General features: G+C 46.3%; 7 protein-coding genes across 18 annotated transcripts; 1 reads left to right on the forward strand and 6 right to left on the reverse strand.

Moving 5' to 3' along the window:
- Positions 1-230: 230 nt before the first annotated feature.
- Positions 231-32,212, reverse strand: CSGALNACT2 (chondroitin sulfate N-acetylgalactosaminyltransferase 2). Its single transcript, XM_072130797.1, has 8 exons — positions 32,053-32,212; positions 15,134-16,096; positions 14,369-14,585; positions 10,558-10,659; positions 9,579-9,757; positions 8,366-8,460; positions 1,600-1,681; positions 231-666 (listed from the first exon to the last, which is right to left on the reverse strand). Exons 2-8 carry the CDS (start codon positions 15,786-15,788, stop codon positions 374-376), a joined length of 1,623 nt encoding a protein of 540 aa, XP_071986898.1. The 5' UTR covers positions 15,789-16,096; positions 32,053-32,212; the 3' UTR covers positions 231-373.
- Positions 32,213-60,721: 28,509 nt separating this feature from the next.
- Positions 60,722-133,250, reverse strand: RET (ret proto-oncogene). Its single transcript, XM_072129381.1, has 20 exons — positions 132,639-133,250; positions 101,205-101,444; positions 99,030-99,314; positions 97,291-97,532; positions 95,070-95,271; positions 93,730-93,932; positions 91,621-91,879; positions 90,313-90,438; positions 89,001-89,111; positions 86,306-86,422; positions 85,684-85,940; positions 84,623-84,770; positions 83,363-83,470; positions 82,697-82,911; positions 80,928-81,050; positions 79,970-80,040; positions 71,566-71,703; positions 71,262-71,361; positions 69,335-69,482; positions 60,722-62,395 (listed from the first exon to the last, which is right to left on the reverse strand). Exons 1-20 carry the CDS (start codon positions 132,682-132,684, stop codon positions 62,238-62,240), a joined length of 3,297 nt encoding a protein of 1,098 aa, XP_071985482.1. The 5' UTR covers positions 132,685-133,250; the 3' UTR covers positions 60,722-62,237.
- Positions 133,251-154,596: 21,346 nt separating this feature from the next.
- Positions 154,597-391,719, reverse strand: LOC140105815 (heparan-alpha-glucosaminide N-acetyltransferase-like). Of its 6 annotated transcripts, XM_072129914.1 has the most exons (19): positions 391,296-391,719; positions 390,093-390,187; positions 386,829-386,965; positions 363,088-363,200; positions 339,147-339,216; positions 333,536-333,599; positions 321,293-321,372; positions 283,033-283,109; positions 281,116-281,146; positions 269,013-269,173; positions 249,859-249,971; positions 245,542-245,666; positions 242,095-242,221; positions 229,495-229,581; positions 203,982-204,059; positions 162,839-162,909; positions 156,254-156,366; positions 155,401-155,464; positions 154,597-154,957 (listed from the first exon to the last, which is right to left on the reverse strand). In XM_072129914.1, exons 1-19 carry the CDS (start codon positions 391,351-391,353, stop codon positions 154,897-154,899), a joined length of 1,725 nt encoding a protein of 574 aa, XP_071986015.1. In that variant the 5' UTR covers positions 391,354-391,719; the 3' UTR covers positions 154,597-154,896. The 6 variants fall into 6 exon arrangements, 5 of the variants coding, with proteins under 5 accessions (XP_071986015.1, XP_071986017.1, XP_071986014.1 ...); XM_072129913.1 differs by lacking the exon at positions 155,401-155,464 and having other exon boundaries at positions 154,598-154,957; positions 391,296-391,718; XR_011850641.1 differs by lacking the exon at positions 162,839-162,909 and having other exon boundaries at positions 154,906-154,957.
- A 2,994-nt stretch (positions 391,720-394,713) lies between these two features.
- Positions 394,714-421,066, reverse strand: BMS1 (BMS1 ribosome biogenesis factor). 2 transcript variants are annotated; one of them, XM_072129276.1, is made up of 23 exons: positions 420,929-421,066; positions 417,208-417,406; positions 413,467-413,657; positions 411,888-411,967; positions 410,923-411,111; positions 408,976-409,118; positions 408,318-408,439; positions 408,038-408,234; positions 406,328-406,467; positions 405,126-405,781; positions 403,921-404,022; positions 402,671-402,831; positions 401,948-402,029; positions 401,774-401,850; positions 400,494-400,700; positions 400,218-400,406; positions 399,933-400,113; positions 398,902-398,960; positions 398,648-398,770; positions 397,008-397,155; positions 396,095-396,270; positions 395,726-395,887; positions 394,714-395,392 (listed from the first exon to the last, which is right to left on the reverse strand). In XM_072129276.1, exons 2-23 carry the CDS (start codon positions 417,375-417,377, stop codon positions 395,168-395,170), a joined length of 3,780 nt encoding a protein of 1,259 aa, XP_071985377.1. In that variant the 5' UTR covers positions 417,378-417,406; positions 420,929-421,066; the 3' UTR covers positions 394,714-395,167. The 2 variants fall into 2 exon arrangements, with proteins under 2 accessions (XP_071985377.1, XP_071985378.1); XM_072129277.1 differs by lacking the exon at positions 420,929-421,066 and adding an exon at positions 420,779-420,890.
- Positions 421,067-425,733: 4,667 nt separating this feature from the next.
- Positions 425,734-428,954, reverse strand: LOC140106256 (homeobox protein prophet of Pit-1-like). The gene is made up of 3 exons (XM_072130560.1): positions 428,892-428,954; positions 427,514-427,692; positions 425,734-426,400 (listed from the first exon to the last, which is right to left on the reverse strand). Exons 1-3 carry the CDS (start codon positions 428,905-428,907, stop codon positions 425,873-425,875), a joined length of 723 nt encoding a protein of 240 aa, XP_071986661.1. The 5' UTR covers positions 428,908-428,954; the 3' UTR covers positions 425,734-425,872.
- A 26,040-nt stretch (positions 428,955-454,994) lies between these two features.
- On the forward strand, positions 454,995-472,164 carry TMEM254 (transmembrane protein 254). Its single transcript, XM_072129904.1, has 4 exons — positions 454,995-455,229; positions 458,599-458,702; positions 463,334-463,393; positions 471,721-472,164. Exons 1-4 carry the CDS (start codon positions 455,143-455,145, stop codon positions 471,836-471,838), a joined length of 369 nt encoding a protein of 122 aa, XP_071986005.1. The 5' UTR covers positions 454,995-455,142; the 3' UTR covers positions 471,839-472,164.
- A 1,536-nt stretch (positions 472,165-473,700) lies between these two features.
- LOC140106502 (L-threonine ammonia-lyase-like) lies at positions 473,701-539,573 on the reverse strand. Of its 6 annotated transcripts, none has more exons than XM_072130973.1 (12): positions 539,128-539,573; positions 535,422-535,448; positions 502,616-502,961; positions 501,074-501,190; positions 498,512-498,753; positions 495,363-495,528; positions 494,169-494,265; positions 487,484-487,559; positions 484,948-485,073; positions 483,900-484,067; positions 479,334-479,391; positions 473,701-476,295 (listed from the first exon to the last, which is right to left on the reverse strand). In XM_072130973.1, exons 1-12 carry the CDS (start codon positions 539,244-539,246, stop codon positions 476,197-476,199), a joined length of 1,641 nt encoding a protein of 546 aa, XP_071987074.1. In that variant the 5' UTR covers positions 539,247-539,573; the 3' UTR covers positions 473,701-476,196. The 6 variants fall into 6 exon arrangements, with proteins under 6 accessions (XP_071987074.1, XP_071987075.1, XP_071987076.1 ...); XM_072130974.1 differs by having other exon boundaries at positions 539,286-539,572; XM_072130975.1 differs by lacking the exon at positions 535,422-535,448.
- Positions 539,574-558,698: the final 19,125 nt, after the last annotated feature.

The raw sequence follows: 558,698 nt of genomic DNA on the forward strand, positions 1-558,698 counted from the left end.
AGCATTCACTTCTCCACCGCCGCCGAGTGACCACCCTCCGGTAAGCCTCGGCGGGGGACCTGTGCAGCCACCTGGGGGTACCTGGGACTCCCATTCCCCCCTTTCACCGCGACTCCTGAGCCTCACCGAGACTCACTGGATCCCCCGTCAGGGACAGGAAACCACTGAAGGAGATGGGGCGTACCGCAGAATTTGAAGTCTGGGTTTCCTGTCCCTGGGGGCGGATCCCTCTCTCTGGTTGGGTGCTGTCGTGGTGAGAGGGGGAAAGTCTCAGAATCAGTGGGAACAGCTCTGCCTAATTTTAAGAGAAAGTTGAAGGTCCCACATCCATATAAACACTTAATAACCGGCCTGTGGTTTAGTAATGAACGTCTCAAGCCTCGGGTTCATGATTTGTCCGGAAGGCTTGCTTGCGCAGGTGGGCCTCAATTTCTTCCCGGAAAACCAGCATTCCAAGGTGCGGGTGCGATGCTTCATTCATAGCCTTGGACTGAATGCACATACGGTATTGCTCCGGAGTCAGTTCATCCACACAATGCTTCTCATGCCACAGATGGAACAGACTGGGCACCGGAGTGCGGATCACTATCAGGTCCCCATGCAGGTACTTTCTGTAGAGGTGAACATCCTCTCCGCCCCATCCTCTGACTTCCAAATCAAAACCGCCTGCAAGGGACAACATGCAGAGATCAGAAAGTGAGACACTGATGACATGCAGATCATGCACCGGCCACCAGACCAAACTACAAGCGTCAAAGAAAACCTACAATCAGGAATTTCCCTAATAAGATAAATCTGATGATAGGTTCTTCCTCTAAACGGTTTATTTAATCCTCGGTTGTTGCCAAAGCTTTATTTAGTAAATATGCGAATGTGCGCATAATCTAGCGTCATATGGTGGGGGCTTATCCTTAACTGGCCTGAAGCCAACAGAATAGAAGTATTAGAACTGTAGTAACATAATCAACGGCAGAGTAAAAGCAGAGGCAGATTGTTCAGTGCGTAGAAACACACACTGTAGATTCTCCATAGCAACTCTGTGTCAGCATGTATTCTTTGTAACACATTAAAGGGAACCTGTCACCATTGTATTATATGTTTTTAAAAAATATCTGTGTTATATGGAGTTGGTGTAGCTTTACCTGGCTCCCTGCCAGATGCTTCAGCAGAGTCCCGAGAGGAAAATTTTAAATCACAACTTCCATCTGCTGTATAACATATTCACTGCTCTCCTGGTCACTCCTGGCTCTCCCCTCCCTCGCCCTGCTGACTGGTCAGCTCACTGCACACCCTCCCCTCTGGCATCTCAGTGCATGGAGAGGATGAGGAAGGAGGGGCCAGAGTCAGGAGAGCAGTGAATATATTACAGAGCAGACCAAAAAGTTGTCATTTGAAATATTCCTCTCCGGGGCTCAGGCTGAAGCATCTGGCAGGGAGCCAGGTAAAGTTTCACATATGTTTTTTTTTTTAAAGTCTGTTATATGGTGGTTGAAATAAAATATTTGGCATATACAGTGCTTTACCTATAGCCTGTCCCCTGATACAGATAGCTCCCTGTTGACAGGTTCCCTACCGGACCGCACCATTTCTACCACTCACCAATTGTAAGAAAATCCGATTTGTACTGACACGTCATTCCAAAACCAAAATCTCTCCAGAATCCAGAGTCTTTCTTATGAACCTGATAGAAAATTACAAAAATAATATAGAAGTTTAACAAAATGATTATTATTTTTTAAAAAACACATAACTCAATCCATGTTCCTATGAAACTACATAATAATTATCTCGTATCTAACGGAAATGCTACAGTTTCTATGGCGCCTCCTAAGCCTGCTAGACCTCTTATCTGTGAGCAGCCCCATAGCTCGTCCGCTTGCTTTATGTACACTGTGGGTTGGTGAGATGAGGCAATTCACCATGACCTCAGCTTTATGCAAGCTCAGCAGTGTCACGGGAGAAGGTTGCGAGAGCTGGAACGTACAGGCAGAAACAGAGATACAAGCAGTTAAAAGGGTTTTCGCACAAACAAAAGTTAGGCCCTATCCACAGGTGCTGAGACCCCCGCAGATCGCTAGAACGAGGGTCCGACCGACCCCCTGCCGCTCCTCAGACTAATGGAGCCGACGTCCATGCATGACTGTTCTGCTCCATTCATTTCTATGGAGCTGATGGAGATCAGCGAGTGCCGTGCTCAGCAATTTCCGTCAGCTCCATAGAGATTAACGGAGCAGAACGATCATGCGTGGCCATCTGCTCCATTACTCTTGTGGACCCCTCGTTTTCGTGATCCCCCACTGATGAGAAAGTTATGCCCTATCCTGTGGAAAACCCCTTTAAAGACATAGCCGTGTATGCGAGTTACAGGTAAAAAACAGTAGTTACTTACCGGTAATGATGTTTCCTCGAACCACGACGGCACCAACCAGAGAGAGGGATCCGCCCCCAGGGACAGGAAACCTGAGCATAAAAAACACGCCCTTCCTATCCTGCCTCAGTGGTTACAGAGACTTGGAAGAACCTTATTAGTACATCAGAAAAAAACATTTCCATGTAAGCATAATTCTGATGCCCAAAAGTATTATTATTTATATTAATTATATTAACTCTACCCATGAACTACCACAAATAAAAAGGTAGGAAAAAACACCAGGGTGGGAATATACCAGGTGCCGTCGTGGTTCGAGGAAACATCATTACCGGTAAGTAACTACTGTTTTCCCCATCACCACGACGGCACCAACCAGAGAGATTTTCAGAGAGAAATATTTAGGGAGGGATAATAGAGGAGAGCGATTTTCTCTGGTAAAGAGTTCAAGAGTACCCACCACATTTAACCGATAGTGTTTAAAGAAAATGTGGGGGGGTAAAACCCGCATGCTGCCTGACAGATCCGGTCCCAGGATGCATGCCTAAATTATACCCAAGATGTGGCAAGTGCTCGGGTAGAAAGGGCACGGATAATTTTTTTTTTTTTTTTTTGAGACTACATAGGTCAAATTCTACTCTTTACAGAGGTCTAGACCACCGAGTAAACTGATTATTTGCCTTTACGCAATACACATACTCTTAGGATATATCATAACCCGAACCCCTGGTCTCTAGGTTATGAAAACCTTCTTCCCCTTCAGATTTTGAATTGGTGCCAAGGGACATAAGAAATATCCTGTATGACCAATAATAGATAGTGGAGGTCAGATCGAAAATACTACCGAAGCCACAAGATTAGGCCAAACCTTTGCGAGTAGGGACATCCTACTGTGGGACCTAATGTGGAGACTTTATGACCCAATTGCCTCTGGATTTCATGTCAACTTACTAACCAGAAAAAACTGAAGGGTTTTTTTTTTTTTTTTTCTTTTTAGAGAAAAAAATGATACTAGAGAATATTAGAATGTTCCAAACCAATCTGAGATTTGCATGACGGAAAAAAGCTCTGCCAGTCCTCTATTTATTTAGGATGTTCCTAAGGAATGCGTTACAGAGCATATTCCTTTACATTGTATAATCCTCTGACAATTTACTCCTTGTTTGTTCCCTGACTGTTATAATCTTCAGAACTTTGAGAATGACTTTTCGACCGACTCCAGATTCTCTGAAAACTGTACGTTCTACCTAGGTTCCTACACCTTAAGAAGACAGTACATATAATAACTATAAGAATCTCTTTTAGAATCCTGACAGCAGCTTGTTTAGATTCCGGAGGACTGACCCCTAGACTGTCTAGTGAAAGTTACAGCCTGTATCTTACTTGCAGAAAAACAAGTTGTAGAGGTCTTAAAAACTAAACTAAGACCTGGTAACAGTAGATAAAAACTGGTTTATACTATATCCATTTTAAACCTTGCTATAAGAAGGGACAGCTTTGCCCCAATGGAAGATAACCTCCCTATATGCAACACAGAGGAATGACTGGACATGAATGGAAACACCAGGGCCGTCGCTTCCATTGCTCCAGATAACTGCCCTATATGCAACACAGAGGAATGACTGGACATGAATGGAAACACCAGGGCCATCGCTTCCATTATTCCAGATGACTATTCAGGATCTGCGCATGTGCCAAAAATTGACACGGCTTGGGTTGAAGGAAAGAGGTGGTTTAGTATTATGTGGGTATATGATAGGTCAGTGATGGCGAACCCCCTATAGCCTCAGTGCCCAAACCTCAACCAAAAGCGACCCATCCATCGCAAAACTCCAGCGCAGCAACCCAAGCAGCAATGTATTTCTCTTTGTTAATTGACAAATTTCATTCCTTCAGCCTCCCAAGGACACCGACCCGGTTAAAAGGAAGAGGGCAAATTCATCTATCATTGTAAGAAGATTCTGCAGGCAGATTCTTTCAGTTTCTGTGGTGATGGCCTGAGTGCCCACAGAAAAGGCCCAGAGCGCCACCTCCAGCACCGATGCCATAGGTTCGCCACCCTTGTGACAGGTGAATGGTTCCCTGACATCATAAGGACTTGTGCACCTGCACACATAGTAATATCATAGTAACAATATTTTTTATCTCTCTTGGAGTTCTAAGTCAAAAGTAAATGATGGTTATTTCACCTGAATATATTTGAAACACAGATGAATGTTGTTCACTACAAGTTATTAATGGCTGATTTGTACAATTTGGTTTGTAAAATGCACCTGGTATGATCACATGCTTAATTGATGTTGTTCATATATGTGGAATTCAGTCCTAGTGCCTGGTGTGTCAAGACCAGTACTGAGGTTTTCACCAACAAAACTTTGTTATTGTTTTGGTGCTACTGGACTTTCAAATGTTTTTCCAGGTCTGAGAGGATGCGTCGACAGCCTGTCAATCTGCAGGACATGAAAAGAGACACTGACTTGCTCTATTTTTGTGACCTTGAAGGGAAGCAGACTGTTGGGCTTATACTAATAAGTAGACAACCATCAGGGGAATCATATCCCCTTGGGAAAACTCCCCAAGTCTGGGTACACATGGGTATTGGGAGTCTGCTGTACCAGCGAAACAATGCAAGCAGCATATCCTACCCCAATTCATCATCTCTTGCTCCCCTGTAGAGCAACCGCTCAGAGCAAGGATTCTGAAACCATTCACATTACCTACTTACCTGGGGACCAGCTGCTTCCAGCAAGGACTCTGGCATCGTTCACATTACTCGCTTACCTGTGAAACTACTGCTTCTATCAAGGTTTTTTTTTTTTTTTTTTTTTGCATACAGCCCATTATTTTGTGGGTACTTGTGGAGCCACCGCCCACAGACAGTTTTATGTTATCGTTCACATTACCTTGTGTATGTGTGGAAAACTGTTCACAGCCTGGATTATGTAATAGTTCACATTACCTTAGGTATTTGTGGAACCACTGCTCACAGCCGGGATCATTCACATTACTTTGTGTATCTGTGGAAACTATTCACAGCAAGGATTATGTAATTATTCACATTACCTTGTGTATCTGTGGAAACTATTCACAGCAAGGATTATGTAATTATTCACATTACCTTGTGTATCTGTGGAAACTATTCACAGCAAGGATTATGTAATTATTCACATTACCTTGGATATTTGTGGAACCACCGCTCACAGCAAGGAGTATAGCATCATTCACATTACTCTGTATCCGTGGAACTATTCACCGCAAGGATTATGTAATTATTCACATTACCTTGGGTATTTGTGGAACCACCGCTCACAGCCGGGATCATTCACATTACTTTGTGTATCTGTGTAAACTATTCACAGCAAGGATTATGTAATTATTCACATTTCCTTGGGTATTTGTGGAATCACTTAACTGCAAGGAATATAGCATCATTCACATTACTCTGTATCTGTGGAACGATTCACAGCAAGGGATATATCATAATTCACATTACCCTGCATCTGTGAAACTATTTCCAGCAAGGATTGAGGCATAATTAACAATATACTCTATACCTCAGGTGATACAATTGCTGAAAGAAAAGATTATGGTATTAATCATATTACCAGTTCCCTATCTTGGCCTCACAACTCCAGGTCTGAGGTTGGGGGGGGGGGGGGTGACTCCTAGTCAGGCTCCGTGAGCCTGATGGATTCCCATCTTTCAGTGTGTGGACACTCAAAGGCCACCTTCTCAGCGAATACATAGTCAAATGTAAATGTGTTAATGGTCCCGCAACCACAATGTGCTATATGAATAAACCTTTTATATCCTATTGTATGTAGGATGTACAAGGTTGGAGAGAGCAGTTTGAATTAGGTTAGGAAACTGCACATCTGTTACCAAACTGCAATATGCCAACACTCAGTTGTTAAAACCTAACAAGTTTGCAGGCATAGCCCATATAACAAATGTTTTACTACATCTTGTAATCTTGAGTTTCCAAATGATCAATGTTGATGGGAACTCACTTTTAGTCCAGGCCAAGCATAATAAAAGCAGCATGTGGTTCATCAGACCTTCCAAGATAACTGAAGAGTAACCATGTGCTCTGTGAGGGGTCTCAGTCCTGCACATCTCTCCACCTAGGAGGAGAGGCTAACCTGCAAGTCGTTAGATAATTAACTGAACCTGCAAGAGTAATTAATCAAAAGCTGTGACTTGAGCTACTAACCAGGATTACAGACCATCTTCCCATTCTGGGACTTGCAGATTTAAATGCTGCATAGATGCAGCCCCCTCACAAAAGCAAGCATGTTTGAGTTTAGAATGGCTGGTAGCTTTTCCATAAGTTAACCAAAATTCATATTACACACTACATATCCTGAGTGTAATAGAAGAAAAATAGACTTACCACCCAGAACTCTCATATAGGTACAGAGGTTCTGCCGGGTCTGCGGGGATACGGTGAGCTCCTTGTCAGGTTCCGTTAGCCCCTCAAATGGATAATCCAACAGACACAAACCAATCCAACTGGAGGCGTGTTCTGTACGGGACGCCAGAAGTCCCATCCTGTTAGCGCCATTCACCATGTGAGGTGTGTCTGGAGAGTTATCACACCATGTAACTCCGAAACCTGCTTCTAGAGATGTCGGACACGGCTGGGCTCCCACTCCGGGATCAGCAGCGTGCAGCAGGAACCCCGAACAGGCGCACTCTAGTCCCCACATCATGCTGTTTCTGGGGCTAGGCTTTGGATCACTCCAGATCTGGACGATCTCCAGCTCACTGGCTGGGTTCAAAACCCTAGTACCTGTTGTCTGACAGGTACCAGGAGTTCTCTACACACTCAGGTTCCCGCCAGGGACAGGAAACCACTGAGGCAGGATAGGAAGGGCGTGTTTTTTATGCTCAGGTTTCCTGTCCCTGGGGGCGGATCCCTCTCTCTGGTTGGTGCCGTCGTGGTGATGGGGAAATCCATTTCCCGCTTTTTATTCCTGCCTGTACATCTGGTTCTAGAACATGGAACCAATGTGATCTAAAAACACAAGCGGCGTGCACAACTAGCAGACCACAGGCGGTGTGCACAACTAGCAGACCACAGGCGGCGTGCACAACTAGCAGACCACAGGCGGCGTGCACAACTAGCAGGCCACAGGCGGCGTGCACAACTAGCAGGCCACAGGCGGCGTGCACAACTAGCAGGCCACAAGCGGCGTGCACAACTAGCAGACCACAAGCGGCGTGCACAACTAGCAGACCACAAGCGGCGTGCACAACTAGCAGACCACAAGCGGCGTGCACAACTAGCAGACCACAAGCGGCGTGCACAACTAGCAGACCACAAGCGGCGTGCACAACTAGCAGACCACAAGCGGCGTGCACAACTAGCAGACCACAAGCGGCGTGCACAACTAGCAGACCACAAGCGGCGTGCACAACTAGCAGACCACAAGCGGCGTGCACAACTAGCAGACCACAAGCGGCGTGCACAACTAGCAGACCACAAGCGGCGTGCACAACCAGCAGACCACAAGCGGCGTGCACAACCAGCAGACCGCAAGCGGCGTGCACAACCAGCAGACCGCAAGCGGCGTGCACAACTAGCAGACCACAGAACCAGAGCGGCTTCTGTGACCTAGACATAATAGGCTCATTTGCATAATTTGGAAAGTTGAAAATAAAGGTATATCCTGTTTCGGGGAGACCCGCCAGTGAGGAGGGGGAGGTGTGCTTGGTGTAAAATACTGCGGTAGGTTTCCTGTAATTTGATACCAAAAGAAGGGTTCTAGGTGCTAGAGAGCACAATAGAAGGACAGCAAGCGGAGATCTTGAAAACCAATCTAGAAGTACACAGTGTGTATTTGTTAAATTATGTAACTTATTTTTCAAGTTGTAATTTGTAACTACCTTTTTCTATCAAATATTTTTAAGCCAATTTATAGAGAACCTCGACCTCTCTGCAGAGTCTACGATTGGGTCACATTTCATAATTCTAGAACAAAATCTGTGACTCACCAGTTGCTGCTCTACGGGAGGTGGTGCCTCCAGATTGGCATAGACAATAGCAGGATTGTACAGGCTGAACACCACCGGGTAGAAGACCTTTTTACCTACAATATTAAGAAAATATAGAGAGAGAGACTTTTAGGTATTTTAGATTTTTTGGCCCGAATTGGATGATAGACACATAAATATAAGCTAGAAATTGGGGAACCGGGGGAGGTGGGAAGAGGAGCCTTAGCTTAGGATTCACCCATTTACTGGACCTCTCACCAATCACTGGTCCTAGACTCCTATAACGCACAGCGAGGAGACAGAATGAGGTCAGGAATATGCAAGAAACTATTTTTTTTTTGGCCGTGTTCACACGTGGCATTTACACTGCATTGTGAAACACAATACAACAGACGAAGAAAGGAGAATTGTCTAATGACGTTGCAGCTAACATTTGCTTTTACAACATGCAACGTTAAAGCAATGTTAATGGATTGGGCAGCGCGGTGGCTCAGTGGTTAGCACTACAGCCTTGCAGCGTTGGGGTCCTGGGTTCAAATCCCATCCAGGTCAATCTCTGCAGAGAGTTTGTATGTTCTCTCCGGGTTTGTGTGGTTTTCCTCCGGGTCCTCCGGTTTCCTCCCACACTCCAAAACATACTGGTTGGTTGATTAGATTGTGAGCCCCATAGGGACAGGGACTGATTTGGAAATCCCTGCGTAATCTGTGTGCGCTATATATAAAGGAATTATTATTATTAATTATTAACAGATGTACTAACATCACATTAAAATTTGTGTTTTTTTAGCACACATTCCACACACCATTAATGCGTTGCGTTATATTAACAGCAGTGTAATCCGGCAGATCTCCTCTCCTCACCTATTTTATTGCATTTCAAAACATGTGAACCCTTTAAGGTCATTAAAGTACAAGGCAAAGTCATTAGATGAGCAGCCGGGAGCTTGAGTCTTACTCTATTCCCACTCCTCTTCCCCATTGATGTGTAATGAGGCAGGACTGGGTGCTGGGACCCCTGCTCTAAGGATCTGTTGGGGGTCTTCATGGTCTCCGTGCCTCTTCTGACTCTGCAGATATAATTGATGTCCAGTACAAGGTGGAGATCCAAAGCCTGGACATTACTTTATGGACTCCGGGACGTTTGCCTTTTATAATTTTCCTCCTTTTAGTAAATAATTTCATGTAAAGAATCTGATTGGACATTTCTACTCACCAGCTTCTGCGTTCAGTCGACAAGTGTCCAGAAACCCGGGCGTGAAGTAGACGTCAACATCACAGAAGAAAAGCAGAACGTCATCTTTGTCCCAGGCTCGAGCTCCGACTTCTAATCCACGGCCCCGGCTAAACTCCTCCTTCAGTGGGATCAGGGTATAATTGTGGGAGTTTGTTTCACTGTAGCAGCAGAAGACAAGATATGATTTATTAATCATCCTTAAACCATTGGATGATCCAAATAAGAGCCCCCCCCCAAGAAGAGCGCCCCCTTCCCCCAAGAAGAGCGCCCCCCCCAAGAAGAGCCCAACAATAGGCAGCAATTTACAAAGAGCCAAGGAGCTGAAACCATCAGATTCCCCAAATATTATGGGGATAAAAACATGTAACATCATTGCTCAATCTTTAGACCCAGACCCGTGGTCCCTTGTTTGCAGCCAGTCTGTCAATGGAGCGCGGGCGCAGCCAATGTACCAATGATAAAGAATGCGCAGCCATTCAACCCATGCACAGGGGCTGTGGTATCACCGGACGTGGACATGAGCCCACAGAAGTGAGGATGTGTGGTAGCTTCAACACAACAAATAACAAGGGTCCCGTGTAGGAGGTCCTATCATTACAAGGGTCTCCTGATGGAGATCATCTCTATAGAGAAAGTTGTGTCTCAATCACTGGATCGTCTCGTTTAGAAGGAAGCGGAAGAGAAGATTCCACAAGATTCTAATAACAGCTACAACCCAATTACTCATCTATGCCCGTGGGGAACAGGCGCAAAATGTTGTCCTGCAACATATATCTTCACACACGGCTCTACAGGGACCTACCTATCAGACCTACCCGTCAGAACTACCCGTCAGGCCCACCCGTCAGGCCCACCCGTCAGGCCCACCCGTCAGGCCCACCCGTCAGGCCCACCCGTCAGGCCCACCCGTCAGGCCCACCCGTCAGGCCCACCCGTCAGGCCCACCCGTCAGACCTACCCTTCTATAGTCTTGAGGATATCTTGGACCTCCGATAGTCCTTTTTCACCAAAGTAGACCACGGTCAGGTGCGTTCTTCTATCTTGTTGAATACATACATCTCTAAAACAGAACAAGATGTAGAAAATAATATATTCAAAACACAATCCAATACAAAAAAACCACACAACATCTAAACCCAAAACACATGGACCTTCATTGTAATTACAGGAAATCTACCACCAGGATCAAGAATCGAAGACCAAGAACACTTACATGCCGGCGTGGGCCCCCTCTGGCAGACCCCTCTTCTTGTAGCATTTTTTATTTCTTAAAAACAAGGGCACAAGTTTTAAAAATTATGCAAATTTGCCTTAGGGGCTGCAGACTCCATTGACACCTATGGAGCCAAGAGCCCTTCATTTGCATAATTGCAAACTTTTTTTTTTTTTTTTTTTAAACAAGGGCATAAGAAGCTAAAAGAAGAGCAGATCCGGCCAGAAGGGGCACACACTAATACGTCAGTGTGCTTGGTTTACAACTCTTCATCCTGGTGGTAGATTTCCTTTAACAGATCCATCCATTGCACAGAAAATAGATTGTGTAAAAGAAAAAGTTACGTTCGAGCTCCTGACAAGTTCTGTGCATGAGCCGTCACCCTGCAGACCTGCCCCATTATCTATAGAAACGTTTTACACCCCAGAGCTTGTACGATTATTTTTTTTATATTTTTCTTTCTTTCTTATTTTTGATGATATGTTGTTACTTTTTCTTCTTGTCGAGGAGTTTTTATTTGTAAAACATTAATCACTTTGGGTTCTTTTTACGTTTTGGAAAAGAAATTCCTATCAATTCACAATATTTTAATACAAGAATTTATTTTCCAAATCCCAATAAGAGACACCCGGATCTTACATGTTATAAAGATGATTTATTTGTTCTCTCATTTTCACCACAGACTCTATGGAATCTACTGTCTGAATCATATTTACTAAAGCAGCTCCAGCACTAGACTCCTCGGGCCTCCCTATAGAACTGAGCTTCATACAGAAACACAGCACCAGGACCAATTCCCGGGCCCAATAAACGTATATACAGTATCCTAAATTATTTTACATATGTACAGAGATCTAATTTACATGTATACACTACCCCCATAATAAATGAAAACATGCAGTCCCCCATTTTAATTCATACTGGGCATCCTGTAATAAACACTTCCTCCCCTCTTTCCAGTATATAGGTAGCCCCAGCACATCCCAGCCCCCTTTCCAGTATATAGGTAGCCCCAGCACAACCCCCCCTTTCCAGTATACAGGTAGCCCCAGCACATCCCTCCCCCTTTCCAGTATATAGGTAGCCCCAGCATATCCCACCCCTCTTTCCAGTATATAGGTAGCCACAGCACATCCCGCCCCCCTATCCAGTATATAGGTAGCCAAAGCACATCCCTCCCCCTTTCCAGTATATAGGTAGCTACAGCACATCCCACCCCACTTTCCAGTATATAGGTAGCTACAGCACATCCGACCCCACTTTCCAGCAATCAGGAAGCCACAGCCCAACCTGCCCCCCTTTCCAGTAATCAGGAAGCCACAGCACATCCAACCCACTTTCCAGTATATAGGTAGCCACAGCACATCCCTCCCCCTTTCCAGTATATAGGTAGCCCCAGCACATCCAGCCCCCCTTTCCAGTATTCAGGAAGCCACAGCACACTGCCATGAAAATAAAATACAAACTCATTATTCAGGAGCACCCGGCATCACATCTCCTCCCCTCTTCTTTTGAGGCAGTGCAGGTAAAGCCAGCTCCGCGTGCTCGGCCCACGCGCACATTATGACGTCATGAGGCGGGGACCTGCTGTATCACACTGTGCACAGAGCCGGCTCCGCAGCTGCTCCAAAAGAAGATGCGAGAAGAGGAGCTGTGGGGCGCGCCTGGAATTTGTTTATTAATATGTTGAGGACAATGACCCCCCCCATTTCCCCCACCGGGTAGTGCTCAGGAAAATTGCCGATCCCGCACAGTGGAAGATACGGGCCTGATTATTACTATAATAGGGCACCCAAATTAGTCTTTTTACAGAATTCTACTAGTCTAGATTTCTGTTCTCCAACATGGGAGAGAGAGAGGCTTCCATCGCACAGGAGGCGTGAACTAATGCCTCTCATGTGACGTGATGTCACTTCCTTCTAGGAGAAGGAGGTGACATCACACAAGAGACGACGAATACTCAACAGCCCGGAGCGCCGGGTTTAATTTTACTACAATGCTCCAATAATTGAGTGTACGGTCAATGCAAAGGGGGACATTGTGATTTCTCTGCACGTGTCGGCACCTTCTTCTGCATCACCCTATATGGGCCTCTCCTCCAAGGAAAACACAAGAATTAATGTCTACCTAACCCTTCTCAGTCATCGCCATTATATATATTTTGGAGCATTGGATGAGCCTTGTTGGTAATGGAGATGTTGCTGGAGCTTCGTAGCCATTTTTGTCAGGAAATACGTCTTCATGGATATAAACAGTGACAAAGCAATAAAGGAAATCACATTCCACAAGAGTTCAGCTTTCAGAACCAACCAGTCTTATCAAACTTTGTGCAGCTGGAAATCAGCATTTATTAACCTTTGCACCACCAAGAGGAAAATAAATCTACCTAAACTACAAGCCCTCAATGAGCTAAACATTTTTTGTTGGACATTGGACTCCAGTAGCTTAGGTTATTGTTATTATGAAACTTCTACACAGACAGCTGTAACACAGAGGCGTCCTATAGTAAAGCTGTATCTACACATGTCTCCAGGGTCGGACTGGCCCACCGGTGGACCGGTGAATCCACTGGTGGGCCCTAACACCTGTCCTCATAGGAGCCCCTGCTATTGATAACACTAGTTTTCGTTGAGCCCAGACTCGTGTACTATCACTGTTTCTCTAACCAATAGCATTGGCCTCTTTAGAAATTGTGTGATGCAACTGGGAGATTGCGCCCGCACACGTCGCACTCTGACCCTGGAGATCACCAGGCGGCTACACATCCTGCATCCTTCTGTCCCAACAATTGCTGAAGAAGAAAGCAAGGAGGGAGGAAGAGAAAGCACCATCTTAGGCCACAGCTTAGTTTAAGAAAGTTGGGGGCTGGAGTGCTGCAGAATCTAGATGGGGCCCTGCATGAAAAATAGATGGAGGACACAATATGGAAAGGTGATAGGGAGGCGCAGGATTTTTTAATCGATAAGGGACAGTATATATAATTGATTGGGACAATATATAGAACAGGTGGGGGGCAGTATATAGAACAGATGGGGGGACAGTATGAAGAAGGCAGGATAAAATATATAACAATTGGGGGAGAGTATATAGAACAGATGGGGGGGGGCAGTATACAAATCAGATTAAATTAATAATTGGGAGGAGATTAAATAGAGAATAGTAACACTGTATTAAATAGGAAATAATCGATTTGGGATCATAAGTATAAAATAATTGATTTGAGGGCACTAAAATGCAAAGAAGACAATAAAGGAGGGCATTTTATAAAACATAATCCAATGTATAAAATAATTAGAGGGGTAAAATAATTGGGGGCCATTTTATAGGGAACAATTAAGCACATAATTAAATGGGAGGCACAACATATAGCTTACTCTGGGGTTATAGTATATTATATATATGGCATATAATATTTGTTACCAATTTCCAATGCAAAGTCTTCAAAACAAACTTCGAAAACTTTTTAAAAGTAACTCCATCTATTTGAAGGTTTGGGCAGAATTTTTTTTAACAACTTTTTTTTGTGTTTTGTTCAATGTTGTCATAGAATTCTTACTTGTAGTTCTCAATGAACTGCGCAAAGGCTTCGGTTCTCCCAGACAGCGGGACGATGATATTGACGATTGTCCTGGAGACGTCTTGTGTTTCCACTTTGACTTTCATGAGCGGCCCAAACGGTCTGAATAAAGTGATGTGGTGATAGCTGACAGATTCGGATTTTTTGTAGAACAGCTCATAATGGGATCCTTTGTCTCTTTCAGTTCGATAAAAACCTAAAAATGGTGAAATCAGAGGAAAAATATGAAAATAGAAAAAAAAAAAGTCAAGTCTACGCATAATCGGACCTGGAGGATTATAAAATATTCAGAATAAAAGGATATACATCCATTTGCCACTAGTATCCATCAAATTATCATCGAGGCACCAGCACTGGGGACTTACCCAGCACTGGGGACTTACCACATATACTCGAGTATAAGCCTAGTTTTTCAGCACAAAAAATGTGCTGAAAATCCAAACTCGGCTTATGCTCGAGTAAAAGAAATATAGGTTTTACCAGGTTTCCATGGTAAAATTAGGGGCCTCGGCTTATACTTGGGTTGGCTTATACTCGAGTATATACGGTATTTGTTGGTCGGACAACTGTCCAATAAACATTTACCAAAAAGTGTGCATTTTTTCTCAAACTGAATGAAGTAGGTGAACGAAGCGGGTCATGTAACTTCCTAGTATCTGCCCACGCACTCCATGATATTGTCAAACGAGCAATTGTAATCAAACACAAGGGTATGGAATAATAGATACACCACACAGGACCTACCTTCCACAAAGTCAGTGTCACTAAACAAAAGTTTTTCTGACCCTCTATTTTCTTGTTCTTCATCATCATCATCCGGGTTATTTATGACCTCCAGTCCGGCTTCAATAACTTCAACCAACTCATCTCTCCGGTCCTTCCGAATGGGTTTTTCCTCCGGATGCCGCGTTAGCCCCATCTCTAGTTGGTAAACCTTCATGGAATTAAAACTTTCGAAGGGCACAACTGCATATTCACTGGGGAGTTTAGCTCCCGCCACGACCTCGGCCTTGTCGATCTGTGAATGCAGGAACTCTAGCAGGTCGTTGGAGGGCTGCTCTTTGGTACCTTGGTGTCCGGCACCATTGCCGGCCGATTGCTTCTTCTCGTGTGCCAAACGTAGCTTCTCGCTCATCTCCTGAAGTTCCTGCTTCAGTTGGGCGATCTGCCTCTTTAGGCTTGTTGCCCGACTTTTGTAATGTTCTTCCTGCTCCTGAAGAAGGGCCTGGTAGTACTCCTTGCTGTACATCTCTCCTGCAATCCCGGGAAGGGAGCCATTCCCATCTGCCGCAGGGGCACATTCTAAAAGATACGTGAGCAGCATCAAGCTAAAAACTAGAGCAAGTCCTACGAACAACCATCGGGTCCTGCCTTGGAGAAAGAACCCTCTCCTGGGCATTCTCTCGGCAAGGAGTATTTTTCTTGTACATGAAGACAACGTAGATAATCAATCAATGGAGTCAGATCTTTCCATCCAAACTTTTCTGCCTTCCGTTCTTGAAACAAAAATATGTTTCCATCAAAACAGGACGATACATGTCCAATCAATATCCTCTCCCCATCCAAATGTGTTTCTCCTTCTCAAATATTCACTAAATATTGGTGCTTGAAGATTTTCGCCAAAAAAAAATGCACATTTCGCAATGTTGATCCAGAGCTCAATAACTCTCCAGACCTTCAAGATGAGAAGGATCGATTGGCTCGTGCCTGAAACAGAGTGGGGACAAAATGAGAGAATATACAAGATCCATAGCATCATATAAAAGAGCGAAGCACGAAATGGGATAAACTTGGCTCAATAAAATAATGGTACCGATAAACGTGCCACAAAAATAGGTGCCATATTTTTCAGGCTATAAGGCTCACCGGATAACAAGCGCACCATCAAATGCCTGCCAAAGCGTCTAGGTTCATATATAAGGCGCACCGGATTATAAGGATGAATGACCAGCAGGTGACAGACCTGTGCACAGTACAAGGCAGCTGTTGTCTGTAAGTGTGGATCATATATAAGGTGCATCGGACTATAAGGCGCACTTGATTATAAGGATGAATGACCAGCAGGTGGCAGACCTGTGCACAGTACAAGGCAGCTGTTGTCTGTAAGTACGGTTCATATATAAGGTGCGCCTGATTATAAGGATGAATGACCAGCAGGTGGCAGACCTGTGCACAGTACAAGGCAGCTGTTGTCTGTAAGTACGGTTCATATATAAGGCGCACCGAATTATAAGGCGCACTGGATTATAAGGATGAATGACCAGCAGGGGGCAGACCTGTGCACAGTACAAGGCAGCTGTTGTCTGTAAGTACGGTTCATATATAAGGCGCACCGGATTGTAAGGCGGACCTGATTATAAGGATGAATGACCAGCAGGTGGCAGACCTGAGCAGTGTACAAGGCAGCTGTTGTCTGTAAGTACGGATCATATATAAGGCGCACTGGACTATAAGGACACCTTTGATTTCTGAGAAAATCAAAGGATTTTTTGTGCGCCTTATAGTCCGAAAAATATGGTACATCTGTGGTTTGTCAATTTTCCTCTGCGAACATCTGCAATTATTGTTAACCAAGATACATTATATCAGGTTCACATTTATGAAAAAGTTTCTTTATTCGGAATATTCTACAGTTTTGTGTAGCGCCCTGTGCACATCTATAGGTAACCAGGTCTATAGTTGTACTATGTTTGTTCAAATGAAAGGCAACTAAATGAGAAAATGATTAACCACAAGACCTATAAAAAGCTGTAAGTACACGAAGTACACAATCATTTCCTCTGATACTTCCTGGAAATTTACATAATCTAAAGTCAAACGTTTTTATAGTTGGAGGTATAAAGCTTCTATACACTCTGATTAATGCCGCTTTAAACAAAAAGGGAACATGGATTATTATGGCACTGGGGGCATTACCAGAACCCCTCTATGCAGTGGCTTCACTGGCTGTTACACTGTGCAAGATGACTTCCCCACTCCCACTGTCTGCTGAAACTTCCTCCCCTGCAGTGAAAGGAGTAAGTGCTGAGAAAACAGAGGGGGAGGACAGTGAAAAAGGATGTGAATCTGCAGCACGGAGGGGCTCTGGTAACACCCACCTTGTGACTCATTAACATAATTATAAAAGATGATTTTAGAAGGAAGGAGGCCATGGATAACAAATATAAGAAGATTTACCACAATCAGTGCAGAGATCTACGAGTAGTGTCCCGGGTTTGTCAGGATGGATTTTTATGGGGTGTACAACAAATGCCTCCACGTAAGTGACGAATATATTTTTATATAAAAGAGTTTTACTCCGATTTACATGTACAGAGACGTTACGTAAACGCGAACTAGAAAGATTCACAACATTTTCCATCCCGACATCTCTCGTATTTTACATCTGGAAAAGTGACGACCAGGAAACGGCACGGACATGAAATGGTTAATAAGAGGTTCCCACCAGTCAGACAGTCTGTGACTCAGCATGGACAGACGTGTAATCCTCTTTGCTAGGAGCAGAGGATGGATGCACATACGTGGCCGGTGTCGTCTAGTGAGCAGCACCATCTGCTTCCAATTACTGGGCTGGAGAAGGGGCGGGAAAGAAGCCGGAACCCACGGAAGCGAGAGACAATTCCTGCTCCCGGAGGATGACATGGACTGTCTGGAGGGGCCATTATGCCAGGAGACATGCGGCTGGTACAGCGTCAGCGGGCGCTGGAAAATCAACCACTGTGTAACCCTTTCAGTTCTCAAATGGGTGCACCGGCCTCTACTGGTCCTATTTTCGGTGCTTTCTTTGTACAATGTTATACATAAAGATGGTCTCAGTGTTTTTCCTCTTCATCCACTGAGCTCCCTTCAATGGACACCTACAAGTTAAAGGAAATCTACCACCAGGATGAAGGATTGTAAAACAAGCACTTGCATATTAGTGTGTGTCACCTCTTGGCAGGATCTGCCCCTCTTATGCCCTTATTTTTACAAAACAAGCTTTAATATTATGCAAATCAGCCTGAGGGGCTCCCGGTTTAATTAACAGCTATGGAGCCTGGAGCCACTCAGACTCATTTGCATAATTTTTAAAGCCTTTTACGTAAAAAAACCCCCCAAAAAACAAAAAAAACAACGGCATTCAGAGCTAAAAGAAGAACAGATCCTGTCAGAGGCAGCACATATCGGTTTACAATACTTCATCCTGGTGGTAGAAATCTTTTAAAAATGGATCACATGGTTTCTTACCGGAAATATGGTAACAATACAGCAAAGTAATTCTGCAGGACTACTACAACATAATCCACAACATGTGCTGAGAGCCTAAGGCTGCACCCATAACGGGGTTTTCCCACGAACAAAAGGTAGGGATAGGGCCAAACTTGCGGATCGGTTGGGGTCCCAGTGAAGTGGCCCCCACAGATCACGAAAGAGAGGGGTCCAATGGGGTCCCACTTACCTCCTCCAGACCCCTTGTCGCTCCGTCAGACGGCCGCACATGACTGTTTTGCTCCATTAATCTCTATGGAGCAGACGGAGATCGCCGATCGCTGCCGTTTGGTAATAAAGCAGGAGCCCCTCACTCCATAGTGCGATACTATCTCAGGGTAAGGTCACACAGTGGCGGATGAAATGCACCATTTAACGTATTTGTCAGCGTGTAAAATACCGTCAGTTATGACAAAACAGGTTTTTCTCCATCTCAGATGCAATATACGAATAGACTTTTTCCTGAACACCCCAGGTCACGGAGGTTCGTCACTAGAATAATGTAATCGTAAACGACCTTTGAACCCACAAGCTACAAACCCGTTATTGAACTGTTTACCCGAGTGATAAGTAAGAGGATTGCAACAGCTGAAAGTTCATTGCGCAGGAACATAAACCAGAAGCTCCGAGTTACAGTCTAACAATAGGCGGAGATCTCACTGCCGCTTATCTGTACGCATTGTACCAGCAGAACTTCAATACAGGCCTTCAGATGACGGACCCCTGATAGCAGCAGCATCTACAATACAGGCCTTCAGATGACGGACCCCCGATAGCAGCAGCATCTACAATACAGGCCTTCAGATGATGGACCCCCGATAGCAGCAGCATCTACAATACAGGCCTTCAGATGACGGACCCCTGATAGCATCAGCATCTACAATACAGGCCTTCACATGACGGACCCCGATAGCATCAGCATCTACAATACAGGCCTTCACATGACGGACCCCCGATAGCAGCAGCATCTACAATACAGACCTTCACATGACGGACCCCCGATAGCATCAACATCTACAACACAGGCCTTCACATGACGGACCCCCGATAGCATCAGCATCTACAATACAGGCCTTCACATGACGGACCCCCAATAGCATCAGCATCTACAATACAGACCTTCACATGACGGACCCCCGATAGCATCAGCATCTACAATACAGACCTTCACATGACGGACCCCCAATAGCATCAGCATCTACAATACAGACCTTCACATGACGGACCCCCAATAGCATCAGCATCTACAATACAGGCCTTCACATGACGGACCCCCAATAGCATCAGCATCTACAATACAGACCTTCACATGACGGACCCCCGATAGCATCAGCATCTACAATACAGACCTTCACATGACGGACCCCCAATAGCATCAGCATCTACAATACAGACCTTCACATGACGGACCCCCGATAGCATCAGCATCTACAATACAGACCTTCACATGACGGACCCCCGATAGCATCAGCATCTACAATACAGGCCTTCACATGACGGACCCCCAATAGCATCAGCAGGCGCATCTACAATACAGACCTTCACATGACGGACCCCCAATAGCATCAGCATCTACAATACAGACCTTCACATGACGGACCCCCGATAGCATCAGCAGGCGCATCTACAATACAGACCTTCACATGACGGACCCCCAATAGCATCAACATCTACAATACAGACCTTCACATGACAGACCCCCGATAGCATCAGCATCTACAATACAGACCTTCACATGACGGACCCCCAATAGAATCAGCATCTACAATACAGACCTTCACATGACGGACCCCCGATAGCATCAGCATCTACAATACAGGCCTTCACATGACGGACCCCCGATAGCATCACCAGGCGGCATCTACAATACAGACCTTCACATGACGGACCTCCGATAGCATCAGCATCTACAATACAGACCTTCACATGACGGACCCCCGATAGCATCAGCATCTACAATACAGACCTTCACATGACGGACCCCCGATAGCATCAGCATCTACAATACAGACCTTCACATGACGGACCCCCGATAGCATCAGCATCTACAACACAGACCTTCAGTTCCCTCCCTGCTAGAATGTCTTCTCTCTCGGCTCCGTTCTGATCATTTGTTCCCTGCAGCACATGGGACGATGCGCTGAGCCTGGATCATGCAGGAGCCGCTTCTGTTTCTGAAATTCAACTCTAGTGTCAAGTAAGAAAAGTGCTGTGTGAAGCATTTCTCCAAGCACACAGACCATGACCACAAAGCCCCGCGCTGGGGAGAGAATTAACCCCCGACTCCTTTCAGTCCGCACCACATACACAGAGATATAGCAATATACTGTATATCCCCTGAATGTGCCTCCAATTATAGGAGGATACAACATTTCTTTTTTCTCTTATTGATAAATACACAAGGCACTAAACCAGAACTCGGACACAATTTTGCACAACAACATTTTGATTGTCATTTAAGCCTTGGTTTAATATACCATCCAAAAACCAGTGGCCCGATTACACCCAAGGGGGAAATTGGAGGAAACCAGCATTTAGAGGTTTCTAAACAAATAGCTAGTGCAGGGCCCTGGATCAGAGGAGCGGGAAACTTAGGCCATATGAACACTTCTCCTATAATTCAGGACTTCTTACTTCATTTTACATCAAGGGTTAACTGGGATTAAACTATAGTGTTTTGTTATATACATTCTGTTTATTAGTACTGTATCTGTATAGACCTGTAAAAGGGTTAATTTACACAGATATTTCTGACTTCAAAATAACTAGCTTCACACACGGCTACAGAAGAAATTCTTGTTGTTTAGCTGACAAGAAGACAGTATGACTGTTAGAATGACAGGTGCAGTCTGGAAAGTTGTTTACCACTTTAGGACTATTCTATATATAATGGGGACTCAGTTTAAGTCTATGAGAGATTACCTTGTCATTGTTTAGTCTGAAAATAGAAGACATATAAAAAGAATAGTCCCAGTCCCTAGGGTCTAGCAGTTCGGGAACAGAGCTTGGAGGAGAAGACTGACAGTCCACCTGCAAAAGAAGAAGCTAAGACGGGGATACTCTGCCATTGATCTTGGGCTTCTAGCCTTTGACCAGGCCTTTCCTCAGAGTAGAAGATTTCTACTGCCAGGGAGGAGATTGGAGACGTCAGCCCTATGTTTTGCACCTTCAGTAAAGAAAGTGTCTGTTGCAGGTCCTGACTCTCTGGACTTACTTCCCGGTGGGGTGCACCACGCCTTACTATCCCTTTTGGAGATCCGTGGTGACACCTCAATGGTGCTTGGTTTACCCAGCATTACGTCTGGGCCACCCCTATCACGGGAACTTGGTTATGGACATTGAATCAAAAATGTTCTCAAAAATGTTCTCTATTGTCTCCAGTTCCGGAATAGAATAATTGCCTGAACATAAGGCAACCCTGTACACACTGGGGCTTATTTACTAAGGGTCCCGCGGTCGCATTTCCGCCGGGTTTTCCAACGTTTTCGGGGATCACGCCGCTGGGACAGGTATTTAGAAGGGGATTGTGTTGCACGCAGCCGGATTTTGGCGCATCAGTGCCGTGGGACGATCCAACAGATTCGGACAAACTGCAGGATTTAACTTAAAAAATGTGTCGCAAGACAAGCACTTACATACACCGGGAGGAAGATGGTGAACTCCAGTGGACCTCAGTGGGGAAGCGACACATGCAGGAAATTGGGCGCACGATTTAAGTGAATGGCCGCAGATGTGCATTCCAGTTGGACACTCCGGATCGGGGAACGCGCATGGACGAGTAAGTAAATGTGCCCCACTGTGTACATTTCCCTGTATGAGCGCCACCTATCTGCCTTGGCCATAATACAGACACGGATAGGACTTTGTGGCCGAGGCAAAAACCCCTACTGTGGAATCCGTGGCCTAGTGAATAACTCCATAAAAGTGAGAAGGAACTTGTGCTGGCTGTAGAAAAAAGGCTAGCACATGTTCCCAATTATTTACCGTGCGAATGAGCCCCAACAGAGCAATAGAACTGAATCTAAATAATGGTCTATACAGGCCTGGTGTAGAATACTGTAAGACATCCAGTTTATGAACCAACATACAGGGTTGAGCAAGACAAGATTTTGCTAAACTTTTTTGCTAAGCAATTCTCTACTCTTCCAGGGTACGGAGCAGATCTCCAGCCTCTCTCCATGACATCCACGTGTCCCAATATAACATATGGAAGGGGTTGTCCTTCTGAGGTAACCCTATAACACACACACGTTACCTGAATATGTCACTAGACGTTTTAAACAGGATTCCCCTTCAGTTCTCTCAACAACCATGACCAAGTATTTACACCTGGATACCAGATGTTGCATTGGTTCCCACTGCAGGGCAAACATCTCATGACCAACAATCTTCTGCTGGAACACCAGAAGCTGAGCAGGACAGACCCTTTATTTTCTCTGCCTCTTTTATGGTTGAGGAGATGTCACAGGAGCCTGCACAATGATGTCGTTGACAATTGTAATGAGCAGTGTGATATATGTGGCGCACGGTCAGACTGAGCCCTGGATCGCCCCTTTCAGTATAGAATTATATGTCACATCGAGCATAGTGCAGCGTGCACCACAAAGTGCTGTGTGCGTCTGAAATGCATCTCAGACACTTCTTAGGATACATTTAGACGGCCATCGCAAGGAAGCCGCAAATATGCAATGGTGGTATGGTGCCATCCAAGCGTGACACTGATCCGCGCTGACACGGGGAAAAGATAGAGCGCTTTCCATCTATTCCAGTGTGTGCAGCCGTGTGCCGCTTTTCTCTATGGAGGGGTCATCTCCTCCTCCGCACTAGTGCACAGCGGTATGCTCGCCCGGATGCGGCCAGGTATACGGCTGTGGGTATGTACCCTTAAACACATGTGCAAGCAGTTTGCACTGAAAAGAAAATGCGAAGTCTGATAAAAAACTGGCACACAGCCCTTAGTAAATGTGGGCCACAGTCTGCTTTTCATGGACCATGTATGCATGCTACCAGACTCAATGCGCTGCCTGAATAATACTGCATTCCACCAGAAAAGAGGAGCAAGAAATCAGCTTACATTTAGAAAAGTTTAAAGGAAATCTACCATCAAAATCAAGCATGGGGCACTTACTGACTGTGGTAATCTTCTTATATTTGTTATCCCTGGCCTCCTTCCTAACAAAATCAACTTTTAAACTTATGCTAATGTGCCTGAAGGGCTCCTGGGGGTGTTACCAGAGCCCCTCCATGTAGCTTCACATGCTGTTACACTGTCTCAGCCACCTTTTATACTCCCTCTGCACGCCCTCAGTGCCTCTGCCTAATCTCACTGCAGCACAGGAGGTTTCAGTACGCAGTGCAGGAGTAACTAGGAGAGCTTGGGCCCCATAGTGGATTTCTGCATGAAGAAACCTTTCCCCTTAAAAAATATATACATATTTGTACACACGTTTATACAATAACACACATGTACGTACTCATATACACACACGCACACATTTATATTATACACACACACAATTTTCTAGACCTCTTATATACTTATTTGCACACATTTATGCACTCATATCTACACTATGAGCCCCAGTGTATACACACATACAGTATTTACATATTCATACATTTATACACACATACACAGCTGCATCATCGGGCTGGGGGGAGGGTGGATGTGCCAGTGGGCAGGAGATTGGGCATCTGTGTGGGCGGGTGAGCGGATGGCACAGGTGGGTCACTAAAGACGGACCCGTTGTTGCAGTTAGCAGGGAGAGAAGGGCCCAATACATTTTGGTTCCGCAGTCCATCCCGGGCCCCTGTAACAGCTGTAGCGGTTGTTACGCCCCTGATGCAGTGGGAGGGGGAAGCGTTCCTTGCACACGGTAACAGCCAAATAATAACAGGAGGACATCCTGCAATAACAGATAAAGGATAGAAAATTGGAGAGACAATTAGAATCAATTAGAACAGAGATTGTGTTCATTACCACAACATTCCTTCTATAATCCCGGGATACGGGCATTGGATTTATAGTCTCCTACGACCGCACATGGCGGCCCGAGATGTCGATTTTCACACTCACCCTCTATGTAAGCCATCTGTACGCCCCCTGTTGTGTACATAGGCTTCTGTGCTACAATGAGGTCTAGACAGACGGCACAAGGAGACTTCTGTTTAGTCACAGCCTTCACTAGAATCACCATTATGTACATTTATACACGTAACGACGGGCGACAGCAGTGGAAGAATAGCCAGGCCATCCGGGCCACCGTCCAGGACAGATAGGAAAATCATGGATCCAAATCCCAAGAGCAAATGTAGAAAATATTACATCATCATCATCATGTTTATATCGGCTCAATGAAGAGACAGTGGAAATCATTGCTGCAGAGGAAAGGTGCCGACATGTGTTTTCTCAATACAGAGACTTTTAGGGATATTCTGTATTTTTTTCCCTACACGGATTCCCCCGGCAGCTCTGCTGGATTTTCCGAGTCCTCATGTAAAACCTTGATAGCAGCATTTAGGAAGTAGTTCCAATCTGTGGCTTTGGGAGTTATTACAACTAGTCCAAGTGAAAAGACGAGCGGCATCACCACTCATACCATTACATGACCTATGGAGCTGTGACTTAAGGAAGGTCTCTTTAGACGACTCCACCAATCCTATATGCTTCAGCTAACAACATTAATAGACTTCTCTCCATATTTAATAATAACCTCAGAGACATCATTACAATCAGTTCAGTTTTAACATCCAATCAACTTTATAGATCTGTCCCAGATGCAAAAAGAGAACATTTCTGCAGATGACATTGTATGAGTAGTCATAGTAAAAAAAATCCCTGTCGCCTCCGGTGATTAAACCTTGTTTTCTCCGGGCGGAGACAGTGCCCCCTCATCTTTTAAATTGGTTTTATCTGGAACAACTTTCCACCATATTTTTTGTATGGACCATTCATATATTTATATACATTAATCATGTCCCCTCGTAGTCGTCTCTTTTCCAGACTAAATAAATCTAGTTGTTTTAATCTTTCCTCATATCCGAGCTCAGACGCTGGTCACAGCAGGGACAGCAGAGAGCTCAGGAGCAGAGCACAGCAGGGACAGCAGAGAGCTCAGGCGCTGGTCACAGCAGGGACAGCAGAGAGCTCAGGCGCTGGTCACAGCAGGGACAGCAGAGAGCTCAGGCGCTGGTCACAGCAGGGACAGCAGAGAGCTCAGGCGCTGGTCACAGCAGGGACAGCAGAGAGCTCAGGCGCTGGTCACAGCGGGGACAGCAGAGAGCTCAGGCGCTGGTCGCAGCAGGGACAGCAGAGAGCTCAGGAGCAGAGCACAGCAGGGACAGCAGAGAGCTCAGGCGCTGGTCACAGCAGGGACAGCAGGGAGCTCAGGCGCTGGTCACAGCAGGGACAGCAGAGAGCTCAGGCGCTGGTCACAGCAGGGACAGCAGAGAGCTCAGGCGCTGGTCACAGCAGGGACAGCAGAGAGCTCAGGCGCTGGTCACAGCAGGGACAGCAGAGAGCTCAGGCGCTGGTTACAGCAGGGACAGCAGAGAGCTCAGCCGCTGGTCACAGCAGGGACAGCAGAGAGCTCAGGAGCAGAGCACAGCAGGGACAGCAGAGAGCTCAGGCGCTAGTCACAGCAGGGACAGCAGAGAGCTCAGGCGCTGGTCACAGCAGGGACAGCAGAGAGCTCAGGCACCGGTCACAGCAGGGACAGCAGAGAGCTCAGGCGCTGGTCACAGCGGGGACAGCAGAGAGCTCAGGCGCTGGTCGCAGCAGGGACAGCAGAGAGCTCAGGAGCAGAGCACAGCAGGGACAGCAGAGAGCTCAGGCGCTGGTCACAGCAGGGACAGCAGGGAGCTCAGGCGCTGGTCACAGCAGGGACAGCAGAGAGCTTCAAGAAGGGTCTAGATGCCTTTTTACACCTAAATAACATTGATGGTTGTTATATAGAATTATTTCCCCTAAATCTCTTCCTCATCCAATCCCTTCCCTCTTCTTGGTTGAACATCATGGACAAATGTCTTTTTTCAACTGTATAAACTATGATACTAACAGAACAATAACACAGAAGTCAAATAATTTAAAAAAAAAGGTTCCTGATCCACAATACTAATATTATGGGTATACAAGTAATTACTAAAACAGAAATGTCAGGAAACAAAGTGTACCCGAGGCCGCAGTAACCGGCACCTCTGACCATACATAAAGATGAGTCATTTCTCCCTTCAGACTCAAACGTGAGTCACCTCATCTCTAGACAATGAGGAGATTGTCAGCTGAAATCATATTATAATAACAACATTTCTATAAAGCAAATTCAGTAAATAAATACTTTACAATCACACATTGCACTTGGCCTGCAGCGGAGCGTTTCCAATGCGCCTGAGAAAGTCTTAGGATTTACTCTGCGTAAAAACATTAGAGAGAAAAGCTCGGTAAACACTCAACACATTAAAAATGGATCGCAAAGTGTTTCAAAACATCGCAAATCTTAAGAAAACTTTGGCAGCGACTAGGCAGAATGTGTTACTTTTTTTAGGATTCAGATGGAACAAAACCATTTGATGGTAATTGGAGAACTTCGGTCCCTGTTCACACATGGAATAAGTAAAAGGATTGCTCCGTTTCAGCAAAGACATTTGATTATTATTATTAGCTATTGATTATTTTTTATGATAAAAAGTTATGCAATTTTCCTTTATACTTTCTTTTATCAATGCTTCACAGTTTTCTAGAGCTTTGCTCACTCCATCATTAACTTGCAATGGATAAGCATCGGTTCATTAGAATTACAACACAGGAGCCCTAAAACAAGCCGGGCAACTGTGCGACATCACTCGACCATAGACAGAAGTGAACAAGGAAGCGAGCAAAGCAAGCAGAGGTCTGGAAAACTGTGAGAAACTGATACCTACAGCTTATTGGAAAAGTGTATAACTTTTAATTGGACAAGCAGTAAAATGTTTTTTTGCTAAAAATGGACTACCCCTTTAAATAATGACATGTGGCATAATAGTTTACCAAAGTGTTGATGTACAGCGATCCCCTACTTAAGGACACCAGACTAACAGACGACCCCTAGTTACAGACGGACCCCTCTGCCCCCTGTGACCTCTGGTGACCTCTCTGGATGTTACTATAGTCCCAGACTGCACTGATCAACTGTAAGGTGTCTGTAATGAAGACTTATGGATAATCCTTGGTCCCATTACAGTAAAAAAATTTTGAAACTCCAATTGTCAGTGGGGCAAAAAAATTTTTTTTGTCTGGATCTACAATTATAAAATATACAGTTTCGACTTACATACAAACTCAACTTAAGAACAAACCTATGGAACCTATTTTGTATGTAACCCGACTGATTAGCGTTTGGGAGCAGTTAATGAAGCACAAGAGTGAGTGTATAAAAATGTATTCTGTATTAAACGCCGTCCATTTTTATAGTCAATGTGGGATATGTATATGGGAAAACAAAGCAAAACAAATGTATAAATACCAATTACAGCCCAAATATTATCATTACCATATAAAGTCTTTTAGTTATCATTCTCCTCCAGTCATCTCTCCATTTTACTCATCACATCTCCAGCCGCATCGCACTCTCCAGTCTCACTTTTCCATTCAAGCCTTCATCTCACCTTTCCCAATCTTCAGACTTTTATTCCTCCTTAAGTGTTTATTTTACCCCAATCCCCCACCCCCACCCCGCCCGATCTGCCCCCTCCAAGAAACAAACTGTCTGGAACCATGAAGATATAGACTCATTTATCTGGGATGTAAATGAAGTATATATGCGCCCCATCCCTATCAGACAATGTCTGTCCCTTGATTTACACATGTAACATTGGTGCTGGACCTATTGTGCAGGCTGCTAGGTAGCGTCTGTAAGAAACAATGAGCTCCCTGGATAGTGATTAGATTGTTTATCCAGAAATGCATCTATACCCATCCACAGCTCATATTAAGGCTGCGGGCACACGTGGCGTTCTCAACCTGGTTTTGGCCCGTTTTTAAGCAGTCCGTCAAAAAACGCATCGTTTCTGATCAGTGTTAATTAAGATAATTGGGAAAAACAGTCAAAAACTGATGCATTTTTAAAAAGAGTATGCTTTTTTTTATGGACTGCATAGAAAAAGACCAAAAACGGGTTCAAAACGCCACGTATGACCGCAGCATAAAAGGCTTTCACATACTCTGTATGGAGCACGTAAAGGAGACCGGTGCCCACATCTTGGATACAATTGTTGCCTCTTGTGAGGACATCACAGAAACACAGAAAATGGTAACATAACGAAAGCTGTAAAAATAAAATCACAAAAAAAAAGTTGTGCAAATGTGTTTTTCAACAAGTTACCGCGTTTGGAATTATTTTTTTTAACAGTAGGTTCCATTGAAATACAAATAGTTATGGAAAGAAAAGATGAGAGTAAAAAAACAATCACAAAACGGAACTGTGAAAAAGGAACTGATGGTAAGGGGTTAAACATAAAACAGATGAATAGCAATATTTGGCGGTGTACATAACATATAATCAGCATATTCCGCAATAATCTATGTAACCGCTTATCTTCAGTCTGATGTAAATCTCTATGATACAATATTATCTGGCAATACAGCTTATCGTGTAGCAGTGGCGGATGTAGACTGACTGATATCTTATCTCCATATACAGGGCACCGCAGTAGTAAAGGATCTTCACTACATACAGTGACCTGCTGAATGGGCAGCCGGTGATATTTAAGGATACCTCCAGCTCCCCCCATTAGCTCTTAGGTCTGTATGTGGACACTTTTGCAGAACACAGATGCCCAGGATTGTATTAATGCTCAACAGTCAATGAGAAGAATGAGATCCTAGAGCCAAAGCTGACACCTCCAAAACCAGAAAAAGAAGAAGGGAGTAACGAATGAAGCATCACAGAGGCTGACGCATCGTCTTCCGAGAATGAACCTAAACCTATTCCCGCAGAAATTTGTTTTTCAATATAAAATAACAAAAAAGAGAGGTCTGCTGAAATGGAGCGCTTCGACCATATAAGTCTTCATCAAACACTATACGGTGGAAACGTTGCACCATACCTCTGATGGATAAAGGAAGACTTTTGATTTAATATCTCATCCAGGAGTGCTGCTGAGATTTTCTACTGCAGCTTTACAGACTGCTACACTGTCTCCCCCTCCGCTCCCTCAGCACTTCCCCCCTCCCTAGTTGGTAGCAGCGGTCCTTTTGGATTGCACTTCAAAACGCATTTGAAATGCAACGTGTGCATTCAACCCTACACGTTCTGCTAAAGTTGCGTTCATAACATTAACGTTTGTTAACAGTGTGTTAACAAACGTAAACAGTAATGTAAATAGGCAAATCACCTCTCATCAGCCGTTGTAATGTCTTTCAAATGAAAACAAATGAAAGTGCAATGTGTGAACGCGCCCTCAGTGTGAAACTGCATCACAATCAGTGCTGAGGTGGTTTTAGGTGCAGTTTTGTCAATTTTACAGATGAATGGGTGAATTTAATTTTGAAGGGGAAACCTGCTCCACAAATGTCATTCACCTGTTAAATTGACCAAACTGCACCTAAAACCACCTCAAAACTGATTGCGATGCAGTTTTAACCGCAACATGACTGCACCCGCAGGGTCAGTAGGACCTAAAGGTCCATCCATGTCCCATGTGCCATATCACTTCAATTAAAGATGGAATTTGCAATGCAGATTCTGGTGTCAAAACAAATAGAGTTTCATTTGCCGCCTACAATCATCTCATTGTCCTTTGTTGGCTGTGGATACACATAAAACTCTAAGCTACCTGTGCATTCTTGGGCAGCAAACAACAGATATGTGGGACATTGTTTGCAGCCTGTGTCATCGGCACGTGGGGTCAGCTCACACCCCCATGACAGTAGAAAAGACTCTGCTCTAAAATTTGCATCTTGGGAAGTCGCTCAAACACAGGGCAATGGAAAACAATCTTTGTGTATGAGCCCATCAAAAACCTTAACAGGTAGAACACAGACAAATTCTACATTCGTGTGCATGCAGCCTAAAGTTGGGGATGTTCAGGGCTACCCATATTCAGTAGCAGCTTGGTGACAGAAACACACAAAAAGTGACCATCACTGTCACTTTTAACATTATAGGATAGTAGGTTTGCTAACTTGTCTGTTTTTGATATGCCTGGGATAGGTCATTAGTAGCCGGTCAGTGGGGGTCCGATACATGGACACCAGGGGACTACACAAGAGACAAAATCTTAAGTAGTAAACACCAACCACTGCATATCAGGGGGTGAAGCCTTTTACATGAGCAGGAGTAGGACTGCAGTTCCCCAGCATGGCCTCTATACAGTGGATGGCGATGTCTGCTCCAAATCCACCCTGTATTTGGTATCCAGCAGCAGAGGCCACCTGTAACAGGTGACCCATCAGGACATCACTGGTCTAACACAGATTTATTTTTAGGATTACTTCTTAGATTTAAAAAAAAGAGGTCCTGGTTGTTCCTGTGGGTTTGTATAAAAACTTTGCAATTCTGAGTCTGAAGGAGACCTGTAGTGATCCATCCAGCAAGAACTGCAGCAGCTTTTCTCATACTGGTTATTAGGGAAAGAATAAAATGCAGCAATATGGTTATTGGGAACGAAACTGCCTTCTAGACTTTGATCACCCAACTTTGTATCTTATAACCATGATACAATAGGAAGGAAATTATAAGCACTTAGTCAGCAGCAAAAGCTGAGAGGTACAATTCTCATTATCAAGGTAAGTAACGGCACCGTATGTACAAGTAGGACTTCATAGTGATACTTGTTTATAATGACACATAGTATAAATAATCACCCGCTACAGTATAGGGCGGATGCATCCACATGGCACATGCCCTGTTCATGAATATGACATAGGGTTCTAGGTAATATGAAGTGGCATTCACAAAGCTTTAGATATAATGAATCTTTAGCCATGTAAACTTTATCCAGCAATGTACAAGTCAGTGAAAAGATAAAAGTAGTAAATGTGTCAGACCCTCAAAACTGCAGCATTAAAGCCCCCAAATACTGTCCATAAACAGTAAATCTGCCAAAATATACATAAACTGTATCACTGAAACATAGGCACCTAGATACACTGCTATATGGAGATGAGTTGGTAAATGAAGAGATTCCCCACTAGACTCAAGGAAAACCTTATTATCTCCAGCACAGAATCTGATCTCCTCCCCCCCCCCCCTATTGTACAGGACAGATATTCCATCAGGATACATTGTATTAAGGAACAGACAGAAATGTCACAATATTTACTGAGCAGCAGAAATAACAAGATCACAACACAAATATTATCATGTGAACAGCAACAATGTAACAAAGCAAAGAGGAGAAATACAATGTGAACAGCACCATATACTCCATGCACATACCTGATCCATCATCGCCTCCAGCAGAGGACGGGTAGTGCCAGGGCTGGGGGCAGTGCCAGGAGCCGGCAGAGACCTCAGTGCACTGACTACATGCTGCATCCCCTGCACAAAGCACAACCTCCCCAACACACACTTCCTGTGAGCGAGGAAATGAGAGGCTGGGGGAGGAGACAGTCAGAGAGACAGCCCCTACACTGATAGACAGTCTCTATACTGTACAGCTAGAGAGACAGCCCCTACACTGATAGACAGTCTCTATACTGTACAGCTAGAGAGACAGCCCCTACACTGATAGACAGTCTATACTGTATACTGTACAGCTGGAGAGACAGCCCCTACACTGATAGACAGTCTATACTGTGTACTGTACAGCTAGAGAGACAGCCCCTACACTGATAGACAGTCTATACTGTGTACTGTACAGCTAGAGAGACAGCCCCTACACTGATAGACAGTCTCTATACTGTACAGCTAGAGAGACAGCCCCTACACTGATAGACAGTCTCTATACTGTACAGCTAGAGAGACAGCCCCTACACTGATAGACAGTCTATACTGTGTACTGTACAGCTGGAGAGACAGCCCCTACACTGATAGACAGTCTATACTGTGTACTGTACAGCTAGAGAGACAGCCCCTACACTGATAGACAGTCTATACTGTGTACTGTACAGCTAGAGAGACAGCCCTTACACTGATAGACAGTCTCTATACTATGTACTGTACAGCTAGAGAGACAGCCCCTACACTGATAGACAGTCTATACTGTGTACTGTACAGCTAGAGAGACAGCCCCTACACTGACAGACAGTCTATACTGTGTACAGTACAGCTAGAGAGACAGTCCCTACACTGATAGACAGTCTATACTGTGTACTGTACAGCTAGAGAGACAGCCCCTACACTGATAGACAGTCTATACTGTGTACTGTACAGCTAGAGAGACAGCCCCTACACTGACAGACAGTCTATACTGTGTACTGTACAGCTGGAGAGACAGCCCCAACCCTGATAGACAGTCTATACTGTGTACTGTACAGCTAGAGAGACAGCCCCTACACTGATAGACAGTCTCTATACTATGTACTGTACAGCTAGAGAGACAGCCCCTACACTGATAGACAGTCTATACTGTGTACTGTACAGCTGGAGAGACAGCCCCTACACTGATAGACAGTCTCTATACTGTACTGCTAGAGAGACAGCCCCTACACTGATAGACAGTCTATACTGTGTACTGTACAGCTAGAGAGACAGCCCCTACACTGATAGACAGTCTCTATACTGTGTACCGAACAGCTAGAGAGACAGTCCCTACACTGATAGACAGTCTATACTGTGTACTGTACAGCTAGAGAGACAGCCCCTACACTGATAGACAGTCTATACTGTGTACTGTACAGCTAGAGAGACAGCCCCTACACTGATAGACAGTCTCTATACTGTGTACTGTACAGCTAGAGAGACAGCCCCTACACTGATAGACAGTCTATACTGTGTACTGTACAGCTAGAGAGACAGCCCCTACACTGATAGACAGTCTCTATACTGTGTACTGTACAGCTAGAGAGACAGTCCCTACACTGATAGACAGTCTATACTGTGTACTGTACAGCTAGAGAGACAGCCCCTACACTGATAGACAGTCTATACTGTGTACTGTACAGCTAGAGAGACAGTCCCTACACTGATAGACAGTCTATACTGTGTACTGTACAGCTAGAGAGACAGCCCCTACACTGATAGACAGTCTATGCTGTGTACTGTACAGCTAGAGAGACAGCTCCTACACTGATAGACAGTCTCTATACTGTGTACTGTACAGCTAGAGAGACAGCCCCTACACTGATAGACAGTCTCTATACTGTGTACTGTACAGCTAGAGAGACAGCTCCTACACTGATAGACAGTCTATACTGTGTACTGTACAGCTAGAGAGACAGCCCCTACACTGATAGACAGTCTCTATACTGTACTGCTAGAGAGACAGCCCCTACACTGATAGACAGTCTATACTGTGTACTGTACAGCTAGAGAGACAGCCCCTACACTGATAGACAGTCTCTATACTGTGTACTGTACAGCTAGAGAGACAGCCCCTACACTGATAGACAGTCTATACTGTGTACTGTACAGCTAGAGAGACAGTCCCTACACTGATAGACAGTCTCTATACTGTGTACTGTACAGCTAGAGAGACAGTCCCTACACTGATAGACAGTCTATACTGTGTACTGTACAGCTAGAGAGACAGCCCCTACACTGATAGACAGTCTCTATACTGTGTACTGTGCAGCTAGAGAGACAGCCCCTACACTGATAGACAGTCTATACTGTGTACTGTACAGCTAGAGAGACAGCCCCTACACTGATAGACAGTCTATACTGTGTACTGTACAGCTAGAGAGACAGCCCCTACAATGATAGACAGTCTCTATACTGTGTACTGTACAGCTAGAGAGACAGCCCCTACACTGATATACAGTCTATACTGTGTACTGTACAGCTAGAGAGACAGCCCCTACACTGATAGACAGTCTATACTGTGTACTGTACAGCTAGAGAGACAGCCCTTACACTGATAGACAGTCTCTATACTGTGTACTGTACAGCTAGAGAGACAGCCCCTACACTGATAGACAGTCTATACTGTGTACTGTACAGCTAGAGAGACAGTCCCTACACTGATAGACAGTCTCTATACTGTGTACTGTACAGCTAGAGAGACAGTCCCTACACTGATAGACAGTCTATACTGTGTACTGTACAGCTAGAGAGACAGCCCCTACACTGATAGACAGTCTCTATACTGTGTACTGTGCAGCTAGAGAGACAGCCCCTACACTGATAGACAGTCTCTATACTGTACAGCTAGAGAGACAGCCCCTACACTGAGAGACAGTCTATACTGTGTACTGTACAGCTGGAGAGACAGCCCCTACACTGATAGACAGTCTATACTGTGTACTGTACAGCTAGAGAGACAGCCCCTACACTGATAGACAGTCTATACTGTGTACTGTACAGCTAGAGAGACAGCCCCTACACTGATAGACAGTCTATACTGTGTACTGTACAGCTAGAGAGACAGCCCCTACACTGATAGACAGTCTCTATACTGTGTACTGTACAGCTAGAGAGACAGTCCCTACACTGATAGACAGTCTATACTGTGTACTGTACAGATAGAGAGACATCCCCTACACTGATAGACAGTCTATACTGTGTACTGTACAGCTAGAGAGACAGCCCCTACACTGATAGACAGTCTCTATATTGTGTACTGTACAGCTAGAGAGACAGCCCCTACACTGATAGACAGTCTATACTGTGTACTGTACAGCTAGAGAGACAGCCCTTACAATGATAGACAGTCTCTATACTGTACTGCTAGAGAGACAGCCCCTACACTGATAGACAGTCTATACTGTGTACTGTACAGCTAGAGAGACAGCCCCTACACTGATAGACAGTCTCTATACTGTGTACTGTACAGCTAGAGAGACAGCCCCTACACTGATAGACAGTCTATACTGTGTACTGTACAGCTAGAGAGACAGCCCTTACACTGATAGACAGTCTATACTGTGTACTGTACAGCTAGAGAGACAGCCCCTACACTGATAGAAAGTCTCTATACTGTGTACTGTACAGCTAGAGAGACAGCCCCTACACTGATAGACAGTCTATACTGTGTACTGTACAGCTAGAGAGACAGTCTCTACACTGATAGACAGTCTCTATACTGTGTACTGTACAGCTAGAGAGACAGTCCCTACACTGATAGACAGTCTATACTGTGTACTGTACAGCTAGAGAGACAGCCCCTACACTGATAGACAGTCTCTATACTGTGTACTGTGCAGCTAGAGAGACAGACCCTACACTGATAGACAGTCTCTATACTGTACAGCTAGAGAGACAGCCCCTACACTGATAGACAGTCTATACTGTGTACTGTACAGCTGGAGAGACAGCCCCTACACTGATAGACAGTCTATACTGTGTACTGTATAGCTAGAGAGACAGCCCCTACACTGATAGACAGTCTATACTGTGTACTGTACAGCTAGAGAGACAGCCCCTACACTGATAGACAGTCTATACTGTGTACTGTACAGCTAGAGAGACAGCCCCCACACTGATAGACAGTCTCTATACTGTACTGCTAGAGAGACAGCCCCTACACTGATAGACAGTCTATACTGTGTACTGTACAGCTAGAGAGACAGCCCCTACACTGATAGACAGTCTCTATACTGTGTACTGTACAGCTAGAGAGACAGCCCCTACACTGATAGACAGTCTATACTGTGTACTGTACAGCTAGAGAGACAGCCCCTACACTGATAGACAGTCTCTATACTGTGTACTGTACAGCTAGAGAGACAGCCCCTACACTGATAGACAGTCTATACTGTGTACTGTACAGCTAGAGAGACAGCCCCTACACTGATAGACAGTCTATACTGTGTACTGTACAGCTAGAGAGACAGCCCCTACACTGATAGACAGTCTCTATACTGTGTACTGTACAGCTAGAGAGACAGTCCCTACACTGATAGACAGTCTCTATACTGTACAGCTAGAGAGACAGCCCCTACACTGATAGACAGTCTCTATACTGTGTACTGTACAGCTAGAGAGACAGCCCCTACACTGATAGACAGTCTATACTGTGTACTGTACAGCTAGAGAGACAGCCCCTACACTGATAGACAGTCTCTATACTGTGTACTGTACAGCTAGAGAGACAGCCCCTACACTGATAGACAGTCTCTATACTGTGTACTGTACAGCTAGAGAGACAGCCCCTACACTGATAGACAGTCTCTATGCTGTGTACTGTACAGCTAAAGAGACAGCCCCTACACTGATAGACAGTCTCTATACTGTGTACTGTACAGCTAGAGAGACAGCCCCTACACTGACAGACAGTCTATACTGTGTACTGTACAGCTAGAGAGACAGCCCTTACACTGATAGACAGTCTCTATACTGTGTACTGTACAGCTAGAGAGACAGCCCCTACACTGATAGACAGTCTATACTGTGTACTGTACAGCTAGAGAGACAGCCCCTACACTGATAGAAAGTCTCTATACTGTGTACTGTACAGCAAAAGAGACAGCCCCTACACTGATAGACAGTCTATACTGTGTACTGTACAGCTAGAGAGACAGTCCCTACACTGATAGACAGTCTCTATACTGTGTTCTGTACAGCTAGAGAGACAGCCCCTACACTGATAGACAGTCTCTATACTGTGTTCTGTACAGCTAGAGAGACAGCCCCTACACTGATAGACAGTCTATACTGTGTACTGTACAGCTAGAGAGACAGTCCCTACACTGATAGACAGTCTCTATACTGTGTTCTGTACAGCTAGAGAGACAGCCCCTACACTGATAGACAGGGGCAGATTTATCAAGCTGTCTGAAAGTCAGAATATTTCTAGTTGCCCGTGGCAACCAATCACAGCTGAGCCTTCATTTTACCAGTGCTCATGAATATTTTAAAGGGGAGCTGTGATTGGTTGCCATGGGCAACTAGAAATATTCTGACTTTCAGACAGCTTGATAAATCTGCCCCATAGTCTCTATACTGTGTACTGTACAGCTAGAGAGACAGCCCCTACACTGATAGACAGTCTATACTGTGTACTGTGCAGCTAGAGAGACAGCCCCTACACTGATAGACAGTCTATACTGTGTACTGTACAGCTAGAGAGACAGCCCCTACACTGACAGACAGTCTATACTGTGTACTGTACAGCTAGAGAGACAGCCCCTACACTGATAGACAGTCTCTATACTGTGTACTATGCAGCTAGAGAGACAGCCCCTACACTGATAGACAGTCTCTATACTGTGTACTGTACAGCTAGAGAGACAGCCCCTACACTGATAGACAGTCTATACTGTGTACTGTGCAGCTAGAGAGACAGCCCCTACACTGATAGACAGTCTCTATACTGTGTACTATGCAGCTAGAGAGACAGCCCCTACACTGATAGACAGTCTATACTGTGTACTGTACAGCTAGAGAGACAGTCCCTACACTGATAGACAGTCTCTATACTGTGTACTGTACAGCTAGAGAGACAGCCCCTACACTGATAGACAGTCTCTATACTGTGTACTGTACAGCTAGAGAGACAGCCCCTACACTGATAGACAGTCTATACTGTGTACTGTACAGCTAGAGAGACAGCCCCTACACTGATAGACAGTCTCTATACTATGTACTGTACTGCTAGAGAGACAGCCCCTACACTGACAGACAGTCTATACTGTGTACTGTACAGCTAGAGAGACAGCCCCTACACTGATAGACAGTCTATACTGTGTACTGTACAGCTAGAGAGACAGCCCCTACACTGAGAGACAGTCTCTATACTGTGTACTGTACAGCTAGAGAGACAGCCCCTACACTGATAGACAGTCTATACTGTGTACTGTACAGCTAGAGAGACAGCCCCTACACTGATAGACAGTCTATACTGTGTACTGTACAGCTAGAGAGACAGCCCTTACACTGATAGACAGTCTCTATACTGTGTACTGTACAGCTAGAGAGACAGTCCCTACACTGATAGACAGTCTCTATACTATGTAATGTGCAGCTAGAGAGACAGCCCCTACACTGATAGACAGTCTATACTGTGTACTGTACAGCTAGAGAGACAGTCCCTACACTGATAGACAGTCTATACTGTGTACTGTACAGCTAGAGAGACAGCTCCTACACTGATAGACAGTCTCTATACTGTGTACTGTGCAGCTAGAGAGACAGCCCCTACACTGATAGACAGTCTCTATACTGTACTGCTAGAGAGACAGCCCCTACACTGATAGACAGTCTATACTGTGTACTGTACAGCTAGAGAGACAGCCCCTACACTGATAGACAGTCTCTATATTGTGTACTGTACAGCTAGAGAGACAGCCCCTACACTGATAGACAGTCTATACTGTGTACTGTACAGCTAGAGAGACAGCCCCTACACTGATAGACAGTCTCTATACTGTGTACTGTGCAGCTAGAGAGACAGCCCCTACACTGATAGACAGTCTATACTGTGTACTGTACAGCTAGAGAGACAGCCCCTACACTGATAGACAGTCTATACTGTGTACTGTACAGATAGAGAGACAGCCCCTACACTGATAGACAGTCTCTATACTGTGTACTGTACAGCTAGAGAGACAGCCCCTACACTGATAGACAGTCTCTCTACTGTGTACTGTACAGCTAGAGAGACAGCCCCTACACTGATAGACAGTCTATACTGTGTACTGTACAGCTAGAGAGACAGTCCCTACACTGATAGACAGTCTCTATACTGTGTACTGTACAGCTAGAGAGACAGCCCCTACACTGATAGACAGTCTCTATACTATGTACTGTACTGCTAGAGAGACAGCCCCTACACTGACAGACAGTCTATACTGTGTACTGTACAGCTAGAGAGACAGCCCCTACACTGATAGACAGTCTATACTGTGTACTGTACAGCTAGAGAGACAGTCCCTACACTGATAGACAGTCTATACTGTGTACTGTACAGCTAGAGAGACAGCCCCTACACTGATAGACAGTCTCTATATTGTGTACTGTACAGCTAGAGAGACAGCCCCTACACTGATAGACAGTCTATACTGTGTACTGTACAGCTAGAGAGACAGCCCTTACAATGATAGACAGTCTCTATACTGTACTGCTAGAGAGACAGCCCCTACACTGATAGACAGTCTATACTGTGTACTGTACAGCTAGAGAGACAGCCCCTACACTGATAGACAGTCTCTATACTGTGTACTGTACAGCTAGAGAGACAGCCCCTACACTGATAGACAGTCTATACTGTGTACTGTACAGCTAGAGAGACAGCCCTTACACTGATAGACAGTCTATACTGTGTACTGTACAGCTAGAGAGACAGCCCCTACACTGATAGAAAGTCTCTATACTGTGTACTGTACAGCTAGAGAGACAGCCCCTACACTGATAGACAGTCTATACTGTGTACTGTACAGCTAGAGAGACAGTCTCTACACTGATAGACAGTCTCTATACTGTGTACTGTACAGCTAGAGAGACAGTCCCTACACTGATAGACAGTCTATACTGTGTACTGTACAGCTAGAGAGACAGCCCCTACACTGATAGACAGTCTCTATACTGTGTACTGTGCAGCTAGAGAGACAGCCCCTACACTGATAGACAGTCTCTATACTGTACAGCTAGAGAGACAGCCCCTACACTGATAGACAGTCTATACTGTGTACTGTACAGCTGGAGAGACAGCCCCTACACTGATAGACAGTCTATACTGTGTACTGTACAGCTAGAGAGACAGCCCCTACACTGATAGACAGTCTATACTGTGTACTGTACAGCTAGAGAGACAGCCCCTACACTGATAGACAGTCTATACTGTGTACTGTACAGCTAGAGAGACAGCCCCCACACTGATAGACAGTCTCTATACTGTACTGCTAGAGAGACAGCCCCTACACTGATAGACAGTCTATACTGTGTACTGTACAGCTAGAGAGACAGCCCCTACACTGATAGACAGTCTCTATACTGTGTACTGTACAGCTAGAGAGACAGCCCCTACACTGATAGACAGTCTATACTGTGTACTGTACAGCTAGAGAGACAGCCCCTACACTGATAGACAGTCTCTATACTGTGTACTGTACAGCTAGAGAGACAGCCCCTACACTGATAGACAGTCTATACTGTGTACTGTACAGCTAGAGAGACAGCCCCTACACTGATAGACAGTCTATACTGTGTACTGTACAGCTAGAGAGACAGCCCCTACACTGATAGACAGTCTCTATACTGTGTACTGTACAGCTAGAGAGACAGTCCCTACACTGATAGACAGTCTCTATACTGTACAGCTAGAGAGACAGCCCCTACACTGATAGACAGTCTCTATACTGTGTACTGTACAGCTAGAGAGACAGCCCCTACACTGATAGACAGTCTATACTGTGTACTGTACAGCTAGAGAGACAGCCCCTACACTGATAGACAGTCTCTATACTGTGTACTGTACAGCTAGAGAGACAGCCCCTACACTGATAGACAGTCTCTATACTGTGTACTGTACAGCTAGAGAGACAGCCCCTACACTGATAGACAGTCTCTATGCTGTGTACTGTACAGCTAAAGAGACAGCCCCTACACTGATAGACAGTCTCTATACTGTGTACTGTACAGCTAGAGAGACAGCCCCTACACTGACAGACAGTCTATACTGTGTACTGTACAGCTAGAGAGACAGCCCTTACACTGATAGACAGTCTCTATACTGTGTACTGTACAGCTAGAGAGACAGCCCCTACACTGATAGACAGTCTATACTGTGTACTGTACAGCTAGAGAGACAGCCCCTACACTGATAGAAAGTCTCTATACTGTGTACTGTACAGCAAAAGAGACAGCCCCTACACTTATAGACAGTCTATACTGTGTACTGTACAGCTAGAGAGACAGTCCCTACACTGATAGACAGTCTCTATACTGTGTTCTGTACAGCTAGAGAGACAGCCCCTACACTGATAGACAGTCTCTATACTGTGTTCTGTACAGCTAGAGAGACAGCCCCTACACTGATAGACAGTCTATACTGTGTACTGTACAGCTAGAGAGACAGTCCCTACACTGATAGACAGTCTATACTGTGTACTGTACAGCTAGAGAGACAGTCCCTACACTGATAGACAGTCTCTATACTGTGTTCTGTACAGCTAGAGAGACAGCCCCTACACTGATAGACAGGGGCAGATTTATCAAGCTGTCTGAAAGTCAGAATATTTCTAGTTGCCCATGGCAACCAATCACAGCTGAGCCTTCATTTTACCAGTGCTCATGAATATTTTAAAGGGGAGCTGTGATTGGTTGCCATGGGCAACTAGAAATATTCTGACTTTCAGACAGCTTGATAAATCTGCCCCATAGTCTCTATACTGTGTACTGTACAGCTAGAGAGACAGCCCCTACACTGATAGACAGTCTATACTGTGTACTGTGCAGCTAGAGAGACAGCCCCTACACTGATAGACAGTCTCTATACTGTGTACTATGCAGCTAGAGAGACAGCCCCTACACTGATAGACAGTCTCTATACTGTGTACTGTACAGCTAGAGAGACAGCCCCTACACTGATAGACAGTCTATACTGTGTACTGTGCAGCTAGAGAGACAGCCCCTACACTGATAGACAGTCTCTATACTGTGTACTATGCAGCTAGAGAGACAGCCCATACACTGATAGACAGTCTATACTGTGTACTGTACAGCTAGAGAGACAGCCCCTACACTGATAGACAGTCTATACTGTGTACTGTACAGCTAGAGAGACAGCCCCTACACTGATAGACAGTCTATACTGTGTACTGTACAGCTAGAGAGACAGCCCCTACACTGATAGACAGTCTATACTGTGTACTGTACAGCTAGAGAGACAGTCCCTACACTGATAGACAGTCTCTATACTGTGTACTGTACAGCTAGAGAGACAGCCCCTACACTGATAGACAGTCTCTATACTGTGTACTGTACAGCTAGAGAGACAGCCCCTACACTGATAGACAGTCTATACTGTGTACTGTACAGCTAGAGAGACAGCCCCTACACTGATAGACAGTCTCTATACTATGTACTGTACTGCTAGAGAGACAGCCCCTACACTGACAGACAGTCTATACTGTGTACTGTACAGCTAGAGAGACAGCCCCTACACTGATAGACAGTCTATACTGTGTACTGTACAGCTAGAGAGACAGCCCCTACACTGAGAGACAGTCTCTATACTGTGTACTGTACAGCTAGAGAGACAGCCCCTACACTGATAGACAGTCTATACTGTGTACTGTACAGCTAGAGAGACAGCCCCTACACTGATAGACAGTCTATACTGTGTACTGTACAGCTAGAGAGACAGCCCTTACACTGATAGACAGTCTCTATACTGTGTACTGTACAGCTAGAGAGACAGTCCCTACACTGATAGACAGTCTCTATACTATGTACTGTGCAGCTAGAGAGACAGCCCCTACACTGATAGACAGTCTATACTGTGTACTGTACAGCTAGAGAGACAGTCCCTACACTGATAGACAGTCTATACTGTGTACTGTACAGCTAGAGAGACAGCTCCTACACTGATAGACAGTCTCTATACTGTGTACTGTGCAGCTAGAGAGACAGCCCCTACACTGATAGACAGTCTCTATACTGTACTGCTAGAGAGACAGCCCCTACACTGATAGACAGTCTATACTGTGTACTGTACAGCTAGAGAGACAGCCCCTACACTGATAGACAGTCTCTATATTGTGTACTGTACAGCTAGAGAGACAGCCCCTACACTGATAGACAGTCTATACTGTGTACTGTACAGCTAGAGAGACAGCCCCTACACTGATAGACAGTCTCTATACTGTGTACTGTACAGCTAGAGAGACAGCCCCTACACTGATAGACAGTCTCTCTACTGTGTACTGTACAGCTAGAGAGACAGCCCCTACACTGATAGACAGTCTATACTGTGTACTGTACAGCTAGAGAGACAGTCCCTACACTGATAGACAGTCTCTATACTGTGTACTGTACAGCTAGAGAGACAGCCCCTACACTGATAGACAGTCTCTATACTATGTACTGTACTGCTAGAGAGACAGCCCCTACACTGACAGACAGTCTATACTGTGTACTGTACAGCTAGAGAGACAGCCCCTACACTGATAGACAGTCTATACTGTGTACTGTACAGCTAGAGAGACAGTCCCTACACTGATAGACAGTCTATACTGTGTACTGTACAGCTAGAGAGACAGCTCCTACACTGATAGACAGTCTCTATACTGTGTACTGTGCAGCTAGAGAGACAGCCCCTACACTGATAGACAGTCTATACTGTGTACTGTACAGCTAGAGAGACAGCCCCTACACTGATAGACAGTCTATACTGTGTACTGTACAGCTAGAGAGACAGCCCCTACACTGATAGACAGTCTATACTGTGTACTGTACAGCTAGAGAGACAGCCCCTACACTGATAGACAGTCTATACTGTGTACTGTACAGCTAGAGAGACAGCCCCTACACTGATAGACAGTCTCTATACTATGTACTGTACAGCTAGAGAGACAGCCCCTACACTGATAGACAGTCTATACTGTGTACTGTACAGCTAGAGAGACAGCCCCTACACTGATAGACAGTCTCTATACTGTGTACTGTACAGCTAGAGAGACAGCCCTTACACTGATAGACAGTCTATACTGTGTACTGTACAGCTAGAGAGACAGCCCCTACACTGATAGACAGTCTCTATACTGTGTACTGTACAGCTAGAGAGACAGCCCCTACACTGATAGACAGTCTATACTGTGTACTGTACAGCTAGAGAGACAGCCCCTACACTGATAGACAGTCTGTACTGTGTACTGTACAGCTAGAGAGACAGCCCCTACACTGATAGACAGTCTCTATACTGTGTACTGTGCAGCTAGAGAGACAGCCCCTACACTGATAGACAGTCTCTATACTGTGTACTGTACAGCTAGAGAGACAGCCCCTACACTGATAGACAGTCTATACTGTGTACTGTACAGCTAGAGAGACAGCCCCTACACTGATAGACAGTCTCTATACTGTGTACTGTACAGCTAGAGAGACAGCCCCTACACTGATAGACAGTCTCTATACTGTGTACTGTACAGCTAGAGAGACAGTCCCTACACTGATAGACAGTCTATACTGTGTACTGTACAGCTAGAGAGACAGCCCCTACACTGATAGACAGTCTATACTGTGTACTGTACAGCTAGAGAGACAGCCCCTACACTGATAGACAGTCTATACTGTGTACTGTACAGCTAGAGAGACAGCCCCTACACTGATAGACAGTCTATACTGTGTACTGTACAGCTAGAGAGACAGTCCCTACACTGATAGACAGTCTATACTGTGTACTGTACAGCTAGAGAGACAGCCCCTACACTGATAGACGGTCTCTATACTGTGTACTGTACAGCTAGAGAGACAGCCCCTACACTGATAGACAGTCTATACTGTGTACTGTACAGCTAGAGAGACAGCCCCTACACTGATAGACAGTCTGTACTGTGTACTGTACAGCTAGAGAGACAGCCCCTACACTGATAGACAGTCTATACTGTGTACTGTACAGCTAGAGAGACAGCCCCTACACTGATAGACAGTCTATACTGTGTACTGTACAGCTAGAGAGACAGTCCCTACACTGATAGACAGTCTATACTGTGTACTGTACAGCTAGAGAGACAGCCCCTACACTGATAGACAGTCTATACTGTGTACTGTACAGCTAGAGAGACAGCCCCTACACTGATAGACAGTCTATACTGTGTACTGTACAGCTAGAGAGACAGCCCCTACACTGATAGACAGTCTCTATACTGTGTACTGTACAGCTAGAGAGACAGCCCCTACACTGATAGACAGTCTATACTGTGTACTGTACAGCTAGAGAGACAGCCCCTACACTGATAGACAGTCTCTATACTGTGTACTGTACAGCTAGAGAGACAGTCCCTACACTGATAGACAGTCTCTATACTGTGTACTGTACAGCTAGAGAGACAGTCCCTACACTGATAGACAGTCTATACTGTGTACTGTACAGATAGAGAGACATCCCCTACACTGATAGACAGTCTATACTGTGTACTGTACAGCTAGAGAGACAGCCCCTACACTGATAGACAGTCTCTATACTGTACAGCTAGAGAGACAGCCCCTACACTGATAGACAGTCTATACTGTGTACTGTACAGCTAGAGAGACAGCCCCTACACTGATAGACAGTCTATACTGTGTACTGTACAGCTAGAGAGACAGCCCCTACACTGATAGACAGTCTATACTGTGTACTGTACAGCTAGAGAGACAGCCCCTACACTGATAGACAGTCTATACTGTGTACTGTACAGCTAGAGAGACAGCCCCTACACTGATAGACAGTCTATACTGTGTACTGTACAGCTAGAGAGACAGTCCCTACACTGATAGACAGTCTATACTGTGTACTGTACAGCTAGAGAGACAGCCCCTACACTGATAGACAGTCTATACTGTGTACTGTACAGCTAGAGAGACAGCCCCTACACTGATAGACAGTCTATACTGTGTACTGTACAGCTAGAGAGACAGCCCCTACACTGATAGACAGTCTATACTGTGTACTGTACAGCTAGAGAGACAGTCCCTACACTGATAGACAGTCTATACTGTGTACTGTACAGCTAGAGAGACAGCCCCTACACTGATAGACAGTCTCTATACTGTGTACTGTACAGCTAGAGAGACAGCCCCTACACTGATAGACAGTCTATACTGTGTACTGTACAGCTAGAGAGACAGCCCCTACACTGATAGACAGTCTATACTGTGTACTGTACAGCTAGAGAGACAGCCCCTACACTGATAGACAGTCTATACTGTGTACTGTACAGCTAGAGAGACAGCCCCTACACTGATAGACAGTCTATACTGTGTACTGTACAGCTAGAGAGACAGTCCCTACACTGATAGACAGTCTATACTGTGTACTGTACAGCTAGAGAGACAGCCCCTACACTGATAGACAGTCTCTATACTGTGTACTGTACAGCTAGATAGACAGCCCCTACACTGATAGACAGTCTATACTGTGTACTGTACAGCTAGAGAGACAGCCCCTACACTGATAGACAGTCTATACTGTGTACTGTACAGCTAGAGAGACAGCCCCTACACTGATAGACAGTCTCTATACTGTGTACTGTACAGCTAGAGAGACAGCCCCTACACTGATAGACAGTCTATACTGTGTACTGTACAGCTAGAGAGACAGTCCCTACACTGATAGACAGTCTCTATACTGTGTACTGTACAGCTAGAGAGACAGCCCCTACACTGATAGACAGTCTATACTGTGTACTGTACAGCTAGAGAGACAGCCCCTACACTGATAGACAGTCTCTATACTGTACAGCTAGAGAGACAGCCCCTACACTGATAGACAGTCTATACTGTGTACTGTACAGCTAGAGAGACAGCCCCTACACTGATAGACAGTCTATACTGTGTACTGTACAGCTAGAGAGACAGCCCCCACACTGATAGACAGTCTCTATACTGTACTGCTAGAGAGACAGCCCCTACACTGATAGACAGTCTATACTGTGTACTGTACAGCTAGAGAGACAGCCCCTACACTGATAGACAGTCTCTATACTGTACAGCTAGAGAGACAGCCCCTACACTGATAGACAGTCTATACTGTGTACTGTACAGCTAGAGAGACAGCCCCTACACTGATAGACAGTCTATACTGTGTACTGTACAGCTAGAGAGACAGCTCCTACACTGATAGACAGTCTATACTGTGTACTGTACAGCTAGAGAGACAGCCCCTACACTGATAGACAGTCTATACTGTGTACTGTACAGCTGGGGAGACAGCCCCTACACTGATAGACAGTCTATACTGTGTACTGTACAGCTAGAGAGACAGCCCCTACACTGATAGACAGTCTATACTGTGTACTGTACAGCTGGAGAGACAGCCCCTACACTGATAGACAGTCTATACTGTGTACTGTACAGCTAGAGAGACAGCCCCTACACTGACAGACAGTCTATACTGTGTACTGTACAGCTAGAGAGACAGCCCCTACACTGATAGACAGTCTATACTGTGTACTGTACAGCTGGGGAGACAGCCCCTACACTGATAGACAGTCTATACTGTGTACTGTACAGCTAGAGAGACAGCCCCTACACTGATAGACAGTCTCTATACTGTGTACTGTACAGCTAGAGAGACAGCCCCTACACTGATAGACAGTCTATACTGTGTACTGTACAGCTAGAGAGACAGCTCCTACACTGATAGACAGTCTATACTGTGTACTGTACAGCTAGAGAGACAGCCCCTACACTGATAGACAGTCTCTATACTGTGTACTGTACAGCTAGATAGACATGGGAATACCCCTTTAATAGAGACTGGAGCCCCTCAGGCTCATATGCATAATTTTGAAAGTGTTTGTTTCTTAAAACAAGGTCTTAACAAACTTAAAGAAGAGGGGTGTACACCAGTATGTCAGTGTGCTTGGTTTACAATCCTTCATCCTGGTAGTAGATGTCCTCTCACTGCAGTAAGACTAAGGGTATGTGATTTCCCATTGCTTCTATTATCCTCTATGTGAATCATTGATTTCAATGGGGTTTGTGTTCCGGTTCAGTCTCCTCTTCTGTGGATGATGAAATCTGGGAGAAAAATGGAGAAAACCCAAATTTTATCTGCCGTCATATGGAACATGTTCCATTAGTACAGGACGCAGATGCTGAAATGTCCAGCTCTGAGTAATCTGTGTGCTATCCCTCGTGTGGCCATGTGTGTGGCTATGTGTGTGGCTATGTGTGTGGCTGTGTGTGTGGCTATGTGTGTGGCTGTGTGTGTGGCTATGTGTGTTTCTATGTGTGTGGCCATGTGTGTGGCCATGTGTGTGGCCATGTGTGTGGCCATGTGTGTGGCCATGTGTGTGGCTATGTGTGTGGCTATGTGTGTGGCTATGTGTGTGGCTATGTGTGTGGCTATGTGTGTGGCTGTGTGTGTGGCCGTGTGTGTGGCTATGTGTGTGGCTATGTGTGTGGCCATGTGTGTGGCCATGTGTGTGGCCATGTGTGTGGCCATGTGTGTGGCCATGTGTGTGGCCATGTGTGTGGCTATGTGTGTGGCTATGTGTGTGGCTATGTGTGTGGCTATGTGTGTGGCCATGTGTGTGGCTATGTGTGTGGCTGTGTGTGTGGCCATGTGTGTGGCTATGTGTGTGGCTATGTGTGTGGCCATGTGTGTGGCCATGTGTGTGGCTATGTGTGTTTCTATGTGTGTGGCTATGTGTGTGGCCATGTGTGTGGCTATGTGTGTTTCTATGTGTGTGGCTATGTGTGTGGCCATGTGTGTGGCTATGTGTGTGGCTATGTGTGTGGCTATGTGTGTGGCCATGTGTGTGGCCATGTGTGTGGCTATGTGTGTGGCTATGTGTGTGGCAATGTGTGTGGCTATGTGTGTGGCCATGTGTGTGGCCATGTGTGTGGCCATGTGTGTGGCTATGTGTGTGGCTATGTGTGTGGCCATGTGTGTGGCTATGTGTGTGACTATGTGTGTGGCTATGTGTGTTTCTATGTGTGTGGCTATGTGTGTGGCTATGTGTGTTTCTATGTGTGTGGCTATGTGTGTGGCCATGTGTGTGGCTATGTGTGTGGCTATGTGTGTGGCTCAGTGCTTGGCAGATGAAGGTGTTGGGGGCTTGGAATACAAGAGGTCCGGCTACCAGGAGCTCAACTACAGCGGCAGCAGTGCCCGGGCCCCATCATTCCACCTGACACTACAGAACGGAGGATGTGCACATATACAGCCAGTCCCCGGGTTACAGACAAGATCGGTTCTGGAGGTTTGTTCTTAAGTTGAATTTGTATGTAAGTCGGAACTCTATACTTTATAATTGTAGCTCCAGACAAATTATTTTTGGTCTCTGTGACAATTGGATTTGAAAAATGTTGGATTCTCATAGGAACCAGGAGTAACACTAAATCTTCATTACAGACGCCTGTGATATCTGTTATAGATGATTATTGTAGCCTAAGGATAAAGTACAGGAAATTACCAACATCCAGTGGTCCGTCTGTAACTAGGGGTCGTCTGTGTGTTGGGTGTTTTTAAGTAAGGACCGCCTGTATATATTTACATATATATATATATATATAATGACACAAAATTGTTATTGTACTGTATAATATGTATGTAACTTATATATAACATATGTGCTGTATATATGTGTTGTGCATATGCTGAATGTGTATATACTGTGTGTATATATGATGTACGTTGTATATAGCACTGTATGTGAGTGTAATATATATATTTTTAGTGGGACGGGGGAACCCATTCAGAAGTCTGATAGGGGGCGCTGCCTCTTCTAGTTACGCCCCTGCTACCTACCTTTGAGCAGAAGGTTTAACCACCCATGAATCTATCCTCTTGCTGGGCGCCCATAGACAGAGCACCCATGGGGAGGGCGCCTATGTTGAGGGGGCAGGGCGCCCATGTTGAGGGGGCAGGGCGCCCATAGACAGGGCGCCAATGGGGAGGGGGCAGGGCGCCCATAGACAGGGCGCCCATGTTGAGGGGGCAGGGCGCCCAAAGACAGAGCGCCTGTTAGGATCAGTGGATCCTCTGGACCACCGCGGGAGATGTAACTAGCCAACACCCGGAACCGGAGCCTAGCGGCACCTGGTTTTCACCAGAGCCCGCCGCAAAGCGGGTTGGACTTGCTGCGGCAGGATACCACTAGGTCGTTCCCAGGTGTGACTAGCCCACGGTGGTAGCCGAGGTCGAGGTACCTTAACGGATGACAAACTCGTAGTCGGGTCCAGGCACAGGGTCAGGGCAGGCGGCAGAGATGCAACGTCAGGTTCAAGTCCGGGGTCAGCAACAGGAGGTCCAGGCAGGAGGAAACGGGAACACAGGAATACTCGGAGCGTAGTTCCTCAGCTCGCTCCTTAAACCGAACATCAATTCGAGTGGCCAAGGTGATGAGGTCACTCAGAGTAGATGGAAGATCCCGAGCTGCCAGTGCGTCCTTGACCTGCGCAGAGAGCCCTTTCTTAAATGTAGCGATGAGGGCTGCATCGTTCCACGCAAGTTCAGAAGCCAGGGTGCGGAATTGAACTGCGTACTCTCCCACCGATGAGTTGCCCTGACGCAAGTTCAACAATGCAGACTCCGCAGAGGAGGCTCGTGCTGGTTCCTCGAAGACAGACCGGAACTCAGACAGAAACGCAGTGAGGTTAGACACAACCGGGTCATCTCTGTCCCAAAGCGGAGTAGCCCAGGCCAGGGCTTTCCCGGAAAGAAGGCTGAGGACAAATGCCACCTTGGACCGCTCTGTGGCAACGGCATCAGTTCTATGTGCAAGGAGCACTGGGTTATGAAGCCCCTGCACATCTTTGGATCTCCATCATACTTGCCGGGCAAAGAGAGGCGTAGCCTGGGTTCAGCAGCAGGAAGATAAGCCGGGGCAGCAGGGGTCGCAGCGACCGCTTCAGGAGACTGTTGCTGATGTTGGGTAGCAAGTAGTTGTTGGAGCATGGCGGTGACTTGCTCTAGCTGATTCCGCTGTGCTGCAATCTGCCGGGACTGGTGGATCACGATGGTGGCGAGATCAGGCTGACTGGGAGAAGGAGCCTCGGCGGGATCCATGGCCGGATCTTACTGTTAGGATCAGTGGATCCTCTGGACCACCGCGGGAGATGTAACTAGCCAACACCCGGAACCGGAGCCTAGCGGCACCTGGTTTTCACCAGAGCCCGCCGCAAAGCGGGTTGGACTTGCTGCGACAGGATACCACTAGGTCGTTCCCAGGTGTGACTAGCCCACGGTGGTAGCCGAGGTCGAGGTACCTTAACGGATGACAAACTCGTAGTCGGGTCCAGGCACAGGGTCAGGGCAGGCGGCAGGAGGTCCAGGCAGGAGGAAACGGGAACACAGGCACACAGCAACAGGGAGGAACACAGGTAACACGGCAACACAGGACTCAGGAACGGGAACACACAGGAATACACTGGAACGCAGGAATACAGGGATACGCAGGAACACAGCAATACTCGCTAGGAAGCTTTCTCTAAGGCTAAGAGGCACAAAGATCCGGCAGGGAATGATGGGAAACAAAGGGTTATATACAAAACAGGAAATGACCAATACTAATCACCTGTGCGCTGGCCCTTTAAATCTTGAGGCAGTGCCGCGCGCGCGCCCTAGGGAGCGGGGCCGCGCGCGAGACCCAGTCCGGACGGGAGCGGGAGCCAGGAGAGGTGAGTGCACCGGAGCAGCAGTGGGGCAGCGGAGGGAGGCACGGGTGCACCCGCGATCCGCGATATGGATCGCGGGGGTGCCCGCAACGGAGGCACGGGTGCACCCGCGATCCGTGGTATGGATCGCGGGGGTGCCCGTGACAGTACCCCCCCCCCCCTTCGGCCTCCCCCTCTTCTTCTTGGTCCCAAGAAACCTCTGGAGGAGAGTCCGATCAAAAATATTCTCTTCAGGCTCCCAGGATCTCTCCTCAGGCCCGAACCCCTTCCAATCTACAAGGAAGAACCGCTTACCCCTTACGAACTTCATGTCCAGAACCTCCTTGACTTCATATACATCTGGAGAATCAGCCTCAGGAGCCGGAGGAGGGGATTGCTGGGAGAAGCGGTTCAAGACGACTGGCTTCAGGAGGGATACATGAAAGGAGTTCGGGATGCGCATAGATGGAGGAAGGCGGAGCTTGTATGCCACTTGATTAATGCGCTTGATTACCTCAAAGGGGCCAAGGAACCGGGGCCCAAGTTTATAGCTGGGTATCTTAAGCCGGACGTATCTGGAGGATAGCCATACTTTGTCACCAGGAGAGAAGACAGGAGGAGCTCGACGTCTTTTATCAGCCTGGGTCTTGGTACGGTCAGAAGCTCGTAGAAGGGACTGGCGGGTCTGGTCCCAAACAGCCTTGAGATCCTGCACCAGATCCTCCACCGCAGGGACAACAGAGGGAGTAGACAGCGGGAGAGGTGGGCGAGGAATACGTCCATAGACCACGAAGAACGGAGCCGAACCAGTAGATCCCGAGTCCAGAGAATTGTAAGAGAACTCAGCCCAAGGTAGAAGGTCAGTCCAATTGTCTTGACGGGCTGAGACGAAGTGGCGCAAGTAGCAGCCCAAAGTCTGGTTCACCCTCTCTACTTGACCATTCGACTGAGGGTGGTAAGCAGAAGAAAAGTCAAGGATGACCTGCAGTTGGTTACATAAAGAACGCCAGAATTTAGAGACAAACTGGACTCCTCGATCGGACACAATGTGAAGCGGAAGGCCATGCAGACGGAAGATATGTTTGAAGAACAAACTGGCAAGCTGTGGAGAAGACGGAAGACCTGGAAGGGGAACAAAATGGGACATTTTGGAAAACCGGTCCGTCACCACCCAGATGACAGTATTGCCCGAGGAGACAGGCAAATCAGTAACAAAGTCCATTGCCACGTGAGACCACGGGCGACTGGGTATCGGCAACGGGAGTAACAGTCCAGCCGGTTTGAGACGAGAGGCTTTATTGCGGGCACAGGAGGAGCAGGATCCCACAAACTCCCGAACATCTTTGACCAGGTCTGGCCACCAGTAATAGCGGGAGATGAGAGCCAAGGAGCGCTGCACCCCAGGGTGCCCAGCCAGACGAGAAGAATGTCCCCAAGACAGAATCCTCTTCCTGAGAGCAGGTCTAACATACGTCTTGCCAGGAGGCAGCTGCCGAAGGTCCACCGGAGCTGCAACAACAAGCTGGTCAGGAGAAATTATGTGCCGAGGAACTGGTTCATCTCCAACAACATCTGACGAACGGGACAGAGCATCAGCCTTGACATTCTTGTCTGCCGGACGAAAATGAATCAGCAAGTCAAAGCGGGAGAAGAACAAAGACCACCGGGCTTGCCTGGGATTCAGGCGCTGGGCTGTCTGGAGGTACAGAAGATTCTTGTGGTCAGTGTACACACAAACAGGATGGAGAGCTCCCTCCAGAAGATATCGCCATTCTTCAAGAGCAAGTTTGATGGCTAATAGTTCTCTGTCTCCAATGGAATAATTTCTCTCAGCTGGAGAAAAAGTCTTGGAAAAGAAACCGCAAGTCAAGGTTCGGCCCTTGGGCCCTTTCTGAGTGAGCACCGCTCCAGCTCCTATGGAGGATGCGTCCACCTCCAGAAGAAAGGGTTTGTCCGTATCTGGCCTAGAGAGTACGGGAGCCGAGGAGAAAGCAGACTTTAACTTGGAGAAGGCCATTTCAGCAGCTGGAGACCAGGCACGTGGATTGGCACCCTTCTTGGTGAGCGCCACGATGGGGGACACCAGAGTGGAGAAATGGGGAATAAACTGACGGTAATAGTTCGCAAACCCCAGGAACCTCTGTATGGCTCGGAGACCCTCTGGACGTGGCCACTGAAGAACTGCAGACAGCTTCGCGGGGTCCATCTGAAGGCCTCTGTTGGAAATTATGTAACCAAGGAAGGGAAGGCAGTGCTGGTGAAACAGGCATTTTTCTAACTTGGCATAGAGGTGATTGGCACGAAGTCGACCTAGAACTTGTCGTACGTGTGCCTGGTGGGACTCAAGGTCTGGAGAGTACACCAAGATGTCATCGAGGTAGACCACGACACAAGTATAAAGAAGGTCCCGAAAAATGTCGTTCACAAACTCCTGAAAAACAGCAGGGGCATTACACAGTCCAAAGGGCATCACTAGGTACTCAAAGTGCCCGTCACGGGTGTTAAACGCCGTCTTCCACTCATCACCTTTGCGGATCCGGATGAGATTGTAAGCACCACGGAGGTCCAGCTTGGAGAACACCTTGGAACCACGTAGGCGATCAAAGAGTTCTGTAATCAACGGCAGAGGGTAACGTTTTTTTACCGTGATCTTATTCAGCCCACGATAGTCTATACAGGGACGTAGGGAGCCGTCCTTCTTGGTAACGAAGAAAAACCCTGCGCCAGCTGGAGAGGAGGACTTGCGTATAAAACCCCTCTGCAGATTCTCCTTGATGTAGTCAGACATGGCTAGAGACTCAGGTACAGAAAGAGGGTAGACACGACCTCTGGGAGGAGTGGCGCCAGGAAGAAGATCCACAGGGCAATCATAGGGACGATGTGGTGGTAGAATCTCCGCCTGCTTCTTGGAGAAAACGTCCGAAAAGTCCCGATAACAAGCTGGCAGACCCTCCAGAGACTTGGGAGCCAGAGTCGAAGTCCTCACAGGTAGCGGACGGGGAATCTGCATACAACGTGAAGCACAGTTCGGACCCCAACGGAGGATATGCCCGGAGGACCAGTCCAGTACAGGGGCATGAAGCTGCAACCAGGGGAGACCCAGCAGTAGAGCAGATGTGCTTTGGGGCAGCACAAAAAACGAAAGTCTCTCTTGATGTAGGGCACCAACTTGCAGAAGCAGGGGCTCCGTGCGAAACCAGATGGGTACGGAGAGAATCTGACCATTGACCGAGGCAATAGACAATGGCTTCTCGAGACGAACCACCGGGAAGTGATGCCGAGAGACCAAGGCTGCATCCACGAAGTTCGCTGTAGAGCCCGAGTCCAGGAAGGCAGTAACCTGGATCTGGGTACCGGTGCCAACGCTGAGGAGCACGGGAAGAGTCAGACGTGGAGAAGCTGTATTTACACCTAGGGACACTTCTCCCAAGAAGCCTAGGTGCTGGCGTTTCCCGGACGTTGAGGACGGACAGGACAGGAACCGATGAAATGCTCAGGGCTGGCACAGTACAGACATAGGTTCTCCTGTCGGCGTCTTGAACGCTCTCGTAGAGTGAGCCGGGTTCGGTCAACCTGCATGGGTTCCTCAGCAGAAGATTCAGGCGGACCCTGGAGCGGCCTTTGGAAGACTGGCGCCAGGCGAGGAATGCGTCTAACACGGCCTTGAGGATACTCGGAGCGTAGTTCCTCAGCTCGCTCCTTAAACCGAACATCAATTCGAGTGGCCAAGGTGATGAGGTCACTCAGAGTAGATGGAAGATCCCGAGCTGCCAGTGCGTCCTTGACCTGCGCAGAGAGCCCTTTCTTAAATGTAGCGATGAGGGCTGCATCGTTCCACGCAAGTTCAGAAGCCAGGGTGCGGAATTGAACTGCGTACTCTCCCACCGATGAGTTGCCCTGACGCAAGTTCAACAATGCAGACTCCGCAGAGGAGGCTCGTGCTGGTTCCTCGAAGACAGACCGGAACTCAGACAGAAACGCAGTGAGGTTAGACACAACCGGGTCATCTCTGTCCCAAAGCGGAGTAGCCCAGGCCAGGGCTTTCCCGGAAAGAAGGCTGAGGACAAATGCCACCTTGGACCGCTCTGTGGCAACGGCATCAGTTCTATGTGCAAGGAGCACTGGGTTATGAAGCCCCTGCACATCTTTGGATCTCCATCATACTTGCCGGGCAAAGAGAGGCGTAGCCTGGGTTCAGCAGCAGGAAGATAAGCCGGGGCAGCAGGGGTCGCAGCGACCGCTTCAGGAGACTGTTGCTGATGTTGGGTAGCAAGTAGTTGTTGGAGCATGGCGGTGACTTGCTCTAGCTGATTCCGCTGTGCTGCAATCTGCCGGGACTGGTGGATCACGATGGTGGCGAGATCAGGCTGACTGGGAGAAGGAGCCTCGGCGGGATCCATGGCCGGATCTTACTGTTAGGATCAGTGGATCCTCTGGACCACCGCGGGAGATGTAACTAGCCAACACCCGGAACCGGAGCCTAGCGGCACCTGGTTTTCACCAGAGCCCGCCGCAAAGCGGGTTGGACTTGCTGCGGCAGGATACCACTAGGTCGTTCCCAGGTGTGACTAGCCCACGGTGGTAGCCGAGGTCGAGGTACCTTAACGGATGACAAACTCGTAGTCGGGTCCAGGCACAGGGTCAGGGCAGGCGGCAGGAGGTCCAGGCAGGAGGAAACGGGAACACAGGCACACAGCAACAGGGAGGAACACAGGTAACACGGCAACACAGGACTCAGGAACGGGAACACACAGGAATACACTGGAACGCAGGAATACAGGGATACGCAGGAACACAGCAATACTCGCTAGGAAGCTTTCTCTAAGGCTAAGAGGCACAAAGATCCGGCAGGGAATGATGGGAAACAAAGGGTTATATACAAAACAGGAAATGACCAATACTAATCACCTGTGCGCTGGCCCTTTAAATCTTGAGGCAGTGCCGCGCGCGCGCCCTAGGGAGCGGGGCCGCGCGCGAGACCCAGTCCGGACGGGAGCGGGAGCCAGGAGAGGTGAGTGCACCGGAGCAGCAGTGGGGCAGCGGAGGGAGGCACGGGTGCACCCGCGATCCGCGATATGGATCGCGGGGGTGCCCGCAACGGAGGCACGGGTGCACCCGCGATCCGTGGTATGGATCGCGGGGGTGCCCGTGACAGCGCCCATGGGGAGGGGGAAGGGCACCCATAGACAGGGCGCCAATGGGGAGGGAGCAGGGTGCCCATAGACAGGGCGCCAATGGGGAGGGGGAAGGACACCCATAGACAGGGCGCCAATGGGGAGGGGGCAGGGTGCCAATAGACAGAGCGCCCATGGGGAGGGGGAAGGGCACCCATAGACAGGGCGCCAATGGGGAGGGAGCAGGGTGCCCATAGACAGGGCGCCAATGGGGAGGGGGAAGGACACCCATAGACAGGGCGCCAATGGGGAGGGGGCAGGGTGCCAATAGACAGAGCGCCCATGGGGAGGGGGAAGGGCACCCATAGACAGGGCGCCAATGGGGAGGGGGCAGGGCATCCATAGACAGGGCGCCTATGGGGAGGGGGCAGGGTGCCCATAGACAGAGCGCCCATGGGGAAGGGGAAGGGCACCCATAGACAGGGCGCCCATGTTGAGGGGGCAGGGCGCCCATAGACAGGGCGCCCATGTTGAGGGGGCAGGGCGCCCAAAGACAGAGCGCCCATGGGGAGGGGGAAGGGCACCCATAGACAGGGCGCCTATGGGGAGGGGCAGGGTGCCCATAGACAGGGTGCCAATGGGGAGGGGGAAGGACACCCATAGACAGGGCGCCAATGGGGAGGGGGCAGGGTGCCAATAGACAGAGCGCCCATGGGGAGGGGGAAGGGCACCCATAGACAGGGCGCCAATGGGGAGGGGGCAGGGCATCCATAGACAGGGCGCCTATGGGGAGGGGGCAGGGTGCCCATAGACAGAGCGCACATGGGGAGGGGGAAGGGCACCCATAGACAGGGCGCCAATGGGGAGGGGGCAGGGCGCCCAAAGACAGAGCGCACATGGGGAGGGGGAAGGGCACCCATAGACAGGGCGCCAATGGGAAGGGGCAGGGCGCCCAAAGACAGAGCGCCCATGGGGAGGGGGAAAGGCACCCATAGAAAGGGCGCCAATGGGGAGGGGGCAGGGTGCCCATAGACAGGGCGCCCATGGGGAGGGGGCAGGGTGCCCATAGACAGGGCGCCAATGGGGAGGGGGCAGGGTGCCCATAGACAGGGCGCCAATGCGGAGGGGGCAGGGTGCCCATAGACAGGGCGCCAATGGGGAGGGGGCAGGCCATGTCCTAGACATAGACACAGGACACAACCCACAACCTTTACTTATTGAGGTGTTGAAATTTGTCATTTTCCCTTTCACTTCTGAAATACATGGAGGTCCTGGGACTCTTATTTACCACATTTTAACATAAAAGATCTCGTTTACCTGTAAAGAAAGTTTTAGGAGATGATTTCCTTAGTGGAAGTCAGTAATATTTTTACCTTATAATTGTAATTTAACCCTGACAATTCCCATTTATTTCTACCAAAACCTCGACCAACATCACGAGGGAGAATTTTTTCATTTGCATCTTTGCTCATTTTTAATTTACCGTATATAAGGGACAGGGGGCTGCTGGCTATATACTAGGGGGCAGGGGTTACTGGCTATATACTGGGGGGCAGGGCGCTGGCTGGCTGTATACCGGGAGGGGGGGGGGCAGGGGCTGAAGGCTAAATATGGGGGGGGGGCAGGGGGCTGCTGGCTGTTCACTAAGGGGCAGGGGCTGCTGGCTATATACTGGGGAACAGGGTCTTCAGGCTGTATACAGGGGGGCATGCGCTGGTGGCTGTATACTGTGGAGAAGGGGCTGCAGGCTGTATACTGGGGGGGCAGGGGCTGCAGGCTATATACTGGGGAACAGGGTCTTCAGGCTGTATACAGGGGGGCATGCGCTGGTGGCTGTATACTGGGGAGAAGGGGCTGCAGGCTGTATACTGGGGGGGCAGGGGCTGCAGGCTATATACTGGGGAACAGGGTCTTCAGGCTGTATACAGGGGGCATGCGCTGGTTGGCTGTATACTGGGGAGAAGGGGCTGCAGGCTGTATACTGGGGGGCAGGGGCTGCAGGCTATATACTGGGGAACAGGGTCTTCAGGCTGTATACAGGGGGGCATGCGCTGGTTGTCTGTATACTAGGGGGCAGGAGCTGTAGGCTGTATACTGGGGGGCAGGGGCTGCAGGCTATATACTGGGGAACAAGGTCTTCAGGCTGTATACAGGGGGGCATGCGCTGGTTGTCTGTATACTAGGGGGCAGGAGCTGTAGGCTGTATACTGGGGGGCAGGGGCTGCAGGCTATATACTGGGGAACAAGGTCTTCAGGCTGTATACAGGGGGGCATGCGCTGGTTGTCTGTATACTAGGGGGCAGGAGCTGTAGGCTGTATACTGGGAGACAGGGGCTACTGGCTTTATACTGGGGAACAGATTCTTCAGGCTGTATGCTGGGGGGCAGGTGCTGCAGGCTATATACTGGGGAACAGGGTCTTCAGGCTGTATACTAGGGGACAGGAGCCTTTGCAATTAATTTTACAAATATTCTGGTAACTGAACATAGATGGTAGATCTCATTGCAAGTTACAATGGGAATGCTGTAATATTGTAATTGTCTTTTGTATTGTTTGGAAAATAATTATAAAAAAAATATTCTGCTTACAACTTAAAATTTTCAATTTTGTATTTACACCTTTTTTTCTGCAGACCCATGGTTACAGACTACAAAAGAGCCCTTGTGTAGTCTGATCCTCCACCCATAGGTAGATCATCAAGAAATAGTGGACCAATAGATGGGGTTAGAGGACACCCATCATCAGTACTTACCTGAGCGTTTCTTTATGCACCAAGTCGAACTGTTCTTAAATAAAAACACTTAAAACGCAAAAAGAGTTTTAAAAAAATTAGCAAATTGGCCGGCGGCAATCAGGATGACGTTACCTGAGCGCCTCTCGTCACAGTCGGCTTCAAATGTATTCATGCCACGCACTGTAATAGCAGCGCCGGCTCCCATCCGAGGAGCTTGGAGAGAGCTCTCGCTACACTCTCTCACCAGCTCCCGGCTCCTCAGGCGTGACTATTACAGTGAGAGGCGTGCATAAATTAAAAGCTGACAATGCTGAAAGGCGCTCAGTATTCTCAGGGTATGTTTGCTTCATAATGCATCACATCACATGGGAGGTTTCCTTTAAGCATACAAAATGTCCCTGTTCTATAGTGTAGGTGTAGCCTTCAGTACATTGGGGCAGATTTACTTACCCGGTCCATTCGCAATCCCGCGGCGCGTTGTCCGACGTGGATTTGCGTCCTGCTGGGATTCACTAAGGTCGTGAGCCCGTCGTCCACCAGGTGTCGCTGCTGCGCCGAGGTCCGCCGGAGTTCACCATCCTCTTCCTGGTGCATGTAAGCGACACAATTTTTAAAAAAAAAACCCACAGTTTTTCCGAATCTGTCTGGTTTTCCGACGCCCACGCACCCCGATTTCCGTCGCGTGAAACCCGCCACCGATGTGACACAACCCAATCGCGTGCCTCAAAAACCCGGGGCAAAATGGCGCAAAACGGTAATTTTCGGGAAACCCGACGAAAATTAGCGATTCGGGCCCTTAGTAAATGAGCCCCATTGTGCTCTGCATTCCAGGCTGCTCATTCATTAGGATTTTTTTTTACAAATAGTTGATTTTTTCCCCCCAGGAATCATACAAAACACGACAATGATACGACAGTAAATTTAAGTTTTAGTAAAGGGAAAAAAAAATAATATAAATTCAAACCTAACATTGTTCTTTGGTACATTTTTCTATTGACAGAATGATTTATTTCCGTGATAATACAATTCATCGATGGTTGATGGTAGAGTAGATACATAGTAACATACTGTGCAGCATCTAAAACAAATCACAAGTCATTGTGACCCTTGGGTGACCAATGTTTATGTAATAAGACCGATGCACCTGAACCATTTCTGAAGGCCCCTCTCACATAGAAGACACAGAACCACAGATATGGAAGTTTCAGGTTTGGCAGAACATGTCGACTGCAGCGAAGCGAAACAAACAGTACAGCATGATGGGAGTCGGAGTCGTTAGAAAACGATGCGATGCTTCATCTTTCAACAGGCCGTCAGTCCTCAAACACATCAGGTCAGAAATTGAAATCATATCTAAAATAGAACATTTTCTTGTACTTAAAAAAATACATATAAAATGAATATAAAATCGGAAACTGAGAAGAAAACGGCTATTTGGCTTCTCCTAGCAAATTACGTTTGTTTTTGTGTGTCGATTTTCTTTCATTCCTTCGACTTGACATCATGGCCGTACGTGGAACCAACGCGGTCAGCAACGTGGTCTCCCACGGTGATAGGACTGTACCTAGAAGTGACTGGGCTTCTGAATCTGTGCTATCGTATGATGAGAAAATACTGGGTGCTCCAGAGAAATATTTAAAATAGAATCTAAGGGTTTTACCATTTTCTTAACAAGGTCCCGAAAATCTTCAGTACAAACCAGTCATTTCAATTGTAGGTGGCAGCTTATATACATCCAGTCCGCTCCACGTAGCACTGTCTGTCTGAATGTGTACGTCATACCTCCATATACAGAAGATACAATGTGGACACAATATACATCACATTTTTTTGCCTCAATATGTAACCACCAGTAGACGAGACTGAGACAGTTCTCCTGTACCAAGGTGTCCACACACATTAAATAAAAGGTCAAATTACACTTTAAAAATAAGTTTTTTGTTTTTTTTTTTAAATTAACATGATCAAAAATAAAAAGTAGACTTTTTTTTGTTTTCACAGCGACACATACAGGAGTGTACCGGATACAGAATATTTGTGCAACAGCAGCATATACAAAAAGGTTCTACTGAGCGGAGTTTACAGATCTGATATGTTGCAGGAAAGAGTAACACAGAGCCCACTCCTGCTGCTGCTGAGGAGTCATTTATACAGTGTATATATATATATATCTAGTCTATATATATATGGTTGAAGTGACTTGTGCAGCCCACTCCAGCAGCCTTAGAGGTAGGTCAAGCTAAACTTTTTCAGCAACTGACACACAAGAGCAAGGTTGGTTTGACCACTTTTCACTGGCACATAGAACCAGCCAATGGACTTTCCATATATTCTTTGTGTTGAGTGTTTATATATATATATATATTTTTACTTTTTTTCTTCCCTGTTCACAATTGTGTTACCTTAGGGAATTTTTTTTTTTCTATTGATATTTAGCTATCAAACTTGTCCATAAATTTTGCCGTTGCGGGTGGAATCATCCAATTAGAATAAACACAGTCATTGGCATATCTTGAAAAAACAGACTTATTGGCATCGAATCTCGGGATTGGTACGGGGCTCTCTTCAGGCCAGTTCGGATAAGACATGCCTAAAAATGAAAAGACATCATTTGTTCTGCACTGAAGAACCAAAAAATATATAGTAATAGCTTCACGTGCAGACAGTAAGGCCCTTGGCAAAACTCCCTTTGATGAGAAAAGGACATAAGCCATTGATATTGCTACAAAGACATAAAAGAGACAAAGAAGACTAAAAACACAACTAAAGATGGAACCTCAACGTTTCAACTCACATAAAATATAATGGAAGATTCACTTAAGCCAAATTGTAAAAATATCCCAATATTTGTAAATTAGAAGTTAATTAAAAGCCGTGGTAGACATTTATTTCACCAGGATCGGTCAATTCCTTGGAAGGGGAGGCTAATCCAACTGAAACCTGGCAGGAGCGATCTGGGATTATAAATGTCACCACGCCAGATACTTTATTATCATTGGACCTATCAAAAGTTTCTGGCAGAGGCCTCTTTCCGTCTCCTCATTGGAAGCATGAATCAAACATCCATATATATGGAAGGGAGAAGGGGGTCGTGGGGATAACTACTGGCCAAATGTGCATTAAGCCGACAGATTTCAACCTTGATCCAATATGAAAACCACAAAGGCTGAACTCTGACGAGCATGTTATGTGTATATGGCCATCCTTTCCTTTTGATTGACTATAGGCTGGAGGCATTCTTGCAGTTTTGGTGCACTTTATTCCTTCGATAAAGTTACGAGTCAATCTAAAAGTTCTTTCTGTTGTAACCAATGATTTGGTAAGAACAAAAAAAAAAGACACATCAAAAACTGCAAGTGTGAACTTCAAGTGAAAGAATGATACTTTTGTAACGTTCAGGTCTGGAGAGAATAGGTGACTAGGTAGACCTCTCTACACCGGCCTCTTCAGCTCATCTCTTGGCATTGGTTACTAGAGTATTGATGGTGTAAACGGTTCCGAGTCACACAACATTACAAGTTTTGGAGTGGAATTATATAGAAAAAAGTGGAATTGACTTTGACAACCAATAACATTTCAACCTCTTTTCTGAAGCCATTTAGAACATAAAAGGCAGAGGTGTGATTGGTTGACTTTTGTTCCCCAGTTTTGACACATTGGAGTCACACATACTGTACGACTCAAATGTTTTAGTTCAATTGGATACTTGATCTAGTAAGAGCCATACGAGAACTCGGAACCACAAGTTTTAATGGTAACAATTGGGAAATCACAAGGATATCAATTCCACTGTTTAGATTATAGGTTTTATACAAGCTACTCTTTTATACTAAAAATAATATGTGATATAATATTTTTATGTTTCCAAGGCAACAACAATGGCTTATGTCTGTGCAACAAGAAGCGGTTGTGATACAAAATGGTAACCAGAATATACTAAGAGGAAGTCCACCACGTAAGGTTGCAAGTATTTTGTGAGGCCAATAAATGTTGTATTAGAAATTCAAGGTCAATAAATATTATTAACATTCTTACACTCATTGGTAAGACTTTCCCCCTTATAGTGTATGGATATTGAACGCAGAATAATGGAAAATCCCAAGTCTGATTCTTTCAATATTGAAATCAGAAGTAGAAAAATGAAGGAGTTTTGGCAAGAACTATTCTTACTGTCTCAGGTCACCAACACAAGACACGTACACCAGAGACATCTCAATAGACAACAGAAAAGAAACAATTCTTCACAAAGCATAATGCAAAAAAAAAAAAATTCTACATGACAATTTTTTTTAAGGGGGTGGTTTAAAGGTGTTGTATGAACTTAGAAGATAGACTCACGTTTGTTTGGTCTCTTACAGGAAGCAGTCACATGTTTCTAATCTCGTACAACCCCTTTAATGATATTATTTCTCGACTCTCCATGAGAGGACACCATCAATTAGTCACCAAAATGAATATATTTCTATGTTATAACTGAAGGCGATTTATATTACTGGTATGGGCTGTTTTTGGGTAGAAAATGCTACGTTTAGGTTTTTATTGCCTGTGGGTATCTCCTGGAAGATTCTAGATTCTTTCTACCGATTAGGTAACTATGAGATGAGTGGATATCGGGCCACACTAGAAACAGTCACTCCGACAAAGGCTATGCAAGTAAGATGTGGTCATCTTGTCATGTTTGTAATGAGGTCTTCTGGCTATAAACTAGGACGTTTGTTGTCCTTTCTGCTGACAACCCCCTTAAGTTAGGTTGATTTAATTATGAAGGCAATGAAAACAACGGGACAGTAACGAGGTTGATATCCTAAATATACACAAAGTCGGGACACTCCTATATACTTTATGTGGTCAACCAGTCTTGAGAAAATTTGTAGGCTTGGCCAACCTCAGCCAAATGTTTCAATATGTTCAAGTTAAGAGTCAAACTTTACTTGGGAGCAATGGACTGGCCCTTTGTTATGTGATTTTCACGGTTTACGTTACGTTACGGCCAGTGCACTGTTGGATATGCGTTGTGTGAGGATACGATATCGTTAAGTAGATAATATGTCTCCTACCTCAAAAATGTTGAGCAAATTAACTACAATCCACGGTTTAATTAGCAAAAACCTTAAAGTTGGAAGTCGCCAGCCCCATGAAACGTTCTGATGTTGCGCTTTGACTTGACAAAGGATAACTCCTCATCAGGGATCAGTTACCTGGTTTGGGGTCTATCGAGCCTAAGCCTCCACAACATTTGGCTCAGGTTGGCCAATCCTACAAATTTTCTCAAGACTGGTTGACCGCCTAAAGTATATAGGAGTGTCCCGACTTTGTGTATATTCCAGATATCAATCTCGTTACTATGCCGGGGTAGTCATTGCCTTCATAATTAAATCAACTTAACTTAAGGGAGGTTTTCAGCAGAAAGCAAAAAAAAAAAAAAAAAGAAAGAAATTGTGCCTGAAATTATTGTAGTTATTGATATCAAAATTTACTTTATTGCTTAAATGTTTTCCAATCTACTACTGTCAGCTCAAAGGTCCCGTCATCCCCACTTCCTACTTGGATTTAGTGAAAGTAATATCACTTTCAACACACAACATGATGTGTGAATGATATTGGTTGATTGGCTCAGTTTAATAGCTGGGCCATCCCCCTTGTAGGTCATCACTGAGAACTGTCAATCTGTGGAATAGCCGAGCTCAGGCGCTGGTCACAGCAGGGACAGCAGAGAGCTCAGGCGCTGGTCACAGCAGGGACAGCAGAGAGCTCAGGCGCTGGTCACAGCGGGGAGAGCAGAGAGCTCAGACGCTGGTCACAGCAGGGACAGCAGAGAGCTCAGGCGCTGGTCACAGCAGGGACAGCAGAGAGCTCAGGCGCTGGTCACAGCAGGGACAGCAGAGAGCTCAGGAGCCGGTCACAGCAGGGACAGCAGAGAGCTCAGGCGCTACTCACAGCAGGGACAGCAGAGAGCTCAGGCGCTGGTCACAGCAGGGACAGCAGAGAGCTCAGGTGCTGGTCACAGCAGGGACAGCAGAGAGCTCAGGCGCAGGTCACAGCAGGGACAGCAGAGAGCTCAGGCGCCGGTCACAGCAGGGACAGCAGAGAGCTCAGGCGCTGGTCACAGCAGGGACAGCAGAGAGCTCAGGCGCTGGTCACAGGAGGGACAGCAGAGAGCTCAGGCGCAGGTCACAGCAGGGACAGAAGAGAGCTCAGGCGCTGGTCACAGGAGGGACAGCAGAGAGCTCAGGTGCTGGTCACAGCAGGGACAGCAGAGAGCTCAGGCGCTGGTCACAGCAGGGACAGCAGAGAGCTCAGGCACCGGTCACAGCAGGGACAGCAGAGAGCTCAGGCGCCGGTCACAGCAGGGACAGCAGAGAGCTCAGGCGCCGGTCACAGCAGGGACAGCAGAGAGCTCAGGCGCCGGTCACAGCAGGGACAGCAGAGAGCTCAGGCGCCGGTCACAGCAGGGACAGCAGAGAGCTCAGGCGCTGGTCACAGCAGGGACAGCAGAGAGTTCAGGCGCTGGTCACAGCAGGGGCAGCAGAGAGCTCAGGCGCTGGTCACAGCAGGGACAGCAGAGAGCTCAGGCACAGGTCACAGCAGGGACAGCAGAGAGCTCAGGCGCTGGTCACAGCAGGGACAGCAGAGAGCTCAGGCACAGGTCACAGCAGGGACAGCAGAGAGCTCAGGCGCTGGTCACAGCAGGGACAGCAGAGAGCTCAGGCGCTGGTCACAGCAAGGACAGCAAAGAGCTCAGGCGCTGGTCACAGCAGGGACAGCGGAGAGTTTCAAGTAGGCTCTAGATGCCTTCTTACACCTAAATAACATTGATGGTTGTTATATAGAATTGATTCCCATAAATCCCTTCCTCATCCAATCCCTTCCCTGGTTGAATTTGATGGACAAGTGTCTTTTTTCAACTGTATAACCTATGATACTATGATCACTTTTTAGAGACAGAGGGGTGGATTTAGCTATTAAAATGAGCCAGTCTGTCAGGCCACTCACACACAGAACGGATCGTGTGCAAATGTGACAACATGAAATTCTCTCCTTTCTAAAAAAAAACAAACTAAAACGGTAGAATCAGAACCCCGGACCTGGGCTGACAGCGGGATGTCAAAGGACCTTTAGCATTACAGAGCAATAATATTGTAGGGCAGGGGTCTTTAACAGTATAAAAACATGCATTTATGTCCACAAACAGAAGAAGCAAATGCATAGATAATGATCTTTCCATCAACAGGAAATGTAGCTGGTAGATGCCCGGGGGTAGGGTAGATATACATATACAAGTACTGGGGGTCCCCTCTATTCAACCTTCCCTTTTATACTATGATTGGCTTTGCCTGAGTGTCACCTTTTGATCTAGTCCGAATGCCCCCCATCCTCATTGAATGACCAATTGCATTTAACTAAAACAAAACCCGTATATACTCGAGTATAAGCCGAGTGCTGAAAAACCCTAACTTGGCTTATACTCGAGTCTATAAAAATAAAAGTGTACTCAACTTCCGACGCCTCCCCCCCAGGAGGTCCTCTTCTGTCCAACGATGTTTCGGCTCCCTCTCTCCGTGTGGTGCCGTCGCTCGAGCTGTGACGTCAGCGGCTCCAGCAACGGCACCACACGGAGAGAGGGAGCCGAAACATCATTGGACAGAAGAGGACCTCCTGGGCAGGGCCTGTATACAGGGGGCCGAATGCTTTATACTAGGGACAGGGGGCTGCAGGCTGTATACTGGGGGCTGGGGCTGCGGGCTGTATACTGGGGGGCAGGGTCTGTATACTGGGGGGCATGTACTGGCTGGCTGTATACTGGGGGCAGGCTGGGACCAATGCATTTCCTACCCTCGGCTTATACTCGAGTCAATAGTTTTTTTTCCAGTTTTTTGTATTAAAATTAGGGACCTCGGCTTATAATCGGGACGGCTTATACTCGAGTATATACAGTAATTATCTTTGCAGTATTTCATCAGTTTGTGGTCACAAAGGTAATTTTCAAGAACTTTTGAAATTTTGCCCTAGCAAGTTCCATCATTTCTTTCCTGCTGAAGAAACCTTCTTTTATAAGATGTAGCGACGCCTTATTCTACTAATAATATAGTAATAATAAATTCTCTCACCTAATCATTTACACATCAAAAACCTCCGGAGAATGAGAAGATTTTTTACATAAATATGTTTAAGTTTAGAGTCAAACTTTACTTGGGAGCAATGGACTGGCCCTTTGTTATGTGATTTCCACGGTTTACGTTACGGCCAGTGCACTGTTGGATATGCGTTGTGTGAGGATATGATATCATTAAGTAGATAATATGTCTCCTACCTCAAAAATGTTGAGCAAATTAACTACAATCCACGGTTCAATTAGCAAAAACTTTATAGTTGGAAGTCGCCAGCCCCATGAAACGTTCTGATGTTGCGTTTTGACTTGACAAAGGATAACTCCTCATCAGGGATCAGTTACCTGGTTTGGGGTCTATCGAGCCTAAGCCTCCACAACATTTGGCTGAGGTTGGCCAATCCTACAAATTTTCTCAAGACTGGTTGACCACCTAAAGTATATAGGAGTGTCCCGACTTTCCAAGGACTGGAGATTATGAGGAAATTAAGCATCAATTGGATGGATCTCCACCTGCCCGCTCCTTATGTCCTACAAGGGCCTGCGCCACTGCCAGCGGTTCGATTCTTTCTTGGCCGAGCTGAGAGTATATGGGGCTCAGAGTGGATTGCAGCCTGATGAAGGAACCTACTGTTTATGCCGGAATTTCTTATGATTATGTTTTAATTATTAGGCTCCTGCGTACAGTCAATATGTTAAACCATTCATTGTTCAAGCTTAGGAAAACTAGTTTGCTGCGTTAAATATTGCATTGTTATGTTATACCTACAATGTAGCCATTTTGGATGTCTTTGTTTATGGTTAGTCTAGTGGATCCAAATATTCACCACCCACTATGATATTCGCCATCTAGCCATGTCATACAGCCATCTAAAAGGTTCGCCATCACTGGTCTAGACCTTACTCTCCAGTGGATGCACTAGCGGCTAGCAATACTGACTGCTCCGAAGGTCCTAATGGTAGCTGAATGCTCGATGATGTTCCTATGGGACAGTCTTTGTCCAGCTAAGTTCCTATAGCATAAGATATGGACATATTGTATTGAGGTTATATATTAAGTGCTGTTGTTTCTCGCCATACAATGTCAGAAATGAGTTTGGGTTAAAGCCTTCTATTTATATACATGATTCCCTTGGCTATACTTTAGGCATATGGTTTATGGAATATTTGCTTAGGTTTTTGCAAAATGATTTATCTGCTGAAGTTAAAATTTTGCAAAAAAAACAAACAAACCAAAAAACCCCAAAACATTAAAGAAAATAAAATAAAACTGAACATCTGTAAAAGCAGAGTCTGATTATTTTTTTTAGAGACACAGCCCTGGGGTTGTGGAGGAGCGGAGTTCTATAAAAGCTCAGATTGATGGCATTAGTCCTACTGGAGAGCGGAGCTAGAATCTAGTAAACGCATGGGAAATTCTACCATAGAGTTTGTTTTCTATCCAGGTTGAGGGCAGAGTTCGGGGGAGTGGGGCATTATTACAGTCCACCAGAGGCGTCTCTTCTTCAGAAAGCCCATCATCATAGAGAATGGAATCTGCTGGGGTAGAGGCAGCAAGGTCCAAATAATCCTAAAATGTGGAGTAAAAAAATTTGCGTGTTACAAAATCTTACAATAAAACCTTTAGCATGATATAATGTACACACATTGGGGCTTATTTACTAAGGGCCGCGGATTGCACTTTCGTTGGACTGTTGACGGTTTTTGGGATTTGCGCAGCTGTCACAGGTATATAACAGGGGTTTGCTCTGGGATTGTGTTGCACCCAAAATAATGTGGCGCAGATGCGATGCTTTCATGCGACAGAAATGGGGGGGGCGGACGTCAGACGATTCGATTGATTCGGACTGAGCGCGGGATTTAACTTTCAAATTGTGTTGCAAGACATGCACCAGGAAGAAGAAGGGGAACTCCGGGCGCACAATCTTAGTGACTCCCCGCACAGCGCATTATGCACGGACAATGCACTTACATGCACCAGGAAGAAGAAGGTGAACTCCGGGGACCTGAGCGGGGAAGTGACACATGCAGGATATCAGGTGCATGATCTTAGTGACTCCCCGCACAGCGTATTATACACAGACAATGCACTTACATGCACCAGGAAGAAGAAGATGAACTCTGGGGACCTGAGCGGGGAAGTGACACATGCAGGATATCGGGCGCACGATCTTAGTGACTCCCCACAAAGCGCATTATACACGGACAATGCACTTACATGCACCAGGAAGAAGAAGGTGAACTCCAGGGACCTGAGCGTGGAAGCGACACATGCAGGATATCGGGCGCACGATCTTAGTGACTCCCCGCACAGCGCATTATACACGGACAATGCACTTACATGCACCAGGAAGAAGAAGGTGAACTCCGGGGACCTGAGCAGGGAAGCGACACATGCAGGATATCGGGTGCAGGATCTTAGTGACTCCCCGCACAGCACATTATACACGGACAATGCACTTACATGCACCAGGAAGAAGAAGGTGAACTCCGGGGACCTGAGCGGGGAAGCGACACATGCAGGATATCGGGCGCAGGATCTTAGTGACTCCCTGCACAGCGCATTATACACGGACAATGCACCTACATGTACCAGGAAGAAGAGGGTGAACTCCGGGGACCTGAGCAGGGAAGCGACACATGCAGGATATCGGGCGCAGGATCTTAGTGACTCCCCGCACAGCACATTATACACGGACAATGCACTTACATGCACCAGGAAGAAGAAGGTGAACTCCAGGGACCTGAGCAGGGAAGCGACACATGCAGGATATCGGGTGCAGGATCTTAGTGACTCCCCGCACAGCACATTATACACGGACAATGCACTTACATGCACCAGGAAGAAGAAGGTGAACTCCGGGGACCTGAGCGGGGAAGCGACACATGCAGGATATCGGGCGCAGGATCTTAGTGACTCCCCGCACAGCACATTATACACGGACAATGCACTTACATGCACCAGGAAGAAGAAGGTGAACTCCAGGGACCTGAGCAGGGAAGCGACACATGCAGGATATCGGGTGCAGGATCTTAGTGACTCCCCGCACAGCGCATTATACACGGACAATGCACTTACATGCACCAGGAAGAAGAAGGTGAACTCCGGGGACCTGAGCAGCGAAGCGACACATGCAGGATATCGGGCACATAGGATTTTAGTGAATCGCGGCAAAGTGCATTATCGTCAGACAATGCACTTTTGTGAACTCCGAGGGACCGGGTAAGTAAATGTGACCCCCACCAGATGAACACCCATCACATATCCTGTAGGTTGATTACTGGAAAATCCTTTAGAAATGGCACTCTTCTCCAAGTACCGTGGTTTCTTCATCCCTTCAGGACTCACCCTGCTTTTCACCATCATTTTCTCCAGTTCTTTACTGATCTCACCAAACGTCGGCCTCTTGTCTGGTTCCTGCTTCCAGCACTTCAGCATCAGGTTGTACCTGAAATTTCACAAGACAATAAATTACATCAACAAATTTCTATGAAAAATGCATAAAATGTGCCTTCAGAGGAGAATATTTTTGGGATATTGTAGTATAAATTGGGAGACAGGAATTTTTTTATTCTTCTGATATAAAGTATTTTATACATTTGGAGATCATGTTACAAATTATCGGAACATGAGTCTTTGTTTGCAGACTTACATTTCATCACTGCAGTTCTCTGGCTTCTCCATTCTATAACCAGTTTTAAGGAGATTGAAGAGACGCTCCGGCGCAATACCCGGGTATGGATTTCCTCCAAGGGTAACGATCTCCCACAGAAGAACTCCAAAAGACCACCTGGGACCATACACGAGAACAACCCATTATCAGTGCCCACAGTTATATGGAACTATATCACAGGTCAGCTGTAATAAAAAGGGTCCTCAAAGAGGAATTAGTGACATACAAAATCTACAATACTGCCTGCAAATAGGACACAATGTACCATCTGCTCAGCTCCTCCTGCTCTATAACATGCTGCCTGCAAATAGGACACAATGTACCATCTGCTCAGCTCCTCTTGCTCTATAACATGCTGCCTGCAAATAGGACACAATGTACCATCTGCTCAGCTCCTCCTGCTCTATAACATGCTGCCTGCAAATAGGACACTGTGCAATCTGCTCAGCTCCTCCTGCTCTATAACATGCTGCCTGCAGATAGTACACAATGTACAATATGTTTGGCTTCTCCTGCTCTATAACATGCTGCCTGCAGATAGGACTCTATGTACAATCCGCTCAGTTCCTCCTGCTCTATAACATGCTGCCTGCAGATAGTACACAATGTACAATATGTTTGGCTTCTCCTGCTCTATAACATGCTGCCTGCATAATAATGGGGTGATAGGTTATTTTGAAGACACCACTATTTGATAGGAAGGCTTTGCTATATCACAATTCCTTAGTTCTGCTCGCAAGACCTTTTGGACTTATCCACTATTAGGGGAACAGACAGGGCAATCTATCACAAAGGCCGTGCATACCGGACAGTCTGTTTGCCGGGTGCTCGGGTTCGGCATCAGGTTGACCAATTACTGGGAGGGGCTGGTGAGGATCCAGCAGTCATGGTCCACATTGCCACCAATGACAAAGTAAGAGGTAGGTGGCAGATCCATAAAATAGGTACAGTAGGGATGGGCTGCTCCTCAATGGGGAGGGGGGGGGGCAGCTGTGCCGGGGGGAAAATGGCTAGAAGGTTGGAGGACCTGGGGGGAGGGCAACTAGACTTGTGCAGGGCAAATAGACAGTGTAGATAGAGAGCTGGGAAGAGTCATAGTCCATGGGGGAGGGAGGGGGGCTGGAATAAGATTGGGGAATAAGAACAAAAGGAATACGGAAAACCATATAAAGTGCATGTACACTAATGGCAGAAGCCTCACAAACACAATGGAGGAACTGGACGTCTATGATATAGTGGGTATCAGCGAGACATGGCTGGACAGTAGCTATGACTGGGCGGTTACTATAGAGGGTTATAGTCATTTTGGAAATGGGGCTTGGTTACATGTGAATTCTTGCCTCAAGCCCGTCCTGCGAGATGACATCGTTGAAAAAAATGAAAATCTGGAGTCCCTATCGCTGGAGATAAGGGGAGGGAAAAAGAATATTAAATATTACTAGGGGGTTGTTATAAGTCAAATGGATGCGGCTTCAATGCATGGTGAAGGACTTCTCATGGGGGACTTCAATTACCCCCATATTGACTGGGGGGCAGAAACCTGCAGACAGTTGGAGCCAACTAAAGGGGGGGAACTGCTGGACCTTATCCTGTCCAACAGACCTGACAGGGCATCAAAATTACATGTTGGGGGGAACCTGGGTAATAGTGAAGCGTAATATAAAATCAATGATATTGTGATCAATAAGAGCGGAGGGGCAATAAATGTCCTAAACTTCAGCAGCTAAGGGAGGACCTTCTAGGCATAAACTGGAAAAATGTTCTCAAAGACAAAAGCACCCAAAAAATTTGACTTTTTCACAAATATTCTAAAAAAAGTCCTGAGAGAAACAAACCATATGGGAAAAAAACATAATAGAAACACGAAAAAGACAATGTAGCTAACTAGTAAGGCGAGCAATAAGAAAGAAAGATAAGGCATTTAAGGTGCTAAAACATGAAAGTAGCGATGAGGCATTACAGGATTATAGAAAGAAAAATAGATTCTGTAAAAAAAAAAAAAAAAACAGATAAAGGCGGCAAAAATAAAGATTGAAAGAAATGTTGCCCAGGAGAGTAAATATAATCCCAAATTATTTTTCAAGGTTATAAATGATAAGAAACTAAAAACAGAGAGTGTGGGTTCCCTGAGGAATAACATGGGGATTATAGTGGAAGGAGATGAGGAAAGGGCCAATATACTGAATGTCGCCTCGCAACCACTAAGATAGATAAATCACCTGGGCCAGATGGCATACACCCCCGGGTTCTGCATGAATTATATACCGTGATAGACAGACCGTTATTTTTAATATTTGAAGATTCACTGAGGACTGGTTATGTTCCACAGGAATGGCGCATAGCAAATGTGGTACCAATATACAAAAATCGATTACAAAGCGATCCTGGGAAGTACATACCTGCGAGTCTAACTTCTTTGGAGAAGAAAATATTTGAGGGGTTTGCTAGAGATGCTACCCTGGAGTATCTCACTGTGCATAACCATATAACCCAGCGTCATCATGAGACTAATCTGATTGGCTTCTATAAGGAGGTAAGTTCTAGCATGCACCTGGGGGAGGCTGTGGATGTTGTATATCTGGACTTTTCCAAGGCATTTGATACATAAAATGGGACTGCTGGGATTAGGGGAAAATCTGTGTATTTGCGCAAGTAATTGGCTTAGTGATAGAAAACAGAGGGTCATTATTAATGGCACATTCTCAGATTGGGTTGATGTTACCAGTAGAGGTCACAGGGGTCAGTATTGGGGCCACTTGCTTTGAATATTTTTATTAATGACCTTGTAGTGGGTTTACAGAGTCAAGTTTCAATATTTGCAGATGATACTAAGCTGTGTAAAGTAGTAAATACTGAGGTCTATAATTTAGCTTTACAGAGGGATTTGTGGAAGCTTGAGGAGTGGGCAGAAAATGTTCGTTGAGGTTTAATGTAGATAAATGTAAAGTTATGCACTTGGGCCATGGAAACAAAAAGTATAATTATGTTCTAAACAGTCAATTACTTGGTAAAACTGGAGCTGAAAAGGACTTGGGGGTATTGGTGGATGGTAAACTAAATTTTAGTGACCAGAGCCAGGCGGCTGCTGCTAAAGCAAATACAATTATGGGATTTATCAAGAGAGGAATAGATAAGTTTTGCCCTTATTCAAATCCGGTCCTACCATCACCATAGACAGGGGGAATCATCTACGCCTAGAGGAGAGGAGGTTCTACCATCACCATAGACAGGAGGCATCCTCTACACCTAGAGGAGAGGACGTTCTACCATCACCATAGACAGGGGACATCCTCTACACCTAGAGGAGAGAAGGTTCTACCATCATCATAGACAGGGGGCATCCCCTACACCTAGAGAGGAGATTCTACCATCACCATAGACAGGGGGCATCCTCTACATCTAGGAAGGAGAGGAGATTCTACCATCACCATAGACAGAGGGCATCCTCTACACCTAGAGGAGAGGCGGTTCTACCATCACCATAGACAGGGGACATCCTCTACACCTAGAAGAGAGGAGGTTCTACCATCACCATAGACAGGGGGCATCCTCTACACCTAGAAGAGAGGAGGTTCTACCATCACCATAGACAGGGGGCATCCTCTACACCTAGAGGAGAGAAGGTTCTACCATCACCAAAGACAGGGGCCATCCTCTACACCTAGAGGAGAGGAGGTTCTACCATCACCATAGACAGGGGGCATCCTCTACACCTAGAGGAGAGGAGGTTCTACCATCACCATAGACAGGGGGCATCCTCTACACCTAGAAGAGAGGAGGTTCTACCATCACCATAGACAGGGGGCATCCTCTACACCTAGAGGAGAGAAGGTTCTACCATCACCATAGACAGGGGCCATCCTCTACACCTAGAGGAGAGGAGGTTCTACCATCACCATAGACAGGGGGCATCCTCTACACCTAGAGGAGAGGAGGTTCTACCATCACCATAGACAGGAGGCATCCTCTACACCTAGAGGAGAGGAGGTTCTACCATCACCATAGACAGGGGGCATCCTCTACACCTAGAGGAGAGGAGGTTCTACCATCACCATAGACAGGAGGCATCCTCTACACCTAGAGGAGAGGAGGTTCTACCATCACCATAGACAGGAGGCATCCTCTACACCTAGAGGAGAGGAGGTTCTACCATCACCATAGACAGGGGACATCCTCTACACCTAGAGGAGAGGAGGTTCTACCATAACCATACACAGGGGGCATCCTCTACACCTAGAGGAGAGGAGGTTCTACCATCACCATAGACAGGGGGCATCCTCTTCACCTAGAGGAGGTTCTACCATCACCATAGATAGGAGACATCCTCTACACCTAGAGGAGAGGAGGTTCTACCATCACCATAGACAGGGGGCATCCTCTTCACCTAGAGGAGGTTCTACCATCATCATACACAGGGGACATCCTCTACACCTAGAGGAGAGGAGGTTCTACCATCACCATAGACAGGGAGCATCCTCTACACCTAGAGGAGAGGAGGTTCTACCATCTCCATAGACAGGGGGCATCCTCTACACCTAGAGGAGAGGAGGTTCTACCATCACCATAGACAGGGAGCATCCTCTACACCTAGAGGAGAGGAGGTTCTACCATCACCATAGACAGGGGGCATCCTCTACACCTAGAGGAGAGGAGGTTCTACCATCACCATAGACAGGGGACATCCTCTACACCTAGAGGATAGGAGGTTCTACCATCACCATAGACAGGGGCATCCTCTACACCTAGAGGAGAGGAGGTTCTACCATCACCATAGACAGGGGGCATCCTCTACACCTAGAGGAGAGGAGGTTCTACCATCACCATAGACAGGGGGTTTCCTCTACACCTAGAGGAGAGGAGGCTCTACCATCACCATAGCCAGGGGGCATCCTCTACACCTAGAGGAGAGGAGGTTCTACCATCACCATAGACAGGGGCATCCTCTACACCTAGAGGAGAGGAGGCTCTACCATCACCATAGCCAGGGGGCATCCTCTACACCTAGAGGAGAGGAGGTTCTACCATCACCATAGACAGGGGGCATCCTCTACACCTAGAGGAGAGGAGGTTCTACCATCACCATAGACAGGGAGCATCCTCTACACCTAGAGGAGAGGAAGTTCTACCATCACCATAGACAGGGGGCATCCTCTACACCTAGAGGAGAGGAGGTTCTACCATCACCATAGACAGGGAGCATCCTCTACACCTAGAGGAGAGGAGGTTCTACCATCACCATAGACAGGGGGCATCCTCTACAACTAGGGGAGAGGAGGTTCTACCATCACCATAGACCGGGGGCATCCTCTACACCTAGAGGAGAGGAGGTTCTACCATCACCATAGACAGGGGGCATCCCCTACACCTAGAGGAGAGGAGGTTCTACCATCACCATAGACAGGAGGCATCCTCTACACCTAGAGGAGAGGAGGTTCTACCATCACCATAGACAGGGAGCATCCTCTACACCTAGAGGAGAGGAGGTTCTACCATCACCATAGACAGGGGGCATCCTCTACACCTAGAGGAGAGGAGGTTCTACCATCACCATAGACAGGGGGCATCCTCTACACCTAGAGGAGAGGAGGTTCTACCATCACCATAGACAGGGGGCATCCTCTACACCTAGAAGAGAGGAGGTTCTACCATCACCATAGACAGGGGGCATCCTCTACACCTAGAAGAGAGGAGGTTCTACCATCACCATAGACAGGGGGCATCCTCTACACCTAGAGGAGAGAAGGTTCTACCATCACCAAAGACAGGGGCCATCCTCTACACCTAGAGGAGAGGAGGTTCTACCATCACCATAGACAGGGGGCATCCTCTACACCTAGAGGAGAGGAGGTTCTACCATCACCATAGACAGGGGGCATCCTCTACACCTAGAAGAGAGGAGGTTCTACCATCACCATAGACAGGGGGCATCCTCTACACCTAGAGGAGAGAAGGTTCTACCATCACCATAGACAGGGGCCATCCTCTACACCTAGAGGAGAGGAGGTTCTACCATCACCATAGACAGGGGGCATCCTCTACACCTAGAGGAGAGGAGGTTCTACCATCACCATAGACAGGAGGCATCCTCTACACCTAGAGGAGAGGAGGTTCTACCATCACCATAGACAGGGGGCATCCTCTACACCTAGAGGAGAGGAGGTTCTACCATCACCATAGACAGGAGGCATCCTCTACACCTAGAGGAGAGGAGGTTCTACCATCACCATAGACAGGAGGCATCCTCTACACCTAGAGGAGAGGAGGTTCTACCATCACCATAGACAGGGGACATCCTCTACACCTAGAGGAGAGGAGGTTCTACCATAACCATACACAGGGGGCATCCTCTACACCTAGAGGAGAGGAGGTTCTACCATCACCATAGACAGGGGGCATCCTCTTCACCTAGAGGAGGTTCTACCATCATCATACACAGGGGACATCCTCTACACCTAGAGGAGAGGAGGTTCTACCATCACCATAGACAGGGAGCATCCTCTACACCTAGAGGAGAGGAGGTTCTACCATCTCCATAGACAGGGGGCATCCTCTACACCTAGAGGAGAGGAGGTTCTACCATTACCATAGACAGGGAGCATCCTCTACACCTAGAGGAGAGGAGGTTCTACCATCACCATAGACAGGGGGCATCCTCTACACCTAGAGGAGAGGAGGTTCTACCATCACCATAGACAGGGGACATCCTCTACACCTAGAGGATAGGAGGTTCTACCATCACCATAGACAGGGGCATCCTCTACACCTAGAGGAGAGGAGGTTCTACCATCACCATAGACAGGGGGCATCCTCTACACCTAGAGGAGAGGAGGTTCTACCATCACCATAGACAGGGGGTTTCCTCTACACCTAGAGGAGAGGAGGCTCTACCATCACCATAGCCAGGGGGCATCCTCTACACCTAGAGGAGAGGAGGTTCTACCATCACCATAGACAGGGGCATCCTCTACACCTAGAGGAGAGGAGGCTCTACCATCACCATAGCCAGGGGGCATCCTCTACACCTAGAGGAGAGGAGGTTCTACCATCACCATAGACAGGGAGCATCCTCTACACCTAGAGGAGAGGAAGTTCTACCATCACCATAGACAGGGGGCATCCTCTACACCTAGAGGAGAGGAGGTTCTACCATCACCATAGACAGGGAGCATCCTCTACACCTAGAGGAGAGGAGGTTCTACCATCACCATAGACAGGGGGCATCCTCTACAACTAGGGGAGAGGAGGTTCTACCATCACCATAGACCGGGGGCATCCTCTACACCTAGAGGAGAGGAGGTTCTACCATCACCATAGACAGGAGGCATCCCCTACACCTAGAGGAGAGGAGGTTCTACCATCACCATAGACAGGAGGCATCCTCTACACCTAGAGGAGAGGAGGTTCTACCATCACCATAGACAGGGAGCATCCTCTACACCTAGAGGAGAGGAGGTTCTACCATCACCATAGACAGGGGGCATCCTCTACACCTAGAGGAGAGGAGGTTCTACCATCACCATAGACAGGGGGCATCCTCTACACCTAGAGGAGAGGAGGTTCTACCATCACCATAGACAGGGGGCATCCTCTACACCTAGAGGAGAGGAGGTTCTACCATCACCATAGACAGGGGGCATCCTCTACACCTAGAGGAGAGGAGGTTCTACTATCACCATAGACAGGGGGCATCCTCTACACCTAGAGGAGAGGAGGTTCTACCATCACCATAGACAGGGGGCATCCTCTACACATAGAGGAGAGGAGGTTCTACCATCACCATAGACAGGGGCATCCTCTACACCTAGAGGAGAGGAGGTTCTACCATCACCATAGACAGGGGCATCCTCTACACCTAGAGGAGAGGAGGTTCTACCATCACCATAGACAGGGGGCATCCTCTACACCTAGAGGAGAGGAGGTTCTACTATCACCATAGACAGGGGGCATCCTCTACACCTATTGAAGAGGAGATTCTACTATCACCATAGACAGGAGGCATCCTCTACACCTAGAGGAGAGGAGGTTCTGCCATCACCATAGACAAAGGTTCATTACTGTACAAGCAGTGAGACTGTGGATTTCTCTGCCGCAGGAGGTTGTTATGGCGGACTCTATGTACATGGTCAGGAGAGGCCTAGATGACTTTCTGGTTAGCAAAAAGATCACGGGTTAGGGGGAAAAAATATTTGTTTAATTCCTAAAAGTTGGACTTGATGGACCTGCGTCTCTTTCCAGCCATATATACTATGATGCAGCTGCTATAAAACCTGTTGTCTGAATGACTTGTTACTTGGAAGAGCTAGGGAGCAGCACATGGAGCTGTACCATAAGCAGCATCTTATTCTTTTCTTTGTGTACAGCTTATATAAGAGAAGAGACTTACACATCGCTCTGCGTGGTATATATGTGATCAAACAGGGATTCTATAGCCATCCACTTCACAGGTATTCTTCCCTGGAAAGAAGAGTGGGCGGGGTTAGTGAAGTATTTTAATTGGTGAATAATAAACTTGAGGAAATATACATTATTACTTGTAACAAATCACTTAGATGTAAAGAATTGATACAACAAGTTTCCATTTACCATTCTTCGAACATTCCCACTTTCAGATTCGTTACAGTTTATTTACTCTTTTCCCCTCAGATGACGCACAACATCCTCTGCATCACAGCGAGGAAGGATTCGGGTTTTCTGGTGATTCACTAAGGCAGTTCCCCCGATGTCCACCAGGTGTCGCTGCTGCGCTGAATTCCGTCGGAGTTCACTGAAGTTCACCAAGCCAGGCCGGGTGCAGGTAAGTGCGTGTCAAGCGACACTTTTTTTTTCTTTTAAATGTGGCGGTTTCTCCGAATCCGTCGGGTTTTCGTTCGGCCACGCCCCCCGATTTCCATTGCATGCATGCGCCACAATCCGATCGCGTGTGCCAAAATCCCAGGAATACCGGCGCAAAACAGAAAAATTCGAGTAACCCTCCGTAAAAACGTGATTCGGGCCCTTAGTAAATGACCCCCAATGTGTGGATACTGGACTCCCTCACCCCGGAATACTTGTTGCCCAGCACGGCCCACGTGCCGTGGAGGTGGTGTAAGGGGCGCCAGTAAATCTGTGATAATTTTACTTGAATCCCCTGACAGTCTTTTCACACGTATTTTGACCATTTTTCAGAATAGAAAATGCAAAAAAATAAAAATCTATCTGCATCTTCTTGTCTCTGCCTCCCATTACGGACAATGCACTTTATTAAACCCTCACAACTTCTATTCTTGCCGTATGGAAATGAAGCCGGTGGAAATAAAAATAAGAAAACCTCACGTTCTAATGATGCATGATGGTAATCTCACCTTGCTCCTCTTTACATATGAATCCTCTTCGTAAACATCGCGAGAGAGACCAAAATCAGATATTTTCATTTTACGTCCTTCTGCTACGAGGACATTTCGTGCTGCGAGGTCTCGATGAACGAGCTGGAGAGATAATAGATACTTAGCAATTATATAACTATATTATAACTCATCACTTAATAAGCTCTATGAAGATTTACTTGCAGTTGGACAATTTCAGTGGCTCCCAAGGTTTTTAATGACACCCGGTATGCCCCCACAGTGATGACAGCCGGTATGCCCCCACAGTAATGACACCCGGTATGCCCCCACAGTGATGACAGCCGGTATGCCCCCACAGTGATGACACCCGGTATGCCCCCACAGAAATGAAACCCGGTATGCCCCCACAGTGATGACAGCCGGTATGCCCCCACAGTAATGACAGCCGGTATGCCCCCACAGTAATGACACCTGGTATGCCCCCACAGTAATGACACCCGGTATGCCCCCACAGTGATGACAGCCGGTATGCCCCCACAGTGATGACAGCCGGTATGCCCCCACAGTAATGACACCCGGTATGCCCCCACAGTAATGACACCCGGTATGCCCCCACAGTGATGACACCCAGTATGCCCCCACAGTGATGACACCCGGCATGCCCCCACAGTGATGACACCCAGTATGCCCCCACAGTGATGACACCCGGTATGCCCCCACAGTGATGACACCCGGCATGCCCCCACAGTGATGACACCCGGCATGCCCCCACAGTGATGACACCCGGCATGCCCCCACAGTAATGACACCCAGTATGCCCCCACAGTGATGACACCCGGTATGCCCCCACAGTGATGACACCCAGTATGCCCCCACAGTGATGACACCCGGTATGCCCCCACAGTGATGACAGCCGGCATGCCCCCACAGTGATGACACCCGGTATGTTCCCACAGTGATGACACCCGGTATGCCCCCACAGTGATGACACCCGGTATGCCCCCACAGTGATGACACCCGGTATGCCCCCACAGTGACCGATAGGTGGTCCCAGGATCATCCAACAATTATAACTACCCCCACAGTGATGACACCCAGTATGCCCCCACAGTGATGACACCCAGTATGCCTCCACAGTGATGACACCCAGTATGCCCCCACAGTGATGACACCCAGTATGCCCCCACAGTGATGACACCCAGTATGCCTCCACAGTGATGACACCCAGTATGCCTCCACAGTGATGACACCCAGTATGCCTCCACAGTGATGACACCCAGTATGCCTCCACAGTGATGACACCCTAAATGCCTCCACAGTAATGACACCCGGTATGCCCCCACAGTAATGACACCCGGTATGTTCCCACAGTGATGACACCCGGTATGCCCCCACAGTGATGACACCCGGTATGCCCCCACAGTGACCGATAGGTGGTCCCAGGATCATCCAACAATTATAACTACCCCCACAGTGATGACACCCTAAATGCCTCCACAGTGATGACACCACCACTATAATTGACCCTTAGGTTCAGAGTAAATCTTAAGCATACCACAAATTATCGATCTGTAAGTTTATTGATAGAAATTCCCTTCGGATAAATGAGAAAATGATCATTTCTTATTTACCATTATTTAACTATAATAAGAACCATCTGATCCGGTTTTCATCTACGGTTAGAAATGTATTTGGTTGGTGTCACAATGAATGAAAATGTCTCCTTACAAGAAAAACACGGAATATTGGAACCATTAACCTATAAAAACCGGATCATGTTCCCGTACCTTCATCTCTGCCAAGTACTGCATTCCTCTGGATATTTGCCAGGCAAAGGAAATGAGGTCTCCCATCGTGAGGGCCCTTTCATCAGGGTTGTCCAAATAGCTGGAGTTACGATTGGAGTCACCATCTACGGAACTCGGCCCCACTTTGCGACTTTCCCTCAGGAAACTACGTAAAGAGCCGTACTTGGCATACTCAACGATGAGGTACAGGGGGCCTGGAGCAAGCACAGGAGAGAAAACAGTATAGACATTCAGGAAAAGTGAGATCACAAAGTATAATCTGGCTAGATGGAGTCCAGATAAAATTGCTAATTTTTAGCCAAATACCAGAGATCCAAGTCTGACGAGGATTTACTTTAAGCTTTATTCAAAAAGTCTACCGGAAAATCGTTTCATGGAATAATTCACTTCATTGAGTCTCTGTTTTTTGTGAATGAGCTCGTATATAACAAGTACTCGAGTATAAGCCTAGTTTCCACATATACTCGAGTATAAGCCTAGTATTTCAGCACAAACTAGGCTTATACTCAAGTAAAAAAAAAATATAGGTTTTACCAGGTTTTTGTGGTAAAATTCGGGGCCTCGGCTTATACTCGGTATATACGGTACTTTATGAAGATGAATAATAGATGGATGGGACGTGACAATGATGTGAGGTTTCCTCACCGTCCTGTGTACAAGCTCCATACAACTTGATGACGTGTGGATGATTGACTTGTTTTAAAAGGTTGAATTCAGAGAGAAGATCCCGCAGTTCACTCTGGGAGGCGCTTTCTATATAAAAACATAATATCCAGTTTTAGAATTTCACTTTACAGTCAGCACAATTATACGCATTGGCACAGCTCAGGAAATCAAGGACAAAGAATCATTTCATTGTATTGGGATTCGAGATTAGCAAATCTATTCCTATGGAGACTTGTCTGTCGAGTTTTCAGCTTTGTATCAAATCAGAATATTTTCTTGTCTATTGGATAATAACAGATCCGTCCTTATGAATGGACTTGATGGTTTCCATTGCACCAAGACCTTAAAGGGGTGTTCCAGGAATCAGCATAATTCATATACAAATGGGTCCTTAAAATAGAAGCTAATATGTAATTAGATGTTATTTAAAATTTTGCTTCCCTAATGCTGTTGACATAAAGTGTAATGAAGAATTAAGATGTTACCGGCCCTTTAATCAGTCCGTGATGTGGACATGCCGCTGGTCACATGTCCACATCACATGTCCTGCAGCTGCCTGGGCCGGTCACATGACCACGTCACATGTCCTGCAGCTGCCTGGGCCGGTCACATGACCACGTCACATGTCCTGCAGCTGCCTGGGCCGGTCACATGACCACGTCACATGTCCTGCAGCTGCCTGGGCCGGTCACATGACCACGTCACATGTCCTGCAGCTGCCTGGGCCGGTCACATGACCACGTCACATGTCCTGCAGCTGCCTGGGCAGGTCATGTGATCACCACTATGTTTGGCTGCAGTCGGTTGGTTGCAGTGCATCCAGTATGGCCGGTGTGTGGTGATGGCAGTTACACATCATTACTATGGTAACAGAGCAGGACAGTCTGTTACATCATCACTGGGGGCAGAGCATAAGAGGGAGGAGGAGTTACTGACAACTAAGGGATCATGGGACTTGTAGTTTCCAGTGGCGGCCATCTTGGTGATAACTCCGCCTACTTTAGAAAGCCCATAACATTTTGTGAATCATAAAATCAAATTATTTAAGCTCCATTCTGTAACTAATGACATTGAGTTTTGTTACATTCATTTATTTATATCATCATGGGTTTTTGTATCAAACGTTCATATTCCCGGAATACCCCTTTAAGGATTTCTTTAATTTTGTTTTAGTCAATTCTAACAATTTACAAGTAAGTGTTTTAGAGGACTAGAGGGGGGTGTACAGCTATTCATTACCTTTTAACATTTTCACAGCCACCGTAGTGTAACCGGCTTTCCCTTTCAACCTAAATGCAGTCGCTTTAACCACTTTACCAAACTCTCCTTCACCAAGAGTTTTACCCAGAACCAAGTTTTTCCTTGGAAATTCCCACTTTGGATCCTCCTTTAGAAAAATAAAGCAGAGGGAATATACATTCATTCGGCAATTCTTCATGGGAAATAGTATAAAAAATAGAAATTATCTTTCATTTCCTCTAGTTACAATAAAAAAAAAAAAATCAACATTTGTAGCTTTTGTCCGACTTCGTAAACTCTTTGTGTGCTGCTTTATACTCTATACCCAAACTTCTAGGCCCTTGTAAAAAATCATGTGTGTTAAAGACTAACCTGGCTCCAACCAAAAGGTCTGATTTTCAAGAAAAATAACTACACAAACTTAAAGTATCAATGATGGATCCTAAGTATAAGCTGTGGATATTAGCTATGGAGCCATCACCTCAAACCTTCTCAGTTCTCAGCTACTGATAAATGGAGAATCTGCTTCGTTCACAGTGTAAAGGCAGTCCCCGGGTTACATACAAGATAGGGTACATAGGTTTGTCCTTAAGTTGAATTTGTATGTAAGTCGAAATTGTATATTTTATCATTGTAGCTCCAGACAAAAAAATGTTTTTCCCCAGTGACAATTGGAGTTTGAAATTTTTTTGCTGTAATTGGACCAAGGATTATGAATAAAGCTTCATTACAGACACCTTACAGCTGATTATTGCAGCCTGGGACTATAGTAACATGCAGAGGGGTCCGTCTGTAACTAGGGGTCGTCTGTAAGTCGGGTGTCCTTAAGTAGGGGACCGCCAGTAGTAGCTGGATCAAGTAACTGCAACTAATCTACCATGCAAACGCATCAAACTGATCGTCAGTAACGGGGTCTCACTATACACACTCTTTTAGAATATCTCATCAGTTGAGTTTCTCCGTTTTCGGCCACGGTCACTCTGGACCATAAGTTGAAGATGTTTAGACTTTGTGGAAAAGCAAATATAAAGATCTATATAGATTTGGGTTTTGACACTTACTGGTATTTTAAATGTATCCACTGAAACTTGATTCTCCATGGAATCTAGCGATGGCCGCCGGGCATTCGTGGAGGAGTAGCTGATTGGATAAGACTGGGCGGGTCGGCGGAAAGTCATCTCAGCAGAAGCAATGGGGGGTTTTGGCGAGTTCTTGTGGTAGCGGTGAATGAAGTATGAAGATAACAGCACAGAGATGATAAAAGACAGGAATACGCCGCACGCGATCACCGTCTTACAGGCTTCGTCACATAATTGGACTGTGAAATTAAAAAAAATATATTATTGAAAAATTATTTTCTTTTATCAATTTTATTTTGACATGTTTATTGCTTTGTAGCATTAGTTTCATAGGTTTGTCTAGGCACACGGAGCCAGCAAGGAATCCTGGGAATTTTCAGTTAGGAAGTTTGCCGGGAACGGTCCATGATAAAAACCCCTTGTCTATGGAGTCTATAGTGAGCACAGCGTGACGGAGCACAGGAAAATATGTCCTATATTCTCCCGGATTACAGTGCCGGACGCTATGACAAGGGGTAAGCGCCCTCTCTCCTGGCAGCATGGGGGTACCTGAGCCCAAGGCAAATTACTAAATCCAAAAATATGACTTTTGTGCAGTTCTCACCTTCTTCCATATCCTCCTCACAGAAGCACTTGTTAGGGAGGAGGCAGTAACAAGTGCCATGACCTGCTTTTATCCCGGCAGGGATTCCCGGCTGATATCCACCAATGATCTCCAACTCTAAATTCAAAAAGAAGATGTCAAAATCCTTAAACTGGACCAATCCATAACCAATGCTGCACATCAGTGGCCTCCAGTCGTTAGATCCAGGGAATAGGAAATGTTTGCCGCCCTTGGCTCAGAGATACTAAATGGAGGAGTTGGGAAGTTCTATCATCTTGTCCTTTGTGAGAAGCTTGATTGGGAAAAACTGACACCATGGGGGTCATTTACTAAGGGCCCGATTCGCGTTTTCCCGACATCTTCCCCTCGAATATTTCTGATTTGCGCCGATTTTGCCTGAATTGCCCCGGGTTTTTGGCACATGCAATCGGGTTGTGGCGCATCGACGCCGGCGTGCACGTGACGGAAGTTGGGGGGCATGGCCGAAGAAAAACCCGACGGATTCGGAGAAACCGCGGCATTTAGAAAAAAAAAAAGGGTCGCTGGACACGCGCTTACCTTCACCAGGAATAGGATCGTGAACTTCGGCGGGCCTCGACGGACTTCAGCGCAGTAGCAACACCTGGTGGACGTCGGAGGAACTGCCGGACCCGGACCCGAAAACCGGGTAAGTAAATCTGCCCCAATGTGTGGTTGCTTTTTTTTATAAACACACATCTAAATATCTCATGGACACTTAAAGAGCCATTTCAGGACTTCCATACGGCCCAGGGCTTAGTCTTAATACCCCCCTGATGTCGGCTCACATGGACGCTGGGTCTGTGGATTCCATGCAGAAACTTGAGCAAGGACAAGTTCTAATCAAAGTGAAGTATGAAAGATGGCACAATACACAGCATGGTCTCTAGTTTACCTGTCATGTGCCACCATGTGCATTATATTTTAATGGAAGCTGCAAATACAAGTTTTTTTTTATACATTTTCCTGCGGACTCTGCAGTAATTTAAAGGCCACAGGTAAACAGTTAAAGGGGTTATTCTTGTCTGGGCAGTCACATTCAGTGTCATTGATCTGCCATATATAAACATTTCTTCCATTAGATGTTATTAAAAAAAAATCTACCAGTGTGAAGATAATTTCTCAGAAATGTAGTCATGTAGTCATAGAAACAAGACTGTGACTCAGAAACAAGACTGTGACTTTGGATACGACCACCTCTGCTGGAGGGATTGCACAAGGAAACAAAAGGTTTCTGAACACAAAAATAGCAAGAAGCTTGTAAATGGGGAGTGCACACGAGCTGCTGGATTTATGCAAAGGCGAGCCCAAAAATAGAAAAAACGTAGCACATCCAAGTAAAGTTTATATTCCTTTATTCTTCATTCGTGGTGTACATGTAGGTACAGGAACCTACGCGTTTCAGTTATTTTTTAAGCCTTACTCATGGCCGATACCTACGCGTTTTGGTTTTTTTTCTAAGCCTTACTCATGGACGAAACTTGCACGCTTTGGCTATTTTTAAGCCTCACTCGTGTAAGGCTTAGAAAATAGCTGAAACGCGTAGGTTCCTGTACCGACATGTACACCGCTGTACATTTTTAATGAATGAAGAATAGAGGAATATAAATTTTACTTGGACGTCTTACAGGTTTTCTATTTTTCGGCTCACCTTTACTTTTTAAAAGACGGTTTTCTCAAAAACTAAGCTATTAGAAACAAAAGGAAAAACAGCTCCAGTTTCAGGAGGCGCACGCCAGCGTGTGAGGCTGCTTGGTTTAGAATCACTGCATCCATGTGGCAGATTTTACTTTAAATTGACAGAATGGGGCTCATTTACTAAGGGTCCGAATCGTGCACTTTCGTCGGGTTTCCCTGCGATTTCCGATTTGCGGCGAATTGCTGCAGGATTTTGGCGCTCGCAATCTGATTTTGGTGCATAGGCACCGACTTTCACGCGTCAAAAAACGGGGGCGTGGCCTTCGGACAACCCGATGGTTTCGGACAAACCGCGGAATTTAAAAAAGAATTTGTGTCACAAGATCAAGCACTTACATGCACCGGGAAGAAGAAGGTGAACTCCGGCGGACCTCGGTGCAGCAGCGACACCTGCTGGATATCGGGTGCATGACCTTAGTGCCTCCCGGGAGACCCAAATCAGCGTCGGACAACGCGCCGCTGGATCGCGACGACTGGATAAGTAAATAAGCCCCAAAATGTATTCAAATTATAAGAAAATTTACCAAAAAGACCCAGGGGTCTCACTGATAACCAATTGTCAGATTTAAAAACTATACTTTTATTGTTGTTAATTTAAAAATGTTGATCAGATATCTCTGATCGTGACATCAGATGAGGATTTATACTGCTTATTCCACCCATGTGTAGGGATCTCTAGTGGATTTTTTACACATTAAAAAAATTCAGGTTGAAGTGTAAAATCTTCCTAAACTTAGTAGGTATCTAAGGCGGCCATGTTTAGTAAACATGATAAATGGTTATCAGAAGGGCCCGAGGGTCTTTTTTTTGGAAATCTTCTAATATATTGAATACATGTTCTGCCATTTTAAGTAAACAGTTGATGGGTAACGGCGGATAGTGATGTGATGGGCTGTAGCCGTGACTGTGCCGACACCCGTCGCTGGCTTTAGCACAACATTCCAATATAAATATTCGGCAAAGTATTGGAAAACATTACTTGTGCAGTCTTGGGGACATATTGCAGGATTTCTTCTCTCCACGGCGTCACAAATCTCATCGGGGCAGGTAAGGACACTCGGCGTACAAGTGGAATAGTTTTTAGTGATCCCTTTAAAGAAAGAAAATACAATTTTAAAAGGGAACACAAAGATTCTTTTATTGTCTTCATTATCTTATAGTACGGACAATGTGAATACAAGAACATGGGGAGATTGTTGCATCACATATAGGGCCACATTTATCACTTCTGTGCGCCTAAGTGTAGTAGTTGCGCCTAAATTCGGGCACAGTGTTTTGCCAGAATTATCACAAGCTACAACCATCTGTGATAAGTATATTTTCTGCCTCTCATTAATCACTTTACTTTAACATAGTTTAGGCGCAGTTTAGGCGCAGTTTAGGCGCAATGTTAGATTCGGGCACTTACATGTGATCCTGCTACAAGCTCCTCTCTGCTTCTTCCACAGCCCAGAATGAAGATAACACTCACAGCAGCACCCAGGTGTGTGACACCCTGCACCCAGTGACCTCCTCAGCAGGGGCTTCTCCTGGAGGGGATCCCCCAGTGCTGGTCTCCTGCTGCACCCCTGTAATTCTGCACAATATCCCCCTCAGACACTGTGCAGAATTACATGGGGGACACTTGTTTGCAGTATCTGCAAAATTCTGCAAGCTTCTGCAAACTTGTGCAAACTTCTCTTGCTCTTGCTGTGAGCTCAAGTTTTGCAGATTGTTTTGTAAATAGAAGGTGATGAACTGTAAATAGAGTCTGCAGCTCCTGTCTGTAATGTATCTAATTGTATCTATTATATGTTCCAGTGTCTGGCTGAGCTCTGCTGCTAGAAATGAGCTCTTCTGCAAAGGGGCTCAGTGCTTTCTTCTCAGATAACGCCACCTTCGGGCTGGAGTGTTTTTGCGCCCGTTTTTGCGCCTAAATGCAAAAGTCGCACGTGATGAATATCATTAGGCGCAGCAAAACATCTGGAATTGAACGATAGATGAGGGAAAGGTGGTTATTTTTGCTGCGCGGCTAATTTGACGTTTAATTGCAAAAATGGCGCAAAAACGGTGCGCCTAAACGAAAAGGCGCAAAAACAACAGAAAAAACAAGTGATAAATGTGGCCCATAATCCGATACTGGTTCCAATATAGACAAAAGAAAGCGGCTGGATCCTCAATATGTCAAAACTTGGTTTCCAGTCGCACTGTAGTAGCGATAGGCTACAAAAATCGCACAATTTTCATATTCACATTACAAAATGAAGCTTGAGCCATGCATAAACTATATGAGTTGGATATTTGGACATTACCGTCACCATATCCTTGTCTCCATTGGCACCTTCCAGTGAGTGACCCTAATCCGCCACACTCTTCACATTCCCTTCTGTTTCTGTTCCCCGAACATGAGGTTGGACAATTTTCTTCATCCTGTATAGCTGGAAGGATAGAAGGGATTGGTCAGGAATATTTATGGGTTGTGTTCCAAACACATGAGCTGTAGTCTGTTTTTCACAGCCTTCCAATGGAGGTCCCCATGACTTGATCCCATTTTAAATGTATGTCCATTTAAAAGTGAATGGAACCAGTGATGTTATGGTGGGTATTCAGGTCCCTTTACATTTGTTACTCTTTGTTTCATTGCAGCCAATTAATAACATAAAAAATGTTTCTTTTTCGCTCATCACTGGACACTCTGGACCCCATCTGAACAGAAATGTAGATTTTTTGCTAATTTATTAAACAAAGAAAACGGAAGTGTTCAGACCCTTTGCTCAGTATTGAGTAGAAGCAGTTTTGGAGCTGGTGCAGCCCTGAGTTCTTCAGAATGACGCAACAAGTTTCTGTCCCCTGGATTTGGGGATCCTCTGCCATTCTGTTTTGCAGATCCTCTCCAGTTCCCTCAGATTGGATGGTGAACATTGGGAGCATCTGCCACGAATTTGGCTGGACGCCCAGGTAGATGAAGAGTTGTGGTCTACCCAAACTTCTTCCATTTTAGCATTATGGAGGCCTCTGTGCTCTTAGGAACCTTGAGTGCTGCAGAAATTCTTTTTTAATCTTGGCCAGATCTGTGCCTTGACACAATTCTGTCTCGGAGCTCCTTGGGCAGTTCCTTGGACCACATGATTCTCATGTGCTCTGACTTGCACTGTGAGGTCTTATATAGACAGGTGTGAGCCTTTCCTAATCAAGTCCAATCTGTTTAATTAAACACTTCTGAACTCCAGATTAGAACCATCTCAAGGTGGATCAGAAAAAAAAGGGATAGCATGTGAGTTAAATATGAGTGTCACAGCAAATGGTCTGATGACATGACATGTGATATTTCAGTTTCTTGTTTAATAATTGTTTTAGTATTTTCAGTTTCATGTTTAATAAAGTAGCAAAATATCTATATTTCTGTACACCCTCAAGATGGGGAAGAGTGTAAATTAATGAGCAAAAAAATACTTTTTTTGATCTTACCAATTGGCTGCAATGAAACAAAGATTAAAAAATTTAAAGGGGTCTGAATACTTTCCGTACCCACTGTAATTATGAAAAGAGATTGGGAAATTAGTATCAAAAAGGCAATGGGAACCTGTCATTGGGTGAAAATATGTGACCCTGGTACTTACGAGATCCTTCGATGGTGATAATTACTTGCGCCCTAGAGGGCTCCTTAACTTGTGCATTGGAGGCCAAAACATTAATAGTGATTTCTCGGCTCTCAAGGTTTGCCAAAGCAATTCGATCATCATTAACAAAGAGGGTGGCAAACATCTCCCCTGCTGCTTTTTGGATGCCAATGGAATGTGTAGCGTTTGAAGCCTCAAGTGTGTAATTCACGCTGACGCCTTTGAACAGTGAGCAGTGTTCAATACATATTCTTCCTATCTGCAGCACAAAAGGGTCGTTAGGGTAAAGTAACTCCGGTCATTACAAGAAAACATAAATCATTCAGTAAACATTACATTACTTGAAATAGCTAAAGGAACAAGCAAAAGAAAAATTCTACACATTGTACATCACTGGGGTTCTTTGGGCTCAACCGTCTGGGTGCTCATCCTTCATTGTGCTCCAAAAAGTAGACCTTATTATCCAAATTAGCTGTATCTATCTGTACAAGTTTAGAATACAGGACCACCGGAGGATCTTCTGGTTCTCTAGTGGACCAGTCTGACGATGGTCACTGGAAACGTTCCAACCATCACAGAATATTGGTGAAGGCTAGTGTCACAGGTGTTCCTCCGCGTGCCCGCGTGGCAGCCGCAGCTCCGGACTCACCAGTCTCCTGCGTTCCCGGCTCCTGCTCCCCAGCGGACTCCCGTGCGCGCGCGTCCCCGCCTCCTAGGGTGCGTGCGCGACGGCTGTTGGGAATTTAATGGGCTGCGCTGGCTGGACACCTCCACCTTTATTAAGCAGCACCTTCCTTTCCCACCAGATCTTTGTGTCCACGCCTTAGAGAAAGCTTCCCAGCGATATTCCTGCGTTCCTGCTCCTGAGTTCCCGTGTTCCTGCGTTTCTGTGTCCCTTGTGTCTGTGTTCCCATTCCCATCTGCCTGGACCTCCCATTGCTGACCCCGGATTGGACTTGACTCTGCCGCCTGCCCTGACCCTGTGCCTGAACCTGACCACAAGACTGTCTCCTGCTAAGGTACTGGTGAAGACCAGGTGCCACTTAGATTCCAGTACCAGGTGTCGGCTAGTACCAGGTCCTGGTAGATTTCTTGAAGCGGCAGGTTCCAAGTAACTGATCTATATGTGATAACAGCGCTCAACCTCTTCCAGCTTATAAGAAACAGCATTATATAAGGGGCTTTCTAAGATTTCTAAACAGCGCCTGCTGTGTTCCCGTCATCCGTCCCTGCCTGCTTGTACCTTGTGCCAGCCGCTGTGGTCCTGCCTAGAGTTCCAGAGTTTCCCCCCAAGCAGTTCTCCTGCTTTAGCCCCAGGCTCGGACCTCCCCCAGGCGGGACCTCCCGCGGTGGTCCAGAGGGTCCACTGACTCTTCCCAAAGAGACTCTGACAGTTGGTCCCTATGAACTGTGACACACAGGTTGCTGTCATTTTGGGGAGGAACATCTCTCCCTGTGATGTGCATATACCACATCAATTCAAATGCGGCTTTCCTCTGAGCATCTAAAGAGGGGTTGTTGAGCCAAACCTGAACCGGTTGCAGATTCATTTCCCAAGCCCAGACACAAACTTCAAAGTTCGGTACGCACCCAAACTTTGGGGTTCAAGTCCATGCAACGCCAGTGGCTACCTCTCCATTGACTGCACAGACCCCTCTTCTACAGACATGTTTCTGGGTTAGAGAGGTAGGAACCGGCATGTATGGGACATTTATAGTAAATGCCACGGTTACAATCTTGATCTTTTGATGATCTTTAATCAAAATAACATTCTAATTTTGAAATGGAGCAACAATAGAAAGGTACAGTACTTAAAGGGGTTGTCCACATGCAGCAAATATTTGAATCTCATTCCTCTCTGTGGCTCGTGTACCTGGGAGTCTATCACATGACCAGGCACAGATTTAGATCCATGGGAAGTAAGCATAGAACCTTCCGATGGAACGACAGCAAGCAGAGGTCTAGAAAACCGTGAGAAATTAATACGGAAAATATATTGTAAAATTGTAGAACTTTTTATTACCATATCAATCGTTTGATGAAAGTGGACGACCCCTTTAATAATTATTCAGAATGATAGAACATAAGTATGAAGGATGTTTTGTTCACCTGGGCATATTGGTTGGCGTTACAGTTGACAGTGAATTGGTACGTTTTATTAGGGAACCCAATAGTAACCGGCTTGATGTTGACATTGAAGTACAGGATCAGTTCTCTGCCAGAAGGATGAGGATATTCTGTGTCATTGACCAGAACCACGACCTGATACGATGCATTTCTATTTATGGAAATACTTTGTTTAAGCAAGAGCTCTGCAACAGAGGAGACAGGGCCACGTTATATGGAGCCATCAACGACATATACTGGACAATACAAGGCATCACCTATAGGGCAAGGCAGCTATTGGAATATATATCATCACATCCATATATAGTTTATGTCCATATGTGTTATCAGCGGGACAACCCTCCTGAACGTCTAATCAGAGATTAACAATTACAATCAACTCATTTTCCACTCAAAATAACATGAACAATCTACTATAACATGCTGCCTGCAGAGAGGACACTATGTACAGTCTGCTCAGCTCCTCCTGCTCTATAACATGCTGCCTGCAGATAGGACACTATGTACAGTCTGCTCAGCTCCTCCTGCTCTATAACATGCTGCCTGCAGATAGGACACTATGTACAATCTTCTCAGGTCCTCCTGCTCTATAACATGCTGCCTGCAGACAGGACACTATGTACAATCTGCTCAGCTCCTCCTGCTCTATAACATGCTCCCTGCAGATAGGACACTATGTACAGTCTGCTCAGCTCCTCCTGCTCTATAACATGCTCCCTGCAGATAGGACACTATGTACAGTCTGCTCAGCTCCTCCTGCTCTATATCATTCTGCCTGCAGATAGGACACTATGTACAATCTGCTCAGCTCCTCCTGCTCTAAGACATGCTGCCTGCAGATAGGACAGTATGTACAATCTTCTCAGCTCCTCCTGCTCTATAACATGCTGCCTGCAGATAGGACACTATGTACAATCTGCTCAGCTCCTCCTGCTCTATAACATGCTGCCTGCAAATAGGACACTATGTACAATCTGCTCAGCTCCTCCTGCTCTATAACATGCTGCCTGCAAATAGGACACAATGTACAATCTGCTCAGCTCCTCTTGTTCTATAAAATGATGCCTGAAGATAAGACACTATGTACAATCTGCTCAGCTCTTTCTGCTCTATAACATGCTGCCTGCAGATAGGACACTATGTACAATCTTCTCAGCTCCTCCTGCTCTATAACATGCTGCCTGCAGATAGGACACTATGTACAGTCCGCTCAGATCCTCCTGCTCTATAACATGCTGCCTGCAGATAGAAAACTGGAATATAATTTCCTTGATGACAAGTTCCCTTTAGACTGGACATAGCAGAGATTTGTAACTACTTACTAAATTCATGGATTGTTCCTCGGATCATGCTGTCGTTTCGCCAGAATTGAAACTCTTTTAGACTGCGTTTGATTTGGAATTTCTCTAACACAAAGGTTTCGCGGTTCATGATGGTTTCTGTGTATCTGTTGTGACTATTGTCTACCGGGAAGGACGGAGTCAGGTCAAGGTCATTTACCACCAGTGATGCCAGAACAGTCCCCTGTGTGGGAGGTAAACACTACGTTAGTAATTCATTTACTGTGCCGGATACAGATACCGTAGGGTCGTTCATCCATTGGGTAGAAGCTCTGTTCTATAATGATGACTTCTGCGTCACAATCTGAACTACAGAACTTTATCTCACCCTATTTTACTGAAAAGTAACGCAGCTCAGATCCTTAGAAATAAAACACTTGTTTCTGTCACTTAAAGTGTAACCGTCATTTCAAAAACTTTTGATATGTTGTAGGGAAGGTAATTTTAAGCCTTTTTGCAATTGGAGTAGTTACCCGAATCTTGCTCCTTCCTCTTGTATTCTGCAGACTTCCCCCTGATATCAGTGATCTCTCAGATAGGTGTTGTTGGGCACATTCAGGGGCAGATTTACTTACCCAGTCCATTCGCGATCCAGCGGCGCGTTCTCTGCGGTGGATTTGGGTCATCCGGCGATTCACTAAGGTAGTTCCTCCGACGTCCACCAGGTGGCGCTGCTGCGCTGAAGTTCCCCCGAGGCCCGCCGGAATGCCCTAAAGTTCACTGGCCTGTTCCTGGTCTAGGTAAGCGTGAGTCCTGCAACACTTTTTTTTTAAATGTGGAGGTTTTTCCGAATCCATCGGGTTTTCATTTGGCCACGCCCCCGATTTCTGTCGCGTGCATGCCGGCGCCGATGCGCCACAATCCGATTGCATGCACCAAAATCCCAGGGCAATACAGGGAAAATCGGTGCAAAACGGAAATATTTGGGTAACACGTCGGGAAAACGCGAATCAGGCCCTTAGTAAATGACCCCCTCAGTCTTCACTGAGGAGCTGATTACAGAAGAAGACACACCCCTCTTCTCTCTCTACTGTCAGCTGATTCTCCTCACAGCTCAGTGCTCCAGCACTCAGTAATGTCCTGCCAGGAGCACTAACTAATGTAGTAACCACACAACTACACTTATCTCTCCATCAGCTTTCCCTACACCTGTATATACACAAATAATCTGCACAGACACAAGCTGCAGATCCATCCCATCTCCCCCATCACCTCACACTCCACAGCAGGAAATGGCAGGAGAGACTCCAAGTCTTCAAGCTGCCCCATCATGTGCTATGCTGAAGGTATAGTAGATAGATAGATAGATAAATAGATAATGGCTGCAAATGGAGGGTGATGTGATATCCAACTGTCCATGAACAATCACCCTGCCAAGACCATAATCTTATATTTATGGATACTTTCATAAGGTCCTGGCAGGGCGATTGTTCATGGACAGATAAGATCAAATGACCCTCTATCTGTGGCCATTTTATGGACAGGATTCTCTTGCTGATGAGGTGAATGACAGGAGGCTTCAACTTACACACGAACGGAGCAGAAGTATTAATAGATGTATATTGGTAAATTACCTAATATCCTGCCCCCCACACACTTACACACACTTGATTCCAATACCTGTTTTTAATTTCTGCAAGTAGAATCAGCACTCCCCAAAATATATGTTTAATTCAAATATATCAGAGCGCCCCTTTAAAGGAAACCTACCATGTGATGTGATGCAGTATGAAGCAAACATACCCTGAGACTGCTGTAGCTACACTGATGCAGGATCAGATCTTGGTTAATCCCTGAGCTGAGGGGTTTTGCTGATAAAACAGATATAACATGATGATAATGAAGCTCTGTCGCTTCTGTGCTGGGGCCCGGCTTCTCTTCTCACATTAAGTATGCACTGCTCTGGAGACAGATCCAGCTCAGGTTGATTAGTCTTGTCTGGACGGTTTAGAACACTCAGTGCAATACGTTTATCAATGTCAGGCTGAAGCAATCCAGCTTTCCCAAGGTCCTGAATGTTATGATTGTTTTTTCAGCAAAACCACTCAGCTCAGAGATTAAACAAGATATGTTTATGCATCAGTGTAGCTACAGCAGTCTCAGGGTATGTTTGCTTCATACTGCATCACATCACATGGTGGGTTTCCTTTAAGAGTTTCTTTTGTAATAACACCATAACTTATTATACTTTATAATAACTTACTTCCTTTCTTTCATATTCTACTAGAGCATTTGCAGTATCAATTCCCTCAGGGAGAAACGGAGGACTGTCATCTTCATCATCTACCATGATACGGAAGGACTGCTCAAACTTCACCTCTTTGGTGCTGGATTTTACTATGCATTTAGCTACCAGGTCGTAGTCTTCCCTCTCTTCTCGGTCCAGGGGACGGGATACGAATACTTCAGACGTATCAGGTTTGTACTGGAAAGGGAGATGCTGGTCTGTATGGGAAAAACAAAGTGTTGTTATATGTCTGTAATACCATAGAGTGAACACTAAACAAAGTATGCGGCTGTCTGCTTCCAAGTTATTTTATTGATGAGGGGAGTCTGCTGGACATTTTATTGATGAGGGGAAGCTGATGGAAATTTTATTGATGAGGGGAAGCTGATGGACATTTTATTGTTGGACATTTTATTGATGAGGGGAGTCTGCTGGACATTTTATTGATGAGAGGAGTCTGCTGGACATTTTATTGATGAGAGGAGTCTGCTGGACATTTTATTGATGAGGGGAGTCTGCTGGACATTTTATTGATGAGGGGAGTCTGATGGACATTTTATTGATGAGGGGAAGCTGATGGACATTTTATTGATGAGGGGAAGCTGATGGACATTTTATTGATGAGGGGAGTCTGCTGGACATTTTATTGATGAGAGGAGTCTGCTGGACATTTTATTAATGAGGGGAAGCCAATAGAAATTTTATTGATGAGAAGAAGCTGATGGACATTTTATTGATGAGGGGAGTCTGCTGGACATTTTATTGATGAGGGGAGTCTGATGAACATTTTATTGATGAGGGGAGTCTGATGGACATTTTATTGATGAAGGGAGTCTGCTGGACATTTTATTGATGAGAGAAGGCTGATGGACATTTTATTGATGAGGGGAAGCTGCTGGACATTTTATTGATGAGGGGAAGCTGATGAATATTTTATTGATGAGAGGAAGCTGCTGGATATTTTATTGATGAGGGGAAGCTGATGGACATTTTATTGATGAGGGGAGGCTGCTGGACATTTTTTTCAATGAGGTAAGTTTACTGTACATTTAATTAAAGAGTAGCAGCTGCATTTCCCACCATAGGCATAGGCTGGGACCCCCACAGATCACGAGAACGAGGTCGGACTCCTCGTCGCTCCGTGAGACAAATGGAGCAGACGGCTGCGCATGACCGTTCTGTTCCATTAATCCTAATGGAGCTGACGGAAATTGCAGAGCGCCGCACTCGCCGATCTCAGCGGCGAGGAGTCCAATGAATCCCTTCATTCTTGGGGTCTATGAGAGACCCCCACTAATCAGCAACTTAGGCCCTATCCCGTGGATAGGGTCTAACTTTAGTTTGTGGAAAAATCTCTTTAAGGAAAACCTCTTCTCTGTGCCCTTTTCCTCTTATTTCTCCTGCACTGAGCAGTATATCTGTACAGAGCAGAGAGATAAGGAAAGGAGGCTAATGATTAACTCTTTATATTGCTAAATAATATTTCACTTGATGAGTTACATCTATAAGGAGATTAGAATATCCATGGACTGTCTGAAAGTGTTAAGTTACTAGAAATCAGCTGTCAGTGGAGGACATAATAGAAAACTGATTGACACAAACGGCTTAAATCAGGAAGAAAGGTAGGGGAAAAAGAAGGACCTGACCCGGACTTTTTGGTAACATACAAGGTAAACATTGTTGAATAAATATGATTTTTTAATCTTAATTTTTACCTAACAGCAGCGTGTAGCCGACACTGATATTAGGGCACTGAGAAGCCGAGAAGTGGGGAATGAACTGGAAGAATCGGCCGGCTGGTCGGTTTTCTTTGATGTGGAACGAAAGTTCCGTGTTCCCGAAGCAAACGTCTTTTGGTTCTACAGAGGAGCAGTTAGGAATTCTGTAGTCTTTTAGTAAGAGGCCAATGTCGGCAGAATTCGATTTATCGCAGATGTGATCTTGTGATGAAGAGGTCGACACCTTTATTTTCAATCGTAATATGTATATTAATGAGCTTCCTGGCAAAAACAAAAGCATAAAATAAATAAACATAACTTATCACAATCTGTTCTGTGCTGTGAGATGTGTAAACTTCCAAGACCTTTCAACAAATATATTCAGCTAAAGACCTTCCACAGCTTTTACTCAGAGCAGGAAGGAGGGCTTGTGGAGCAGCTCAAAGCAGATATCTAAGAGCAAAGCAGTCAATAGTCATGTGCCGTTTGCAAACAACTTGCACAAAGAGCCGGCTCTGGTTAATGAACGACGGGAGCCTGATTCCCTCATTGAGCCGATGGCTACATTAACTCCACCCCTAACCGGCTCGCCACGCCCCCTTTAATCCCATAAAAAGTGGAGTGGTGTAGGATAACTGACTGGCCTGTGGCTCCCTATTATATATTCAATAGGGAGCCGTTCAGGACCCGGCTCTTCTAAGTGAACGGAGCCTAATGAGCCAGCTCACTAAGAAGAGCTGGAATTCCCATCACTACAAAGCGGTGTGAGGGCTTGCTCCTGTTGCACTAGGTTCAAAAGGTATGATCACACGGATCACCAGGACTCATACCCAATACTGCAGTATTTCGTAGTCAAAACAGATTCCCCTTTAGATAATTAAATTATCAAGATTACCAGTGCCCCACTGTGCTGCAGCTTCATTAGCTTTTACACTGCACAGGAGTACTTTCCCCTTCCTACTGTGTGTGATTATAGCAGGCAGTGAGAGGGGGCTGAGGGAGCAGGGGGAAGCACAATGTTATAGCCTGTGACGCTACAGCATAGAGGGCTCTGGTGAGAAGGACCTGGGAATACTAGTAGATCATAGATTAACTAACAGCATGCAAGGTCAATTTTCTGCCTCCTAAGCCAATAGGATCTTGACGAGAGGACACTGTCTCCGTCTGGAGAAAACAAGGTTTAATCACCAGAGACGACAGGACTTTTTTACTATGTAACCCCCCAACCCCCCCCCCCCGCCCCCCCAGGGCTCTTAGGATAATTTTTAAGGCTGATTTTTAGAAGGAAGGAGGCAGAGGAGTAATTAGGAGAAGCAGGGCCCCATAGCCCCTTTCCTGCTTAAAAATATACATAATACACATCACATATACACACACATACAGTGCCATATACAGACGTACAGCATACACATCACGGATACACACATATACAGCAAATATACATCACAAATATATGTTACATACATATTGTTGTACAATGTGCAGAACAATAATGGTGCCCCCTGACACTGCGGGCCCCATAACGGCCGCGTAACTGTAGTTACGTCCCTGGAAGCCATGGATAGCACATATACAGACCCCGATGCCTGGGTCTATGAGTAAGTGCTTTATCATGATGGATTCTGATGGTAGATTTCTCTAACAATGTAGCAGAGATAAATGTGGCTGCTCTTTGTGGAGCTTTACCATCAAAAATTTTTTCATTTCAAGCGCTTAAAGAAACCCATCACAAAAATCATAAAATGACCCCTTCCACAGCTCCATACATTGACATTACAGGAAAGTTATTAAAATATCCATAACTTTCCATGCATTTGGTATCCACAATCGTAAAAAGGAATTTTAATTTGAATCGACAGTGAAGTCCCTGAGAATAAGACCTGTAAGAAAATGGAAAAATTACCAAACATCAAACTTTCACTGCATGTGGGATTTGTATGTCCATTGTACGGGATGGTAAATTGTGCCGCTAGAAAGTAAGACCTGTCTCTAGAAAACAAGCCCTCATGTGGCTCTGAGACTTCTCTAAGAATAAAAAGCTGTAGCTTATGTAAACAGGGAAGTAAAAGATAAAAACACAAAAAATAAATAGAGTTTTGCTTCTTAGGAAACTAAAGAATTTGAGTGGAAACATCTAAAAATCATCCGACGTGTAGAATCTATTGCACTTACTCATTTCATTGAAGACTTCACTTGTCAGGGTCTCATTGAGATAGAGGATTCCCGTCCGCTCATCGACATGAAAATAGTGGATGTATTTCTGTTTTTGATAGGTCCTGCATAGGCTGTAGTAGGGCACCTCTCCGGGGTGGTCCCTCAGTGCATGGACTTGTAATAGGATGGATCCAGCAGGTTGCTCCGGGAGTAAATGTTCAAAGTATTCTTTTTTTGGAAGATATAGTCCTGAAGCAGCTGTAAGACGAAGGAGAATTATTATTAAAGGATATTTATCATTTTCCTAATCCATGTCCACCATATGCAGAACTTTACAATATAGTATTGAAGCGATGGTACTAACATTACTTGTCTTCTTACAATGACATTTGAAGTTTTAGTCATTTAATTTTTTTTTTAATTATTAATACTTTAATTTGAGAAAATCAGTTGTCTCAGTATAATTCTGAATGATGTACAAAAAGTAGTGCAATAATATTTTGTTTGGCTCAATTTTCTGCACAAACATGCAGTTATCAAAAATGGCCACTAGATGTCACTGTTCATATGTACATTGCATGAGGATTGCGGCTGCTGCACAGCTGATCCTGGGACAAATCGCCCCCCATTTAGTCCTCCCTATACATATTACAGGGTCTATGCACTGTACTAGGTGGCTCTTAAATTTGATCCCTGAAATAAATGTAATCACAGTATAAACCTAGAGGAAGGTTAACATTTGTAAATGATAGGGACTACCCCCCTGACCTTCACCACAGCTCATTGCAGTGATGACGACAGAACGTCTACACTCCACATCATATACATTCATGTTTTGATATAAATTTATGATGTGGACGTCTTTGCACACCACTCTAGTTCTTAAGTAACATAACTTTACATTTATCTACATTAAACCTCATCAGCCATTTCTCTGGCCACTCCTCAAGCTTCCATCAATCTCTCTGTAATGCTAAACTATCGGCCTCAGTATTAATTACTTTACACAGCTTAGTATCATCTGCAAATATTGAAACTCTGTGAGGTCATTTATAAAATTATTAAAAATAATTGGCCCCATTACTGACCCCTGTGGCCTCCACTGGTAATTTAAGCCCAATCTGAGGATTCAACCCTCTGTTTTCTATCACTTAGCCAATTGCTTACCCAAATACACAGCTTTTCCCCCTACGTATCCTGTGTGATGCCCCTTCCTGTATAATGTCTTCCAACCAGTGCCCTCCCACCCACACGCACTGTATATTCCTCATATGGACTCCACTTATAATGCCCCATAAAGTGACCCACCATCTAGTAACGCCCCATTTTCTTTACCTATTTTGTTAACCCACGTTTGATTGGCTCCCCCTTTCTGTTTGCCTGGAGCTGGAGGAGGTAAAGTCTGGGTCACATTACTCTCTACTCAAAAGTGGGGAACAGACTCAAAACCCCCATTGTAACCCCTGGGGTCGGCAATTTTATCTCCGTTCCCAAGAAAGAGGAAGCTGCTGAAAAAGAATTATAAAAGGTCTCCCAACACAACTAGATGTTAGTGCCAACAGGTGGCGCTAGAGGCATAAAAACCTAATATACAGAGATTTTTTGGGGACAGAGCCAATAACCTTAGTTAGTGAAGGGATTATGCAGACTATTGGTTAAACAGAAAACTTTCTTCACTTAGACTGTGGGTTATGGTTCATAGTTTCACACAAAGAAAACGAAATCTTATGTAGCGATGTTATGGTTAACTTCTAGTAACGTAGAATAATTGAAGAACTTTAAGAAACTAGAAACAAATAAAGTCTTTGGCTATATACGCAGTAATGATGTGTAATATCCAGGTATTCCCAAGGAATAGACTGAAGTGATGTATCTGTTCTGGACTTTTATAGAGGTGGTCTCAGGGTCGGGATTTAAATTAACTTTTGGTTAATTAAATTTTTTGATGCACCCCTTTGCAACACAATGGGGCTTATTTACTAAGGGTCCGCAGATCGCACTTTCGTTGGATTTTCAGGATTTGCGCCGCTGTGACAGGTATTTAATTGGGGCTTGTGTCGCACGTGATCAGATTGCGGTGCAAGTGCGCTCATTTCATGCGACAGAAGTCGGTGGGCGTGGCCGTCGGACAATCCGACTGATTCGGACTGAGTGCAGGATTTAATATTCAAATTGTGTTGCATCCAATACACTTACATGCACCAGGAAGAAGAAAGTGAACTCCAGGGACCTGAGCGGGAAGCGACACATGCAGGATATCGGGCACAGGATCTTAGTGACTCCCCGCACAGTGCATTATACACGGACAATGCACTTACATGCACCAGGAAGAAGAAGGTGAACTCCGGGGACCTGAGCGGGGAAGCGACACATGCAGGATATCGGGTGCAGGATCTTAGTGACTCCCCGCACAGCGCATTATACACAGACAACGCACTTACATGCACCAGGAAGAAGAAAGTGAACTCCGGGGACCTGAGCGGGGAAGCGACACATGCAGGATATCGGACGCAGGATCTTAGTGACTCCCCGCACAGCACATTATACACAGACAATGCACTTACATGCACCAGGAAGAAGAAGGTGAACTCTGGGGACCTGAGCGGGGAAGCGACACATGCAGGATATCGGGCGCAGGATCTTAGTGACTCCCCGCACAGCGCATTATACACGACGGACAATGCACTTACATGCACCAGGAAGAAGAAGGTGAACTCTGGGGACCTGAGCGGGGAGCGACACATGCAGGATATCGGGCGCAGGACCTTAGTGACTCCCCGCACAGCGCATTATACACGGACAATGCACTTACATGCACCAGAAAGAAGAAGGTGAACTCCTGCGACCTGAGCGGGGAAGTGACACATGCAGGATATCGGGTGCAGGATCTTAGTGAATCGCAGCACAGCGCATTATACACGGACAATGCACTTACATGCACCAGGAAGAGGAAGGTGAACTCCGGGGACCTGAGCGGGGAAGCGACACATGCAGGATATCGGGTGCAGGATCTTAGTGACTCCCCGCACAGCGCATTATACACGACGGACATTGCACTTACATGCACCAGAAAGAAGAAGGTGAACTCCTGCGACCTGAGCGGGGAAGTGACACATGCAGGATATCGGGTGCAGGATCTTAGTGAATCGCAGCACAGGGCATTGGAGTCGGACAATGCACTTTGAATGAACTCCGTTGGACAGGCAAGTAAATGTGCCCCATTAATATCCTACATTGGGGTTCATTTACTTACCTGGCCACAGGAGTTCCCGAAATACAGAGTGTCCGGCGATCATGCACTCCGGCGCAATTCAATTCACAAGATCATGCGCCTGGTATCCTGGATGTGTCTCTTCCCTGCTCAGGTCCGCCGGAGTTCACCTTCTTCTTGGTGCATGTAAGTGCATTGGTTGCGACACAATTTGAATATGAAATCACGTGCCCACCACCTAATTTGCGCATGAAAGCTGGCGTGCAACACAATCCCCTTCTAAATAGCCGTCACAGTGGCGCAAATCCCGAAAATTTCTAAAAACCGCGATCTGTGGACCCATAGTAAATAAGCCCCATTGTGTCAAATGACAAAATGTCTCTTCTAACAAAAGCAGTTGACCTACAAGCCAATAATGTATTTCGTGTTTGAGCTTTAATTACAGCCCAGATATTGTATCTCCGAAAAAAATCTTCTGACCACAATGCAACCCGAGTGCTCCCCGTCCATCTTGTATTAAGTATCAATCAATAGCTACACTTCCACTTATTAATTGTCAGCTGCTGGGGTTGTATTTATGACAGACCCTCCTATTAGTTTGAGAAGAAAGAGGGAGCGATGAAAACCGCCGCAGGGTCATGGCCGGCTCGGACTTCTCTGCAATTGTATCTCGTCAGCATATATGGATGAGATGTGGCATAATATCAATATGTAACATCCCCTGTGGGAGAAGATTGATTGAGAGGAGAATTATCCGGCCAGGGATGGAAACCTACACTGTGACACACAAGAGGCTGTGGAATTAATGACTCCACACTTATGGACAAAGCTTTGCACTTACAATTGTTTTTTAGATCCTCATTAACAAAGACAAAGTCACAAACTGGGGTTTATTATTGGGTACATTAAGGGTTTTTTGGGAATTAAAATTGATGACCTACTCACCAACACCCGGCCCGCATGCCCATAAGTTGTTTGTCAAGATCCAATAGGAGTTGGCGCTGTGCCTTCTGTAATGGATGGAGTCTTCTCATTGCGGCTTGTTCAGATCTCCGCTAGATCTTCAGTTATTTCCTTCAGTTATTTTGAGCCAAAAATCGGGCGAGGCAGAACACACACAAGAGGTGCAACTCCTTACAGAGATGCAAAAAAACAGCGTAGAAGCAGCACTCCGTATAGTGAAAAAATCTTGCTTTTATTCCACCATAATCTACAATGTGCAACGTTTCACCTTATCATTAAAGGCATTTTCAAGCATGCTTAATGATAAGGTGAAACGTTGCACATTGTAGATTATGGTGGAATAAAAGCAAGATTTTTTCACTATACGGAGTGCTGCTTCTACGCTGTTTTTTTGCTACCATGGTGGGTGATGTCTAAGCCCTTTTGGAAGATTTTTGCACCCGTTTTTTATCTTTCTACACAGTGCTGCTCCACACTCGAATTTTTGTCCTTACAGAGATGGTTACATCAAACGGTGGGGGAGCCAAGGATGCGGACACTTTACATCAAGTGCAACTGTATAATCCTATGCTCCAATAGAAACAAATCCAAAAGCTTTGACCCAAATACACGCTATATACCTTAGGTAATTATAAATATTTCATTTATTTAATGCACTTGTCAAGGGGAGTCTCCCCTTGATAAAGCCAGTTGGCGAAACACGTGTCGGGGGTTGCACATTATGTACCTTGTTCCCTGGTTTGGTAACTTTGTTTATGATTCTTTGTAACATTTTATGCTTGTATCCATCTATTTTACATTTAGATCCTCCTATTATGTGTCCCATCCCTAATTTGTCTTTTCCCTATTCACATTTCATTGCTCTATCTTTTGGTTATGCACGGTTTTTAATCTAGTGTTTCCATTGTTTCCAAATTAAATAAATTAAATATTTATAATGACCTAATGTATATATAGTGTTTATTTGGGTCAAAGCTTTTGGATTTGTCCTTACAGAGATGGAGAGACTTGCACCTTTTCTATTTCACCACTCCTGGTTTTGGCTCATAATAACTAAAGGAAATAACTAAAGACCGGAGATGTAAAACACTTACACTTCCATAATTTGTGTTACGATGGGCAAACTACTATCTGGGAGGTGATAGACAACTTTTTTAAAATTTGCCTTATACAGATTTTCTATTCTTTAAACTATCAGTAACACGGATGCAGCTTCTCCAGGACCTCTCTGCTGTCTCTGCTTTATTACATTACTCTTCACATTGTATCAGGCTTACTGATTTCAGCAGGACCTGCTCACCAACAATCGGAGGGGGGGGGGGCTTCATCACCCCAACCCAATACAGTTCACCATGCCCCATCCTTTTGTTCAGAGGGGAGATAAGGTAACAGCTACCAGAGTAGACCGGCTACAGTGAATCCTTCAATGCCCCCTTATCTTCCGTATCTTGTGAATTTTTGGGTTCCACGGATATAATTTGTTGGATGTCCCCTAAAATGACAAAACCACTGCTGGGGACGAGGTAAGAACAATCTTCTTGAGCGCCCTATTAATCCTGTGATATCTCTTACTTGTGAGGTTGCACCAGAGCAAAGCGGGAGCACCGAGCCCAATTTGAGGCAAGTCCATCCAAACTAGTCTGGGCATTTAGATTACCATTGGTTGTGTCCAGTTTAGGCAAAGACAAAATTTACGTGTAACAAAGCTAAAAGGAACCACAGAGAAAGTAAAGCAGGATTTATAAGATTTAAAAACTTTGCCACCTTTCCAGACATGATAAACATCCTTATATTTTCCATGAAATAAGCCGGAGTAACACCTATGGAGCTTGGAGCCCCTCCAACTAATTTGCATACAGCCCTTCATCCTGCTAGTAGATGCCCATTAATGGATCAGGATGAAGGATTGTGAACCAAGTGTCTGCCACCTCTGCCAGGCTCGGCTCTTCTTTATGCTTCCTCTGCCCTTGTTTTTAAGAAAAAGGGACTTTAAAAATCATGCAAATGAGCCAGTAGGGCTCGAGGCTCCAATAACAACTAAGAAACCTTGAGCTCCTCAGTCTCGTTTGCATAATTTTAAAAGCCTTTTTTTTGTAAAGACCAGGGCACAAAAAGCTCAAATAAGAGTTCTTGGTTTACAATCCTTCATCCTGGTGGTAGATTTCCTTTAAGAAACTTTAATCCTGTTTTGTGATCCCTCCAGTAAATCAGAAACAAATCATTTTCTATATAGAAACATGTACATAATGCTGTGAGTGGTTTCCAACCATGGGGAAAAAAAAACCAAAATAAATTCCTGGATTAAATAGTTAAATAATACCCCCCCCCCCCTTCCTCCTGTTATGTTGACAGGAAAACACAACCATCAATTTTCATTTCTAAGTGAGGTCATATCCAAAAATGAGGAGCAGATACCACATCCCTTGGAGACCTTGGAATCAACAGGCTGAACTGTAGGACAACAGATGTGTCTATATCCTAGAATGAGATACATTCTCAAAAATGTCCCGTGACCTAGGTCAAATATTTCAGACTCCAGTCCTCAAGTAGCCTCAACTGGAAATCCACTGAGCATCACTTTCCACAATGCAGGTGTTATACGGAAAGGCAAAGACGTAGGAGTAGGACCTTAGGCTCCCGGCAGAAGGAAGATCCAGCTGTGAGAAGCCACAGAGTTTATACAGGCTCAGGGAGATGAGGATTATGGGAACTGTAGTCTAATAGCAGCAATACATTTATACTACAAAATCTTAACCTTAAAGGGGTTTGCCCGTGGAAGAAAATTCTCAAATTTTAACCTAGTGATACTTACTCAATAAAGATCAAATTTAACAATTTACTCAGTTTTAGCTCCTATCACTGAGTAATGTTCAGTAAAATCCCAGAGCGCACACAGGGACCGTCTAAGCAGACACATAATGATCCCTATGTGCTGACAATGTGCTTAGATTATCAGGGTACAAGTTCACTTTCATTTACCATCGGAACATTGTACTAGTATCTGACACAGAAAGAGATGATGCAGATCAGAGATGATAAGATCGATGAGATGCATATTACACACAATGACATTCTTAGCCCTGCAACATCTCTGCTCTGCCACAACACACTGTTAGATCTCATGTGCCTCCCTCCCTCTCCCCCAGATAAAGAACTTATCTGCCTGTAGCTTGAAGCTTTACTCTCCTCACAATGTGATGTGTTTGCTGGCAGGAAGACAGTGTGAGCTCGTCCAGGAATACATGGTGGGGGCTGGAAGCAGAAAGAAGCTCAGTGCAGCATCCGACAGGACAACAAGATGGCAGCCCGACCCTGAAGTCAGAAGATCCAGTGTCAGAAACCAGGGGACTCTGAAATTGTGCCCAACAGGACTGATAGAGGCAGGTTGGACTTATATCTGTGAAATGCTGTATTTTTGTTAATAACAGTGAATTAGAGAATGTGATATTTTGTTATCCTGAGTACATATAAGAAACTTGTCCTCGTAATACCCCTTTAAGTAGACAAAGCACTTTATCACATAGATTTGGTAAGTGCTACTCAAACAAGCTCATAGAGGACCCTATCAGATCTATATGATATTAGAAGGCATATTAAAAGAGGCTTCCATAGGGAAACAACCCAAGTGTTGATGGAACCATCCAACTTTTGATTTATAAAATATCCCTAAATCTTATAAGAATGCATTGGTGGAGTTCTGTCACATGTTAAATAACTTGAGATAATTTAAAGGCGCACCCAAAATAAAATGCCAAAATGCACCTCAAGTCTACATTTAGACATCTTTTTTTATTATACACTTGGAAGATGCATCAGAAAATATGGAATAATCAACATGAAGAAATTCTGGAGTAAATGTCCGCATGAAATGCACCACTTATTGTAGGTTTTAGACCATTTTCGGGCAGTTTCCCGATTGTCTGAAAAAAGGGGGGCAGCCCCTGGAAAAGGGGCGTGGTCTAACCAGGGCACCAGAAAACTCTGACATAAGTTAGACCAACTAATAGCTAAAAGTACGACTCCAGAGTTCTAAACTACTCCTGATACATCCAGCATGAGTTATCTGGTGGAAAATAAGACTGTGGAGTCTGTGGTCTATTCACTCTTATGCGTGTACCGATACATATACCGGTAGACAGAGGTATAGTAGTATAGATCGCATCCTGCAGAAATCACAGGACTGAAAGACAGAACAAGCTGTGCTTTTCCATCCTACTCCCTCCTGCCGGGCAACGTACATGCTCAGCAGAGGCCGGTGAGGCTATGGGGGATGGATTCAAAGTATTGCATCCATTACCGGCCTCCACTGAGAATATGCCATGGGAAGTAAACACTGATCTAACAATCCATAGAAGGACAGTTACATCACTGGGGAAACACTAATCAATCAATGGCTGTTGCTGACTCCTCCTCCCACTTTCACGAGAGACGGGAGTAAGAGGAAGACATATTCTCACAACATAGAGCTAAAATGAAATCTGAATGAGGCCCAAGAAATAAGCTACAAGCTCACTTAATGGACATGTTGTGCCAAGTAAAGTTCTTTTAGACAGAGGTACCTGGAGAGTGGAGGCACATGGGTGCGAGCCGTGCGTCTATCCAAAGGGGGAATAAGCACAAGAGAGAAGGGCGCGGCCCTAGTGTGATGCTGAGAGAGTAAAATGAACCAGAGAAGTGATGGTAAAGCTCTCGCCTGGAGTTAGGTGAAAGGAAGCCTTGACAATAGGTCTTGGAGTAAATGATGGCAGCCGGTCTCAAAACATCCATGTTGCACCCGGGCCAGTTGTCCCAGGTAACGGTGGAAGGAATTGCAAAAGCCCGTAGAGGAGGAATGGGGGTACGGACCAATGAAGCCTGATGAGAGCTCCGGTACGGAGCAGAAACGCCTCGCAAGTCGTTAATAAAGAATCAAAGTCTCCACAAGGCTCCACCGCTTCATTGGATGTTTGAGCGCCGGTCCGTACCCCCATTCCTCCTCTATGGGCTGCAATGGAGAAATTCTAGATTTTCAGAACTAACATGGTACTTGACCAGGAGGGAGGATTTATTTGGTTACACATTCTGACAGCTGGTTGATCCAAGGTCACTTCCCAATGGAGACCAGATGTGGAAGATTTATGACACTTGAGTGTAACGATGCATTTGTTTTGCTCGTTTGTGAGATGACGTTTCTTGTCGGTGACATGATTGTTCAGCGACACAACAACAACTTAATTCTAGAATAACATGTGGCCGTATATTAGTCATAAAGGGGTTTTCCTGAACTCAGATATGGTTGACCACTCATTAGAAGAGATAAGATTCATGGGGATCCAACATCCAGCGCCCCAAGTGATCAACTCTTTGAGGAGACCACAGTCTACAAATGAGAACTGTGGCCTCTTTATTGTTGTGATGGAGTCAAAGTCTCATATAAAATGTTCTAGATTTGTGGTTACTAAGGAACATAATGGGGCACATTTACTTACCCGGTTCAGTCACAATCCAGCGGCGCTTTGTCCGACGAGGATTCGGGTCTGCCAGGATTCACTAAGGTCTGTGCGCCCGATGTCCACCATGTGTTGCTGTTGCGCCCGAGGTCCGCCGGAGTTCACCTGCTTCATCCTGGTGCATGTAAGTGCTGATCTTGCGACACAAATTATTTTTTAAATTCTGCGGTTTTTTTTAATCCGTCGGGTTGTCCGTCGGCCACGGCGCACAATTTTGCATGAAAGCCAATGCGGCAAAATTCAATCGCGTGCGCCAAAATCCCGCGGCAATGCAGGGCAAATCGGAAATTGTTGGGAAACCCGACAAAAGTGCGCGATTCGGACCCTTAGTAAATGAGCCCCAATGTACATCCTATGCTCAGGTTGGTGAAGGGCTACGCTACCAACTCTAGATCTTCAGAAATGTATCTAGATCTTCAGAAATGTATCCAGATCTTCAGCAATGTATCTAAATCTTCAGCAATGTATCTAGATCTTCAGCAATGTATCTAGATCTTCAGAAATGTATCTAGATCTTCAGAAATGTATCTAGATCTTCAGAAATGTATCTAGATCTTCAGAAATGTATCCAGATCTTCAGAAATGTATCCAGATCTTCAGAAATGTATCCAGATCTTCAGAAATGTATCCAGATCTTCAGAAATGTATCTAGATCTTCAGAAATGTATCTAGATCTTCAGAAATGTATCTAGATCTTCAGAAATGTCGCCTCTGTCTAACTGGGATTATATTATTTTCCAAACAAGAATGTCCTTCAGAAATCCCAGCAATTAGAGTCCAGGGATAGTGTTACCGGGACGTGGAATAAAAGCCATTGCACATAATTAGCCGTGTGCATTACTGGAAGAAGGAGGAAATGAAGCAAAAAACAAAAATATGACCTGCATGTTATTAATGTAATTATATACCTCTCACTTTCTGCTGGAGACCGGGGGCATTAATTAATGACGTGCGGCCAATATTACGGAAAGATATTACTATTACACCATCTGCACCGAGCCTCAGATTTCAGTAATCAATTGTGTCTTTTTCATAAATTGATTTTTAAAAAATGTGCATATTAATAGCAAGAAAATTAACCTCTTCAGAGCCAAAGTCAAGTGCTGAAAATAGAATAATTGTGGGCACTTATATAAAAGAGCAAGACACACAAGACCGGAACGCTATTACACATGTCGTATAATAACAAAATATATCTCTAAAATGCAGAAAGGATCATTTGCCCTTGAAGAATCGTTTGGTCGTCCTCCACAGCTGAGCTATAAAAAGATTCATTAGTTACATTGGAAGATGGGTGATAAGCAATATGGCTGACACAAGTAGGAATTAGGTCCAAGATGGTAAAGAGTAAACCACATTACAGATCTTATACAACATTCCTTCTTTCCGGAAAAAAACGACATTTTTCTCCATAGGATGCATCTGGTATTGCAGGTCCGTCATATTCTTTGACCAGAAAAAATTAATCTGGGGCCCACTCTTCATTATCTGACAGGTAACAGATTCTAGCTGCTTCCAAATTGGGTTGCTTTCTGTTGGACCTCTGGGGTTTCAGTATTAAGTAGGGTTGAACAGGGGGCCCACCAGAGGATCCTCTGGTACTCTGGTGGGCCAGTCCAACAATGTTCAGTAGCGTTGAACAGGGGGCCCACCAGAGGATCCTCTGGTACTCTGGTGGGCAAGTCCAACAATGTTCAGTAGCGTTGAACAGGGGGCCCACCAAAGGATCCTCTGGTACTCTGGTGGGCCAGTCCGACACTGGTTCCAGTGACAAGTAAGGTGCTCTTCTGTAAGTGGAGCATTATTTTAAAGACTGTACAACTCATACAACATAAAAAAGCAAGTATAGTTAAGATGTTTTACAAAATGTTTTGCTGTGAAAATTTAAAAAATAATACGCACTAGTGGATTATAGTAAAGGCAGTTTGGGCAGTAGCCCGGGGCCCTAGCCTTCTATGGGGCCCCGGGCTACACAAACCAACCATCAGATTTTATACTGAGAAGGACCTTCACCAATTAAATCCTCATTCATCTGTTCATGCTCTCAATACAGATGTATACAAAAGCCATTTTAGGACCTTTGAAGGTGCCGAAGATCCTGAAAGCACAGATTAAAAGAACCTACCATATGTAGGAAGTAAATTCCAGACTTGTAGGGCTATCGTATTCTTACAGCCGCGGGGCCCAAGCTTTGAGGAGCTTCCATGGGATAGGAAGCTCCTCAAAGCTTCTCTGCACTGCTAGAATGTGATGTTAGGATACAAGTGTCTTCAATATGAGTGTAGTATAGAATTATATGTGTAATGTCCCGCTGGACTGGCCTTTACTAAATTCTGCACCCAGTTAGCTTTGTGGAGAGGCTTTAGCCTGGTCTCCCATGCCATTTTCAAGCTTATAGTTCCTATAAGGCTCAGGTCAAGTCCTTTAAGAGTCATTGGGGGACATGTATCATAGTTTTGTCTCTCTGTGGTGAATTTTTGAGACATTTGGCGGCTCTTTTTTGCACCTTATGTATGATCCTGTCTTTTTACTTGTGATACATTGTTTTTCCTATCTTGGCAGGCACAAATTTTGAGATTTTTTGTTGCAAATGTCTCAAATCCACATGGACACAAGCCATGAGGGGGGAGGGGGGGTGTTCATGCAGGAGTGGAAACCATTGTAAATTTTGGATTTGAGGTTGTGTCCTGCATTTTTAACCCCAGGGAGATGATGACATATGAGGCTGCGGTCACATGGGCTGTGAAGGGTGTGGTCACACGTTGCGTCTTAATTGCGTTTTGAAACCTATTACAACAGCTGAGGAGGTGATTTGCCTAATTAGATCACTATTAACATTTGCATTTACAAAATGTATAGTAAACATGATGCTTACACATTAGTTAACATCATATTTATATTGCGTTATGTTAAAAGTAATGTAATTAGGCAAATCGCCTTCTCCTCAGCTGTTGTAAAAGGTTTCAAAACGCAATCAAAATGCAATTAAAACGCAACGTGTGACCTCACCCTTAGAAGTGACCAATAAATTAAAAAAAAAAATGTTAATGTAAAAATTTTCAATAAATTTAAAAAAATGCAAAAATTTCTGAATGTTCCAAAAACAGGTTACTGTGCAAAATTTTAAACATTTTCAGCATGTGGAATAATTCCAATTTACATGTTAAAACAGGATCCATGGAAAAAATTCTTCCTTTGCACCAGGTGCTGATATGCACCTAAAAAGTAGCAAGAATAAGCAAAAAAAAGTGAAACATGAGTGAAAAGTCGCACAGAACATCTGGAAAACAAAGATACATAATATACACACAAAAGATACATGCACAAGGTGCAGAACGAGGCGTACTGGAAAAAGTCACAAAAAAGTCGCAAAAACAACAAAAGAGACAATGTGACGAGCAGAGATAATACATGTCCCCCACTGACTCCATTTATGACCTTCTCAGCTGTTCTATCTATAGATTCATTGCTACCACCTATGGTCCAGAGACAATGTTTGTGCAAGTATTTCCTGCCGTGTCTGCCACTAAGGGTTAAATGGGTTTTGTTTATCTGAAGTTTACTTTTCTGAGATGTGATTGGTTGACAGGCCTAGTATATTCCAGAACTGTCTAGACGGAGGAGCTCTTTAAATTTAGGCTCCGTGTAGAGCTCTGGGCGTCTTTCATTCCTGGCATTTCTCAGTCCTTGCTGCACATGCAGTCGCCCCCCTTGGCTCCAGTGAAGCGGACCCCTCCGGTGGTGCCATCTACAGCCCTGCTACCCCCTATAGGATAGGAGTTATTTCTCGCCCGCTGTTTTGCTGCTGTTACGAGGCTGCCAAAAGGAACCTTGAGTTAAGGAGCTCGGCTCCTCTTGGTGTCCCTGGTCCTCCATTAATATCACAGGTCTCCCTCATAACACCGGCCATCGACAAGTCCCCTGCACCAGGTGTGCCCCCGGGGGATACTGCCTACACACACAACCTCGCCCTCTTCTTACTTCTGACCTGCTGGCCCAGACACGTGGGGATGAGGCCTACAGCAGAACCCAGGCTTCCCTGACACCTGCGGCCCAGCGGCCTCACAGCCAGACACCTTGGGGTCTCCTGCGGCTCCCGCCTATTGTTGGCCCCGGTAGACATTTTGCATGTGATCAAATGGAATCAAATGAAATATTCAGAAAGCATAATGAAAGTCTTTGGGCCGGTGATAGTGTCACCAGGAATAATCAGTGTCCTTTGTGTACTAAGATGTCTAGTGAGCTCCTAGGTAGAATATGGTGGAAACCCTTGATGATCATTTAAAGGGAACCTGTCACCAGGAGAGACATTTTTAGCGCTCCCCCAGTCCCCACAGAGCATAGTACATACACTGCCAAGGTGTTTTTGTATAAAAAAAATGGGCTTTACGGAAAAAGATGTTATATAGTAACTTTCAATACCATGTGCTGTGTGACTAGGCACTCGTCCCCTGGGAGGGGCTATAGAGGAGCAGTCCCCTCCCCCACCCTTGGGAAACCGCTCCTCCATGTGTCCTTTTCAGATATATGAAGACGCCCATCACTTGGCTTAGCGATCTTTTTTATGTAAAACCTATTTTTTATACAAAAACTCTTTGGCAGTGTATGAACTATGCTCTGGGGACTGGGGGAGCGCTAAAAATGGCTCTCCTGGTGACAGGTTCCCTCTAGACAGTTGTGTAAGTGAACTCTAGTCCATGTCCACCATGGCCGTCGGCTCCATCAGAGTGTGACAGCAGATTCTTGGGATTATTGGGTTTGGCCTCTTTGCTTTGTTGTAAACTCTGTTTAATGTGACGAAATTAAAGTCGGTTTCTAGGCAGTGACCGGGGCTTCACCCGGTGATTATACATTAAAGGGGAACGTGTCATTTTTATGTAATAATTAATACCAGATTGTGAAAGTTTTATCCTAATTTCTGTTTTTTTAGATTGTAGATTTTTTACTCCTATTTCTGTACAGAATTATTGGAGTTTACACCGATCACTCCTAGAGGTAGAGGAGAAGATTAGATCTGACCATCATTTAACGTGAATGGTATCCGCTATATTATCTGTAGTTAGATGATCTGTCGTTGTGATCCTGCCGGGTGTGAGACGATTGCTACAGATAAATCTCCTACAGAACACAAAGTCTGAGCCCATTGGACCAGCGGTTCTGTATTACATGCTGAATTATCCGCTGTGTAATACAGGAGCAATGCAGAGTATGAACATCTCATACACATATTCCAGACAAAATGTCTTTCAGATTTATGATCTATTATTGAATTGTTACAGATTGGAGCGCGAAATTCCACTTTAAGCTCCGCCCCTGCCACCACAAAATCAGAGGTAACGTCCCCAGCTATTCCGCTATGTGTGCAGCAAGCCTTAGGCCAGAGGGAAAACTGTCAAATTGTAACAAGATTTCATCGTGTTGCAGTTCGGTTTCTTAGGGCGCGCCCCGTGCCTGTTACTTCACCCGAATTTTTCTTTGCCCAGCACCTTCACTTTACATAATGAATGATATCATGATAGGAGGATGATTATGACGAAATGAGGCGTGAAAAGCATGTAGGGAACCTGGACCCAACCTGGGAGGGCTCCTCATGGGATTATCGGCATCTATTGGATTCCTCGAGTGTGAGATTTGTTATCCTGGGGGGCTAATAATTTCCTGGAGTGGGACGTTTCTTCTCCCATCCCTCAGTGACCTGGGATTATTGGCTACCAGAATGTTGGTCACATGTCCACGGTTTTCTCTAACTCTTGCCATCCCCTGAGGAGTGGAGCAATTTACATTCAGAAACCTCAGACATTTGGACCGTGTTTGTTTTGCTCGGTGAAATTCCCCCGTTAGGGAATAAATCAGTTTAGGCTTATGGCTTAAAGGACACCTGTCATCAGGTCTCTGTCACTTGTCCTGTCACCTTTACCTGTTGGAGCAGCTCACAAGGATCCATCCCAGCCTTTATCTAGTGATTTCATACATTATTCATTGTAAAATCATCTATTTTTTATCAAGTAAATGAGGCTGGTCACATGGTCAGAGGCAGTGATGTCACCCCTGTTCCCCCTCCCCTCTCCTCCCCCTGCTCATGTCTGTGTGTAATGTATAGTAAAGCATTGCTAGTGTGTGTGCTGCATCTGCTGACATGCTGCATCCTCCTCATACACAGACATCAGCTACACAAGTACCTGACATGTTCTGCTGTAACATGGCTGCCTGGAGCTGCTGTATCTCTCCTATACACACACACATGCACACACAGGCTGCAGAAGGCGTGGCCACCAGCACCATGAGGCACATCATTATACAGCCTCACACCATTATACAGCCTCACACCATTATACAGCCTCACACCATTATACAGGCTGTCAGTCATGCACTGGGGGTGTGGCTGTGCCTCCCACTCATGAATAAGCTGGACAGCTTGAATATGCTAATGCTTCATTGGACATTTCACAGGTCATTTGCATACAGCTTTAGGACCTCATTGCTTAGGGTTACAGGCATGTAGAGGGACAATGAAGGGATAGAGGCAATGCTCTCTAATGGCAGTTTATGAACATATATTTAGTTTAGGGGGGTTATTTTGCATGACGGGTTCTCTTTAAGGCCCCTTCCACACTTGTGATTGTGATGCGCTGAACTCGTATCACACTCGCCGCCTGGATCTCCTGGCCCAAACAGAACCCTGCAAACCGGAGCTGAACTCAGCATGTCAGGTCAGGTCAGGTCAGTTCTGGTTTGCAGCGTTGGGGCCAGGAGATCCCGGCAGCACGTGCTGCGCCTATGATACGAGTTCAGCGCATCACAATCACAAGTGTGGAAGGGGCCGAGGTCTAGTTATTTATTGGTAAGTCAGTAAATAAAAGCCATGGCCAATATATTTTCCACTCCATCTGCATCAGCTTTACTTATATTAAGGAAGTTTTATTTTGGTGCTGTTGTTAGGCCTTTACAATCCCATAAAAACCGGCGCGCTAGAAGCCACATCTCCAATGTCATTAAAAACTGTCCACCCTTAGGATGATACCTCATGGGTGTCCGCACTGCACCCATCACCGGGGCAGAATAACTCGATAACTAGAAACGCAATGGATGGGAATGACACTGAGAGGAGATGACAGAAATGATACATTCTGATATTAGTATAGGTATGTAGAACGCCCCCGGAGAGGCCAAGTGCACATCTGCGTTCAGCAGACTCTGTCATAATTCGTAGCAGAAAATATAGCACTGCAGCCCACGAAAATATTTCCCCTTTTAAACAGCAGAAGCAAAACTGCACCTTGTAAACACGGAGCCCTATGGGGAATGGAGAACTTGATGGAATATAATGGAAACCTCCATAAGATTGGGGCGAAGTAGTGACCGGATAGACAGTTTTCTCTGTGCATCTTCAGAAAACAAGATACAGGAACAATATCTAACATCTAGAATTCAGTTCCCCGTTCTCCGGCACAGGACGCGCAGCTACTGACACCAATTAAGGATTCTAGAGAGCAGTTACACTTCTAGAGATCAAAGGTCAACAGATTGAGTTATCCAATTTTCTGGCAATTGGCCATTGACTAATAGCATTGATCACATCCCCCGCGCTCCCCCAATAAAGGTTACACCACATATAGCTCTGCAGAAGGGGAGAACTGCAGGAGATGTTCAGGATTTCAGTACATTCATCACATATTTGCTCGTGTATAATGCTCGGTGCGCCAAATTCACAGGTTTTACTCTTTCACCTGCTTTATAAAAGTTCAAAGTTTGTTTAAGGATACATTTACATGATGTATGCCCAGCGTATCGCAGTACTGCAGTCATACATCGGCGCCAGGGAGAGGAGCAGGGGATGAGCGCCGCTCTCCATAGGAATATACAGCGCACGGCACCGTATCACATAGAAAGATAGGAAATGTCTACGGGCTATGGAGCAGTACAGTGCCGCATGTGTGCTGCACCGTACCGCCCCTGTACGGTGCCGTGAGGCCATAGAAGTGTATACTCACATTCGTGTGGATGTAAGCACAATAACCCTTACACCCCCCACTGTTCCTTTGTTGAAAAGTGCAGTGCAGATGTCCCAGCTTAAATCTGCCTCCTCCCACCAGGACAATCGCTCCCCAAACTTGTTGAGCCTTTGTCTCAGAACTAAATACACCATGCAGTTAGAGGGACATCATTCTGGTAAGGACAGGAAGTGGACATAGTTCACTGGCAGCCTGTAGAAACATTACTCTTCAACTTAGAATCTGACTCTTCTATATTCATTTGCATATCAGAAAAACATTAGCTAATATTACAGCTTTGATGCGCTAGTTCAAGTCCCAAAGTCAACATCTGCAAAGAGTTTGTATGTTCTCTCAGTGTTTGCGTGGGTTTCCTCCCAGTCCTCCAGTTTCCTCCCACACTCCAAAACAAACTGGTAGGTTGATTAGATTATGAGCCCCATTGGGGACAGGGACTGACCTGCGTAATCTGTGTGTGCTATATAAAGAATTATTATTATTATTATGCGGAGGGCTTTTAACCCTTTACCAGCAAGTATTGCTGGTGTGAAGGGCAAAATTCTGGTCTTCTTTGAAGTTAAAGTTTTCAGACTGCTTGACGCTTCCATTGCAGATTTCATAATAATCCACTAAACAGCCATATTCTGGGTGTCAAAGGAGAAACCGGAAGTGGAGATTGGCAAAAACACAGGCAGGAAGATTCGGGCGAACAATAAGGCAGGTATTGCATCACCCAATTATCACCTGTTATCAGTCTGAAGGAGGAACATTCATCTCCAACAACTTGAATAGAAGGATATAATAGTGAGGTGATAAAAGGTCATTTTTAATGACGAATTTGTGGGGCAGCATTTTTAATTTTGATGTTCTCCCTTTAGCCCTAGAGAACTACAGAACGCAGGAGAAGGGGGTGAAATTTTTCGGTTGTGTGTTAATTGTTTTCACTGGTAAACAGAGTTCTTGATTGACCATTAATACCAATTCTATAGAGAGGAGTCCATAGTAACGTAGCCTCATACATTACGGTAATTGACCACCAAACAAAGGTTGGACCTAATTCTACTTAATGGCTCAGTGTAAGTTCCACCAGCTGCTTTCCCTCTGTCATCAGTCCTTCATCTCCTCTGGGACCCTAAACAGGTTTACTGAAATTAGCCATTTACAAGAACTGAAATAGTTTTTTTGTTATCTCTGTCATCGACATCAAACGACATAAGCAGAAAGCAAATACTGGAGACGCCATAGATGGACACGCACCGATGTCTTGGGGAACACTTATCCTTTTACACATTAAAAATACAAGTTTTGGTACATTTGTTTCAGACTCTTTTACGATCCTGGATTTCGGGTCGTTTTTTCCGGCACCAGATCTACTACAAATCCTATTAACAAGTCAGAACTGTCCTCTTGTTACACTCCGCGGCTTGTATCTCTACACCACCACCTATCTATACGATCCTCGGCTCTATACTGTGCCTTACTGGTTGTGCACTGAAGTCTAGAATAAGAATCTGGAAAGAGAAAGTGACTCATACACTGGAAGGAAGGACAAGAAGCTTTTCCTTGCATGTGAATCACAGGTTTCCAGTAAAAAGAAAATAAATCAGGTTTCTTTACTTGTTATTACCAATATTATATTCATAAGCACTTACAGGGGCTGGATAGCAGGTCACCCCTGACTACGGTTTGTGCTGGGATTATAGCTCAGGAATATAAAAATGAAAGAATCTTAGTGTCAGGATTCGGGATGAGTGGATCCACTGCACCATCAGGAGATGGTACTAGCCGACACCTGGGCCTGGAATCTAAGTGGCAGAACACCAGAGCCGTCGCAAAGCGGGTTGGACTTGCTGCGGCAGGTGCCACCAGGTCGTTCCACAGGTGAGACTAGCCCGCGGAGGCAGCCGAGGTCGAGGTACCTTGGCAGGAGACAGTCTTGTGGTCAGTTTCAGGCACAGGGTCAGGGCAGGCGGCAGAGATGCAAGGTCAAATCCAATCCGGGGTCAGCAACGGGAGGTCCAGGCAGATGGGAACGGGAACGCAGGAACACGGAAACGCAGGAACATGGGAACACAGGAAGTAGAAAATGGCGGTGCGCTGGCCCTTCAGGGGTGGGATCAGAAGCACGGGTGAGCCCGCAATATGGGACGGAGCACCCATGACATTTAGTTGAAATAACATGCGCTACCGGTGGCCAGGAGTGGAACTTCAACCGCTGGACAAGCCCTTTAACTTAACATATCACCAGACATAGCTAGTTTAGTAGACAATTCTCCAGCATCATGTCTTAGCCCCTAAATTAACCCATTTATTGTTTTTATTCCCCTGAGAATTTTGTTAAATTAAAGACAATTAGATGTTACCATTTGGGTTGTGCCGTTACACTCACTGTCCAATCAGATCTGACATTATCAACCTTTTACATTGAATGGCAATGCCCAGGTGTTCCCTTTTCTTTCCTAAATAGTAGAATATACAGACAGGTCCTCTGTTACCTCCTCTGCCTCTAGGTATCAGTCAGATAAGATTATTGAGTATTGACATGTACAAACCGTCCATCGCTAGTGTCCTCTATATCCCACAGCGTCTCCCATTGTTTTGATCCAGGAAGGGTCTGTAGTAAGTACATAGTAACGTAAATCTCATTAATATCCCATGTAACATAACCAGTGACTGTCGGCCGTGTGGACGATATCTATCCCACCGTTACCTGCGCGTCTTGTTTGTCTAAGCTGCACCTGCTTCCCACCTGCCCGCTCTGTGGCCGGCTGTGCACACAATAAGACGCTTGTTTTTCCTGGAAGTTTGCCTATAATAAAGAGATTTTCTGAGTCCCAGACCTGCGCACGTCCGACTAGAAGAACGACAGAAGAAGAATCAAGGTCTCATCACTGTGGCCACTTACTGTGGACCCCCCCCCCCCCCACTTCCAGACATAGTTAGGTTTAGTAAAAGCCTAGCCCCATCATCCAGAGGAAAGTAAAACATCTTGGCAGTCCATACCCAGTTTGGGTCCAAGGGGAAAACAAATCTCCATTCAGACAATAGACAAATATCAAACACCATTAATTGACATATTAATTAACAATCTCAAGGTCACTGGTTATGAGATAAAGGTCCAATTCTATATGAAAGAATTACATTGTTTTTGTCATCGGTTCTACTGTAAAGAACCTTATTGGCATTAAGGGTATGGTCACAACCGTTATCCATCCTGGGTATAGGTATAGCTGTAGAAGGCTTCTGGTTGGACAAATCAGCTGATACTCACAAAGATCTCACAGATGCTATAGAGCAGTGGTGGCGAACCTATGGCACTCGGAGGCCTCTCTGTGGGCACTCGGGCTGTCTCCCAGGCACAGAGTTTGCCAGACATGGCATCTCCCTGCAGTCTCAGGCAGTCCAAGTAGTGCCCTATCCTGTGCTGCTTGGTCCTGTCCGAAGAGTGAAAAGGTGCGGACAGGGTCGGATTGGAGCTCAAAGATTCTGGTAGCAATAAGTTTGTTACTACCTAAATTGCCGTCTTGGCACTTTGGGAAAAGCTAGGAACTTTTGGGTTTCATTTTGGGCACTCGATCTCTAAAAGGTTCGCCATCACTGGTATAGAGCAAGGATCGTGGTTGCCATGTAGAAATCATCGAGATAAGTCACCTCTAGAGCTGCCTAGCTGGAGCTCACTCCGGTTTTCCCTTCCAGAACAGATTCAGGCTTGGCTTAAATGATGGGTGGGTCAACAAATTACCTTTCGCCACCTACATAATCAACCCCAACTCGGTGCATCCATTAACAAAGGAGCCAATCTACGGATTCTACCATGGTAGGAACTTGTCTCTCCAGACCCTATTAGGTTGTCTGTTAATTGCCAGGTCATCTGCTCCATCCTAATCTGACCACTAATCTGAGAGTAACCCCTAACCATGATATTAAGGCTCCCACTCTCTACCATCAGATGGGCGGTTCTGTGCCGAAACAGACAGCTTTGCTCCTCCTATCTGACAATAGAAATCAAAAATGAATAACACTGGTTACTCAGGGATAATGATGGCTAGAGAAATAATTCCAGACATGCCAAAATCCGATATTTTAAAGGAAATCTACCATCAAAATCAAACAGAGGCACTTACTCATATATCAAGGGACCATGGATGTAGCAATATTCTAATATTTGTTGTCCATGGCCTCCTTCCTTCTAAAAGCAAATAAAATTAAGGGCTTGGGGGGGGGTGTATAATCAGAGCCCCTCCGTGCTCTGGCTTCACAGACTGTTACACTGTCCATCACCACTGTCCTCTCCATCACACGGTTTTGTGAAACTTTCTGTGCTGCAGTGAGATTTCATAAGGCAGAGGGAGGGGGAAATGCTGAGGGAGCAGAGGGGGAGATAGTGTAACAGCCTGTGAAGCTACAGCACAAAGGGGCTATGGGAACACCTCCAGGAGCCTTTCAGGCTCATTAGCATGATTTTAAAAGTTGAGTTTAGCAGGAAGGAGGCCATGGATAACAAATAGAAGGAGATATCCACAGTCCCAGTGCCTGGATCTATGAGTAATGTCCCTGGTCTATTATGCTGGATTTTGATGGTAGATTTCCTTTAAGGCATGTTAACAGTTGGTCTTGTTTAAGGTGGGGAAAGTTATATCTTTTTATCTATGATTTATCCCCTTATCCCTAATATGACGCATGTCAGGAGCAGGAGGATGGTTAGGGCTCACAGGCCAACCGGAAAACCTGACGGAAGCATATACATTCAAGATCAGCCCTAGGTCATACAAAGACCCGAGGTTGTCTCGTTTTATTTTTTGCACAATTTGCCCATTGTAATATATGATGTGGAAAATCCCCATATACTGGCCCCCATACTTTTTTTTTTATTCAAATCACCCCCCCTTTCCCTAGAACGTTTATCCCCATATCGGAAAATAGCGCCCGAAGTAAAAAATGACACTTTTTTGCCATTTCACAAAAAAATTAAAAAATGCAATAAAAAGTGATAAAAAGGCCCTCGAGTCCTCAAAATGGTAGCATTGAAAATATCATCAAAAGTTGCAAAAAATGACACCACCCACAGCTCCGGGCACCGAAGTGTGTAAAAGTTATCAGCGCCAGAAGATGGCAAAATACATATTTTTTTTGTTCAGGAGGTTTTAATTTTTGTAAATGTGTGAAAACATTATAAAACCTGTACAAATGTGTTATCCCCGTGATTGTACCGACCCAGAGAATAAAGTAGACCTGTCATTTGGGGCGCACAGTGAAAGCCGTAAAATCCAAGCCCACAAGAAAATGGCGCAAATGCGTTTTTTCACCAATTTCACTGCATTTGGATTGTTTTTCCCATTTCCATGTACGCGGCATGGAATGATAAACACTGTCACTATGAAGTGTAATTTGTTACGCAGAAAACAAGTCCTCATACGGCTCCTTACATGAAAAAAATTAAAGAACTTATAGGAGGGGGAGTAAAAAAGGGAAACAAAAAAGGGCCAAGTCGTTAAGGGGTTAAACACCATGAATGAGATTTTCTTTCCTAAGAACACAAACAAGTCATGGAGTTTTTTGTATGTTCTCTAGGACACAGATAAATCTCGGACATTTCTGACCCAATCTAGAAAACAGAATTTATTACATCACTGAGAAATCGGTCATCAATCATTGCAGGTCTCTCCATCATGGGAAGACCTGTATCCCGGGATGATGGAGCGACAATTTACATAGGACTGCCTCCTGCTCGTCCAATCTAATGTGATACATAGAAGGATCTTACGTAGTTGTATCGGCGTCACTCGCTCTATCTGGGGGGCAATAACTGGGATGAAGCACCTTCCAGAAGTGACATAGATCCATTACCCCCTAATAACATGTACTCATCTGGTTTAACCACCGCCTATTGGTTCCCCCTCTGGTAGACCACCCTAATCGTTACTTACATGCCCGTCTAGTGGGAAGTAATGGAATAGGGGCCCATCATTTACTATGTAAAATGTTTCTTAAGTTTTCAAAATTGTGGACAACTCCTTAAAGTTTCTGTGGCTATGGCTATTACACGCCCCCCTGGAGCTGTGCCGAGACTTCCCATGCACATCTGCAATGTCTCTTCTGCGAGTGGCAGGACCTGTGTATTGCGGCACCAGCTCAGGAGATTGCGCAGAGCCCCCCTGAAGCTATTGCCCATGCGCAGACCTGTGCTGTAAGAGACTCTACAGACATTATGTGCATTCCAGGAAGCCGTCCGCATGGCCTGCGCATGTGCAGTTACTCCTGCGCCACCAGCTGTCTGGGCATAGTAGACATTGTGGGTGTCTCTGTAGAGCTGTGGGGTAGGGGTGTATAACAGCCGTAGCTTCCGGAGCTCAAAGTAGCTCCTGCTCCTAATTTGTATATAGTAAAACTTAAATTGTACAGGCAACAAATATACAATACAAGTTCAGGATGACGTTGCCCAGGGAAATCTGCCACTGCATGTACTTTGGTAGATAGATGCCAGATGGTAGATTTCCTGTAAGCTAATTGGGGGTCCTGTAGGACTCTTATTATCATAATACCAAGTGTATGGTTCTGGTCTGCCTCTTCCTCTGTGGAGCCTTTGTAGAGGGGGGGTATAACCTGGGGATTACTGGGCAGACTGTTACATGCTGGCAATGATGGAGACAGACATATCAGGATTTCTACAAATATATATTGAGACCCAATGGAGGAACAAGGAGTAAGGTCCCACCAACTTCCACAGTCTAATAGTGTAAAAAAAAAAAAAAAAAAATCGCTTTATCTCGACCAAGTTTAGGGAGACTTCGAATCCCCAACCCAATTTGTTCTATGTATTCTACCGATTCTATCGAGTGTCCAAAATCTTTATAGGGTATAAAAAGATATCAGATGGTCAGTGCCACTCCCTAAGTGACATCGACTTATTGGAATTGCATCTAGCAAAAATGTTTTTTGTACTGGAGTAGAGAATGGATCAAGCATTTGTATCCACTTTTGTATCATGATCTCCATGGAATCGGAAGTATACATAGTATTTGGGTTGGGGGTTAGTAATCGCCCTAAACTAGGACTGTCATTTCAGATTGATTTTTCACTGCTAATTCAAGCCACAGTTTGAACCGCACCCTAAAATGTGACAAATAACAAGGCTTTGCGGCATATTGCGATTTCTACGTCTCCATTTCTATTGTTTTGTGCCATTCGTTATTTTCTCATGCCAAGAGAAAAACAGAAGCTCAGTGCTCCGGATTCCAGCAAGGACAAGACGTCCGTGGCCTCTTCAGTCTGTGCCATGCTGTGTCCTCTCATCCAAGAAAGACCTCCGAGGTTTGGGGCTAATTAACCCCCGCTGTGTTATTTTCTGTTTCATTGATGATTTGTATGCCCATTGTTTGGCTCAGAGAAGAAGCGTTCTAGAGACCGGCTTGTTTTCCCAGGTCCCATAGATCGGTAGAGAAGACAGAAAGACACGAAGATCCATACCCAAGAAAGATACAGAAGATAAAGATAATAATAATGTATTAACCAGGGCCGGCGCTATGGGTAGGCAAAGTGGGCAATTGCCCTCTGAAAGGGTAGAAACTCTTCTTTCAAATGAATCTTGAATTGTGTTTCTAGGTGCCAGGGATCCAGAAATATTCAGGTTTAAAGTGAGGATATCAGGTGCCATTTTTATTTATAAAAATCACTCCTAACAGCAGTTTAACAGTTAATATCTCCGTTTTCCTGACACTTAGAAACACAAATTTAGATTCATATAAAAGAGGAGACTCTCTTTTTCCATGGGAAAAAGAAGTGAGGTTCTATGTATCACAAAGCCAAAGATACAGCCCCCTGAAGTGTGGACCCCCCCCCCTCCAGATTCTTAGCCATCAGGCTGCAGGGAGATTTTGCTGCTACACCTCACAGATAAAGGAAATATTCACTTTATATGTTACTTTATATGTTATATTTTGAGAAGGGATAATATCAACTAAAGTTCATGTTTTTAACCCTTCTCTATGCAGAACACACTTTATCTCTTATTGCCTTTTATTTCTGCAAAAAAAGTTTGGTGTCCCCTGTGGTTGTGACGTTCCCTTTGCTGCATATTTTGGTGACTATCCACATGTGGGGTCTGTATCATCTCCTCACATCTTACTGGTTTAGGAAAGTTTGTTTTCTTTATATAAGTATCTGGATTTGTACAAATCTTAAAATTTTGAATGTTGATTGCCAAATGCATCGCCTGGTTGTCTGCTATGAAAATTATATAGGGTTTATGGTTTATTCTGTTTTATTGATATATTTTGAAGGTTGTCTTAAAATTTCTATCTGAAGAGCAGATATCTAGTTATTACAGTTTTAGTGATATTTTGGGATTTATTTATGTGACCATATCAATATGGGACATTTGTGAGCTCTACACACGTCCATCTATTACATTTAGGAGATGGGAAGGTAAATGCTTTCTGTTTGGAGCACATTTTTTGTCAAATTTTAAGTATTTTTTATAAAATGTTTCAGTTTGAATCAAAATTGCATGAAGGCGCCTCTGTCTATAAACTCTTTAGTGCAATTTTGAAAATGGGGTGTGTCTGCTTTCAAAAAATATATGGTTTGTTGGAGGACCCAGAGGAAACCCACACAAACACCGAGAGAACATACAAACTCTTTGCAGATGTTGACCAGCGCTGCAAGGCTGTAGTGCTAACCACTGAGCCACCGTACTGCCTATCATCTCTCTATCATCTATTTATCACCTAAAATTCTCCCATATTACAGTGTGTTTTACCAGACTAAAGGAAGTCTCTTACTGACTGTGACTTGTCATAAAATAGTTTTATTTTGGGGCCCCACTTTTAGTTTTGCCAAGGGCCCCACTTTGTCTAGAACCGGCCCTGGTATCAACTGAGACCAAGTAAAAGTCTTTGAAAGTTGTAGAAGAAACCAGACAATGTGGTAATAAAACCCCCCATGATCCTTCCTCCCGATCGCAAGTATTTCAGTGGTAACGGATCACAAATGCTGCATGTGGACCTGGCCTAAGGGTGCGGTCACACATACCGCCATGGGGGCGTGCCTCGGCACAGACTAATTTGCTTTTTCAATCAACGCATGCGGACGGTAAGCAAACGCATGCGTTCCACTGGAAATGCTAATGAGATGGGGCCGATACGTGTGACCATACCCTAAGAGAGACTATTAACTAACTGCACCTGTTTCCTTCTCATCTCCGCTGTCAACCTCTTGTATTGCAGAACATTTGTAATAGATCCCTTGAAATCCCAAAAGACAGAGATCTTAGAGGTGACCTCATATCCTTCCAATGTTTTGAGCATATTATAGTATGACATTCTGCATTCGGTAATCATCAGTCAGGGCGCTTTCACACCATACGTTGCGTTTTTGACGCATTCCAAAGGCTTCAGCCCTGATCACACGCTGGGGTTACATTGCGTTTTATCAGATGCAGTGGAAACACAATGTAACCTCAGCGTGTGATCAAGGCTCAAGCCTTTGGGAAAACGCATCAAAAAATGTGACGCAACGCATCGTGTGAATGTGCCTTAAGGCTACACGCACAAAAACATGCATTTTGTCATAGCAATTGTATGAACAGCTAGTATACGTCCGTGTCTTTTTTATGGGCTTACAGTCATGGCCATAGTCTCACAGCCCGGACCACAAATTCAAGAGCAGATCCTGCCTGATATTGGTAGCTGGTGATAAGGACACATTACAGGCAGGTAGCCCCAGATAGAAAGAGCACATCCGTCTATTGGGTAGTGATAACCCGTGAGGGACCCTCTCTACACATATTCGGCTAATATAGAAACTGTCCAGAAAATAGAAAAGATACACAACACTGTGCTCTAAGTGGTTGGTTGAGTTTAACACCAGAAGGGGGCGCCATTTTACCCCACACACTGCTGTATCCCAATCATGGATGAGGCCCTGGGTAGCGACCATCGTCTCTATGTGGGCGTTTATTATAAAGCTATTACGTTACCTCCTGGTGCTGGTAAATGATTCTACAGGGATAAGAGGGTCCCATCACTACACACAGGGAGATCCTAATAACAGGGGTCGTCATCAGTCATAGCACAATGTGCCCAGTGCCCAGTGACACAGAGAGGACTGAAGCTTATCCAAGGACAGTACATTCACTTACATCGGCTTTAGTCTTAGCTATTGCGGCATAAAGCAGAAATAAAGGAGAAGTTTCCATCTTCTGTAACATCCGGTATTATCCACACAGGACGGATACAAACTGCGCCAAAGTTATTTGTGCAGAATTTATAGAGCAATGTCACATATTTCCCCCAGATTCTCATTGATAGTTACTATCAGCAGACTTACCCCCCCTCGCTCCCCCCCCCACACAAGTCAAGTTCTGCTGGAAAAAAATGTATGCAAATTTTATGCAAAAAATTTACGCAGATCAGTTTCTACATAGATGTAGTAACTTAAGCAACTTTTATATACAATTTTTTTGTGTGATAATCAGACAAGTTTGGGAACCCACAATCTTTAAGGCCGTTTTAACCCTTTCCATACTCCCCTTTCTCTGCGATTTTTCCTGAATGGCGGCTGAGCTCTGCCTGTGGCTGCTCCGGTGTCCGTGGTCAGTAAATTGGCTGCAGAACAATAAAGAGTCTCGATAATGAAATCACTGGTGTAATGAACATTTGCAGCAGGAAGAGGACGGCACAAAGTCTCTTTCAAGGGAACATAAAATTAATTTCAAAACCATAAAATTACTCATGGCGCAGGGCAAAAGGAAAGTCAAATCTCAGAAAGAGACTGGAGCGATATTCACAAGTGTCTATGTCCACTAAACAGTCCTTCAGTGCTGGGCTCGTGTGTACAGATGGGATTACTGAATATCCTAATCTATACACACTGTATATATACACACACACACACACACATATATACACAGCCAGTCCCCGGGGTACATACAGGATAGGTTCCATAGGTTTGTTCTTAAATTGAATTTGTATGTAAGTCGAAACTTTATATTTTATAATTGTAGATTCAGACAAATTTTTTTTTGCCCCAGTGACAATTGGAGTTTCAATTTTTTTTTTGCTGTAATTGGACCAAGGATTATCCATAAATCTTCATTACAGACACCTTACAGCTGATCATTACAGCCTGGGACTATAGTAACATCCAGAGAGGTCACCAGAGGTCACAGGGGGCAGAGGGATCCGTCTGTAACTAGGGGTCGTCTGTAAGTCGGGTGTCCTTAAGTAGGGGACCGCATATATACATATAAGTGTATTGATGAGGCTACACCCCGCTCCAGCCATAGGTATACAGGCACTTGGAGACTTTGTTACCTTTGACATGTTTAGTCATTTTTTTCCCTTGTATCTGTAATTTTGTTTCTAATCCCGCATCGTGTGAGTTCGCCATTCCATCGTCATAACTGATTAAACCTTTATTGCTGGGATTTTTAATCAATGTTTCCCATCCATCACAGCTTTAATTATCTTTACCTCCTCTTCTCCATAAATCTGTCACGTTGCTTAAACCCGAGCCAAACACAACAATTCCATATCATATCACATGTATCCAATCGCATTATACTTTATAGGTGTGTAAACCAGAATCTGTAAGGTCCATGATATAAAGCTTAGTTTACTTTGCACGTAGCAGAGCAGAGTTTGTCATGTCGCACGGTCCGTCTCATTGTCTCATTGTCTCATTCACAGTTTATCTTCTTATTCTATTTGGGGAGTTGTCATGGTTTCCAATAGAGTAACAAACAGTTGACAGGTTCGGCTCTGCTACATCTGCGGGTCCTGTAACTTTTTTATTAAAAAGCTCTGATTTGCATCCCCTGTGCCTGGACTTTATGAGCAAACACTGACATATGGTGATAAGAATATATGACAAGGACGTGTTTACACTGCACAAAACAGCAGCTGCTTGGACCTTTATCAAACTTCTGAACCTCTCGCTCACCTGCGCCGGGATTTCTGGGGCAGACAAATCCCTATGAAAGCTGAGCACGATCATAATGTACTGTAGCAATTAAAGGGGTTGTCCAATTTCAGCAAATAACTGATATTGTTTGTGTAATGAAAAGTCATACAATTTTCCAATATATTCTCTGTATCAATTCCTCACAGGTTTCTAGATCTCTGCTTGCTGTCATTCAACAGGAAACTTCATTGCATAGAAATCCAACTTTCCAATATACTTTCTGTATAAATTCCTCAAAGGTTTCTAGATCTCTGCTTGCTGTGATTCAACAGGAAACTTCATTGGAGAGAAATCTTTTTCATGGTCTTGTGACAATCCACTATTAATAGGAGCTGAGTAATAAGAGCCGTGTGATACTAAGGGCTCCTGCACCTGGGACTCCATCACAAGACCATGGACAGATCTTCAGCCACGGCAAGTAAACATACAAGCATAGAAGGACAGCAAGCAGAGATCTTGAAAAATGTGAGGAATTGGTACAGAAAGTATATTAGAAAATTGGATTCCTATCCAATGAAGTTTCCTGTTGAATGACAGCAAGCAGAGATCTAGAAAACCATGAGGAATTGATACAGAGAATAAATTGGAAAATTGTATAACTTTTCCTTACATAAACCGTAACAAGTATTTTCTGAAAATGGACGATCCCTTTAAGTCCCTTGACCATGAGCGGGTTTGGTCCAAAAAAAACTCAAGTTTGCTAAATTTCCTACACCGAACTGCCATGTCCAACTCAGTCCGATTTAAGATTCGGTTTGAAGTCAATGGGCTCCAGACAGATTTGTGCTGCCTGTTCAACACTCCTGCGTGTGGCTAAGAGGAGTCATAATTTGTGCCAAATTATTGGCAGGTTTTTGGCAGAGGTTAAGGGTTTAATTTAAGCCAAATAATCTAATTGGTGTAAGTATAAGAAGAGAGCCTGGAAAGATGCACCAATAATACAGGCAGTCCCCGGGCTACGTACAAGATCGGTTCTGGAGGTTTGTTCTTAAGTTGGATTTGTATGTAACTCGGAACTTTATAGATTATAATTGTAACCCCAGACAAATTATTTTTGGTGTCTGTGACAATAGGATTTTAAAAATATTGGGTTGTCATAAGAACCAGGAGTAACACTAAATCTTCATTACAGACGCCTGTGATAACTGTTACAGCTGATTATTGTAGCCTAAGGATAAAGTACAGGAAATTACCAACATCCAGAGGTCCGTCTGTAACTAGGGGTCGTCTGTAAGTCAGGTGTTCTTAAGTAGGGGACCGCCTGTATCACATACCACCTATAAGTATAGGGCACTCTCGGATTATCTACTCAAAGTAATGGACAGGATCACCTCTGAGTCCGTAGTAGGGAATCTATTTGCTGCAAATATATTATATTTTTCAATGAACAATCTTTGTTGCTTTTTTATTGCTATCAATCTGCCGGGTTGCGATCTACAACCTTCTGTGTATTTCAAACGATCGACAGGTAAATTTGTACTGAAACAGTTAATAGCATGGAACAGGTTAGCGCCATAAAACTAATGAGAAATCCATAAATCTATAGGTCCACCTGCGTAACACGAGACAATGGTAGGTAGATCTTAAGGATTACATATAAACCCAGCGGTATACAAGGTAGTGAAGGGTCATATATATCAACTTTCAAACAGGACCCCAAAACTTTGGAAACTGCAAGGGATTTTCACCCATGTATCCACTCTACGCAGTGACGCGATGGTATGGCCATTCAGGGGTTAAAGAATATCTAGAAACGCACTGCAGCATATGGAAATTTTGGGAAGTATTAAAACTAATCATTTCCGAAAGAGAGATAGGATTAATGGGCAGAACTTACCGTGAGAGAGGCAGAGGATGCATAGTGCCCACCTGACGGACGCCATGCTGCGCTGCCAGGGGCTTCACTGCTGGAGGTAGAAAGTTGACCCTCTGCAATAATCCACTTGTTGTGTCTCCAGGGTGTGTCTGGCTGCAGTCTACAGCTAATGTTTAGGGGCTTGGAGGGGATCGCCCCATGGTGTCCTGTTGCTGTCGCAGTAGGTGGATGTGCCCGGCTCAGTCCTGGCTACTTCATGTCAGCCTGCAATGTGCTCAGCATGCACCATGCATCTGCACTGGAGACGGGCATTGGTCATGCTGCATGGTCCTGTCTCCTCTGCCTTTGGGAGATTTAGAGGAGCTACAATCCCTCCTTGAGGTCCAAAACTGATCTCAAGACAATGAAATCCACACAAGGTAAAGTTGATGTAGCAGGGGGGGCAAGGTCCACTCCCCAGATCATTTACATTCTCCAAAACATTCAATGGATGACCCTTGGTTAGCTCTTGGCACCCTCTGTAGTGCAGCTCTGCAAGGATGTGTCTATGGGAGGATGCTGCCGTAGTGTGACTAACACCCTGGGTCCAGGGATCCTGGGTGGGTCCTGCACTCCCAGGCAAGCAGAGCTCTAATGAAGGCAGCAGCAAATGGGCACTCAGCTACACCCAGCTTAATTAATAAACTGCAGCCAGGAGCAGGCAGGGGAGGGGCAGGCAGTGGGGGGAAACACTCACATATGTACTGGGATGAAGTTAAAAGGGCAAAGGGAAGGAACAGACAAAGCTATCATCAAAACCAATCAGCCAGAAAATGCATTGCCAAACCCGCAGGCTCCCTGCGAGCTCTGGTGTTAACCCCCTGCGTGCTGGAGGCACCTTCCGACAACTTGTACACATCTTTCCGCATCATCCGGTTACATTTTACTTCTGTTCCCTAAATGCGATAAACTCTCCCTGCAAAGATTCCGTTCAGAAAGGTTGTCACAGTTTAGCTTTAGTATATAGCAGAGCTGAATGTGCCCCTAAAATCTTTATTCGTCCCTTGTGGGTCCTGCAGTCCTATGCAAATCCATAGATAACACCAAAGAGCGCTTCCCCATGTAGAGCCAAATAAAACGCCCGCTAAAGATGTTTATTGGGGTCTTCCATTACGTTTGTTAATAGCAGGGACTAAATAATAATGGGGATGAGTGGGTTAAATTCTGAGCAGCCATAAGATTAAAAACTGTGAATCGGGGGAATATTAGGCAGAAAGTAAAAGGAAATCTACCACCAGTATTAAAGGGATATTCTCATTTCTGCAAATTGATGTTATTGTTTGTATGATGAAAAAATATACATTATTTCTATATACTTTCTGTATCAATTCCTCACGGTTTTGTAGATCTCTGCTTGCTGTCATTCTATAGGAATCTTCATTGTTTACTTCCAGTGGATAGAAACCTGACCATGGTCACACAGGTGCATGGCTCATTATATCACACAGGTGCACGGCTCGTTATATATCACACAGGTGCACGGCCCGTTATATCACACCGGTGCACGGCTCATTATATCACACAGGTGCACAGCTCATTATATCACACAGGTGCACGGCTCGCTATATATCACACAGGTGCACGGCTCGTTATATCACACCGGTGCACGACTCGTTATATCACACAGGTGCACAGCTCGTTATATCACACAGGTGCACTGCTCGATATATAACACAGGTGCACGGCTCGTTATATCACACAGGTGCACAGCTCATTATATCACACAGGTGCACGGCTCGTTATATCACACAGGTGCACGGCTCGTTATATCACACCGGTGCACGACTCGTTATATCACACAGGTGCACAGCTCATTATATCACACAGGTGTACGGCTCTTTATATCACACCGGTGCACAACTCTTTATATCACACAGGTGCATGGCTCGTTTAATGTGACACAGGTGCACAGCTCGTTATATCGCACAGGTGCACAGCTCGTTATATCACACAGGTGCACGGCTCTTTATATCACACCGGTGCACAACTCGTTATATCACACAGGTGCACGGCTCGTTATATCACACAGGTGCACGGCTAGTTATATCACACAGGTGCACAGCTCATTATATCACACAGGTGTACGGCTCTTTATATCACACCGGTGCACGACTCGTTATATCACACCGGTGCACGACTCGTTATATCACACAGGTGCACAGCTCGTTATATCACACAGGTGTACGGCTCTTTATATCACACCGGTGCACAACTCGTTATATCACACAGGTGCATGGCTCGTTATATCACACAGGTGCATGGCTCGTTATATCACACAGGTGCACGGCTCGTTATATCACACAGGTGCACGGCTCTTTATATCACACAGGTGCACGGCTCGTTATATCACACAGGTGCACGGCTCGTTATATCACACAGGTGCACAGCTCGTTATATCACACAGGTGCACGGCTCTTTATATCACACAGGTGCATGGCTCGTTATATCACACAGGTGCACGGCTCGTTATATCACACAGGTGCACAGCTTGTTATATCACACAGGTGGACAGCTCGTTATATCCCACAGCTCTGATTACTCTCTATGATACTAACGAGCCGTGCACCTGTGTGATATAACGAGCCGCGCACCTGTGTGTGATATAAAGTGCTGTGCACCTGTGTGATATAACGAGCCGTGCACCTGTGTGACCATGGACAGGTTTCTATCCACTGGAAATAACAATGTAACTTTCTATAAAAGGACAGCAAGCAGAGATCTAAAAAACCCTGATAAATTGATATAGAAAGTATATTGGTAATTTTATAATTTTTTAAAATTATTTTTCACTATACAAAAAAATAACATTTATTTGCCGGAATGAGATGCTTTAAGGATTGACACACTAATTTTCTCTTGTGGTTTTTAGTATTAAGGATTGTAAACCAATCACACTCATGTGCTGGTGTGTGCCCCCCTGAGCTTTTTAAAAATTATGCAAATAAGGGCGCCTGGGCTCCATAGAGCCATTTGCATATATTTTTGTAAAAACAAAGGCATAAAAAGCTAAAAGAAGAGCAGATCCTGCCAGAGGGGGCACACACCAGTATGTCAGTGTGCTTGGTTTACAATCCTTCATCCTGGTGGTAGATTTCCTTTAACTGTCAGTTTGTGTAGATGAAGAAGTTGATAAGGAAAGATGAGCAGGCAGAAGGATCTGAGACACTGAATTATGATGGTGAGATCATGGCCTCTCCTAAAGGGCAGGTCTTGTGTGCCCACGTAGGACAGATGGCAAACTGGTTGTAGGGTCATGGTTTCCCAAATGTGAATGTGGAGCAAAGGCTCCAGTCGCCTGGTCTAACCTTGCAGTAAAGCGCTGTGCTTGCATATATCCAATCGTTCCATCTATGACTGTGGGACCCGACATGTTATACATATAATCAGATCCCTCCTCTTATTATTGGGGGAGTGTCTTGCATTCCCTGGTCCTTATTTCCGGAGGCCATTCTGATCACATTCAAGATGCTCCACAACTCAGAGAGTTTGGTAAACTTTTCTTTTGTGCGCCATCAAGGTGACAATAGGAATCACCACTAGTTTTTTTGTTTAACCCTTTGCCCCTACCTGACTATTGGATCTCCGGGATCAACATGGCAGGAGTAGAGCTAACTATTGTCTAAATGGGTGGACTGATATCATCTTACTGTATATTACTCCTACATTTGTAAGATATAAAGAAAAATCCCTGATGAGAAGAGAAGGAAAGTGAAGAAAGTGGTAAACCACAAGAGGAAATGAGCTTTCAGTGATGAGAGGATGCGAGAAATTGGCTTCAGTGAAAAGGAATTAAGAACAAATGACTTGAGGGGGTCGTGTAGAGATGAGAGATACTGGGAGAGGCTTCTGCTCGCAGCGTAGGACCAGGTGACTGCCCCTTACATTGGATTCACCTACATCTTTTGGAATAAAAAGCTTGACTTGGAGAAGTCCTTCAGTCTTGAATATATATCCTATATACTCGTGTATAAGCCAAGTTTTTCAGCACAAAAAATGTGCTGATAAACCTCCACCTCGGCTTATACACGAGTCAATAAAAAATAAACTTACATACTCACCTTCTGGCGCTCCCGATGCTCGGCACAGCTCCTCTTCTTTCTTCTCTTTCCTGTATTACCCAGCAGAGGTGCGTCCATGCGCTCTGCCGGCTGACACACACTATAATGCAACGGTGTTGTCGCTGATTACGCATTAAGTCCATGCGCCGGCCGGCAGATCACGTGGACACGTCTCTGCCGCCTGTTATAGCAGAGAGAAGAATGAGGAGGAGCCGCGAGGACCGGAGCATCGGGGAGCCGCACCGAGCATCGATGACCGCTGGAAGGTGAGTATGTAAGTTTATTTTTTTATGTGCTGGGCAAACTGGGGGCCGACTGGCTGTATACTACACTGGGCTGGCTATATACTAAAGGGGGGTAGCTATATTCTACTCGGGGCTGGCTATATACTGAAGGGGGCTGGCTATATACTAAAGGGGATGGATGACTACATAGTAAAGGGGGCTGGCTATATACTACAGGGGACTGGCTGGCTATATACTACAGTGGGCTGGCTGGCTACATACCATAGGGGGTTGGCTATATACTACAGGGAACTCAGTGGTTATATACTAAAGGGGGATGGCTATATACTACTGGGGGATGGTTAGCTATACACTACGGGGGGGCTGGCTATATACTACTGAGGGCTGGCAGGCTATATACTACAGGGGGCTGGCTGGCTACATACTACAGAGGGCTGGTTGGCTATATACTGGGGAGGCTGTGGCCGATGCATTTTCCACCATTGGCTTTTACTTGAGTCAATAGGTTTTCACAGTTTTTTGTGGTAAAATTAGGGGTCTGGACTTATACTTAGGTCGGCTTATACTCGAGTATATATGGATAAGCCTAATAGACATCACCATCACTATCACCTATTATAGTGATCATCTTACATAAATACATATGAGATTTTTTACAACTCATTTTATTAATCAAGTTCCGATTGGTCAGCAAAACTGTAGAATAGAAGTTGTCATAACACCAACGTCCATGTGACTTGTAAAAAGAAAATAATTAAATTAACTTTTAAAAAGAATACAAAATTTCTCATGATGAAGATGAAGCGGCTCCTTGCTATATGCAGGCATTTTAAGAAGTTATTGTGTACAGGATATAATGGTAATGGAAACCTACAGAGAAACCTACAGAGAGTAAAGCTACAGACAGATAAGCTCTTTATCCAGGGGAGGGGGAGGGAGGCACAGCAGAGTTGACAGTGTTATGTTATGGCTGAGAGGATGTAATTTATATGCATCTCATGGATTTCATCATCTCTGATCTGTCTCATCTCTCTTCCTATGTGTCAGATACTAAATGAGACTATTCAGAAGCTAAATGAAAGTGTAGATAAACCTGTACCCTGATAATCTAAGCACATTGTCAGCACACAGAAATAGAGGAATCATAATGTGTCTGCTCAGACAGGCCCCGCTGGAGGACATCCGGAGATGGCTCCTCATTGATCAGTGTAGTGCTGGGATATTTAGGAACTCTACCTCTTAGTAGAGGGGGCCATTTCCGCAATATTTCAGGAATGTTAAGTATTTGCGATCAGAGTGCGATGCGTTTTTGATACATCTCCGTAGACTTGTATGGTGCGTTTTCACGCGCGTGACTTGCAAAGTAGAGCATGCCGAGATTTAAACGCGCATTAAAAAACACGCATGTTTGCATGTCTGAAAAAACCCATTGGGATTTATTTACTAAGGGTATTGCGGCCACATTTCCGTCGGGTTTCCCGACTTTTCGGGGGTCGCTCCGGGGATTGTGTTGCACAATATCAGATTGTGTCGCAATCGCGCTGGCTTTCCTGCGGCAATAAATCGGGGGGGCGGCCGGCGGCCGATCTGACAAATTCGGACTGAGCGCGGGATTTAACTTACAAATTGTGTCGCAATCCAAACACATACATGCACTGGGAGGAAGATGGTGAACCCTGAAGGACCTGAGCGTGGAAGCGACACGTGCAGGATATCAGGCGCAGGATCTTAGTGACTCCCCGCACAGCGCATTATACACGGACAATGCACTTACATGCACCAGGAAGAAGAAGGTGAACTCCGGGGACCTGAGCGGGGAAGCGACACATGCATGATATCGGGCGCAGGATCTTAGTGACGCCCTGCACAGCACATTATACACGGACAATGCACTTACATGCACCAGGAAGAAGAAGGTGAACTCCGGGGACCTGAGCGGGGAGCGACACATGCAGGATATCGGGCGCACGATCTTAGTGACTCCACGCACAGCGCATTGTACATGGACAATGCACTTACATGCACCGGGAAGAAGAAGGTGAACTCCGGGGACCTGAGCGGGGAAGCGACACATGCAGGATATCGGATGCACAATCTTAGTGACTCCCCGTACAGCGCATTATACACAGACAATGCACTTACATTCACCAGGAAGAAGGTGAACTCCGGGGACCTGAGCGGGGAAGCGACACATGCATGATATCGGGCGCAGGATCTTAGTGACGCCCTGCACAGCACATTATACACGGACAATGCACTTACATGCACCAGGAAGAAGAAGGTGAACTCCGGGGACCTGAGCGGGGAGCGACACATGCAGGATATCGGGCGCACGATCTTAGTGACTCCCCGCACAGCACATTATACACGGACAATGCACTTACATGCACCAGGAAGAAGAATGTGAACTCCGGGGACCTGAGCGGGGAAGCGACACATGCAGGATATCGGATGCACAATCTTAGTGACTCCCCGTACAGCGCATTATACACAGACAATGCACTTACATTCACCAGGAAGAAGGTGAACTCCGGGGACCTGAGCGGGGAAGCGACACATGCAGGATATCGGGCGCACAATCTTAGTGACTCCCCGCACAGCGCATTATGCACGGACAATGCACTTACATGCACCAGGAAGAAGAAGGTGAACTCCGGGGACCTGAGCGGGGAGAGACACATGCATGATATCGGGAGCACGATCTTAGTTACTCCACGCACAGCGCATTGTACATGGACAATGCACTTACATGCACCGGGAAGAAGAAGGTGAACTCCGGGGACCTGAGCGGGGAAGCGACACATGCAGGATATCGGGTGCAGGATCTTAGTGACTCCCCGCACAGCGCATTATACACAGACAATGCACTTACATGCACCAGGAAGAAGAAGGTGAACTCCGGGGACCTGAGCGGGGAAGCGACACATGCAGGATATCGGGCCAGGATCTTTGTGAATTGCGCCGGTGTTCATGATCATCGGACACTCGAGAGCTTGGGAAGGCCTGTGGCCAGGTAAGTAAATGTGCCCCATTGATTACAATGGGTCAGAGTGCAATGCAAGTTCTGCACCTCAAAAGCACACGCAGAACACGCACATGAAAAACACAAATGTGAAAGGGGCCTTAGAAATGATGTCTTCTCCGGGTCAATAATCACTAGTTCTTAGGATTGGTAATTAATTTAAGCCAGGCTGTGGTCCAAAACCCCTATCCCCATGGGTTGGCCATGTGAGGTGGCTGCGGTGTTCCTATCACAGCCTAGTGACTTTAAGTGAATGGGAATGAGCTGCAATACCAGGCACAGCCACTGCACCTTAAAGGAGCACCTTGTCCAATGGTCGAAAAACATGGCAGCTTTCTGCTAAAAACAGCGCCACACCTGAGCATGGCTCGTGCTGGTATTGCAGAAAGCAGTCATATTTTTCAATCTCCGGACTACTTTTTAAAAAGATCCCAGGCAACATAAGTAGTATGTAGTAACCGTAGCCAAATACCATAGGAAGTGCCATAGGCGCATGATAAACAATAAAACATGGCATAATAACACGGGTGAACGATTATAACAGTAATGAAGAAAATTAACAAACATATTACCAAAGATGAACCTCAGTGGGTGACCAAAATAATCTGATCACATAAACCTCATTAGTAAGTGGAGGCATGTAATGAGACTTGATGGGAGGCCCTGGATGCAGATGTATTGGATACGATTTTACCTTATTAAGGGAACTATGTCAGAATCGTATGTACCCCCTTCTACCTCCCCCTGGGCTCAAACCCACTGGGGCAGATTTATTAAGGCGGGCACAATGGGGCACATTAATTCATCTTTGACTGAGCCCCATTTATCAAGGGTTTTAGCACTTCTACCGCTAGTATGACAAAAAGGGCGTGGTCTATGAAAAGGGGGAGTGGCTTTTTTGTAATAAAGCCTGTGCGTCAAAAATAAATCTAACCCGAATTTTGTCCCAGTTTCCTAGCTTTAAATAATCCAACTACTAGGAGGCGCAAAGTATAACTAGACCGTTGTATCCTACGACAGCTTTACTATCCAGCGCCAGACTCTCATGTGGATCAGGTACAGCATAAGACTCTCTGGGCCAGTACTCCAGCACAGGTTATAGTATATTTGGCGGGTCTTGGCATCCCGGTCCTGCCCCCCCCCCCTTTTTTTGAAAAAAAGTGCAGGGTAAAAAGAGATGCAAAAAGATTGGTTTCCTGGTTGTGTGCCCGGGATTTTAACCTTTTCCTGCCTTGTGCACCTAAAAACTTGCATAGAAGGTGTAATAAATGTCCTTCTCTATAAATTCAATGTGATGCTTCAACATCCTAAATATCTTAATAGGATTAGAAAAACATTACTACCAAACTCCGCTCCACTCCTGGAGCCCCTGGTAATGGCAGCCACAGCCGATGGACAGGAGTTGAATGTAAATAACTTTTCTAGAGGGGCACTCCAGAATGTGACCTCAATAAATGAAAGTTGTTCTCCATCTTGTTTACTTCCGGTGGATAAAGAAACCACCCATAGTCATGTGATGTCACACAGGTGCAAGGCTCGTTATAACACACAGCTCAGATTACTCTCTGTTATACTAACTGCACCTGTGTGACATCACATGACCACGTCATGACTGTCACAGGAAGTAAACACTGAAGCTTCCTGTTAAATGACATCAAGCAGAGATATAAAAAAAATCGTGAGGAATTGATACAGAAAGTACATTGGACAATTGAATAAATTTTCATTTTACAGAAAACCCTTTAATAAATTCTGCTCAGAATGTTTTGATTGGATTTTCACCATTTTATACATCACATTCTGATTACAACTAGTAGAACATGTCTCGGGTCGCAGGTGCACCCATGTGGCTTTGTGTGCCCCTCAGTGCAGCGGCAGTCTCACTTACCTCTCCCTGCTCCAGCGGCGTGTACCGCGGCTCGGCGCACTCGTCCCCGCCTCCTAGGGCGCGCAAGTGCACCACTAATTGGCGCTGGACGGCTGCCATGACCAAGGCGAGGGCTGAGTCGGAACCAAAGGAGGAAGAAATTGACCTGCCTGACCAACCCCCTTCTCTAATAAAAAAGACAGACAACCAAAATATGTTGGAAAGGTGAATTGGTCACAGCTTTATTATTTCGTGTTTTGACAATCTGTAAGATATAAAACTTTATTTACATGCAAAATACTTTAACATTGTACACATACTTTTTGGTAAAAGCGAAGTTCTTGACAACAGCCAAAATATTCAAACTCAAATCCATAATCAACAGATATTCCGGTCATTGCCTCAAGCTCATTCTCAAAGACACGGTCGGCGTGCCAAAGCCACATCTACCGAAATCCACTAGCCGCCAAATTCCTAGCAAGTGGCTCAAGCCACCAACTCCTTGGGGGTTTTTCCCCTCAAAGGAACCTCAAAATTCAAACCAACTCATAACCACCGGACTTAAACTTCAAGCCTGTGTTACCATCTCTTTCAATTTTTCGCTGCTGTCGTCAATAACCCGTCTCTACCACTACCCCATCCTCACAAGGAACTAACATACTACTTGTATCCCTACTCCCTGAGATCACAAAAGTGGCCCTAATACATAAACAACTAAGGGACGGTGGACAACTTACAACTTTTTCTGGCCAAAAGATGGCCTCCCTTCTTAACACTGGCATATAAACCCCTCACAACTCCTCCCCTCTCTTCAAACCCCCCTATCACCTCACACTACTACTCCAACCGCCAACCCCTTCCTGTGTCCCCTGCCCTGTCTTTGTGCTTCTACGCCTAAGAGAAAGCTTAGTTGCATGCCCTTTGCGATTGTACCGATTTCCCATTGTGACCTCGATTCTATTCCTGACTCTGATCCTGTGCTGCCTGTCCTGACCTTCCACTAAGTCCCTGTCTCTGATCCTTTGCTGCCTGTCTCGACCTCCTGCCTGACCACGAGTTTGCCTTACGATTCTGTACTTGACCTGGTGGTACCATGTCGCAACAAGTCCAACCCGCTTTGCGGAAGGCTCTGGGGAAAACCGGCTGCCACTTTGACTCCGGTCCCTTGTGTCATCGTCCATGGTGGTCCAGTGGGTCCACTACCCCTGGAGCCTGACAGAGCAGAGCTTTGTCTTAGGGCTCAATCAGTCGTCCGTACTTGTGTCATGTCCGTTTTCAGTCCATGTAGGGTCTGTATTGTATATGCAGTGAATTTCACGACCATATGGCACATCCACAAAAACCAACAGATGGTTTGCAACAATTTACAAAGCAAAACACCTGATTCTTCAGCATCATATGCAAAGAGAATTGGACTGCAAACAAATTTCTCCAGTATGTTTTCCATTTTTTGGTGGACTCTTTGACATCTATTGGGGTCCGTATTTCACTTCTGAAGATCGGTAGCCGCACAGAAAGCCATTGGTCAGCTACCTGCAGAAATTACGCAAATGGACATAAAAACCAACGAGTATCATAGGAGTATAAAGGGAACGTGTCAGAAGTGAAAGGTTGTGTTCGTCAGCCGGTGAGTAAGCAGATGGGTGACATCATAGTGACTCATCCGGAGCAGGAGAACCCCATTGAAGGAAGGTGATCTAGCAGATTGCTCCTCATGTAATAAACAAGATTAAAAATTGCCACTCAATTTCCTGAATAATTGATGTAGTCGAGGCAGAATATTCGTCCTCATCGCACCGGGTTTGCCAAGACGGTTTTTTACCTTGATACTTTCATTTCATCAGTTTGCTAACAGCCTCATTCCTAACCACAAAAAGATGTTCTCTTAACAATATATCATATACTCTGTAGACGATGGGTCAATACTGTAGCGGAGACTTCAGATAAGAAGGACTGGATTACTCCGGCTGTTTTTAATGCATTTTAGTGGTTATATTTACATCTGGTGGCACGTCTTGTCTTTCCGTTCTGCCTATGGAGATGAGGTCATGCAAAATATATGAAGGGGATTCCGATAATAATTGCCTCCAGCTAAAGATGAAGTGATTTCCATCTGTATAGGTCCTATGTCATTCCATGATCAATAATCCGGGAATTTTTTTTCCCCCTTATTTTTTGTACGGATTTCAGTAGCAGGATTTATCAATGGTTGTTTCTGCAAGGAGCAAGGTGCAATTCATATCAGGCAGATATGAAGCTGATTATTCTGCATCAAAAAGTTAATCCCAAACCACAAAAAGGAAGTCCATAAAAGTTCCAAATTTATCGAAAATATCACAGTTTATTAAAAGCTTCAATTGAAACTCTCCTCACCTGGTTGCGCATTAAAGACAAGACTGAACATGCAGGGGAATTGCTCAGTGGGTGTCACGGGTGCTCCTACAATCCATGTTTCGGATCACGGGCACACCTCTGCCCCTCTCTGTGGTGCAGTTCCCCCAGGCCCAAACTTACCTCTCCACAATGCGGCTCCCGTTCCAGCTAGGCTGCACGCACGTTCCCGCTCCCTAGGGCATGCGCGCACTCAAAGATTTAAAGGGCCAGCTCACCGCTGATTGGCGCTGGTACTTCCGGGTTTCCTTAAAGGCCGGCTGTTCCCAGAATTCCCTGCCAGATCTTTGTGCTCTCAGCCTTATGCTTGTTCCCTGTGGTCCTGTACATGCCTTGTCTTGATCTCCTGTTGCCGACCCCTGACCTGAACTCTGCATCTCTGCCGCCAGCCCTGACTACCTGCCTGTGCCCGACCACGAGCCTGGACATTGATTCTGTACTGTGACCTTGGCTGCCACCGTGGGTTAGTCGCACCTATGGAACAAACAGGTGGCACCTGGCCGCAGCAGGACCATCCTGCTTTGTGGCTCTGGTGAAGACCGGGTGCCACTTAGACTCCAGTCCCAGATGTCGGCTAGTACCATCTCCCACGGTGGTCCAGAGGGTCCACTGACCCTAAACCCTGACAGGAGGAAGGCAATGGGCAGAAGGGAGGCGTGGACAATGGAACCCGGAAGAGCTCCGATGATGCCCACCAGAGCCCAACAGGCTCATTGGCAGATTTTTTTAACTTTATTTTCAGCCAATGAGGCCATAAGAAATGGAAAACAGATGCCGAACAAGGAGGCACAAAGCCGAATGTAAGCGACAATATATTACAGGATCCTGTTGGTAGGTTTTCCCTTAAGAAGTCAATGGGGGAATGTATTAACCTTCTATAGCGCCTGGCTTTTGGTGTGTGTATGTTTTATTTTAATAGTTTTGCGCCTGTGTCATCAGAGTTACTACATATTTGCTGTGAGAAAAGGATCATTCTCCACCGGCCTCACCTCATTTTAAGGTCCGTTTTTGGGCTTAGATTTAGTTTTCTAGCATCTCCTTTACATTCATTATTTGCTAGACACTTTTTTTTGTAGAAGTTTGGAGAAGTTTTTAGAAAAGAAGAAAAAAAAAAACAAAAACATGCAAGTTACTTTTTTTTGGAGGAGGCTCATAGATGTTTTTAGTGTTGCACCAAATTTAATAACAGCACATTAGCAACGGTATAAACATAGCAACAGAAAAACAACAATCCACCAAATATAAAACATTCCCACCAAAGGGGGCGAATAATAACACAGAGGGGCAAATTTACTTACCCGGCCCATTCGCGATCCAGCGGCGCGTTCTCTGCTCTGGATTCGGGTCCGGCCGGGATTTAAGAAGGTAGTTCCTCCGCCGCCCACCAGGTGGCGCTGCTGCGCTGAAAGTCATTTCATCGCGCCGGAATGCACCACCTCGGACCAGGTGAAGGTAAGCGCTCCCCAAGCGACACTTTTTCGTTTTTTAAATGCGGCGGTTTTTCCGAATACGTCGGGTTTTCGTTCGGCCACGCCCCCCGATTTCCGCCGCGAGCATGCCGCCGCCGATGCGCCACAATCCGATCGCGTGCGCCACAATCCCGGGGCAATTCAGGTACAATCGGCGCAAATCGGAAATATTCGGGTAACACGTCGGGAAAACGCGAATCGGGCCCTTAGTAAATGACCCCCAGAATGTTTTCCACTATTTTCCTGAATATGCACTTTTTTTACAGGATGTAGTAACGTACTGTGCACAGGCCTCTACTGAACGCCCATAGGTGCCTTAAAGGTTAGTGGTATCGTATAGAAGAATATTGACTGTAGCAAAAGAATCATCACTCAGACTAAGATATAACAAGTGTCCAGGCAGCTTTAAGTTCATAAAGAAAAGATCACATTGAAAAGAATAAAAAATTAATTTCCCCGATGATGGTATTAATGTGAAATATCAGGAATTACACAGAACTTCACCCTCTTACTCCCCTCCCTGTCTGAGCTTTAATGCTGTTTAGTCTGATTTACTTTTTTCCCTCCCATCTCATGCCGAGGATCGATAGAGATTATGGCACTGCCAGACCCACATTTATTTCTTAGAGACGGCCTCTCTGGGCAGCGCCTGCTCGTGGAGGAGGCTTCTGAATAGACACTTCCCTGGAGACTGCACACAAGACATATTAAGCAGTATGGTAATAATAGTATGTTTGGTGAATGCATAAATAGCAATTCCGGGACATATTTAGGTTATTTTATCAAGGATGAGTCAGAAGTTCAAAATCTACTTAAGGAATAGATTCAAATGTAACGAAACATAACAAAGAGGAAGAAGAAAATAAATATATATTTGTTATGCAGGGTAAGGGAACAGACTAGACATGAAGACAGAGACCAAATCCTTTCCGTGTCCTACTCCCTTTCCCTTCCTACTTGTGTGGTCTATCATTAGTAGTAGGTAGACAACTGGTTGACGTTCCCTTCCTGCATCAAAGTGCAAACACAGAGATAAAGGTGAAACAATAGAAACAGAAAGCGATAGTTACAAAATACTGAGAGGACAGGGCAGTACAAAATCACTAAGCAAATGGATAGTCATAATCCAGGCAAAAGGGTGAAATATGCCAGAATACAGGTAAATCACAGTAAAACACAGAAGACACAAGACCTTATATGAGAATAGTAACCCCCGGAAGTTGATTGGATCAGTCTTGACATGAGACAGGATGTTAATGGAAGTCTAGAGATTCTAACAATCACAGCAGGTTAACTATTAGTGAACCAGAGCAGAGTCTGCAGCAGACTGATGTTGTGGTGCCAATCAGTCAAGGTTGACAGGAGGATGAATACACCAGTGTTCAGACTAGGAGGAGGAAGAGGAAGAGTACTCTATGGGCAGAGGATGATACAAGCACAAAAGTAACAATATTCCTGTATACACCGTTTAATTTCTCCATACTTTTAATAAAATGCCTTTAATATAAATTGTAGTGATGTGTTCTAGATATAAATTTAGGATCTATTATAGGCCAGTATATGGAGATCAGGACTGGACAGCTCATTACAGAGCAGTGTTTTACTGGACCCTAAATTATGGGGCTCATTTACTTACCCGGTCCTGTGGCGATCCCGCGGTGCGTTGTCTGACGAGGATTTGGGTCCGGCGCGATTCCCTAATATCGTGCGCCTGAGTTCCTGCATGTGTCGCTGCTGCACCGAGGTCCGCCGGAGTTCACCTTCTTCTTCCTGGTGCATGTGAGCGCTTGATCTTGCGACACTATTCGTTTTTTAAATTCAGCAGTTTTTCTGAATCCGTCCCCCCCATTTCTGTCACATGCAAGCCGATGTCGATGCACCACAATGCAATTGTGTGCGCCAAAAACCAGGGGCAATTCGGTGCAAAACGGAAATATTCGGGAAACCCAACGACAGTGCGGTGTTCGGACCCTTAGTAAATGAGCCCCATTAGGTTCAATATATATATACATGGGATATGTGATGAATGTGAATGTATATGTGACAGGTGTTCCCACGACCCATATCGGGGGTCAGGGGCTCACCCGTTCCCAGCCAGCACAGTGCCTGAGCCACTTACCTGTACCTGTTCTGTCTCCCGCGGCTGTGTGCGTGCAACCCCGACTCCTAGAATGCGTGCGAGCTAGCTCTCAAAGATTTAAAGGGCCAGCCCCAGCTGATTGGTGCTGCCCATTTCCAGGAAATTGTTAAAAGCCGGCCTCTCCCAGCATTCCCTGCCGGATGTTTGTGTTATATGCCTTTGAGAAAGCTAGTATTGTTGCCTTGTGCTCGTGTATTGATTTCCTGTTGTGACGCCGGACCTGTATCTGTTTACACTCCTCCCATGCCAACCCTGACCTTCTGCTTAAAGGGGTTATTCTCGTCTGGGCACTCACATTCAGTTTCATTAAACTGCCTTATATAACATTTCTTCAGTTAGATGTTATTAAAAATTTTCCTGTTTAAAGATAATTTCCTATAAATGTAGTCATATGGTCCCTGTGAAACAAGACTGTGTCCTTGGATACGGCCACCTCTGCTGGAGGGATTGCACAAAGAAACTAAAAGTTTTTGTATATGAAATGTCCGGGAGTTACTGCAGGTCCCGCAGCCGTCCTGTGGTAATGATCGCTGAATCCAGGGGGTCAGGCAGGACTCTATAGCGCATGTCTGGCCACTGCTGCCTAAATGTGGGGTGGTCGTATCCAAGCAAGCCATCTCGTTTCTAAGGGACAACATGGCAACATTTATGAGAAATTATCTTCACACAGGAACATTTTTTTTAACATCCAATTGAAGAAATGTTTACATACAAAAAATGAATTTAATTGTGAATGCCCAGATGGGAAAACCCCTTTAATCTCTGACGTTGATACAGTGCCGCCTGTCGTGACCTCCTGTCTGTCCCTGACCCCAAACCTGCCTTCCATTTCTGTACCTCGCCTTGACTGCCACTGCGGACAAAGTTGCACCTGTGGAACGTCCTGGTGGTACCACGCCGCAGCAAGTCCAACCCGCTTTGTGGCAGGCTCTGGTGAAAACTCGTTGCCACTTAGATTCCAATCCCAGGTGTGGGCTTACGTCATTGTCCGCGGTGGTCTAGTGGGTCCACTACCCCTGGAGCCTGACAGTATACAAATTATCATTTCATATCTATTCAGAAATGTCCTTGATTCAAATCCTGCATGTTATAGAAATGTATTTTGTGTACAATCCTAGAAAACATAACCGAGTTGTTTTATTGCATCTTAAAGGAAATCAACCAGTAAAAAAACAAAAAAAACCCCTACAAATTCTTACGCCTTGATCCCGGCGCTGTCCATTGTTAGTCTTGACACACCGGGATCACCTAGAAAAGAAAGTGTCCGGCACTCCCCGCTGCTAATCATGCATCCGCCGGACCTCTCTCTACCATTCCCGGAGCATGGTGGGAGAGTGGGGTGACGTTATATGAGTATTTGTAATTTTTTTTCCTCACTGGTTCTTTCCTTTAAAACCAAAATAACTTTGTAAATAGTCTATAGTATTGTGTCTACAACTCATATACCAGTGATATGAAAACCCATGTCACAGGTGCCAGAGGTGCCCTCAGAGCCCCCACCATGGGCACCCAAGCCCAGAGTTCACCAGTATGGGATCAACCTATGGGATAACCCTTACCCGGGAGATTCTTAAAGAGACACATCCTTGGCTGCCGATATCTGCAGGAGGAGCAAGGAATTGTAGACAGGGATCTGCAACCAATAAATTTTCCTATTCAGGGGGCCCTTGAGGGTTGCTACAATGATCTGACTTTCTCCTCCTTCTTTCAAAGGTATTTTTGTCCACACGGACAACATCGGTTCAAATCTGTGTTAGCAGTAATTAACTGCTTAGATTGCATGTTAACATCCTGCAAAGAATAAGAGGGTTTTTGGGCGCCTATGATAAAGGCCATGCCCCCTAGCGGATACAAGTAGAGGCTTAGACCTCTTCATGTATCCGGCAGGAGGCTGCGCCACCAGGCAAAAATACACCAGACCTAACACGGCAGAGTTTTGTGAATGAAAGTGATTTCCATAGTTTTTTGCCTAGACAATGCGCAGGATGCCCCATGCCGGCCCACTCCATCGATGGCCGCGATTCTCTTGGCCCCCATTGTGATTATTCCAGTACTTCTACGCCATAAAGCTGGAAGCACTGACAAATATCATGTCATGGATCGCGGGCACACCCTGTGGCTCTTGACTCACACTCACCTTTCCACGCTCCTGCTTCTGCCCCAGCTAGGCTGGGCGCGCGCGTCTCCACTCACCAGGGCGCACGTGATCAGTACTCGAAGATTTAATGGGCCAGTGCACAACTGATTGGCGCTGTCACTTCTGGGTTTTCCATAAAGACTGGTGGCTCCCGTAACTCCCCACCGGATCTTTGCACTCATTTGCCATAGAGAAAACTTGCAATGTACTGGGAAGCTGAAAAATGACAAAAGTTACTCCATTTTCTTATTGCCTTTGTTTCTCTGACTTTCACTTTGCAGTTTGATACTAAAATATACCAAATTTTTATAGTTTATGTTCTATTCTTTGTATCCCCAAACTCGAACATTTACAACTTATTTTATATTTCGTTGTAAAGAGCTGTGTAAGGTGTCATTTGTGCAACATCAGCGGACGTTTTCACTGATACCATTTTAGGAAGTGTTTTAACATTTGATGATGCCACCGCTTTATACATGATGCCCAAGTGGGGATTGACCATGTAATTTAAAAGGTTAATAACCGCGATCTATGAGAGCCCCAATCTCTGTCATTAGCAGCAGCTGTCTGCGATATACTAGTAGACACCCACCCTGTACTGAAAGGTTATAAAGAGACCAGAGCACTCAGTGAAGCCGTAAAATCTGTGTCGCCTCTGTCCTGATTGTATCCTTGTGCCCCTCTTGTACTTTGTGTGAACACAGTCTTAGGTTATAAGGTGCTTGGATTGGATTGCACCACATACGTCTCCTCATGCAGCCTGCTCCAGTCCAGCAACATTTAACATTTGTGACAGAACTCTGCTCCAATTATTTCTGGGGCAGAGACTCGGGTTTCCCATTTAACCACCAGGTTGGACCCCCCACAGCTCAGTGCTGGTAATAGTTTATCTGGACTGGATCTGTACCTTGAGACTTTGTTTTTTGTATTCCTGGTATGTTGATCTCAGCTCTGTTCTGACTACTCTTCTATAGCTGTGATTTTGTACTTTGTAGCTGTCTTTGTTGTTACCCGGCTTCTCGACTATTCTTCTTGTTGTTTGTCATGTTATGTGTTTGCACTTTAAGGTAGGGAGTGACTGCATTTTAGTTGACCTGTACCATTTAAAGAGGGGCAGGTAGGTAGGTCGGGCCTATTGGAGGACTTGAGGTTAGAGCTCACTGTCCTGTTGGTTTTTCCTGAACCTGGTCCATACATTACACATTGTGGACTTGTCACTTCCTACCAGGCTCAGCACTGAAATTATGTATTGCAGCTAAACCTCTTAAAAGAGTTTGAGCTGCACAGAGGCCACTTGTCTTTCCATATGGTAAGTAGCTGTGGACGTGATTGCCCTGGAGGGTTTGTGTGATAAACAAGTTATCAGACATACGCCCGAGGCACCCTGAGATTTCATTCCACCGCCCATTGTCTGATCAACAAGTCAACTATTAAGATTAATTTGCCACCGGTAATTAAAACATTCAGTGACTGCAAGGAGAAATGAGCCCCATCCAGTGCCAGGCAAGAATCTGCACGTAGCGATCACCCATAAATCACACAAGGGCACGCGCTATGATGGGTGCTCCATGATACACGTAAGCTTCTCCTATGATTCTGCCTGAGGGGGTATGATATGCATCACGTCTATGGCCAGGTCTGTTTTTCTTTCACAATGCAAATATTACGTGTAATATTATCATGTTAGGAGCCCTTCCCCAATTTATACTAATGGTGACAATTGTTAGCTAATACCATAGCAAATTCAGACACTGACAGTTACCCCATGTCACGGCTGCTCCCGCGACCCATATTGCGGTGCTGCTTACCTGTCCCCGTCTCCGGCTTCAGGAAATTTAAAGGGCCAGTGCACCGCTAATTGGCGCTGGCCATTTCCACTACAACTATTTAAGCCTGCCTCTCCCATCGCACCCTGATGGATCTTCGTGCCTCATGCCTTAGAGAAAGCTTTGTCTGATGCCGTGCACTAATATTAAGATTTCCCGTTGTGACCCCGGTTCCGTTCCTGACTACTTTCCTCTGCTGCCTGCCTTCACCTATTGCTACTTCTCCGACTTTGATCCGGTGCTGCCCGTCCTGACCTCCTGCCTGTCCCCGACTACGAGATTGTCTGCCGTTCCTGTACCTCGGCCTTGGCTGCCCCCACGGAAAAGTCACGCCTGTGGAACAACCTGGTGGTATCCTGCCGCAGCAAGTCCAACCAACTTTGCGGTGGGCTCTGGTGAAGACCGGGTGCCACTTAGACTCCAGTCCTAGGTGTCGGCTTGTGTCATTGTCCGCGGTGGTTCAGAGGATCCACTACCTCCGATCCTGACACTCCACCAGGGCCTAACCACAGAGTTTCTGTCTGTAGATGTGGCCTAGTGCCAGGATATGTCACGAAGGCTTGGTCCACATCAAGAAGAAGGGAAGTATGCAATATACACTCACCGGCCACTTTATTAGGTACACCTGTCCAACTGCTCGTTAACACTTAATTTCTAATCAGCCAATCACATGGTGGCAGTGCATTTAGGCATGTAGACATGGTCAAGACAATCTCCTGCAGTTCAAACCGAGCATCAGTATGGGGAAGAAAGGTGATTTGTGGCCTTTGAACGTGGCATGGTTGTTGGTGCCAGAAGGGCTGGTCTGAGTATTTCAGAAACTGCTGATCTACTGGGATTTTCACGCACAACCATCTCTAGGGTTTACAGAGAATGGTCCGAAAAAGAAAAAACATCCAGTGAGCGGCAGTTCTGTGGGCGGAAATTCCTTGTTGATGCCAGAGGTCAGAGGAGAATGGGCAGACTGGTTCGAGCTGATAGAAAGGCAACAGTGACTCAAATCGCCACCCGTTGCAACCAAGGTAGGCAGAAGAGCATCTCTGAACGCACAGTACGTCCAACTTTGAGGCAGATGGGCTACAGCAGCAAAAGACCACACCGGGTGCCACTCCTTTCAGCTAAGAACAGGAAACTGAGGCTACAATTTGCACAAGCTCATGGAAATTGGACAGTAGAAGATTGGAAAAACGTTGCCTGGTCTGATGAGTCTCGATTTCTGCTGCGACATTCGGATGGTAGGGTCAGAATTTGGCATCAACAACATGAAAGCATGGATCCATCCTGCCTTGTATCAGCGGCTCAGGCTGGTGGTGTCATGGATCCATCCTGCCTTGTATCAGCGGCTCAGGCTGGTGGTGGTGGTGTCATGGATCCATCCTGCCTTGTATCAGCGGCTCAGGCTGGTGGTGGTGGTGCCATGGATCCATCCTGCCTTGTATCAGCGGGTCAGGCTGGTGGTGGTGGTGTCATGGATCCATCCTGCCTTGTATCAGCGGCTCAGGCTGGTGGTGCTGGTGTCATGGATCCATCCTGCCTTGTATCAGCGGCTCAGGCTGGTGGTGGTGGTGTCATGGATCCATCCTGCCTTGTATCAGCGGGTCAGGCTGGTGGTGGTGGTGTCATGGATCCATCCTGCCTTGTATCAGCGGGTCAGGCTGGTGCTGGTGGTGTCATGGATCCATCCTGCCTTGTATCAGCGGCTCAGGCTGGTGGTGGTGGTGTCATGGATCCATCCTGCCTTGTATCAGCGGCTCAGGCTGGTGGTGGTGGTGTCATGGATCCATCCTGCCTTGTATCAGCGGCTCAGGCTGGTGGTGGTGGTGTCATGGTGTCTTTGGGCCCCGTGGTACTACGCCACAGCCTACCTGAGTATTGTTGCTGACCATGTCCATCCCTTTATGAGCACAATGTAGCCTGTAACATCTGATGGCTACTTTCAGCAGGATAATGCGCCATGTCATAAAGCTGGAAGCATCTCAGACTGGTTTCTTGAACATGACAATGAGGTCACTGGACACAAATGGCTCCACAGTCACCAGATCTCAATCCAATAGAGCATCTTTGGGATGTGGTGGAACGGGAGATTCGCATCATGGATGTGCAGCCGACAAATCTGCGGCAACTGTGTGATGCCATCATGTCAATATGGACCAAAATCTCTGAGGAGCTTCCAGCACCTTGTTGTATCTATGCCACGAAGAATTGAGGCAGTTCTGAAGGCAAAAGGGGGTCCAACCCGTTACTAGCATGGTGGACCTAATAAAGTGGCCGGTGAGTGTAGATAAGGGATCCCCATGGGGCGTGTGTGTGGGATAACGGATCCCCGGGAAGATGGTGAAGGGAAGACCGTGGTGTAAGTTTCTTTAATGGCAGACACAGTCCAGGAGCAGGTAACAAGCTGATGACGATCCCTCGTGCAGGCACACACACAAGGTGGTGGTTGGCTGTGGTCAGGAGGCTGCCATCAGGAGCCGGGTTATCTGCATGTACCTCTGGGTGATGAGGTTTCTGCCTGAAGGAATCTCAAAGAAGAGCGTTTTCAAATTTTGATATTTAACAAAGAAATGCAGGACTTTCCCGTCGGATCTGGGATGGGTGGGAGGTTTGTACAAGTGTGAACAAACTTCCACATGGAATGAAAATCCATGAAAAAACATGGCAGATAATTAGAATCTATGGACCGTCATCGGGATAGGTGGAGTCTTAGCTTTATCCCTAAGTGTAGTATCCTGGCACCATGACATAGATAAAACATTTCAGAACATGATTATCTGTAATTATTTAATAGAAAATGTATTCATGGTCATTTATCCAGGACTAACAGATAATATATGCAGCAGGATATAAATTCAGACCCAAAATATCACACGATCCCCACACAGACCCTACAATATGCTATAATACACAATACGATACAACACAACTTCAGAAACATTTTCAAAGTCTTAGATTTGGTTCCGGCCTTTAAATTTTTAGGAAAAATGTCTTCTTGTACAGCAAGTAGGACACAAAGACCCAGATGGCCGCGCCCAGAAGATCTTGTGCGATGAACTCATAATGCGTTGTCCAATCTCTCACCTCCCAGTTAAATGGGAAATACGAAGCCAGAAGTGAATGTCCCACATAGACCAAGATTGAATTCATTCCTTAATGGAGGAGAAAGACATAAAATACATTAATAACACAACAAATGCTAATTAAATCCTGGGTTATGAACCTCCCAAAATTGCATGTGAGCAATGCATTTCTCTCATTAGGGGTATCTGAAACAGGCGGTCCCCTACTTAAGGACACCCAACTTACAGACGACCCCTAGTTACAGACGGCCCCCGTCTAGATCTACAATGATAAAATATACAGTTTCGATTTACATACAAATTCAACTTAAGAACCAAGCTATGGACCCCATCTTGTACTTAACCCGGGGGCTGCCTGTATATAGTTTGTCAATAACACATATTGGGGGTCATTTACTAAGACCCCGAATCTTTCTTTTTCGTTGGGGTTTCCCGAAAATTACCGGTTTGCGCCGAATTGCCCCGAGTTTTTGGCGCACGTGATCGAATTGTGGCACATGACACGCGCTTACCTGCACCCAGGATAGGATGGTGAACTCCAGCAAACTCCGGCGGACTTCAGCGCAGCAGCGACACCTGGTGGACGTCGGAGGATCTACCTTAGTGAATCGCCGGAAGACCCGAATCATCGACGGAGAACACGCCGCTGGATCGCGACAGGACCGGGTAAGTAAATGTGCCCCATTGTATAAGTCAAGTATAGATTCATGGCTGTTCGGGCATCTAATTTAGGCCGTCACTAAACATATGGTATTGTGTAGGACTGACTTCATTAAACGGATCATGTCATTCAGTTTCTTAGCATTTTTTGTGTAAATGTTCAGTTTCCTACTAGATCTACAATTCCTCGAGTCCTATAAATGTCAGACGGGTATAAATAGTTTCTCTCAAGTTCTGTGTAAATAAAGCTTTAACCTCTGCTCCGCGAGAATACACGAGGGGCGGCAAGCAATAAAACATGGGCCGTGTGCGGGCGTGAGCCAAATCCAGCCTGGAGAGAATCCGGCACGATCAGTAGACACCGCCTCCATTTATTATGTTACCTACTGATGCTTCGTCCCTTAATCTGAGGTCACAATGTCAGCCCCCTGTCCCCCCACGTGATGGGAAGATGGACTCCAGAAACCACAGGTCTCTCTTATCCATGCATCAGCGTCATTGTGCACTGGAAAGTCAGGAATTCACCGGCCCCAAAACCTCTTCTATCTCCCTGCTTGTTTAGACTTGGCCAATGTGTTCTGTGATTGAATGTAGATACTTTGAATTAGAGTGTAAGTTCTGTGGGTCAGACATTGGTGTTCAGGGAGTGACATAATACGATGGTAGATTAGTGTTGGAGATACTACGTGGGATGAGATATTATACCTGGGTAGATGAATGGTTGTCCTCCCCACCACTGCCGTACATCAATCACGTAAAACATCAGCGCGAGAAGCAGAAAGGAGAAGCAGCTGAGCGTCGTGATGAAGGACAAAGACCTGGAAAAGAGGAAAGTTGTGTGGATCTCATGATTGGTCCCATTTATTGTTATCAAATTGGAACCAAACTCAAAGGACAAGATGCAGTCACGAGGTTCTGGAGGTCAAGATTTGGAGAGGATTATGATATGTTCTGTCTTCTGCATAACAATAACTTATCCACAACCATTTATCTTCTACCACTTGGAAAACGGCCACTAATCTACCCGACTACTGCCGATACAGCATTAACCAGAGGGCAGGGGTCACCTAATAGGCACTGACCTTTAATAATTATATTTATTTATACAGCACCATTAAATTCCGTAGCGCTTTACAAATCATATTGGGGCACATTTACTTACCTGTCCGGAGGAGTTCACAGAAAGTGCATTGTCCGTGGAGTCACTAAGATCCTGCGCCCGATATCCTGCATATGTCGCTTCCCCGCTCAGGTCCCCGGAGTTCACCTTCTTCTTCCCGGTGCACGTAAGTGCATTGTCCGTGTATAATGCGCTGTGCTGGGAGTCACTAAGATCCTGCACCCGATATCCTGCATGTGTCGCTTCCCCGCTCAGGTCCCCGGAGTTCACCTTCTTCTTCCTGGTGCATGTAAGTGCATTGTCCGTGTATAATGCGCTGTGCGGGGAGTCACTAAGATCCTGCACCCGATATCCTGCATGTGTCGCTTCCCCGCTCAGGTCCTAGGAGTTCACCTTCTTCTTCCTGGTGCATGTAAGTGCATTGTCCGTGTATAATGCGCTGTGCGGGGAGTCACTAAGATCGTGCGCCCGATATCCTGCATGTGTCGCTCCCCCGCTCAGGTCCCCGGAGTTCACCTTCTTCTTCCTGGTGCATGTAAGTGCATTGTCCGTGTATAATGCGCTGTGCGGGGAGTCACTAAGATCCTGCACCCGATATCCTGCATGTGTCGCTTCCCCGCTCAGGTCCCTGGAGTTCACCTTCCTTTTAGTGGTGCATGTAAGGGCTTGGGCTTGCGACACAATTTGAAAGTTAAATCCTGCTCTCAGTCTAAATCAATCAATCCCCCAATTTGTGATGCATGTAAGCCGGCACAGCTGTGCCAAAAGACGATCGCTTGCAATACAATCCCAGCGCAGCTGCAACAAAAAAGGATAGCGTGCGCCAAAATCCCAGCGCAGACGCTAGTTAAATATCTGTGGAAGCCGTGAAATGCCTGAAAAAGGCGCACAGTCCAACTTAAGAATGAGCAGCGTGACCCTTAGTAAATGAGCCCCTTTGTGTTGCAGCTGCACTATTCCTCATGCGACACAGATTTCGACACAGATTAAATTGGGCGTTCTGGCACATTTACTTACCTGTCCGGAGGAGTTCACAGAAAGTGCATTGTCCGGGGAGTCACTAAGATCCTGCGCCCGATATCCTGCATGTGTCGCTTCCCCGCTCAGGTCCCCGGAGTTCACCTTCCTCTTTCTGGTGCATGTAAGTGCATTGTCCGTGTATAATGCGCTGTGCGGGGAGTCACTAAGATCCTGCATCCGATATCCTGCATGTGTCGCTTCCCCGCTCAGGTCCCCGGAGTTCACCTCTTCTTCCTGGTGCATGTAAGTGCATTGTCCATGTATAATGTGCTGTGCGGGGAGTCACTAAGATCCTGCGCCTGATATCCTGCATGTGTCGCTTCCCCGCTCAGGTCCCCGGAGTTCACCTTCTTCTTCCTGGTGCATGTAAGTGCATTGTCCGTGTATAATGCGCTGTGCAGGGAGTCACTAAGAACCTGCACCCGATATCCTGCATGTGTCGCTTCCCTGCTCAGGTCCCTGGAGTTCACCTTCTTCTTCCTGGTGCATGTAAGTGCATTGTCCGTGTATAATGCGCTGTGCAGGGAGTCACTAAGGTCCTGTGCCCGATATCCTACATGTGTCGCTTCCCTGCTCAGGTCCCTGGAGTTCACCTTCTTCTTCCTGGTGCATGTAAGTGCATTGTCCGTGTATAATGTGCTGTGCGGGGAGTCACTAAGATCCTGCGCCCGATATCCTGCATGTGTCACTTCCCCGCTCAGGTCCCCGGACTTCACCTTCTTTTTAGTGGTGCATGTAAGGGCTTGGGCTTGCGACACAATTTGAAAGTTAAATCCTGCTCTCAGTCTGAATCAATCATTCCCCCAATTTGTGATGCATGTAAGCCGGCACAGCTGTGCCAAAAGACGATCGCTTGCAATACAATCCCAGCGCAGCTGCAACAAAAAAGGATAGCGTGCGCCAAAATCCCAGCGCAGACGCTAGTTTAATATCTGTGGAAGCCGTGAAATGCCTGAAAAAGGCGCACAGTCCAACTTAAGAATGAGCAGCGTGACCCTTAGTAAATGAGCCCCTTTGTGTTGCAGCTGCACTATTCCTCATGCGACACAGATTTCGTCATTAAATTGGGCGTTCTGGCACATTTACTTACCTGTCCGGAGGAGTTCACAGAAAGTGCATTGTCCGGGGAGTCACTAAGATCCTGCGCCCGATATCCTGCATGTGTCGCTTCCCCGCTCAGGTCCCTGGAGTTCACCTTCTTCTTCCAGGTGCATGTAAGTGCATTGTCCGTGTATAATGCGCTGTGCGGGGAGTCACTGAGATCGTGCGCCCGATATCCTGCATGTGTCACTTCCCCACTAAGGTCCCCGGAGTTCACCTTCTTCTTCTTCCTGGTGCATGTAAGTGCATTGTCCGTGTATAATGCGCTGTGCGGGGAGTCACTAAGATCCTGCATCCGATATCCTGCATGTGTCGCTTCCCCACTCAGGTCCCCGGAGTTCACCTTCTTCTTCTTCCTGGTGCATGTAAGTGCATTGTCCGTGTATAATGTGCTGTGCAGGGAGTCACTAAGATCCTGCGTCCGATATCCTGCATGTGTCGCTTCCCCGCTCAGGTCCCCGGAGTTCACCTTCTTCTTCCTGGTGCATGTAAGTGCATTGTCCGTGTATAATGCGCTGTGCGGGGAGTCACTAAGATCCTGCGCCTGATATCCTGCATGTGTCGCTTCCCTGCTCAGGTCCCCGGAGTTCACCTTCTTCTTCCTGGTGCATGTAAGTGCATTGTCCGTGTATAATGCGCTGTGCGGGGAGTCACTAAGATCGTGCTCCCGATATCCTGCATGTGTCACTTCCCCGCTCAGGTCCCCGGAGTTCACCTTCTTCTTCCTGGTGCATGTAAGTGCATTGTCTGTGTATAATGCGCTGTGCAGGGAGTCACTAAGATCCTGCACCCGATATCCTGCATGTGTCGCTTCACCGCTCAGGTCCCTACTACTGCCTGTAGTAGATGGTCACACCCGGGGCACACACCACACTGCACACAGCTGGGATGGTCCAGCACTCGTCTCATTGCTTCACACAGTGAATACATTATATAAATGAGATAAATCACGTTCTTCCTCCCTGATCGTTCTCATCTGTGCTGCTTTATTTTAATTCCTCCTAAAAGCCATTTATCTGTGCGCTGAAGGGCTGCTACACCATCTGCATACTGAACGTGTGGAAGTGACTGCTTATTGATTTGCAGTTCTTCTGTAAAACTGTCAAGCGCTTTCCCGGGTGTAAGACGAGGGGTTAATGGGGAAGTCGAGAAATCGACTAATAGTATTGGTGCATTTTAGTTGGAAACTCAATATAAGATCCTATTTGTTTATCCAGACATTTCTGAAAAGATTAACTTCTAATATATTGACAAATATCGGTAATTTCGGAGATTCTGGAGGAAGTCACCGGCATCTTGCATCTGTAAAGAAACTCACTACAAACTTTCACTGACAATCACACTTTATAATAAAATGCTCCAGAATTGTGCTGTAACTTTTGTACTATTACCAGTACAGGGGGTCCCCTACTTAAAGGAAACCTACCGCTTAAAAGTGGTAGTTCTAGGACACAGGTACCGGGTGCGCTGGTGCCGGAGCATAATGCTATTAGTAGAATAAATCCAGTATCACAGATTTATAAGTTATATTAAAATTTGTCTCGCTGCACCGCACTAGTGCATGGCGCACCATGCGCGTGCCCGTGCGTGCTACGGATTCTGAAGTGCCGGAAGCCGGTGACGTCACTGAGCTCTCCGGCACACTCGCACCTGTGTAGCTTAGCATGGCCTGTTTTCCCGTGTGAAGTTGCACAGGCGCGGAGAGTTCGGTGACATCACCGGCTCTCCGATACTTCAGGCACAATTTTTCTCCATTAATTTATACTTCTAAATATGGTGGCAAATAATCAGTCATTTCCTTCCACAGACACACTTATGCTCTTATAACAAGGTCACTTACTTTTAGATCCGGGCACCGTGATGTTCTTATATATTCGTTATCCTTGGCCTCCTTCCTTCTAAATTCAAGTTTTAAAATTATGGCCCAGAAGGACTCCTGGGGGTGTTACCAGAGCCCCTCTATGCTGCAGCTTCACAGGCTGCTAGTCTGCAAGGAGCACTTCCCCTCTTACTGTGTGATGAAACTTCTGCTGCAGTGAGATTACATCAGGCAGAGGGAGTGGGGTAGTACTTGCACCTGTGTAGCTTAGCATGGCCTGTTTTCCCGTGTGAAGTTGCACAGGTGCGAATGTGCCGGAGAGCTCGGGACGTCATTGGCTCTCCAGCACTTCCGAATCCGCCGCACGCACAGGCGCCTGCATGATGCGCCGTGCCCTACTGCGGTGCAGCGAGACACATTTTAATATATTGGCCATAGGGGGTTTATTCTACTAATAAGAATATGCTCCGGCACCAGCGCACCCGGTACCTGTGTACTAGAACCACCACTTTTTTTTTTGGTATAAATGTTTTTATTGTTTTTCAAATGTACAGGTTGAAATCAAGCATTACATCAATGTGATATTTGTATCATAAGTGAGTAAGCCAGGACATATGCATTGCAATCAGGATCAGTATATAATAGAGCGTTAACATCTCTTATTGATAGAATGTAGCTTTACAGGTAGTTTTACAGAACAGGGGACCTGTGAAGAACTGCTAAGAAACAAATACAGTAAAACTTGAACTGTAACATAAACTATACAGCCATTGACCAATTTGAGATAGAAATACTTAGAGAAGTAATGTCATTTTGTGCCATTAACCAAGTCTAGAACGACCACTTTTAAGCGGTAGGTTTCCTTTAAGTAGGGGACCCCCTGTACTGGTAATAGTACAAAAGTTACACTAATAGGGAAAAACACAGCACAATTCTGGAGTATTTTATTATAAAGTGTGATTGTCGGTGGAAGTTTGTAGTGAGTTTCTTTACAGATGCAAGATGCCGGTGACTTACAGATGACCCCTAGTTACAGACAGACCAAATAGTGATGAGTGGAGCCTAATAAATACAGATCCAGCGGATCCCAAAGTTATAAATCAAAAATAGTGGAAAGCCTTGGAGACCGGTGACTCAGATTATATTAACATTTGCATTTCTGGTTCCAATATTAAAAGACAAAAATATACGGTAAAAACTTGTCCCTTTACAGACAGACCCCGAGTTACATACATACAATTTTTTGCTGTAATGGGACCAAGGATTATCCATAAAGCTTGATTACAGACAATGAATTGTCAGCTCCATGAACGGATTTGGAATACCGAGGAGGTGGCCTTGATTGTTCAGATTGGTTGAGCTGACTATACTATCCATTTTTTTGTGACTTTCCAATATTAAAAGGGTTGTCTTGGAATAAAACACATTGTATATATGGCTTGGGGGCTCTATAAAAATGTTAAACCCCTTACACACTTAACTTCTCTCCGCGCCCCCGATCTCTGTATACAGACCCGACCACAGCCGCACGTCTGCTCCATCCTGTAAGGGGAGCAAGTACAGCCAGTCCCCGGGTTACATACAAGATCGGGTCCATAGGCTTGTTCTTAAGTTGAATTTGTATGTAAGTCGAAACTGTATATTTTATAATTGTAGATCCAAAAGAAAAAAAAAATTTGCCCCAGTGACAATTGGAGTTTCAAAATGTTTTTCTGTAATTGGACCAAGGATTATCCATAAAGCTTCATTACAGACACCTTACAGCTGATCATTGCAGCCTGAGGCTATAGTAACATCCAGAGAGGTCACCAGAGGTCACAGGGGGCAGAGGGGTCCGTCTGTAACTAGGGGTCGTCTGTAAGTCGGGTGTCCTTAAGTAGGAGACCCCCTGTATAAGAGAATTATTCTTTTTACAGCCCAAAAAGGCTACATATAACATTTTTTTAATTATTCCTGGACAACCCCTTTAAGTAACAAATGTATAAACCTGTTTCCTACTGTAGGGACCCTGGGAGGTCGCCTTACGATTTGCTATGAAAAAGGTGTGAAGTAGAAGTGGCCATTAATATCACCATTTCTGATGGCCATGACTAATCTGCTAATGGTAACGCTGCCCTGGGGCTCCACAAAGCCCGTGACACGGTGGAGCCTACGGGTCTCCTAAGCCTGGACTGAGTAATGGCCGCGCTTAGTTACAGGAAAGGGTCGGGTTTGGCCTCGGAGCACTTACCAGAGGTTTTTATTGATGGGAATAAATCCTTCATCCCTTGTACACTTGGTTAAGATGGCCGAGATAATCCCCTGTGGGAAAGAAGAAAGAAGCCCATCATATTAGGAGAAAGGATGGAAGCGAGGGCGACGCGAGGGGCTGCCGGGCAGATGTCCTCCTGCAATCCTGAGTGTTTCCATCGATTTCACCAAAGACAAATGTATAGTTTAACCTCTTTGTCACCAGAGGACATACACAAGATTGACCTAAGCTCCTTACATACAGGCAGTCCCCGGGTTATGTACAAGATAGGTACCGTAGGTTTGTTCTTAAGTTGAATTTGTATGTAAGCCGGAACTGTATATTTTATAATTGTAGATCCAGACAAAAAAAAAAAAATTCCCCAGTGACAATCGGAGTTTCAAAATTTTTTGCTGTAATGGGACCAAGGATTATCCATAAAGCTTCATTACAGACACCTTACAGCTGATCATTGCAGCCTGGGACTATAGTAACATCCAGAGAGGTCACCAGAGGTCACAGGGGGCAGAGGGGTCTGTCTGTAACTAGGGGTCGTCTGTAAGTCGGGTGTCCTTAAATAGGGGACCGCCTGTACATAGATAAGGAGCCCTAGTTCCTAATCAATAACTATGGCTGTAAGACAAGCAAACAAATAATTAGGAAACAGATACAGTCTTGGTTTTTATACAGGGTCAGTATTAACTCCTGAGGGTGAGGCTAGAAGAGCGGAGATGGTTGGATATCAACGCATCAACACAATGCCGGAAAAGAAAATCATTTCGTGTTATTTATGAAAAACTGTGGAAATAATTTGTTTTCACCAGAACTGGCAGAAAAATATCATTAAATATTAAAGAGCTTTGGACGTATTGTATTTTACGGCCTCTTTAATCTCAATCACCGCGCTCTACGTTCTCAGAAATAATAATTCTATGATTCATCCGAGCAGAAAGCATCATAAAAGTTGTGCCCCTCGCACCGCTGACATCAATGGACGGCAATAGAAATGATAGCGGCCAGAAAGCCCCTCTTAAAGGGATAGCTCATACATTTTTGGAATACTAAACCAAGAGGAGAGAGAACTGGACGGCACATCCACACATCACACAAGGATCTCCTGGCGCTCGGATACATTATATAACAAACTCCAGGTTCTTAGTTACATTTTGATCAAATTGTATAAGCCACCAACCTCTTCCCGGGGACCTCGTTGTGGTGGGTCCCGGCGCTATTGTGTGCGGCATCACATGGCACCCACCGCCACTGCAGCACAGCACCGGCAGGGATCAAGACCCGGTTGCCCCCAGCACCCATACTGGCAGGCACAGACCCCATGGCTCCGGGTCCCCACCAGCACCGCACCACAGAAGCGGCGGACGCCATGCAACACCGCACCATGTGAACAGGAGAAATGCTCACCATGTGTGAACAGGTCCTGAATACTCACTGTTCCATGTGGTCTCAGGCACTGGCTGGGAGGAAGTAGTCGCCCCCTATATGCAGTCTCCTGCTAATTTAAAAGCACCCGGGTCGAATGGGGCGGATGCTGGTACCAGGCAAAAAACGAAATAAATAAAGGGATAGAATGTACTAAACCAACATGGGGAGAGAAAAAGAACTGGACGGCACATCCACACATCACACAAGGATCTCCTGGCGCTCGGATACATTATATATAACAAACTCCAGGTTCTTAGTTACATTTTGATCGAATTGTGTAACCCCCCCCCCCCCCCACTAACCACCTCCTCCCAGCCAGTGTACAATACAGAAATTAAGTTATGCAGAAGATTATGAATGAAACATTTTGTATAAATTCTTTGTAGGATGAATCCAGGAGGAGGTTGTGGAAAGTAATTTGTGTAGCTGTGATGTGTGAGGCCAAGAAGATTCAGAAAATTAATAAATAAATTACAACGAGAAGTTTTTAAAACTGATATGCAAATAGTCAAACAATGTTTGATCCAACCTGAGATTTACAATCCGGAGCCAAAACATTACAGATAGTGACCACATTTATTAAAGAAGGTGCAAGCTGCTTGTACTTTATGGGGCAGATTCGTTCGCGATCCAGCGGCGTGTTCTCTGCGCTGGATTCGGGTCCGGCCGGGATTAATCAAAGCAGTTCCTCCGCCGTCCACCAGGTGGCGCTGCTGCGCTGAAGTCCGCTGGAATGCCTCGAAATACACCGGCCTATCCAGGATGAAGGTGAGTGAAATTTTCGCGACACAATTTTTTTTTTTAATGCGGCGGTTTTTCCAAATACGTCAGGTTTTCGTTCGGCCACGCCCCCCGATTTCCGTCACGCGCATGCCGGCGCCGATGCGCCACAATTCGATCGCATGCGCCAAAAACCCGGGGCAATTCAGGTACAATCGGCGCAAATCGGAAATATTCGGGTAACACGTCGGGAAAACGCGAATCGGGCCCTTAGTAAATGACCCCCTATGTGTTACTAATGTGTTTACTAAAATTCTGCACCAAAAGGGGCGTCCAGTGCCAATTCGGACCGTGAACCACAATTATTACGCCCTAGAAGTGCAGGGTGTGCCAGAATCATGAAGACTGTGCATTCAATAATCGGGCACAGTCTGCACATAGTACCAAATAATAATAATAATACTTAATAATAAATAATAGCTGCAGGTTACCGTACTCTATTCTGATCAATGAGAAAACTTGTGGCTTCTCATAAACTGGGAAGATGGAATCATGGGGGAAGATTTATCATAGGCCTCTTAGAGCGGTAACCAATCACAGCTCAGCTTTCATTTTCCCACATCTGTTTATAAAATTAAAGTTGAGCTCTGATTGGTTTCCATGGGCAAGTAGAACAGTTTTACCCCAGGATTCTGTACAGGTTTTACTTATATGCAAAACATTTAACGTCTCTCCTTCAAAGTCAAGAACATCTTTTGGTTATCAGGACCTTAACCGGGATACTGTTAACAATGTAGCAGTCAGCAAACATTGCTTAAGAATATCCAATGAGATTTTGGTTGGACATAAGTCAAGAGGAAGACACATGAGGAGCAGCTTGCCAGACAACACATTCCAAAACACTCCATTAAGTTTCCTTGGAAAACCCCCATTGCTGGATGTCCGGAAGCCTCAAAGACTTGAGGTTACAGCAGTCACATAATGAATAAGGGAAAGGCTTGATGAATGAAGGACCTTGAGCAGAAGCCTCCTCAGCACAGTCACCTGCATATAACCTGCCAGCCTCCTGTAGTATATAGCCTGCCAACCCCCTGTAGTATATAGCCTGCCAGCCTCCTGTAGTATATAGCCTGCCAGCCCCCTGTAGTATATAGCCTGCCAGCCCCCTGTAGTATACGACCTGCCAGCCCCCTGTAGTGTACGGCCTGCCAGCTCCCTGTAGTATATAGCCTGCCAGCCCCCTGTAGTATACGGCCTTCCAGCCCACTGTAGTGTACGGCCTGCCAGCTCCCTGTAGTATATAGCCTGCCAGCCCCCTGTAGTATACAGGCAGCTCCCTATAGTATATAGCCTGCCAGCCCCCTGTAGTATACAGCCTGAAAGCCCCCTGTAGTATATAGCCTGCCAGCCCCCTGTAGTATACGACCTGCCAGCCCCCTGTAGTATATAGTCTGCCAGCCCCCTGTAGTATACGGCCTGCCAGCCCCCTGTAGTGTATGGCCTGCCAGCTCCCTGTAGTATATATCCTGCCAGTCCCCTGTAGTATACAGGCAGCTCCCTATAGTATACAGCCTGCCAGCCCCCTGTAGTATATAGCCTGCAAGCCCCCTGTAGTATACAGCCTGCCAGCCCCCTGTAGTATACGGCCTGCCAGCCCCCTGTAGTGTACGGCCTGCCAGCTCCCTGTAGTATATAGCCTGACAGCCTCCTGTAGTATACAGTCAGCCAGAGTCCTGTAGTATATAGCCTGCCAGCCCCCTGTAGTATATAGCCAGCAAGCCCCCTGTAGTATATAGCCAGCAAGCCTCCTGTAGTATATAGCCTGCCAGCCCCCTGTAGTATACAGCCTGCCAGCCCCCTGTAGTATACAGCCTGCTAGCCCCTGTAGTATATAGCCAGCCATCCCCCTGTAGTATACAGCCTGCTAGCCCCTGTAGTATATAGCCTTCCAGCCCCCCCTGTAGTACACAGCCAGCCAGCCCTCCTATAGTATATAGCCTGCCAGCCCCCTGTAGTATACGGCCTTCCAGCCCCCTGTAGTGTACGGCCTGCCAGCTCCCTGTAGTATATAGCCTGACAACCTCCTGTAGTATACACCCTGCCAGCCCCCTGTAGTATACGGCCTGCCAGCCCCCTATAGTGTACGGCCTGACAGCTCCCTGTAGTATATAGCCTGACAGCCTCCTGTAGTATACAGCCAGCCAGCGTCCTGTAGTATATAGCCTGCCAGCCCCCTGTAGTATATAGCCAGCAAGCCTCCTGTAGTATATAGCCTGCCAGCCCCCTGTAGTATACAGCCTGCCAGCCCCCTGTAGTATACAGCCTGATAGCCACTGTAGTATATAGCCAGCCCCCTGTAGTATACAGCCTGCTAGCCCCTGTAGTATACGGCCTTCCATCCCCCCCTGTAGTACACAGCCAGCCAGCCCTCCTATAGTATATAGCCTGCCAGCCCCTTCCAGTATATAGCCTGCCAGCCCCCTGTAGTATATAGCCAGCCAGCCCCCTGTAGTATATAGCCTGCCAGCCCCCTCCAGTATATAGCCTGCCAGCCCCTGTAGTATATAGCCTGCAGTGTACTCACCTTCCGACTACCCCCCCCCCCCCCAGCAGGTCCTCTTCTATACTTTGAGGCTCAGGTATCGGCTCCGTCTCTCCGCGCGGTCTGTTTCATGTTTCATGATGTCATGAAACATGATAAACCAAGGTCACTTACTCATAGATCTGTGATAATCTTCTTAGATTTGTTACCCATGGCCTCCTTCCTTCTAAAATCTACTTTTAAAATTATGCTAATGAGCCTGAAGGGCTCTGGGGCATTACCCGTGCATTACAGTGCTGCAGATTCATAGGCTGTTACAAAGAGCAGCACATGCCTCCTTTCCCTGCTCTCTCCCTCCGCCCTCTGCCTGTGTAATCTAGCAGCAGCCGGGGGTGCAGGGGGTGACCTGCTTTGCTCCTTTAACCCCTTCTGGTCTAAGCCATTCTAGGGCCTTCGGACCAGGCCTTTTTTTTTTAATTTCCCTGTGTCATTATAGGAGGTTATAACTTTGTGCCGCTTTAACATATCCGGGGGATTTGGAGATTGTCTTCTCGTCACACATTGTACTTCAAAGTAATAGAAATATTTTATGATATTTTTGGTGTTTAGTTATGAAAAAATTGGTAATTTGGCAAAAATTTCTAAAAATTATTCATTTTCAAAGTTCAAAATTTTCCGGCAGATAGTCATAGCCCCCAAGTAACTTTATATCTAACATTTCCCAGAGTCTGCTTTATATCGGCGGAGGGTTTTACGCCTCTTCTCTCTTTTCTAGGTTGTTAGGAGGTTCAGAATTGTGGGTGCAATTTTTCTCATTTTTATGAAAATCGGCAAAACCCTGATTTAGAGGCACCTGCTCAGCTCTACGTGACTTTCAGAGGCCTAAATAACAGTAGAACCCCATTAATCATGCCATTTTAAAAACTACACCCCTCAATGTGTGAAAAATCAACTTTAAGAAGGATGTTAACCCTTTGGGTGTTTCACAGGGGTTAAAATAAAATGGAGGTGTAATTTGCAAGCTCTGCCCCTTGCAATGAAGAGAGCTGCAGGTCGCGCATGCGCTGGCTGATCTAATCCTCTCTATGGCACTGACAGTGATTGCAGAGTATCGGGGGCTTGGCTTTGTCAGTGCCATCAAGATGAATGGAGCAGCCGGCGCATGCGGGCACAATGCTGCTCATAATCCGTGGGGATCTCATCGATAAGCAAGTTACCCCTATCCTGTGGTCTAACACACAGAAAAGTCCAGACACAATCTAAGTTTTAATGATAAAACGAGGTAACAAGGGATCAAATAAGACATAAGACAAAGAGAACATTTTTGAGGAAGTGCTAGAATATTTTTACATTTTGGGGGTACCAAATTTTTTGGAACTATAAGGCGCACAGAAAATCCTTTGATTTTCTCAGACATCAAAGGTGCGTCTTATAGTCCAGTGCGCCTTATAGTCCAGTGCACCTTATATATGAACCGTACTTACAGACAACAGCTGCCTTGTACTGTGCACAGGTCTGCCACCTGCTGGTCATTCATCCTTATAATCTGGTGCGCCTTATAATACAGTGCGCCTTATATATGATCCTTACTTACAGACAGCAGCTGCCTTGTAGTGTGCACAGGTCTGCCACCTGCTGGTCATTCATCCTTATAATCAGGTGCACCTTATAATCCAGTGCACCTTATATATGATCCGTACTTACAGACAACAGCTGCCTTGTACTGTGCACAGGTCTGCCACCTGCTGGTCATTCATCCTTATAATCAGGTGCGCCTTATAGTCCAGTGCACCTTATATATGAACCGTACTTACAGACAACAGCTGCCTTGTACTGTGCACAGGTCTGCCACCTGCTGGTCATTCATCCTTATAATCAGGTGCGCCTTATAATCTGATGCGCCTTATATATGAACCGTACTTACAGACAACAGCTGCCTTGTACTGTGTACAGGTCTGTCACCTGCTGGTCATTCATCCTTATAATCAGGAGCGCCTTATAATCTGATGCGCCTTATATATGAACCGTACTTACAGACAACAGCTGCCTTGTACTGTGCACAGGTCTGCCACCTGCTGGTCATTCATCCTTATAATCAGGTGCACCTTATAGTCCGGTGCGCCTTATATATGATCCGTACTTACAGATAACAGCTGCCTTGTACTGTGCACAGGTCTGCCACCTGCTGGTCATTCATCCTTATAATCAGGTGCACCTTATAGTCCGGTGCGCCTTATATATGAACTGTACTTACAGACAACAGCTGCCTTGTACTGTGCACAGGTCTGCCACCTGCTGGTCATTCATCCTTATAATAAGGTGCGCCTTATAGTCCAGTGCGCCTTATATATGAACCTAGACGTTTTAGCAGGCATTTATTGATGGTGCGCCTTATTATCTGGTGTGCCTTATAGTCCGAAAAATACACTGTATTTTATACCTTGTATTTTAAACTTGAAGCAAAATTAGCCGAGGTTCCAATTTATTGTATCAGAGGTCCAACTGGTTTCCAAGCTGATGCCGCCTCTCATCACTCAGACACAATTAGAACATATTATAATTCAATTATTTGTAATGAACACATAAAAGTGGTGATATAACGTGGCATTTCAGCTGGAATGAGTCCTGTTTATCTGTTATATATCGTAGGGTGAGATGATGTGCTGCGCCCCAGCGTGTCACTAATGAACATCCTCATGACACAAAATCAAAGGTAATTTTATCCCGGATGGGGCAGATGCGCCTCCGCTATACGTGTGATTGGATTGTTTTCCTGTCACTATGATGGGTCGTGGAGCCGGTGTCGTTAATAGGACAATTATCACTGGCACCGAGACATCATTGAAGGTGAGATCTTCGAGACATCCGTCTCTTAAAGGTGAAATCCCTCCATGGGCTCCATATATCACAGCTTTGCGCTGACACATCAGACGGCTCCTGCGGCTAGAGAGCCTTGGAAGGTTTTCATTGTGAGAGAATTCCACCGGATTGCCAGTAATCGGTTAAAAGTTGATATTTCTCAGTTGTTGATACCTTTTATTGGCTAACTAAAAAGAATGATGACAATTTCAAGACTTGGTAGGTCTACCCCATGTTTGCCTACTATGCCCGATGAAGAGACCAAAGTAGTCCTGCATTGCTCATCATCCTTTTTAGGTACCAACAACCGAGGACAGTAAAAAGAATCTTTTAGCTTTTCAGTCACGCGTTAATTATTTTAACCCCTAACCGACATGTGACATATCGGTTCTAGCTGAGCCCTCTCCCCAAATGGTGGGTGTTTGCTGCATATTGCAGCAAACATCCATTGGCAACACCGGTGCTAGCACCTGTCGCAGGCGCCGCCGCCATCTTGGCTTTGATCATCGCTCCTTGATGATGTCACAGGGAGCGATGATTTAAGCCAAGATGTGATCATGTAAGACCCGATGCTGTATAGTTTCTGATGATTTGTTACAATGTGCCAGTGCCACATTGTAATAAATGATCAGTGAAATCCCTGTATACTACCATACTGTAGTATGGCAGTACAAGGTAGGATCAATCAGACAACCAAGGGTTAAAGTACTCCAGGGGTGTGGGGGGGGGGGGGTCTAAAAAAAACCCCTTAAAATTTCAAATCCCTAGAACTGATATAAAAATAAACAGTAAACACCATGAACATGTTCGGTATCGCCGCGTCCCAAAATGTCAGATCTGATAAAATATAGTAACAGTTTAACCCGGAAAATAGTGACCAAATGTCCGAAATGCTAATTTTTTGCCCATTTGCAACTTATATAAAAAAATTAATAAAAATTCATCAAAAGGCCGGACAGTCATGAAAATGGTAGCAATGAAAACGTCATCTCATCTTACAAAAAAATGACACCACACACAGCTCTGTACATTGAAGTATTAAACGTTATTAAAAGGGGTATTCCTCCCACAAAGAGAAGTTTCTTATATGTCCTCAGGATAACAAAATATCACATTCTCTAATTCACTGTAATTACCAGCCTCTGTGTAATCTCATGCATCTCGGATCTGTCTCATCTCTCTCTCTTTGTGTCAGTGTGTTAGTACAGAAGCCAGATGAGATTGTACATTTGTACCCTGATAATGTAACCACATTGTCACCCCACAGAACTAGATGGGTCATAAAGTGTTTGCTTAGAGAGGACCCGGCCACACCCTGGAATCTAACACTGAGCAGCAGAGGGAGAGATAGGAGCTAAAACAGCAATAACCCTGAGTAACATTGTAAAGTAAGGGGTTAAAATGATCTTTATTGTGTTAATATCACTAGGGGATTGAGATGTGAGAATTTTCTTTCATGGGAAAACTCCTTTAATGCCAGAAGATGGCAACATGAAGATATTTTTTAAAAATCTGCATATATTTGGTATCCCCGTGATCATACCAACCCAAAGAATAGAGTAGACATGGTGAAAGTTGTAAAATCCAAGTGCAACGTTCCCCACCGGGGCCTTTTCTTGGGGTCTGGAGACAGCTGAAGCCCAGAATACCGGACTGGCTGGCGGTTGCGGCCTAGGGCGCGCTAATGTCACGGTGCTTGGTATGGGGACTGGAGGGCTGTCCTACCGCCTGGCAGCTCTCCAGCAAGAAATATGGAGGGAGAGGCTGATGTACTGGTTCTCCATGGGGTAACCCTGGAGTGTCTGCAGGATGAGTCCCAGGGTTATGGATGGGGAAGCCTGTGCTGGTAACAGCCAAACCCAGGGATCAAACGGAGGCAACATTGTGCAAATAAATTTACAGTCCTTTATTGAACAGCAGGCAACGACCAGAAACAGTCAACAGTAGATTCGTTGATGCTGGAGTGGTCATGGAGAGTTGGTTAGCAGGAATATTGCACACAGCCTGATAATAGATACAGGCTGGGCTGGTTAAGATGGAACTTAGTCCAAGTGGTGGAAGCTGCAGTTCTGGGCTTAAGACTCCAGGCTTTCTCTGTGTGCCAGGCAGAAGGCCTGAGGGTTCATGACTCCCCATAAAAGCTCCTGACCTGGAGTTGGTGCTATTCACAACTACCAGCCTGCCTATGCATTGGTGGGGGTGTTGCACAATGCATATTCACTGCTTTCCAGTACACGGCATGGAATATTAAATACCATCATTGTTATTCAATGCAATTATATAATGCAATTTTGGATGAAAAATTATTCAAAATGGATCTGCGTTATTTTAGTGCAATATGTGGACGTTTCCCAAATTTGAACAACCTCAACTTCCGACGGCCCACCTGATTTTTGTTGCATGAAATCAGCGCAGCTGCGCCAAAATCTGATCGCGTGCAACACAACCCCCTGTTAAATACCTGTCCCAGCGCACAAAACAATAAAAAGTTGTGGAGTCCGACGGAGATGCGGCTGTGGACCCATAGTAAATAAGCCCCATAGTATTCATTACTTGGGAGATTGTGTCTCTCAGCTATGCCATGATAACATAACAATAGATAATAGATAACACAACAATAGACAATCCATGCAGCAAGCAGACAATTCTTCCCCACTGTCCAAGGGGCAACTGTGACTTTGAGGCATGTGCCGGACATTCATTTTTCCAAAAAAGCAATGTCCAAAGTGCAGAACTAGAAGTTTGATAATAAATCCATAGTTTTCCTGTAGACGGTGCTGGAGTTTCATTACTGCCAGCCATACGCAGGGTTATTACACCTCTTACCATGATTAGGTGCCTGAGCAATAAGGTACTTAGTCTCCTAGGTCCTGTAAAGGTGTCCACTATAGTTTATCCATATATCTGTGTCTCCTAACCTGCTGGAGTTCTGTCCTGACCTCTGTTACTTCACTCTACTGACCCTACTTACACAACACCCTCAGGGTATATCCCAAGTGAAAACTGTTCAGTAACACAGTGGGGGTCATTTATCATGATTTTTCTTCCTGATTTTTCTTTCTTTTTTGGCGCATTGCAATTTTTGCACCTATTTGGAGACATTTTGAAATATCCACCAGACATTTGATTTTCATCAGTCAGACACATTTACCTTCTATTCCAGACGTGCTAAATGTCGCAAATAACATTTATCATTTAAAATGGTCTCAAATTTGAAACATTTTTTGACGCAAAAACAGACCATACTTAAAGAGGAGCTGTCACCCTGAAAAAGTGCACTAGGAGATGTTACTAAAATAAGCAGCTCCTAGCGCTGAAACAAACATTCCAGTGTTATATTGTAAGCGTTATCGGAACTTTCCAATAACGCTAACTAACACTGCTCGGCTGTAGAGGGCAAGCGTCAGACCGCTCTCAAAACTCTATAGGGCAGCGATGACTGCCACGCGTCATGTTGCAGTCACCGCCCCTAAAACCACCCCCTCTTGAATCCGCCGGACCACTTTGAGAGTGTTCCAGCGTTTGCCCTGTACAGCGCAGCGGTGTTATATAGCGTTTTAGGAAGTTTCCGATAACGCTTACAATGTAACGCCGCTGCGTTTGTTCTGACACCAGGAGCTGCTTATTTTAGTAACATCTTCTAGGTGACAGCTCCTCTTTAAGGAAAACTTAACTTAAACAAAGTAAGGAGAAGAAACTCAACTAAAGCCCCTCCCACACTTGCGTTGCAGATCACGTCAGAGTCTGATCAGGGGGCGATCAGGGTTTGGTCAGTGAAAAACGCACATTTTGCATCAGAGTTCAATCAGTTTTCAGTCAGAGTTTCTTCAGTGTCTCAGTTTTTCACGCATGTTTTCAATGCAATTTCAATGCGTTTTTCACGCGCAGATAACGCACGTGAAATGGACTCAGGACTGAGCTCGACCTTTTCTATGGCAATTGATGCATGAAAAACGCTTGGCACTTGCATTGGACTTGCCTGTGTCTCAGAGTGCGATGCGTTTTTGATGCGTCTCCATAGACTTGTATGGTTCTCGCACGTGACTTGCAAAAGTAGTGCATGTTGAGATTTAAATGTGTGTGCGTGAAAAAAAAATGCAAGTCTGAAAAGACCCATTGGTTACAATGGGTCAGAGTGCAATGCAAGTTCTGCGCGTAAAAAGCACGCGCAGAAAACGCACGTGAAAAACGCAAGTGTGAAAGGGGCCTAAAACTTAAAGAAGTGACTTGAGACATTTGTGGGACATTTTTGCGATACTTGTAACATATGTCTCAAAAAAAATATCTTTAAAAGATCCCCCATTTAACAGAAGGAAAAAGTGAGAATGATAAATTACCAAAGAAGCAGACGGAAAAACGACAAAACCAGCTAAAACACACAGAGATAAGATAAATGACCCCCACTTTAATCCTGTCTCTCATCATAGATTTTTGGAATGAGGGGCTGTAGGTTGACTGCATGGATTACATTTTGCTGCTATAGGGGAATGCCGATAGATTGGCTTTTGCTTTTTGCACTATAAAAACTGGAGATTCATCTTCATTGTTCTACCAGAGTTTTGAAGCGGCAGAAAGGATGGTCAGATATCTCCTAATTTACAGCAATTGTCATATTAGTAGACGTTACATCTATACTACATGATGGCAAGGTCAATGAAGAACTGAGGCGAGGACTAATGTTACATATTGCATACAGATCATACATCTAACCCAGTAACGGGCATCCTACAACACACGTGTCCGAGGTGACACCCCAAGACGCTTCTGCTGACAGCATCCCAAGGCTGGGCATGAAAGGAGGCATCCGACCTCCATTAGTGAGGGCAGTCAGTCAGGCAGTGAAGTCCAGAGCTCCCAACCGCACTAAATTAGTAGCAGACTTGCACCTGGACAGCGGGGAGCACTAGAATTGTGTCCCACAGCTGCCCTGTCAGGGTCAGACGGCTGGACCAAGGTCCAGTGACTACATGGGGGGGGGGGGGGATAGGAGAGTCATCTCAGGTCTGTGCTCTTTACACCCTGGTTATTATATTAAAGCAGCAACCAAAACCTCGCCCTGCTGCCGGTGCACCCACCATAGTTACCGCTCAGCAATACTGGGGAATTAGAGCGACAAATATCACAAAAATAGGGATTTTTCTAGACATAACACTAGAGTCCAGTTTGGATCTATATAAATATCCTAGGGGGATATTTATCATTCGCCGGCGCTCGTGGGGTCTTTTCCAGCGTTTATTTCTGCCCTTCCACATGTGAAAAGTCGCCGGCTGCAGGGAGTGCCCAGGCATGGGGACAGTAACGCCACGTACCAGCCCACTACCGGCTGCCCGCGCCCTCCACACGTTCGCACCCTCCCCCCTCCCTCATGCCCCACTGGTGTAAAGGTGGCAGAGTGGGCTAAATAATCACATGTGCCACTGACGTGGCCCAGAGGCCCTGATAAATATGCCCCATAGAGCTCCAAATGTTGTCCATCACTGATACCAGTCACCTGGAATACGACATTCAAGAACGAGAACCTCAACTAAAGTTGTTCACGCACAATTGTCTACATATGATCAAACAAACAATTACAATCAAATACCTTAGTCTTGATCATCGCAACAATAGTAGAAGTAGAGCAGCACCAGGAAACAAAGGATAACAAAATGAGCTTTCCCAACGTGTACATTGAATGTATACAAAAAAAATGGGTTGTGAACCCAACCCAAACAACAGAGTACCCAGACCTTAGAGCCTCTATTGGATCCAATGGGGGGGGGGGGGGGGGGGGGAATTATCAAGCAGCCAAAAAGTAAGAATGTGCAACCAATCACAGCTCAGCTTTCATTTTACCAGGGCTTATGAATATTTTAAAGGGGGCTGTAAAAAGCGTATTTGCAGTCCTACTAACGCGTTTCAGGTATACAATACACTTCCCCGGTTACTTAATACAAGTACCTGATACAAATTATTAGGACTGTGATCACGCTTTTTATATGTTTATTACTTTTTTAATAAGTAGTTTCAAACTTATTTTTTGGTTTGCAGTTTATTCGGTCTGTGGAACACGCTGTAGATACTCCTTTTGGTGAGAGTGCCCCTTAGGTGCCCTATATATATATATAACAGTATATAAAAGCATAGAACTGGTCCCAAAACATGCAACAAATTTACCTTAGATTTTTGGGCCAGTTTTATGCTTAGTGACAACTTATTTTTAAAAGTCTATTCTTAAAGAGAAAAATGTGATAATAACGCGGCGCTCAGGACTCGATGCCTTGTAGTTCCCATGATTTTCAGTCTTCCCGATACCGAATTACCAATTAGAATGAAAAATCATTTACAAGACTTGTAAATCCTCAGAGGGGATCGAGCGATGGGGGGGCGACCACTTAACACAGATCTGGTGACAGAGAGACAATAGAAGAGTGGAGGGATCTTGGTGAGTTCTCTCTTCTCTGTAAGATGAGACGCAGGGTTTGACCTTGTTTTTGTGACCTTGATATCAATCTACAAATTGTTCTTCTTTGTCATAACAAACCATAAGGCTTCACGTGTGCGATGTGGTATAAGCAGCAGTGCAACATAAGGCTACATTCACACCAACATATGGGGGGCGTTTATACGGCCGATATACGTCCCCTGTACATTACAATAGCCTCAAGGTGCCCTATGGGAGCAGTACGGTGCAGCACACATGCGGCACCATACCGCTCCATACCCAGTGAAAAGATAGGACCTGATAATAGAGACAGTACCAATAAAGGATACATGGCTGCAAAATTTCATCAAAAGTGGATTTTTACTAGAAACCTCTCCAATTATTCTAAAATGACTATTAGTGGCCTCTCAAGACTTTAGTATGAAATGGATTTAACTTTCACATTGGTAACGTGGAGAAGATTTTCTAAACTGATGCTTAAAGGGAACCTGTCAGTAGGAGAGCCAATTTTAGCGCTCCCCCAGTCCCCATAGAGCATAGTACAAAAAAAAAAAAAATAGGCTGCGTGCTGTGTGACTAAGCACTCGTCATCTGGGAGAGCCTATAGAGGAGCAGTCCCCTCCCTCCCTCATCCTTGGGAAACCGCTCCTCCATGTGTCCTTTTCAGATGTATGAAGACGCCCATCACTTGGCTTAGCGACGCCCCCTGCTCCTCTACAGCCAATCCCGAGTGATGGGAGTTATTCATTTATTTGAAAAGGACACATGGAGGAGCGGATTCCCAAGCGTGGGGGAGGGGACTGCTCCTCTATAGCCCCTCCCAGGGGACGAGTGCCTAGTCACACAGCACATGGTATTGGAAGGTTATATATTATATATTTTTTCTGTAAAACCTATTTTTTTATACAAAAACACTTTGGCAGTGTATGTACTATGCTCTGTGGGGACTGGGGGAATGCGAAAAATGGCTCCTGGTGACAGGTTCCCTTTATTATGTGTAATGGCCGAGCACCAATGATGGTGTAGTAGCAGCAGGACCAGAATCTCTGTAGGTCTTCGATGTCCTGCTGTGAGGGTTCAGGGGGGAAGGATAAATAGACGAGTTTCATGGTGCAGACCCGAGGTTCTGCTCCATAATTAATTCTTGTAAACATTTGGTATATACAGAAACTATCTGTAATATAATCTCTCACGTTTCTGATTATTGAAAAGATCAGTTTATAAAGTAAAAATATCTCGTGTAACGACTCGGAGGTGTTTCAGAAAGTGTTGCATTAGCCACAAAATCTAATGAAAGCATCTCAGGCCCCTGCGGCCCTCGGGGCGGTGATGCTGCGCAGCCAATGCTGGCTACAAATTAGGTTTGCTGAAATAAACAGTAAAACAATGAGATAAGGAGGAATAATGGAAGGTAATGGCCCCTTCTTTCACGGAAGCACATTAACTACAAATCATTCCATCCACCTGCCGCCTCACTCTGCCTCCTCAAGCGGATTTACATCCAATATCCTAAAGAGCTGCAGTTCTTACCGCGGGCCCCTCGCCACTTCCTTCCCATCTGAATAACTTTTCACACCCCTAAAATATTATGATCAATCAGCATTCCAAGAAATTGAATTAAGAATGTTGGACAGTTTTAGGAAACCTACCACCACCGATCTACCTATGAAGGTTCCTCTAATGTACAGCCCTTTTTAGGGCTAATTTTTTGGTGGCCCATAAGTTTTGTAAATTTTAATTTGCACAATATTAAAATTTTCTAAAGAGGCTACTGTAGCGTGGAGTAGCCGGAGCTGAGGGTACATGGCGCGGCTACTCCACACCCTAGTGGGCCCTTGCATTCCACCTACCAATGCATCTTCAGCACGCAGCAACAAGGAGCTGCGCGCATTCATCTGACAAGCTGGGTTCTGCGCATGCGGCTGCGCGGTCTTGGCAATGAAGCCGGAGCTTCTGGGCATGCGCAGAACCCAGCTTCTCAGACGAGTGCACACAGCTACCTGGAGCTGCGCGCTGAAGATGTCAGGGTAGGTGGAACACAAGAGTCTACTGGGGAGTGTAGAGTAGTCGCGCCGTGTAGCTTCAGCTCCGGCTTTTTTTGCAACGTTTTGGTGTGTTTTTGCAACTTTTTTGGCTCAAGGATGTATTTGCGGCTTTTTTTGAGACTTTCCAAAAGTAAGCAGTGCATGGATTTTAGCCTAGTTTGCCTTATTTAAGTTAGTTATCCAGATGTTTAGGATCTAAGTGACTCCCTGCACAGCGCATTATACACGGATAATGCACTTACATGCACAGGAAGAAGGTGAACTCCAGGGACCTGAGCGGGGAAGCGACACATGCAGGATATCGGGCGCATGATCTCAGTGACTCCCCGCACAGCGCATCATACACGGACAATGCACTTACATGCACCAGGAAGAAGAAGGTGAACTCCTGGGACCTGAGCGGGGAAGCGACACATGCAGGATATCAGGTGCACGATCTTAGGGTCTCCCTGCACAACGCATTATACACGGACAATGCACTTACATGCACCAGGAAGAAGAAGGTGAACCCCGGGGACCTGAGCGGGGAAGCGACACATGCAGGATATCGGGCGCAGGATCTTAGTGACTCCCCGCACAGCGCATTATACACAGACAATGCACTTACATGCACCAGGAAGAAGAAGGAGAACTCCGGGGACCTGAGCGGGGAAGCGACACATGCAGGATATCGGGCGCAGGATCTTAGTGACTCCCCGCACAGCACATTATACACAGACAATGCACTTACATGCACCAGGAAGAAGAAGGTGAACTCCGGGGACCTGAGCGGGGAAGCGACACATGCAGGATATCGGGCGCATGATCTCAGTGACTCCCCGCACAGCGCATCATACACGGACAATGCACTTACATGCACCAGGAAGAAGAAGGTGAACTCCTGGGACCTGAGCGGGGCAGCGACACATGCAGGATATCAGGTGCACGATCTTAGGGTCTCCCTGCACAACGCATTATACACGGACAATGCACTTACATGCACCAGGAAGAAGAAGGTGAACTCCTGGGACCTGAGCGGGGCAGCGACACATGCAGGATATCAGGTGCACGATCTTAGGGTCTCCCTGCACAACGCATTATACACGGACAATGCACTTACATGCACCAGGAAGAAGAAGGTGAACCCCGGGGACCTGAGCGGGGAAGCGACACATGCAGGATATCGGGCGCAGGATCTTAGTGACTCCCCGCACAGCGCATTATACACAGACAATGCACTTACATGCACCAGGAAGAAGAAGGAGAACTCCGGGGACCTGAGCGGGGAAGCGACACATGCAGGATATCGGGCGCAGGATCTTAGTGACTCCCCGCACAGCACATTATACACAGACAATGCACTTACATGCACCAGGAAGAAGAAGGTGAACTCCGGGGACCTGAGCGGGGAAGCGACACATGCAGGATATCGGGCGCAGGATCTTAGTGACTCCCCGCACAGCGCATTATACACGGACAATGCACTTACATGCACCAGGAAGAAGAAGGTGAACTCCGGGGACCTGAGCGGGGAAGCGACACATGCAGGATATCGGGCGCAGGATCTTAGTGACTCCCCGCACAGCACATTATACACGGACAATGCACTTACATGCACCAGGAAGAAGAAGGTGAACTCCGGGGACCTGAGCAGGGAAGCGACACTTGCAGGATATCGGGTGCACGATCTTAGTGACTCCCTGCACAGCACATTATACACGGACAATGCACTTACATGCACCAGGAAGAAGAAGGTGAACTCCGGGGACCTGAGCGGGGAAGCGACACATGCAGGATATCGGGCGCAGGATCTTAGTGACTCCCCGCACAGCGCATTATACACAGACAATGCACTTACATGCACCAGGAAGAAGAAGGAGAACTCCGGGGACCTGAGCGGGGAAGCGACACATGCAGGATATCAGACACAGGATCAATCACACCGGACTTCATCCTAGTCAGACAATCTGTATCAGGGATCGCGACAGGACCAGGTAAGTAAATGTGCCCCATTGTGTCACCAAGGTTTCTTAGAAGCAAAGATTGCAATGCAGACAGAAGTTTCAGGATGTTCTGTTTAAAATGTTGAAGACTGTCGATGCAGCGTGGGGCCAAGTGCAGCAGATGATAGACTTATCCTATTTACTTCCATTCACATTTGGAGCAGATCCAGCAGTTCTATCAACTGGCAAAAAAGTGACCAATAAGTCTAACTTGGCAACAGGGCAAACTCAACTCTGCATGAAAACAATAGACTGTTGGCCGCATTTATTAACCCCTTCAAGACGTACGTTAAGGCTTGGCCTCCTTTTTTTGTAATGGGCCCTGTGTCCTCTCCTATACAGCGATACACTGGTATCGCTGTATTGCCCCATGAAGGGGCTGTGTATAAAATAACCATGAGGGGCTGTTTGGGATGATGAACTAAAGAATATTTTAGGGAACAGGAGACTGTTATAGTTTCAAAATTTTTAATGCTGTCATGTCACTGCAAAGGGGCCCTCAGAGGCTCTGTCCCCGAGGGGCCTACTGACACCTGGAGCCGACCCCGATGGTACACTACCCCCCAGCTCACCGCCTTATCTCAACATCATCAAACAACCTCCCCACCAAGCTCCTTCTAAAGTGTTCAAGTGTTACCTAGAATCATTTTTGTTCTTTTGGTAAAGGTGGTCTGAAAAATATTGAAATGATTTAAACTTCTCTTTTGTTCATTCACTTTGCACTTGTCAGGATCAGGGGTAGTGGTCCCTCTGGACCACAGCGAGTGATGACGTAAGCCTACACCTGAGCGGAGTCTAAGTGGCTACCAGTTTTCACCAGAGCCTGCCACAAAGCGGGTTGGACTCGCGGCAGGATACCGCCAGGTCACTCCACGGGCGCAACTTGCTCGCGGGTGGTGGCCGAGGCGAGGTACAGAGTCAGCAGGCAAAATCAGAGTCATAGTCAGACAGGTGGTCAGGACAGGCTGCAAAGGATTGGAGTGGGGGACGTAGCGGAAGGTCAGGACAGATGTCAGAGAATTGAAGTCAGGAACGTAGCAGGAGGTCACAGCGGATAGTACAGACAGTCAGGGAATGCTTTCTCAATGCCATAAAGGGCACAAAGATCCGGCAGGGTCTAGTGAAGAGGCCGGCTAAATAATAGGTGAACGGCTGGCCAGCACCAATCAGCGGCGCACTGGCCCTTTAAATTTTGCAGAGCAGGTGCGTGCACGCCCTAGGTAGCAGGGACGCATGCGCCAAGTCACGGGAGCCGCTGCTGGAGCGCAGAGAGGTGAGTAAGGCTGCAGCTGGCACGGAGGGGCACACAGAGGCACATGAGTGAGTCTGCAAACTGAACCATGAGTCGCAGGGGCAGCACGTTGTTAATAAATATAAAATAGTGCATTCCTACTTTGCAGCAGTTTTTAAATCTACCGAAAACGTTTGCACAATGCAGCACTTTCTAACTCCTCCGCTGCCCATTCGGGGCACAGGGATGCATGCGATAGAGAAGATGTCACTTATGCCAATTACTAAAACTTTACTAAACTCCAAAAACAGTATAAAAGCCTTTGCAATCTATGTCTAATTCTATATTGGAGCAAACAGGACAGAATTAGTATAACATATTCAATACAAAGTAAGGAAAGGAAGGAGCTGTAGGTCTTGTCACCCAGTGTGTTTGGCCCTCTGGCCTCTATGTCACTCTTTAAGGTGAACGAGGGCTTACGCTTGCTGACACATGCCAGGCCGTAGCTGGGAGGTGACGGAGTAAGAGGGACCGATGCCCGGCAGCAGCCGACGTGTCGCCGTGCAGAGATCTGAGCAGTCGTCTACATGTCATGTTCCCAGGGCAATGCTCTCGCTATTTATGGCAAGGAATTACTTTCCTATATCTAACAAATGCCAAAGAAGGGGCACAGCAGACGGATAATCGGAGATGAGATTTTAGCTCTTCACTTTCTAATTAGTCGGCAGCTCCTTTATCAAAACGTATTACCTTCCATTAGGATCCCAAACCTCTAGGCTCAGGTTCACTAACTTTACATGGCTAAGGTAGACAATGGGGCACATTTACTTACCTGTCGCAATCCCGCAGTGTTGTCCGACAAGGATTTGGGTCTGCCGCGATTCTCTAAGGTCGAATCACCAATTTCCTGCATGTGTCGATTCCGCGCCGAGATCCGCCGGAGTTCACCTGTTTCTTCCTGGTGCATGTAAGTGCGACACAATTCTAAATGTTAAATCCTGCGCGTGGTCCTAACCCGTCCGGTTGTCCGACGGCCACGCCCCCGATTTCTGTCGCTTGCAAGCCGGCGCTGATGCGCCAAAATCCCGGGGCAATTTACCCTTAGTAAATGAGCCCCAATATTCTGCAAATCAAATCCACTCAGTGTAGTCTTCAAAACATGATAAATCCTCAACAAATTACACAAAATCTAAAGGTGTAAAAAATACTTCTACTTATGATAAGCAGCATAATCATTCTACACATTTCCTTCCACCTCGGTGGCAATGTTTCCCTGGTCCCGGTCGGTTATCTCCAGTAACAATGTGACTAAGCTCATTGGAGTAACCATCAGAGTAATAATAATTCCCTTATTGATATAGCGCACACAGATCACGCAGCGCTGCACAGAGATTGCCAAACTCTTTACAGATGTTGACCCTGGGAACCCAGGTCTCCAGCACTGCAAGGCTGTAATGCTAACCACAAAGCCACCCCAGCTGCTGCGGGGCACGGGGACACATTGCCAAGTCATAATTCACTGATGCAGTGCCCCAGGACCCTCCTCTGTGTCCCTACTGCGCTCTTAGTCCTACGCGCCTGACCCACCCAGCATCTCCCATCCGCCCGCAAGGACAGTTGACCCCCCACCCCTAACCCTCTGCTTGACAGCAGTTGATTGCGTTCCCCTCCAGATGGCACAGGCAAAAGCCTGCGTAGTGGTTGGATGGCCCTCCTCCCCTCCCAACGGCTTAGTAAATGGGCCCCCTCCTCGACCACAAAACAGCCACGTGAACTCCAGCCAGCCACAGCCAGCACAGCACCCGTACACCCGTCTAACCGCACAGCACCCGTACACCCGTCTGCCCGCACAGCACCCGTACACCCGTCTGCCCGCACAGCACCCATACACCCGTCTGCTCGCACAGCACCCGTACACCCGTCTGCCCGCACAGCACCCGTACACCCGTCTGCCCGCACAGCACCCGTACACCCGTCTGCCTGCACAACACCCGTACACTCGTCTGCCCGCACAGCACCCGTACACCCGTCTGCCCGCACAACATCCGTACACTCATCTGCCCGCACAGAACCCGTACACTCATCTGCCCGCACAGCACCCATACACTCGTCTGCCCGCACAGCACCCGTACACTCGTCTGCCCACACAGAACCCATACACTCGTCTGCCCGCACAGAACCCATACACTCGTCTGCCCGCACAGCACCCATACACCCGTCTGCCCGCACAGCACCCATACACTCGTCTGCCCGCACAGCACCCATACACTCGTCTGCCCGCACAGCATTCGTACACACATCTGCCCGCACAGCACCCGTACACCCGTCTGCCCGCACAGCATTCGTACACTCATCTGCCCGCACAGAACCCGTACACTCATCTGCCCGCACAGCACTCGTACACACGTCTGCCCGCACAGCACCCGTACACCCGTCTGCCCGCACAGAACCCATACACTCGTCTGCCCGCACAGCACCCATACACCCGTCTGCCCGCACAGCACCCATACACTCGTCTGCCCGCACAGCACCCATACACTCGTCTGCCCGCACAGCATTCGTACACACATCTGCCCGCACAGCACCCGTACACCCGTCTGCCCGCACAGCATTCGTACACTCATCTGCCCGCACAGAACCCGTACACTCATCTGCCCGCACAGCACTCGTACACACGTCTGCCCGCACAGCACCCGTACACCCGTCTGCCCGCACAGCATTCGTACACTCATCTGCCCGCACAGAACCCGTACACTCATCTGCCCGCACAGCACTCGTACACACGTCTGCCCGCACAGCACTCGTACACACGTCTGCCCGCACAGCACCCGTACACCCGTCTGCCCGCACAGCACCCGTACACCCGTCTGTCCATCCGAACACCTGCCTGACAGCAAGTCTGCCTGCTCACCCACACAGCCACCACACGGGACACCAAAAAAGAATGTATGTTATATATATTTATATGCATCTGTATATATATATATAATGTGCTGTATGTTTGTTTTTGCTGTATGTGTGTATATTGTGTATATACTGCATGTATGTGTCACGGGTGTGTATACTGTAAGTGTTTATATACTCCATGTATTAGTGTATAATGTATATATGAGTACATACATTTGTGCTTATATGTGTATACATGTATGTGGGTCCTAGTGTAGAAAAGTGAGTGTATGAGTGAGGAACTTTATGGGTGTGTATATAAGTATATAAATGTGTGTAATTGTATAAACATGTATGTGCAAATATGTATATATTTAAGGGGATGTGGGGCCCATGCAGAAATTTGCTATGGGGTCCAGCCTCTACTAGTTCCGCCCCTGACTAAGCTAATCAGAGGCATGTGCTCCTCAATATCACCGGCCACATCAGGAATGGCGATGTGAATCCTCCAGCTTCCCAGTGAACATTACTATCAACATTGGAGAGTTTACAGCCAATAAGCTTTTGGTTTACAGAATGACCCCTTGGCACCTGACTGCGCCTCTAAATGTGGCGTGACCCGCAGCAGTGTAGTAGTCCTGCTTGTGTTACAGTCAGATCAACAGAATCTTTCAATAATCCTGCAGGACATAACAATGGCTATTGTAAAATAAAAGCAGAATAGTAGGAAATACACAGCCGGCCCATCACTTATAGCATGGAAACTTATGGTGACATAACGTGGCACCTGCTACTGTGAGTCCCAGGCCATAACCTGTACACAATGCAGTGAGCTCTGTCCATGCAATGCATGTGATTATAGATGTGGCTCCTCTAGTAATAGTCACTGTACAGCACAGTCTAGTTTTTCTCTGGTATTGATTTTAGATGAAAGTCATGATTACAGCCTGTATCCTCCTCAGCACCAATGGCCTGTAGACTTGTTCCATCTGAAATCAGGGCAGACAATGCGAGGAACGTATCGAGCAAAACACGAGAAGCTAATTAATAGGACTCACAATGTGCTGGACATTATTCAATAATATTCTCACATACATCCCACACATGGAAAGAATCTTGGACACACTTGAGCTGTGATGAGGCTGCAGTCAAGATTCTCTGATCTCTGGGATAGAACCCCCCCCCCCCCCCCCCCCCCACGACCTGGACCTAAAATAAAGTAAAACTACATTGAAGGGAATCCGTCATCTGATAATAAACTGCAGTCAGTGTGAGGTATGGATCCTGGAGAGCTGTGGGAGCGGACATTTAATCCAGGTTTGCTCCTGCAGGTGCTCTGGTTGTGTCTTGAAAACTGAAGATCTTTCTGCTCTTTGCAATGAACTCTGAGTGAAGGTTGAACTCTGAGTGAAAGCTTTAAAGGGAACCTGTCACCAGGGACCTCATTTTTCACTAAAGACAGATTGTAAAAGCCCATGACATCTGCCTCTCTGCCTTTTCTAAGCATTTGTATTACAGTATAATTGTGTGTTATAACTTACTCTTGCTCCCTGACAAAATCCTGGTGTAGTCCCAGGGGTTGGGCTTTGGGTTGGATGCATTTCAAAAAACAACATGTGGCTTGTCTGTGTTACTCACTTCAAAAAACAACAAGTGATCTGTTTGAGCTGCAGGATGTCTCCATGTTTGTGTTCCTGTACAGCTCTGTCCCTCCCCCACTGATTTCAGGTTGACCAGGCTGTGACCTTTGTGAAGGAGCAGGAGGTGGAGCTAGACATGAGCACAAAGGTGGGGGCAAAGCTCTGAGGAGTGAGTAACACAGACAAGCCACATGTTGTTTTTTGAAATGCATCCAAACCAAAGCCCAACCCCTGGGACTACCCCAGGATTTTGTCAGGGAGCAAGAGTAAGTTATAACACACAATTATATTGTAATGCAAATGCTTAGAAAAGGCAAAAAGGCAGATGTGCACTGCAGGTGCAACACCCTCGCCGATGCAAGGCAGAGGAGTGGTTGCGAATACGTCCCACCATGTAGCTTGCAGCCTGTGTAGGGTCTGATCAGCCCCACAGCAGGTCACTACATAACACTAGATAACACAGATGATGTTGCACAAGGGTGAAGGGCTTCTGCAACCCGTCTTTAGTGAAAATGAGGTTCCCTTTAAGTGTCCAACCAAAGTCCTGATACGGCTCCTACTGCTAGCAGAGGTGAGGGGCTGTGGAGCAGCACAGTGCAGAGAGCACTGCTCAAAGGCCTTCACTTCACTTGTCACAGTTCTGCTGCTACTAACAACATACAAAAAGGTCAGATCAGCCAACAACTAACAATGTTTTGTGTGGGCAAAACTACTAAGAGATTCCCTTTAAGGTGGATATGATACAGACAGATTGTCCAGGGATGACACAGTAAGTTATCTGTCGCTCCAGTACCAATGCTTTGGTGGTCTTTGTGTATCTTGCTGTAGCTAATCACTGGCCTCATCAGTCCCAAATTGATGAGGCTAGTGACTATCTGTAGCATTCCTGTTACTGCTGCTGTATACAGTTATTTTATGATGTTCCCTTTCTGTCTAATTGTTGTAGGATCATATAAAAACAGATTTAAATGGGTTTTCTTCTGAAAAAAAGTAAATTTACTGTTCTGGTTTCCTTGGTAAAACTTAAAGTGAACAAGTCACCATTCTATATCCGCATTCTGTATCATTTCAGCACATTATAAAACTTTACATTACCTGGCTCCCTCCCAGCAACATGAGGTGAGTCCTGGGGTGGAGGTGGGTGAGTGGCGGTTCTCTTACACAGTCATCCAGCTCCTTCCCCACTTCCTGTCCTGTGCATTGAGCAGGCAGAGGGAGCAGGGGATTGGTGTGGTGGAGAGGAAGAATGTAAGAGGAGACTGAGACACAGGCACACAGGTTGCTGCGGTTGCACACACCGCCCCCCTCCTCCTCCGGGGCTCACCACAAGTTGCTTGTAGGGAGCCAGGTAATGTGCAATAAAGTTTTATAAAGTACTAAATGCTATCATAATGCTGACAAAAGTATTTTGTAATATCAGCATAGCATAGGCTACTGAAAAATGCCACCAGCTAAAAATGACATTACAGATGACAGGTTCTCTTGCAGATGTCAGTTGTGTATGGCCATTTTTTTTTCCATTTTGGATTATGCTAGAGGGAAGTAAAGCTCAGGGTTGGACATTAGTGAATGAGCCCCCCCCCCTCCCCTTTTTTTGAACCCCCTACAATGAGAAAGCATTGAGCAGCACGATGGATCAGTGAGGGGCCCCTGCTCTATGGAGTCTACAGGCCCAACTTACTACAGACAATCACATCAGGGTCCGGCTCCAGCTGCCTCTCGGCTGTTTATGGTCCTTTAGCTTTCATTTCTCCTTGACGGATCGGAGGCTGAATATCAAATAGTGAACATGATTAACTCCAGAAAGATGGAGTCCACCGTCTGCCGATCAATCGCTGCTGCTGTCTGGAAAAGTCATAAATTCACTTGGCAATTTGCAGAGAGAAGACACAAGAACCGCGCAGGTAACTGAGCCCCAAAACACACGGATTATTAACACTTTCACAACCGGGCAAAGGATTAAAGGAGCATCTTATTTATTTATTTCTTTATTTTATGCTGGTTGTGTAGATAATAATAATCTTATGTAGCGCCATCACAGCACAAATATAACATTACATTACACAGAACAATAGGAGGGAGGGCCCTGATCACAAGAGCTTACAGTCTATGAGGATGAGGGGTGACACAAGAGCTTACAGTCTATGAGGATGAGGAGGTGACACAAGAGCTTACAGTCTATGAGGATGAGGAGGTGACACAAGAGCTTACAGTCTATGAGGATGAGAGGAGGACACAAGAGCTTACAGTCTATGAGGATGAGAGGGAGACACAAGAGCTTACAGTCTATGAGGATGAGGGGTGACACAAGAGCTTACAGTCTATGAGGATGAGGGAGGACACAAGAGCTTACAGTCTATGAGGATGAGGGGAGGACACAGGAGCTTACAGTCTATGAGGATGAGGGAGTGACACAAGAGCTTACAGTCTATGAGGATGAGGGAGGACACAAGAGCTTACAGTCTATGAGGATGAGGGGAGGACACAGGAGCTTACAGTCTATGAGGATGAGGGAGTGACACAAGAGCTTACAGTCTATAAGGATGAGGGATGACACAAGAGCTTACAGTCTATGAGGATGAGGGAGGACACAAGAGCTTACAGTCTATGAGGATGAGGGGAGGACACAGGAGCTTACAGTCTATGAGGATGAGGGAGTGACACAAGAGCTTACAGTCTATAAGGATGAGGGATGACACAAGAGCTTACAGTCTATGAGGATGAGGGAGGACACAAGAGCTTACAGTCTATGAGGATGAGGGGGGACACAAGAGCTTACAGTCTATGAGGATGAGGGGGTGACACAAGAGCTTACAGTCTATGAGGATGAGGGGGGGTCACAAGAGCTTACAGTCTATGAGGATGAGGGGGGACACAAGAGCTTACAGTCTATGAGGATGAGGGGATGACACAAGAGCTTACAGTCTATGAGGATGAGGGGGTGACACAAGAGCTTACAGTCTATGAGGATGAGGGGGTGACACAAGAGCTTACAGTCTATGAGGATGAGGAGACACAAGAGCTTACAGTCTATGAGGATGAGGGGGTGACACAAGAGCTTACAGTCTATGAGGAGGAGGGGTGACAAAAGAGCTTACAGTCTATGAGGATGAGGGGGTGACACAAGAGTTTACAGTCTATGAGGATGAGGGGGGGGGGCACAAGAGCTTACAGTCTATGAGGATGAGGAGGTGACACAAGAGCTTACAGTCTATGAGGATGAGGAGGTGACACAAGAGCTTACAGTCTATGAGGATGAGGGGGGGACACAAGAGCTTACAGTCTATGAGGATGAGGGGGTGACACGAGAGCTTACAGTCTATGAGGATGAGGGGGTGACACGAGAGCTTACAGTCTATGAGGATGAGGGGGTGACACAAGAGCTTACAGTCTATGAGGAAGAGGGGTGGCACAAGAGCTTACAGTCTATGAGGATGAGGGGTGACACAAGAGCTTACAGTCTATGAGGATGAGGGGGAGACACAGCTTACAGTCTATGTGGATGAGGGGGTGACACAAGAGGTTACAGTCTATGAGGATGAGAGGGGACACAAGAGCTTACAGTCTATGAGGAAGAGGGGTGGCACAAGAGCTTACAGTCTATGAGGATGAGGGGTGACACAAGAGCTTACAGTCTATGGGGATGAGGGGGAGACACAAGAGCTTACAGTCTATGAGGATGAGGGGGTGACACAAGAGCTTACAGTCTATGAGGATGAGGGGGGGGACACAAGAGCTTACAGTCTATGAGGAAGAGGGGTGGCACAAGAGCTTACAGTCTATGAGGATGAGAGGGAGACACAAGAGCTTACAGTCTATGAGGATGAGGGGGGGACACGAGAGCTTACAGTCTATGAGGATGAGGGGGAGACACAAGAGCTTACAGTCTATGAGGATGAGGGGTGGACACAAGAGCTTACAGTCTATGAGGATGAAGGGTGACACAAGAGCTTACAGTCTATGAGGATGAGGGGTGACACAAGAGCTTACAGTCTATGAGGATGAGGGGGTGACACAAGAGCTTACAGTCTATGAGGATGAGGGAGTGACACAAGAGCTTACAGTCTATGCGGATGAGGGAGTCACACAAGAGCTTACAGTCTATGAGGATGAGGGGGAGACACAAGAGCTTACAGTCTATGAGGATGAGGGGGTGACACAAGAGCTTACAGTCTATGAGGATGAGGGTGGGACACAAGAGCTTACAGTCTATGAGGATGAGGGGAGGACACAAGAGCTTACAGTCTATGAGGATGAGGGGGTGACACAAGAGCTTACAGTCTATGAGGATGAGGGGGTGACACAAGAGCTTACAGTCTATGAGGAAGAGGGGTGGCACACAAGAGCTTACAGTCTATGACAGTGATGGCGAACCTTTTAGAGATTGAGTGCCCAAACTACAACCAAAATCCACTTATTTACCGTGAAGTGCCAACATGAAATTTTAAGCTCTAACTTACTGCTACCTGTTCTCTCACATCTTTCAATTATATTGGTGGTCGGAGGCCACCAGTTATAAGAAGGAGGGAAGATTCAGATTATCATTGTAGCTTCTTTCCAGGGTCTCTCTGTATAGGAACAATGGTCGGGTCCAGCATGATGACCTCCAAATAATGCAGTTCTGTCAAAACCTTCTCACTTTTCCCATAGTTGCAAACAGCCAACGAAGTGTCGAAAAGTCGAGAGCAGCATCTCTTAATTTTCCTGGGACTGCAGGGAGATTCAGTGTTTGGTGAACTCTGTCCTGGGGTGATGGCCTGGGTGCCCATAGAAAGGGCTCTGAGTGCCACCTCTGGCACCCGTGCCATAGGTTCGCCACCACTGGTCTATGAGGATGAGGGGTGACACAAGAGCTTACAGTCTATGAGGATGAGGGGGAGACACAAGAGCTTACAGTCTATGAGGATGAGGGGTGACACAAGAGCTTACAGTCTATGAGGATGAGGGGGTGACACAAGAGCTTACAGTCTATGAAGATGAGGGGTGACACAAGAGCTTACAGTCTATGAGGATGAGGGGGTGACACAAGAGCTTACAGTCTATGAAGATGAGGGGGACACAAGAGCTTACAGTCTATGAAGATGAGGGGGACACAAGAGCTTACAGTCTATGAAGATGAGGGGGACACAAGAGCTTACAGTCTATGAGGATGAGGGGGTGACACAAGAGCTTACAGTCTATGAGGGGGTGACACAAGAGCTTACAGTCTATGAAGATGAGGGGGACACAAGAGCTTACAGTCTATGAGGATGAGGGGTAGGTAAAACACAAGAGGTATAAGAGCTTGTATAATGGTCCAGCTATTCTTTATAAGGGAATAGTACAAAATAGAACCTGTCATTATTATCTTATAAGATGGCAGCTGATGGCTGGTTAAAATCCAAGGTGAAAGTGACTGCAGGGACGCCTGGAGCTTGGTTTATATCTGCTATATCTGGTCACTGATGCAGGTAGTGGGGCGAGGGGATGGGGTCACTGATGCAGGTAGTGGGGCGAGGGGATGGGGATCACTGATGCAGGTAGTGGGGCGAGGGGATGGGGATCACTGATGCAGGTAGTGGGGCGAGGGGATGGGATCACTGATGCAGGTAGTGGGGCGAGGGGATGGGATCACTGATGCAGGTAGTGGGGCGAGGGGATGGGGTCACTGATGCAGGTAGTGGGGCGAGGGGATGGGGTCACTGATGCAGGTAGTAGGGCGAGGGGATGGGATCACTGATGCAGGTAGTGGGGCGAGGGGATGGGATCACTGATGCAGGTAGTGGGGCGAGGGGATGGGGTCACTGATGCAGGTAGTGGGGTGAGGGGATGGGGTCACTGATGCAGGTAATGGGGCGTGGGGATGGGGTCACTGATGCAGGTAGTGGGGCGAGGGGATGGGATCACTGATGCAGGTAGTGGGGCGAGGGGATGGGGTCACTGATGCAGGTAGTAGGGCGAGGGGATGGGATCACTGATGCAGGTAGTGGGGCGAGGGGATGGGGTCACTGATGCAGGTAGTGGGGCGAGGGGATGGGGTCACTGATGCAGGTAGTGGGGCGAGGGGATGGGGTCACTGATGCAGGTAGTGGGGCGAGGGGATGGGGTCACTGATGCAGGTAGTGGGGCGAGGGGATGGGGTCACTGATGCAGGTAGTGGGGCGAGGGGATGGGGTCACTGATGCAGGTAGTGGGGCGAGGGGATGGGGTCACTGATGCAGGTAGTGGGGCGAGGGGATGGGGTCACTGATGCAGGTAGAGGGGCGAGGGGATGGGGATCACTGATGCAGGTAGTGGGGCGAGGGGGTGGGGTCACTGATGCAGGTAGTGGGGCGAGGGGATGGGGTCACTGATGCAGGTAGTGGGGCGAGGGGATGGGGTCACTGATGCAGGTAGTGGGGCAAGGGGATGGGGTCACTGATGCAGGTAGTGGGGCGAGGGGTTGGGATCACTGATGCAGGTAGTGGGGCGAGGTGATGGGGTCACTGATGCAGGTAGTGGGGCGAGGTGATGGGGTCACTGATGCAGGTAGGGGGGTGAGGGGATGGGGTCACTGATGCAGGTAGTGGGGAGAGGGGATGGGGTCACTGATGCAGGTAATGGGGCGAGGGGATGGGGTCACGGATGCAGGTAGTGGGGCGAGGGGATGGGGTCACGGATGCGGGTAGTGGGGTGAGGGGATGGGGTCACTGATGCAGGTAGTGGGGCGAGGGGATGGGGTTACTGATGCAGGTAGTGGGGTGAGGGGATGGGGTCCCTGATGCAGGTAGTGGGGCGAGGGGATGGGGTTACTGATGCAGGTAGTGGGGTGAGGGGATGGGGTCACGGATGCAGGTAGTGGGGTGAGGGGATGGGGTCACGGATGCAGGTAGTGGGGTGAGGGGATGGGGTCACTGATGCAGGTAGTGGGGCGAGGGGATGGGGTCACGGATGCAGGTAGTGGGGTGAGGGGATGGGGTCACTGATGCAGGTAGTGGGGTGAGGGGATGGGGTTACTGATGCAGGTAGTGGGGCGAGGGGATGGGGTTACTGATGCAGGTAGTGGGGCGAGGGGATGGGGTCACTGAAGCAGGTAGTGGGGCGAGGGGATGGGGTCACTGATGCAGGTAGTGGGGCGAGGGGATGGGGTCACTGATGCAGGTAGTGGGGCGAGGGGTTGGGATCACTGATGCAGGTAGTGGGGCGAGGGGATGGGGTCACTGATGCAGTTAATGGGGCGAGCAGAGGAAAGGAGCCTGGACACTTCTAGAACACAGTAAGGCATGAGAGGGAAGGGGATTAGTGGAGGGAGCGGAATAGGAAATTATTTCATGACGATTGCAATCAATTGTCTCTTTAAAGTAGGTGCCGGATCTTCAGCCCCAAGGTCTGGGACAGGTGGCTGCACCTCCTGTTAGGAGGGAGTGAAGAGTCTCAGAGAGAATTTGGGGTTGTTAGAGGATATTTGATTAATTCATTAATTACATAGTTATGGACATTAAAATGGAGATATTTAATTTTCCTCCCCCGGGACGTCCCACACTTTTGGCAACGTTTGCCTAAAACCATCCTATTGCCAGCCATGAAAATCCAAATTTGTCAGGATTGCTACAAAAAATAGCCGTTAGGTAAGAACATCATTTATTATCATTAGGACTCGGACCACCAGACTCCTGCTGAAGACCCCATCATGTACCCGTCTCTTCCTTCACAAGAAGAAAATGACACTTTGTAACAGATTGTTTAAAAGAAACCCAAGTAAATGGATGTGTGTGTTAGTATGTGGTTGGCTCCTCATGGTCATGACATTGTTAGCCATATTGATTGTCTTTACTCTACGGCTCCCGGGTGCCGGATAATGTGCATTATGGATGCCGAGATCTCACTGGATGAACACAAAATAAAGGTAAAAGGTTAACGTTCACAGTGTGAAGTGTGTTATGAGCCAAACCCTCCTGGTATCATACACAGCGCACCTGAGCCGCCACACACATCACTACATACATGTCATTACATATGGAAACAATTCCATCTCTACTGGACACATATAGCACAAATATATCAAACATTAGAAAACCATAAAGATCAAAATTTCAAGGTTTACTGGGCGAAACTGAGTGTCCTGAAAATTCATGTTTCTCAAAAAAAATAATGGCGCACATTTACTTACCCGGTCCAGTAGCGATCCCGCAGTGTGTTCTCCGGCGCTGATTCGGGTTCTGCCGGGATTCACTAAGGTCCGTGCGCCCGATGTCCACTAGGTGTCGCTGCTGCACTGAAGTCCGCCGGAGTTCACCTTCTCCGTCCCGGTGCATGTGAGGGCTATTCCGCAGTTTTTCCGAATCCGTCAGGTTTTCCGATGGCCACGCCCCCCGATTTCTGTCACGTGAAAGCCGACGCACCTCAATCCAATCGCGTGCACCCAAATCCCGGGGCAATTCGGTGCAAATCGGAAAAATTCTGGAAACCTGACGAAAATTCGCGATTCAGACCCTTAGTAAATGAGCCCCAATGTCTTTTAGGCATCTGTCATCCAATCCAGAGGCCCTTATAGCATACCCGCATTGGAGATAATTATTTATATTGTGCGGGAGAATGTGATGAATGGTTTTCTAATACACTTCATCAACAAATCCTGCTAAGTACGTAAAATAAAAAAAATTCCAGATACTCCCTGCCATAGAGATGCATATTCCAGCCTGTCCAGTGCGTGTCTATGGAGGCTGCAAAAGTTCACATCTAATCTCTGAGATTGGAAGAATTAATCCCTTCACTTTCAGCTTGATATTGGAAAAATACTGCTCCTAGCATACTACAGCAGGGAGAGAGCAGGAAGGGTTAACACTCACAGCTGCGTAACAAACAGGCGAGGAGAGAGAGAGATCTGTCCTCTAGATTTGCCCTAGTAATGTAGAAGTAAAATTGTAACTAAGGGGCACTTAGAAGTCTAATACTAATACTAATACTAATAATAATAATTCCTTTATGTATATAGTGCATACAGATTACTTAGCGCCGCACCGAGCTGCCAAATCTGTCCCCATGGGGCTCACAATCTAATCACCTACCGATATGCTTTGGGGTGTGGGAGGAAACCGGAGGACCCAGAGAAAACCCACGGAGAGAACATACAAACTCTTTGCAGAAACTAAGCAGAATTTCTTAATGAAATATATTAGAAAAATATCCACAACATTCGCCCCACACAATATCAGAAATCATCATGATGTTTACACTTTAAAGGAAATCTTCCCTCAAAATCCATAATGATGGATCAGAGACACTCAGATTCTCATAGATCCAGGCACGGTGACTACTAATGAGCCCCCTAGGTACTGCAGATTCTCAGGCTGTTACAATGAGCAGAAGAGGCGTCACCCAACCCCCTGCTCTCTCCCTGTGTAATCTGGTAGCAGCAGGAAGTGCAGGGGAGACAAGTGAAGCTACAGCACTCAGGGTCTCCGGAAACACACACATAATTATGAAAGGTAACTTTAGGAGGAACGGGCCATGGATAACAAATATAAGAAGATTACTGCAATCACGGTGTCTGGATCTAGTCCGGTGGCTGAGTGAGTAGCATTACAGCCTTGCAGCGCTGGGGTCCTGGGTTCAGGTCCCAGGGTCAACATCTGCAAAGAGTTTGTATGTTCTCTCCGTGTTTGTGTGGTTTTCCTCCGGGTCCTCCAGTTTCCTCCCACACTCCAAAACATACTGGAAGGTTGTTTGGATTGTGAGCTCCATTGCGGACAGGGACTGATTTATCCTGGTTTATCATGATTTCCTTTAAAGATACAGAATACAGACACCAACATTTTTCCATATCTCTTAGACCTGATAGAAGGTTTTTATGGCAAAACAATTACATGAAAAATCCCTGGAGAAACAAATCCTGTCCCTTCATGTATAACTCTCCATAGGAATCAGTTATCTGCCTATAGGCCACACAGGCCACAACAAACACTCAGATAACAGGAACACAGGGAAACATGCAAGAAACAGCGGCAATTAGAAAGTGAGCGAAAAGTAGTAAAAGACACTTTACTTAAAAGCATTTACAGAAAGACAAGTAAGTGGAGATCAGTGAGATCCATCAGTCCCTGCAAATGGTGTCTGAATGCTTTATTTATGCTTCCTCTGTATTAACCCATTACGGAGAGGCTCGTTCTGCTCCAAGACAGCTGAAGCCAGAACACAATAAGACGCTAAAAGATAGAGATGTAAAAAAAAAACTATTTTTACCCAAACGGCTGCAATATCACATGGTCAGAAGTATTTAGACCCTTTGCTGTGACGCTCATATATAATTCACATGACGTCCATTTTTATCCTTCTGATCCTCCTTGAGATGGTTCTACTCCTACCTTAGAGTCCGGCTGTGTTTAATTAAACTGATTGGACTTGATTGCAAAGTTTTCCAGGATAGGATAAGGAAAACCACGCCTCTCTTAGCTCCTTGTCAGGCAGCTCCCTTAACATCAGACAGGACCTACAAGAGGCCTTATGACATGATGCGGGATTTAAACCAAAGCAGTACCGGCGGCCCCCTACTTAAGAACACCCGACTTACAGACGACCCCTAGTTACAAACGGACCTCTGGATGTTGGAAATTGACTGTACTTTAGCCTTAGGCTACAATAATCAGCTGTAAGCTATAAGTCTGCAATTGTTAATCCTGGTGCTGATGATAAGCCGACAATATCCAATTGTCATAGAGACTAAAAAATAATTTGGTTTGGGTTACAATTATAAATTATACAGCTCTGACTAACATACAAATTCAACTTGAGAACAAACCTATGAAACCGATCTTGTACGTAACGCAACTATTCCAGAAGGAGCAGACTCCCAGCTGTAGAGAGGGCTGCTTCCACCTGGTTGGGTCTCCTCAGTACAGGGGAGGGAACTGGTTTGGCTGGTGAGAGGCTTGTGACTAGGGTCGGGGAGTGAGAGTTCTCCTTATGGAGACGCCAATTAGAGCCACCGTGTAGGTGTGCGGAGTCTTATATCCATGGACGCTCCACTGGGAGGATTCTGGGAAAATATGCAAAGTTTTTCTGGACGGGATAAAGGAAACCACGCCTCTCTTAGCTCCTTGTAAGGCAGCTCCATTGACAGCAGACATGACCAACAATTGGCCTTATGACATGATGCGGGATTAAAACCAAACCAGGTCAAAACAGCCCTGTCTACAGTTGGGGGTCTGTTCCTTCTGGAATATATAGACTGGTTTGATTTTAATTCTGCATCATGTCATGAGGCTTCTTGTAGGTCATGCCTGATGTCAAGGGAGCTGCCTGACCAGGAGCTAAAAGAGGCGTGGTCTTCCTTATCCCATTCACATGCCTACACCGTGGCCTTAATTAGCAGTCTCCATAAGAAGAACTCTTTCTTCCTGACCCTGGACTTGATTATAAAAAGGCACACACCTGTATACACAAGACCTCACATAGTGCATGTCAGAGCATCATGAGATCTAAGGAACTGCCCAAGGAGCTCAGAGACAGAATTGTGGCAAGGCACAGATCTGGCCAATGCAACAAAAGAATTTCTGTAGTGCTCAAGGTTCCTAAGAGCACAGTGACCTCCATAATCCTTAAATGGAGGAAGTTCGGGACAACCACAATTCTGTTTCGACCTGGCCATTTAGCCAAACTAAGCAATTGTGGGAGAAGAGCCTTGAGGAGAGAGGTAAATAAGAACCCCAACATCACTGTGGCTGAGCGCCAGAGATGCAGTAGGGAGATGGAAGAAAGTTCCACAAAGTCAACTCTCACTGGTTGCAATTGAAGAAAAGATGAATGCGGTCAAGTACAGATATATTCTGGATGAAAAGCTCTACCAGATGCTCTGGACCTCATAAGGGGCTGAAGGTTCACCTTCCAACAAGAAAATGACCCTAAGCACAAAGCTAAAATAACAAAGCAGTGACCTAAACTCAACTGAACATCTCTGGAGAGACTTAAAAGTGGCGTCCACCAACGTTCTCCATCCAACCTGAGGGACCTGGAGAGGATCTGCCAGGAGGAGGCCGAGGATCCACAAATCCAGGGGTGGAAAGCTTGTTGCCTTGTTCCCAAGAAGACTCCGGGCTGCACCAGCTCCAAAGCTGCTTTTACTCATCACTGAGCAAATACTTATGAATATGTCATATTTCAGTTTTTCTTGTTTAATAAATTAACAAAAATCTCTACATTTCTGTTTTTTTTTCTGTTAAGATGGAGGAAGAGCGAACATTAATCAGCAAATTGGCTGCAATAAAAGAAAGAGTGAAAAATTTGAAAGGTTCTGAATACTTTCCGTACCCATTGTACATCCCCCTTATCTGAACAACCCCTTTAAATGAAAAATAAATTGTAATCTCAACTTTTTATTGACCTAAACTATTTGGTCTAAAACTCGCACCCTTAGAATCGAAAAGTGAAATCACAAAGTTTCCAAACTCTCGGCTGTTACACATATGGAGGGATCTGCTCTTCCAGTGACCCCAATTATTTCCTCTTGTGTTCCTCTGTGTACATTGTGGTGTTTAGGTAAGAAATAATTAAAAACAAAACACCATCGCATCAGAATCCAGTAATAATCAGCGCGGAAAAAGTATTTAAACAGGAAATTGAGAGTAGAGGTCCCGTGGCATTAGTCCTGGGAAGCAGATATATATTATATTACTATAGTCGCTCTCAATCACCTGTGCTTCCTCCAAGCATTGCCAATAATGTACATCACGCCTGGAAGGCAACACTTACACCATGTATACAACATAGCAGCGCGTCTCATGTTACCTCCCTGCATTCTATTTATTAATGGAGAGGAACACGAGCCACAAATCTATGAACAATTCTTCTGTATGTATAGGGAGAATACACATTCTTATATAGATGGGATGTTAAGAAGATTCTACGGAGATGCAGTATGAAGCCACAATGTGATTTTACAGGTAATCCAAAATCATTACTTAAACAGGAAACACTATGGGGCACATTGACTTACCTGTCCAAGGAGTTCACCCGAAGTGCATTGTTCTGACAATAATGCACTCTGGCGCGAATCACTAAGATCATGCGCCCGATATCCTGCATGTGTCACTACCCCGCTCAGGTCCCCGGAGTTCACCTTCTTCTTCCTGGTGCATGTAAGTGCATTGTCCGTGTATAATGCGCTGTGCGGGGAGTCACTAAGATCGTGCTCCCGATATCCTGCATGTGTCACTTCCCCGCTCAGGTCCCCGGAGTTCACCTTCTTCTTCCTAGTGCATGTAAGTGCATTGTCCGTGTATAATGCGCTGTGCAGGGAGTCACTAAGATCCTGCGCCCGATATCCTGCATGTGTCACTTCCCCGCTCAGGTCCCTGGAGTTCACCTTCTTCTTCCTGGTGCATGTAAGTGCATTGTCCGTGTATAATGCGCTGTGCGGGGAGTCACTAAGATCCTGCGCCCGATATCCTGCATGTGTCGCTTCCCCACTCAGGTCCCTGGAGTTCACCTTCTTCTTCCTGGTGCATGTAAGTGCATTGTCCGTGTATAATGCGCTGTGCGGGGAGTCACTAAGATCCTGCGCCCGATATCCTGCATGTGTCGCTTCCCCGCTCAGGTCCCCGGAGTTCACCTTCTTCTTCCTGGTGTATGTAAGTGCATTGTCCGTGTATAATGCGCTGTGCAGGGAGTCACTAAGATCCTGCGCCCGATATCCTGCATGTGTCACTTCCCCGCTCAGGTCCCCAGAGTTCACCTTCTTCTTCCTGGTACATGTAAGTGCATTGTCCGTGTATAATGCGCTGTGCGGGGAGTCACTAAGATCCTGCCCCCGATATCCTGCATGTGTCGCTTCCCCGCTCAGGTCCCCAGAGTTCACCTTCTTCTTCCTGGTGCATGTAAGTGCATTGTCCGTGTATAATGCGCTGTGCGGGGAGTCACTAAGATCGTGCGCCCGATATCCTGCATGTGTCGCTTCCCCGCTCAGGTCCCCGGAGTTCACCTTCTTCTTCCTGGTGCATGTAAGTGCATTGTCCGTGTATAATGCGCTGTGCAGGGAGTCACTAAGATCCTGCGCCCGATATCCTGCATGTGTCGCTTCCCCGCTTAGATCCCTGGAGTTCACCTTCTTCTTCCTGGTGCATGTAAGTGTATTGTCCGTGTATAATGCGCTGTGCGGGGAGTCACTAAGATCGTGCGCCTGATATCCTGCATGTGTCGCTTCCCCGCTCAGGTCCCCGGAGTTCACCTTCTTTTTCCTGGTGCATGTAAGTGCATTGTCCATGTATAATGCGCTGTGCGGGGAGTCACTAAGATCGTGCACCCGATATCCTGCATGTGTCGCTTCCCCGCTCAGGTCCCCGGAGTTCACCTTCTTCTTCCTGGTGCATGTAAGTGCATTGTCCGTGTATAATGCGCTGTGCAGGGAGTCACTAAGATCGTGCGCCCGATATCCTGCATGTGTCGCTTCCCCGCTCAGGTCCCCGGAGTTCACCTTCTTCTTCCTGGTGCATGTAAGTGCATTGTCCGTGTATAATGCACTGTGCGGGGAGTCACTAAGATCGTGCGCCCGATATCCTGCATGTTTCGCTTCCCCACTCAGGTCCCTGGAGTTCACCTTCTTCTCCCTGGTGCATGTAAGTGCATTGTCCGTGTATAATGCGCTGTGCAGGGAGTCACTAAGATCCTGCCCCCGATATCCTGCATGTGTCGCTTCCCCGCTCAGGTCCCGGAGTTCACCTTCTTCTTCCTGGTGCATGTAAGTGCATTGTCCGTGTATAATGTGCTGTGTGGGGAGTCACTAAGATCCTGCCCCCGATATCCTGCATGTGTCGCTTCCCCGCTCAGGTCCCCGGAGTTCACCTTCTTCTTCCTGGTGCATGTAAGTGCATTGTCCGTGTATAATGCGCTGTGCGGGGAGTCACTAAGATCCTACGTCCGATATCCTGTATGTGTCACTTCCCCGCTCAGGTCCCTGGAGTTCACCTTCTTCTTCCTGGTGCATGTAAGTGCATTGTCCGTGTATAATGCGCTGTGCGGGGAGTCACTAAGATCCTGCGTCCGATATCCTGCATGTGTCACTTCCCCGCTCAGGTCCCTGGAGTTCACCTTCTTCTTCCTGGTGCATGTAAGTGCATTGTCCGTGTATAATGCGCTGTGCGGGGAGTCACTTAGATTATACACGGACAATGCACTTACATGCACCAGGAAGAAGAACGTGGGGATCGCGCAGGGATCGGGTAAGTAAATGTGCCCCAATATCATTAAAAATGACAACACATTAAAATAGATGCACTATAACGCAGGAGTTATTCCAGACAGGGGCGGCGTTAGGGGGCAGCAAACTGGGCATTTGCCTAGGGCCCCCTGTCCTAAAGGGGTCCCCTGCATGTGGACTTTTGTGGGCAGAGGATGTATTGCTCTTTTAATACCCTTTAGTTGAATGTCTGGGAGAAGATGCTTATCTATATATCTTCTATCTACATATCTATTTCCTATTTATCATCTATGTATCGATCTCTCATATCTATCTTCTATCATCTATCTATATATAATCTACTTTACGCTTTTGCATCTATAAATCTATATCATCTTTCATATTCATCTTCTATCTTCCTTCTATCTATCATCTGTCTATCTGCTATAAGATTCTCCTACAGCCCATATACAGATGGTCTTACCCTTCTGCTGCTTGTAAACTACAAAGTGTCATTATTATTGTGCAGGGCTAAAGGAGCCTCTTATTGACTGTGACTGTTCATAAAATTGCTTTATTTTTGGGCCCCTACTTTTAGTTTTGCCCAGGGCCCCACCTTGTCTAGAACCGGCCCTGATTCCAGAGTTAATGGCAGAATAACATATAGTTTAGAGGCCGTAAAATATGGGGAGTGATTACTAATATTGAGTATTAAAGGGAACCTGTCACCAGGGACCTCATTTTCACTACAGACAGGTTGCAGAAGCCCATGACACCTGCAGTGCACATCTGCCTCTCTGCCTTTTCTAAGCATTGCATTACAATATAATTGTGTGTTATAACTTACCTTGCACCCTGACAAAATCCTGGGGTAGTCACAGGGGTTGGGCTTTGGGTTGGATGCATTTCATAAAACAACATGTGGCTTGTCTGTGTTAATCACTCCTCAGAGCTTAGCCCCCACCGTTGTGCTCCTGTATAGCTCCACCTCCTGCTCCTTCTCAGAGGTCACAGCCTGGTGAGATGACATCAGTGGGGGAGGGAGGAGCTGTACAGGAGCACAAAGATGGAGGCAGCCTGCAGCTCAGACAAGCCATGTGTTGTTTTTTTAAATACATCCAAACCAAAGTCCAGCCCCTTTGACTACCCCAGGATTTTGTCAGGGTGCAAGAGCAAGTTATAACACACAATTATATTGTAATGCAAATGCTTAGAAAAGGCAGAGAGGCAGATGTGCACTGCAGGTGTCATGGGCTTCTGCAACCTGTCTATAGTGAGAATGAGGTCCCTGGTGACAGGTTCCCTTTAAATATCAAAACCTGCTAAATCAACATATAGTAAAGGAATGAGGAAATGTTTTACAACAATATCATTTGGTAATGTAAATAGCAAGTACACACAAAATCCAAAGAGAAAGGTATAAAGTATATCGCTACCAGTGAGATCGCACCGCGGCGTGCGTTCAGCCTCCGCCCAGAGATTTCTCTATTGGGTTTATTTCATAATGGAATATAGAGCAATGGAGATGGTGTGAACTTAGCCCAAAGGTGAAGGTGCACGGGGTCAACCATCATGTGCTGCTGAGTGATTGAGATATAAAGGCAAATAATAGTAAATTATTGGGATGTAAAATTGGCTTCAAGTCCTGAACCTTTAATTGTGGACAAATTTCTTGGAATAGATCAAACTGTAATTTAGTAGAAGCCAAAACACTGGAGCCCCCCGTTTCCATCAGAACAGGTGCTGCTTGTAACCACATCGAAATGGAGTAGCAGTTTAGGTGCAGTATATCCAGTGGTGCCTAAAAGACTATCATAGATGCAGACATGGGGCAGATTTATGCGCCATGCCAGGGCTTACTGCTAGCACTTGCGATTATTTGCCCCAATCCGCCACCTTCATGCTCGTGAGGCGTGAAGGGGGCGTGGCCGGGCGGGCAGAAGGTGCGGCCGGGAGTGAGCCGGCACGGGGCGTTACGGTCCCCGCACCGACGCACTCACCACCACCGACCTTTCATATGTGAAAAGCCGCAGACTGCTTTTTTTCTAGCCGGCCTACGCTGCGCAGCCTCCCGCCACAATACATATGCCCCATAGTGTCTACTAGTAACGTCTCCAGAGAAGAGCTAGCACTCAGATCGTGATGTGTTATCTTTTTGGTAAACGCCAATGAAATTAATTTTCTTTTTTTAAGCCTCATTTATTATTTGAAAAGAAAATCGAAAGTTTTATTTTTACACAAACTCACCAGCAAAACGCTCCAGATGAAGAGTCTGCATAATATTTGGTGCGGGGACTTGCGGTAAATAAGAATGATCTTCCCTGCCTATAAAAATAGGGGATAAAACAAAAGTATTAGTACTTACACATCCATTACAGGCAGCCCCAGGGTTACGTACAAGATAGGTGCCATAGGTTTGTTCTTAAGTTGAATTTGTCTGTAAGTTGACACTGTATATTTTATAATTGTAGATACAGACAAAATGTGTGTGTGCACCTGTGTGATATATAACGAGCTGCGCACATGTGTGATATAACGAGCTGTGCACCTGTGTGATATAATGAGCCATGCACCTGTGTGATATAACTAGCCGTGCACCTGTGTGATATAACTAGCCGTGCACCTGTGTGATATATAACGAGCTGCGCACCTGTGTGATATATAACGAGCCGCGCACCTGTGTGATATATAACGAGCCGTGCACCTGTGTGATATATAACGAGTCGCGCACCTGTGTGATATATAACGAGCCGTGCACCTGTGTGATATATAACGAGTCGCGCACCTGTGTGATATATAACGAGCTGTGCACCTGCGTTATAACGAGCCGTGCACCTGTGTTATAACGAGCCGTGCACCTGTGTGATATATAATGAACCGTGCACCTGTGGGATATAACGAGCCGTGTACCTGTGTGACCATGGGCAGATTTCTAACCAGTAGAAGTAAACAATGGAGCTTTCTATAGGAGGACAGCAAGCAGAGATCTAGAAAACCGTGAGGAATTGATACCGCAAGTTTATTGGTCAATTGTATAACTTTTCATTATTCAAATTACTAGTAATAATAATTAATTTGCTGAAATGGAAATAACATTTTCAAGCAATATATACAATAGCCTTCCCAGCATAGCTATAGGAGATGCAGAGGTCTCAGTAGGACCGTGGTCTGTGGACTGTGGACCGTGGGGGCCTAAAGGCTTCTTTACACACATATGACACCAGTATTATATGCCACCCCTGCCAATACAGGCTGGCTGGTAGTTGCAGATAGCGCCCTCTCCAGGTCAGGAGCTTTCGGGGGGAGTCATAAACCCTCTAGTAAGTTTCTAGCACTGAGAGATTGTGTAATTGCAGCTGTAGACTGCGCCTGGCAAGGCAATAGTTAAATGGTGTAAAGTGTTATCCAATCAGTTGGCTGTATTGCAAGCTGGAGTGTGATTGGAGAGGTGCTATATAAAAGTATAAAACCCCTGTGCAGGGGGAGCACAGGGTCCAGTCTGCAGAGTCTCAGCTGGTCTGTCAGCAGTCCAGGCCACATGGTCGGAGTGAAGAGAGAGTGTGGAGCACAGAACCCAATCCCAGGAACTGAGTCAGGAGACTCTAAGCCAGAGCTGCAGCTTCCACAGTTTGGACACAGCTCCATCTCCATTATCCCAGCCTGCATCTACCATCAGGCTGGTGCATTGTCCTGCGGAACACTCTCCATGATCACTCCAGTACCAGAATCCGAATCTGCTGTTTGACCATTTTGGCCGTTGCCTACTACCTGTTGTTCAATAAAGAACCGTGAGTTGATTTGCACAACGTTGCCTCCGTCTGATCCCTGGATACGGCTGTTACCACCATGGGCTCCCCATCCATTTCCCAGGGACTTATCTTACAGACACTCAGGGGTTGCCCCAGGGAGATCCAGTACATCAGCTTCTCCCTCCATACATATTTCTTGCACACACCACCTGCTGGAGAGCTGCCAGGCTGTAGGACAGCCCTCCGGTCCCCGTACCAAGCACCGTGACACTAGCGTGCCCTAGGCTGCAACCGCCAGCCACTCAGGTATTCTGGGCCCCGGCTGCCTCCAGGCCCCAAGAAAAGGCACCAGTGGGGGATGTTGCATATACAAGGCACATAGCAGGTGAAAGGGGGGTACATATTTTGTATTGGGGCCCAAGACCCTGAGATTACGCTTCTGCCTATACGCTGTATACTGATATCCATCTGTTGCGCTGCAGAGAGGTTTCCAGAAGAGCCTCCTGCAATGTATTTTCACACTAATATTTTGTTCTACACTTACTTAAGTGGGATTTATTTTCCTCTGCATACACATTACCTCTGCGCCGCGCTGCTCGGCAGGTTTCCAGTTACAGACCTCTGCAGGAACACGAGGGGCCAATATCAATTATTGGTAAAGTGTCCAGACCTTCTGTTTATCGCTGTGCACAAAGGAGGAAAGAAATACTAATCCTGCATCCTGGAAATCACAAAATCAGGAAAACTGTGACCTCCAGATATCTGTAAAATGTAATAACTATTAGGATACATTTTACCCAGAACATGTCTCCCCTCCATGCTGCAGATTTACAGGCTGTTACAATGAGCAGTACATGTCTCCCCTCCATGCTGTGATTCACAGGCTGTTACAATGAGCAGTACATGTCTCCCCTCCATGCTGCAGATTCACAGGCTGATACAATGAGCAGAACATGTCTTCCCTCTCATGCTGCAGATTTACAAGCTGTTACAATGAGCAGAACATGTCTCCCACACCACCTGCTCTCTCCCCCTCTGCTTATTGTAACAGCCTGTGAAGCTACAGCAAGCTACAGGAGCCCCTCAGACTCAGTAGCATAATTATAATAAAAATTATTAATTTTAGAAGGAAGGAGACCATGGATAACAAATATAAGAAGATTACCGCAGTCTATGAGTAAGTGTCCCTAGTTTTTCATGCCTGTTTCGATGGTAAATATCCGTTAAAAGGGAAAAAAAGTAAAGGGGAAATAATTTTAAAGAGGGGGTAGTGTATGTTGTTGTGTTGCATTAGGGAGTATCATATGGGTCCTTAGGTTGGTTAGTTACAGGAAGGGGGTATTAAGATATTATACTATGTTTGGGGGTGGGGCATGAGGAAGGACAATGGGCGTGGTTTAGGATAAAAGTTAGGGACTTGTTGTCCCTCTTTCTCTAGCCTAAAAGTTTGGAGGTATGAGCCTGGGTCAGGCATTGTCTCACAGTCCGTATAGAAGTGAAGTAAGAAGACTTGGCCGAATTAGTGCGAAAGCTTCAAAGTGGAACATGTTCTGTAAACGGAGGAAGATTCTCCAGAAATGTATCTCAGACTGAAGCCGACATATCTGTCCCATCCTGTCCCAGACTTCTAATACCCCGTCCCAGTCCTGGATACATTATTCCCATAATCATTACCTGAACAAACCAGCGTTCTCTCCAGATCTTAGGACTTCTACTATTTCACCAGACACCACACGGCTCCATGTCCTGCTTCCCTCTCCAGCTCTTCTTGTTCCACCATTGAGTAATCTCCTTCCCAGCCACACTGCTCCTACTGCTCCGGGGCGTTCTACTCCAGATATTACACTACTGGACCTTATATCTCTGGTCTCCAACCGACAACCTCACTCGGGCTAAAGATAATCCTCACTCGGGCTAAAGCTAAACCTCACTCGGGCTAAAGCTAATCCTCACTCGGGCTTAACCTCACTCAGGCTAAAGCTAATCCTCACTCAGGCTAAAGGTAATCCTCACTCAAGCTAAAGCTAATCCTCACTCGGGCTAAAGCTAATCCTCACTCGGGCTAAAGCTAATCCTCACTCAGGCTAAAGCTAATCCTCACTCGGGCTAAAGCTAATCCTCACTCGGGCTAAAGCTAATCCTCACTCGGGCTAAAGCTAATCCTCACTCGGGCTAAAGCTAATCCTCACTCGGGCTAAAGCTAAACCTCACTCGGGCTAAAGCTAAACCTCACTCGGGCTAAAGCTAAACCTAAACTCGGGCTAAAGCTAATCCTCACTCGGGCTAAAGCTAAACCTCACTCGGGCTAAAGCTAAACCTCACTCGGGCTAAAGCTAAACCTAAACTCGGGCTAAAGCTAATCCTCACTCGGGCTAAAGCTAAACCTCACTCGGGCTAAAGCTAATCCTCACTCGGACTAAAGCTAATCCTCACTCGGGCTAAAGCTAAACCTAAACTCGGGCTAAAGCTAATCCTCACTCGGGCTAAAGCTAAACCTCACTCGGGCTAAAGCTAATCCTCACTCGGGCTAAAGCTAATCCTCACTCGGGCTAAAGCTAAACCTCACTCGGGCTAAAGCTAAACCTCACTCGGGCTAAAGCTAAACCTCACTCGGGCTAAAGCTAAACCTCACTCGGGCTAAAGCTAATCCTCACTCGGGCTAAAGCTAATCCTCACTCGGGCTTAACCTCACTCAGGCTAAAGCTAATCCTCACTCAGGCTAAAGGTAATCCTCACTCAAGCTAAAGCTAATCCTCACTCGGGCTAAAGCTAATCCTCACTCGGGCTAAAGCTAATCCTCACTCGGGCTAAAGCTAATCCTCACTCGGGCTAAAGCTAATCCTCACTCGGGCTAAAGCTAATCCTCACTCGGGCTAAAGCTAAACCTCACTCGGGCTAAAGCTAAACCTCACTCGGGCTAAAGCTAAACCTCACTCGGGCTAAAGCTAAACCTCACTCGGGCTAAAGCTAAACCTAAACTCGGGCTAAAGCTAATCCTCACTCGGGCTAAAGCTAAACCTCACTCGGGCTAAAGCTAATCCTCACTCGGACTAAAGCTAATCCTCACTCGGGCTAAAGCTAATCCTCACTCGGGCTAAAGCTAATCCTCACTCGGGCTAAAGCTAAACCTCACTCGGGCTAAAGCTAATCCTCACTCGGGCTAAAGCTAATCCTCACTCGGGCTAAAGCTAATCCTCACTCGGGCTAAAGCTAAACCTCACTCGGGCTAAAGCTAAACCTCACTCGGGCTAAAGCTAAACCTCACTCGGGCTAAAGCTAATCCTCACTCGGACTAAAGCTAATCCTCACTCGGGCTAAAGCTAAACCTAAACTCGGGCTAAAGCTAATCCTCACTCGGGCTAAAGCTAAACCTCACTCGGGCTAAAGCTAATCCTCACTCGGGCTAAAGCTAATCCTCACTCGGGCTAAAGCTAAACCTCACTCGGGCTAAAGCTAAACCTCACTCGGGCTAAAGCTAAACCTCACTCGGGCTAAAGCTAATCCTCACTCGGGCTAAAGCTAATCCTCACTCGGGCTTAACCTCACTCAGGCTAAAGCTAATCCTCACTCAGGCTAAAGGTAATCCTCACTCAAGCTAAAGCTAATCCTCACTCGGGCTAAAGCTAATCCTCACTCGGGCTAAAGCTAATCCTCACTCGGGCTAAAGCTAATCCTCACTCGGGCTAAAGCTAATCCTCACTCGGGCTAAAGCTAATCCTCACTCGGGCTAAAGCTAAACCTCACTCGGGCTAAAGCTAAACCTCACTCGGGCTAAAGCTAAACCTCACTCGGGCTAAAGCTAAACCTCACTCGGGCTAAAGCTAAACCTAAACTCGGGCTAAAGCTAATCCTCACTCGGGCTAAAGCTAAACCTCACTCGGGCTAAAGCTAATCCTCACTCGGACTAAAGCTAATCCTCACTCGGGCTAAAGCTAATCCTCACTCGGGCTAAAGCTAAACCTCACTCGGGCTAAAGCTAAACCTCACTCGGGCTAAAGCTAATCCTCACTCGGGCTAAAGCTAATCCTCACTCGGGCTAAAGCTAATCCTCACTCGGGCTAAAGCTAAACCTCACTCGGGCTAAAGCTAAACCTCACTCGGGCTAAAGCTAAACCTCACTCGGGCTAAAGCTAATCCTCACTCGGTGCTAAAGCTAATCCTCACTCGGGCTAAGGCTAATCCTCACTCGGGCTAAAGCTAATCCTCACTCGGGCTAAAGCTAATCCTCACTCGGGCTAAAGCTAATCCTCACTCGGGCTAAAGCTAATCCTCACTCGGGCTAAAGCTAATCCTCACTCGGGCTAAAGCTAATCCTCACTCAGGCTAAAGCTAAACCTCACTCAGGCTAAACCTCACTCGGGCTAAAGGTAATCCTCACTTGGGCTAAACCTCACTCAGGCTAAAGCTAAACCTCACTCGGGCTAAACCTCACTCAGGCTAAAGCTAATCCTCACTCGGGCTAAAGCTAATCCTCACTCGGGCTAAAGCTAATCCTCACTCGGGCTAAAGCTAATCCTCACTCGGGCTAAAGCTAATCCTCACTCGGGCTAAAGCTAATCCTCACTCGGGCTAAATGATTCCTTCTTGTTAGCTACGGTGAAGGTAAACTCATTTGTCTGTTCTGTGGATTTTGATCTCTGCCGTGATCTCAGAATGTTTACTGACGTCTCTACCTGCTGCTTAGGTACCTTGGGACCCACATGGGTGATCTACCCTTGGACTCCCCCGAGAGTTAGTGGTCAGCCCACCAAACTCCTAATTATTGTCCAGGGCTGAAGGGGTGAAAACTAACAGGGGCATTTGGAAAACACTGATTGAATTAGCCCTATGCCAAACCAGTGAGGTGGCAGTGAGGTGGCATAGTGGGTGCTTACCTGCTGCGTTACCTTATTACAGCTCTACAATACACGATAACTAACATTTCATTCCAGTGCCATCACAACAATGATTTCCAACTACCTGACCCAAAGGGAAGCCCTGAGGCTCCTTATCTCAAATTTACCTGAAATAAGTTTGATGTTAGGAAGAGAAGACAACTTTAAACTCTTATATGAATCTTATGCTAGGGAGTAAGAGGTCTCCTCATGGTTGATGGTAAGGGAGCTGCCTTACAAGGTAGCAAAAGAGGCATGGTTTTCCTTGTCCCATCCGGTTTGCATATTTCCTGATATCCCCTAGTGGAGCATCAATGGCTGTAAGTCTTCTCACACCTGCAAGGCAGACTGAATTGGCAAAGTCTCTGTATGGAGAACTCTCACTCCCCGACCATAGTCAAAAACCTCTCACTCAGCTAAACCAGTTCCCTACACTGTACTGAAGAGACACAGCCACATCAAAACAGCCCTGTCTACAGTAGGGAATCTGTTCCTTCTGGAATAGATATACTGGCTTGATGTCATGAGGCTTCATGAAAGTCATGCGTGATGGTAAGGGAGCTGCCTAACAAGGTAGTAAGAGAGGCAAGGTTTTTCTTATTCCATCCCAGAAAAATATCTGCTTATACTTTTTTATTAAATGTGTTCCCTGATTTCCTTCTACCCTACACAGACATCGATGCATGAGCTAAAGCAAGGGTTCAGAAGTAATTCAGATGTTCCCTCACACCAAAGGTGGAGCCAAGTAATACACAGCATGGGAGAGGGACATTCACCTTTCAGCCTAACACAGATCGGGTTGGTCCACGTTTTCATTTGACTTTTTAATGACACCTGAAGCTTCTATATCTGGTGTTTGCCGGATAACAGACGGGAGGAGGACACAGGATGGATTAGTAAAGGGAGAGTTGACATTTCATGCAGTTAGCGAGTCTCATAGATCTGCCTAAAGAGGTGGGTTTTAAAAGCATGTTTGAAGCTTTGGAGGGTGGGTATTCGTCTGATAGCGTGAGGAAAGACATTCCAGAGAATTGGTGCAGCTCAGGAGAAGTACTGGAGACGTGTGTGAGAGGTTCCAATTAAGGTAGAGATTAATCTAATGTCACTGGCAGATCAAAGAGCACGGGAACGGCGATAGACTGAGATGAGAGAAGAGAGATAGGGAGGTGCAGCATTGTGCAGAGCTTTGTGGATGAGGGTTATTATCTCAAACTGAATTCGGAAGGAGACGGGCAGCCAAGTGCAGTGACTGGCACGAGCTGGAGGTATCTGTGTAATGTTTGGTCTGAAAGACGAGCCTGGCTGCTGCGTTAAGAATAGATTGTAGAGGAGAAAGGTTAGTAAGTAGAAGACCAATTAGTAGGGAGAACCCATCAATTAGAAGTTAACACCCCCACTGATCAGATTACGCCTATTCTCTCGGATAGAGGATAACAGCAAAAAACGGGGGCATCCCTTTAAGGGGTTAATGAACTTTCACCATGAGTTGACTTTCTTAGGACTCAGGAGTTATAGCAATACGATTATATATAGATATATGTTACATGCTGTACCTATAAGTCTACATTGTGCCTATCCGGCACCTCTGAATATTTACCACCAATCATTTTTCCAGTAATTTATTCGTTGTCTTTCTATTACTGCTATGAGGAAGGAAGCCGCTGTATTTAATAGTTAATCTTATCCTCAGCCAACATTCTCTGGACTTGTGAAAATATTCCCCTGGCGGCCCAGGAGCCCATAGATGGGCAAAATACAATTACTGTTCCTTACAATCTGATTAAGAGGTGGTCCTTCTCCAGACTAAAAATAGGCTAATAGCCTAATTGAGCGGTTAATGGCTCAACAAAAAAGCGAAGGTCCACCGGCTCAGATGTATCATCATTCCGCTAGGAGAAGAGGGGAAATCAACTAAAAGCTGTTACCCATTAGCCCTAGAGGATAAGATCAGAGATGTTACTGTATAACTATGTTACAATGCATCAGGATGGAGATGTAATCAGAGCAGCCGTCCACGACCGGGAGGAGCCGCCCCATCCTCCATCCTCCATCCTCCGCTTCATCTTCTAACATACTGTATTTTGTCATTGTAATTAATGGGATTTTTCATTAAAGGGAACCTACCACCACATATCTACCTATAAAGGTAGATCGGGTGGTAGGTGCATCTATAGGACGTGAGGATAGACCTTCTAAGGGTTAATACTCACGTCCCCGCAATTTTAATAACTATTAATTCCCTAATATGTAAATTTTCTGAAAAGGCTTCCAAAGCCAAATATCAGAACACTGTGGTCCGACTTACCCCCCAGTCACAATCATCCAATGTACCGGAATGTTGGAGGCTGGAAAAAGCGGATGTTTGGGTGATCACTTCTAGTGCTGCTGGTAGGTCTAGGGGGGTTTGGAATTATCAGACTGGGTTCACACTTGCAGAATTGTGTCACAAGGTCAATTACCACATGATAAAATCCGGATTGCAAAATTCCTTTGATTGGCAGTGAAACAAAACTGTTCTGGACCAAACTTTAAGGGTTTTTTATCCATGTAAAGGAAATACAATTAGTTGGCAGCATAAGAAGGATGACTATTCAATATTTACCCCTTTGTGGCGCAGCCTTTTTTTCGTACTTTTTCCGCTCCCTACCTTAAAAAATCATGCAAAAATTTTAAAAAACATTTTCATTTTTCCATGTAAAGAGCGGATCCTCTGGACCACCGCGGACGATGACGTAAGCCGACACCTGGCACCCGGTCGTTCCACAGGCGTGACTTTGTCTGCGGTGGCAGCCAAGGCGTAGTACAGAATGGACAGGCATACTCGTGGTCGGGAACAGGCGGGAGGTCGAAACAGGCAGCACGGGATCAGATTCGGGGACGTAGCAGAAGGTCAGGACGGGCAGCACAGGAATGAGGTCAAGAACGGAATCGAGGTCACAACAAGAAATCAGGATAATTGCACAGGGCATCAGGAAAGCTTTCTCTAAGGCTAAAAGGCACAAAGATCCGGCAGGGTATGTGGGGAGAGGCTGGGTTAAAAAGAATTATGGGTAAGGGCAGCGCCAATTAATGGCTCGCTGGCCCTTTAAACCTTGTGAAGCCAGCGCTCACCTGAGGACCCAGAAGTAGGAATTGGGTCATGTGAGTGGATGTGCCATGGAGCGAGGGCACACGGGGGGCACGGGTGAGCCCAAGGCACGAGACATGGGTCGCCGGACCACCCGTGACAGGGGGCTTATTCTCTGCATAACAAATTGTACTTCAAAGTGATAGAATATATATTATTATTCCTTGCTGTGTACTGGGAAGCTGGAAAAATTGGAAATGTGGTGAAAATGTCGATTCAGTGTGCGCTCCAATGATGTCACAGGGAGCAACAATCAAAAACAAGATGATGGCATCCCTGCGTCACCAGCAGCCATCAAGTGGTTAACAGTGTTAGTAGAGGGTGTTTGCTGCAATATGCAGCAAACCCCACGTCTGTTTGATGAGGGCTCACACCATGAGCCACTCCCTGCCATAATAGCACGGTGTGGATCGTTAAGAGGTTAAATCATAATCCCAATGATTTCTGTGTCTTCAATATTGTAAGCAGTAACTACTTTGCCCTTTTTTGCTTTTTTTGTTTCCATTTTTTTCCCCACCTTCATCGCCGAATAAGTTAAATTGGCAAAAAAAAACATTGGCAGGATTTTCTTGTGGGCTCTGTATCCATTCCTTTCACTTTCTTGGGTTGGTACAATCACGGGGGTTACCACATTTATATAGGTATTAATAGGTTTTAATAGATTTTAAAACATTCTGTATAAAAAAGAAAAATGTTTTCATTTTATGTTTTGACCCTAATAACTTTTTTCTGGCAAGCCGATTCCTAAAATGTATCTGGCCTTGGGTTGAGATGGGCCATAACTCCATGACTGGAACATTAATATTTCCTTTGTATCTTGTCTAAAAAGTGGAGGGAAACCTCGGTGCCAACACAACACACCTACGGAAATCCTACGGATATAACTCCCGGAGAGTTAATAACATTCTATCTGCATCAATAAGGCTATTCAAGATGAGGCTTGAGAAAGTGGATGACTGGTACAAGCACTGATGAATATAAAGCCCCTCCCCCAGTTACATGTATTTTCCTATAATTTTATCACAACGCCCCCTTGTCAAACAAGAAGCTGGAGACGAGACTGAGCTAGAAGAAGATAAATATCCATAGATGGTAAGTCAACATACGGGAACCTTACAGGCATGGAGGAGAACAATACAGGGATAGTTGTTCAGGTATAATGGAAGTTTTCAAACATATACAGATACTTTATCTGCCTTTAGGCTCCCTTTAAGTTATACTGTATATTATTTGGTAATCATCAGATAAGAAAAGTTTTTATATAAGTTTATACGTTTATGTTCTAAGTCAGAACTGTTTTTATTTAACCAAATAACTTAATGAGACATTAGCAGGAGACAATACCAAGCAGCCAGACGGAAGAAGAATGCAATCTGCTTCCTGTAAAGTAATATAGTCATATCTTAAGAAACATTGTTTTTTCTCTATGTATAATTATTTCCAGGACTGATTACTGTTAACAACCAATTTTATATTCATAAATTAATCATTGGCCAATTTGCTACAAGTTACAGAGGTTGGTTGCAGACCTTACTCACCGACTTATTTTACTATTACCGTATATACTCGAGTATAAGCCGAGGCCCCTAATTTTACCACAAAAACCTGGTAAAAACTATATTTTTTTTACTCAAGCCGGGTTTGGGTTTTCAGCACATTTTTTTGTGCTGAAAAACTAGGCTTATACTCCAGTATATATGGTAATTCTTTAAAATCTTATATATAAAGCAATAGTATACAGTATTACAAAAAGGAGGTAAGATCTTTCGCAAACTGCAGAGGGACTTTTAAGGAAGTTTTACGCTTCATTGAAAGTAATAAAAGCATTAAAGGACATTTAACACCCGGATGAAAGACTGTATGCAAATGAGCCTGAGGTGCTCCAGGCTCCATTAACACCTATGGAGCCTAGAGCCCCTCAGGCTCATTTGCATACAGTCCTTTATCCTGGTGGTAGATGTAAAGGAAATCCACCATCAAAAATAAACATGAATGAACCCGCAATACTTGCTCATAGATCCAGACACCCCGACTATGGCATCTTCTTATATCTGTTATCCATGACCTCCTTCCTTCTAAAACAAAGTAAAAAAATGTTAAATAATGCTAATGATCCTCAGGGGCTCCAGAGCCCCTCAGTGATGACTTTTCACAGAAAGAGCAGGGAGAGGGGAGACCTGCTCTGCTCATTTTAACAACCAGTGAAAAGACATCACTGAGGGGCTCTAGAAAACCCCCCAGAGCCCTACAGTCTCCTTAGGATAATTTTAAAAGTTGATTTTAGAAGGAATGAGGTCATGGATAACAAATATGAGGAGATTACAGTCACAGTCACAGTGTCTGGATGTATGTGTGAGTGTCCCTGGTTTATCAGGATGGATTTTAATGGTAGAATTTCTTTAACAAACTTAACCTTAAGGCTACATTCACACGGACGTATGAAACGGCCGTATCCGTACCGTACCGTTTTTTTACAGATTACATACGGCCACATTCATTTCAATGGACAATACGTCTGACCATTTATATTGCCGTTGTTAAGTCCGTTCCGTACCGTATACTGGCCGTATAAAAATATAGAGCATGTCCTATTTTCTCCTGTATTTCAGTTCCGTATGCCCTAGAAGTCTATGGGGACGTATAAAATACGGGTCACATACGTGCTGCATACAGGGAGCTGGGGACAAGAGAGAGGCACAGGTGTCCCCGCAACCAGGGAAGTGGGTCACAGGAGCACCCATGACACTGGGAAGGGGTTCATGATCTGGATTTCATCAATACTGTATACCAGTGATGGCGAACCTTTTAGAGACCGAGTGCCCAAACTACAACCAAGACCCGCTTATTTATGGCTAAGTGCCAACACAGAAATTTAATTTGTGACTTATACTCCTTTCTCTGTCACAGCTTTCATTGCTACCAGCCCCTGAGGACACCAATAATGCAGAAAATAGAAGAAATTTGGATGATCATTGTAGCTTCCCTCCAGGGTCCCATAAACAGGAAGAATTGTCAGGGCCGGAGCAGGAGCTACAATGATAATCCAGATCTGTCCGCACCTTCCCACTCCTGCAGTAGTCCCAGATAGAGCTGACGCACAGCAAGTCCTGGGCTGTCTGGGACTGCAGGAAGATACCTGGAGTCATCTCTGGTGCCCACAGAGAGGGCTATGAGTGCCCCCTCTGACACCCGTGCCATAGGTTCGCCATCACTGCTGTATACCCGGTTGTGTAGCACATGGCACCTGCTTATATTCCCCGTACGTGTCCATATGTAAGATAAGAATTTTTAAAAAAACAATGGATTTTTGAAAATAAAGAAAAAACATTATACAATTAAAAAAATTTTTTTTTACATTTTCAACCTTTACCGCGTCTTCAAATGTTTTGTAACTGTTTATTTGCTTTCTGTTCTCCGGACTTTGCTTGTACTCTGTGTAGTTATATGTAGAAAGACCTGCAATAAGCTGCACGGCCGTCGAGGACAATCTCGTGTTATATCCCTCTCAGTGACAGACACCTAATGGAAGCGCCTGGAGATGCAGGATAGAGTAGAGGAAGTGGAGGGGTTCCAGCTGAGCTGAAGCTTTTCGGGTTTCTTTAGTTTTGTTCTCACGGGGAACATCCTGAAGGTTTCCAGTATCTGTGATGACAAATGCGTCGCTGAGACGTCTCTTCTGCTGCCCCAGGAGCTGACATCCCTCGCCAGGTGTCCTCCGGTGCCTCGTACAGAGAAAACACAATCCTTGTGCTCCCTGTTTTTAGGCTCAGGCTGAAACCCGTCTTTCAGCAGACAAGAATTAGAAAGAACTGTTAGGGAAGACGTGCGGCTGCTGCTGAAGTGTCTTAAAGGATCCAGTAATCAGGAATCCCTGGAGACGGCACTGGTCATGGTCCAGAGGAAAACAACTTGTGACTTCAAATAACCCATCTGGATGTTTTGTTAAGTGACAAGAAGAGACAGAAACTAATTTAACAAAGAAATGTGACCCCTGATATTTTTCTATAGGAATTTCCCCTGAAGCGCCCTCTGCAGGTTAAATGCAGTATTGTATGGGATAGGGGTCATAAGCCAAGTACAGGCAGTCCCCGGGTTACATACAAGATAGGGTCCATAGGTTTGTCCTAAAGTTTAATTTGCTTAATTAAGTTGATTATATAAGCTTTGAAAAGCTTATATAATGGTCCAGCCATTCTTCATCAGCCGCATATGCAACATCCCCCACCGGGGCCTAGCCCTTGAGGTGAGGCCTGGATACAGCCGGGGCCCGCGGTACCGGAGTGGCTGGCGGTTGCGGCCTAAGCACGCTATTGTCACGGTGCTTGGTACGGGGGAACCGGAGGGCTGTCCTACAGCCTGGCAGGTCTCCAGCAGGGTGGTGTTGGCAAGAAAAGATGAGGGAGCGGCTGCTATAGCGGATCTCCCTGGGGCAACCCCTTAATGTCCCGAGGGTGAGTCTCTGGGTGATGGACAGGGTGCCGGTGATGAAGGCAGCCGTATTAGCAGGGACCAGACGGAGACAGAAGTTGAAGAAAACAACTTACAGTTCTTTATTTGAACCGCAGGAACCGCAGCAAACGTGCCTTTAACAGGTAGGTAGGGTGCTGAGATGTGAGTTGGAGGGAGCCTCAGGAGATAGTTCACCAGCCTGGAAGTAGAGGGCAGGCTGGGAGGCAGCTGTGTCCTGGTAGGAAGCTTCAGCTTGTCCTGTAGGGCTTCAGGCATCACCTTCAAAGGTAAGATGATACCCCTTTTCCTCACTACACTAACTCTAGTCTAATGCTCCACTCTTCAGAGGCAGGGGCTAGGCTCTTCCTGCTCTGGTATGGGCCAGACAGAGATTTCTCACTCACTCACTGATTCTCCTACAACAGAATCTCTCTGAATCCTTACTAGAATAATCTAGTCTCCAGAACATTCCTGGCCAGAGGTTTTATTACCTCCCTTCGGTCAGGTGGTGGCTGCTCCTCCAATCACATCTCAGCTTACAGAGCACAGGATGTAACACATATCATTGGATAACAGCATCTTGCATCATACAAAATACTTAACCTCTGCCTTGCCAGGCAGGATTCACCACTGCAATATCCCTATGTCCTATCAGAACCATGTTGTGTAATGTAGGTACATGCAGGTGGGACGTATTCGCAAGCACTACCTCGCCATTGCATCGGCGAGGGTGTTGCACATATATACAAAATCCAAGCCGAATGGGACTGCAGGGAAGCCTTGAGCTTGGTGTCTGGTGGTTGCTGGATAACAGATGGGACAACACAGGATGGGTTAGTAAAGAGAGAGTTCTTTATGCAGTTAGTGATGTGATACCTAATGAGATGGGTTTTAAGAGCACGTTTGAAACATTGGAGGGTGTGTATTAGTCTGATAGTCCAGGGTAGAGCATTCCAGAGAATTGGTGCAGCTCTAGAGAAGTCTTGGAGCGGCGAGTGGGAGGTTCGAATTAAGTTAGAGATTAATCTAATGTCACTGGCAGATCGAAGAGCACGGGTTGGATAATAGACTGAGATGAGAGAAGAGCGGTAGGGAGGTGCAGCATTATGCAGAGCTTTGTGGATGAGGGTTATTATTTTAAACCGTACTTTATTATTATGGTAAAAACTGAAGATGGATTTCCTCTGAGGACCATACAGGCCTTAAAGGGTTAAGAGGTTGCTATATCCATCTATGAAGTATTGGTTTTAGTCACCGAAATGATTTAAACACAAATGAAATTAGCGCTCTAGCAGAATGAAATATTAAAAAATGTTACCCCAGGGGCACATTTATCATAAACTGGCGCCCCGGCATATGATGGTGGCACAAAACACGACAACCCCCCCCCCCCCCCCGGGGCATTCTCCAAAACTATCAGTAAGTTGGAGCATTAAGCTGTGCTGCACTGCGGCGCCAGGGAACTTCCAGAATTGCGCCACAGCCTGCACCTGTATAGGCGCCACGCACCAGCGCACTGCATGGCTCGTAGAGGGAGGAGAACTCTGGAATTGCACCCAAATCATGTCTTGTACGCCCGTTTTCAGGCTACGGCCCTAAATAATTTCTGGACTTCCCTTTACTTCTTCTAAACATGTGCATTTCCCCGCCTAAAATCTCCACTTTGGTTGCCGGGGGCACTTATAATACATGTTCTGCTGCAGTTCTACTGAAACAAAAGGTTCAGAAATCTCTGAGCCTTCTCTGTTATCACATGTATAAAACAGCACAATGTAAAAGGTGGCTACAGGTTTATTGTCATTGAGTGTTTATCCCGTCGCCGGAACGTCATAAATTCTCGAGGTGCTGCCCAAACCATTCAAAGCCTTCACAGGACATATGGAATCGATTGGTCTCGCCAAACACAGAAAAAAGTTTGCACTTGCAAAATGAACACGATTCATAAAAATGAGAAGTAATGGCTGTAAAAATATAACAACAGACCCATGACATCAATAAGCACCGAACAATAGGTCACCTCATTGGCAGCCAACAATGACTATGGATTTACACAGAGCCAGGGGCATAACTAAGAGAGGTTTGGCCCCATATGAGACTGCTACCCCTCCCCTACCCTTATGTATACACACAAGTTTACCCAATCACACACATTTATACACTCATATATACACACCTATATGCACACACACACATTCTAGACATATGCACACTTACATACAGCATATGCACACATACATACAGTATATACACACTTACATACAGTATATACACACATACATACAGTATATACACACATACATACAGTATATACACACACATACATACAGTATATACACACATACATACAGTATATGCAGACTTATAGCATATAAATACAGGTGGTCCCCTACTTAAGAACACTTGACTTACAGACGACCCCTATTTCCAAACAGCCCTCTGCATGTTGGTAATTTATTGTACTTTACTCTGGACCACCGCGGGAGTCTAAGTGGCACCTGCTCTTCACCAGAGCCCCCCGCAAAGCGGGATGGTCTTCCTGCGGTGGGTTTTCCACCAGGTTGTTCCATGGGTGCGACCAGGCCAGCGGTGGCAGCCAGGGAAACAGCGATGTAGGGCAAGGTGCAGGCCACAGTCCGTGCCTGGGGTGACAGCAGGACAGCTCCTCCTGCTCTATAACATGCTGCCTGCAGATAGGACACTGTGTACAATCTGCTCAGCTCCTCCTTCGTTAAGTTTTTTACCTACCATTTAGTGCCATAGTAGAGAATTTTAAAGCAGCAATTTGTTAAACAGTTAAAATATGAAGTTTATCAAGGTAATCTGAAACCTCCAAAAGTAATACTCACACCCTGGACAAAAAGACAACGTATCACCACGGTGAAAAACACCATTTAAAAAGCACTGGCTGAGCATCAGCTATTATGGACTATTACTGAGTATCAGTGACTGTAAAGGGTTAAACGAAACTGTACCTAACCCAATGTGTCACAATATCTAAATCTATACAAATCGTACCTCCCCGACACGTTTCAACCAGAAGTCTCATCGGAGGGAGAATCAACAAGACAAGTGGTGCCCTATAAACAAAAAGGTATAAGAAAAGGACCTCACTCGTCTATAAACACAACTTATGTCATCATTATATAGACCAACTTATTGCAGAGGTATATTAGTCAATGTTCACTCACCAAAGGAAGGGTGTACATGGGGAAGCAGTGCCATCACCCATTCAAAAAGAGCCAGCTGTTCACACAGGGTGTTATCCGGCGTGTGGCGCATTGCCCGTGTGTGCGATTACAACTTAAATACTAACTAGGCTTCGCCCCTCGCAGTGTTAAATAATAATTGGACAGCTGTTCGATAAACGTGCCACAGTGTCCCATGCGCCGCCATCTTTTTGAAGCCGCGATCGGTGCTAGTGGGTGTTACCAGTAAGTGTTTGCTGCAAGATGCAGCAAAGACTTACTGGCTATGGAGAAGGCTCAGCCCGTGAGACTTTCCATTTACCCGCAGCCCACGTGTGGTGTACTACTACGTCATGTGTCAGTAGTAGGTAGGTGTCAGGGTAGGTTACTATGTGTAGGTAGACCAATCATTGAGCCTGTTGTGTCATCCAGCCTGATCTTCCCAAGGCAGCTGCTTACAGATCAGTAGCAAAGCTGCCATATGCCGCCCTAGGGGAAGACAGTACTAGGGTTAAAGTAGCCTCGGGTGGAGTGAAAAAGCGAAATAAAAAATAAAAAAAGTGTAGTAAAAAAATTATAAAAACCTTCTGAACTGATCTAAAAATAAACAAATAAAATCATAAACATTTGAGGTATTGCCACATCCCAAAATGCCTGATTCATTCAAAAATAAAAATGGTTATTCCTGATGCCGAACCCCATGTCGGAAAATAGAGCCCGAATGTCCAAAATGAGAATTTTTCAACATTTTGCAACAAATTAAAAATGTATTAAATAGCGATCAAAATGTTGCAATGGTAACAATGAAAACATCATCATGTCCCAAAAAAAATGACCCCTTACACTGCTCAATAAACCAAGATATTGGCAAAATGAATATTTTTTTTTATATATTTTAAAATCTATTAAAACACAATAAAACCTAAATAAATTTGCTATCCCCGTGATCATACCAATGCATATAATAAAGTCGAGGCGTCATTTGGAGCATAAAGTGAAAACCGTAAAAACAGAGACCACAATAAAATGGCGCAAATGGGTTTTTTTCCATGAATTTCGGTGCAAATCGGCATTTTTTTTCTCGTTTTCCCGGAGAAAGCCTTGCATCATTAAATACTGACACTAGGAAGTAGAATTTGTTTAAATGAAACTTCATAACACTCTGTAAATGGAAAAATAAAAAAAAGTTATGGATTTTTGAAGCTGTGAAGCAAAAGGAGACACACGAAAAGAAGGACCTGGTGGTCAACTGCCCTTATAGACCACTAATAGTGTGTCGTGTAGGAGCTGGACACCTTCCCGATGATGTGTCTTTCATGGTCCAGGGTGGTGGCATCACCCAGAACTTTGAAGTGAGATGTAAATTCATAAAGTCATGGAGGCGGAGAGTTTGGCTCTGACTCCCTGTCCCAGTACTACCCTTCTGGTGTAATGGATGCCCTTATGTACAAGGGTATTAGTAACTTGGTGTCCTACAATCTAGTGCATGAGGACAATCACAACAGAGGTGGAGAGAACTTGACTTCAGTGCTAAACTCTCCGCCTCCATGACTTTATGCAAACATTTTACATCTCTCTGAGCCATGAAAGGAACAAGATATAGAAAGTGTCCAGCTGTTTCACAACAGACAAGTAGTATACCAGTACAGGGGGTGCCCTACTTAAGGACACCCTACTTACAGACGACCCCTAGTTACAGACTGACCCTTCTGCCCCCTGTGACCTCTGGTGACCTCTCTGGATGTTACTATAGTCCCAGGCTGCACTGATCAGCTGTCAGGTAACAAATTGCTGAAGGACCATCACACGGGTATTATTTGGTGTAAACTGACACTGGATTCACAAATTAGTATGCAACAGCTCTGTATGAGGAGGCACTGAGGCAGTTAGGGGGCTTTATACTTTACATTTTATACATTTTATGAGGCCACACTATGTGGATTACTTAGCAAAGGGATGCGCTAAGTGGGTATCATAATGCATGAAGAAGTCCTGAAGTTGGCCGAAAACCGTCTAATGTGTGTGACCAACCTTGGTCTGACATCGTAGCTGTGTCCAGTCTCCTCTCCTTCCAGTTATGAAGTTTTTCTCTTTGATATGCGGCTATGTTGTCACTTGTCAGATGGATGAATGGCTGCAGCCGGCTGTATCTCAGCATGTGCATGTGCCGGCTGTATCCCAGCATGTGCCGGCTGCATCTCAGCATGTGCCGGCTGCATCTCCGCATGTGCCGGCTGCATCTCAGCATGTTCCGGCTGCATCTCCGCATGTGCCGGCTGCATCTCCGCATGTGCATGTTCCGGCTGCATCTCCGCATGTGCCGGCTGTATCTCAGCATGTGCATGTGCCGGCTGTATCTCAGCATGTGCCGGCTGCATCTCAGCATGTGCCGGCTGCATCTCAGCATGTGCCGGCTGCATCTCAGCATGTGCCGGCTGCATCTCAGCATGTGCCGGCTGCATCTCCGCATGTGCCGGCTGCATCTCCGCATGTGCATGTTCCGGCTGCATCTCCGCATGTGCCGGCTGCATCTCCGCATGTGCCGGCTGCATCTCCGCATGTGCCGACTGTATCTCAGCATGTGCATGTGCCGGCTGTATCTCAGCATGTGCATGTGCCGGCTGTATCTCAGCATGTGCCAGCTGTATCTCAGCATGTGCATGTGCCGGCTGCATCTCCGCATGTGCCGGCTGCATCTCCGCATGTGCATGTGCTGGCTGTATCTCCGCATGCGCCGGCTGTATCTCAGCATGTGCCGGCTGCATCTTCGTATGTACAGAACTGGACATGAAGCTTTCTACGTGTTGCAGGTTTGTCTGGCAGAAAAGGATTTGGAGAGGCTCAGGCTGCGCAGCGTCATAGACTGAAGAGGAGCCAAGAGCGCACAGGTTATCGTGAAGCTGGACGCCTGCCCAGGAATAGCACGAAGAACAGTTCCCTACTCCTTTCTGTGAACCCTTCCTTCTATATCGTCTTCCTGGAAATGTGAGACATTAATTATCGTAAATCATAAGCTCATCCAACCCTCGAAGACATCGGGAAGAAAATTACCGCAGGAAAAATGGAGCAAAAGAAATTAACCTCAGTTTCTCAACTGGTGTTAACACATGAAAGGGACATTGTTGCTGTGAAATGCAGTCCTATCTGCAGGCAGCATGTTATAGAGCAGGAGGAGCTGAGCAGACTGTACATAGTGTCCTATCTGCAGGCAGCATGTTATAGGGCAGGAGGAGCTGAGCACATTGTACATAGTGTCCTATCTGCAGGCAGCATGTAATAGAGCAGGAGGAGCTGAGCAGATTGTACATAGTGTCCTATCTGCAGGCAGCATGTTATAGAGCAGGATGAGCTGAGCAGAGTGTACATAGTGTCCTATCTGCAGGCAGCATGTTATAGAGCATGAGGAGCTGAGTAGACTGTACATAGTGTCCTATCTGTAGACCACATGTTATAGAGCAGGAGAAGCTGAGCAGATTGTACATAGTGACCTATCTGCAGCCAGCATGTTATAGAGCAGGAGGAGCTGAGCAGATTGTACATAGTGTCCTATCTGCAGGCAGCATGTTATAGAGCAGCAAGAACTGAGCAGACTGTACATAGTGTCCTATCTGCAGGCAGCATGTTATAGAGCAGGAGGAGCTGAGCAGATTGTACATAGTGTCCTATCTGCAGGCAGCATGTTATAGAGCAGCAAGAACTGAGCAGATTGTACATAGTGTCCTATCTGCAGGCAGCATGTTATAGAGCAGGAGAAGCTGAGCAGATTGCACATAGTGCCCTATCTGCAGGCAGCATGTTATAGAGCAGGGGGAGCTGAGCAGATTGTACATAGTGTCCTATCTGAAGGCAGCATTTTATACAGCAGAAGAAGGAGTTGAGCAGATAGGACACTATGTACAATTTTTTTCCCACTTCCCAGTACACGGCAGGGAATATTCAATGCCATCACTATGAAATTTGTTATGCAAAAAACAAGCCCATACACAGCTCTTTACATGGAAAAATAAAAAGTTATGGTGGTTGAAGGTGGGGGGTGAAAAATGAAAACGCAAAACACAAAAAAAGGGCCAAGTCATTAAGGGGTTAATCACCCAGTTCACCAGGACAGACCACAGAGGTTTGTTAGAGAACATATGTGAACAAAATGTAGCATGAAAACCATGGAACACAATGGACAGGATAATAATGTGGCTCCATGTACAAGTTCTGACCCTCTCACTGAGCTCCGCCCAATCCATCATCTGTACGAAAGACGGATAAAGCGCAATCCTGGAGGGGAACCCGTGTTATAGATATGACCCGATTTCTAGTTCCTGGAGCATTAACCCTTTGGACGTGAATATTTCCCACTTCTTACTTCCTTTCACATGAATCTATAGGGGCTCATTTACTTACCCGGTCCTGTCGCGATCCAGCGGTGCGTTCTCCGCCGAGGTCTTCCGGCGATTCACTAAGGTCGTGCACCCGATGTCCACCAGGTGACGCTGCTGCGCCGAGGTCCGCCGGAGTTCACCATCCTATTCCTGGTGCATGTAAGTGCATGTCAAGAGACACTTTTTTTTTTTAATTGCGCGATTTTTCCAAATCCATCGGGTTTTCCGACGGCCACGCCCCTCCCCCCCCTGTTTTTCGCCGCATGCAAGCCAGCACCGATGCGACACAATCCGAACGCGTTCGCTAAAAACCCGGGGCAATTCGGCGCAAAATGAAAGAGAAGCTAGTAAATAAATGTCTGCCATAGAATAGTATTGGGCCTCATAGTAAGTCTATGGCGGAATGCTCTGTCATTGTTTGTGCTGAAATGTATCCATATACTAAGGTATATAAAGAGAACGGTCCCAGTGTCTTGCATCAGAGCTTGTCTGAGTGAGCAGAAGAAGAAGCTGGGACAGGGATACTCTGCCATAGACCCTGGGCTCCGGGCCTTTGGCTACGGTACCAGCCTTCCTCAGCATGAAATTCTTCTTCTCTCAGGGAGGAGATTGGAGAAGTCAACCCTAAGATTTGCATTTGTATTGTTTTTGTATTGTTTTTGAGTAAAATCAACTGTTCACTAAAGACCCCGACTCTGTGGTGCGCCATGCCTTACATTGGGGTGCGCCATGCCTTACATTGGGGTGCGCCATGCCTTACATTGCGGTGCGCCATGCCTTACATTGGGGTGCGCCATGCCTTACATTGCGGTGCGCCATGCCTTACATTGCGGTGCTCCATGCCTTACATTATGGTGTGCCATGCCTTACATTGCGGTGCGCCATGTCTTACATTGGGGTGCGCCATGCCTTACATTGCGGTGCTCCATGCCTTACATTGCGGTGCTCCATGCCTTACATTATGGTGCGCCATGCCTTACATTGCGGTGCGCCATGTCTTACATTGGGGTGCGCCATGCCTTACATTGCGGTGCGCCATGCCTTACATTGGGGTGCGCCATGCCTTACATTGGGGTGCGCCATGCCTTACATTGGGGTGCGCCATGCCTTACACTGGATATTCTTTATACATATTCAGCAGAGCTCAGAATTTTAGACAAAGAAGCATGGAGAGCCTGCACACAGTACAAAAGCAAGTATCAGGCTGCTCAATCACTTGATAAACAGGCAGGAACTAGGCAGTAAAGGAACACGGGCATCTCATGTGCAAGAGTGGCTATAGCAAGTGCTGGGGGCCACTTTAATTCTCAAAAATTTGAGTAAAGGGTGTACTGTGACTTTTCAGTTGTGCATATTAGAAATGTGAACATGATACCAACTACAATGGGTCCAGAACACTCTTGCAGAGAAAGGGCGAAAATGGGGTTCATGTGTTTTTATGGATATAAAAAAAACGCAAAGAAAAATGCACTTTTCATTTTACTGTAAAATGATAAAAAAAATTTTATTTTATAATGATTAACAATCTCAGTTTGCGCCAATTTGCGATGTCCGGCCAACAAACAAAAATAGCTTCCAAATAAATAAATGAATCAGGTTATAAAAGACAAGAGAAAATAGAATTAAGGAATTTGTTTTCCAGAAGGGACGAGCAGCGCTGCACAGATAAGCCGAGAAATTTAACCCTGTGTCTGCATCACTATAGCAGATAACAACCCAAAGAGGAGCCGGCCCCAGGCAGCAAAGAGGTTAATGGAAGCGGAGCGGCCATGCTGCCGAGCACAATGCATTCTCTCTCGTCATGTAATAGGATTGTGTCATGTTCTATTCATTCTAAATACAAAACATGGAACTTTATAAGAGCAATCAGAGTCACCAGTCTAGAATAATCAACTGGGACACATCACAAGGAGCACGGGATAGAGGACAGGAGGAGAGGAAAATGTGATTATTCTCTACTTTCAGCTTTATTAAAAGACCTAAAAAACTTTTATAATAAGTTTTTATTAAAAAATATCAGATCACAGCTCAGAAGTAGATAAAAGCGAGGTCAGAGGAGGTCAGCGGAGGTCAGCGGAGGTCAGAGGAGGTCAGGAGAACTAGGAGGCAGAGGTCATTCTAGAAGGCTCCATACAAGGAGACCCGGGTCCGTGTATCATCGTTGTTTAAGTTCCGCTCGGACACTCATGACCAAAGATTGTCCGAATCACAGACTCAGGCTGCATTCACACTGCTGTATTGGGATATATATATAAGGCCTATATAGGTCCCCCATATCCGACATTGGGCGCTCGGTGCCCTACGGGAGCTGTACGGTGGAACTGGCCAAAAGACGTTCCAGACGTCCTAAAGATGTCCTCAGCTGGTTCCTTGCCAGGTCCAAGCACCTCATTGGGGTTTGTCCTGTCTTCACTGTTCCTGCTCTCCTCCACAGGTGTCCCGTCACCGAGAAGAATTGGAGGAGGCGGAGAAAGTATAAGAGGGGGCTGAAGATGAAGAAGGGCACTAAGGGGGGGGGGGGGGTACTGTCACGGGTGCCCCTGCGATCCATGTCACGGATCGCGGGTACACCTGTGCTCCGCTATGTGGCATGTTCCCCACCGGCCGGTACTCCAGGCTCCAGGCTGTAGTCCCGTCCAGGCCGCAAGACTCCTCCGACCAGGCCACACACTCCCTCCGCACCAACATCCTCCTAATTGGCACCAGCGCGCCCTTATAATCCGGCACCTCCCTTCACTCTCTGGCGGTCCTGTGCTCATGTGGAGGTCCAGTGTTCCTGTGGTGGTCCGGTGCTACTGTGGTGGTTCTGTGTTACTGTGGCGGTCATGTGTTAGTTCCAGGTTCCTGTGGCAGTCCCGTGCTCCTGTGGCGGTCCCGTGCTCCTGTGGCGGTCCCGTGCAACCACAAAATACAAATCCGGCTCTGCTACATCTGGTCTATGTACCGGTGTCTTTGCCTCCTGTGAGATCATCAGCCTTTTCCTGCTCTTACCAGGCTGCCCTCTGCATATACACAGCTTCCTGTATCTCCCTCGGTCGGTCCTCACGGTGTCACCCACTGTGCCTCTTGTTATCACAGTCACTGACACAGGGAGAGGGAAGTGTGAGGGAGATGGGCGAGTCATAATCTCCTCCTCCAGCTCCTCCTATTCATCAGTGCGCACGCATGTGAACAAGGAACCACAGAGAGTTTGCAGAATCACTTGATGAACATTCAGGGATTATTATTAGGGCAGAAATGGAACATCTGCAACTTTCATTTCATACAACTCCAGTAGGCAAATTGGAATTAGGCAATTCACTAATGTGGTACAACTAATGTGGTAGAGTGGCCCCTGATTTGGGCTTCTTGTTTTGGACGTGTGGCTAGAGTTTCCGCCCATGTATGTCACATGCAGGAACTATTTATATGCAACTTACAAATATCAGAGCTTCTTCCAAAGCATTAAATCACATTATTCATGGGCTGCTGTCCGCCGAGTCCCAGCAATTATGTGGTTGTGAATGGAGACATTGCCCTCTTATTAGGATGAATGTGCCAAGTGTCATTATACTGTGCATCAGATGAACACGGCCAAAGCAGTGACAATGTACAATCTACTCCTGTAATGCTCTTATGTAAATCTATAAATCCTGTAACTGCGCATATATGTTTTATGGCTCAGATATTACATGTACATGAGACCCCTGTGTTTAATGGCCGACTTCAGTGACGTCCCTGTGTTTAATAGCCCAGCAAGGGTCCAACACCCGGCACCATCCATAATCAGCATAAGGAAGCAGGTGTAGAGCTCCAGTGAGCTCCACTTCCGCCTTCTGATCTTATATGTTTGTGTGCAGCTCGGTTCCCATCATGTGCAGGGGGCTGAGTTGTACTACCAAACACAGCCACTGCAGAATTTGTGGTGTTGTTCGGGGTAGTGCTCTTCCAAGGATTTTCCAGAGTAGCCCTTTAGAGATATATATCTTTCTATAGGTTGCTATAGAATGTCATAGTGCTTTACCTGTAGTCCAAAAAATGCCATCACCACGGAGTTAATGGTCCCAAGTGCACCCTCTGGATCAAATGGTTGAGTGGTTTTATACAGCTCCTGGAATGCACAGAAACAAAATCTAATTGCAAATATCAGAAGCAGGTTAAAAATATACACATAAGCCACATTCTTCATTTCACGAAACACAATTTCCCTTTTTCCATTGAAATTGGGTTGGCAGAGAGTGCATGTGTATGGGGGGTTTATTAGGAGTAGCTGTTAATCCAGAACTGGAAAGACAGATATTAATATGTATAGCCACCTTAAAGGGGTTGTCCATGAATACTATTAGTCACCTAACCACATAGGGCCCAATCAAACAGTGGTATAAAGTGGGGCAAATACATTATTGTGTTTGTGCCAATTATTTGTGGAGGTTTGCATATAAAAAGTGTCTTTGATGCTTTCACATGCACAATTGTGTCATTGTACTTTGCCAGACACTTCAGAATCCCGGGCACTTAAAGGGTTTGACACATTTATAGCTGAAATCCAACAATTCTGTAGCAACAGCATGAAGACAGGTTCAACAAGAAAAAATAGGGAAAATTTTGGCACATCCTGAAAATTTACCAGATTATTTAAAAGCATGCAACGCTATTAGGCTACATTCACCCAGCCTTATGGGGGACGTATATACGGCCGATGTATATACACCAAATATACGTCCCCCATAGATGCCAATGGGTGCTCGGCGCTATATGAGAGCAGTACTGTCCCGTAGCCGGGAGAAAAATAGGACATGTCCTATCTTTCCTCGTAATGTGGCACCGAGTGCCATACATCGCTATGGAGAGGGGCGGGGGTGAGCAGCGCCTCCTCTCCCGGGCGCCACTGTCTGCCCGCCATGCCACGGTACAGCGGGCACAATGTGGTGTCAATGTAGCCTTGAATAATGTGCACAACTTGCACAAAGCAAGTACAAAGAAGAATAATGCACAGTGCACCAGGCGAGGGGGTCCAACGCCACCTGACGGCGAAGGAGTTTCATCCGAAACACGGAATGTGTGGCGCACTGAACCTGGCGAGATGACAAGATAAAGAAAAGGAGGGCCAAATAGAAGATGCAGTTACTAATGTTGCGCCATACGTTACCCTTCTAATTGGTCGATAACCCCACCAAAAGTCCACAGTGACGGACCGGAAATCCATCACTGGTGCCATGAGTGGAGTCACATGATGCGTCAGAGAGACACACGTGCACGTGCATTCGTGAAGAGATGATGATGTACACCTCTACAATATACACATTTGTTATCTGTTACTTTGTACTTCAGGGGTCTGTATAAAATCCAGTTTTTCTAGATGTGATTTACCCGATGCAGCTCTGGATTAGGGTGCATTCACACGGCCGTGTGCTGGAAAGGAGGAGGAGGTGACCCCTCCCCCTCCATAGAAAACAGCGGCACACGGCGGCACACACGGGGAAAGATAGAGCATGCTCTATCTTTTCCTGGTGTACAGCGCGGGACGGTTCCACACATGTTGTGTTGGATTTTTTCTCATAAAGTCCCCCAAAAAGTCGTATAATGCATTAAAAAAAAGTCGCATGGTCGAGGAGTAAGAGTTTTCCTCATGGAGACTGCTAATTATTTCTGTCTTGTAAGCTTCTGGTAGATAAAAGAGGTGTGGTTTTCCTTATCCCATCCTGGAAAACATATTTGCATATTTTCACAGAATCCCCTAGTGGAGGGTCTCCTACAAGTCGGCCTAAATCTTAGTTCCTGACCCTAATCAAAAGCCTCTCGCTCAACCACAGCAGTTCCCTACACTGTACTGAAGCGTTGAAACATCGCTGTCTACAGTTTGTTTGGGAATTTGTTACTTCTGGAATAAATTTCCTTATTTTCCTAAAAAGTCCTAGCTAGAGATGAGCGAGTATACTCGTCCGAGCTTGATGCTCGTTCGAGTATTAAGGTACTCGAAACGGCTCGTTGCTCGGACGAGTATTTCCCCTGCTCGAGATCGAGCATTTAATTAAAAAAACACAGTGAAGAACAATGAAGAATAGAATAAAAACAGTGAACACAGGATCATTTAAGTGAAGAACACAGTGAAGAACACAGTGAAGAATAGATTACAGATGTTCGGCACATCTGCTTACTTGTCGGAAGATATGCGCGGAACGGCAGCAGGGAGACATCAAGCAGCAGGGAGACATCGGGCAGCACGGGGGAGACATCGGGCAGCACGGGGGAGACATCGGGCAGCACGGGGGAGACATCAAGGAGCAGGGAGACATCGGGCAGCACGGGGGAGACAGACATCGGGCAGCACGGGGGAGACAGACATCGGGCAGCACGGGGGAGACAGACATCGGGCAGCACGGGGGAGACAGACATCGGGCAGCACGGGGGAGACAGACATCGGGCAGCACGGGGGAGACAGACATCGGGCAGCACGGGGGAGACAGACATCGGGCAGCACGGGGGAGACAGACATCGGGCAGCACGGGGGAGACAGACATCGGGCAGCACGGGGGAGACAGACATCGGGCAGCACGGGGGAGACAGACATCGGGCAGCACGGGGAGACATCGGGCAGCACGGGGGAGACAGACATCGGGCAGCACGGGGGAGACAGACATCGGGCAGCACGGGGAGACTTCAGTGGAAGAAGAGGAGCGGATCCCGGGACAGCGTATCACCCCGACAAGTAAGCAGATGTGCCGAACATCTGCAATCTATTCTTCACTGTGTTTTTCACTGCGTTTTTCACTTAAATGATCCTGTGTTCACTGTTTTTATTCTATTCTTCACTGTTCTTCACATCTGATAACTTGTCGGGAGATAATATACGCACGGAACAGTGAAGAATAGATTGCAGATGTTTGCATACATCTGATCACTTATCAGAAGACATTCTTTTTCAATTAAATAACACATTTTATTCCCGAACCATGGTCCCTTTGAAAAATGCTCGAGTCTCCCATTGACTTCAATGGGGCTCGTTATTCGAGACGAGCACTCGAGCATCTGGAAAAGTTCGTCTCGAATAACGAGCACCTGAGCATTTTAGTGCTCGCTCATCTCTAGTCCTAGCACATTCACCAGCAGATAGCAGTATTATTGTTATTACACAGACTTAATGAAGTGGTGGTAATAGTCCTGTGCAAGTCTTAGTAGTGAAAGTCCCAAAAACCTCAATAATAATAATAATAATAATCCCTATTTATATACATATATATATATACACACCAACTTATTCTGTAGCGCTGCACACAGTGTCAGACTGGGTATCCTTAGGCCCACCAGAGAAAATCAATCTGGGGTCCCACTATTCATCCTCCCCCAGGAAATATACTGCAGCAGCCTCCAAATTGTGTTGTTTTCTGATGGACCTCTGGGGTTCAGTATTGGGTTGAGCCAGGGCCCACCGGAGGATCCTCTGCTACTCTGGTGGGCCAGTCCGACACTAGCTGCACAGAGCTCACCTAATCAGTCCCTCTCCCCATGGGGCTCACCATCTAATCAAACCCACAATAAGACTTTTTGGAAACTTTTTTATGCCAACAAAACAAATGATAAATACCTTCCACTGTATACTTGGGGTCCACTGTATAACTGGGGTCCACTGTATACTTGGGGTCCACTGTATAACTGGGGTCCACTGTATAACTGGGGTCCACTGTATAACTGGGGTCCACTGTATAACTGGGGTCCACTGTTTGGTTGTGCTTTGGGTTATGCCCTGTAGTGTTTAATCCTGTTTTATCAAACACCTGAATTAGGATATACTGTGTATATTAGGATATATCTTCGATCTTCTGTTTATACTAGTTTAGTATCCCATTGTTTTCATTTTGGGCTATTCTGTCTGTTTTGGAGTTTGAGCCACTTTGGTTTTGGTCTAACCACATAATAGGCCTGGAATATTTCATTGGGGGAGGGGGCACAAGCAGCCCTACTACCATTCATGTCTTTAACTTGGCGTAAACCCTGAGCCAGAAGCAATGGTTCTGTGTTCTGTGTAACGGTCCATACTTGTAGTCACAGCTCCCATTCAGAGTGTGGCCACCAAAGAGAAGAAGTATGAATGTCTATAGGGTCTATGCCCCGTCTGTCTCACTGGACATATAGCTGATCGTTGTGTGGGCCGGTGCCTGATGTTTGCGGATAAACCATTTTTTATTAACTTATACAATTACAGACAGTCCCCGGGTTCCATAGGTTTGTTCTTAAGCTGAATTTGTATGCAAGTTGAAACCATATCTTTTATAACTGTAGATCCAGACAAAATTTTTTCCCCTAGTGACAATTGTAGTAATTTTTTTGCTGTAATTGGACCAAGGATTATCCATAAATCTTCATTACAGACACCTTACAGCTGATCATTGCTGCCGGGGACTATAGTAACATCCAGAGAGGTCACAGGGGGCAGAGGGGTCGTCTGTAACTAGGGGTCGTCTGTAAGTCGGGTGTCCTTATGTAGGGGACCGCCTGTACTTCAAACTGCACAAATTCTCCAGTGGAATGAAACATACGTAAAGCAGGTCAAGGCTCGTCACCGTCTCAGGTCATTACTAGAGATGAGTCAGCACTAAAATGCTCGGGTGCTCGTTATTCGAGACGAACTTTTCCAGATGCTCGAGTGCTCGTCTCGAATAACGAGCCCCATTGAAGTCAATGGGAGACCCGAGCATTTTTCAAAGGGACCATGGTTCAGGAATAAAATGTGTTATTTAATTGAAAAAGAATGTCTTCTGATAAGTTAGCAGATGTATGCAAACATCTGCAATCTATTCTTCACTGTTCCGCGCGTATATTATCTCCCGACAAGTTAACAGATGTGAAGAACAGTGAAGAATAGAATAAAAACAGTGAACACAGGATCATTTAAGTGAAAAACACAGTGAAGAATAGATTACAGATGTTCGGCACATCTGCTTACTTGTCGGGGTGATACGCTGTCCTAGGATCGCTCCTCTTCTTCTACTGAAGTCTCCCCGTGCTGCCCGATGTCTCCCCCGTGCTGCCCGATGTCTCCCCCGTGCTGCCCGATGTCTCCCCCGTGCTGCCCGATGTCTCCCCGCGCTGCCCGATGTCTCCCCCGCGCTGCCCGATGTCTCCCCGCGCTGCCCGATGTCTCCCCCGTGCTGCCCGATGTCTCCCCCGTGCTGCCCGATGTCTCCCCCGTGCTGCCCGATGTCTCCCCCGTGCTGCCCGATGTCTCCCCCGTGCTGCCCGATGTCTCCCCCGTGCTGCCCGATGTCTCCCCCGTGCTGCCCGATGTCTCCCCCGTGCTGCCCGATGTCTCCCCCGTGCTGCTTGATGTCTCCCCGTGCTGCCCGATGTCTCCCCGCTGCCCGATGTCTCCCCCGTGCTGCCCGATGTCTCCCCGCTGCCCGATGTCTCCCCGCTGCCCGATGTCTCCCCCGTGCTGCCCGATGTCTCCCCGCTGCCCGATGTCTCCCCCGTGCTGCCCGATGTCTCCCCCGTGCTGCCCGATGTCTCCCCGCTGCCCGATGTCTCCCCCGTGCTGCCCGATGTCTCCCCGTGCTGCTTGATGTCTCCCCGTGCTGCTTGATGTCTCCCTGCTGCTTGATGTCTCCCTGTTGCCGTTCCGCGCGTATCTTCCGACAAGTAAGCAGATGTGCCGAACATCTGTAATCTATTCTTCACTGTGTTTTTCACTTAAATGATCCTGTAATCACTGTGTTCACTGTTTTTATTCTATTCTTCATTGTTCTTCACTGTGTTTTTTTAATTAAATGCTCGATCTCGAGCAGGGGAAATACTCGTCCGAGCAACGAGCCGTTTCGAGTACCTTAATACTCGAACGAGCATCAAGCTCGGACGAGTATACTCGCTCATCTCTAGTCATTACATGTCATTTACATAAAGAAGATACGATGTCAGGTCTCATCCCGAGGTGATAAACATCTCCCAGCGTCATCCTGGTAAGTGATCCGGCTAATGCACCGCCGCCCATGAATCTTTTATAGAGGTAAACAAGGATTTCTCTCCCGCTGTTTATAGTCGGACCATGTACAATCATTAAGACAAGCAATTAGCAACATCTCATCTATTAGAGAGGAAGTAACGATGCCGGACATCCAGGACCAGGCAGCGCACAACAGTAAACCCCGCGTCTCACAGCCATTAATTCAGCCGCCACAAAGAGGTAAGTGTGAAGGAACTTCAATGGGAAAGGTAAGTAAAGCCGCCCGTGATTTATGCTTCTCGCCCCAAAATCCTGGAGAAACTGCGACTATTTACTGAATGACGAGAAAATGGTTTCAATCTCATGAAAGATATTAATGTATAAATTATTCACCGCCGTGTGCAGAGGATTGTGAATGTAATTAACCGTCAGGATCGTACTTAACCCTTTAAAAGGCAGAGATATCGTGAGCATCAAGGCAACAGCAGTGTTATTACCGTATATACTCGAGTATAAGCCGACCCGAGTATAAGCCGAGGCCCCTAATTTTACCACAAAAACTGTGAAAACCTATTGACTCGAGTATAAGCCGAGGGTGGGAAATGCATTGGTCACAGCCTCCCCAGTATATAGCCTGCCAGCCCCTGCCCCAGTGTATATAGCCTGCCTGCCCCAGTGTATATAGCCTGCCAGACCCTGCCCCAGTGTATATAGCTTGCCAGCCCCTGCCCCAGTGTATATAGCCTGCCAGCCCCTGCCCCAGTGTATATAGCCTGCCAGACCCTGCCCCAGTGTATATAGCTTGCCAGCCCCTGCCCCAGTGTATATAGCTTGCCAGCCCCTGCCCCAGTGTATATAGCCTGCCAGCCCCTGCCCCAGTGTATATAGCCTGCCAGCCCCTGCCCCAGTGTATATAGCCTGCCTGCCCCAGTGTATATAGCCTGCCAGACCCTGCCCCAGTGTATATAGCTTGCCAGCCCCTGCCCCAGTGTATATAGCCTGCCAGCCCCTGCCCCAGTGTATATAGCTTGCCAGCCCCTGCCCCAGTGTATATAGCTTGCCAGCCCCTGCCCCAGTATATATAGCCTGCCAGACCCTGCCCCAGTGTATATAGCTTGCCAGCCCCTGCCCCAGTGTATATAGCCTGCCAGCCCCTGCCCCAGTGTATATAGCCTGCCAGCCCCTGCCCCAGTGTATATAGCCTGCCAGCCCCTGCCCCAGTGTATATAGCCTGCCAGACCCTGCCCCAGTGTATATAGCCTGCCAGACCCTGCCCCAGTGTATATAGCCTGCCAGACCCTGCCCCAGTGTATATAGCCTGCCAGACCCTGCCCCAGTGTATATAGCCTGCCAGACCCTGCCCCAGTGTATATAGCCTGCCTGACCCTGCCCCAGTGTATATAGCCTGCCAGACCCTGCCCCAGTGTATATAGCCTGCCAGACCCTGCCCCAGTGTATATAGCCTGCCAGACCCTGCCCCAGTGTATATAGCCTGCCAGACCCTGCCCCAGTGTATATAGCCTGCCAGACTCTGCCCCAGTGTATATAGCCTGCCAGACCCTGCCCCAGTGTATATAGCCTGCCAGACCCTGCCCCAGTGTATATAGCCCCCCCCTTCCCCGTTGTGCAGCACAACAATACCGGATGGATCGCACAGAAAATCTACGGGTGCCGCCAGAAAGGCGAGTTTTGATTTATTTATTTTTTTGACTCGAGTATAAGCCGAGTTTGGGTTTTTCAGCATATTTTTTGTGCTGAAAAACTAGGCTTATACTCGAGTATATAAGGTACTTCGTTTTTTCATCATCATCATCACATTCGAGAGCCAAAAACAATGTAAAAGTTTCTGTTTCTGTAATGACATTTTCATTTTGTTTTTTCAGTGATTTGTATTCTTATGGCTACATTTTAGGGCGAATAGAAAGTGAACAAAAGATCAAATAAATCAATGAGGAGAAGGAGATGAAATATTAAAAGATTATTACTCATCCAGGCCTTCAACGGACCATGGTGGGCGAAGGACCTAGACACAAACTGGTGGAAGAAATGGGGGGCGCCAGCAGCCACCCACAGCCACCAGAAGTACTCACCTCCTGGCACTCCCGCGGCTTCTATCTTCAGCAGTAACACAACGCAGCTTCATGCGCTCTGCCAGTGCAGACTATGACGACATATTGTGTGCGCCAGTAGAGCGCAGTAAGAAGCTGAGTACTTGTTTTTTAACATACTGGAGAGACTGCAGTGTGCTGGCTACGAATATACTGTGGGTTGTGGGGGCTGCAGTGTGCTTTTTACCTATATACTAGGGGAGGCTGCAGTGTGCAAGCTACCTATATACAGGAGGGGCTGAATTTTGCTGGCTAGCTATATACTGAGGGGCTGCAGTGTGCTGGCTACCTATATACTGGGGGAGCTGCAGTGAGCTGGTTACCTATATACTGGGGGGAATGCAGTGTGCTGGCTACCTATATACTGGGGAAGCTGCAGTGAGCTGGTTACCTATATACTGGGGGAGCTGCAGTGAGCTGGTTACCTATATACTGGGGGGAATGCAGTGTGCTGGCTACCTATATACTAGGCGAGGCTGCAGTGTGCTAGCTACCTATATACAGGAGGGGCTGCAGTGTGCTGGCTACCTATATACTGGGGGGGGCTGCAGTGGGCTGGTTACCTATATACCGGGGGAGCTGCAGTTTGCTGGCTACCTATATACAGGGGGGTTACAGTGTGCTAGTTATCTCAATACTGGGGGCTTCAGTATGCTGGCTACCTATATACTGGGGGTTGCAGTGGGCTGGCTACATATATACTGTGGGGGCTGTAGGGTGACAACTACCTATATGGTGGGGGGGCTGCAGTGTTCTGGTAACAATTATACTAGGAGGGCTGCAGTGTGCTGACTACCAACATACTGGGGAGGTGGCTGTAATTTGCTGGCTAACTATATACGAGGGGGCAGCAATGTGCTGGCTACCTATATACTTGGGGTCACAGTGTGCTGATTTCCTATATACTGGGAGGCTGCAGTGTGTTGGCTAACTATATACTATGGAGGGGCTGCTGACTACCTGTATACTGGAGGGCTGCAGTGTGGTGGATACCTATACACTGGGGCCTGCAGTGTGCTGGCTACCTATATACTGGGGAGCTGCAGTTTGCTGGCTACCTATATAGTGTGCAGGAGGCTGCAGTGTTCTGGCTACCTATATAATAGGGGGGCTGCAGTGTGCTGGCTACCTACATACTTGGGACTCCAGTGTGCTGGCTACCTATATACACAGGGTGCAGAGTGCTGGCTACCTATATACATGGGGTGTAACAGTGTGTAGGGTTAAAGCCCCTAAAAGTCTGGAATTCAGTTCCTGCATATGGTACTTGAATAAAGCTATTTGGGGAATGGAGGATGAGTCCCTTTTGTCTGCTTTCAATCTGCAGCTTCCAGACCTTTGGAGAGTATATTTGGAGCGTGTATTGAGAGCAGGAGCAGATGTATGAGAATTTCATGGGTGAAGGCTCTTCACAGCACAAAATCTGTTGGATGTCTTGGGGGTGGCCATGGACCCCTAGATGGCTTGGGCCCTGGGTTACTACCCAAACAGCCTATTATAATGAGTTCTTTGGAGTAGACGAGTTCTATCCTCTCATTCTGCCCAACATATCCTCCCAGCAACTCCCACTTTCAATTTTCATGCAAGTTCCCAGAAAGCAGGCAGATCCTGCGCATGCACCAGATACCGCGCGTGCACCAGGTCACAGCAGCACAGTGGACAGGCTGGGGATGAGGAAGTAGAGAAATCACCAAGCGTCTTCTGCACATTTTCTGTAATGGTAATGCCCAAAGCAGTGGAGAGCCGGGCCCCAGCGACTGACAGTACACAAGTTCAGCGGGACAAGAATGAGATGTGGAAAAATCTGAGATACGGAAGACAGAAGACAATCAGGAGGTCAGAGAACAGAATACCCTAGCAGGACACCTAGCAGCTGGAACTTATGTACTCAGTCACCCGTCCATTAAGGAAGGTGCCGATCCATACTAGAAGTCTGTGGAGATTGGCTGGGGAATATTAGTAGGAGAATGGGCAGGCCCTCGGCCTACTATTCTTTACGGTGAAACTGCGAATGGCTCATTAAATCAGTTATGGTTCCTTTATTCGTTTATTGTTAATCCTGGTTCTTACGACAACCCAACATTTATAAAATCCAATTGTCAAAGAGACCAAAAATACTCTGGACAATTATAAAGTATACAGTTCCGACTTACATACAAATTCAACTTAAGAACAAACCTGCAGAACCTATCTCGTACGTAACCCTTGGACTGCCTGTATAATCTTGTGACTCCCACTCTCAGGTTTGGGGCGATTCCTAGCGGTTAGACCCCCATTCCAGAACTAGTAGGTTATTTTATGGTTCCCCTTTAAGGTTTATACAAGAAATGAAACCGTTTCACCAGAAATGAGTTTATTATTGACTGATGGTGTATGGACATTTGGATGGACATTTCCTCTCGTTATACTTTGTCCTTTATTATAAAACAAAATGAAATTACGATGAAAAAAAAACTAAACAATCAGTTCCATAGGAAATAAATGTCCCGGAGCCGAAATGAATCTTCCCAGACAAAATCCGAAAAAAAAAAATCAAAAATCATAAAACAAGAAACATCATGAAGTTTATAAGCCGTTTATGCCAGTGAGTGTTTAGATGAAAACCATCAATCAGAAGCATAAAATTATCTCATCTGGCCAATAAAATCCGTGTATTGCATCAATCCCGATTGCATGAGCGAAGCAATGAGATCTTTCATTGGATTAACAGATCGGCGTGAATAAAAATCCCCATTAGAAAGGTTTGCGTTCGCCGCTCGCATCAGCTACAAATCAGCTCCCTACATTATATTATATCATTCAGTCAACACAAGAATCATGGATGAGGTCATGCAGATGGCTCGGCAGAGATATTTATGACCAGACGTGAAAGCAGGGGGCAGTTTGTGGTAATCATCGTCCTGGGCTCTTAATTCATCCCGTATCGTGCGGAAGGCACAGCGCGCTCTTACATACAACCAGAGGACTCATCTGTCTACTCATAGATAGCAACTCAGTACAGGCAGTCCCCGGGTTACATACAAGATCGGTTCTGTAGGTTTGTTCTTAAGTTGAGTTTGTATGCAAGTCAGAACTGTATATTTTATAATTGTAGATCCAGACAAAAATTTTCTGGTGTCTGTGACAATTGTTTTTTAAAAATGTTGGGTTGTCATTCGAACCAGGATTAATAATAAAGCTTCATTACAGACGCCTGTGATACCTGTTATAGCTGATTATTGTGGCGTAAAGGGGTTCTCCCATCTGGGCATTTACATATAATTTAATTCATTTGCCATATATAAACATTTCTTCAATTGGATGTTATTAAAAAAAATGTTCCTGTGTGAAGATAATTTCTCATAAATTCATGTTGTCCCTTAGAAACCAGATGGCTTCCTTGGATACAACCACCTCACACTCTGGCAGCAGTGGCCAGACATGCTCTATTGAGTCCTGCCTGACCTCCCGGATTCAGCAATCATTACCACAGGACGGCTGCGGGACCTGCAGTAACTCCCGGACATTTCATATACAAAAACCGTCTGTTTCTTTGTGCAATCCCTCCAGCAGAGGTGGTCGTATCCAAGGACACAGTCTTGTTTCTAAGGGACCATATCACTACATTTATGAAAAATTAGCTTAATTAATGAAACTGAATGTGACTGCCCAGACGAGAATAACCTTTTAAGGTTAAAGTGCAGTAAATTACTGTCACGGGTGCTCCCACGATCCTTGTTACCAGTGTTCCTCTGTGTTCCTGCTGTCATACCAGGCTCAGACTGTTTCCTGCACATCCTTTACCTTGGCTGCTACTGCGGGCCTCATACCATCTCCCGGTCCAGAGGGTCCACAGACTCCTCCCTCTGGACTCTTCCCATAGAGACTTTCCGTTGTGTTGTCTGTGTGAGCGTTACAATGACCAACATCCAAAACTTATTTTTTTAATTTTTTCTTTTTGCAGTGGATTTCCCCGTGACCCCCAGATCACATGACTGGAGCACATCCGCATCCCTTATCGGAGATGAAGTCCAGGTGCTCCTCAAACAATCATTGAACAATCTTTTTTTTTTTTACTTTCTGATCATTCCAAGCTTTACAAAGATAACTTTTTGGCTGCTTCCGTCATAATCTCCTCCATAAAAATTATATTTTATACCAATGTATGTTGGGAATGTAAATCTCTGTGTTAGAGAAACGGGTCTCCCCCTCAGTAACATTGTAATTATGGGGGATATTTATCATACGCTGGCGCTCGTGATAGCCCCGCCGATGCAAATTCGCAGCCCGATACATGAAGAGGCTTCTGCCTCTTGATGTATCGGGCTGCCAGCTGCGCAGCGTATTTCCTACGCCAGGCAGGGCCTGGCGTAGAAAAGACCGCATCCGGCGCCTTTCCACGTATGAAAAGTCGCCGGCAGCAGCGAGGGCGCGGGGACAGTAACGCCCCGCCGCGCCCCCCCTTCACGCCCCACTGGTGGCGGATTGTGAAAAATAATCGCATTTGCGATTATTTCAGGGCCTCTGCGCCACTGGCGGTGCGCAGAGGTCCTGATAAATATCCCCCTATATCTCTATAAGAAAACCAATGAAACGTAACCTTGCATGTTGGATAATTGTAGATGTGATTCGGTCCGAAAAGCCACTTGTCAATGTATCCGGCGGCTCCTCCTGTGCAGTTTGGGTACAGACCATCGTCACCAATTCCTCCGGGACCCAGGTAGCCTCTAAGGAAAAATATCAAGAAATATATAATAATATAATATAAAAAGTAATAAATATATATATTAATGTTTATAAATACATGTGGGGACATTGATCAGGATTTTTTGCTCATTTTTGAAGGTTTTTTTGTGCTATTTCTGTCTTTGTAGCATATTTTGGCCTGGAAATCTTCATATACCACTGAAAAGCGTGGCAGGCTTATGTACTGAGCCCCCTGTATTCTGATATCCCTAAATAAAATCCAGAGGGGGAGGGGCTAATTTATCATTGTAGTTACGTCTGTTTTCAGGGATACAAATGTCTCACCATTTTCTAAACTACAGACCGAGGTTTTTGCAACATTTGGCAACCGACTCCACTCACTTCATACCACATCTAAGTGTAACCAAGAGACAGATTTATAAAGTGCGACTTTGAAGAAAGCCCCATATTTATGCGCAAATTCACTCCAGTCCCTTCCTGTTGTAGGAAATACTTTGCACAAAATTGGTTCGGTAAAAATTTGCTGCTTTTCACCAAAAAAAAGTTTAAATTCCAATCAACATATTAACACTTCATACACCAGATTTACCAAGTAGTGGAAGACACTGTAATTAATCTGACCTGCATGAGATCTCCAAAGATCTCCGAAAAAAAACTGGCACAAGATGTGGACCTCCCCCCCCCCCTCCATGTCCTTTAGAAATCAACTGTTTAGTATAAGAAGTCGCTCTGTATGTCATTCATTCTCAATGTAATAATTTGGAGAAGAAATCAAAACAAGTTTATTACTTTTTCTTGGTGCCGTAGCGTTTGGTATGGTAAAATCTATTATCTATTTCAAATGCTATTATAATAGGTCTACTTCTGAAAAGTGACACATCCCACTCTTTCTACACATTTCAGGGCTCTTACTATTAAAGGGAACCTGTCAGCAGAAATGTGACTTAATAAACCATTCCAAGTCTGTTGGTTGGCAGCTAAACACTTTCCGGATCATGTTTCTTTCATAGTCTCTGTATGGTGTCATCATTAGAGGGGTCGTCCACTTTCAGTAAAAAATTGATATTGTTCTTGTAAGGAAAAGTTAAACAATTTTTCAATGTACTTTCTGTATCAATTCCTCACGGTTTTCTAGATCTCTGCTTGCTGTTCTTCTATAGAAAGCTTCTATGTTTATTTTCAGTAGATAGAAATCTGCCCCTGGTCACACAGGTGCACAGCTCGTTATATCCCACAGCTCTGATTACTCTATGATACTAATGAGCCGTGCACCTGTGTGATATATAACGAGCCGTGCACCTGTGTGATATATAACGAGCCGTGCACCTGTGTGATATATAACGAGCCGTGCACCTGTGTGATATATAACGAGCCGTGCACCTGTGTGATATATAACGAGGCGTGCACCTGTGTGATCTATAACGAGGCGTGCACCTGTGTGATCTATAACGAGCCGTGCACCTGTGTGATATATAACGAGCCGTGCACCTGAGTGATCTATAACGAGGCGTGCACCTGTGTGATCTATAACGAGGCGTACACCTGTGTGATCTATAACGAGCCGTGCACCTGTGTGATATATAACGAGCCGTGCACCTGAGTGATCTATAACGAGGCGTGCACCTGTGTGATCTATAACGAGGCGTGCACCTGTGTGATCTATAACGAGCCGTGCACCTGTGTGATCTATAACGAGCCGTGCACCTGTGTGATCTATAACGAGCCGTGCACCTGTGTGATCTATAACGAGGCGGGCACCTGTGTGATCTATAAAGAGCCGTGCACCTGTGTGATCTATAACGAGCCGTGCACCTGTGTGATCTATAACGAGCCGTGCACCTGTGTGATATTTAACGAGCCGTGCACCTGTGTGATATATAACGAGGCATGCACCTGTGTGATCTATAACGAGGCGTGCACCTGTGTGATCTATAACGAGCCGTGCACCTGTGTGATCTATAACGAGCCGTGCACCTGTGTGATCTATAACGAGCCGTGCACCTGTGTGATCTATAACGAGCCGTGCACCTGTGTGATCTATAACGAGCCGTGCACCTGTGTGATCTATAACGAGCCGTGCACCTGTGTGATCTATAACGAGCCGTGCACCTGTGTGATCTATAACGAGCCGTGCACCTGTGTGATCTATAACGAGCCGTGCACCTGTGGGACATATAACGAGCCGTGCACCTGTGTGATATTTAACGAGCCGTGCACCTGTGTGATATATAACGAGCTGTGCACCTGTGTGATATATAACGAGCCGTGCACCTGTGTGATCTATAACGAGCCGTGCACCTGTGGGACATATAAGGAGCCGTGCACCTGTGTGACATATAACGAGCCGTGCACCTGTGTGATATATAACGAGCCGTGCACCTGTGTGATATATAACGAGCCGTGCACCTGTGTGATATATAACGAGCCGTGCACCTGTGTGATATATAACGAGCCGTGCACCTGTGGGACCATGGTCATATTTCTGTCCACTGCAAGTAAAAATAGAAGCTTTCTATAGCAGGACAGCAAGCAGAGATCTAGAAAACCGTGATGAATTGATAAGGAAAGTATATTGGATCAGTGGACAACCCCTTTAAGTCACGTTTGAAGTGATGATTAAATTATTGTACAATATAATTGTACAAAGTCATGGAGACGGAGAGTTCAGCACTGAAGTCAAGCTCTCCCCATCTCTGCTGTGACAGACATCACTCACCAGACATCAGGAGAGCCAGTTAGTGATGATCCTGGACATACGGGCATCAAGTAGATCAAATTGGTCATTTTGAGGCAAGACTTCAACCTCAGTGACTTTATACCTCCAGTGTACATCTCACATCAAAGTTAATTTTCTGGATTTTGTGTAAAGAATAAAGGGGAAGGGGGAAGATTTGGAGGAAGAAAAAAGTTGTGAATGTGCTAAAATATAACTTTTATTACATCTCTAAAATCTTGAATGTATCTTCACATTTATCAATGAAACAAACTACTATGGAATTATTTGTAATGCCAAACTTTATCTTGGCCACAACTTTTTTCTTCTTCCAAATCTTCCCCCTTCCCCTTTTTTCTTTACACTGAGTGTTTCCAACATTTGAACACATAACGTTCTCCTAATTTTCTGGATTTTGGCACCAGGTGGGGCCATAAAGGAGGATCTGAAAGCTGTTAAGCTTCTTGACAAGATACTGGTAACAGTTTATCAGGTCAATTTCTGCTGACAGGTTCCCTTTAATCTTCTCAAAGCAGGGTCCAGGTAGAGTACTACAAATACTAGATGCCACTCAGTAAGTAGGATTGGCTGATCAGCAGACACATTCTAGTGATTGATGGGGCTTACGTGGGACACCCTGGCACAGGCAGCAGGAAAGTCAGACACAGCCAAACAGTCTCTAGAGCCGCAATGATGATCCACTCCGGCCAGTACACGACGATATCCCTTACGGCAGCAATCCACTGATGGCTCTGTACAGACAGGAGGAGAGATCGTCAGACAAGCACTTTGGCCACTTCAGGGAGACTTTGCTACAACATCAATATTTCAAGCCTTTCCCCTTTCGTGCTGGTCAGCAGGATCAGTTCTCCTGAACACCCGGCATTGTGTGCAACAAGCAATTACATGATGTTCTGCACATCCCAGCACTACGGCCTGAAGGATTAAAGACAGGAAATCCTGAGATTTGCATTTCTCTATTCTCGGGTACTTGCATCCGCGGATATTCTCTAACACTGCAAATCAATTCTCCCATTGCCAATACATTGCTGATCCGTCCTCATCAGTCTCCAAGAAGACCAATGACCTGACTCAAGAGGAATCTCAAACTTAGTGAACGTAATTTATCAGGCCTTAAACCAGCTTGTGCTGTAAAGTAAACTGTAGTATAACAATTATGTATCGAATATTAAAACAATGGGTTAACCAGAAAACGCCTGGAGGTACTGGCGGACAGAACGCCTGGAGGTACTGGCGGAGAGAACGCCTGGAGGTACTGGCGGAGAGAACGCCTGGAGGTACTGGCGGACAGAACTCCCGGAGGTACTGGCGGACAGAACTCCCGGAGGTACTGGCGGACAGAACGCCCGGAGGTACTGGCGGACCGAACGCCCGGAGGTACTGGCGGACCGAACGCCCGGAGGTACTGGCGGACAGAACGCCCGGAGGTACTGGCGGACAGAACGCCCGGAGGTACTGGCGGACCGAACGCCCGGAGGTACTGGCGGACAGAACGCCCGGAGGTACTGGCGGACCGAACGCCCGGAGGTACTGGCGGACAGAACGCCCGGAGGTACTGGCGGACAGAACGCCCGGAGGTACTGGCGGACAGAACGCCCGGAGGTACTGGCGGACAGAACTCCCGGAGGTACTGGCGGACAGAACGCCCGGAGGTACTGGCGGACAGAACGCCCGGAGGTACTGGCGGACAGAACGCCCGGAGGTACTGGCGGACAGAACGCCCGGAGGTACTGGCGGACAGAACGCCCGGAGGTACTGGCGGACAGAACGCCCGGAGGTACTGGCGGACAGAACGCCCGGAGGTACTGGCGGACAGAACGCCCGGAGGTACTGGCGGACAGAACGCCCGGAGGTACTGGCGGACAGAACGCCCGGAGGTACTGGCGGACAGAACGCCCGGAGGTACTGGCGGACAGAACGCCCGGAGGTACTGGCGGACAGAACGCCCGGAGGTACTGGCGGACAGAACGCCCGGAGGTACTGGCGGACAGAACGCCCGGAGGTACTGGCGGACAGAACGCCCGGAGGTACTGGCGGACAGAACGCCCGGAGGTACTGGCGGACAGAACGCCCGGAGGTACTGGCGGACAGAACTCCCGGAGGTACTGGCGGACAGAACGCCCGGAGGTACTGGCGGACAGAAAACTTACTGATGCCGTCATCGGCTTTTACAGCTTGGGAATTACATTCTCTCTCATCCGTTTACCTAAAAAAATGACTTTTTCTTGGGCTCTCTAGCATCTAGAATCACAGTTCTAGAGTCATTGTAAATATGAGAAACTCATCCTTCAATTTGTCTTTGTCTCACTGTAGCTCATGTTATTTTAAAGAAGAGATGATCATCTTTAAGGCGACTTCAGAGCCAAGCTTCTAGCCACAATAGCAGAATAGCGTGGACACTCCCCCTCTAGCCTCTATAAGGAACTAATCTCGAAGAAAAGGTGACTCTTCTCAGATAATTTGCATACAGTTTTTAATTGATAAATTGTCAAATGCGGAATGTTAGAAAATATATTTATCACCTTTCCTGATTCCATTCCATTTCCTGCCATTAGCTCAGTAGTATAAAAGCTGCCAATGGTGTCCCTTTAAAGGAAACCTACCACCACCACCACCTATTAAGGTAGATCCGGTGGTAGGTGCATCTATCCTATGTAAGGATAGCAATTTTTAGGGCTAATTCTTTACCCCACTATATCTCTTTTTATCTTTAATCTGGAGCTGCGCACACTTGTCCACAAAACCAGAGTTCTGCGCATGCGCAGAACACAGGCCGGCAGCTGCACATTCTCGGCCCGAAAAGCAAAGCTGCTGCGCCTGCGCCGAACTGTGATTTCACGGACGAGTGCGCAACGCTCCTCGTAGCTGCGCCCTGAAGCTATCTGGTAGGAGGATCAAAGAGGCTACTGGGGCGTGGAGTAGCCGGACCGTGTAGCCTCATTAGAAAATTTGCATATTTTCTGATTTAAGATAATAAAAGATATAGTGGAGTAAAGGATTAGCCCTAAAAAGGGCTATCCTGACATACATACAATGCACCTACCACCGGATCTACTTTAATAGACAGATCCGTGGTGGTAGATTTCCATTAACTATAGTGACCAATGCCAGGCAGCTGCTGCTAAGTCAAATACAATTTTGGGATGCATCAGGGGAGATGTAGATGTGAATGACAAGAACATTATTTTTCCTCTACATTAATCAACACACAGAAAACTGTGAGCGATTCCGAGCCCCAGTGATTCAGGGGGAAACAGCTAAAATACAGACAAATCAGAAGACAAAAGGTAATAATGGGAATGGAGGGAAGGAGCACATGGAGAGGCAAACGAGATGCAAAGTACAAATGTACAAACACAAAAGAACAAAAATCACATTTACAGCCAAACTGGCAGGTGCCCAGGACCAGGGTTCATCCCCTCGTACACATTTTTTGGAGAGGCCTTCCTATTGATGAAGGTGGTAATGTATGGAAGCTGCGGCACACGTTACCTCCTCTCCTCCCAAATGTGTTTGACAAAGGTTCTAAGTAATTCGAAACATTACACAAAATATTGTATGACCAGCGATAAGGAAGTTTCTATATTCACATTAATTATTCCCCATCCAAAATCTAATATGCAGGCCTCCAATAAAGAGGTTTTCCCACGGACACATCCTGTGGATAGGGCCTAACGTGCTGATCGGTGGGAGTCTCAGTGATGAGACCACATATCACGAAAACGTGGGGTCCAATGGGGTCCCATGTCGCTCCGTCAGAGTAATGGAGCAGACGGCCGCACATGACCGCTCTACTCCATCAATCTCTTTGTCGTTGACGGAAATTACCGAGTGAAACTCCATTACTCTTACGGAGCCATGAGGGGTTCAATGGAGGTAAGAGGGACCCCATCAGACCCCTCGTTTTTGTGATCTGTGGAGGTCTCATCAGTGACCAGTAAGTTAGGCCATCTCCTATAACTTATGATTGTGGGAAAACCTCTTTAATGGAGGCCTGCATATTAAATTTTACTTCCATTACTTCCTTAGGCCGGCACGACACGTGGCGCTTTTGTCTGCGCTTGCAAACGCAAACGCAGACAAGGTCGCGCCCACCGGGGCCGGCCTCGGCCCGATCGCATCGGCGTTTCTATGGAAACGCCTGCGATCGGGAACAAGCCGCCGGTGTTTCGCGTTAATTTAACGCGAAACACCGGCATCTCGTTCCCGATCGCAGGCGTTTCCATAGAAACGCCGATGCGATCGGGCCGAGGCCCGCCCCGGTGGGCGCGACTTTGTCTGCGTTTGCGTTTGCAAGCGCAGACAAAAGCGCCACGTGTGGCGCCGGCCTCATTCCTGATTGGGAGGTCTCACTGCCTGGACATGCTGCTGTATGGAACGCCAGGGACTTAGGGACTGTCTGCCAATATTCAACTACAGACAAATAGAGCTGCGTTTACTTATTAGGGGAAGAAAACCTGTGTTGAATGTTTTACATGTTATATCATTGAGCACTTCATGTCATGTGACCAGGGTGATGTCATCTAAGGTCCTTTACCCAATAACATTTGTTCTACCCGGTTACATTAACATCTACCTCATGTATATATCTGATCAAATGAAATCACATTTACTTTTTCAACATTTACTTTTTTTACATTTTCAACTGGTGGGAAAACCCCTTTAATATCATTGGACTGACCTCAGGTGAATTCATATACATATTTATACATTTAAGTCTACAAACTGATTTAACATTGTAGCCATGTAAAGGAATGGTTTAGGGACGATTGCAATGCTTTGTAATCATTGTTTTTTAATAAATATTTAGTTTGGGTGGGTTAATTGCAATGACAGGTTCCCTTTAAGGCCTGATCAGGGTGCTCAGTGCTACTTCTAAACAAAACAAAAAATTCATTCAAACCCCCAATTCTAGAAAATTACCTCATCCAGATCCAGACTTGGTTTGCTGAAGAAGGTGTGCATTAAGGCCAAAACAAAATATGTAACCCCCAATCGTTGAAGGACCCCTGGTATCCGAGCCCAGCGCCAAGATACTGCAGAAACAGAACATCATATAGGTGAACTACAGTACAGGCAATCGTCATGTCTTATCACATCATACAGGTGGTCCCCTACTTAAGGACACCCGACTTACAGGTGACCCCTATTTACAGACGGACCCCTCTGCCCCCTGTGACCTCTGGTGACCTCTCTGGATGTTACTATAGCCCCAGGCTGCAATGATCAGCTGTAAGGTGTCTGTAATGAAGATTTATTCATAATCCTTGGTCCCATTACAGCAAAAAATTCTGAAACTCCAATTGTCACTGGGGCAAAAAAATTTTTGGTCTGGATCTACAATTATAAAATATACAGTTTCAACTTAAGAACAAATCTACAGAACCTATCTTGTATGTAACCCGGGGACTGCCTGTACTGAGTTGCTATCTCTGAGTAGACAGATGAGTCCTCTGGTTGTATGTAAGAGCCGCTGTATCTTCCGCATTATATGGGATGAATTGAGGGCCTAGGACGATGATTACCACAAACTGCCCCCTGCTTTCACGTCTCGTCATAAATATCTCTGCCGACCCATCTGCATGACCTCATCCAGGAATCTTGTGTTGACTGAATGAATAATATAATATTAAATTTTTGCCTGGAGCTACAATTATAAAGTATACAGTTCCGACTTACATACAAATTCAACTTAAGAACAAACCTATGGATCCTATCTTGTATGTAACCCGGGGAATGTCTGTATTTTACAGTGGACAGGTCACCTAACCCATGGGGTTCAATAAAAACTTGCATTCCCCATAAAGAAAGAATCTGTTTTTTCTACTTCTGCATTGAACTGTTGCTCTGTTATTCCTCCTAGAAATGTTACAATAAATTGTCAACTGGACATTACCTTACAAAGAGGGATGTGTCCACTCATTATGGCGCAGATACTTTGTTACTTCGGGTGACACCCAGTTGTCAATTTATTCATTAAGCCCTTTGAGTCATCTTACAAAAAAAAAATTGTCTATTCCACTATTTCTATGTTATGGAGTTTTTACCAATTGTCAGGAAGTCTACGCGGCCTTCCGCTATCATCTATAGATTTTTACCAAAATCATTATACAGGACGTCCCCGGGTTACGTACAATAAAAGGTTCCTTGGGTTTGTACTTAAGTTGAATTTGTATGTAAGTTGGAACTGTATATTTTATAATTGTAGATCCAGACAAAGCATTTTTTTGTCGCTGTGACAATTGGATTTTTCACAATTTTAGATGTAATTGGACCAAGGATTATCCATAAATCTTCATTACAGACTGCTTACAGCTGATCATTGCAGTCTGGGACTATAGAAACATCCAGAGAGGTCACCAGAGGTCACAGGGGTCCGTCTGTAACTAGGGGTCGTCTGTAAGTCGGGTAATACCGCCTGTAATAAAAAATTATCATATAAAATGCACATCAAATGGAGAATTCTAGATCTGTGCCATGAACAATTGCACTTGGAGTCGATGGTCTCACACAAGGGGTTAATCCGTCTGGTTCTTACGTCATGGCGTCTCACGCGCTATAGGATTCGTGTCATAGGGATAACATGCTTTTAAGATCCCGTACATTACATTAAAGAGCAATGGTCGTCATTCCAGGCAGAGAGGATTGTAGATGAATCAAAGTGCGAGTATTCCCCTTAGTGCCGCCATTAATGGATTAGCGCGCTCTCTCTCTTTTATCCGCTTCATGTCCCAGAATCCTCCTCATGTCTCTGGCCTGTACATTGCCCTGCGCCTCATACACCTCATACCTCAACCAATCAATGGAAGGTGACAAGAAAATGTAACGGAGAGAAATCTTACCCCAGCAAGTGTCAGAATAACAGATATACCCGGCTCCCCTAAAGAGAACCGCTCATCAGCAATTGGCCTATTAAACCACCCGGTTACTTACAGGATTGGTTCTGTAGGTTTGTTCTTAAGTTGAATTTGTATGTAAGTCGGAACCGTATACTTTATAATTGTAGCTCCAGGCAAAAAAATTTGGGTCTATTGGATTTTAAAAATGTTGGGTTGTCATAAGAACCCGGATTAACAATAAAGCTTCATTACAGACGCCTGTGATATCTGTTATAGCTCTTTACAGTAAATTACCAAAATCCAGAGAGCTGTTTGTAACTAGGGGTCGTCTGTAAGTCGGGTGTAAGTCGGGGGACAGCCTGTACCAGTATAATGTCAGGCACCGTGACAACTTCTAGCTTTTGTTTCTTTCATGGACTTTGGTGGTGGCATCAAATCAACTTTGAAGTGAGATGTAAATTTGATGTATAAAGTCACGGAGGTGGAGACTTTAGCACTAAAGTCACGGTGAGGACCTGTGAACGCCTCCTGCTCCTGTGGGATTGACATCATGCATCGCACTTCAGCAGATCTGGTTAGTGATGACCCTGAAAGCGGGACCATAAATTACAGTGAAGGGGCTTTTTGAGGAAGAGAGAGCTTGACTTCAGTGTTAAAATCTCCTCCTCCTTGACTTCATACAACCAATTTAGATCTCACTTCATAGCTGAATTTCTGCATGATGTCATCACGATGGATCACGAAAGAAAAATGACCTGGAAGGTGTTTAGGTGCTTAACATCATACTGGCTGTGGTTTATTATGTCCATTTCTGCTGACAAGTACTTATATAAAGCGATTTGAAGTTTGGAGATATAGGGAATGGCAAAGTCTACGTCTGAAATTTCCCTCTAAAACTGTATTTTTTACAAGTTATTTATTGGCTGTCGTAACATGATTGAGTCAACAGCTCTTCTGGGAGAACACGTGTAACCGGCAAAGCTCACCCTGGCTCCTCCCCACTGCATGTGACAAGAGGACAGTGTATATGTATAAGGGGTGTGTAAGGTCTTCTTGTCGGCTGTCCGTCCAGACCTTTCCCTGCGTATCCTCACAACCAAAACCTGCCCTCCTCAACTCATGCACCAGCTGACAACTATTCCTGCCCCTGGTAGGGTAATTTAGTTACTTACACAAATCCCCAAACCTGGGTATTCTATGCGGAAGAGTCCACACCCTTGTGGGTGTTAGGGGTAAAAGAACACCCAATCCTTCAGACTTCATTCCCTTATTTAGACTTATTCTTTGATTCACCTCACTGTCCAATGAAGCAGGTCTGCCAAACGCGCGTCGGGTGTCTCATTGGCCCTTTTGATCGCCCACCTTGATTTCGGGTAAGTGGACTGTTGGTATGTGGATACTATGATAGCGGATGGTACCTCCGGTCTGTATTACACTGTATTAAGCAACAATCCCCTTATGTTGGACTGTTTACCCCTGTTCAGATTGTATCTTCACCTGCTCTTATTGGGTTTATTTAGAAATAGCAGAAATAAGGGGGGGGGGGGGGGTCGGTGTACTTCGTGGGGGCCCAATTCCACACAGGGCTACTTGTTTTTCTCCCCTTCCTTTGAATTATTTTCTATGATATACATTTGTATATATATGTTGTGCATTGGCAATTACATACAGTAGAGTTTTATTGATAGTTTTGCAGCTCTTTGCACTTTTGTGATGTATTGTTCATTAATTGTGTAATAAAGATTTGATTTACTTATTGATCAAAGTTTTTGCGTGCGCTCTTTTATGGAGGTTTAATAGGGATTATCTTAATGTGTTGTGGTTCTCCAAACTCCGAGCAGTGATATTGGATGATATATATGTTCAGCCCTGTAGTTGGAGATTTTTTGGCTTTCTATAATTATATGTACATTCAGATGGGGCTTGTCCTCTGTGATACCAATCAGATCCGTTGGGCAAAGCTGCAGTCAGGTAAATGAGAAGGAATCACTGCAGTGTGGAACTTAGAATTGGTGGGTGTCCTGGCAATAAGACCTCGTGATCCTTAAAGGGATATTCTCGTCTCAGCAGTCACATCCAGATTAATTAATCTGTTATATATAAACATTTCTTCAATTAGATGTCATTAAAATAATTGTTCCTGTGTGAAGATAATTTCAGAAGACTGTGTCCTTGGATACGACCACCTCTGCTGGAGGGATTGCACAAAGAATCAAAAGGTTTTTGTATATGAAATGTCCGGGAGTTACTGCAGGTCCCACATCCGTCCTGTGGTAATGATTGCTGAATCCAGGGGGTCAGGCAGGACTCTATAGCGCATGTCTGGCCACTGCTGCCAGAGTGTGAGGTGGTCGTATCCAAGGAAGCCATCTGGTTTCTAAGGGACAACATGGTTACATTTATGAGAAATTATCTTCACACAGGAACATTTTTTTAATAACATCTAATTGAAGAAATGTTTACATATGGCAAATAAAATTAAATTTAAATGCCTAGATGGGAAAACCCCTTTAATGGGGTTTTCCCATCTGGCCATTCACATTTAATTTAATTGATATACAAAAACCTTTTGTTTCTTTGTGCAATGCCTCCAGCAGAGGTGGTCATATCCAAGGACACAGTCTTGTTTCTAAGGGACCATATCACTACATTTATGGGAAATTATCTTCACACAGGTAAAAAAAATGTTTAATAACATCTAATTGGAGAAATGTTTATATAAGGCAGATTAATGAAACTGAATGTCAATGCCCAGATGAGAATAACCCTCCTATGGTAGGATAACCCAGTTTACTACGGTAATACCTATACTGTTCTCCGGAACATTTTCATCAGTAAAGAGGTTTACAATTACCCTGAGTACTCGTCAGCGTCTATTTGCAAAGAGTTTTTTGAAAACGGCCAAAGAGATTTGATTTTGATGTTGCTTTTTTTCCTGCCTTGTAAATAATAATGACAATGCAGGAAATCTATAGTGTCCCAGAAACAATTCTCTGCCGAGCTCTTTAATTTACAGCATTGAATTGCTGTAGACCCAGAACGGGGCAAATAAATTTGGAAACAAATGGAATTGTTGTTTATTATTATTATTATTATTATTATAATAATATGGAATTATTATAGGTCCTCGTAGTGTAGAGGATCTAGAGATCTAATACCTTATATACTCGAGTATAAGCCTAGTTTTTCAGCACAAAAATATGTGCTGAAAACCCAAACTCGGCTTATACTCGAGTAAACAAAATATAGGTTTTACCAGGTTTTTGTGGTAAAATTAGGGGCCTCGGCTTATACTTGGGTCGGCTTATACTTGAGTATATACAGTATTTATCAATCTTATTTCATGCATAGGAAACATATTATAAAGGGATAGTACAAGGCTTGTCCAGGCAGTTTGTAAAAAAGCTAAAAAAATTTTGAAAAAAAAATGAATCACAGCTGCACAAATGTTGCAAAAAAATATATATTCACTTTACTGATTTTCCATAATATCCAACCCAATTGATCCCAAGCACCGGATTACTCTCTGCTGTAGCCAGTTACTGGTCTCCGATGTCCCTGAGTGGTCGCCCTATGCTAAGAAGGACCGGTGTTCAATAGAATGGGGTTTACCCAGGAATATGTATGTATGAGACTGTTCTCTATAATTATTGTGTTTTACAGCATTCTAAGCCTATTATATATATATGATTGGACCGGTCACCTTTATCTTACATTTACTGATGTATCCGAATGTATGTGTCCGAATAAGATGTTCCTCAGGATCTCTCTTATTATGGCTCTATATGGCACTATTGGGAAAATATAGACTTTAATGTATGCACTTGAGGGGGACAGGCTAGCGTTACCTGGGGGTGTGCATACATTAAAACACGAGACGAGGCTGACATAAGTCTGAGTGCCCCAGGGTAATTTGCATAACTTTTATAACTCTGCGGCATATAGAGTCATAATAAAAGAAGTCCCGAGGAGCAGTGTTCCTCAGAATCTTCTTATTAGGACGCATCTGCCATCACTAAGAAGATGGTGCATGTCCTTTAAGAGAAGGGACTACAATTATTTTTTTCTGCTGACAAATTACAGGATCTGAGATCATAGTTGTATGATGAAAATAACCCCTCAGATGCCACGCTCACATATGTCAATCGGCAGAGAGCAAGTGGTTGTGCTGCCCACTCAATCCCTAGACAGGTGTTTAATTTTATGGTAGTTGATAAGGTACCATAGGAATTTAAGAACCACCAAAAACACTTCCTCGTAGCAAGTACAGGCAGTCCCCGGGTTATTTACAAGATAGGGTCTGTAGGTTTGTTCTTAAGTTTAGTTTGTATGTAAGTCGGAACTGTATATTTTATGATTGTAATCCCAGCCAGAACTTATTTGGTCTCTGTGACAATTGGATTTTGAAAATGTTGGGTTGTCATAAGAACCAGGAGTAACAATAAAGCTTCATTACAGACACCGGTGATAACTGTTACAGCTGATTATTGTAGCCTAAGGCTAAAGTACAATAATTACCAACATCCAGAGGTCTGTCTGTAACTAGGGGTCGTATGTAAGTCAAGTGTTCTTAAGGAGGGGACCGGCTGTAATGTGCTTCAAAGTTTACAAACAGAAGGTTTCCTTCTCATGGACCTTGTGAATTTACTTGCATTGTGAGTAGGACATTGTGTCATAGCTGCGTCCTGGAACTCCTGGAATAACGGTCCCGCTCCACAGGTCAATATTCCACCATTAAGAAATTGTATCGGGCTGAACTTCAGCCACATGACACTTTATTACCGTGGATTAACAACATGAAATTATTTATATGCGATTACAGGAAAAATGCTTCCCGCAGCCGTAACATCTCGCCTGTCAATATTTATGGTGATTAATATTTCGAGGCAACGTGCAATTCAACATAAGAGGCAAAGTGCGGCTTATGCAATGGTAGAAGGACGACAATGCAAGTGTCATGAACATAATGGGGCACATTTATTAAGGGTCCCGCGGCCGTATTTCTGTCAGGTTTTCCCAATGTTTTGGGGGATTGTGCCCCTGGGACATGCATTTAGAAGGGGTTTGTGTTCCACGCAATCAGATTTTGGCGCATCGGCGCAGGCTTTCATGTGACAGAAATCAGGGGTGGGGCCATCGGACAATCTGACTGATTCATACAAACCGCAGGATTTATTTTTCAATTTGTATCGCAAGATCAAGCACTTAAATGCACCAGGAAAAAGAAGGTGAACTCCGGGGACCTGAGTGGGGAAGTGACACATGCAGGATATCAGACACATGATCTTAGTGACTCCCCGCACAGTGCATTATACACGAACAATGCACTTACATGCACCAGGAAGAATAAGGTGAACTCCGGGGACCTGAGCGGGGAAGCGACACATGCAGGATATCGGATGCAGGATCTTAGTGACTCCCCGCACAGCGCATTATACACAGACAATGCACTTACATGCACCAGGAAGAAGAAGGAGAACTCCGGGGACCTGAGCAGGGAAGTGACACATGCAGGATATCGGACGCAGGATATTAGTGACTCCCCACACAGCGCATTATACATGGACAATGCACTTACATGCACCGGGAAGAAGGTGAACTCCGGGACCTGAGCGGGGAAGTGACACATGCAGGATATCGGACGCATGATCTTAGTGACTCCCCGCACAGCGCATTATACACGGACAATGCACTTACATGCACCAGGAAGAAGAAGGTGAACTCCGGGGACCTGAGCGGGGAAGCGACACATGCAGGATATCGGGTGCACGATCTTAGTGACTCCCCGCACAGCGCATTATACTCGGACAATGCACTTACATGCACCAGGAAGAAAAAGGTGATTTCCGGCGGACCTGAGCGGGGAAGCGACACATGCAGGATATCGGACGCATGATCTTAGTGACTCCCCGCACAGCGCATTATACACGGACAATGCACTTACATGCACCAGGAAGAAGAAGGAGAACTCCGGGGACCTGAGCGGGGGAAGGGACACATGCAGGATATCAGGCACAGGATCTTAGTGACTCCCCGCACAGCGGATTATACACGGACAATGCACTTACATGCACCAGGAAGAAGATGGTGAACTCCAGGGACCTGAGCGGGGAAGTGACACATGCAGGATATCGGACGCACGATCTTAGTGACTCCCCGCACAGCGCATTATACACGGACAATGCACTTACATGCACCAGGAAGAAAAAGGTGATTTCCGGCGGACCTGAGCGGGGAAGTGGCACATGCAGGATATGGGGCGCAGGATCTTAGTGACTCCCCGCACAGCGGATTATAGACGGACACTGCACTTACATGCACCAGGAAGAAGAAGGAGAACTCCGGGACCTGAGCAGGGAAGTGGCACATGCAGGATATCGGACGCACGATCTTAGTGACTCCCCGCACAGCGCATTATACACGGACAATGCACTTACATGCACCAGGAAGAAGAAGGTGAACTCCGGGGACCTGAGCGGGGAAGTGGCACATGCAGGATATCGGGCGCCTAATCTTCTTGAATCGCGGCACAGCACATTCTGGTCGGACAATGCACTTTAGGGGATCGCGCAGGACAGGTAAGTAAATTTGCCCCAATGTGTAATGTCGATTTGCTGACTTGGATCTGCTAGGATGTGAGTGGCACCATCATACAAGACTTACCCCCTCCCGTGTCTATATCTAGATTCTATTATTCTCTCTACATTATACACTACCCTAGATGCTCTACAAATGCACCATATTGATCACAGTGGCTGAGGCTGATGATAAACTTGATGTATCTGCAACATCCCCCACCGGGGCCTAGCCCTTTGAGGTGACGCCTGGAGTCAGCCGGGGCCCGCGGTACCGGAGTGGCTGGCGGTTGCGGCCTAAGCACGCTATTGTCACGGTGCTTGGTACGGGGGAACCGGAGGGCTGTCCTACAGCCTGGCAGGTCTCCAGCAGGGTGGTGTTGGCAAGAAATGATGAGGGAGCGGCTGCTATAGCGGATCTCCCTGGGGCAACCCCTTAATGTCCCGAGTGTGAGTCTCTGGGTGATGGACAGGGTGCCCGGTGCTGAAGGCAGCCGTATTAGCAGGGACCAGACGGAGACAGAAGTTGAAGAAAACAACTTACAGTTCTTTATTTGAACCGCAGGAACCGCAGCAAACGTGCCTTTAACAGGTAGATGGGGTGCCGAGATGTGAGTTGGAGGGAGCCTCAGGAGATAGTTCACCAGCCTGGATGTAGAGGGCAGGCTGGGAGGCAGCTGTGTCCTGGTAGGAAGCTTCAGCTTGTCCTGTAGGGCTTCAGGTATCACCTTCAAAGGTAAGATGATACCCCTTTCCTCACTACACTAACTCTAGTCTAATCCTCCACTCTTCAGAGGCAGGGGCTAGGCTCTTCCTGCTCTGGTATGGGCTAGACAGAGATTTCTCACTCACTCACTCTCTAGGATTCTCCTACACTAGAATCTCTCTGAATCCTTACTAGAATAATCACTAACTCCTCTCTTCTCTCTCCTGAGAGAGACTTCTCTAGAACATTCCTGGCCAGAGGTTTTATTACCTTCCTTTGGTCAGGTGGTGGCTGCTCCTCCAATCACATCTCAGCTCACAAAGCACAGGATGTAACACATATCATTGGACAACAGCATCTTGCATCATACAAAATACTTAACCTCTGCCTTGCCAGGCAGGATTAACCACTGCAATACCCCTATGTCCTATCAGGACCATGTAGTGTGAGGTGATTACATGCAGGTGGGACGTATTCGCAAACCCTCTCTCGCCATTGCATCGGCGAGGGTGTTGCATATCTTTACATGACAATTTGGTTTCCTTCGGCAAATTTTAGTGATGTTCATTTAGGGGAAACACCTTTTTAATATTGTGAAACAAATGCCTAATACACATATTTGTGCTGCTGTAGCTGAGTGGTGCACCACATGATCGTCCGGTGGGCCCGGCTCTAGCACCTGGTAGCACTTACTCATAGATCCATGTTGCCTGACGAAGGCTCGGATCCGGAGCCGATACGTGTTGCAACAACCTTATAAAACATCTCTAAAAGAAGCCTGATTGAAAAAGTTTGCATGTCTGAGCGCCGGCAACATCTGATACTTCCAAAACTAGATTTGGGTTCTTCTACAGCACTCATAGATCCAGGCACTGTGACTGTGGTATCTTCTTATATTTGTTATTCATGGCCCCCTGCCTTCTAAAATCAACTTTTTAAATTATGCTAATGAGCCTCATGAACTTCAGATCCACTCCATGCCCAAGATTCGCAGGCTGTTACCCCGGCACTGTGTGCATAAACTTTGTGGGGCCATTTGGTTACAGCAAGCAGAGGGTTGGAGAGTGCGGAGGAAGCAGGAGGCGGCAGTGGAACAGTGAGACGGCTTATGAAGCTGCAGCACAGAGGGCTCACTGCACAAGTGCTGAAGAAGCATAGTGGAGGATGAGAAAGTGTAATGGCCAGTGAAGTCAGATTATAGAGGGGCTAGGGTAGCCCTTCAGCCTCACCCCGGTTTATTATAATGGATTATTATGGTCAATTACATAATAATTGAGAGGTGACCGGGCTCTGCAGCTATGTCCCATAGGATAATTCACAAATATCATGGATTATAACATTGTTTTATTAAGAATTCCTACATGGAGATAAAACTTTCACTACTTGACTTTTGGATATGGGATGGACCCTCACTTCATCATAACAGCTCAAAAGAAAAGGGGAACACTGTGTCGGGTATAAATAAACACAAAACACTTCATTGTATGGTGTCAAATAGGCCACAGCTTTATTTAAATCACAAGACTAAAACAGTTAAAGGAGGAGTTGGGTGAATTGCTAGGAATGGGATTCACCTATACTGTGAGATCCCCAGCTGCCTGACATACAGCCCACCGGCCAGGCAGCAATAAAGGGGCGGCACGCTCTGCACCGCCATTCTAGCAGAGCCAGTCCACTTTAAGGGCACCAATGACCCTTGTGAAGATCCTCACTCCTGTGCTTCACCACCGTGCCCACCCCCGGATGACATTACCATTAAGACATCCTTCAGGCTGGCCACTTCCAAAGCTCAGCCTGTTCACCACCATGAGGTTTAACATCCTCTATGAGTTAAAATTAAGTCCACCTGCAACTTCCACCCAACTCCTCCACCGCCAACTCCAAAGCTGTGACAGATAGCAAAACCTGCTAATCTTTATTACTTAAAATTGACTCCTATTTTTTTTTTTTTTATAAATATATGTTTCCATTTGTATGTTTCTTTTTTAAACTAAAGCCATGAACATATACATTATGAATTAATGTCCAGGCAACCATAAAAACTGGCTAACCTCCGACTCACAAAGAGTCATCCCACAGCACTCAGGAGAGGAAAAACCCCCTGTGGAGGAAACCTCTAGGGAACCCATGGCTGAAGGATCGCCCTTCCTCTGGGCTTAGAAGGATAAAACCAACCTTATCTCATCATTATGCAGTACAAAGCAATATTACATGGTACAAAATACACAATGTCACGATCCAGCAAATAATGTACAATAAAGTTTTCTTAATTACACATAAAGTAGGTAAACAGTTGTAGAGTAGTAATGGTACAGGGCGGGTGGGAGGGACATGTTTCTCCATGGTCTTCTGGTGAGAGAAAGAGGAAGAGAGACCCAGGACAGGAAGTGATATCTACTGCTGGGTCCCACCCCTCTCATAGTACCACCCTACCCTACACTCTGCCCTCTCATAGTACCACCCTACCCTACACTCTGCCCTCTCATAGTACCACCCTACCCTACACTCTGCCCTCTCATAGTACCACCCTACCCTACACTCTGCCCTCTCATAGTACCACCCTACCCTACACTCTGCCCTCTCATAGTACCACCCTACCCTACACTCTGCCCTCTCATAGTACCACCCTACCCTACACTCTGCCCTCTCATAGCACCACCCTACCCTACACTCTGCCCTCTCATAGCACCACCCTACCCTACACTCTGCCCTCTCATAGTACCACCCTACCCTACACTCTGCCCTCTCATAGTACCACCCTACCCTACACTCTGCCCTCTCATAGCACCACCCTACCCTACACTCTGCCCTCTCATAGTACCACCCTACCCCACACACTGCCCTCTCAAAGCAGAACCCACCTATATTAAATGAATACAACTACATAAAAACTTCCAGCGTTCTAGGTCCCCCCATGCCAAAGTCATGTCCCCCTTTGCTTATGGCTCCGGGGGTTTCTTTCTATGAAGAAGTTGCCATACGCTCGGCTCATTTCATACATTTTTTCTGCTGGTTGTTATCAGAGCTCCCATAGAGAAAGCCCAGAATGCTCAGCTACATTTCCATTTACAATGTATCGAATAATGGGGTCCTTGATCCATGGATCTTGAGATTCTGTGGATATTCCACTTGTTGCTGGACGGGGCAGTGTGGTGCTGTGAAGTAAGATGTTGTCTTTACCTATGACCCCATTTCTCAAATATTTGCAAAATGAAGCACGTCTAATCAAGCCATGAAGAGGACTTAAAATGAATAGTTCACTTGGCCGAACCGAAATGTAAAAAATCTGTGCTGGCAACAATCACGGGTGTTAACTGTATAAATGCCGCTGGCAAAGTCGCATCTAAATTACTGGAGCTCTGCTTGCAACCATCTCCAGGACTTCTTCTTTGGATACATGTGGAACCCCCCACAGTCAAGGGTTAATGGCAGGGGGCTGAGCCTGACCCAGACTTCTAGTTTGGTATTGCAACATCCCCCACCGGGGCCGAGCCTTTTCTTGGGGCCTGGAGGCAGCCGGGGCCCAGAATACCGGAGTGGCTGGTGGTTGCGGCCTTGGCACGCTGTGGTCACGGTGCTTGGTATGGGGACCGGAGGGCTGTCCCATAGCCTGGCAGGTCTCCAGCAGCTGGTGTGTGCAAGAAATATGGAGGGAGAGGCTGATGCAATTGTTTCTCGTTTAGTGTCTGTAAGATATGTCCCTGGGTAATGGATGGGGAGCCCGTGGTGGTAATAGCTGTATCCAGGGATCAGACTAAGGAAACGTTGTGCAAATCACCTTACAGTTCTTTATTGAACAGCAAAAAACGGCCAAAACAGCAAAAGAACGGCCAAAAAACAGCAGATTTCAGCAAGCTGGTGAGCTGGTGGGAGATAGCTGGTCCACAGAAAGGTTACTCTCAGCCTGGTAGGATCTGCAGGCTGGGCTGGTAGGAATGAGGCTGAGTATAGAAGAGTACTCTGCTCTGGGGCTAAAGTCTCCTGACCTCCCCTCGGGTATCAGGCAGCGTCCTGAGATACTTCTTCTTCCTGGTAGTGGGTCTGGAGAGCAGCTCTGCAGGGAACTGCACACTGGACCTGCTTCTCTATCTACTGGACTCTATGGACTGGAATCCAAGACCATGTGCTCCTGCCCACTATTGTTTTATATATTCCCTTGGTCAGGTGGAAGCACTTCTCCAATCAGCTTCCAGCTTGCTTTACAAGAACATTATTGGACAGTAACATCTCACAGTGTTAACTCTTGCCTTACCAGGCAGTGGCTACAGCTGCAATCACTAAGTTCTCCAGTACTTGGAGACCTCCTAGAGAGGTGATCAGTCTCCCTAACATCTCCTGGAGAGGGCGCTATTTGCAACTACCACCTTGCCTATGCGTTGACAGGGGTGTTGCAGTATGAACCCAAACTTTGAGGTTCGGGTCCGCTCAACACTTACGACTTGAACATAAAAATGCATGGAAATTCCATTTTGTTACTAAAAATACAAGAAACGGAACATGGAAAAAAACAGAAAAATCCTTTAGAGCCGCTTCCCTTTTCAGTTAATATGAAGTAAAAGTCATAATACAGGAATAGTAAGAGACATGAAAACGGAGAGAATGTTACAGTAAATCCATCAGTCATAATCTTTATCCTCCCTCCAGCGCGTTCCGGACATAGTGTCTCATCCCTCGCATGACTAATGCACATTAAGTGTCGGCTTCTGCAAATTAACTGGGAAAAACTGAATGAGTCTGAATGGTTTTTTAAAGGAATGGAAACTAATCCAGCAACGGAGGACCTCCCACACTGGGGCTTATTTACTAAGGGTCCAGCAGATCGCATTTCCATAAGACTTCCCGACATTTTCGGGATTTGCTCCCCTGTGACAGCGATTTAGCAGGGGATTGTGTCGCACGCGATCGGATTTCACGTAGCGGCGCCGGCTTTCATGTAGTAAGCTGCTCCGGCCACTACAGAGATCGGAGCCGTCTGCTTCCGGTTTCAATCAGAATTATTTTATTTAATGCAACAAAAGGAGTTTCCAATAACTGGTTATTAACGTAAGGTCTCACTGGGAGTTGGTTTTCTTCCCCATCATCCATATTAGATTTATCATCAATTTTCCAAATATCATTTGCCATTTAAAAAATATTAATATTAAAGGCATTAAAAATATTAACTTAACCCCTTCAGGACTCGGCCTATTTTGACCATTTTTTAAGCGTATTAATTAAAAATTATCTATTTTTGGAACGCTTTTTGTTTTTTTTCTGGCCGTGCGGATCCAGTAACGATTCAATTTTATTATACAGATTGTTACGGAAGTGGCAACAACAAATATGTTTGGGTTTTTTGTGTATTTTTATACTTTATTAACTGTTTGTATGGGAAAGGGGCTTAAATTTATATTTATTTATTAATACATTTTAAAGGGAACCTGTCACCAGGGACCTCGTTTTCACTAAAGACGGGTTGCAGAAGCCCATGACACCCACAGTGCACATTTGCCTTTCTGCCTTTTCTAAGGATTTGCATTACAGTATAATTGTGTGTTATAACTTACCTTGCTCCCTGACAAAATCCTGAGGTAGTCACAGGGGCTGGACTTTGGTTTGGATGCATTTAAAAAAAAAACATGTGCCTTGTCTGTGTTACTCCCTCCTCAGAGCTTGGCCCCCACCTATGTGCTCCTGTACAGCTCCTCCTCCTTCTCAGAGGTCACAGTCTGGTGAGATGACATCAGTGGGGGAGGGAGGAGCTGTACAGGAGCGCAAAGATGGAGGCAGCCTGCAGCTCAGTCAAGTCACATGTTTTTTTGAATGCATCCAAACCAAAGCCCAACCCCTGTGACTACCCCAGGTTTTTGTCAGGGTGCAAGAGCAAGTTATAACACACAATTATATTGTAACACAGGTATAATGGACTTCTGCAATCCATCTTTAGTGAAAATGAGGTCCCTGGTGACAGGTTTCCTTTAACGTTTAAAAAAAAAAAAAAATCTTACTATTTTTTACTTATACAAACTTGAACCAGCAATGCTCTGATCACTGGTTCAAGTCCAATACACTGCTCTGCAATACTTTTTCATTGTAGAGTAGTGTAAACTATCTGGCAAGCTCAAGCATGCTCAGACAGTCTACAGTCAGACCCGGAAAGGACTTGACTGTTCAGGACATCAGGCAGCCCCGAGGCACTCCGCAAACCTCGGGGCTGCCCAGAAGAGGTTCGGATCCCCGGTAAGCGGAGCAGGGGTGTCTGATCCATAGGGGGAAGACCTTAACATGCTGCGGCCATGCTTGAGCCGGTTTTGATTGTGAGTGTTTGAGTATGATGTCAGCTGACATCCACTGCTTCTGGTGCCTGCTCCATTTGTGAGCCGGTTCGGAAGCAGGACATGATAGAATGTCCCGGTGTGGGAAGTATCTTCCTGCAGGGAAAGGGGATAAGATGTGTATAGGAAACATGCTGAGTGTACTACATATGCCACATCTAATGCCTGGATTTGAATATTTAGTGTAAGCAATGCCTCAAAATTTTACTACCTGACAAGACCTTCTTCCTATCTCTATTACCATCTGCGCTTCTCACAACTGTCCCCAGGACGTCCCCGATACTATGGAACTCTCTACCAAAATGTCTCAGACTTTCCTCTAACTTCAAAACCTTCAAAAGATTCCTGAAAACCAAAATGTCTATAATATAAATGAACCCCAGTGCTCTGCTCCCGCACTTCGTGTCTCCATCTACCCTCTCACATAGATTGTCCTCACTGGGCAGGGATTGTCCTCCTTCCACTGGATCCATATATTTGTAGTGTTTGTACTTTTGACTTGATTTTGTTCTCCTATCAATGTAATGTATGTGACCCCCGTTCTGAATGTAGAGCACCATGAAAATAACAGCGTTCTAACCGTACAGCAAATAAAAGTTTAAAAAAATGACAGAACACCAATAACACAAGAAACCTTATGTTCCATACGTCCTATATCTTTACACAAAAATTTTTTTGCAACTGATCCCTACAGGGACCCTCCTTTTGGTAGATGGGCTTTCACAAAGTGCCTAGATATATGTGCACACATACAGAAACACAAATGGTCTGTATCTAGAGAGTCCATCACAGTGTGACACTAGAGAGGTAGAAGAAGTGGAGAATGAATCGAGAGCTAAAGTGGACATTTCTCCACCTCCAACTCCCGGCATCCTTAGATGGTGCTGCTCCCCTGATTCTGGCACAGTTGCACGTTACGCTTTAGCCTTTTAACAGGCCATCGGTGCTGATACTTTTAGCCTCCAATATGAAGCCCTCTACTCTCTGGTGGGTAGTGCCAGGCAACTTGCTACTGCCCAGAGCCACACACCTAACAGCACAGAGAATAAACCAAAACACCAATTGTTTGGTTTACGAGTAGAGATGAGCGAGTATACGTGTCCGAGCTTGATGCTCGTTCGAGTATTAGCATAATCGAAACGGCTCGTTTCTGCAACGAGTATTTCCCCTGCTCGAGATCGAGCATTTATTTAAGAAAACACAGTGAAGAACAGTGAAGAATACAATGAAAACAGTGAACACAGGATCATTTAAGCTAAGAACCCAGCGAAGAACACAGCGAAGAACCCAGCAAAGAACCCAGCAAAGAACCCAGCAAAGAACCCAGCAAAGAACCCAGCAAAGAACCCAGCAAAGAACCCAGCAAAGAACCCAGCAAAGAACCCAGCAAAGAACCCAGCAAAGAACCCAGCAAAGAACCCAGCAAAGAACCCAGCAAAGAACCCAGCAAAGAACCCAGCAAAGAACCCAGCAAAGAACCCAGCAAAGAACCCAGCAAAGAACCCAGCAAAGAACCCAGCAAAGAACCCAGCAAAGAACCCAGCAAAGAACCCAGCAAAGAACCCAGCGAAGAACCCAGCGAAGAACCCAGCGAAGAACCCAGCGAAGAACCCAGCGAAGAACCCAGCGAAGAACCCAGCGAAGAACCCAGCGAAGAACCCAGCGAAGAACCCAGCGAAGAACACAGCGAAGAACACAGCGAAGAACACAGCGAAGAACCCAGCGAAGAACCCAGCAAAGAACCCAGCAAAGAACCCAGCAAAGAACCCAGCAAAGAACCCAGCAAAGAACCCAGCAAAGAACCCAGCAAAGAACCCAGCAAAGAACCCAGCAAAGAACCCAGCAAAGAACCCAGCAAAGAACCCAGCAAAGAACCCAGCGAAGAACCCAGCGAAGAACCCAGCGAAGAACACAGCGAAGAACACAGCGAAGAACACAGCGAAGAACACAGCGAAGAACACAGCGAAGAACACAGCGAAGAACACAGCGAAGAACACAGCGAAGAACACAGCGAAGAACACAGCGAAGAACACAGCGAAGAACACAACGAAGAACACAACGAAGAACACAACGAAGAACACAACGGAGAACACAGCGAAGAACACAGCGAAGAACACAGCGAAGAACCCAGCAAAGAACCCAGCAAAGAACCCAGCAAAGAACCCAGCAAAGAACCCAGCAAAGAACCCAGCAAAGAACCCAGCAAAGAACCCAGCAAAGAACCCAGCAAAGAACCCAGCGAAGAACCCAGCGAAGAACCCAGCGAAGAACACAGCAAAGAACACAGCAAAGAACACAGCAAAGAACACAGCAAAGAACACAGCAAAGAACACAGCAAAGAACACAGCAAAGAACACAGCAAAGAACCCAGCAAAGAACCCAGCAAAGAACACAGCAAAGAACACAGCAAAGAACCCAGCAAAGAACCCAGCAAAGAACCCAGCGAAGAACCCAGCGAAGAACCCAGCGAAGAACACAGCGAAGAACCCAGCGAAGAACACAGCGAAGAACACAGCGAAGAACACAGCGAAGAACACAGCGAAGAACACAGCGAAGAACACAGCGAAGAACACAGCGAAGAACCCAGCAAAGAACCCAGCAAAGAACCCAGCAAAGAACCCAGCAAAGAACCCAGCAAAGAACCCAGCAAAGAACCCAGCAAAGAACCCAGCAAAGAACCCAGCAAAGAACCCAGCAAAGAACCCAGCAAAGAACCCAGCAAAGAACCCAGCGAAGAACCCAGCGAAGAACACAGCGAAGAACACAGCAAAGAACACAGCAAAGAACACAGCAAAGAACACAGCAAAGAACACAGCAAAGAACACAGCAAAGAACACAGCAAAGAACACAGCAAAGAACACAGCAAAGAACACAGCAAAGAACACAGCAAAGAACACAGCAAAGAACACAGCAAAGAACACAGCAAAGAACACAGCAAAGAACACAGCGAAGAACACAGCGAAGAACACAGCGAAGAACACAGCGAAGAACACAGCGAAGAACACAGCGAAGAACACAGCGAAGAACACAGCGAAGAACACAACGAAGAACACAACGGAGAACACAACGGAGAACACAGCGAAGAACACAGCGAAGAACACAGCGAAGAACACATGATCGCGTACATCTGCTACCTTATCCGAAGAGCGTGCCGAACAGTGTTCTTCACAATAGTATGTGAAGAACAATATGTGTGAAGAACACATTGCAGATGTATGGAAACATCCGCAATGTGTTCTTCACACATATTGTTCTTCACATACTATTGTGAAGAACACCGTTCTTCACGCGTGTCTTCGGATAAGTTAGCAGATGTACGCGAACATCTGCAATGTGTTCTTCGCTGTGTTCTTCGCTGTGTTCTTTCAGTGAAAAATGCTCGAGTCTCCCATTGACTCAAATGGGGCTCGTTATTCCAGACGAGCACTCGAGCATCGGGAAAAGTTCATCTCGAATAACGAGCACTCGAGCATTTTAGTGCTCGCGCATCTCTATTTACGGGCAATGGTCACTATGGAAAAAAGTGATATGAAAAGGGTTTGTGAGAGGTCAGCTCTAAAGTTTTAGAATGCCAGGAGAAGGATATACATTGCAGGCAGCAGATTAATGAGGACGCCATTACTTATCAGCAGTTACTACTCACATGGGCCATCAGCTGGGCCATAGTTCAGGAATAAGACTCCTATGGCCATAAGAACCAACGTTCTCCATGTCAGTTTCCGCACAAGTTGTGAACGATGAATTCCCCTCTTCAACATGGAACTAAAAGCCAGAGCCACCGAGGTGCCAATGATGAAGACAAACCTGAAACATGCACAGAAATATAGTAGAAATCACAATCAAGCAACATAAATGTCATTGGACCCATGAATGAAATTGAACAACCTGGAATATATCCCCGCGTACATTGCGGGGATCACCGCTGGGACCGGTTCAGGTGAGTTAGGGGCATACATAGGTACACAGGTGCCCCTGCAACCCGGGATCGCATTGGCACCCATGACAATGCAGAACTAACTATTTGACTTTTCGTTGTTTTGGAAACTAGATTCATATGATAGGACAATGGACCTTTATAGCAGAATCGGGATGGAATTTTTCCCCTGCTATGGGGCAGTAGTCATCTACACTATGGGATTTATCACATTGTAGGATTATAGTTTGGGCTTGATGGACCTGCGTCTTTATTCCTTCTTAACTTCCTTGATGCTATAAACAGCTACAACACAACTGTACTGTATACTAGAATTTAGATAGGAAATGACCACTGTAAGATCATAAACACAAAGACTGATGAGACACTTACAACATGTCAGTGCCCGACTACCAATAGATGCTAAATGACTCCACATTACATTGAAGTAAGCAACTTTCTAGAGTGGCCGGCCTGTCCCTGTAATGTGCGTTTAGATGTTAATGGGTTGTAAAGTGGGTAATAATTTTTCGACTGACCCGTTCAATCATCAGCAATCACATTATTGACTTCATGCTGTTTATTGTACAACCGCAATCATACAGAAAGGACTCATCTCTTGTGTCATATTTGGCTGCAGTCATTAATGTGGGAGATGAAAGCTCGGCATTTTTGGCATTCTTCTTGTCTCGCCCCCCTCAAAAAATGACCGGTATCCTTCCCATCTCCATTTGGAAGCAGAATTCTTGATTCCTAAGAGATTTGATAAGATCCATAGGTCAGAGACCATCTTCTGCATGGAAGCAGTGTTCATGGTCAAACATTTCTAGAGCTGATCAGAGGGATTTGTGTAACCAAAGGGAAACGTAAAAAGCTTCCTTAGTTAAAAAGTCAAAATTTACAATGTAAGTAACAGACTTCATTGACCATTACAGACATTGCCAGTGGGATATAAGTAGCTGGTGGAGACCTGTCAGGTGACGACCACTGTCCTGAGAACGTGGTGTAATAGATACAGAATAGATAAGTCCTTCTTATATACATACAAATCCTGACAGGACCCCAAGGACATCATTGTCAGTAGTGATGTAATAGAAGAGTAGAAGGATATAATATATTCTACATAGAATATACATAAGATAACACTGACTGATCATTACTAGAGATGAGCGAACATGCTCGTCCGAGCTTGATGCTCGGTCGAGCATTAGGGTACTCGAAACTGCTCGTTACTCGGACGAATACTTCGCCCGCTCGAGAAAATGGCAGCTCCCGCCGTTTTGCTTTTTGGCGGCCAGAAACAGAGCCAATCACAAGCCAGGAGACTCTGCACTCCACCCAGCATGACGTGGTACCCTTACACGTAGATAGCAGTGGTTGGCTGGCCAGATCAGGTGACCCTGGGATAGACTAGCCGCTGGCCGCGCTGCTCGGATCATTCTGTCTCTGGATGCCGCTAGGGAGAGAGCTGCTGCTGCTCAGGGAAAGCGTTAGGGTGTTCTATTAGCTTACTGTTAGGCAGGAGTGATTCTCAAAGAACCCAACAGCCCTTCTTAGGGCTACAATAACGTTCTACTTTTTTTATTTTAATTTGCATCTTTTACCATTTTGTGAGGAATTAGCAGGGGGACTTGCTACCGTTGTGTTTAGCTCTTAGTGGCACACATATCCATAGCAAAGACCGAAGTGGGAAAATTCAGTAGGGGTTGGATTTCTATTAGGCAATAACTCAGTGTCATCTCATCTGGCATAGTACTGTGCTTCCTTTGATACTTGGCTAGAAAATAGCCATAGGAGAATACAAAGAGCTTACTTACGCATACAGTAGCGTTCTATATATTTGATTTCTGGTTGATCTGCTGGTGGCTGTAGTTTCTGCAGTGCATGTACTTGCCAATTCTGAGCAATTTGTAGTGAGACTTGCGACCGCTGTGTTCTGCGCTTAGTGGCGCACATATCCATAGCAAAGGCTGAAGTGGCAAAATTCAGTAGGGGTTGGATTTCTATTAGGCAATAACTCAGTGTCATCTCATCTGGCATAGTACTGTGCTTCCTTTGATACTTGGCTAGAAAATAGCCATAGGAGAATACAAACAGCTTCTTGAAGCCTACAGTAGCGTTCTATATATTTGATTTCTGGTTGATCTGCTGGTGGCTGTAGTTTCTGCAGTGCATGTACTTGCCAATTCTGAGCAATTTGTAGTGAGACTTGCGACCGCTGTGTTCTGCGCTTAGTGGCGCACATATCCATAGCAAAGGCTGAAGTGGCAAAATTAAGTAGGGGTTGGATTTCTATTAGGCAATAACTCAGTGTCATCTCATCTGGCATAGTACTGTGCTTCCTTTGATACTTGGCTAGAAAATAGCCATAGGAGAATACAAACAGCTTCTTGAAGCCTACAGTAGCGTTCTATATATTTGATTTCTGGTTGATCTGCTGGTGGCTGTAGTTTCTGCAGTGCATGTACTTGCCAATTCTGAGCAATTTGTAGTGAGACTTGCGACCGCTGTGTTCTGCGCTTAGTGGCGCACATATCCATAGCAAAGGCTGAAGTGGCAAAATTAAGTAGGGGTTGGATTTCTATTAGGCAATAACTCAGTGTCATCTCATCTGGCATAGTACTGTGCTTCCTTTGATACTTGGCTAGAAAATAGCCATAGGAGAATACAAACAGCTTCTTGAAGCCTACAGTAGCGTTCTATATATTTGATTTCTGGTTGATCTGCTGGTGGCTGTAGTTTCTGCAGTGCATGTACTTGCCAATTCTGAGCAATTTGTAGTGAGACTTGCGACCGCTGTGTTCTGCGCTTAGTGGCGCACATATCCATAGCAAAGGCTGAAGTGGCAAAATTAAGTAGGGGTTGGATTTCTATTAGGCAATAACTCAGTGTCATCTCATCTGGCATAGTACTGTGCTTCCTTTGATACTTGGCTAGAAAATAGCCATAGGAGAATACAAACAGCTTCTTGAAGCCTACAGTAGCGTTCTATATATTTGATTTCTGGTTGATCTGCTGGTGGCTGTAGTTTCTGCAGTGCATGTACTTGCCAATTCTGAGCAATTTGTAGTGGGACTTGCGACCGCTGTGTTCTGCGCTTAGTGGCGCACATATCCATAGCAAAGGCCGAAGTGGCAAAATTCAGTAGGGGTTGGATTTCTATTAGGCAATAACTCAGTGTCATCTCATCTGGCATAGTACTGTGCTTCCTTTGATACTTGGCTAGAAAATAGCCATAGCAATAGGATAGCATTGTTTGGTTTTAAAAACTCAAAAAAAAACAAAAAACACACAAAAAAAAAAAAAAACAAAAAAAAACAAAAAAAAGTAAAAAAAAAAATAAAGTTATAACTCTCATTTTAAAAATGTTTAACCCGAGGGCTAGGGGTAGAGGACGAGGGCGGGGACGTGGGCGTCCAACTACTGCAGGGGTCAGAGGCCGTGGTCCTGGGCGGGGTGAGACACCACCTGCTGATGAGGGAGCAGGGGAACGCCGCAGAGCTACACTCCCTAGGTTCATGTCTGAAGTTACTGGGACTCGTGGTAGAGCACTGTTGAGGCCAGAACAGTGCGAACAGGTGATGTCGTGGATTGCTGACAATGCTTCGAGCAATTTGTCCACCACCAGTCAGTCTTCCACGCAGTCCACCCATGTCACCGAAATCGCCACTCCTCCAGCTCCTGCACCTCAGCCTCCTCCCCCCCAGTCTGCCCCCTCCCAGGAAAATTTGGCATTTGAACCGGCATACTCTGAGGAACTGTTTTCTGGACCCTTCCCACAGTCACAAACCACTTGTCCGGTTGCTGCTGAGCAATTTTCCGATGCCCAGGTTTTCCACCAGTCACAGTCTGTGGGTGATGATGACCTTCTTGACGTAGTGGAAGTGTGTAAAGAGGTGTCCGACGATGAGGAGACACGGTTGTCAGACAGTGGGGAAGTTGTTGTCAGGGCAGGAAGTCCGAGGGGGGAGCAGACTGAGGGATCGGAGGATGATGAGGTGACAGACCCAAGCTGGGTTGAGAGGCCGGGTGAACACAGTGCTTCTGAGACGGAGGAGAGTCCTCGACCTGAACAGGTTGGAAGAGGCAGTGGTGGGGCCAGACGGAGAGGCAGGGCCAGAGCTGGTGCATCAGCGCCACTGTCAACTAGTGAAGCTCCCGTGGTGAGGGCTCTTGCGGCGAGGGCTAGATCTTCAGAAGTGTGGAGGTTCTTTAAGGAAACACCGGATGACCGACGGACTGTGGTGTGCAACATTTGCCAAACCAGGCTCAGCAGGGGTTCCACCACTACTAGCTTAACTACCACCAGTATGCGCAGGCATATGAATGCTAAGCACCCCACTCAGTGGCAACAAGCCCGTTCACCTCCGGCCGTGCACACCACTGCTCCTTCCCCTGTGTCAGCTGCTAGTCAGCCCCCTGCCCAGGACCCTGCCACAAAAACCCCATCGTCGCCTCCACGATCCTCCACAGCATCCACCAGCGTTCAGCTCTCCATACCCCAGACGCTGGAGCGGAAACGCAAATATAGTGCAACCCACCCGCACGCCCAAGCCCTTAATGTGCACATCTCCAGATTGCTTAGCCTGGAGATGCTGCCCTATAGGCTAGTAGAGACCGAGGCCTTTCGCAACCTCATGGCGGCGGCCGCCGCTCGGTATTCGGTCCCCAGCCGCCACTACTTTTCCCGATGTGCCGTCCCAGCCCTGCACCAGCACGTGTCAGACAACATCATCCGTGCCCTGACCAACGCCGTTTCTGACAAGGTCCACCTGACCACGGACACGTGGACGAGTGCTGCCGGGCAGGGCCACTATATATCGCTGACGGCACATTGGGTTAACTTGGTGGAGGCTGGGACCGAGTCTGACCCTGGGGCTGCTCATATACTGCCGACGCCGAGGATTGCGGGGCCTACCTCGGTCCAGGTGTTTCAGGCCTACTATGCCTCCTCCTCCTCCCACCCCTCCTCCACCTCCTCCTCCGAACTACCATCCGTGGGCACGGCGCCATCAGTCGGTAGCTCTAGGCACAGCAGCAGTGCCGTCGCTAAGCGACAGCAGGCGGTGCTCAAACTGCTGAGCCTAGGCGACAAAAGGCACACCGCCCAAGAGCTATTACAGGGCATCACGGCGCAGACTGATCTGTGGCTGGCACCGCTGAACCTCAAGCCGGGAATGGTTGTGTGTGACAACGGCCGTAACCTGGTGGCGGCTCTGCAACTCGGCAGACTGACACATGTGCCATGCCTGGCCCATGTGTTAAATCTGATAGTGCAGCGTTTCCTCAAGACATACCCCAATCTGTCTGATTTGCTCACGAAGGTGCGCCGCATCTGTGCGCATTTCAGGAAGTCCAGCCCAGATGCTGCCACTCTCAGGGCAGCGCAGCGCCGCCTCCAACTGCCCGCTCACCGACTGTTGTGCGACGTGCCCACGAGGTGGAATTCAACACTGACCATGTTATCCAGAGTTTACCAGCAGCGCAGAGCGATTGTAGACTGCCAGATGTCAACTTCCACCAGAACTGGTAGTCAGGTCAGTCAGCTTCCTCAAGTCTACAATGAGGAGTGGACGTGGATGTCTGATATCTGTCAGGTGCTGAGTAACTTTGAGGAGTCAACACAGATGGTCAGTGGCGATGCCGCCATCATCAGCCTCACCATCCCGCTGCTTGGCCTGTTGAAAAACTCTCTGGTCAGCATGAAGTCGGAAGCTTTGCGCTCGTCACAAGAGACGGGGGAAGAATATTCCCTTGTTGATAGCCAAAGCACCCTGAGGTCTGTTTCTCAGCGCATATCGGAGGAGGTGGAGGTGGAGGAGGATGAGGAGGAAGAGGAGGAGAATGTTGGCGAGACACAAGAGGGGACCATTGTTGAGTCCTTCACTGTTCAGCGTGTATGGGCAGAAGAAGAGGAGTTGGAGGAGTTGGAGGAGGAGGAAATGGACAGTCAGGCCAGTGAGGGGAGTGAATTCTTACGCGTTGGTACTCTGGCGCATATGGCAGATTTCATGCTAGGCTGCCTATCCCGTGACCCTCGCGTTCAAAGAATTTATTCCAGCACCGATTACTGGGTGTTCACTCTCCTGGACCCACGGTACAAGCAAAATCTTCCCACTCTCATCCCTGGAGAGGAAAGGAGTGTGAGAATGCATGAATACCAGCAGGCCCTGGTGCACAAGCTGAAACAGTATTTCCCTTCTGACAGCGCTAGCGGCAGAGTGCGTAGTTCTGCGGGACAAGTAGCGAGGGAGAGTAGGCGAGCAGGCAGCTTGTCCAGCACTGGCAAGGGTACGCTTTACAAGGCTTTTGCCAGCTTTATGTCACCCCAGCAAGACACTGTCACCTGTCCCCAGTCTCGGCAGAGTAGGGCTGATCTTTACAGAAAGATGGTGAGGGAGTACGTAGCTGACCATACCATCGTCCTAAATGATCACACAGCTCCCTACAACTACTGGGTTTCAAAGCTGGACATGTGGCACGAACTGGCGCTGTACGCCTTGGAGGTTCTTGCCTGCCCTGCCGCTAGCGTCTTGTCCGAGCGGGTTTTCAGTGCAGCTGGTGGCATCATCACCGATAAGCGTACACGCCTGTCGACTGACAGCGCTGACAGGCTGACGCTTATTAAAATGAATAAAGGCTGGATTTCTCAGAATTTCCAATCTCCACCAGGTGAAGGAAGCTCAACCTGAATAATTGATCCACTCCTCCTCCTCCTCCTCATTTTCCTCCTTCTCCTCCTCTTTGTACAGTAAAGCAGAGGAAAATGGCTATTTTTTGACAGGGCCCACTGGCTCTTGCTATAGTACTTCATGCATTTAATTTTTCTGGAGGGCCACCTACCCGGTCCTCTGTTTGAAACAATTTTTGTGAGTGCCACATACAGGCACTCAATCTATTCCATTTTACTGCAGGGCCACCTACCTGCTCCTCTGGTTTGAACAATTTTTGGGACTGCCACATACAGGCACTCAATCTATTCCATTTTACTGGAGGGCCACCTACCTGCTCCTCTGGTTTGAAACATTTTTGGGACTGCCACATACAGGCACTCAATCTATTCCATTTTACTGCAGGGCCACCTACCTGCTCCTCTGGTTTGAACAATTTTTGGGACTGCCACATACAGGCACTCAATCTATTCCATTTTACTGGAGGGCCACCTACCTGCTCCTCTGGTTTGAAACATTTTTGGGACTGCCACATACAGGCACTCAATCTATTCCATTTTACTGCAGGGCCACCTACCTGCTCCTCTGGTTTGAACAATTTTTGGGACTGCCACATACAGGCACTCAATCTATTCCATTTTACTGCAGGGCCACCTACCTGCTCCTCTGGTTTGAACAATTTTTGGGACTGCCACATACAGGCACTCAATCTATTCCATTTTACTGCAGGGCCACCTACCTGCTCCTCTGGTTTGAAACATTTTTGGGACTGCCACATACAGGCACTCAATCTATCCCATTTTACTGGAGGGCCACCTACCTGCTCCTCTGGTTTGAAAAATGTTTGGGACTGCCACATACAGGCACTATCCAAATTAAATTGTCTCCATAGCAGCCTCCACACGTTGTCTCCATTGCTACCTCCAAAAGTCGTCCATATAGCTGCCTCCATACATCGTCCCTTTATCAAACGAGGTGTGTCAGGCAGAAATTTGGGTTGTTTTCATGGATTCCACATCAAAGTTGTTAACTTTGTCGCCACCCTGCTGTGTTATCCACAAAATATACTGGCAAACTTTTACCATTTAGGGATATTATTTCAGCGCTTCTTGCGCATCTGTTTACATTCCCCTCACCCGGCATATCCTAAACTTATAAGAACGCTACTACACTTGATCTTATACAAAAGGTTCTTAGAAGTGCTGTTTGGGGAGTAGCCTAGAGACAGGGGCTTGGATTGGCGAAAGCTCGCCTGGCAGCGGAACGCCAGCTCCATGCGCATCATGCGCTTCTTGCGCATCTGTTTACATTCCCCTCACCCGCCATATCCCAAACTTATGAGAACGCTACTACACTTAACTTGGTGCAGGCTGGGACCGAGTCTGACCCTGGGGCTGGTCATATACTGCCGACGCAGAGAATTGCGGGGCCTACCTCGGTCCAGGTCTCAAAGGCCTACTATACCTCCTCCCACCCCTCCTCCACCTCCTCCTCCTCCGAATTACCATCCGTGGGCATGGCGCCATCAGTCGGTAGCTCTAGGCACAGCAGCAGTGCCGTCGCTAAGCGACAGCAGGCGGTGCTGAAACTGCTGAGCCTAGGCGATAAAAGGCACACCGCCCAAGAGCTATTACAGGGCATTCCACATCAAAGTTGTTAACTTTGTCGCCACCCTGCTGTGTAATCCACAAAATATACTTGCAAACTTTTACCATTTAGGGATATTATTTCAGCGCTTCTTGCGCATCTGTTTACATTCCCCTCACCCGGCATATCCTAAACTTATAAGAACGCTACTACACTTGATCTTATACAAAAGGTTCTTAGAAGTGCTGTTTGGGGAGTAGCCTAGAGACACGGGCTTGGATTGGCGAAAGCTCGCCTGGCAGCGGAGCGCCAGCTCCATGCCAAGATCCAACTAACATAGTTTTAACTGCAGCACCTTTAATCTACTACTAGTTCACTGCCTCCATACATGGTCCCCTTATCAAACGAGCTGTGTCAGGCAGAATTTTGGGTTGTTTTCATGGCTTCCATGTTAACTTTGTCGCCACCCTGCTGTGTAATCCACAAAATATACTGGCAAACTTTTATCATGTACCGATATTATTTGAGCGCTTCTTGCTCACCTCCTTTGGTTCCTCTCTGCCACCCATTGGTTTGAAGCCTGAGTCCATTTAGGGTATGTCGCCATGACACTCTCTAGCCTGCTGCCGCTGCCTCTGCATGCCGTCCCCTATAGTGTCAGGGTCAATTATTGGATGTTTTAGATGCTATCTAGCTTCATTCTGTCACTCTGTCATGGCCATGCTGTTGCCCATAATTTTGGCATAATGGTGCGATTATGCAGCCTCAGAGGCATCCATGCATGCTGCCCCTGCTGTTTCCTGTCCATTTCCGTGGTGTTTCCATCCTTTTCTGAGGTTCCCAGGTGTTTGGCCAAGCTTCCCTGTGCAGAGCCTTGGTCCCCTTGAAAAATGCTCGAGTCTCCCATTGACTTCAATGGGGTTCGTTATTCGAGACGAGCACTCGAGCATCGGGAAAAGTTCGTCTCGAATAACGAGTACCCGAGCATTTTAGTGTTCGCTCATCTCTAATCATTACATCACTACTGACAATATATGATGTCCCAGCTTATCCCCTCCCCCTCCTGTACAATGACCTCTATATAGATAACACTGACCCATCATTACATCACTACTGACAATAGATGATGTCACATCTTATCTCCTCCTCTTCCCTGTACAATGACCTCTATATAGATAACACTGACCCATCGTTACATCACTACTGACAATAGATGATGTCACAGCTTATCTCCTCCCACTCCCAGTACAATGACCTCTATATAGATAACACTGACCCATCATTACATCACTACTGACAATAGATGATGTCACAGCTTATCCCCTCCCACTCCCAGTACAATGACCTCTATATAGATAACACTGACCCATCATTACATCACTACTGACAATAGATGATGTCACAGCTTATCTCCTCCCCCTCCCTGTACAATGACCTCTATATAGATAACACTGACCCATCATTACATCACTACTGACAATAGATGATGTCACAGCTTATCTCCTCCCCCTCCCTGTACAATGACCTCTATATAGATAACACTGACCCATCATTACATCACTACTGACAATAGATGATGTCACAGCTTATCTCCCCCTCCCTGTACAATGACCTCTATATAGATAACACTGACCCATCATTACATCACTACTGACAATAGATGATGTCACAGCTTATCTCCCCCTCCCTGTACAATGACCTCTATATAGATAACACTGACCCATCATTACATCACTACTGACAATAGATGATGTCACAGCTTATCTCCTCCTCCTCCCTGTACAATGACCTCTATATAGATAACACTGACCCATCATTACATCACTACTGACAATAGATGATGTCACAGCTTATCCCCTCCCACTCCCAGTACAATGACCTCTATATAGATAACACTGACCCATCATTACATCATTACTGACAATAGATGTCACAGCTTATCTCCTCCCCCTCCCTGTACAATGGCCTCTATATAGATAACACTGACCCATCATTACATCACTACTGACAATAGATGATGTCACAGCTTATCTCCTCCCCCTCCTGTACAATGACCTCTATATAGATAACACTGACCCATCATTACATCACTACTGACAATAGATGATGTCACAGCTTATCTCCTCCTCCTCCCTGTACAATGACCTCTATATAGATAACACTGACCCATCATTACATCACTACTGACAATAGATGATGTCACAGCTTATCTCCTCCCCCTCCCTGTACAATGACCTCTATATAGATAACACTGACCCATCATTACATCACTACTGACAATAGATGATGTCACAGCTTATCTCCCCCTCCCTGTACAATGACCTCTATATAGATAACACTGACCCATCATTACATCACTACTGACAATAGATGATGTCAGAGCTTATCTCCTCCCCCTCCTTGTACAATGATCTCTATATAGATAACACTGACCCATCATTACATCACTACTGACAATAGATGATGTCACAGCTTATCTCCTCCCCCTCCCTGTACAATGACCTCTATATAGATAACACTGACCCATCATTACATCACTACTGACAATAGATGATGTCACAGCTTATCTCCTCCCCCTCCTGTACAATGACCTCTATATAGATAACACTGACCCATCATTACATCACTACTGACAATAGATGATGTCAGAGCTTATCTCCTTCCCCTCCCTGTACAATGACCTCTATATAGATAACACTGACCCATCATTACATCACTACTGACAATAGATGATGTCACAGCTTATCTCCTCCCCCTCCCTGTACAATGACCTCTATATAGATAACACTGACCCATCATTACATCACTACTGACAATAAATGATGTCACAGCTTATCCCCTCCCCCTCCCTGTACAGTAACCTCTATAGCCGCATATATAGACCCCAGTAGCCGCATAAAAAATTTTGCATATATATGTAATAAAGTTTTGTAAAAGACACCCGGGACGTGAGGATTAGCCCAAAAAAGGGCTATCCTCACGTCCCATCCATCCACCTACCACCCCTTCTACCTTTATAGGTAGAATCGGGGTGGTAGGTTCCCTTTAATTATATTACAAGCAGTCCCCGGGTTACATACAAGATGGGGTCCATGGGTTTGTTCTTAAGTTGAATTTTTATGCAAGTCGAAACTGTGTATTTTATAATTGTAGATCCAGACAAAAAATTTTTTTGCTCCGGTGGCAATCGGGAGTTTCAAACTTTTTTGCTGTAATTGGACCAAGGATTATGAATAAATCTTCATTACAGACATCTTACAGCTGATCATTGCAGCCGGGAACTATAGTAACATCCAGTGAGGTCACAGGGGGCAGAGGGGGCAGAGGGGTCCGTCTGTAACTAGGTATCTGTAAGTCGGGTGTCCTTAAGTAGGGGACCGCCTGTATATTATATTTCAGCACAATTTCATTGCCAATTTGCTTATTTTTGTAATGTCAAGCTATCCAAATAGGGCATATCATGCTGATTACTTGGTGTCCCAGCCACTGTAACTACATCCATCACAGGGCCTTCTGATCACAAAGAAAGAAAGCAGCTTGTATACCCCATAAGTGTTATTAGATAAAGTACTTACCATGGCATGACCAAATCTGCGACTGTTAAACCTGAAAAAATATATTAGATTTTAGAATACACAGTGTAATATATAGCATTATTACAAGGCACAAAAAAAGGGGGAGTTGGTGGAGTAGCACTGTGGTATCCTGGATTAAGATCCGTGTGGGTGCACGCTTCGGGGACTCTGGCTCAGAAGACCCTTACACAAGTAAATCCAACAACGAGGAAGCAGCACTCCGTGATTCAATGGTGATATTTATTGCACCAGTGGAAAAAGATACAACGTTTCAGCTATCTCAATGTAGCCATTTTCAAGTATACTTGAAAATGGCTACATTGAGATAGCTGAAACGTTGTATCTTTTTCCACTGGTGCAATAAATATGCTTCCTCGTTGTTGGATTTATTTATATAGCATTATTACAGTATTCTTATATGCCATATATTGCAACGTTCTGTAAATGCTTCTTCTGCTTGTACTATGTGATATCAAAATTACAGGTTGGGGGGATCCTGGGTAATAGTGACCAGAATAGCAATGATTTTATTTTATGCTTTACTAAGATGGTTAGTAGAGGGGCAACGAACATATGTAAACTTCAGGAGGGCAAAGTTTCAGCAGCTAAGGGAGGACTTTGTAGGCATAAACTGGGATAATGTTCTTGAAAACAAAAGCACACAAAAAAAAATTGGGACTTTTAAACAAATATTTTAAAAAAGGGTTACCATACCATATGGGAAAAAAGCATAAGAGGAACAAGAAAAAGCCAATGTGGTTAACTAGTATTGTAAGGAGACCAACAAGCGAGAAAGATAAGGCGTTTAAGGTGCAAAGGTAGCGATGAGGCGCTACAGGATTATAGAGAAAAATCCTGTAAAAAGCTGAAAAAGGCTGCAAAAGTAGAGAGTTAAAGTATATAAGTGTATAAATTATAAGAAAATAGAGATGTTGAGTGTGGACCCTCTGAGTAATAACATGGGGGTTATGGTGGAAGGAGATGAGGTAAGGGCCAATCTACTGAATGTTGCCTTCTTGACAGTCTTTACCCAGAAAAATCCCCTGGTGAAGGCATGATGAGGAATGATGTAAATTCTCCTTTGAATGTCAATAATTTAACAAAGGAAGAGGTACAGCACCGCCTCACAACAAGTAAAAAAGACAAATCACCAGGCCCGGGTGCCATACACCCCCGGGCTCTGCATGAACTATGTAATGTGGTAGACAGACCATTATCTTTAATGTTTCAAGATTCCTTGGGGACTGGTTCTGTTCCACAGGATTGGCGTATAGCAAAATGTGGTGCCAGTATGCAAAAGAGGATCAAAACGCAATCCTGGAAACTACAGACCCGTGAGTCTAACTTCTGTTGCTGAAAAAATATTTGAGGGGTTTGTTAGAGATGCTATCCTAGAGTATCTCACCGTACATAACCTCAGAATGGGTTTATGAGAGATCAGTCACGTCAGACTAATCTGATTGGCTTCTATGAGGAGGTAAGTCCCAGACTGGAGCGCGTCTATGAATAAAATGCTGTTTACGTAAAACTATCATTAACTCAAACTTGATAACTAAAGTAAAAAGCATAACAGCAGCGCATACACCTACACCAGGAAAAGCAAGTGCTGGGACTGGAGTGGTTAAACAAATAAATTCTTGATCATGAAAATAATGTCCCTGGTGAAGCAAGAAAATACATTTAGCAATCTGCAGCTTATTTTAAGATCAATACCGTCCTGCTGATTTGTCGAAGTGGCTTTTATGAAGTTAAGGCAGAGTTCATTGTTAAATACCCCAACCTGCTAAGCAGACGGTGGTCCATATTAATTCCTTTTCTCTTATGGATCAATAAGGAGATTGCTGATTTGCTTAAAAGGTTTTTTTCTAAGATGTGTGGGCTGTTTTTATTATTTTTTTTATGGGACTTTTTGCTTACCGTTCCAAGGAGCGTGCTGGAAGAACCAATAGCCGCCCCCTCCATAGTTGACAAACACCATTACAGTTAAGGAGAAGCTGGAAAGAGAGAAAAATATTTTAATTTTGCAAATGAAATACAGTTAATGATGTAAAGTCCCTAGCACTAAGCAGACCCTTCATCCTCAGAGACCCTGGATCCTCAGGCACCCCTGGATCCTCAGGCACCCTTCATCCTCAGGGACCCTTCATCCTCAGGCACCCCTGATCCTCAGAGACCCCGGATTCAGGGACCCTTCATCCTCAGAGACCCTGGATCCTCAGGCACCCCTGATCCTCAGGCACCCCTGATCCTCAGAGACCCCTGATCCTCAGAGGCCCCTTCATCCTCAGGGACCCCTTCATCCTCAGGGACCCCTTCATCCTCAGGGACCCCTTCATCCTCAGGGACCCCTTCATCCTCAGGGACCCCTTCATCCTCAGGGACCCCTTCATCCTCAGGCATGTCCATATTCTTGTAAAGTCACTCTCTTTCGTGTTCACTAGGTAGAAGTGCTGAGTAATATTGAACTGGTAACAGAACCATTGAGGAGCGGACCCAAACCCAAACTGGTAATACAGGCAGTCCCCAGGTTACGTACAAGATAGTCAGGGTTCTGGGTCTGTGGACCCTCTGGACGACTGCGGTAGGTGGTACTAACCAACACCTGGGACCGGAGTCTAAGTGGCACCTGGTCTCCTGCAGAATATAGTCCGTGCCTTGGATGACAGTGGAAGTACAGTACTGGAGAGAACAGTGGAACTCACAGCAGGAAAACGGAACACAGAGGAAAAATGGAAACACAGGAACAAGGAGGAACACTGGAAACACACAGGAACGTAGAAGGGCTTTCACTTCAGAGGAAATTGCTTGAAGATCTGGCGGGGAATGCTGGGAGCCGCCGAATTGTGTAGAAGAGCCGGAAATGCCAGCGCCAATCATGAGGTGGCTGGCCCTTTAAATCCTAGAAAGCAGGCGCATGCACCCTAGGGAGTGGGGACGCACATGCAGCCTAGTCAGGACCGGAGCCAGATCAGGTACATGGAGAGGTGAGTCCAGGCTGGGGTGAGCCGCGCCACTTAGAGGGGCACAGGTGTGCCCACAATCCGTGATATGGATCGCAGGTGCATCCATGACAATAGGTTCTGGAGGTTTGTTATTTGTTTGTTGAATTTGTATGTAAGTCGGAACTGTATACTTTATCATTGTAACCTCAGACAAAACTTTTTTGGTCTCTGTACCAATTGGATTTAAAAAATGTTGGATTGTCATAAGAACCAGGAGTAACAATAAATCTTCATTACAGACACCTGTGATAACTGTTATAGATGATTATTATATCCTGGGGCTAAAGTACAATAAATTACCAAAGTCCAGAGGTCCGTTTGTAACTAGGGGTCATCTGTAAGTTGGGTGTTCTTAAGTAGGGGACCGCCTATACTCACGATCAGGAAAATCCATGAAGATCTGGGAAAATTACATCATGGGGAGCGAGAAGCGAGGGGCGTTGAATGCCGAGCCCCAACCAGTCTGCTCATCACTAAACAGGACACAGGACACAGGACACAGTACATAGTGCAATTTCATGTAAAGAAGGATGATATTTCTTCTGTGTAGAAGCTTGAGGGTTAAGTCTTGTGATTAGCAGATTAGGAGCAGCTCGTCAAGGTTTGGTTTTCCATCATCAAGTATCCCTCTTCTCCAATGAGCTGCGGGAAGTTTCAACACGTAATGAAATGGACACCAGATTTATGGCCTCCCTATGAAAAATGTCTAATAACCTTCTCTGGTCACTGTAATTACCACGCGATCCGTCCCTCGTTCTCCTAAGCTCCAGCATACACAATATACACAATATACACATTATACACATTATACACATTATACACATTATACACATTATACACATTATACACATTATACACATTATACACATTATACACATTATACACATTATACACATTATACACATTATACACATTATACACATTATACACATTATACACATTATACACATTATACACATTATACACATTATACACATTATACACATTATACACATTATACACATTATACACATTATACACATTATACACATTATACACATTATACACATTATACACATTATACACATTATACACATTATACACATTATACACATTATACACATTATACACATTATACACATTATACACATTATACACATTATACACATTATACACATTATACACATTATACACATTATACACATTATACACATTATACACATTATACACATTATACACATTATACACATTATACACATTATACACATTATACACATTATACACATTATACACATTATACACATTATACACATTATACACATTATACACAATATATACACAATATATACACAATATATACACAATATATACACAATATATACACAATATATACACAATATACACACAATATACACACAATATACACACAATATACACACAATATACACACAATATACACACAATATACACACAATATACACATTATATACACAATATACACATTATATAGCAAAGAGGAAAATGTTATAGAAAAGCTTGAATTATTTTATCTCTCATATACAATAGAATATACAGAACAGAGATAGAATTCTCCTTCCCATCCCTCTTCCTTGATTTTACTTCACATTTACTGGTTTATATATACTGCTGACCAATGCTATGGATAGATCAATATATTTATGTAGAAAAATGTATTTATAGATTTAGGGTCCCCTTAACCTCATAAGAAAAAGTTTTGTACTGTGTTCGCCAGTTGAATGGCAGTTAATGGCTACCTGATATTTACAATGTTACAAGCTTTCAGGACAGCTTAGGTCTCTTACCAGGCCTGATGAAGGGACCAGAGCTGTCCTGAAAGCTTGTAACATCTTGTATATCAGTTAGCTATTAAAAGGCATCACAATCTCAAGAAGGTGACTTTATTTGACCTATCAAAAGCAACAGGAATTTCTAAGCCTCATAAGCATTGGGGATGTTGATGCAAAAACTAAATTTAATAGGTCAGTTATGAAGCACAACTACATTTATGTTCATGGAAACCTGTCCCTGATTTTACCCCACTACTACTTGCACCCTCAGGTAGGATATGTCCTCAGGTAGGATATGTCCTCAGGTAGGGTATGTCCTCAGGTAGGGTATGTCCTCAGGTAGGGTATGTCCTCAGGTAGGATATGTCCTCAGGTAGGGTATGTCCTCAGGTAGGGTATGTCCTCAGGTAGGATATGTCCTCAGGTAGGATATGTCCTCCGGTAGGATATGAAATGTCCATTCTACAATTTCCTCTTTTATGTAAAACTTTGCCCATTTACCGATAAAAAATAATCTACAAAAGATCTCAAACAATGAGCAGAGAAGTGTCATATTTTTTTTGAGATGAGGAAAGAGGTGGAGAGGCTGCAGAGGGGTGTACTTTTAGACATCCCTAGATCCTAGAGGAATGCTTTATAGCTGGAAATGTTGAAGTTGAAGATAAAAATCCAATTCCTGCTATTTTGTCCGTATCTCCAGTTCTGTAGCTCAGAGAACCACAGTCCTTATGAGATTCTTATCTTTAAAATGATAACAACAAAAGTTTGTTTCTAGATACAATATAACCGCAGATAAGGGCATGACACACACCCAATTCCATTCCTAATGACTTCTACTACAGTTCAATCCCATTTGTAGTTATTTCTCTGATTATGGGAGGAAGCCATAAGCTACAATGTTACCGAGAATTACTAAAGATTAAGCTAAAGTCCTTGTCTAGAGCTCAACTCTCTAGGTCTATTCTTAAGTTGAATTTGTATGCAAGTTGGAACTGTATAGTTTATCATTCTACCCAGACAAAAAATTTTTGGTCTCTGTAACAATTGGATTTTAATAAATTTGGATTGTCATAAGAACCAGGAGTAACACTAAAGCTAATTTGCAGAAACATTTAATAACTGTAACAGCTGATTATTATAGTATCATAGTTTATACGGTTGAAAAAAGATAACAGGTCCATCAAGTTCAGCCAAGGAAGGGAAGGGATTGGATGAGGAAGGGATTGAGGGGAAACAATTCTATATAACAACCATCAATGTTATTTAAGTGCAAAAAGGCATCTAGACCCTTCTTGAAGCTCTCTGCTGTCCCTGCTGTGCTCTGCGCCTGAGCTCTCTGCTGTCCCTGCTGTGACCGGCGCCTGAGCTCTCTGCTGTCCCTGCTGTGACCGGCGCCTGAGCTCTCTGCTGTCCCTGCTGTGACCAGCGCCTGAGCTCTCTGCTGTCCCTGCTGTGACCAGCGCCTGAGCTCTCTGCTGTCCCTGCTGTGACCAGCGCCTGAGCTCTCTGCTGTCCCTGCTGTGACCAGCGCCTGAGCTCTCTGCTGTCCCTGCTGTGACCAGCGCCTGAGCTCTCTGCTGTCCCTGCTGTGACCAGCGCCTGAGCTCTCTGCTGTCCCTGCTGTGACCAGCGCCTGAGCTCTCTGCTGTCCCTGCTGTGACCAGCGCCTGAGCTCTCTGCTGTCCCTGCTGTGACCAGCGCCTGAGCTCTCTGCTGTCCCTGCTGTGACCAGCGCCTGAGCTCTCTGCTGTCCCTGCTGTGACCAGCGCCTGAGCTCTCTGCTGTCCCTGCTGTGACCAGCGCCTGAGCTCTCTGCTGTCCCTGCTGTGACCAGCGCCTGAGCTCTCTGCTGTCCCTGCTGTGACCAGCGCCTGAGCTCTCTGCTGTCCCTGCTGTGACCAGCGCCTGAGCTCTCTGCTGTCCCTGCTGTGACCAGCGCCTGAGCTCTCTGCTGTCCCTGCTGTGACCAGCGCCTGAGCTCTCTGCTGTCCCTGCTGTGACCAGCGCCTGAGCTCTCTGCTGTCCCTGCTGTGACCAGCGCCTGAGCTCTCTGCTGTCCCTGCTGTGACCAGCGCCTGAGCTCGGCTATTCCACAGATTGACAGTTCTCATAGTAAAGAATCCCTGTCACCTCTGGTGCTCAATTACAGACACTATTAATAACTGTTATGTCTGTTTATTGTAGACTAAAGTACAGTAAATTTACAACCTCCTGAGGCTTATCTGTAAGTCGGGTGTTCTTAAGTAGGAGACCGCCTGTATATAGTAAATCCATGAAATGAGTAATCCGTGGTGAAAAAAAATGACTATTTCTCTCACTAAGAAGCATCGAGTAAAAAGTTTATCCACGGTGAGATTACTAATGAATTCTTACGGAAACTTAGCAAAGGATCTAAACAAATCAGGAGTGGAAGTGGTGTAAATCTTACAGTTAGTGAACCTTGCCGATGAATGTGCGGCGGGCAACGAGCCAGCTCCGATGAGCTAATTGATAATTGCTCGCTCTTCCTAAGGTTTCAGGGTGAATTTGGGAGGGAGATCTCATCAAAACACATTATTGGGAGTCCCGGCAGGTCCTGCTTGTGCAATTTACAGATTAAAACGGGCGAACAAGTCAGCCCCAACGTGACGATGACAGCGAATGTTATATTTTCACTCGATGCGTAATGACCCCCAAAATATGCCGTGTGCACCCCAATTCTACAAATAGAAGTAGAATATTCTATGTCATATATCTGGTAGTCACAGTTACTTACAGACAAGTTACCGTACCGGGTGGTGTCATCATATCCATTAGTAACATAGCAACAAGCCAAAGGTTAAAGCATTTGTCGGAAGCCACCGGTGAAAATGATGGAATTACCCCAACTAAACGCCGGTCGTTGTAATGAAAACATTTCATGTTTGATTCCATTGCCCATGAAATTCAGTAAACATGGAAGATACAATTACCTCCGACTGTCCTCATAAAGGTCATACAAGAACCATGCCCGTTGTCTCGTTAGCATGAGCTCAGACCCAATCATTAGCCACGTGACTCTGCTACCAGAAGATACACATTAAAAATAACGACATGATGTATGGCTGACGCTTGGCTCTCGGCTCTCCATAATGGGGACGTCAAAGGGGGTCATTTAAGGTGACGCTTACTCAAGACAAGAAAGCAACCCAAGAAAAAGGGGGAAATTTATCATATCCCGGCACCCACATGCCACCGTATAATGCAAACCACGCCCCCTTGACACAGTGGGAACATCATGAGGCCGATCTGGCGTAGTTTTGAGTAAAAGACTGTCATGAATGTTTGCAGGATTTTGCAAGTGTGCAGGAATAGGGCAGGAACACCGCGCACAGGCACATTTTGCTGTTGATCGCACCCCCTTCATGCCCCCTCCATGGCCACATGGAGGTGGCCGCACCCCCTTCACGCCCCCTCCATGACCACACGGAGGTGGCCGCACCCCCTTCACGCCCCTTCCATGACCACATGGAGGTGGCCGCACCCCCTTCACGCCCCCTACATGACAACATGGAGGTGGCCGCGCCCCCTTCACGCCCCCTACATGACAACATGGAGGTGGCCACGCTCTCTTCACGCCCCCTACATGACAACATGGAGGCAGCTGCACCCCCTTCACGCCCCCTCCATGACCACATGGAGGTGGCCGCACCCCCTTCACGCCCCCTCCATGACCACATGGAGGTGGCCGCACCCCCTTCACGCCCCCTCCATGACCACATGGAGGTGGCCGCACCCCCTTCACGCCCCCTCCATGACCACACGGAGGTGGCCGCACCCCCTTCACGCCCCCTCCATGACCACATGGAGGTGGCCGCACCCCCTTCACGCCCCCTCCATGACCACATGGAGGTGGCCGCACCCCCTTCACGCCCCCTCCATGACCACATGGAGGCGGCCGCACCCCCTTCACGCCCCCTCCATGACCATATGTAGTTAAGGTGGAGTAGTAACAATGCTAATCACAATTTCTTGCAGTGCACTGATCTCCGCCATGAAGTCGAAGAATCCCCCCCCCACACACACATATATACATACACTTACACACACGCTTTCCAGATATGTTGCAACATATAAAAATTTTATAAAAAGTGATCAAAAGGTTGTAGAGTCCTAAAATAGTAACAAAGAAAATGTCAGCTCGTCAACCCATAAAAAAAATGACACCTCACTCAGCTCCATTCACTAAAGTTGTTAGCTCCAGAATATGGCGAAACTGAGAATTTTTTTTTTGTACAGAAGGTCCTAATTGGATTTCAAATGTAATAAAAGAGAATAAAACCCATATATCCATGCAATCATAATAACCCAAAGAATAAAGTCACTGGGGCTTATTTATTAAGGGTCTGCGGAAGCACTTTTACCGGATTTTGCTACTTTTTTTCCGCACGATCTTAGTGAATCGCAGCACAGTGCGTGATCGCCGAATAATGCACTTTCTGTGAACTCCTCCGGATGGGTAAGTGACGGGTTAGTGAGGGGGAAGGGAATGGGGCACTATGTGTCATTTGGGTTGCTCAGTGAACAACATAAAATCCAAGCCCACAAGAAAATGGTGCAAATGTATTTTTCACCAATATCACCGCATTTGGAATTGTGGTTCCCACTTCCCAGTACACGGCACGGAATATAAAATACTGTACATGGAAAAATAAAAAAGTGCCATGGATTTGAATGTGGGGGGTGAAAAATGAAACTGCAAAAAAGAAAGCAAATTGGTTTTTATGCAAAAAGTTTTCTTGTTTGTAAAAAATGTGACTTGGAAATGTGACTATAAAGACCATGTGAACCGTTCATTGAGCAACCGATAAATAAGAAAACTGTAGAAACATAATGTCGCTTCCGCAGACCGAGCCAAGGCGGCTGCTACACGAGGAAATCCAAGATGGTCAACAGCTCCTCAGAGACTGATTCAAGATGTCAGCCGCAATGCCAGAGAGACTGATCCCAGATAGCATTAGCGGTAAGTTCGCTTATGCATCTAATATGAGGCTTTCTAATGCACTTGCAGCCTGTCAGCAGCTCCGGGCCTGGCTTTAATTTCTTCCTTCAATGAAATGAGCAGTGACAGTAGGAACATTTAGATAAATACCTCAGGACCCTGCGTTATCTCCATTAGAGAAGAATCTGTCCAGTCATAGAAGACAAAAAGAAAAAAAAAACATAATAGTATTTTCAACTTTCGTTTTACCCCCAAGAGAGTTCGTCAAGACATAAAAACTAAAAGAGCACTTACCCTATGACTGTCCTACCGCAGCACTGACCATTCAGCAATTCATTACTAGATTTAAGGGTTAATGGGGCTCATTTACTTACAGGGATTTAGCAATGTATTGTGTCGCATGCGATCGGATATTGGCGCCATTGCTTGTGACAGAAATCAGGGGGGGTGGGCTGTCAGATGATCCAACTGATTCGGACTGAGCGCGGGATTTAACTTTCAAATTGTGTCACAGGACAAGCACCAGGAAGAAGAAGGTGAACTCCGGGGACCTGAGCGGGGAAGTGACACATGCAGGATATTGTACGCAGGATCTTAGTGACTCCCCGCACAGCGCATTATACACGGACAATGCACTTACATGCACCAGGAAGAAGAATGTGAACTCCGGGGACCTGAGCGGGGAAGCGACACATGCAGGATATCGGGTGCAGGATCTTAGTGACTCCCCGCACAGCGCATTATACACGGACAATGCACTTACATGCACCAGGAAGAAGAAGGTGAACTCCGGGGACCTGAGCGGGGAAGCGACACAGGCAGGATATCGGACGCAGGATCTTAGTGACTCCCCGCACAGCGCATTATACACGGACAATGCACTTACATGCACCAGGAAGAAGAAGGTGAACTCCGGGGACCTGAGCGGGGAAGCGACACATGCAGGATATCGGGTGCAGGATCTTAGTGACTCCCCGCACAGCGCATTATACACGGACAATGCACTTACATGCACCAGGAAGAAGAATGTGAACTCCGGGGACCTGAGCGGGGAAGCGACACATGCAGGATATCGGGTGCAGGATCTTAGTGACTCCCCGCACAGCGCATTATACACGGACAATGCACTTACATGCACCAGGAAGAAGAAGGTGAACTCCCGGGACCTGAGCGGGAAGAGACACATGCAGGATATCGGGCGCAGGATCTAAGTGACACCCCGCACAGCGCATTATACACAGACAATGCACTTACATGCACCAGGAAGAAGAAGGTGAACTCCAGGGACCTGAGCAGGGAAGTGACACATGCAGGATATCGGGCGCAGGATCTGAGTGACTCCCCGCACAGCGCATTATACACGGACAATGCACTTACATGCACCAGGAAGAAGAATTTGAACTCCGGGGACCTGAGCGGGGAAGCGACACATGCAGGATATGGGGTGCACGATCTTAGTGACTCCCGCACAGCGCATTATACACGGACAATGCACTTACATGTACCAGGAAGAAGAAGGTGAACTCCGGGGACCTGAATGGGGAAGCGACACATGCAGGATATCAGGCGCAGGATCTTAGTGACTCTCCGCACAGCACATTATACATGGACAATGCACTTACATGTACCAGGAAGAAGAAGGTGAACTCCGGGGACCTGAGCGGGAAGTGACACATGCAGGATATCGGGGCAGGATCTTAGTGACTCACCGCACAGCGCATTATACACGGACAATGCACTTACATGCACCAGGAAGAAGAAGGAGAACTCCGGGGACCTGAGTGGGGAAGCGACACATGCAGGATATCAGGCGCAGGATCTTAGTGACTCTCCGCACAGCGCTTTATACATGGGCAATGCAGTTTCGGGGAACGTGTCAGCACAGGTAAGTAAATGTTTACTTTGGTTTGATCTGGGCTTAGCGGATCACTTTAAAGAATCTGTCCTTTAGTTGACATTGAAGATTTTATAATAACTAAAATGCTGACTATACATCTATATAGATTTCTCCGATGCGATACCTGCGCTTCCTATTCTTCTTGTCATGTCAATAGTTAACACCAGCTTCCTGAGACATCTCCCTCATCTCCTCTGTGCAGAAGGATGGGTGTCAGACTACCAAAAAGTAACTACAGGCTGCACTAAAAAAGTGGCGCCCTCTGTCGGGGCAGTGCAGGGGGAGCCAGATTCATGAGGAACGGGTAAACTGCATATAGTAAAATTTGCACTGTTCTTTGTAAATGTGCTCCAATATGTCTGCCGACCCTAATGTCCGAAGATTCAGGGTCGGGTCCAAGGACAACCGAAATTGTGTACACTGGTACTAAAAGAGACAGGTTGGACTTATATCTGTGAAATGCTGGACTTCTGTTAATAACAGGGAATTAGAGAATGTGATATTTTGTTATCCTGAGTACATGTAAGAAACTTTGTGGAAGGAATATCCCTTTAATATTAACTATTTGTTCTTTAAAGTATAAACATTCTAGACATTCTGCATCGTAGATTTCATACCATTGCCCTCAACATTTTTCCCTCATGAACTTCCCTCTGTTCTTAATTTACATGTACAAGCAGTCCACTACTTAGGAACACCCAACTTACAGACGACCCCTAGTTACAAACGGACCTCTGGATGTTGGTAATTTCCGGTACTTTAGCCTCAGACTACAATGATCAGCCGTAGGAGTTATAAACAAATAAGATTTATTGTTATTCCTGGTTCTTATGAGAATCCAACATTTTTAAAATCCAATTTTTACAGAGACAAAAAAAAATTCTGGCCAGGATTACAATTATAAAATATACAGTTCCAACTTACATACAAATTCCACAAATCTACGGAATCTACCCCGTACGTTACCCGGGGACGGCCTGTATATAGTTAGACATCAGAATATGTTTCTATCATCCTATTGGGGACTGGGAAGTTCAAACGTCTAATGCCTAATCAGGGGGTGTAACTGGGGGGTGCAGAGGGTGCAGCCGCAACCAGGCCGTAGACATAGAGGCTTAGGGGGCCCTTATGGTGTTACTTTCCCATATGAGAAGTTTAGTACTATGCACCATACATTATAGTCGGGGGGCCTGGCACAGACTTTGCACTGGGGCCCATCAGCTTCAGGTTCCACCTTTGGTGCCTATGGTGTCCTCTTTACATTGTACACAGCAGACTTCAGGTACAATTCATCCAGAAGTTCTCTGATGACTCTGCAATAGTCGGCCTCATTACAGGTGAGAACGACAGGGAGTACAAAGAACTGATCCGGAAATTTGTGGACTGGTGCCAGCGAACCCACCTTAGGATTAATGCTGGGAAGACCAAGGAGATGGTGGTGGACTTTCGTAAGCTCAGTCCTCCTTCTCAACCGGTGGTTATCCATGGGACAGACATTGAGGCAGTGAAGTCCTATAAGTACTTGGGTGTCCTCCTCAACAATAAACTGGATTGGGCAGAGAACATAAACGCACTTCACAGGAGGGGTCCGAGCCGGCTACACCTGCAGAGGAGGCTGAGGACATAAATGCACTTCACAGGAGGGGTCAGAGCCGGCTCTACCTGCAGAGGAGGCTGAGGACATAAACGCACTTCACAGGAGGGGTCAGAGCCGGCTACACCTGCTGAGGAGGCTGAGGGCATTCGGAGTGCGGGGGACTCTTCTTAAGACCTTCTTCCGCTCTGTACTGGCACCAGCCATCTTCTTTGGCATAGTCTGTTGGGGAAGCAGCATCTCAGCGAGGGAGAGGAGCAGACTGGACAAACTGACGAGGAAAGCCGGCTCTGTCCTGGGGGGTCCTCCGGACACAGTGCAGGTGGTAGCTGAGAGGAGGACACAGTGCAGGTGGTAGCTGAGAGGAGGACACTGTGCAGGTGGTAGCTGAGAGGAGGACACTGTGCAGGTGGTAGCTGAGAGGAGGACACTGTGCGGGTGGTAGCTGAGAGGAGGACACGGTGCGGGTGGTGGCTGAGAGGAGGACACAGTGCAGGTGGTAGCTGAGAGGAGGACACTGTGCAGGTGGTGGCTGAGAGGAGGACACAGTGCAGGTGGTGGCTGAGAGGAGGACACTGTGCAGGTGGTAGCTGAGAGGAGGACACTGTGCAGGTGGTAGCTGAGAGGAGGACACAGTGCAGGTGGTAGCTGAGAGGAGGACACAGTGCAGGGGGTAGCTGAGAGGAGGACACAGTGCAGGTGGTGGCTGAGAGGAGGACACTGTGCAGGTGGTAGCTGAGAGGAGGACACAGTGCAGGTGGTAGCTGAGAGGAGGACACTGTGTAAGTTGAAGTCTATTCTGGAGAATAGCTCCCATCCCTTGCATGAGACTGTGGTGGCATTGGGGAGCACCTTCAGTGACCGACTGCTTCACCCCAAATGTGAGAGGGAGCGTTATCGTAAGTCATTCCTCCCCGCTGCCATCATCAGTAACCTGCGCCCCCCACCTAACCAGTCCCTGCAGGTCCCATCCACAGACTGAACATCAAACTGCCGATCATTGCTCGTCTCTTTTTTGTCTTTTTATCCCCCTTTTCTTTTTGTTCATTTATCCCTAATATTATTGTTGTCATAGTTTGTTCTTCACTCTGTCCCCTCTCTGCTGCTGGAACGCTGTGAATTTCCCCACTGGGGGACTAATAAAGGATTATCTTATCTTCACATACAAGGGCTCATGCACTGAGGCACCTGACCTGGAGAGCAATAAGTTAAAATATACTGACTACTATTATATAACAATACATAAGGTGCAAATAATCCAGCTGCTCCACGGACACTCCGGTTGTAGGTAAAAACGTGATATTTTCTTTATTGAAGTACAAAAAGAGACACAGCCAAAAGGAAAACACACACAGAGCCGCGGCTTATGGTCTACGCGTTTGGGAAAACTCCTTAATCGTGACCTAATTGGGCATGTGTGCATAAATCGTGGCTGCCTGCGATCACATGACCTCTTTAATTTACATAGGAAACACCTTATGTATTTCTTGTCCGTGCCTGGACTCCCGGTCATCCGCTGCTGTGCCTTCAGGTGAGCCGACTCCTCACTTTTCTAGATTATATAGCAATACATCTGCCACTATATGTAGTAAGTTCTGATTCGCTTCTTATCGCGTCCTCCTCCTATGGCGAATGTTACTGCCTTATTTGGTACCAATCGGAAATTGAATCAGCAGGTAAATACAACCATCTGCCGGGTTTATGATGGGTATTTGTGAGGAAATTACAAGCTATTTTTGACAAACACTGTAATATGTCACCATAAGTGCTTATAATTAAACAGAAAAGGGTAAGGGAATGGCTAGGAGCTCAGTAATGAAGTTTATATATATACTATTATATACTCATTTCAATTTGTCTAGGAATAAGTAGTGATGGCCACTCCTCAGAATAGACCCCAATGTCTGATCATTGGAGGCTGACCTGAAAGCAGATGTCTCTGTGCTCTGATGCTCTGTGTAGTGGCCACAAGCTTGACGCTCTGTGTAGTGGCCACAAGCTTGACGCTCTGTGTAGTGGCCACAAGCTTGATGCTCTGTGTAGCGGCCAGAAGCTTGATGCTCTGTGTAGCGGCCAGAAGCTTGAACTACAGCCGCACCTCCAGCTTCCCCTCTATAACATTATTATTATTTAGTAATATTCATGCAATGTTTCTCGGGAGCTCGGTGCGCTCACTATACAGTATACACAGTATATACAACATACTCATTCCTCATCAAAGCAAGCAATAGCATCTGATAGCACGGTGCAGGCTGGGAGCTGTCCACAACACAGTGCTGAAGGGTCTCCCTGCACGAGGGCTGAACACAATTTTATTATATTATGTTATAGTGTCCCATGAATAACACCGCTACTTACTGTATATACTCGAGTATCAGCCGACCCAAGTATAAGCCGAGACCCCTAATTTTACCACCAAAAACTGGGAAAACCTATTGAGAGTATAAGCAGAGGGTGTGGCATACAGCCAGCCCCCATGTAGTATACAGCCAGCCCCCATGTAGTACACAGCCAGCCCCCATGTAGTATACAGCCTGTCCCCTGCCAAGCGCATAAAAAATAAAAAACTTAATACTTACCCTCCGGTGTCCGGCTCGTTGGCGCGGGTCCCAATCTTTGGCGCGGTTCCCAATGGCTCCTCTTCTCTCTTCTTTCTTCTCTTGCCGGCAGAGTTGCGTCCATGCGATCTGCCGACGGTTGCACACTATAATGATGCGGTGGTGTCGTTGCTGTTGATGTCATCAGCGGCGACACCACCGCATCATAGTGTGCACATCCGCCGGCAGATCGCATGGACGCAACTCTGCCGGCAAAAGAAGAAAGAAGAAAGGAGAGGAGCCATTGGGAACCGCGCCGAAGATCGGGACCCGCGCCAACGAGCCGGACACCGGAGGGTAAGTATTAGGTTTTTTTATTTGACTCGTGTATAAGCCAAGGTGAGGTTTTTCAGGACATTTTTTGTGCTGAAAAACTCGGCTTATACACAAGTATATATGGTATATTTCTCCCAAGCAGGACCCCACCCGAAATTGGGACTTTGTTCTGTTTGCCTGACACCTCTCTGTCTGGATGTTCAGAGCGACATAGACTGACGGCCCTTGTGCGGTGCTGGGGGCTCTTCTCCCCTGATTTCTCCTGCATGATTGAGCCCATGACGTGGCTGAAGGCAGATGTAGAGAGAAGGTGCTGGGTGTAGTGGAGCTTCAGCCTAAGGCTGGGTTCACACCACGTTTTTTGTATACGCTAAGCGTATAGATCGGCAAAGCACCCAACATATATATGCATATCGTATACATTGCCATATAGCGGCAGACGGAGGTATAGTCGCTGCCTGGGTCTGGCCACTACACCTCCTGTCTGTCAAAAAAATGCAGGATGAAAAGATGTAGGAAGCTGCAGCCTCCTCCTGAGTGACGCATGCGCCTAGCTGAGGCAATGGACGGCTCATGCAGCATATTGCATCTCTCCCCACAGCCCCGCCGAGCGCATAAGTCACATGGCAGGAGGGGGGCCCCAGTGAAGTCACTGTCCATATTAGGATAGTTACATCATTGGGGGAGCACCCTGTTCATCGGCAGCAGCCAATTGCCAGTACACTCGCGTCTGTGCCATAAGTTGTAAGGACACTTCAGACTCCTCCTGACGTTTCCGTGCAATGTATGGCAAATAGGGTCATGAGAACCCAGCGTTACTCGCATATTTCTAAAAATACATTTTTGCACGGAGGAGCAGCTGAAAAATAAAGGTATGCGTGCCAAGTGTGGACACAGCCCTACATCGTCCAAAACAAACCAAATTATGCACATCACCAGGAAAAATGTTATGCAAAATTATTCATTTATCAAAATATTGTGTTAAAAGACAAACCAAATATAACAGCAGTGCACAAAGCTGCACCTCCCTATCTCCGCTCTCATCTCAGTCTATCGGCCTTCCCGTGCTCTTCCATCTGCCAGTGATATGAGACTAATCTCTACCTTTAATGGAACCTCTCACGCGCATCTCCAGGACTTCTCCCGAGCTGCACCCACTCTCTGGAATGACCTCCCGGACTCTCAGACTAAAACCTACCCTCCAAAGCTCCAAAACCTGTTCTTATATCCCATCTCTTTAGGCAGATCTTTGACATCACTAACTGCATAAAATGTCATCTCTCCCTTTACTAATCCATCCTCCCATCTCTATCCGGAAAACAGCAGTTATATATCAAGCTCCAGGCTTCCCTGCCACCCCCTTCATCCTCATAGACTGTGGATGAAGGGGGTGGCGCAGGAGCTTACAGTCTGTGGATGAAGGGGGTGGCACAGGAGCTTACAGACTGTAAGGTCTTGTGTCACCCCTTATCCTCATAGACTGTAAGCTCTTGTGTCACCCCCTCATCCTCATAGACTGTAAGCTCTTGTGTCACCCCTTATCCTCAGACTGTAAGCTCTTGTGTCGCCCCCTCATCCTCATACACTGTAAGCTCTGATGTCGCCCCCTCATCCTCATAGACTGTAAGCTCTTGTGTCACCCCCTTATCCTCATAGACTGTAAGCTCTTGTGTCCGCCCTCATCCTCATAGACTGTAAGCTCTTGTGTCTCCCTCATCCTCATAGACTGTAAGCTCTTGTGTCACCCCCTCATCCTCATAGACTGTAAGCTCTTGTGTCCGCCCCCTCATCCTCATAGACTGTAAGCTCTTGTGTCACCCCCTCATCCTCATAGACTGTAAGCTCTTGTGTCCGCCCCCTCATCCTCATAGACTGTAAGCTCTTGTGTCCGCCCCCTCATCCTCATAGACTGTAAGCTCTTGTGTCCGCCCCCTCATCCTCATAGACTGTAAGCTCTTGTGTCCGCCCCCTCATCCTCATAGACTGTAAGCTCTTGTGTCCGCCCCCTCATCCTCATAGACTGTAAGCTCTTGTGTCACCCCCTCATCCTCATAGACTGTAAGCTCTTGTGTCTCCCTCATCCTCATAGACTGTAAGCTCTTGTGTCACCCCCTCATCCTCATAGACTGTAAGCTCTTGTGTCCGCCCCCTCATCCTCATAGACTGTAAGCTCTTGTGTCACCCCCTCATCCTCATAGACTGTAAGCTCTTGTGTCCGCCCCCTCATCCTCATAGACTGTAAGCTCTTGTGTCCGCCCCCTCATCCTCATAGACTGTAAGCTCTTGTGTCCGCCCCCTCATCCTCATAGACTGTAAGCTCTTGTGTCCGCCCCCTCATCCTCATAGACTGTAAGCTCTTGTGTCCGCCCCCTCATCCTCATAGACTGTAAGCTCTTGTGTCCGCCCCCTCATCCTCATAGACTGTAAGCTCTTGTGTCACCCCCTCATCCTCATAGACTGTAAGCTCTTGTGTCACCCCCTCATCCTCATAGACTGTAAGCTCTTGTGTCACCCCCTCATCCTCATAGACTGTAAGTCCTCATGGATAGGAATAGCGCGCCCTCACGCCTGCCACGTTTCAGGGAGCCACTCTTCCACCGATACATGTAATAAGCTCCACCCAAAAAGCCGGTGTTATCTATTTATGTGTCATGACGCAGCCTTACATAACAGAGCAGTTATCTGGGGAAGGTAAATTCTGGTGACAGATTCTCTATAGAAGCCGCCGTATCAAAACAGCAATTATAGGGTTAAGGAGATATTTTGTGGAATATTGCTCTGCACACGTCATAAATGTCGCGGGGGAAGTGTTGTGATTTTTTACCCTAAAGCAGAGCGAAACACTGAATTGAATATGACAAGGTACAGGTCATTTACGGTTGCGAGCCTCGGCTCCCTCTGCCCCGGCCCCCAGCCCCCGGCCCCCGGCCCTTCTGTCGCTGCCTCTTCACAAAGACACTTGTTATAAGGTATGAAAAGGTCACAGGACGTGCGACAAGTCACAGAGCAGGAGTCCGCACTTTCCACAATACAAGGACTCACCAGCGCACCCCCGCTCCCCCAATAATAATATATAATCCACAGAGTCTACATCATTCCTGTCCCAACCCGGAAAATAGTGCAAATACAGAAAGTTTCCTGTACAGTATATACTATACATCATATACTATACATCATATACTATACATCATATACATCATATACCGTACATCATATACCGTACATCATATACCGTACATCATATACCGTACATCATATACCGTACATCATATACCGTACATCTATACCGTACATCTATACCGTACATCTATACCGTACATCTATACCGTACATCTATACTATACATCTATACCATACAGTATATACTATACATTTATACTGTATGCACTGTACATCTATACTATACATTTATACTGTACATATATACTATATAGTACATACTGTATGTATTGTACAGTATCGCCTATTAGGGTGACAATGGAAAGAAACAGGGTCATTACAGGACACTTCTGAACTATCTGCACCCTACCTTGTAACCCTCTCTATATATAACTGCTCATCTTCATGTACAGGAGCAATAACCTCCAAATCTCACTATTATCCTGTGTGAACAGACACTTACTAGATCCATCCAATCATCATACAAAGTATACAAGATACAAGTCATTATTATGTATCTGATGGAAAATGTGACATCATTAGGAAAAATCATTATCAAATACTGATATTAACTACTGCAAAGAGCATAGTGGGCGAAACGCTGCACCATGTTATATACTGACCCACACAATACTATATACACAACTGCCCTGGGGTCCAATTACTAACACCCCCTTTATCCCCAGATGAAAACCAGTTACACATGCAGAGAGGTTAGCGATGCTCCACAATGTTATACAACATAATTACCAGTAGCCACATTGTTTTGAAGTAACTATTCAAAGTTCTGTTATTCCATGTAAATAATAATCTTTATTTATATCGTGCCATCAAATTCCATAGCACTTTATATATCATGTAAGAAAAACTTGACAACTAGATGACAATATGCTATTACTATTGTCAATGTGGTTTGTGCCTGCACACATGGACATAGTGTAATCCACAAGGACCATATCAGACTGCATAGCTCCCAACCGTCCCGGTTTGGCCGGGACAGTCCCATTTTTTTATACCTCTGCCGCGCGTCACGGGCAGCTGTTAGATTGTCCCGGATTTTCCCTCTAGGTCCTGCACTTGCTGGGGTTGTCCCGGCTCTGTGTCCAGCATAGTAAATACTTTCATAGCCAGAATCTGCGATACTGAATGGCTTCTACAGACATCGGGCAGGGAATCCTTTTGAGAGATGAGTCGGGTTAGCGGAGAGTAGGGACCACGTCATCAGGCTCAGATCACCATCTGTCCATATGTGGTCTCCAGGGCTTCCCCAGACACAAGCTCTTATTTAAATAAATTAAATAAATTCATGCCCAGGCCGGGATTCGAATCCCCAGACCTTCTGCAATAGAGAAAGGAGCCTTCACCCACTAAGCTATAAGCTCTGGGGATGTCAGGGAGAGGATTTTTTGTAACTAAGAGTTTCACTGTTACATTGTGCCACACTGATATATAGAGAGCGATCTTCTCAGAGATTATTATTGAGATTATTATTATGGAGATTATTATTAAAATTATAATAATAATAAGTCTTCATGATAATAAAACAATAATAATAGTTGTCTCCATAATTACAATAGTAATCTCTGAGACGATGTATCTCTATACACCAGTGCATGGAGCCTGAGACTTAGTTACATAAACCCCTCCCATTGATACTCATTAAGCCAATAGCCTCGTGGATAGAGGCGCCATCTCTGTAGAGTCTGGAGTTCAAATCCCAAGATGAGCTAATTTTTTTTCCAGTTTAGCTAATTTCTCCAACCATCTAATGTGTATGGGGCTTTCTGACTCTTCCCCGATGGCAGATTTAGATGTTGTTAAGGATCAGGCAGGTTGGAATTTAACTGTCCAATCATTTTGTTCTTAAAGTTATTACTTATTTATAGATCACCATGAATTTTCTGGTGCTATACAATCAGTAAGAGGGTCACTTACATTACACCAAGACAAGAACTAATGCAAGTACAAAACTACAGATACCAGGAGACAAGTGCAGGAGGTCCCTGCCCCCAAGGGCTCACAATCTATTTCGGAGGGTAGATGGGGACACAAGTTGTCTGTAGAATGAAGCTGAGCTTCTATTTTTCATGTTGTATTATGATTATATTATGAGCCCTTCTTATTCACAAACATAAATCACCCACCACGAGCGCCACGTGAAAGGTGAGATCCTTGTGTTTTACTATTGATCTATTGTGTTTCTCAGCGTTCCCTTCCATTATTCATCCTTATCTTACTGTTTTACTGTTTAGTTCAGCAAACCTAATTTGTTCCAGCCAGTGACTGTGCACCACAGGGAGGGCCCCGGGGGGCTGTGAGAGCTTTAATCTAATCAGATGGCTTCTGTGTTACCTGTTTAAAGCTTCGCTCTATAGATCCTGCGATGGGGCTAAGTGTATTGAGGCTGAGAGCTATTATTACCCGGTTTACCGCAGCTCAATATGTACATTACTACAGCGTGATACCTACCGCCAGGCTAACCTGGTCTTTATAGTATAATTCCAACATCAATGACAACTACACATGGTAAATCACATGAAAGAGAGGAGATAGTTAATTGAAGAATTATATAACTGTGAGATATATATGTATATAGGCAGTTCAATAAGTCCCCGTGTGCCGCAATCTATCAAACAACGGCAAAACAAACTGCAGACTGATGGATTGGTTAGTTTGGATCTGGCAGCCATTGACGCGTTTCGTGATTTTCGCTAAGATGGAAAAACAGCCGCATCGTTTGGTGATTTGCTTTTTGTTTTTGGATGGGAAATAATGCAAGAACATGAAAGCAAAGTTGGATGCAGTTTATGGGGACACTTCCCCATCTATGACCACAGTTAGATATTGGTTCAACAAATTTAAAATGTTGGCGAACATCCGTTTTTGATGAGGAGCGACCAGGATGTCCGGCAGACGTGGTGACCGAGGAAATCATTCAAAAAGACCACGACATGAAACTCGCCGATCAACGAACGAAAGTGCGCGAAGTAGCAGAGGCCGTAGGTGTGTCCACCGGAACGGCAAGTAATATTTTACATGATAAGTTGGCAATTGCTCACGGGGGACAACAGGCGGATGCGGCTGGTAACTTCGGAGCAGTGTTTGGAGCAATTTAAGCAAGATCCAAAAGAGTTTTTGCGTGGAGTTGTCACCGTTGATGAAACCTGGATTCATCATTACACACCCGAAACTAGGCAACAATCAGAACAATGGATTTCTCCCAGTGAATCTGCTCCAAACACGGCGAAGACGTTCCCATCGGACGGAAAGGTCATGGCAACAGTTTTTTGGGATACGAACGGCGTCATCCTCATGGATTTTTTTAGAAAACGGAAGAAGGATCAGATTTTGGCACACTATCCCCTGTCTTCTGTTTTACCCAACCATAACATATTGGGGGTCATTTACTAAGGGCCCGATTCGCGTTTTCCCGACGTGTTACCCGTATATTTCCGATTTGCGCCGATTGTACCTGAATTGCCCTGGGATTTTGGCGCACGCGATCAGATTGTGGCGCATCGGCGCCGGCATGCACGCAACGGAAATCGGGGGGCGTGGCCGAACGAAAACCCAACGTATTCGGTAAAACCACCGCATTTAAAAACTGAAAATGTGTCGCTCGGGGCGCACTTACCTGCACTCAGACGACCTCGGTGAATTCCGGCGCGTTCAGATGCTTTTCAGCGCAGCAGCGCCACCTGGTGAACGACGGAGGTACTACCTTATTAAATCCCGGACGGACCCGAATCCAGCGCAGAGAACGCACAACTGGATCGCGAATGGACCGTGTAAGTAAATCTGCCCCATTATGTTTTCAGAGGAATTGAGTAATTGTTAGGAACACATTCTAGTTTGGTAGCGCTTCATAGAGGATGTATTCTTGCTGTGGAGGGGTATTTGACCAATTTATAGGGACCCTAAACAAGAATGATTTGGGTCTTTTCTTTGCCATGTAATTCTGATGCCTTGTCTTTTTTGGATTTTACGATACGAAAGGGGGATAATGGTTCACAACAGAGGTCTTTGGGAAAAAAGACCTCCACAAATAGCATTTTAAGGTGGGAAAGTCCACACCCCCAAGGAAGGCAACCGGAGGGGGCAATATCTCCATTTGTAGAAATTGTTCCAAAACCTCTATATTTAAACAACAGGCAGATAACCTTTGCCGACGCTTTCACCAGAGGGGATACCCTGATAACTGCCTACGAGGGGCTTTTAAAGGTGCAATTTTGAAAGATGGGCAATTTCTCCTAATCCCCCAAAAAAGACAAGAAAACAAACAGGGGCAAGTGAGAGTGACGGGGACCTTTGATGATGCCAACGTGGAGGTGCAAGAAATCCTTAATAGATACAGGGACATACTTCTACAGGATGATGACCTGAGGATTAACTTTAGGAAAAGGAGAAACCTAAGGGACCGTCTAGTAAACAGTCACTACGACCCCCCGCACAGAAGGACAACTGGCTCACAAGTAAGCCTAAAGGGATGTTTAGATGTGGGGCATGTGACCAAATTAAAACCACAAAAGGAATTTGTTGCTTCTGCAAGAGGGACAACCTATAAAATCCATGATTTGGATGTCCTGACCCCCTTGGACAGCAGACGTAAAGGGGAAGAAGAGGCAGGTGTGTTACATGCTTAGGCCTCATGCACACCAATGTGTGGGGGGCCGATATCCAACCACAAGGAGTGTGACCGGATATCAGTCCCCATTGATGGCTACGGCGGCCGGTCACTGTACATGGAAAAATATCTCTGTATTCGTAGAAATTGTTCCAAAACCTCTATTTAGACAACAGGCAGATAACCTTCGGCAGATAGGACCGTACTACGACGCCGGCCGCTTGCTTCCCGATGTAGAGTACTGCTCACCTCTCCTCTCTCCTGCACGTGGCTACTCCGGGCCAGCATACTTATGTGTGCAAGAAGCATTAATCTACTTTCCTGCAGGCCCAGTCATCAGGGTATCCCATCCGTGAAAGCGTCGGCGAAGGTTTTCTGCCTGCTGTTTAAATACAGAAGTTTTGAAACAATTTCTACGAATACGGAGATATTTTTCCATGCCGGCCGCCGTAGTGATATCCGGTCGCACTCTGCATGGCTGGATATTGGCCCCCCATACATTTGTGTGCATGAGGCCTAACACACCTGCGTCGTCTTCCCCTTTACATCTGCTCTCCATGTGGGTCACATTGGATAGTTCCATAAATGGTGGATTCAGATAGATTTGACCCCATGAGTAAGACCACCTCCAGCTGTACTCCGGTCCCGAAAGGCAACTACCTATACAGACCCATCGGATGTTCTCAGTGAGAGGGTTAATAACTAATACGATGCAGAATTAGGGAAAATGGTCACTCTGCAGCTGAAGACGCTAATTGATAAAATGGATAAATAGCACAAAGAAGCAATATCCTGAGCAGCAGAGCAAGAAGCTAATTCACTGCGGAGGGTAATGGACGCAGGAACCACTTCCTTAGCTCCAGAAATGCATTATTAGCCCATTCAGGGGAGAAATCTAAAGAATCTCAGACATACATTCAGCCACTCCTAAGAAGATACAAGATGTATGATCCCTATTAACCCCTTCTTACTGCAGCGTCAGTCGGGTCATACCCCACACCCCGGCCAGACATTTATACCTTTGGTAATGATGCTACAGGTGCCTAAGGTGACAGGTATTCCTCAATATATATTAGGAGATATACACAAACAAATGGATTACGTATCTGAAGGGTTAAACACACTTAAAGAACCTGTCATGCAAATTAACCCACCCAAAATAAAGACTTTAAGAACAAACTATGATTAATAAAGCATTGCTCTTATCCCTAAATGGTTCCTTTCTATGGCTGCAATGTTACAAAAATCAGTTTGTAAACGTATATGCAACCTGATACGAGTCCTTCACACTAATTGAGTCATGAATATTAAAATTTACTTGCATTGCCCCCGCCTCTTTGTTCCTGATTGACAGGTCTATGATATGATATGATATTCTGCGGTATATTGAAAGAAAGCTCTGTTACACTATTGGGCCTTTAAAGTCATGTGACCAGGATGACATTGTCTGCTACATCTGCAACCCCATCTACCCCATGTATGTATCTGATCACATGAAATCACAGCAGCCTCCATGGAAGATGGGGGGGGGGGGGGGAGAAGAAGTCCATGGAGGCTGCAGTGATTTCATGTGATAAGATATATACATTGTGTACAGTTTTCTAATGTTAGGAGGCTAAATGACCTTCGGTCTCCCTGGTCACATGACATGCTGAGAAGAGGCATAAGACATGGGGAGGAGTAGATGAGAAGATTCGACAAGCCTTCTCTGATGCCAAGGAGTATAACATAAAGGTGATTTATGGGGATCTAAGGGAAATAAATTTTAGCTAAAAGAAGGGTGTCAGTTAGTTAATAGGGCTCAATAGGAACCTGTCTGTCAGGATTTGGGATGTGTGGACCCTCTGAAGCCGAGTTGGTACTAGCCGACACCTGGGACCAGAATTTAAGTGGCACCTGGTCTTCACCATAGCCGCCGCAAAGCGGGATGGACTTGCTGCGGCAGGATACTACCAGGTCATTCCACAGGTGTGACTAGCCCGAGGGGGCAGCCGAGGTCGAGGTACCTTAATGGAAGGTGGTCAGGTTCAGGGTCAGGGCAGGCGGCAGAGATGCAGGTTCAAGTCCAATCCGAGGTCAGCAACGGGAGGTCCAGGTAAATGGGAATGGGAACACGGCAACACGGAGGGACTCTGGTAACACAGGAAAACGGCAACACGGAGGGACTCTGGTAACACAGGAACACGGCAACACGGAGGGACTCTGGTAACACAGGAACACGGCAACACGGAGGGACTCTGGTAACACAGGAACACGGCAACACGGAGGGACTCTGGTAACACAGGAACACGGCAACACGGAGGGACTCTGGTAACACAGGAACACGGCAACACGGAGGGACTCTGGTAACACAGGAACACGGCAACACGGAGGGACTCTGGTAACACAGGAACACGGCAACACGGAGGGACTCTGGTAACACAGGAACACGGCAACACGGAGGGACTCTGGTAACACAGGAACACGGCAACACGGAGGGACTCTGGTAACACAGGAACACGGGACTCAGGAGCAGTAACACACTGGAATGCAGGAGACACACAAACGCAGGGAGCTTTCTCTAAGGCTGTGAGGCACAAAGATCCGGCAGGGGTGTGATGGGAGACGGTTTAAACAGCCTTTTAGGAAAATGGCCTCTGTGACCATTCCTGACCGGCCCAGCCAGAGCCCGGACCTAAACCCAATGGAGCATCTCTGGAGAGACTGGAGAATGTCTCCACCAACGTCACCATCCAACCGGAGGGACCCGGAGAGGATCAGCAAGGAGGAGGCCGAGGATCCCCAAATCCAGGGGAGGGAAAAATCTTCACTGCTACAGATCACCAAAATTTGTGGTTAATATTTAGGATTAATTATCTCTATGACTTTGCCACAGAAATAAATTTTGTGTAAGTGACCGGAATGACCAATAACTTGCACATTTCTTATAACGGCGCATTATATAGAGACATCCCCTCTTATATTTGGGATGTTTGTAGAACAGGGACATCCGTAAGAACATTGCAGCCGTCTCCATGACACGAGGGCAGTAAGTGAGGGGGGTATTAGGGCTGTTACTACGACGGGTTATAGGTCAGACATCCTGACCCCCGGCTTCCTTCTTCCTGAAATTTGTCTGATGTGACCATTAAGAGACTCTAAATGTAATGGACTGAGCTCATCATGAGGATAGACAGGATTATAATATATGGCTACAAACTCAATTACACATTGAGAGTAATAACTAGAATGTACACAAAGTGTTCAACATGCCGGACATCATTAACAGCCCTACAATTATAGTATACAGTGATAACATATCATCATCATCCCTGTACTGTGACATCACTGCGTGTATAATATCCCTGTACTGTGACATCGCTGCGTGTACTATCCCTGTACTGTGACATCACTGTGTGTATTATCCTTGTACTGTGACATCACTGTGTATAATATCCCCGTACTGTGATATCACTGTGTGTATTATCTCTGTACTGTGACATCACTGTGTGTATTATCCCCGTACTGTGACATCACTGTGTGTATTATCCCTGTACTGTGACATCACTGTGTGTATTATCCTTGTACTGTGACATCACTGTGTATAATATCCCCGTACTGTGATATCACTGTGTGTATTATCTCTGTACTGTGACATCACTGTGTGTATTATCCCCGTACTGTGACATCACTGTGTGTATTATCCCCGTACTGTGACATCACTGTGTGTATTATCCCCGTACTGTGACATCACTGTGTGTATTATCCCCGTACTGTGACATCACTGTGTGTATTATCCCCGTACTGTGACATCACTGTGTGTATTATCCCCGTACTGTGACATCACTGTGTGTATTATCCCCGTACTGTGACATCACTGTGTGTATTATCCCCGTACTGTGACATCACTGTGTGTATTATCCCTGTAATGTGACATCACTGTGTGTATTATCCCTGTACTGTGACATCACTGTGTGTATTATCCCTGTACTGTGACATCACTGTGTGTATTATCCCTGTACTGTGACATCACTGTGTGTATTATCCCTGTACTGTGACATCACTGTGTGTATTATCCCTGTACTGTGACATCACTGTGTGTATTATCCCTGTACTGTGACATCGCTGTGTGTATTATCCCTGTACTGTGACATCGCTGTGTGTATTATCCCTGTACTGTGACATCGCTGTGTGTATTATCTCTGTGCTGTGACATCACTATGTGTATTATCCCTGTACTGTGACATCACTGTGTGTATTATCCCTGTGCTGTGACATCAGTGTATGTATTATCCCTGTACTGTGACATCACTGTGTGTATTATCCCTGTACTGTGACATCGCTGTGTGTATTATCCCTGTACTGTGACATAGCTGTGTGTATTATCTGTGTACTGTGACATCACTGTGTGTATTATCTGTGTACTGTGACATCACTGTGTGTATTATCCCCTGTACTGTGACATCACTGTGTGTATTATCCCCTGTACTGTGACATCACTGTGTGTATTATCCCCTGTACTGTGACATCACTGTGTGTATTATCCCTGTACTGTGACATCACTGTGTGTATTATCCCTGTACTGTGACATCACTGTGTGTATTATCCCTGTACTGTGACATCGCTGTGTGTATTATCCCTGTGCTGTGACATCACTGTGTGTATTATCCCCTGTCCTGTGACATCACTGTGTGTATTATCCCTGTCCTGTGACATCACTGTGTGTATTATCCCTGTACTGTGACATCACTGTGTGTATTATCCAAAATATTCAGCCCCCCCCCCCCAACCTAAAGGGCTGCAATTCCAACCCAGTGAGACCATATATTTTGAAACGTATCAGGGCATTTGTGATGAGGGAACATCCTTCCAAGTCATGATAATAATTTTATGTGCACAAAGAAAGACAAATCTGTAGAAGCCTTATCATAGTAACCTGGAATAATGTGACTGACAATGGCGCAGACATATCGTAGGGAAGTTAAAGTACAGTGGACCAAAAGGGCCGCACCTAAAAGGGTCATGCAACAAAAGAAAGTGCCTGAGGATGAGACCCCATTGAGAACAGGTGTGAAATAAGTGCAGAAAACGGCACCAACTACCGGAGAGAGAAGAGTTCTCCGACTTGTTATTCTTTCAGTGTAATAATGTATAACTGTGTTTACATACCTCCCAACTTTTGTGGAGGAGAAAGAGGGACAAAATGGCGGCGCGCGAAGCGCGCCGCGGCGATTTTTTTACCCACAGAAGCCACACCCTAGCCACGCCCCCTAACCACACCCCCTGGCCACGCCACTGCTCATACCTTCAACGCATCCACTGGCACCAATGTATATTTATGTATATAATTGGGGGGCATATTCCACTCCCCCTAGACAACGAGCATGCCCTCCTAGACAACGAGCATGTCCTCCCCTAGACAACGAGCATGTCCCCCCCTAGACAACGAGCATGTCCCCCCCAGACAACGGGCATGTCCGCCCCCAGACAACGAGCATGCCCCCCCCTAGACAACGAGCATGTCCCCCCCAGACAACGAGCATGTCCGCCCCCAGACAACGAGCATGCCCCCCCCTAGACAACGAGCATGTCCCCCCCAGACAACGAGCATGTCCCCCCCAGACAACGGGCATGTCCGCCCCCAGACAACGAGCATGCCCCCCCCTAGACAACGAGCATGTCCCCCCCAGACAACGAGCATGCCCCCCCTAGACAACAAGCATGCCCCCCCTAGACAACGAGCATGTCCCCTAGACAACGAGCATGCCCCCCCCTAGACAACGAGCATGTACCCCCCCCTAGACAACGAGCATGTACCCCCACCTAGACAACGAGAATGTACCCCCACCTAGACAACGAGCATGTCCCCCCCCCCTAGACAACGAGCATGTCCCCCACCTAGACAACGAGCCTGTCCCCCCCTGTGGCTGCGTGCCCTTTTTTGTGTGTTTGTGTTATTTTTGTCTTCCAGGACCGTGCCTGCTGTGGACTGCTTCCGATTCGAAGGATTACATCGATGACCGACAGTTCTAACAAATAAAATGGTCAACGAGGGTGTGTCTGCGTTTTTTGTTCAATAAAATTTTCTGAAAACGGTGTGATTATTTATTTTTTTGCGACACTCTTCATAGTTTGCCGTAGTAGTGGTGCCGGCTAGGTGACGGTGCTCATTACTAAGGGCTGGCCTTAGTGTTTGCCTTAATTTTTTTGGCAAATTCACACTAACGCCCATACCATTACCCCGGTACCCACCGCCACCAGGGGTGCCGGGAAGAGCCGGGTACAAACCAGTACCTGACCGTCTATAGATGGTCAGGTGCTGGGGCGGCTGCAGGCTGTTATTGTTGCGCTGGAATAGCCCCCTAACAGTGACCTATCCCAGCTCAGTAATGGCAGGCTGCTGCTGCTTTTTTGTATCAGGCTGATTTGAAAAATAGGGGCACCCCATGCCGTTTTTTCTTCAAATTTTTGACAAAAATATGCGTGGGGTCCCCCCTTTAAAGGGGGCTCCCAGGCTGTTTCCCCCATTTTTACAAAAAAATGGGGGGGAAAAACGGCATGGGGTGCCCCTATTGTTCAAATCAGCCAGATACAAAAAAGCAGCAGCAGCCTGCCATTACTGAGCTGGGATAGGCCACTGTTAGGGGGCTATCCCAGCGCAACAATAACAGCCTGCAGCCGCCCCACTGCCTGACCATCTATAGACGGTCAGGTACTGGTTTGTACCCGGCTCTTCCCGGCACCCCTGGTGGCGGTGGGTACCGGGGTAATGGTATGGGCGTTAGTGTGAATTTGCCAAAAAAATTAAGGCAAACACTAAGGCCAGCCCTTAGTAATAAGCACCGTCACCTAGCCGGCACCACTACTACGGCAAACTATGAAGAGTGTCGCAAAAAAATAAATAATCACACCGTTTTCAGAAAATTTTATTTGACAAAAGACGCAGACACACCCTCGTTGACCATTTTATTTGTTAGAAATGTCGGTCATAGACGTAATCCTTCGAATCCGAAGCAGTCCACAGCAGGCACGGTCCTGGAAGACAAAAATAACACAAACACACAAAAAAGGGCACGCAGCCACAGGGGAGGACATGCTCGTTGTCTAGGGGTCAGGGGTAGACATGCTCGTTGTCTAGGGGGGGGGGGAATGCTAGTTGTCTAGGGGGGGGACATGCTCGTTGTCTAGGAGTCGGGGGGAGACATGCTCGTTGTCTAGGGGGGGGAATGCTCGTTGTCTGGGGGGGGGGACATGCTCGTTGTCTAGGGGGGGGCATGCTCGTTGTCTTGGGGGGGGACATGCTCGTTGTCTAGGGGTCAGGGGGAGACATGCTCGTTGTCTAGCAGGGGGAAATGCTCGTTGTCTAGGGGGGGAAATCCTCGTTGTCTAGGGGGGGGACATGCTCGTTGTCGCAGTAAAGGGGAGGGGTCCTATGGAGCGCAGTAAAGGGGAGGGGTCCTATGGAGCGCAGTAAAGGGGAGGGGTCCTATGGAGCGCAGTAAAGGGGAGGGGTCCTATGGAGCGCAGTAAAGGGGAGGGGTCCTATGGAGCGCAGTAAAGGGGAGGGGTCCTATGGAGCGCAGTAAAGGGGAGGAGTCCTATTGAGCGCGCAGTGAAAGCCATAAAAAACACATTTGATATTTTCCTTCCCGCTTCCCAGTACAGGGCCTGGAATATTTAATACTGTCACTAGGAAGTATAATTTGTTACGCAGAAACAGGCCGCACACAGCTCTGTACGTGGAAAAATAAAAAAGTTATTGATTTTTGAAAGTGGGGAGTGAAATATGGAAACGCAAAAATTGTTCCGTCAGAGTAATGGAGCAGACGGCTGTGTATGACCATTCTGCTCCATTACCGTCATAGAGCGATGACATGGACCTTATGTGGACCCCAACAGACCCCTTGTTTTCATGATCTATGGGGGTCACATCACTGAAACCCCCACACATCAGCAGGTTAAGCCCTGTCCTATGGATAGGGCCTAACTTGTATTTGTGGGAAAACCCCTTTAACCCCTTAACGCTCTGCGCCGTAGCTCTACGACGCAGAGAGTATAAGGAGTGTATGAAGAGGGCTCACGGGCTGAGTCTTCTTCATACAAGGTGGGGGGTTTTGCATGTTGCAGAAAAACCCCACCGCTAATAACCGCAGTCGGTCATTGTCGCCGGCAAAGTCTTTTTTACGATCGCTGTGCCCCCGAACGTCATCGGGGGCGGCGATCGTTTGCCGTGGTAGCCTCGGGTCTTCTTTTGACACGAGGCTACATGGCTTCTGCAGGTTCGTTACAATGAGCCAGAAGTATTGCTGTATATGGTAGGAGCGATCTGACCATCTAGGGTTAATGTACCGTAGATGGTCTAAGAAATAGTGGAAAAAAAAGAAAAAACAGGTTTTAAAAATAAAAAAAATTTATAAAATATTAAAAATTCTAATCACCTCCCTTTCCCTAGAACGGATATAAAACATAATAAACAGTAAAGATCACAGACATATTAGGTATCGCCGCGTCCCAAAATGCCCGATCTATCAAAATATAAAAACGGTTACGGGCGGCGGTGACCTCCGAGGCGGGAAATGGCGCCCAAATGTCCGAAATGCGACTTTTACACCTTTTTACATCACATAAAAAATGAAATTAAAAATGATCAAAATGTCGCACAGACCTCAAAATGGTAGCAATGAAAACGTCGCCTCATTTCGCCAAAAATGACCCCACCCCCAGCTCCGTGCACCGAAATATGAAAAAGTTATTAGCGTCAGAAGATGGCAAAAATTTTTTTTTTTTTTTTTTGCACACATGCGTTTAATTTTTGAAAATGTATTAAAACACAATAAAACCTATAAATCCGGTATCACCGCGATCGCACCAAACCAAAGAATAAAGCTGAGGTGTTATTTTGAGTGCACAGTCAAAGTCGAAAAAACTGAGCCCACAAGAACGTGACATGTGCGGTTTTTTAAAAAATTTTTTCCACATTTGGAATTTTTTGCAGCTTCGCAGTACACGGCATGTTAAAATAAATAACATTACGGGAAAGTAAAATTTGTTACGCACAAAATAAGCCCTCACACAGGTCTGTACACGGAAAAATGAAAAAGTTATGGATTTTTGAAGTTGGAGAGCGAGAAATGAGAGAAAAACCCTGCGTCCTTAAGGGGTTAAGGGATTAAGTATATGGTACAATAAAAGCAGAATAGAAGGGCACTGGGGGGATTAGGGATGGGGGCAGGGGGTCTATGGAGGAAAGTGTTTAACCCTTTAGCTGCTGCCTGCAGTCACTGTAGAGTACCTGTTATCACACTGCAGCAGCTGCACACACTCGGCTCTGCTTCATCAGACGAACTTCAGTGAGGAGCAGGAGGAGGTGGGGGCAGGGAGCCATTGATGTAGCAGTGCTGGAGAGTTCCTGCCTGCACGGAGGATGATCCCCTGGGGCTGCTGTGCAGGGGCAGTGCAGAGAACATGACACTCTGCACTGCTCCATCCATCCATCCATCCATGTGCCTGCAAGTGGCAGCCTGAGGACAGGGAGGGCTCTGCCTCCCAGGGGAGGGGATGGGGGAGGTGCCGGCTCTGCAGCAGACAGCCCGGGAGCTGGAGAGGAGGAGGACGCTGCACCCCGCCCCCTGGCTTCTCTGTATCCTGAGCAGGACGGGGGCGGGATTCGGGGGCGGGACTCGGGGGGGCGGGACAAAACGGAAAAATCCGTGAAACCGCAAAAAAACCGGGACTTTCACTTAACGGTCCGTGCAGGCGGGACAAGGGTTAAAAAACGGGACTGTCCCGCCCAAAACGGGACGGTTGGGAGGTATGGTGTTTAAGTTTATCATGTTATAAAGTAACAGGTAAAGGCAGGCTCCATGCACAGGCTCCATGCACAGGCTCCATGCACAGGCTCCATGCACAGGCTCCATGCACAGGCAGGCATGCACAGGCAGGCATGCACAGGCAGGCATGCACAGGCAGGCATGCACAGGCAGGCATGCACAGGCAGGCATGCACAGGCTCCATGCACAGGCAGGCATGCACAGGCTCCATGCACAGGCAGGCATGCACAGGCAGGCATGCACAGGCTCCATGCACAGGCTCCATGCACAGGCTCCATGCACAGGCAGGCATGCACAGGCAGGCATGCACAGGCTCCATGCACAGGCACCAAGCTCAGGCACCCCATGCACAGGCACCCCATGCACAGGCACCCCATGCACAGGCACCCCATGCACAGGCACCCCATGCACAGGCACCCCATGCACAGGCACCCCATGCACAGGCACCCATCAATCACTATACATTAGACTCTTGGGGTGTGTAGAAAGTTCTCCCTACTTTAAAGAGTATTAAAATTTAACTTGTATAAATCAAGATGACAGCAAAAAAGAACTTTTTGGGATTCCTGCTACATATTTGGCATTGGGGTGCAGGAATACTCACTCACATTGCTGTGAAACAATATATATTCATTGTGGCTGAGACTATCCGCACAATACTGACAGCCTTGACCCCGGCTAACAGGCATTTCATCTTTTTTACAAATAATCTACTTAACTTCTAGATTGGTTAATAATGGTTATAACTTCCAGGGGCACAGCAGAGGGTCACCATTTTTACAAGACCCCTTGTTCTCCAATGATGCTGGTTGTCTCAAGAAGAAAATGAAGGAATTGGGCAAATAATAAATTTTTAAGTCCCTGAGAAATGATCAATTTTAACAATTGCAGCTGTTTTGCTTGTATTGCCTTTTAGTCGTCAGTGTCCGGCACTGAAGGGGTCCTAGTGGATGCACCAAGTTAAAGCTGAGTTGATCACATGCATCAAAAGCTCATTGTGTTACCAAGGCCCCGTCACAGGAAGCCTGCTGGATGCGCCCAAATTGGCCCATAACCTGTTGGTGACCTCACGGCCTCCTCTTCACACTGAGGTTTATTCTATGATGATCACAGAAAACTCTAAGGACATAATGGTGTAAATATTGTTATCCGCTAAGAAGGAAGGAATAGAGATCATCTAACAGTTCATCCGCTAGTGATGGAGAGGGGCAATAAAACACAGGATGGTAAAGGGCATCAATCTCCTGAGCTTTCCATAACCTTCTCATCCTCCCAGCACATCACAGGTAATACACGGAGCCCAGACCGCTTCAAGCTATTATACTGATCCAGTGCTCCAGGAATCAGCGCTAGAAGATGTACCATAGTCCATCTCTCTCAATCAGAAAGCTCCTAAAAGCCAAAAAACATGTTGTGCTACAAAGCGCTGCAAGATGGAGCCCGGCAAAGACTTGGTGCCACCCAAACACCGATTGGAATGATAGGAACGCTTATTCTTGAGGGGGTGCAGAGGTTGCACCAGGGCCCAAGAGGTTTAGGGCTATTACTGTAAACCATACATTATAGTTGGGGGCCCGGCACAGACTTTGCACTGGGGCCCATTAGCTTCTAGTTACACCACTGCCTTTCTAGATAATTTTTTAGCAAAATTACCTTTACTAAATCAAATAAACTATACAAGAAGAATTAACATATCATATATACTGGAGTATAAGCCGACCCGAGTATAAGCTGAGGTACCTCATTTTACTACAAAAAACTGAAAACGTATTGACTCGAGTAAAAGCCGAGAGTGGGAAATGCAGCAACTACTCTTCAATAAAAAAAAAATTAAAATTATTAAATTACTTAAGTCCAGCAGCCTCCCCTCACAAAAAAAAAAGTCCTGCAGCAGCCCCCCTTATTAACGAAATGTAAGCTCCTGTGTCCCCCCCCCCCTCATCCTCGTAGACTGTAAGCTCTTGTGTCCCCCCCTCATCCTCATAGACTGTAAGGTCTTCTGTCACCCTCTTATCCTCATAGACTGTAAGCTCTTGTGTCCCTCCTCATCCTCATAGACTGTAAGGTCTTCTGTCACCCTCTTATCCTCATAGACTGTAAGCTCTTGTGTCCCTCCTCATCCTCATAGACTGTAAGCTCTTGTGTCACCCCCTCATCCTCATAGACTGTAAGCTCTTGTGTCCCTCCTCATCCTCATAGACTGTAAGCTCTTGTGTCCCTCCTCATCCTCAGACTGTAAGATCTTGTGTCCCCCCCTCATCCTCATAGACTGTAAGCTCTTGTGTCCCCCCTCATCCTCATAGACTGTAAGCTCTTGTGTCACCCCCTCATCCTCATAGACTGTAAGCTCTTGTGTCACCCCCTCATCCTCATAGACTAAGCTCTTGTGTCCCCCCTCATCCTCATAGACTGTAAGCTCTTGTGTCCCCCCTCATCCTCATAGACTGTAAGCTCTTGTGTCACCCCCCTCATCCTCATAGACTGTAAGCTCTTGTGTCACCCCCCTCATCCTCATAGACTGTAAGCTCTTGTGTCACCTCCACATCCTCATAGACTGTAAGCTCTTGTGTCACCCCCTCATCCTCATAGACTGTAAGCTCTTGTGTCACCCCCTCATCCTCATAGACAGTAAGCTCTTGTGTCCCCCCTCATCCTCATAGACTGTAAGCTCTTGTGTCCCCCCTCATCCTCATAGACTGTAAGCTCTTGTGTCACCCCCCTCATCCTCATAGACAGTAAGCTCTTGTGACTCATGCCTTGTAGGAATGTCTACTCTATACCAAGTGAAACATTCACCATCATTGATTTTCTTATCCCATCCCTTGTGTAGTGAGTAGGGAATAATTACTGTTTGGGACTTTAGCACCAGGACACCCAGGATCATGAGGAAGGGGGTTCCGCGTTCCCTGTGTGAATGAAGCAATGGTCTCGCATCCACGATTAAACTGTATTACAATATTTTGGTCTCTGTGCTTGCACCATTGGGGCTCTGGATCCCTATTCTCACATTCCATTGGCTTCCCAGAAGTCGGATGGACATTAGACAATTGATTAGTTTGTAAATTGGTCCAAACCGGTACGGAAGCAATTCGGTGAATGCCACTAACATTTGTACAAACTCTTCATAGAGAAAGTGAATACGGGCAGATTATGAATCCGGTTCTGTACGTTTGTTGTTTGGCCGTGAAGCCCCCTAACAATCACCCTGCCAGAATATTATGATAGTATTCATGAATATAGGACTAAGGTCCTGGCAGGGCAATTAGTTCTAGACAGTTAGAGATCACATGACCCTCCATCATATAGATAGACTTGTAAATTAGGTAATATCCTTCCCCCACAATTACGCGCACAAAAAAATCCTGGAAAACTTTGCAAATTTTCCCAGAATTGTGATGCAGACAAACAGAAAATTGCCCCTGGTTTATCCAAAAAGCTAAATAAGGCGCACATACTGTAAAAGAACCATATGGCAGCACCGGGAGCGTCTACGGCTGCGCACTTCAGGCAGTACATTAATGGGGCCGCGGTCTCCATGTCCTATATTATCACTAACTGAATATATTCTCATCCCATCACTTCTTACGTTAGAACTGAAGTTGAGATCGTATCACAGCTTCTTGAATCTGACCCTAAGGTGTAATATAAAGAACTGACTATAATGGGACGTATTACAGTTAGTAGCATTCACGCTGGCACAGGGCATTGTCCCACAGTTACCCCCTCCATCCTCTGCTGCAGCTCCTCCAGCCCGGCCGCCAATGTCTGAACCGTGACAGGACAGAAAATCTCCGCAGCAATTTGGAAATGCACATTTTTCAGATAAATGATCTCTGCAGAAAGCCCAGAATACTGAACACGTCCCATCTCCTTCCCCTCCCCCATGATCTCCTCATATACATAACTGCTGCACAAAATCCACCAGAGGAGCATAACCCGAGATTCCCTGCAACATCTTACACTAATAAATGAAGTTTCATATATAAATCACTGTTCATCTCCTCCATCTCCTGTTACTTTATTTCTGCTTGTCAAATTGTCTCAATTTTGCAACTTTTTTGCCACTTTTCACTGCAACTTTTGCCGTTGTTGGTCTGCGCCTTGTGCCTTATGTATCTTTGTTTCCCAGATGTTCCGTACGACTTTTCACATGTGGGTATCCAAAGGAGAGGTCACAGGCAATGCACCGGCGCTTTTGGTTAAAAAAAAACTAACTAGGAACCAGGCTGAGTAAGTTCCAAAAATTGTTAGGTTTTATTAAATACATGGATGAGAGTCTAAAACTCTACATGTACTCTAATAAAACCTAAAAATTTTTGGAACTTACTCAGCCTGGTTCCTAGTTAGGTTTTTTTGAACCAAAAGCGCCGGTGCATTGCCTGTGACCTCTCCTTTGGATACCCACATTCTTTCACCGCTACCCCGCCGTCTGGATCGGGCAAAGCGGACAACAGGAATCGACTGGCAGCTATACGCTTTATCACTCCCTGGACAAGGTGAGCGGCTACACAGCCACACTTTCTCACTTCTATAAGCTAATTAGATATACTTCATGAGGTTAGCGCCTCTTGTCTCTCTCCTTACCCTCCTTATATCCTACCGGACCCACCGCCTCCGGAGTGCATGAGGGGGTAATCCTACACCGGACTTTTCACATGTGTCACTTTTATTTGCTTATTTTTGCGACTTTTTAGGTGCAAATCTGCACCTGGTCCGGGGCAGGTGCAAAGAAAGGATTTTTTTCATGGAACCTGTTTTAACATGTAAATTGGAATTATTCCACATGCTGCAAATGTTTAACATTTTTCACAGCGACCTCTATTGTGAAAATTCAGAAATATTAGTATTTTCATTTTTTTCTTTTAATTTATCTGTCACTACTAAGGGCGAGGTCACACGTTGCGTTTTGCATCACATTACAACAGCTGAGGAGGTGATTTGCACAATTACATTACTGTTAACATTTGCATTTACAAAACGCATTATAAACGTGATGTTAATGCATGTGTCAACATTGTGTTTACTTTATGTTTTGTAAAGTGTTAACATAAATGTAATTAGGCCAATCTCCTCTCCTCAGCTGTTGTAATGTGATGCACAACGTTATTAAAAAGCAAAGTGTGACCTCGCCCTTAACACCACGTGTGACCGCAGCCTCATATGTCGTCATCTCCCTGGGATGTGACTACCGGGCTTAAAATCCACTAGTACCAGTAGTAAAAAAACACTACGATTCATGTCCCCCTTTGTATCGCAGATGTTGCTCCTCTGACGCAGGTGGAATTTCTTCCCTAGCCTCCGCCATTCCATGCAGTCAGGGGCAATAGCTGCAGGACTCAGTGTGCCCCCTACTGGCAGGTGTGTAGTACTGGGATGGAAAGGGGCAAGAGAAGGAATTCCAACTGGATCTGTGTGCAAGAACCTAATCAAAGGGTTAAACGTGGTGAAATCTCCTCTTTAAAGTCATAATTAGTGTTGAGCAGCCCCAGGATCGCACCGAACGCTGCGGGTTCAGGTTTCCGATCACGAACTTCATCAGTAGTTCACTGCTGGTTTCAGCTCATATCCCCTGATAGGTGCATAGCTATGATAATATACAGGGAGATACAAGGTAAATTGTAAGAAGCAATATTCAATATATTTTTGCTGTGAAATAGAGAAAAAGTGATAAAGCTCTAGGGTCATGTTCCGATCATGACAAGGGATCAACGCAGCAATGTAGTCAGTTTTTAGGGGTTCTGGTCCCCATTACAGAGACCATCTGTGATTGGAGTAGTCTTCACAATTATTATGCAAATTATCTCTCTCCTGGAAGGAACACAACTGTTTTGCTAGTGCAATACAGGTGGTCCCCTACTTAAGGACACCCGACCCCTAGTTACATACGGACCCCTCTGCCCCCTGTGACCTCTGGTGACCTCTCTGGATGTTACTATAGTCCCAGACTGCAATGATCAGCTGTAAGGTGTCTGTAATGAAGCTTTATGGATAATCCTTGGTCCCATTACAGCAAACAATTTTGAAACTACAATTGTCACTGGGGTAGAAAAAAAATTTTTTGTCTGGATCTACAATTATTAAATAGGTTTCAACTTACATACAAATTCAACTTAAGAACAAACCTCTGGAACCTATCTTGTACATAACTCGGGGACTGGTCGTACTGTATTGATAGCTGCACACTAAGGGTGATGTCAAACATGGCGTTTTTAGGCCGTTTTTGGGCCGTTTTTAGTTAGTAAAAAACGCACTAAAAATGGCCCAAAAACGCCATTTGTGACATCACCCTAAATCAATGTCCGACCCTTTAACTTGCCTTGCATCAGGATTAAAGAAATTAGCCAAGGCAGAAGCCCATGGAAAGTGCTGCTGGCACCGGCACAGCTCGGAGATGCTGATATTATACATAAGAACTCCCATTATATTACAGCTCTATGTATTAACATTGATTATAAATTATATTATACATTACCCCCTAAATGTATCCAGAGAAAGCAGCCGTCTGTGTTTAGGGAGATCAGTTTGTCCTGGGCTGCCGGATCCATCAGGTTCCTGTGTTGAGATACAAATAATAGAGTCATTTACTGGAAGCTCGTACATAGTCTAGAGCTGTAGGGGTCGGTAATATTACTGGAGTAAATGGACAAGCGATGGTCTTATCCGCTAAACCGTGGCTGTTACACAAATATGTAGCGTTCTGTGTCCTGGCTGACATCTGGGGTTTTTCAAGGCACAGAATGTCCAACCGCAGATTGTAGCGTATAAAAATGGAAATGATATGTCAATTATTAGAACTAATTCCAAGTGGGAGCCACATACACAGAGTCACCGTCTGATCTCTGCCATAAGTTCCATGTCAGGTTCCTCTGGTGAAGTCTGTGCTGTGAATCCAGGATTAGTGATACATGAAGCCAAAGAGGCTCATAACTATTTTGCACCTGGAGGAAAAACATTTTGCCATAGACAGGGATTCTTTACTGTAAGAGCAGTAACTCTATGGAACGCTCCGCCACAGGATTGATTCATTGCACAAGTTCAAGGGGAACCTCAAAAGCAAAAATATCATATGTCTGGGGAGAAGATTCCTGGGGTGAGATGTGGTTTCATTGATTTCAAATCACATGCTTGAGTTGAAAAGAGTTTTTTTGAAAAAAATTAGTATTGCCCTTATTCTATTATTACAGCAACAGAAATGTCAGGGTGTTTTGGAATCCACACATTTTAGAAACCAGCCACAGACTGAGGGTGAAGACACGCGTGGCGTTTTTAGGCCATTTTTGGGCCATTTTTAGTTAGTGCATTTTCAGATCGTTAAAAAACGCATCCGTTTTTGTCCTTTTTAATTGCGCAAATACGGAAAAACTGACAAAATCGCATGCGTTTTAAAAAACGGATGCGCTTTTTAACAATTTGAAAACTAACCAAAAACGGCCTAAAAACGCCACGTATGTCTTCACCCTAAGGGTGATGTCACACATGGCGTTTTTGGTCCGTTTTTAAACATCCGTTTTCAGTCCGTTTTTGGTAGTTTACCATGCATTTTGCTGCTAACAACCTGTTTATCTATTAAGATAATTGGGAAAAACTGACTAAAAACAAACCAAAAACGGACCAAAAATGCCATGTGTGGCAACACCCTAAAGGTGATGTCACATGTTCAGTTTCTCGGATGCAGTTTTTGATGCCCAAACCAGGAATGGAGTAAAAGTAGGAGGAGGAGCAGCACCTTTCAATTATTTGTCTCACCTCTTATAATCCACACCTGCTTTTGGCTTCAAAAACTGCATCTGAAAAACTGAACGTGCGCCATCACCCTGTGGGTGAAGACACACATGGCGTTTTTAGGCCGTTTTTGGTCCGTTTTTAGTTAGTGCGTTTTCACATCGTAAAAAACGCATGCGTTTTTGACCAGTTTGAATTAAGATAATTGGTCAAACCTGTCAAAAACGCATGCGTTTTTAACGATGTTAAAACGCACTAACTAAAAACGGTCCAAGGCTTCATTCACACTGCTGTATGGGGGGGCGTATATACAGCCCCCTTAGACGGCAATGGGTGCACTGCTCCATACGGGTGCGGTACGGTGCAACAGACGTCTGGCACTGTACCGTTCTGTATCAGGGAGAAAGATAGGACATGTCTTATCACCCCTCCTTGTCTACCCGGCACCGACATGTGTCCAGCATACTGTAGTGTGAACGTTGCCTGAGGGTTCATTCGGATGGCCATTATATGGCAACAACAATAAAAGTTTATGGCTACTGGTCACGGTGCGGTGGAGCTATTGCCTTGTCCCCAAACATAACTTTGCATGGCACCACAGATCTGTTTTATCTGCCACTGGTGGTGTGTACACATCTATTCCATCTCAAGTTTAGTAAATCTACTGGAAACCAAAAAGCCCCTGCATCACATTACCCTAAGTACATGGGATTGCAAAGACACCAGGTCACAAAAATAAATCCGCTACTTGTTCAAAATGATTAAAAGCAACAAAATCTCATCCAATTTCAGACTAAAGGATCCATCCTTATCCTATCCATCCTTTCACTATTCATGTTTGCAGGGCAGCTAATAAAGCCGAGGCCTGATGATAGGAGGAGGGTTTCACCGGAGTCTCTGCTGGGCCTCAGCACAGATTGAATTACTATGTAAACAGAGCAGGAAGGATGCTCCGTCTAATTCCCTGTGATGGATATACATGTCATTCCCAGATGCCTGATAGCCGAAGCTAAACCAGCAAACTGAGCCTCATCTGCCAGGAGACAAATAGCAACGAGCACAAGTCCTTTCATTCAGCTGTGATTAAGCTTGAAGTTTGCATTCAGATCCACACCAAATGCTGGAGATATTCCCAGATCTGGAAACCCATCACATTGAGGAACATTCGCCATTCAAAGGAGCGTGAATCAAAACCGCCAAATATAAAAACACTTAAGGAACTAAAAAACGTCCAGAAACAAACTAGTTTTACTATAGCTACCAGGGCGTGGGCTGTTCTTGGGGAAATCAACTCTTATCTTCTGATCCTAAAAGGATTAAAGAGCTTTTCAGAGTAATTGGTCCTGACTGACCTGAAAGGCTTCAGAGATTAGAGAAATGAGAACTGCCTGGATGTGATGTGTGCAGACACCTGGGAGATGCCGGGACTGATAGCAGCTCATTTCCTTATTCTTAACATCAGTGGCCGCTGAACCAAACTACTGAACCAACCTACTGCTCTTAAATTGCCTCAAAGTAAATCTACCACCTGAAATCTATAAACCCAATAGACAGATTCTCCAGAGCGCCACGGTGCCGGATGTGTTCTTCGTTAGATCATTTACTGTTAAAATATGCAGATTAACTATAAGGGTGATGTCATTTTTGGCCCATTTTTGAGCAGTCCGTCAAAAAACGCATGCTTTTTTGACAGGTTTGACCAATTATCTAAATTCAAACTGGTCAAAATCCTATGCGTTTTGTTGGCGGACTGCTTAAAAACGGGCCAAAAACTAGTTCAAAATGCCACGTGTGACATCACCCTAAGTGCTGCAGGGACATCGCCATAGCCCCTGCCAGCTTTGTGGAAGCCCTGCACATGTGCTCTGCATAAGAGGATACCTGAAGCTAGAGACTTCCGAAAACATCACAAAGGGTGATGTCACACATGGCGTTTTTAGGCTGTTTCGATCTGAAAACACACTAACTAAAAACGGCCCAAAACGCCATGTGTGACATCACCCAAACTCAGAAAGGGATGTGTAAGCAGTGCTCTTATGCCGCGGTCACACGTACCGCTAGGCGTCTGTTCATAACAAGACACTAGCGCACAGGGGGAGGTCCTCGGCCTGAACGCACATGCATTTCCAGGGAAACGCATGCGATTGATAAGCCAATCGCTTGCGTTTCTCTGGAAACGCATGTGTGTTCGGGCCGAGGATCTCTCCCTGTGCGCTAGCGTCTCGTTATGAACAGACGCCTAGCGGTACGTGTGACCGCGGCCTTAGGGGCACGTACAAAACACAGTCCCCTAGGGCTGGCAGGGGCTATGGTGACATCCCCCATTGCACTTTTATTTCAGGGATACTTGAGCTTCTTGGGTAAGTAGATTCCAGATGGTGGATTTTGAGAAGAAAGAATGAATAACAAGAAATATGATGTCTGTAACAAGCAGCGGGTTGTGCACCTCCACCTGTGTGCTAGCGTCGCGTTATGAACGCGTTATGTGTGCCATCACCCTGAGGGTGAAGACACACATGGCGTTTTTGGGCCGTTTTTGGGCCGTTTTTACTTAGTGCGTTTTCAGATCGTTAAAAACGCATGCGTTAAAAAACGCATCCGGTTTTTAAAAACGCATGCGTTTTTGTCCGTTTTTCATTGCGCAATTTCGGAAAAACGGCCAAAAACGGATGCGTTTTTTAACGCATGCGTTTTTAACGATCTGAAAACGCACTAAGTAAAAACGGCCCAAAAACGGCCCAAAAACGCCATGTGTGTCTTCACCCTAAGGGTGCATTCAGACTTCTGTATGGGAGACGTACATACGACCCATAAACATCCCCCATAGACGGCAATGGGCGTATGGTGCCCTACTGGAGCGGTACGGTGCTGCACACATGTGGCACTGTACCACTCTCCACCCCATGAAAAGACATCTCCTATCTTTTCTCGGTATAAGGCGCCATGCCCTATGTTCCTCTATGGAGAGGGGCAGGGGAGCTGAAGCATGGCCGCTGGCGGCTGAAGGTAAGCCTGTGACGGGGAACACGACCAGAACCTGTCGCCAGGGTTACAATGTCCAAGTTGAAAAAGATTTTAACCACATTGTCAAAATGACAGAGCTGAGGGGGAGCCTAACAAATCTGCTCACGCACCTCCTATAAAGAAACAAGGGTTCAGAAGGTGAGAAAATGATACAGTTTGTTTCTAACGACAATGGCCAATATTTATGTGGAGTATAAAATAATAGAATAGTATAAAATTCCACATAGATCCCTCTAGAATATCTGCAAGGAGTTTCTATGTTCTCTCCTTGTTTGCATGGTTTTCCTCCTGGTCCTCCGGTTTCCTCCCACACTCCAATACAGACTGGTAGGTTGATTAAATTGTGAGCCCCATTGGGGACCGATTTGTCAAACTGCGTAATCTGTGTGCGCTAAATGAATAAAGAACTATTATTAACTCCAAGGTTCTTCCATTTTCTTTTTCCTTTTTAAAAACATTTAAAGAATAACCCGAGCCAGCTCATATTCCTAGTCCAGGTCATCAGGAGCTAGAACTGGACATGCAGGGAACTGACACTGATTGAGCCTTGAAATGGTTAACTGGCCAAGACAAGAGGCCATCATCTATGTGGAGTAATATCTCCTGACGAAACTCAATTCCTGCCGCTGTGATGAATGACAGAGTCGTGCTGGCTAGTGGCGTTATTTCATTTTGTCATTACTATACTATCTGGGCCACGTATTCCAGCCCACGCTGCCCGCTTAGTATCATTTGTCTTTGGAATAGAGGGGGCTCATTATTGCAGACTGCATTTCCCAGGAACTGGACTCCTGCTGGTAATCCAAAGAATCCCAAAACCAAACTTTGTACAGGATCGATTTTACATTGCAGCGAGTGGTAGTTACCTAATCCAGCTGTGGGACTGTATAGAGGCAAATTGTCATTTAGGATTCTAGGAAAGTTATCTGATAGCGCCAAGCTTCACAGGTAGCGTTATGGGCACATTTTAGGTTGGTGCCACATGACCGATATCTATGGTTTTAGGATTGTATGATAGGATACTTCCACTCCTATTATGGAGCGATGGTGGTAACAATGTATCAGGTGGCGCTGGTGACATCACCAGAAAGTATCAAAGTTTAAAATGAAACATTTTAATTTTTAACATAAATAAATAAAATGAAAGTTTGTCTATTGCGCAGGGGGAAATATACAAAAAGTGTCAGTGAATGGTCCAGTGCAGTGATTTTCAACCTTTTTTGAGCCACGGCACACTTTTTATTCTTAGAAAATCCTGGGGCACACCACCAACCAAAATAGCACACAATGACACTAAAACAGTCATAAAAGGCCTCCCTTTACTAATAAAAACATCTAGCGGCCTCCCTTTACTAATTAAACCCCCCTAGCGGCCTCCCTTTACTAATAAAAAAAACCCCTAGCGGCCTCCCTTTACTAATAAAAAAAACCCCTAGCGGCCTCCCTTTACTAATAAAAAAAACCCCTAGCGGCCTCCCTTTACTAATAAAAACATCTAGCGGCCTCCCTTTACTAATGAAAAGCCCCTAGCGTCCTCCCTTTACTAATAAAAAGCCCCTAGCGGCCTCCCTTTACTAATAAAAAGCCCCTAGCGGCCTCCCTTTACTAATTAAAAGACCCTAGCGGCCTCCCTTTACTAATTAAAAGACCCTAGCGGCCTCCCTTTACTAATTAAAAGGCCCTAGAGGCCTCCCTTTACTAATTAAGAGCCCCTAGAGGCCTCCCTTTACTAATTAAGAGCCCCTAGCGGCCTCCCTTTACTAATTAAGAGGCCCTAGCGGCCTCCCTTTACTAATTAAGAGCCCCTAGCGGCCTCCCTTTACTAATTAAGAGCCCCCAGCGGCCTCCCTTTACTAATTAAGAGCCCCTAGCGGCCTCCCTTTACTAATAAAATGCCCCTAGCGGCCTCCCTTTACTAATAAAATGCCCCTAGCGGCCTCCCTTTACTAATTAAGAGCCCCTAGCGGCCTCCCTTTACTAATAAAATGCCCCTAGTGGCCTCCCTTTACTAATAAAATGCCCCTAGCGGCCTCCCTTTACTAATTAAGAGCCCCTAGCGGCCTCCCTTTACTAATTAAGAGCCCCTAGCGGCCTCCCTTTACTAATTAAGAGCCCCTAGCGGCCTCCCTTTACTAATTAAGAGCCCCTAGCGGCCTCCCTTTACTAATTAAAAGCCCCTAGTGGCCTCCCTTTACTAATTAAAAGGCCCTAGCGGCCTCCCTTTAGTAATTAAAAGGCCCTAGCGGCCTCCCTTTATTAATTAAAAGGCCCTAGAGGCCTCCCTTAACTAATAAAAAGCCCCAGCCTCCCTTCCCTATACAAATAATAACCTTATATACTTACCCTTGATGTCTTCTTCCGCGTACCTTCACTCCTAATGGCGATCCGCCCATCTTCTGTATCTCCTGCACCGCGCGCCTCTGGTCACGTGACTTACGCGACCTGACGTCAGGTCGCGTCAGTCACGTGACATGGGCCGCACGGTGCAGGAGCTACAGAAGATGGACGGATTGCCGACACGGGGCTTGTAGGTAAATATGGGGCAGAAAAAAAAAACGGGGGCACGGCGGCAGCACTACACGGGGGCACCATAGTTTGGAGAACTTTCCCCGCGGCACACTCAACCATGTGTCTCGGCACACAGGTTGATATTCTGCAGCAGATAAAACTTTCTGGACGATGTATCTGGAGTCATATAGAAAGGTGGGGTCCTACTGCAGACCTGCAATTAGTTGGTCTGGTTTATGTCAGAATTTTCTGACACTCAGAATGAATTTTTGGGGGCCCGGGTTAAACCACACCCTTTTTTTTCCAAGGCAACAATTTATTTTCTGACGGTTCGAAAAAGGGCCCAAAATGGTCTAGAACCTTCAACAAATGTGGACGGATGGATGGACCGATCAGTTCCATAAAGTTTCAAAATGGATTGACAACATTGAAAGGGGCAGATGATGGCTTCTGGGTGTAACATAGTTAAAGGGATATTCCCATTTCAGGAAATAAATATTTATGTTTGTACAATGAAATGTAAGAGTTTTCTCTTAGACTTTCTGTATCAATTCCTAAGGGTTTACTAGATCTCTGCTTGTTGTCATTCTATAGGAATCTTCATTGTTTACTTTCAGTGGACAGAAATCTGTCCATGGTCACACAGGTGCACAACTCGTTATATCACACAGGTGCATGCCTCGTTATATATCACACAGGTGCACGGCTCGTTATATATCACACAGGTGCACGGCTCGTTATATCACACAGGTGCATGCCTCGTTATATATCACACAGGTGCACGGCTCGTTATATATCACACAGGTGCACGGCTCGTTATATCACACAGGTGCACAGCTCGTTATATCACACTGGTGCACGGCTCGTTATATCACACAGGTGCACGGCTCGTTATAGATCACACAGGTGCACGGCTCGTTATATCACACGGGTGCACGGCTCGTTATAGATAACACAGGTGCACGGCTCGTTATATCACACAGGTGCACGGCTCGTTCTATCACACAAGTGCACGGCTCGTTATATCATACAGGTGCACGGCTCGTTATATATCACACAGGTGCACGGCTCGTTATATCACACAGCTCTCATTAATGTCTATGATACTAACGTGTGGTGCACCTGTGTGATATAACGAGCTGTGCACCTGTGATATATAACGAGCCGTGCACTTGTGTCATATATAACAAGCCGTGCTCCTGTGTGATATAACGAGCCGTGCACTTGTGTGATATATAACGAGCCGTGCACCTGTGTGATATAACGAGCCGTGCACCTGTGTGATATATAATGAGCCATGCATCTATGTGATATATAACGAGCCGTGCACTTGTGTGATATATAACGAGCCGTGCACCTGTGTGATATATAACGAGCCGTGCACCTGTGTGATATAACGAGCCGTGCACTTGTGTGATATATAACGAGCCGTGCACCTGTGTGATATAACGAGCCGTGCACCTGTGTGATATATAATGAGCCATGCATCTATGTGATATATAACGAGCCGTGCACTTGTGTGATATATAACGAGCCGTGCACCTGTGTGATATAACGAGCCGTGCACTTGTGTGATATATAACGAGCCGTGCACCTGTGTGATATAACGAGCCGTGCACCTGTGTGATATATAATGAGCCATGCATCTATGTGATATATAACGAGCCGTGCACTTGTGTGATATATAACGAGCCGTGCACCTGTGTGATATAACGAGACGTGCACCTGTGTGATATATAATGAGCCATGCATCTATGTGATATATAACGAGCCGCGCACCTGTGTGATATAACGAGCCGTGCACCTGTGTGATATATAACAAGCCGTGCACCTGTGTGACCATGGTCAGATTTCTGTCCACTGTCAAGGTCAGGCAAATCGGTAAAAGAATAACATTTATTAGAAGCACTTTTCTTTTTTTTTTTTCTTTTTTACCTCAAGCATCAAAATAATGTAAAGTGCTCTACCGGTGTAGTCGTCTATTGTTCCCACATCACACTCATTGGTGTTCTCTAACACCTCATACACAACACATTTATTCTTAGATCTATGGGGGTTTTTTTGGTGCACATGAAAACGTCTATTTTTGTTTGCAACCTACATTAAATGTGAACTTCTGGTTTAACTCTTTCAATAGTAAATATCTTTACGAGCCGTGGGATATAATGGGGCAGCAGGCAGGAGATACAAGCTCCAGTAGCTTTCTGTATCAGCAGTGAATACACTCAGTTTCCGTAAATTGAACTGGCGTCTAATAGGTTCGCAGAAATCAATACAGATCCTCATCCAGAGAAACAACAAAAAGATTCAAAAAAGCTTGGAAAAAAAAGTGCAAAAAAAGACGCGAAGGAAATCCAGATCAAATCTTCTCCAGATGAAAAAAATAAGCATCAAATGGAAAAAAATCTGGAGTGCACACATGAGGTTTTTGAAACTATAAGGAGGGTTTTCGCCTCTTCAGAAAATATTGGCGCCAAATTGTAATCAAGATTCGTTTTCGTTTTCCCAGGAACAGAAGTTAGGCCCTTTCCAAAGGATAGGGTCTAACTTGCTGATTAGTGGGGGTCTCAGTGATGAGACCCCCACGGATCACGGAAACAAGGCAAGCTGACGGAAATTGCCGAGCACCGCACTCACTGATCTCCATCAGCTCCATAGAGATTAATGGAGCAGAACAGTCATACGCGGCCGTCTGTCTCGGCAGTCAGATGGGAAAGAGAGAGAGTGGGGACCGTGTGCTCTATTCCTGTGAACCAACTCTCCATGACCTTTCCAGCTTAAGGAATCTGCTATGTTATCATTCTGGCTATTGCCTGGAGTTGAATAAAGAACTGTAAGTTGATTTGCACAACGTTTCCTTAGTCTGATCCCTGGATATGGCTGTTACCACCATGGGCTCCCCATCCATTACCCAGGGACATATCTTACAGACACTAAGCGAGAAACAATTGCATCAGCCTCTCCCTCCATATTTCTTGCACACACCACCTGCTGGAGAGCTGCCAGGCTGTAGGACAGCCCTCCGGTCCCCATACCAAGCACCGGGACCACAGCGTACCCAAGACCGCAATAGCCAGCCGCTCCGGTATTCTGGGCCCCTGCTGCCTCCAGGACCACAAGAAAAGGCCCCGGTGGGGGATGTTGCAGATGTCACAGATGCTTTGGTTTGTTCTTCTTCCAAGTCTACATGGGGCAAACATCAACTGTGGACCTCCAGAAGAGAGTCCAAAAACACCTTTACTATTGCCTCTGCTCAGTGGTGTATATACACTCACCGGCCACTTTATTAGGTACACCTGTCCAACTGCTCGTTAACCCTTAATTTCTAATCAGCCAATCACATGGCGGCAGCTCAGTGCATTTAGGCATGTAGACATGGTCAAGACAATCTCCTGCAGTTCTCCCGAGCATCAGTATGGGGAAGAAAGGTGATTTGTGGCCTTTGAACGTGGCATGGTGGTTGGTGCCAGAAGGGCTGGTCTGAGTATTTCAGAAACTGCTGATCTACTGGGATTTTCACGCACAACCATCTCTAGGGTTTACAGAGAATGGTCCGAAAAAGAAAAAACATCCAGTGAGCGGCAGTTCTGTGGGCGGAAATGCCTTGTTGATGCCAGAGGTCAGAGGAGAATGGGCAGACTGGTTTGAGCTGATAGAAAGGCAACAGTGACTCAAATCGCCACCCGTTACAACCAAGGTAGGCAGAAGAGCATCTCTGAACGCACAGTACGTCCAACTTTGAGGCAGATGGGCTACAGCAGCAGAAGACCACACCGGGTGCCACTCCTTTCAGCTAAGAACAGGAAACTGAGGCTACAATTTGCACAAGCTCATCGAAATTGGACAGTAGAAGATTGGAAAAACGTTGCCTGGTCTGATGAGTCTCGATTTCTGCTGCGACATTCGGATGGTAGGATCAGAATTTGGCGTCAACAACATGAAAGCATGGATCCATCCTGCCTTGTATCAGCGGCTCAGGCTGGTGGTGGTGGTGTCATGGATCCATCCTGCCTTGTATCAGCGGCTCAGGCTGGTGGTGGTGGTGTCATGGATCCATCCTGCCTTGTATCAGCGGGTCAGGCTGGTGGTGCTGGTGTCATGGATCCATCCTGCCTTGTATCAGCGGGTCAGGCTGGTGGTGGTGGTGTCATGGATCCATCCTGCCTTGTATCAGCGGGTCAGGCTGGTGGTGGTGGTGTCATGGATCCATCCTGCCTTGTATCAGCGGGTCAGGCTGGTGGTGGTGGTGTCATGGATCCATCCTGCCTTGTATCAGCGGGTCAGGCTGGTGCTGGTGGTGTCATGGATCCATCCTGCCTTGTATCAGCGGGTCAGGCTGGTGGTGGTGGTGTCATGGATCCATCCTGCCTTGTATCAGCGGCTCAGGCTGGTGGTGGTGGTGTCATGGTGTCTTTGGGCCCCTTGGTACAACGCCACAGCCTTCCTGAGTATTGTTGCTGACCATGTCCATCCCTTTATGAGCACAATGTACCCTGTAACATCTGATGGCTACTTTCAGCAGGATAATGCGCCATGTCATAAAGCTGGAATCATCTCAGACTGGTTTCTTGAACATGACAATGAGGTCACTGGACACAAATGGCCTCCACAGTCACCAGATCTCAGTACAATAGAGCATCTTTGGGATGTGGTGGAACGGGAGATTCGCATCATGGATGTGCAGCCGACAAATCTGCAGCAACTGTGTGATGCCATCATGTCACTATGGAGCAAAATCTCTGAGGAGCTTCCAGCACCTTGTTGTATCTATGCCACGAAGAATTGAGGCAGTTCTGAAGGCAAAAGGGGGTCCAACCCGTTACTAGCATGGTGGACCTAATAAAGTGGCCGGTGAGTGTATAATTATATGTGTGTTAATGTTTTTGAAGCACCTATTTCATCTTTACAGTGTATTTTAAGTTAAACAAAAACACTAAAAAAATAACACAAACATTTTTTGGCTGGGGTTACAATAATAAAATATACAGTTCCGACTTACATACAAATTCTACTTAAGAGCAAACCCACAGAACCTATCCTGTACGTAACCAGGGGACTGCCTGTACTGTGTGAATGTATGCTGATTAGACTCTACAGTGATTTATGGCTTCTTTGCATTGTACATATTCCCTGTGTATACTCTTTGATCCCTTAGAGTTCCGACTAACATACAAATTCAACTTAAGGACAAACCTAAAATACATATATCTTGGTTGGTTTATTTGTACCAGCTCTTTGTGGTCTCACGTCTTGTGTCATGTTATTCATATTAAATATGTAAAAGTTATTTATCCTGTGAATAATTTGGGCATTCTTGCTCTTGTATTTCCCTTGAGCCTGGTGGGTCAGGTGTTATGTGTGATTGCGGATTTTCATGCCAGTACCATGTAAGCGGAGCCCAACTGGGGCTGAAGAAGAACCTGTAATTTTAGGAAAATTCCACATAATTGTTTGTACTCACATCTTCAGCCTCACAGTCCGCCTTCTTTTTCACCTTCTTCAATAACTTCTGAGTGCACGTCCGCCTGTAATATGAAATCTTATTTTACCTTTCATTGCCGTGTGCCAACACAGAAGTGAAAAATATATAAATATAGGATTATTTATATACGTAATACATTTCACAGAAAAGATTGTGGACACTCTTTGGAGTTACAGAGCCAGAATGTGGGATGGGTTCCTGGGGCACGCGCTGTATATAGATGGATTACTCGGGAACAGGCTGTATATAGGTGTATTACTAGGGGCTGTATATAGGTGTATTACTAGGGGCTGTATATAGGTGTATTACTAGGGGCTGTATATAGATGTATTGCTGGGGGAGCTGTATATAGATGTATTACTCGGGAAGAGGCTGTATATGGGTGTATTACTAGGGGCTGTATATAGATGTATTACTGGGGGGCTATATATAGATGTATTACTGGGGGAGCTGTATATAGATGTATTACTGGGGGGCTATATATAGATGTATTACTGGGGGAGCTGTATATAGATGTATTACTGGGGGGGTTGTATATAGATGTATTACTGGGGGAGCTGTATATAGATGTATTACTGGGGGGCTATATATAGATGTATTACTGGGGGAGCTGTATATAGATGTATTACTCGGGAAGAGGCTGTATATAGGTGTATTACTGGGGGCTGTATATAGATGTATTACTGGGGGGGCTATATATAGATGTATTACTGGGGGAGCTGTATATAGGTGTATTACTGTGGGGCTATATATAGGTGTATTACTGGGGAGCTGTACATAGGTGTATTACTGGGGGCTATATATATGTGTATTACTGGGGGGCTATATATAGGTGTATTACTGGGGGGCTATATATAGGTGTATTACTGGGGGCTGTATATAGATGTATTACTGGGGGGCTATATATAGGTGTATTACTGGGGAGCTATATATAGATGTATTACTGGGGAGCTGTATATAGATGTATTACTGTGGGGCTATATATAGATGTATTACTGGGGGGCTATATATAGATTTATTACTTGGGGGCTGTATATAGATGTATTACTGGGGGCTGTATATAGATGTATTACTCGGGAAGAGGCTGTATATAGGTGTATTACTGGGGGCTGTATATAGATGTATTACTGGGGGGCTATATATAGATGTATTACTTGGGGGCTATATATAGGTGTATTGCTGGGGGCTGTATATAGATGTATTACTGGGGGAGCTGTATATAGGTATATTACTGTGGGGCTATATATAGGTGTATTACTGGGGGCTATATATAGGTGTATTACTGGGGGCTGTATATAGATGTATTACTGGGGGAGCTGTATATAGATGTATTACTCGGGAAGAGGCTGTATATAGGTGTATTACGGGGGGCTGTATATAGATGTATTACTGGGGGGCTATATATAGATGTATTACTTGGGGGCTATATATAGGTGTATTGCTGGGGGCTGTATATAGGTGTATTGCTGGGGGCTGTATATAGATGTATTACTGTGGGGCTATATATAGGTGTATTACTGGGGAGCTGCATATAGGTGTATTACTGGGGGCTATATATAGGTGTATTACTGGGGGGCTATATATAGGTGTATTACTGGGGGCTGTATATAGATGTATTACTGGGGGCTATATATAGGTGTATTACTGTGGAGCTATATATAGATTTATTATGGGGGGGCTATATATAGGTGTATTACTGGGGAGCTTTATATAGGTGTATTACTGGGGGCTGTATATAGATGTATTACTTGGGGGCTATATATAGGTGTATTACTGGGGGCTGTATATAGATGTATTACTGGGGGAGCTGTATATAGGTGTATTACTGGGGGCTGTATATAGATGTATTACTGGGGGAGCTGTATATAGATGTATTACTGGGGGCTGTATATAGATGTATTACTGGGGGAGCTGCATATAGATGTATTACTGGGGGCTGTATATAGATGTATTACTGGGGGAGCTGCATATAGATGTATTACTGGGGGCTGTATATACTGGGGGCTGTATATAGATGTATTACTGGGGGGAGCTGTATATAGATGTATTACTCGGGAAGAGGCTGTATATAGATGTATTACTGGGGGCTGTATATAGATGTATTACTGGGGGGCTATATATAGATGTATTACTTGGGGGCTAGATATAGGTGTATTACTGGGGGCTGTATATAGATGTATTACTGGGGGCTATATATAGATGTATTACTTGGGGGCTAGATATAGGTGTATTACTGGGGGCTGTATATAGATGTATTACTGGGGGCTATATATAGATGTATTACTGGGGGAGCTGTATATAGATGTATTACTCGGGAAGAGGCTGTATATAGATGTATTACTGGGGGGGCTGTATATAGATGTATTACTGGGGGGGTTGTATATAGATGTATTACTCGGGAAGAGGCTGTATATAGGTGTATTACGGGGGGCTGTATATAGATGTATTACTGGGGGGCTATATATAGATGTATTTCTTGGGGGCTATATATAGGTGTATTGCTGGGGGCTGTATATAGGTGTATTGCTGGGGGCTGTATATAGATGTATTACTGTGGGGCTATATATAGGTGTATTACTGGGGAGCTGCATATAGGTGTATTACTGGGGGCTATATATAGGTGTATTACTGGGGGGCTATATATAGGTGTATTACTGGGGGCTGTATATAGATGTATTACTGGGGGCTATATATAGGTGTATTACTGGGGAGCTATATATAGATGTATTTCTGGGGAGCTGTATATAGATGTATTACTGGGGAGCTGTATATAGGTGTATTACTGTGGGGCTATATATAGGTGTATTACTGTGGGGCTATATATAGGTCTATTACTGGGGGCTATATATAGGTGTATTACTGTGGAGCTATATATAGATTTATTATGGGGGGGCTATATATAGGTGTATTACTGGGGAGCTTTATATAGGTGTATTACTGGGGGCTGTATATAGATGTATTACTTGGGGGCTATATATAGGTGTATTACTGGGGGCTGTATATAGATGTATTACTGGGGGAGCTGTATATAGGTGTATTACTGGGGGCTGTATATAGATGTATTACTGGGGGAGCTGTATATAGATGTATTACTGGGGGCTGTATATAGATGTATTACTGGGGGAGCTGCATATAGATGTATTACTGGGTGCTGTATATAGATGTATTACTGGGGGAGCTGCATATAGATGTATTACTGGGGGCTGTATATACTGGGGGCTGTATATAGATGTATTACTGGGGGGAGCTGTATATAGATGTATTACTCGGGAAGAGGCTGTATATAGATGTATTACTGGGGGCTGTATATAGATGTATTACTGGGGGGCTATATATAGATGTATTACTTGGGGGCTAGATATAGGTGTATTACTGGGGGCTGTATATAGATGTATTACTGGGGGCTATATATAGATGTATTACTGGGGGAGCTGTATATAGATGTATTACTCGGGAAGAGGCTGTATATAGATGTATTACTGGGGGGGCTGTATATAGATGTATTACTGGGGGGGTTGTATATAGATGTATTACTTGGGAAGAGGCTGTATATAGATGTATTACTAGGGAAGAGGCTGTATATAGATGTATTACTGGGGGGCTGTATTTAGATGTATAACTTGGGGGGTTGTATATAGATGTATTATTGGGGGGAGCTGTATATAGATGCATAACTTGGGAGGTTGTATATAGTTGTATTACTGGGGGTTGTATATAGATGTATTATTGGGGGAGCTGTATATAGATGTATTACTGGGGGTTGCATATAGATGTATTATTAGGGGGAGCTATATATAGATGTATTACTAGGGGCTGTATATAGATGTATTATTGGGGGGGGCTATATATAGATGTATTACTAGGGGCTGTATATAGATGTACTACTGGGGGCTGTATATAGATGTATTACTAGGGGGCTGTATATAGATTTATTACTAGGGGGCTGTATTTAGATATGTATATAGACTGATCACATGCTTCTTACATCACCACATACTACCGAGAATGGAGACATGCTGGAGAAGGGGTTCTGTGTGTGTAGAGTAGTTCCCAGTGTGTTCCTTATTTGTGTATAGCTGATCTGTGTGTAAATGTATGGATGAAGCAGTGCTGTGTGTGTAAATGTATGGATGAAGCAGAGCTGTGTGTGTAAATGTATGGATGTAGCAGAGCTGTGTGTGTAAATGTATGGATGTAGCATAGCTGTGTGTGTAAATGTATGGATGAAGCAGGGCTGTATGTGTAAATGTATGGATGTAGCAGAGCTGTGTGTAAATGTATGGATGTAGCAGAGCTGTGTGTGTAAATGTATGGATGTAGCAGTGCTGTGTGTGTAAATGTATGGATGTAGCAGAGCTGTGTGTGCTGTGCTTTAGTGCGGCCAACAGGGATATTTTAATTGGTGTAGAATATATTTTTCCTATTTTGGAAGCCTAAATCTGGGTGCGTCCTATAGTAAGAAGCTTCTTATAGTCTGAAAAATACGGTAGTTTTATGTTCTCTATGGGGGCTGGTTTAATGAGTTTTTGATTAACTTAAGTCTTCTCCCCTCTGAAGATGGGATTTTTATCGCTGCCTACAAAGTTTTCAAATAGTGAATGCTCCACAGTAAGTGCTTGAATTTTGTTTGAATATAGATTTTATAGTTCTTAGAAAAATATTGCATGCCTCTTTACAAATTTTAGATCTGATGTGTATTTATCGAAAGATCCAAATTTTCAAAATTTCTACACAAAAATTGATTTTTAGCAAGTACAGCGCCTTCTGTCACTAAAATTTAAAAATAGCTGGCTCAAATGTAATTTTTCCTGGAAAATCTGAATCTGCAGAAAAAAAAGGTGGTTCCCATTTAAGCTTTTAAGTTGCCCACCCCAGGGCTGATGTTGGTGTATATATATATATGTATGTCAGCCTCCAGGGGTAGTGAACCCACTGGACCAGCATGGACAATGATGTAAGCCGACACCTGGGGCTGGAGTCTCAGTGGCACCCAGTTTTCACCAGAGCCCGCCGGCCGCAAAACGGGTTGGACTTGTTGCGGCAGGGTACCACCAGGTCGTTCCACAGGTGCGTCTTGTCCGCGGTGGCAGCTGAGGCGAAGTACAGAAACGGAAGGCAGGTTCATGGTCGGGGACAGACAGGAGGTCAGGACAGGCAGTGGAGGAACGTAAACGGGAACACGACCGAATCAATAAACAGGCACAGGGCAACAATCCAAGCTTTCTCCAAGGCAAATAGCACATAGATCCGGCAGGGTGTGCAGGGAGCTGCTTAAATGGTATTTTGAGAAATGGGCAGCGCCAATTAACGGTGCGCTGGCCCTTTAAATCTTCTGAAGCCGGCGCGCACGCACCCTAGGAGTTGGGGAGCACCCTAGGAGCATGGCTGAGGGAGCGGGGACAGGTAAGCGGATGCTGTGGTGAGCTGGAGCACACAGAGGGCTACGGGTGAGCCCACGACCACCCGTGACAATTTATTTTAGTTTTTTTATTTTGAGAGATATTTCACTATCCCTATCCTTTATGTTGCACTATATATATATATAGTATATTCAAGACTTTGCAAATGTGTAAACATTAATAGGACATACCTGTAGACGTAGGTTGTGAGGTAGTATAATCCCCAAACACACAGGAGAGAGACAAAGGCGACCAGCAAAGCTGCAAACAAAAACATTATACTGTAATGTTCACCAACATTATAAAGTAGTAATAAAGTCACCATAGAGCTCCCCTAGTGCCATCGACATCTCGCAACTGGCATTTAGATCGCCCACCACATACCAAGTGGACAAGTCACAATGAAGATGTTATATGGCTTACAAAATGGGGCACAGTTGGACCCCAAAAAACCTTTCCATTCAGCTGATCAGTATAGAGGACGATCCTTCACATTCATATACCTTGGGGTGTCTACGGAAATCCAATGCCACATTTATGTCACTATGATGCAGCGTAACTCCGGTCATGTCCTAGTACAGTGATGGCAAACCTTTTAGACACCGAGTGCCCAAACTGCAACCAAAACCTGCGTATTTTTCGCAAAGTGCCAATGCGACAATTTAAGCAGTAACTTATTACTCCCTGCTCTGTCACGGGTTTAAATTGTATAGGCCCCTGAGGTCCCCAATACAGTAGAAAGAAGTTTGGTTATCATTGTGGCTTCCTTCTAGGGTCCGAGGCTGCCTGGGACTGCAAGAACCTGTCAGTCCTGTCTGGCAAACTCTACCCTAGGGTGATGGCGCATGTGCCCATATAGAGGGCTCTGAGTGCCACCTCTGGCATCCGTGCCATAGGTTCGCCACCACTGTCCTAGTATATATTCATGGATGGATGGCTTTACAAAATTAAGAGTTTTCTGACTAGAGCAAATTAATTTCTATAGATATTGACATGTTTCAGAAGAGCCGGTACTACACACCTCCAGGTGATATAGTGGGGCAAATTTACTTATCTGGTCCTGTCTTGATCCCCGATTCGGATGGTCCGACAAGGATGAAGTCCGGCGCAATTCATGAAGTTTGTGCACCCGAGTTCCTGCATGTGTCGCTTCTGCCCCGATTTCACCATCTTCTTCCCGATGCTTGTAAGTGCGTGTCTTGCGACACAATTCTAAATGTTAAATCCCGCGCAATTTCCGAATCCGTCGGGTTGTCCGACGGCCGCCCCCCAATTTCTGTCGTATGCATTTTGGCGCAAAAAAAATCTGATTGCGTGCACCAAAATCACCTGTTAAATGCGGCGCAAAACAGAAATGCGATCCGCCGACCCTTAGTATTATACGTATGACATAGGGTAGGCATTGGGCAATCCATTGATTGTGCTTATCAGGAGGGCAGCCAAGCTTCAGATGTGTTATTTTTGCATTGTAAAGTACAATGTCAATTAACGTCCCATAACGAGATTAAGCAGCTTGTAGATGTTTAATTAAAAATCAATGATGCCAAGACAAGATTGTCTCTTCAGAGCTGGATTTGTTTTCAGGCTGTGGACTGTCAATGCCTCCGCCTTAGGATCTGCTCTAAAATCAGATAAACATCTGAAAGGTCAAACCTGCACCAGTGTATAAAGTGTCCTGTAAGACAGCATCAAGCCTGATCTTAAAGGCAACCAGTCCTTATATATGACTAAGTTATACTAAGTTTCCAGTTCTTCAGAGTAAAGCCAAGTGTTGGGCACAAGACACCACCCAAGAGGGGGAGAGGGTTCCCCGACATCCACACTTTACTATGGATCCCTTTTGTTTGTGACTGCATTCGTAGAACTCTGAGGACTGACACAAGTTCACCCGGAAAGTCTGTGTCCCGCTACTTCCTCCTGCCTCTCTGGCACAAGCTGGGTTGGGATAAGCGGGGCAGCTTATGTTCCCTGGTTCTACACCGGGTTGTGGACTTTGTTAGGGATCACCAACTGGAGTAACTTAAACTGGACCTGTGGAAGCCCAAGTCATTTCAGAAGCTTATCCGAGCTGAAGAGACCACTGAGTAGCGTCCAGGGGTCGCCCCTGACAGGGCACAGACAGTCTGGACCAACATGTCATGGAACTGACAGGGACCTATTGTGAATATAACAAACAAGGACCTATTGTGGATGGCCATCAAGGAGGTCTGCGCTTGAGAGTCTTTAGGTACGCCCAGAAACTGAGCAAGATGTGCTTCTGTCCCAGGTGCCCCCAGAGGTTGGAAACACTCATCCACCTTTTTTGGGAGTGCCGTTTTGCTGATTGCCTGTTGGATGCCATGGAACAGGATTTCCAAGCCTCTGTGCCCAGGAACACCACAAAAGTCCAAACTTCTCCCTCTTCCCACTTTATTGCAGCCGCTGATGTTCGCAGAAGGGGGTGTTGTAATGAGTTGCCCTCTCTCACTTCGGGATCAGCAGCAGATTTAATCCAACTGCTGATTCTTATCTCAACCAACATTTGCCGTCTGACGGTTCCCTTGTTAGATGATTCAGTTGAATTTAGTAGGTTTTGCTTAAAGGGTTATTCCGGGAATATGAACGTCTGATACAAAAACCCATAATGCTATAAATAAATGAATATAACAAAACTCAATGTCATTAGTCACAAGATTTCATGATTCACAAAATGTTATGGCCTCTCTAAAGTATGAGGAGTTATAAGCCACCACTGGAAACTACAAATCCCATGATCCCTTAGTTCTCAGTAACTCCTCCCCCCTCTGATGTTCTGCCCCCAGTGATGATGTAACAGACTGTCCTACTCTGTTACCATAGTAATGATGTGTAACTGCCATCACCACACACCGGCCATACTGGATGCCCTGCAACCAACCGACTACAGCCAAACAGAGTGGTGATCACATGACCTGCCCAGGCAGCTGCAGGACATGTGATGTGGACATGTGACCAGCGGCATCTTCTGTCTTCTCCGCGTGGAGGAAATTAACGGACTGATAAAGGGCCGGGAGCATTATAATTCTCCATTACAGTCTATGTCCGCAGCATTTTCTGCTAACGGGAGCAACATTCTAAATAACAACTAATTACATTTCAGCTTCTATTTTACTGACCCATTTGTATATGAATTATGCTGAATCCTGGAACACCCCTTTAAAGGAGATGAAACATATGGATGTAGTGGTTTTAACCCAAGCATACTAACACACTGGCTTGTGTTCCCTGGAAGAGGACCCGGTCTCCATTCAGCTCTTCATGGATTATTATTTGTGAAAGAGGACTTAAAAAATATGCAAATGAGCCTCAGGGGCTACTGTGCTCCTGATGACATCACTGACTCTACAGCAGGGTAATGAAAAATGATGGCAGGTATAAGCACAAAGTAAGGCATGAATAATTAGAAGGGGCTTCTGTGACTTACACAGGAGCCCCTGAGGCTCGTTGGCATAGTTTTTAAAGTCTATTTTCTGAGAGCAATGTCAATCAGCTGCCTCTAAAGCCAGCAGGATCTTGTCATGTATCAGCCGTGTTCTGGACTCCGGGGATTGGGATGTTATATTACACTGTACAAGGCATTGGTCTGGCCTCACCTGGAATATACCGTCCAGTTCTGGGATCCGGTCCATAAAAAGAGGCCCTGGAGCTGGAGAGGGTTCAATGTAGAGCCACAAAAATGATAAGGGGTATGGAGGGTCTCAGTTATGAGGAAAGATTAAAACAACACGAGACAACTACGAGGGGACATGATTAATTTATATAAATATATGAATGGTCCATACAAAAAATATGGTGGAAAGTTGTTTCAGATTAAATCAAATCAACAGATGAGGGGGCACTGTCTCCGTCTGGAGAAAACAAGGATTAATCACCAGGGGGACAGGGCTTTTTTACTATGAGAATGGTCAATCTGTGGATTACAGCAGGGACAGCAGAGAGCTCAGGCGCTGGTCACAGCAGGGACAGCAGAGAGCTCAGGCGCTGGTCACAGCAGGGACAGCAGAGAGCTCAGGCGCTGGTCACAGCAGGGACAGCAGAGAGCTCGGGCGCTGGTCACAGCAGGGACAGCAGAGAGCTCAGGCGCTGGTCACAGCAGGGACAGCAGAGAGCTCAGGCGCTGGTCACAGCAGGGACAGCAGAGAGCTCAGGCGCTGGTCACAGCAGGGACAGCAGAGAGCTCAGGCGCTGGTCACAGCAGGGACAGCAGAGAGCTCGGGCGCTGGTCACAGCAGGGACAGCAGAGAGCTCAGGAGCAGAGCACAGCAGGGACAGCAGAGAGCTCAGGAGCAGAGCACAGCAGGGACAGCAGAGAGCTCAGGAGCAGAGCACAGCAGGGACAGCAGAGAGCTCAGGAGCAGAGCACAGCAGGGACAGCAGAGAGCTCAGGAGCAGAGCACAGCAGGGACAGCAGAGAGCTCAGGCGCTGGTCACAGCAGGGACAGCAGAGAGCTCAGGCGCTGGTCACAGCAGGGACAGCAGAAAGCTCAGGCGCTGGTCACAGCAGGGACAGCAGAGAGCTCAGGCGCTGGTCACAGCAGGGACAGCAGAGAGCTCAGGCGCTGGTCACAGCAGGGACAGCAGAGAGCACAGGCGCTAGTCACAGCAGGGACAACAGAGAGCTCAGGCGCTGGTCACAGCAGGGACAGCAGAGAGCTCAGGCGCTGGTCACAGCAGGGATAGCAGAGAGCTCAGGCGCTGGTCACAGCAGGGACAGCAGAGAGCTCAGGCGCTGGTCACAGTAGGGGCAGCAGAGAGCTCAGGCGCTGGTCACAGCAGGGACAGCAGAGAGCTCAGGCGCTTGTCACATCAGGGAGAGCAGAGAGCTCAGGCGCTGGTCACAGCAGGGACAGCAGAGAGCTCAGGCGCTGGTCACAGCAGGGAGAGCAGAGAGCTCAGGCGCTGGTCACAGCAGGGAGAGCAAAGAGCTCAGGCGCTGGTCACAGCAGAGACAGCAGAGAGCTCAGGCACTGGTCACAGCAGGGACAGCAGAGAGCTCAGGCGCAGGTCACAGCAGGGACAGCAGAGAGCTCAGGCACAGGTCACAGCAGGGACAGCAGAGAGCTCAGGCTCTGGTCACAGCAGGGACAGCAGAGAGCTCACGCTGGTCACAGCAGGGACAGCAGATAGCTCAGGCGCTGGTCACAGCAGGGGCAGCAGAGAGCTCAGGCGCTGGTCACAGCAGGGGCAGCAGAGAGCTCAGGCACAGGTCACAGCAAGGACAGCAGAGAGCTCAGGCGCAGGTCACAGCAGAGACAGCAGAGAGCTCAGGCGCAGGTCACAGCAGGGACAGCAGAGAGCTCTGGCGCAGGTCACAGCAGGGACAGCAGAGAGCTCAGGCGCAGGTCACAGCAGGGACAGCAGAGAGCTCAGGCGCTGGTCACAGCAGGGACAGCAGATAGCTCAGGCGCTGGTCACAGCAGGGGCAGCAGAGAGCTCAGGCGCTGGTCACAGCAGGGGCAGCAGAGAGCCCAGCCGCTGGTCACAGCGGGGACAGCAGAGAGCTCAGGCGCAGGTCACAGCAACGACAGCAGAGAGCTCAGGCGCAGGTCACAGCAGGGACAGCAGAGAGCTCAGGCGCTGGTCACAGCAGGGACAGCATGGAGCTCAGGCGCTGGTCACAGCAGGAACAGCAGAGAGCTCAGGCGCAGGTCACAGCATGGACAGCAGAGAGCTCAGGAGCATAGCACAGCAGGGGCAGCAGAGAGCTCAGGCGCTGGTCACAGCAGGGACAGCAGAGAGCTCAGGCCCTGGTCACAGCATGGACAGCAGAGAGCTCAGGCGCTGGTCACAGCAGGGACAGAGAGCTCAGGAGTAGAGCACAGCAGGGACAGCAGAGAGCTCAGGCGCTGGTCACAGAAGGGACAGCAGAGAGCTCAGGCGCTGGTCACAGCAGGGACAGCAGAGAGCTCAGGAGCAGAGCACAGCAGAGACAGCAGAGAGCTCAGGCGCTGGTCACAGCAGAGAGCTCAGGCGCTGGTCACAGCAGGGGCAGCAGAGAGCTCAGGCGCTGGTCACAGCAGGGACAGCAGAGAGCTCAGGCGCTGGTCACAGCAGGGACAGCAGATAGCTCAGGCGCTGGTCACAGCAGGGACAGCATGGAGCTCAGGCGCTGGTCACAGCAGGGACAGCATGGAGCTCAGGCGCTGGTCACAGCAGGAACAGCAGAGAGCTCAGGCGCAGGTCACAGCAGGGACAGCAGAGAGCTCAGGAGCAGAGCACAGCAGGGGCAGCAGAGAACTCAGGTGCTGATCACAGCAAAGACAGCAGAGAGCTCAGGCGCTGGTCACAGCAGGGACAGCAGAGAGCTCAGGCGCTGGTCACAGCAGGGACAGCAGAGAGCTCAGGCGCAGGTCACAGCAGGGACAGCAGAGAGCTCAGGAGCAGAGCACAGCAGGGGCAGCAGAGAACTCAGGTGCTGATCACAGCAAAGACAGCAGAGAGCTCGGGCGCTGGTCACAGCAGGGACAGAGAGCTCAGGAGCAGAGCAAAGCAGGGACAACAGAGAGCTCAGGCGCTGGTCACAGAAGGGACAGCAGAGAGCTCAGGCGCTGGTCACAGGGACAGCAGAGAGCTCAGGAGCAGAGCACAGCAGAGACAGCAGAGAGCTCAGGCGCTGGTCACAGCAGGGGAAGCAGAGAGCTCAGGCGCTTGTCACAGCAGGGGCAGCAGAGAGCTCAGGAGCAGAGCACAGCAGAGACAGCAGAGAGCTCAGGCGCTGTTCACAGCAGGGACAGCAGAGAGCTCAGGTGCTGGTCACAGCAGGGACAGCAGAGAGCTCAGGCGCTGGTCACAGCAGGGACAGCAGAGAGCTCAGGCGCTGATCACAGCAGGGACAGCAGAGAGCTCAGGTGCTGGTCACAGCAGGGACAGCAGAGAGCTCAGGTGCTGGTCACAGCAGGGACAGCAGAGAGCTCAGGCGCTGGTCACAGCGGGGACAGCAGAGAGCTCAGGAGCAGAGCACAGCAGGGACAGCAGAGAGCTCAGGTGCTGGTCACAGCAGGGACAGCAGAGAGCTCAGGTGCTGGTCACAGCAGGGACAGCAGAGAGCTCAGGCGCTGGTCACAGCAGGGACAGCAGAGAGCTCAGGCGCTGGTCACAGCAGGGACAGCAGAGAGCTCAGGCGCTGGTCACAGCAGGGCCAGCAGAGAGCCCAGGCGCTGGTCACAGCAGAGAGCCCAGGCGCTGGTCACAGCAGGGACAGCAGAGAGCTCAGGCGCTGGTCACAGCAGGGACAGCAGAGAGCTTCAAGAAGGGTCTAGATGCCTTTTTACACCTAAATAACATTTATGGTTTATTTATATAGAATTGTTTCCCCTAAATCCCTTCACTTCCTTGGTTGAACTTGATGGACAAGTGTCTTTTTTTCCACCGTATAAACTATGATACTGTGAATAAAGCCGCGCACCTGTGTGATATAACGAGCCGTGCACCTGTGTGATATAACGAGCCGCGCACCTGTGTGATATAACGAGCCGTGCACCTGTGTGATATAGCGAGCCGTGCACCTGTGTGATATAACGAGCCGTGCACCTGTGTGATATAGCGAGCCATGCACCTGTGTGATATAACGAGCCGTGCACCTGTGTGATATAACGAGCCGCGCACTTGTGTGATATAACGATCCGTGCACCTGTGTGATATAACGAGCCGGTCACCTGTGTGATGTAACGAGCCGTGCACCTGCGTGATATAACGAGCCGCGCACCTGCGTGATATAACGAGCCGTGCACCTGCGTGATATAACGAGCCGCGCACCTGTGTGATATAACGAGCCGCGCACCTGTGTGGTATAACGAGCCGTGCACCTGTGTGGTATAACGAGCCGTGCACCTGTGTGATATAACGAGCCGTGCACCTGTGTGATATAGCGAGCCATGCACCTGTGTGATATAGCGAGCCATTCACCCGTGTGATATAACGAGCCGTGCACCTGTGTGATATAACGCGTTGTGCACCTGTGTGACATCACATGACGATGGACTGGTGTTACAGGAAGCAAACAAAGAAGCTGTTGAATGACAGCAAGCAGAGATCTAGAAAATAGGAAAGGATACAGAAAGTCTATAACTTTTCCTTACACAAATAATAATATGTATTTGCTGAAATGTTACCCCCCCCCCCCCTTACTGTATATTGTCATTTAGGTAAATAGGGAAACAAGTCCTTTCATGAGGATTCAACGTCTTTCGCAGTTCTCTTATTTCCACATACATGTACTGCCAATATGTATCTACAATGTATAGATGGCTTTGTATGACCTCAGACCACGCTTACAGCATTCCCACTTTTATGTAAAAACTAGCCCATTACTATAAAGAAGAATAACCACCTGCAGAGCCCAAGATGGGGGCATTCAAAGTGATGCTCCCCCTCCAGCCTGTAAAAGTGACTCATCTCAGACATAAAGTGACTCTCTCCAGGTTATTTGTACTGCTAGAAAGGATAATACACACCTTACCTGGGGGGCTGATATCAGCCTAGTATAAGGCCTCATGCACAGGAGCGTGCGCATAACACCGAGTCCTCACTGGGTGCCGGAGACCTCTATGGGGGCCGTTATCCGTCCGGCGTGTGCATGAGGCCCAAGGCAGGACAGGCAGTGATATATGATGAGGAAGCTTCTTTAATGGGGAGATGGGGGGGGGCTGTAGATGGGCTGAATATATGGGGGGTGTCCATCAATCTGTAAGTGAGTCACCAGGTAACGCTTTGAGGTGCAGCCGCAGACCGTGGGAGTGAAAGGTGTAATAACCAGGATCAGGGACTGTTATAAATCCGCAGATGTAATGCAAACCTGAATAGTCAAGCAGAAGAAAACAAGGGATATACGGCCGGGGAGTGGAAATCCATGAACTTGGCTCCTGCGCTTAGTAATCATGTAAATTACAATCATATTTTATTCCATGAAGCACGAGGATAATATCAATAGGAGCGCTGTCCTTGGTGCTGAAATCATGTACAGTTATGAGTTACATGAGCGCCCATAACTTTTCATTGTTTCATCTTCTGATACTGAACAGTGGCCTGTGATCCGAAAACGTCATGAATATGCATCAAGCAGGCGCCCTAATAAGTTATTCCACTGCATTAACCATTTGTGTCATGAAAGCAATGAAAGTGGAACTATTCTGCTGTACAGGCAGTCACGGTTTGTAGGACTGGTCAGGGGGGACCGGGAGTCTCTGTGGGAAGAGTCTCTTTGGGAGCAGAGTCTGTGGACCCCCTGGACCACCGCGGGAGATGGCGATGGAACGAGCCGACACCCAGGACCGGAATCTAAGGGCCACCAGGTCGTTCCACGGGAGCGACTCGGCCCACAGTGGCAGCCAAGAAAGTACGGCAGAAGCAGGAAACAGTCCAAGCCTGATATGACAGCAGGAACATGGAGGAACACTGGAAACACAGAGTTACGGAGGAACACTGGTAACACTGGCACCGCTAGGCAGGAAACCTGGAATGGCACAGCAGGACACAGGATTGGCAGGAACACGGAGGAACACTGGCAGACTGCAGGGCTCTCACATAGCAGGAAATGATGCTGAAGATCCGGCGGGGAGTGAAGGGAGGTGCCGGATTATAAGGGCTGAGCCGGATTAGCCAGCGTCAATCAGGAGGATGCTGGCCCTTTAAATCTTGAAGAGTTGGCACGTGCACGCCCCAGTGAGCAGGAGCGCACTTGGCGTTGTTGGGAAACAGGAGCATTGGAGAGTACAGGCTAGGACCGGGGTTGCAGGAGCGGGACCAGCGGCACGAAAAGGGGCACGGGTGTGCCTGCGATCTGTAACATGGATTGCAGGAGCACCCTTGACACCCAGATTACATACATGATAGGTTCTGTAGGTTTGTTCTTAAGTTGGATTTCGATGTAAATCGGAACTGCATATTTTATAATTGTCATCACAGCCAAATTTTTTCTGGTCCTTGTGACTATTGGATTTTAAAAATGTTGGATTGTCATAAAAACCAGGATTAGTAATAAAGCTTCATTACAGACGCCTGTGATAACTGTTACAGCTGATTATTGTAGCCTAAGGATAAAGTACAGGAAATTACCAACATCCAGAGGGCCGTCTGTAACTAGGGGTTGTCTGTAAGTCGGGTGTTCTTAAGATTCTCAATCAGATAATGCAGATAATCTGATTGGGAATGCTGGTAATTTAAGCCATACGGTTGTATTATTAAGGATTATTTGTGAAAGACCCGAGTAGAGCGGAGCTTTCCTCCCAGATGTCCCCCATTGATTGCTTTAGTTAAGGGGGTACATTAACTTTTGATAGGTGGCTAGTCCCATTCCATCCTCAGCTGTCTGAGACCATACTTATTGATCACAGAAACAGACTGAAATTCTCGCTTTGTAATACAATATTTTAATTACTGCTCCGCGCTGTAACTGACCTCTAGTTCATTAGCGCTGTTTAACCCCTGGCATGCTGGAGAATGAAAGTGCCCCAGTACAGAAAGAACACAATGGAGGATTATGCAACCTCCATTATCATTACCCTAATAATGGTTTATATCCTCTCCCTGTCCTATAAAGCCTTCCTGCAAGCTGAGGTGTATGTATGAAAAATATATCTATACTCCAGTGTGAGCAGAGTTTTTCAGCACAATTTTTCTGCTTGGCTTATACTCCAGTTTGTACTTACCTATGGCGCTCCCCACAGCTCCTCTCAACTACCTGTGTCACAGTGTGGGTAGGGACTGGTCCGTACACTTTGGCCGCAAAACAGCAATGTCGTCACCTGAAGACACCATAGTGTGTATGTGGGCAGAGCTCCCCCGCGCTGCTGGACATTTCATTACTGAGGGGAGGCTGCTGGACATTTCATTACTGGGGAGGCTGCTGGACATTCCAATACTGAGGGAGGATGCTGGATAATTAATTAGTAGGAAGGCTGCTGCACCTTTCATTAGTGAGGGGAGGCTGCTGGACATTTCATTACTAGGGGAAGCTACCCAATATAACATTACTGTGGGAGGCTGCTGGACATTTCATTACTTGGTGGAGACTGCTGGACATTTCACTATTGGGGGAAACTGCTGGGCATTTCATTAGTGGGGGGACTTATGGACATTTCATTAGTGGGGGAGGCTGCTGGACATTTTATTAGTGGGAGAGGCTGCTGGACATTTCATGAATGAAAGGAATGAACTGAAGTCCCCGGTTACAGGAGAAGATCGGCTGCCATCATCATTTTTCATTTATTATATGAGCTTACAATTGCGCTGCAAGGTGAGAGTCTAATCTACTTTATAATCTAATCCTTTATCGCCATATTACCTTATTTCAAACATACTGAACTAGAGCAGCGCTTTGTCTTTCCTCTCATTTCATTCCTTTGTCTTTGTCCACCAGTTACAAAGTTCCCATGCTTGAGCATTAGTGGGGGAGGCTGCTGGACTTTTCATTGGTGGGGGAGGCTGCTCGACTTTTCATTAGTGGGGGAGGCTGCTGGGCTTTTCATTAGTGGGGGAGGCTGCTGGGCTTTTCATTAGTGGGGGAGGCTGCTGGACTTTTCATTAGTGGGGGAGGCTGCTGGGCTTTTCATTAGTGGGGGAGGCTGCTGGGCTTTTCATTAGTGGGGGAGGCTGCTGGGCTTTTCATTAGAGGCGGAGGCTGCTGGACTTTTCATTAGTGGGGGAGGCTGCTGGACTTTTCATTAGTGGGGGAGGCTGCTGGGCAGTTCATTAGTGGGGGAGGCTGCTTGACTTTTCATTAGTGGGGGAGACTGCTGGACTTTTCATTAGTGGGGGAGGCTGCTGGGCTTTTCATTAGTGGGGGAGGCTGCTGGACTTTTCATTAGTGGGGGAGGCTGCTGGGCTTTTCATTAGTGGGGGAGGCTGCTGGGCTTTTCATTAGTGGGGGAGGCTGCTGGACTTTTCATTAGTGGGGGAGGCTGCTGGGCTTTTCATTAGTGGGGGAGGCTGCTGGGCTTTCCATAAGTGGGGGAGGCTGCTCGACTTTTCATTAGTGGGGGAGGCTGCTGGGCTTTTCATTAGTGGGGGAGGCTGCTGGACTTTTCATTAGTGGGGGAGGCTGCTCGACTTTTCATTAGTGGGGGAGGCTGCTGGACTTTTCATTAGTGGGGGAGGCTGCTCGACTTTTCATTAGTGGGGGAGGCTGCTCGACTTTTCATTAGTGGGGGAGGCTGCTGGACTTTTCATTAGGGGGGAGGCTGCTGGGCTTTTCATTAGTGGGGGAGGCTGCTGGACTTTTTATCAGTGGGGGAGGCTGCTGGACTTTTTATCAGTGGGGGAAGCTGGTAAAATTAGGGGCTCCGGTATATAAAGTAATAAACGTTCTTTATCTGCTAGGTTTATTTGTAGATATTGTGATCTGATACTTTTTGACCTCTTTTGATGTTGTTCCTTTTTATTGATCCTCTCCTGATGATCCGATCTCATATCTGTCCTTTATCATTGGCCATTACTTAGACCTTGACTTCTTCCAGAACACCTTGGTCAACTCTCACCTGATCAGAAACTTCTCCGGGCGGGAGCAATGTGATGACCCTGTCATGGAAAAGTCCATATCCTTCTATAGAGGTTGAGGATGGATACTAATCGATTACTTAGACAATACACTTGGGAGTAGCCCGGAGCCAATTCTTTGGGGTCCAGACTTTTATTAGTTTGTTTTTGTTTTCTAAGAGTTGGACAAACCCTTCCAGTTTTCAATGCGCCAATCACAGCTTATTCAGAAAGCAAAACCCATGTACAGAATATTCAGAATTCAATATACAATATAGGATCTGTCCTTGTATGAATACAAAAACACAGAAAAACAAAATAAAATACATATAAAGCTGTAAATGTGCATGTGACTGCTTCAGCCAATCACTGCCCTCAGATAAATGCAGGCAACACATTAAAAGGAAATCTACCATCAAAATCCATCATGATAAACCAGGGACACTTACTCATAGATTCAGGCACCATGACTGTGCCAAAGGGGCCCCAGGAGTGTGTTACCTGAGCCCCTCCGTGCAGCTGTTACAGTGTGCAGGAGCACTTCCCCCTTCCTCTGCTGCAGTGAGATTACATCAGGCAGAGAGAGGGAGAAGTGTTGGAGCATAGGGAGGGTGAGACAGTGTAATAGCCTGAGAATCTGAAGCATGGAGGGGCTTTGGTAACACCTCCGGAAACCCTTCAGTGTCATTAGCATAATTTTAAAAGTTGATTTAAGAAGTACGTGTCCCCCCTGGGTGAGTACGTGTCCCCCCTGGGTTATCCTGCAGCATGTTCCCTGCCTTGAGTAATAAGAAATACCAGAAGTCTGACAACAGTCTTTACTACAAAAAAAAAGACTGTATAATTAGGTCAATAAGGTGGAGCCTCATTCTGCATTAGTGATGAGAACACCGTCCAGTAGATGTGTGTAGTGTTTGCAGAGAGTGGGTCGTATTTTATCTACTGCCTCTATGTGATGGTAAGTGGGCGCCTCGCCCCCATGCACAGCGCGGCCCGAGCTTCATCTGCTCATCTTCCTGATTTCCCCGTAGTCTGAGATCCCCGCTACGGGATGGAAAAGTAAGCAACAGCGAGCGATGACTCAGGCAGAGCAAACACTAGAACATCCTGCCAGGCGCCAACCACTGACGAGAGACGAGCTATCATGAGAGCCTTCCCCATCAGCAAGACTTGTGCCTCACTATCTGACACTTTCATTTTAAAGAACTTTTTTTAGTTGATTGTTTTTATCTGTAATTTTCTTTTGAACGTTTATTGGAAAATGGAGGATTTGGTATTTGGAATTTCCAAAGTAAAATTTGGATCTAATAATTTCCAGCTCACCTCCAAAAGGCAAAGCAAGGCATCTGTTGTTTCCTGCTCTGCTGTAGAGTTACAGGGACACGGTTACTAGATCTGACCCCATTTTACCTCCTTGGGTAGGAAATGCTTTCTAGAATTCCCTCTTTTGTGTGAAATCTTAACCCATTTACCTATAAAAACCTCATCCAAAGTCATGTGAATATGAGCAGAGAAGAGTCATACTTTGCCTGAGACGAGTCACATTTAGAGGTTGTTGAGAGGACATAATTTCAGGAGTATCTGCAGTTTTAAAGATGCTTTTGCTGATGTATTAAGGAAAAGACTCTCATTTTCAGAGCCCATCAGGCTTGTGTTTCTGTTTGCATTGTGTTACAAAGCACAAATCAAGCAGAAAGTGTGACCGCACCCATCAGATTCCAGACAGAAAGTCAATCATGAAGAGGGAGGGAGCAGGAGAAGAGATAAGTGGAGAAAGAAGCACTTTATTTTTGTATGATGTATCACAGAGTTTGCATCACCTCTCTCCCTGCGGGCGCACCTCTCCCCTGCGGGCCCACCTCTCCCCTGCGGGCGCACCTCTCCCATGCGAGCCCACCTCTCCCCTATGAGCCCACCTCTACACTGCGAGCGCACCTCTCCCCTGCGGGCGCACCTCTCCCCTGCGGGCGCACCTCTCCCCTGCGGGCCCACCTCTCCCCTATGAGCCCACCTCTCACCTATGAGCCCACCTCTCCCCTGCGGGTCCCACCTCTCCCCTGCGGGCCCACCTCTACCCTGCGGGCCCACCTCTACCCTGCGGCCCACCTCTCCCCCTGCGGGCCCACCTCTCCCCCTGCGGGCCCACCTCTTCCCCTGCTGGCCCACCTCTTCCCTACGAGCCCACCTCTACACTGCGGGCCCACCTATCCCCTGCGAGCCCACCTCTCCCCTGCGGGCCCACCTCTCCCCTGCGGGCCCACCTCTCCCCCTGCGGGCCCACCTCTCCCCCTGCTGGCCCACCTCTTCCCTACGGGCCCACCTCTACACTGCGGGCCCACCTCTCCCCTGCGAGCCCACCTCTCCCCTGCGGGCCCACCTCTCCCCTGCGGGCGCACCTCTCCCCTGCTGGCGCACCTCTCCCCTGCGGGCCCACCTCTCTCCCTGCGGGCCCACCTCTCCCCCTGCGGGCCCACCTCTCCCCCTGCGGGCCCACCTCTCCCCCTGCGGGCCCACCTCTCCCCCTGCGGGCCCACCTCTCCCCCTGCGGGCCCACCTCTCCCCCTGCGGGCCCACCTCTCCCCCTGCGGGCCCACCTCTCCCCTGCGGGCGCACCTCTCCCCTGCGGGCCCACCTCTCTCCCTGCGGGCCCACCTCTCTCCCTGCGGGCCCACCTCTCCCCCTGCGGGCCCACCTCTCCCCCTGCGGGCCCACCTCTCCCCCTGCGGGCCCACCTCTCCCCCTGCGGGCCCACCTCTCCCCCTGGGAGCCCACCTCTTCCCTACGAGCCCACCTCTACACTGCGGGCCCACCTCTCCCCCTGCGAGCCCACCTCTCCCCCTGCGAGCCCACCTCTCCCCCTGCGAGCCCACCTCTCCCCCTGCGAGCCCACCTCTCCCCCTGCGAGCCCACCTCTCCCCCTGCGAGCCCACCTCTCCCCCTGCAAGCCCACCTCTCCTCTGCGGGCCCACCTCTCCCCCTGCGAGCCCACCTCTCCCCTGCAGGCCCACCTCTCCCCCTGCGGGCCCACTTCTCCCCCTGCGGGCCCACCTCTCCCCCTGCGGGCCCACCTCTCCCCCTGCGGGCCCACCTCTCCCCTGCGGGCGTGATATCTGCGCCCCTGCACTTTTGTACTTTGTCTCTCAGCACTAGATAAATACTATTAAGTAAAGTCTGTTTATTTTGCTTTTGCTGCATCTTTTGACAAGCCAAGAACTAAGTCAACAAACTCCGGCCGAGCAGAGACGCGTCATTCGTCACCATCCCTCGCTCTATGGTTACGGTGACGTAGAAAGGTGTTCATCACACATTTACAGCATCATCTTACATGAGGAGCGTAAATTACAGCCCATTATCTCACTGACCGGGGGTTCTATTACATTTCATACAGTTAAATGTGGACCAGACCTTTTCATCTTTGATGATTTTATTGATTTACTTTGTATAACTGAACTGTAAATGCTGCTTCACACATTGATATTGTACTGAAAATATTACATATACAGTCCTGGCCATAAGTGAGAATGACACAAATCTCCTCTTGTCACATGATGTGTCCCTCTGGTCTGTCAGATGTTTATCACATCCAGAGATACAAGTGCAATCATATTATGGGGAGCAGAAGCTTTTATTGTCAGGTGGGAGGAGTTACTGCAGCCAGTCAGTATCTGCAGGACCTCTCCTTCTTCTCCAGGACCTCTGCACTTCTCCCTGGCGGCTCTCACTCACCTCCTGCACCAGATCCTGACTGATCGCCGTCCATTCCTGCACAATCACTGCTGCATTCTGTCACAATGTGTTGGGTTTTGTTTGTCCCCCGTCTCCTGATGATTGACCACAAGTTCTCAATGGGATAAGATCCGGGGAGTTTCCGGGCCATGGACCCAAAGGAAGATATTTATCATATGATCGCCCCGGCGCTGCAAATTCGCATGGGTAACAGAAGAGAAACAATGATGCCAAGCACCAGCCTCCTTGTAAAGTGTCCAGGGGTGTGATTGTTACTTACACATGACACATTGTCCCCAGCCCTGTCCCCATCAGCCCCCGCACCTGTGTTACTGGAGACATCACTGACACCATGTTACCTGCTCCTATTATACTGCCCAGTGGTGATTGTTACTTACACATGACACATTGTCCCCAGCCCTGTCCCCATCAGCCCCTGCACCTGTGTTACTGGAGACATCACTGACACCATGTTACCTGCTCCTATTATACTGCCCAGTGGTGATTGTTACTTACACATGACACATTGTCCCCAGCCCTGTCCCCATCAGCCCCCGCACCTGTGTTACTGGAGACATCACTGACACCATGTTACCTGCTCCTATTATACTGCCCAGTGGTGATTGTTACTTACACATGACACATTGTCCCCAGCCCTGTCCCCATCAGCCCCCGCACCTGTGTTACTGGAGACATCACTGACACCATGTTACCTGCTCCTATTATACTGCCCAGTGGTGATTGTTACTTACACATGACACATTGTCCCCAGCCCTGTCCCCATCAGCCCCTGCACCTGTGTTACTGGAGACATCACTGACACCATGTTACCTGCTCCTATTATACTGCCCAGTGGTGATTGTTACTTACACATGACACATTGTCCCCAGCCCTGTCCTCATCAGCCCCCGCACCTGTGTTACTGGGGACATCACTGACACCATGTTACCTGCTCCTATTATACTGCCCAGTGGTGATTGTTACTTACACATGACACATTGTCCCCAGCCCTGTCCCCATCAGCCCCTGCACCTGTGTTACTGGAGACATCACTGACACCATGTTACCTGCTCCTATTATACTGCCCAGTGGTGATTGTTACTTACACATGACACATTGTCCCCAGCCCTGTCCCCATCAGCCCCTGCACCTGTGTTACTGGAGACATCACTGACACCATGTTACCTGCTCATATTATACTGCCCAGTGGTGATTGTTACTTACACATGACACATTGTCCCCCAGCCCTGTCCCCATCAGCCCCTGCACCTGTGTTACTGGGGACATCACTGACACCATGTTACCTGCTCCTATTATACTGCCCAGTGGTGATTGTTACTTACACATGACACATTGTCCCCAGCCCTGTCCCCATCAGCCCCTGCACCTGTGTTACTGGAGACATCACTGACACCATGTTACCTGCTCCTATTATACTGCCCAGTGGTGATTGTTACTTACACATGACACATTGTCCCCAGCCCTGTCCCCATCAGCCCCTGCACCTGTGTTACTGTAGAATCACTGACACCATGTTACCTGCTCCTATTATACTGCCCAGTGGTGATTGTTACTTACACATGACACATTGTCCCCAGCCCTGTCCCCATCAGCCCCCGCACCTGTGTTACTGGGGACATCACTGACACCATGTTACCTGCTCCTATTATACTGCCCAGTGGTGATTGTTACTTACACATGACACATTGTCCCCAGCCCTGTCCCCATCAGCCCCCGCACCTGTGTTACTGGAGACATCACTGACACCATGTTACCTGCTCCTATTATACTGCCCAGTGGTGATTGTTACTTACACATGACACATTGTCCCCAGCCCTGTCCTCATCAGCCCCCGCACCTGTGTTACTGGAGACATCACTGACACCATGTTACCTGCTCCTATTATACTGCCCAGTGGTGATTGTTACTTACACATGACACATTGTCCCCAGCCCTGTCCCCATCAGCCCCTGCACCTGTGTTACTGGAGACATCACTGACACCATGTTACCTGCTCCTATTATACTGCCCAGTGGTGATTGTTACTTACACATGACACATTGTCCCCAGCCCTGTCCCCATCAGCCCCCGCACCTGTGTTACTGGGGACATCACTGACACCATGTTACCTGCTCCTATTATACTGCCCAGTGGTGATTGTTACTTACACATGACACATTGTCCCCAGCCCTGTCCCCATCAGCCCCTGCACCTGTGTTACTGGAGACATCACTGACACCATGTTACCTGCTCCTATTATACTGCCCAGTGGTGATTGTTACTTACACATGACACATTGTCCCCAGCCCTGTCCCCATCAGCCCCCGCACCTGTGTTACTGGAGACATCACTGACACCATGTTACCTGCTCCTATTATACTGGCCAGTGGTGATTGTTACTTACACATGACACATTGTCCCCAGCCCTGTCCCCATCAGCCCCCGCACCTGTGTTACTGGGGACATCACTGACACCATGTTAACTGCTCCTATTATACTGCCCAGTGGTGATTGTTACTTACACATGACACATTGTCCCCAGCCCTGTCCCCATCAGCCCCCGCACCTGTGTTACTGGAGACATCACTGACACCATGTTACCTGCTCCTATTATACTGCCCAGTGGTGATTGTTACTTACACATGACACATTGTCCCCAGCCCTGTCCCCATCAGCCCCCGCACCTGTGTTACTGGAGACATCACTGACACCATGTTACCTGCTCCTATTATACTGCCCAGTGGTGATTGTTACTTACACATGACACATTGTCCCCAGCCCTGTCCCCATCAGCCCCCTCACCTGTGTTACTGGAGACATCACTGACACCATGTTACCTGCTCCTATTATACTGCCCAGTGGTGATTGTTACTTACACATGACACATTGTCCCCAGCCCTGTCCCCATCAGCCCCTGCACCTGTGTTACTGGAGACATCACTGACACCATGTTACCTGCTCCTATTATACTGCCCAGTGGTGATTGTTACTTACACATGACACATTGTCCCCAGCCCTGTCCCCATCAGCCCCCGCACCTGTGTTACTGGAGACATCACTGACACCATGGCCGCTGCTCCGCCTAAGGCGCCTGCAATGAAGGGGAAATGTGTTTTGGGGGAAAAAGTTCATTTTCTAGGCAAATATTGACTTTGCAATTAATTGCTGATAAGCTGATCCCTCTTTATAACATTCTGGAGAATATGCAAATTACCATTATAAAACCTGATGCCGGAGACTTTGTAAAAATTAACATTTGTGTCATTCTCAGAACTTATGGCTATGACTGTATGTTTTGGTACTCACCATTCCGACGGCCCAGGCAGCTCCTCTTCATCTTCATGCTGCAGGTCCGCGATGGCTCCGGGCTGTGCACACGGAGCCTTTGCGGACTTGCCGCCGGCTTGAAGACAGAAGAGGCGCTGCCCATGGAGCTGCCGTGAACGTGCTGCGCACATAAAGATGAAGAGGAGCTGCCCGGGCCGTTGGATTTTTATATTCCTGAGTATAAGCCAAGTGGGGATTTTTCAGCACAAAAATTGTGCTGAAAAAATCGGCTTATACTCGAGTTAACCTGTGTTTCTCTGAATATTAGAGGCTGTGCATGCCTATAGAACCAACATCCATGTATTCCTCCATGGGAGACAGTGTTACTGATGTACACACAGAACCCAGAGACTAATGCATGATGGGTGTTTGTCATCTTTAGGACCCTGCTTGATCCTGCAGTTTATGGCCCCCTCCTCACCTGTGATAAAGGGTCCCTGAGTAATGCCAGACCTGCATAAACTTGGCTTTTAACTAACATCAATTCTTCAGTTAAGTGGCATCTTAATGCACTTTAAATTATGGTCCAGCTTCTCCGGTACAAGATAAGCACAAAGAGAGTGATATATGTTCTCTCAATCGAGATTATACACATCTTGTCAACAGATCCTCCTACACAATGTTTGCCGCACACTTCAAGTTTTCCCTAAACATTATTTACACCTTTTGTCTGACAATCTGATAAGGGCGGAAGATTTATTAGGGACAATGCGCTGGTACCAGAAGAGATGTCAGAAGAATAAATGTTGTGACTATTAGGAGGAAGAAATATTAGAAATTATACATAAACCAAATATAAAGACCTTCGTATCAAGAATTGGTGAGAACTGATGTGCAATGGTCATTAAAGGCACCAAGTCACCATCTAGACATAAAAAGATGTAACACATAATAGGAATAGACTGCAACTTCATTTACATCACGGCCAGAACAAAAGAAGTTACCACTTCTATATAAATTACATCACTACTGACAATAGATGATGTCACAGCTTATCTCCCCCCCCTCCCTGTACAATGACCTCTATATAGATAACACTGACCCATCATTACATCACTACTGACAATAGATGATGTCACAGCTTATCTCCTCCCACTCCTGTACAATGACCTCTATATAGATAACACTGACCCATCATTACATCACTACTGACAATAGATGATGTCACAGCTTATCTCCTCCCACTCCTGTACAATGACCTCTATATAGATAACATTGACCCATCATTACATCACTACTGACAATAGATGATGTCACAGCTTATCTCCTCCCCCTCCCTGTACAATGTCCTCTATATAGATAACACTGACCCATCATTACATCACTACTGACAATAGATGATGTCACAGCTTATATCCTCCCCCTCCCTGTACAATGACCTCTATATAGATAACACTGACCCATCATTACATCACTACTGACAATATGTGATGTCACAGCTTATCTCCTCCCCCTCCCTGTACAATGACCTCTATATAGATAACACTGACCCATCATTACATCACTACTGACAATAGATGATGTCACAGCTTATCTCCTCCCCCTCCCTGTACAATGACCTCTATATAGATAACACTGACCCATCATTACATCACTACTGACAATAGATCACGTCACAGCTTATCTCCTCCCCCTGTACAATGACCTCTATATAGATAACACTGACCCATCATTACATCACTACAGACAATAGATGATGTCACAGCTTATCTCCTCCCCCTCCCTGTACAATGACCTCTATATAGATAACACTGACCCATCATTACATCACTACTGACAATAGATGATGTCACAGCTTATCTCCTCCCCCTCCCTGTACAATGACCTCTATATAGATAACACTGACCCATCATTACATCACTACTGACAATAGATGATGTCACAGCTTATCTACCCCCCCCCCTCCCTGTACAATGACCTCTGTATAGATAACACTGACCCATCATTACATCACTACTGACAATAGATGATGTCACAGCTTATCCCCTCCCCCTCCCTGTACAATGACCTCTATATAGATAACACTGACCCATCATTACATCACTACTGACAATAGATGATGTCACAGCTTATCTCCTCCCCTCCATGTACAATGACCTCTATATAGATAACACTGACCCATCATTACATCACTACTGACAATAGATGATGTCACAGATTATCTCCTCCCCTCCATGTACAATGACCTCTATATAGATAACACTGACCCATCATTACATCACTACTGACAATAGATGATGTCACAGCTTATCTCCTCCCCCTCCATGTACAATGACCTCTAGATAGATAACACTGACCCATCATTACATCACTACTGACAATAGATGATGTCACAGCTTATCTCCTCCCCCTCCCTGTACAATGACCTCTCTATAGATAACACTGACCCATCATTACATCACTACTGACAATAGATGATGTCACAGCTTATCTCCTCCCCCTCCCTGTACAATGACCTCTCTATAGATAACACTGACCCATCATTACATCACTACTGACAATAGATGATGTCACAGCTTATCTCCTCCCCTCCATGTACAATGACCTCTTTATAGATAACACTGACCCATCATTACATCACTACTGACAATAGATGATGTCACAGGTTATCTCCTCCTCCTCCCTGTACAATGACCTCTATATAGATAACACTGACCCATCATTACATCACTACTGACAATAGATGATGTCACAGCTTATCTCCTCCCCCTCCCTGTACAATAACCTCTATATAGATAACACTGACCCATCATTACATCACTACTGACAATAGATGATGTCACAGCTTATCTCCTCCCCTCCATGTACAATGACCTCTTTATAGATAACACTGACCCATCATTACATCACTACTGACAATAGATGATGTCACAGCTTATCTCCTCCCCCTCCTGTACAATGACCTCTATATAGATAACACTGACCCATCATTACATCACTACTGACAATAGATGATGTCACAGCTTATCTCCTCCCCTCCATGTACAATGACCTCTTTATAGATAACACTGACCCATCATTACATCACTACTGACAATAGATGATGTCACAGCTTATATCCTCCCCCTCCATGTACAATGACCTCTTTATAGATAACACTGACCCATCATTACATCACTACTGACAATAGATGATGTCACAGCTTATTTCCTCCCCCTCCCTGTACAATGACCTCTATATAGATAACACTGACCCATAATTACATCACTACTGACAATAGATGATGTCACAGCTTATCTCCTCCCCCTCCCTGTACTATGACCTCTATATAGATAACACTGACCCATCATTACATCACTACTGACAATAGATGATGTCACAGCTTATCTCCTCCCCCTCCTGTACAGTAACCTCTATATAGATAACACTGACCCATCATTACATCACTACTGACAATAGATGATGTCACAACTTATCTCCTCCCCCTCCCTGTACAATGACCTCTATATAGATAACACTGACCCATAATTACATCACTACTGACAATAGATGATGTCACAGCTTATCTCCTCCCCCTCCCTGTACAATGACCTCTATATAGATAACACTGACCCATCATTACATCAATTTGACCAGCAGAAATAATGATACATTTGCCCCATTGAAGGTTTATCAGAAAATAAAGCAGTGAAACCTGAACTCATCAAGTAAAAAGAACATTTGTTGTCCTCACAAAAATTTTAAACATTTTCACAGTTTACACTCCCTCATGCACTATTTAGCTATGACAAGGTGAGTGAGGTCCTCTGAAGCGTCCCCTATAGGAGTGACCATCCTCTCCTTTATCCCTTTGCTCTGACAGCCTCAGGTTACTGAGTGAAAAGCCGTCTACTGGGGTCAAAAGCTTCAGATCAGATGAAAGACTTGTCATCCTGCTTGACGGTAGATATTGAATATAGGACTCCATGGAGCTGCCCCGGTCATGAAGACACCACCCGACGCCAACACTTCAAGATCGACTTTTATTTCGGGAATGTTTGTTTTTCTATATTTCCTTGCAGATTTAAATGTAGCAAAGTCAAAATAGTGGAAAGTGATTGTGATGCTGAAGATGAAATTGTAATAATAATAATAATTCTTCATTTATATAGCGCACACAGCGCTGCCAAATCGGTCGCTGTCCCCAATGGGGCTCACAATCTAATGAACCTACCAGTATGTTTTGGAGTGTGGGAGGAAACCGGAGGATGCGGGGGAAACTCATGCAGACATGGAGAGAACATACAAATTTTCTGCAGATGTTGACCCTGGGACTTGAACCCAGGTCTCCAGCGCTGCAAGGCTGTAGTGCTAACCACCAAGCCACCGTGCTGCCCTACATTGTGTCCATGAAACGACTAGTATTGCATCGTGTGCTACAGTTCCCATCAAATCTAACGCTATGAAGTTAGGCGTATGAAGTTTTTAGGAAGCAGGATAAATGTAGCAATGACAGGCAATGCACATAAACCATGAGCAACAATCAAGAAATAACGGGATGAAATTCTCCCCTCATCCCTGCCAGTGCAGTATAGCAGAATAGTGAGCTCACCTCCTCGTGTCATGTCAATGGATTCATTTTGAGGTGAAGGGCATATCGGAGACACTTACGTAAAAGATTGTTTGTCGGAGATTTGCTCACATGGTTGTCGCACTTCACGCTCCCATTATTCGGCTGGACGCTTATTATGTAATGGCCATGTTCTCCATATAACTGCTTCCAGCTGTCAGGATGAAACAGAAAGGAGTTAATCAGTAATTAAACTAATTAGTGATTTCCCCGTGTCCAGTGGTGAGTCCTGGCCTGTAATGAGGAGCAACCATGCATGTCAATAACGAGGTAGAAATCCTCAGAGCAATCAATGATGATGAAGCTGCCAGGTCGACCACCGGAGATCAGACGCACGTGATGCCGCAATTAAAGAAAGTCTCCAAATAAGAACTGCTACACTGCGCTGACCCATTCCAGGGCGGGGGGGGGGGGGGGGGAGCTGACTGAAGGATATTCTCCTTGATGTCAAACACTGCCCCCTCTATGCGTATTGATCCAGTCATACCATCACCATAGACAGGGGACATCCTCTACACCTAGAGGAGAGGAGGTTCTACCATCACCATAGACAGGGGACATCCTCTACACCTAGAGGAGAGGAGGTTCTACCATCACCATAGACAGGGGACATCCTCTACACCTAGAGGAGAGGAGGTTCTACCATCACCATAGACAGGGGACATCCTCTACACCTAGAGGAGAGGAGGTTCTACCATCACCATAGACAGGGGGCATCATCTACACCTAGAGGAGAGGAGGTTCTACCATCACCATAGACAGGAGGCATCCTCTACACCTAGAGGAGAGGAGGTTCTACCACCACCATAGACAGCGGGCATCCTCTACACCTAGAGGAGAGGAGGTGCTACCATCACCATAGACAGGGGGCATCCTCTACACCTAGAGGAGAGGAGGTTCTACCATCACCATAGACAGGGGGCATCCTCTACACCTAGAGGAGAGGAGGTTCTACCATCACCATAGACAGGGGGCATCCTCTACACCTAGAGGAGAGGAGGTTCTACCATCACCATAGAAAGGGGGCATCATCTACACCTAGAGGAGAGGAGGTTCTACCATCACCATAGACAGGGGGCATCCTCTACACCTAGAGGAGAGGAGGTTCTACCATCACCATAGACAGGGGACATCCTCTACACCTAGAGGAGAGGAGGTTCTACCATCACCATAGACAGGGGGCATCATCTACACCTAGAGGAGAGGAGGTTCTACCATCACCATAGACAGGGGGCATCATCTACACCTAGAGGAGAGGAGGTTCTACCATCACCATAGACAGGGGCATCCTCTACACCTAGAGGAGAGGAGGTTCTACCGTCAGTATAGACAGGGGACATCCTCTACACCTAGAGGAGAGGAGGTTCTACCGTCAGTATAGACAGGGGACATCCTCTACACCTAGAGGAGAGGAGGTTCTACCATCACCATAGACAGGCGACATCCTCTACACCTAGAGGAGAAGAAGGTTCTACCATCACCATAGACAGGGGCATCCTCTACACCTAGAGGAGAGGAGGTTCTACCATCACCATAGACAGGAGGTATCCTCTACACCTAGAGGAGAGGAGGTTCTACCGTCAGTATAGACAGGGGGCATCCTCTACACCTAGAGGAGAAGAAGGTTCTACCATCACCATAGACAGGAGGCATCCTCTACACATAGAGGAGAGGAGGTTCTACCATCACCATAGACAGGCGACATCCTCTACACCTAGAGGAGAAGAAGGTTCTACCATCACCATAGACAGGGGGCATCCTCTACAACTAGAGGAGGGGAGGTTCTACCATCACCATAGACAGGGGGCATCCTCTACACCTAGAGGAGAGGAGGTTCTACCATCACCATAGACAGGGGGCATCCTCTACACCTAGAGGAGAGGAGGTTCTACCATCACCATAGACAGGGGCCATCCTCTACACCTAGAGGAGAGGAGGTTCTATCATCACCATAGACAGGAGGCATCCTCTACACCTAGAGGAGAGGAGGTTCTACCATCACCATAGACAGGGGGCATCCTCTACACCTAGAGGAGAGGAGATTCTACCATCACCATAGACAGGGGACATCCTCTACAGCTAGAGGAGAGGAGGTTCTACCATCACCATAGACAGGGGGCATCCTCTACACCTAGAGGAGAGGAGATTCTACCATCACCATAGACAGGGGGCATCCTCTACATCTAGAGGAGAGGTGGTTCTACCATCACCATAGACAAGGGGCATCCTCTACACCTAGAGGAGAGGAGGTTCTACCATCACCATAGACAGGGGGCATCCTCTACACCTAGAGGAGAGGAAGTTCTACCAACACCATAGACAGGGGGCATCCTCTACACCTAGAGGAGAGGAGGTTCTACCATCACCATAGAGAGGGGGACATCCTCTACACCTAGAGGAGAGGAGGTTCTACTATCAACATAGACAGGGGGCATCCTCTACATCTAGAGGAGAGGAGGTTCTACCATCACCATAGACAGGGGGCATCCTCTAAACCTAGAGGAGAGGAGGTTCTACCATCACCATAGACAGGGGGCATCCTCTACACCTAGAGGAGAGGAGGTTCTACCATCACCATAGACAGGGGGCATCCTCTACACCTAGAGGAGAGGTGGTCCTACCATCACCATAGACAGGGGGCATCCTCTACACCTGGAGAAGAGGCAGTTCTACCATCATCATAGAAAGGGGACATCCTCTAAACCTAGAAGAAAAGAGGCTCTACCATCACCATAGACAGGGGACATCCTCTACACCTAGAGGAGAGGAGATTCTACCATCATCATAGACAGGGGACATCCTCTACACCTAGAGGAGAGGAGGTTCTACCATCACCATAGACAGGGGGACATCCTCTACACCTAGAGGAGAGGAGATTTTCCCATCATCATAGACAGGGGGACATCCTCTACACCTAAAGGAGAGGAGGTTCTACCATCACCAAAGACAGGGGGCATCCTCTACACCTAGAGGAGAGGAGGTTCTACCATCACCATAGACAGGGGGCATCCTCTACACCTAGAGGAGAGGAGGTTCTACCGTCAGTATAGACAGGGGACATCCTCTACACCTAGAGGAGAGGAGGTTCTACCATCACCATAGACAGGCGACATCCTCTACACCTAGAGGAGAAGAAGGTTCTACCATCACCATAGACAGGGGCATCCTCTACACCTAGAGGAGAGGAGGTTCTACCATCACCATAGACAGGAGGTATCCTCTACACCTAGAGGAGAGGAGGTTCTACCGTCAGTATAGACAGGGGGCATCTTCTACACCCAGAGGAGAGGAGGTTCTACCATCACCATAGACAGGGGGCATCCTCTACACCTAGAGGAGGGGAGATTCTACCATCACCATAGACAGGGGGCATCCTCTACATCTAGAGGAGAGGTGGTTCTACCATCACCATAGACAAGGGGCATCCTCTACACCTAGAGGAGAGGAGGTTCTACCATCACCATAGACAGGGGGCATCCTCTACACCTAGAGGAGAGGAAGTTCTACCATCACCATAGACAGGGGGCATCCTCTACACCTAGAGGAGAGGAGGTTCTACCATCACCATAGACAGGGGGCATCCTCTACACCTAGAAGAGAGGAGGTTCTACCATCACCATAGACAGGGGACATCCCCTACGCCTAGAGGAGAGGAGGTTCTACCATCACCATAGACAGGGGGCATCCTCTACACCTAGAGGAGAGGAGGTTCTACCATCACCATAGACAGGGGACATCCTCTACACCTAGAGGAGAGGAGGTTCTACCATCACCATAGACAGGGGGCATCATCTACACCTAGAGGAGAGGAGGTTCTACCATCACCATAGACAGGGGGCATCATCTACACCTAGAGGAGAGGAGGTTCTACCATCACCATAGACAGGGGCATCCTCTACACCTAGAGGAGAGGAGGTTCTACCGTCAGTATAGACAGGGGACATCCTCTACACCTAGAGGAGAGGAGGTTCTACCGTCAGTATAGACAGGGGACATCCTCTACACCTAGAGGAGAGGAGGTTCTACCATCACCATAGACAGGCGACATCCTCTACACCTAGAGGAGAAGAAGGTTCTACCATCACCATAGACAGGGGCATCCTCTACACCTAGAGGAGAGGAGGTTCTACCATCACCATAGACAGGAGGTATCCTCTACACCTAGAGGAGAGGAGGTTCTACCGTCAGTATAGACAGGGGGCATCCTCTACACCTAGAGGAGAAGAAGGTTCTACCATCACCATAGACAGGAGGCATCCTCTACACATAGAGGAGAGGAGGTTCTACCATCACCATAGACAGGCGACATCCTCTACACCTAGAGGAGAAGAAGGTTCTACCATCACCATAGACAGGGGGCATCCTCTACAACTAGAGGAGGGGAGGTTCTACCATCACCATAGACAGGGGGCATCCTCTACACCTAGAGGAGAGGAGGTTCTACCATCACCATAGACAGGGGGCATCCTCTACACCTAGAGGAGAGGAGGTTCTACCATCACCATAGACAGGGGCCATCCTCTACACCTAGAGGAGAAGAGGTTCTATCATCACCATAGACAGGAGGCATCCTCTACACCTAGAGGAGAGGAGGTTCTACCATCACCATAGACAGGGGGCATCCTCTACACCTAGAGGAGAGGAGATTCTACCATCACCATAGACAGGGGACATCCTCTACAGCTAGAGGAGAGGAGGTTCTACCATCACCATAGACAGGGGGCATCCTCTACACCTAGAGGAGAGGAGATTCTACCATCACCATAGACAGGGGGCATCCTCTACATCTAGAGGAGAGGTGGTTCTACCATCACCATAGACAAGGGGCATCCTCTACACCTAGAGGAGAGGAGGTTCTACCATCACCATAGACAGGGGGCATCCTCTACACCTAGAGGAGAGGAAGTTCTACCATCACCATAGACAGGGGGCATCCTCTACACCTAGAGGAGAGGAGGTTCTACCATCACCATAGACAGGGGGCATCCTCTACACCTAGAAGAGAGGAGGTTCTACCATCACCATAGACAGGGGACATCCCCTACGCCTAGAGGAGAGGAGGTTCTACCATCACCATAGACAGGGGGCATCCTCTACACCTAGAGGAGAGGAGGTTCTACCATCACCATAGACAGGGGACATCCTCTACACCTAGAGGAGAGGAGGTTCTAGCATCACCATAGAGAGGGGGACATCCTCTACACCTAGAGGAGAGGAGGTTCTACTATCAACATAGACAGGGGGCATCCTCTACATCTAGAGGAGAGGAGGTTCTACCATCACCATAGACAGGGGGCATCCTCTAAACCTAGAGGAGAGGAGGTTCTACCATCACCATAGACAGGGGGCATCCTCTACACCTAGAGGAGAGGAGGTTCTACCATCACCATAGACAGGGGGCATCCTCTACACCTAGAGGAGAGGTGGTCCTACCATCACCATAGACAGGGGGCATCCTCTACACCTGGAGAAGAGGCAGTTCTACCATCATCATAGAAAGGGGACATCCTCTAAACCTAGAAGAGAAGAGGCTCTACCATCACCATAGACAGGGGACATCCTCTACACCTAGAGGAGAGGAGATTCTACCATCACCATAGACAGGGGACATCCCCTACGCCTAGAGGAGAGGAGGTTCTACCATCACCATAGACAGGGGGCATCATCTACACCTAGAGGAGAGGAGGTTCTACCATCACCATAGACAAGGGGCATCCTCTACACCTAGAGGAGAGGAGGTTCTACCATCACCATAGACAGGGGGCATCCTCTACACCTAGAGGAGAGGAGGTTCTACTATCACCATAGACAGGGGGCATCCTCTACATCTAGAGGAGAGGAGGTTCTACCATCACCATAGACAGGGGGCATCCTCTACACCTAGAAGAGAGGAGGTTCTACCATCACCATAGACAGGGGGCATCCTCTACACCTAGAGGAGAGGTGGTCCTACCATCACCATAGACAGGGGGCATCCTCTACACCTGGAGAAGAGGCAGTTCTACCATCATCATAGAGAGGGGACATCCTCTAAACCTAGAAGATAAGAGGCTCTACCATCACCATAGACAGGGGACATCCTCTACACCTAGAGGAGAGGAGATTCTACCATCATCATAGACAGGGGACATCCTCTACACCTAGAGGAGAGGAGGTTCTACCATCACCATAGACAGGGGGACATCCTCTACACCTAGAGGAGAGGAGATTCTACCATCATCATAGACAGGGGGACATCCTCTACACCTAGAGGAGAGGAGGTTCTACCATCACCAAAGACAGGGGGCATCCTCTACACCTAGAAGAGAGGAGGTTCTACCATCACCATAGACAGGGGGCATCCTCTACACCTAAAGGAGAGGAGGTTCTACCATCACCATAGACAGGGGGCATCCTCTACACGTAGAGGAGAGGAGGTTCTACCATCACCATAGACAGGGGGCATCCTCTACACCTAGAGGAGAGGAGGTTCTACCATCACCATAGACAGGGGGCATCCTCTACACCTAGAGGAGAGGAGGTTCTACCATCACCAAAGACAGGGGGCATCCTCTACACCTAGAGGAGAGGAGGTTTTACCATAACCATAGACAATGGGCATCCTCTACACCTAGAGGAGAGGAGGTTCTACCATCACCATAGACAGGGGGCATCCTCTACACCTAGAGGAGAGGAGGTTCTACCATCACCATAGACAGGGAACATCCCCTACACCTAGAGGAGGAGGTTCTACCATCACCATAGACAGGGGGCATCCTCTACACCTAGAGGAGAGGAGGTTCTACCATCACCATAGAAAGGAGGCATCCTCTACGCCTAGAGGAGAGGAGGATCTACCATCACCATAGACGAGGGGCATCCTCTACACCTAGAGGAGAGGCATATCTACCATCACCATAGACAGGGGGCATACTCTACACCTAGAGGAGAGGAGGTTCTACCATTACCATAGACAGAAGGCATCCTCTACTTCTAGAGGAGAGGAGGTTCTACCATTACCATAGACAGGGGACATCCTCTACACCTAGACGAGAGGAGGTTCTACCATCACCATAGACAAGGGCATCCTCTACACCTAGAGGAGAGGAGGTTCTACCATCACCATAGACAGGGGACATCCTCTACACGTAGAGGAGAGGAGGTTCTACCATCACCATAGACAGGGGGCATCCTCTACACCTAGAGGAGAGGTGGTTCTACCATCACCATAGACAGGGGGCATCCTTTACACCTAGAGGAGAGGAGGTTCTACCGTCACCATAGACAGGGGACATCCTCTACACCTAGAGGAGAGGAGGTTCTACCATCACCATAGACAGGAGGCATCCTCTACACCTAGAGGAGAGGAGGTTCTACCATCACCATAGACAGGGGGCATCCTCTACACCTAGAGGAGAGGAGGTTCTACCATCACCATAGACAGGGGGCATCCTCTACACCTAGAGGAGAGGAGGTTCTACCATCACCATAGACAGGAGGCATCCACTACACCTAAAGGAGAGGAGGCTCTACCATCACCATAGACAGGAGGCATCCACTGCACCTAGAGGAGAGGAGTTTCTACCATCACCATAGACAGGGGGCATCCTCTACACCTAGAGGAGAGGAGGTTCAACCATCACCATAGACAGGGGGCATCCTCTACACCTAGAGGAGATGAGGTTCTACCATCACCATAGACAGGGGGCATCCTCTACACCTAGAGGAGATGAGGTTCTACCATCACCATAGACAGGTGACATCATCTACACCTAGAGGAGAGGAGGTTCTACCATCATCATAGACAGGGGGCATCCTCTACACCTAGAGGAGAGGAGGTTCTACCATCACCATAGACAGGGGGCATCTTCTACACCTAGAGGAGAGGAGGTTCTACCATCACCATAGACAGGGGGCATCCTCTACACCTAGAGGAGAGGCATATCTACCATCACCATAGACAGGGGGGCATCCTCTACACCTAGAGGAGAGGCATATCTACCATCACCATAGACAGGGGGATCCTCTACACCTAGAGGAGAGGAGGTTCTACCATCACCATAGACAGGGGGCATCCTCTACACCTAGAGGAGAGGAGGTTCTACCATCACCATAGACAGGGGGCATCCTCTACACCTAGAGGAGAGGAGGTTCTACCATCACCATAGACAGGTGGCATCCTCTACACCTAGAGGAGAGGAGGTTCTACCATCACCATAGACAGGTGGCATCCTCTACACCTAGAGGAGAGGAGGTTCTACCATCACCATAGACAGGGGCATCCTCTACACCTAGAGGAGAGGAGGTTCTACCATCACCATAGACAGGGACATTCTCTACACCTAGAGGAGAGGAGGTTCTACCATCACCATAGACAGGGGGCATCCTCTACACCTAGAGGAGAGGAGGTTCTACCATCACCATAGACAGGGGACATCCTCTACACCTAAAAGAGAGGAGGTTCTACCATCACCATAGACAGGGGGCATCCTCTACACCTAGAGGAGAGGAGGTTCTACCATCACCATAGACAGGGGGCATCCTCTACACCTAGAGGAGAGGAGGTTCTACCATCACCATAGACAGGGGGCATCCTCTACACCTAGAGGAGAGGAGGTTCTACCATCACCATAGACAGGGGGCATCCTCTACACCTAGAGGAGAGGAGGTTCTACCATCACCATAGACAGGGGACATCCTCTACACCGAGAGGAGAGGCAGTTCTACCATCACCATAGACAGGGGGCATCCTCTACACCTAGAGGAGAGGAGGTTCTACCATCACCATAGACAGGAGGCATCCTCTACACCTAGAGGAGAGGAGGTTCTACCATCACCATAGACAGGGAACATCCCCTACACCTAGAGGAGAGGAGGTTCTACCATCACCATAGACAGGGGGCATCCTCTACACCTAGAGGAGAGGAGGTTCTACCATCACCATAGACAGGGGCCATCCTCTACACCTAGAGGAGAGGAGGTTCTACCATCACCATAGACAGGGGGCATCCTCTACACCTAGAGGAGAGGAGGTTCTACCATCACCATAGACAGGGGGCATCCTCTACGTCTAGAGGAGAGGAGGTTCTACCATCACCATAGACAGGGGGCATCCTCTACACCTAGAGGAGAGGAGGTTCTACCATCACCATAGACAGGGGGCATCCTCTACACCTAGAGGAGAGGAGGTTCTACCATCACCATAGACAGGGGACATTCTCTACACCTAGAGGAGAGGAGGTTCTACCATCACCATAGACAGGGGGCATCCTCTACACCTAGAGGAGAGAAGGTTCTACCATCACCATAGACAGGGGGCATCCTCTACACCTAGAGGAGAGGAGGTTCTACCATCACCATAGACAGGGGGCATCCTCTACACCTACAGGAGAGGAGGTTCTACCATCACCATAGACAGGGGGCATCCTCTACACCTAGAGAAGAGGCGGTTCTACCATCACCATAGACAGGGGGCATCCTCTACACCTAGAGGAGGGGAGGTTCTACCATCACCATAGACAGGGGGCATCCTCTACACCTAGAGGAGAGGAGGTTCTACCATCACCATAGACAGGGGGCATCCTCTACACCTAGAGGAGAGGAGGTTCTACCATCACCATAGACAGGGGGCATCCTCTACACCTAGAGAAGAGGCGGTTCTACCATCACCATAGACAGGGGGCATCCTCTACACCTAGAGGAGGGGAGGTTCTACCATCACCATAGACAGGGGGCATCCTCTACACCTAGAGGAGAGGAGGTTCTACCATCACCATAGACAGGGGGCATCCTCTACACCTAGAGGAGAGGAGGTTCTACCATCACCATAGACAGGGGGCATCCTCTACACCTAGAGGAGAGGAGGTTCTACCATCACCAAAGACAGGGGGCATCCTCTACACCTAGAGGAGAGGAGGTTTTACCATAACCATAGACAATGGGCATCCTCTACACCTAGAGGAGAGGAGGTTCTACCATCACCATAGACAGGGGGCATCCTCTACACCTAGAGGAGAGGAGGTTCTACCATCACCATAGACAGGGAACATCCCCTACACCTAGAGGAGGAGGTTCTACCATCACCATAGACAAGGGGCATCCTCTACACCTAGAGGAGAGGAGGTTCTACCATCACCATAGAAAGGAGGCATCCTCTACGCCTAGAGGAGAGGAGGATCTACCATCACCATAGACGAGGGGCATCCTCTACACCTAGAGGAGAGGCATATCTACCATCACCATAGACAGGGGGCATACTCTACACCTAGAGGAGAGGAGGTTCTACCATTACCATAGACAGAAGGCATCCTCTACTTCTAGAGGAGAGGAGGTTCTACCATTACCATAGACAGGGGACATCCTCTACACCTAGACGAGAGGAGGTTCTACCATCACCATAGACAAGGGCATCCTCTACACCTAGAGGAGAGGAGGTTCTACCATCACCATAGACAGGGGACATCCTCTACACGTAGAGGAGAGGAGGTTCTACCATCACCATAGACAGGGGGCATCCTCTACACCTAGAGGAGAGGTGGTTCTACCATCACCATAGACAGGGGGCATCCTTTACACCTAGAGGAGAGGAGGTTCTACCGTCACCATAGACAGGGGACATCCTCTACACCTAGAGGAGAGGAGGTTCTTCCATCACCATAGACAGGAGGCATCCTCTACACCTAGAGGAGAGGAGGTTCTACCATCACCATAGACAGGGGGCATCCTCTACACCTAGAGGAGAGGAGGTTCTACCATCACCATAGACAGGGGGCATCCTCTACACCTAGAGGAGAGGAGGTTCTACCATCACCATAGACAGGAGGCATCCACTACACCTAAAGGAGAGGAGGCTCTACCATCACCATAGACAGGAGGCATCCACTGCACCTAGAGGAGAGGAGTTTCTACCATCACCATAGACAGGGGGCATCCTCTACACCTAGAGGAGAGGAGGTTCAACCATCACCATAGACAGGGGGCATCCTCTACACCTAGAGGAGATGAGGTTCTACCATCACCATAGACAGGTGACATCATCTACACCTAGAGGAGAGGAGGTTCTACCATCATCATAGACAGGGGGCATCCTCTACACCTAGAGGAGAGGAGTTTCTACCATCACCATAGACAGGGGGCATCCTCTACACCTAGAGCAGAGGAGGTTCAACCATCACCATAGACAGGGGGCATCCTCTACACCTAGAGGAGATGAGGTTTTACCATCACCATAGACAGGTGACATCATCTACACCTAGAGGAGAGGAGTTTCTACCATCATCATAGACAGGGGGCATCCTCTACACCTAGAGGAGAGGAGGTTCTACCATCACCATAGACAGGGGGCATCTTCTACACCTAGAGGAGAGGAGGTTCTACCATCACCATAGACAGGGGGCATCCTCTACACCTAGAGGAGAGGCATATCTACCATCACCATAGAAAGGGGGGCATCCTCTACACCTAGAGGAGAGGCATATCTACCATCACCATAGACAGGGGGATCCTCTACACCTAGAGGAGAGGAGGTTCTACCATCACCATAGACAGGGGGCATCCTCTACACCTAGAGGAGAGGAGGTTCTACCATCACCATAGACAGGGGGCATCCTCTACACCTAGAGGAGAGGAGGTTCTACCATCACCATAGACAGGTGGCATCCTCTACACCTAGAGGAGAGGAGGTTCTACCATCACCATAGACAGGTGGCATCCTCTACACCTAGAGGAGAGGAGGTTCTACCATCACCATAGACAGGGGCATCCTCTACACCTAGAGGAGAGGAGGTTCTACCATCACCATAGACAGGGACATTCTCTACACCTAGAGGAGAGGAGGTTCTACCATCACCATAGACAGGGGGCATCCTCTACACCTAGAGGAGAGGAGGTTCTACCATCACCATAGACAGGGGGCATCCTCTACACCTAGAGGAGAGGAGGTTCTACCATCACCATAGACAGGGGGCATCCTCTACACCTAAAGGAGAGGAGGTTCTACCATCACCATAGACAGGGGGCATCCTCTACACCTAGAGGAGAGGAGGTTCTACCATCACCATAGACAGGGGGCATCCTCTACACCTAGAGGAGAGGAGGTTCTACCATCACCATAGACAGGGGACATCCTCTACACCGAGAGGAGAGGCAGTTCTACCATCACCATAGACAGGGGGCATCCTCTACACCTAGAGGAGAGGAGGTTCTACCATCACCATAGACAGGAGGCATCCTCTACACCTAGAGGAGAGGAGGTTCTACCATCACCATAGACAGGGAACATCCCCTACACCTAGAGGAGAGGAGGTTCTACCATCACCATAGACAGGGGGCATCCTCTACACCTAGAGGAGAGGAGGTTCTACCATCACCATAGACAGGGGCCATCCTCTACACCTAGAGGAGAGGAGGTTCTACCATCACCATAGACAGGGGGCATCCTCTACACCTAGAGGAGAGGAGGTTCTACCATCACCATAGACAGGGGGCATCCTCTACGTCTAGAGGAGAGGAGGTTCTACCATCACCATAGACAGGGGGCATCCTCTACACCTAGAGGAGAGGAGGTTCTACCATCACCATAGACAGGGGGCATCCTCTACACCTAGAGGAGAGGAGGTTCTACCATCACCATAGACAGGGGACATTCTCTACACCTAGAGGAGAGGAGGTTCTACCATCACCTTAGACAGGGGGCATCCTCTACACCTAGAGGAGAGAAGGTTCTACCATCACCATAGACAGGGGGCATCCTCTACACCTAGAGGAGAGGAGGTTCTACCATCACCATAGACAGGGGGCATCCTCTACACCTAGAGGAGAGGAGGTTCTACCATCACCATAGACAGGGGGCATCCTCTACACCTAGAGAAGAGGCGGTTCTACCATCACCATAGACAGGGGGCATCCTCTACACCTAGAGGAGGGGAGGTTCTACCATCACCATAGACAGGGGGCATCCTCTACACCTAGAGGAGAGGAGGTTCTACCATCACCATAGACAGGGGGCATCCTCTACACCTAGAGAAGAGGCGGTTCTACCATCACCATAGACAGGGGGCATCCTCTACACCTAGAGGAGGGGAGGTTCTACCATCACCATAGACAGGGGGCATCCTCTACACCTAGAGGAGAGGAGGTTCTACCATCACCATAGACAGGGGGCATCCTCTAAACCTAGAGGAGAGGAGATTCTACCATCACCATAGACAGGGGACATCCTCTACATCTAGAGGAGAGGTGGTTCTACCATCACCATAGACAAGGGGCATCCTCTATACCTAGAGGAGAGGAGGTTCTACCATCACCATAGACAGGGGGCATCCTCTACACCTAGAGGAGAGGAAGTTCTACCATCACCATAGACAGGGGGCATCCTCTACACCTAGAGGAGAGGAGGTTCTACCATCACCATAGACAGGGGGCATCCTCTACACCTAGAAGAGAGGAGGTTCTACCATCAGCATAGACAGGGGACATCCCCTACGCCTAGAGGAGAGGAGGTTCTACCATCACCATAGACAGGGGGCATCCTCTACACCTAGAGGAGAGGAGGTTCTACCATCACCATAGACAGGGGACATCCTCTACACCTAGAGGAGAGGAGTTTCTAGCATCACCATAGAGAGGGGGACATCCTCTACACCTAGAGGAGAGGAGGTTCTACTATCACCATAGACAGGGGGCATCCTCTACATCTAGAGGAGAGGAGGTTCTACCATCACCATAGACAGGGGGCATCCTGTAAACCTAGAGGAGAGGAGGTTCTACCATCACCATAGACAGGGGGCATCCTCTACACCTAGAGGAGAGGAGGTTCTACCATCACCATAGACAGGGGGCATCCTCTACACCTAGAGGAGAGGTGGTCCTACCATCACCATAGACAGGGGGCATCCTCTACTCCTGGAGAAGAGGCAGTTCTACCATCATCATAGAAAGGGGACATCCTCTAAACCTAGAAGAGAAGAGGCTCTACCATCACCATAGACAGGGGACATCCTCTACACCTAGAGGAGAGGAGATTCTACCATCATCATAGACAGGGGACATCCTCTACACCTAGAGGAGAGGAGGTTCTACCATCACCATAGACAGGGGGACATCCTCTACACCTAGAGGAGAGGAGATTCTCCCATCATCATAGACAGGGGGACATCCTCTACACCTAGAGGAGAGGAGGTTCTACCATCACCAAAGACAGGGGGCATCCTCTACACCTAGAGGAGAGGAGGTTCTACCATCACCATAGACAGGGGGCATCCTCTACACCTAGAGGAGAGGAGGTTCTACCGTCAGTATAGACAGGGGACATCCTCTACACCTAGAGGAGAGGAGGTTCTACCATCACCATAGACAGGCGACATCCTCTACACCTAGAGGAGAAGAAGGTTCTACCATCACCATAGACAGGGGCATCCTCTACACCTAGAGGAGAGGAGGTTCTACCATCACCATAGACAGGAGGTATCCTCTACACCTAGAGGAGAGGAGGTTCTACCGTCAGTATAGACAGGGGGCATCTTCTACACCCAGAGGAGAGGAGGTTCTACCATCACCATAGACAGGGGGCATCCTCTACCATCACCATAGACAGGGGGCATCCTCTACATCTAGAGGAGAGGTGGTTCTACCATCACCATAGACAAGGGGCATCCTCTACACCTAGAGGAGAGGAGGTTCTACCATCACCATAGACAGGGGGCATCCTCTACACCTAGAGGAGAGGAAGTTCTACCATCACCATAGACAGGGGGCATCCTCTACACCTAGAGGAGAGGAGGTTCTACCATCACCATAGACAGGGGGCATCCTCTACACCTAGAAGAGAGGAGGTTCTACCATCACCATAGACAGGGGACATCCCCTACGCCTAGAGGAGAGGAGGTTCTACCATCACCATAGACAGGGGGCATCATCTACACCTAGAGGAGAGGAGGTTCTACCATCACCATAGACAGGGGACATCCTCTACACCTAGAGGAGAGGAGGTTCTAGCATCACCATAGAGAGGGGGACATCCTCTACACCTAGAGGAGAGGAGGTTCTACTATCACCATAGACAGGGGGCATCCTCTACATCTAGAGGAGAGGAGGTTCTACCATCACCATAGACAGGGGGCATCCTCTACACCTAGAGGAGAGGAGGTTCTACCATCACCATAGACAGGGGGCATCCTCTACACCTAGAGGAGAGGTGGTCCTACCATCACCATAGACAGGGGGCATCCTCTACACCTGGAGAAGAGGCAGTTCTACCATCATCATAGAAAGGGGACATCCTCTAAACCTAGAAGATAAGAGGCTCTACCATCACCATAGACAGGGGACATCCTCTACACCTAGAGGAGAGGAGATTCTACCATCATCATAGACAGGGGACATCCTCTACACCTAGAGGAGAGGAGGTTCTACCATCACCATAGACAGGGGGATATCCTCTACACCTAGAGGAGAGGAGATTCTCCCATCATCATAGACAGGGGGACATCCTCTACACCTAGAGGAGAGGAGGTTCTACCATCACCAAAGACAGGGGGCATCCTCTACACCTAGAAGAGAGGAGGTTCTATCATCACCATAGACAGGAGACATCCTCTACACCTAGAGGAGAGGAGGTTCTACCATCACCATAGACAGGGGGCATCCTCTACACGTAGAGGAGAGGAGGTTCTACCATCACCATAGACAGGGGGCATCCTCTACACCTAGAGGAGAGGAGGTTCTACCATCACCATAGACAGGGGGCATCCTCTACACCTAGAGGAGAGGAGGTTCTACCATCACCAAAGACAGGGGGCATCCTCTACACCTAGAGGAGAGGAGGTTTTACCATCACCATAGACAATGGGCATCCTCTACACCTAGAGGAGAGGAGGTTCTACCATCACCATAGACAGGGGGCATCCTCTACACCTAGAGGAGAGGAGGTTCTACCATCACCATAGAAAGGAGGCATCCTCTACGCCTAGAGGAGAGGAGGATCTACCATCACCATAGACGAGGGGCATCCTCTACACCTAGAGGAGAGGCATATCTACCATCACCATAGACAGGGGGCATACTCTACACCTAGAGGAGAGGAGGTTCTACCATTACCATAGACAGAAGGCATCCTCTACTTCTAGAGGAGAGGAGGTTCTACCATTACCATAGACAGGGGACATCCTCTACACCTAGACGAGAGGAGGTTCTACCATCACCATAGACAAGGGCATCCTCTACACCTAGAGGAGAGGAGGTTCTACCATCACCATAGACAGGGGACATCCTCTACACGTAGAGGAGAGGAGGTTCTACCATCACCATAGACAGGGGGCATCCTCTACACCTAGAGGAGAGGTGGTTCTACCATCACCATAGACAGGGGGCATCCTTTACACCTAGAGGAGAGGAGGTTCTACCGTCACCATAGACAGGGGACATCCTCTACACCTAGAGGAGAGGAGGTTCTACCATCTCCATAGACAGGAGGCATCCTCTACACCTAGAGGAGAGGAGGTTCTACCATCACCATAGACAGGGGCATCCTCTACACCTAGAGGAGAGGAGGTTCTACCATCACCATAGACAGGGGGCATCCTCTACACCTAGAGGAGAGGAGGTTCTACCATCACCATAGACAGGAGGCATCCACTACACCTAAAGGAGAGGAGGCTCTACCATCACCATAGACAGGAGGCATCCACTGCACCTAGAGGAGAGGAGTTTCTACCATCACCATAGACAGGGGGCATCCTCTACACCTAGAGGAGAGGAGGTTCAACCATCACCATAGACAGGGGGCATCCTCTACACCTAGAGGAGATGAGGTTCTACCATCACCATAGACAGGGGGCATCCTCTACACCTAGAGGAGATGAGGTTCTACCATCACCATAGACAGGTGACATCATCTACACCTAGAGGAGAGGAGGTTCTACCATCATCATAGACAGGGGGCATCCTCTACACCTAGAGGAGAGGAGGTTCTACCATCACCATAGACAGGGGGCATCTTCTACACCTAGAGGAGAGGAGGTTCTACCATCACCATAGACAGGGGGCATCCTCTACACCTAGAGGAGAGGCATATCTACCATCACCATAGACAGGGGGGCATCCTCTACACCTAGAGGAGAGGCATATCTACCATCACCATAGACAGGGGGATCCTCTACACCTAGAGGAGAGGAGGTTCTACCATCACCATAGACAGGGGGCATCCTCTACACCTAGAGGAGAGGAGGTTCTACCATCACCATAGACAGGGGGCATCCTCTACACCTAGAGGAGAGGAGGTTCTACCATCACCATAGACAGGTGGCATCCTCTACACCTAGAGGAGAGGAGGTTCTACCATCACCATAGACAGGGGCATCCTCTACACCTAGAGGAGAGGAGGTTCTACCATCACCATAGACAGGGGGCATCCTCTACACCTAGAGGAGAGGAGGTTCTACCATCACCATAGACAGGGGACATCCTCTACACCTAAAGGAGAGGAGGTTCTACCATCACCATAGACAGGGGGCATCCTCTACACCTAGAGGAGAGGAGGTTCTACCATCACCATAGACAGGGGGCATCCTCTACACCTAGAGGACAGGAGGTTCTACCATCACCATAGACAGGGGGCATCCTCTACACCTAAAGGAGAGGAGGTTCTACCATCACCATAGACAGGGGGCATCCTCTACACCTAGAGGAGAGGAGGTTCTACCATCACCATAGACAGGGGGCATCCTCTACACCTAAAGGAGAGGAGGTTCTACCATCACCATAGACAGGGGGCATCCTCTACACCTAGAGGAGAGGAGGTTCTACCATCACCATAGACAGGGGACATCCTCTACACCGAGAGGAGAGGCAGTTCTACCATCACCATAGACAGGGGGCATCCTCTACACCTAGAGGAGAGGAGGTTCTACCATCACCATAGACAGGGAACATCCCCTACACCTAGAGGAGAGGAGGTTCTACCATCACCATAGACAGGGGGCATCCTCTACACCTAGAGGAGAGGAGGTTCTACCATCACCATAGACAGGGGCCATCCTCTACACCTAGAGGAGAGGAGGTTCTACCATCACCATAGACAGGGGGCATCCTCTACACCTAGAGGAGAGGAGGTTCTACCATCACCATAGACAGGGGGCATCCTCTACGTCTAGAGGAGAGGAGGTTCTACCATCACCATAGACAGGGGGCATCCTCTACACCTAGAGGAGAGGAGGTTCTACCATCACCATAGACAGGGGGCATCCTCTACACCTAGAGGAGAGGAGGTTCTACCATCACCATAGACAGGGGACATTCTCTACACCTAGAGGAGAGGAGGTTCTACCATCACCATAGACAGGGGGCATCCTCTACACCTAGAGGAGAGAAGGTTCTACCATCACCATAGACAGGGGGCATCCTCTACACCTAGAGGAGAGGAGGTTCTACCATCACCATAAACAGGGGGCATCCTCTACACCTAGAGGAGAGGAGGTTCTACCATCACCATAGACAGGGGGCATCCTCTACACCTAGAGAAGAGGCGGTTCTACCATCACCATAGACAGGGGGCATCCTCTACACCTAGAGGAGGGGAGGTTCTACCATCACCATAGACAGGGGGCATCCTCTACACCTAGAGGAGAGGAGGTTCTACCATCACCATAGACAGGGGGCATCCTCTACACCTAGAGGAGAGGAGGTTCTACCATCACCATAGACAGGGGGCATTCTCTACACCTAGAGGAGAGGAGGTTCTACCATCACCATAGACAGGGGGCATCCTCTACACCTAGAGAAGAGGCGGTTCTACCATCACCATAGACAGGGGGCATCCTCTACATCTAGAGGAGAGGAGGTACCACCATCACCATAGACAGGGGGCATCCTCTACACCTAGAGGAGAGGAGGTTCTACCATCACCATAGACAGGGGGCATGCTCTACACCCAGAGAAGAGGAGGTTCTATCATCACCATAGACAGGGGGCATCCTCTACACCTAGAGGAGAGGAGGTTCTACCATCACCATACCTAGAGGAGAGGAGGTTCTACCATCACCATAGACAGGGGCATCCTCTACACCTAGAGGAGAGGAGGTTCTACCATCACCATAGACAGGGGCATCCTCTACACCTAGAGGAGAGGAGGTTCTACCATCACCATAGACAGGGGGGCATCCTCTACACCTAGAGGAGAGGAGGTTCTACCATCACCATAGACAGGGGACATCCTCTACACCTAGAGGAGAGGAGATTTTACCATCACCATAGACAAAGGTTCTTTACTGTAAGAGCAGTGAGACTATGGAACTCTCTGTGGCAGGAGGTTGTTATGGAGGACTCTATGTACATGTGCAGGAGAGGCCTGGATGACTTTCTGGATAGCAAAAATATCACGGGTTATGGGGAAAAAACTTTTGTTTAATTCTTAAAGGTTGGACTTGATGGACTTGCGTCTTTTTCCAGCCATATATACTATGATACATTCTGTGAGGAGCACTGCAGGAGACCCCCCTTCATCTAGTATTCTGGGGGTCTGACTGCTAGAATACGGGTTAACTGCTGGAATGGCACAAGGGCAAATGGATATTCCAGTATCAGCAGATTATCTCCTATCCATCACATGGGACCTCTGTGCCTCTGTTTGTACCCAGTTCCTCCACCCATCCTGACACATTTAATACAAGTGAGACAAGTAATATGGGAAAGTTTGGGTATAAATATTTATATTCAGCAAAGAAATCAGAGGTCTCACCACATACATTACAAATAACGAAACATCTAATTGAGCAAATATAATAATGAGGATGTACTGAGGGCATGGATATAATGTATTGTACATGTGAAGGCAGAAGCAGATTGAACTCTGAATCAACTTCTGTTCAGAGAACAAAGAGGCCGAGCCTGGGACTAATCCCCTGTGTAGAGGAAGGGGCTCATTGTATGAATATTGCGGGGTGCCCATTGTATACTACTCTTATTCCTGGGCAGTGACCTTTCACCCATCCCAGCACAATGGACTCATTGAAGTGACATTCAGCGTCCAAAGAGAGGTCTCGTTCTAGATCTGAGGAGCCCTGGTCAGATACGGCAGAGCTGCTCCTGTGTATTTGTCTTGTAAGAAAATCGCCGTGACATCGGTTTCCAGCTCACGAGTGTCACTACACATTATAAGGGGTCACAACGGTTTCCAAAGCTTTTCCCATTAACCTCCATCCACCAGGAACTGTGCTCACACACGAATGCCCTGACACTAAACTAGGCACAATCAGAAGTCCTGTAGTTACATTCTAAATTAGTTTATTTAAATTGAAAACCATGAAAATCCTGCGAGAAAACCTGCAACAAAGTATCGTTTTGGGATGGATATTTATATTACATGTATTTTGCTAAATGACCTGTAATGAATCCATTTGCTTCTATATACTACAAGTCTACTGTTCTCACTAGGGGTCTGATCATTTTACTAATTATTATTATTTTATAACTTTGAATTGTACAAACTACGAGATTTGCCCTTAAAAATACATTTTGGCCACTATCTATTTTTCCATAAATACAAGAAGTTTTTATCATAAAGCTACTGGGCAGATACAGAGCGCCATCATGTGGTTGTTCAGAATAATGTTCTCTTGGCCTCCTCTCACATGAATACATTGCATTGATCCCCCTGAAAGGATCTGCCATTATAATCATACAATCAATAGTCAATGGAGTTGGTTGTGTAGTAGAAGTATTCAAGTAGAAGGTTTAGTCTCAGCTCTACTAGAATGTATCACACACAAGTCAGTATATAAATGTCTTTCATAAAATGTATCATTTTTACAAAGTAATTGCAACACCCCGGCCAATACATAGGCGTCTGGTAGTTGCGAATAGCGCCCTCTCCAGGTCAGGAGCTGTTAGGGGGAGTCGCGAAATCTCTATTAAAGTCTAGAACCGGGTCATTATGTAATAGCAGCTGTAGATTCTGCCTGAACAGGCGATAGTTAAATGGGTGTAAGTTATTGTCCAATGAGTTGGCTGTATTGTAAACTGGAGTGTGATTGGATAGGTGCTACCACCTGACCAGGAGAATAAAGCCCCCGGCCAGGGAGGAGCACGAGGTCTTGTCTTTGGGCACATGCTCTTACCATGAGCTCTAGACAGCATGGTCTGTCTACAGAGACAGAGGGAACAGAGAGAGACAGTGTTCAGTACACCTTCAGTGCTGACACTTAACCTAATACCAGGAGTCGGGAGACTGAAATCCAGAGCTGCAGCTTCCACAGTTTGTTCACAGCTCCATCCAAATTCTCCCAGCATCTACTACCAGGCTGGTGCACTATTTCTGAGGACCCCTCTCCATGACCACTCCTGTAATCTGAATCTGCTGTTTACCGTTTAGGCCCGTTGCCTTCTACCTGTTCAATTAAAAAACTGAGTTAATTTGCATGTTGCCTCCGTCTGATCCCTGGATACGGCTGTTACCACCACGGGCTCCCCATCCATTACCCAGGGACATATCTTACAGACACTCAGATGTTACCTAAGGAAGAACCAGCACATCAGCCTCTCCCTCCATATTTCTTGCACACACCACCTGCTGGAGAGCTGCCAGGCTGTAGGACAGTCCTCCGCTCCCCATACCAAGCACCGTGACCACAGCGCGCCCTAGGCCGCAGCCGCCAGCCGCTCCGGTATTCTGGGCCCCAGCTGCCTCCAGGCCCCAAGAAAAGGCTAGGCCCCGGTGGGGGATGTTGCATAATCATCAAATTTTTTGCCGTAGGTTGTAAGGACATATCAGGAGTATTCCCAACATTTCCTTACAGGGCAGGGAACAATCATAACCAACTGTATAGTCACACAAATTGGGATATTGCCTCTTGTTCCTCCTCTCACCCTGTAAGTAGGAGGAGGAGTGAACATTGGCATCAGCTAGTGATTGGCTATGTCCAGGATGTTTCCAATGGTGATGTCATTGTCCTTATATGGACAGAGATGTCAGTGGGCACCTGAGTGTACGCTCAGCGGAGGCTTGCGGGTGATGCCGTACTGCTGCATCCATTGACCTGCAGACTTCAATGGCCTCCGTAGCTCCGGAGGAGGGAGCAGCTAGACGTGTTTTTCCATGCTACATTTTGCACTGTATACAATGTATATGGTGCAGTATAGATCTATGGGTTCGCCTGTCCGTCAGAAGCTATCCCAGCATATAACGCTGAGTGAATAAAAGAAGACACTGTGGGAATCTAAGCTGAATATTCAAAGTAAATCAATCTTTAAGTGAAATAGGCAAATATTATAACTTTCAGCAACAGATTTAAAAAATAAAACATAAAAATAAAATCCTGTGCCTCGAAGTTAAACAAAGACCTCACCAGAAGCCAGACTAGTAGCTGAGCAGCAATGCATCTATTGCAACAACTCCAAGGTCACCAGAGACCTGACCGCAGTGTGGGGGGAGCTGGATTCCCTGCGACATGATTGGCTGGCCTAAGGTGCGGCCTAGCACCAGAGTTCTATTACTATTTCGAAAAATCTCAGTCACTGCGATTCTTAGGCAAAAGAATGTCTTTATTGGAGCTTAAAATCCATATGCACGTCACAGAGGTACAAGACTGCCGCGTTTCGATAAAGATTAGTCAAGAGCGGTTAGCTCGAAACGCGTCAGTCTTGTACCTCTGTGACGTGCATATGGATTTTAAGCTCCAATAAAGACGTTCTTTTGCATAAGAATCCCAGTGCCGGAGGATTTTTTGAATTTGCATTTGCATCAAGGCCTCCCCGGTGAGCCTGCCGTGCACACGCCTTCTGCATTATCTTTGATTTGAGCTGGCTTCGGAGTTTCATACTCTACTTGTAGAGTTCTATTACTGGTGGCTTTGTCCAGAAGAACAGGCCTCATCCATCCTCATCAGGGCGGAGAGATTCAAGAAGAAGAGAAGGCTGCATTATAGTGATGGGATCCCAATAGGGCAGGTGCCCCAGACAGATGGTGAAGGAGAGGCCCATGACGTTAGCGGCAGCAGGCCTGGAATCACACGTGGAGACAGAGATACTTTCTGCAGGAACCCAAGCTGGTGGATTGGATGGCTGTGGATCTTGCGTTTGTAGTGTACATCAGGGGCTGGCAGGAAGGGCTCTGGTGCTTAGGCAGCAATCTGGATGCAGTCTCTGGGGTATTTGCACACAGAGCTGACGGTCTCTAATGGGAGAGAGAGGCCTAGTCCCGTCTCTAGGACTGACAAAATAATATAGCTTATAGCTCATGAAAAAATACCATTTAGCACCTAACCGTTCTAGCTTTATTATAAAAAAAAACTTCTCAGAAAAATATAATATCATAAAATGAGTAAAACCCACATTTATAGTTTTATCTAAAGCGGAGTGAGGTAAAAACTCCTAGAATTAGTCGCACTGCATTACTCAGCCAAGAAGCCAACTAGAACAAATTTGTTAGTAATGACCCGTCCAACAGGCCATTACACTTCTTAGCCAGATCACAGTCGCTGTGGAAAGAGCTCCCAAAAAAAGTTGTACCTGCTCCGGCTTATGGTTCTTTCTACTTCTCAAAAAACATAAGTACCATGGTAATAGGAGTCCACTCATTGGCCGAAGAAGGTCCTGTGAACCCTGGCACTTCCAGTGAAGCCTTCAGCGCTGTATAGCAGAGGTTATGGGAACCAGAAGCTGGAGCAGGGTAAGTGCACTTATTTTATTTTTATTTGTGGCCCCCCCCTGTCCCCGCCCCTATGGATACCTAAAAACCAGGATGCCTGGGAAAGCCCTTTAACATTACATATGTTCTAAACCAAAGTTATAGCAGAGTAATTGTGATTACTACCTGCATACCGGTTCCCCGTTACCACCTTCGGTCACCACATGGAGTGTCAATTTAAACTGTGTGCGGAGAATAACCGTACGGTTTGTGGGCTGGAGGCTTTGGGCAGGTTGAAGAGTCATAAGTGGCTGGAAAAGACACTGAAAAATCAGAAATGTCTTGGTTAGTTCAGTGACAAAAGAAAAGTGTGAACATGATGGGGCAGATTTATCAAGCTGTCTAAAAGTCAGAATGTTCTAAGTTGTCTATGGCAACCAATCACAGCTCCCCTTTAAAATATTCTTGAGCTCTGGTAAAATGAAAGCCGAGCTGTGATTGGTTGACATGGACAACTAGAAATATTCTGACTTTCAGACAGCTTGATAAATCTGCCCTTATATATTTGGTGCAGAGGCTTGTCCTCCTCATGGCCACATGTCCAATTACAGAAAACATGACAATGAATAAACTGTATGTTAGATCATTGTGAGCTCAGCCACCAGACAATGCGCAGCACTGAGCTTGGTAGAACGTGAAGAAGCCACCGTGCTCCTCTGACCGCTGCATTCTCTCCAAACTGCTGACCAATAGGGGATCCAATTGTTGCCCCTCCCCAATGACCCCCATTAAGAAGTTATCCTAAGGATTTTAAAAAATACTTTAAATATTTTAAATTTTTTTTTTGGATGCGATGAATCAATTTTCAATGACATTTTTATGGGGCTAATAATGGGAACCTTTTTACTGGTAGAGAAGTTAAAAACAGCAATTAAAAGTTTTTATACCATATATTTTGCGCTGTTAATTTTACCGTTATGGATATGACTTGATTTTCTAGTGAAGTTATTCAGGATGGGGTTAATCTTCAGCACTGCCTCAAAGAAGCATTGTACATAACCTCATAGAGGCGCACAAGCAAACAGTCCGATTGTGGAGCAGCACAGTGAGTATAATGGATCAAGTCCAATGGTGGGTGCCACCTCCAACAAACCCCATCCATCTGTAAGGACAGATATCCACAAAAAATGCAATGCGGCAGCACTCCAGTAAGTATAAAGGGGATCTTTATTCACCCATGGCAAAATAAGGGGCAACGTTTCAGCTCATCCATAGAGCCATGATCAATACCGACAACACCTTGGGGTTTTTGACCATTAGCCAAGTTGGGCAGGGTCTGCCCCGAACCTAAATATATCTGCCTCAAATCGCAGCCGGTAGAACTTCTGTTTTGGTCTTATATGGGCTCGTGATAAAATCTGGCTCTTTCCATTTTTATAAGTGGCTCCCTGTTGGGGAGTTTTTTTTTGAGTCGCTACACAGCCCATGAAACTATCTTGCAAGGTTATTTTCGCTCTCTGCTAATAGTAGGTTAGATTGTCACGGATAGAGGTGTTTTGAGCCTCCATCATCCCTTTAGCAACTGTGCAAACCATCCAGAATCCACAGATATTGTAAGATGCAGCAGACAGAGCGTTACAGAAAACATAATCTATCCAACACCAGGTCTGGTGGACTTCTCAGGGAAATGTATATTCCTGTTCATCCGGATGTTTCCAAGAATCCAGCAGACCTAAGACAGGGGACAACCGATGTATGTCAGGGCCCGAATCCTAGTTGTTTTCCTTGACCTGTCTTCAGATGGGTTCATAACTGGATTGAAGTCTTTTTTTTATTTATGAGGATCAAGACTTCACCTCTGCTATTACATTCTGAGTCTCCCTCTGCTACCCAGAACTTATTCACGAGGTGGATCTCAGACCTCTGCAAGTGGGATTCTTGAATTAACACTAGATCCACTTAGAGGCGCTTAAGATGGAGCAATATGCGTGTTAAGTGAACATTGTAAACTCCTCACAAGGAAGGATACTGGTGACTCCACCAACCTGATATTGCTCCTCCGGGACCTATTTTCCAGTTCATCCAGTTTTTCTGCAAAGCTCGGCATTCATAGTATCATAGTTTGTCCATCAAGTTCAACCATTGGCGTGTACAATTGTATTCAGCTTAGCGACTGTTTCGGCCATGTCGTCTTCCTGCGCCACTATCCGGCATTCAGGCATTCGACCCATGTAGATCCACATCAGTTTGGATGCATTTAAGGTACCTGAAATAGCCAGGGGTGACGGATGCGGGTGTTTGCTACCCCAGAACGCAGTGTTTCGGTTTGGGGTATGCAGAGCTCTGTGTAACACAGCCTCATATGTCAGCAAATCTTTGGACCATTTTCTAATGGGGCTTGTTTTTAGGTAAACTTGCACCTCCCCTATATTATATAAGACAGTTCAATTGAGGTGATGCAAAGTTTATAAAGTTTGGTCATTTCTTATGTTTATTCCACATTTATTGACGGAAATGAAGAACAAAAAGTACAAACAGAATTCTCAGTATGAAGGGTGGTCTCGCCGGACCCCGGCAGCAAAATACATCCAACGTCATGTAACAGCGTGAAGACAGACTGCACAGTCACACTGAGGCAAAGATTGGGTCCGCCCAATAACTGAACGAAACAAGTATACGAACAGCAGACGGGGGGGAGACGGGGTCATGGGTTAAAGGTGGCTTCCAAGTCATTCTTTGGGTGAACGCACTGAGCGTGACCATACAACCTAATAGTTTTCGATGGATGGGTCCTGAAGGGCTATGGTTTCAAATAAAGAGCCTATTGTTCTAGGCAAAAGATTCTGAAAGGCAGGGGTTAACTGGTATTCCTCCCAAGGGGTCCACACCCTGTCTCTGGCGAGTCCTCGGTTTGGTCACTTCTAAGTACTTAAAAAAAACCAAACTAAAAAGTACTTGAAAACTTTGCATAGAAAAACCACTCTTGCATCTCCATATTCTGACACCGGAAACTTTTTTTTTTTCTTTACCTGACCAAAAAATTTTGTGTAAACCAAGTAAAAAAAAAAAAAACTCCAAAAGACAGATAATGAACTATTGGGTTGTACTCATTTAAGTTGATGGGTGTCCTAGCACCTCCTGCTAGAAGAGCAGCAAGGGCAGTGTAATATCTCAGCCATTTGCCTGTTTCCTGACCATCGGTTCTGTAGTGCATGGGTCTCTTGGTTCTGATTCTTTTATGTTGTATTGTCTCCATGTTTGCACTTTGACACAGGAAGGGAAGGTCGACCAGTTGTCACCTACTGCTTAAGGTAGGCTGCGCAATTATGTAGGGACAGCTGGGAAGGGGATTTAGCAATACGGCTCACAGTCTTCGTCATTCCAAGGCATTCCCACACTGTATCACAGGCAGACATACAGAAGAGAGACACTTTACATATAATATCTTACCTTATAGCAGTAATCGGAGACAACAAGCAAACTGATGGGTTGTAGAAGATGATTGTTCGCAGTTAGTAATGCTTCATCATACTTTAGTTTAACCGCTATAATAGTAGAAGGTGACAAGGTTAGAACATCTACAGAACCTCAACACATTCAGAAAATTACAGTTTCCCCCTCTGTTGTTCCTCCTGGAAATACATTGGTAAAACTTTAGTCTTATTGGTAAAATGTTGTAGAGAAAAGCACTGAATTCAAAAAGGCTTTTATTATTTGTGTCCTTTGTGTAATCTCTGAGAAATTCTCATTTTGTATGTTAATGAGGCGTCTGAGGTCATATCCAAGGTCAGCACTTGGAGCTATTCCTGCCTGTAACACTACCCTCCTTAAGTTAAGCAGGAGATTTGTCTTGAGACATATTGGGCAGATTTATCAAGCTGTTTAAAAGTCAGAATATTCTTAGTTGCCCATGGCAACCAATCACTGTTCAGCTTTCATTTTACCAGTGCTCATGAATATTTTAAAGCTGAGTTGTGATTGGTTGCCATGGACAACTAGGGATATTCTGACAGCTTGATAAATCTGCTCTATTGGGTGACATTGTGAGACATGGGAAGTGATTTATAAAGGAAAAGCAGCTCTCCAGATACTTGGTGAACGTTCTCCCTCATTACCATACGGATTAAAATGAGAATTTCTCAGAAACAAGACATTAAACTGGGAATATCTTGGAAATATCATAATGAACAGAAATAAAGGTAAATTGTGGATTATTTTTCTACAACATGCTGCCAGCGGATTATACTGCTAACTATGGCGGAACAATACAAGTCGTTATATTTCCAGGATGAATAACAGAGTTGGCCTTCTTTTATGTAACATTTAATAAGAGACCTGATAGGATAGATCATCTAGAAACAAAAACCAAGGTAAAAACAATACATAGTGTCTGATAATAGAAGATTGGGGGTTGTTACATGATAACAAATTTCTTTATGATTATTACAGTATCAAAAACAGAAGTGACACTTAACATCCCTGAAGTGCTGCCCCCTATTGTAGCGTTGGTGACAATGTATCTATACACAGTACACACGAGGTCACCGGGATAGAAGCAATTACTGCTGATATCATGTACATTCCAATAATGAAGCTTTTCATGAATGAGGCCCATCTGATGATTGAATGTCGTAGTAAATGTAGAGTCCGTACCTGCCACATGACGCAGCGTAGACAACCCAAGAGAGAGAACCAGGAGTCCGCAAACCATCCTGATATTTACTGAGCTTTACACTAGAAAAGTCACTGAAGATACGTATATTACATGTTGTACTATCGCCCCGCACAGCAGGAGGTTGAAGTCCAGTCATAAGTCCCCGAAAACTCAGCCAAGTTATAATTTCATCATCTGCACTTCACACATTCACATTGTGAAGCTGTAAAGTCTAATCTTCTACAATAATGTCCAAATTACAGCTCAAGTATTCACCCCAATGTGGAGGTTATTTATCATTGGTTTTCTTGGGCTTTTTTGGCGTAAAAAAATGCTAATTCCTTACCGGAGGCTGGGTGCATGCTCCATTCCTTACCGGAGGCCGGGTGCATGCTCAATTCCTTACCGGAGGCCGAGTGCATGCTCCATTCCTTACCGGAGGCCGAGTGCATGCTCCATCCCTTACGGGAGGCCGAGTGCACGCTCAATTCCTTACCGGAGGCCGACTGCACGCTCAATTCCTTACCGGAGGCCGACTGCATGCTCCATTCCTTACCGGAGGCCGAGTGCATGCTCAATTCCTTAGCGGAGGCCGAGTGCATGCTCAATTCCTTAGCGGAGGCCGAGTGCATGCTCAATTCCTTACCGGAGGCCGAGTGCATGCTCAATTCCTTACCGGAGGCCGAGTGCATGCTCCATTCCTTACCGGAGGCTGAGTGCATGCTCCATTCCTTACCGGAGGCCGAGTGCATGCTCCATTCCTTACCGGAGGCCGAGTGCATGCTCCATTCCTTAGCGGAGGCTGAGTGCATGCTCCATTCCTTACCGGAGGCTGAGTGCATGCTCAATTCCTTACCGGAGGCCGAGTGCATGCTCAATTCCTTACCGGAGGCTGAGTGCATGCTCCATTCCTTACCGGAGGCCGAGTGCATGCTCCATTCCTTAGCGGAGGCTGAGTGCATGCTCCATTCCTTACCGGAGGCCGAGTGCATGCTCAATTCCTTACCGGAGGTCTAGTCCAGAGAAAATGGTTAGTAAATACACAGTGTAAAGATCACAGATTATATATAGGAGACCTGAGCATTCAGCAGGTAGACATTATACCATTGCGTTCAGAAGCAATACATAGGAGACCTGAGCATTCCTCTTACCTTGTCTTGCAGAGAGCAGAGGATATCTGGCAGCTGAGACCTGCTGTGAGGTTACATGATATGACTGCAACGGGTGAATGCAAATTGAAAATGCACCAATACATAGCAATGGCTGACACATGTGCACAAGAAGCACCAGAATGTCCAGGACAGGAGCGCAGGCCAACCAGGTGCTCACAATCTATATCCCAGGAGCCAAAATGTAGCGCTCCCTGTACTACAAGTGATAGCAGGGTCAGGGGTATGACATGCCAAAATCTCTGTACAACATGTGGAAACGGTGTAAAAAAACTAAAATATGCAGAGATCTCTAGCAGGAGGAAACAGGTTAAAAAACTATCACAGGTATCAAGGATCTTTAGGATGAGAGCGCAGCGGCCGGTATACAGCCTGGATATACTCACTGATACAATGTGCTGCCTCCATCCAGGGGAACAAAGGGTTAATACCAGGAGCAGCGCTGGGCTGCGGCCTATGCAGGAGGCGACCTAAGCGATGGTGAGGCACGCAGGGTGAAGAACCACAAGACCCAGCAGGTAGGAGATACTAGCAGTGATCTCATGTGCCTGGTACATGGTGGCCGATGTACACCACAGCCTCGGCTATTACCCCTGTAAGGGCAGGATAGCTGTATAGGCTCCTCCAGGCTAGAGACCAGCAGTGCTATGGTATAAGCCTGAGCCGCGGCCTGTGCAGGAGGGGATCCAGGCGTCTGATGGTGAGGCACGCAGGGGGATGAACCACAAGGCCCAGCAGGTAGGAGATGCAGGAGCGATCTCATGTGCCAGGTACATGGTGGTAGATACACACCACAGCCTCAGCTATTACCCCTGTAAGGGCAGGATCGCTGTACAGCCTCAGCTATTGCCCCTGTAAGGGCAGGATCGCTGTACAGCCTCAGCTATTGCCCCTGTAAGGGCAGGATCGCTGTACAGCCTCAGCTATTGCCCCTGTAAGGGCAGGATCGCTGTACAGCCTCAGCTATTGCCCCTGTAAGGGCAGGATCGCTGTACAGCCTCAGCTATTGCCCCTGTAAGGGCAGGATCGCTGTACCAGGACGAGGGACCGCATGTAATGGTATATACATCCCGGGCCGCTCCATCCAAGTGTAACGTGTAAAGACACAGAGGACCTAGAAAAACTTATTATCTGGATAGTTTTCCTTCTGTGTAGACACACGGGACCGGAGCTCTTCTGTCACACCTAAGAGAAAAAGAAATACAAGGGTTGTGTGTGTGCTCCGGCCTTATATACAGGAGGCACCAAGACACTAATTGTATCATTGTCTCCTACTGCTTGTTACCTGCTCTCTTCTGAGTTGTACCTGGGGGAAGATTCCCATGCGTGCTATATGTGCGCGTGCTATGTGTGCGCGTGCTATGTGTGCGCGTGCTATGTGTGCTGCCTCACGGATGAAAAGGAAGGCAAGTCTTTTCTGCCAGTAGATTCTCTGATCCTCGCAGATAAAGATTATAATATTACACTGCAGGGAAATTAATTTGTATAAAGGAATTGCAGTTGTGCTTTGCTCCACCTTAATGGGTCACATTTTATAAATATACTCAACTATGGGATCCCGTGATCGAACATTTACAATTACTTCCACAATGATTTGGTGAATTTTCTGGGAGAAGATATTTTTCCAAAAAGAAAATGTAGTGTCCTGACCTGCGGCTACTGCAAACCTGAGGAATTGTTGAGCCATGATGGAGAAAGATTAGGCCAATGAAAAGTAAAAGCGAACCTGTCACCTGTAATGTAATATTTAGCTGGTGACAGGGTCCAATAGCCTCTGCTATGCAAATGTAAAAAATGATTTGTCAGCATTCTGAATCATTTCAGTACTTTATACAAGTTTAATTCACATTACCTGTCCAATAGCATCTCATAAGCCCTAGTGGAGGGGCAGCTGCAACGCGTTTCTCCTCATGCATTCTCTCTATTCCACACCATCCCCTGCTCAATGCATATTACACAAAGTGAGGAGGAGACCGACACAGGCTGCAGCTGGCCCTCATAATATGCTGCTGGCAGGGAGCCAGGTAATGTGAATAAAACCAATACTAGGTACTGACATGATTCAGAATGCTGACAAAAGTATTAAAATCAGCATCACAGACTATTGGAGCCTCTCACCAGCTAAAAATGACATTCCTGGTGACAGGTTCCCTTTAAGGATCTCAGAATCAAATGGAAATTTTTTTGGTCGGGCATGGACTTGGTTCTACCACTAGAACAGAGGAATAAATAAACCTGAATACGGGAGTGAAGAGTCACACCAGGGCTTTCATTTTTGTCATATACAAACATTCTGGTCAGAATTCAGCCTAAGATGCCCGGCACCACATTTATCAAGGGTGTGAAGACATTTTTAGCTTCGGTACGACATAAATGGGACGACTTTGTGGTTAAGAGGAGTTCTCCAAAATTGTGCATAAACAACATCATTTTGGGTTGTATTTCTGGCAAAATTAAGGCAACTAACAGGAGGTGCAAAGTGAAATGCGTCTTACGCGGCATCGGTCACCTCTAGTATAACTCTGCACCTCCTCTTAGCCGGCCCTTTGTTTCCAAATTATTTATTCTATTTTGGGTTTAAAAAATATCTTAAAAAAACAAACAGAAATGAAACATTTTGGGTCCAGTATATTTCAAGCATTAGACTCCAGATAAGTCTCAAGTATTTACAGAGATCAGTTCACGCTGAAGGATCAAGGATCTCAATTCTGACTTTTGCCGGCAAGACTCGATCTCTTCCTAGTTTTCTCTTTCTGCCCCAATAAACTGTAGCGTCTTTTATTGGCCTCCTTCCGTTTCTTCCGTTTAATTTCTTCTTCTGCCTCCTTTTGCTTTTTAAACTCCGTCCTCTGCTGCCGGTGCTTTTGCTTGGCCTTTTCTTTCTTATACTTATTCACTGTGCCCAGAGCATCGAGAAGAGCCATAATCTGTGGGGGGAACAACAATAGGTAATAGCAATGGACGACTATTCTCCATCTATAAGCCTGGATGGACTGGGAGACCCTGGTTATGCAGGAGGCGATGGGGCCCCCAGAGATCAGACATATACACCTAACTAGTGTTGTACTTCCCCCAAAATCTGTTGTCTAGAAGAAGTTGAAACTAGACTTGAAGGCTTAGTGCTCTCTCCACTCCCGGAGGGTTTTGGGAACAGTCACGTGTGTATAGTTAAGCTTTACTATGGGGGGAAATGTTGTAATTTCCAAAGTTTAATGTTCCTAGTAGTTTACTGGAACATGTGAAAATCAGCTCACACCAACCTTTTTCTCATGAGGTTCCCGGATAACTGCAGGTCGTAACTTGTCCTTGGTGACTTTACCCTTCCTCTCCATGTTCTTGGGTTTACTCCTAAAGGGCAAAGCTTTCTGTAAGGATCTGGGGATACGCAGCTGATTGAAGCGTTTTTCTTTCCTCACAATGGGCTGTAACAGAGAAAAAAAAAAAATTGTCATGAGTTAGTGGGATGTGCCCCCTCTCCCCTCAACCCGCCGGCCCCCCCTTCCCCCTCCCGCCGGCACCCCCTTCTCCCTCCCGCCGGCCCCCCCCTTCTCCCTCCCGCCGGCCCCCCCTTCCCCCCTCTCACGGCACCCGCCCTCTCCCCGGCACCTTATTACTGGGGATCACTGTACCTTGTAGAGACTATCTTTAGGCTGCTTCAGTTTTATTCCAAGCTCGTGCCGCAGTTGCCCCACAGTTTTCATTCCTGTCCATGAATCCTTTTCCCCGACAGGTTTTAACAGTGATGTCACAGGATTATAGAAGGCGGGAACCGTAACCGGATACCAGGTGCGGAGAAATACGATATCTACAAAGGAACATTAAAAGGTCTTATACTTTGTGGAAAAACACTTTACATAATTCAGGCTCATTACTTCTAGTTATTGGGCTGACATGAGCTTAACACACATCTTGCTGCTCTTAATGACGCCTTTTAATAAAGGGGGGTGGCCGGAAAAGGACTCCCCACTGTTAGGCCTCTTTCACACTCTCACTATGTGCTCGCCCGGCATACAGTGCTGGAGAGGAGCCGGGATGAAAAGACACAATATGCTCCATCTAGTTCCTGTGCACAGTACGGTACGGAGCCAAACGTGTGGCGTGGGGGCGTATATCCGGCCAGAAGTTTGCAGATAGATATATGGCCCTACAGAGGCTGCGTTACAGGGGTCTGGCCACATAAGAGATCTCATGCAACCCCATTTTTCTGATGCCCTCATAAAGAGAGGAAGGGCCACCGAATAGAGACTTAAAGAGCACCTGTCATTTCAGATGATTTTTAATATTATTGGGGGGGGGGGATCATTACCACTTTCCTGGATGATGCCACCACCATGATCCGTGTTGATAAGATACTGTCCTGCTTTATTAGGTCTATCTTTGCTGACAGGTTCCTCTTAAGTGCAAGGGTCTTTGCAAATATAAGTCTACCTAAAACCTAGAGGTGTCCTCTTATAGCCCCAGGGAGCAGGTTCTGCAGGGCCCATGACTTTTAGTGCAGCTCGATCGTCTAAGCCTCATATTTCTGAGCATTCATCATCTTACCGCTCATTAAGAGCTTGTCCTCAAACGTAGCTCTAAACCCTCCTTCAGGTGTCCTTAAGGCTTTCTTGATTTGCCCTCGGATACCGCTAACAGTTCGTAGCGACGCGCCTTCAAATTTGGCCACTTCCAAGGCAGAAGAAAACATTCCCTTGAAACAAAGAACAAGAGATAAGTATAAAACTCTACAGCAATATACAATTATATAAAGAGATCATTAACCCCTTACCGACGCATGCTGTAGTAGTACGGCGCATGTTGGGTCCTGGTGCATGGAGAGGGCTCACGGGCTGAGCCCTCTCCATAGCTGGTAAGTCTCTGCTGCAATATGCAGGTAACACCCGTGATCGGTGCTTGCACCAATCACAGGTGCTACATCGATCGCTGCTGGCGGCTTCAAAAAGATGGTGGTGCATGGGCGAAACCATCTTGGTGACGATCGTTGCTCCCCATGAAGTCATCAGGGAGCGGTGATCCACCGCCATGACAGCCTCGGGTCTTCCAAAGACCCGAGACTGTCTTGTTTTAACCCCTTCATTACAATTGTAATGAATGAGGAGGAAAATCCCTACCCCTAAAGTACCTTAGGGAGTAAAAATTTTTAAAAAAAGTTTTAAAAAATAATTTAAAAAACCCTAAAAATTCAAATCCCCCCCCTCCTTTCCCTAAAACTGATATAAATATGAATAAACACTAAAATTCATAAACACATTAGGTGGCTCCTATTTGGCATTTTAAAAAATATAAAAAAGTTCTATAAAAAGTGATCAAAAGGTTGTACAGTCCTAAAATCACCTGCATTGAAAACAATCAAAAGTCACAAAAAATGACACCACCCAAAGCTCTGTACAACGAAGTACGAAAAAAGTTATTAGCGCCAGAAGGTGACAACATTTTGGACAGGTGGTTCTCATTTTTGTAAATGTATGAAAACAAAACTATACAAATTTGTTATCCCCGTGATCGCACCGACCCACAGAATAAAATAGACCTGTCATTCGTGGCGCACAGTGAGAGCCGTAAAATCCAAGCCCACAAGAAAACGGCACAAATGCGTTTTTCACTATTATCAACGTATTCGGATTATTTTTCCCGCTTCCCAGTACAGGCGGTCCCCTACTTAAGGACACCCGACTTACAGACAACCCATAGTTACAGACAGACCCCTCTGACCTCTGGTGACCTCTCTGAATGCTTTGCTATAGTCCCAGGCTGCAATGATCAGCTGTAAGGTGTCTGTAATGAAGCTTTATTGATAATTCTTGGTCCCATTACAGCAAAAAATGTTTAAACTCCAATTGTCACTGGGACAAACATTTTTTTGTCTGTATCTACAATTATAAAATATACAGTTTCGACTTACATACAAATTCAACTTAAGAACAAACCTCCGGACCCTATCTTGTACGTAACCCGGGGACTGCCTGTACATGACGTGGAAAATTAAATTCCATCTCTATGAAGTGCAATTTGTAACGCAGAAAATAAGCCGTCACACAGCTCTTTATGTGGAAAAATAAAAGAGTTATAGATTTTTGAAGGTGGGGAGTGAAAAATGCAAATGAAAAAACTAAAAAAGGCCCCGGTCTTTTAAGGGGTTAAAATATTAGAGGATACGAGGCAGAAACATTGCACTGCGGTACCTTTACAAATGCCGTATTCTTGAAGATTTTGCAGGGGTAGCCGATCAATTTTAATTTTTTCACCACTGTAATAGATTTGTCCAGATCCAGGACGACCCCCGTAGCCGCAATGCGAAAGTCGGCCTAAGAGAGAGAACAAAGGGAACAGCTAGAAAATACACGTTTACCAGTCTATACAACGGTATAAAAGAACAACATATACAGTATATATAGCGTCTACACGTAATGTTCACTGATGGTGAAGATGCACTTACTGTGGTGCTGCTGACAGACTGCACAGCCAGGAAGCCGGTTCCCTGAGGAGTGATGGGTCCTACATGGGGAAGAACAAAGATGGCGCAAATCAATGTTAAGGTAAAGAGAATTTAAAGCGGTTATCCCAGCTTAGGAATGGAGCGTGCTATTTAAAAATAAGAAATGTGAACTTACCACCTCCGGCGCTGCCGATGTCCCGTGCCAAGGTCTATCGGATCTGTGCGCCGGTTTGATTACAAGGGCGCACAGGGAGCTTCCAGCCGGCTCCCATCCGACTCCCATCTCCCAGCGCTTACAATGCTGAGAGATAGGGACGGATGGGAGGAGCCGACCACAGCGCGGACCGGGAGCTCCCTGTGTGCGCCCTTGTAAACAAACCGGCGCACAGATCAGGGGCACGGATCAGACGGAGGAGGCAAGTACACATTTATTATTTTTAAATAGCCCGACCATAAATTATTAGTAAACTAGGATAACCCCTTTAAGCATTTGCTGTCCTTAGGACAATGACCTATACATTTGCATGTTGCAAAAAAATTAACTTCTTATATTTAGAACCCGATGAGCCTCTTCAGCCGCAAACAGATCTGCGGTCCATCATTTTTAGCCTGTGCGGCATCAGCGTGTGTGGTTCGCAGTCTACTCACAAAGGCGGACCATTTCAACCCCAGCGGTTTGGATTAAAGTGTAACTCTGAGGTTATAAATACCAATTGTCATATGTATATCTCGGTGATGGGACTCGTCTATCTCCATCAGCTCCATAGAGATCAACAGAGGAGAATCAACGGATACAACGGATCCCAGTTCTTGTGATTTGTGGGGGTCCCATTACCGAGACCCCAACCAATGAGCTGTGGATAGGGCCTAACATGCTATGACCAGAGAACTCCTTTAAGTTTGCGAGGAGCCCAATTACATTCCAAAAGCAGGAAAAGCTGAATTTGCTGAATGGAGAATGGAGCTGACAAAGACATGAAGTGCATTCATTATTCTCTTCAACTCTATGATGCTCCGATTTGTACACTCACCCCAAATAGTAGCACCGCAGTGCATGTGTTCGGGGGTATACTTAAGGAGTCGGTGACGTCCATTATGATCTTCAATATAATACAACGGGACAGTCTGGAATCGCCTCCAACCCAGCGAACAAATGAGTGGATCTCGCGTCTTCAATATCCTCTTATGCCAACGGTGTTTCTTTATCCTCAACTAGAAATCGAGAAATAACATTGAAAGGTGACCCAAGCACGAAGCCCAAATAATACAAAAGCTGGAACCAGAGTAGTCCATTATGCAGAGTGTTCCGAATTTACCTGGATGTAGCCAACGTTTCCCTCGCTGTTCCCAAGCCCACCAAGAATCAATGGATATTGGGGGTCAAAGTTGGTGACAAACTCGCAGGGCACATTTTCAATCTCCATGCGCAGGTACATGCCCGGCCTGAAGCCTTCGTACTGTACGCGGGTCTCATCATCTTGGTCTTCAAATTCTGCACGATTGAGCTAGAAAAAGGAAAGGAGTATAAAAAAAGGGGAAGGCGCATAAAAAATGAGGACAAAGTGATGAATATATGTAAAGCGTGGACTGACATCCGCCTGCTTCTGCATCTCTTCTTTTAAGTCATCAAAATACGTGGCATCTGCATCTCCGTCATCGTACTCCATGTTAAAGCGTTCCTTCAGCTTTTTCTTCTTCTCTATGCGTTGCCTTGTCTCCTCATCCTCTGTTGGGTCAACTTTATCTTCATCCTTATTATCATCATCTTCCGCCTCATCATCATCATCATCCTCTTCAGACTGTAAAGACAATTAAGGAAATAAGTTGGGTAATTCAATAATATACAGGCGGTCCCCTACTTAAAGACACCCCTAGTTATAGACGGACCCCTCTGCCCCCTGTGACCTCTGGTGACCTCTCTGGATGTTACTATAGTCCCAGACTGCAATGATCAGCTGTAAGGTGTCTGTATGAAGATTTATAGATAATCCTTGGTCCCGTTACAGTAAAAAAATTTGAAACTCCAATTGTCAGGGGGCAAAAAAAAAAAACAATTTGTCTAGAACTATAATTATAAGATATACAGTTTCGATTTCAAATTTAACAAACCTAAGGAACCTATCCTTTATGTAACTGCCTGTATTTGTAATCACAACGTCTTTGGTTACTGCAACCAAACCAGGTCCCAGGTACCTTATTTTAAGGTTGAATTCTACTTCATGGTCACAACCTCTTGGTAAACATGTTTTTTGCAACTCCGGAAACTTTACGTTTTAGAAATGTGAGATACATTTTGAACTCTTAATATGTGCCGTAGTGCTCAGTTTATTCTATTATTTTGATTATTTTCTAGTCCGCTTGACACACGGACAAAAGCACAATCGCTACATCGCTCCATGAGTGCATCAATCACAACAATAACATTATTTCAAGGAGAGGAGATGCACATGTAAGTGTAGGGGGTCAACGATCAGCGATTCTTTCTAAGGTGAAATAAAGTAAGTACAGGTGGTCCCTTAATTAAGAACACCTGACTTACAGACGACCCCTAGTTACACACAGACCTCTGGATGTTGGTAATTTCCTGTACTTTAGCCTTAGGCTACAATAATCAGCTGTAACAGTTATCACAGGTGTCTGTAGTGAAGATTTAGTGTTACTCCTGGTTCTGATGACAATCTGACATTTTTAAAACCCAATTGTCACAGAGACCAAAAAAATTTGTCTGGGGCTACAAATATAAAGTATACAGTTCAGACTTACATACAAATTCAACTTAAGAACAAACCTACAGAACCTATCTTCTATGTAACCCGGGGGTTGCCTGTATTAAGAAAAGAAAAAGGAATGCAACTTCCTACACATTCATTACCTCGTCTTCTTGGGACTTGGGTTTGCCCTTGTGCACCTCTCCTGTCTCCAGATCTTCGAAGTCTCCATACAGCTCCTCTGAAAATTCATAGAAACCGAATTAATGAGAGATAATAATTGTATCACACAGAAAGAATTTGCGCTCATTTCTGCTAGTGGTTCATCGGGATCTTACCATCTTCTTTTAGCAGCTTCTCGGCATCTTTATCTTCTTCCCACTGTCCGGTGACAAAGCAATCACGGATGGAGCCCATAACCTGACAAGCAGAGAAATGTCCAATCAGTACGTAAGACACATAATGCCCCGCACCGCGCATACGATATTTAGACCTAATCCATGTAAACGCACACTAAATAGAACCTTCTGTTGCGAATGGTGAGAATCTTCAACAGCTCCTCCATTGAGCGATGTAGAATGTATTCACCTTATGAGACATCTACTATTACAATAACTATAATAATGATTCCTTTATTTATATTAGATTAGATTATGCAGCGCTGCACAGAGCTGCCACATCAGTCCCTGTCCCTAATGGGGCTCACAATCTAATCAACCTTCCAGTATGTTTTGGAGTGTGGGAGTAAACCGGAGGACCAGGAGGAAACCCCCCAAAGACGGAGAGAACATACAAACTCTTTGCAGATGTTGACCTGGGTGGGACTTGAACCCAGGACCCCAGAGCCACCATGCTACCCTATAGTTAACTGAATTAACTATATCCTGCACAGGCTATAGGCCTACCTATGGTCGAGCTGATCCAGCTATATACCTAGAGTCTGGAGCTTCTTCATACGCCTGGCATGGCCTACACAAGGCTCTTGATAAATTCCCCCAACATTTTTTTTTTTTGCCTCATCATGGACCTGATGGATCTCTAACCGTTCCCTTTCTGAATACCTCATCGTCTTCCCAGTCCCGAGGACCATCAACCGCAAACTTTGAGCAATCAAGTGCATTCGCCGCTCTCTTTGACTCTTTATCTGGACGACTGACGTGGAAGAGGCCACCGAGCGCTTCTTTATTGTCGTCGTCTTCTTCATTGTCTTCATTTTCAACCACTGTGAGAAATATAAACCATTGTTATTAACAGTTCAAGAACAACGACTTTACACATACATAATACAGTACATAACAAAAATATGAAAATATAAAAAAACAACAAGATAAAAACAAGAATAAAAGGCAATTTCTACTGAATGCGCTTGACCTAAAATGTAACATTACCCCCCATTCTATAGACGATCAGAGATCTCTGAGCAATGGACCCAATCGTTTCCACTAATCCCATGAAGATGTAATTAGGCAGCAAGGCTCATGCTCAACCATTCCCCATTCACCGGAAGGGGAGGCCCGGATTCTCTCCTGTCAGCATGTAATAAGATTGAAGTGAACCTGTCAGCAGGAAGGTCATTACTAGCTGGTGACAGGTTCCAATAACCTCTGCTATGCCGATTTTGAAAATGCCTTAGTCGGCATTCTGAATCATTTCAGTACTTTATAAAACACTTTCACATTACCTGGGGAGGGGTAGCTGCAGCCTGTGTGTACCTGTGTCTCCACATACATTCTTCCTACACTCCCCTCCCTCCTCAATGCACATGACAGGAAGTGGGGAGGGAGCTGGATGAGAAGAGGCTGTGAAACAAGCACACAGGCTTCTTCAGTTAAACCCCTTCCAGGGGCTCAACACATGCTGCTGGCAGGGAGCCATGTAATGTGAAACAAACTTATATACCGCACTGAAATGTTTCAGAATGCCGACAAATGCATTTTATAAAATCAGCGTGGCTATTGGAGCCTGTCCCCATCTAAAAATGAGATTCCTGGAGACAGGACTCTTAAAGTTTTTGGCCAATCTCTCTTGATAAGCGTCGAGGCCACAAAGCCAGCAGTAAACAATATAATGCAGACTTCATTTTCCATTAGAGTGTTCCTCCATTAATCCACCACTGAATTAATTAACTGATAATCTAAAAATCCTCCACTCGTCAGAACATTATCTGCAGACCTAGGCGTGCGCAAGCAAGTACCACCAATACCTGGTATCTAGTCAAGGCCTGCATCACTTGTGTGAAATAGTGGAAACAATTCAAATAAGAAGATGGCATGAAATGTTACTATCGTTAGGAATACGTGGACCATGTCACCTGTTCCATAGACGAGCTTCCGGAGATTAGTGACAGACTGCTGATGTCGGAGGAAAGTCTCTGCAGCTTTCTTCTTCAGATCTTCTTTCCATTTCAACGCACCTGCAATGGAGGGTGCCAAGAGTTTAGCATCAACCCAAGAGATCATCATCATGTCGAGCAGGATCCTCACTCCTATTGTGCCATGTGACTGTGTAGTGTGGTATCTGTCCCCTAAGGCTTGTAAAGAGCCACAGAATATGATGGCGATATATACATATACTATTTCTATAACTACTATTCACATCTATGGGAGACGGGGAAGAGTGGAGCTCCCTCACCATGCAGCTTCCCCTAAGGCCCAATGATGAATTATATTTTGCAGAACGGACTTTTAAGCTTTTTGACAAACTGATTTACCCAATGTAATGGACTCAACGTGGTAGAGAACAGATAATCAGCCAGGTTCATGTACATTTAGTCTAAACTGACTACAGCCATTACTCTGGATTGGACTAAAATGTGAGACAGGGGGAGACACAGGACAGGGTCCAACAAGTAGGGTCTCACTTCAGAGAAAGAGGGTCCTAGAGGTAGAGCCCATAGCATTCAGATATTCGTGCCGTCCCCCTCTCCTGAAGTACCTCTTTAATGAAGACAGGTCGTAGGGCATCACAGGTCACCTGTTTGAAGGGTTAAGAGCCACTTTAAAAGGGAAACACTTATGAGGATCCAACGTCCTGAACCAATGGCTCCAACCAAGCAAAAATCGGACCCATTATTTGAATAAGCGAAGTGCTTCCCACCCAGCACCTTCGCTAAACCTCCTCACCTCTGCTACACAAGTCCTGGGCCCATTCCTTTTAACTAGGACCATGTAAGGTTTAAAAAGGACATTACCACCAGGATTATGGATTATAAACCAAGTACACTTACAAGCTGGTGGGTGCCCCATTTGTCAGGATCCGCTCTTCATTAAGCTTTTTATGCCTTCATTTTTACGAAAAAAGGCTTCAAAATGAGCCTGAGGGGCTCCACGCTCCATAGAAGTTAATTTTTTATTTTTTAAGCATATTTTCTTAAAAGAAGAGCAGATCCTGGTAAAAAGTGTATTTTCTTTAAAATCCATATTCCAGATGGTAGATTTCCTTTAACCGAACATCAATGAAGATGCCGGTATCAGATTGTAATTTCACTGGATATTCTGGGGTCGGGGGATCACTCACCAACTGTGTCTTCAGAGGCATCATTGTCTTCCATATAGTCTTCATCTTCCTTTAACAAGTCTTCTTCATCAACACCATCCTCTTCAGGCAGGTCTTCAGATCCTTCATCCATATCTTTGGGTGGTTCTTCATCAGTGTCCACGTTTTCCATTTCATCGGAATCGGAGGATATAGCATCTTCTCCTGTACAATTCCCACTATCTAGCGCTGCCGTAGGTTTTCTCACCACAACTTCATCATCACTGTCCTCCATCTCTTCCTCCTCTTCATCGGGACTTTCATCCTCACTGTCCTCCGGGTCACCATCACTGTCCTGAATCTCTTCCTCCTCGCTGTTCTCCAGGTCATCGTCGCTGTCGGCAAAGGCTGGCATTTCCATAGTGTCCGGCTTCTTTGGCTCTTCTGCTGCCAATTTTTTTGTAGCCCTTCGGCCGTTATATTCAGCCGTCTCCTCGAGATCATCATTATCTTCTAATAAATCATCATCTTCATTATCATCATCATTAACCTCCTCCTCCTCCTCTTCATCATCATCACTTTCCTCATCTGCATCATCTTCATCAGATTCTTCGTTTTGCACATTTTTAAACACTGCTTTACGACGCACGCGGCCGCTCTCGGCGTCTATCACTCTTTCCTCTGTTGGCATTTCAAACCTAATAGACAAACACAGAATCAGCACCAGGCGACTCCGAAAATTACTAGCCACAAGAAAATAAAAAGCGTTTTCCAAGGCAAGAAAAGGAGAAACTATGGCTCAGTGCTGGTGACAGGTTCCAATGGCCTCTGTTATGCTACATTTAGAAATGCCTTTGTCAGTATTTTGTACCCTTTCAGTAGTTTATATAAGTTTATTTCGTATTATCTGGCTCCCTGCCAATAGTGTGTGTGGAGTCCCGGGGAGGTGCAGTTGCAGCCAGTATGTCCTCATACATTCTGTCTACTTCGCAGCATTCCCCTCCCTCCATCGCCCAATGCACCGGACAGAAAGGGGGAGGGAGCTGGACGAACGTGGAGGAGAGAAGACTGACAGGGAAACAAACAAGCTGTCCCCTTCCCAGGGACTCACCCCACACTGCTGGCAGGGAGCCGGACTATTTTACACTACTGAGATGATCAAAATACTGACAAAGGCATCAGAACCTGTGCAACCTTCAAAATCTTTTTAGAAAGCATCTTTCTTCAAACAAGGTAAAACCTACTCTGTTTTCTCTACATCCTCCATTCCCAGAGGTTTCGAGTCAGTGAATAAAGACACTTTGCTGGTGGACATCTTGGAATCAATGGTGACATTGGTGGAAACAAGACTCTGGACCAGCTCATGTGAAGGATCTTCTGCTCTCTGTAAGGAGGTAACGAGAGGTCATTCAGGTCTCCATACAACAAAGCCTTGTAAATTCTCTTATAAAACAGTGCGAGGAATGAAGAACGCTGGAACGTAAGCTCCTTATACAGGGGACAAGCTTCTACTATCAATCTGACAACAAACTGGTGAAAAGAGAAGCGCGGGAATATCAAGCAGGAAAGTCCTAGGTGTCCTTATTCCAGAACAATAGGGACTCTACTGCTGCCAGATGTAAACCTTTACATGATAATGGCCTATGTTACATTTCTTGAGATTTGTTTAAACAAAGAGTTTTATAATTAAAGGGGTTGTCCAATACTTATTAAAAAACATAAGGTGGCCGGGAGGGGAAAGATGTACTTACCTTCCGGCACCCTCCGGTGTCCCGCACTGTTGTCGCTCCGGTCCACGCTCCGGAGTGCTGGACTCCGCTTGAGGCTGTCCCGTCCCTATTCACAGTATTGTATTTGCGGGACGGGTGGGTGTCGGGTCCAGCCGGAAGCGGAGTCCAGCACCAGGGAGCGTGTTTGTTTATATGGCGCGCAGACTGGAGCGACTACAGTGCGGGACATCTGGAGGGTGCCGGAAGGTAAGTACATCTTTATTTTTTTAAGCAGCCCCCTCCCGGCCACCTTTTGTTTTTTTTAATAAGTCTTGGACAACCCCTTTAAAGAAAAAATCCTGTTTCATTTTAATTTTGTCTAAGTGGCCACATCCTCCTTCCCCCCAGTCCTCTTATTCGGGCCTGTAGATATGAATAGATAGAACGTCAGCCAGTTATAATGGGTAGATACAGCTCCTATAGCTCTCAGATATGTGAAATTATTCTAATCTCTTTTAAAAGGTAAATTTTCATAAAAGACAGCAAATATAAATGCTGTGAAGCCCAGTATTGATCCCCTGTAAGTGTTCTTACAGTTCAGAATTTTTACATTGCTGGATTTGTCGCCCTCAAACACATGGAGCAAGTTTGTTGGAACAAACGCATTCAAGTACAATTGGCCTCACTTGTATGGGGCCTTCTGACTCCCCTGCAGCTATATACTTATACTAAGACAGGGCAAGCATAAAACCCTATTAATGTTCACTGCCAGGTGCCACGGGGCCAAGCAACCTCTTAGCAGAAGCTGGATTTCCTTTGGCAGTGGGAGGGGTGACCACACCAATGGTTGTAGGAGCTTCTAGATGTCCATGGTACCCCCCACCCAACCACTGATATATGATTGGTTGTGATGCAGGGGGGAGTTCAGACAGTAACAACTGGTCAGTCGCCGAAAACCAGCAGGACATGGAACATCATAGGACGCATTGCTACCAGCGGTTGTGTCCCCCGTGACTTGCCCTGTTAAAGTTTTGTTTAAGTGGTGAAACCCTTTTACCCCCCCCCCCCCCCAATCCTTTTATTCTGGTCTGTTGATATAGGAAAGTCAGAATAGATAGAACATAAGCCAGTTATTTTTAGCAGACATTTTGGTAAAATACGTAAATCGCCCAAAATAAATGTAATCTGATTTGTCACAACTATTCCCATACAGATAACATGCGCAGGGAGTTTTCCGGGACCTACCTGCTGCTCCTGAAGACTATAGTTTGGTCCCAGGTCAATGTAAACTGCATCTTTATCATAGACAACACCTCCAACACCTGAGAATGGAGAGTAAATCGTCTTTTCCTTCTCTATCAGAGATCGCTTCTTTAGCTTGTCTGGAAGGGGACAGGGGTCAGGCAGGAAACTGACCTCAGACAGGGCGAAATCTCCAACACCTACAACGAGACATTTCATGAAACCTTTGGCTCTTGTATGACACAGGAGACAATAAATGAGAAGCTAAAATGCTGCCACTCACCTGGTAAGTGAACTTGGCTCTTATTTTTTAAGTGTGCCCCCCGCAGGTAGCCATACAGTGACACTTTGCGGTCAGTCTTTGGATTCAGTCTGATCTCTTCTGGATTAGTCAGATCTTCCATCCTAGAACAGATTGGAGAGATATTTGTGACGTCTGTAATAATGGGCAGTGGAACCTTGGATTACAAGTAACTTGGTCTGCAAAAGTTTTACGAGACAAGTTTGTGTCTTACAGAAGTTGTAATTTGGTGTACAAGCAAAATTTCATAATACAAGCATTAGGCAAGCCGCACCCCAACATCTACTGCACTGTACCTACCACAAAACTGTATAACACAATATTAAAGTAAAGGAATGGATAAGATGCTGTACTATAAATGGCTAAATATTTTTGGCGTCTGAAGCGTTTTGTCTGGGTTACAATGATTTCCCATGGGAAAACTTGATCTGATATACGAGCAATTACAAGCATGTCCCCAAATCATGCTCATAATCCAAGCTACAACTATATATGATGATCAAGGCCCATGATCAACAGATCCAGCAGAGTGTTTTCTTATAATGGGCAGAAGATGTGAAGACGCTGCCCAGCACTTCATAGTTATAGAGTTCCTAAAAATCAAGACAACATTAGACAAAAACAACAGGATAAAGCTCACCTGTCAGCAAGAACATAAGGATGTGACGTCTGCCACACCAGAGGGCGAAATTTCATCACAGAGATGAACCTCCCCAGGTTACGGATTTCTTGCTTCTGATATTCACCATACACCATACCAGAGAGGTAGAAAAGCTTCGCACCCTGCGGAGGAGAGATCACATTGCATCAGGCTATCAGAACGGGCGCAACAAGTGCAAAAAAAGGGAGAGGGAGGGAGCGAGCACAAAATAGGGAGAGGGAGCGAGCACTAAATAGGGAGAGGGAGCGAGCACTAAATAGGGAGAGGGAGCGAGCACTAAATAGGGAGAGGGAGCGAGCACTAAATAGGGAGAGGGAGCGAGCACTAAATAGGGAGAGGGAGCGAGCACTAAATAGGGAGAGGGAGCGAGCACTAAATAGGGAGAGGGAGCGAGCACTAAATAGGGAGAGGGAGCGAGCACTAAATAGGGAGAGGGAGCGAGCACTAAATAGGGAGAGGGAGCGAGCACTAAATAGGGAGAGGGAGCGAGCACTAAATAGGGAGAGGGAGCGAGCACTAAATAGGGAGAGGGAGCGAGCACTAAATAGGGAGAGGGAGCGAGCACTAAATAGGGAGAGGGAGCGAGCACTAAATAGGGAGAGGGAGCGAGCACTAAATAGGGAGAGGGAGCGAGCACTAAATAGGGAGAGGGAGCGAGCACTAAATAGGGAGAGGGAGCGAGCACTAAATAGGGAGAGGGAGCGAGCACTAAATAGGGAGAGGGAGCGAGCACTAAATAGGGAGAGGGAGCGAGCACTAAATAGGGAGAGGGAGCGAGCACTAAATAGGGAGAGGGAGCGAGCACTAAATAGGGAGAGGGAGCGAGCACTAAATAGGGAGAGGGAGCGAGCACTAAATAGGGAGAGGGAGCGAGCACTAAATAGGGAGAGGGAGCGAGCACTAAATAGGGAGAGGGAGCGAGCACTAAATAGGGAGAGGGAGCGAGCACTAAATAGGGAGAGGGAGCGAGCACTAAATAGGGAGAGGGAGCGAGCACTAAATAGGGAGAGGGAGCGAGCACTAAATAGGGAGAGGGAGCGAGCACTAAATAGGGAGAGGGAGCGAGCACTAAATAGGGAGAGGGAGCGAGCACTAAATAGGGAGAGGGAGCGAGCACTAAATAGGGAGAGGGAGCGAGCACTAAATAGGGAGAGGGAGCGAGCACTAAATAGGGAGAGGGAGCGAGCACTAAATAGGGAGAGGGAGCGAGCACTAAATAGGGAGAGGGAGCGAGCACTAAATAGGGAGAGGGAGCGAGCACTAAATAGGGAGAGGGAGCGAGCACTAAATAGGGAGAGGGAGCGAGCACTAAATAGGGAGAGGGAGCGAGCACTAAATAGGGAGAGGGAGCGAGCACTAAATAGGGAGAGGGAGCGAGCACTAAATAGGGAGAGGGAGCGAGCACTAAATAGGGAGAGGGAGCGAGCACTAAATAGGGAGAGGGAGCGAGCACTAAATAGGGAGAGGGAGCGAGCACTAAATAGGGAGAGGGAGCGAGCACTAAATAGGGAGAGGGAGCGAGCACTAAATAGGGAGAGGGAGCGAGCACTAAATAGGGAGAGGGAGCGAGCACTAAATAGGGAGAGGGAGCGAGCACTAAATAGGGAGAGGGAGCGAGCACTAAATAGGGAGAGGGAGCGAGCACTAAATAGGGAGAGGGAGCGAGCACTAAATAGGGAGAGGGAGCGAGCACTAAATAGGGAGAGGGAGCGAGCACTAAATAGGGAGAGGGAGCGAGCACTAAATAGGGAGAGGGAGCGAGCACTAAATAGGGAGAGGGAGCGAGCACTAAATAGGGAGAGGGAGCGAGCACTAAATAGGGAGATAGTGCAAGCAATAGGGAGAGGGGAAAAGAGATGTAACGCGTGATGAGGAGTAAGAAAGAGGACAGGGCAGATGGAAATAGGAGAGCAAAAGAGACAGCACCTGATAGACTTCAGTCCAGAACCTGTGCTTCAGCCGTTTCTTGGTTTTGCGCAGCTGCTTGTTATTCTTGAAAGAATCCAAGTGGGTCAAGACGCCCATTATTTTTGGAAATCCGTGGACCTGGCAGATATTCAGAAACTCAAAAGTTTCCATTTCAAATCCGAAGCTGGCATCTATGAGCATGAGCACCTGGGTGAGAAGAAGGATGGTAAGTGCATAGTAATAGCAGGAGCAGGGCACAGCGCGCAGCATCACACACACAGCGCGCAGCATCACACACACAGCGCGCAGCATCACACACACAGCGCGCAGCATCACACACACAGCGCGCAGCATCACACACACAGCGCGCAGCATCACACACACAGCGCGCAGCATCACACACACAGCGCGCAGCATCACACACACAGCGCGCAGCATCACACACACAGCGCGCAGCATCACACACACAGCGCGCAGCATCACACACACAGCGCGCAGCATCACACACACAGCGCGCAGCATCACACACACAGCGCGCAGCATCACACACACAGCGCGCAGCATCACACACACAGCGCGCAGCATCACACACACAGCGCGCAGCATCACACACACAGCGCGCAGCATCACACACACAGCGCGCAGCATCACACACACAGCGCGCAGCATCACACACACAGCGCGCAGCATCACACACACAGCGCGCAGCATCACACACACAGCGCGCAGCATCACACACACAGCGCGCAGCATCACACACACAGCGCGCAGCATCACACACACAGCAGAGACAAGACGGATAAAGCCCCCGCCAGGCAATCATTATTACACTGTGAAGACTAACGGATTCCGTAGCCAACCCGTGATGTGCTATTATGTCACGGGTCATTAAAGGGTTAAGCAAGTTAGGTTTCTAAAAACATTGCTCTGAATTCCATGTCAAACAACCTAAAATACCCCCCCCCTCCGCAGAAATCCCTTACCAGATCTGCAACTTTAGCCAAATCAATCATCGTATTGATGTCACAGCCACTTTCAATAATAGTAAGACGCCTTTTTTTCCCTAAAAAAAATAAATAAAATATACAAGGCATTCATTAAATCCACATTTTCCGGCTAAGTTTCCAGATAGGCAAGTTATCCAGACACTGAAAAACACGGCTGCTTTCTTCCAAATAACGTGCCACACCTGACCAGGGTTTAAGCCGGTATTGCAGCTCAGCTGTATAGAGATGAATGGAGCCAAGTTGCAGTATCTACGGTTGGTCAGGTGGTGCACGGTTTTGGAAGAAAGCATCAACATTTTTCTAACTCCAGAAAGCCCCTTTAAAGGAAACCCACCATGTGATGTGATGCAGTATGAAGCAAACATACATTGAGACTGCTGTAGCTACACTGATGCAGGATCATGTCTTGGTTACCGTATATACTCGAGTATAAGCATCAACTCTGCTTATACTTGAGTCAAACAAAAATCAACACAAAAAAGAAAAATAATCAAAACTCACCTTTCCGGCGTTCCCCTTCGGGTCTTCTGTGTGATCCATCGATCAGCGGCAGCTGGCACTGACATCAGCCGCCGCCGCTGCAATAGTATTGTGTGTGCCGGCACACACTGATGTCAGCAGCTGTGTCTGTGGACCTGCCGCATCACACAGAAGACCCGAAGGGGACCGCCGGAAAGGTGAGTTTTGATTATTTTTTTTACAGCAACGGGGCGGGGGTCCGGCTTCATAACGGGGAACAGGGGCTGGCAGGCTATATTTCCCGGGCACAGGGGCTGGCAGGCAGTATACTGGGGCACAGGGGCTGGCAGGCAGTATACTGGGAGGCTGGCTATATACTGAGGGGCTGCTGGCTATATACTTCTGGGGGCTTGCTGGCTATACACTTGGGAAAAGGGGCTGTGACCAATGCATTTCCCACACTCGGGTTATACTCGAGTCAATAGGTTTTACCAGGTTTTTGTGGTGAAATTAGGGGTCTCGGCTTATACTCGAGTATATACGGTAATCTCTGAGCTGAGTGGTTTTGCTGATAAAACAGATATAACATTATGATAATGAAGCTTCATACTGCACCAAATCACATGGTAGGTTTCCTATATTATTTCTACAGGTAAAAAATAGATACCCGCACTATTTCCTGCACCCATCTCCTATATATATATATATATATATATATATATATACACATACACACACACACATATATACATCTCTTCTACAAATTCTCAGAACTTCCATATGGGTCAATACCTAGAGCACAGTGACCTTAGACTGCTCGGCCACGCTACCTCTATCAGCCACTGTGACCTTTCCAGTGACAGCAGTCACCCAATTAGGGTTGGGAAACTGATGGGTTCACACCTTATGGGACATGTGTGTGTAATATTTGTGTTAAATGGATAAACCAATAAACTAAATGTTATAAGAAACAGGATCCGCCACATTGTGACAAACAGTTACAAACTAGATTTCCCTTTGGAATGTTCATTGCATTCTGCCCATTATATACAAATCAAACAATCCTCAGCGTAATCGTTACAAGAAATTCTCTTACCAGAGACAATGGTGACAGGTCCACGGATATCGGAGAGCTTCTGCTTGGTAAAGTTCTTTATCAGACACCGGATCAGGGTGCTCTTTCCCACTTTTGGTGGCCCAACAACTACAACAACAATAGGTGGAGGCTCTAAGGGCGTCCGATCGACCACCGGTATGTGATGCTTTCTTAACTTAATATCCTGTGTCCTGTGGAAAGAAAAGATTGTGAAAACTGTAAACCTACATAAGTGCGACCATTGCAATTATATGTCACACACAGATAAATAGAACAGAAGCCATTGGTACATGACACTACACTGATACTTTCACTGAAAACATTCTCTAGTTACAACAGAAAATTCTCACATTTCTATCCCCTAGTGATATTAACACAATAAAGATCATTTTAACCCCTTACTTTACAATTTACTCCTTTTTATTGCCATTTTAGCTCCTATCACTCACTAGGCTGCTCAGTGCAAAATCCAGGGGTGTGGGCGGGGCCTCTCTAAGCAGACACATTACTACATTATCCATCTATTTCTGTGGGGTGACAATGTGGTTAGATTATTAGGGTACAAGTGTATATGCATTTTCATCTGACATTGTACTAACACTGACACAGAGAGATGGGACAGATCAGAGATGCACAAGATCCATTCGATGCCTATTACAGAGTCAGCTCTGCTACATCTCTGTTCTCAGTCTCGCAGCTATGTGCCTGCATTCCCCTTCCCAGGAAACTAAAATAGTATACAACAGGACTGATAGAGACAGGTTGGGATCATATCTGTGAAACGCTGCATTTTTGTTAATAACAGTGAATTAGAGAATGTGATATTTTGTACATATAAGAAACTTTGTGGGAATAACCCTTTAAGGAACTCGCAATGTTCCCCTCATACAAAGGGTTCAAGCGGTTGACCAGACCTGTGAAAATGACAGTAAATCACCTCCATCTGCAATGAGACCTATGAACACCTTCCAGGGAGCAAAACATATGAGGCACAAAGTTTGTTACAGCGCTTCACATTTCTTCAACATTACCCAGAAAGTACAACATGTGGAACCACAGGAGGAAAATCACATTCCCAGCATTAAAGAGTAACTGTAGAGGTTTTTCTTTTTTCACAAATCAATGGCTCTTGGGGTGTTAAACAACTATGCCTAATATCTGTTACATATATTCAGTAGTTTCCTTGCTATCCACCTCAGATTACCTCAAAGCTGCAATAGCTGCTTCCTCTCCCTCAGCTGATAAGCCCTGGAGTCCGTAGCTTTGTTTATCAGACAGTTTCATGGGAGGGGAGGAGCCGCTGCTCCCTGCTCACAGAGGAGGAGGTGGTCATGTGACAGTGCATGTAGCAGAGCTGGATGTGCGTGCAGATGTCTCCTGCACAGAATAGTGAGGTACAACATCTCCCTGTTCCCCATCCGTTCCTCCATCCCAGTTTGTGATTTTACAGAACTTTCTGTCTCTCTCCTGCCTTCATGCTGCTCCCTTGCTCCAAATTGTTCTGTGCAGATAAGCTATTAACCATTAGTGCTCACACAGCACAGGCATAGACTGTATGTACTAATGATTTCTTCCACTTAATACATGTTCACTGCTCCTCCATGTGATGGAAGCTGCCAGACTGTCACCATATACATCCTGTATGTACTGTACATGTCCCCTGCTCCTCCATGTGATGTCACCATATACATCCTGTATGTACTGTACATGTCCCCTGCTCCTCCATGTGATGTCACCATATACATCCTGTATGTACTGTACATGTCTCTTGCTCCTCCATGTGATGTCACCATATACATCCTGTATGTACTGTACATGTCCCCTGCTCCTCCATGTGATGTCACCATATGCATCCTGTATGTACTGTACATGTCCCCTGCTCCTCCATGTGATGGAAGCTGTCACCATATACATCCTGTATGTACTGTACATGTCTCCTGCTCCTCCATGTGATGGAAGCTGTCACCATATACATTATGTATGTACTGTACATGTCTCTTGCTCCTCCATGTGATGTCACCATATACATCCTGTATGTACTGTACATGTCCCCTGCTCCTCCATGTGATGTCACCATATGCATCCTGTATGTACTGTACATGTCTCCTGCTACTCCATGTGATGTCACCATATACATCCTGTATGTACTGTACATGTCCCCTGCTCCTCCATGTGATGTCACCATATACATCCTGTATGTACTGTACATGTCCCCTGCTCCTCCATGTGATGGAAGCTGTCACCATATACATCCTGTATGTACTGTACATGTCTCTTGCTCCTCCATGTGATGTCACCATATACATCCTGTATGTACTGTACATGTCCCCTGCTCCTCCATGTGATGTCACCATATACATCCTGTATGTACTGTACATGTCTCCTGCTCCTCCATGTGATGTCACCATATACATCCTGTATGTACTGTACATGTCCCCTGCTCCTCCATGTGATGTCACCATATACATCCTGTATGTACTGTACATGTCCCCTGCTCCTCCATGTGATGTCACCATATACATCCTGTATGTACTGTACATGTCCCCTGCTCCTCCATGTGATGTCACCATATACATCCTGTATGTACTGTACATGTCCCCTGCTCCTCCATGTGATGTCACCATATACATCCTGTATGTACTGTACATGTCCCCTGCTCCTCCATGTGATGTCACCATATACATCCTGTATGTACTGTACATGTCTCCTGCTACTCCATGTGATGTCACCATATACATCCTGTATGTACTGTACATGTCCCCTGCTCCTCCATGTGATGTCACCATATACATCCTGTATGTACTGTACATGTCCCCTGCTCCTCCATGTGATGTCACCATATCCATCCTGTATGTACTGTACATGTCCCCTGCTCCTCCATGTGATGTCACCATATGCATCCTGTATGTACTGTACATGTCCCCTGCTCCTCCATGTGATGTCACCATATGCATCCTGTATGTACTGTACATGTCCCCTGCTCCTCCATGTGATGGAAGCTGTCACCATATACATCCTGTATGTGATGTACATGTCCCCTGCTCCTCCATGTGATGGAAGCTGTCACCATATACATCCTGTATGTACTGTACATGTCCCCTGCTCCTCCATGTGATGTCACCATATACATCCTGTATGTACTGTACATGTCCCCTGCTCCTCCATGTGATGTCACCATATACATCCTGTATGTACTGTACATGTCCCCTGCTCCTCCATGTGATGTCACCGTATACATCCTGTATGTACTGTACATGTCCCCTGCTCCTCCATGTGATGTCACCATATACATCCTGTATGTACTGTACATGCCCCCTGCTGCTCCATGTGATGGAAGCTGTCACCATATACATCCTGTATGTACTGTACATGTCTCTTGCTCCTCCATGTGATGGAAGCTGTCACCATATACATCCTGTATGTGCCCTGTGCAGTCGTCACTGGATTTACTTGCAGGAAACTAAATTGATTTAATGCTAAATTACTTAGAGAGAACACAAGGTATCATGGGATCTGTGGGCAGGCTAACTGGCCTCAGCTTGAGGGCACAGACTGACAGACTGCCCACTTCACCTCTGGTGACAAAGATTTTTGTCACTTTCAGAATAGAAAATGCCAGAACTTTGGAAAGAAGAGGAGGAGCAGCAGTAGACATCGTTCTGTTTGTTTTTAAAGGGGGAATCACACATAATAATTAGGTAAAATCAATACAACTTTACAGTATCGCTTTAAGTCCTTTACCTATGGAAGGTTCGTGACATGCGCACCGCAGACTTTACGGTGAACGCCTTAGGGTTCCTCTTCCTGGCATCTTCCTCGGTTCCAGCCTCGCCTTGCTGCCGCAATCGCTTCCTGTTGGCTTTTGGGCCGCTGTTTTTCTTTCGATGTTTCTTTTGTTCTTTTTCTTCCATTTTTCTGACTTTTTTCTCTTCTTAGAAGTCTAGGAAATAAAACGAAGCCTCCATCAAGCACCGGACAAAGTTTAGAAGCAGTTTAACCCCTTTTATATGTATTCAATGTCACAGCTAAAACCAAGCTGTAACAGACCTATTCTATTGCATTGTTCTTCATACCACTGGCTGAACACAACAACGGCAGCCATAACGGTGCGATGCAATGTCACCGAGCGTAAAAATAAAACGCAGAAATGAGACCGCAGGAATACCTGCTCATTAACCCCTTATCACCGACACGAGTTTTCAGCTCAATGACCAGACTCGATTTTTCAAATCTGACATGTCTCACGATAATTGGTTATAACTTTGGAACGCTTTAACATATCGAGGTGATTTTGAGAATGTTTTCTCGTGACACATTGTACTTCATGTTAGTTATAAAATTTAAGTGATACGTTTTGCGATTCGTTCTGAAAAAAAGTGAAAATTTGGCAAAGGTTTGTAAAAATTCTTCATTTTCCAAGTTTGAAATGTTCTGCTTTCCAGATAGGAAGTAAAACTACCCAAAAAGCTTGATAAATTACATTTACGGAATGTCTGCTTTATGCTGTGATGATATTTTATGCTTCCTCTCACTTTTCTAGGATGTTATGAGGTGCAGAACTTTAGGTGCGATTTTTCTCATTTTCATGAAAATTGCCAAAACTCACATTTTGAGGGAAAACTCAGCTTCCAAGTGACTTTGTAAGGCCTAAATAATAGTAAAACCCCATAAATTACCCCACTATAGAAACTTCACCCCTCAATGTATGTAAAACAACTTCTATGAAGTCCATTAACCCTTAAAGTGTTTCACATGGGTTAAAACAATATGGACCTGCGATTTAGAAACTATGGAATTTTTTTGGAAATACATTCATTTAGGCCAAACTGACAGTTTCAGAATAAATTAAATGATGAAACGCACTGCAACGTTTGATGCCCAATTCCTCCCGAGTGTACTGATACCCCATACGTGGTGGTGACTGCTGTACGGGCGCACGGCCGAGTATAGAATGAATGGAGGCGCCATTCACAGCAGATTTGTATTGTCACATTGTACGACCTACACATTTTTATTTTTTTTGGTAATGCAAACATATGAGGGCTTATATTTACGGAATGAGATACAATGTATAGATAATTCATTTTGGGAGTCTATAGCTTATTCATGAGATTTTATTAACTATTTCAAGGGGGACACAAACAAAATCATCAATTTTTATTTTGGATTTTTAGCATTTTTTTCCCCCCGCTCACCGTAATGTAAAAATAATATTTTATCTTTATTCTCTGGTTCACTACGATTGCGGTGTTACCTCATTTATATAGTTTTTCTTATCTCTGCTCAATCTTCCTGAGCAAAACCAATATTGGAGAAAATCGCATTGTTTTTACTATTGACAATTTTTATTGCCATAACTTCTGTATTTTTCTGTTGTCAGATCTGGTTGAGGGCTTATTTTTTGCGAAAACAGTTGTTCTTTTCAGTCGTATCATATTAGGGAACGTAGCTTTTTTTTATCACTTTTTAGAACATTTTTTGTGATGTGTTTGATGAAAAATTGTATATTACGGGAAGTTTTCGTAGTTTTTTTTTTCATCGTTCACCGAGCGGGTTCAATATTGATTTAGATTTATTGTACAGATTAATACGGACGCGGTGATACCAAATATGTATGTTTTTGTGTTTTATTTACTGTATTTGCATTTTATGTGTTACTGGGGAGATTATGGGACTTTTATTTATTTATTTAATTATACAGTATTATAAAAAGATAAATTTTTTTTTTTTTTTAACTTTTTTACATTTTCTACTTCTTGGCTTGAATAAGCGATCATCCGATCGCTTATTCAAGCCTTTACACTGCAATACACTTGTATTGCAGTGTATAGTGTAAGTAACTGAGCATGCTGCGCATGCTCAGTTACTTACAGCCGGGTCCTGCCAGGAAGGCAGGACCCGGCGAGAAGAGGAGCCGACAGCCTCGGGGGACACACTTGCACACCACGGTCATGCTTGACCGCGGCGTGTGAGGGGTTAAACACCCGGGATCGGAGTTTTTCCGATCCCGGGTGTTAGTGCCGGGTCTGGGCTGTGATATCACAGCCCGACACCGGCACTATACTGACCCGATGTCCCGAAATCTTCTTCTGACGTGGCGCCGTAGAAAGGCGTACGCGTCAGAAGAAGTACCCTTAATGACCGACGTAGAATCCCGATAGGGCGGTCATTAAGGGGTTAAACGTCACTTTTATTTACAAACTTAGGTCCGGTCTCACATTGGGCAGGGATGGATGCTGGTACTGCGCCGGATGCTACACTTTGACCTGGAACTGAAAGACTCAAGAGCGATTCCCATTCTAATAATGTATTATGTTCACATAGTTACAGTGACACAAATCAGCAACCGGACTGATAACAGATTATACTGAGCGTGTGATGTGTCAAAGCTAGAAAAGGATGAGCTTTGTGCTGGTGGAGGGGGAGGAAATCTTCTATGGGGAGAAGTCGCACATGTGTGAATGTACAACAATGTGGGGGCGCGTGCACGCTGCAGCAGATTGGGGGACATTTACTATGGCGTTTCCGCCAGTTTTGTGGCGCACTCACCACATGTTCTGCTCTCAGACCTATTTATTAGCTGGCGGCGCCAGAAAAAAATGACTTTTTCCGTCTGCTCCGACTGTTCTCCGAAAAGGGGCGTGACTTTGGCGGAGTGGAAACTCAGACACAATTACTATGTGTCGCAGCCATTTTTGGGCGCTGTAAACTGACGGAAAGTAGACCAAAAGAAAACTGGTCTAGCAGGGACTGTTGGACACATTTCTGGTGCTCGGGACAGATTTTGTCCCAGGGACAGAAAATGGTCTCGGCGCCAGAAATGTCTCTGCACAGCTCCACAATATTAAATGTGTATCTTCTTACCGAGAGCAGGTCGGTAACAAAGCCAATGCAGACACCGACACTTGAAGTAAATGTCCCCCATTGTGTGCGCTAGCTGTATAATAATGTTACCGCTAATACACGTCCGTGTGCTAAGGGCCTTACAGGGCAGGACTTGCTATGGTGAACCTGTCAGGCCGCGTTCACACGATGCGTTGCATTTTTTGTTGCGTTTTTGACACATAACACACATCAACCGCAATCACTGGCTGAGGTTCTATTAAGTTTTAGCAAATGCAATGGAAACGCAATGTAGCCTTAGCGTGTGATCAAGGCTGAAGCTTTTAGAAACTCAACGCATGGTGTGAACACTAAGGTGTCCATTCCGGTTTCTCTTCCTATGATGTTACCACAGTCTTAGAATACATCTTGTTTATAACAAACCCAGAGAACTTGTTATAATAATGCAGAGAAGGAAATTCCCACTCACTTTAATGTTCTGCACGAACACATGGCTGACCTCTGCTACAACCGCAGCACCTCTGCCTTATTACAGCGCAGCCATAACACCCTCCACCGCGGGGTAACAAGGCCCGATGGTCCCCCCGACGCCCCCCGCCATCATCTCCCCATAACTTACATGAATCCTGAACCACCCGGCTGTGATCCGCACTATCCGGCTCTCACACGCTACACATGGACGCTACTTCCGCCGGAAGTGTTCGCCAAAGTCCTCACACGTCAGGAAACAACACCGAAACGGAACTAAACTGCAGATATCATCATATGTGTGAGAAACCCCAAAAATAATGTCCCCCCTGCTTAGTGTTTGTGGGAAAGTTGTGTTATTATCAGTGTGGCCGGGTTTTGTTATGGTTTATCCAATAACAATCTGGGTGACAACTCGTCCTGGTGTTAATGGTGGTGAGGGGAGAAGAGGGCACTCACTGCTTTTACTGCCAGCTGTAAAATAAGGAATGGACTTAACTAATGATATATGAATTCTGTATAAATGTATTTCTTTTTCTAGGTGCATTCAGCAAATGTTTGTGATGAAGAAAGAAGACAAGACCTTACCCCAGCCTTTAGTATCCACACAGTATAAAACCCCCCATAGTGTCCCCCACATAATATAATGCCCCTCTTAGTGCCCCGCCCCCACCCCCCAGTGCACCCCAAATAGCATACTGCCTCCCTTTAGGGTGATGGCACACATGGCATTTTTTGCCCGTTTTTAAGCAGGTTTTTTTTAAAATGCATGCGTTTTTTGAAGGACTGCTTAAAAACGGGCTAAAAACGCATTCAAAACGCCACGTGTGTCATCACCCTTAGTGGCCACTACATAGTATAATGCCCCTCTGTGTGGTATCTACACACTATAATGCCCCTCTGTGTGGTATCTACACACTATAATGCCCCTCTGTGTGGTATCTACACTATAATGCCCCTCTGTGTGGTATCTACACTATAATGCCCCTCTGTGTGGTATCTACACTATAATGCCCCTCTGTGTGGTATCTACACTATAATGCCCCTCATATTATAATATCCCATAGAGGTCACCACATGGTATAATTCCCCCTTCCTGTAGTCGGAAAACTACACTGCCCCGCAGCCCCCTCACATATTATGCTCCCCTTGATTTCAGATTTCACTTATGTTACCCCCATTTCTGTAGCCACTTATTTATGCCCCACTTTTTGTAGTCCTCCACCCATAATCCCCTTTTTCTGTCGACCCCATACTTACATCTCTTTTTACTTTCTATTATCCCCCCTACCCTTGCACATAAAATTGTAGCCCAGGTTATACCTCCTGCCTCCCAGGCCAGACCTCAAAATCCAGGGCTGTGTGGCCAGATCCGGTTGGGGGGTAGCCATGGTAACATTCACATGCGTTATTTAACGGACTGCTTAAAAACGGCAAAAACTGGTTCAAACCACCACGTGTGCCGCCGGCCTATCGGACGCAGAGCACTGAGTCACTGCGCTCCGTGTCCGATATATCAGACGCAGAGTGCTAAGGGGTTAAGTGTAGACTGTGTACGTTTACAGCCACCTTCAGGGTCCCATAACAAGTCCTGACATGTGCACATCCACAGTGATTTATCACACGTCATATGATCAGTAGCAGAGAACCGTCTGGTGAATTCAATGAAGAAGATGAGTGTCCACGTGTTGTGTCTGCAGAATTCCTGAATAAACTGTTAGCCCCCCCCCCCTTCCCTCTCCTCCAAAACCAAACCTTCTGCCTGACAGATTTCCTACTTGTTGGATGGTTAAAGTTACATTGAACCCATATGGACCTTTCAGAACCTATTCATTATTTGGTAGCATCTTACCTGTGCGGGAAGATGATTCAGTGTAAGGGCCCTTTCACATTGATGGTCCTCAGCTTCAGTTGCGCCTCAAATGGTTTTGTCTCCATTTTTCTTCCGTTTTTTTGTCTGTATCCGCAAAAAAAACGGAAGGTTTAACATTGTTTCACGAAAATCACGCCTGGTTTTTCAGGCCCATCAGTGAAAAAAACAGATGTTTCATCCATTTTTTTTGCAGGCCCATAGACTTCTATTGCCTTCCGTTATTCGGATCAGTGAATAAAATAAGACGTTTCGTAATGTTTATTACAGACAACGGATCAGTGAAAATACACGCCAATGTGATAACCCGTAGGCATCAATGGATTTGTGAGGCATCCGTGGAAATCACTGAATACGGATGTGAAAATCGACGCCATTGTATGGCTTACAAATATATCGATAAAATAGAGCGGACAGCCATGAGAGCCGGGTGTTATGTGAACATTTTCATGTTGTGTGATATGTAAATGGGATCCCGTTCGATCCCGGCAGCATGCGTTGCAAGTGTGATGCGAGTTCATTGCATCACACTCGCAAAAGTGGAATGGGCCTTAGGGTGCTTTTATATGGACGTATGCCTGCCTGCTGAAGAGGAGGAAAGGTGAGTGCTGCTCGCCCCTCCCCGCTCCATAGAAAACCGGCCGAGGATAGATAGAACATGCTCTTTTTTGTGGCCATTGACCTGAATGGCAAGCACTCATTGTGCTCACTGTACCAAGCCCAGGCATCATAGCCTTCTATTCGGCCACAAATTTGTCACCTTTGCCAGGGTGTTAAGAAGTTTGCCAGTGGATTTGTGTGTTGCAGTCTTCTTATGTATCTGTGAAAGACATGTTTTCTTTTTTTTTTGCACCTTATTTTTTTTTAGCAAATTAGGGACTTTTTAGGCGCAAATCAAAGTGCAACTGACCCATATTTACATGCAAAATAGACATGTATCACAACGGCAGATTTAAATCATAGACTGTGAGCTCTTGTGCCACCCCCTCATCCTCATAGACTGTAAGCTCTTGTGTCCCCCTCATCCTCATAGACTGTAAGCTCTTGTGTCACCCCCTCATCCTCATAGACTGTAAGCTCTTGTGTCACCCCTCATCCTCATGGACTGTAAGCTCTTGTGTCACCCCCCTCATCCTCATAGACTGTAAGCTCTTGTGTCACCCCCTCATCCTCATAGACTGTAAGCTCTTGTGTCCCCCCTCATCCTCATAGACTGTAAGCTCTTGTGTCACCCCTCATCCTCATAAACTGTAAGCTCTTGTGTCACCCCCTCATCCTCATAGACTGTAAGCTCTTGTGTCACCCCCTCATAGACTGTAAGCTCTTGTGTCACCCCCTCATCCTCATAGACTGTAAGCTCTTGTGTCACCTCTCATCCTCATAGACTGTAAGCTCTTGTGTCACCCCCTCATCCTCATAGACTGTAAGCTCTTGTGTCACCCCCTCATCCTCATAGACTGTAAGCTCTTGTGTCACCCCCTCATCCTCATAGACTGTAAGCTCTTGTGTCACCCCCTCATCCTCATAGACTGTAAGCTCTTGTGTTCCCCCTCATCCTTATAGACTGTAAGCTCTTGTGATCAGGGCCCTCACTCCTATTGTTCCAATGTAATATTATATTTGTATATGCCCCTATGATTTATGAATTTGATGGTGCTATATAAATAAAGATTATTATTACATAGCGCTGCTAGAATATGCCGACTTCAACCAGCTTTACATCCCCATTGATTATTAATACATTTACCTAGTGTTGTTTTAGTACTTTCTATATTATGAGTCTAAATAACAGATGTGCAACATGAAGAACCTGCTCCCCCTTGCAAAATCCATAACCTCCCAACCACCATGTGGAATTATCTGCAGAGGTAGCGGAAAACCTAGCGGGGCAGATTTGTTATTTTTAAATAATGTTATTATAATAAATATTATAAATAATATAAATAGGTTGGAGAAACAGAAAAAAATGGCGCCCACGGAAAAATAACAGGAGCAAACAGCATAATACATGTCACCTCTCGGGTACTGGGGCCCGGGGGGGGATACAGACTCCTGCAAGGTTACACCTCAGGTAATGAATTTTATGTGTAATGTCAATGTTTGAGTATGAGATGATCTGATATCTGATCTGGGGCTATTATTACCTTTGGAAATATGAGGACATTTACAATCCCAGAAAAGTCCATTTTATAAACCAGGGGAAACTTTATGCACATTTCTATATTATTGGTTAATTTTGATGTGCAGCATCAATAAGCGTTGATCCTTGGCACCTACCTACCTGTCACACAGCATCACACTAAGCCAATCCACATCACATGTTTATTGGCCTTTTGTAATGACTTACTGTCTAGGGACAAGGCACAACAATGGGAAGCCGTCTAGACCAGTCCCGCACATTGCTGCTCACCTTAATTAATTGGCAATGTTATTACAACTAAGTGACTAGTTTTCACCTCCAATCCCCTCTAATGGGACACTTTAGTACCTCATCTGATAGTCAAAGTCAAGACATTAGAGAAAAGACATTTATTTGTTCCACTACTGTACATAGAGACATAAGAAACCATCTGGATTCTGATTGGAAGACGTATAGTAGATAGTTACATTGTATCTTACATGACTTTTGTGTCTGCTCTAATCTCATCAACCAAAGTGCTTTATAATAGAAAAATAGAAATATATCATCGTGTAATGAACATCTCTAACAAAAGGCTTTCATGTGCAAATTTTATTGTTAATAAGAAAATTTTAAAGTGTGTTAAGTTTGGCAAAGTAAAAAAAAAAAAGAAAAGTATAAAAAATACCTATCAAAGAATAATCTAACTAGATGTCTGCTCCTGCAGTAGTAAACAGTATAAACAGTAGTTGACATTTGCTGAAGTGTTCCACTGAGCACCTTCTCGTCTTAAAGGGATTGCACAGTGTTATATAATTCATGGCTGCTTGTGTCGCCATAACTGTGTGCAGGTTGTCACACCTGTCCAGTGGTTGTACCTGGTATTGCAGCTCAGCTCGGGCATATTCACTTGCATGAAGCTGAGCTGCAATACCAGGTACAACCACTGGACAGGTGTGGCGCTGTTTTTAAAAGAAATTGGCTTTTTTTCTAATCCTCTAGAAGGCACCTTCCACTATTTGGACCCCTATGCACTGTCCAAAGTAGTTATCGCTCCGTATCAAATACTCATCAGTAGAATATTAGGAACATGTTTCAGTTCAGCATTAAAACAAACACTGCAGGTCTTCAGTAAGGTGGGTGTTATTAGTGGCCACTTCCGTCCAGCGTGGCTGGAATTCTTCCAGGATGTCTTGTAAGGAGGATTCTTGAGGAGCGATATGAATGGGGTCTTGTGTCTTGGATGAGGATGATGTATACTCCATGCTGCCATGAGCCGGGTGACTGCTGGGAACCACCGGCACATATGGATGATAGTCTTGTGCACAGCTGTCTGGAGGTCTTAGCTGACCACCTGCCGGGCAAGGAAAGTTGGGATTGAGATACTGGGAACCAGGAAAAGTGTTGATATGCAGGTGGCTGAGCGGATGTACGGGAGCAGCACATTGCTGGTACATCTGCTCATAACTTCCCTGGAATCCCATTTTGCAGGGTTGTTTCTCCGGCCTTGCAGACTGGTTGACTTGAGGAGCTTCAGGATTGTGTTGTAGCCAATTTTCTTCTTGAGGCAGATTTTCTCCTTCTTGAGATACCTTCTTCTTGTTTTTTCTGGCTCTTCTGTTTTGAAACCAAACCTAAAGATACAGAAAATAAGCATCAGATATCAGTCATATTAACAGAGGAGAGAGAACACAGATATAAACACAGAGATAATACATAGTAACATAAGGACAACTTGTCCTGACTGTCTGTGGAATAGCTGAGCTCAGGCGCTGGTCACAGCAGGGACAGCAGAGAGCTCAGGCGCTGGTCACAGCAGGGACAGCAGAGAGCTCAGGCGCTGGTCACAGCAGGGACAGCCGAGAGCTCAGGCGCTGGTCACAGCAGGGACAGCAGAGAGCTCAGGCGCTGGTCACAGCAGGGACAGCAGAGAGCTCAGGCCCTGGTCACAGCAGGGACAGCAGAGAGCTCAGGAGCAGAGCACAGCAGGCACAGCAGAGAGCTCAGGCGCTGGTCACAGCAGGGACAGCAGAGAGCTCAGGCGCTGGTCACAGCAGGGACAGCAGAGAGCTCAGGCGCTGGTCACAGCAGGGACAGCAGAGAGCTCAGGCGCTGGTCACAGCAGGGACAGCAGAGAGCTCAGGCGCTGGTCACAGCAGGGACAGCCGAGAGCTCAGGCGCTGGTCACAGCAGGGACAGCAGAGAGCTCAGGCGCTGGTCACAGCAGGGACAGCAGAGAGCTCAGGCCCTGGTCACAGCAGGGACAGCAGAGAGCTCAGGAGCAGAGCACAGCAGGCACAGCAGAGAGCTCAGGCGCTGGTCACAGCAGGGACAGCAGAGAGCTCAGGCGCTGGTCACAGCAGGGACAGCAGAGAGCTCAGGCGCTGGTCACAGCAGGGACAGCAGAGAGCTCAGGCGCTGGTCACAGCAGGGACAGCAGAGAGCTTCAACAAGAGTCTAGATGTCTTTTTACAATTAACATTGATGGTTATGTTATATAGAAATGTTTCCCCCAAATCCCTTCCTCATCCAATCCCTTCCTTGGTTGAACTTGATGGACATGTGTCTTTTCTCAACCATATAAACTATGATAAACTATGATACTATAAAGATATAAATAATGCTATTTGCTTTAATAAACGATATGAATTATGTGCAGGTCCACACCCTGTACAGGAATCTACAACCCCAGCACACCCAGCAGCTGCAGGTGTATCTACCACACAGACCATGAATAATGGGATTACCTGGATTCTGGACTCGTGCACCCCTGTGATGCGGGACAGCTCCTCCCTCAGTGCGATACCTGGATAAGGGTTTGTCTCAAATGTTTTAAGCAACAGATCCAGATGTGCGCGACTGTACACAGTCCTCCGTCTCCTCACCTTCCCGTTTATGGGACTGAAGCCGTTCGTGTTTTGACCATCTGCAAGAGAAAAAAAGTCAAAATGACCAAATGTGACCGTGTTCTGCAAATAGGTTCACACATGGAGTAAAGTCTATGCCGCCGACACGACCAAGACACATGTTTTAGGTGCAGATTTTGAGTTGAACTAACAGCACTTGTCATTATAGTGTGACTATAATATATATAGTGTGACTATAATACTGTATATATAGTGTGACTAAAATATATATATATAGTGTGACCATAATACTGTATATATAGTGTGACTATTCCATGAAGATACTTGTGTAATGTTGGAACATGTAATATTTCTGCTATGAGAAACAATTTGGATTTGCTACACAATGGATCTCCACAATAGTCCAGGCTAAATTATTAAAAGGAACCTGTCACCAGATTTTACCCCAATAAAACGACTAACCCGGTCAGGTAGGGGATGACATCTCCTTTCTAGTATTCTCACTTTTATATGTGAAATCTCTCCCATCTCCCTAAGTCATGTGAAAATGAGCAGAGAAGAGTCATATTTATAGGCATGTTAAGAGGCTGCAGGGAATGTGTCATTTTCTTTAACTCTAGTACTTAGAAAGATGCTTTTTGTGCCATATCAATTAGGGGAATGTCATTTTTCAGATCACATCAGTTTTTAACCAGGGATACAGCAGGAACTGCAATTTTATCTGCAGCTCAACTATGTCTGTATTTCTGATCCTGTAGATCACACTACCACAGGCCTGCAGAAATCTTAAAGATGAGCTCCTTATTTTTAATATGACACCAAAATGATATTTATACGTATATAACAAAATATTGGTGCATCTGAAGTAACACCCCCCAGCAGCCTCTAATCTTGGCTCATCTCGGGCAAATATGACTCTTCACTGCTCAGTTTCCCATAACTATGGAACCCATGAACTTGTGCCTGAGTATGAAGTAAAGAAGGACATCTATCTGTAGGAAATGTAATCATCCGCAAAACCTGATTGTGTGCATGAGTCCTGAGCTGCATTCACATCTGCACTAAAGTCTTATAAATGTAAGGCAACATTGGAGACTTCACAGACCATTATTACATGTCAGCTGGACCTGACTAGTTGGTGTTCATCATGTAACTGATCTAACAAAGCCATCAGGTTCTTAGTTCTGTCCCTATAGCAGAGCAGGGCAGAGGAAAGGACAAAGCAAGTGTTAAAAAAAACCCAGAAGCTGACACCTACCAGAACATTTTACCATAAACTCAGGAGAGGGCGGATGGATATTAGTCCTGTCCAACTGTAAGATCTCAGGCCCATTCACATCTCAGTTATGTCATTATTTTTGGCATCAGTTATTATGAGTCATTACCAGGAAGGTGATTAGGAAAGATCTGCACCTGTCCTGACTATTCCACCACACCTGGTTTATGCTCAAAATATCTGATGCCAAAAAAACTGATGAGATGTGAACTGGCACTATGGTATATTTTTGGAAAAGCTAAATTACAAGCAGGATAGTTATAGTAAGAGTGCACCCGTATTGGCAGTGGACAGGTTACTGAATGTCAAACTTGTAGTCATACAGCATTTCCACACACAGTAACTATATATATATATATACTCGCTGCTTGGTGTGTAACTTATAATATAGCACATAGATAAAACAATACTCTGGTAGAAATCATTATGATCTGAATCTGCAGGTATGAAATGAACCTGGAGTTTATGATACATTGTATCCATATTTACCTCTCATGTTGCTTCCCAGCTCTGTCATCGTGTCCTCTGCCTCTGTGTGGTTTGATGTGACAGAGGGGACATCACAGCTTCTATATATACTGCCCCTACCTAAAGACATGTAAATGTGAAGCTGGGGATGTCTGCTGCCCTGGCAGTGGAGGTGTCAGTGACACGGGTACCTGCACCCAGACAATACACATCCCGATTGTCTCGTCCAATGTAAATCATGGAAAACACAACACAACTTTGTCATAGTTGATTTTTCGATAAATATATGGATTTATTTATAGTATAGATGGATGTCCACATCTGGAGCTCATCTACCTGGATAGATTTGTGTGTGATGGAATAGTAGGATAGATCGATAGGACAGAAAAGGAGAGAAATATGAAATATCTACCTATAATTTTCAAGATACTGATACATCTCATATATATTGAGCTTTGTATGTGATCTTATATCGATCTATGTTATACTTGTTCATCTACATCTCTGCCAATGGTGATTATTACTTTCCCTTTCTTTTTCTCTTTCATTCTCTCTCATATCTATCTTTTGCTATTAGATGTAAAAAAAAATGTATAAATATTATTTTATCTTATGGATCTATATTAAACCTGAACAAGGAATAATTCTGGTTATACATCATTTCATATGGGAGAAGTATTGGACCTCCACCACCAATCATCTGAACCATGTGTCCATCTGTATCCCTCGGGTTGTGTATAGTGAGAGGCTGCAATGTGTTTGTATTGCTGTGTAATGCGTCATTATGTTTCCAGCCCCTCACAGACCATTAGTAATAATGACATCTAATCACTAATTAGAGATGTTAATAACCAGGACACATGCACCGGGACATGTCCCAAGGACCTGTCTCTTGTCCCTCCTGCTGGACTAGGACTTACAAATGAACTATCACAGACACCAGCATCTTGTTACAGCTGAATACCATGGTGGTCTCCCCAGAAGACCCCATTCATGTCTCTGCTGTTCTACCCACTGTAGCTGGTGCTGTGCCATAGGTGGTCGTACACATAGAGATAGCAAAACACAGCAAGAGTAAGGACTGATAATAACTGGTTATCAAAAAGAATTATTCTGAATAAATCATCAGTGTCAAATGTGTTTCTTTTGATTTACATTTTCATCATAAAAATCACAGCAAACCCGCTTTATGTTAACTTTAGACTTTAAAAAAAAAAAATATTTTCTAGTGTCTGGATACGATTAGTATGTCCGAGACAGATGCTTGTATATTGTAGCGTGTCTGGAAAGAAACCGACTTATCCTCTTTGGGTTCAAATGTCTGTAGTACATTTATTGTAGCTGCCGATTGTTACAAATCCGCAGTTTTATGACCAAAAATCCGGTAAAAGTTGTGTCTCATGAAAAGTTTGTACCTTTTGTGTATTAAAAAAATTAATAAAAATACAGTTAAACAAAAATATATATATATTTTCAATCACCTATATATATATATTTATAAGACTTCATATAGCAATTTATAAATACCCATAAACCCAACCCTGCCCTCTCCTACGCCGCTCAGCTCAAGGGAAATTCTAAATGTAATAAAAAGTACTTTTAGTTGTGGCAGAACTGAGGAATCAGTATATTTTTAATAAATGAAGGATTTTTCACAAGCCACAATATGTAACAACACCCAGGGAATAAATGCCATCAGGATGACCAGAGAAACAGGAAGGCATCATTGATCTTGGTAAGACAAAAGGGCTAATTTACTAAGGGTCTGCAAATCGCATTTCCGTTGGACTTCCCGACATTTTTGCGATTTGCGCTGCTGTGACAGGGATTTAGAAGGGGATTGTGTTGCACGCGACCGGATTTTGGTGTGGCTGCGCTGCTTTCATGCAACAGAAATCGGAGGGGGAGGGGGGAGCTGACGGACTGATTCGGACTCAGCGTGGGATTTAAGATTAAAATTGTGCACTTATATGAAGAAGGTGACCTCCGGGGACCTGAGCAGGGAAGCAACACATGCAGGATATCGGGTGCAGGATCTTAGTGACTCCCCGCACAGCGCATTATACACAGACAATGCACTTACATGCATCAGGAGGAAGAAGGAGAACTCCGGGGACCTGAGCAGGGAAGCAACACATGCAGGATATCGGACACACGATCTTAGTGACTCCCCGCACAGCGCATTATACACGGACAATTCACTTACATGCATCAGGAAGAAGAAGGTGAACTCCAGGGACCTGAGCGGGGAAGTGACACATGCAGGATATCGGGCGCAGGATCTTAGTGACTCCCCGCACAACGCATTATACACGGACAATGCACTTACATGCACCAGGAAGAAGAAGGTGAACTCCGGGGACCTGAGCGGGGAAGTGACACATGCAGGATATCGGGTGCACGATCTTAGTGACTCCCCACACAGCGCATTATACATGGACAATGCACTTACATGCACCAGGAAGAAGAAGGTGAACTCCAGGGACCTGAGCGGGGAAGTGACACATGCAGGATATGGGGCATACGATCTTAGTGACTCCCCGCACAGCGGATTATACACAGACAATGCACTTACATGCACCAGGAAGAAGAAGGTGAACTCCAGGGACCTGAGCGGGGAAGCGACACATGCAGGATATCGGACGCACGATCTTAGTGACTCCCCGCACAGCGCATTATACACAGACAATGCACTTACATGCACCGGGAAGAAGAAGGTGAACTCCGGGGACCTGAGTGGAGAAGCGACACATGCAGGATATCGGGCACAGGATCTTAGTGACTCCCCGCACAGCGCATTATACACAGACAATGCACTGACATGCACCAGGAAGAAGAAGGTGAACTCCAGGGACCTGAGCGGGGAAGCGACACATGCAGGATATCGGGTGCAGGATCTTAGTGACTCCCTGCACAGCGCATTATACACGGACAATGCACTTACATGCACCAGGAAGAAGAAGGTGAACTCCGGGGACCTGAGCGGTGAAGCGACACATGCAGGATATCGGGCGCAGGATCTTAGTGACTCCCCGCACAACGCATTATACACGGACAATGCACTTACATGCACCAGGAAGAAGAAGGTGAACTCCGGGGACCTGAGCGGGGAAGTGACACATGCAGGATATCGGGTGCACGATCTTAGTGACTCCCCACACAGCGCATTATACATGGACAATGCACTTACATGCACCGGAAAGAAGAAGGTGAACTCCGGGGACCTGAGTGGAGAAGCGACACATGCAGGATATCGGGCACAGGATCTTAGTGACTCCCCGCACAGCGCATTATACACAGACAATGCACTGACATGCACCAGGAAGAAGAAGGTGAACTCCAGGGACCTGAGCGGGGAAGCGACACATGCAGGATATCGGGTGCAGGATCTTAGTGACTCCCCGCACAGCGCATTATACACGGACAATGCACTTACATGCACCAGGAAGGAGAAGGTGAACTCCGGGGACCTGAGCGGTGAAGCGACACATGCAGGATATCGGACGCACGATCTTAGTGACTCCCCGCACAGCGCATTATACACAGACAATGCAGTTACATGCACCAGGAAGAAGAAGGTGAACTCCAGGGACCTGAGCGGGGAAGCGACACATGCAGGATATCGGGCGCAGGATCTTAGTGACTCCCAGCACAGCGCATTATACACGGACAATGCACTTACATGCACCAGGAAGAAGAAGGTGAACTCCAGGGACCTGAGCGGGGAAGCGACACATGCAGGATATCGGGAGCACGATCTTAGTGACTCCCCGCACAGCGCATTATACACAGACAATGCACTTACATGCACCAGGAAGAAGAAGGTGAACTCCGGGGACCTGAGTGGAGAAGCGACATATGCAGGATATCGGACGCACGATCTTAGTGACTCCCCGCACAGCGCATTATACACAGACAATGCACTTACATGCACCGGGAAGAAGAAGGTGAACTCCAGGGACCTGAGTGGAGAAGCGACACATGCAGGATATTGGGCACAGGATCTTAGTGACTCCCCGCACAGCGCATTATACACAGACAATGCACTGACATGCACCAGGAAGGAGAAGGTGAACTCCGGGGACCTGAGCGGTGAAGCGACACATGCAGGATATCGGACGCACGATCTTAGTGACTCCCCGCACAGCGCATTATACACAGACAATGCAGTTACATGCACCAGGAAGAAGAAGGTGAACTCCAGGGACCTGAGCGGGGAAGCGACACATGCAGGATATCAGGCGCAGGATCTTAGTGACTCCCAGCACAGCGCATTATACACGGACAATGCACTTACATGCACCAGGAAGAAGAAGGTGAACTCCAGGGACCTGAGCGGGGAAGCGACACATGCAGGATATCGGGAGCACGATCTTAGTGACTCCCCGCACAGCGCATTATACACAGACAATGCACTTACATGCACCAGGAAGAAGAAGGTGAACTCCGGGGACCTGAGCGGGGAAGCGACACATGCAGGATATCGGACGCACGATCTTAGTGACTCCCCGCACAGCGCATTATACACAGACAATGCACTTACATGCACCGGGAAGAAGAAGGTGAACTCCGGGGACCTGAGTGGAGAAGCGACACATGCAGGATATTGGGCACAGGATCTTAGTGACTCCCCGCACAGCGCATTATACACAGACAATGCACTGACATGCACCAGGAAGAAGAAGGTGAACTCCGGGGACCTGAGCGGTGAAGCGACACATGCAGGATATCGGGCGCAGGATCTTAGTGACTCCCCGCACAACGCATTATACACGGACAATGCACTTACATGCACCAGGAAGAAGAAGGTGAACTCCGGGGACCTGAGCGGGGAAGTGACACATGCAGGATATCGGGTGCACGATCTTAGTGACTCCCCACACAGCGCATTATACATGGACAATGCACTTACATGCACCGGGAAGAAGAAGGTGAACTCCGGGGACCTGAGTGGAGAAGCGACACATGCAGGATATCGGGCACAGGATCTTAGTGACTCCCCGCACAGCGCATTATACACAGACAATGCACTGACATGCACCAGGAAGAAGAAGGTGAACTCCAGGGACCTGAGCGGGGAAGCGACACATGCAGGATATCGGGTGCAGGATCTTAGTGACTCCCCGCACAGCGCATTATACACGGACAATGCACTTACATGCACCAGGAAGGAGAAGGTGAACTCCGGGGACCTGAGCGGTGAAGCGACACATGCAGGATATCGGACGCACGATCTTAGTGACTCCCCGCACAGCGCATTATACACAGACAATGCAGTTACATGCACCAGGAAGAAGAAGGTGAACTCCAGGGACCTGAGCGGGGAAGCGACACATGCAGGATATCGGGCGCAGGATCTTAGTGACTCCCAGCACAGCGCATTATACACAGACAATGCACTTACATGCACCAGGAAGAAGAAGGTGAACTCCGGGGACCTGAGCGGGGAAGCGACATATGCAGGATATCGGACGCACGATCTTAGTGACTCCCCGCACAGCGCATTATACACAGACAATGCACTTACATGCACCGGGAAGAAGAAGGTGAACTCCAGGGACCTGAGTGGAGAAGCGACACATGCAGGATATTGGGCACAGGATCTTAGTGACTCCCCGCACAGCGCATTATACACAGACAATGCGCTGACATGCACCAGGAAGAAGAAGGTGAACTCCAGGGACCTGAGCGGGGAAGCGACACATGCAGGATATCGGGTGCAGGATCTTAGTGACTCCCCGCACAGCGCATTATACACGGACAATGCACTTACATGCACCAGGAAGGAGAAGGTGAACTCCGGGGACCTGAGCGGTGAAGCGACACATGCAGGATATCGGACGCACGATCTTAGTGACTCCCCGCACAGCGCATTATACACAGACAATGCAGTTACATGCACCAGGAAGAAGAAGGTGAACTCCAGGGACCTGAGCGGGGAAGCGACACATGCAGGATATCGGGCGCAGGATCTTAGTGACTCCCAGCACAGCGCATTATACACGGACAATGCACTTACATGCACCAGGAAGAAGAAGGTGAACTCCAGGGACCTGAGCGGGGAAGCGACACATGCAGGATATCGGGAGCACGATCTTAGTGACTCCCCGCACAGCGCATTATACACAGACAATGCACTTACATGCACCAGGAAGAAGAAGGTGAACTCCGGGGACCTGAGCGGGGAAGCGACACATGCAGGATATCGGACGCACGATCTTAGTGACTCCCCGCACAGCGCATTATACACAGACAATGCACTTACATGCACCGGGAAGAAGAAGGTGAACTCCGGGGACCTGAGTGGAGAAGCGACACATGCAGGATATTGGGCACAGGATCTTAGTGACTCCCCGCACAGCGCATTATACACAGACAATGCACTGACATGCACCAGGAAGAAGAAGGTGAACTCCGGGGACCTGAGCGGTGAAGCGACACATGCAGGATATCGGGCGCAGGATCTTAGTGACTCCCCGCACAACGCATTATACACGGACAATGCACTTACATGCACCAGGAAGAAGAAGGTGAACTCCGGGGACCTGAGCGGGGAAGTGACAAATGCAGGATATCGGGTGCACGATCTTAGTGACTCCCCACACAGCGCATTATACATGGACAATGCACTTACATGCACCGGGAAGAAGAAGGTGAACTCCGGGGACCTGAGTGGAGAAGCGACACATGCAGGATATCGGGCACAGGATCTTAGTGACTCCCCGCACAGCGCATTATACACAGACAATGCACTGACATGCACCAGGAAGAAGAAGGTGAACTCCAGGGACCTGAGCGGGGAAGCGACACATGCAGGATATCGGGTGCAGGATCTTAGTGACTCCCCGCACAGCGCATTATACACGGACAATGCACTTACATGCACCAGGAAGGAGAAGGTGAACTCCGGGGACCTGAGCGGTGAAGCGACACATGCAGGATATCGGACGCACGATCTTAGTGACTCCCCGCACAGCGCATTATACACAGACAATGCAGTTACATGCACCAGGAAGAAGAAGGTGAACTCCAGGGACCTGAGCGGGGAAGCGACACATGCAGGATATCGGGCGCAGGATCTTAGTGACTCCCAGCACAGCGCATTATACACAGACAATGCACTTACATGCACCAGGAAGAAGGTGAACTCCGGGGACCTGAGCGGGGAAGCGACATATGCAGGATATCGGACGCACGATCTTAGTGACTCCCCGCACAGCGCATTATACACAGACAATGCACTTACATGCACCGGGAAGAAGAAGGTGAACTCCGGGGACCTGAGTGGAGAAGCGACACATGCAGGATATTGGGCACAGGATCTTAGTGACTCCCCGCACAGCGCATTATACACAGACAATGCACTGACATGCACCAGGAAGAAGAAGGTGAACTCCAGGGACCTGAGCGGGGAAGCGACACATGCAGGATATCGGGTGCAGGATCTTAGTGACTCCCCGCACAGCGCATTATACACGGACAATGCACTTACATGCACCAGGAAGGAGAAGGTGAACTCCGGGGACCTGAGCGGTGAAGCGACACATGCAGGATATCGGACGCACGATCTTAGTGACTCCCCGCACAGCGCATTATACACAGACAATGCAGTTACATGCACCAGGAAGAAGAAGGTGAACTCCAGGGACCTGAGCGGGGAAGCGACACATGCAGGATATCGGGCGCAGGATCTTAGTGACTCCCAGCACAGCGCATTATACACGGACAATGCACTTACATGCACCAGGAAGAAGAAGGTGAACTCCAGGGACCTGAGCGGGGAAGCGACACATGCAGGATATCGGGAGCACGATCTTAGTGACTCCCCGCACAGCGCATTATACACAGACAATGCACTTACATGCACCAGGAAGAAGAAGGTGAACTCCGGGGACCTGAGCGGGGAAGCGACATATGCAGGATATCGGACGCACGATCTTAGTGACTCCCCGCACAGCGCATTATACACAGACAATGCACTTACATGCACCGGGAAGAAGAAGGTGAACTCCGGGGACCTGAGTGGAGAAGCGACACATGCAGGATATTGGGCACAGGATCTTAGTGACTCCCCGCACAGCGCATTATACACAGACAATGCACTGACATGCACCAGGAAGAAGAAGGTGAACTCCAGGGACCTGAGCGGGGAAGCGACACATGCAGGATATCGGGTGCAGGATCTTAGTGACTCCCTGCACAGCGCATTATACACGGACAATGCACTTACATGCACCAGGAAGAAGAAGGTGAACTCCGGGGACCTGAGCGGTGAAGCGACACATGCAGGATATCGGACGCACGATCTTAGTGACTCCCCGCACAGCGCATTATACACAGACAATGCACTTACATGCACCAGGAAGAAGAAGGTGAACTCCAGGGACCTGAGCGGGGAAGCGACACATGCAGGATATCGGGAGCACGATCTTAGTGACTCCCCGCACAGCGCATTATACACAGACAATGCACTTACATGCACCAGGAAGAAGAAGGTGAACTCCGGGGACCTGAGCGGGGAAGCGACATATGCAGGATATCGGGTGCAGGATCTTAGTGACTCCCCGCACAGCGCATTATACACGGACAATGCACTTGCATGCACCAGGAAGAAGAAGGTGAACTCCTGGGACCTGAGCGGGGAAGCGACACATGCAGGATATCGGCCGCACAATCTTAGTGACTCCCCGCACAGCGCATTATACAAGGACAATGCACTTACATGCACCAGGAAGAAGAAGGTGAACTCCGGGGACCTGAGCGGGGAAGCGACATATGCAGGATATCGGACGCACGATCTTAGTGACTCCCCGCACAGCGCATTATACACAGACAATGCACTTACATGCACCGGGAAGAAGAAGGTGAACTCCGGGGACCTGAGTGGAGAAGCGACACATGCAGGATATTGGGCACAGGATCTTAGTGACTCCCCGCACAGCGCATTATATACAGACAATGCACTGACATGCACCAGGAAGAAGAAGGTGAACTCCAGGGACCTGAGCGGGGAAGCGACACATGCAGGATATCGGGTGCAGGATCTTAGTGACTCCCTGCACAGCGCATTATACACGGACAATGCACTTACATGCACCAGGAAGAAGAAGGTGAACTCCGGGGACCTGAGCGGTGAAGCGACACATGCAGGATATCGGACGCACGATCTTAGTGACTCCCCGCACAGCGCATTATACACAGACAATGCACTTACATGCACCAGGAAGAAGAAGGTGAACTCCAGGGACCTGAGCGGGGAAGCGACACATGCAGGATATCGGGAGCACGATCTTAGTGACTCCCCGCACAGCGCATTATACACAGACAATGCACTTACATGCACCAGGAAGAAGAAGGTGAACTCCGGGGACCTGAGCGGGGAAGCGACATATGCAGGATATCGGGTGCAGGATCTTAGTGACTCCCCGCACAGCGCATTATACACGGACAATGCACTTGCATGCACCAGGAAGAAGAAGGTGAACTCCTGGGACCTGAGCGGGGAAGCGACACATGCAGGATATCGGCCGCACAATCTTAGTGACTCCCCGCACAGCGCATTATACAAGGACAATGCACTTACATGCACCAGGAAGAAGAAGGTGAACTCCGGGGACCTGAGCGGGGAAGCGACTTATGCAGGATATCGGACGCACGATCTTAGTGACTCCCCGCACAGCGCATTATACACAGACAATGCACTTACATGCACCGGGAAGAAGAAGGTGAACTCCGGGGACCTGAGTGGAGAAGCGACACATGCAGGATATTGGGCACAGGATCTTAGTGACTCCCCGCACAGCGCATTATATACAGACAATGCACTGACATGCACCAGGAAGAAGAAGGTGAACTCCAGGGACCTGAGCGGGGAAGCGACACATGCAGGATATCGGGTGCAGGATCTTAGTGACTCCCTGCACAGCGCATTATACACGGACAATGCACTTACATGCACCAGGAAGAAGAAGGTGAACTCCGGGGACCTGAGCGGTGAAGCGACACATGCAGGATATCGGACGCACGATCTTAGTGACTCCCCGCACAGCGCATTATACACAGACAATGCACTTACATGCACCAGGAAGAAGAAGGTGAACTCCAGGGACCTGAGCGGGGAAGCGACACATGCAGGATATCGGGAGCACGATCTTAGTGACTCCCCGCACAGCGCATTATACACAGACAATGCACTTACATGCACCAGGAAGAAGAAGGTGAACTCCGGGGACCTGAGCGGGGAAGCGACATATGCAGGATATCGGGTGCAGGATCTTAGTGACTCCCCGCACAGCGCATTATACACGGACAATGCACTTGCATGCACCAGGAAGAAGAAGGTGAACTCCTGGGACCTGAGCGGGGAAGCGACACATGCAGGATATCGGCCGCACAATCTTAGTGACTCCCCGCACAGCGCATTATACAAGGACAAGGCACTTACATGCACCAGGAAGAAGAAGGTGAACTCCGGGGACCTGAGCGGGGAAGCGACACATGCAGGATATCAGGCGCAGGATCTTAGTGACTCCCCGCACAGCGCATTATACACGGACAATGCACTTACATGCACCTGGAAGAAGAAGGTGAACTCCGGGGACCTGAGCGGGGAAGCGACACATGCAGGATATCAGGCGCAGGATCTTAGTGACTCCCCGCACAGCGCATTATACACGGACAATGCACTTACATGCACCAGGAAGAAGAAGGTGAACTCCGGGGACCTGAGCAGGGAAGTGTCACATGCAGGATATTGGGGCGCGCGATCTTAGTGACTCCCCGCACAGCACATTATACACGGACAATGCACTTACATGCACCAGGAAGAAGAAGGTGAACTCCGGGGACCTGAGCGGGGAAGCGACACATGCAGGATATCAGGCGCAGGATCTTAGTGACTCCCCGCACAGCGCATTATACACAGACAATGCACTTACATGCACCTGGAAGAAGAAGGTGAACTCCGGGGACCTGAGCGGGGAAGCGACACATGCAGGATATCGGACGCAGGATCTTAGTGAATTGTGGCACAGCGCATTATACACGGACTATTCATTTTCGGGAACTCTGAAAGCTGTATTATGTACTATGTGGTACCACCTGTAAACATTTTTATACATTGCTAAAGGCCTCTTCCACATTGGCGTTTTTCACATCCGTGTTTAGGTGATTTTCATGTATACCTCACTGAGCGATTCATTCTATGGTTGTTTTCACAATGGCGTTTTATTGCGGATCACAGAAGGAAATAGAAGGCATTGGGGCACATTTACTTACAGGGTCACCGGATTTCAGCATTGTCTGACTATAATGCAGCGTGCAACAATTTACTAAGATTGTGCGCCTGAAATCAAGAATATATCGCTTCCCCGCTCAGGTCCGACACAGTTCACCATTTAAAAGTTAAATTTGTGTTGCATGGAAGCAGCGCACAAAAGGGTCGTATGTGCCACAATCCCAGCGCACACACTTCTTAAATACCTGTGCAAGTTGTTTTAGCCCCAATAAAGCTGAACAGTCCGACAAAAGTGTGCAGCGCGACCCTTAGTAAATGAGCCCCAATGGGTCCGCGTGAACAACTTATGACAGGTCCGTTTTTTCACTGTTGAGGCTGAGAAACCTGGTGTTATGTTTTCAAAGCAATGATAAGCGGAAGTATTATGGAGACAAAATGGAGGCAAAGAGCAACGGATGCGCATTACACACGCCAATGTGAAACCATCCTGAAGTGGACCTGTCAGGGTGATTTTGGACACTTAACCACCCCCACACGTCCTCTATGGTGCTCTCCGCATCTCTGCAGTCTCCAGTGAAGGCCACATTCTACACCCAGGCTTCACTGCGCATGCGCCACAACTACAACGCTTGTGCAATGAAGCCGGGGTGTACTACAGATGTGGGGAATACATGGAATTGGTCCAAGTAAATATAAAGCGGGTTTTTTGCTAGAGAGTGATTTCAGACACTAAACCACCCACAGGTCTTTATGGACAGGTGGTTTAGTGTCCCAAAGCGCCATGACAGGTCCTCTTTGATTCTTTGTGTGGCTATACACTGGAGATTTTAGACCAGAGTTGCAAATTCCTGGTTGATGTCGGGTACAGAAATAACATATGTGCATCACATCACTGGAAGGTAAAAGCCTCCATATCAAGGCAGAAATTGTCCGTCTGTCATTTTCTAAGTCGTATGTAACACAAGCAGATTTGTTCAGACTTGCTGCATATGTCTGCCAAAGTAACCGCCCTGAACACTGAGGGTGATGCCACACGCGGCGTTTTTGGTCTGTTTTTAGTCCGTTTTTTCTCAATGATCTTAATAGATAAACAGGTTGTAAGCAGCCAAACGCATGGTAAACTGCTGAAAACAGACTGAAAACGGATGTTTAAAAACGGACCAAAAACGCCATGTGTGACATCACCCTAAGGATGACAGGACAGTTATTATGGAAGATACACGCAGTAAGTTTGACTGAACAAACTCGCTTGTGTGAAATGTGTCTAAGGCAAACGCATGATTTCTTCAGTCCTGTATTTCAGTGCAGTATGAATCTGTAAGTGATGATTTTCATCCACATGTGCACGTATGTTACTATATTCGTACCATATCCAATGATGGCTGTTGTGGTCCTCCTGGATACTGCATGTATATGTGGCTGCATATGGTGCACAACCGTAAGCCGCATGTATGATATGATTTTAAATACAAAACAGAAATACTGGAGAACATAGGACATGCTCTTTACTTTTTTCCATCTTGCTCACAGTACGGTGGACAATACGGCCATGTAAATGGATGGCTATCTTGCCCATTAAAATGAATGTGGCCATATGTGACCGGTATAAATACAGTACAGTACAGAGAGCACATACATTTGTGTGAAAGGGGCCTTAGGCTTCTTTTCATGGTAAAATTGCATCACATTTTTCGATCCATCCATCGGCACACAGCGAGCAGCTTAAGTTATGACGGCTGTGACCACGCGCCGACACGGAGCCTATTAACTTATTACATTGTTAGAACTAAGATCATCACAGACCAATCATCACAGTGGCTCCTATTACTGAAGAGACCACAGGGGTCATCCCATAAATCAGGGGACAGATCTGCTGCTCCTGTATCTTATGGCATTATACAGGTACATCCTCTCTTACATGTCCGTACATGCCCAGTAGTCTCCAGTGATAAAAGCTCAGATGATTAAATGATGATTTCCCTATAATGAGTTTTCAATTGTAAATGAGATAGCGGCAGACCCCGACTATACAGGTCCATTTGTTATTTTATCTTTGTGCCATTAGGTTCTGTCTGACGGCCACAAGATAATAAAATTCTATTATTCAGAGTGTCAGATGAACAATTGTAGACAGATACATACTGAACAGACACAATAAACTAGAAGATATGATTTACAAGTGTTTACTCTCATGTAATAGCAGTCTGAAGGCTGGATGTCAGCAGACGTCCCCTACCAGGACCCACATGTGCAATAAGCGAGGGAAGCAGCTGTTCAAGATATATATATTAAAACAATAGTCGGAACATGATGATTTTTGAAATTTTGGGGTACATTTACTGACCTGTCCAGAGTTTTCAAAAGTGCATTGTCTGGCGATATTTCCCTGTGCCGCGATTCACTAACATGGTGAGCCCGATATCCTGCATGTGTCACTTCCCCGCTCAGGTCCCCGGAGTTCACCTTCTTCTTCCTGGTGCATGTAAGTGCATTGTCCGTGTATAATGCGCTGTGCGGGGAGTCACTAAGATCCTGCACCCGATATCCTGCATGTGTCAGTTCCCCGCTCAGGTCCCCGGAGCTCACCTTCTTCTTCCTGGTGCATGTAAGTGCATTGTCCGTGTATAATGCGCTGTGCAGGGAGTCACTTAGGGTGAAGACACACGTGGCATTTTTAGGCCGTTTTTGGGCCGTTTTTGACAGGTTTGACCAATTATCTTAATTCAAACTGGTCAAAAAGTTTTCAAAAAACGGATGCGTTTTTTACGATCTGAAAACGCACTAACTAAAAACTGCCCAAAAACGGCCTAAAAACGCCACGTGTGTCTTCACCCTAAGATCCTGCGCCCGATATCCTGCATGTGTCACTTCCCCGCTCAGGTCCCCGGAGTTCACCTTCTTCTTCCTGGTGCATGTAAGTGCATTGTGTGTATAATGCGCTGTGCGGGGAGTCACTAAGAATGTGTGCCCGATATCCTGCATGTGTCGCTTCCCCGCTCAGGTCCCCGGAGTTCACCTTCTTCTTGCTGGTGCATGTAAGTGCATTGTCCGTGTATAATGCGCTGTGCGGGGAGTCACTAAGATCGTGCGCCCGATATCCTGCATGTGTCGCTTCCCCGCTCAGGTCCCCGGAGTTCACCTTCTTCTTCCTGGTACATGTAAGTGCATTGTCCGTGTATAATGCGCTGTGCGGGGAGTCACTAAGATCGTGCGCCCGATATCCTGCATGTGTCTCTTCCCCGCTCAGGTCCCCGGAGTTCACCTTCTTCTTCCTGGTGCATGTAAGTACATTGTCCGTGTATAATGCGCTGTGCGGGGAGTCACTAAGATCCTGCACCCGATATCCTGCATGTGTCACTTCCCCGCTCAGGTCCCTGGAGTTCACCTTCTTCTTCCTGGTGCATGTAAGTGCATTGTCCGTGTATAATGCGCTGTGCGGGGATTCACTAAGATCCTGCGCCCGATATCCTGCATGTGTCACTTCCCCACTCAGGTCCCCGGAGTTCACCTTCTTCTTCCTGGTGCATGTAAGTGCATTGTGTGTATAATGCACTGTGCGGGGAGTCACTAAGATCGTGCGCCCGATATCCTGCATGTGTCACTTCCCCACTCAGGTCCCCAGAGTTCACCTTCTTCTTCCTGGTGCATGTAAGTGCATTGTCCGTGTATAATGTGCTGTGCGCGGAGTCACTAAGATCCTGCGCCCGATATCCTGCATGTGTCGCTTCCCCGGCCAGGTCCCCAGGGGTTCACCTTCTTCTTCCTGGTGCATGTAAGTGCATTGTGTGTATAATGCGCTGTGCGTGGAGTCACTAAGATCCTGCGCCCGATATCCTGCATGTGTCACTTCCCCGCTCAGGTCCCCGGAGTTCACCTTCTTCTTCCTGGTGCATGTAAGTGCATTGTGTGTATAATGCGCTGTGCGGGGAGTCACTAAGATCGTGCGCCCGATATCCTGCATGTGTCACTTCCCCGCTCAGGTCCCCGGAGTTCACCTTCTTCTTCCTGGTACATGTAAGTGCATTGTCCGTGTATAATGCGCTGTGCGGGGAGTCACTAAGATCGTGCATCCGATATCCTGCGTGTGTCGCTTCACCGCTCAGGTCCCCAGGGTTCCCCTTCTTCTTCCTGGTGCATGTAAGTGCATTGTCCGTGTATAATGCGCTGTGCGGGGAGTCACTAAGATCCTGCGCCCGATATCCTGCATGTGTCACTTCCCTGCTCAGGTCCCCGGAGTTCACCTTCTTCTTCCTGGTGCATGTAAGTGCATTGTGTGTATAATGCACTGTGCGGGGAGTCACTAAGATCGTGCGTCCAATATCCTGCATGTGTCACTTCCCCGCTCAGGTCCCTGGAGTTCACCTTCTTCTTCCTGGTGCATGTAAGTGCATTGTCCGTGTATAATGCGCTGTGCGGGGAGTCACTAAGATCGTGCGCCCGATATCCTGCATGTGTCGCTTCCCCGCTCAGGTCCCCGGAGTTCACCTTCTTCTTCCTGGTACATGTAAGTGCATTGTCCGTGTATAATGCGCTGTGCGGGGAGTCACTAAGATCTTGTGCCCGATATCCTGCATGTGTCTCTTCCCCGCTCAGGTCCCCGGAGTTCACCTTCTTCTTCCTGGTGCATGTAAGTACATTGTCCGTGTATAATGCGCTGTGCGGGGAGTCACTAAGATCCTGCACCCGATATCCTGCATGTGTCACTTCCCCGCTCAGGTCCCTGGAGTTCACCTTCTTCTTCCTGGTGCATGTAAGTGCATTGTCCGTGTATAATGCGCTGTGCGGGGAGTCACTAAGATCCTGCGCCCGATATCCTGCATGTGTCACTTCCCCACTCAGGTCCCCGGAGTTCACCTTCTTCTTCCTGGTGCATGTAAGTGCATTGTGTGTATAATGCACTGTGCGGGGAGTCACTAAGATCGTGCGCCCGATATCCTGCATGTGTCACTTCCCCACTCAGGTCCCCAGAGTTCACCTTCTTCTTCCTGGTGCATGTAAGTGCATTGTCCGTGTATAATGTGCTGTGCGCGGAGTCACTAAGATCCTGCGCCCGATATCCTGCATGTGTCGCTTCCCCGCTCAGGTCCCCAGGGGTTCACCTTCTTCTTCCTGGTGCATGTAAGTGCATTGTGTGTATAATGCGCTGTGCGTGGAGTCACTAAGATCCTGCGCCCGATATCCTGCATGTGTCACTTCCCCGCTCAGGTCCCCGGAGTTCACCTTCTTCTTCTTGGTGCATGTAAGTGCATTGTGTGTATAATGCGCTGTGCGGGGAGTCACTAAGATCGTGCGCCCGATATCCTGCATGTGTCACTTCCCCGCTCAGGTCCCCGGAGTTCACCTTCTTCTTCCTGGTACATGTAAGCGCATTGTCCGTGTATAATGCGCTGTGCGGGGAGTCACTAAGATCGTGCATCCGATATCCTGCGTGTGTCGCTTCACCGCTCAGGTCCCCAGGGTTCCCCTTCTTCTTCCTGGTGCATGTAAGTGCATTGTCCGTGTATAATGCACTGTGCGGGGAGTCACTAAGATCCTGCGCCCGATATCCTGCATGTGTCACTTCCCCACTCAGGTCCCCAGAGTTCACCTTCTTCTTCCTGGTGCATGTAAGTGCATTGTCCGTGTATAATGTCCTGTGTGGGGAGTCACTAAGATCATGTGCCCGATATCCTGCATGTGTCGCTTCCCCGCTCAGGTCCCCAGGGGTTCACCTTCTTCTTCCTGGTGCATGTAAGTGCATTTTTAATGTTAAATACCGCGCTCAGTCCGAATCAGTTGGATCGACCAACGCAACCCCCCCCCCCCGGATTTCTGACACATGAAAGCCAGCTCCGCTGCGCAAAAATCCGATTGCGTGCGTCACAATTCCATTCTAAGTACCTGTCACAGCGCGGCAAATCCCGAATGCCATAAACAATCAGACGGAAATGCGATCCACGGACACATAGTAAATAAGCCCCTTTGTCTTGTGCGCGATACCATAGATGTCTCTAGTAAACTTCTGTATTCCTCTGATTTTATGCAGGGGGTAAAAATGTATATTTATTGGTTTTGTAACAAGCTTACGAGTTACTATGACAATCTGGTAGATCTACATTGGGAGGACTCCTGAAACAGAGAAAGTATCCCACTCTACAGACACAGGCAGTCCCAAGTTAAGGACACCCGACTTACAGATGGACCGCTGTGACCCCTGGTGAAGCTCTCTAGATATCATTCATTTACTATATGCCTGAGGTGCTCCGCACTCCATAGGTGTTAATGGAGCCTGGAGCCCCTCAGGCTCATTTGCATCCAGTCTTTCATCCTGGTGGCAGATGTGCTTTATTACAGTGTATGTTCACAACATTCTTTTGCTGAGGGGAGAAAAATGTTAAATAACTAATTAGCTGTCAGGGTTCAGGGTCTGTGGACCGCCTGGACCACCGCGGGAGATGGTGCTAGCCGACACCTGGACCGGCACCCGGTCTTCACCAGAGCCCGCCGGCCGCTAAGCGTGATGGACTTGCTCCAGCAGGGCGTGCCACCAGGTCGTTCCACAGGTGCACTAGCCCGCGGTGGCAGCCGAGGTCGCGGTACAGAATCGGAGTCCAGGCTCGAGGTCAGCAACGGGCACGAAGTCAGGGCTGGAGGCTTTCTCTATGGTAATGAGCGCAAAGACCCGGCAGGGAATCCTGGGAACAGACGGCCTTTGAGGAAACCTGGAAGTGCCAGCGCCAATCAGGGGTGCACTGGCCCCCTAAATCCTAGAGTGCCGGCGCTTGTGCGCCCTAGGGAGCCAGAGAGCGGGTGCGGACTAGGCCTGATGGGAGCAGGAGCGTGGAGAGGTGAGTTAGCTGCTGAGGGCCAGGGGGCAGCGCCACAGAGAGAGGCACGGGCGATCCGAGACATGGAACGAGAGGGCTTATATTTTAATGACCGATTTGAATATGAAATAGGCTTTTTCCTGGATACCCCTTTAATGAATCCCCCCCATAGTGTTATATTTGTACCATACTTGTTTAGCTCACACACATTTCTCTTCATTATTCTGCATTTAATTTGCTATTCACATAAAACGTTTTATTATTTATACAATTGTCATATTTATTCATTCACAGCACTTTTTATATAATTGATTCACATATATGTGGGTTGTCATACACTGTATTCACATTGTGGTTTGTATCATATTTTTGTGGCCTTATGATTTTGATACATTTGTATAAATATGATCCCTGTAGCACATTATTGATATTTATTTATTGAATGTTTATTATTTATGTGATATTTATATTCTTTGGTGTAAATATAAGATTTTTAATGCTATGTATATTTATCATAATATACTGTGACAATATTTTGTATTCTGAAAATCTAGCCCTCGCCACGGGAGCTTCACTAGTTGACAGTGGCGCTGATGCACCAGCTCTGGCCCTGCCTCTCCGTCTGGCCCCACCACTGCCTCTTCCAACCTGTTCTGGTCGAGGACTCTCCTCCGTCTCAGAAGCACTGTGTTCACCCGGCCTATCAACCCAGCTTGGGTCTGTCACCTCATCATCCTCCGATCCCTCAGTCTGCTCCCCCCTCGGACTTCCTGCCCTGACAACAACTTCACCACTGTCTGACAACCGTGTCTCCTCATCGTCGGACACCTCTTTACACACTTCCACTACGTCAAGAAGGTCATCATCACCCACAGACTGTGACTGGTGGAAAACCTGGGCATCGGAAAATTGCTCAGCAGCAACCGGACAAGTGGTTTGTGACTGTGGGAAGGGTCCAGAAAACAGTTCCTCAGAGTATGCCGGTTCAAATGCCAAATTTTCCTGGGAGGGGGCAGACTGGGGGGGAGGAGGCTGAGGTGCAGGAGCTGGAGGAGTGGCGATTTCGGTGACATGGGTGGACTGCGTGGAAGACTGACTGGTGGACAAATGGCTAGAAGCATTGTCCGCAATCCACGACATCACCTGTTCGCACTGTTCTGGCCTCAACAGTGCTCTACCACGAGTCCCAGTAACTTCAGACATGAACCTAGGGAGTGTAGCTCTGCGGCGTTCCCCTGCTCCCTCATCAGCAGGTGGTGTCTCACCCTGCCCAGGACCACGGCCTCTGACCCCTGCAGGAGTTGGACGCCCACGTCCCCGCCCTCGTCCTCTACCCCTAGCCCTCGGGTTAAACATTTTCCAAATTAAAGTGTAAACTTAAATTATTTTTTTTTTTGTGTGTTTTTAAAATAAAACGTGATTGTAGCCCTAAGAAGGGCTGTTGGGTTCTTTGAGAATCACTCCTGCCTAACAGTAAGCTAATAGAACACCCTAACGCTTTCCCTGAGCAGCAGCAGCTCTCTCCCTAGCGGCATCCAGACACAGAATGATCCGAGCAGCGCGGGCAGCGGCTAGTCTATCCCAGGGTCACCTGATCTGGCCAGCCAACCACTGCTATCGACGTGTAAGGGTACCACGTCATGCTGGGTGGAGTGCAGAGTCTCCTGGCTTGTGATTGGCTCTGTTTCTGGCCGCCAAATAGCAAAACGACGGGAGATGCCATTTTCTCGAGCGGGCGAAGTATTCGTCCGAGCAACGAGCAGTTTCGAGTACGCTAATGCTCCAACCAGCATCAAGCTCGGACGAGTATGTTCGGTCATCTCTAATCGCAACCTCTGCACCCCCTCAAGATACGCCCCTGCTGATGTGGAGCAGTACCTGACAAAGTAACACAATTTTGGGAATTTTAGTCTACAATGGTCTACTATAGTGTGTCTGGATTGACACTTTATTCTGACAACCCAAAATTTTGAAAATCAAATTGGCCTTTGGATAAAAATCTTTTGTCTAATGTAACACTTATATGCAAATTCAACTTAAAGGGGTCGTCTACTTTCAGCAAGTAATTGATATGGTTTGTGTAAGGATAAGCTATACAATTTTCCATAAATTTTCGGTATCAATTCTTCACAGTTTTCTAGATCTCCGCTTGCTGTCATTCTATGTTTACTTCCCGTGGATCAAAATCTGACAATAGTCATGTGATGTCACACGGGTGCAGGAGCTGTTATTATCCCACAGCTCTGATTACTCTCTGTGATAATAACATCTCCTGCACCTGTGTGACATCACATGACCAGGGACAGGTTTCTATCCACTGGAAGTAAACATAGAAGCTTTCTAGAGAATGACAGCAAGCAGAGATCTAGAAAACCGTGAGGAATTGATACAGAAAGTGTATTGGAATATTGTATAACTTTTCCTTACACGAACAATATCAATTATTTGCTGAAAGTGGACGACCCCTTTAAGAATAAACCTCTATAAGCTCTCCTGTATGTAACCACGGGACTTCCTGTATATTGGAATGTATCCATTCCACATTCCAAAGGGACAGGAGGGCCCTATAGACACCTGCATTGGCGTTCATGAGTAGGCAAAGACAAAAGAACTACTACCACCCGAAAAAGTTCTTTTTCTTTCTTTATGCACTGCACGTACTTCACTGTTAGGAAGGATTCCCCTTCATTTTTAATGACAAAAACTAATTGTGATTCTTTCTCTTTTCTAAGAACCAAGGGGCAGTCACCACTATTCGCTATCAGGCGTCTATCAACTCATTTGCGGATCGGCCTATAACCATTTCATTATGGTTTTATTGCCATGTCAATTTTTTGTGTAAACGTAACTGTTCTTTTTTTTCTTCTTTGGGTGTAACAACTAGAGGTATCTAGTGCTGGGACTATGGTACTAAGGACGGAAGTGGTTGATTGGTATCCATGGCAACACACCCGGTTGTCAACTGAATGTCAATGCCGATTTTGGACAACATTAGGTCCCCTAATGCAGTGAACTCATGTGGCGGCATAAAATATTTGTAAACTAAATCAGTCCTGTTTCCTAAAATATTTCCTAGTTTATCATCCGAAACAGTCACCTCATGATTATTTTATATAAAGCCCCCCCTCCCCCCTATGGATTAATTGGACACTGCCCCCTTCACAACCATGGATTCCTTATGTACAGCCTTATGTGGGCCCCCCAGCAGCTCTGGGCCCCAGCACTTTCCCAGGTATGACCAGTGCTGGTGCCGGCCCTGTTTAATATGACACCTGCAGATCTGAAATGTCACTAAACTTGACTCATCACAGGCAAAATCTGCCTCTTCTCTGTTCATTCTTATGTGTCTTTGAAGGAGATTTCACATAAAAAAGTGGAATTTTAGAGAGACGTTTCATATCCTCCCTTCTAGTAGTTTCATGGGGTAAAATCCTGTGACGGCTTCTCTTTAACTATGGATGCTCATTTTTTTTCCTATGCATTGAATGTGCATTTGGAATGGGATTATATGGCTGGTATGTGCCAGGCTTCAGCTCCACATATGAAAGCATGTGAATAATCTTCTGTCTAGACAGACGACTGGTACGTTTTGTGCCCTTCCTAGTGACGTTCCTCACTTTCGGGGAGGATTATCCCACCTCTGTCACCCCAGCAGCCGCTGTGACAAGAGAGACGCAGCTTCTCAGTAGTATAAAGTAGACAACATCCTCCGTACCAAAGCCATTAAAACTCTGTGTTTTCCGTTTTTATGACATTCTGTTCACCGATTGCGGGTGTTAACCCTTTACATGCCCCAGCGTTTAATAGCCGGCTGTGATTGTCGCTCCCTGTGATGTCATTGGGACCGGCCAGCGGCACAATGTTATAGATCATCTGCAAACATGCCATATACTGCGGTGCTGCTGTAGCATGGCAGTGTGTACTAGGATCGATCAGACGCCCTAGTGTTAAAGTCTAAAAATAGTATATTGTATATACTCGTGTATAACAAATGTGCTGAAAAACCTCACCTCGCGTTATACAAGAGTCAATAAAACAAAATAAACTTACGCCCTCCGGCGCCCCCCATTCTCAGCGCGGCTCCTCTTCTTTCTTTGGTCTTCTGTAACAGCCGGCAGAGACACGGCCATGTTATCTGCCGACGCATACTATGACGTCATCAGTGGTCGCATCATAGTATGCACCGGCCGGGAGATGAGCATGGGGATGGGGGGCCGCCGGTGGTTGAGTATGTAAGTTTATTTTTTTAAATACTGGGTGGGCTGGATGTGTACAACAAGGGGCAGGCTGGCTGTATACTACATGGGGCTGGCTATATACTACAGGGGGCTGGCTGGCTGTATATTACAGGGGGGCAAGCTGGCTCTATACTACATGGGGGCAGGCTGGCTGTATATTACAGGGGGGCAGGCTGGCTCTATACTACATGGAGGCAGGCTGGCTGTATACTACAGGGGGCTGGCAGGCTACATATTACAGGGGGCTGGCAGGCTGTATACTGCATGGGGCAGGCTGGCTCTATACTACATGGGGGCAGGCTGGCTTTATACTATAAGGGGCTGGCAGGCTACATATTACAGGGGGGCAGGCTGGCTGTATACTACATGGGGGCAGGCTGGCTGTATAGTACAGGTGGCTGGCTGTATACTACAGGGTCAGGCTGGCTATATACTACATGGGGGCTGGCTATAGACTACAGGGGATGGCTATAGACTACAGGGGGCTGGCTATAGACTACTGGTTGCTGGCTATAGACTACTGGGGGCTGGCTGGCTATATACTGGAGGTTGTGAACAATGCATTTCCCACCCTCGGCTTATACTCCAGTCAATAGGTTTTTCCAGTTTTTTGTGTTAAAATTAGGGGTCTCGCATATACTCGAGTATATACGGTAACATTAAAATGTTAAGATGTGGCCGTGACTTCTCCCGAATACAGAGACCCCCCACATGTTAAAACGGTGCTGAGGACAGTACGGTAAGTGGCTAATTGCGTGAGCTGGAGAGACAATTGCTTCTGCATGAGCCACTGATACAAAACTATGGTTCCTGTGGCTTCTGATCACTGACCTCTGTCTAAGGGCCAATAATCACTTGGCAAATGAGCCGCTTCTTGTTTGTCAGGTGATAACATCTTTTATGCAGCAGCTAAAATCCTTATCTGTGAGCAGCGCCGCGCAATGTGTAAACACGTACACGCCATACTGGCATTAATACAACGCCCAGCCCCAAACTGCAGCAATGACCTTCCCTTTCGCTGACCGGATTTCACCCTGTTAATCTCCCTCTACTCTACAATGCAGAGCATTACATGGACTATCTGGGTGGACTATGTTGCCCACTTATACCGTAGACATGTGAACAGAAACTATTTACAAAATATTAGAAGATTTACTTATAGAGCAGCATTAATTACAAGGTACTGTACATTCTATGAGGGGATCACATACAATTACATTAAGGCCTACTGTGGGGGGGGGGGGGCACTGTTACTATTGGCTACCAGCAATGGAGGCACCAGAAGCGTTGAGGTGAGTTTTAGCTACTGGGGGCACTGTGACTATTAGCTACTGTGGGGGTCACTGTGACAGTTGGCTTTTGTGTGCGTAACTGTAACTATTAGCTGCTGTAGGGGCACTGTGACTATTGGCTGCTGTAGGGGCGCTGTGACTATTGGCTGCTGTAGGGGCGCTGTGACTATTGGCTGCTGTAGGGGCACTGTGAATATTGGCTGCTGTAGGGGCACTGTGAATATTGGCTGCTGTAGGGGCACTGTGACTATTGGCTGCTGTAGGGGCACTGTGACTATTGGCTGCTGTAGGGGCATTGTGACTATTGGCTGCTGTAGGGGCATTGTGACTATTGGCTGCTGTGGGGGCATTGTGATTATTGGCTGATGTGGGGGCACTGTGACTATTGGCTGCTGTAGGGGCACTGTGACTATTGGCTGCTGTAGGGGCACTGTGACTATTGGCTGCTGTAGGGGCACTGTGACTATTGGCTGCTGTAGGGGCATTGTGACTATTGGCTGCTGTGGGGGCATTGTGATTATTGGCTGCTGTAGGGGCACTGTGACTATTGGCTGCTGTAGGGGCACTGTGACTATTGGCTGCTGTAGGGGCACTGTGACTATTGGCTGCTGTGGGGGCAATGTGACTATTGGCTGCTGTAGGGGCACTGTGACTATTGGCTGCTGTAGGGGCACTGTGACTATTGGCTGCTGTAGGGGCACTGTGACAGTTGGCTTTTGTGTGGGTAACTATTTTTCAAAAACGCATGCATTTTTTAACGGACTGTTTAAAAACAGCTTCAAAACGCCATGTGTTCAACCACCCTAACCCGTTTTCAGTCCATTAAAAACTCATCTGTTTTTGTCTGTTTAATTTTTATCTTAATTAAAAAAGGACAAAAACGGATGCGTTTTCGCTGTGTACATTACACCGTGCTGCGCCCCTAAACATGTTCCCGGCCGCTGTGTACATTACACCGTGCTGCGCCCCTATATATGTGCCCGGAGGCCCCGCATACATTGTGCCCGGAGGCCCCTTATACATTGTGCTGAGCCCCTATACATTGTGCTGCACCTCCTATACATTGTGCTGCACCTCCTATACATTGTGCTGCGCCATTATACATTGTGCTGTGCCCCCTATACATTGTGCTGTGCCCCCTATACATTGTGCTGAGCCCCTATACATTGTGCTGCGCCCCCTATACATTGTGCCGCGCCCCCTATACATTGTGTCGCGTCCCCTATACATTGTGCCACACCCCCTATACATTGTACTGAGCCCCCTATACATGTGCCCGGCCGCTGTGTATATTACATTGTGCTGCGCCCCCTATACACTGTGCTGCACCCCTATACATTGTGCTGCGCCCCCTATACACTGTGCTGCACCCCCTATACACTGTGCTGCTCCCCCTATACATTGTGCTGCCCCTTAAACATTGTGCTCTCCCTATACACTGTGCTGCACCCCTATACATTGTGCTCCCCCTATACACTGTTCTGCGCCCCCATACATTGTGCTGTGCCCCTATACATTGTGCTGCGCCTCCTATACACTGTGCTTCCCCCTATACACTGTGCTGCACCCCTATACATTGTGCTGCACCCCTATACATTGTGCTGCGCCCCTATACATTGTGCTGCACCCCTATACATTGTGCTGCGCCTCCTATACACTGTGCTTCCCCCTATACACTGTGCTGCACCCCTATACATTGTGCTGCGCCTCCTATAAACTGTGCTTCCCCTATACACTGTGCTGCACCCCTATACATTGTGCTCCCCCTATACACTGTGCTGCGACCCCTATACATTGTGCTTCCCCCTATACACTGTGCTGCGACCCCTATGCATTGTGCTGCGACCCCTATGCATTGTGCTGCGACCCCTATGCATTGTGCTGCGACCCCTATGCATTGTGCTGCGCCCCCTATACACTGTGCTCCGCCCTTGGCCCCGCCCCCGGCCGCTGTGTACATTACAGGCAGTTACCTGCCCCGCTCTCACCTCACACCCAGCGCCCCGCCCACTACACGCCACAGACAAGGGCTTTCATCTGATTGGCTCGCTGCTCTAGAGCTTTACACCTATTGGCTAAGCAGAGAAAGGGCAGCAATAGGTAATAGAAGCGGCTTCTGCGGGTCACGTGACGCGGAGAGCTCCGGGGCGGCAGCAGCAGCGGGTGGCACCGGCGGGCAGCAGCAGCAGCAGGATGGCACCGGGGGGCAGCGCGTCCTTCTTCCGCAGGGCCGGCGTCCACTGGATGGCGCTCATCACCCTGGCCATGGGCTTCTTCACGGTAAGAGGGGACGGGACGGGGCGGGCGGCTCTGCGTGCTGTCACATCATAGGCATTAGCTAGAGGAAACCCCATGCGCCTCTGGCTGTATTCAGACAGTGTCATCCAGCTGTACAGTGTGAACACTCCCCAAGTCCCCGGTACAGGGCACGTGGCACTTACCTGCTGGTGCAGGGTCATTGTAACTATATGATTGCAGATCTGTAACAAATAAGTCACCTTCCAGTTACTGCTGCACGTGCTCTGCGTCACAGCTGCGGCAGAATAATAGTGCAGCGGCTTTCTGAGGTCGTAAAGTTATATAAAAATGCAGAGGTTCGTTCACACAACAAGATTTAACAAATAATCTGCGGTCAGATGCAGTTTGGGAGTAAAAAATGTGGACAAATATTCTAAAGTTGGAAAATCTGTGTCAAAATCCCAAGCTGCCTGCTCCGGAACGTACTTACCCCAAGTCGTTGTTTGTGCTAGTGATGGGTGGTTCCCAAACGACCCGGGACACAAAAAGCCGGCTCATTCGTGTGACTGACGAGAGCTCGATGGCTCACTAAACCCCCTTTGACCCGATAAAATCGGGTTGAAAGTGGAGTGGTGTAGGGGGACTGATTGGCCTGCTGCTCCCTATTCTATATTAAATAGGGAGCCGTTCAGGAGCCAGAAGAGCCGGCTCTTCTTAGTGAGTGGAGCCTAATGAGCCGGATCACAAAGAGGAGCCGGAATTCCCATCATTAGTTTGTGCGGCTCCTTCAACGCTGTGTGTGTGGCTATGGGCTCATACAGACGTGCGTCCGTATTTTCAGATCAGCTGCTGGGTAACACGACCCTATGGGTAGGGGGAAGCTACTGACATCATTTATCAGCCTCCCCTTTTTTCGGGTGTGCAAAAACGGGTGACATGTAGCTCGATTTGGCAGCAAAAAAATACAGTTGACACATAAATGCCCAAGAGGCTATAGAAAATATATAATTGTACGCAGGAGGCCTTACAGCTCCGAAACTATAAAAATACCGAGGACGCAGCGACCGCAAAAACGGACAAGAGAACTGTATAGCGGCAAGAGGGGGAAACGTTGGTGGCCTGAAGTGTGAATCCGTACGGATGTGCAAAAAAACCCAGATGGCGAGTAAATGATGCCACTAGCTTTTCTAAATCTCTTGGGGCAGTGATGGCTAACCTATGGCACTGGTGCCAGAGGTGGCACTCGGAGCCCTTTCTGTGGGCACTCAGGCCATCACCAGAGATGACTCCAGGTATCTTCCTGCAGTCCCAGACAGCCCAGGACTTGCTGTGCATAGAGCTGTATTAAAGTGACAGGACTACCTGGGACTATTTTCTGCTTTATTGGTGCCTCAGGTGCTGGTATCAATGAAAACTGTGACAGAGAAGGAAGTATAAATCACAAATTACATTTCTGTGCTGGCACTTTGCGATAAATAAGTGGGTCTTTGTTGTAGTTTGGGCACTCGGCCTCTAAAAGGTTCGCCATCACTGCCTTGGGGTGTCACATGATTGTGTTGCCTAGCAACTGACCCAAAAATACGGATGGCGCACGGATGACACCTGTGTTGCGTCAGTATTTTTCACATTCCCGTAGACGTCTATAGGAGGGAAGAGCCAACAACACGACCAGGAATAGGACCGGCTGTGAGATTGTCCTCAGGGGTGATAGATGGGGGGGGGCACAAGGATGTGGAATCCTAAGGCCGGCGGCACACGTGGCGTTTTGAACCCGTTTTTGATCTGTTAAAAACTGCACGCGTTTTAAAAAAATAATTACGTTTTAATTAAGATAATTGGTAAAACCGGTCAAAAACGGATGCGTTTTTCTTTTTAACGGACTGCTTAAAAACGGCCCAAATATAGGTTCAAAACACCAGGTGTGCCGCCGGCCTCAGCTGTGGGGCTCATTTATCAAAAACTGCGCTATGTGTATACTGCAGGGGGCGCCACATTCAGGATATCTGCCGCACGTTCTTTATCAATCTGCCGCCCCCTGCACTGCCCCGACAGAGGGTGACACCTTTTTTCTGCTGCACCTTTAACACGGGGCGTGCGCCACATTTCTGTCAGACTTTGCACTACGAATCTGAGCACAGGAACGCGTGAAATTTGTGTGGCGGGACACAAAACGGTTGCCTGCGCCAGAAATGTGTCTCGGACACTTCGTAAATACATGTGCAAGTGATCTGCAACCAAAAGAACGTGCAAAGTCCGACAGAAAACTGGCGCAAGGCGTAAATGTGCCCCAGTGTGTGAGAGCCGAGCTGTATATGTATAATATATACAGTACAGACCAAAAGTGTGCACTCGCCTTCTGATTAAAAGATCTTTCTGTATTTTCCTGACTATAAATATTGTAGGTTCCCACTGAAGGCGTCAGAACTATGAATTATCACAATTATAGAGTTACAAAAAAAGTGTGAAAAAACTGAGAATCTGTCTTATATTCCAGGTCCTTGTGCTGTGATCACTGCTTTGCAGACTCTTGGCTCCTCTTGATGAGATACAAGAGGTAGTCACCTGAAATGGTTGTCACATCACTGTCTGGGGTGATACGTGGGATTTCTTGCCCTATAAATGGGGTTGGGACCATCAGTTGAGCAGGAGTCAGGTGGATACACAGATGATCGTCCTGCTCAAGAGACCGGTAGAATCTGTATTATGGCCAGAAAAAAGCAGCTACGTAAAGAAAATAAGTGGCCGTCTCATTACTATAAGGCTTCATTCACACTAATGTACGTCCACTGTACCGTAGCACGACGGGCACACATCTATACCATAGCACCGCATTCCGGCGGAAGACTGTACATCTTTCTCCTGGCTGTGCTATGGTGCTGCACCCTACTGTTCCTGTACGGCGCCGCGTGCCCTTTACACATAAGGGGGACATACATATGCACGCCCCCCCCCCCCATACGTGGGTGTGAATACAGCCTAAGAAATGAAGGTCCGTTTATCTGAAAAATTGGGAAAACTTTGAAAGTGTTCCCAAGTGCAAAAACAAACTGGATGACATGAGGAGCGCCCCAGGAATGGAAGACCAAAATGTAAATGAATTGTCCGTAGTTTTATGCATTCTATCACAAATATGTAAATTTGGTGGGCGTGTTGTAGTTGGTCATGTGACCACATGAATTTGTATATATAACCACCATTTTCACTGTTGGGTTGAAGAAGGCTCTCGCAGAGCCGAAACGTTGCTGTTGTTACTCATATATCTCATATATATCTATCTATGTATCATCTAGCAATCTAGAAAAATTAAAACAATTCAGCTGCACCAGTTAAGAAAAATCGGGTGCTCAACCTTCCGGTTTTGCATATAAAGATCAATACCATAACTCTGTTACTCTCTGCTTTTATCTGTAGTGGACAGTTTTCTGGCCTACACTCGTCCCGTACGAGCAGCTGGGACCTCTGGGATCACTTGCACAGTACATGGTGAAGAATCACTACAGCGTCTTGTATAACGGGTAGGTGTTACTAATAGTCATGTGTCCTGGAAGTCTACCATCAAGATCCGTCCTGATAAACCGGGGACATTACTCCTAGATCCGGGGACTGTGACTGTGGGAATCTTCTTATCTTTATTATCCCTGGCCTCATTCCTTCTAAAATCAATCATACTGCATGTGATGTGATGCATTATGAAGCAAACATACCCTGAGACTGCTGTAGCTGCACTGATGCAGGATCATATCTTGGTTAATCCCTGTGCTGAGTGGTTTTACTGATAAATCAGATATAACATTATGATAATGAAGCTTTGTGGCTTCTATATCTGCTCTGGCGCTCGCTTTGCCCCTTCTCATAGCAGGAGAGTTTCTCTCTGATTGCATCATCATTTCCTGCAGTTTTCTTCCTGCCAGACAGAATAATCAATTGCTGCACCATCCCCCAGCTGCTGTGTGTGAGTGATCCAGCTCAGGTTGATCAGTGCTGGACTAGTCATGCTTTACTTTCAGCCACTTGTGATTCCAAGCTCTGTAAGCCAGTCTGTCCCAGCTTTCCCAAGGCCCTGAATGGTATAATTATTTTATCAGCAAAACCCCTCAGCTCAGGGATTAACCAAGATCTGATCGTGCATCAGTGCAGCTACAGCAGTCTCAGGGTATGTTTGCTTCATAATGCACCACATCACATGGTAGGTTTCCTTTAAAATTATGCTAATGAGCCTGAGGGGTTACTCGGGGCCTTGTATGACCTAGCTTTGACTGTTTTAGAAGGAAGGAGTCCATGGACTACCACAGTCACACTGCCTGAATCTATCAGTAAGGCTGCGGTCAAGTGTATTGCTCTGAGTTTAGAAAAGAAATAAAATTGTATTGTATTATGGCCCGATCCCCTATGTGTTTCGTAGGGATCGGTAACCAGCACCCGCAGTCCTGCATTTAGACAACACAAGACACTGGCGGCTGGTTACCATTCACATGCGTTTCCATATAAATGCAGATGCATTTGGGCCGTGGCGCGGTAGATTTAATTTAAAGGGGGTTTCTGACTACCAATTAGATAGATCACATCAGATTTCTAGGGTTCTAGCACTCATGAGCTGATCTGAGTTTCCCCTCTTCGTAAAGTCCATCACTATTCACTTTCTGACCATGGTCACACAGGTGCACGGCTCTGATTACTCTCTGTGACATGACGAGGCGTGCGCCTGTGTGACATATATAACGAGGCACGCGCCTGTGTGACATATATAACGAGGCACGCGCCTGTGTGATATATAACGAGCCGCGCACCTGTGTGATCTATAACGAGGCACGCGCCTGTGTGACATATATAACGAGGCGGGCACCTGTGTGATATATATAACGAGACGCGCGCCTGTGTGACATATATAACGAGGCACGCGCCTGTGTGACATATATAACGAGGCGGGCACCTGTGTGATATATATAACGAGACGCGCGCCTGTGTGACATATATAACGAGGCGCGCGCCTGTGTGATATATAACGAGCCGGGCGCCTGTGTGATGTATAACGAGGCGTGCACCTGTGTGATATATATAACGAGGCGGGCACCTGTGTGATATATATAACGAGGCGCGCGCCTGTGTGATGTATAACGAGGCGTGCACCTGTGTGATATATAACGAGGCGTGCACCTGTGTGATATATAACGAGGCGTGCACCTGTGTGATATATAACGAGGCGTGCACCTGTGTGATATATATAACGAGGCGTGCACCTGTGTGATATATATAACGAGGCGTGCACCTGTGTGATATATATAACGAGGCGTGCACCTGTGTGATATATATAACGAGGCGTGCACCTGTGTGATATATATAACGAGGCGTGCACCTGTGTGATATATATAACGAGGCGTGCACCTGTGTGATATATATAACGAGGCGGGCACCTGTGTGATATATATAACGAGGCGGGCACCTGTGTGATATATATAACGAGGCGGGCACCTGTGTGATATATATAACGAGGCGGGCACCTGTGTGATATATATAACGAGGCGGGCACCTGTGTGATATATATAACGAGGCGGGCACCTGTGTGATATATATAACGAGGCGGGCACCTGTGTGATATATATAACGAGGCGGGCACCTGTGTGATATATATAACGAGGCGTGCATCTGTGTGATATATATAACGAGGCGTGCACCTGTGTGATATATAACGAGGCGTGCACCTGTGTGATATATAACGAGGCGTGCACCTGTGTGATATATATAATGAGGCGTGCACCTGTGTGATATATATAACGAGGCGTGCACCTGTGTGATATATATAACGAGGCGTGCACCTGTGTGATATATATAACGAGGCGGGCACCTGTGTGATATATATAACGAGGCGCGCACCTGTGTGATATATATAACGAGGCGGGCACCTGTGTGATATATATAACGAGGCGGGCACCTGTGTGATATATATAACGAGGCGGGCACCTGTGTGATATATATAACGAGGCGGGCACCTGTGTGATATATATAACGAGGCGGGCACCTGTGTGATATATATAACGAGACGGGCACCTGTGTGATATATATAACGAGGCGCGCACCTGTGTGATATATATAACGAGGCGCGCACCTGTGTGATATATATAACGAGGCGCGCACCTGTGTGATATATATAACGAGGCGCGCACCTGTGTGATATATATAACGAGGCGGGCACCTGTGTGATATATATAACGAGGCGGGCACCTGTGTGATATATATAACGAGGCGGGCACCTGTGTGATATATATAACGAGGCGGGCACCTGTGTGATATATATAACGAGCCGCGCACCTGTGTGATATATATAACGAGGCGCGCACCTGTGTGATATATATAACGAGGCGGGCACCTGTGTGATATATATAACGAGGCGTGCACCTGTGTGATATATATAACGAGCCGCGCACCTGTGTGATATATATAACGAGGCGGGCACCTGTGTGATATATATAACGAGGCGGGCACCTGTGTGATATATATAACGAGCCGTGCACCTGTGTGATATATATAACGAGGCGCGCACCTGTGTGATATATATAACGAGGCGCGCACCTGTGTGATATATATAACGAGGCGCGCACCTGTGTGATATATATAACGAGGCGCGCACCTGTGTGATATATATAACGAGGCGGGCACCTGTGTGATATATATAACGAGGCGGGCACCTGTGTGATATATATAACGAGGCGGGCACCTGTGTGATATATATAACGAGGCGGGCACCTGTGTGATATATATAACGAGCCGCGCACCTGTGTGATATATATAACGAGGCGCGCACCTGTGTGATATATATAACGAGGCGGGCACCTGTGTGATATATATAACGAGGCGCGCACCTGTGTGATATATATAACGAGCCGCGCACCTGTGTGATATATATAACGAGGCGGGCACCTGTGTGATATATATAACGAGGCGGGCACCTGTGTGATATATATAACGAGCCGCGCACCTGTGTGATATATGTAACGAGCCGCGCACCTGTGTGATATATATAACGAGGCGCGCACCTGTGTGATATATATAACGAGGCGCGCACCTGTGTGATATATATAACGAGGCGGGCACCTGTGTGATATATATAACGAGGCGTGCACCTGTGTGATATATATAACGAGGCGGGCACCTGTGTGATATATATAACGAGGCGGGCACCTGTGTGATATATATAACGAGGCGGGCACCTGTGTGATATATATAACGAGCCGTGCACCTGTGTGATATATATAACGAGGCGCGCACCTGTGTGATATATATAACGAGCCGCGCACCTGTGTGATATATAACGAGCCGCGCACCCGTGTGACCAGGGTCAGATTTTTATCCACTGGAAATAAACATAGAAGCTTCCTATAGCAGGACAGCAAGCAGAGATCTAGAAAACCGCAAGGAAATGGTACAGAAAGTAAATAGAAAAATAGTTTGTATGATGAAAAAGATACAATCTTGCCAAAATAAGAACACTCCTTTTTACAAACAACCTATCATTAAATAGATAGGACAGGGAATTATGGGTAAGTTGTAGGTCCCAGTAGTCGCTCTTTGACCTCTGATAGGACCAGATGATGCAGAGCTGAATGATAAACCTGCAGAGCACAGTCCACATTCCTTCCCTGACCTACAAGGCCCCTGCTCTATAGATGGGAGACTGCATTGTAGTTAACCCTTTCCTACAGAACATGCTGTTGTGTCCTGATAGCAGTGACATATCCTGATGATATAGGTGCAGGAGCTGGGTGTTCTCTCTCTGGTATAGGCCTTGCTGCTCACACCTAGGGAAGCACGGTGGGTCAGTGATTAGCACTTCTGCCTTGCAGCGCTGGAGTCCTGGGTTCTAATCCCACCCAGGTCAACATCTGCAAAGAGTTTGTATATTCTCTCCGTGTTTGTGTGGGTTTCCTCCGGGTCCTCCGGTTTCCTCCCACACTCCAAAACATACTGGTAGGTGATTAGATTGTGAGCCCCATTGGGGACACGGACCCAATGTATCACTGCAAATAGATACATTTCTGCATCAATGGAAAAGGTCTAAGCCTAATTTAGTTGATTGTTGTATATCAGGACATTGTTGTGCATGCATCTCCTTGTGGATATTCGTGCTATTCATTTGCCATTATTCTTCCAGGTATTGGATAGCGTGGGCGATACACGCTGCTGAAGCTTTATATAGTTTCCGACTCTGCAGGTCAGTATATAGGATTATCACTATAAAGATTATACCAAGAGATATTATAGTCATTGGTGTCGATCGTCTGTATTAGCTGCACATTTGGAAGGTTCAATAAATGGATTTGAAGTTTAGACTTATAATTAGAGAGCAAAAAATAAAAAAGTAAAATACTGAAAACTAAGGAGCTCACTGATAGTATACGGAGACAATATAGATGTACAGGCAGTCCCCGGGTTACATACAAGATCGGTTCTGTAGGTTTGTTCTTAAGTTGAGTTTGTATGTAAGTCGAAACCGTATATTTTATTATTGTGACCCCAGTCAAAAAATTTTTGGTCTCTGTGACAATTGGATTTTAAAAATTCTGGATTGTCATAAGAACCAGGAGTAAATCTTAACTACAGACGCCTGTGATAACTGTTACAGCTGAATATTGTAGCCTAGGACTAAAGTACAATAAATTACCAAAATCCAGAGGTCTGTTTGTAACTAGGGGTCGTATGTAAGTCAGGTGTTCTTAAGTAGAGAACCGTCTGTATTTAGAAAATTTAAAGAATACACAATGGTGTCCATAACTTTTAAAGGGGTATTGCTTCAAAGACAAGATTCTTAAATATACTCAGGATAACAAGACAAGACATTCTCTAACAGCATTTCACAGATACAAGTCCAACCCGTCTCTATCAGTCCTGGTGTTTACAATTTTGGTTGTCCCTGGGTCTTGCCTTTAAATCTTCTGACTATGGTCGGACAATTCCCTTGGACAAATCTTGCATTTCAGGAGCAGAGGGAGAGGAAGTCAGCACACTACAGGCACAGGCACTTCCTGTTCTAGCAGTGTGGAGAGGAGGCATCCCAGGGGAGGGGGTGACATAGCAGTGCTGACTCTGTTTTATTGATGAGATGAGGCAGCAGAGACGAGTGTGTTATTGTGTCTTATATCCATCTCATGACGCTGATCTGTCTCATCTCTCTTTTTCTATGTGTCAGATACTAGTAGACTGATCAGCTTAATAAAAGTGTAGATAAACCCTGTATCCTGATACTCTAAGCACATTGTCAGCACACAGCATCTCGTAGCACAGAGGAATCATGAAGTGTCTTCTTGCAGAGTCCCCGTCCACACTGACCATCAGTGAGTTATTGATGGTGGTCCTAGTAACCCTATAGAAGTAAATGAAGCTCCGCTTACACATGAACGCTGGCGCTTTATTCACATGGAGGATTCGGGGACTTGCTGCTTTCTACTCGTGACATAAAGCCCCATAAACATCAGATGATTATTGGCTCTATTTTGTGAAGTTCAGGCAAGTTTTGTGAAGTTTTTGTGAAGTTCATCTAATGTGTACGGAGCATCGTGACTCTCCCTCGTCTCCCCCAAGGGCCGATCCTCTCATCACACATGTACATTGGGCCAAGCCAGTCACACATCTGAGGGAGGGAGTTTGGACAGGTAGTTGGCTGTCAGAGCTATTTACTGTGAATAGGAGGCCAGAGTGTCTGCGGGGGACCACAATGTTTGGATGAATGCACTTTATGTTTATATGTAGTTAATATTAAAGGGGTTGACCACTAAAATCACTTTTATCAGACAGGTCCCTGTATGTCTACGCTGCCTTGTGGCTTCTTTGAGAGCTTCAGCCTTTCCCTGCTCTCGCCATGCTGCCTTCTGACTACCTGTTTCTCACTCCTTCATTCCGTCCTAATGGCGTCACCCACTGTGACTCTTTATCTCACTGACAGACAAAGGAAGATGGGAGGGGGACCGAGCAGGATGAGTCATAATATTCCCTTGCTACAGCTCCTCCTATTCAGCAGACCTCACACATGTAAACAAAGACTCACAGAGAGTCTGCCCACCACAAAAGTAACTATCGGGCATTATTAAAGGGAACCTGTCATCTGAAATTGGCAAAATAAACCACTAGCAGTAGGTTGTCAAACAGCGGAGGAGCTTCTAGATGATGTTTCTTTCATGGTCCAGTGCGGTGGCATCATCCAGGAAATCCACTTTGAAGTGAGATGTAAATGGGTTTCATGAAGTCAAGGAGGCGGAGAGTTTACCTCTAGAGTCAAACTTTCCCTACCCTAGAACACTCACATCATTGTAATTGATGGTTCTGCGTCCAGGGAAATCATTGATCTGATCTCCAGAAGTCCAGTGCATGAGGAGGTGTTCTGAAGCCGGGAGAGCTTGACTTCAGTGTTAAACTCTCCGCCTCCCTGACTTTACACATTTAACTTGCATCTAACTTCAAAGTTGATTTTCTGGATGAGGCCATCACACTGAGGCATGAGAGAAACATTATTAACATTACCTGCTGGACAATATACTGGTAGTGGTTTATTAGGCCAATTGCTGATGACGGGTTCCCTTTAAGGCAGTAAATACACAGGGCAACTTGTGTAAAAGATTGTCCGACCCCTGTAGAGCACTTCCCATGGAGGTGTTATTGTGTGTGTCACATGTACATGTCAGGAATATTACTTATTACCATTTGGACTTCATTCTGCTGTTTTACTTATAATAAAATTACACATAATATTTTCATATCACAGCCTTTATCCATTTTTACATCTTCATCTCCTGAATTCGGTTAATAGCGCTTAAACACATAGCTCCTAAAAAACCTTTTGCTTTCCATATTCATATACAACACCCTATACCAGTGATGGCGAACCTTTTAGCGGCCGAGTGCCCAAACTGCAACCCCAACCCCCCCTTATTTATTGTGAGGTGCCAACCAAAAATTAAAGCAGTAACTTATTGCTCCCTGTTCAACAAATTTCAATCATATTGGCCTCCTGAGGAGAGTAACACAGTAGAAAGATGGAAAATTTGCATCATTTTAGCTTCTTTCCAGTTTCCCTCTGTACACAGAGAATTGTGGGGCCGGCAAGAGGTCCTCCAAAGATTATTCGGCCCTATCTATTGATTCTCCCTCTTCCTACAGTCCCAAGTAGCGAAGAAAGTATGAAAATATGACGGAAAGCAGCATCTTTTAAGTTGCTTGGAACTGCAGGAAGATTCTTTGAGTCCTGTCTGGTGTTGGGGCAATGGCTCGGGTGCCCACAGAAAGGGCTCTGAGTGCCGCCTCTGACACCAGTGCCATAGGTTCCCCACCACTGCCCTATACGTATACATTGTACTGAACTGTCCTAATACTGATTATCTATTCTGACTATTTTTGATGAGTCATTTATCACTTTTACATTTTCCAACTGATCCCCATTTTAACAAACAAACGATGACAACAGTAGAGCAGGAACCCAAAGTGTCCACCAGGTGGCAGCATGTGCCAGTAATAGATGTTATCCAGTCAATCAATATATCCAATCACACAGTTTTGTAACAAATTAGCCGAGTTTTCATATGGATCGGTGATTGAGCGTTTTTACCCAAATTATGTTTACAATAAATTAAAAAGTATCAAACCAGATGTTTGAGGAATCACAGTATTTAGATCTGTATTAAAGGGCTATCACAATTGTTGACCTATGGAACCTGTTCAAACTGAAAGGCAGGATGAGGGCTCGAATCTCCTGAACACAATTCTGGTGTCTCACTGAAGAAGAGAATTTCCCCTTTAATATTATATCCAGATCATGTCTTTAGGTGCCACTTTCCGGAGACTCGTCATGACGTACAGTGGGTATGGAAAGTATTCAGACCCCTTTTAAAGTTTTCACCGTTTGTTCATTGCAGCAATGGGTAAGATCAAAAAAGTTATTTTACTGCTCATTAATGTGCCCTCTGCACCCCGTACTGACCGAAACAACAGAAATGTAGATATTTTTGCTAATTTATTAAATAAGAAAAGCAGAAATATCACATGGTCATAAGTATTCAGCCCTTTGCTGTGACACACACATGTATAATCCACATGCTATCCATTTCCTTCTGATCCTCCTTGAGGTGGTTCTACTCCTTCATCCTTCACACCTGTCTATACTCACAGACAGGTGTGACCTCACAGCTCACATTGCATAGGGGAGCACATGAGAATTAGGAGGTCTAAGGAACAGTCCAAGTAGCTCAGAGACAGAATTGGCCAAATCTGAAAAAAAAAATTCTGCAGCACTTAAGGTTCCTAAGAGCACAGTGGCCTCCAAGATACCATATAAAAGGCAGTAGGAGCTTCTTGCTAAAGTAGTGAGCAGTGATAAAACAGATATTGCGTTATCTAAAACCTCCGATAACACTAACACTGCAGCGCTGTACGCGGTCAGGTGTATTCATGAGGGGATGATCCAAGGTGCTGTTTCTCCCCTGGACCGCCACTCCATAGACCAGCGGAGACCGCCGAGCTTCATGCGACAGTCACCGCCTCCTAGTCCCGTTGTTCCTATTGTACGGAGCGGCAGTGTCTGCCAGCAGTATCGTAGGTTTGCTGCATCTGTTGTAGCACTAAGAGCTGCTCGCCGTAATAACATCTCCTAGTGCCTTAGTTATGGATGACCGGTCCTCTTTAAGTGGAATAAGTTTGGGACAACCACAATTCTTCTTCGACCTGGCTGTTCAGCCAAACTAAGCCATCGTGGGGGAAGAGCCTTAGTGATAGAGGTAAAAAAGACCCAAAGATCACTGAGTCTGAGCCCCAGAGATGCAGCAGGGAGATGGGGGTCACCTATCACTGCAGCCTCCAGCGGTCAGGACTTTATGGCAGAGTCTGGAAGCTTCTCCTCAGTGCACAACACATGGAAGTCACATACAGTGTGCACAACACATGGAAGTCACATACAGTGTGCACAACACATGGAAGTCACATACAGTGTGCACAACACATGGAAGTTACATACAGTGTGCACAACACATGGAAGTCACATACAGTGTGCACAACACATGGAGGACCCGGACTATAGAAAATAAGATTCTCTCGTCTGATGAGACCAAGATTTAGCTCTTTGGTGTTCTAGCTAAGCGTTATGTAAGGAGAAAACCAGGCGCCACTCCTCACCTGCCAAATACAATCCCAGCAGTGACACATGGGGGGCAGCATCAGGCTATGGGGGGGGGGGGCAGCATCAGGCTATGGGGGGGGGGGGGCAGCATCAGGCTATGGGGGGGGGGGGCAGCATCAGGCTATGGGGGGGGGGCAGCATCAGGCTATGGGGGGGGCAGCATCAGGCTATGGGGGAGGGGCAGCATCAGGCTATGGGGGGGGGGGCAGCATCAGGCTATGGGGGAGGGGCAGCATCAGGCTATGGGGGGGGGAGCAGCATCAGGCCATGGGGGGGGAGCAGCATCAGGCCATGGGGGGGGGCAGCATCAGGCTATGGGGGGGGGGGCAGCATCAGGCTATGGGGGGGGAGCAGCATCAGGCCATGGGGGAGGGGGCAGCATCAGGCTATGGGGGAGGGGGCAGCATCAGGCCATGGGGGAGGGGGCAGCATCAGGCTATGGGGGGGGAGCAGCATCAGGCTATGGGGGGGGGGGGCAGCATCAGGCTATGGGGGGGGAGCAGCATCAGGCCATGGGGGGGGGGAGCAGCATCAGGCCATGGGGGGGGGGGGAAGCAGCATCAGGCCATGGGGGGGGGGGGGGAAGCAGCATCAGGCCATGGGGGGGGGGGGGAAGCAGCATCAGGCCATGGGGGGGGGGGCAGCATCAGGCCATGGGGGGGGGCAGCATCAGGCCATGGGGGGGGGGGTGCAGCATCAGGCTATGGGGGGGGGGTGCAGCATCAGGCCATGGGGGGGGGCAGCATCAGGCCATTGGGGGGGGGGCAGCATCGGGCCATGGGGGGGGCATGGCAGCATCGGGCCATGGGGGGGGCATGGCAGCATCGGGCCATGGGGGGGGCATGGCAGCATCGGGCCATGGGGGGGGCATGGCAGCATCGGGCCATGGGGGGGGCATGGCAGCATCGGGCCATGGGGGGGGCATGGCAGCATCGGGCCATGGGGGGGGCATGGCAGCATCGGGCCATGGGGGGGGCATGGCAGCATCGGGCCATGGGGGGGGCATGGCAGCATCGGGCCATGGGGGGGGGGTGCAGCATCGGGCCATGGGGGGGGCATGGCAGCATCGGGCCATGGGGGGGGCATGGCAGCATCGGGCCATGGGGGGGGCATGGCAGCATCGGGCCATGGGGGGGGCATGGCAGCATCGGGCCATGGGGGGGGCATGGCAGCATCGGGCCATGGGGGGGGCATGGCAGCATCGGGCCATGGGGGGGGCATGGCAGCATCAGGCCATGGGGGGGGCATGGCAGCATCAGGCCATGGGGGGGGCATGGCAGCATCAGGCCATGGGGGGGGCATGGCAGCATCAGGCCATGGGGGGGGCATGGCAGCATCAGGCCATGGGGGGGGGAGCAGCATCAGGCTATGGGGGGGGGCAGCATCAGGCTATGGGGGGGGGCAGCATCAGGCTATGGGGTGAGGGGGGCAGCATCAGGCTATGGGGGGGGGGCAGCATCAGGCTATGGGGTGAGGGGGGCAGCATCAGGCTATGGGGACAGGACGACTGGTTGTACAAGAAGGAAAGATGAATGTGGCCAAGTACAGAGAGATCCTGGATGAGAACCTCTGGACTGGAGCTGCTCTGGACCTCAGACTGGGCAGGAGTTTCACCTCCCAACAAGACACTGACCCTAAGCACAAGCTAAAATAACACAGCAGAGGCTTCAGAACATCTCTGTGACCATTCCTGACCGGCCCAGACTTAAACCCAATGGAGCATCTCTGGAGAGACCTGAAAATGTTTTCCTACCAATGTTCACCATCCAACCGGAGGGACCTGGAGAGGATCTGCCGGGAAGAGGCCGAGGATCCCCAAATCCAGGGGAGGGAAACTTGTTGCATCTTCCCAAGAAGACTCCGGGCTGCACCAGCTCCAAAGCTTCTACTCAACACTGAGCAAAGGGGCCGAATACTCATCACCGGGGGCCGAATACTCATCACCGGGGGCCGAATACTCATCACCGGGGGCCGCATACTCTTCACCGGGGGCCGCATACTCTTCACCGGGGGCCGCATACTCTTCACCGGGGGCCGCATACTCTTCACCGGGGGCCGCATACTCTTCACCGGGGGCCGCATACTCATCACCGGGGGCCGCATACTCATCACCGGGGGCCGCATACTCATCACCGGGGGCCGCATACTCATCACCGGGGGCCGCATACTCATCACCGGGGGCCGCATACTCATCACCGGGGGCCGAATACTCATCACCGGGGGCCGAATACTCATCACCGGGGGCCGAATACTCATCACCGGGGGCCGCATACTCTTCACCGGGGGCCGCATACTCTTCACCGGGGGCCGCATACTCTTCACCGGGGGCCGCATACTCATCACCGGGGGCCGCATACTCATCACCGGGGGCCGAATACTCATCACCGGGGGCCGAATACTCATCACCGGGGGCCGAATACTCATCACCATGTAATGTTTCAGTTTTTCTTGTTTAACAAATTGGCAAAAAAACTTCATTTCTGTTTTTTTCCCTGTGAAGATGGGGGCAGGGTGCACATTAATGACCAAAAAAATGTAAGTGTCTGAATACTTTCTGTCCCCGCTGTACAGGCTGTCCCCAGGCTACTTACAAGATACAGTCCATAGGTTTGTTCTTAAGTTGAATTTGTATGTAAGTCAAAACTGTATATTTTATAATTGTAGATCCAGACATTTTTTTTTTTTGCCCCAGTGACAATTGGAGTTGCTGTAATGGGACCAAGGATTATGAATAAATCTTCATTACAGACACCTTACAGCTGATCATTGCAGCCTGGGACTATAGTATCATCCCTAGAGGTCACAGGGGGCAGAGGGGTCTGTCTGTAACTAGGGGGCATCTGTAAGTCAGGTGTCCTTAACTAGGGGACCGCCTGTATATACCGTGTGGCAGTCGTGAAGGGCTTAAACTTTTTTAAATATCTGATAGGTGAGTTGTAACTCGGGGTCCTGCATTTACCTACAGTACAGAGATCCCCGATCTATTGTCTCATCTGGATATGTCTGTAACCAGTCAGGATGGGAATCTGGAAGTGACCCTCTAAGCCCCTTGTTCTGCAGATAAGTGCATGTCATGGAGGTGGGACTCAGTACTGAAAACTTAGAGAGTAATGTAAGGGGCATAGGACCTTAGATGACATCACCCTGGTCACATGACATGAGCTGCTGAACAGTAAGGAGGCATAAGGCATGGGGAGGGGTAGGTGGGAGGGGCCATCCAAGCAGGACACGCCCCTGTGATGCCAGAAATATAAGATAAAGTTAATTTATGGGGATTTAAGGGAAACAATTTTTGGCTAAAAGAAGGGGGTCAGTGGTTACTAAGGCTCTAATGGAACCCGTCACCAGCCTTTAATGTATTTTTTATTTGCTATTTTCAGCACGAAAGGCATCAGCGACCCTGGAGCCAGAATGCTGTGGCTTACACAAACCTTCCTTTTCGGAATCGCCTCTCTGTCTCTCCTCCTTGCATACAAGCCTGGAAAGAAACGAAGATAGAAACAGAGGAAAGTCCAGACCAGGGACCAGGACGCTCATTACCAGGGACCAGGACCGAGCTATTGCAGAGCTAACCCTTTATTGGATCCAGGACTATGTATCTGATGTTATCCTACTAAAAGCTTTATTTTTACTTCTCCATTTTGCAATAATCATGAATGATCCAATGTTCTCGGATTCCTGTGATGACGCTGGTGTGGTTGTTATTATGGTCACTTACCTTTGTAGAATCGCCCTCGAGGACTCTTCCCTTCGGGGGACCAGTTATTAATCTGTCATCTGTCTGGATTTGAGACATTAAAATTTTTTGTTTACACAAACGAAAATCTTCTTGTCTTCTTTGTGTGACCTTGTAGATCAATACTGGGGAAAGCCTCCTGAGAAGCCCGTGTGACAGCGGGTCTATCCTGTAATCCCCGGCATCGTCTGTGATGCAGCGAGTTTGGTTCAGCAGAGCCGCGGTCAGCCGGAGTAACCAGGAATAAATGCCGGGGTCTCATGGCACTTACCTGCAGCCTTCATGTACTTAGGGTACGTGTATATGTCAGAAGGCACAACCTCAACCCACTCCCATCAGCACCGCATCTTCCAGACCGGTTCCCATGGACATACGTGACCCCTTCATTTGCTCCTCCCTTCCTCAATCCTGAGGGATAGCCGTCTCCCTCTGTAAAAAAGTCTTACCAGCCACAGAATAACTTGCATGGAACCAATCAGGGCGATCAGACCGGTAGTTTAGTGTTCTAATGCATGTAAGGCAGCACGGTGGCTCAGTGGTTAGCACTATATCCTTGCAGCGCTGGGGTCCTGGGTTCAAGTCCCAGGGTCAACATATGCAATGAGTTTGTATGTTCTCTCCGTGTTTGCATGAGTTTCCTCCGGTTTCCTCCCACCCTCCAAAACATACTGGTAGGCTGATTAGATTGTGAGCCCCATGGGGACAGGGACTGATGTGACGAGCTCTGTACAGCGCTGCGGTATCTGTGTGCGCTATATAAATAAAGAATTATTATTATAAAACAAAATATTTAGTTAAAGGGGTCGTCCACTTTCAGCAAATATTTGATATGATTTATGTAAGGAAAAGTTATACAATTTTCCAATATACTTTCTGTATCAATTCCTCCTGGTTTTCTAGATCTCCGCTTGCTGTCCTGCTATCGAAAGCTTTCATGTTTACTTCCTGTGGATAAAGATCTGTCCACGTGATGTGATGTCACACAGGTGCACGAGCCGTTATGATCACAGAGAGTAGTAGGAGCCGTGTGATACCCACGTCTTTTGCACCTGTGTGACATCACATGGACAGATTTCTATCCACTGAAAAAAGCTTTTATAGCAGGACAGCAAGCAGAGTTCTAGAAAACTGAGGAATTGATACAGAAAGTATATTGGAAGATTGTATACATTTTCTTTAACAAATATTTGATTTGGTTTGTGTAAAGTGGACAACCCCTTTAAGGGAAGCATCATTCCTGCCCAGGTCTGTTTCATGAGTTTTATTTTTTTTTTTCATTCTGTTGGTCGTTTGCCTTTTATTTGTTCATTTGCATAGAAATTGAATTTATTTTTCCTTTTGTCAGATTTATTTCTCGGACCATTGTGGGTTTTTCTTGCAGTAAATGAGGGCTCCCACCAATTTAGGCCACGTGTGTATTTGCAGCCTCTTGATATCTGCAGTGACATAACTTGGCCACTAATCTGAGAATGGGTGCTGTTCTTTCAGCCCCAATACTCCCACCCTCTGGGGTGTCCTGGTGCCCCTATATGTATGTGGCACCTTCCATAAAGCCGGGGCTGGAGTTTAAATATCTGACATTTTCCTTACAAATTCCGATTAAATTAAAAATTTCCCAAAAGTTTTCTACAATACAAGTTTATTAAGGATTTTCCATACAAATGATAACATTTTTAGAGCATCTCTAATACAAGTCTTCATTCACAGTCTACACGTTTTACTAAAAACTGGTGACGCCCCCAAAGCACTTGCAGCTCATTAGCATATCTTTAAAACCTCTTTTTTTTAATGAAAATGAGACAATAAAAAACTACCACAAGTCCCGGTCCTGCATCAGGCAATATTAAAGGGGGTCTACCACCTCCCCCATATCACATATGGTAACTGTTCTTTACGTGTCCAGGCCCGGTTGCTAAATTGACCCCCACAAACTATTCAGTGTCATTTTTTTCCCCACACTCACATTTCGCATCATTTAAAATTCTCAAATGTGAAGATCAGTGTATACATCCTTCCATTACTGTTGTTTCGTCAAACATTCTGATTTTATGTTAATAATCATCACTGTGAAGACTAACACAACATAACAAACGGCTAATTAAAGGGAACCTCTCAGCCCATTTTTCACGTATACAGCCAGTGATAGGTTCCCATAGAGCCCTATTAATTAACTGACACCCTTCTTTTAGATAAACATAGTTTCCCTCAGATCCCCTAACAATCAACTTTGTAATTTTACCTTGTACCCAAGGATATGTATGGCATGTGGGGTAGGGTGTGGCCCTGAATCCAGCAGCCCATCCCCATCAGCCCATCAGCATGCAGTAATGTCATGTTACCAGGGTGACATTTCAGGTCCATTAGGCTCCCAACATTAGCAAACTGTACCCCTCGCATATATCTGATCACATGAAATGACAGCATGTCCACATGGAGGATGGAGAGGAGTAGAAGTCCATGGAGGCTGCTGTGATTTCATGAGATATATGCATAGTTATTCGGTCACTATCAGGAGTGGGACATAAGATGAGACAACCCCCGTCTCATGCCCATTCATTTCAGAACAGAGAAGTGGGGTGTACCAGCTCATGACATCACCATGTAACAGGACATGTTGATTAGGGGCTCTTTAACATTGGCAATGTTTTTCATATCTGTAGTTATGTTAAACCTCCAGGTTTTTTTGCAGACGTGGAGACAAAGGGGCTCATTTACCAATGGTCCCAACGCTGCACTTTCATCGAGTTTCCAGCATATTTCAGTTTTGCGCCGAATTACCCTGGTTTTTGGCGCACGCGATCAGATTGTGGCGCATCGGAGTCAGCTTGCACGGGACAAAAATCAGGGGGCGTGGCCGCCGGATAACCCGACGGATTCGGAAAAAATGCGGAATTTAAAGAACTAATTGTGTTGCAAGATCACAGACTCACATGCACCGGGAAGAAGCAGGTGAACTCCGGCGGACCTCAGCGCAGAAGCGGCACCTGCTGGAACTCGGACGCACGATCTTAGTGACTCCCGGCAGAACCCGAATCTCGTCTGACAACGCGCCGCGGGATCGCGACAGGACTGGGTAAGTAAATCTGCCCCAAAACGCGGTGGATGTACTACTGCTCTAAAGGGTTTGATCCAATGTGTGTGTGTGTGTGTGGAGGGGGGGGGGATTTTAGGTAATTTCCAATATAAAGCTATTAAAAGTTTTTCTCCGCTTTATCGATATGTAAAGTAAAGCCCCAGGTTCAGGAACGTGTTTGACCTCATCTGCAGTTTCGGTGGAATGGTCTTGTATCCACACTAGTGGATTATAATTTAGGTGGTTGGAGCTGGGGCCAAGCCTTCTAGGGGGCCCGTAGCCATCCAAACCACCCACCAAATTTTATACTGAGTAGGACCTTCACCCATGAAATACTCGTTCATCTGTTCTTGCTTTCAATACACATGTACACAGTAGTCAATTCAGGACCTTTTGAGGGTCCTTTAACAGTCCTGTAGGAGCAGCAGAAGGGACACATCTATACTTTCCCGAGTAGCTGATTCTAGTACCAGATGTAGGAAGTGACTCCAGACTTGTAGGGTCTATAATAGTCATACAGCGCAGGGCCCACGTCTAAATCTGCCCCTGCCCCCCCGAGTTACGTACAAGATAGGGTCCATAGGTTTGTTCTTAAGTTGAATTTGTATGTAACTATATTTTATAATTGTAGTTCCAGACAAAATTTTTTTGCCCCAGTGACAATTGTGACCAAGCATTATCAATAAAGCTTCATTACAGACGACACCTTACAGCTGATCAGTGCAGTCTGGGACTATAGTAACATCCACAGAGGTCACAGGGGGCAGAGGGGTCTGTCTGTAAGTCGGGTGTCCTTAAGTAGGGGACCGCCTGTGTATACATTATAAAGTGGCTTCCAAGCCACACAGACGCTAGCAGCATTTTCTAATCTAAATATATATCCAAAACCTACCACCAATGGTTTAATGTGATACTTCCACCAATCTTACCGCACAGCGAGACGTAGACTGTGACGGAGGCCGCGCCGCGCACAATCTAAGTCTTACGACCTGCATCCAGATTTTGACAATGAACAAAAATGTCTTTGCATTGATCAGAAATGGTTCCCTATTGCTCGATCCACTTGAGGGTAGAATAGCGCTCGGCCAGGGCGCTCCTCAGCTGTAGGGAGTGCGTCTTATCTCTGGTCTCCGCCAGGCAGGTCACCTGCAGGAATGAACAATACAAAGCAGATCTGTCATACAGGAGATCAGGTAGAAGTAGTAAAGGTAAAGGAAATCAAGCGATTGGCGTTTATGTGTGTTGTGGGCTGTGACTGCGCTGATGGCAGGGGTAAGGAGAGAAGGGCTCAGAACCCATTGTCTACGATGTGATCATTTTTTAAAGGGAACCCGTCATCAGAGATCTAATTTTCACTACAGACAGGCTGTAGAGGCCCATGACACCTGCAGTGCACATCTGTCTTTGTCTTCTCTAAGCATTTGCATTACAATATAATTGTGTGTTATAACTTACCTTGCACCCTGACAGAATCATCTGTGTAGTCCCAGGGGTTGGGCTTTGGTTGGATGCATTTTAAAAAACAACATGTGACTTGTCTGTGCTGCAGACTCCTCAGCTCTCAGCCCCCACTCCTGTACAGCTCCTCCCTCTGACACTGATGTCATTTCACCAGGCTTTGAACTCTGTGCTCCTGTACAGCTCCTCCCTCCTACTCCTTCACAAAGGTGGGGGCTGAGAGCTGAGGAGTCTGCAGAACACACAAACCACATGTTGTTTTTTAAAATGCATCCAACCAAAGGCCAACCCCTGGGACTACACAGAGGATTCTGTCAGGTTATGCCCTTCTGGACAAAATTTTAATAGTTTCCTGGACGTAACATTAAATCCTGTGGTTCTAGTGGAGAATCAGGATCTATTCACAATCAGTAAATGTAGTTTAACCTAAAATACATTTTTATAGCTATAATTATGTGTAGTGGTTAACCCCTTTGAGCTATACTTGTGTCATGGCGGTCAATTCCCTAATATGTGTGTGGTGGGTGCAGAAGTGGAGGAGTTAAGTTTTGGGTGTTTGTTTTGGTTACAATAATGTGAACCATTTGTGAATTACAGCAAAAAATTCCATGTCTGCAGGGAAAACAAGGCAGAATATAAATGCTCGGAGCCAGGAATGTGCGGAGCCTTTGTGACTCATTATCTGGCAGCCGCGGATCACATCTGGCCATTTCTAATGGACACAGGTTTCTCTAATAAACAAATATCACTGCTCTTATTCAGGGCGGGGGAGGGGTCAACATCGGTGGAATTACATATTCATATCTATAGGGTTTGTAAAAATTGAAAGGTGCATTGGCTGGATTTACTCCACTTTACCTGTGCCCCATTGATGGTATTGTGCACACAGATTACGCAGCTCTGCACAGAACTTGCCAAATCAGTCCCTGTCCCCATGGGGATCACAACCAGTATGTTTTTGGAATGTGGGAGGAAACCGGAGGACCCGGAGGAAACCCACGCAAACAGGGAGAGAACATACAAACTCTTTGCAGATGTTGACTTGGGACTTGAACCCAGGTCTCCAGCGCTCCAAGGCTGTAGTGCTAACCACTGAGCCACGGTGCTGCAAGGCTGTAGTGCTAACCACTGAGCCACGGTGCTGTCCTAGGTATGAAAACGTGTGCTAATTTCTACACTATACTATACAAAGATCTGGTTTATTTGGAAACAGAAGTTTTCCTTACTACAGAAACATCATTGTTGCTAAAATTAGGTATGGAGTACTGCCCCAGATACTGAGCACAACTGGGGAACAGCACCTTTTTTACTGGAGATTGTATGTTTTTAGAGGAGACTCAAGGGATTGTTTATGAAAATTCTGGCACCTCCATCCGTCTACTGTCGTGTGTCTGACGCAGCATTGAATCTAACACTGTATCAGGCAGAAGTAGTCAGAGGTGCGGCAGTGACGGGACAATGGGAGGGACCGAGAAGGTAAGGATAATTTTTTTTTGTTTTTACTGCACCACGATAGTTTTTTTAAAGCATGGACAACCCCGTAAAATAGAAACTACCGCCCCTCCAGCTACAGCCCTGATCAGTCTTTCTCCATTTGTCTAATGGATCCTTGTACTTCTGTATTTTTTGCCAATCTTTCCATGGATAAAGTATATCAGTTTGGCTCCTGACATCTTTCCTGAACTCCTTCAGTTTGTCATTTCCTCTGCACAATAATGCAGGAAAATGTAGAATCTCACGGTAGCCAAATGGCTAAATCAGATGAATATCCGGCATTGAAAGGAAATCTACCATCAAAATTAGGCATAATAAGCCACTTCCTCAGATCCAGGCACTGTGACTGTGGTAACCTTCTTATCCATGTTATCCATGGCCTCTGTCCTTCAAACATCAACTTTTAAAATTATGCTAATCAGCCAGAAGGGCTCTAGGGGGTATTACTAGATTCACAGGCTGTTACACTGTTTCACCTTCCTTCCTGCTCCCTCAGCACTTTCCTCTCCATCTGCCTCATGTAAACTCACAGCAGTAGAGAGAGTTTCAGCAAAGCTACAGCATGGAAGGGCCCTGGTAACACCCCCAGATCCATTCTGATTCATTAACATAATTCCAAAAAATGCATTTACATGGAAGGAGGCCATGGATAACAAATATAATAGGATTACCACAGTAGTAGTGTGATCTTCAGCCTCCTGGGACATGTGAAGCGCGATCTACAAACCTCTAGACCAGTGACTGCAAACCTTTTAGACACCGAGTGCCCAAACTACAACCAATGCCCACATATTTTTCGCAAAGTGCCGATGCGACAATTTAAGCAGTAACTTTTTACTTCCTGCTCTGTCACAGGATTAAATTGTATCGGCACCCAAGGACACCAATACAGTAGAAAGAAGGAGAAGAAGTTTGGATTATCATTGTAACTTCCTTCTAGGGTCCTGGGCTGCCTGGGACTGCAAGAGGCCTTGAGTCCTGTCTGGTGAACTCTACCCTAGGGTGATGGCAAGGGTGCCCATAGAGAGGGCTCCGAGTGCCACCTCTGACACCCGTGCCATAGGTTCGCCACCACTGCTCTAGACCATAAAGGTTTGTAATAACTGTTATTGTATCCAATAATGGAAGCATTTGCCACATCAATGTAACATACAATGTAATAGTGTGAAATGGGATGTGTCACCCATATATACACATATACATATATACACACACATGGCAATATAACTTACCTCCAAGGTGAATAGGTCATTGTTCAAGAAGATGCTTTCTTTCTGCATATCTAGAACCCTAAAATCAATAGAGCTTATTAATATATATTTTATATAAATTATTATTATTATTATTATTATTATTATTATTATATGATATATTGATATATACCATTTTAATGCTGAGTTTGCTTGTTTTGGCCGGTACCATATAAAACATATGAGGTCTGTAATACACATTTATGTAAGATCACATAATAATGCATTGTGGAAAACATTTGCCCACAAAACCATTTGATCGGGTCGGGGTGAGCGTCTGGCACTGGTGCTGTGCTGGCAGATGTCCCCGCCACAAGATGTTCCGCTTGTTTTTCCATAAAAGGAAACGCCTGGCGAAGTTTTCAAACCTTAAATTATCGTTTTTAAGAAGCATTAAAGAATACGTTGTTACTGAACATCATAAAATATAGAGTCATATTTATTGTAGACCCCCCCCCCCCTCTCTGGAGTCGAGGGACAGCAAACTCAAGAGTCAACCCGTTTTCTTTAACACAATGGGGGACATGTATTATCGTAACTGCGCCAGGATCTTTAGGTTTTTTTTGGGGCGCAGAACTGTTGCCGATCATTTATAATGAGTTTGCGCCAGAGAGAACAGATGTTTCCGACTCTCCCGACACCTCCAGTATTTTTGCCGCAAGTGGGCGTGGCCTAACTTTTCCACACCATCCGTCACATTTATGTGTATTTTGCCGCCATTTTTAGGCACAAATTTTGCCGCACAATAGACCAGGAAAAAATCGTCAGAGAGCAAAATGAAGGCGCAGTCCATGTAAGATTTTGGCGCACATCTCATTACTGTCGGCATTTTTCTGGCGCACGACTGATTATTACCGTGTACCCATTACTTACTTACAGCCGTGCGCCACTTTAATACATCGGGCTGTGCTTTCCGGAGACTGATCTCCGATGCCGACAGTCGTACTTGCGTCAGAATTAGTAAATCCCCCCCGATATATTAAAGTGACGCACGGCTGTAAGTAATTAATGCGCAGACGGGACTAATCAATAGGATGCCATAAAAATGCCGACACAAATGAGATGTGCGCCAAAATCTTACATGGACTGCGCCTGTTTTTCGTTTGATTTCAGACCATTTTTTTCCTGGTCTGCGCCAAAAAAAAAAAAAAGTGAGTTCCCGACCCTTTTTTTGGCGCAGATACGATAATAAATCTGCCCCAATGGTGGGAATTCATTAAGACTGGTGTATTCAACACTTGTCTTACTTCTCCCCCCTGCCCAGTTCTGGAGCCCATATGTACTTAGACTCTGGCGTCTTAGTAAATATGGGCGAAAATTCCGCCATTTTGGACCTAAGACCAGGTCTGATCTGACTGTCCGAATCCGAGTTCAGTTCAGGTTTATGTGCCCACCCAATGAATTTCCCCCATTTAGAGAGTTTGCAAGGAAACCTCCAGGCTGCACCCAAAGCCATGATCATACATTTCTACTGTCATGCAAAGGCCAAAAGGGCATCATCTTAACACAAGATGGAACATTGTAAACTTGCTGTAAACAAAAGTATCCGCTTGACAGAGACCAGCATCAGATAATTGCGGTATTAACAATGAGATGCCTTCAGATGCCGAATCTTCCCTGAAGCCGATTACTAGTCTCTGACATACAGCACGAAACCCAATGGCTGCTTAAAGGAAAGCATCGGGCTCTGTCAACATTCCTACCTGTTTAAAGGGGTTGTCTAGTCACATCAAGTTATTTCCCAAGAAGTGGATCACAAGAACGTGGTCCACTGTACCCTCCAATGAACCTGTGCACTTGTGTCTGCTGCTCCATTCAACTGTTACCGCAACGTTACCGCACCGAAGCCTGATTGTAGTGTGGGGGCAACTGGATTCCCATGGACTGGAGTGGCCGACTGTAGTGCGACCTAGTACCAGAATATGTCAGGGTGGCTGGGTCCACGAGAATAGGCCTCAAGAGGAACCAAGAAGAGGGTGAGGCCACAGTGTAGAGAATAGATCCCCCTGTGGTATTAGATCCCCGGACAGATGGTGAAAGGGAGGCTCGTGATGTTAGCGGCAGGACAGGGATTACACTGGTGACAATGGGAATCTGCAAAACTTAGTTTCTTTATTAGCACAAAGACCATTGAGAACATCAGCAGGTAACAGGCTGTACGTGATCCGTCCTGTATACCTGCATGTACACACAAGTCAGGGGATTGGCTGGCTGTGGTGATGATTCCCTTGTGAAATAGAAACTTAGAAGTACCTCAGCCTTGACCTGGGTGTCCTTGACCTGCTGGCTTTAGGAGCCAGATTGGCTCTGCTGCTTGGCTAGCAATCTGGATGCAGACAACCTTAAATCTATTTTTAAAGACTGACCCAAAGTCCAATACAAAGCTTAAATTTCTAGACTTACTGGGGAAGATTTATCAAAAGTGTCTGAGAGCAGTTCTGTTCTAGTTGACCACGGCAGCCAATCAGACCTCAGCTTTCATTTTTCCACAGTCGTTTCTAAAACTACAGCTGAGCTCTAATTGGTTGCCATGACCAACTACAACAGTTTTACCTTCGATAATATTCCAGAACTGTCTAAACAGGTTGGGAGTTTTATCAGATGTATCTATTTCAGAAAAGTTACAATAATTTCAAACATAACGTAAATTAGCACATTAACTCCTTAGTGGCAGGCATGATGTAAATGCTCCTTTTGGGCAGTAGGTGGCAGAAAATGATTCTTATTAGGTAGCTATAGTATTAACCGGATTAAACTTTAGAGGGAAATTACAGCATTAAAGGGAATATATACTTAAAGATGCGGGATGGCCCATGTTGTGGGACACTACAAGTGCAGTACTCTGCTACTTCCACCAGTGCCATGTCCAACCTGCTCCTCCATTTAATTGAAGTGCAACAGACCTTTTTTTGTGGTCTTGACAACCCCTTTAAGTCTTAGTTATCATCCTAAATTATTGAGAATTACCAATCACCGTTAAATTCCTGAACAGTCTATTATAATTGGGTGCATTCTCCGATGTGCAGGGATAAAGCTAGCCGCCTGAGGCGGAACTATAGATAAACAACATATGGTCCATCATAACAAGCTTATGGTCCAACAATTATACATTGGGGGTCATTTATCTTAATCTGATGCACTTTTTTTGGTTGTATTTTAGTTACTTTTTGGAGTATTTTTACATCTTTTCCCTGCAGTTTGCTGCATAGCAGTGATCCTGGTTTGCGCCTAATAGGTCTTTGTATTTCTCCTACTTCCAGATGTTTGGGCCTTATTTAACAGTGATTTGCACCTACAATTGTGCCTTTTTTTTTTAATTTGCACCTAATAAGACGGAAAAAAAAACTTGACAAAGACAAGTCAGGTGCTTTGATCACTGCTTTGTAGACTCTTGGCTTCTCTTGAAGAGCTTCAAGAGGTAGTCACCTGAAATGGTCTTCCAACAGTCTTGAAGGAGTTTCCAGAGATGTTCAGCACTTGTTGGCCCTTTGCCTTCACTCTGCGGTTCAGCTCCCCTGACTTCCACCGGACTCCTGCACAACACAACTGATGGTCCCAACCCCATTTACAAGGCAAGAAATCCCACTTATTAAACCTGACAGAGCACCTGTGATGTGAAAACCTTTTCTGGTGGCTACCTCTTGAAGCTCATCAAGAGAATGCCAAGAGTCTACAAAGCAGTAATCACAGCAAAAAGAGGCTACTTTGAAGAACCCAGACTATAAGATATATTTTCAGTTTCACACTTTTTTGGTAAGTCTATAATTCCACATGTGATAATTCATAGTTTTGAAGCCTCCAGTGGGAATCTACAATTTTTATAGTCATGAAAATGCAGAAAACTCTCTGAATGAGAAGGTGTATCTAAACATTTGGTTTGTGCTGTATGTTCACAGTTGACAGATGTAGCAGTACTGAGAGGGTGACAACCTGGTGTAGCAGGTTGAAGGGTCCACCTCAGCTCTGCTACATCTGTTCCCCTCAGTTCTGCTACATCTATCCACCATGGACACATGTAGCATAGAAGGACAGAATGTAACAGGGTTGAGGGGGGCCTTGCAGGCTGTGCTGAGCCTGGCCAGGCGGGGTCTGTACTGTGAGAATTACTGCTAACTGTGTAGTGCGAGCAGCGCTGGAGTCAGAGCGAACACTGCCTGCTGCACAGCACAGTAGGTAGTAATTCTCTGCCGCTCCGCTCCCCACTCCCTGCAGTCTGCCGCCCCCTCCTCCTGCTGATCGTTCCTAGCCAGGACACGCCGCAGTCATGGTTATTTTATTTGTCCTGGCTTTACCTCAGTGTCCTGCATGCAGCCCCCTTATTGTCCACCAGGGGATGCCGCCCGTGGCAAGATTCTCAACTCGCCTCATGGGTGAACCCCGGCTGATGCGGACACCAAGGTAGTTGGAACCCTTTCCCTTGTCCCCTTTAAGAATCTATGATGCCCGTTTTTTGGTTATTGAGGTATTTCTTTTGTTGCTAAATAAAGTTTTAACCTCATAATGAGGACTAAACGGTTTCTAACCTTATTGCTGAACTTGTATAATCACCTGACTTCTTCTCGACCAATGGCTTCCAGGAGTTTCGTGATCTCCCCAGGAAAGTCTGGCAGCACAATGGAAAATTTGCAAACTCGATGGTCCAGAACTAGAGCTCTGTCCAGACAGTGACGGAGCAAAGGCAATGGCAGGTTCCCGCTACACACGACCACGGCCACCCTGAGGAGCAAAGCCAAGATAGATAGAGATTGTACTGAAGGGTTCTCAAAGCCATAACATTTATATTTCTGCTGAATCAGTTTTAGTTTTTAAGGTTCTATTTTGGTTTGCCAAAAACAAATTCACCAAATATTATTAACCCTTTCTGGCGGATGGATAAAACAACAATTCTTGCATTTTAATTTTGTGTCACTCACCATATAACATGAAGACATGATGTACAGGCAGTCCCCGGGTTACGTACAAGATAGGGTCCATAAGTTTGAATTTGTATGCAAGTCGAAACTGTATATTTAATAATTGTAGATCCAGACTTTTTTTTTTTTTTGCAAGTGACAATCGGAGTTACAAAATTTTTTGCTGTAATGGGACCAAGGATTATCCATAAATCTTCATTACAGACTCCTTACAGCTGATCAGTGCAGCCTGGGACTATAGTAACATCCAGAGAGGTCACCAGAGGTCACAGGGGGCAGAGGGGTCCGTCTGTAACTAGGGGTTGTCTGTAAGTCAGGTGTCCTTAAGTAGGGGATTTAAAACAACTGATCTGAGTCACATCTGGTACCTGGGTCTCTAGTGGGAATATTGGTTACTCCACTGGGGGAGGGTTGGTTGGGTAACACTGAAGACAGGAATACATTGTTATTAGGTAAGACAAGTCTAGAACACGTATAGGACTGCAGGAATATTGTCCATAGACATCACTTTGTGTCTTAATATCAATAGGAGACACATGTTATGGGCTGTGGTGAGGCGCCCAATTATATTGCATTGTTTATAGTACCGTCTTCTCATAAAGGAAAGGTGCACCATATGGGCCCCCTAGGCCTCCTGGGCCCTCCTTGTACACCCCTGGTCATGGCCTTGGTCGTGGTTTTACCTTTTCCCTCTCAGGTCTGGGAGGGTTCCAGATATAATGGCAGCGAGTCCCATTGCCCCCTCGGCATCTGCTGTGACCCTCTCACATTCGAGCAGCCTCAGCATAGACAGCAACACATCCTCCTCCCTGGATAGAGATAAAATTACTTAGTCACCATCACATTGACATCTCTTCATATTCGTTCAGAATATATACAGGAAACCACTGTCTAAACAAATCCTTGCACAACACTGTATAAAAGCGGAGACTCCAGCAATAAAACAGTATATAACAGGGCAGCACGGTGGCTCAGTGATTAGCACTACAGCCTTGCAGCGCTGGAGTCATGAGTTCAAGTCCCACCCAGGTCAATATCTGCAAAAAGTTTGTATGTTCTCTCCATGTTTTTGTGGGTTTCCTCCGGGTCCTCCGGTTTCCTCCCACACTCCAAAAACATGCTGGTAGGTTGTTTAGATTGTGAGCCCCATTGGGGACAGGGACTGATGTGACAAGCGCTGTGTAATCTGTGTGCACTATATAAATAAAGAATTATTATTACTATTATACAGACATCACAAGCAAATCTTATTATGCGACAATGCTGATAATACATTACTAGGCCCCTGTGAGAAGTTCCTCTCTAGATAAAATGCAAATCACTAAATATTTGTATTTTTTAATATGGATATTCACCCTATCACGATCCCACAGGACACTTAATTGTGAATGTGGCATATAGTACAGACAGCTGATTGGGAGGTCAATGGCCTTAAAAAAAAAAAAAAACCTTTATTATGACCTTTTTACCTTCAAACCCTGCGCCACTGCCAAGGGAAAGTATCGATGGTCCACGGCCAGTCTAGCCCAGTAATAATGATTCGTGGTCAGTGGCCGCCTACACTTACATTACCTCTGGGGTTAGTCACTGACTCGCTGTGACTTATTGTTACTGTATCACTGCCGTCTGTCAACAGCACAAATGAGGGAATTTAGAAAGTGAGAATATGACAGATTGTTACTCTAAATGGGTTTTACAACGGAAAAAAGGCAAATATTAGCTTTTGTTTGTCATATGACAAACAAGGCTGGAGGTCAGAACGAGCAGCACGGGATTCGGGATACGGGAGTCGGGGACGTAGCAACAGGTCAAAGCAGGCAGCAGAGGAGTGTAATCAGGAACGGAACCGGGGTCACAATGGGAAATCACAATAACAGTGCAAGGCATAGGGACAGTGTGTGTGTGCGGCCTAGGAGACGGAGACCCACGCGCACGACCGGAGGACCAGGAACGAAGACAGGTAGGAGGCGCCGCACTTGCAAACCAAGAGGGGCACAGATGAGCCCGTGACCCGAGATATGGGTCACGGGAGCACTCGTGACAGAAGTGCTGAGTGAACAGGGGGAGACAGTGTAACAGCCTGTGATGCTACAGCTCAGAGGGGCTCCGGTAATGCCCCAGTATCCCTTCTGGCTCATTAGCATAATTATAAAAGTTGATTTTAGAAGGAAGGAGGCCATGGATAACTAAAATAAGAGGATAACCATGGTCACAGTGCCTGGATACATCAGTAAGGCCCCTTTCACACTTGCGTTGTTCACGCGCGTGTTCTGCCTGTGCTTTTGACGTGCAGAACTTGCATTGCACTCTGACCCAATGGGGCAGATTTACTTACCCGGCCCATTCGCGATCCAGCGGCGCGTTCTCTGAACAGGATTCGGGTCCGGACGGGATTTATGAAGGTAGTTCCGCCGCCGTCCACCAGGTGGTGCTGCTGCGCTGAAAATCAACTGAACGTGCCGGAATACACCGAGCTGGACCAGGTGAAGGTGAGCGCTTCCCAAGCGACACATTTTCGGTTTTTAAATGCGGCGGTTTTTCCGAATACGTCGGGTTTTTGCTCGGCCACGCCCCCCGATTTCCGTCGCGTGTATGCCAGCGCCGATGCGCCACAATCCGATCGCGTGCGCCAAAATCCCGGGGCAATTCAGGTACAATCGGCGCAAATCGGAAATATTCGGGTAACACGTCGGGAAAACGCGAATCGGGCCCTTAGTAAATGACCCCCATTGTAATTAACAGGCTTTTTCAGACTTGCATTTTTTTTCATGCACACACGCGTGATTAAATCTCAGCATGCTCTACTTTTGCAAGTCACGTGCGAGAACCATACAAGTCTATGGAGAGGCATCAAAAACGCATCGCACTCTGAGACACAGGCAAGTCCAATGCAAGTGCAATGCGTTTGTCACGCATCAATTGCCATAGAAAAGACAGAGCTCAGTCCTGAGTCCTTATCACGTGCGTTATCTGCACATGAAAAACACATTGAAATTGCATTGAAAACGCGTGTGAAAAATTGAGACACTGAACAAACTCTGACTGAAAACTGATTGATCTCTGATGCAAAACGTCAGTCACTGACCAAACCCTGATCGCCCCCTGATCAGACTCTGACGTGATCTGCAACGCAAGTGTGGGAGGGGCCTAAGTGTCCCTGGTTTATCCTGCTTAACTTTTTATGCAGATTTCCTTTAACGTAGTAGCAGTGGTACTCACCTCACTGATATAATCTGGTCTATAAGCTTCTTGGTCAACTTTAATGTGTTTGTCCCAAACGAAGGTCCCCCCAGCTCTAAAAGTACAAGTCAAATTCAAATTAGATTCTATTTCTCCACTTAAAAATCAAATCAAAGACACTTGTATTCATTTATTTTTAATGTGTATTTTACATTTGACCCCCAAAGGTTTTTTTAATCTTGCAGGATAAATAGATTCAGAATTTTCATAGAAAGTATTATTTATCATGTTGAGTGTTGTGATGTGCTGTTATTGACCTGCACAGTCCGATACTCTCCTGCTAGCTCCCACATTTATTAAAACTAGTGCAAACTGTACCATGTGTAGTATGCAGAGTGCGTGGGTTCTTCATCAATCTCGCGCTCCTTGCATAGCTTTTTTTGGTGCACCTTTAACATGGCTTAGCAGCACCGAGGTCATTTATAAAATCTCCAGTTTATTACAAATTTTCTAAAAATTAGCAACTACTAAGGAGCGAGATGTGTTATGTCTTCTTATTTGACACCGCTAATTTACAGTGTCAAAGAGATACATACAGATAGAACAAAAAACGGCAAACAACAAAACAGGTAAGTATATATGGGCACAAAAATGCTAGGTGGCAGATAATGTAATGGTGAAGAGTTTAACGGCCTCAGGTTGGCTGACATTAAACCTTCAGCTGATATATGTTGTTTCTTACCTCACCAGCATACGATACCCGAGGATGATGTAGGGCTGGGTGGGAGCCTATCGTCATTACAGACAGGAAGGTGTGGGGTTCTAAACAGTCTAACCCTATTACCCCGTGACTCCCGCCCTTACAAGGGCAGTCCCAAAAACTGTCCCTTGTCCTAAAACACGTATCACACCTCCCTGACGCGTTTCGACAGAGGTCTCAGAGGGAGAATATATACCAGCACAGAAGTAGCCCATACAGCTAATGCCTCCAAGTCTGGTTAGCCTGAAGGGGGAGGGGGAAGGAGTGCCTTCATTCCTCGGTAGAGCCGTGTGTTCACACAGGGTGTTGACCAAGGTGTAATAAACTTGAGATTTTATAAATTACCTGGGTGCTGCTAAGCTATGAATTGTTGATGGTAAATACATTTGTGTATATTTTTGGATTGTTGGCTGCTATTTCACCTTTAACATGGGGTGCGCCACACTTCTGTGGGACTTTGCATGATAAGTGTGGCACATCGTCCTACTGTGCACCGAGACGCCTAGTTCAATGCAGAAATTTGTCTTGTGTAAAGAATAGTGCAGCCGCGACACAAAAGGGTCGCGTGCAATCACAAATGTGGCGCTGACATTTCTTAGATACATATGCAAGCAGTTTGCACTGAAAAGAACGGGCAATGTCTGAAAGAAAACTGGCACAAACACCTTAGCAAGGCATGCTCTATCTATTTGCAGCTACAAACAGTACGATGAGCACACGTTGTGCTCACCGGACCGTTCTGTGCGGCTATTGCCGTCTATGGATGTATGTACGGCACGGCTGCACATATACGTCCTCCGCACGGTTGTGTGAATTCAGCCTAAATTTAGGCCAGAGTGTGCAACACAATTCTGTCGGAAACTGCATGATCAATGTGGCAAGGTGTCCAACTGTACATGCAACGCCCCTTTCAGTGCAGAATTTTGTGTCCCTTCAGGTATAGTGCAGCTGTGACACAAATGTGTCGCGGACATTTTGTAAATACAAGCAGTTTGCGCTGAAAAGAATGTGCAAAGTCAGAAAAAAACTGGTGCAGGGGCCTTAACAAATGTGGGCAAAAGTGTCAGAGCGTTCAGAAATACAACCCCAACTGGAACCTTCATGACCATTTATTTATTCATCCATTTCTAAAAGCAATAACAGTATCACATGGAGGCATAAAATCTTCAGTAATTGGGAATTAATGGGCCATACAATTGTTACATCCCACTGGGGCCCGGGGAGGGGAGTCAGTGGCCACAGTGGGTCCTGGTCTGGTCACTGTTGCATGTTGGCGTGGACTACTGAGGCCCCTTTTGGCCACCAAAACACTGGAAGTGTCAACAAACTGAGCACAAGCCTCATTGCAAGAACAGGGAACGGGAGGTGTAGCAAGGCAAGTACAGATGTGTGTTTTTTCTCACCCAGCACAATTGCCCAGGGGGTTTTCAGAAAAGAAAATACCGTATATTCCGGCGTATAAGACGACCTGGTGTATAAGACGACCCCCCTACTTTCCTGTTAATATATAGAGTTTAAGATATATTCACCGTATAAGACTACCCCTTTTCCAACGCATACAAAACACAGGTAAAAAAAATTAAAAAAAAAAAAAAAACAGATTTGAATTTAACATGGTCCTTTTTTTAATGTAAATTCTTCTGACATGCAGGTAAATAGCAGGAAAACTGTCGCTCAAACATAAGGCATACAACAACAACATTACCATCGTCCATTTTACTGTAAATGTTACCATACTGTACCTTTTTTATTTTTATTTTATTAAATATTCCATGCCATGTACTCAGAAGCGGGAAAAAAATTCCAAATGCAATGAAAATGGTGAAAAAACGCATTTGTGCCATTTTCTTGTGGGCTTGGATATTACATCTTTCACTGAGCGCCCCAAATGACAGGTCTACTTTATTCTTTGGGTCGGTATGGTTACGGGGATAACACATTTATAGGTTTTATAATGTTTTCATACATTTACAAAAATGAAAACCTCCTGTACAAAAATTATTTTTTTGATTTTGCCAACTTCTGGCGCTAATAACTTTTTTATACTTTGGTGTACGGAGCTGTGGGTGGTGTCATTTTTTGCCAAATTTGATAATATTTTCAATGATATCATTTTTAGGACTGTACGACATTTTGATCACTTTTTATAGATTTTTTTATATTTTTCAAAAATGGCAAAAAAAGTGCCATTTTCGCCTTTGGGCGCTATTTTCTGTTAAGGGGTTAAACGCATTGAAAAAACGTTATCATATTTTGATAGATCTGGCATTTTCGGACGCGTCAATACCTGATGTGTTTATAATTTTTACTGTTTATTTATATTTATGTCAGTTCTAGGGAAAGGGGGGTGATTTAAAAATTTTTTTTTTTTTTTTTACTTTTTTTTATTTTTATTTATACTATTTTTCAGACTCCCTAGGGTACTTTAACCCTAGGGTGTCTGATCAATCCTATCATATACTGCCATACTACAGTATGGCAGTATATGGGGATTTTCCTCCTCATTCATTACAATGTGCTATCAGCAAATTGTAACTAAGGGGTTAAAATGAAAGACCCGAGGCTACGATGGAGATGGATCGGCGCCCCCCGATGACGTCACGGGGAGCAGCGATCCCAGGTAAGATGGCGACGCCCATGCGCCGCTATCTTTTTGAGGCTGCCGGCACCGATCGCGGATGTTACCGGTAAGCCTTTGCTGCAATATGCAGCAAAGACTTACCGGCTATGGAGAGGGCTCAGCCCGTGAGCCCTCTCCATGCAGCGCAACCCCACCGCTGCCGTGAATACACGGCGGGCAGTCAATTACCGGCGTATAAGACGACCCCAGACCAGACAGAAGATTTTTCAGTCTTCAAAAGTCGTCTTATACGCCGGAATATACGGTACCCCTTTAATCAAATAAACGTATGGATTGGAGACGGGTGCAACTAAGATCGTGCGCCCGATGTCCACCAGGTGTCTCTGCTGCGCCGAGGTCCGCCGGAGTTCACCATCCTCTTCCTGCTGTATGCGAGTGATTGATTTTGTGACACAATTAGTGTTTTAAATTCTGCAGTTTTTCCGAATCCGTTGGGTTTTCCGATGGCAAAACCACCCCCCCACCCCCGGATTTATGTCGTGTGTAAGCCGGCGCATTGGCCAAAATCCCGGTGGAGTTTGGCGCAAAACAAAAGTTCAGCCGCGCAGCCCTTAGTAAATGAGCCCCAATATGCTGAAACTTATTCATAGGATCAATGAATTTAATGACACCCACATTTACCTCTTCGTTTTATTTTCAGAATCTTTGAATTAAGAAACCATATAAAGAATAACTCCGGAATAACAACGGAATACACATCTCCCAGTATATTCTGACAATCAATAGATAAATGAAAAGGCCCCTTTCACACAAAACGTATATAACGGCCGTATGCTATGGAAGTGCATTGTAGTAAGCACTCATTACCATACCGTGCCACAGGCCGGAAAAAGTTAGAGCCTGATCTTGTGTAGTATGTACGGCCCAGCAGCACACGGGGGAGGGGAGAGGAGCACTGCCCCCCTACCCTTCTATAGCCGAATGTATGCTACACCCGAGTCAGACCATGGCTGTATAATTCCTTTGTGTGAATGAAGCCTTTGAGTGTTGAGCCCTGCTTCAATCTAATATAGCTCTTCTATCAGAAGGAAGAACTGTATCTCTCTTCAGAGTCAGCTCCAGGTTTCAGTAGGCCCCTGGACGACGGAGCCTCAGTGGGTCCCTATGCAGTGAATTTACCTGGTGGAAATAAAAATCTAGAAACTAAAACAGTTTCCTGTTCTCTAAATTATTCCCTAGATTCTCATACCAAACAGCCCCCTCATGGGTATTTTATATAAAACCCCCCTCTTACCCTATGGATTCACTAGATACAGACTTATGTGGGCCCCCCAGCAGCTCTGGGCCCCAGCACTTGCCTGGGTATGACCAGTGCTGGCACCAGTGGAAAGTATTCTGGCCATATAAAGTCTTTTTGCAAAAGTTAAAGTTACCCATCCATAACATAAGTATAATGAAATGCAATGACTCGGCATAGTCCGAGTGTAGATGAAAAAAAGAACATATGTAGTTGATCTCAGATACAATGTATCGCCAGATATGGAGGGGATGTAAGAATAAGAAGTCCCTCTGGTAACATATATGGTAATTGTGAAATAATGTATCATTGTTAAGATTGCTGTACAGGTGAATAAATATGGAAGAAATCTTTTATATGGATGTAGATGCGCTGTGCAACTGTGGGGTTTGGCTTTGGACTAATCTTGAGGCAATCATCCAACTCACATGTAACCGTTTTCTCCCTACACATTAATTAGGGCTTTGACAGGATCCCAAGGTTCAGGGGCGTTACTACAGTGGTAGCAGCCATAGCAGCGGCTATGGGGCTCGCAATGTCAGGGGACCCCGGCACCACACCTGCCACACTAAGGAATGGAGCATGTGCAGCACATTGTATAGAATAATGTTATTTATAATATAATGTTCATAACATCTGTGCACATCTTCCACAGTACACAGCTGAGCAGTTCAGGGTGAGAGAGGGATGCACTTATCTCTGTTTCCTGCCATCTACTTTCCCCATGAGGTCAACAGCTGCTGAGCCGCATGAAGTCAGATCTGTGGCCTCTGACACCCCACAGTGAGTATATATATATGCAACATCCACCCCGGGGCCTAGCCTCTTCGTAGCTTGGAGACAGGTGGAGTCCTAGGTACCTGAGCGTCTGGCTGAGTGCAGCCTGGCGCTCGTCTACGGTCACGGTGCGGCGTACCAGGGAACTGAGGCCTTGTCCACAGCCTGGCAGGTCTCTGGATTGTGAAAGTACAAGAAATGGAGAGAGAAGCTGCAGATGTAGAAGGTTTCTCCCTGCCTGATGTAGATGTAAGGATCCCTGGTGGTGGTGAATGGGGCGCCCTTGGTGGTAACAGCCTTACACAGGGATCACTCAGATGCAGAGAATGTAGAGGAATTAAACTTACAGTTTGTCTATTTGGAACAACAGCAGTAACATCAACTGGGTTGAGATGGCTGGTTGGATATAGTTCCACGGGAGATGTTCACAGCCTGGTATGGGTAGCTTCAGGCTGGAGAGGATAGTTAGCGGCTTCAGGCTGAAGGTGGATGTCTGCTTGGGGCCTGGTCTGCAACACAGGCCAAGTGTGTCAGGGCAGCGTGCCATTTACATGGTGCTTCCCCAAAGCTCTCTCAATAGAAATCCCTTGGTCTGACCTCTTGACTCTGACCTGGAACTTTCCAGTCACAAGGGGATTCATAACTTCCCCTTGTGGCAAGACTCTTATCATACCAGCATTCTCTTTACATTGCAACAACAACAAAGCATCTGATTGGTCATTATTGGTAACGTTCCTTCTCAGGCAAATAATTACCAGCTGCATTACCATTTTCAGACACTGGAGGTCTCTCTCGGTTGATCAGGCTGTAGAGAAAACCTTATTGAATGGAGGAAGGATGTGGATTTCGTAACACTGGGTTTGCACTGCGTTGGCAGGGGTGTTGCATATAAATATATGTCTATGAGTGTATAAATGAATGGATGTGTATTTGTGATGTGTATATGCTTTGTGTGTGTACATATTTGCTGCATATCTGTATATGTTACTGTATGTGTTCATATGCTGCGTATATAGTGTATGTGAAATAACATAATGTATATATCCTATATGTGTGTATTTGATGCAAGTATAAGTGTACACATGTATATATGAGTGCATAAATGTATAAATGAATGTATAAATGTGAGTAATTGTAATTCACATGTTTGATTATACAGTTATTTATCATTTTTCCAGGAGGGGGGGGCCCATTCAGAGGTCTGCCTCTCCTATTTACGCCCCTGACAAGGTCGCTACCCCTCAGAGTAGTCTGGCTGGCTTAGGCTAAAGTAAGTTGGGTCAAGAGGAAGGATTACAGAGCGACTTACCCCCATACAAAGGGTGTGTGAGATAGTCGTGTTCGGTCAAGCAGTGCCCAACTTTCAATGCTTGTTGCACAATGGGGAACTTTTCACTTTCCACACCCTGAGTAAAACGAAAAGAATATGAGAATACACATACAATGTGCAATTTATTGCAGTCAACCTTGAAAGTGAATCACATTTGTAGAGGAAATGCCTTCCGTATGGGTTGTCATGATGCCGGATCTAGGATCTCTAAGGGCGTATATACGGATCCATGCGGATTTTACAGTAGCATCAAGGGGAATGTGGCTTCGGAAAAGGTAATATAGAAGATGCATTGTTTTTCCATGCAGAAATTGTTGCTCAATGCGTAAAATAAAATAATGATCATGTTACTTTTCTTGTGCGTCCTCATGGATATGTTACTACAATGAGGTCTATGGGAGAGAAAATCTGCATCAAATCGGCTTCAACTTGCAGTTTTCATGCAGAATTCCCTGAGCCTAATGGGGAAATAAAGAGGAAAAAAAAAACGCAGGTGGAAAATCCACACAAGACGTTTTCTGGACATTTAATCATAAAGGGGGGCATTTTATTGGATATTTTATTAATGAGGGGGCTCTGCTGCTGGACATTTTATCAAAGATCACATCCAAGGATAATACTCAAGTCAATAAGTTTTCAATTTTTTGGAGGCAAAATTAGGTGCCTCGGCTTCTCCTCCAGTATACATATGCCATACAGGCCCAGGCTAAACAATGTATATTTGTCTATATGTACTGTACAAGCAAATCTGATAAGATTTGGTGTAAAACATTTGTTATACAACGATGGCTTATTGACCTTGCATACAGATTTAGGCTACATGCACACGATGTATGCCCACCGTACCGTAGCACGGCCGGCACACATCGGCGCTGCGGAGAGGAGCAGGGGATGAGCGCTGCTCACCCCCCGCCCCTCTCCATAGGCATATACAGCGCAGGGCGCCGCATCACATGGAAAGATAGACATGTCCTACGGGCTACAGAGCGGTGCGGTGCCGCTCCCGTACAGGGCCGTGAGTCCATAGAAGTGGATGGGGGACGTATATCGGCCATATATATGCCCCCCTTACATGTGTGTGTGTATGTAGCCTTATCTGAAACATTTACAGATGTTTAGTTGTACTGAAACACAAGTCATTGGCATTTATGGTTGACCCTGGTGTTTACTTACAATCACTGTGATTTTGGGATTCAGATGTTTTAGGGCAGCGGCTGATCCAGCTAACAAGCCACAATGTCCTCCAGCAGGAAATATTACAGTATCTAAGTTGGGCACTTGTTCGTAGATCTCCAGCCCGGTTGTTCCTAGTCCAGCAAGATAACCTGCACTGTCTTCCCTGAGAGAGGAAAGATGAAATGACATTATACTGTATGAAGGAAACTAAAGAGACCACCAAAGACTTTCACATACAAAGCTTTATAGAGGAGAAAAAAGGCAGATGAGCTGCCATATTTAAAGAGAACCCGTCAGCACATTTTCACAAATACGGCTTGTGACAGGTTCCTATAGAGTCCTAGTAACTGACACCATTTTAGCTAAAAGTGGTTTCCCTTACATCCCCATATATCAACTTTACCTTATATTACTTGACATAATAAGGGGTGTGTCCTGCAAGGCCGGCCCCTTACATGTACTCCCCCCTATGTCCCATGCTTCTTCTCAGCATGTCTTGTGATCATGTGACATCATCATAGTTCCTTTAGCCTCCTAAAATTAGAAAACCGTACACCATATATCTGATCACATCAAATCACAGCAGCCTCCATGTACTTCTACTTCATCCAATCACAGGCTGCTGTGATTTCATGTGATCAGATACATACATTAGGTAGATGTTACAGATTTATTTGGACCTTCGATGATGTCATCCTGGTCACATGACTTCAAGTGCCCAATGATGTAACAAAGCTCTCCATACAGCAGAATATCATAGCACTGAGATCTGTCGATCACGAACACGGAGGCAGGCCAATGCAAGTGAAATTTACTATGCAGTACTCCCTTAGTGTGATAGACTCATATTAGGTGAGTTGCATATAAGTTTACCACCAAATTTTCGTAACATTGCAGCCATGGAAAGGAGCCATTTAGGGATAAGAGCAATACTTTGTAAACATAGTTTTTAATGAAGTCTTTATTTTATCTATAGGTTCTCTTTAACCCCTTAAGGACGCAGCCAGTTTGTAGCTTAAGGCTCAGCCTAATTTTTTGGATTCTGACTTGTGTCTCTTTATATGGTTATAACTTTTGAACACTTTTATCAAAGCGATTCAGAGACTGTTTTTTCCTCTCATATTGTACTTCATTTTAGTGGTAAATTTTGGCTGATGACTTTTGAGGTTATTTACAAAAAAAGAAAAAATGATAAATTAAAAATAATTGTGAACAGCCCTTGGGTCCCGATTGGACTGCCATAGGAACAATCAGCCCCCGCCCCGAAGACGGTGCTATCATGGGGCAAAGACCCCCAGTAGGCAATTTAAATGGCGGTCACACTGACCATGGAATTTAACGGGTTAAACACCTGCAATCAGAGCTCACTCACTCACCGTGTATTTGAGATCTCGAGCTGAGCCGGCATCAGCTTTGTACCCGATGTATGGGACGCTGAGTGCTAAGGGGTTAAAGCAAATATTTCCTATTGTTTGTGTAGTGAAAAGTTATACAATTTTCCAATATACTTTCTGTAGCAATTCCTCATGGTTTTATAGATCTCTGCTTGCTGTCCTTCTATAGAAAGCTTCTATGTTAATTTCCAGTGTATAGAAATCTGCCCCTGGTCATGTGACGGACACGCAGGGGCACAAGCTCTTATTATCATATGGCTCCGATTACTCTGAGTGATCAGGGCCGGATTTAAGGTGGTGGAGGCCCCTGGGCACAAACTGGTGGGGGCCCCCCCATAATTTTGTTCATTAACGTAAATGTTGCTGGAATTAAATATATACAGCCCCCCCCCCCATAATAAATTATATATATATATATACACATACATACATACATACACTAATAACTATATGCAGCCCCCTTATAATAAATATATACTGCCACCTATAATAACTATATAAACCTATAATTATATACAGTCCCCCTATAGTAACTATATACAGCTTCCCTATAATAACTGTATAAAATCCCCCTATAAGTATATACAGTCCCCCTATAATAATTATATACAGCTCCCCTATAATAACTATATAAAGCTCCTATAATTATATACAGTCCCCCTATAATAACTATATACGGTCCCCCTTATAATAATAAATATATACAGCTCCCCTATAATAAATATATACAGCTCCCTAATGATAAATATATACAGCTCCCTAATGATAAATATATACAGCCCTCTATAATAAATATATACATCCCCCTATAATTATAAATAACTACATACACCCCCTTTAATAATAATATACAGCCCCCCTATAATAAATATATACCGCCCACTGTGATAACTATTCAGCCCCAATAATAACTATATGCAGACCCCCAATAATAACTATATCCAGCCCATCAGCACAATATATACAAGCTTGGCCAACTTCGGGTCTGGTGCTTGAAGAAATAGAAGGGGTTAATCAGTAGGAGACTCCTACAGAGGGAAACCTGTTGGATATTCTACTTAGAAACTTTATCGCCTAAAGGGATGAATGAAAATTGTAATTTTAGTGTCTTCTTGTAGAACATGTATTTAAGATGGGGCAGCTTTGCTTCAGCACAATTTTTGTAAATGTATAAAAACATAAAACCTGTACAAATGTGTTAGCCCTGTGATCGCTCCGACCCAAAGAATATAGTAGACCTGTCATCTGGGGCGCACAGTGACAGCCGTAAAATCCAAGCCCACAAGAAAACAGCACAAATGCGTTTTTTTTTTTTTCACCATTTTCACTGCATTTGGAATTTTTTTCCTGCTTCCCAGTACACGGTATGGAATATTCAATAGCGTCACTATGAAGTGTCATTTGTTTCACAGAAAACAAGCCGTCACACAGCTCTTTACGTGTAAAAATAAAAAAGTTAGATTTTTGGAAATGAAATATTAAACAATTGCCAGGTCGTTAAGGGGTTCAAGCAGCAGCCGGTTCAGAGAAAAGCCGGGACCCGGAGCTGCTCATACTGTGGGTGATTCGGGTGGCCATGCGACCACCTGAATCACCCACATTTGGGGCGGCCCCTTTAAGGGCAAAGTGGTGGGGGGCCCAGGGTGCCTTAGGAGCCCACCATATAATCCGGCCCTGGTTGTGATAATAATGGCTCGGGCACCTACATGTCCATTACATGACTATTGACCTACACGAGGAGATGATACGTACTCTTCTATGTAGAGGTAGCCATTTTCCTGTGCCAGTCTCCGGGCGTGGCTCTGAGCATCCCTTGCTGTGGGTCCAAATAAAATAACCATAGCCCCATAATCACGGCACATTTTGACCCGGTTTGGGGATGTTCCGGCTGACATAATGACAAACACTGGGATTTGTAACTCTGACGCATGGAAAGCTACAGCCATGGCGAAATTACTGTCTGTGGCCACAATCACTCCTTTCCTCTGTTGATCCTGTGGAATAAATGAAAGTTATAACTTCCAAGTCATATGTACCGTATTTTTCGGCCTATAAGGCGCACCGGACTATAAGGCGCACCTCTAATAAATGCCTGCTAAGACATCTAGGTTCATATATAAGGCGCACTGGAGTATAAGGCGCAGGATCAAATGCAGTACCTAAAAATGACCAGCAGGTGGCAGACCTGTGCACAGTTCAAGCAGCTACACTTCCCGGGAAACTTGTCTTCAGCGTGTCAGAGAGCTCCGATCTCAGAGGTATGGGCTGCTGCGGGTTAATGCAGGGTGAAGCAGCAGGGGTTAAGCGGTCTCCCTCTGCCCCTTCTCCTTCCCTCCTCACCCAGGGTGTTATTCCTGTGGGGTTCCCTGTGGCTCCTTCTCTTTCCCCTGTTACAGGGCTGGCAGGTATGGGGGATTTCTTACTGATGATGATGATGATTGCCTTGTGGTCGGCACTATGGCAGCTCCGGTCTCTCCGTGCTAGGGGAGGGCAGGATGGGCACAATGTTAGTTGTGGTGCCAGGGCACTTCAGGAGCCAGGGACCCTGTATACTGTGTGGGAAGGTGCAGGAAATTTCTGGGGATGGAGCTATTAAACACTGGTAAATGTACAGCACATCTTGTCTGTAGTACATTTCTGTATAAGTTCATATATAAGGCCGAAAAATACGGTATCTGCAGTATATACAAAATCTCTAAAGTATTATAAAGTAACTAGTATTGCATGCTTTACGTTTTGACTTATCCTTTCTAGGTCTATAATATTACATTGGGACATTGGGAATGGTCTGACACCCCCCTCTATGAGCCTGGGTCAAGGGGCTTTCATTTTTCCTGCTTATTGTTTGCCTGGCTCAGCACCTCGCATTCTGTAGTGGTATCGTAAGGTACTGCAGCTAAGTCCCTGTCCCACAACCAAGTGGAATACCAAGCAAAGCCACTACAGATTTGTGAGGGGAGTCTATAAAGACTGTTACCCCCCCCTCTCCCCCACCACCACCACTGCAACCCTAATAGTCCCCCCCCCCCCCATGATGTTGTACCTGATAATAACAAAGCCACCCAAATGGACAACACCAGTATTTTATTGAAATATAATCTCAGACTGTAAGCTCTTGTGATCAGGGCCCTCACTGTTCCATATGACTATTTGTGCTGTGTAATGTATTATTATATCTGTATGTGTCCTCTATGATTTGTAAAGGGCTACGGAATTTGATGGCGCCATATAAAGATTATTATTATTATATTATTAAAATAGCTGTAGCCCTTGTTGTTGGAATAGTAAATAACTGCTGTTAGCTATATCAAAAGAAAATGGGTTCACAGAAATGATATATATATATATATGATGTCAATCTCTGTATGCATCTCTATCTCTCTGTCTCTTTCTTTCTCTCCGTTTTTCTCTCACACATCACATCACCCGGCAGACAATGGGGCTCATTGTGCGGATCGCACTTTCGTTGGACTTTGCACCTTTTTTGGGGAATGCACGGCTTGGAGAGGTATTTAGCAAGTGTCGGTGGGTAAGCGACACCTGCAGGATATCAGGCGCATGATCTTAGTGAATCCTGGCACAGCGCATTGTCATCGGACAAGGGGTGAGAATTTCAAAACCGACGTCTATGACGTTCTGTGAGTCAGGAAGCTGATGTAAAAAAAATGTAGTGATGGTAAACGCGACGGTGCAGATTCATTTAGCGGTCGTACACACACACATATACATACATACATACACCCCCCCTCCCCCCCAAATACATACATACACACACACACACACAAATACACACACACATACATACATACACAAATACATACATACACAAATACATACATATACACACACACACACACATACATACATATACACACACACACACAAATACACACACATTCCGTTTTATATATTAGATTAATATCTTGGAAAAACACTCCTTATGGGTATTCTTCAGTGTAATAAGGTGCAGCGTATTATCTGCAGGGAATCAGATTAACTTTGAATGGACCATAGCTGCAAAATCTAGCACAGAATGGACCCACAATATCAGAGCTACAGTGACGGCCTGAGTCCCCATAAACACCTGCGGTGGGGTACTAAGTACCTGACACCAACCAATCTTATATTGGTAGCCGAACCTATATAAATGCTAGGAGTTTGAAAACAATGTATTGCGTTCCGTAGTGGGGGGGGGGGGGGGTCGGCTCTTTGGGGTTTTCAAGTTTTAACTAAAGACTCCAACCTAAACTTTTGTTGTTACCTTTTTAAAAAAATGATAAAAATTGACTTTTCAATTCAAGGACCAGACTGTACCTCGTGGAGAGATGTGAGCAGATACAGGACACCCCTCTCTTTCACAGATCCGGTGTACTGTAGATATTCCTTCTTCAGGTAAAGGTCTACTCCATATTGTTTAGAAAGCCTCGAGTACTGAAATAAGATAAATGTGTTGTTAATGCCTAAAAGTGATAAAGTCACAAAACTCCCGTACAAATAAAATAAATACATATACAGTCAGATGTAAAGCCCCCGGGCTCGGTACTCTGTGCATCATGGGATACAAGGGATGTGCTAACACCTGGTCTTTGAGCTTGAAGAGGTCAAAAGGTCCATGTGTAGACCATTACCATACATAAAGTATAATGGCCGTGTCACGTTGTCAGCTTCAGGTTATCCCTCTGGTAAGACCCATGGCTATAGTCAGCCTCAGAGGGATGGAAATAAGAAAAATACATCTCCATTATGTTTGGGTAGCAATGGTTATCTATCCAGGCTTCCCGGAAGCCCATGCCAGAGGAAGGGACCGATACTCTAACGCAAAAACAGATATTTTGGTTCTTCAGGGAGATTACTTCCCTACCCAATGATAACACGCGCTTGGCCCAATAATTGGACACATGTATGAGGGTTAAAAAAAATGGCTGTCAGCTATAGAAAAAGTTATTAGGGCAATACAATAACAAAAAGACACCCCGGATGTGGACATTAAAGGGGTATTTTCATGAAGACAATATTCTTAAACGTACTCAGGATAACAAAATAAAACAATTTACTGTTATTAACAAAAATACAGCATTTCACATCCATAATTGCAGCCTGTCTCTAGCAATCTTGGTGTCCCTGGATATGGCCGTAAATCCTATGGTTGGATTCTTCTTATGAATAGCTTCTCTTGTCTGCACAAGGGGGGGGGGAGAGGCAGAGCTGTGTGTGTTATAGGTGAGTTAGCAGAACTGAAGTGTTTCATTGTGCCTTATATCCATATCATGGATCTCATCATCTCTTATCTCTGATCTGTCTCATCTCCATTTTCATTGTTCAGAAGTTAACTAAAAGTGTATATAAACCTGGACCATGTGACCATGAGCACATTGTCAGCACAAAGTATCTCATAGCACAGAAGAACCACAAAGTGTCTGCTTAGAGTCCCCGCTCACACTGCTGAATCTTACACTGATCATCACTGCGTCGTAGGGGCTAAAACAGCAATACAAGTAAAGTAAGGGGTTAAAAAGGATCTTTATTGTGTAAACATTACCAGGGGATTAAACTTTTGAGAACTTTCATGGGCAAACCCCTTTAAAAAGTAATGAAACAGTTGTTACTTCATGGACAACCCCACCTACATGTACTGTATATCCTGTGGTTCTTATGTCATATAATAAAAAAATCTTTAAATAATAAATCAAATAATAATAAAATAAAAAATTAATTAATTAAAAGTAATAAAACAGTAAAACCTTGTTGTTTCTGTTTCTTCTCGCTCTGCTCCATGGTTTGTCATGATGATGTCCAGAGTCTACCCCATCTTATATCTTATAACACTATGTTACTGTAGCTTCATGTGCCTCTTACCATGCAGGGGGTCTTCTGTACACCACTTTGGATTTTGAAGGCGGCCGCACTAATATCTTCGAATCTCAAGAACTCATTCTTGGGCCGGACACTTGGCTTTCGGGCTTTTACAGCAGCAGGTTCCACAACTTCTTTTAATGGTTGTTCTGGATTTCCTGAAATCTTCATTTCCCATGTGGTCGGGTTTCCATTCAGATATTCCTCCTCCACAAAGTCCTTCAGCCTCTCAGGGTGAATTGGAGGAACACGTGGACCATTTTGGTCACTTTGCACTGGGCCATTTTTTTCGGACTGGGTCTTGGATTTGTCTGCAGAATGAGGTTTTTTATCTTGCGTTCCATCATTTCTAGAAGAAGAATAAACCATAGTGCAAGAATTTATAGCATGTATAGAATTTATAGCATGTATAGAATTTATAGCATGTATAATATATAGCATGTATAGAATTTATAGCATGTATAATATATATATATATGTATAGAATTTATAGCATGTATAATATATATATATATATGTATAGAATTTATAGCATGTATAATATATATATGTATAGAATTTATAGCATGTATAATATATATATGTATAAAATTTATAGCATGTATAATATATATATGTATAGAATTTATAGTATGTATAGAATTTATAGTATGTATAATATATATGTATAGAATTTATAGTATGTATAGAATTTATAGTATGTATAATATATATGTATAGAATTTATAGCATGTATAATATATATGTATAGAATTTATAGCATGTATAATATATATATGTATAGAATTTATAGCATGTATAATATATATATGTATAGAATTTATAGTATGTATAGTATATATGTATAGAATTTATAGCATGTGAGTCTATAGATCATATGAACACATCTGTTATGTAAGGGTGACTCTCCAAACCTTTTCTACAAGATCATCATTAGGAGAAGACAAGTCATGCAAATAGACATAACACATACACAGCATCAAACAAGACAAGGAGTAAAACATGCCCCAAATGTCTTAAATCAAATTATGTTTAGTCTTTGTAGGTTAAAAGAAATCCCAGCGCTTCAGGAGATTGAAATCCAAAAAAAAAAAAAATTCTTGCTTTATTGTTGTCCATTAAAAACATATTTCACGGCAAAGTTTACAAATCTAAGTTGATCGACCTCAGAAAGGAACGGCCAACGCTTATATACCATGAATAAGCTCTTCAAGCGAAACGCGAGGGTCGTTCCTTCAGAGGTCGAGCAACTTAGATTTGTAAACTTTGCCGTGAAATATGTTTTTAATGGAACACAATAAAGCAAGAATTTTGGGGGATTTCAGTCTCCTGAAGCGCTGGCTTTTCTTTCAAGATTCTTTTGTGCCTTGAGTCCGTGGGGCTTTTTTCTCGAGCCGAGCGCAGGAGGCTAGTCGATTGGAAGGTGAGCTGAATGCTGGACTTTTCGTCTTAGTCTTTGTATGCCATGCAATGTGAGCTCAGTGAACAGCATAGTCACACAATATGCAGGCGTGCTGGGAGGTCTGTCAGATTTCTGCGTCTATACAATCACAGTAAATCGATGATAATTCATCACCTTGAAAGCTCATTAGATTTTTAAGACTATTGTGGATTTTTTGAATAGTTTAAACTTGACCTTGTAAAAACAGAGATGTCATTTTGTATCCTTATTTACCGTGTACATTAAGAATAAACATTTACAATCGAACATTCTCTAATTTAGGAGGTCAAAAATAAGTGTAAGATCTGTACAATGTGTAAGGTAGGGGTTGTAGCCCACTTAAAGGGAACCTGTCACCAGGAGAGCCATTTTTAGCCCTCCCCCAGTCCCCACAGAGCATAGTACATACACTGACAAAGTGTTTTTGTATAAAAAATAGGTTTTACAGAAAAAAAAAAGATCTGTTATATTGTCCCTTTCATTAGCATGTGCTGTGTGACTAGGCAGTTGCCAATTGGGAGGGACTGGAAAGGAGCAGTTCCCCCCCACCCTTGGGAAACATGTGACCATTTCAAATATATTAATAACTCCCATCACTCGGGATTGGCTGTAGAGGAGCAGGGGGCGTCGCTAAGCCCAGTGATGGGTGTTTTCATATATTTGAAAAGGTCACATGGAGAAGCTGTTTCCCAAGGGTGGGGAGGGGACTGCTCCTTTCCAGCTCCTCCCAAAAGGCAACTGCCTAGTCACACAACAGATGCTAATGAAAGGAACAATATAATATCTTTTTTTCTGCAAAAAACATTTTTAATACAAAAACACTTTGGCAGTGTATGTACTATGCTCTGTGGGGACTGGGGGAGCGCTAAAAATGGTTCTCCTGATGACAGGTTCCCTTTAAGCAGTTTCCCAGGAATCCTGGAAAAAAAATGTCTACTTATTTGACCAACCTTATTTGAACGACCTACGCGTTTCTCCTGTAAGAGCTTATATACCATGAATAAGCTCTTCAAGCAAAATGCGTAGGTCGTTCCTTCTGAGGTCGATCAACTTAGATTTGTAAACTTTGCTGTGAAATATGTTTTTAATGGACAACAATAAAGCAAGAAATTTTTGGGATTTCAATCTCCTGAAGCACTGGCTTTTCTTTCAAGATTGTTTTGTGCCTTGAGTCCGTGGGGCTTTTTTTTTTTTTTTTTTCCGAGCAGAGCGCAGGAGTCTAGTCGATTGGAAGGTGAGCTGAATAGTATGGAAGGAGAGGAGGCCGGAAGGAGAGGCGGCCGAACATTCAACCGGCTCTGCGGCCATTGTCAGCGCGCCGCATTGCATAGAGCCGGCAGCGTTTGCGCAATACATGTGCTGCTGCCGGCGATTCTTACAGGTCCCTGACTGACAGGGGCGTGGAGGGGGTGTGTCGGCCGGCCGCCTCATGAATACGGCCGACTGTCAGGGGACCTGTACGACAATTGGTTATTTGGTAAGAGGTTGGATCAATTCAAACTATGTTTGCACACACAAATTTTAATAAAAGTTTAATAAATATAAAGGGTCTGGGGACAAGATTAGGGGAAACATATTTGGTGGTCCTATTTTTCAGGGGTGACAGCTCCTCTTTAAAGATCTAACACCAATATTAAGGACTGTAAACCAAGCACACTGACATACAGGTGTGTGTCCCCTCTGGCAAGATCCACTTTTCTTTAAGCTTCTTATGCCCGAATAAAAGGCTTTAAAAAATTATGCAAATGAGCCTGATGGGCTCCAAGCTCAAGTAAAACCTGAGACTGAGACTAGAGCCCATCAGACTTGTCTGCATAAATTTTAAAGCATTTTATGTGTAAAACCCATGTATGTTTTCACACTTAACTGCACAACTAATACAATCATCAAGTGTCAACAAAAGACAAAAACAAACATTTCATGTATCAGTATCACAACTATTACCATAAGACCTTATTAGGTAATAGACATCAGATTTGTCTGCATCCCAAAATGGGTAATATTAAAGACAAGATTAAAAAAAGGTTGCCATCAGTAAAGATTAAAAGAATCCAGTGTCAAAAATTAATATTCATAATAGATTTACAGGCGGTCCCCTACTTAAGGACACCCGACTTACAGATGACCCCTAGTTACAGACGGACCCCTCTGCCCCCTGTGACCTCTGGTGACCTCTCTGGATGTTACTATAGTCCCAGGCTGCTATGATCAGCTGTAAGGTGTCTGTAATGAAGCTTTATTGATAATCCTTGGTCCAATTATAGCAAAAAATTTGGAAACTCCAATTGTCACTGGGGCATAAAACATTTTTGTCTGAATCTTCAATTATAAAATATACAGTTTCGACTTACATACAAATTCAACTTAAGAACAAACCTATGGAACCTATCTTGTATGTAACCTGGGGACTGCCTGTACTTTGTTATAAAAGGGCTAAGAATGCCCTGATGTGTCAGTTTGTTTCATTCTGCCTCATCCTAGTCTGAACACTGGTGTATTCATTCTCCTGGTAACCTTGATGGATTTGCACCACGCCATCAGTCTCCTGCAGAGTTGGCTCTGGTACACTCATAGATCCAATAACTTAGATTTTGGTAATTTTCAAATATTTGTCAATGGTCCCTTCCTTCTACGATGAACTTCAACTGCTAATCAAAATCAACTGATAATGAGTCAAAAGGGCTCATAGAATTGTTATACCTGAAAAGAAGATTCAGCTATAAAAATCATTAAATGTTATATGGTCAGTTTAGAAGTCAATGGAATTTTATAAATTAGTTTTTAACCCTTTAATAACACTATTTGTAGTGCTATCACATCACACATGCAATTAGTAAGCTTCTTATGTAAGCGATGATCCTTGGTGGCCTCTGTCTGCAAGATTTGTGACATGAGGTGAGAGGTGTAGAGTAAATTACTAGTATATGGAATGGCATTGTCAACAATTTTAAGGCCTGGCTGTGACGAATGTCATTCCTGTCTATATATAGATATAAGCATGTCATCACCTCATCACAAACCTCTGTAAACAGATTTGGACTGGCACAGAGCAGAGCTGACCAATACCAAATAAGCCCACATGACAGAGTGGGCAGCCATATTGATTTAACCACCATTACCAATGATGCTTACATAGTGGAACATGATACAACATGTCCAAGGCAAAAGCCAATAGACAGGCGACTGTCCAGGCCCCATAACAGATATAGTCAGAGATGAGACCTAAGCAGCCACTACTGACAGGATCCACATAACAGATCTAGTCAGAGATAAGGCCTAAGCACCGGCTACTGACAGGATCCACATAACATATAGTCAGAGATGAGACCTAAGCAGCCGCTACTGACAGGATCCACATAACAGATATAGTCAGAGATGAGGCCTAAGCAGCCACTACTGACAGGATCCACATAACAGATATAGTCAGAGATGAGACCTAAGCACCGGCTACTGACGGAATCCACATAACAGATATAGTCAGAGATGAGGCCTAAGCACCGGCTACTGACAGGATCCACATAACAGATATAGTCAGAGATGAGACCTAAGCACCGGCTACTGACAGGATCCACATAACAGATATAGTCAGAGATGAGACCTAAGCACCGGCTACTGACAGGATCCACATAACAGATATAGTCAGAGATGAGACCTAAGCACCGGCTACTGACAGGATCCACATAACAGATATAGTCAGAGATGAGACCTAAGCACCGGCTACTGACAGGATCCACATAACAGATATAGTCAGAGATGAGACCTAAGCACCGGCTACTGACGGAATCCACATAACAGATATAGTCAGAGATGAGACCTAAGAACCGGCTACTGACAGGATCACATAACAGATATAGTCAGAGATGAGACCTAAGCACCGGCTACTGACAGGATCCACATAACAGATATAGTCAGAGATGAGACCTAAGCACCGGCTACTGACGGAATCCACATAACAGATATAGTCAGAGATGAGACCTAAGCACCGGCTACTGACAGGATCCACATAACAGATATAGTCAGAGATGAGGCCTAAGCAGCCGCTACTGACAGGTCCACATAACAGATATAGTCAGAGATGAGACCTAAGCACCGGCTACTGACAGGTCCACATAACAGATATAGTCAGAGATGAGACCTAAGCACCGGCTACTGACAGGATCCACATAACAGATATAGTCAGAGATGAGGCCTAAGCACCGGCTACTGACAGGATCCACATAACAGATATAGTCAGAGATGAGACCTAAGCACCGGCTACTGACAGGATCCACATAACAGATATAGTCAGAGATGAGGCCTAAGCACCGGCTACTGACAGGATCCACATAACAGATATAGTCAGAGATGAGACCTAAGCAACCGCTACTGACAGGATCCACATAACAGATATAGTCAGAGATGAGACCTAAGCACCGGCTACTGACAGGTCCACATAACAGATATAGTCAGAGATGAGACCTAAGCACCGGCTACTGACAGGTCCACATAACAGATATAGTCAGAGATGAGACCTAAGCACCGGCTACTGACAGGATCACATAACAGATATAGTCAGAGATGAGACCTAAGCACCGGCTACTGACAGGATCCACATAACAGATATAGTCAGAGATGAGGCCTAAGCACCGGCTACTGACAGGTCCACATAACAGATATAGTCAGAGATGAGACCTAAGCACCGGCTACTGACAGGTCCACATAACAGATATAGTCAGAGATGAGACCTAAGCACCGGCTACTGACAGGATCCACATAACAGATATAGTCAGAGATGAGGCCTAAGCACCGGCTACTGACAGGATCCACATAACAGATATAGTCAGAGATGAGACCTAAGCACCGGCTACTGACAGGATCCACATAACAGATATAGTCAGAGATGAGGCCTAAGCACCGGCTACTGACAGGATCCACATAACAGATATAGTCAGAGATGAGACCTAAGCAACCGCTACTGACAGGATCCACATAACAGATATAGTCAGAGATGAGACCTAAGCACCGGCTACTGACAGGTCCACATAACAGATATAGTCAGAGATGAGACCTAAGCACCGGCTACTGACAGGTCCACATAACAGATATAGTCAGAGATGAGACCTAAGCACCGGCTACTGACAGGATCACATAACAGATATAGTCAGAGATGAGACCTAAGCACCGGCTACTGACAGGATCCACATAACAGATATAGTCAGAGATGAGGCCTAAGCACCGGCTACTGACAGGTCCACATAACAGATATAGTCAGAGATGAGACCTAAGCACCGGCTACTGACAGGATCCATATAACAGATATAGTCAGAGATGAGACCTAAGCACCGGCTACTGACAGGATCCACATAACAGATATAGTCAGAGATGAGACCTAAGCACCGGCTACTGACAGGATCCACATAACAGATATAGTCAGAGATGAGGCCTAAGCACCGGATACTGACAGGATCACATAACAGATATAGTCAGAGATGAGGCCTAAGCACCGGATACTGACAGGATCACATAACAGATATAGTCAGAGATGAGGCCTAAGCAGCCACTACTGACAGGATCCACATAACAGATATAGTCAGAGATGAGACCTAAGCAGCGGCTACTGACAGGATCCACATAACAGATATAGTCAGAGATGAGACCTAAGCACCGGCTACTGACAGGATCACATAACAGATATAGTCAGAGATGAGACCTAAGCACCGGCTACTGACAGGATCCACATAACAGATATAGTCAGAGATGAGACCTAAGCACCGGCTACTGACAGGATCCACATAACAGATATAGTCAGAGATGAGACCTAAGCACCGGCTACTGACAGGATCCACATAACAGATATAGTCAGAGATGAGACCTAAGCACCGGCTACTGACAGGATCCACATAACAGATATAGTCAGAGATGAGGCCTAAGCACCGGCTACTGACAGGCTCCACATAACAGATATAGTCAGAGATGAGACCTAAGCACCGGCTACTGACAGGATCCACATAACAGATATAGTCAGAGATGAGGCCTAAGCACCGGATACTGACAGGATCCACATAACAGATATAGTCAGAGATGAGACCTAAGCACCGGCTACTGACAGGATCCACATAACAGATATAGTCAGAGATGAGACCTAAGCACCGGCTACTGACAGGATCCACATAACAGATATAGTCAGAGATGAGACCTAAGCAGCCACTACTGACAGGATCCACATAACAGATATAGTCAGAGATGAGACCTAAGCAGCGGCTACTGACAGGATCCACATAACAGATATAGTCAGAGATGAGGCCTAAGCAGCCACTACTGACAGGTCCACATAACAGATATAGTCAGAGATGAGACCTAAGCAGCCGCTACTGACAGGTCCACATAACAGATATAGTCAGAGATGAGACCTAAGCACCGGCTACTGACAGGATCCACATAACAGATATAGTCAGAGATGAGGCCTAAGCAGCCACTACTGACAGGATCCACATAACAGATATAGTCAGAGATGAGACCTAAGCACCGGCTACTGACGGAATCCACATAACAGATATAGTCAGAGATGAGACCTAAGCAGCCACTACTGACAGGTCCACATAACAGATATAGTCAGAGATGAGACCTAAGCACCGGCTACTGACAGGATCCACATAACAGATATAGTCAGAGATGAGACCTAAGCACCGGCTACTGACAGGATCCACATAACAGATATAGTCAGAGATGAGACCTAAGCACCGGCTACTGACAGGATCCACATAACAGATATAGTCAGAGATGAGGCCTAAGCACCGGCTACTGACAGGTCCACATAACAGATATAGTCAGAGATGAGACCTAAGCAGCCACTACTGACAGGATCCACATAACAGATATAGTCAGAGATGAGGCCTAAGCACCGGCTACTGACGGAATCCACATAACAGATATAGTCAGAGATGAGACCTAAGCAGCCACTACTGACAGGATCCACATAACAGATATAGTCAGAGATGAGACCTAAGCACCGGCTACTGACAGGATCCACATAACAGATATAGTCAGAGATGAGACCTAAGCAGCCGCTACTGACAGGATCCACATAACAGATATAGTCAGAGATGAGGCCTAAGCAGCCACTACTGACAGGATCCACATAACAGATATAGTCAGAGATGAGACCTAAGCACCGGCTACTGACAGGATCCACATAACAGATATAGTCAGAGATGAGACCTAAGCACCGGCTACTGACAGGTCCACATAACAGATATAGTCAGAGATGAGACCTAAGCACCGGCTACTGACAGGATCCACATAACAGATATAGTCAGAGATGAGGCCTAAGCACCGGCTACTGACAGGATCCACATAACAGATATAGTCATAGATGAGGCCTAAGCAGCCGCTACCGACAGGATCCACATAACAGATATAGTCAGAGATGAGACCTAAGCAGCCGCTACTGACAGGATCCACATAACAGATATAGTCAGAGATGAGACCTAAGCACCGGCTACTGACAGGATCCACATAACAGATATAGTCAGAGATGAGACCTAAGCACCGGCTACTGACAGGATCCATATAACAGATATAGTCAGAGATGAGACCTAAGCACCGGCTACTGACAGGATCCACATAACAGATATAGTCAGAGATGAGGCCTAAGCACCGGATACTGACAGGCTCCACATAACAGATATAGTCAGAGATGAGACCTAAGCACCGGCTACTGACAGGCTCCACATAACAGATATAGTCAGAGATGAGACCTAAGCACCGGATACTGACAGGTCCACATAACAGATATAGTCAGAGATGAGACCTAAGCACCGGATACTGACAGCTCCACATAACAGATATAGTCAGAGATGAGACCTAAGCAGCCACTACTGACAGGATCCACATAACAGATATAGTCAGAGATGAGACCTAAGCACCGGCTACTGACAGGATCCACATAACAGATATAGTCAGAGATGAGACCTAAGCAGCGGCTACTGACAGGATCACATAACAGATATAGCCAGAGATGAGACCTAAGCACCGGCTACTAACAGGATCCACATAACAGATATAGTCAGAGATGAGGCCTAAGCAGCCGCTACCGACAGGATCCACATAACAGATATAGTCAGAGATGAGACCTAAGCAGCCGCTACTGACAGGATCCACATAACAGATATAGTCAGAGATGAGGCCTAAGCACCGGCTACTGACAGGATCCACATAACAGATATAGTCAGAGATGAGACCTAAGCAGCCGCTACTGACAGGATCCACATAACAGATATAGTCAGAGATGAGACCTAAGCACCGGCTACTGACAGGTCCACATAACAGATATAGTCAGAGATGAGACCTAAGCACCGGCTACTGACAGGTCCACATAACAGATATAGTCAGAGATGAGACCTAAGCACCGGCTACTGACAGGATCCACATAACAGATATAGTCAGAGATGAGGCCTAAGCACCGGCTACTGACAGGATCCACATAACAGATATAGTCAGAGATGAGACCTAAGCACCGGCTACTGACAGGATCCACATAACAGATATAGTCAGAGATGAGGCCTAAGCACCGGCTACTGACAGGCTCCACATAACAGATATAGTCAGAGATGAGACCTAAGCACCGGATACTGACAGGTCCACATAACAGATATAGTCAGAGATGAGACCTAAGCACCGGCTACTGACAGGATCCACATAACAGATATAGTCAGAGATGAGACCTAAGCAGCCACTACTGACAGGATCACATAACAGATATAGTCAGAGATGAGACCTAAGCAGCCGCTACTGACAGGATCCACATAACAGATATAGTCAGAGATGAGACCTAAGCACCGGCTACTGACAGGATCCACATAACAGATATAGTCAGAGATGAGACCTAAGCAGCCGCTACTGACAGGTCCACATAACAGATATAGTCAGAGATGAGACCTAAGCACCGGATACTGACAGGATCACATAACAGATATAGTCAGAGATGAGACCTAAGCAGCCACTACTGACAGGATCCACATAACAGATATAGTCAGAGATGAGACCTAAGCACCGGCTACTGACAGGATCCACATAACAGATATAGTCAGAGATGAGACCTAAGCACCGGCTACTGACAGGATCCACATAACAGATATAGTCAGAGATGAGACCTAAGCACCGGCTACTGACAGGATCCACATAACAGATATAGTCAGAGATGAGACCTAAGCACCGGATACTGACAGGATCCACATAACAGATATAGTCAGAGATGAGACCTAAGCAGCCGCTACTGACAGGATCCACATAACAGATATAGTCAGAGATGAGACCTAAGCACCGGCTACTGACAGGATCCACATAACAGATATAGTCAGAGATGAGACCTAAGCAGCCGCTACTGACAGGATCCACATAACAGATATAGTCAGAGATGAGACCTAAGCAGCCACTACTGACAGGATCACATAACAGATATAGTCAGAGATGAGACCTAAGCAGCGGCTACTGACAGGATCCACATAACAGATATAGTCAGAGATGAGACCTAAGCAGCCACTACTGACAGGATCACATAACAGATATAGTCAGAGATGAGACCTAAGCACCGGATACTGACAGGATCCACATAACAGATATAGTCAGAGATGAGACCTAAGCACCGGCTACTGACAGGATCACATAACAGATATAGTCAGAGATGAGACCTAAGCACCGGCTACTGACAGGATCACATAACAGATATAGTCAGAGATGAGGCCTAAGCACCGGCTACTGACAGGATCACATAACAGATATAGTCAGAGATGAGACCTAAGCAGCCACTACTGACAGGATCACATAACAGATATAGTCAGAGATGAGGCCTAAGCACCGGCTACTGACAGGATCCACATAACAGATATAGTCAGAGATGAGACCTAAGCAGCCACTACTGACAGGATCCACATAACAGATATAGTCAGAGATGAGACCTAAGCACCGGCTACTGACAGGATCCACATAACAGATATAGTCAGAGATGAGGCCTAAGCAGCCGCTACTGACAGGATCCACATAACAGATATAGTCAGAGATGAGGCCTAAGCAGCCGCTACTGACAGGATCCACATAACAGATATAGTCAGAGATGAGACCTAAGCACCGGCTACTGACAGGATCCACATAACAGATATAGTCAGAGATGAGGCCTAAGCAGCCGCTACTGACAGGATCCACATAACAGATATAGTCAGAGATGAGGCCTAAGCAGCCGCTACTGACAGGATCCACATAACAGATATAGTCAGAGATGAGACCTAAGCAGCCACTACTGACAGGATCCACATAACAGATATAGTCAGAGATGAGACCTAAGCAGCGGCTACTGACAGGATCCACATAACAGATATAGTCAGAGATGAGACCTAAGCACCGGCTACTGACAGGTCCACATAACAGATATAGTCAGAGATGAGACCTAAGCAGCGGCTACTGACAGGATCCAAATAACAGATATAGTCAGAGATGAGACCTAAGCACCGGCTACTGACAGGATCCACATAACAGATATAGTCAGAGATGAGACCTAAGCAGCCACTACTGACAGGCTCCACATAACAGATATAGTCAGAGATGAGACCTAAGCACCGGATACTGACAGGATCCACATAACAGATATAGTCAGAGATGAGACCTAAGCACCGGATACTGACAGGATCCATATAACAGATATAGTCAGAGATGAGGCCTAAGCAGCCACTACTGACAGGATCCACATAACAGATATAGTCAGAGATGAGACCTAAGCAGCCACTACTGACAGGATCCACATAACAGATATAGTCAGAGATGAGACCTAAGCAGCGGCTACTGACAGGATCCACATAACAGATATAGTCAGAGATGAGACCTAAGCACCGGCTACTGACAGGATCCACATAACAGATATAGTCAGAGATGAGACCTAAGCAGCCACTACTGACAGGATCCACATAACAGATATAGTCAGAGATGAGACCTAAGCAGCGGCTACTGACAGGATCCACATAACAGATATAGTCAGAGATGAGACCTAAGCAGCCACTACTGACAGGATCCACATAACAGATATAGTCAGAGATGAGACCTAAGCACCGGCTACTGACAGGATCCACATAACAGATATAGTCAGAGATGAGACCTAAGCACCGGATACTGACAGGATCACATAACAGATATAGTCAGAGATGAGACCTAAGCACCGGCTACTGACAGGTCCACATAACAGATATAGTCAGAGATGAGACCTAAGCACCGGCTACTGACAGGATCCACATAACAGATATAGTCAGAGATGAGGCCTAAGCACCGGCTACTGACAGGATCCACATAACAGATATAGTCAGAGATGAGACCTAAGCAACCGCTATTGACAGGATCCACATAACAGATATAGTCAGAGATGAGACCTAAGCACCGGCTACTGACAGGATCCACATAACAGATATAGTCAGAGATGAGGCCTAAGCACCGGATACTGACAGGATCCACATAACAGATATAGTCAGAGATGAGACCTAAGCAGCCGCTACTGACAGGATCCACATAACAGATATAGTCAGAGATGAGACCTAAGCACCGGCTACTGACAGGTCCACATAACAGATATAGTCAGAGATGAGACCTAAGCACCGGCTACTGACAGGATCCACATAACAGATATAGTCAGAGATGAGACCTAAGCACCGGCTACTGACAGGATCCACATAACAGATATAGTCAGAGATGAGACCTAAGCAGCCACTACTGACAGGACCACATAACAGATATAGTCAGAGATGAGACCTAAGCACCGGCTACTGACAGGATCACATAACAGATATAGTCAGAGATGAGACCTAAGCAGCCACTACTGACAGGACCACATAACAGATATAGTCAGAGATGAGACCTAAGCAGCCACTACTGACAGGACCACATAACAGATATAGTCAGAGATGAGACCTAAGCAGCCGCTACTGACAGGATCCACATAACAGATATAGTCAGAGATGAGACCTAAGCAGCCACTACTGACAGGACCACATAACAGATATAGTCAGAGATGAGACCTAAGCAGCCACTACTGACAGGATCCACATAACAGATATAGTCAGAGATGAGACCTAAGCAGCGGCTACTGACAGGATCCACATAACAGATATAGTCAGAGATGAGACCTAAGCACCGGCTACTGACAGGATCCACATAACAGATATAGTCAGAGATGAGACCTAAGCAGCCGCTACTGACAGGATCCACATAACAGATATAGTCAGAGATGAGACCTAAGCAGCCGCTACGGACAGGATCCACATAACAGATATAGTCAGAGATGAGACCTAAGCAGCCGCTACTGACAGGTCCACATAACAGATATAGTCAGAGATGAGACCTAAGCACCGGCTACTGACAGGACTGTAGGGACTTAGCAAAATAAACCATGATGTTAAAATCTCCGCTCTTGACCCAGCGTTTCCACAGGAAAAACGCCATTTTCACCAAACCGAACATTAAGGGAAACCACACCGTGCTTGTTGTGGGTATGTGGGTAGGCCACAGCTTTATTTTATAATTAACCTTGAATTTAATAAATAACAGTATAAACTTCAAAACCAACGACCAAAAAACACAAAAATTTCTGCCCATACGGGCCCTACGTTTCTTCTGAAACAAAACCTTCGCCCGAATGGCGGCTGCTGGCCGGCAGACATCATGAGGGCACCTCCGTTTTGCCTTCGGGCATGTGACAGACCGCCAAAGCTGTGACTTCTGTAAAAGAAACAGAAACAACCGGCAGAAAAAAGGAATTGACGAGAAAAATACCTGAAAGAAAATTTTAAACCGGAGGGCAGGGTGGGTGGGAGACTTCACACTCTCTGGGTTGAGGGTAGAAGGAAAGAGGCCCCCTCCACGTGCCCACATAACTTATAAACCACCGGGGCGGGCCCCCATAGGCCCGCCCAAACCTCCCCTTGAAGAGGGGGCCAATCGCTGCAAGAGCACTTTTTAAAATTAAATCTCCACCCCCCTACAGTCCCCTGCCCCTTCTCTAAGTGATGTGGGGCTAGTGAGACTGTAGGGACTTAGCAAAATAAACCATGATGTTAAAATCTCCGCTCTTGACCCAGCGTTTCCACAGGAAAAACGCCATTTTCACCAAACCGAACATTAAGGGAAACCACACCGTGCTTGTTGTGGGTATGTGGGTAGGCCACAGCTTTATTTTATAATTAACCTTGAATTTAATAAATAACAGTATAAACTTCAAAACCAACGACCAAAAAACACAAAAATTTCTGCCCATACGGGCCCTACGTTTCTTCTGAAACAAAACCTTCGCCCGAATGGCGGCTGCTGGCCGGCAGACATCATGAGGGCACCTCCGTTTTGCCTTCGGGCATGTGACAGACCGCCACGGAGCAGCCCTCTTTAGAAAATACTAAACCCGGCTGCGACCCCCCACACGGCCCAAGGCAATAGCTTTTTCGGCTAATTCCTGGAGACCTAACAAAAAAATATCTGTGCCAATTGGGTTAAGGTGAACACCGTCCCCTATCAGCAGGTGACGGTTGTCCCCTTCCAGATCCTTGTGCCGGAAAGAAACTCCTCCAAGCGTTGCTACATGCTTGGAAATTCTTATATTTAAGCTCTTGCGAGCCCTCTCAATTGCCACATAGTCTCTGGCACCCCTCCAAAAACATCGGGGAATTATTTCCGACCAAGCAAGCACCACCGAATTAAAAAAGGAAGGAAAACGGGACAGGTCTTGCTTCATAAGTGAAACAACTTCCCCTAACTTGACCTGCCCCAAGTCATTTCCACCTGCATGAATAATCAAGACCGCCGGCTCCCGACAGACCTGACTAATCTGCACCACCTCGGCAAGGACTTTAGACCACCTCATCCCGCGGGACCCGCGCCAGTGCACGCGTGCGTTTGGAATTCCTAAATCCTGACCGCATGGCCGAACCGCCGCTCTCCGCTCAGCCCAGTGCACGAAAGAATGGCCCACTATCCAGATATGGTTGATGGGACCTGCAAATATAACAGTTAGACTAAGGAATACAAAATTATTATTATTATTATTATTTTTTTTTTTTTTTTTTTTTTTTTTATATTTTATTAATTTATATATAATATGATTAAATCTAATATAAGAGGGTGAAAATTAAAATAAGGGGTTAAGGTCTGGGCGAATATAGGATTTAAAGCACTCGGATTTCCACCGACCCAGATGCTTTATAGCTTCAGTACTCATACCGCAAGAGTGGGCAGTGGTAGCCGCACCGATGCGGAAAGAGTGGGTCCCAAATTCTGTAGGGTTAAGCCCAAGATAAAGAAGGGTTCTTTTAAATACGGAACTAAATTGAAAACGTGTGAGAGGAGAACCTGATTCATGTATAAAGAAATTATCAAAACCCTCTGGCCTGCAACGAGCGTAATTACAAACGTGAGTAACGGGGCAGGGGACAGATCCCATTGGTAAGATGGAGATCCAAGTGCCTCGTCCAAAGGTATCGTTTTTTGAATAACGAATCCGAATTTTGACCGAAGAATGGGCAGGGATAACGTCGGAACGCAGCAAACCCCCTTGTTTTTTCCGGCTAAAAGGGACTAACTCGCCGATGCGGAGAGCACCAAAAAAGGCAACGGAAAAAGCCGCTTTAAATAAATATGCCTCAAAATTTGAGCTACAGATGCTGTCCACGACTTCAAGAATCCGCTTCAGCAGAGGAAGGGAAACCGGCCGCCGGGAATCCTGCGTGTGACGCTGGCGCTTCCACCCTTTTAATAATTGTTTTATCACAAACGTCTTTGTGACATCCGGCCGATCATGTAATTTTAACATAAACGCTATTCCTGCTAAACTAGCCTTTGCCTTGTGAAAGGATGCCTCTTGGTGTTTCAATGAGACTAGAAAATCTAGGGTAAATTTGAGGATAGCAGGTTTCTCCACGGGTAAGTAACCGCCAGAGACAATAAGCCATTGCTTCCACGCTGCTGTATATTTTTGCCAAGTGGATTCAGACAGTGAACTTCTTATTAGCTGTTGCAACTGCTCACGACCAGGTTCCATAAGCACTGCGGGCATTCCGTCCCCGCCACGTCCGCTGACCCGTGGAGCTCTTTGAATACCTGAAACTGGGAACGAGACAAGGCATTAGCCATGCCGTTCGCAGGATCAGTAACGTATCGTGCCCTCAGCCAAATGTTTGACTGAAGGCAGCGTAGCACCAAGTGTCGAAGCAGCGCAAGGACCGGGTAGGAGGAGGAAGAGAGGCTATTAAGGGCCTGAACCACTGAAATATTGTCTGACCAAAACCTTATCCTATTATCCGCCAAGAGGGGGCCCCAAAGTTCAATCGCTACCACCAATGGGAATAAATGCAAAAGGGTTAAATTATTTGTCAGACCCGTGTTTAACCACATGGAGGGCCAATCACTCCTGCACCAATTTGAGCCATAAATAGAGGCGAAACCGTGAGAGAGGGAACAAGCCGTGAAAAGGTTTAGTGAGGAGTTATCCTTCTCAGCCTCTTGGAGTATGCCCGTACCATTAAAATCCTGGAGAAAAACCTGCCAGACTGACAAGTCCTCCCTCAGGGGATTAGTAACCCTGATAAAATGGTTTGGATTACAAGTGCCTTTTGTAGCTAAAGAGAGGCGGCGAGAGAAAGCTCGCCCCATGGGAATAACTCTACAGGCGAAATTTAGCAGTCCCAGGAGGACCTGGAACTGATGCAAAGTGGCTTTTTTCTTCCCAATAAGTGACTCAATCTCTTGGCGGAGTCTGTACACTTTTTCTTCTGGTAATCTAAAAGTCATATTTTCCGTATCAAGCTCGATACCTAGGAAAGACAATTTGGAAACCGGGCCGACCGTCTTGTCGGCGGACAAGGGGACACCGACAAACCTCATTAAAATTGTGAAGGTTTCCAACAAACGGGAACAAGTGTTGGTGTCCCGTTGACCGACAAACAAGAAGTCGTCCAAGTAGTGAGTGGTGGAATAGATACCCGTCTCATACCCCAGGAGCCATTCCAAAAACGTGCTGAAAACCTCAAAGTAGTAGCACGAAATGGAGCAACCCATGGGGAGACACATATCATAGAAAAAACGGTCCTCGAGGCAGCACCCCAAGAGATGATAACAGGTAGGGTGAACAGGCAATAACCTGAAAGCTGATTCAATGTCTGATTTAGCCAAGGACGCTCCTGGGCCAGCCTGTCTGACCAAGTTAACCGCCCTATCAAAGGAGACGTAAGAGACAGATGCCTCCTCCTTTGATATGGCGTCGTTGACAGAGGATCCCTTCGGGAAAGAGAGATGTTGAATCAGCCTAAATTTTCCGGGTTCTTTTTTGGGGACTAGGCCAAGAGGAGAAATTCTAAGGTTTGCAAAGGGTGGTTCTGAAAAGGGGCCAGCCATTCGGCCTAAACTAACTTCCTTAAGAACTTTCTCAAGGGCTAAAGACGGGTTCTCCCGCACCGACACTAAATTGCTACATTTGAAAACCGCCGTAGTGGGATGGTGCGGGATATAAAAACCGAAACGGAAACCTTCTTCAAGAAGGTTTGCCTCCCGTTTCTTTGGGTACAGACTTAGCCATGGGCTTAATCTGAGGACGTTCACTGGCGTTCTCGGGTTGGGGGACAGGGTTTTGCTTATTTCGGCGGAAACAGCGCAGGGCTGGATGATTGCCCCCGCAGATCGAACATTCGTGCCTAAATTTGCACGAAGAATAGAACCTGCAGTGGCCCTCGTTGTATAACCAGCATGCGCCGGTTGGCTTGTGAGAGGAGGGAGCCGGCTGCTGCGATGTCCCTGTGGGGGTCCCAAGAAAGGGGCGTTGAGAGCGCTGCGCCAAAATAAGTTGAAGCCAAATATCTGTGGCTCTAGAAGCCCAACCTATACTCTGATTGTTTGAGAGGCAGCGACGAAATTCCTCGTCATACCGCCACCAGGCTGTTCCCCCGTGTATCTTAAATGCACTAATAATTGTGTCCAGGTAAACGAAAAGATCGGGGGCTGTGGCTGGAGACTTCTGTGTTATGATGTGTCCCATAACAGCAAATGCCTGCAGCCAATTATTGAAGGTTTTGGACACTTTAACCTTCTTTTCCGATCCCTTTTCAAAAACTCTCTCCTTATCAACCGTCACATGATCGACATTTAAAAGTGCTCAAATATCTACGAAATCACCCTTCTTTATTTTTTCTTTAACTTCCTCGGACACGTGCGTACCTAGGGGGGATACTGCGCAAAACATTGTGTCTTTAAAAGTCGATCCCGACCCTGGATTATCTAGAATTTGTACTCCCGTGGGACCCCTAGGGTGTTCCTGACTACCCGTGGGACCCCTAGGTTGTTCCTGACTACCCTCGAGATGTGCTAAAAAAGATTTTACTGCTGAAATCATGTCTGTGTTGTTCCCGTGTGTGGAGGTAATGGCCGACCAAGAAGGAAGACCACTGGACTCACCCGATGCTGTCAACTGTGCTGGCTGGGCCGACGGGTTGATCTGCGGAGAATGATGCGAAGGTGTAGGCGATGTTCCCTGGCCACGGTCGGATGACTGGTGATTGGCTGCTGATGCTTGCCTTTCATTGCGGGAAATTGATGGATGAGGGGCGGATGATGCTGGTCTTTCGTAGCGTGAGCTTGCCGGATGAGAGGATGCAGACGCTGGTGATGCTTGGTGACGATTGCTAGTAGCAGATCGATGAGATGGAGATCTGGACCTTCTGGAGCGTTTTGAGCGGTAGCGTGAAGGTTCGCTTTCGCGGCTGCCATGCATGCGATCGTGGAAGCGCGCCGCATTACGGCCGCTTGAACCAGAAGAGGAGCTTGAATAACGGTCGTGGCGGTAATGATGCTTCCTACGGCTGTGACCTGAAGAGGAAAACTCGGAGCCAGTATCAACGGTATAGTCGCGGTACGGCCTTCGAGGGTACTTTTTGCTGCCATGGCGATGAGTATGTGAAGTGGGGGTGGCCCTAGGCTCCCTAGGTAGTACTGGGGTAACATCAATAGTTTGGAGTGTTACATTGAGAGATGTATGGGGGGAGGGGGATCTGCTCCCTCTGAAAGAGCTCATTGCAGAAGGAGGCTGCGACACATTATGCGACACATAGGGGGAGACAGAGCTCACTGCAGGAGGAGGAAGCGACACATTACGCGGCACATAGGGGGAGATAGAGCTCGTAGCAGGAGGAGGCTGCGACACATGAGGGGAGAGAGAGCTCATAGCAGGAGGTGGCTGCGCAGCATGAGGGGAGAGCACCGAAGGAGAAAGGTGAGCTGCTGCCTGATGGCTATGGGACAGTGACCTGGTGGATACTAGGGGTAGGGGTGGGAGGGCAGTGGATCTGGACTTAGGGGGGGGAGGGGGGGGTGCGGGGGAGGGGGGATTGAAGCGCATGGCAGCGCTGCTTACCTTGAGGAGCGTCAGGATCTGTCCCACGCTGTTCTTGTCGGTAGCGGGAGGCAGCTCCCGCACGTGGCGCCGATGCTCTTTTCTTCAAAGCCGAGCCGCGCCGCCTGCTTGCAGATGGGGACCCGGGGCTGAGACGAAGCGGAGGCCTTGTTCTTCGCGCGGGCCTCCCGCGCTCGCTGGCCAGCAGCTCCCCCGATGTTCCAGTGGCAGGAACAGGTGTCTGTGAGGAGCTCTGGGCTGGAGGAAGAGACAGGGTAGCGGGCCGGCTATTGATGACGTCGGGAGTGGAAGCTTCAGGCGCACGCTGCTGCTGGGCATCCGATGCAGCTGCGCCCCGCTGTAATAACTCCTGGAGCCATGCAGAACCCTCAGAGGCAACGCGCTCGAGCACCTGGGTCTCGAGTGAGGACATCTTCAAGGGTGGAGGTAAGCTAGGAGGGGGTCTCAGACTTCACACTCTCTGGGTTGAGGGTAGAAGGAAAGAGGCCCCCTCCACGTGCCCACATAACTTATAAACCACCGGGGCGGGCCCCCATAGGCCCGCCCAAACCTCCCCTTGAAGAGGGGGCCAATCGCTGCAAGAGCACTTTTTAAAATTAAATCTCCACCCCCCTACAGTCCCCTGCCCCTTCTCTAAGTGATGTGGGGCTAGTGAGATCCACATAACAGATATAGTCAGAGATGAGACCTAAGCACCGGCTACTGACAGGATCCACATAACAGATATAGTCAGAGATGAGGCCTAAGCACCGGCTACTGACAGGATCCACATAACAGATATAGTCAGAGATGAGACCTAAGCAGCCACTACTGACAGGATCCACATAACAGATATAGTCAGAGATGAGACCTAAGCAGCCGCTACTGACGGGATCCACATAACAGATATAGTCAGAGATGAGACCTAAGCAGCCGCTACTGACAGGATCCACATAACAGATATAGTCAGAGATGAGACCTAAGCACCGGCTACTGACAGGATCCACATAACAGATATAGTCAGAGATGAGACCTAAGCAGCCACTACTGACAGGATCCACATAACAGATATAGTCAGAGATGAGACCTAAGCAGCCGCTACTGACGGGATCCACATAACAGATATAGTCAGAGATGAGACCTAAGCAGCCACTACTGACAGGATCCACATAACAGATATAGTCAGAGATGAGACCTAAGCACCGGCTACTGACAGGATCCACATAACAGATATAGTCAGAGATGAGACCTAAGCAGCCACTACTGACAGGATCACATAACAGATATAGTCAGAGATGAGGCCTAAGCACCGGCTACTGACAGGATCCACATAACAGATATAGTCAGAGATGAGACCTAAGCACCGGATACTGACAGGATCCACCTAACAGATATAGTCAGAGATGAGACCTAAGCACCGGCTACTGACAGGATCCACATAACAGATATAGTCAGAGATGAGACCTAAGCAGCCGCTACTGACAGGATCCACATAACAGATATAGTCAGAGATGAGACCTAAGCACCGGCTACTGACAGGATCCACATAACAGATATAGTCAGAGATGAGACCTAAGCAGCCACTACTGACAGGATCCACATAACAGATATAGTCAGAGATGAGACCTAAGCAGCCACTACTGACAGGACCACATAACAGATATAGTCAGAGATGAGACCTAAGCAGCCACTCCTGACAGGATCCACATAACAGATATAGTCAGAGATGAGACCTAAGCAGCCACTACTGACAGGATCCACATAACAGATATAGTCAGAGATGAGGCCTAAGCACCGGATACTGACAGGATCCACATAACAGATATAGTCAGAGATGAGACCTAAGCACCGGCTACTGACAGGATCCACATAACAGATATAGTCAGAGATGAGACCTAAGCACCGGCTACTGACAGGATCCACATAACAGATATAGTCAGAGATGAGACCTAAGCAGCCACTACTGACAGGATCCACATAACAGATATAGTCAGAGATGAGACCTAAGCAGCCACTACTGACAGGATCCACATAACAGATATAGTCAGAGATGAGGCCTAAGCACCGGCTACTGACAGGATCCACATAACAGATATAGTCAGAGATGAGACCTAAGCACCGGATACTGACAGGACCCACATAACAGATATAGTCAGAGATGAGACCTAAGCACCGGATACTGACAGGATCCACCTAACAGATATAGTCAGAGATGAGACCTAAGCAGCCACTACTGACAGGACCACATAACAGATATAGTCAGAGATGAGACCTAAGCACCGGCTACTGACAGGATCCACATAACAGATATAGTCAGAGATGAGACCTAAGCAGCCACTACTGACAGGACCACATAACAGATATAGTCAGAGATGAGACCTAAGCAGCCACTACTGACAGGATCCACATAACAGATATAGTCAGAGATGAGACCTAAGCAGCCACTACTGACAGGATCCACATAACAGATATAGTCAGAGATGAGGCCTAAGCACCGGCTACTGACAGGATCCACATAACAGATATAGTCAGAGATGAGACCTAAGCAGCCGCTACTGACAGGACCCACATAACAGATATAGTCAGAGATGAGACCTAAGCAGCCGCTACTGACAGGATCCACATAACAGATATAGTCAGAGATGAGACCTAAGCAGCCACTACTGACAGGATCCACATAACAGATATAGTCAGAGATGAGACCTAAGCACCGGATACTGACAGGATCACATAACAGATATAGTCAGAGATGAGACCTAAGCACCGGCTACTGACAGGATCCACATAACAGATATAGTCAGAGATGAGACCTAAGCAGCGGCTACTGACAGGCTCCACATAACAGATATAGTCAGAGATGAGACCTAAGCACCGGCTACTGACAGGATCCACATAACAGATATAGTCAGAGATGAGACCTAAGCACCGGCTACTGACGGAATCCACATAACATATATAGTCAGAGATGAGACCTAAGCACCGGCTACTGACAGGATCCACATAACAGATATAGTCAGAGATGAGACCTAAGCAGCCACTACTGACAGGTCCGCATAACAGATATAGTCAGAGATGAGACCTAAGCACCGGCTACTGACAGGATCCACATAACAGATATAGTCAGAGATGAGACCTAAGCAGCGGCTACTGACAGGACCACATAACAGATATAGTCAGAGATGAGACCTAAGCAGCCGCTACTGACAGGATCCACATAACAGATATAGTCAGAGATGAGACCTAAGCAGCCGCTACTGACAGGATTCACATAACAGATATAGTCAGAGATGAGACCTAAGCAGCCACTACTGACAGGATCCACATAACAGATATAGTCAGAGATGAGGCCTAAGCACCGGCTACTGACAGGATCCACATAACAGATATAGTCAGAGATGAGACCTAAGCACCGGCTACTGACAGGATCCACATAACAGATATAGTCAGAGATGAGACCTAAGCACCGGCTACTGACAGGATCCACATAACAGATATAGTCAGAGATGAGACCTAAGCAGCCACTACTGACAGGATCCACATAACAGATATAGTCAGAGATGAGACCTAAGCACCGGCTACTGACAGGATCCACATAACAGATATAGTCAGAGATGAGACCTAAGCAGCCGCTACTGACAGGATCCACATAACAGATATAGTCAGAGATGAGACCTAAGCACCGGCTACTGACAGGATCCACATAACAGATATAGTCAGAGATGAGACCTAAGCACCGGCTACTGACAGGATCCACATAACAGATATAGTCAGAGATGAGACCTAAGCACCGGCTACTGACGGAATCCACATAACAGATATAGTCAGAGATGAGACCTAAGCACCGGCTACTGACAGGATCCACATAACAGATATAGTCAGAGATGAGACCTAAGCAGCCACTACTGACAGGTCCGCATAACAGATATAGTCAGAGATAAGGCCTAAGCAGCGGCTACTGACAGGATCCACATAACAGATATAGTCAGAGATGAGACCTAAGCAGCGGCTACTGACAGGATCCACATAACAGATATAGTCAGAGATGAGGCCTAAGCACCGGCTACTGACAGGATCCACATAACAGATATAGTCAGAGATGAGGCCTAAGCAGCCACTACTGACAGGTCCGCATAACAGATATAGTCAGAGATGAGACCTAAGCACCGGCTACTGACAGGATCCACATAACAGATATAGTCAGAGATGAGACCTAAGCAGCCACTACTGACAGGATCCACATAACAGATATAGTCAGAGATGAGACCTAAGCACCGGCTACTGACAGGATCCACATAACAGATATAGTCAGAGATGAGGCCTAAGCAGCCACTACTGACAGGATCCACATAACAGATATAGTCAGAGATGAGACCTAAGCAGCCGCTACTGACAGGTCCACATAACAGATATAGTCAGAGATGAGACCTAAGCAGCCGCTACTGACAGGACCACATAACAGATATAGTCAGAGATGAGACCTAAGCACCGGCTACTGACAGGTCCACATAACAGATATAGTCAGAGATGAGACCTAAGCACCGGCTACTGACAGGTCCACATAACAGATATAGTCAGAGATGAGACCTAAGCACCGGCTACTGACAGGATCACATAACAGATATAGTCAGAGATGAGACCTAAGCAGCGGCTACTGACAGGTCCACATAACAGATATAGTCAGAGATGAGACCTAAGCACCGGCTACTGACAGGATCCACATAACAGATATAGTCAGAGATGAGACCTAAGCAGCCGCTACTGACAGGTCCACATAACAGATATAGTCAGAGATGAGACCTAAGCAGCCGCTACTGACAGGTCCACATAACAGATATAGTCAGAGATGAGACCTAAGCACCGGCTACTGACAGGATCCACATAACAGATATAGTCAGAGATGAGACCTAAGCAGCCACTACTGACAGGATCCACATCACAGATATAGTCAGAGATGAGACCTAAGCACCGGCTACTGACAGGATCCACATAACAGATATAGTCAGAGATGAGACCTAAGCACCGGCTACTGACAGGATCCACATAACAGATATAGTCAGAGATGAGACCTAAGCACCGGATACTGACAGGATCCACATAACAGATATAGTCAGAGATGAGACCTAAGCACCGGCTACTGACAGGATCCACATAACAGATATAGTCAGAGATGAGACCTAAGCACCGGCTACTGACAGGATCACATAACAGATATAGTCAGAGATGAGACCTAAGCACCGGCTACTGACGGAATCCACATAACAGATATAGTCAGAGATGAGACCTAAGCAGCGGCTACTGACAGGATCACATAACAGATATAGTCAGAGATGAGACCTAAGCAGCGGCTACTGACAGGATCACATAACAGATATAGTCAGAGATGAGACCTAAGCAGCGGCTACTGACAGGATCACATAACAGATATAGTCAGAGATGAGACCTAAGCACCGGATACTGACAGGATCACATAACAGATATAGTCAGAGATGAGACCTAAGCAGCGGCTACTGACAGGATCACATAACAGATATAGTCAGAGATGAGACCTAAGCAGCGGCTACTGACAGGATCCACATAACAGATATAGTCAGAGATGAGACCTAAGCAGCGGCTACTGACAGGATCACATAACAGATATAGTCAGAGATGAGACCTAAGCACCGGATACTGACAGGATCACATAACAGATATAGTCAGAGATGAGACCTAAGCACCGGATACTGACAGGACCCACATAACAGATATAGTCAGAGATGAGACCTAAGCACCGGATACTGACAGGATCCACCTAACAGATATAGTCAGAGATGAGACCTAAGCAGCCACTACTGACAGGACCACATAACAGATATAGTCAGAGATGAGACCTAAGCACCGGCTACTGACAGGATCCACATAACAGATATAGTCAGAGATGAGACCTAAGCACCGGCTACTGACAGGATCCACATAACAGATATAGTCAGAGATGAGACCTAAGCAGCCACTACTGACAGGACCACATAACAGATATAGTCAGAGATGAGACCTAAGCAGCCACTACTGACAGGATCCACATAACAGATATAGTCAGAGATGAGACCTAAGCAGCCACTACTGACAGGATCCACATAACAGATATAGTCAGAGATGAGGCCTAAGCACCGGCTACTGACAGGATCCACATAACAGATATAGTCAGAGATGAGACCTAAGCAGCCGCTACTGACAGGACCCACATAACAGATATAGTCAGAGATGAGACCTAAGCAGCCGCTACTGACAGGATCCACATAACAGATATAGTCAGAGATGAGACCTAAGCAGCCACTACTGACAGGATCCACATAACAGATATAGTCAGAGATGAGACCTAAGCACCGGATACTGACAGGATCACATAACAGATATAGTCAGAGATGAGACCTAAGCAGCCACTACTGACAGGATCCACATAACAGATATAGTCAGAGATGAGACCTAAGCACCGGCTACTGACGGAATCCACATAACATATATAGTCAGAGATGAGACCTAAGCACCGGCTACTGACAGGATCCACATAACAGATATAGTCAGAGATGAGACCTAAGCAGCCACTACTGACAGGATCCACATAACAGATATAGTCAGAGATGAGACCTAAGCACCGGCTACTGACAGGATCCACATAACAGATATAGTCAGAGATGAGACCTAAGCAGCGGCTACTGACAGGACCACATAACAGATATAGTCAGAGATGAGACCTAAGCAGCCGCTACTGACAGGATCCACATAACAGATATAGTCAGAGATGAGACCTAAGCACCGGCTACTGACAGGATCACATAACAGATATAGTCAGAGATGAGACCTAAGCACCGGCTACTGACAGGATCCACATAACAGATATAGTCAGAGATGAGACCTAAGCAGCCACTACTGACAGGATCCACATAACAGATATAGTCAGAGATGAGACCTAAGCAGCCGCTACTGACAGGATTCACATAACAGATATAGTCAGAGATGAGACCTAAGCAGCCACTACTGACAGGATCCACATAACAGATATAGTCAGAGATGAGGCCTAAGCACCGGCTACTGACAGGATCCACATAACAGATATAGTCAGAGATGAGACCTAAGCACCGGCTACTGACAGGATCCACATAACAGATATAGTCAGAGATGAGACCTAAGCACCGGCTACTGACAGGATCCACATAACAGATATAGTCAGAGATGAGACCTAAGCAGCCACTACTGACAGGATCCACATAACAGATATAGTCAGAGATGAGACCTAAGCACCGGCTACTGACAGGATCCACATAACAGATATAGTCAGAGATGAGACCTAAGCAGCCGCTACTGACAGGATCCACATAACAGATATAGTCAGAGATGAGACCTAAGCACCGGCTACTGACAGGATCCACATAACAGATATAGTCAGAGATGAGACCTAAGCACCGGCTACTGACAGGATCCACATAACAGATATAGTCAGAGATGAGACCTAAGCACCGGCTACTGACGGAATCCACATAACAGATATAGTCAGAGATGAGACCTAAGCACCGGCTACTGACAGGATCCACATAACAGATATAGTCAGAGATGAGACCTAAGCAGCCACTACTGACAGGTCCGCATAACAGATATAGTCAGAGATAAGGCCTAAGCAGCGGCTACTGACAGGATCCACATAACAGATATAGTCAGAGATGAGACCTAAGCAGCGGCTACTGACAGGATCCACATAACAGATATAGTCAGAGATGAGGCCTAAGCACCGGCTACTGACAGGATCCACATAACAGATATAGTCAGAGATGAGACCTAAGCACCGGCTACTGACAGGATCCACATAACAGATATAGTCAGAGATGAGACCTAAGCAGCCACTACTGACAGGATCCACATAACAGATATAGTCAGAGATGAGACCTAAGCACCGGCTACTGACAGGATCCACATAACAGATATAGTCAGAGATGAGGCCTAAGCAGCCACTACTGACAGGATCCACATAACAGATATAGTCAGAGATGAGACCTAAGCAGCCGCTACTGACAGGTCCACATAACAGATATAGTCAGAGATGAGACCTAAGCAGCCGCTACTGACAGGACCACATAACAGATATAGTCAGAGATGAGACCTAAGCACCGGCTACTGACAGGTCCACATAACAGATATAGTCAGAGATGAGACCTAAGCACCGGCTACTGACAGGTCCACATAACAGATATAGTCAGAGATGAGACCTAAGCACCGGCTACTGACAGGATCACATAACAGATATAGTCAGAGATGAGACCTAAGCAGCGGCTACTGACAGGTCCACATAACAGATATAGTCAGAGATGAGACCTAAGCACCGGCTACTGACAGGATCCACATAACAGATATAGTCAGAGATGAGACCTAAGCAGCCGCTACTGACAGGTCCACATAACAGATATAGTCAGAGATGAGACCTAAGCACCGGCTACTGACAGGATCCACATAACAGATATAGTCAGAGATGAGACCTAAGCAGCCACTACTGACAGGATCCACATTACAGATATAGTCAGAGATGAGACCTAAGCACCGGCTACTGACAGGATCCACATAACAGATATAGTCAGAGATGAGACCTAAGCACCGGCTACTGACAGGATCCACATAACAGATATAGTCAGAGATGAGGCCTAAGCACCGGATACTGACAGGATCACATAACAGATATAGTCAGAGATGAGACCTAAGCAGCCACTACTGACAGGATCCACATAACAGATATAGTCAGAGATGAGACCTAAGCAGCGGCTACTGACAGGATCCACATAACAGATATAGTCAGAGATGAGACCTAAGCAGCGGCTACTGACAGGATCACATAACAGATATAGTCAGAGATGAGACCTAAGCACCGGATACTGACAGGATCCACATAACAGATATAGTCAGAGATGAGACCTAAGCACCGGCTACTGACAGGATCCACATAACAGATATAGTCAGAGATGAGACCTAAGCACCGGCTACTGACAGGATCACATAACAGATATAGTCAGAGATGAGACCTAAGCACCGGCTACTGACGGAATCCACATAACAGATATAGTCAGAGATGAGACCTAAGCAGCGGCTACTGACAGGATCACATAACAGATATAGTCAGAGATGAGACCTAAGCAGCGGCTACTGACAGGATCACATAACAGATATAGTCAGAGATGAGACCTAAGCAGCGGCTACTGACAGGATCACATAACAGATATAGTCAGAGATGAGACCTAAGCACCGGATACTGACAGGATCACATAACAGATATAGTCAGAGATGAGACCTAAGCAGCGGCTACTGACAGGATCACATAACAGATATAGTCAGAGATGAGACCTAAGCACCGGCTACTGACAGGATCACATAACAGATATAGTCAGAGATGAGACCTAAGCACCGGCTACTGACAGGTCCACATAACAGATATAGTCAGAGATGAGACCTAAGCACCGGCTACTGACAGGATCACATAACAGATATAGTCAGAGATGAGACCTAAGCACCGGCTACTGACAGGATCACATAACAGATATAGTCAGAGATGAGACCTAAGCAGCGGCTACTGACAGGATCACATAACAGATATAGTCAGAGATGAGACCTAAGCAGCGGCTACTGACAGGATCCACATAACAGATATAGTCAGAGATGAGACCTAAGCAGCGGCTACTGACAGGATCACATAACAGATATAGTCAGAGATGAGACCTAAGCACCGGATACTGACAGGATCACATAACAGATATAGTCAGAGATGAGACCTAAGCAGCCACTACTGACAGGATCCACATAACAGATATAGTCAGAGATGAGGCCTAAGCACCGGCTACTGACAGGATCCACATAACAGATATAGTCAGAGATGAGACCTAAGCACCGGCTACTGACAGGATCCACATAACAGATATAGTCAGAGATGAGGCCTAAGCACCGGCTACTGACAGGATCCACATAACAGATATAGTCAGAGATGAGGCCTAAGCACCGGCTACTGACAGGATCCACATAACAGATATAGTCAGAGATGAGACCTAAGCACCGGCTACTGACGGAATCCACATAACAGATATAGTCAGAGATGAGGCCTAAGCACCGGCTAATGACAGGATCCACATAACAGATATAGTCAGAGATGAGACCTAAGCACCGGCTACTGACAGGATCCACATAACAGATATAGTCAGAGATGAGACCTAAGCAGCCGCTACTGACAGGTCCACATAACAGATATAGTCAGAGATGAGACCTAAGCACCGGCTACTGACAGGTCCACATAACAGATATAGTCAGAGATGAGACCTAAGCACCGGCTACTGACAGGATCCACATAACAGATATAGTCAGAGATGAGACCTAAGCACCGGCTACTGACAGGTCCACATAACAGATATAGTCAGAGATGAGACCTAAGCACCGGCTACTGACAGGTCCACATAACAGATATAGTCAGAGATGAGACCTAAGCACCGGCTACTGACAGGATCACATAACAGATATAGTCAGAGATGAGACCTAAGCACCGGCTACTGACAGGTCCACATAACAGATATAGTCAGAGATAAGGCCTAAGCACCGGCTACTGACAGGATCCACATAACAGATATAGTCAGAGATGAGACCTAAGCACCGGCTACTGACAGGATCCACATAACAGATATAGTCAGAGATGAGACCTAAGCAGCCGCTACTGACAGGATCCACATAACAGATATAGTCAGAGATGAGACCTAAGCAACCGCTACTGACAGGATCCACATAACAGATATAGTCAGAGATGAGACCTAAGCAGCCACTACTGACAGGATCACATAACAGATATAGTCAGAGATGAGGCCTAAGCACCGGCTACTGACAGGATCCACATAACAGATATAGTCAGAGATGAGACCTAAGCACCGGCTACTGACAGGATCCACATAACAGATATAGTCAGAGATGAGGCCTAAGCACCGGCTACTGACAGGATCCACATAACAGATATAGTCAGAGATGAGACCTAAGCACCGGCTACTGACAGGATCCATATAACAGATATAGTCAGAGATGAGGCCTAAGCAGCCACTACTGACAGGATCCACATAACAGATATAGTCAGAGATGAGACCTAAGCAGCGGCTACTGACAGGATCCACATAACAGATATAGTCAGAGATGAGACCTAAGCAGCGGCTACTGACAGGATCCACATAACAGATATAGTCAGAGATGAGACCTAAGCACCGGATACTGACAGGATCCACATAACAGATATAGTCAGAAATGAGACAGACAATGCACTTACATGCACCAGGAAGAAGCAGGTGAACCCCGGGGACCTGAGCGGGGAAGCCACACATGCAGGATATCGGGCGCAGGATCTTAGTGACTCCCCGCACAGCGCATTATACACGGACAATGCACTTACATGCACCAGGAAGAAGAAGGTGAACCCTGGGGACCTGAGCGGGGAAGTGAAACATGCAGGATATCGGGCGCAGGATCTTAGTGACTCCCCGCACAGCGCAATATACACGGACAATGCACTTACATGCACCAGGAAGAAGGTGAACTCCAGGGACCTGAGCGGGGAAGTGACACATGCAGGATATCGGACACATGATCTTAGTGAATTGCGACAAAGTTCATTATCGGGAATCGCGCCAGGGACGGGAAAGTAAATGTGCCCCATATTCTCCACTGACAGGGGCATTCCAGTGCACAGTCGAACCGTGTGGCACATTTAACAATCAGTATCCGACAGAATTGTGTTGCACACCCTATGTTTTGTTACACCAAAAAAAGTTGATGTTTGTCATCAGGTCAGAGTAGGGTTATCTTTCTAAGGTGAATGACCGGGATGACCTTACGGAGATTGCCAATTAAGGGCACCGTGTCGGCATGTGGAGTGTTATAGCCATGGATGCTCCACTAGGGGATTCTGGGAAAATATGCAAAGTTTTCCAGGATGCCTATTTTAGCTACATTGAAAGTGTATGACCAACTTTAGTAAAGGGCATATTAAGGGATAATTCACATTTAAGGGGGGGGGGGGGGGGGGATTTGCAGTGAACCCAGCGCATAAATCTCAACTAATCTTACAGTAACAGGACCTTATTAATCTCTGTGATAATCTGAACCCCTTTCACGTTATTAATGGTAACCTGTAAACTTGAGCATATTGAGCAGAGGATATGATACCTATTTTGTATCCATAGGCCAGTGATGGCAAACCTTTTAAAGACAGGGTGCCCAAACTATATCCAAAATCCACTGTGAAGTGCCAACATTGCATTTTAAGCATTAACTTATTACTGACTGTTATTGAACATCTTTCAATCGTATCAGCCCCCTAGAGGCCACCAATACAGTTGAAAGAAGGAGGGCACGTTCAGACTATCATTGCAGCTTCTCTAAAGGGTCTGTACAAGACCCGCAGATCCGAACAGCCAATGAAGTGTCACTTTAAAATAGCAGCATCTTTTAAGTTGCCTGGGACTGCAGGAAGATTTGGTGAATTTGGTCCCGTTTGGTGAACTCTGTGCTGGGGTCAATGGCCTGAGTGCCCACAAAAAGGGTTCTGGCACCCGTGCCACAGGTTCGCCGCCACTGCCATAGGCCATTGTGTCCATCATGCTTTGGCTTCTTTCATGTTCTCCCATTGCGCTGAATGTTTTCTGTTCATTATTATGACCACATCTCTTGTAAAACTACAGGGGGAGATCAATTACACAACTAACAAACTATGTTAATGTTGCAGTACATCAGATCCTATAATAAATCTCATCCATATGAATGATGTAAGATGGGATCTGTGTATATGTGCAGCTGGAAAGCGTCCTTCATCAGGGATAGACACAAGGTACAAATCAGTATGGTATGTGTGTTCTGATACTAGGCCACCAATTGAGAAATTTGACAGACCCACAGCAAGTTCTGGAAAAAAAACAAAAAAACCAAGCAGGATAAAGGAATATATATCATGGACCTACTTGTTCAGGACCAGACTCTGGACACAGCTGGAATGGGAAGGAAGGAAAGTGAAATGCAAGTGTATTACATAATGAGACAGAACTGATAATACACTGACTCAAAGGACAAAAATGCAGTAATGAACAGAAATGCCAAAATCTGCGAAAGGAAACAGTGGATGGAACAACATATGTTTAAGTTTTCTCTACCCACCAGAGGATACAATAGGGAATAGTCAGAAAATACTGCAGTGTTCTGTGAATACACGCATGCATGATGTGGCGCTCGTGCGGTCTTAGTTTTGTTTGTTTTACATAAATAAATTGGAAAGAATTCGACGTATGTGGGCAATAAGAGCTTGACCTAAATTTAGATTGTAATAGCGTGGACAGAACATTTTAAGCAAAAACATGATAAATATTTTTATTTAAAATGTTCAGTCAAAACTATTAAAATCTAACAACCTAAATTTTGCATCTTCTAGTTCTGGGAGTCTAGTGAGAGCACAATAACTTACGGTGCCTACACAACACTGGGAGTGCTACCTCATCAAAGTACAATCTTTATATAAAAAAACACCCCCTACAGTCCAGCTACAATCCTGAAATATAAGTGCATAAGTGTCCTGCTGCGAGGTATGCTTACCCAGCTTTCTAGAGCCAACTGCCTGCAGTTCTCCTTGGTCAAAACTACTGACAGATTCCCATTAAACTTTGAAAAGATAATAATAATCCCTTTATTTATATAGCACCTACAGGTTACGCAGACTACACAGAGCTTTCCAAATCAGTGCCTGTCCCCATGGGGCTCACAATCTAATCTCCTATCAGTATGTTTTGGACTGTGGGAGGAAACCGGAGGACCCGGAGGAAACTCACGCAAACACGGAGAGAACATACAAACTCTTTGCAGATGTTGACCTAGGTGGGACTTGAACCCAGGACCCCAGCGCTGCAAGGCTTTAGAGCTAACCAAAAGATGAGATTTTGCATACAAAAGTTTGCATCAGATCACAGAGAAGAAACTATTAAGCGCTGATAAAAACGAAACTGTTATAACATAAATTGGAATTTATCCCAGGAAGCATAAGGTCCTAAAAGCCTCCCTGACTTTGAGTTGTAATATCTTGGGGTGAAATAGAAATTGCCAAATGGATATCAGATATAAAAAAGACATAGAATTGTCAGAACTAGATTATAACAGGATGAGAAAGAAACCTCATAATAGCCATTGTATGTGCCAGTACACGGTGTACACGAGGCTCCATCACCCATCACTACTCGAAATCTACTACCCGGCACAGGCACAACTGGTGAAATAAACATCACTGTTTTCTACGGAGTAATGTATGTGTATATACTGTGTGTGATTGTAACTCACATGTGTGAGTATACAAATAAGTGGGAAGAAGGGCCCCATTCAGAAGTCTGCTATGGGGCCTCGCCTTTTCTAGTGACGCCCCTGCGTTATTATGTTGTTGCATAATTAAAAGACTTTCCGAGGAGGACACGGCCACCATGAAATCACCCCCCCCCCATCCAATAATTTCGAGATCATTATTTTTTATCAGTTATAGGTTCAAGTTAAAACTTTGGACGTATTTTATTGGCAATTATGTTTGTCATGCAAAGAGCCTGGAGCCATTATCTTTCTAGATGATCGGTTATCAGTCCAACCACTGAGACCCCCATCAATCACAAACATGGAGGTTCTGTGGCATGGACCCTCAGTGATCCATTAAAAAGTCTGTGGACTGATGGAGATGGCATATACAGGCAGTCCCAGGGTTACATACAGGATAGGTTTCAAAGGTTTGTTCTTAAGTTGAATTGTATGTAGGTCGAAATTGTATATTTTATAATTGTAGTTGCGGTGACAATTGGAGTTTCAAAAGTTTTTGCTGTAATTGGACCAAGGATTATGAATAAATCTTCATTACAGACACCTTACAGCCGATCATTGCAGTCTGGGACCATAGTAACATCCAGAGAGGTCACCAGAGGTCACAGGGGGCAGAGGGGTCCGTCTGTAACTAGGGGTCATCTGTAAATAGGGGACCACCTGTATTTGTCAGTTATACACTGGTAAGTGAAAAGACCCCCTCACTTATCACACCTCAGCACACTGTAATACAGGCGGTCTCCAACTTAAGAACATTCGACTTACAGACAATTGGCAGTTACAAACGGACCTCTGGATGTTGGTAATTTACTGTACTTTAGCCCTAAGCCACAACAGCTGTAACAGATATCACAGGCGTCTGTAATGAAGCTTTATGTTACTCCTGGTTCTTATGACAACCCATTGTCACAGACACCAAAAAAAATTTGGCTGAGGTTACAGTGATAAAGTATACAGTTCCGACTTACATACTTATTCAACTTAAGAACAAACCTGCAGAACCTATCCTGTACGTAACCCGGGGACTGGCTGTACAACTTAAATTCTTCTTGCGATACATGCAAACAATTTTATTAGGGGAAGACAGATAAGTTGTATAATTTTTTTCCAATTACAGCAATGTTTGTGGTGGCAAAATCATTTCCGATCAATAAAAACACGGTCCTATCAGAGATTTCTTAACTAGCATGTTATATATGTTTATAATCTAGTCTTTTACATTGAATAAGAATGCTGGTCATATTGTAGTAGGACAATACATCTGCAGTTCCTTTGTTATTCTTCTAGAAAAACTTTGTTTTGTATTTAGTGAAAGTGGACACTGTCAGATCTGATTACACAGGGTCCATGGTGGCAGATGGGCTCTGCTGACTAGGATTATTATAATATATCTACAGGAGAAGAAACAGAAGAACTACAAATTATTCTTAAAGCTTTAAAATTGTAATATTCTGGGAAGTACAACTAATTTTTCAATAACATATGACAAAGGATGTGGAGTTTATTTGAAGACTGCCCAGAGGGACATTCACAGAAGCAGGGCTTAAAGGAACACTCCAGTCAAAGCCAATTCAATGAATAATCCCTAGTGCTGGGCCTGGGTCATACTCCTCCCTTCGTGCCCTACGCAAGGTATCATTTAATAAATCAGCTGATAAACCAGGGACACTTACTTATAGATCGAGGCACCATGACTGCGCCAATCTTCTTATATTTGTTATCCGTGGCCACTTTACTTCTAAAATCAACTTTCAAACTTATGATAATGAACCTAAAGGGCTCCTGTGTTACCAGAGCCCCTCCGTTCTACAGATTCACAGGCTGTTACACAGTGCATGCGCACTTCACCTCACCCACTATGTGCTGTAACCTCCTTTACTGCAGTGAGATTACATCAGGCAGAGGGAGAGTGGGGAATGACTGAGGAAGCAGAGGGGAATGGTGAGACACTGTAACTGCCTATGAAACTGCAGCACAAAGGGGCTCTGGTAACACCTCCAGGGGCCCTTCTACCTCATTAGTATAGTTTTACAAGTTGATTTTAGAAGGAAGGAGCCACGGTGCCTGGATTTATCAGTAAGTGTCCTTGGTTTATCATACTTGATGGTAGATTTCTTTTATATGTATCACTATTGGCTTGTATGCAAACTTTTCTCCTCTCCACAATTAATGAATCTCCTTTGTACTTACACCAACACATGACTTATCTTGGATTGTATGCTACAATCTACAAATATGAACACAATGCTAACAATAATAATTGCATAGAGATGAGGATGACTATTACAAGGCACAATGTATGGTAAGAAGCATTAAGGGATTTACCTAAATAGCACGGCTACGACAAATACAGCGATGTGAAGCAAGCAGGCGACTACTGCCCCCAAGGGAGGAAGGAGAGGGTCTGGATACAGAGGGGCACCGAGGGCTCGCTCCCTGCCCATGTCTCCCAAGGGTAAACAGCGGACTAGAGATTTTCCAACCTGTTCCAGAAGGGATCAGAATCTTCCTCTCGCTCAGGGACCAGGGCAGGATCTCTGCTGCGAAAAATCTTGGAGTGAATGAATTGAGCTGCAAAATACATAATTTGATTTCTAGTCTTCTCTTTCCAGGTACTACACCAAGTTGTGGTGTCGCCCCACTGCTAGTGGGGTTTTTAGCTGGAGGCCTCTGTTTTTTTGCCCTTCTTTCAAGTTCAGATTGGAGGACACTGGCAAAACGCAGGGGGAGTCTTGGCTGCTTCTATATATAGTGCTAACTACGCATGCCAACCTGTCCCTGCCAATATCCCTCACACCTCGGATTAGACTCTACTTTGAAGATGGAGAAATTGGCTAAGTCCCTTAGAGGCTTAACTACTATCTCTCCGCTACATCACTGCCCCAGTTCATTGTATTGTCAGGTTTAATCTCTTTGGTGGTTGGGGAGAGGGGGGGGGGGGGGGGGAGAAGCTTTAAACATAGTTATTCCAAAACTTATATCTGCTAGAGCAAGGAAGCGCGACCTTTGTTGGTCTGAGGGCCACGTGGCCATCCTGCTCAAATACCACAGCAATAAATACGACCCAAGCAACCAAATAGAAACCCAAGACCAGTCAATAAATAATAATACAGACCCAGTCACAGACAATAAATAATAGAGAAACCAGAGCAATAATAATAATATTAATAATGGAGATCCAGAAGAGGAGACTATTCATTCTGCAATCCTTGAACAAACAATGATAATAATGGAATAATCCCGAAAAAAAAGATATTGGGGCTCATTTACTTATCTGTCCGTGGAGATCCCAAATTGTCGTCGGACAATGCACTATGCCGTATCCACATAGATTGTGTGCCCGATATCCTGCATGTGTCACTTCCCCGCTCAGGTTCCTGGAGTTCACCTTCTTCTTCTTCCTGGTGCATGTAAGTGCATTGTCCGTGTATAATGCGCTGTGCAGGGAGTCACTAAGATCGTGCACCCGATATCCTGCATGTGTCGCTTCCCCGCTCAGGTCCCCGGAGTTCACCTTCTTCTTCCTGGTGCATGTAAGTGCATTGTCCGTGTATAATGCGCTGTGCGGGGAGTCACTAAGATCGTGCGCCCGATATCCTGCATGTGTCGCTTCCCTGCTCAGGTCCCCGGAGTTCACCTTCTTCTTCCTGGTGCATGTAAGTGCATTGTACGTGTATAATGTGCTGTGCGGGGAGTCACTAAGATCCTGCACCCGATATCCTGCATGTGTCGCTTCCCCGCTCAGGTCCCTGGAGTTCACCTTCTTCTTCCTGGTGCATGTAAGTGCATTGTCCGTGTATAATGCGCTGTGTGGGGAGTCACTAAGATCCTGCATCCGATATCCTGCATGTGCCGCTTCCCCGCTCAGGTCCCTGGAGTTCACCTTCTTCTTCCTGGTGCATGTAAGTGAATTGTCCGTGTATAATGCGCTGTGCGAGAAGTCACTAAGATCGTGCACCCGATATCCTGCATGTGTCGCTTCCCCGCTCAGGTCCCCAGAGTTCACCCTCTTCTTCCTGGTGCATGTAAGTGCATTGTCTGTGTATAATGCGCTGTGCGGGGAGTCACTAAGATCGTGCCCCGATATCATGCATGTGTCACTTCCCCGCTCAGGTCCCCGGAGTTCACCTTCTTCTTCCTGGTGGATGTAAGTGCATTGTCCGTGTATAATGCGCTGTGCGGGGAGTCACTAAGATCGTGCGCCCGATATCGAGCATGTGTCGCTTCCCCGCTCAGGTCCCCGGAGTTCACCTTCTTCTTCCTGGTGCATGTAAGTGCATTGTCTATGTATAATGTGCTGTGCGGGGAGTCACTAAGATCCTGCCCCCGATATCCTGCATGTGTCGCTTCCCCGCTCAGGTCCCCGGAGTTCACCTTCTTCTTCCTGGTGCATGTAAGTGCATTGTCCGTGTATAATGCGCTGTGCAGGGAGTCACTAAAATCCTGCGCCCGATATCCTGCATGTGTCGCTTCCCCGCTCATGTCCCCGGAGTTCACTTTCTTCTTCCTGGTGCATGTAAGTGCATTGATTGCGACACCATGAACAGTCCAACAGAAATGCGATCCGTGGACCCTTAGTAAATAAGCCCCAATAACTTGAGAGACCTGCAGAACACATAATAAAGATACTGGAGACCCTAGATCAAAAAGCTAAAACTGGAGACTCAGAGCAGGCAAATATTAAAGAGGGTTGTGCATCCCTGTGCTAAAGGAACTACATGACGTAGCCAGCAGTAGAAGTGTCACATCATTATACAGGCCGTCAGTCATGTGTATAGGAGTATCTCATACACACAGGCTGCAGGGGGCGCCAGCACCAGGAAGCACATGGAGGAGCCATTACACCATTATACCTCACATCATTATACAGGCTGTCAGTCATGTGTATAGGAGTATCTCATACACACACAGGCTGCAGGGGGCGTCAGCACCAGGAAGCACATGGAGGAGACATTACACTATTATACATCACATGATTATACAGGCTGTCAGTCATGTGTATAGGAGTATCTCATACAGACACAGGCTGCAGGGGGCGTGGCCAGCACCAGGAAGCACATGGAGGAGCCATTGCACCATTATACATCACACCATTATACAGGCTGTCAGTCAAGCACTGAAAGGTGTGGCTGTGCCTCCCACTCACAAGTAACCTGGACTGCTGAATATGATAATGACTCATTGGACCCATCTCAGGTCATTTGCATACAGCTTTAGAGCCTGATTGTTTAAAAGAAATCTACCATTCGATGTTACACATTGTGAACCAAACATACTTTGAGAATGACGTAGCTACACTGATGCAGTGGTTTTACTCAAAAAACAATTCATTGCCTTGGGAAAGCTGCGAACATACTGGCTGCCGTGTTTCACAGAGCTTCCTGAACTGTCAAGGCAGGATTAATCAACCTGAGCTGGATGACTCATACCCAGCAGCTGGGTGATGGAGCAGCAATTGATTACTTCTACCTGTCAGAGACCACACAGTAAATACGGCGTTTCCTGAAGCAGTGCATAATTAGGGTAAGACACAAATCACGAAGTAAGTGGGAAAACGTAATAGGAGTCTTTGATGATAAAGAATGGGGAGAGGTACATAAAAATATTAAGAGAGGTTCCATTAATTGGAATCATAGGATAATTCAGTTTTTTTTTTGATTCACCAGATATATTATACACCAAAAGATCTTTTTAGAATGAGGATTAGGGACAACTCTAATTGTTGGAAGTGCCATGCAGCGGAAGCAGACTTTTTTCATCTGGTATGGCTATGTCCGGGTATCCAGTCCTTTTGGGGCGCGTTCACACGTTCCGCTAGCGCCGCGTTCATAACGCACAGGGGGCAGAGTTTGGGGCGATCGCATATGCGTTTCCAGAGAAACGCATGCGATCGGGTTATTAATCGCATGTGTTTCCTGGGAAACGCATATGCGATCGGCCCAAGCCCTGCCCACTGTGCGCGACGATAGCGACGATAGCGGAATGTGTGAACGCGCCCTTTGGGATGCAGTTTTCGAGAAAATCTCACTAACTCTCCGTATTAACCTAAGACCCTCTGTAGGAACTGTTATTTTTGGCCTCATCGAACAAGAAAAGGTGAAGCAGGAATTTGGAAAATGAATTATTAAGCTAATGAATACAGCCCTTGTCTGTATAGTGCGGAAATGGGGATCTAAGGAGCACCCTAAGGTAGAATTTTGGCAAAATCTCTCCTTACAGATTAAAAGCTTTGAATGTACGTGGTTAAAAAACAAAAATCTAGGACCGAAAAGAATTAAAATATGGAATGCATGGCACTAAATTCGGGTTATAGGTTTTCTCTTTTTTTTTTTTTTTTCTAGCCCAGCCGGCGAGCCCGAGGGGGGGAGGGTAGGGGTGTTCAAGTAAGGTCCCTCTGTTATCTGATGGATTGTAAAGACACAAGGGGTAAAGAGTGTGTACCCCAAAATAATTTGTTTGATGCATAAAGATAACGAATGATTGTATAATGAAACACTTTTTGTATTATGTGTATATGTTTGAATAAAAAAAAAAAAAGGGTAAGAGGAGAAGCGCCGAGCCAGCCAAAGGGGCGGAAGAGCCTCGTTACAATCATTTCATCATAGTTTTTTCATTAAAACCACTCAGTTCAGGGATTAAACAAGATATGTTTCTGCATCAGTGTAGCTACAGCATTCTCAAGGTACGAATAAGGTATGATGTCATATTTTTGATTTTTTGGCTAACACAGCATGTCAGTTCAGACCTTTAATACAACGTTCAGTTTGAGAAATCCCACTAGCGCACAGCACGTTATTTTCTCTGACTCACTCGTGGGCAACTGGCCTAAAACGGATCCAAACACATATGAGAAACGGACAAACTCTGAGCGTGCGGTCACACGTTGCGTTTAAAAGGGATTTGCCTAATTAATTAGCTGTTAACACTTACATTAACGCATTGTTAACACATGTGTTTGTTAATGCAATGTTAACACATGCTTTATTGCAAGCAATATTGTTAACATTTGCATTTTGTAAACGCAAGTGTTAACAGCTGTTTAATTAGGCAAATCTCTCTTCATCTGTTTTTAAACGCATGCGTGACCACACCCTGAGGAGACTCTAATCAAGCTCAGAGCCAATGAGAACACGTTCCAAGATTTTTTCAGAATTAATGGATTTAATCCAAAATGGGACAACAGGGGCACCTGTTGCTACCTCCAAAAGACAGGGGGCAGGAATTCTTCTTGTCTGGATATGGAAGACGTAATAGAGACACACTTACCAACTTTCCATTTTGTAGACTAGCACTGGACTCACCTCCATCTATGGACAGCTCATTTTGGGGCACAGTTTAATAAGCTCCGGACTATTTTTAGACTGGGACATTACAAAATTTGCCAGGATTTAGGGACCATTGGCAAATTTAATACAGTTAACAGGTATGATGAAGTGCAGGAAATCTAGTGGAACATGCAGGATATATCAGGAATATAAGCAGGGACGTATCTACAGCGGTAGCAGCCATAGCAGCCGCTATGGGGCCCGCAGTGTCTGGGGGCCCGTCATCCGACCTGACACAATAAAGAATGAAGGATGTGCACATTTATATCTATATTGTACTGCACATGTCCAGCATAATATGTATATAATATGTACTGTGATGTATATATGCAGGATCTGGTGTCTGTATACAGTGTATATATATATATATATATATATATATATATATATATATATATATGCACATGAGTGTATTTATATGTGATTGTAACTCGCATGTGTGTGTATACTAATATGTATATTTTTTAAGTGGGAAGGGGGCCCCCATGCAGTAGCCTGCTAGGGGGCCCTGTCTCTCCTAGTTACACCACTGAATATAAGCACAAGGTCAGACTGCGGTCCAGCATTGTGCAGTTATCTGAACCATCACAGTGATTTCCGTCTTCAGTTGCTTTGCTTCAGCGAGAGAACTTACCCGGCTTAGAAATCCCATATTATCTCATCCGGAGACCTCAGACGGCCGCCTAATCTAAGCATGGAATGAATTCCTGCACTAAGGGAAGAGGTCACTGGGATGTCTGATGGAGTTTGTCTTCTTGCCCTTATAGAGAGGTATTTATAGACCACTTAGGTCAAGGACTTTCTAGAATCTTATAGATGACGTGAAGTATCTGAGAAACTCACCCAGGTCCCAAATTGATGTACAGGTAGGGCCTCATTCACACTGCCGCTGTGGGGACATATATACGGCCGTAAGCTTTTACCGGTGCCACTCGTGTACCTCACCGTACACAGGGAAGAGATAGAACATGCTCTGTCTTTACCTGTTCATACGCATGCGCTGTGCATCCCTATGGAGAGGGAAAGGGTAGACAGCTCTCCTCTCCAATGTACACTCCTCTCCACACAATCAGGGGGAGGAGGGGTCTCCGGTATAAGGATACAATGGGATACATCTGTGTTATACGTTGTATCCACCTTCCATGTCCTTACAACGCAGGACAAATAACATGATGTGATTCTAGCCTTCAGCGTGGATCCTATATCATGGACTTGTTCTAGATATGAGAGATGGAATCCAGTCATTTTAATATGAATCGCCAATTTATCTGTGATACGTAATTAGCTGACTCCTGACCCCCACACCAATTAGCGGTTTTGGACCACCATAAACACTGAACCGGACTCATTGAGGGGAATTTAATATGGGTTACTGATCCGATTCTGATGTAAACACCAACAATCCGGAGCTTCTGCCTCAATTATTATCGCCGGGTGCCCACAGAAAGGGCTCTGAGTGCCGCCTCTGGCACCCGTGCCATAGGTTCGCCACCACTGCTATATACATAGTAATCCCTATGTTAGGGTTAGAGATTTTCTCTAGGATTTAGCAATAACAGGTCATTTCAATCCCCTAATTATTTTGCTATTGGTTAAACAGCAACAACTTTGAGCTGGATGACTACATAAATATTCTTGTTTAACTACTATGGATCTATGCGCAGACTACAAAGAATATTTTCACCTATTTCTGACATCACAGACGGACTATTGTTCACACCGGCTGCGGTGACTACATTGCTCCGTGTCAATGGACCTAAACATGACTCTTTTTCTACTGTATTCGCAGCTTTCACTGATTTACACAGTCATAAAACTCACAGCTCGCTGCCATAGTGTGTGCACTGTATTTGTAGGTCATTTTCACAGCGGTGCAGACAAATTCCTGCAAACACAGAATTCTGGATTTCACAGGAATCTGCAGGAATATTCCTTCCATCATTCACCACCACAAATGTGTCTGTAAATCAATATATCAAATCCGTAAAGGCATTTCAAAAGTAAATTAAAGAGGTGAAGCTCCAATGCACTATATGCAGAGCAGGGATGGGTTCACATCACGTTTTTTGTACACACTAGTTCCCGACAATACGCTGAGCATATACAATGACATATAGTGGCAGATGGAGGCATAGTTGTTACATCTGTCTGACCACTATACGATGGATCTTCCGAAAAGTTACCTGTTTCCATCCTGTTTCCTCCTGCTGGGTGACATAACACAGGAGTGGGGACAGATAAGTTAGAGCCGTGGGGCGCTGGAGCACTCATGGGTGTCACGGGTGCTCCCACAACCCATGTCTCAGGTCGCAGGCTCACCCGTGCCCCTCTCTGTGCCCTAGCGCCCCACGGCTCTAACTTACCCGTTCCCGCTCCTGTCTCCGATCCGTCGGCCGTGCGCGCATGTCCCCATCTACTAGGGCGCGCTTCAGAGGATTTAAAGGGCCGGCACACTGTTACAAGTTACGTTGGCCATTTCCCAGAATCTCTTATAAACCAGCCTCTCCTTGCACACCCTGCTGCATCTTCATGCCTAGTGCCGCTGAAAAAGCTTGTTCCCTGATGCCCTGCGTTCTTAGTGTGGTTTCCAGTTGTGACCCCGGTTCCGTATTTGACTTTGATCCTGTCCTGCCCTGACCTTTTGCTTCGTCCCCAACTCTGATTCTGTGCTGCCCGTCCTCACCTCCTTCCTGTCCCCGACTACAATTCTGCCTAACACGGTACCTCACCTTGGCTGCCACCGTGGACAAAGTCGCACCTGTGCAATGACCTGGTGGTACCACGCCGCAGCAAGTCCAACCGGTCCTAGGTGTCGGCTTATGTCATCGTCCGTGGTGGTCCAGTGGGTTCACTACCCCTGGAGCCTGACATACGCTCAGCGGAGGCAACAGAAGCCTATGGGGAGCAGATGCAGCGTATTGCATATCCCTCCTGAAGGCATGATGAGCACATACGTCACTCGGTAAGAGGGGGGACCCGGTGATGTCACTGTCAATATAAGGCGACGTATAAGCATACAATGGGATACGTTTGTGGCATATGTTCTACGGACACATCAGAATTTCCCTGAAGTTTCCTTACAATGTATTGCAAATAACATGATGTGAACCCAGCCTAATAACAACTTCCAAACACTAAACGCCATATTTACCCTCCTTCAGTGAGAAGGTTTACAGGAGAGCAGCACACCAACTCTTTCACAGTTTAAAGTAGAGAAAGTAGAACAGAAAATTCAGATAGAACTGAGAGTGGGAAACAGGATTTGGGAAGAGAAGGAAGGAATTAAGGAAGGGTAGGATCTAGCCAGGGGAACGCTCGCTAAATGGGTTGCATTGTAGCAGGTCTTAAAGTTGGGGAGTTCCCTCCTGCTCGTTTGGGCCTAAATAAAGTGGTACGTTTGATTCTGGCCAAACTAAACCATGTTGTAGGGTATTCAATGAGCAAAATAAAGTGGAGGGAAGATGGATAAGGATGGCCTGGAACAAGTATAAAAAACGTGGCATAACTACCAAACTGCACCATATGGAGCAGTCCCTTCTGGATATTTTAAAGAACAGGAGGGAAATTCAAAGCTTATAACCCGGATAGGTCTTCAGATCAATTAATCCCTAAGTACTCGATACTTTTGACGACCCATTTAAAACTGAAAGTGGCCTTAATCGTCTCTTGTAGAGAGAGGCAGAGATACGTTTAAGGCCTCAGATTTGGAACAATTGATACTAAAATTGGACAAGTGGGAAAACAGATGCGTTTCTGGCATCAGGTTAGGCAAGGAGATCCGTGGATTAGAAATGGGGGACAATAAATCGTCAGCCTATGCTGCTATCTGTAGAAAGAACCTCCACTTTCAATGCCTGAAATGTCTTGGTTACTACAAATTCGCTGCAGGAAGGGCTTTATTAATGGGACAAAAGTAGGGGAGAATGGGGACACCCTTGTCGTGTAGCATTTTCAATGCACCATTCGCCTGGACATAAGCCTAGTGAGTGGAGCACAGAGACACCCCGGCGAGCATTCAGTCACAAAGTCCAAAGTGATGGAGAACTTCAGACATGAAGGACCAGTTGACTCTATTAAACGTCTTCTCAGCGTCCGTGGAGCGAAGCTTCAGAGGCAGGTGGTCAAGTTGAGCGTTATATATGAGGTTCATTACCTGAGTGGTGTTGTACCTCTCCCTGACATAGGTAAATCCTGCTGGGTCGGCATGGATGGTGCTTCGGAGGAGAGGTGCCATGTTATATTATTATTATTATTATTTATAGAGCAGCATTAATTCCCTGGTGCTGTACAATCCGGGGTTCACATACATTACATTAAGACAAATGCAAGTACAAAATACAAAACTACAGAGAGACAAGTGGGAGGAGTCATTTGTTGGTTTCATAATTTATTAGCCTTCACCCTCATGTTGTACCGAGCGGTGACCCTTACAGTTCTTGCTGTATACAGTCTACAGTATACAGTCTATGGTGAATTCCATAGGTGACATATGGATATATAATATATGTATAATCTGCAGCATCTTCCCAGGCCGCGTGTAACCCCATAATCCGCGCTCTGTTTCTTCAGACACCTTTCCTGGGGTTTTCATATCTGACCTCTGACTTTCCTTCTACATCATGCGGTTGTTATGTGGGAATAAATGAAGTAATTATCCGGCAGAGAGGGAGGAAACCAGAGCCAAGTACTGAAGACTAACAAGAAACAGTCCTTATGTGCAAGGAAAGACGTGATTCTCATATCATAACAAACATTACGTCCAGGACTACATTCACAGGGCCGGGAGGGATTCCAGCATCCCAGCGAGGGCACGGAGCACCGCCAGCTGTCTCTGGGAAAGGGAGGTCCCGTTTATTGGGAAAGGGGAGACTAGTGGAAGAGAGAACGTTTATCTTATGTCCCAGTAACATTTAAGGTGCCTGAGCTTCCAGATTACTTTGTAGCTATAATATTCTCCTTGAAGAGATGTCTAGTAATCTAATTTACATATTAAAAATGACTTAATGTCCTATCTGCCCCTCATCCTCATAGACTGTAAGCTCTTGTGTCACCCCCTCATCCTCATAGACTGTAAGCTCTTGTGTCACACCCTCATCCTCATAGACTGTAAGCTCTTGTGTCACCTCCTCATCCTCATAGACTGTAAGCTCTTGTGTCATCCCCTCATCCTCATAGACTGTAAGCTCTTGTGTCACTCTCTCATCCTCATAGACTGTAAGCTCTTGTGTCACCCCCTCATCCTCATAGACTGTAAGCTCTTGTGTCACACCCTCATCCTCATAGACTGTAAGCTTTTGTGCCCCCCCCCTCATCCTCATAGACTGTAAGCTCTTGTGTCATCCCCTCATCCTCATAGACTGTAAGCTCTTGTGTCACTCTCTCATCCTCATAGACTGTAAGCTCTTGTGTCACCCCCTCATCCTCATAGACTGTAAGCTCTTGTGTCACTCCCCTCATCCTCATAGACAGTAAGCTCTTGTGTCCCCCCTCATCCTCATAGACTGTAAGCTCTTGTGTCACCCCCTCATCCTCATAGACTGTAAGCTCTTGTGTCCCCCCTCATCCTCATAGACTGTAAGCTCTTGTGTCACCCCCCTCATCCTCATAGACTGTAAGCTCCTGTGTCACCCTCTCATCCTCATAAACTGTAAGCTCTTGTGTCACCCCCTCATCCTCATAGACTGTAAGCTCTTGTGTCTCCCCTCATCCTCATAGACTGTAAACTCTTGTGTCATCCCCTCATCCTCATAGACAGTAAGCTCTTGTGTCCCCCCTCATCCTCATAGACTGTAAGCTCTTGTGTCACCCCCTCATCCTCATAGCCTGTACACTCTTGTGTCACTCCCTCATCCTCATAGACTGTAAGCTCTTGTTCCCCCCTCATCCTCATAGACTGTAAGCTCTTGTGTCCTCCTTCATCCTCATAGACTGTAAGCTCTTGTGTCACCCCCTCATCCTCATAGCCTGTGCACTCTTGTGTCACCCCCTCATCCTCATAGACTGTAAGCTCTTGTGCCCCCCTCATCTTCATAGACTGTAAGCTCTTGTCACTAAGATCCTGCGCCCTATATTCTGCATGTGTCGCTTCCCCGCTCAGGTCCCCGGAGTTCACCTTCTTCTTCCTGGTGCATGTAAGTGCATTGTCCGTGTATAATGCGCTGTGCGGGGAGTCACTAAGAACCTGCGCCCGATATCCTGCATGTGTCGCTTCCCTGCTCAGGTCCCCGGAGTTCACCTTCTTCTTCCTGGTGCATGTAAGTGCATTGTCCGTGTATAATGCGCTGTGCGGGGAGTCACTAAGATCCTGTGCCCGATATCCTGCATGTGTCGCTTCCCTGCTCAGGTCCCCGGAGTTCACCTTCTTCTTCCTGGTGCATGTAAGTGCATTGTCCGTGTATAATGTGCTGTGCGGGGAGTCACTAAGATCCTGCGTCCGATATCCTGCATGTGTCGCTTCCCTGCTCAGGTCCCCGGAGTTCACCTTCTTCTTCCTGGTGCATGTAAGTGCATTGTCCGTGTATAATGCGCTGTGCGGGGAGTCACTAAGATCGTGCACCCGATATCCTGCATGTGTCGCTTCCCTGCTCAGGTCCCCGGAGTTCACCTTCTTCTTCCTGGAGCATGTAAGTGCATTGTCCGTGTATAATGCGCTGTGCGGGGAGTCACTAAGATCGTGCTCCCAATATCCTGCATGTGTCGCTTCCCCGCTCAGGTCCCCGGAGTTCACCTTCTTCTTCCTGGTGCATGTAAGTGCATTGTCCGTGTATAATGCGCTGTGCGGGGAGTCACTAAGATCCTGCACCCGATATTCTGCATGTGTCGCTTCCCCGCTCAGGTCCCTGGAGTTCACCTTCTTCTTCCTGGTGCATGTAAGTGCATTGTCCGTGTATAATGCGCTGTGCGGGGAGTCACTAAGATCCTGCGCCCGATATCCTGCATGTGTCGCTTCCCCGCTCAGGTCCCCGGAGTTCACCTTTTTCTTCCTGGTGCATGTAAGTGCATTGTCCATGTATAATGCGCTGTGCAGGGAGTCACTAAGATCCTGCCCCCGAAATCCTGCATGTGTCGCTCCCCTGCTCAGGTCCCTGGAGTTCACCTTCTTCTTCCTGGGGCATGGAAGTGCATTGTCTGTGTATAATGCGCTGTGCGGGGAGTCACTAAGATCATGCGCCCGATATCCTGCATGTGTCGCTCCCCTGCTCAGGTCCCTGGAGTTCACCTTTTTCTTCCTGGGGCATGTAGGTGCATTGTCCGTGTATAATGCGCTGTGCGGATCGTGCCCCGGATATCCTGCATGTGTCTCTTCCCCGCTCAGGTCCCTGGAGTTCACCTTCTTCTTCCTGGTGCATGTAAGTGCATTGTTCGTGTATAATGCGCTGTGCGGGGAGTCACTAAGATCGTGCACCCGATATCCTGCATGTGTCGCTTCCCCGCTCAGGTCCCCGGAGTTCACCTTCTTCTTCCTGGTGCATGTAAGTGGATTGTCCGTGTATAATGTGCTGTGCGGGGAGTCACTAAGATCGTGCGCCCGATATCCTGCATGTGTCTCTTCCCCGCTCAGGTCCCCGGAGTTCACCTTCTTCTTCCTGGTGCATGTAAGTGGATTGGATGCGACACAATTTGAATCTTAAATTCCGGGCTCAGTTCAAATCAGTCGGATCGGCCGCCCCCTGATTTCTGTCGAATGGAATCCGCACCACAATCTGATCATTTGCGACATAAACCCCTGTTAAAAACCTGCCAAAGCTGCACAAATCCCGAAAATGGCAGAAGTCTGACAAAAGTGAGATGCGCAACCCCTATCAAATATTAGTAAAGATCGACGATTAACCTCTCTTATGCTGGATGGCAGCTGCCCTCGTGGGCTGTCACTGGCATTGTAGCCCGGGAGAGTTTCGCACCAGAGGGCGGAGCTTGAGGAGTGGCAGCAGTCTGAATTTTCTTCTGCGCCTCAAATCTCTGAGTCAGGATTTGCGTCATTTTCACAGGGGGTATAGCTTGGTCCGTGCAGACTGCACGCCAGTGGCGGGCTGGGATTTCTTGCTGCGTAGAGGTTAATGCTTTCAGCGCCTCAGCAGCAGATCTAGCTGAGGTGACACAGTTCTTTGCAGTTCTTGTGGGTGCATGTGGCAGTAATAAAACACAGTCGTTTTTGTAAAGTACAATCACACTTGGGCCTTAACCCGGATGGCAGCAGGGTTAGGCAGGACAGTCTTTTAAAACAACAGTTCAAATTGGCAGTATAAGGCACAGAAGTAAATATCCTGTTCATGACGCCACTTTCAACATCCCCCACCGGGGCCTTTTCTTGGGGCCTCGAGGCAGCCGGGACCCAGAATACTGGAGTGGCTGGCAATTGTGGCCTAGGGCACGCTGTGGTCACGGTGCTTGGTATGGGGACTGGAGGGCTGTCCTACAGCCTGGCAGCTCTCCAGCAGGTGGTGTGTGCAAGAAATATGGAGGGAGAGGCTGATGTACTGGTTCTCCCTGGGGCAACCCCTGAGTGTCTGTAAGATAAGTCCCTGGGTAATGGATGGGGAAGCCTGTGTTGGTAACAGCCGTATACAGGGATCAGACGGAGGCAACGTTGTGCAAATCAACTAACAAATCAACTAACAAGCCAAACAATTAATATCAACATTAGCAGCAGATTCTCAAGCTGGAAGAGTCATGGAGAGTCGGTCCACAGGATGGTTACACGCAGCCTGGTAGTACAATCAGGCTGGGCTGGTAGAAAAGGAGCCGAGTTCTAGTGATGGATCTCAGCTCTGGGCTTAAGTCTCTGGACTTGCCCTGGGTGCTAGGCTGGGCCTGCGGCAGCTGTGGTTCCTGGTTTTAGGACACTGGCTGTGGCAGACAAACCATCAGGTTTGGTTCTCTCAGAAGCTCTTGACTTAAGACAGACCCTGTGCTTCCGGCCAGCAGGGGTTTATATACTCTCCTGGTCAGGTGCTCGCACTCTTGCTTTACAAGAACATTGGACAGTAACACCTGACAGTGTTAACTCTTACCTACCCAGGCAGTGGCTTCAGCTGCAATCACTATGTTCTCTAGTACTTGGAGAACTCCTAGAGAGGTGATCAGTCTCCCTAACATCTCCTGGAGAGGGCGCTATTTGCAACTACCACCTTGCCTATGGGTTGGCAGAGGTGTTGCAGCTGGCTTATGTGGCCTTGGGCACGCTATGGTCATGGTGCTTGGGATTGGGAGCAGAGGATGGGCCTACAGCAGGTGGTGTATGCAAGAAATATGGAGGGAGAGAGTAATGCAATAGATTTTTCCCTGGTGCAACCCCTGAGGTGTATAGCTGGCGGGAAATAGCTGGTCCGCAGAAAGGGTTGCTCACAGCCTAGTAACTTCCGGCTGGGCTGGAAAAGATGGAGCTGAGTCCGGATGGTGGACCTGTGCTCTGGGGATGGTTTCCTGACTTGTCCAGGGTGTCAGGCAGTGGCCCGAGACACCTCTGCTTCCTAGTATAATGACACTGGCTGGTGCAGCACACTCCTTTTATTACTTTGCTGTCTTGTGCTCCAAGATGGAGTCCCTGACTCTGACCATGTGCTCCCGCCCACCAGGGATTTTTTATACTCCCCTGGTCAGGTGGCAGCACCCTCCAACCAGCTTCAAGCTTGCCTTACAATAATACAAAAAATCTCATTGGTGAATAATATTCCGTATGTTAACTCTTGCCTTACCAGGCAGTGACTTACAGCTGCAATTACAAAGTTTACCAGGGCAGTAGCTTCTGAGTGAGTTGCGCAGGCTCACCTGAAAGCTCCTGACAAGGAGAGGGTGCTATTCGCAACAACCACCTAGACTATGCATTGGCATTGGTGTTGCACTACTGCCTGGGGCAAGTGACCCGCTGCTCGCGACTGCAAGCGTCAAGCTTTAACAGGGAATAATACGGGTGATTCTTATGTGCTCCCATAGTCCATGTCCATCATCACAAGTCTTAGTGGTAAAGCTTATGATGTACTTGTCCAATAGGACATTAGTCAAGCCAGGAGAGATCAGATAAATGTGACGACCATTCCCAGTGGTGTAACTTGAACCTGTGGGGCCCTAGTGCAAAATGTGTGCCAGGGCCCCAAATATAATATATTGTTTCATGTACTAGTCTTTTTATATAGGAAAGTTACACTATATGGGCCCCCTAGACCTCTTGGCCATGGTTGCCACCACACCTTCTGAAACCCCCTCAAGTTATACCCCTGACCATTCCCCTCCCCATCACTTCTTACTGCTTTTCTGTATACACCAAAGTTTCTTTTCTGTACAATATTGTATCTCCCAAAATATAGAAGGACATTATTGTGTTCTGTCATTGAGCTGGGTGGTGACAGCATATGGGCGGGAATCCTCCTGATAGGTTCTCTTTCAGTGTTTTACAAGCATAGATTTATATTACGCTGCATGAACCCTGCCTGCCTGGAAAAGTTATCTCATTCCGCGTTTTACAATGGACACATATTTCCTACATCGCTGCTTGTAGTAACAGGAATGGGAATCAGTCGGGTATAAACAATGGGATGTGCTATGAGACCACAGAGGGACAATGTTTAGAGGACACGCTGATATCTGCTGCAGGGGATTTGATTTACAATGTGTACAATGTCTGCGCCATGAGCCCCCAGCTGTATACATGTGTCCCTCCGTATAATAGCCAGGAAGGTGTCTGCAGAATCCTGTCAATGATTTTGTTTCCTTTCCAATTTCTATCCTTCCTGCAGCAGGAAACCATTCAATCACATGATGCTGTATGTTATCTAGTAGCACATTCACGGATGTGCCAGTAAGTGATCAGATACATCTCTGTTTATAGTAGATATGTTATTCTCCATGTCTTGTAAGATGGCATCAAATAAAACAAGCAGATCCAGAGGGAACATTAGGGGAATGTATATCTATACATATACACGGCTCCAAAAAAAATAAAGGGAACACTTAAACAACACAATATAACTGCAGGGAAATCAAACTTCTGTGTTTTCTGTGAAATCAAATCATTTAGGAAGCAACACAGATTCACAGTCAATTTCATAAGCAAATAGCAGGACACACTCAATAAAGGAGAGGTTCTGCAGGTGGGGACCACAGACCACTTTAGAGTACTAATGCTTTCTGGCTGATGTGTTGGAGAATTTTGAATGTTGGTGGAGCTTTCACACTCCTGGTAGCATGAGACAGACTCTACAATCCACACTAGTGGCTCAGGCAGTGCAGCTCATCCAGGATGTCACATCAATGTGAACTGTGGCCAGAAGGTTTGCCGTGTCTGGCAGCTTAGTCTCCAGAGGCTGGAGGTGATACCAGGAGACAGGTCAGTACACCAGGAGACGTGGAGACACTACCAGGAAACAGGCCAGTACACCAGGAGACCTGGAGGAGGCCATAGGAGAGTAACAACCCAGCAGCAGGACAGCAACCTCTGCCATTGTGCAAGGAGGAACAGGAGGAGCACAGCCAGAGCCCCGCAAAATGACCTCCAGCAGCCAAACGTTCATCAATCTGCACAAATGGTTAGAAACCAACTCCATGAGGATGGTACAAGGGCCCCACGTCCACAGATAAGAGTTATGCTCACAGCCCAACACTGTGCAGGACGCTTGGCATTTGCCATAGAGCACCAGGATTAGAAAATTCACCACTGACGCCCTGTGCTCTTCACAGAATCTGCTGCCTGCAACATCCTGCAAGATGAAGGCAGAGAAGCTATGGACTGATTTCTATTTGTTAATTTTTTTATGATTTTGTTGTAAGCACATTTAACTTTGTACAGAACAAAGTATTCAATGGGGCACATGTATCAAAGTTTTGTTTTGCCTTTTTCTTTAATTTTTGAGACTTTTCATGGGGCTTTGGCTCATTTGTGACTTTTCTTGCACCTAAGACCATCTCCCTTAAAAGTTCCCCATTTTCTATTTTTCTAAAATGTTGCCTAAGTTATCACCTGAATCCAGATGTGAAATTTGTGGTGCAAATCTACGGCTGCCCCTGCCCAGGCGTAGGAAATGAATTTTTACGACTTCGTCAGTTCGCTGAAGACCACGTGGCACATGTATCTATAAGGGAAAACTGGTACGACACGTCCGACGAGCCGAATAGCCAAGAAAAACCAAAAAACACACGGTCAAAGTCAGACTTATGATCCATGTGCCCCAGTGAGAATATTTCATTCATTCAGATCTAGGATGTGTTATTTGAGTGTTCCCTTTATTTTTTCATTAGTGTATATACAAATTTCTTTTTTAACCCCTTAAGGACGGAGGGTTTTTCGGCTCATTTCTCGCTCTCCAACTTCAAAAATCCATAACTTTTTCATTTTTCCGTGTACAGACCTGTGTGAGGGCTTATTTTGTGCGTAACAAATTTTACTTTCCCGTAATGTTATTTATTTTAACATGCCATGTACTGCGAAGCTGAAAAAAAATTCCAAATGTGGAAAAATTGAAAAAAAAACGCACATGCGTCACGTTCTTGTGGGCTCAGTTTTTACGACTTTCACTCTGCGCTCCAAATAACACGCCTACTTTATTCTTTGGTTCGGTGCGATCGCGGTGATACCAAATTTATACAGGTTTTATTGTGTTTTAATACATTTTCAAAAATTAAACGATTGTGTACAAAAAAGAGAAATTTTTTTTTGCCATGTTCTGACGCTAATAACTTTTTCATACTTTTGCACACGGAGATGTGTGAGGGGTCATTTTTTGCGAAATGAGGCGACGTTTTCATTGCTACCATTTTGAGGTCTGTGCGACATTTTGATCATTTTTTATTTCATTTTTTATGTTATGTAAAAAGGTGTAAAAGTCGCATTTCGGACATTTGGGCGCCATTTCCCGCCTCGGAGGTCACCGCCGCCTGTAACCGTTTTTATATTTTGATAGATCGGGCATTTTGGGACGCGGCGATACCTAATATGTTTGTGATTTTTACTGTTTATTATGTTTTATATCCGTTCTAGGGAAAGGGGGGTGATTTGAACTTTTAATATTTTATTAATTTTTTTTATTTTTTAAACTTTTTTTTTCTTTTTTTTTTCACTATCTTTTAGACCATCTAGGGTACATTAACCCTAGATGGTCAGATCGCTCCTACCATATACTGCAATACTTCTGTATTGCAATATATGGCATTTTTGCAGCACATTCATTACAATGAGCCACTGGCTCATTGTAACGAATCTGCAGCTGCCAGATAGCCTCGTGTCAAAAGAAGACCCGAGGCTACCATGGCAACCGATCGCCTCCCCCCGATGACGTTCGGGGGCGTGGCGATCGGAAAAAAGATGGCGGCGCCAGATGGCGGTTTTTATGCATTTTGCAAAAACCCCCACCTTTGTATGAAGAGGACTCAGCCCGTGAGCCCTCTTCATACATCCCTTATACCTTTGCGCCGTAGAGCTACGGCACAGAGCGTTAAGGGGTTAATTATGTATATACACTCACCAGCCACTTTATTAGGTCCACCTGTCCAACTGCTCGTTAACACTTAATTTCTAATCAGCCAATCACATGGCGGCAACTCAGTGCATTTAGGCATGTAGACATGGTCAGGACAATCTCCTGCAGTTCTCCCGAGCATCAGTATGGGGAAGAAAGGTGATTTGTGGCCTTTGAACGTGGCATGGTTGTTGGTGCCAGATGGGCTGGTCTGAGTATTTCAGAAACTGCTGATCTACTGGGATTTTCACGCACAACCATCTCTAGGGTTTACAGAGAATGGTCCGAAAAAAAAAAAACATCCAGTGAGCGGCAGTTCTGTGGGCGGAAATGCCTTGTTGATGCCAGAGGTCAGAGGAGAATGGGCAGACTGGTTCGAGCTGATAGAAAGGCAACAGTGACTCAAATCGCCACCTGTTACAACCAAGGTAGGCAGAAGAGCATCTCTGAACGCACAGTACGTCCAACTCTGAGGCAGATGGGCTACAGCAGCAGAAGACCACACCGGGTGCCACTCCTTTCAGCTAAGAACAGGAAACTGAGGCTACAATTTGCATAAGCTCATCGAAATTGGACAGTAGAAGATTGGAAAAACGTTGCCTGGTCTGATGAGTCTCGATTTCTGCTGCGACATTCGGATGGTAGGGTCAGAATTTGGCGTTAACAACATGAAAGCATGGATCCATCCTGCCTTGTATCAGCGGCTCAGGCTGGTGGTGGTGGTGTCATGGATCCATCCTGCCTTGTATCAGCGGCTCAGGCTGGTGGTGGTGTCATGGATCCATCCTGCCTTGTATCAGCGGGTCAGGCTGGTGGTGGTGGTGTCATGGATCCATCCTGCCTTGTATCAGCGGGTCAGGCTGGTGGTGGTGGTGTCATGGATCCATCCTGCCTTGTATCAGTGGGTCAGGCTGGTGGTGGTGGTGTCATGGATCCATCCTGCCTTGTATCAGCGGCTCAGGCTGGTGGTGGTGGTGTCATGGATCCATCCTGTCTTGTATCAGCGGCTCAGGCTGGTGGTGCTGGTGTCATGGATCCATCCTGCCTTGTATCAGCGGGTCAGGCTGGTGGTGGTGGTGTCATGGATCCATCCTGCCTTGTATCAGTGGGTCAGGCTGGTGCT

Source organism: Engystomops pustulosus, chromosome 11 (assembly GCF_040894005.1).
Source record: "Engystomops pustulosus chromosome 11, aEngPut4.maternal, whole genome shotgun sequence".
Classification (NCBI taxonomy): Eukaryota; Metazoa; Chordata; class Amphibia; order Anura; family Leptodactylidae; genus Engystomops; species Engystomops pustulosus.

Coding starts and splice junctions, on each gene's coding strand:
- CSGALNACT2 (XM_072130797.1), bottom strand. CDS start 15,788: ATGCCCAGGAGAGGGTTCTTTCTCCAAGGCAGGACCCGATGGTTGTTC. Junction 10,660..14,368: donor CAGTTCATTGAGAACTACAA/GTAAGAATTCTA, acceptor GTTCTGTTTTAG/AGATGTATGTATTCAACAAG. Junction 8,461..9,578: donor TCGACTGAACGCAGAAGCTG/GTGAGTAGAAAT, acceptor TTAATATTGTAG/GTAAAAAGGTCTTCTACCCG.
- RET (XM_072129381.1), bottom strand. CDS start 132,684: ATGGCGTCCGTCAGGTGGGCACTATGCATCCTCTGCCTCTCTCACG. Junction 93,933..95,069: donor AGGAACAATCCATGAATTTA/GTAAGTAGTTAC, acceptor CCTCTGTTGCAG/AGCTCTTGCTTAAACAAAGT. Junction 85,941..86,305: donor TGAGGAGGATATGGAAGAAG/GTGAGAACTGCA, acceptor TTAATTTCACAG/TCCAATTATGTGACGAAGCC.
- LOC140105815 (XM_072129913.1), bottom strand. CDS start 391,353: ATGGTTTGCGGACTCCTGGTTCTCTCTCTTGGGTTGTCTACGCTGCGT. Junction 339,217..363,087: donor TCCGACAAACAATCTTTTAC/GTAAGTGTCTCC, acceptor TTTTGTTTGCAG/CTTTGCTGGTCGCCTTTGTC. Junction 162,910..203,981: donor TCATCTGGAGCGTTTTGCTG/GTGAGTTTGTGT, acceptor TCTTTCCCACAG/GGGATTATCTCGGCCATCTT.
- BMS1 (XM_072129276.1), bottom strand. CDS start 417,377: ATGGAAGAAAAAGAACAAAAGAAACATCGAAAGAAAAACAGCGGCCCA. Junction 411,968..413,466: donor ACCTGTCACCATTGTCTCTG/GTAAGAGAATTT, acceptor TATTTTTTTTAG/GGAAAAAAAGGCGTCTTACT. Junction 395,393..395,725: donor GGGAACCTCATGAGAAAAAG/GTTGGTGTGAGC, acceptor TTCCCCCCACAG/ATTATGGCTCTTCTCGATGC.
- LOC140106256 (XM_072130560.1), bottom strand. Junction 426,401..427,513: donor TGCACGAGTCCAGAATCCAG/GTAATCCCATTA, acceptor CTGTATCTTTAG/GTTTGGTTTCAAAACAGAAG.
- TMEM254 (XM_072129904.1), top strand. CDS start 455,143: ATGGCACCGGGGGGCAGCGCGTCCTTCTTCCGCAGGGCCGGCGTCCAC. Junction 458,703..463,333: donor TACAGCGTCTTGTATAACGG/GTAGGTGTTACT, acceptor TTATTCTTCCAG/GTATTGGATAGCGTGGGCGA. Junction 463,394..471,720: donor TATAGTTTCCGACTCTGCAG/GTCAGTATATAG, acceptor TGCTATTTTCAG/CACGAAAGGCATCAGCGACC.
- LOC140106502 (XM_072130973.1), bottom strand. CDS start 539,246: ATGGGCAGGGAGCGAGCCCTCGGTGCCCCTCTGTATCCAGACCCTCTC. Junction 501,191..502,615: donor TACAGAAGACCCCCTGCATG/GTAAGAGGCACA, acceptor ATCTTATTTCAG/TACTCGAGGCTTTCTAAACA. Junction 487,560..494,168: donor CACACACCCTTTGTATGGGG/GTAAGTCGCTCT, acceptor TTGTACTTTTAG/AGCTGGGGGGACCTTCGTTT.